The 576,716-nt window shown below is 38.8% G+C and overlaps 8 protein-coding genes and 2 long non-coding RNA genes across 20 annotated transcripts in view; 7 read left to right on the top strand and 3 right to left on the bottom strand.

Annotated features, from left to right (window-relative positions):
* Window positions 1–14,614: 14,614 nt before the first annotated feature.
* Window positions 14,615–16,798, bottom strand: LOC131733022 (uncharacterized). The gene is made up of 2 exons (XR_009326015.1): window positions 16,613–16,798; window positions 14,615–15,260 (listed from the first exon to the last, which is right to left on the bottom strand). It is a non-coding gene; the product is annotated as an uncharacterized LOC131733022 (long non-coding RNA).
* Window positions 16,799–164,531: 147,733 nt separating this feature from the next.
* Window positions 164,532–336,576, top strand: LOC117435222 (RNA-binding Raly-like protein). Of its 4 annotated transcripts, XM_059020299.1 has the most exons (10): window positions 164,532–164,714; window positions 234,318–234,591; window positions 250,096–250,161; window positions 312,132–312,207; window positions 314,743–314,790; window positions 319,874–320,034; window positions 323,914–324,027; window positions 326,201–326,370; window positions 326,981–327,033; window positions 333,479–336,576. In XM_059020299.1, the coding sequence occupies exons 2-9, from the start codon at window positions 234,336–234,338 to the stop codon at window positions 327,020–327,022; spliced, it is 933 nt and encodes a 310-aa protein (XP_058876282.1). In that variant the 5' UTR covers window positions 164,532–164,714; window positions 234,318–234,335; the 3' UTR covers window positions 327,023–327,033; window positions 333,479–336,576. The 4 variants fall into 4 exon arrangements, with proteins under 4 accessions (XP_058876282.1, XP_058876298.1, XP_058876292.1 ...); XM_059020315.1 differs by lacking the exon at window positions 250,096–250,161; XM_059020309.1 differs by lacking the exon at window positions 314,743–314,790.
* A 10,261-nt stretch (window positions 336,577–346,837) lies between these two features.
* On the top strand, window positions 346,838–376,122 carry lrrcc1 (leucine rich repeat and coiled-coil centrosomal protein 1). Of its 3 annotated transcripts, none has more exons than XM_033993720.3 (20): window positions 346,838–347,077; window positions 347,901–347,985; window positions 348,108–348,313; window positions 350,879–350,944; window positions 351,334–351,501; window positions 351,688–351,857; window positions 352,314–352,529; window positions 353,324–353,526; window positions 355,386–355,578; window positions 356,148–356,296; window positions 357,167–357,371; window positions 357,995–358,134; window positions 359,281–359,482; window positions 359,772–359,957; window positions 363,363–363,537; window positions 371,002–371,165; window positions 371,846–372,054; window positions 372,138–372,275; window positions 372,843–372,978; window positions 375,203–376,122. In XM_033993720.3, the coding sequence occupies exons 2-20, from the start codon at window positions 347,927–347,929 to the stop codon at window positions 375,314–375,316; spliced, it is 3,099 nt and encodes a 1,032-aa protein (XP_033849611.3). In that variant the 5' UTR covers window positions 346,838–347,077; window positions 347,901–347,926; the 3' UTR covers window positions 375,317–376,122. The 3 variants fall into 3 exon arrangements, with proteins under 3 accessions (XP_033849611.3, XP_034776936.2, XP_058876243.1); XM_034921045.2 differs by having other exon boundaries at window positions 346,838–347,090; XM_059020260.1 differs by lacking the exon at window positions 346,838–347,077 and adding an exon at window positions 347,561–347,761.
* Window positions 376,123–382,108: 5,986 nt separating this feature from the next.
* On the top strand, window positions 382,109–392,351 carry LOC117394950 (transcription factor E2F5-like). Of its 2 annotated transcripts, none has more exons than XM_059020270.1 (9): window positions 382,109–382,498; window positions 384,401–384,510; window positions 384,674–384,837; window positions 385,165–385,206; window positions 385,701–385,765; window positions 386,145–386,406; window positions 387,752–387,967; window positions 388,143–388,187; window positions 391,425–392,351. In XM_059020270.1, exons 1-9 carry the CDS (start codon window positions 382,361–382,363, stop codon window positions 391,532–391,534), a joined length of 1,152 nt encoding a protein of 383 aa, XP_058876253.1. In that variant the 5' UTR covers window positions 382,109–382,360; the 3' UTR covers window positions 391,535–392,351. The 2 variants fall into 2 exon arrangements, with proteins under 2 accessions (XP_058876253.1, XP_058876262.1); XM_059020279.1 differs by having other exon boundaries at window positions 382,111–382,498; window positions 387,767–387,967.
* On the bottom strand, window positions 391,927–397,717 carry LOC117394952 (ribosomal biogenesis factor). Its single transcript, XM_059020291.1, has 4 exons — window positions 397,279–397,717; window positions 395,838–395,954; window positions 393,434–393,550; window positions 391,927–392,441 (listed from the first exon to the last, which is right to left on the bottom strand). Exons 1-4 carry the CDS (start codon window positions 397,357–397,359, stop codon window positions 392,373–392,375), a joined length of 384 nt encoding a protein of 127 aa, XP_058876274.1. The 5' UTR covers window positions 397,360–397,717; the 3' UTR covers window positions 391,927–392,372.
* Window positions 397,718–403,398: 5,681 nt separating this feature from the next.
* LOC117394951 (carbonic anhydrase-like) lies at window positions 403,399–411,955 on the top strand. The gene is made up of 7 exons (XM_033993722.3): window positions 403,399–403,579; window positions 404,015–404,212; window positions 407,438–407,556; window positions 407,861–407,956; window positions 408,204–408,266; window positions 408,516–408,671; window positions 411,149–411,955. Exons 1-7 carry the CDS (start codon window positions 403,546–403,548, stop codon window positions 411,266–411,268), a joined length of 786 nt encoding a protein of 261 aa, XP_033849613.3. The 5' UTR covers window positions 403,399–403,545; the 3' UTR covers window positions 411,269–411,955.
* An 11,486-nt stretch (window positions 411,956–423,441) lies between these two features.
* On the top strand, window positions 423,442–426,657 carry LOC131729994 (uncharacterized). Its single transcript, XR_009323862.1, has 3 exons — window positions 423,442–423,707; window positions 425,050–425,184; window positions 425,803–426,657. It is a non-coding gene; the product is annotated as an uncharacterized LOC131729994 (long non-coding RNA).
* Window positions 426,658–499,385: 72,728 nt separating this feature from the next.
* LOC117394973 (serine/threonine-protein kinase H1-like) lies at window positions 499,386–521,406 on the bottom strand. The gene is made up of 3 exons (XM_059020228.1): window positions 521,007–521,406; window positions 519,139–519,805; window positions 499,386–501,412 (listed from the first exon to the last, which is right to left on the bottom strand). Exons 1-3 carry the CDS (start codon window positions 521,288–521,290, stop codon window positions 501,110–501,112), a joined length of 1,254 nt encoding a protein of 417 aa, XP_058876211.1. The 5' UTR covers window positions 521,291–521,406; the 3' UTR covers window positions 499,386–501,109.
* Window positions 521,407–544,495: 23,089 nt separating this feature from the next.
* LOC117435531 (V-type proton ATPase subunit d 2-like) lies at window positions 544,496–555,414 on the top strand. Its single transcript, XM_034058797.3, has 8 exons — window positions 544,496–544,739; window positions 546,852–547,023; window positions 548,599–548,777; window positions 550,086–550,165; window positions 550,630–550,707; window positions 551,348–551,524; window positions 551,927–552,004; window positions 554,757–555,414. Exons 1-8 carry the CDS (start codon window positions 544,610–544,612, stop codon window positions 554,916–554,918), a joined length of 1,056 nt encoding a protein of 351 aa, XP_033914688.3. The 5' UTR covers window positions 544,496–544,609; the 3' UTR covers window positions 554,919–555,414.
* Window positions 555,415–557,097: 1,683 nt separating this feature from the next.
* LOC117394648 (NEDD4-like E3 ubiquitin-protein ligase WWP1) overlaps window positions 557,098–576,716 on the top strand; it is a 51,883-nt gene continuing 32,264 nt past the window's right edge. For 2 of the 5 annotated variants that reach the window (XM_033993023.3, XM_059020196.1), the window contains exons 1-3: window positions 557,098–557,278; window positions 567,426–567,483; window positions 571,009–571,099. In XM_033993023.3, the coding sequence (XP_033848914.3) occupies window positions 571,030–571,099 (70 nt within the window). In that variant the 5' untranslated portion in view covers window positions 557,098–557,278; window positions 567,426–567,483; window positions 571,009–571,029. The remainder of the gene's footprint in view (window positions 557,279–567,425; window positions 567,484–571,008; window positions 571,100–576,716) is intronic. The other 3 variants (XM_033993022.3, XM_059020204.1, XM_033993025.3) reach the window with 3 other exon arrangements.

Below are 576,716 nucleotides of genomic sequence, written 5' to 3'. Positions count from 1 at the left end.
CATGCACATATCCAGACAGCATTCTGGTCACATGTACATATCCAGACAGCATTCTGGTCACATGCACATATCCAGACAGCATTTTGGTCACATGCACATATCCAGACAGCATTCTGGTCACATGCACATATCCAGACAGCATTTTGGTCACATGCACATATCCAGACAGCATTCTGGTCACATGTACATATCCAGACAGCATTTTGATCACATGCACATATCCAGACAGCATTTTGATCACATGCACATATCCAGACAGCATTTTGGTCACATGCATATATCCAGACAGCATTTTGATCACATGCACATATCCAGACAGCATTTTGGTCACATGCATATATCCAGACAGCATTTTGATCACATGCACATATCCAGACAGCATTTTGGTCACATGCACATCCAGACAGCATTCTGGTCACATGCACATATCCAGACAGCATTTTGGTCACATGCACATATCCAGACAGCATTTTGGTCACATGCACATATCCAGACAGCATTTTGGTCACATGCACATATCCAGACAGCATTTTGATCACATGCACATATCCAGACAGCATTTTGATCACATGCACATATCCAGACAGCATTTTGGTCACATGCATATATCCAGACAGCATTTTGGTCACATGCACATATCCAGACAGCATTTTGGTCACATGCACATATCCAGACAGCATTTTGGTCACATGCACATATCCAGACAGCATTTTGGTCACATGCACATATCCAGACAGCATTTTGATCACATGCACATATCCAGACAGCATTTTGGTCACATGCATATATCCAGACAGCATTTTGGTCACATGCATATATCCAGACAGCATTTTGATCACATGCACATATCCAGACTGAAAATGGCAGTGTGAAAGCAAACAAGCTCTGGTGCGATTACAGTGGGGAAGGAGACACTAAAGCAAACTTGAATTAACTTGGAGGTGAACTGCAGTGTGTTTGAAACGTTCTGCCGTGAAATCAATCGAAGCACAATGGCAACATTTTAGCTAGTTTTCAAGTGAATCAAAAATCTAATCTTTATAAACGAACTAAGTATGAAAGGGCCTGTAGCAGGGCGATAGAAAGTCCTGCTGTTTTAAATTGCATTTATTTGTTTATTTTTAGAACAGGGTCTCCCCCTCCACCCCTGTGCAGTTTATTATTTTGTACTTGTTTTGTTGTTTTATGATTTATGTATTTATATGACGGCGAAGCACCGTCGGTATTGTTTTTGTATTTATTTAAAAATGTATTGACGGCGTAGCCGTGTATTTTGTTTGTTATTGTTTTTGTTTATTTAAAACGTGTTCTGGCAGAGGCGAGATTGGTGCTCGTCCTCTGCCAGGAATGATTAAAAACCTTGTGCAGATTGTGGCCGAGGGGTAATGAGATAATTGATAGTTAACCCCTCGGCCACAGTAAATAAAAGCCTGCAGCTCTCTGCACTCAAGGTGGATGTTCAGAGGAGGAACGAGAGCGAGCGAGCGAGCGAGCAATTTAAAATAGAACGAGGAATAGGAATAGGAACAGGAACAGGAACAGTGACAGCAATCTGCCTGACCTATTCGCTTTTGTGTTCGAGACTTGTTTTTGTTTACTGTTTTATTTTCGCTCTGTGAGCAAGTCTTTTTGTTTAAACCTTTTATTTATTTTTGTATTTAAATAAACGGCGTACACCATGTTTGTTTTGAACTGGTGTCAGTTTGTCCTTCCTGCTTCTGGCCTGACGTCACCGCACGTCCAACCTGTCACAAGGCCCCTAATCTAATGGACCCTAAACCAGCTCGGGCTGGAGTTTCAAGTATAAATGTACTAATGTGATGTGTGAAAACAAACAGGAAAGCAGGGATAGTGTTCAGGTCTCTTAGTACGAACTCTTATTATTCAGTTTTTAAAGGGTCCATCTGACACGCAGTCATTAATTCTCACCATAAAACAATGCTACCTCGTCCCCTGGGAATATGGGGATTTAAAAAAAATAAAACAATAATTGGCTTTGTAAAAAACCTTGAAGTATGTACCAAGAAATACCATAATAGAGAGTCAGTATTTTTAAAATCTCTTTTATCAACAAAAACTAGTAAGTACTGCACCTGAAACTGTCATTTGGCATTTTGCAGGCTGCTGATGTTTTTGTGCAAGCATAGAAATTGACATTGCAATTTTAGGTAGCTTGTATTTGAGAAATACTTCTGTTTTATTTTTTGTTATGCCACGAAGAGTATACAGTGCTGTAGAGAATCTTATATTAAAGAACCAGTCCTGTAAGGGCTGCAAAATATTTTATTCATAAGCAACCTTTTAATGAGAAGATTTCAGCAGCACAGCATGTGCCTGGAGAAAGCTTTGATGCACCAATGTGAACAATTTATAAACAGCCAGTGGCAGATAAAATTGTGCTATAAACCTTCCTTTGGTATAAAATACTTATTTAGCCACTGTTCTTGAAGCATACCAGAATAATCATATATTCTGAGTTGGGTGATGATGAGATAAAGAAAACACCTAAATTATACCATTGTTTATTCAGCTGGAACAACTGATGTGCAGATAAAAATGTACAATCATGAATAGAGTTGATTAGAGCATACAACTTTTATATGAAAGATCTACTTCTACACAGGTTACTTAAATCATTAACAATCACTGTCATGTAAATGTAAATTCAGGATACCAACCTTAACAAAGTATCATCATTAATAATATGAAACAGCAAGCCTGAGTGTAGGGCTCCTCTACTTCCAAGATGGCAGTATTTGCATTACAGGTTGCTTCATTTGAGGTGAGCAGGTAAAGCACAATCCCTCAAAACAAGTTGGCCCTTCTTACTAGCAAAGTATGATAAATTCAATCAGAGGAGACAACAAATCTGCAAGACATACTGCAACATCGTGACTCCAATCCATCACTGCTGATGTTCCAGTTCACAGTTGCTGTTTAACACTGTTCAAAATGGCCTAGGGGCAGGAAGTGACACTGCAATAGGAATATAGACGCAACAGTTTAACACAATACACAGTTTTTGTTCAGCAAGCAAGTCCGCTACTTACTATTTAGTCTGTGCATCGATCTACTACACATGCTATGAATTATGTGTGTGTTATTTGGGGATTTTAGGTGTTTATTATGATGGAACAGTGCAGTGTACTGTGGCAAAGCGCCCCGCCCCTGTGTGCATTTGTGTTCTGTGTTGTATGTTGCGTGTGTAAATGTTGGTGTATAGTCATTGGTACACGGGATATAAACGGGTCTGTGTTTCACGTGTATTTAAAAAGTGTATATTTGTATTTAGGCACGGGATTGCACATCACGCACGTGCATTTAAAATATAATATGTGAACACGGGGTTTCACGTAATTAATTCACGTGCTGGGATTCAAGTGAATAATTAATTAGTAATTGAATCCCAGCACAACAGTATATATAGATGCACATTTTCACTCAGTGGTTGTTGGGTGTTCGGAAGAGGAGAACGGGTGAGAGAGAGAGGAGAAACTAAATAGTGTTAAATCATAATTATAAGTGTTTTGTACTCACCGTGTTTGTTTGTCTCCGTGCACCGTTTGTTAAGTGTTTAGTCGTTTTGTCTGTCTGTTTATTTTGGCGTCAAGTGCCGTGTCCTGTTTTGTATTCCATTGTTTAAACCTTTTATTTGTTAATAAACGCTGAGTGCAGCCATTGCACTCAGCTCATCATCACCACCGTCTGTCTGTGTTTGAATTCCTTTCTGGTCTGACGCCACCCACTCTGGCCATCTTTGTGACACGTGGTGTCATCGTGGGATAACCGCGCCTCCAAGCGTCAGACCAGGAGGGGTTTTGTTTAGAAAAAAAAAAAATAAAAAAAAGAGGCAATGGCAGAAGACGCCATCAAACTGCGGGGCTGGTTCCTGGAGAATGCTGGGCTGGAGGCCCAGTCTCTGCCCATGGTCGTCCGGGCTCTGTGGATGATGGACTGTGAGAGATGGGAGGCATATCAGGAGGAACACACCCCAAACACCTTGGAGGAAGGTGTGGAGTTTGTCCTCAGCTACCTGGAGGCAACCATAAATGGAACAGCAGCCCAGGTAGCAGGACCACCAGCAGAGGAGTACCTGCTGTCCCCATCTCCACCAGCAGAGGGTGAGTACCTGCTGTCCCCAACTCCACCAGCAGAGGGTGAATGCCTGCTGGTTTTGCCTCCACAGCCCAAGCGGGAGGAGCCTGAGCGTCCACAGCCCAAATGGGAGGAGCCTGAGCGTCCACAGCCCAAATGGGAGGAGCCTGAGCGTCCACAGCCCAAATGGGAGGAGCCTGAGCGTCCACAGCCCAAGCGGAAGGAGCCCGGACGTCCTACGCCTGAGTGGGAGGAGCCCGGACGTCCTACGCCTGAGTGGGAGGAGCCCGAACGTCCTACGCCTGAGTGGGAGGAGCCCGAACGTCCTGCGCCTGAGTGGGAGGAGCCCGAACGTCCTGCGCCTGAGTGGGAGGAGCCCGAACGTCCTGCGCCTGAGTGGGAGGAGCCCGAACGTCCTACGCCTGAGTGGGAGGAGCCCGAACGTCCTACGCCTGAGTGGGGGGAGCCCGAACGTCCACAGCCCAAAAGGGAGGAGTCGGTGCGTCCACAGCCCAACAGGGAGGAGTCGGTGCGTCCACAGCCCAACAGGGAGGAGTCGGGGCGTCCACAGCCCAACAGGGAGGAGTCGGGGCGTCCACAGCCCAACAGGGAGGAGTCGGGGCGTCCACAGCCCAAAAGGGAGGAGTCGGTGCGTCCACAGCCCGAAGAGAGGGAAGTCGGTGCGTCCACAGCCCTAGGACCCAAGCTGCCAGCAGAGGGAGAATGCCTGCTGGTCCCACCTCCACCAGCAGAGGGTGAATACCTGCTGGTGCCGTCCCAAGAGCCAGAAGGGGAGGGGTTACAGGCTCAACCCCCTGAAAATTTTTGGGGGGGAGAAGGGCAGGATGCTGGTGTCCCCCAGCAGCCTCTAGCTATGCTGCTGAAGGCAGCACGGCGCGCACATGCCCAGCTGCCACAGCAGAGGGAGCCAGCACCGCCACAGCCTCCCTCTGAGTGGCCAGCATCAGCCCCATCGCCTCTACCTCCGCCACCTCCACCAGCAGAGGGTGAATACCTGCTGGTTCCACCTCCACCGCAGTGGGAGGACTGCTGGCCCCTCCCACCTCCACCAGCAGAGGGTGAATACCTGCTGGTTCCACCACCGCCAGGAGCAGAGGAGCTGGAGCTGCCTCTGCCTCCACCACCGCCAGGAGCAGAGGAGCTGGAGCTGCCTCTGCCTCCACCACCGCCAGGAGCAGAGGAGCTGGAGCTGCCTCTGCCTCCACCACCGCCAGGAGCAGAGGAGCTGGAGCTGCCTCTGCCTCCACCACCGCCAGGAGCAGAGGAGCTGGAGCTGCCTCTGCTTCCACCACCGCCCGGAGCAGAGGAGCAGGAGCTGCCTCTGCTGCCCGTACCTCCACAGGGAGTACGGTGGCCGGAGCCCCAGAAAGGGGAGCTGCCGGCCACGAAGAAGGGGGACGAGGTCTGGAGACCACTTTCCCCAGCAGCAGTTTCGCTGCAGGAGTTCTTGTGGCCGGAGCCCCACAGGAGGGAGCTGCCGGCTACGAAGAAGGGGGAGGTCGGGGGACCACCTGCCCCCGCAGCTTTTTCGTTGCAGGACGGGACCAGCATGCTGTCAGCCGTGCCACTACCGGCAGGGGAGCTGACAGCATTTCCAGCCATGGGCCCACTGAAGCCTCCCTTCCCAGCCCGAGACTTTGGCCTGGACTGCTGGGTATTTAAGGGGGGAGGTGGCCGTTGAGGCCATGTGTGCTGCGCACAAGGGGGGGTATATGTGGCAAAGCGCCCCGCCCCTGTGTGCATTTGTGTTCTGTGTTGTATGTTGCGTGTGTAAATGTTGGTGTATAGTCATTGGTACACGGGATATAAACGGGTCTGTGTTTCACGTGTATTTAAAAAGTGTATATTTGTATTTAGGCACGGGATTGCACATCACGCACGTGCATTTAAAATATAATATGTGAACACGGGGTTTCACGTAATTAATTCACGTGCTGGGATTCAAGTGAATAATTAATTAGTAATTGAATCCCAGCACAACAGTATATATAGATGCACATTTTCACTCAGTGGTTGTTGGGTGTTCGGAAGAGGAGAACGGGTGAGAGAGAGAGGAGAAACTAAATAGTGTTAAATCATAATTATAAGTGTTTTGTACTCACCGTGTTTGTTTGTCTCCGTGCACCGTTTGTTAAGTGTTTAGTCGTTTTGTCTGTCTGTTTATTTTGGCGTCAAGTGCCGTGTCCTGTTTTGTATTCCATTGTTTAAACCTTTTATTTGTTAATAAACGCTGAGTGCAGCCATTGCACTCAGCTCATCATCACCACCGTCTGTCTGTGTTTGAATTCCTTTCTGGTCTGACGCCACCCACTCTGGCCGTCTTTGTGACATGTACATACAATTTTTTTTTCTGTATTAGACTTATGGCTGCGTATTGAATCTGTAACCTCAGAAATGCACAAACACACATTTTCCATACATTTTGGAAAGTGATATTTATGTCTGTGTAAACCTGTACAGTAAATCATACACTTGAAGATATACTATTGCTTTTGTTTTCATCAGAATGTATAAGGAAACACTGGTTTCTTTGCGTGTTGTAAATTTACATCATAGTGACATTTCATGGTACCTCTAATGGGTAACTTTGTATCTAGTTTTGAGTTATTTTAGAGACCCAATAAAGAACTATTTTTCAGTTTCTACTCAACTATTATGAGAAGCAGCTTTATTTGGTAGCCCAGTACATACGTTATTCCTCCAAGGATTAGTTTCCCTATGGCAACTTAACACATGGTACATGAAAAATGTGTTCCTAGTGAGTGAGAAGGGTAATTTTATACTTGTGTAACTGGTGAGGAAAACATGGGTATAGTTCCCAGGAGTTACTGCTTGAAGCCTTAATATTCCTTTTCTGTATAAATATGCTCTATAGAGAGACAAATGCATGCTTGGACAACACAGATCTGTGGGGGAGAAAAGGAAAAATGCTACAATGATAATTTAAAGTGACTTGACTGCTCTGTACCGGGCACAAACCTGGAATGAAGAATACATCTCAAACAAGTAAAGATACTGTATCTATATTACCTTGTGTCTCAATACAAGCTGGGGGGGGGGGGGGGTGAACTGTGTATATTAATTAACAGACTTTAAAGAGTAAGTAGCGGTGTTCTGAAAAATATAGCGTTACCCGTCCCCACATGTTGCTACAACTGTTTAAACAACATACCTATAATTTTTCTTTTCCTTGTTAACATCCTGACAACTTTTTACACTTATAACTTTAAAGTCTCTTTCAAAACTCTTTTCAAAATGTCCGCTCTAGTGCACTGATAGTGTAAGGATTATTGCCCACATTGTCAAACAGGTAACACAGCAATAACAAGCCTTGATGTGGTACACAACAGAAAAGCCAGGGCACTTGTTGTGTTTTTGTTTTTTTAATCACTCTTCCTGTAGTTACTTAGAGGACAGATCTCAAACCCCAGTGTACTAGAGCGGCTATTTTGAAAAGAGCTTTGAAAGAGATAGGTGTAACAAAAAAAAAGGATGTTAACAATGAAAAGAAAAATGACAGGTATGTTATTTAAACAGTTGCAGCAACACATGGGAATGTATAACGCTATATTTTTCAGAACCCCACTGCTTACTCTTTAAGAATCACCAGTATTGCATACCAGCTTGTCAAGCATGAGCTTAGTGACAGCCCTGTACTGGGTCAAGGAATGTAAAACCTCATGTAAAAGATGGAAATAGAAAAGGAACCTGGAAAAGAATAACAAATGCTGAAATATTGATGCCTGCAATAAAACTGCCTCTTGCTTTCAGAATATGTCAGCAATCGGAAACCAGTCACATCACTTTACTATTGATTCTAGCCATGCGTGACATACAAGAACCTGCCCAGGATAGAAATTTCACCTGCCAGCATACATTTTAAAGGTAAGCTGTGCATGACTTCTTTAATGCTTTTTTGTGGAAATTGTTGTCATCAACATTCCCATCTTCCTCTGTTAGTTGAAGAATTGATAGTTTAAACAGGGTGCTGATCCAAAATAAATTAAGAGTAAGAAACTGTGTGGATTAAAGCACCAAAATAATTACCTGTCACAAACAATATTCTGTTGTCTCTCAAATAAAAACTGTTTTGTTGATGAAAATAAACACAGTTTATACGTGGAATAAGTACAGAGAACACGTTGTATAGGGGGAAACAGGCTATTAATAATTCTATTTATTGTAGTTTGTGCTAGATTTACAACAATAGAAGAGTTGTTGCACTGACGTCAGACTGTAACATTTCCATTTACCCTGCTTTTTCAAAAAGAAGCATTGGCTTTACTATCATATTTTGCATGTGGGTATCATTGTATATTAAGTATATATTTTTCAATTGTATAGATACCTCCATGTATTGTTTTTTTTTTTTTTTTTAAATATATAGATAAAAGTAATACAGATTATATTTATTTATTGCATTTATATAGTGCTTTTCATACAAAAGTATAGCAAAGCGCTGTGCAATACATTGCAAAAAGCATTTACAGTTACACAATACAATACAATACATTTGTATAAAGGTCCCCAGGCATGTCACACACTCAACTGCTACATAGCATATTTAAATAACAGTATATAAAAAATGATGTTAAAAACCAGCAATTTAGAAGTTACATTAAAACCCACTAAGATAAGAAAGACATTTTATAAAAGTATGTTTTCAGTCTTGACTTAAAAACTGTTCCAGTCCCAGCTTCCCTGTGAGAGAAGGGAGAGCATTCCATAATTTAGGGGCTCTGCATGAAAAAGCCCTTCCTCCCCTGTTCATTTTGTTGACCCTAGGAATAACCAGCAGCCCCGCATCCTGTGATCTAAGAGTGTGATTTGGAAGATACAGGGCCGTTAACTCCTGCAAATAACTAGGTGCTAATCCATTTAGGGCTTTATAGGTTAACAGCAAAATCTTAAAATCTATTCTATACTGCACAGGGAGCCAGTGTAAGGAGGCTAAAACAGGGGTAATATGTTCACTTTTCCTGGCAAGCATTTTAAAATATTTATAATATTCCAGTTCTTTGAATATATTTTGTGGGAAAACAGTTTCCAATTTTCTCCTTGGAGTAAAAATAGGAAGCATTTAAAGAGTTTGAAAGAAACTGTCAAAATGTATGTTTTACATGACTTTCGTTACTATTTTTGTTACAGACAAAATATGGAAAAGCTCACCGGCTAACATGATGTGTGTAATCAGCATGCAATGGTTGTAAAGGAATAGCATTGAAGTAACAGTTTTGTTCTGCATTATCTTATCTTAGCATATTCTTGTTTTACTTTGCCTACCACATATTACAATAGCTTCCTTACTTATGCAATGCAGTATATAGAACATTCACGTTAATTTTATACCCAATTAAAAACCTGTGCTGGTTCCTGAGTGAGACCTTTGTTGCCCACAGTACCCCAACTGAGGTCACTTATTAATAAATATCGTGGTATCCCTGTGCATGCTCTACAAAGATTTGTTGCTATTTTTGATGCAAATCACCTCACAATTGCTGCCCTACCCCAAATGTTATCCATTTACAACCAATACAGAACGACTGGGTAAGGTGTTGGCTCCAAATTTTACCAAATGCAATCTGAGGTGACGATTGGGCTCAAAAGCTGTACGTTTCGGCTATTTTTATGCCCTGCTGGTGATGTAAGTGGAGGCAGTTACGCGGCTGTCCATGCATACTTAACAATCTTCACATTTTTTTTCATATATCTTGAGAACTGCTTATCCATTTGTCATGAAACTTGGTATTAACATGATTTAGCATTCGTTATTGAGAACATCGTATTCTGGGGAGATAGGGAGTGTCTCTTTGTCGGTATATCCGTAATGATTTAGCATTCATTATTGAGAACATAATCTTTGCTGCGATGTATGTTACTGACATTCTTGTTTACATGAGAAAATATTTTAGATCATTAAAGTACAGTTCAGCTTCAGTTGTATAAACAGTAGGTCAGTCTGAGGTCAATAAACACTTTTAAACAAATGTGGTAAAGAATCGGTAGACCAGACCGTTCCTTCAAAACCACTTCAAACTAAATTCAAGTTTTGTCTTCATACTGAGCTCTAAACGTGGTTTGATAGAATACATTTCTCAGATCATATGTAAAGTAACCTGAGCTAGGCCCTAGCTTTAATCTCTTACACTGAATTTCACCTCAAATGAATACAACTGCCAGAGTTGATGGAGGGTCTTCATTTATCTTAGAGAGCCATACACTGAAGACCTGATATGAAAAATATAGCTTCTAACAATCGCATGGCTTTTATGAGAAGCTAAATCTGTCTTATGTTATTTTAAAGTAAAGAAAAACTAGATTACCTTTCAGCTTCTGTCCTTTCTATCTTCCATCTTAAGAAGTTATTTAAAAGATAAAGCTTAAGCAAATAGTTTTTATACATCAAGGACTGTGTGAGTCAGCATAGTTATAGCTGTGTTGATATCCCTTCACAGGCTCAAGAATATGACAATTTACTGCCTGATAGAATCTCAGAGAAGAAAGTTGCGAAAATGATATATGCAGCAAAAAAAAATATAATATCTATTCTGGGCTGACATTACTTTTAATTAAAATAAAAGTAATAAGTAAAAATAAATCCATTCAAGAATGTGGTCAAGATTGAATGGAGTCACCTATGATGTTAAAATATTTGTATCAAGTAATAGCTATATACTGACAGGTTTAGTGTTGGTCAAAGTTCTAAAACAAGACGTCATAAAATGATCAACTACAAGAATGTTTTATTTTATTGATGCATATACAGGCCCCATCATAACAACATTTCATAGAGTTCACTCTTAAATTGTATTCTTCTTTTCATAACTGCACTGCTTGTCAATTATTAACATCAGCTTTCTCCTTGAAATCCCAGTCTATCCCGCAAAGGTTGACAGCTTGACAGCATTAGTAGTTGTTAGAGGGAGATATTAATATGAATTCACAAACTGAATGCATTTGACATCCAAGCAGTTGGGAAAAGAGCTCAGGTTTACTGTGGTATACTACAGTTAAAGAATACCGTTTTGTATTAAGTCACAGTCAAAGTATGGGGGTTATAATGGCTAAAACCTAACTAAATTTATGTAGATTAAGAGTATGGAACTTAATGGGGAGTCAATGTAGTGATATCATCCGAGGATTTGGACAGAGTAAGAAGTCTTGCGTGTAAGGTTTTATGTGCCCCTTTAAAAGGTAAACAACTGAGAGATTATTGAAACTGTGTTTAATGTTTGGGATTCCAGTTATATTGGCAATACACTCTGTGTGCTGGCCTCTGAACATTCTGTGGCTCAGCTTATCTTATCTTGCCTGGGGTGTATTCATTCATGTAAGGAGGGATGCAATAGTTTTCCTTGGTATCTGGAACCTGTGATAGATCTGTGCTTAAGTGTAACTTTTTGTTACCAGTATCTAAGTTTCTGCGGCCCTTGAGAGAAAGCAGGTATTAGCTGTCAGTGTGCTTGAAATTTGTATTACACCATTATCACACTAGGGAAATATAGACCAAATATGGTCAAGGAAGTATATGAGCTGAACTGTATTAGCTGTGTTGTCTTGCTCCTTACTGTTTATGAATAAAGACCTTTCTTACATTGGAGATATCTGTGTCCAGACTACTTGATTAACACAAAAGAGAACCTTACGGCAGCTGCAATTTGAACAAAATAAAATACATAGATGATCAGAACAGAGGGTGCTAAAAACAATAGCCTTGGAAACTGCTGTAAAGTGGCCAGGAAGCCTAGGAAGGTTTTTAATAAATATCAAAATGTATTTAATCCCACACAAAAAAAAAAAAAAAACTTCAAAGAAACATTATTTTAATAGCTCATGAGTTAAAGCTTTGTGATCAGGCCAAGTGTCTCATATGCCTGATCTTCCTTTATAGATTCTAATAATCTGACACATCTATATATTATTAAAACAAAACAAAACCAAAAAAATACTGCACACACAGTATAGGGTAATAATAAAATCACTTAAAATGGAAGTGTTGAGTCTGTAGATGATGAATAATCACATCAAATGCAACCGGCTTTGGTATATGTCATCAAGTATGCATCATGTTCATTACTGTCTCAGGCTCGCTTGCTGCACAAATTATTTTATATTAATCTAAATCTAATGTGCATCTACTTTTACTTAGGATTAAAGAGCTACACACACAATTTTCATTACAGCATGTAATAACTTGTTTCAAAGTTAGAGGACAACGCCTTGCATATTGGGAGTCACAGTAGTCACTCCAGCTAAGTTAGAAGGATGGAGAATGACTACCTATACAGAACCAAACTTTTTGGAGAATCTTTTGTATTACAACAGCTATCTCAGTTGTTTCAGCGCCATTCAAATTATTTTTCTTGACAGCTCTAAACACTGTAACTTCTTGTTTTCCTTGTTGAAGAGGTCAAACAAATTATATAAACAAAAGAAATTATATAAACTAGGGAATGCAAAAGTGAACTAGGGAATGCAAAAATCTGTTTGAACTCAGTAGAAGGTATTCATTTTTTAAGTAATTCAATTGGCATATGTAATAACCTCATAATAACCTCATATAGAGAGACTGCATCCAAATTTGTGACAAGTGAAGTTTGGATAAATACAATAAAACACCACTCCTTGAAGACAGCAGTCTACAGCACTGTGCCAAGTCTATGGAACATCTCGACACATGGGTTCAAATCTTAGTGATACCTGCCTAAAAACATTTCATAAGTACGAAAACAGTCAAGTTAGCATAAAAGGTCCAGCCATATAAAGATGTCATATCTAGGAAGGTGCCAAGTTTTATACAAAAAAGGGTCAGCCCCAAAAGATGTAATAATGGAAGAGTGACTAAGTTAAACAAGAAACACTTAGTGCAAACTTGACCACTTGACCACTAGTTCCAACTGCAAATTTGGCCCACATGTGTCTTGATTAACTTTTACATTTGTACATCTTTACAGGGTTGACCTAGAATGTCTGCTTGACTTTGTTTCTTCTAGTTTTACCTCAGAAGGCTGACACAAACAATATATCTCCCCTTTGTCAGGGTAAACTTAATGTTAGCATAGATCAATTGCATTTTTATTGACAAGGATGACAGTTCCAAGACATTAGATACTTTAATAGATAGTTGGAGGGACTGATTAATATGCCAAAAGAACACTGTCTGCCACATTGTTCTTTGAAACGGAAAGTTCCCACCCAACAGTCTTGATATCAATTATGGTATTAAGTAATACAGCTATTGTTTAAAAGCTAAAATCGCTGTTATGTTGAGTATATTTTGAAAATTGTCAGATCAGCAGTTAATACAATACAATTACAAACAGTATGTGGAAACATATTCAGCAGCAAGAGGTTTAAGTTGTGTACTTTAGAAGAAGCTCTTTGTTAAGACTTATTCTCTGTCTGACAACAAAGAATATGATTAATTCAACGGTGGTCACCATTGTCACAGAACCTATGAATATTGCCATTTATTTCAGTTTGTGAGCATGTCTTGTGTAAACAGGAAGTGATTGTGACTTTTATAGTGCCGCTCATAATTGCTCACCTGACCAGTGCATGCTGTGTATTTGAGGCAAATCAAGCTAAACAACTTAGCATTATACAAAAATATCCCACTGTTTGAACATCACATCCCAGCACAGAGAATATTGCTCTTACTGTGAAGCAGCTCAAGAATTGAGGAATGAGGATGTTTTACAGTTCTGGGGAAGCATTAAATCGTGGTTTCCAGCTCTACGGTAGTTGTCCTGTGATGCTTAGCCGTATCACTGCAGCAAGGACACAGAATGATCCTTCTCATCTTTTAATAATGTGCTTGGGGGTAACAGAAGTCGCATCAGAAGAAATCCCTCAATATATAACTTGTACTATAATCACCAGTGTGTAAAAATCGTTATGGTTGTTGGAAAAAGCATTGTACAAAAATAAATAAATAATTCCAAAATAGTTTGCTTTTGCAAGGAAAGAAAACTACTGCATTAAACTTTGTTTGTTTAGTGGAAATATTACATTTATAATATATTGAGCCATATGCATAAAACTTAACGTCTCCTTTATCTTGCCAGTATAGTGTTTAACATGGCAGTATTTCATCGGGTGATGCATAATCGCCATTTACCGTCTAAAAACATCACTCATCGCGACGTTAGGATAACGTACCCTCAGAGACCAATTTTCTCATTAACATATTATTTGTCTGATTCATAAATCTGTATTGTGCCGTTAATTGACCTTGACAGGTGTCACATGAAAAATGGTTGGATTATCCTATGAAAAACAGCCCCCCCCGGACCAAATTTCATTATGAAATCTAATCCCCCCCCATGAAAAAAGTTCCACACCTTACGCGGTTTGATGGAATGTATGCATACGCCAGAAATCAGATTTATTGAAAAGGGAAATGTTTAGAAAATGCAGCAAAAATAAATAAAAACTGAAAATATAAAGATAGAGTATTTAGATTGGCCAAAAATAAGCAATTGCATGTGCCTGAGAGTTATGTGCCAACTGTTTTTATTCAAATGCTTATGTTTTCTATAATAATAATAATAATAATAATAATAATAATAATAATAATAGCTTTTTTCCATGATGATGATGATGATGATGTTATCAATTTTATTATAAGAAAAAATAAACGTTTGCCAACGAGACAGAGATTTGACTGTTTTTTCTGTTGTATAATCGCAGCCATTACCAACTTAGACTTAATTTTCACATTTTTTATTTACACTCAATTCACTGTTTACAAATCATGCACAAAAGCAAGTAGGACAGTATCAAACTACGCTTTTTATCAGACATTACAGATATGTAGATACAAATTAAGAGAAAAAAGCTCTTTTCCAATGAGCACGCAGAAGGGTTGACGGTTCGTGACGTGACGTTTGACGTGAGTCTGTGTCCATGCTCAGGCAGCATGAGTTTGCTGTCAAAATGTCCGGAACAAAGCGACGGCGATATTCTTTGACACTTTTTCACATATGTGTGGTCAAATTTGAACATAGTTTGCTGGAAAAGATTTATATTTACTGTCAAAAAGGTTCCAAAAAGGTCTGGTACCCTGATCCGATGCATTCCGGCAGGACTCAAGCTCTGTAAATATCAAAGATCCTGGCATAGCCCCCACTTCTTACATCCATCTATGAAACAGGACACAAAAAGTTTCAATTAGAAGAGAGGTGTCAAGAAGGTAGACATGAGTCCTTTTTATAACTGCATCTTAATCTGATAGCTAAAAAAACTGCATTATACTGTCACTATGGGTGATCCAACTGTGTTTATAGCAAAGATATTAACGAGACATTTATGCAAGCACATTGGCTTCATTAAAATATGAATTATGCAAAGCATTTCCCATTACTATGAGTCAGTCCTCTGTAACATTATGACATCTGAAGACACGGGGAAATAGGGCTAACACTTCCCACATTCATATACTGGGCTCATTATAATTTTTAGAATCCATTATGAAGGGGGTGCAGGAAATAAGGGCTACAAGATCAATCACAGAATACATCTGCAAGACTTAGAATTTTATTATTTGTGTTATTTTAGGTATTTATTGTGGTGTCAGAATCAGCATATTAAGGTAAACCTATGGTTCAAACCATAATAAACTTAACCAAGAGGCGGAACAGAAATACAGGTTTATAACGTTATATAAGACTGAGACACCATTTTTATAAAGTTATATATAGTTGGCACAAATACAGTATATTATATAAAAAAAAAACATAATAAAGTTGTCTGACATTTAAATAGTCTAAAATAATAAGTTATGCTGCTACGCCTTATCCTTACGTGACTCTTCTTTGCCCTTTTGCAGTGTTTTTTTTTTTTTGTCTTGATGTGTCTGGCAAGTTGAAATATTTTTATGTTGTAGCTGTGCACAAAATACGTATGTTTTACCGGCTTTGTGGGAACCATGAGGAATATTCTCATTACATAAAATGAACGATAGAGACTTTGGTAAACTAGCTGAAGATTTTCAACTGACTTTTAACTTTCTCTTGCTGTGACATCTGTTGCATTACACACACACATTATTGTACTGTTGCACATCGGTATGCTGAAACAAAGTCTACTTACTATATATTAACGAGCACACCAAAATAACCTGAACTGGACGCAATTAGTATGAAAAACCACACACTGGATTTGTCTTCTAAAATGATATGTACTGTCTGAAATGGTTGTTAAATATTTTTAAAAACAGTTTGGAAATTACAAGCAGCATTTCAACCGGTGTATTTTGTTACCTATAACGCAATGAAAACTCAAAAAGCATATTAATCAATATCGTATGTACATCATTACATACATAACATACTTCAATACAAGTCTATTTGGTATTTTTTCCCTGTTCTATTACCGTAATTTTGGAGAGAATCACAAAATAATCCCTAAATTGTAGTAAACTGTATATATATATGCGTGCCGTTATATCTGCTAGTAATCGGACCACATTACGCAGCATGCCACAGGAATTTACCTCTTGACAAAATTCAGCCAAGCTGTGTGTACCCATGGTCCTTCTCCTTATTGCTACTTGTGCACGGTCTTCTACAGTAAGGGTGGAACTGCTGGTAAATGTATTACTTTTTTGTCGAGTAGCCATGTTTTTACGCCAGGGAAATCTTCTTTCGGCGCAAAGTGAAGTACGTACAGTTGCGCACAACAAAAGGCCAACCAATTGTATGTTAGCAGAAGGTAGGAAGAGTCGGTCGCCCTGGCAACCAGCACTGAGTCAGAGTGAGTTAAAATATTTGGTGATTTGAAAAAATCTGGCGCCAATCGGATATTTAAAATGACTGCAGTTCCAATATTTTATGATTTACCAAATACGACTTACGCAGTTTCAGGGTCTATTGCAAAGTTTCTATGCAGTTTAGAAACTCCAAAATCTCTCTCCATTGTCATGAGAATGAGACATAGCACGCACATATCACACACACATCACGCAATTGGAAGTGTGCGGTCAATAACATGGTATATATATATATATATATATATATATATATATATATATATATATATATATATATATATATATATATATATATATGCTCTGAGCACACTCTTAAACTCGGGAGATGTTCAAGGAGGACAGAGATATTTTAAACTCCTGTAGTGGTTTTGTTCGTGCACTGGGCGGACTATATGTCCAGACAACTTTTTAATATTCAAGAAAATCACATAGACTCATTTAATTTAACGTTTTAACGAATCAGAGCAGTAGTAGTGCTCTTTTCGGTTTATTAAATGCTTTAAAAATTGGATTGGTTGGTTGCGCAGACCACCATAAATTCCAAGTAAAAAGCAGTCTGGGCGATCCAGTGCTTTACAGGTTTAACAGCATTAGTACTTCAATACAGTAATACAGATAATATTTAGCTCTTCGGCTATAAAATGCAAAAAGCTTAAAATGCCCACCGCTAAATTCTAGAACATTCAATATATATCACTCTCTTAAGACTTAAACATAATGTCTATATCTTATAGCAATGCATCAATATAAAAGAGATATTAAATTCAAATATATGCTTACCTTGCAGTATATGGAAGTGTAGTGTAAGATATATTGAAAAATAAGAACTGTCTTCAAAAGGCAGAGACTTGTGAATAACCCTGTAAATAAATACCTTTGTTTCTTACTGCAGTAAAACCTTTATATAAACTAAGCAGGTGCATTCTTTGGTTTAATTGATATTGTAATGTCTAAAAGACCTTTTGTTTAGTTGGAGAAACTGAACTAATTCTTAAATTGATTAAATGAAATGAACATTATTGCAAATGTGTCAACAATATGGTTGCAATATTGTCAACGCCATGCTTCTGTTATAATAAACTTTTACTATGTTCTTTCAACAGTTTATCTTTAAATGGCATTATAAGATGTATTTCTAATTAAATTACTTCAATATAACAGTTGATCCTAGAAATTGTAATGTCATTTTACTCAACTGATAAATCTTTCAAGATTTTAATGGAAGGTCCAGTTATTTATATCTAAATACAGGCTAGCATTAATATACCAGAATGCCATAGTGCTACAGTGACTGAACTAAGTCTGACCTTCTTCACTGTTCATACAAAATCCAGTCAAAGGAGGTTTTAAGACAACCTTTGCTTTTTGCCAATTTTAAAAGTTGATTAATATGAAACACTACCGTAAGCATTTTTCAATACTCATTATTTCAAACCAATATCTATCTTAACGTATTAACACGTCCTACTCTTTCCTTTCCCATCTCTTCCTGCCAGGTTCTAATTCATTTCTGTTATATATAGAAAATTATTATTGTAAGATAAACTCCTATCTTCTGTTATCCGAAAGGTATTTCCGTTCGTTAATATTAATGAGATCGCTCATTATAGAGATGATCTTGGCTTTTAAATCGCTGACCTTCAAAAATCCCCACTTCATCGGCCAAAACCAATGAGTCATCTTCAACACTGCCTGTACCACAAGCAGATGAGAACGAGGTTACAACAAGTTTACTGTTAGAGTTACAGTTTATACTTTAAATGACTTTATAACATGTAGTTCTAATTCAGATGTCAATATAGCAATCTCTTATAAACTGTAATTATATTTTACTTCATAGATATACACAGAAGGCAAGAGGCTAATTTTTTTATTACTAATATTAATTAAATATTTAAACTTAGGACTGCTCATACATTTACTTAATGTTATTATATTAGGTTTCTTATTCATTTAAATACTTTTGTTTTTTCTTACTATAATCAAACCTAGTTTGATTGCTTCTAGCATATTAATTGTGCTCCATAGATTCTACCATTCTGTTCTCTCTGGATCAGAATGTTTTGAGACTGAGTCTAATTAAAAAATATGCTTTTGCCTGATAACGGAGGTTTGGAACTTTCAGCAGGTCAGTCTGACCTTCAATGCAGTGAACCCCTTCTCACAGGCCTTACACAGATCTGCTAATAATATTTTCTAATGGTTGTATATTCTTTAAAACACATTACAGTCATTACAATATTTGTTACAGTTTCACAAATGTTCAATTTATATCCCAGAGATCAGCCTGCTTCCAGTAGCTGTGACAGTCTTGAGTCAGTTTCTGCTCACAGGTGTGGGTGTGTGACACGATGAATGGTGCAGTGCAAGAGATGAATGATGTCCAGACTGTTGTCTCCCAAAAATAATCAACTTTTAATCAAAAAACAGAAATAGTACAAAAATAATCCTGGGAAATAATAACACTGGAAAATAATAAATAGCCCCACTACCAGCGATGGAATTGGGGCAAAACACGCCAGGGTCCAAACTCAAACAAACGAAAATAAACAGACACTCCGATAACCACAGTCATCAAAAATCTGCATTTTGATGCTCCTTACCCACACGATGTTTCACTGTATAGTGGAAGGGTTGCAGCGCCAGATACCACCGAGTTATCCGAGCGTTATTGTCCTTCATCGTATGCAACCACCTTAAAAGAGCATGATCAGTGATAAGAGAGAAAGAACGCCCCAACAAGTAATAGCGAAAAGCGTGAGTAGCCCATTTGATGGCTATAAAAAAACTCCTTCTCAATGATGGAGTAGTTAATCTCCCTAGGAGCCATTTTTTTGCTCACATAAATAATAGGGTGTTCTACCCTGTCAACTTGTTGGGACAGGACCGCCCCCAGACCAATGTGGGAGGCATCGGTCTGCAGGATGAACTCTTTGCTGAAATCTGGTGAAATCAGAGCGGGAGCTTGACAGAGTCGCTTCTTGATCAAATCAAATGCCTCCTGACACTGCCCTGTCCATTTAACTATTTTTGGAGCAGCCTTTCGGGTGAGATCTACCAGGGGGTTAACTATGGTGGCATACTCTGGGATAAATCGGTGGTAATAGCCGGCTAACCCCAGTAGCGATCTCACCTGTGACTTGGTTCTCGGGATCGCCGTCTCCACCAGCGCCTGGACTTTGGAGGCGATCGGCCTCACCCGGCCATTACCCATAATGTAGCCAAGATATTGGGTCTCCTGTTTGCCAAATGCACACTTGCCCAGCTTGGCTGTTAGCCCCGCCTCCCTCAGAGACTGGAGGACGGCTGAAACTCTATCAATGTGCTCCTTCCAGGTGGAACTAAAAATCACCACATCATCAATGTACGCGGCGGCATACTGATGATGGGGAGCTAAGACCTGGTCCATCAGTCTCTGAAAGGTGGCAGGAGCTCCATGCAACCTGAAGGGCATGGTCCGGAACAAGCCATCTGGGGTAGAGAAAGCAGTTTTCTCTTTCGAGCTCTGAGTCAGTGGAATCTGCCAGTATCCCTTCGTCAGGTACAAGGTCGAAATCAACCGTGCCTTACCCAGTCGGTCGAGGAGCTGATCCACCCGGGGCATTGGATATGCATCGAACTTGGAGATGGCATTAACCTTTCGAAAGTCCACGCAGAACCGAGTGGAGCCGTCCTTCTTGCCCACCATCACGATAGGACTGCACCACGCAGTAGAGAAGGTTCAATGACTCCGAGCTCAAGCATATCCTCCACCTCCTTGCGAATAGGAACCCTGCAACTCTCTGGGATCCGGTACGGTCTCTCCCGGACCCTGACCCCTGGTGGAGTAATAATAACGTGAGAAATAACATTAGTCCTGCCGGGCAAGTCAGAGAAAACATCATTAAACCTTTCCACTAACTGGTAGAGCTCTCGTTTCTGATCCGGAAGTAACTGTTCCCCCATTGGAATATGAGTTGTAGCTGGTGGATTGACAGTGGGACCAAAATCCTCTTCCAAACTGTCACCAGCTACAAATAGGGCCTCCCTTTCATTCCAGGGTTTTAGCAAATTGATATGATAAATGTCGGTTTTATTTCGGCGATCGGGTTGTCTAATTTCATAATTTACTTTACCAATTTCCCGAACCACCTCATACGGCCCCTGCCACTTAGCATACAACTCATATTCCGATGTGGGAAGTAGCAACAGTACTTTATCACCTGGCCGAAAAGTCCGAATATGTGCTTGTTTATTGTACTGTTGCTCCTGGCGATGCTAAGCTAGTTTTAGGTTCTCCTGCGCCAAACGACCAACCAATGCTAGGCGGTCTCTTAACATAATTACATATTTGACTATGTTTTTAGAGGTTTTTGTTTGCTCCTCCCACCCTTCTTTCACAAGATCAAGGATACCTCGTGGTTGCCTCCCATACAGCAGCTCAAAGGGAGAGAACCCGGTCGAACTCTGAGGCACCTCTCTCACTGCAAACATTAGGTAAGGGAGGAGTTTAGCCCAATGTTTTTGCTCTTGGTTGACAAACTGCTTCAGCATCTGTTTCAAGGTCTGATTAAAACGTTCCACCAAACCGTCCGTCTGCGGGTGATAAACGGAGGTTCGGATTGACTTAATTTGCATCAATTTGTATAATTCTTTCAAACATTGTGACATGAAGTTCGTTCCGTGATCAGTGAGGATTTCTTTTGGAATCCCTACTCTCGATATAATATTCACTAACTCTTTAGCAATGGCTGCGGCACTAGTGGATCTCAATGGTACTGCCTCTGGATATCTGGTCGCGTAGTCCACCACTACTAAAATGTGCGTATATCCAGAGTCAGACTGGCTCAATGGACCCACTATGTCCATAGCAATGCGCTCAAAGGAAACTGAGATCAGAGGCAGTGGGACCAGCGGGGCCGGGCGAACCCACCCCGGCGCTACTTGCTGGCATTCCGGGCATTCCGCTACATATCGCGCTACCTCACTAAACACTCCCATCCAATAAAATCGAGCCAATATTCGTTCCCAAGTCTTATCGATACCTAAATGGCCCGAACAGGGGACATCGTGAGCCAACCGCATGATCTCACGTTGAAAAGACTGGGGAACGAGTAGTTGTGTTACAATCTGACTTGTGCTCGTGGCTTGGGATACTCTATACAGTAAATGCCCGACAATAATGTGGTGGGGATATGTAAGTGGCCGGCTATCCTCTACATTCTTCCCCTCGATAGACCGAACCTGCCCCCAGATGTGGGCCAGCGAAGGATCGTTCTTTTGCTCCAATGCTAGGTCCACATCTCGGTTCCAGAATTTCGGGATATCAAGCGGAGCTAAAGTAGCTTCAGCACTGGGGGCCTCAGTAACCTGCCCCCGCAAGTCACACTGGGTCCCAACCCCCTTTCCCTTACATTTGACTGATCCTGAGGCTTCCCTCACCAAACCCCAACCTTGTTTCATTAATGTTCCCTCCCATTTTTCAACCCTTCACTCTTTTTTTGTTTTTTTGGGGCGAAATCGAGAGTGGAACAAATCGGTGTGCAGCGGGAAGATATTACCAATAGTTTCCCCTGCTGCTCCCATGGTCTTACCGGAGACTGGCTTTACCGTTTTATTAATCATGCTGTCAAAATGCGGCCAGTCTCGACCTAAAATAACTGGATATGGCAGCTTCTCTGCCACAGCCACGATTACACGGCGGGCATGACATCCAACTGTCAAATCTAATTTGGTGAGGGTTTAGTCCTTGTTATGCCCACATCCTGAGTCCACTAATGCATGGGTGCTCACCTCACCAACCCGTACATTAACAACACAAGGCCCCTCCCAATCATTACCCCTTGTCTTACCTGATGCTGTCAGGACTAATGGGAGGTCACCCCACACTCCATGGCCGCTGGACAATTCCGCGCCAGGTGACCGACCTCCTGGCACCGGTAACATGTGGGGCGAAAGGGTGCCCACGGAGCCTGCATGTCCCGTTGCCAGTTTGGCAGCGGGGAGGGGTACTCTGCTGTTACCCCGCTGGGGGTCGCCCTTGCTCTCCACTGTGTTGGAGGGAGGCCGCCCATGGGGTGACGTTGCAGTGCTGGTCCGTGGGTAGTGGGGGTGATGCGTGGTGGTGGTGTTGGTGGTGTTGCCGCTCGCGGTCTCTTGGAGGCAGGAGCAGGTGGGGCAACCACTGGAGCAGCAGGTAGAGCGTCCTCGAACCCTTCAGCCAATCTGACCGCTGCCTCCAGCATGGTGGGACGGTGGCAACTGATCCAGTTCCTCGTGTCTGGCCCCAGCACCGTCACGAATTGCTCAATGGCAATAAGCTCGGTGACTTGCTCTGCGCTATTGGTGCTGGGGCAGAGCCACCGGGTCACGTGGTCCACCAGCTGTTGTGCCACCACGCGAGGTCGCAGTCCTGGGGGTCGCTGGTATTCCCGGAACCGGCAACGGTGGGTTTCCTCCGTGATGTCAAGTCGCTGGAGAATGGCCTGCCTCACTCTATCATAATTGAGGGCATCTTCATTGGTTAAGGCTTGGTAGGCTGCCTGGGCCTCCCCAATCAAATTGGGCCCCAACTGGGTAGCCCACCAATCCCGAGGCCATTGCGCTGCTGTTGCCTGCCTCTCAAAGGCTACCAGATAGGCCTCAGGATCATCCTCCAGCGACATCTTTACCACCCTTATCTTCGGTAAGGGTGGCGTTGGTTCTGTCGCCGGTCCCCCCCGATTGGCTTCCAGGAACATGGTATGCATCCGCTCCATCATGGTTGCCATTCCCTCCTGGTGTCTTCGCTCCTGCGCCTCCAATATTGCTCCTAATGCGGCGGCATCCATCCCGAGTCCCTCTTCTGATCACCAACTGTGACACGATGAATGGTGCAGTGTAAGAGATGAATGATGTCCAGACTGTTGTCTCCCAAAAATAATCAACTTTTAATCAAAAAACAGAAATAGTACAAAAATAATCCACACTAAAAAATAATAAATAGCCCCACTACCAGCGATGGAATTGGGGCAAAACACGCCAGGGTCCAAACTCAAACAAACGAAAATAAACAGACACTCCGATAACCACAGTCCTCCGTGCACGAAAATGTGCTCTTCTCCGGGGCTTGTGGTGCGTGCGCTGTGCAGTGTAGTGCTGTGTGATGAGAGGCGTGCTCTGGGGTAAGTGCTGGCTCGCTGGCTACAGCCTCCCGTCCTCCGGCTCCTCTATTAACAGACAAAACAAAAACACGTAATACACACAAAACAAACATCGTCTCCGGCCGGTCGCTTTCATTACCTCAGCGCAAGGGGAGGTTTTGACGTAGCTGCTTCCCCTTTGTACCCAGCAAACTCCTCCCTGCAGTCAACGCGTCGCCTGGTTTCTCCAATAGAGGGCTGCCCCGCAGCTGACTGCAATGGAATCGTCCTGAGTACTTGCAGCTACGCGCCCCTCCTAATATGGTTACCTTCCGGTTTCCAGCTACCACCGAGGTAGTAGATCTAGGAGGCAGCTTACCTTCCCCCTTACACAGCGCCCTTTCTAATCGGGAGGGAGATTTACAGCATCGATCCTTTCTCTCGCTATCACAGGGTGACAGTCTTTAAAAGCCTGATACCTGCACAAACTTCAATCTTGTTAGCTGGGCCCCCATCTCTACATTCCCATTCCCATCGTCAGTGGGCAAACACATTTTAACTGAATCTGGGTCCATCAAAGAACCGCACACCCTTGCAAACGAGGCCTTCCATGCAAAAGGATCTAATGACTTATAGCACAAAAGGGACGTGCCAGAACCATCTCTGACAACAGCACCACAGGTCAGGGTTTTTAAAGTCTTGCTTCACAGCCCGGCTGTCGTCTGCCCAGTGGTTCCCCCCACTAACTTCCTCCAGTTTACACAGTCCCTTATATACTGCAGGCTCCACCCCATCAATCCAATCTCAGCCATTCTGTAACAAATTGGTGTTGATGGAGTGGAACCGGGAGCACCTGTGTAGCTGCCCTTATTAAGATGGCCGCTGCAGCCCGTCTCTAGACCTAATGTCAGTTCCATCTTGATAAGCCTCATTAGCACCTCCGTCTGTCGGGAGGTCAAACTTCACTCCTTTTATACACTCTCACCCTGTCACAGTGGTATTATCATATCTTTTCATTATAATGGAAAACTGTTACAGCCTTACAATTTAAAGTCAAATGAATACATTAAAAAATGTTAAATAAAAAAGTAAATACATATTTAATAATAAGAAAACAGCTACAATAGTACAAATATAACCAAATATAATAGAATACATGATGCATGCTTTTAATTTCATACTACATTTTGCAAGCACTAGGATAGCAAAACATTTAGAGATGTTCACTTTGAATGCACTGTAGTTAACAAGAATGCATTTTGGAAATTGGAAATATGTTTCCCTGTACTGCATTCTAAATATGTTTTCATAGTAATTCTTTAGAATAACTTTTAAAAATCATTAGTTGATTCCAGTGAATAATGCTGTGTGCATTTAATCATAATTACAGAGAAGTGACAATTATTTAAAAAGTAATGACTTGCTGGCATGTTTCATTTACTCATTGAAATGCAAGTGAATTTGAATTTAGAGGTCAGTCTGATGATGAGCTTCAGTGAAACTGAGCATTAGAATACTTATCTCATCTCAATTCAGATAAGTATAAATAATCCGGCAGTAATGTGGGATGAAATGAGTGTTACATAGCCCTGTTGTGTTGAGCCAGACCATTTAGAAACCCCAAGGCTGCAGCCTGCAACTGCTGGCAAGGGAGGAATCTGAGTTTACAAAGCAATTTAGTAAGTGTGTGCATTTTAATCACAGTTGGTTGAAGGGTCAAGAGATGAATACCTGGGATATAACCAAATCTTTCTTCATCATCATCAATGGCAGATCTTTATTTGCGACCACTATTTATCAGTTGATGTGAGCAGGCCTATTTATATTGTTATTTCTTTATTGTAATTACTATACAGAAACAGTTATGTTAATACTCTGTAAACTGTCAGGTTTCATCCTGTATGTGCATTTACATATTTGTATTGTAGTATTTCCCCCGCCTGAAGAAGTGTGTGTCCAAGGTATGTGGTAAAGCCATCTCAGCTGCATAACCAGGGATCTTTGTTAAGCAAGCCATCTGTCACAAAGACGGCCAGAGTGGGTGGCGTCAGACCAGACAGGAATACACAGACAGAGACGGTGGTGATGATGAGCTGAGTGCAATGGCTGCACTCAGCGTTTATTAACAAAATAAAAAGGTTTAACAGTACAAAAACACGGGACACGGCACTACACGCCAAAATAAAAAGACAAACAAAACGTACTACTAAACACTTAACAAACGGTGCACGGAGGGACAAACAAACACGGTGAGTACAAACACTTCTAGATATTATTTTTACTTTACTATTTTACGTTCTCCTTCTCTCTCACCCGTTCTCCACTCTCGAACACCCAACCCCGACTGCAAGAAATGTGCGTCTATATATACTATTGTGCTGGGATTCAATTAATACTAATTAATTATTCACTTGAATCCCAGCACGTGAATTAATTCTGTGCAACCCCGTGCTCACATATTACATTTAACCAGCACGTGAAGTGATTTGTGCCCTCCTCGTGCCTACATACAAATCTACACTTTTTAAATATACGTGAAACACAGACCCGTTTATATCCCGTGTACCAATCTATACACCAACATTAACACACGCACGCAACATACATACACAGAACACACAAATGCACACAGGGGCGGGGCACTTTGCCACATATACCCCCCCTTGTGCGCAGCACACATGGCCTCAACGGCCACCTCCCCCCTTAAATATCCAGCAGTCCAGGACAAAGTCTCGGGCTGGGAAGGGAGGCTTCAGTGGGCCCATGGCTGGCCATGCTGTCAGCACCCCTGCCAGTAGTGGCACGGCTGACAGCCTGTTGGTTTGCTCCTGCAGCGAAACTGCTGCTGGGGAAAGTGGTCTCCTGACCTCTCCCCCTGTCTTTGTAGCCGGTAGCTCCCTTTGGTGGGGCTCCGACCACAGTACTGCCGGCAGCGAAGAAGCTGCAGTGGGAGCAGGTCTCCGGACCTCCCCCACGATCTCCGGCAGCGAAACTGCTGCAGTGGGAGCAGGTCTCCAGACCTCCCCCACTATCTCTGGCAGCGAAACTGCTGCAGTGGGAGCAGGTCTCCAGACCTCCCCCACGATCTCCGGCAGCGAAACTGCTGCAGTGGGAGCAGGTCTCCTGACCTCCCCCACGATCTCCGGCAGCGAAACTGTTGCTGGGGTTGGTGGTCTCCAGACCTCCTCCCCCTTCTTCGTGGCCGACAGCTCCCCTTTCTGGGGCTCCGGCCACCGTACTCCCCGTGGTGGAGGTATGGGAAGCAGAGACAGCTCCTGCTGTTCTGCTTCTGGCAGTGGCAGAGGCAGAGGCAGCTCCTCTGCTCCTGGAAGTGGCAGAGGCAGCTCCTGCTCCTCTGCTCCTGGAAGTGGCAGAGGCAGCTCCTGCTCCTTTGCTCCTGCCGGTGTAGGTGGCGGAGGCAGAGGCAGCTCCGGCTGCTCTGCTCCTGCCGATGTAGGTGGCGGAGGCAGAGGCAGCTCCTGCTCCTCTGCTCCTGGAAGTGGCAGAGGCAGCTCCTGCTGCTCTGCTCCTTCCGGTGGAGGTGGCGGAGGCAGAGGCAGCTCCGGCTGCTCTGCTCCTGCCGGTGAAGGTGGGAGCAGCGTGTAGTCTCCTGCCGATGGAGGTGGGAGCAGCGTGTAGTCTCCCCCTTTTTCAGGGGACTGGTGCTGCTCTGCCTCTCTTGCAGCGGACTGGTGCGGCTCTGCTTCTGAAGGGGAAACCAGCAGGCATTCTTCCTCTGCTGGTTGTGCTGGGGAAACCAGCAGGCATTCTTCCTCTGCTGGTTGTGCTGGGGAAACCAGCAGGCATTCTTCCTCTGCTGGTTGTGCTGGGGAAACCAGCAGGCATTCTTCCTCTGCTGGTTGGGCTGGGGAAACCAGCAGGCATTCTTCCTCTGCTGGTTGTGCTGGGGAAACCAGCAGGCATTCTACCTCTGCTGGTTGTGCTGGGGAAACCAGCAGGCATTCTACCTCTGCTGGTTGTGATGGGGAAACCAGCAGGCATTCTTGCTCTGCTGGTGAAGGTGAGAACAGCTGCCTCTCAGGCTTCGGATTCCCGCGGTCCCCCCGTCTGGGCGCTGGACACTCGCGGTCCCCCCGTCTGGGCGCTGGTTCCTCCTCTTCATACTGGGTGGGGCATATGGCTAACGTGTGCCCATAAGCCCCACAGCCAGGGCATAACTCTGCTGCAAGGTTCTTTAAAAAAACCTCCCAGCCATCATCCCCGACCTCCTCCCTTTTGGGCTGTGGACGCCCCGACTCCTCCCTTTTGGGCTGTGGACACTCGGGTTCCCCCCACTCAGGCGTAGGACGTTCGGGTTCCTCCCACTCGGGCTGTGGACGCTCAGGCTCCTCCCACTCGGGCTGTGGACGCTCAGGCTCCTCCCACTCGGGCTGTGGACGCTCAGGCTCCTCCCACTCGGGCTGTGGACGTTCAGGCTCCTCCCACTCGGGCTGTGGACGCTCAGGCTCCTCCCACTCGGGCTGTGGACGCTCAGGCTCCTCCCACTCGGGCTGTGGACGCTCAGGCTCCTCCCACTCGGGCTGTGGACGCTCAGGCTCCTCCCACTCAGGTACTGGAGAGGGCAGCGACTGCTCCTCTCCCTCTTGCTCACTGGACGGCATCCCTCCCATGTCTGCAGCTAGGTAACCCAGCACCACCATGGTGAGGTCACGAACGGATGCCGGGTTGTGCTGTTGCTCCCAGTCCTCCCATCGTTTCCCATCTCGCATCTGCAGTGCGTGAATAACCATGGGGAGGTCACTGGCGAAGTTCCCCTCAGGGTGCACCAGCCAGTCCCATATTTCCCGGGACGGTGGGGAACCCGGTGGCAGTGGGGGTAGAGGGGTGGCTACTGCCCCGTTGTGGCTGTCCTCCTCCCAGCCCGGCATGCAGGATGAGGGCTGCAGCTGTTGTTGCTGCTGCTGCTTCTGCTGCTTCCTGCAGCTCTTTCTTCCCATCCTCGCTTTACTATTTTTTTTTTTTTTTTTTTTTTTTTCACAGAACCCCCTCTCCTGGTCTGACGCTTGGAGGCGCTATTATCCCACGATGACACCACGTGTCACAAAGACGGCCAGCGTGGGTGGCGTCAGACCAGACAGGAATACACAGACAGAAACGGTGGTGATGATGAGCTGAGTGCAATGGCTGCACTCAGCGTTTATTAACAAAATAAAAAGGTTTAACAGTACAAAAACACGGGACACGGCACTACACGCCAAAATAAAAAGACAAACAAAACGTACTACTAAACACTTAACAAACGGTGCACGGAGGGACAAACAAACACGGTGAGTACAAACACTTCTAGATATTATTTTTACTTTACTATTTTACGTTCTCCTTCTCTCTCACCCGTTCTCCACTCTCGAACACCCAACCCCGACTGCAAGAAATGTGCGTCTATATATACTATTGTGCTGGGATTCAATTACTAATTAATTATTCACTTGAATCCCAGCACGTGAATTAATTCTGTGCAACCCCGTGCTCACATATTACATTTAACCAGCACGTGAAGTGATTTGTGCCCTCCTCGTGCCTACATACAAATCTACACTTTTTAAATATACGTGAAACACAGACCCGTTTATATCCCGTGTACCAATCTATACACCAACATTAACACACGCACGCAACATACATACACAGAACACACAAATGCACACAGGGGCGGGGCACTTTGCCACACCATCACAAAGCTAGAATATGAAAATGAAACAAAAAGAGGATTTATTCAAATCACAGCTGTCTGTAAAATGCCTGCTAAAGCTGAGAGCTGATTTTCTAATGTTTATTGGAACACGTATATTATCTATAGAGAAAGTAGCTGTGTCATTTTTTTTTATGTTTAGATGATATAAGTGGTTTATTGTGCTCACTTGCTAAAACATGCAGTATAGCATAACTAGTGTTCCCTGTTTCCGTGTCTGTTCATATTAAGGTTAGTATCCTGCATTTAGCATTTATGTATCTTTTTTTTTTCAGAAAGGTCATATTTTCATATGTATATGGCTCTGATTGCATAATTAGTTTATGATGTTAGTAGCTGAGGTATTCTGAGTATTTAAAATTTATTTTGGTGATCACAATCATACAGGGTGGCAGAAATTATCTGTCAACGACAATAAAATCAAAACAATAAAACATAACAGTCTCAAGACACATTTTCTTCATATAAACTGAAATACAAATGTGGCCACTGCAATATTTTAAACTTTTTACAAAAGATATATACATTACACAAGGCTGTAGTAACCTGGTACGTTTCCTGAACTCTGACATTTCGATACTGTCTGTAGACAACATTATTTTAGTCTCCCCATAGGTCTTGTTAATATTCCTTGCCTGTGCAATAGATAAACACTTCTACAGTACATAAAGGTAGCATAGAATTGCCTACAAAAGGATCCTGCTGATTGAACTTAATTTAAATGACATACAATCTTTAGATTTACTTCTGTTTAAGAAAATCCTGATTTGAGAAATCCAGAAGACTATTATTCATGCCCTGCACAGAATGTAAAAGATTTTCATTGAATCAATCCACTTCCAGCAGAAATAGACAAACAAACACAGAAATACAAATAAATGGTACAGTCCATAAATACAGCAATGTTCTTACAGTCACAGAAATTAAGCAAACAATCTGAGGAGATGATCAATGTGACAACAGGTAACATATTCTATATCGCACACATAAACCTTTTTTTCTGATAATTTTTTCACAGATATTCATCATTGCAGCCACAACTGTACACAGTTTAGCTTGACCATGTTTATCATTCCAGGTCTGACCTTTTATGTACCTGTTTGTAGATAACTCTTTTTTGCTGAGGTGTTCGTGCTATAATGAAAACTTAACACAATTTTGCTGGTGATTAGAATTAGTCAATTTTATAATACTGTTTACGGCACCAATAAGATAGGATAAGATGTTCCTGATTAATAGATTTTTTGTTATGGATAAAATTAATTGTTTATGAACTGCGGGAAATACCAAAGAAAGATATGGTACAAATAAAACATAAAAGAATACATTAAAATCATTATGAAGTTCACATTCTGCTTTCTGCAGTAGCCTTTGATTGGTTTCAAAATTAGGTTTTGTTAGAATTGAAATGTGCCTACTAATGTAAGTATGTCTGTAATTAAAAATCACATTCTGCTAATGAGAGAATACAGCAGGTCATTAACTTTTAACTAATTGGACAGACAGATTAATGACAGTGGGATACTCAGAAGTGACGCTGTGGAATGGAAATGATCTTATCCTTATATGGCAAGGAAAGTCGTCTAACATACTAGAAAGTAAATTTAATTTTAAGATGCATACAAACAATATGTTTGTTTACTATTATTAAAGTACATGCAGTAACAACTACATGCTAATGCTTTAATTAAAAAAACAAAACAATATTTTAGCATACAAAGTCAATACATCATATACACCAGCATCTATTAATTCTGTTGTACTGCAACTTCTATTTCATATTTTGTTTATATTTATTTTCTTTTGATGTGGCATGCTTGCTTACAAATGAAACTTTCATACTGCTGCAGTAGTTTGTTGTCCAAAGCCCTTATTGACCTGAGAAATTAGCCAAGGAGAAGACAATCCCTCACTTACGAAAATCTTTTCCTGTAGCAGAACAGAAAGTGACCTTGGTGTTGTAATAGACAAAACACTGTCAGCAACCAGACAAACTGCGTAAGCAATTAAAAGGCAAACAGAATGCTTGGAGATATAGTGAAAAGTGTAGAGGAGTAATCAAAGGAGGTTATGATGAGGTTGTACAATGCACTTGTGAGACCACACTTACAAAACTGTGTTCAATTCAGGGCACCACAGAACCAGAAGGACATTGTGGCCCTTGAGAGAATCCATCAAAGAGCAGACAGAACAATCCCAGGGTGTAAAGGGATGAGGTGTGAAGATAGCCTGCAGGAACTGAATCTATAGCCAACGAAGAACTAGGGGGGATATGACAGAAATATTAGACAGAGTTTAATTTAGGTACAACAAATGTTTATGAATCTCCTGGGACCAGCTTTTCTAAATTTGTAATTGTGATCAAGTCAAGGCCTAAGGTTGGGAAGTGAGCTTCACTTGCCCCCAGAGGGAGACCGTTGCAGAGGTGGAGCAGCATAGCAGAGGAGGAAGGCATAGTGGAGTTGAAGGGGAGGATGTTGAAGCTGACAGTTGTTGAAGCTGACACCCTGGGATCCCTCAAGAAGCTGCTTGATGAGATTCTGGGATCAATAAGCTACTACAACCAAATGAGCAAGATAGGCCGAATGGCCTCCTCTCGTTTGTAAACTTTCTTATGTTCTTATGTTCTTATGATAGTGGAAAATGCAAGACACAGAACAAAGGCATGATTTGGGGTTTACATAGGGAGATTGGCAGATATTATTTGCAGGACAGAGCTAGCTGCTGCCCCCCAAATCACACACAAGGTTAGAATTAAACTAACATGTAGGTTACATATAAGTCATATAAGTCTTGTTTTCACTGGTATGTACCATTTTAGTGCCATATTATACAAACACATGCTATGATCAGAAATAATTGTAATGAACTCATATTGTCCACCTTTTATATTTCTCTAACTGTTTTAGGTTTTTCTGGACACTCTGAAAAGCTCAATTATCTCACGTACACCCATGCAGGAGGAATTTGCATTCTACCCTGCTTGAAAAGTGTTCATCCCTCATGTGTCCTGTCAGAGTTGACAAAGACAAATGATTTGTCTTTATGTGGCACATCCTCTGGGACAAGGGAGAGTGAGCGTTATCTGTTCTTGACTTAATCGATGCTCATTCCGGCAAGATTAGACAGTGCTAAATATGGTTCACATTCAGTCAGAGGTGGCTGGCCACTACAGCAATCATGCAAAGCATGGATGTATTCCATTCCATTCTCTCAGCAGGCAGATGGACAGGGTCTAGAAGCTTCCATACCCCAGCTAGTAAATACATTGGGCAGAAGTGTTCTTTCCTTCATAAATGCTATTGTGATTGGGGTTTCATTTTACAGATACCCCTGTTTCAAAACCTTCAACCAGTACACACAACTTAAAGGGGAGTGATATAATTCGATATTCTTATATTTATGCTATTATAAAGTTATTGCTAAAAAAAAAGAACCAGTGGCCACTGTAAACACAACTAACTTTTGTTGAAGCACACATTAGCTTAAATTAGCACCTGATTCATGACTGCTGTCTAAAAGTGGTGTTCATCGATGGGCACTTTTGCTTAAATAGACTGTGGCTATTTGGCATATACTACTTATAATAAGAATTCCTGATATATATATATATATATATATATATATATATATATATATATATATATAATTTTTTTTTATTTATTAATTTTTTTCTGGTTGACTGTAATTGAATGTTAAAACCATACACAACTAATCAGTACACAGTAATCATGCATAATGATGTTTGTAAGTTGAAATCACATCAGCTGAATCCAGTGCACGAAATAAGTTTTTAAGCATACATTTGAACAGACATTAGAACCTATTGCTGCATCTGTTAGGTTTTTTTTTGGCGATAACTCAATCTTCAACATCAGAAAAAACATCCCCCCCACACGTTATATTTCATTATAGACCCACCACCATTTTCAATGATTTGCTTAGGCATGCTTTCTTAAAATCCTCTTTGCACAAAAAGCTTGTGATCAGTCCCTAGAACATTGTATTATTCATTCAATTCAATTTTATATTTTGGCAACAACTTTTGCTTCACACAGTTCTAGTGCTGAATAACTATTTCCAGGGATGGATGTGTTCAGTCAATTGTTGGAATTCTTTGAATTCCTCCAGTGTGGATGTTTTTCTTCATCTCCCCTTCCATGTATTAGATTATTGGACTTTAAACCCCCAGCTGCAGCAAACACTGAAGAATTAGCTTTAATTGTGCCCAGTAGATAATGTACAATTACGCTGTTATGATATTCATAAAGTCAATTATTGTTTTTGCTTTAATAATTACAATATACATAATATAGATTGACGTTTGACAATATTAGTTGTCATTGTTTTTATAGAAAAAATAGGGACCCCTTATTTTGCTCCAGTCTTCACCAAACTTTTATCGTAGACCTTTGATAAAAACATTTATACAAATACATAAAACATTTTTACAAATACTGTATTTTTATCTTTCAGGTACGCAGTTATTACATGATTATAAAGACCCTCTGTATGTGTTTGCACTGGTTTCTTGCTAGACTTATTATCAGTACTGTAGCTATAGTAAAGTAAAGAAAATAATAAGGTGTAATACTATTATAGACCCCCCCCCCCTTGATTTTATAGATGGCATTTTACTGTGTTTATTTTTATTTATGGCCATAACAGGGTACACTACACCATTCATTTTTGGTAATTTTACAAAGGCAAACTACGAATAGTACGAGTATGGACAGAGCCCATTGCAGTTGAAAATCACACAATATTCATCATACGTGTCATAATGCAATCATGCAGTACATCTAGTCTAAATTAGTTTTAAAAATGCACTTTATTCAGGTGCTTGGAAACTCAGATATGACATCCAAGTTTTCAGTTTTTCCTGGCTTGTTCATCCGATCAGCAGTGGAACAGTTTCCTCTCTCTGTGTATTATCATACTGGGATGCTACCTGGCATGACAGTCTGTGCTAAACTTATAGCACTGATATGAAGCTGGATGTGACTTTGCAGGCTTCAAACGCCCCTTTCTGCCAATTCATATGTGTTAAAAAAAAAAGAAAAACACTTTCACTTTCTGATATGTGGAGTTGGACATTATTTGTCATCAATAATATATGAACAGACACATATAAATAATTTACAGTAAATCATCAAGCAACCCATGTTAATAGGTAACAATTACTATGTTCACTCAACAGATTCACCAAATATAACAACACATTAAAATTAGCAATTTTATCCGATGACTGATCAGTAGCACTTCATTTACCAAATGTCTGCAGGCCATAAACTCAGTGTTCTAGAGAACGACAGCACCTGCATCGCATCCAGGGAAGCTGCGGGAGACAGATGCTGAGGGTGATAGATGAGCTGAGGCTCCTGGGCATTGTGCATCTCAAAATAAATGCTCTTGCTCTTGTGTAAGGAAAGGCCACTCTACATGAATTCAGTTTTGTGAGACGATTTGGTAGGAATTGCAAGGCAGATTGTACAATATTATATAGAAGGTTAAATAGGTATAACAAATGTCGCACAGAAGGCACTACAAAAAAATACAAATTGCACAATGACAGTTGTTAATGATCTGGAACCTGTTTTTTTTTACCTTTATCTAAAGATAGTTAACACATTTAAGATATGTTCTAAATACACTTTTTTGAAAACCACTAGGTTCAGTATCCAGTTCCATTAATTTACTGATATGGTTTCACGGATGCTGGTTTACTGTTGTATACACACAAGACATTTTACCAAACCATTACCTCTTATGAATGCCTGAGCGCATTCAATAGGTGCAAGTTTGTAAAGGAAGATTGTTTAGCCGCAGGCTTCTCATTTCTCTTACTTTGTCATCCACCTAACATCTGTTAGGTAATCTGGTAAGGTCAGAATAGGTCTGCAGTGAAATGGAGGAGATGACTACAGCCTCAGGAGAGGAACAACTTTTTCAGGATAGTATGGCTGGTGAAAGGGTTTTGCAAATGATTGGGCATTCCAGAATTTGAATTTTTGTGGATTTTTGTGAACAAACCCATGAACAATTATACCTTGCTTAGTATTTTATTACTTACATATGCTGTAAAAATACATAGGGTGGAACTGCCATATAGTTTATGTTTTTTGCTACACAACATTTAGTTTTGCTTAGCCATACCCAAGTTCCCCATGCATAATATCAAGTACAGTACTATTTTGACACAATTAGTCACTTGCCTAAATATTCATACGTACAACAAAAATTATTCACACATGCTGTAATACAGTGGTTCCCTTTTTCAATGTAGGGACGACATTGGTGTTTGGATATTTCGTCTGATGATTGTGTCAAGATACTTCCCAAAGAAACTGTACATGCAGATGGAGGTAATTGTTTTGCACATCTTGTAATGTATCTTTGGAGAAAATACGATCGATCGCTATTTAGCTTCAGAATCACACATTAAACGAAAGGCTTCTACAGAGGCTACTGAACAGAACGTAAAATAAACAGCTTTTAGAAAACAAACTGGAAAGTCAGCGCAGACAAGTATTCCTGTCGGTTGTAGTCAAGTTAAATCAGCACTACAGGTCCGATCTAGCACAGCCACCTCGCTTCAAACAACCTGCTGCTTACTTTTTAAACACAGTTAGAATTTTAGACCAGAATAGTCACGTTTTCTTTGTTTTGACTCAGTACTAATAAAATAAATTATTCGATGGGACAAATGACATGACAACGAACGTGCTGCATAATGCCTTTATTAAAGTATGCCAGATGCCCTTGGGTAAGTTTTGTGACTGTTTCTAATCAATTTCCACATCTGTATAATTTGGCAAAGCTTTGCCTTACACTTCCAACCAATTCAGTGGATGCAGACGTGCAGTCTCAATGTATGGGCAAGTTCACACCAGACAGAGACTGTCGGCAATAACTGCTGGGGGATGTTGCATGCTTGCCTTTAACAAATGACAGCACTCTGTTTTAGTAAGGAAGCAAGTACCACTATTTTTAAGCTTTTATAGTGCTCTGAAATATTGTCTACTTATGTTTATTTAATGTTTAAACAGGTCAGCGAAATCCTAATTTTATTCCATAACCTACACACGAAAAATATGTAAATTTACTGCGATTTAAGTAGACCCCTGTCACAAGGCTGGCTGAGTGGTGACACGTCAGACCCGGAAGAAACAGACAGACACAGTGAGGTTGGTGAAGCTGAGCACTTGGGTGTGCTCAGCATTTAATAAACAAAATAAGCCAACACAAAACCAGGACACGGCACTGGAGCCAAAATAAACAGGTAAACAAAACGAACTAACACACAAAACAAGCGGACGAACGTTTAAACAAGTACCGTGCTGGCACTTCCAGCACGCTGTAGCAATTGTTATTCTTTACTTTCTTTTTAGTTCTCCTCCTCTCTCTCCCGTTCTCCACTCACGAACACCCAACCCCGAGTGAATGAAACGTGCATCTATTTATACTGTTGTGCTGGGATTCAATTACTAATTAATTATTCACGTGAATCCCAGCACGTGAATTAATTACGTGCAACCTCGTGCGCGCATATTACTTACTTTAAATGCACGTGCAGTGATGTGCAATCCCGTGCCTAAATACAATTATACATTTTTAAATACACGTGAAACACAGACCCGTTTATATCCCGTGTACCAATGACTATACACCAACATTAACACACGCACCATACAACACATAACACACAAATGCACACGGGCGGGGCGCATTGCCACAAACCCTAATTATAACTAAAAAAGGCTATGATCAGGACAAAAACCAGTAACCAGCCCCACATTGGTTAACAGGTATAACCACTCCTTTGAGGACATAGTCCAACCAACACTGACTGAGCTACTCTCCAATTTGGGTTTTTATATACCATTCTTTATTCCCAGAATCCTCTATCCTTAAAGGGTGATTAACCATATAAAGCAAACATTGCATATTTTAATTAACAGGCTAAATTACACCAATTTATCGAAAGGATCAATTTAGCATTCTTCCTTTACCCCGCTTCCACCCCAAAGCACATTTCTAAACTAAAAACTAGAACAAAACAAAAACATTTTTATTCAGGTACTACTCTGGTTTACTGTAAATACATTGGGGGCCTTGGGTGGCCATTTTGATCACCACATGGTCCAGGACATGTTTGGAGGCCCAAACTTAGTAATTACACAAGAACAACAGTCATCACCCCACGACTACAGTGACAGTAGAATTAAACACTGAATGCAAACTACAGCAGTGGACGTGTCTCCAATGCACCCTTGAAAAGAAAATTAATGTAATACATAACACATTTAAATAAAAAAGTAATTGACCTTACTTGCACAGTAGGCTACACACAAGTTGAAGAGAAATGCACTTGTTGGATGTAGTGTACCATGAAACATGTACCATGCACAGTGGAGAGCTTTGTTTCCGCATTAGCATGATGTTTTCTTTATTACCGTGTAATTATGCACAGCATTTGCAAATGTCAATACTGGGCTGTCATTGAATATGCAATGTTACCTGAAACACAACAGCAAGAGAACAAGAACACCATATGTAGAAATACCACACCGAAATAAGAGAGGCAAACAGGTGATGAAAATCTGTACATTTACCACAAAACCTGTGGAAAATCATACCCACAACCCTCCTTATACTGTAGATTTAGCAATTGTAAAAAATAAGTTCCCTCACTGCAATCCACTGCAGATGTTCTGTGATGTTACAATTATGTTCCAAGTACATGTACAAGACGGTCCTATTTTGGCTGAAACAAAAAGTTGTTAAAAGGTTACAATTGTTGTTTTTTAATGGAACAGATTCCTTGTGTTCAGTTGTCTACATCTCTCAAAATCATGATTCATAACGATTAAGTATGAATAGAGGTGTTCGTTTGAACTTGTTTCTACAAATTTATAGCAAAGACTGATCAAATGACAACTTAATTCATATTCATGGCACTTGCGGCCAAAATAAACAGACAAACAAAACTAACAAACACTATCAAACAGGGACGAACACTAAACAAACACGTACCATGCTGTTCCTCCAGCACCACGTAGCAATTGCTTCTTATAATGTATCTCCTCACTCTCTCCCATTCCTTCGCCCTGAACACACAACCCCGAGTGAGTGCTACGTGTCTCTATATATACAATTGTGCTGGGATTCAATTACCAATTAATTATTCACTTGAATCCCAGCACATGAACTAATCTGTGCTCACATATTAAATACTTTAAATGCACGTGAAGTGCAATCCCCGTGCCTAAATACAATTATACATTTTAAATAACTCGTGCTACACCCACCCATTTATATCCTGTGCAGCAATATCTATACACCAACATTAACACACCACACGCAACATATAACATAGAAATGCACACAGGGGCGGGGCACATTGCCACAAACTGCTACACAGGTCATATCTGTTTCTCATCAGCAGACTAAATTAATATTTATAAAATGGCCTAGGCATGGGTTATCTCAGTTCAACCGCATATCTTTCATGTGTTATTGCTTATTCATAATACAGTTGTGTGACAGGTTTCAATAAAACACAGCCATGTTGTTCTATAGGGGTTCCTCCACAGGACTGCTGCAATATTCAAACTGCATGATTGACAACCACCACCTTTTGCAAAGAAAACACCTTAGGCATCACAATGGCTGTGTACTATTGTTTTGTATTTGGACACTCGTGAAGAAATTATTTGAAATTAAATCAAGTTTCTTTCTAATGACCCAACATAAACCTTATGTTTATAATGCTATTCCTAGTTTGTCAGTGTGTGAGGTATTATTAGATATAGCTGATGCATTTCAAGATATTCATAGCAACACAACTGTATTGCCTTGTACATCTGTTTGGAACTTTACAAAGCCAGATAAGGAGCAGTATTATGCAAATAAAAAAAACAAAAACGTCTGAGCTGAAACCAACATAACACACTGATTTCAAAGAGGCACACATAACATCTGTGCAAGGATGATTGAATGGAACAAATTGGCTAAGCCAAATGAGAAAACAAATTCAATTAAAGTATCTTATCTTGCTCAACTAGACCAATTTAAGAATAACGCTGATACCTGGCTTTAACTATAGACTCCCCTAATAACAGGTGGCTAAAGCTTGGCAAGAGTGAGATATGACATAATTTATAAATGTAGCCGACTATATCACTCGGTTTTTTAACAGAGAAGCCAGAGCTCTCTCAAACTGTAAAAGATTATTTTGCAAACGTAATGAACATTATTATTGCTGTGGAAAATATGGATATGTATGAAACCCAAATATATTTTAGAAATACTCTTCATAATTACTAGAAGTAATGTATTGTTAAAGGTTTTAATTGTGTTAATGCAGTTATTATAGAAAACATCATTTTTTTCGTATTAATTTATAATAAAATGAATCGGTTTGGAATGAATCGTTTCACACAGTATTAGCTTTATATCATTAAAACAGTTTTTGTTTTAGTAAAAGCTATTATTTGAAGAGCAGCACTGAGTTTATCAAGCCGGGTCGTCACGGAGAGCCTTTTCTGTACATAAAAGGCTACTAGCCTCCAGATGCGGGACAGGGACCTATCAAAAGTTGTACATGTAAGAAAAACAGCAGGATATTTTGGCAGTTTTTTGTGTAGTTAATGCAGTTATATTTTAATGTGTGACATTTAACTGCACGAGGCGTGCCTAACCAAATGTGACATCATTTGATACAGGCACCAAATGTGTGAAAAACAATACTTAATCTCTTATTCTAATATAATTGAATCATGTTAGGAGAAGGCATTCCTTCCTTTATAAAAATGTAGATGATCAATAACTGGACCAACTGTGAACACACACACGCACGCACGCAGGCACGCACACTCACACACACACCTACTGAAACAGTTGATCACAGAAGACTTTTGTAAACAGAAGCTGTTTTTTAATTTATTTTTTACTGCTGGTTGTTGCAAAGATTTGGTGCACCATAAAGAGCCCCCTTGGATTGGTGAGTGCAATTAGTGCAGCAGTGCAGCAGTGTGGAGTAGTGGTTAGGGCTCTGGACTCTTGACCAGAGGGTCGTGGGTTCAGTCCCTGGTAGGGGACACTGCTGCTGTACCTTTGAGCAAGGTACTTTACCTAGATTGTTCCAGTAAAAACCCAGCTGTATAAATGGGGAATTGTATGTAAAAAATAATGTGATATCTTGTAACAATTGTAAGTCGCCCTGGATAAGGGCGTCTGCTAAGAAATAAATAAATATTAAGCAGTACAATTGAATCACTAAGAGCAAGAAACTGCAATGCACAGTTCTCTGCATACATAACTGTATTCAGTGTGCTATAGGGAATCAATATCACTTGTAGCAAGACCAGTTCCAGGTGCTTAATGTCCTGTTGTCGTTTGTATTGGACTGAGAACAGAACTGGAGGTTGTTTCTCATTTGCGGCTTCAATCTATAAATCCTGAGCTTTTATTTTGCCGAGACACTCAACATATGTTTTGGTTACCTATTCGACACCCTTTTTAGTATTTCATAAATGAAAATGGTTGTTTTTTGTATGTTTTTATTTGTGTCTTTTTTGTTTTCTTTTACTTTCTATTTGGGTATTTTATTTTAAAGAAACAAGCAACTTCAAAATTAAATTGTACTATTTGCTGATGAACTTTATGCAGCCTGTTAGCCCACTGTATATTATATAACAATACTCCATTTTTGATATTGTTTTATCCTGTTTGTTGGCCAAATATGATGTCTTTTTTTATTGTCTTTTTTATTTCAAATCTCTCTCCTCTTATTTGGGATTGTATTGATTGTTTTTTGTTTTGCTCTGCCGACTGTATAGATTTATATTTTTGCTACAGATTCGTATTTTCTTTAAATCTTTTGAAAATCAATTCACTAGATACATTCATGAAAAAACTATACTCCTGTGTAAATGTTTTTCACAAATGTGACACAAACACAAAATAATGCTTTGGTATTTTTACAGATTGTAGTAGTCTATATTAATTAATCAATGTATTTGCTAAATCTAATAAAATGTATCTCCAGCCTACGATTCATAACCCCTTGCCTCATACTTTATAACCAATCAATAATGAAGACAAAATGAAGAATGGTGTTAGGGTTAGTGTTGTACGGTCTTCTCTTGCCCAAATAAGAATCGTCCTAAAATGTTTGAAGGATCTGATGACTGGCCCAAACTTTGGTTCTCCCAGTCCCAATTTAGATATTTTGGGCAGAGAAATCTGCTTTCATTTCCTGCAAATAAACCTGCTTATTAACTTTTTAAAACCTCGGAAGAAAAGAATGATTTAAATTGTGAGTGAACAAGTGTGAAATGTGAAAAGGTTAGCCTTTTGTGTTAAACATTAGATCTTTTCTACCATATTCTTCCAACAGAGACAAGCCAAAGTTAATCCATAAAGTTTATTTCAACCTGTCAGATCAGTGGGAATAGATTTGAGCATTTAGAATACATAATAATGAAAACTACAAGTTTCAGTGGACCTTTTTAATAATAATTAACAGTAGCTGTGGTGTAATTTAGGATTTTTTTGGTGTCATCTAAGTGCCTCCCTGACAAAACTGACTCAACAGTGTAGTGTAGTGTCAGCATGAACTAATTCTTGTTAAGAAATCTCTGTTTGTGATAACTTTGTGCATACTAGAGTAAGTAAGTGATCAGAAAGGGATTTGAAATGGAACCAAATCTTGTACCATACCTATGGTTAATGTACAGATTTCCCGAAGTAGGAGCTGTGTGATTACAGTAGGACTTCAGTGATTCAGTAAGCAAAAATAAATTGCTTAGGTGTTTGATAAACAATTTCAGCAGTAAAGGAGTAATCTGTCTTAGTCTGTACTCACACTCAGAAAACAGCCAACGAACCAGATCTAATAAAAAAAAAATTATGCTGTGATTAAAAACATGCACATTTAGCAGGAAAGCAGGTGTTAAACAGGGAAGTGTTTTACAGTTAAAAACAGTTAAACACCAGGAGTGGTGGAACATCCAGGAGCAGCTGCACATACACCTAAACCCTAAATCACAATTTTACCTCTGACCTTTAACTAAGTCCTAACATTGACGTCGCTAACAGATTGCAAAGTTGCTAATCAGTCCCCCAGCAGGACAATTGTAATATTGTTCTCTGCTTCTCAGATACTATTTAAAGCAAACCATCAACCTGCCATCTCTGATTGTTATTCTTATTGTTATTGCTGTATTTTTAAGAAATATAATCATCTTTAAATACACTTTAAATCACAAATGTGCCCCTTAAGCTCCACACTTTGGGATTTGGGGATTTTAGGACTTTTAAGGTCAACAATTACAATAACATAGTTACTAATTTTTGCATTTATTTATGGGTGTAGAAAATATTTTTTTAGTTGTATGTAAGTGCTGTGCAATGTGATACATTTGATTTATTAACATACTCTGTATAATATTAGAAAAGAGGCTCACCTCTTTTGGAAGGCATTGTCCATTCTGGATATAGGCGTCTGCCAAATAAATAAATTAATAAAAATTTAATAAAACAAGCAATAAAATAAATGTGCTTGACTGACAGGAACTGACAAACACAGGTACATCTGAAGAAGACAGCCTCTACACTAAGTTAACTGTAATCTCTGTTATTTCTGTCTTTGTTAATTATGAACAAGATTCACTGAACTTAAAGAGAAGCTATGCTATGGTTTTGAAAAGTTTGGCTCAAGCACATCTACTTGCATTAAGCTTCCCATTTCAGCACATATTGTATGATGACACAATGGGTTATACTTCGTAATGTTGTTTTTCTGAATGAATTCATGTTTCTGAACTATTAGTTGAATATCAGAAATCAATATACCGAAAATGGTACTAAAGCGGGAAAATAGCTTTTCAAATGTGATAAAGTATGCCTTTAATGTAACAAGAGACCAGAACTGATTTAAAAAACAGATGACTTCATTTATTTTATCATTTAATTATGTTTTTTATTGATCGGCAATAGTAAAATGCATGCATTTTTTTTAAAGAGATTGATTCCTTTTTCTAGTTTCAAAATCTCAAGGGGATACTTTTGCAATCCAATGCCACTGAATATGTTCAGCATGTTATCAACAGCGTTTGCACTGTTATTTCTATGATGAGTGATTGTTACTACAATGACTCAAATGCTGTATTTGTTTCACTTTTGAGGATCTGTTATTCAGTTTTAGTTGCCTGACAAAAGGTTTTTTTTTTTTTTTTCTTTATGAGTAGGCTCAAATTACACTTTGATAGATTTCATTATGCTTGCAATCATTCTAAGGTTCTTTTTACAATATCTCAAATATTATGTTTTTTTTCCCCGTTTTCTGTGTCAAGGTGCTTCGACTTGAGTTCATGAGCTTCTCTCTATTCTAGTTGCATGTCATAGACATGACAAAAGTAAAAACTCAGTATGATTACAAACCATGAGGGTCTTTATACCATGCCACAGTAGCAGCCCTTTGTGCAAGGCTAGAAACCAGAACCTAACTAATTACCAGGAGCTCACTTTAATACTTTAAAGGAATCACGTAAAACCCTCATTTTATGATTCTGTGAAAGTACCACATCAGAAGATAATACACTTTCATTACATAGTAATAAAAACATAGTTTTCACTGTTACCTATATGTTTACAGAGAATGGAAGAGAAGGATACATTTCCCTAAGAAAAGTAGTCAAAGCCAGCAAATATAAAAAGTAAGAAAGGTTTTGCTTTCTTTCTTAGTATTGCTGAGCTCTTTTCCCCTAAGATGTGACCTTACACCTCCTGACAGGCTCAGCTGTAAACATGTAGTGGTATCCATCAGTCAAAATCACTGTACACTGCTTACATTTAAATTCGGGTGTGGGCCTTGGGGTATTACACGCTTAGATGCAATGAACAAAGATAGAAGATAGCAGCATCAGAATCTGACATGTTGTTTACCAATACTGTTGAAGGTTTTGTTGTTCTTTGTTGGGCTTATGTTTTCGAGATTGTTATAAATACCTGTAATGCCTGAATATGTCTGTGTTTATTAGATTTTTGAGAAGTATTAGTAATTATACACCACGTAATAACAAAAACAATTAATTTATGGGAAGTCTATCTTACAAAACATTTACAGATTTGGTACAATGCTTATTTCTGATGAATTTAGCAAATTTGAAAAACTAAAATAAGTAAAACTGTATACAGTGAAAGCTGGCCAAGTAACCAGCAAAATGTGGCCTTCATAGGAAGGTATTACTATGGAAAGAATGTGAAAGTTCTTGTAACAAATCAATGCAATATTATTTTGATTATTTCAGAAGTTCTTAGTTTAGTCGATTTATTTAACTGTTAACACTTTATTGAAAACAGTCATTTACTATTTCAACTTATTTTATCTAAATCAAAGGGGCAAATGACTTCCATCATGTTGCATCCAAGTTTTAAGAGTTTTAGGAAGGTTATGGCATTTTGGTCTTGTTAGAGAGGTAATATACAGGGGTGGCGATAGGGGGTAGGACGGCCTTGGAAGGTCTGAAGTCACCCCAAAGTTTACCTTAGCCTGCCCTGTAGCCCTGCCACCAAAAAATTAAAAAGGTATAGGGCCTATCTCAAATGTATGATTTATCGACATGACTTAAAGTTGTGTAAGACTTTTCAGAGACTTTATGTGGGTTTCAACAATAGAAAACCATTCCAGGTATCGTCTTCAACAAGGCAACTTTAATCAGGGACCAACAATACAGTGCAGACGTTCAACATGAACTCAGGACTGGGCACTTTCTGTGCGAGTACCGACAACAAGCAACTCGCTTTCGTGCTGAAGGGGGGACTGCATTGATACTAAGCATTCCCTCCAGGAAATGCTATCTCACAAACTCTTGTGTTGATTCCATTTCAGTACGTTCAAAACTTTTAAACATATTTACTTTCACTTTCAGTTGTAAACAATCAATGTTATTTAACGTTTCCATCTTGCTCGTTTGGTTGTTAGTAGCTTATTGATCCCAGAATCTCATCAAGCAGCTTCTTGAAGGATCCCAGGGTGTCAGCTTCAACAACATTACTGGGGAGTTGGTTCCAGACCCTCACAATTCTGTGTGTAAAAAAGTGCCTCCTATTTTCTGTTCTAAATGCCCCTTTATCTAATCTCCATTTGTGACCCCTGGTCCTTGTTTCTTTTTTCAGGTCGAAAAAGTCCCCTGGGTCGACATTGTCAATACCTTTAGAATATTGAATGCTTGAATCAGATCACCGTGTAGTCTTCTTTGTTCAAGACTGAATAGATACAATTATCTTAGCCTGTCTGCATACGACATGCCTTTTAAACCTGGGATAATTCTGGTTGCTCTTCTTTGCACTCTTTCTAGAGCAGCAATATCCTTTTTGTAATGAGGTGACCAGAACTGAACACAATATTCTAGATGAGGTCTTACTAATGCATTGTAAAGTTTTAACATTACTTCCCTTGATTTAAATTCAACACTTCTCACAATATATCCGAGCATCTTGTTGGCCTTTTTTATAGCTTCCCCACATTGTCTAGATGAAGACATTTCTGAGTCAACATAAACTCCTAGGTCTTTTTCATAGATTCCTTCTTCAATTTCAGTATCTCCCATATGATATTTATAATGCACATTTTTATTGCCTGCGTACAGTACCTTATACTTTTCTCTATTAAATGTCATTTGCCATGTGTCTGCCCAGTTCTGAATGCTGTCTAGATCAATTTATTTTCCACCTCCTATTTTTGTGTTGTCTGAAAATTTAACAAGTTTGCTTACTATACCAGAATCTAAATCATTAATGTAGATTAGGAATAATAGCAGAGGACCTAATACTGATCCCTGTGGTACATCACTGGTTACCTCGCTCCATTTTGAGGTTTCTCCTTTAATCAGTACTTTCTGTTTTCCACATGTTAACCACTCTCTAATCCATGTGCATGCATTTCCTTGAATCCCTACTGCGTTCAGTTTGAGAATTAATCTTTTATGCAGGACTTTGTCAAAAGCTTTCTGGAAATCTAAATAAACCATGTTGTATGCTTTGCAATTATCCATTGTCGATGTTGCATCCTCAAAAAAATCAAGCAGGTTAGTTAAACACGATCTCCCTTTCCTAAAACCATGCTGACTTTTTCCCAGGATACTGTTACCATATAGGAAATTTTCGATTTTGGATCTTATTATAGTTTCCATAAATTTACATATAATAGAAGTCAGGCTTATTGGTCTGTAGTTACCTGAAGCATTAGTATTATGTGCAGTCTTGGATACAAAGGCACCTGCCAGCTGAATGCTTACCATCAGCCCTCTAAATCAGTCAGAAATTCTAGTTGCAAAACCTATGAATTTGTGATGTGAAGCACACAGCCTATCTGAGTGCAACTATAAAATAAATACATGAAACATGCAATGTTATTTTTGTAGCGCTGATTATAGGCTTGCTGATATTGTGTAAGAAAGATAACACTATCACGTACTGTAGCTTTGTGGATAGCATGTATTACTGATTTAATGTCTCAACGGGGATCCGAGTGTAATCCGTAGGTTAAACCTGGATTAATGTGCACTGATTCCCTTTGTGTTTTTTATTAAAGCTTTACATTAAGGGATAAACTTTGTCAACAAAGTCTTTGACACAGCAGTAAAGGGATTTTTGGTTTTATGGATCTGACCATATTTTGCAATTATATCTTTTTGACAGAAAATCCCAGGCCTGTCCTTCTTTGACAGACTTATTTTTCGGTTCCTGTTTAAAATAATGTAACGGTTACCACTAATTTAGGCGTAAACAGGTTTGAAACATGATTTCATTCTAACCATGGATTGTATGTAATTATAATTGAGTCATACAACCAACACATATTAACCTGACATTACAGTGCAAGCTTGTGGGGTGAAGCGTTATTTGCTCATGTGTGGTTTTTTTTTGTTCTGTTGTTTTTTGGGTGTCATTGAGCCGTCCTCCTAGACTGACACCAATTTATTTATTTTTGGATATGCATTTGTGTAGCTTGTTCAAGTAGGTTTTCTAAGGATCTGCTATCAGAACAAAATCCCTTATGCTTTTTGTGTGTATTGAACTTAAATAAATGCTGTAAAAAATGTTTTAAAAAAGTTTCTATTTTCTCCTCTCTGTTCGTTATGTATGTACACAGTTGAGCTGGTGACCACCTGGACTTGTCCATATAAAAATAACTTGGTAGTTTAGGGAGAGTTCATTGTACATTTTGTGGATGTGGAGTTTGACGTCAGTCTCTCAAGAGCTCCAAACCTTAAAGGTGCAGAGCTAATACATAAGGGATCATTACAATGTGAGCTAGTGATCTAATATAAATGCCGGTCTCCAATACGCGCCAGGTCTGCTGGCAAATATTGTAAATAAACGGCAGAGGTGTTTAATTGAAGTTTTACGGTATTAACATTATTATTAAAGGAATAATATGTAGTGAAACACGGGCGAGTAGAGTAGCCTGATTTACTTACACATATTTTAAAAATATACTGTCTAAAAATTTTGAATGGATGTTTTTTTATATATATATATATTTTTAACCTAAAGTGCTAGTATTTTAGATGTGTTCGCAGACTATAAGGATCAGATTTGCTGAAGCAACGGTTCTGTAGGAAATATTATATATGTACGTGAGTCCTTCGGGTGAGACGTGACTGCAGCAGCAGTTGCAAGATAGATCACCCCTAGTCTGTCGCTTTGGATAAACGTGTCTACTAAATGACTAAATAATAATAATAATAATAATAATAATAATAATAATAATAATAGGTTTATAACAAATATATATGCAATCAAAAAAATTTAGCAAACAATACAAGGATAGTACACAGCGGTTTCTTATGGGTTATTTTTTAAAATTATTATTTGTGTAAGGCTATGTCTGGTCCCTCTGTGAACTGTCTACCATTCCTGTGGATTAATGTCCAGGTTAGGAAGTGGGAGTGGATTGTAGCAGGCTATTTCAAACTAATGTCATCACACAGAGGTTTCTAAATTAATGCAGGTGTTGTATTCATATGTAAATGAAACTGCATCACCAATGTAAAATAAAACTTGACATCTGAACAACACTTGAGCTGATTTTCAGCACGGGTGCTGGTGCAGTGCTTATTCACACAGGAACCCATTCAGCTGCATCCTCCACAGCAGTGCTGCATTTATTGTAATTGACTCACATTTCCCTTACATTCAGAAGGGAACCAAATGCTTCTAAACAGCAGCTGTGCCACACTTTTTTAACTATTTTGATTTTCCTAGCATGAAGAATGAGTTTCAATATTAGTTTGTTAATATGTTTAACAATCTACTTGAGAGATTCTGTATACCTTTCTATTTGTGCAAGCTGGGTAGAAGTAGGAGCTCTCTGACATATTCTGGTAAAGCAGATATTGTGAAAGAAAGTAGAACTAATAATTGACCTTTATCCTGCAGTGATCTGAAACTTTACCTCTGACATTTATTTATGAACACCTGAGCACATTTCATTTAAACTACTGAATACTAATATACACGCATCTGAAGAATTTTGCAGAATTATGGTCTGTCTCTTTTAACACTCTGCTTATTCCTGATATTGAGGATGTGAGAAAAGACTATTAGATATTCCCTAATAGGGACAGACAACAAAAGACAATATTTCCATTTCAATCTCTACTGCACGACTGAGCAAGGCACAATAATGAGTACCAGTAACTGGCATGAATATAAAACACTATTAACTTGAGAGCATTCTTACAAATATAAGACACAACACAGATGCAACCTCTAGGTATAAAACTGTAATTAAAATCAGGCACATAGCAAACATTATTCAAGGCAAGAGACAATAATTATAGTGTCAGATTAGTTCGCAAGGGTTTCTAAGATACTGGTATCATTATACAACCATGCACATTAATACTCATGAAATTAAAAAGGCTAATTCACTACTGTAAGCCAAACTACAGAGGTGTTTATAACTGAAAGTAGATGAACTGTTGAAGGAGCTTTCTCTTGTATGTACCTATTTACTGTTTAGTATTTTGTCGTGACTTTTACATAAGCCTTTCTACAAGTTGTTTTGATTGAATAGTAGCGCACAGTTTATTTATGCAGGTATATATTTTGTACATGTACAATATTTATTGGTGATATGTATTGGTATTGCTTGATACAGAGGGCGGGGGGAATTTGATGGCCTAAATATTCCACAAAACATTGTGTATTTTCCTCTGTAGATCTAAACACATGGTACTGCATAAAGGGTGGGTTAGATCTCTTCTTAAAAAATCTCATGACAGCTTAAGATAATTATGCATTGTAATGGAAGGGTCTAGCTGTCTAGACCGGAGATAAAGTAAAGCAAAGGGCAGACAACATGTCTAGCTTGTGACATGGCTCAATAAATAAATACTCTGGCTGTGAAATATTACGCTAGTCTAGATCAGGGGTAGTCAATTATTTTATGTGAAGGTCCGAAATTCTTAGTTACAGCAAGGTGAAGGTACGGAGCACATTTTAACTGGACCCCTATCTCCATACCCACAAACACAAATATCATTATCATACATGTTGTTCGTTTTAGAGTTTTTTGCTTTTTCACTAGTCTGCCTTTTTACTGACTTGTTTCTCCATGAGTTCTGTCCCTGCCAAAACTATAGAATGATATAACTACTGTATGTTTCTATGTTAGCAGACCCAAACATTGTGTTTCATCATTGCAAAAACAAAGCTTATTGTAGCAAACAAAAGTGAAGCACAAGGGAAAAAAAGAAAAGTGACTATGCTTTCTCTATCAAGTGAATTCAAATAAAAATATAAAAGCCTAGAAACAGCGATCCAGATAAGATTTTGAGTCTGGGAGTAACTAAATGCAACATTATCTTGAAGTCTTGAGTAACCTCGATAAATACTGTACAATTGTGGCAAAATGGGTTGCAGTGCATAGGTGTAGTAGTGATGCAGGTGCTCCAGACAACGACAAACACAAAGTTCATGGTTCAAACAGTTATTTTGATTTTCTTTTTGGTCAGCTTGACCGCTGCAATAATAATGCTGGCTCTACCCAACTATGGGTATTGCCAGCGTATAAACCAAGGGGTTTCAATCCTGAAATAATATTGCAAAACACAGACACACAACACAGATACAGACATGTCTCCAGACAGTAAGTGCTCAGGTGCAGGTGTGGTGATTTAACAGCAGTGGTATCAAGTATAGGTGCAGTACAGTTCGGGTTTAGCGCTGGCTTGAAGCGGTAGCTCCTGGGTTCGTATTAGCCGTCTGGCAAAGACAAATACAGGCAGTTACAAACAAACAAAACATTTCACTCACAGTTACTAATAGGTTGATTCCTTTCTCAGTCCTAGCGGTAACCACATCAAAGGAACAGATTGCTGGGGCCCCTTCCCCTAAATACCCTCCATCACGCCCTCTTTCGGGTGGCCAATCACGTCTCCTCCAATCCGTGACTGACACATCACGCATTAAGGTGTTGACTTCTGGTATCGTGGCCCCGCCCCCTTCCTGGATGGCTGGCTTCCGACTGACCCTGGAATGAACTGTCAAACCATCCATTACAAGGTACTCCGCTCCGGTTGTACAGCGCCCTCACAGATCGGGAGGGAGATTGTTGAATAGGATTCATTCACTCTCTGCCACATATCCCACTGCTCAGAGTGGAGCTGAAGGAACACTTAGCTGGATCTATTTTCCCCATTATACCCACCTCCCGGGAAAAGTAATCTGCATTTTGATGATCTTTCCCTGCACAGTGTGTCATAAAATACATAAAGGGTTGCAGCGCCAGATACCACCGAGTTATCCGGGCATTGCTATCCTTCATCGTGCTTAACCATCTGAGTGGGGCGTGGTCAGTGATGAGATTGAATGAATGTCCCAATAGGTAGTAGTGTAAGGTCTGAGTGGCCCTTTTAATGGCCAGACATCCTTTTCAATGACGGAGTAGTTACACTCCAGAGGGAGCATTTTTTTACTTATGTACAGGTTGGGGTGTTCTACTCCGTCGACCTGCTGGGACAAGACAGCCCCCAGACCAACATCCAAAGCGTCAGTTTGGAGGATGAATTCCTTATCAAAATCTGGTGTGATAAGGGTAGGGGCTTGGCAGAGTCTTTGCTTAATAGTATCAAATGCCCCCTGACATTCCCCTGTTCACTAGAGGGTTGACCACTGTGGCGTACTCGGGGATAAATTGGCGGTAATAACCGGCTAACCCCAAGAGAGACCTCACGTGGGGCTTGGTTTTCAGGATTGCCGCACCCATCAAAGCCTGGACTTCGGTGGCGACGGGTTTCACCTGCCCATGCCCCATGACAAATCCCAAATATTGCGTCTCTACTTTGGCAACTGCACACTTACCAAAGTTGACTGTCAGCTGGGCTACCCTTAGAGACTGCAGGAGGGCCGTGAGCCTAGCCAAATGCTCTTGCCAGGTGGAGCTGTAAATAACCACATCATCAATATATGCTGCCGCATACTCACGATGTGAGCGTAAGACCTGATCCATTAGTCTCTGAAAGGTAGCGGGCGCACAATGTAGCCCAAACGGCATGGTTGTGAAATGAAACAGACCATCAGGAGTAGAAAATGCAGTTTTCTCATGTGATCTGCTGGTTAAGGGGATCTGCCAGTATCCCTTCGTGAAGTCCAAAGTCGAGATGAGCTTTGCCGTTTACAGTCTATCGAGAAGCTCATCGACCCGAAGCATGGGGTACGCATCGAACTTGGTAATAGTGTTTACCTTGCGGAAATCAACGCAGAAGCGGTTGGTGCCGTCCTTTTTGGCAGCTATCACAATCAGACTGCAACACTTGCTCCTGGAAGGCTCAATCACCCCAAGTTCGAGCATCGCCCGCACCTCTTTGCTAACGCTACTTCGTCGACTCTCCCGGATCCGGTAAGGTCTCTCTCAAACCGTGGTGCCTGGGGGAGTGATAATGTCATATTCAACAAGATTAGTTTTGCCGGGCATGTCAGAAAAAAACATCCTTGAACTCCCCAATTAACCTACACAGATCTCTCTGCTGATTCGGGAGTAACTGTTCCCCCTTCGGAGTGCTCTGAATGCTATAACACTTATTTATGGGGCTATAAATAAGGCCTCCCTTGCCTGCCAGGGCTTCAATAAATTGATATGGTAAATTTCCCTCTCATTGCAGCGATCGGGCTGCCGAATTTCATGATTCACTTTCCCTATAGCCTGAATCACCTCATATGGTCCCTGCCATTTAACATACAGTTTAGATTCCGAAGTGGGAAGAAGCAGCATTACCTTGTCTCCTGGTCGAAAGGTCAGAGTATATGCATTTTTGTTGTAATGCTGCTGTTACCGGTGCTGAGCCGATCTGAGATTGTCCTGGGCCAAACGACCGACAAAATCCAGGTGATCTCTCAGTTGGAGCACATGCTGCACTACATTTTTGGACGAGCCTTTGTGCTCTTCCCCTCTTTCAATAGATCAAGGATGCCGCAAGGCTGTCGGCTGTGCAAGAGCTCAAAGGTGGAGAACCCTGTCAAACTCTGTGGGACCTCTCTCACTGCAAAAAGGTAGGGAAGAAGCGATGCCCAATGTTTCTCCTCTTGGTTCACAAACTGTCTCAGCATCTGCGTTAATGTCTGATTAAAACGTTCCACCAAAGCGTCCGACTGTGGATGATAAACAGATGTCCGGATGGTACATATTTTTTATATTTTATATACCTGCTGTAACGTTTGACAGAGAAAGTTAGTTCCATGATCAGTCAGTATCTCTCTGGGAATCCCTACTCTCGACATAATCTGCACTAGTTCTTTGGCTATTGCAGCTGCACTAGTGGACCTCAATGGAACTGCCTCCGGGTATCGCGTTGCATAATCTACCACTACTAACATATGCGTATACCCAGAATCAGAAGGTAGCAAAGGGCCCACCATGTCCATTTCAATACGCTCAAAGGGAGTGGAAATGATTGGCAGTGGGACCAAAAGAGCTGGGTACACTCGACCCGGCACTACTCGCTGGCATCTGGGCATGTGGCTACATATTCTGACACTTCATTATGAATCCCTACCCAATAAAATCGAGCCAATATGCGTTCCCTTGTTTTATCAGCTCCGAGGTGCCCCGCAAAAGGGATATCATGCGCCAGCCTCATGACCTCGGGCCGACAAGTTAGCGGAACCAATTGTGTTACAGGCTGTCCTGTACAGTAATTACCCCTTGATAATGACGTGTGAATATACTAGCGCCCCAGCGTGCACCAGTGTGGGGTCGTTTTTTCTGGTCCCACATTAGGTCCGCGCTTGAATCCCACATGTCCGGTATATTGAGAGGGGCCGGAGTAACATCTGCCCTGGATGGCCCAGTAACCACGCCCTCTCGGTACTGACTGACCCTGGAATGAACTGCCAAACCATCCATTACGGGGCGGTTATACAGTGCCCTCACAGATCAGGAGGGAGATTGTTGACTAGGATTCATTCGCTCTCTGTCACAACAATCTTTAATGGTAATGGCGTAGGCATTAAAAAAGAGCCTTCTGTTTTAACTACAATATTACTTTGAACTATTGTACCACCATGCATGTGTTCTACAAGGTTCTTTATCAGCTCAGCGCACTTTTTCGAGGTATCACACTGACTCTGCAAATTATTACGTTACTTATATTTTAACATTAAATTCTTAAACTCAGTGAACATGTTAAAACTTCAATATAAAGCCAGACAGATAAATGAAATAAGGATATACATTTATAAGTTATAAAACTGTTTAATATTATAGTCACTTTTTTTTTTTAGCGGTTGCCTCTGACAATGGTTCTAGTTGGATTTGTAGCTGGACTCGGATGTTTACGCTCAACCGGTGTAGTTTCGAATTTTTCTTATTCATACTGTGATTGGCTGCAAAGACAACAGGCCTAACCAGAGATTGGATAGTGTGTTTTGGGTTGGTTGTTCTTGTGTACAGTTTCCTAGTAACTGACGTGAGGTGTAGTTGTTAGTGGAAGTTTTAGGGGAGGCAGACAAGTTGTGCAGCAAAATTGCTATGCATATTTTTATACATTAATTTTAAATTGAGTGCGTATTTCAGATTTTTGAATGCAGGTACGAAGGTTATCAGGACCGCTGCTTAGAAATAATAAAACAAATATAGAAATGTTATATTCAGTACATTTCTAATTGGCTACTCACAGTAACTTAAGTAGTAGGTCCTCAAGGGGCTTGAGCTACAGATATGCATCAGTCAAAACAGAACACTAATAGTAATAATATGAATAATGTTCATCTTGGAGTACAAATACCAACACACGCACATCGCTTAAATACAGTGTGCTTTTCAGTCAGGAGTACGAATACCAACACACACACATCGCTTAAATACTGTGTGCTTTTCAGTCAGGAGTACGAATACCAACACACACACATCGCTTAAATACTGTGTGCTTTCCAGAGTCAGTACAAATACCAACACACACACACATCACTTAAATACTGTGTGCTTTCTAGTCAGGAGTACGAATACCAACACACACACATCGCTTAAATACTGTGTGCTTTCTAGTCAGGAGTACGAATACAAACACACACACACATCGCTTAAATACTGTGTGCTTTCTAGTCAGGAGTACGAATACAAACACACACACACACACATTGCTTAAATACTGTGTGCTTTCTAGTCAGGAGTACGAATACAAACACACACACACATCGCTTAAATACTGTGTGCTTTCTAGTCAGGAGTACGAATACAAACACACACACACATTGCTTAAATACTGTGTGCTTTCTAGTCAGGAGTACGAATACAAACACACACACACACATTGCTTAAATACTGTGTGCTTTCTAGTCAGGAGTACGAATACAAACACACACACACATCGCTTAAATACTGTGTGCTTTCTAGTCAGGAGTACGAATACAAACACACACACACACACATTGCTTAAATACTGTGTGCTTTCTAGTCAGGAGTACGAATACAAACACACACACACATCGCTTAAATACTGTGTGCTTTCTAGTCAGGAGTACGAATACAAACACACACACACATCGCTTAAATACTGTGTGCTTTCCAGTCAGGAGTACGCTACAGAATAACACGAATACACATTGACTTGTATGTGTTTTTGAAAAACCTTATATTATGTTTTACCGGTAATATTGGAAAACCTACTTAACAAAAATGGGCTTTGTAGAACTGGTATTCATTGATCTTTTTTTTTTGTCTGTGAAGTGCGATTTTTCTAAACTCAAACCATAAGGTATGACAATTGTATCTAAATTGTGTATTTACTACATGACGGTTATTGGCCATGGAGATGGGAAAGATTGACCCTTCCAGCCAACTCACGTAGTTTCACTTAACTTTAGCTTCTAATACTGTTTTGTTTCATTCATGCCGTTGACTGTATCTGCTACTTACTATCAGCCACACTCTCATAAGAACTGTGTTGTCTCAAAAATGCATAGCATTTCCAATGTGTATGCAAGTAAAAACACAGATTGGCATATGACTTGGCTGGCCAGTCAGAATGTTCTGGCGGTCCAGATTTGGACAGCAGTCCACCTATTGACCACCCCTGGTCTAGATAAACCTATTCAAATGATCTGGAAATGAACTGTCAAAGTGTTTTTAGAAGAGGTCAGGTGTTGATGAATCACAAAGAGTCGGAAAACTGCCTTAAAACAATCCTTAATAAAAAAAAAATATATGGATTGACACACCGAAGATCAGAGCCTGTGCTAATGTGTTAGGGAAGAAGTCATAATATCCAGCAGCTATATGTCCTATTATAATATTACAGGCATTCTATTAGTTCCAGATGTTATCCTAGGGTGAGTGTTAATGGATACATCAATGAATAAATATATTTAAACTTTAAACATTGCAGCACGCCCTCCCCAGCACTTCTAATGTGTACATAGCATATTCCAAAACATGATTTCTTTTTACAAACTTTTTTAAAAATATGTACGTCTTGCTGCCCTGTGACAGATAGTACTTGATTGAGTTAGCTCTATTGGCCCTTATTTTTATTACCTCTAGTAACATCTATGACAATCAGTTAACTTCTGTGCTGACCGTATTACATAATAAATATAAAGCAATCATTTGCAGTTGATTTTAACAAAGATAGAGGTACAGTAATGAATACATTTTATTGGTGCTGAAAAGATTCTTATAAAATCTACTTATTTCAGCTTTTCTTTTTTATTTAGATGCCAATTTGTACCTTCATCTTCTTGTGAAAAACTACAATAAATCTTTATTTGAGCATCTACTGCTGTCATTCAAAACTTGATAGCCTTGATAGGTATATGATGGTTTGATTGCAGTCATTTCTGTTGTAATGGGCCTTTTTTCTGAAAGGGTTTTGAATAGCTTTTAATTCTTAGTTAAATAAATGGAGAGAATCAAATACATAAAGTGACCAATTTAATGAATTATTTGGTTTAAATATTGGACCAGTGAAGCCAGTAGTTATCATTTGTCTTCACTATTCAATCCAATACAGTACGTATATGGAGTTTCTTTGGGATTGTCACAATGAGGCAGATAATTGGTTTCTTATATAAAAAGGGCACATCAAAAATAAGGCAACCTTGACATATAAATCAATACTGTTGAACAGCCACAAGCTCAATAAGTTTGCTAAGTAGCATCATGTGGCTATGATTACTAAAGTCCTGATGGAGCCCAATGAATCGGATGATGGACAATCCTAAGAGGATTTAAGGCATTTCATATAGTAAGAATCTCATTTCCAAATTCGTAACCATCTGAAGAAGAGTCTGAATAGAACATTTAGAAGCCATATTTGTGAATTTTAAAGAGGTTCTGCAGGGTTTCTTGATAAACAGGAGATATTACATCTTGACCAGATACAAAGTCAAGAAATTTACTTTCCAAAATAATAATGACGCATTCCTGAGAGGGGAGCTTGTATGAATATACAGACACCTCTATGCTCTATGGACGCTGATGCAAATAAAAACTAAAAAACATTTAAACTTTGCATGCACATTATACAAGTAGGGCACATTCTGCAACAAGTTTCAGTTGTTCATTTGTAACTAAATGAGTGGCCAGTAAACAATGCTCCAATAAAGACCTAGGGGACTCAAGTGAAAGACTCACATGAGAAGATCACTACAGGTTTTTCTAATTTGCCATAAGCAAGTAAGACACAAGCCTCCGAATGTAGGTTATATTTGGAGAACTGTTGTGATAAGGCACACGCATTGTTTTACCCCAGGCCACTCACTCGGTCACAGGCTGCTTTATACTTTGCATATTATCTAAAATTACCTGGCTACAGTCCCTTTCCTTTAGCTAGCTATAGATAAACACATTTGAAATATGTACATAACTGATTTGAACTTCTGGAAAAGTTTGTCCTAGTCATTGTAAATTAATCTTGGGATATAAAATAGTGTATTGCACCAAATAGCAAAGAACTCAGAATGCCAGAGACAGCCATGAAATCAAGAGTTTAGATGACTAAATGTGAGACAGTAATCAGTTACTTTGACAAAGTGTAATCTACCAGTCTGATACCTGCATTTAAAATGCAGTTACTATAGTAATTCCCTTGTGCAGTTCTTTTCTGCTAGTCACATTTTAATCACTACAGCATTTATACAAATTGTTTAATTATTTTATGACCTTTCAGGGGACTTTACATTGACTTTTTTTTCATCATATAATTGTATTAATTTTGAATATTATTAATAACAGTAGTGCAAACATATTTACATTTACTTTTAATGTATTTGTTTAACAGTTTTGTTATTCTTTGCAAAATATTTTGTTTATTCCACACTTGGAAATAACAGATGATCTAAGTGTTGGAGTCTGTGCATTTCCCCTATTTCTTTGTGAGGTTTGCATTGATTCTGTATTACTTCAGTACTGAGTTATTTACCTGTCTTTGAACATGCTTAGAGAATACCAACCCTCATTCCATTCTTTCACATTTTCAAATCTGCAAACCCATCTGGGAAATGTAACATAGTCTATGAATGGCAACTTGAATGACCTACAAACACATTTAATAAAGTTGTAATCCCTTGCAGAATAGTTTTTTTTATTCAAAAACTATAAATAGTGTCTGCTGCCTGTTATTTTACTAAACAACCTTTAAATACAATAAAGTAGTTTTAACATATGCAAACATACCCCCAAAAATAAGCATTTTATTTCATGTTTATACACCAGTCTACAATGCCTGCATGTTCCTGCTCATTTTTAGGTGTCCTGTATCTTAACTATTACAGCTATATTATCACATCCAGACTGAGCAAGGTGTTGGCTGTTTTTTGTTGGGCAGATTGCTGTGCGTGTGCTGTACAAAGGATTGCTTTTCTGACGAACATGACATTTGGTATTACTCTACTTTGTCTAAAATACATTTAATTTTGGTTAGGAAAAGTGCAATCAAAATTGTGTTTTCTTTACATGACTAAAATGTCTCACTCACATACAATATGTAAGGCTTATCACTCACGCAATTGACTTGGGTGACCTAATTTACAAAACAATTGTAGCTAAAATGGAACCTATCTCATATAGAGTGTTATATTTATGTTTGATTGTAATTTACTTACTGAGCGCTTTGTTACAATAATGCATTCTAGCTGAAATGGACGGTCCTTTGATTTGTATTGTTCTTTAAATATAAAGTAGCTGTCTTTATATAAACTGCAGTTAAGTCTTTTTTACAGCCCCAAGAAATATGCCTGGTTTACATCGTTTATATTTGTGGGTAATCAGTATAGATTGAAGCAATTTATATATCCCCAAACATTCAAGTAGTTTGTTTGTTGAGACAAAAAGTCATTCAAAATGCAAGTTAATAAAACAATTTAACTGTTGCTATAGTATAGCCACAGGTCTGCATGATATTATTTTAAAGTGAACAGTAAGAAACAAGTGCGACATTTATCAAAGATTCATTTATATTCATTGCATCCTGCTAATCTATATTCATCATATGTTTCAAAGGATAACATTTCCTGCAATAGTACGGTAATACTATCTACACAGGGTAAATAAATGAACAGTTCAGTTATTGCCGATAACGGAATCCAATCCAGACAATTTCATTACTTTCATTACTAAAATAATATTGTATTGAATATATAACTAGTTGTTATCAGAAGGTTGAACCAAAAGGTAGGCATTATTATTATTATTTATTTCTTAGCAGACGCCCTTATCCAGGGCGACTTACAATTGTTACAAGATATCACATTATTTTTACATACAATTACATTATTTTTTAACACATTATTTTTTACATACAATTGCCCATTTATACAGTTGGGTTTTTACTGGAGCAATCTAGGTAAAGTACCTTGCTCAAGGGTACAGCAACAGTGTCCCCAACAAGGGATTGAACCCACGACCCTACGGTCAAGAGTCCAGAGCCCTAACCACTACTCCACACTGCTGCATGAGGCATGAGGGTCTGGGAAAAGACAACTGCGGCGCCATGATTTTTCTATTGGTCTAATATTATGTTTGCAGAGATTTCAGTGCACTAGATATAGTGTGATGCATTGTAATTAGTATATTGTGAAATAAACATAATACTTCCATTCAATACATCTTAAAGCAGATATACACAAGTGATCAAGGCATTATGTGCAAGGTTGTTCAAACAGAATATTGTTTGTTATCTCTCTTTCACAACTGATGCCTAAGAAACATTTTATTTAATCTTCATAGGATCCCTTGTCAGAGTTTAGCATTCTAAATTTGCATAGTCATTTTTGTATTTTAATACACTATACTTTTACTGTGGTAAACCTTGATAAGGGACATCACATGCTACAGTAACTTGGAACGACCCAAGTAACAGTCTTGTTGGCATGGTCCTGGCTTGATAGCATTACTATACTAAGATGTCTGATTTGTTGTGGGATTATGTATATTTTTTATTTGCATCACTTCCTTGTTCTGGGTCATTGGAATAATGAGCAACTATTATTACTATTTTACATAGTCCCAAAACATTTAAGGCTTCTCCAGCGCTGTATGTGTGTACTAGAAGATTACAGTTGTATGTTACACACAGTTACAGTTATTTCCTGAATAAAAAGCTAGCAACAAAAGTATTTATATATTTCTTTAAATAACTAACATCCTGTGGGGACACAACACTTAATTTATAAGTGAATTACGGTCTCAAGATACCAGAAAGGTGCCTGTAGGTTTGTTAATCGTTTTTAATAAGTTGAACATCTTCCATGGAAGCAGAAACAGTATTGCCTGAGGGAAATTCCTGTGAAAACACCTAAAAATAAACAATGAATAATATGCCACAATAAGCTCCAGAACATTATAAGATGAACCTACATGATATTTACGCCATCCTTCCAGATGAATTGACATGTTTGTCCCAACACGTCAATTCATCTGGAAATACCGCCTGGTGTGTTGTGGGTCATTGTCATATGCCATGGGTGTAACTAGTGCACTGCAACTTACATAGCTTTTCAGATCAGCAATATGTAGTGTATGTATTGTGACAAAGTGCATGGCACTGTCATTGAAGGAAGATATATAGGGCCGCGTATAAGGCACAGCCTGTATCCTATGTAAGAAATTGTGGAAGGAAAATGTAGTCCTGATGGTCTAAGCCGACCAGCCGAACTACATTTCCCAGAATACCTGGACTAGAATGGGCCAGTCTGCAATTACCCAGGGTTGAGTAATTGGTTTCACCTGTATTAAAAGGTTGATATTTAAGTAGGCCTAAAAACCCTGTTCAGGTCTCTCTCGTTGGGTGCTAGACAGAAGCTGAGGTGTTGAAAGGTCCTCCTGGAAATGTCTATAAAGGTAACCATTATATATATTGAATCCATATAAGAGTTTGTTTTTGTTTTTGAAGAAGCAGGTAAGCAGCTTAGCTGCCTGGTTGTCAGATAGTGAACCATCACAGTTTAGTTAGTAACTCCAAGACGGAGCTAGGCTTTTGTTTTGTTTGTTTGTTGTTTTGTTAAAGTTTTGTGAATAAGGATACAGGCACCGACCTGTTTAAACGTCAATACTACGACTGACATCTTTTACACTAGAGGACGGGGCTAAAAGTTCTCAATAAGACTGACACTCTGTCCAACAGCGCCAGAGTTGTCACAGTATACAACTACTGCAAATATGAATATCTTGGGAATATTTTTCAGAATTCATTTATAATCTTACAGTTGAATAGTTCTGTAGAATTCCAGTTGGTATGTTTTATTATCAGTGGTTAGACTCAAACATATCTCAGCCAGAGCTGAAAGATGGGCTAGGACACTATTCGACTGCAAACCACCTGGCAAGTCAGAAAAATAACGTAAAAAATTGTTTTATAGGTCGCACTTTTAGGAAAACACATTTTTTGTGTTTAAAATACTTTTTTAAAATTTGTGCAACACCGATAAATTAAGAAGAATACACAGGTTTAGTTTCGAAATAACCCTAGTTTGCAACATTTTATGAGCAGTTTTAGATTGACATACGTGCAGCTGCGGTTAACACATTAAAATACAGTAAAAAATTTTGAACATTAAAAAAAACATTTTTAAAAATTCCAAGGAGTTTCAAAATATAGAGCACAGACAGCAAAGTATTACAAACAGTACATTCATCAAATACATTATTTATGGCGACTATTTTTACCTCAAGTATTGAACTCATTCTATCCCTACATAACACTATCCAAACACGGCTTTCACTCACTGTGTTCAGCAAATACGGTATATTAGCACCTACGTTTTCTGACTGCACCAATAATGCACCTATCCATGTTCTTTAAAAAAAAAAAAAATGTATGTATGGTAGTAGAATGATGTGCAACTTTGGTGGCAACCACATTGTAACATTGAAAAGGAGTAATTTACATAAGTTGATATCCATAAACTGTTAAAAGAAAAAAAAATATCAATATAAAGCTTGCAAACCTTTTTGTCACTTACTCTGGGGCACAGCTGGCTGGCCAATACAAATCCAGATGCCCAGGAATTAAACTCATTTTGGTTTGAATATGACAGTTGGGACACTTAACTCTGGGAACACCCATCAAATTGTGCACTTTGGTGCGTAGGAAGGGATGGAACAAAAGTCCTATTATGTGGTAAATTGGGTTTGGTTGAATATAGCAATTGGAAAACTGCGCTTAATTCAGGCACTTAGAAAATTCAATACAGTTTGAATGAGACATTATGCAATTATGACTACGAAACTGGTGACACATATCATTGCTCCTCGTATCAGTGAATCCAGTTTCCCAGTGAATCCAGCCTTAGTTTCCCTCTACTTCCCTGGTCCTATTTAATTCACCCTCTCTATAAACCCTCCCATATTGTTACAAATTGCGGCAAAACACCACTTTGTGACTTATTCCTTTCTATGTCACATCTATGGCATTTATTGGTGGAGTGAGGGCCTTGCTGTTTTAAAAAACTAAATACGTAGTTACACATGCAGTTACAGTATAGTATTTTATTCACCCAATTACCTCCACACGCTAACAGAAGTAAAGTGCCATACAAGTTCCATATATTCTATGAATATATTCTATGAATCATGAAATACATTGATTGATTTAAACAGCGTTTTTAAATTATTTATGTTTGTGTCATTCATGTATTTATTGGCATTTAATCTCACTGTTCTCAATTGGAACTGATACTTCCATAACTAGCTGTAAAAAGCATGTCATTTTGTCAAAGATTTTGAAATGTAATCTGAAATGTACAAAGATAAGGCCTCCCAACATTAACATCAAGGCGTAGATATATTCCACTTCAGGTTCCTGTATGATAGGGGAAAGTACTAGGAAGAAGGAAGCAGCCGCCATCCAAATGCAAATGATAAAAATACCTGCAATAAAAATCTGTATATATATTTTTTAAAAACAGAATGGAATTGTTATGTATTATAGCTGAATCAGAATATCAGAAATGTGACCTTAAATTAGCTTTTTCGATGAAAGTGGTGAATACAGAAGAGATGGGAGAGAGGGGGTATTAATATTAATAAGATTTATGGATAATGTATACTCTTGTTAAAGCTGTACTCCCTTATACAACAGGGCGACATTATATCATTGCATCATTTTCTCCCCAATTTAGACTGTATTATTATTATTATTTATTTATTTATTTATTTATTAGCAGACGCCCTTATCCAGGGCGACTTACAATTGTTACAAGATATCACATAATGATGCTCCCTAACCCCTGCAACTCCTCACGAAAGCTCTGGAGAATTGAGGGTCAGTCCTCCGATCTCAGCACCAAGCCAATCACCTCATACACCAAGAAGAACCTTAACAGCTGATATGGTGGTCTACCATTGCCTGGAGGAAAAAGGCCAGCCCTGCAAGGGTCAGCTCATGGTTACCAGGCACCCCTGTATTTGCATTTCATAGTTTATATTCTGTATTGGGAATGCATTATACAGTAGCTGCTACTTTGAACTATTGTATGTATTTATTTTATTTTAGACTAATGCAGGTAAGTTATTATTATTATTATTTGTTTATTTAGCTGACGCCTTTATCCAAGGCAACTTACAGAGACTAGGGTGTGTGAACTACGCATCAGCTGCAGAGTCACTTACAATTATGTCTCACCCGAAAGACGGAGCACAAGGAGGTTAAGTGACTTGCTCAGGGTCACACAATGAGTCAGTGGCTGAGGTAGGATTTGAACTGGGGACCTCCTGGTTACAAGCCTGTGTCTGTTAGAATAGGGCAAGTGGACAAAAAATGATCTGTGTTAACCACTGAGCATATCTTCACATTTCAGCTCAGTTATGCCCTTTTTCCATAGAACCATTCTTAAAGTCAAGTTGCTGAATTTCAAATACAATGCTGCAGAAAGGAGCTTTTTTTAATGCACTATCCAAAAGGATGTCTACTTGATTTAAACATTTCTTTGAAGTTTTACCTTAACTGTAACACACTCTGACTGAAACTGCAGCATTTACTGTTTCTACATTTATTAAAGTCCTTTACTCCAAAGTGTAATTTACACTTTTTAAAGGAATAAAACTGGTAATGCTGTAACTAGTAAAACACAACTTGGAAGTCTATCTTAGCAACTCAAAATTGAGCCGAAGTTAATTTTTTACTAGTTGAGCAACAATACTTATTTTTCTGAAAATCTTGGTAAATTGGGATGTTAACTGCTAAATCTGTGGAACAAAACCATAGCTTTACAATTACTAATTGATGTACCTCTTTTTGAACAGGACAGTGAAGTGGTTTGAAAAAGGTGCCAGTATGCACACAAAAAAAAAAATCCCGGTGGATGGTGGTCAGCCAGAGGTACGGATTATGAATCATTTTTTAATGCCATCTACAATATGTTATTATTATTAAGCTTTTTTTAGTGTTTTACTGTTATACAATGAAAACATACAATTGTTTTACTGCCAATTGCTTTTAGATTACGCATCACAAGTTTAAGTGCCAGTGCACACTTTTAATAGTAAATAATAAAACAACAAACAAAACACAGGAACAAAATAAACAGACACGGTGGCCAAAACAAACCGTTAAACAAAACAATACAAACACTTTCAATACCCCGTGGTTTCATTCTGAGCTGCCACTTCCAATAAAACACAGCATTATAAACTCCCCTAAACACCCACGATACATCAACACACAATTCTCATTTACCTTCTTTCTCCAACATTAACTCTCTAACCAACACCATTAACACCCTTTATATATCCTGTGACTTCCCACGTGTTTATGCAGGGAGGAATTTGACCCCCTCCCTGCCAACCCAATATTCTCCACACACACCCACACCTGTGCATCATCAGGGCTTTCACCCTGCTACACTCCTTCTTTACTGAAACTGTGAGACAAGAAATCCAGTTGATCTTTTTGGATTTTAGTTGGGTGGTCTTTCATTTGATGTGTAGTTAACCAAGCTGAATGGCTTTTAACAAAACCCCCACCAAAACAAATGTGAATGCACCTTTAGCCAACTGTAATGTTAAGGAATTGCAGATAACTACTGAAATAAGTAGTTCATTATAAGTGGAATCATCATCTAAAGGGGCTTTCAGAACAGAAAATAGGAGGCACTTTTTTACACAGAGAATTGTTGAAGTCTGGAACCAACTCCCCAGTAATGTTGTTGAAGCTGACACCCTGGGATCCTTCAAGAAGCTGCTTGATGAGATTCTGGGATCAATAAGCTTCTAACAACCAAACGAGCAAGATGGGCCGAATGGCCTCCTCTCGTTTGTAAACTTTCTTATGTTGTTATCTTAGTGCTATAGTTTATGATTTCTTTAGGGCTATTTTTAAGTTCACCACTATACCAATTATTTGTCACATTTTATTTTAGGCACACAGCCAAACTTGAGAAATTACATTTAAAAATATTAATAATAATAATAATAATAATAATAATAATAATAATAATAATAATAATAAACTGCAGAGGTGTCCTTGCAGCCCATACTTATGGTCAATAAACTACACGTGTTAACACCACAGAGTGATATAGTTCCCTGTGAAATAACGCTGCAAATTTGCAGAATCCACCTTGGGTTAGAGAAATATTCATGAAAAAATGTATTTATGTATTTATTTATACCTTGCCAAGAAACTTGGGATTCTGTACCACCTTAAGAAAAATATTTGCATTATTATTTCTAGGCTATGGAGTTGCTCAATTTCAAACTTGACATGTTTTCCCTCCCTATCAGTAAGGGTTTAAACTAATGTATCTGCATTAAGGTCAGAATCTTATTCATCTTACTCCTGAAAGTGGCCTCACAAATTTGTGCTTGTAAGTTAGTCAAATTTTATTAAATGTTTGGTATATTTAATCTGCTGTATTCTTCAACGTTGTGTTTCAAGTTCAGCAGGATAGTGCAGGCACTGCAATAAACTTTGAAAACAGCCCTAATAAAAATAAACATTTACAAACAGGTGGTATTTACCTTTTAAAGGGTTATTGCAGAACTCAAGAATTTCTCTTTCAGGCACAGAATTAGTAAAAATTTGCTGTGCTTTTCATGTTGTACTAGATAAGAGGGAAGAGGGAAACTAGAGGAGTATCTATACAGCAACAGCATCACAGGAGACAACCAACATAGATTCAGAAAAGGGTGCTGCAACGATAGACACAAAAACAGCCTCTCACGTTATATACTTTGTCAAAAAGCCTTTGACAAAGTACCACATGAAAGAAAGGCTAATGGTCAAACTGTAATCTGTGAGAATACAAAGTAGTACATGCAAGTTAAAACATAGGAAGCACAGAGTATTGTGCACAGAGTCCAGTAAGAGGGGAAATCTTTAACTGAGGCAATGTACTCAATGGGGTGCTGCAGGGCTCAGTCCTTGGACCACTAATGTTTCTTACAGACATCAACAACTTAGATCAGGGGATAAATAGAAAACGTGTCAAATTTGCAGGTGACACAAAGCTTACACACCAGTCACAAAAATGTAAGATCCAAATACCAAATGGGGGGGATATAACTAGAACAGACACACTAAGAGAAATAATTGGGTGTTGTAATAGCTTCATCACTGTCAGCTACCACACAATGCGGGGAAGCAATCGAAAAGTCAAACAGAATACTTGGATATGTAGCCAAATGTGTAGAGTACAAATGCAAGGGGGTTATGATGAGGTTGTGTAATGCATTGGTGAGGCCACACTTGGAATACTGTGTCAAATGCTGGTCTGCACAGCACCAAAGGGACCCTGGAGAGAGTTCAGAGAAGAGCAACCAGACTAATCCCAGGGCTTAAAGGACTGAGCCTCAAATAAAGAGACAGAATGATTCTTGGTGATAAATCTTCCTCCCGACCTGTAAGGGCAAGGTATAAATGTAACAGAGTGCCCTGGACTGGATGGCCTGACAATTAATTCCCAGGGTTAGGTGGAAGTCGGCCATCTAGAAAGGGGGCGGAGATGCGGTACATTAAGTCATCGCTCCAGAGGGTAAGCGATGGGGCAACCGCGGATTGGAGGAGAAATGGTTGCACTCGCTAACCAAGGGGGCATGACTGAAGGTACAAAAGGGGACATGGCTAGGTGATCTGATTCTTTTGTTATGGTTAAGAGCGAACAGAGAAAGGAGAACTGTAAAATAACCATGAGTGTTTTGTTTGTTTGTCGTGTCTAATTACACTGTTTGTTATTTATTAGACGGCTAACACAATCCGGAGCTGTCGCTTAAGGCCAGCACAAACCCGGGCAACACTTCACCATTGTTCACAGATTTATTGTATATTCACCACTTGCATGTTAGCACTCACTGTGGACTTGTGATCGTGTGTGTGTCTTGTGTGTGTTTAACCACTTCAACACCATGACGTGCGCACATACGTCAATTGAAAACCCACTTACAGTACCATGCTGTACCTGCGTATGTCAAGTTTCCCATTCTATTCTATGATCGGTTTCTCAGTCTAGCGTTTCAGATTTCATTCCCTAAGGCAGTGTTAGAACTGTGGAATGTGCATTGAAAGTCAGGGGAGGGTCAGGTGCCATTCAACTTTTACAAGTGTATATATATAGTGTTTTAAATTATTATTTTTGTTTTATTATTATTTATTTGTTTAGTTGTAGTTTATATAGTTTTTAAAGAGAAGCATGCATTGCATACCCATAGAAAACTAGTTTACTTAGAATGACAGGCAGGTTATAATTTCTCCATTCCAGTTTTATCTTGTTTTAGTAAATGTTATTTGGTTTTGCAGATAGTTGAAGATGAATAATTATGTACTTATGTAATACAATTTTTCCATCTTCAGATGTCAACTTTCCCAGTTATTTTTTGAGAATAAAGTCAAGGAACTCAAAATGAATTAATTATTGGTTGTACTTTAAATATTAATACCATAGTTAAAGTCAATACACCTGTTAAAGACTGTTGTTAAACTGCTGAAAATTCATCTTAACCTTATCATATATACACTTTTGAAACAGGAACAAACAGCTGTTGTAAGTGAAACTGTGGTAAACATCTATCTTAAAAGACAAACTGCAAGGACAGTAACAAAGTCACTGAGATGATACCAGATACTATAAAGAAACCCATTTTTCATCGTTCAGCCGATTACACTACCAACATTATTTTACCATGTTGCATTCTACTGGGAGGGGGGGAATCCGTTTTCAAATGCCTTTTCTACTGTAGATAATCACAACAAAGAAAATTGCAGTGTTACAATTAAGGGTGTGACTGAGTCTGAGTACAAATGAGTATTCATAACAAGTATGGCCATTTTTTTTCTATGAGTAATACACAAGTAATTTTGCTATTGCAAGTTATTTGGGGAAAATATATATATATATATATATATATATATATATATATATATATATATATATATATATATATATATATATATACAGCTCTGGAAAAAATTAAGAGACCACTGCAAAATTATCAGTTTCTCTGGTTTTACTACTTATAGGTATGTGTTTGGGTAAAATGAACATTTGTTTTATTCTATAAACTACTGACAACATTTCTCCCAAATTCCAAATAAAAATATTGTCATTTAGAGCATTTATTTGCAGAAAATGACAACTGGTCAAAATAACAAAAAAGATGCAGTGTTGTCAGACCACGAATAATGCAAAGAAAATAAGTTCATATTCATTTTTAAACAACACAATACTAATGTTTTAACTTAGGAAGAGTTCAGAAATGAATATTTGGTGGAATAACCCTGATTTTCAAGCACAGCTTTCATGTGTCTTGGCATGCTCTCCACCAGTCTTTCACATTATTGTTTTATACCAATTTAAGGGGTAAAAATAGCTATTACAGCAATTTCAAAATCTGGTACCTGGAGTGCACATTCATTTTTGAGTTGAAGAGGTTAAAACAGAAGAGGTTAAAACATCATTTTAATTTTTTGTTTTGTTTTTATGGTTGATATTGGGTAAAGTGGGGATTTTAAATGTGTTTTTTGTGGTGGATTTCAGACTTGTTTTAGTTTTTAGTGTGTGACCTTTGTGTGTCATTTTTGGCTGTATTTGACTGTTCCTATAAAAATTCACTAAAATTCTATTTTTTTTCTCTTGGAAATGGTGATTTGGGTAATGTTATAAAGTACTTCAGAAACTTTCCGCTTTATTTTTCAACACTATATATATATATATATATATATATATATATATATATATATATATATATATATTATTTTTTAAAGTTAAGTATTTTTTATCATGTATTAAGCTCAGAGATGTATAACAACATGTTATTCTATGACCTGAGGGATCTTACAGTACTTCCTGAAAGTTTTGTTGAAAAATATTGATGTTTGGACAAATTACAAGACATTGTTTCACCTGAGTGATTGCAATGACATAATACACGTTTATTCTCAGGATCTTTATAAGCAATAATGGAAGCTACTCTTGATTTATTTTCTCAAAATAAATATTTATAAGTGAAATAACAGTTCTTCATTCCATTATCATCAGTAATAAGGGAAAAAATAACAGAGAAATAATAAATTGGGATGCTATGCCATGGCCCAACAGTGAGTGAGCAGCAAATGTCCCTTGATGTAAATCATGTGGAATATTCTATCTGGTCCACTAGAAACAATGTCAGATTTGAAGACTGTATAACAGGAGATAAGGAATCTCTTGACAACAAGGTCAGTTAAGCAACAACAAAGGCAGGTTTATTGAACCTTGGCCTTAATACAACAGAGCAACAAGGCTGTCATCTATGATAACCTCACTTCAGATGCAGTCGCTAAAGATATCAAATGGTGATGCATTATTCTGTGGCCCTTTATTAGAAAATAGAACAGTTTGTTTATATTCCAACAAGCTTATGTTATTATTATTATTATTATTATTATTATTATTATTATTGAGTTAAATGTATGTTGAATACCACAGTATATTATTATTATTTATTTCTTAGCAGACGCCCTTATCCAGGGTGACTTACAATTGTTACAAGATATCACATTATACATTATTTCACATTATACAGATATCACATTATTTTTACATACAATTACCCATTTATACAGTTGGGTTTTTACTGGAGCAATCTAGGTAAAGTATCTTGCTCAAGGGTACAACAGCAGTGTCCCCCCACTGGGGATTGAACCCACAACCCTCCGGTCAAGAGTCAAGAGCCCTAACCACTACTCCACACTGCTGCCCTATATCTTTAAGTATTTATATCTGTAAATGTTTTTCACTATATATTTTAACCTTATCAATTCATTAACTATTTACCATCTATAAAGTGTGGTTCCTAATCATCATGCCTGTCTGACTGAAAAAACTTGCACTATCCTTGCAGACAAAAGTAAAGGTGTTGAAAGTGGTGGATAATGCACAGTACAAGAAAAAGAAAGATGCTGCTGCAGATTGTAAAACATTCCTGCGAAGACCATACAGAAAAACAAGACTTTTCATCTGTAATTGTAAAATGACTTCAGTGTTACTTCAATAGAAAAGTGACAGCTTGTATTTGGCTTTACACCCCTGATAATAAGAATTACTGATAAGAAGATTTCTCTTTTGCGGGGGCCTTGAAATTTGTATCAAACAGAATTGACTGTATTTGAAAGTACTTATAATACGTTAAACTCATCAGAACAAGTACATTTACAATAACTTTGTAAGGCTAACCTGTTAATTATATGATTCAATTAAAGTGAAATGTAGTCTGGAGACCCTCAAAAATGAAGGTCTGTTGTAGACTGAAAAGGTTTTTGTTATTTTCCTTCAACTAAATAGTTAAAATAAATAGTCTTATACTAATATCCAAATATAAAAAGAGATAAAGGTCGTTCTATCATTTTTGTCTTTCTTTAATTTAACACAGCTACAGGGCACAAATGCATTATTTATCATAGCAGTAATTAATCAAAGAGAGTCTGTCTAGAAACAGCCACTTCCTCCTACATTATAAATGAGTGTGGCCATAGTGTGATTAATGACCCCTTAATGTCCAAACAAAGTTTGAGAATGTAGTTTAAATGTATGTTTTCTTCTGACATACCTGCATATATTCATATCAATCATGTAGTGAATATCTGAAACTATTGAGATCTGGTGGCCATTTTTGGACAACTTTAGTCACCAAATTTCTTTAGGGCTTATAATTAACTAACTTGTTTCTATTTTTAAAAAATCTCATGCTGCTTAACAAGCTGCACTCATTCTCTGGGTTAAAGTATCCTGAATCAGATTGGCAGACACAGTGGGTTCCGTGGAAAACCCCCTACACCATGACCAGAGAGCTTTTAGGAATTAATGGGCTGTATCCTGTCTTTCCTTAACAAGATTATTTCTGCTTAGGATTTGTTTAATACTCCCCTCCCTCTCTTAGGTACTGTATTAACAAATGTAGGCTACTGTATAAATGGTCCTGTTTTTTTTTTTTTACTGAAGCTCATTAGCGTCGCAAATGGTTCTGTTTTTTCGCAGTAGATTGTTTTGGTAATTCACACCACTCATGTCACTATTCCCATTCAGTCTCTTCATTTTGCTTTAAAATGGATTGTATGGTTGTATTTAATGACAAACTAGTACAGAGTATATATTTATAGGTAAGACATTCCATCTCCAGCCACCCTCTCACACTTTGCCTGCCGTAGCAAGGAGGGGGTCCCTGCTTCTACTTTTTTGTCTCTAGGGGCCCAGACACATCAAAGTGTAACCCCCCCTGGCCTAACCTATGTGATCATGAAATGGGCGGAATTCAAATGACTGCAGTAACAACAGTATGTATTAGTGAAGTTATTTTCAACACAATCATCTGACTTGACACCTTTGCAAACACTGAGGGACCTGTAATATAGAGATATTTCACAGCTGTGTAGAAAGTATACAACCCATCACCACACAAGAAGTTTATTTCCTGACATGGCTTCAGAGAAGGTAGGAAGGTCCCTGTTTAAAAAAAACATAGTTGATTTTTGGAGGGTGGTGGATTACAGTCTTAGAACTGGGTCTGGATCACCCTTGGCACAGCACTGTCTCCAATTCATCAATGTAACTCTGGATCATTTTGTTTTATTCTGCTTTACATTCCCCTTATGACCTGTGATTGGTGTAGCCTATTTGAAGCAGTCTGTAATTTGTGTAGCTAGTGTTAATTAATATGCTTCTGTCTTTAAGAAGCCCTGGGAAATTATTCATTTAAATCTGTAAAGAAATAATCTCTGGTTGTAAGTACAAAAGGCATATTTTATTTTATGAATAAAAACACTGAACTACAGTTTTGCATGTCCTCCCCTTTCTTGCAGTTCCCACATTTCTCTTTCCCAATAAAAGAACCTGTGCTGGTAAATTCTGGCAATTTTACATTTTAGTTGCTCTTTATAGCTGTCTTAGTCGGACTGCTATGGCGTAGCAATGGTGGTTTAGTTTGGGTGTAGTCGCCCCTGCTGTCGCTGTATCCCCCTGACCCGTGTCACATTTTATGAAAGAAAAATAAAATTGGAAGTTTTTTACAAAACCAGTAACAAAAGGAATCAATCGCTTTTTTTGTTTGTGACCAATTTTGTAACATTAACAGTTTATGATTCATAACTAAGGCTACGATTGCCACTGAGGTCACGGAAATTGTGAGTCTGTGAAATCTTAGAAATAGATGTAAAAAAAAACATTTGATTAGGCGCTTCTTTTAAAATGCAGTATGTCTGCGAGTATGTTTGTACAGCATGTAATGTTCCTGTTGATTTACAAATGAAAAGCAAGCTGCGACAAACATATTGAAAGCACTTTACATAAACAGAAGCTGCACACCGTTGAATTTGCAGTTGGAAAGACAGCTAAAATAAATAGAAAAAAACAGTGAGTGAGTTGTTTTCTGTAAGACAGAAGAACAAATGCATTGGAGAATACAAGTTTACTGACTTAAAGAGGCTTTTTTTTACAATATGCTGTGTCAGTAATTAAACAATAGTCTTTATATTATTGGTTTCAGTGTTCTATTTAAAAGCTCTTGTGTATGTTGATGTAACTAAAACTACTTTATTTGGTAACATTTCCATGACTTAAAAAAAAAAAAAACTATAGCGCCATAATCGTAGCCTTACTTATTCATAACACACCTACATTTAGATACAACGGAATACAAATGTAATAATATTAAATGCATATTTTTTTTAAAAAAGAAATTGATCTGGAAACTAATGATGAAAGGGAGTAATACTAATTTGCATATTATTGTTATTATTATTATTATTATTTATTTCTTAGCAGACGCCCTTACCCAGGGTGACTTACAGTCGTAAACAAAAAATACATTTCAAGTCATTGTTAATACAGTGTTATTATTGGTCGTCTTTTCGAATATACTAAGTTTGATATATTTTTTAAATGTAGGACTATATTTCAAATGAGAAGTTCTAAAAAACATAGCATACCTATACTGGATGCATAGTTAGGGTGATCGTAGTGTAGAAATACAAAGATGGAAGAAACTAGGGCATGACATTTGAACTTGGAAAACTGTTTAGGTTACTTGACAAGACGACTACAGATCCCTAGTAATGGTTTTGCACATTTGCAGTGGTGTACCCAGGAGCAGAAAGTCTGCCAGTATAGAAGTGAAAAATAGTGCCCAAAAAAGACACATGCAAATGTTATTAAACAATAAGGATACAGATACATTATTAACACACCATTAATAAATACCTAGTATGTGTGTGCAAAAAACTGTAGCTTTATAATTTCTTTTGACCTTCCACTATACTATTCAATTCCATTATCTGACAACTCAACCGGCATTTCACTAGATAAACATTCATCATGCTTTGAATGCCTATGCCACCTCAGAGCTGAGGCTGTTGAATTACGTGCCAATTCGTACAAAGTGTAGAGTTTGCGATTTTGTCATTTGGATTCCTGCCCACCAGATACTTTGTTAGGCCAATAGGACTCATTTATGCAAGTCCAACAAGTTGTGCTGTAAGGCCCTTGGGGAGCTGAACCATTGGTATTTCATCCTCTCATTAAAACTGCAGCTGCCGATTTATTCAGATTGGAAATTTTAATGTTACTTTACAGACACAGTTCACAATGAATGTTTAAAGGGGCCCAGCTGGAAGCTGGGAAAGAAATTTAATAGGTTAATATCAATATACCATTTTTTTTAATTAATAAAAAGAAAAAAAGAAAAATAGGGGTGCACAGAATACTTGTTACTCATGCCATTTTTAAATGCCGTTTTTTAAAATCTGATTGGAAGATTATTTTCGTCTCACCCAGGGTCCTGACATTTTTACAGTCACACTGGCATACCCTTTCAGTAAAGTGTAACAGATACCCTGCACACCTCTAATGTAAAGATATTCATCAATCAAATGTAATTGTTCATTTTAGTTTTTTGTGTTTATTTTTGGCAGTTTGGGGACATCGTCTTTTATTTGTATTAGCTAGCAAAAAAATATCTGTGCCAGATAAGCTTATTATGAATACTATTGTTCATATTCCAGAATTATAGTAACAGGGGATCATAATACCCTGTGGTGTACAAGCACCATTTCTACAGTCATTTTAAGATGAATTGTGTCTCTTAAAAGGATACAAGGATTCTGAAGATGTTGCATCTTTTATTCCCACTTTACAGAAGGTCTGAGATTTTTTTTAAATTAAAAATAAATAAATAAAAAAAGAAAAGAAATGCATTTGAAATGATCTTAGACAACAGACAAGTAATCCCAGAGAAACTGAGTTGTACTAGGAGATCATTAGTCAAGCACTATGCCTCGAGCAAGAGAAATTCTGTAATTTGTGGTACAATGCAGTACCTGAAGACACTGTTTGATTAACTTTAGATTACTTTCCAGGTTATAAAAAGAAAACAGATTTGACAAGAGTCACAAGAGAGATCCTTTTTATACTTTGTGCATTATGTACTTTGTGTATTTCAGAGGTGTGCTAATACTATAATGAAGAGAGACCCTGTTTATACTTTGTGCATTATGTTCTTTGTGTATTGCAGAGGTGTGCTAATACTATAATGAAATAACTCTGATAAGGCAGGTAACTTGTAAACATTCAGTTTCTGTAGCCCTAATGTGATGCACAAAAATAAACTGTGCACCACAATGCAATCTTGAGCAAACTCCATTGGCCTGAGTGCTTGCCCTAAGCTACTCTACCGATGTTTGGATCAATATGTACACCTCTATTGGCATCTTGTGCTGCACCTGATAGCAATGTGTCAGTAAAGCATGTTACATTATATATTGCTATGACAGACTGTGACAGATACAGAATGATTCTTGGTGATAAATCTCCCTCCAGACCTGTAAAGGCGCTGTGTAAAGGGAACAGAGTGCCCTGGACGGGATGGCCTGACATTTCATTCCCAGGGTTAGAAGGAAGTTGGTCATCTAGAAAGGGGGCGGAGCTACGATACACTAAATCATTTACATGGCAGCCGCGGATTGGAGGAGCGGTTGCACTAGTTAACCAAGGGGTCATCATTGACGGTACAAAAGAGGGCATGGCGAAGTGATCTGTTCCTTGTTATGGTTAAACGCTAAACCGGAAGGAGACCTGTATTGTAATCGTGAGTGTTTTGTTTGTTTGTCGTGTCTAAAAACAGTTTTTTGTTATTAAATGGCTAACACGATCCGAAGCTGTCGCTAAGGCCAGCACTAAACCCGGACAATACTGCACCTTGTTCACGAATAACAGTATTTACACCACGAGCACTACAATACTCATTGTGGACTTTTGTTTGTGTTTGTGTTACTTGTGGGTGTATAAGATCGGGACTATTGTTATTTTGGGACCAACCCGTGGATTAAAACAGAGCAATACACGCCGTTGTATTGCCTGTTCTCATTGTTATTATTTACTGCCGTTTGACATCAGACTTTTGGACTGTAAAAATAAAACACCATTGCACCTGGATTATCATTGTCTGTCTGTTTATTGATCACCACAGCATTCCTGCACCTGCACACTGTTAACCACTTTGCCACACAGACCTGTCAACTCTTTCTTATTTGGTGGGACTCTCGTTTTTTGGACACCTCTCCCAGGGAACTCCTGGGACAGATTTTGTCCCGTATTTTGCTAATAACTGTTAAACCCCTTTAGGTCAGCAAACCTAGCGACTTTAAGGGCTGTCTTGGCCCATTTGAATATACAAGGAAAGTCAATGTGTCATTTGCTTAGCAACGGGCTTAACAACCACAAACCTGGTTCTAAACAAACCAGCAAAATGGCATCACCAGTTCGATATTCATTTGATATTCACAACCATATCACCTAGACATTTCAAGCCAACCTTAAATGTAAAGCTGAGCAGTTAACCTTTCCTTTAACTGTAAATCCTATAAATAATTTGTGAAAATCAATACAATATCGCTTATGCGCTTTTTATACGGGGATGAATGAGGAAGCTCTGTTCATAGCCATATCACTTAGATGTTTCAAATCAACTTTATTGGGAAGCTGACCAGTTGTGAATATATTCACATTTTTTGTTTTAACTGTGAATCCTATAACTAATTTGTGAAAATCAACACAGTACCCCATATGCAAGTATAGTCTAGTTGATATGGTTCCTAATAAAAAGCTTCCTCATTCTTCCCCGTATACTAAGCGCATATGGGATATTGTATTGATTTTCACAAATTATTTATAGGATTCACAGTTAAAGGAAAGGATGTGAATATAATAAGAAATTAAATAGCAAACTTCAAATGAATATAATACACTTTAAAATTAACTGCCTAGAAATTTAAAATTTGATTCGGGGGATGGATTTTTCATAGTCTGATCAATAAAATTTGGTCCGAGGGGACCACTTTCCAGGGAGGACCAAGTTTCGCATGACACTATGGCTCTTTATTAGCCCCCCTAGCATTCCGTTGCTTCTAGATTTAGGACTACACCACTGCATACTATGTGTAGTTGTTGGTGTGTCTATGTACTATGATTGTTTGGTGACTTTTGCTTTAAAATAGCGACTTTCTGAGGCCAATCTGGCAACTTTCAGATCTGAAAAGTTGGCAACACTGGTGCGAGGCAGCTTGCATAACTGACTATCTACGATGGCTGCGCGTGCGATAAGCCCTCCTCATCCAGTAAAAAAATAATAATAATATTGATGCAAATTTCAACATATTCTCACATAATCCTAAGCAACGTTGGAAAAAGGCCTACTTTAAACAATGCAGGACATGGGAGCAAGAATGATTTTTGTGGTAAACACGAGAGAAAACCAGCCCTTCAATAACATCTTTCGTTGCATATGAAAGTTACATATGCAGAGACCTATGCATGTTGTAACTAGTTCAGCAAATCTGTAGTAGACATGTTCCCAGTCACACAAATAGTGAAAGAGAAGCGTTTCTATTACAATTTCAGCATCAACATTGCTTTATAAATTCCAATTGATTGATAATATGTGTTTATACACAGCAATAGCGTATTCATTTAAAATAGAAGATAGTTAACAATGAAATGTTATTGACATTGGTATTCCCAAGGTTAGAAGGAAGTCGGTCATCTAGAAAGGGGTGGAGTTACTCATTACACTGCCACATATGTGCAGTGTAATGCATAACGTTGCAATACCATGTTGTTGTGTATTTTGGCTTATTTGTTTATTTAATTATTTGTTTTTGTACTTGTTGCTCGGCACGGGCCTAGGTGTAGCTTTAATAATAGTAATAACAATGCATTTAAAAAGGAGAAAAGTAAAAAGCTGCTCTGTTTTATTTCTCACTGCCACAATATACAGAAACATTCCTACAGGTTGATATTTTAACAATTCAAACGTGTTTGTAAGTCTTTTTTCTATTATTACAGTAACCTTAACTTAACATAAAGAACTAATTAATTAAATAGCCTATACGCAAAAAACACAAAAATGCCAGCATGACTGTTCTCATTAATATCCAAATATGATATTATTTTGCGCTTGCTCGTCTTGCTTCCATTGTAAAGGGGGCATGTCGTATTCTGTTTTGTACTAGCAAATTAATACAGTCTGAAAAATAACCATAAGGGAAACCAAATCAAGACCACCAAATTATGATGCATATCCAGCTGTTTATAAGTAAATGTGACATGGATATTTATAACACAGCATTTTAAGAAAAAGAGGAAAAATCAATGTCAACAGATGTTAATCTGTGAACTGCACCTTTTCATTGTAGGTTCTTTGAATTGCAAAAAAAAACAAAAAACTATTTTATAAAAAAACTAGAACAAGAATATGTAGGAGGAACGTTTTATCATTTGAATTTGTACATGCTTGATTAGGGCACACATCAAGGCAAAAATTAGGATTAGGGCACACATCAAGGCAAAAAAAAAATCTATTAAATATTATGGGAGAACTCCAGTTGAGAAAATGTGGAGGATCCAGTTTCTCTGTAGGCCATTAAAAAGTTGAAGATTCAATGCATAACATTTCACACAGTGTTGTTCACTTGAGACTTACATTGAATAAAAGCTGTTGAATGTCAGTTTGTTTGTTATTAGTATTATTGTACAAGAGCCTTTCCCTGGAGACAGGAAGGCCTGGAGAAAAAAATAGGAATGGCTTTTCTGAGCCTAATAACCAAATAAGCAAGACAACATTTCTTTGGGAGGAAGTAGATGAAGTAAAGGAAACTAAATTGGAGATATAACCAATTAATCCAGATTGCATCATTCCAGCGCAGCATATTTGCATGTACTTGGTACAGAAATTGATGATTGTCATGAATTAATTAGTTTACCATTATCTTCCACAGTACAAGTGGCTTTCCATCTTTATTACTTAGCTGACACTGTTAATAGGAACTCATTTTGAATTATAACCGCAGTGTAGAGTAATGGTTAAGCAGTGTAGAGTAGTGGTTAAGGCTCTGGACTCTTGACCGGAGGGTTGTGGGTTCAATCCCAGGAGGGGGGCACTGCTGTTGTGCCCTTGAGCAAGGTACTTTACCTAGATTGCTCCAGTAAAAACCCAACTGTATAAATGGGTAATTGTATGTAAAAAAAATAAATAAATAAATCATAATGTGATATCTTGTAACAATTGTAAGTCGCCCTGGATAAGGGCGTCTGCTAAGAAATAAATAAATAATAATATAACCTCCTCTTAAAGACAAAAAGGAAAGTAAAACCCTTTTAGAAGGAGGAACCCTTTGTGGATCCATCACAACAAGCATAGATACATCTTTGATAAAGCAGACTTGCTTTTCAGATACATTCAATCAGGGTTCAATATATCCCCTTTCAGCATAAACCAACAAGGAACTGGGCTAAAATGAAACAGCAGCAATATGAGCAATATGATTATGTAAGTAAAAGTACAAATCATTTGCAGGGGACCCAGCCTGTGTGGTCAGGGTGACCGGAGCGCAGGCTGGTTCTTCTGACTGTGCATCCTGGCAGCCAGCTGCTTAGTGCCTATCCTGCCTTGACTCAGTAGGACCCGTGACATCCCACTCTGACACCAAGTGTAACACGGCGATGTTACCTGAGTGCACACAGATTTAATTAACAACACAGGTGCTGCCACTAGGGTACCAACAATGGTAGCCCTAGTGTCAGATTTAATAAAGAAAAGAAAAGAAAACAAAGCTAAAAATTAAAGTTTGCCGCACAAGGCAAGCGCTAGTCTCACTATATGATACATCACGCTCCAGGAACCTACTACACTACGAAACCCTCTTTATACTTAGTTATACTTAGTTCACAGGCACCATCTTGCAGTTGAAGGGTTCCATATTAGTTATCTTGCGGAGCGAACACACACTCTCCACTCTCAGCACCAACATGTATGGCTATGGCCATGCAGTAACCACAACCTTAAACCTTAAACAGGTGTAGGCTCCCCGGGCACGGCCCCCAGTCAATCAGGACCTCCCGATCAGCTCAGCTCCTGGCAAGCCTTCCTGTTTACTAAGCAGCAGCACAGCTGAACCAGCGACAGGGACCTCCCAGTCACACACCCTCTGTCAAGTTTTACTGTGTTTCTATTGGCTAACACAATTTAAGTATAACCCATTTTCAGATTAGCCTCCACCACTCATAATTAGACTTATATCTTGAAGTGTCTTTTACTAGGCTATGTATGGGTCATGTGTGGCTCCTCTCTTTCAAAAGCAATATGCACTGCAGTATGCTAGTTAATTTTTCAGTGAGCAATGGGTGACTTCAAAATGTACATTTTCTACTTCTATGCCATTTTCGTCACTTGCACTTATTGCGATGATAAAGGGCATTGTTAAAGCTCTAGAAAAAAATCAATTCTGGTATGATGCTGTTCTCAACTATTTTGTTGGGGGGAAAGACAGACAGGCGAGTATTTCTACAAATAACATCACTCAGGATTCATCAATATCAGAGTCCTTTTGAACATTTTTTTTTTATTATATTCAGCTGCTTGCCTTATGTGCTGGGCCTAGCAGAGTACAATATTATATTTCTTACTAAATTACGAAGTACCTTTTGAAACATACAACGATAGATTTATTACGTATAATATAAAGTACTTAACAAAAACAATATTAAAATGTATCAAGGAATAACGTTCATTGCCAGAAAATCATTAGAAAAAAGGTATGTTTTATGTGGTTTGCATGCAAATACTCTTTATAGCAAAAATTATGGAATTTATGATTATTATTTATTTCTTAGCAGACGCTGTTACCCAGGGCGACTTACAGTTGTATACAAAAAATAGATATCAAGAATTACAGTACAATTAACCCTTTGCGGTCCATTGTCAGACCTGGTCCAACATTGCAATTATTCCTATCCGGTCCATTGTCGGACCCTGTCCGACATCATCAAAAAAATACAAAAAACGGGTTTCTAGTCATTTTTTCTCTGGAAAAAGCCAAGAAAACCATTCAATGGCCGAGTGGGAGCGACAGGAGCCAAGACAAGCCAATAAAAAAATAAAAAAATAAATAAAGGCGTATCTCATGAATAGTCATACCTACCCCTGGGATCAGATAGGGGCGGCCATAAGGAAACAAGCTGTCTGTTACTGAATCAGCGCACAGAGAATATCACAGACATTTGCAGAGCTTTTTTGAGATGTTATAGTAATAAAATAATGACTTGGATTGCATTATTGAGGAGTTTGGTGATAAAACGAGTGATCAGGAGATGATTGATCGGTATGTACGACTATTATTATTATTATTATTATTATTTATTTCTTAGCATATGTGAAAGCGATAGCGAACGAAAGGGTGGGGCGGGGCTGGAGATGCCTAGTGAGTGCTTTGTTGATATGCAGTGCCTTTTAAACCCGTTTGACTGTGAAAAGAAATACTTTTAAACAGCGCGTCTAAAATTAACTGCGCGTGTGAAAATAAATTGGACCTGACACGCCTGACGCACACTTAATAAATGGACTGCAGAGGGTTAAGAGCAAAATACAAAAAACAGTACGATTTGATATCAGGGCAGTTCAAGAGCAGATAACAGTGTTAATAGTCACATCAGGGTTAGATACGAGTGCAGGTGAAATACAAAATACTACAGATTGGGTTAATTGCAAGATTAAATACAGTAAAATAGGGAGCGGATTAGTGCAAATTAAAGTGCATTAAAGGCAGAGAGTTTTACAGGTGTTGTCTGAAGAGGTGTGTCTTGAGGAGGCGCCGGAAGGTGGTCAGGGACTGGGCAGTCCTGACATCCGTACGAAGGTTATTCCACCACCGTCGGGTGAGGGTGGAGAAGGAGCGGGTTCTGGAGGTAGGAGAGATACAGTCTTCTAGTGCAGGAGGAGCGGAGAGGTCGAGTGGGGGTGTAGGGAGAAATGAGGGTCTGGAGGTAGCTGGGTGCAGTCTGGTCAAGGCATCTGTAGGCGAGTACAAGACTCTTGAACTGGATTCGAGCAGTGATCGGGAGCCAGTGGAGTGAGCAGAGCAGTGGAGTAGCGAGGGAGAAGCGAGGCAGAGAGAACACCGGACGAGCAGCAGAGTTCTGGATGAGCTGGAGCGGACGGGTGGCAGGTGCAGCGAGGCCAGCCAGGAGAGAGTTGCAGTTTTACTGTACAGTAGTTTACCACAGTATAATTTTGTCATTAGAAAAGCAAAACCATTTTAATACAGTACGGTATCATTTTTGATGTTAGAAAATAACATAAACAAACGCAAACAGGATATAGGAGCTCCAGTACTACGACACTGAAGGAACCAATGATACACAGGGTCATCCACACTACGAGACTTACACTCCATAACTATCTTGACTTTGGATAGTCCACTGCTGTCTGTGTCCCTGTAAAATGTGCAGCTTATTGTTTGATTTCTTGATGTCGTAGATCGTGCAGATGCCCATATTGTATTCACATGCCAGTTTTGCTGCTTGTTCTCCCTTTTTAAGATGTTGTATTATATTTAGCTTTGTCTCAACAGAAAGAATCATTTGTTTTCATCTCTCTTGCACTCGTTAGACTCCATTGCTTTATTCACACTTTTAGTGTTGCTGCTAGAATGGTAAAACTGCACAATGAGTGGTTGCCTTAGAGATTACTTAGCATGACACTTCTCCTCAAAGGACCAACTGTGAAGCCTACTGTGCTACCTGGGGTATCTGCTATCAAAAAGCAAAGATGTTGTTTCTAAAACATTTTTTTATTAAATGACTATGACTAGTTTTCCAAACAACAATGGTAAATCTTTCTTAAATTAAACTACCTATCATTTTCTTAGAATTGAGAGGATGCATGCTGGTTTAAGCCTAATGCAGCTAAACCTGAAGCAGTAAAAATAATGTGTTGCAAGCCCTGATACTTTCAAAATCACAGGAGCCTCACACAACTGAATGACATACTGCTCCTTATTCAAAAGTTACAGCATGTTTGTTGTCAAGAAACGTATTTAAAGTAGGGGTTCTGATTTTATTTTGTACTTATTTCAGTTTTTTAAAAATCGGATTAAATAGAATTAATCTGGCTTCATTTCACACTAAATAGGAAACATGAGATTAAACCTGGTCCTTTTGTTACAAACTTTGACACATAAAATAGCAGAAGATGAATAGTTTATTTTAACAAAAAAAGAGCATGATCTGTGTTTAAGAAACTCATTTGCAGTGATTTCATGATTGACACAAAACAGGTGTTTCCTTCCTAGTTAAATGGCTGTTCTTTGCTTACCCTTGGTGTTCGACTTGGCAGGTCACATGACTTATTTATGTCTTCCCTGTAAGCAAGTATTATTTATTAATACAGTGTGTTACTGGAATTGATCTCCTTGATGTTGCATTCACAAACAACTTGTTCATTATGGCTTTAGGAGTTTCATCGGCTCTCCATTTCCTATTTTCCAGGTCAGTGGTTTTTCAGTGGTTTTATATCATTTATTGTATAATGGTTGAGATAAGCCATTGTAATAATGTCTAACAATCCACATACATATGCTTTAACTGGACTCTTGGCTTTATACAGGATTGCAAATTTCAATTAAGGTGATGTCATATCATTTTAACATTAGCTATGTTTACAACAAAAATAGCGGTAGCACACTATGATATTACTGCTATTATCTGCAACTTGAAGAAGCAAGCAAAAAAAGAAGACCTTTCCAAAAGAGTCTGGAGTACACACACTTCCAACATACTATAGATTTTCAATTGCTTCAGTATAACAGTTATGTCACATTTTAGTTTTCTAAAATTACTTTTAACAGGATAGCATGTATGATTTTGTTGGCAAGTTACACCGAGCGCAATTTGCAGTCAAAACCATATATCAACCCACCCCTGTATGCTATACATAAGCAATAAAAACAACATCACTTTTCAAAAGGGATTTAAAATGTTAATAAATGATTTTCTATTATCTAACAGAGAATATTGTCCATATTGTCCAATGTCCAAAGAGTGAAGTGAATGTAAAGGATAAGACATGAAGCCACATAAAGTAAGCCATAAGAACATAAGAACATAAGAAAGTTTACAAACGAGAGGAGGCCATTCAGCCCATCTTGCTTGTTTGGTTGTTAGTAGCTTATTGATCCCAGAATCTCATCAAGCAGCTTCTTGAAGAATCCCAGGGTGCCAGCTTCAACAACATTACTGGGGAGTTGGTTCCATACCCTCACAATTCTCTGTGTAAAAAAGTGCCTCCTATTTTCTGTTCTGAATGCCCCTTTATCTAATCTCCATTTATGACCATGACAGAGCGTGCATTTTTTTTCTAAAGCTATGCAAATGTATGTTTCTGTAAAGGACACGGGTGTGCAGAGAACCCATATTCATACCTGGAAACCAATACTTGTACAGATATACAGTATATAGATATTTAATATTTCAAAATGCAGTTTTCATAAATCTTTTCTCTTGTTCTTCTAAAGACATGGTAATGACTCAAACGTCTACAGTCCCTTTGAAACTGTAACTGTAACTAAAATACGTTAAAATAAATCCTACATCATATTATGTTTCATAAAGAAAGATATTAACCCTGGAAAATGAGATTTTCTTAAATGAAAAATCTACCTAAAGTGTGATAGATTTCAACTTATCAAATATACACATTTTAGAGTTCCTCGCCAGTGAGGCGAAGAATGAATAGACATTTGAATGTCCTTTTGCTAGCCATGTGTTAAAAATTAATATATTTTACATACATATATATATATTATTAGCATTTACCATATAATCTACATAGAAATGTCACAGTTCTTTTGTTTGTGGAAATGGTAAAATGGCATATAGTTCAAAGGAAATGTAAAGCTGTTCACCTTTTCCAATACCTAGAATGGAATCAGTTATTATCTTCAAAAATGCCTGTCACAATTTAGATTAACTTTCCCATTTAATATTTTATTGGAGCTGAGCTAATACTGCTCAGGGTTTATGTCAACTTCTGAGTTAAAAATATACTCCGAAACAAGCAAGCCCAATTTATATAATGATATCACATTATCTAGTCTGTATATATTCAAGTCATACAAAAATAATTCCATTCACACGGTTTCAAATAACCTTGAATTTTTCAATTAAAAATGCCAAAGCTGGAGTCCCTGCATTACATAGGCATGTATCAAAGCAAAGTGGGTCATTAATAATGTCTCTGTGGGTCTTTCCTAAGTCAAATATGTAGTTTGTGCAAAGACCTCCAGAGATATGATTGATGTAAGGCTGTTCTCCTCAAATTGTAAGAGACCGGGATGAGTAAGTATAAAGCTGCACTTCATTCATGCATGTTCTTCAGTTTATACTGCACTGCCCCTTTAATATCAATGGAATTATCTGAAGACTGAACATATTCTCAGACAGTCTCAAAAAGAGAGGCTTCAGATTGGAAGGACATGGAAACAGAACTGATCTGAACTAAAAGGCTTCAGGGAAGCTCGTGGGGAAATATAAGGAAGCTAACATGTCTGGTTATCCTACACTATATCTGGTATGTTTAATGGGGAAATCCAGCACTGTCTTTAAGCACCAAAAAAGTAATATAAAGATATCTTGGCTGTGCCACAGATAAGCAAATCAATAGTCCTCTTTTTATATTTGGTTCATTGCGATTCATTTTCGCTACAGGTTATCAGGGTTGGCAGTTGGGACCTGTTTAATGTTAGGAGAAGTGTGACAGGGTGGCTGGGCGGTGATGTCATGTTAGAAGCAGGAACTAAACAAAACTCTGACACCAGGTAGTACTGCAGTTCAAAAGAGACGCGGGGCGCCGTTTATTTAAATAACAAAAATAAATCAGATATTTAAACACAAAACACTGCTCACAGAGCAAAATAAAAGTTTAAACAAAAATAATCACAAACACAAAAAATAAACAAAAAACCCAGGTCAGGCTGGGCAAATGCCTTCACTGCCCCTATAAGTTTCATTTTTAAGTTTAATTTTTTTCTCTCGCTCTCTCGCTCCTCCTCTCAAACACCCACACCCTGAACTGAGAGCGCTGCAGGCTTTTATGCAGGAGACCATCTCCCGATTAGCAACAAATTAATCACTTAATTAATTCGGGAGATGGTCACCTTCTGCACAAGGCTTTTATAATTCCTGTGGATGGAGCTACCCACCCACACTACTAAATACAATACAAAACAAAACACGGCTATGCCGTCATATTTACAAAACAATAAATAAATACAAAAACAATATCCACGGCGTTTCGCCGTCATCTATACATATCATGGGGCGGAGGGGGAGACCCTGTTCTAACAATAAACAAACAAATAATACGTACAGGGCTCCTCACCCTTTTACAAGAAGGCATATGTCACAGCAAGGCACCCCTCTGTATTTCTTGTGAGGTATTTGCAGTCAGTTAACTGTTTTTTCACACAATACTTTTGGACAATGTTAGCTAATTTAGGCTGTATAGACTGAAGATTGTATCCAGGCTTGATTTACATACAGGATAGAAACTCCAAATTTTCTCTCCATTCTTGTGAGAATGTGACGTAGCACACATATATCACACATCTTCACGATATAGACAGCTGTAACAATTACAATTGTTTACAATTACTATATTCACACAATTATTGTTTTGAGATTCAAAACCCCTAAATCCCTTTATATATATATATACAGTACATATATATATATATATATATATATATATATATATATATATATATATATATATATATATATATATATATATATTTGCAGTCAAAAAATGTTTAGAAAATAATACATTGTCACAAAGACGGCCGGAGTGGGTGGCGTCAGACCAGAAGCAGGAAATAAACAGACAGAGATGTGTGGTTTGGTGAAGCTGAGCGAATGCTTTCGCTCAGCATTTAATAAACAGAACAGAAAATAAAAGGTTTGAACAGACAAAACACAGGGCACGGCACTTGAGGCCAAAATAAATAGACGAACAAAACGGACTAGACAGACAAACAAACACGGTGAGTGAAAAAACACTTTAACTATTCGCTTTTACAATTCACAATTACCTCCGTCTCCAATCCCGTTCTCCACTCAACCCCGACTGAATGAAATGTGCATCTATATATACTGTTGTGCTGGGATTCAATTACTAATTAATTATTCACTTGAATCCCAGCACGTGAATTAATTCTGTGCAACCCCGTGCTCACATATTACATTTAACCAGCACGTGAAGTGATTTGTGCCCTCCTCGTGCCTAAATACAAATCTACACTTTTTAAATACATGTGAAACACAGACCCGTTTATATCCCGTGTACCAATGACTATACACCAACATTTACACACGCACGCAACATACAACACATAATATGCACACAGGGGCGGGGCACATTGCCACATACATACATAGTATAAAGTGCTCTCCTATGGAATGTTGGTATTTTTGGGTATTTGTGAAATGCTATGTTTGATTTTTTGTTTTGTTTTTCTCAGCTTTATTAGTTTTAAGCAGACCAGTTGCGGTTCTTCAACACAACCTAAAAACTTCTTGTAAACCCAGTTTAAGAAAGCTGCACGATATCAGTAGTCAAGGCCACATTGGAACATTGACAGAAATATTTAAATATAGCCTCCCATATTTTTTATATTAATTAGGTCATTTGAATCTTGAAGGAGAATATCTCGCCCTAAGAGAAAACTACCACTAAACCCAAATTGGCCGAAGGGTACTTGCAAAATAATGTAACAAAAAGGTGAGACTTTTTTTTTCTTAAACTAGACTACCAGTTGCACGATCCGGAGCTGTAGCGGAAGCCAGCACAAACCCGGACATCACTTTCACCCCTGCATTTCACAGAGAACTGTATTACACCACTTGCACGTATTCACTATCACTAGGAACTGTGTTTGTGTTTTGTGTTTAGTGTTGTGTGTGAAACTGGACTTTTGGTTGCAGGTCAAACCTGGGGATTTACAAATACAGAGTGATACACGCAGCGGTATCAGTCCATCATTATTATTTACAGGTGTTTGCCATAAGGCTCTGGACATTGTTAATTAAATCAATAAACACCTTTGCACCTGGAAATCATTGTCTGTCTGTTTTGTATCCGCTCTGCACTGCACACACCTGTAACCACTCATCACTTTGCCACAATTCTGAATTAAAATAAATTCATATTGACGAACGCTTGATGTGATGGAAACAAAGACATGATAGATGTAGGGGTACTTGTGAAGCTTTTGGTAGAGATATAGATATGTAGCATTTTGCATTAAAAATAAATGTCTTAATTATATTATACTATATATTTTTTAAACTTTTTGAGGTAGATTTAAAATGTTTTATTGTTCTTACTCACATAACATTAATAGTGAAAAAAGTAACCATGCTTGTTGCTAAGTATCTGAAATAAATAGTATATATATATATATATATATATATATATATATATATATATATATATATATATATATATGTATATCAATTTACTAAAAACAATGACAATGGATATATATATAGCGTTTTGGTATGAAGCTCTTCATTTTTTCCATGTGAAAGGGATGCAGCTTGTACAACCCACAAATGATAAAACCTGATATGGTCCAATTCTCAAACTGTCAGAAAAAGTTTGTTAGCAGATCAATACATTAGTATAACTGCTAGCACACTACCCATTAACATCAAATCAGGTTCATTCAGATTTTAAGACTGTATAATTCTGTATTAGGATCGCACTGAAATGCAAACACTAACAGCCACCCCGGAAATGGATCCTGTCCTTTCATATTGAGAATAGCCCTTAAATGAATGAAAAACAACAAAGAGTATAGTAGTTTAGTATAGGAGTACAGTCAGTTTCTACAGCAAGTGAGAAAAACAAAACACAAAGCAAATGCCAACTTAGTTATTCTACCCTATTAAAATGACCTGTAATGCAAAAGAATAAATACTGTGTGAAAAAGAAGAGGATGCCTTCAATACAAAATACATTTGAAAAAGTCACAGTTCATTTATTATACCTGGTATATGAGAAGGTGTAAAAAGCTGCTACATCCAGTCTGAGCAGTGCAGGAACTCAGAATCTACTTGTTAGCTACCCTATACCTAAGAGGATTGCATACTATTATTAATCTTGTGGGCATCATTTCACAACTGCAAAGTTGTTCATAGGCATCCCCGCTTTTGCTGACCAGCACACTAGTCTAACGCATGCCCAGTTTTTTTGTTTTTTTGTCATACAGCTTTAGGGCATGATGAATGGTTTCCTTGGAACATGCTTTGTTTGTAAAGGTTTGTGACGGATTGGGGGCACTGGAAAAAAAAGCAGTAAAAATGTAAAATAATTGATCTTGTCATGAAAAGGAGACGGTGAAACCATTGTCTATATAATATTGACAACAATAGCTTTATTTAATGATGTTTTGAACATTTGTTTTTACATTTAAGATAGTACAAATGTGGATATTTTACTTAACATCATGTAATCAAAGAAGCCAAATAGTAATACAGTATTTCATGATTGATTTCAAAATGACACATTTTTCAATTTGTAAATTTTTCATTAAGTATATGGAAAACTAAAAAGCGGAATGTAATTCAATATGTTAACGTAACATTATTCAGCAGGTTTCATTCAACTTTATGAAGCAAAATGAGTTCATTCTGCATGGTGATTCTCTATTATAATGCACATACGATACTAAGGTTACATTCCTGTTTGAGATGTATTTCAGTTTTCTGTTTTGTGTCATGATGGAACCACGCTCTCAAGGGCTGGGCCTATATTTATCATTTGTGTGTGAATAAATGACTTGATTCGTTCGTACGCATCAAGTTTTGAATTGTTGCACGCATAATTAAGTCCTTTAACACTTGTTTGCACATTTGTAAGTAGTAGGTCTTAATAAATCTCAATGTCACTAAAGTTGTTCACACGTGGAAATTTGCATTTAAAACTCATTTTCTAGGTGAGTGCCCACACTGCTGTTTTGAAGAATAAATGAATCGTGGGTTTCCCGCCTGGCCATTTAGCCACAACATTTAGTAGACGGAGACAAGCATCAGATATAACCTGTACATGAATTGAATAGTACTGTTTTATGCACATGAAATTAAATTCCTTCTCTCTTTTTGCTTCAATTGCTACATGTGTACAGTCTATAGCACTGATCATATTGGGGAACCCAGCAATTGAATGAAATTCCCTTTTTACTCCAATCTGCTGTTCTTCCCTGTAGGGAAATTGAATGTACCGAGGACAGACTGAAATGATCGAATCCAAAACCCCAGGCATCAATGTGCTAAAAGAAGCTCATGAAATTCCAGTTATGTCTCGGATCTGCCTTTGAAAGCTACCAGTGGCCAAAAAGCCAACAGGACTAGACAGAACTTGAATGCATGCAGCAATAGGGTGTGTGCGCTTGGTTGGTCTGTACAACCTAGGACCCAACATCTCGCACAATTCCACTTGGACTGCCTTTGGAAGAGTCGTATCAATCCTGAAACACTCTCTCTTGCTTTAGCAAGGTCTTCCAGAAGTGCGATTTCAGCCGTTTTCAAATTATGTTTCGATGTATTGGCGTAGGCCATGTGAATTTATAGAAAAAAAATTAATTGTTAATGGCCTACACACCTGCTACAACTTAGTGTCATATTGATGACTTCTGTAATTACCAGTGCAGTAACAAGGGAGTCACAAAAACATTACCTTCTGCTTATTAAGTAAGAATCATGGTGGTGGTAACCAACATTTATATCATACTGCAGCCTAAATATTAATAACATCATTAATAACAGCATATTTGATAAACAATGGCAATCGTTTATGAAATAATTATATGTGACAGACATCGCAATTTTAACAGACATTGCAATAACATAACCCTAATGAGAACGTTATTATTTGACATACTTCACTGATTGTGGATCTTTAGTCGATTTAAGAGGCATTTGATCTTATCTTGCAGTACCATCATCCTAATACAAGGAAACGATTGTACACATGGTCCAGAGTGTGCGTGATTCTACGAACATTCTCACACAAACGTCTGTGTTGATAAATCACATACGTTCTGTACGAATGTGCTTATGCAGTTTAGAAGGGAATACTTGCACACACACGATTGATAAAGATAGGCACTGGTGAGCAATGCCTTAGCATATTTAAAGCAATACCACTTTTAATGCAAATGTTCTTTTACCAAAGAGTGGAAATCAGTATGTTCTTTATTAATTATGTATGTCAGATACATGAAAGGGGAATACAAAGGATTGTAAAACATGAAAGGGGAATGCAAAAGACTGTATAAAACTCATGAGCTTCAATCACTTACACTTCCAATGGACTTAAAAAAACAAATTAAAAGAACATGCCACAACCTACTGCAAGTTCATTTTCAATAGTTGTAACTTGTAATTACACAGTATTTGATGGTAATTCTTGAAAGAACTGAATTTGGAATGTGTTGACTATTCCAATGTCAAACACAAAATACAAAATGAACCTGATAGCGACTGCAGTTTAATTATGACAGGCTGTTTCTGCTGTCTAATACTTGCATGAGGTTGACTTTGAAGCGCTTTGATCTTCAGAGATGAGTCATCCTCTATATCTTTACTAGCATATTGTTCTCTATTAGACACATGGCTGTGATGTAAAATCTCCATTTATAAACCCAAATACATGAACTTTTAAATATTGTTCTTATGCCCTCAAGAGGCTGTCAGTATATCAATTTTACTTTAACATCTCATTGCTCTGTCAACTGCTAAATGAAAAGTATTAAAACTAGGGCTGTCAAGCGATTAAATGAATCTCAGTTAATCTTGGTTTTAATCGCTTATTTAATTGATACAATTACTGCATCCATCTCATTCAAATGTGTTTTATTACTGATATTATTAGTAGTATTAGTCGTAGTAGTATTAACATCATCAAAAAACAGTGCATCATAACAACCCTGCGTGACAGAGAGCGAAGGAATTCAAGCTGTAAATCTCCCTCCCGACCAGAAAGGGGCACTGTGTAAAGTTGGTGGTATGCTTCCTCCTAGATGGAAGCCTTGAAAGGCAAAAACCAGAAGGCCATATTAGGGCTAGCGCGTAGCTGCACGTACATGGAAGGACTCCAATCAGCTACGGGGCAGACATCGATTGGAGAAACCATGGCGACGGGTTGAATGCAGGGAGGAGTTTTATGATAAAAAGGGGAAGCATCTACGTCAGTAATTGTCTGTTTGTCGCAGAGGAGGATTAAGGATACAGGAGCTGCAGCCACAGAGCCAACACAAGACCCTGAGCACTATCTTCCACACACAGCACCAATCGAGCACAAGCAGCACTTTCCCTGGGATTCTAAGGAGCACAATTTCGTGCACGAAGGATTGTGGTAGTGGAGTGTTTATTCTTTTGGGACTGAAACCTGCCATATTTTGATTGAGTAATTTATTTTCTTTTTGTTTAAATAAATACGGACGTTTTTGTATCGTGAGTACTGTCTGGACATTGTTTTTATGCACTGCACCATTTATATCCTGTCACCCCCCTGTTTTTTTTTATTTCTGGATCAATTTTGTTAGCCCCTCTTTATATTTATTTACACTGAATTATACAGAAAAAGTCCAGCATTTACTGTAAAATCACACTGACATGATATAGTTTGATTCATAGGCTTGCAGAGATCCTGAATTAAAAAAAAAAAATCACTCTGTTGAAACTGACAGGTTTCATTTGTTGTTCTGTTGTTGCTGCCTATAGCAGAAAAACTGCTAGAAAGTGTATTTTGACAAGTAAAGGAGTGTTTTTACAGCATGGAGGAGGTACAGAAGACTAGATACTTACTGGAACTAACGATACAAGTAACAGTCTTTCTATCTAATTAACTGTAAAAAAAAAAGTTTTTTAAAAATAAAACTTCCCATTCATAAGTCCTTTACTTTTCGTGCTTTGCTCCATAATGCAGTTCCGTGTCTAACTTTCTATTCAAACGATTACTGCACTTATTGCGTTGCCTCGAGCATATTAAAACAGTGCCGCAGGGAATTAATTATGGTACGCTGATCAGAGGGCGATTAACGAGTGTTAAAAAAATTAAACAGAGACATTAACTGCGATTAATTGACAGCCCTAATTAAAAGTGAATTATCACCCAATGTTTCATGAAATGGAAGAAATGGAAACAGCATACCAGGCCATCGACTTCAGGGCTGGGCTCAGTCAACAGTTTTACAAAAAAAAAGACTGCATGTCTTTTTTTAAACATGAAATTGTCAAGAATATAAAAGTTTAATTCCTACTTCTGTCAGGAGATATAGAGCAATGCTTTGGCATTATAATAATCTTATCAAACACAGTCTTCTGAAATTATATACTGTGTTCACTAAATGCTTGCACTAATTGTGTGAAAAGCCTTGGAATTTGCCAATCTCTTCATTTAAAAAAGTACACACTAGCATTTTATACAAACTTGTCTCATCACATTATTCAATTTCTGAGTTGTTTGGCTTTCTGTGCAAGCATGTCCACCAGTCACGCTGTAGAGTGATCCTGCTCCACCTGGTGAAATACTGAGCTGCTGCACTCTCAATTACTGACAGTATCAAAGCATTTACAAACGTGATTGTCAAGTCTGCAGCTGCACTTATCAGGTATTACCAGTAAGTGCTACAACACTTTGTATTGTGAAACAATGGTTTATGTATCTGTCAGCTGCTCCGGGCTGGGACATTTTAAAATATTCAAACACTAAAATATTCTTACTGATGAGTCACTCCACAGGACCATGCAGTATACCTTTTGCATTTCATTCTGTTCTGTTGCATTCATATGCACCATGAATACAAACCAAGCCACCACAAAGATATTTGTTACCTAAAAGAGGGAACAAATAATAGCACAACCAATGACTGCCTGTTTTGGGTCCTTTTTTAAAATGGCAGTTTTACAAAAATAAGTCTTCCAAGCTGAGCTATGCCTTCACTGGAATGCAAAAATTCAAAAAAACAGCACACAAAGGGAAAAAAAAAAAAACCCCAGCAAGTAACACAAACTACCCACTTGCTTCCTCAGCTACCTCTCCATAATGAGGAGCTGAGGCCTCCTTTTATGTCAGGTGGCTGGGTGCTGATTGATTGTTAATTGCTCCAATCAACCCCCAGTCACCTGACACAATAAACCTGGGCAGGGAGGGGAATTTAACCCCATCCCTGCCAATATTTATAAGGGCAGAGCCCTGCTCTGCCACAACACTCTTTGTTTATTCTGCCACCTGTGCTGTGCAACTCGGTATGTATTTATTAATTCTGCAACTTTATTATACGTTTGATGAATTCTAACATTATGGCTTTCAAAATAGTCATACCCATCAGCATTCAGCTCACCAGGTGGATATTGCTGCATGCAATCTCTCAAAGAAATGCGTTTTGAGTTTGTTGGTGCATCAGTTTGTTCTAAAACAGAAAGTCTCTAGGCAAGTTTTTTCTTTAAACGCATCAGTTTCTAGAATGGCAATAATTGTACCTCGTAATTAGGAGGTGTTTTGTAATTAGCCAGAATGTTATGGGTTGATTATTAATTATTCTTTTGATCAGGTTCGCTGGAGTGGCTACACAGACATCTGAAGGTTTAGGACTGAATTGCAGGTTAAAAAAACAAGTCGTGAAAAACGCAGGACCCTAGTAATACAAACACAGAAGAATAGGAGAGCTGTTTGCAGTAGCAGGTTTATCCTTGATAAGGTCACTTGTCTTTTGCAGTAGACTTGGATTGGCTCTCTGTGCAAGCATGAGTGCACAAATGTCAATACTATTTGGTAGTCATGAGTGAAACAAGAGCGTTGGCCTGAGACCAGGTTCTAACCAATATAAGCTAAACACCAAACCCCTGGCACAAGTGCTTTCCAATTTGAAGGCATCAGCTCAGAAAGAAACAGAATCTCTAAAGAGTTGGGGTTGGGGGTGATTTATAGTAACAGTTTATAAAATGGCTTGGATAAATTAAGGAAGCAATAAGACATGACAGGGTGTTGGTTGTGCTAGAATAACCGCACACCCAGGGGCGTAGTAGGCATGAGGCCATAGGCCGAGTGCCTTTAGTCCCTGGAAGTGAGGTTATTCAAGCACAACCAACACCCTGGAGTGACTTATTGCGCTTAAAAAATGGGTTACTAGTTTTTAGAAATAAAGATATAGACACATTTTTATTTGGCTTGGAATGCCTATCAGCCAATCAGAATACAGATATCTCCCAACCCATTTTATAAGTGCTGTGATTGGCTTGACAAGATCACATGACCATGCGGTAAGAATTGTCTTACTGCACAGCTATGACATCATAGACCAACTTACTTACCTGATCTATTAATATTACTACACCTTAATAGTAACAATTATCTAAACTGTGATTCTGTAGGTAAAATGTCAACATACAACTGAAACAGCTTTTAAATCACCCAACAATCTGTTTTTTTCATCTCTGTCACTAAGAATTACAGAAAAATATACTGTGGTATTTAGTCAGAGAACAGAACAAAGAAAATTCTGAGGTAAGCAGTAGCAGTAACACTTTATTCAAAAGCCATCTGAGAAATCACCACGCAAGTCTCACTCAGTATGTAATATATATATATATATATATATATACACATAGGAAATTGCTTTCCGTTCCCAAATGCCGTTTTATGTTGAAAATGTTACTAAAAATGGGAATGTTCAATGTAATGTTTATGGCAAATAAAAAAGTACAAAATATAAGTATTCAGGAACTATTTCTTTTTTCAGTGGAAGCATACATAATACATTTCTAATTTTTTCCTTAAAAAGCTAGTTTGTGTAATTATTTTCCCAAAAAATGTAGCCATTTTATAAGTGAAATATCCCAACTCCAGGGTGTGCGGTGAGACAATTCTTATTGCACTTCCTGGGTGGCTGAAGGCACTTGGCCTGCAGCCTCGTGTCTCACAACGCACCCTGTCGTGCCTCACAACGCACCCTGTCATGTCTCACAACGCACCCTGTCATGTCTCACAACGCACCCTGTCGTGTCTCACAACGCACCCTGTCGTGCCTCACAACGCACCCTGTCGTGCCTCACAACGCACCCTGTCATGTCTCACAACGCACCCTGTCATGCCTCACAACGCACCCTGTCATGCCTCACAACGCACCCTGTCATGTCTCACAACGCACCCTGTCGTGCCTCACAACGCACCCTGTCGTGCCTCACAACGCACCCTGTCATGTCTCACAACGCACCCTGTCATGCCTCACAACGCACCCTGTCGTGCCTCACAACACACCCTGCCATGCCTCACAACGCACCCTGTCATGCCTCACAACGCACCCTGTCATGCCTCACAACGAAAAAAAAAAAACTGCTGCACTGTGGACGTAACATGAACCTGCAACTATTGTGACACTCTGTTTACAAAGATGCATATATTTCCCATATGACAAAGCATTGTTTGCCCTTGGGTAGAGTTCTGCTGATAGCAGCGACAGTGGAAACAGCAATTTAGAAAGTATCAAGAGGTTTACTTAGATTTACTCAATTTGTTTTCTAAAAGTATAAAAGAGTATAAAATATTGTAGTGTTTAAGCTAAGAAGGAAGGACATGAAAACAGATATGCAGCTCAAAACAGCAGGCTATTTATTCAGCAGCAGGTAATCACACAGGCACTGGGATCCCCACTACTGGCTAGCGTGCAGGCTGCCTCTTTTCTAACCCACAATCCATATTGCAACAATGTGAATTATCTTTAGCCAATCGGAGTCCGTGATCAGTCCTGCTCCCCCTGACTTCTGCACTGATTAATCTCAGCCCCTGTACATCAAAACAGCTTTCCTTTGTGATAGCCATGGAGTGCATATTAAAGTTAAGTTTACCCTTATGAAAAAGTAGTACATTTTTTAGTATACTTTAAAGTATAGACTTAAGTTTATAAAAAGTATATAACAGTATATTTTCATATACTTAAAGTATACTTTCCTTGCACTTCCTAAATACTTGGTTAAACTATTTTGGTCCTAAATTGGCCCACTTTAGTATACTATACGTATACTCATAAGATTTACAAGTATATTTTAAGTATACAAAAATAGTAGCTTAAAGTACACTATTAGTATACTTAAAGCATACGTTGAATATAGTTAAGTATAAAATAATTAGGGCTTCTGATTTTCGGTTTTAACCAATAAAACCTGATAAAACACCCCTGATACAAAAACAATTAAATCGATGGATAGCCAATAAACACCGGGAAACACCGGAAAACACCGGAAAAACTGTGGAAATGGTTAATCTATTCACGTTGACTTTACCCTTTTCACATTAAAAAATAAAAACTACTACAAAAATAATAATAAATACATTTCCCAGTGCTGCTGGACGATGTCCCGCCTTCCTGACTTGTATCTATCATTGATTTGTTCTGACTACTTTAAAACCACCCCAACTACTGAGTGACAGTGCATTCCTACATTTCTATTGGAGACTCCACTTGCGAGACTTAAAACGAGATTACAATCAGGATGGAGGCTTGTTAGCGGGATTTAAAGCTGTATTACAGTTAAGAGGCGGAGGATTTAAAACAGAATTGTGATGAAATGTACAAAAATTCCGACACACAAAAACTCCAGAAGAATGTTTCCGTGAATATAGGGATTTTGTTGTGGAAGACAGCAAAGGAAAAAAGGTACAACTTAAGTGTGCAGGTACTGTCGAGTTACTACTATACATATTTTGACACACAAAAAAATGCTCAAGCATTTTGGAAGGTAACCAAAAACACTAATTTCATACAGTATATCAAAAACATAAGCCCCCCCCCCCCCCAAAAAAAAAGAACGATTTACATAAAACTTGAAAATAGATAAAAATAAGCACCAAAAAATGCAATTAATAAAACAGAAGCCCTACAAATAATATTACTTCAAGTAAACTAAAAGTAAACTTCACATATACTACCAGTATACCTAAAGTGTTCTTGAAACATAATGTGTTGATTTTTCATCCTGTGTTTCTGAGCAGTACTATGCTATATATTTGGCATGTAGACTTCCATTTGTTCCTGCACACTAAATTGACTGCAGAAGGTAAATGAATCCTCATGATGTTTTATGCAATTTATAAAAATGACTCTCTTGCCAATCGCTCCCCCTTGGCAGCTCTGAGACAAGGAAATACAAAAGTCTAAATGCCTGTATTATATTTAAATAAAGAAACTGTTGAACTGCAGCAAGCTATGAGTCGTTTGAATTTCAAGGGTATTTCACAGAGGAAGCAAACCTACACGCAGAGGAGCAGGGATGCATAGGCAGGCCACAACACATGCTATAATAGTAGTGTTATTATTCCTTTTTATTTGACATGGGTTTGTAACAAACCTCTAAGTGCTGCACCAGTGGCTGTGTTTTTGTTTTATTTAAGGAGGGTTTCTGCTAATATTTCAGATGTCACGCTTCATGAGAACCAAACTATCAAGTACACTTGCATTGTATTAAAAAGGATGTTAATAAGGAGTTTATAAGATTTTACAGAAACTTTCCAATTTTACTTACCTAATCATGGGCATAAGGGTTTGTTACAAGTAACTGGAGTGTTCTACTTGTGATCCTTGCTTTTTATCTCCAAGGATGCTTAAATGTATTTGTTAAATGCTTCCCTTAAAATAAGTGAAGTGCCTGAGGAAGTACTTTTAAAATCCATGAGAATGCACTCATACAGCTCTGCTCTGGTTGGGATCTTATTTGTTTTGATGTTGTGCGATTAGCATTTCTTAAGAATCAGTCTTTGTACAATAGTTCATAGCCAGAAGAATTCACAAAGAAATCCCAAGCTGGTCCTTTCAGAGGATGTTCATATGGCTGTTGTTTTACAGTACTTTGGGGCTTTCACATGGATTCACGTAGTTAGACTATCTGCTCTATAATGATCAAAATGTTACATACATTATTAATTTCCAGACTTTTACTGTTGGGTTCAAGTAAGATCCTGTTGAACTGTAATGTTGCGTAAGTAGGCAAATAAACACTTTCTTATATGGCTTGTTGAATAATGAATGAGACTGAATTCCATTATCCACAACCCCAGATGACTTTCTCTTCAAAGGGTAACCAGAATATCCAAATGACTTGAATTGCCATTTAGTCAAAGACACAGTCCTCCAATGTATTCATGAACATAGAACTACAAGCATTATAAGTGTGTGCAGCCCACTCAGATATACATACATACATGAGTTAGACAAAGAAACGTTATAAACAAATATAAGAAAATCTATAGTTTTTTTGTTTTTGTTTTTTATTATTATATTTTCTTTAAGAGACAGCAACCACCAACAATTTAGGGACCAGTACACGGCACAATTATCTCAGATTCTCAGAACAACATGCCTCCTTAATGTCAGATTTAATCTACCCAACAATGAAGTAAACAAACGTTTTGGCTGAAGTGTTTTTATATTGAAAAATGATATCTAACCTAACGTGCTTCATGTCTTTGCTCACTTACACTTGTCCTGGAGCACCCACTTGGCTTCCCAGTTCTATTATGGATACAATTTCAAGATACATTTGTGTGTGTTGAAGTGCCTGTAGTTTCTGGCTCCAGCATGTCTTCTGAGTTATATAACCCATCAAGGTCCCTTTGCTCTTTATTTTCTCTGAAAGTCCAAGGATCTCAGTGCACTTTGTCTTTATTTCTGGTGGACTCTGATGTCCAAGCAAAGAAGTCTCTTACTAACCTCAAAGATGCGTCACAAAACATCTGGTAACAGTAGAGATTTTGTGTACTTAAGATCTGTATCCCAGGTTCCCTTTTATATTTTAACTGGAATTGTTTAATGCTGAAATTCTGAATATGATAGAGATTCATTAAAAAAGCATTAAGGATTCATCAGATCACCTTCATAGAATTTTACAGTGATATAAAACTCTCCCTGCCATCTATCATTCTGTCTCTTGCAATAAGTACAGTATGCAGACTGATAACGCACATTGAGTAGACCTTCAATCAAGGAAATTAGTGTATGCGTTTGTACTGTTCTACAAATTTATAGTGCATTGAGTGTTTTTCATCTGTAATTATGTTTTTAAAGTGTGTACTATTGGGAAACTATAATGATAATGTATTATAATACCATCTCAAAGAGCCAGCTGCCCTATATACACCATGGATGTCAATCAAGGTAAACCAATCAGCAGTGTTCTCACTAAACAAATGGCAATTTAGAGTCAATATGGATTTTGAGATTTTAATTCATCAACAGTATCTTGGACAGTGTTGGTTTTGCACTTTATTCAATACATTTTTACATTCTAATTGGGCAATTTACTGGGCTACAGCACATTTTCTTGTGGTTGCCTTTGTACTCAATAACAATGATTTATCTCTGAAACAATTAAAAACCTCAGTAGTTTTGTGATCTAACGACAATGGGCCAGTTTACATGTTTTTTTTTTTCTTTTTCTCATGCATGTTGGAAAGAAAAACTTGTGAAAGTGCCCGTCCTGTGCCAGACTTTTTGGGACTTTAAGGGGGGAGGTGGCTGTTAAGGCCATGTGTGCTACGAACGGGGGGGGGGCAATGTATGTGATGGTGTATGCCCTGCCCCTATGTTTATTTGTATTTTTGTATTATTATTGTTATTATTTAAATGTATTTTGTATTATTATTAGTGTGGTTTTGGGTTGGCAGGGAAGCAGACAATTATCTTCCCTGCCAAAAACAACACGTGGGAATGTGACTGGAGCTGACAATTGAATAAGTGATTAAATGATTAATTAGGCTCCAGTAACGGGTGTATAAAATAGGCGTTCACGGGTGGTAATTGGGAATGAGGGCTGAGAGTTAATGTCAGTGTTTGTGGTGAAGGTGAGGGTTTTTTGTGCTGTGGTGTACCTATGTATATTATTGGGTTTCAGGGGAGTTGTGAAGTCGTGTGTGTGTATATGGAAAGCGGAGGCTCGGTCTGAAACCGTGGAATTTAAAAAAAAAAAATATATATATATATATTGTAAACTATTTGTTTGGTGTGGAAGCCAACTTGACAGTCGGAGAGAGCACACAGGACGAAAGCAATATAATAAACTGGTATTTTTATTTATATTTGACTATGAATAAGGAAAACGAAAACAAACAAAAGAAAACCTGCCCTCTGGGCACTAACTGAACTGTTTTCCTTTTCCCTATCTAGCCCTGCAGAAGCTAACCTTCTAACAGGTAAACACAGTCACTTAGTGTTCAGACCACTGAGTGTAGTAGACGGGTAAATTTCTTCACTATACTTCAGTGAAACTCACATGGGCCAGCAGGTGGCACTGTTCCCCCGAACAGTGCAGGGACACCGGTAGTTATTCCCAGTTGCCCTCTGGTGGACACCGGTCACAGTTACAGCCTCACAGGCAAGTATAGACAGTATCCACGTTTTGGCAACCCTCAATGAATTATCAGTTTTGTAATCCTTTGTCTGCTCCTCCAGGTTCTTTAATTTTCCCCTTACTGAAGGAGGGACCGCCTGTGCTCCACTCTGTCCCTGAAGCGGTGATTTTTAACCGCCAGCCTGGTGTGTTCACCAATTATACCACAAACTACAACGTGTTGGTTGCTATGGGTTTCTTCAAAACCAAACAATAATACTTCCGTTTCTAAGTGTTTGTTTCCAAACCAAAATAAAACAGTCCTTAAACACTTTGGCTTCTGGGTGTTTTGTTCCAGAAATAAGAACACAGGTTTTTAACACTTTAGCTCCTGTGTGTTTGTTCAAGAAAAATAATAACACAGTCCTTCACACGGTAATTTCCAGGTTTCCGTTTCACGCAGCACTCGCTCTCTATGTACAAACCCTGGCTAGGCATACGCACAGGGTTATGTAAATATACAGAGTCCCGGGTACTATCTTCCTCTGTAAGTACACAGCGCGTCTTCACCTGCTTGGTATTATCACCAGTAATTCCTAACCCTGTCCCATATTTCCGTTTTTAAGACCACAGGTTATTTTACATTATACTTTCCCCAGGCTGAGCGTTTATGTCACGGCGGACAGTGCAGCTTATAATTTCACTCGGCTGTACCGATATACTCACAACAGTCAATCGAGTAAGCAGGTTACACTCAGCGGTGCAAACTTTCTTTTCACTTCAGCGAAAACATAGTAGTTTAAATGTTATTTTACCTCTCGGGTGTGGTTATCCAGGCTGTAGTACTCACGGCGTTTTTTCTCTATCACTCCTCGTAAACCTTTTCTTCACCGCTGTTTATATTGCTCCTCGTAATCCTTTTCACGTCACCCACGATTCTTTAACACGTTATTTCTTTTAACCAAACGTAGGTCTCACAAAACAATAAACCGGTATTACTTGCCTGAAATACCTTATTCACTTCTACTTTTCAGAAGTTTTACAGCAACCCAGTTGCGTCCTTCCTACACGCTCCTCTCCCTTGTACACTCCGGGGTCCTTTTTATCGTCCATTTCCCCTGCTACCAGGTCACCTGATCTCCTACTGCGCTCGGCTTTTTGGGAACTGAAGTCTTGTTGTTTTCTTCTATATGAGAGCGAAATACCAGTTTCCCCACGTCCCTGGTACTCCCTCCTCTTACTATAGACTGACCATCCTTCACACATCCTCTCCCTCAGCTCAAACCTATCAGGTCGAGCGACCTTTTTACCCCAGCAATGTACCCTCGATAACCCATCTGCGTTTGCATTTTTTGACCCACTTCTATGTTCTATCGTGAATTTATATTGTTGTAGGGCCAAGAACCACCTGGTCACTTTGGCGTTTTTTTCCTTATTCTCCTTCATCCATTTTAATGGCGAATGATCAGTGACCAAGGTGAACTCTCTGCCCAACAGATAGTATTTTAATGTTTCGATTGCCCATTTTACAGCTAAACATTCCTTTTCTACAACCGCATATCTGGATTCTCTAGGTAGTAATTTACGGCTAAGGTACATTACTGGATGTTCTTCGCCGCCAAATATTTGGGAGAGGACCGCTCCCACGCCCACCTCTGACGCATCTGTCTGCACAATAAAACGCTTTGAAAAATCAGGTACTTTTAATATGGGACCGCTACACAATATCTCAATTATCTTTGAAAATGCCTGGTTGGCTGCCTCTGACCATTTCACTTTATTTGACGCTGACTTCCTTGTCAAGTCTGTCAAAGGGGCTGCTATTGCCGAAAACTCTGGCACAAATCGGCGATAGTAGCCTGCCAACCCAAGAAACGCCCTGACCTGTTTCTTATAGAGAGGAATCGGCCATGCTTTCAACGCCTCAATTTTACTTAATTGAGGTCTTATGGTTCCTCCTCCTACTATGTAGCCCAGATATTTAGCCTCTGTGAGACCTATGTAGCATTTTTCTGGGTTCGCAGTGAGTCCCGCTGCTCGGAGAGCCTGCAACACCTTGCTGACCCTAGGCAAATGTTCCTCCCAGTCTTCAGAGAAAACCACAATATCATCGATATACGCTGATGCATAATTACTGTGGGGTCTTAACACTTTATCCATGAGCCTTTGGAATGACGCGGGGGCCCCGTGCAATCCAAAGGGCATTACTTTATATTGAAATAGGCCTAGGGGAGTCGAAAATGCAGTTTTCTCTTTAGAGCTTGGCGTTAGAGGAATCTGCCAATATCCTTTGGTGAGGTCTAGTGTGGTCAGGTACTTCGCTTTCCCTAGTTGCTCGATTAACTCGTCTACTCGTGGCATGGGATATGAATCAAATTTCGAAACCAGATTTAGCTGACGGAAGTCATTGCAGAACCTCCAGCTCCCGTCAGGTTTGGCTACCATAACAATGGGACTGTTCCAGGGGCTGGAGGATTCCTCAATGACGTCAAGTTTTAACATATGTTCTACTTCATGAATAACGTCTACCTTCTTCGCCTCGGGTAGACGATATGGTCGTACTCTCACCCGGACACCTGGGGGAGTCGAAATGTCATGCTGGATATCCGACGTGCGACCTGGAAGATTAGAGAAAACGTCTTGATTATTGGCCACTAGTTGTTCGACTTCGTCTCTCTGTTGACTATTTAGATCCGGGCCTATATTTATAGTTTTCATCTTCCTGGTGTCGGCCTTCTCTGCCAGCGTACATGAGGGGGAGGTTACACTAATTTCTGGGGGAGGGTCACGATCTACCCAGGGTTTCAGTAGGTTAACATGGTATATTTGCATTTCCTTCCGTCGACCTGGTTGATGGACCTTATAATTCACTGTCCCGACAGCCTCAATTATCTCATAGGGGCCCTGCCATTGAGTAAATAATTTACTGGTCGGGCTCGGCACTAGAACCATAACTCGGTCCCCTGGATTAAACACACGCACTCTCGCCGTCTTATTATAATGGAAGGCTTGTCTATTTTGTGCCTTCTCTAAATGTTCTCTCACGATGGGAGTAACTCTCTCAATTCGGTCCTGCATTTGTACAATATGATCTACCACATTCCTGCCTCGGGAAGGCTGGCACTCCCAAGTTTCCTTGGCGATGTCCAGAATTCCTCGGGGCTGACGTCCATACAGAAGTTCGAATGGGGAGAACCCTGTGGACGCCTGTGGTACCTCACGCACTGCAAACATTAAATAAGGTAACAGGAGATCCCAATCTTTCCCATCCTTTCCTATTACCTTCCTGAGCATGGCCTTAAGTGTTTTGTTAAATCGTTCCACGAGACCATCGGTCTGTGGGTGGTAAACTGATGTTCTAATCGGTTTAATACGAAGGGTGGTGCATAAATCTTGCATCAATCGATTAATAAAAGGAGTTCCCTGGTCGGTAAGTATCTCTCTCGGAATCCCCACCCTCGAAAAGACTTGCACTAGCTCTTTAGCCACGGTTCTGGAGGCCATGTTCCTTAGTGGGATTGCCTCTGGATATCGTGTGGCATAATCTAATATCACCAACACATACTCATGTCCACGGGCTGACCTGGACAAGGGGCCTACAAAGTCCATGGCAATACGTTCAAATGGAACATCAATAATGGGCATGGGTTTTAGTGGGGCTCTTAAGTGGGGACGAGGGCTAGTCCGCTGGCACGTGGGGCAGGACTTACAAAAGTGCTCTACGGTTTTTCGGATCCCTATCCAGTAAAACCGTTGTACTATGCGGTCAAATGTTTTGTCGGCTGCCAGATGGGCCCCAAACAAGTGATTATGCGCCAATTTCAGTACTTGGTTCCTAAATGGGGGAGGCACTAGCAATTGTTCTATGGGGTTCCCATTAATCAGGGTCCCTCGGTATAACAGATCATTTTTTACCAGAAAATGTTCCTGGGGATTAACCACTACACCTTCTACAGGTCTACCATCAATTGAAACCACTCTCGACCGCACATGCATTAATGAGGTATCCTGCTGTTGTTCCCTGGCAAAATTCTCACTCCCAGGAAGGAAGCTGTTATGCCATGTATCACTCATACCTTCAGGCTCTAAAGTAGTGGAACTTTCCCCTGTCTCATTTCCTATTTCCCAGTCATTACACTGGACACCTATCCCTTTTTGTGCCCGCTTCCCCGAATCCCCTACAAGACCTATTTCCACTGGGCCTCCTCTTTCCTTGTCCAGGCGTCTTTGCCGACGTGTCTTCTGGGGTTTCTGTCTCCGTTCTACATCCGGTAAGTCGTGATCAGCGAAAGGGAATACCATGACCAAGCTCTCAGGTGACCCCATTTGAGTCGTTTCTTTAAAAACCGGATTATCCAATTCCCCGCTAATTTGGACCAAGGTTGAAAAACCTGGAAAATCTCGGCCAAGAATTACCCGGTGGGGCAACCTGGGGACCACACCTACCCTTAACTCATGAGCTACACCCTGGTAGGTCAATGTTGCAAGCGTGGTAGGATAGTATTTGGTGTCCCCATGGATGCAGGCAATCCCGGTCCGTTGATTGTAGTCCAATTTATCGACATCACTATATTCGGGCATTATCAATGTAATGGTGCTTCCAGAATCAATGAGAGCTTCGGTCTGTATCCCATTCACCTGTACCCCAGCCAAATATGGAGGTCTGCCCTCTGCAACCCCAGCGACTACTATGCTACCACAGAAGGAACTCATCCCGATGTCACATTGCATGGGTTCCGAACGTTCAGGGCATTTTTTTGCAATGTGTCCCATCTTTAAACAGTTGTAACATTTGTACTGAGAGTGGTCTATCGGGCCCATCCGGTATCTAAAGCTACTCGGTTCCCGGTTTATAAATTGTCCCTTCACGGGTCCAGCCCGCTCTTCGACCCCTCTTTCTGGAATTGGTCCTTTATTCAATTCTGGGGAGGTCTTGGGTCTCCAACGACCAGGGTTGCTCGGAGGAGCTCGAGCCAAGTCCTCTGCGGCAAGTTGACGCTCCACTAACGACACGAAGTCGTCTATATTGGAGGGGTCATTCTGGCCGATCCACTTCCTCAAAGGCCCCGGCATGGCCCTCATGTAGCGATCCATCACAATTAGTTCGACGACACGATATTCATTATTCACGTCTGGCCCCAGCCAGCGTTGGGCAAGATGGATGAGGTCGAACATCTGGGAGCGAGGGGCTAGCGATGGGTTGAAGGTCCATGCGTGATATTTTTGAGCTCGCACGGCTGTAGTCACCCCGGCTCTGGCCAGGATCTCGGCCTTCAACTTGTCATAATCCTTTGCTTCACACAGTGGTAGGTCATGGTAGGCCTTTTGCGCGTCTCCTGTCAAGAAGGGAGCGAGTATCCCTGCCCACTCGTCCCTAGTCCATTCTTCCCGGCTGGCAGTCCTTTCAAACGTGAGCAGAAAAGCTTCGATGTCATCCGCCCCCGTCATTTTATTCAGGACCTGGGTGGACCGGATATTGCTGTGGGTAGGGGTTTTGACGTTTCCGCGCTCCAGGCTCCTCATAATAGCCAGTCGCTCCTCTCTGGCTTCTTGGAGCAAAGTTTCGTACTGACGGTTGGTCTCCTGTTGCACTAGGATAGCTGCCTGTTGCATCTCTTGCATCTTCCGAGTGCTATCTTGTTGTGCTGCCGTCGCATTCACGAGTGCACGGACAAGTGCGTCGGTATCCGCCATATTTTCCTGTTTGGGTTATGTCTCTCCGAACTGGTATTTTTGGGTACTGTAGCGTTGTGTTGCTTCAGTTTAAGGATCCCACCGCTGCCACCATATGTAAACTATTTGTTTGGTGTGGAAGCCAACTTGACAGTCGGAGAGAGCACACAGGACGAAAGCAATATAATAAACTGGTATTTTTATTTATATTTGACTATGAATAAGGAAAACGAAAACAAACAAAAGAAAACCTGCCCTCTGGGCACTAACTGAACTGTTTTCCTTTTCCCTATCTAGCCCTGCAGAAGCTAACCTTCTAACAGGTAAACACAGTCACTTAGTGTTCAGACCACTGAGTGTAGTAGACGGGTAAATTTCTTCACTATACTTCAGTGAAACTCACATGGGCCAGCAGGTGGCACTGTTCCCCCGAACAGTGCAGGGACACCGGTAGTTATTCCCAGTTGCCCTCTGGTGGACACCGGTCACAGTTACAGCCTCACAGGCAAGTATAGACAGTATCCACGTTTTGGCAACCCTCAATGAATTATCAGTTTTGTAATCCTTTGTCTGCTCCTCCAGGTTCTTTAATTTTCCCCTTACTGAAGGAGGGACCGCCTGTGCTCCACTCTGTCCCTGAAGCGGTGATTTTTAACCGCCAGCCTGGTGTGTTCACCAATTATACCACAAACTACAACGTGTTGGTTGCTATGGGTTTCTTCAAAACCAAACAATAATACTTCCGTTTCTAAGTGTTTGTTTCCAAACCAAAATAAAACAGTCCTTAAACACTTTGGCTTCTGGGTGTTTTGTTCCAGAAATAAGAACACAGGTTTTTAACACTTTAGCTCCTGTGTGTTTGTTCAAGAAAAATAATAACACAGTCCTTCACACGGTAATTTCCAGGTTTCCGTTTCACGCAGCACTCGCTCTCTATGTACAAACCCTGGCTAGGCATACGCACAGGGTTATGTAAATATACAGAGTCCCGGGTACTATCTTCCTCTGTAAGTACACAGCGCGTCTTCACCTGCTTGGTATTATCACCAGTAATTCCTAACCCTGTCCCATATTTCCGTTTTTAAGACCACAGGTTATTTTACATTATACTTTCCCCAGGCTGAGCGTTTATGTCACGGCGGACAGTGCAGCTTATAATTTCACTCGGCTGTACCGATATACTCACAACAGTCAATCGAGTAAGCAGGTTACACTCAGCGGTGCAAACTTTCTTTTCACTTCAGCGAAAACATAGTAGTTTAAATGTTATTTTACCTCTCGGGTGTGGTTATCCAGGCTGTAGTACTCACGGCGTTTTTTCTCTATCACTCCTCGTAAACCTTTTCTTCACCGCTGTTTATATTGCTCCTCGTAATCCTTTTCACGTCACCCACGATTCTTTAACACGTTATTTCTTTTAACCAAACGTAGGTCTCACAAAACAATAAACCGGTATTACTTGCCTGAAATACCTTATTCACTTCTACTTTTCAGAAGTTTTACAGCAACCCAGTTGCGTCCTTCCTACACGCTCCTCTCCCTTGTACACTCCGGGGTCCTTTTTATCGTCCATTTCCCCTGCTACCAGGTCACCTGATCTCCTACTGCGCTCGGCTTTTTGGGAACTGAAGTCTTGTTGTTTTCTTCTATATGAGAGCGAAATACCAGTTTCCCCACGTCCCTGGTACTCCCTCCTCTTACTATAGACTGACCATCCTTCACACATCCTCTCCCTCAGCTCAAACCTATCAGGTCGAGCGACCTTTTTACCCCAGCAATGTACCCTCGATAACCCATCTGCGTTTGCATTTTTTGACCCACTTCTATGTTCTATCGTGAATTTATATTGTTGTAGGGCCAAGAACCACCTGGTCACTTTGGCGTTTTTTTCCTTATTCTCCTTCATCCATTTTAATGGCGAATGATCAGTGACCAAGGTGAACTCTCTGCCCAACAGATAGTATTTTAATGTTTCGATTGCCCATTTTACAGCTAAACATTCCTTTTCTACAACCGCATATCTGGATTCTCTAGGTAGTAATTTACGGCTAAGGTACATTACCGGATGTTCTTCGCCGCCAAATATTTGGGAGAGGACCGCTCCCACGCCCACCTCTGACGCATCTGTCTGCACAATAAAACGCTTTGAAAAATCAGGTACTTTTAATATGGGACCGCTACACAATATCTCAATTATCTTTGAAAATGCCTGGTTGGCTGCCTCTGACCATTTCACTTTATTTGACGCTGACTTCCTTGTCAAGTCTGTCAAAGGGGCTGCTATTGCCGAAAACTCTGGCACAAATCGGCGATAGTAGCCTGCCAACCCAAGAAACGCCCTGACCTGTTTCTTATAGAGAGGAATCGGCCATGCTTTCAACGCCTCAATTTTACTTAATTGAGGTCTTATGGTTCCTCCTCCTACTATGTAGCCCAGATATTTAGCCTCTGTGAGACCTATGTAGCATTTTTCTGGGTTCGCAGTGAGTCCCGCTGCTCGGAGAGCCTGCAACACCTTGCTGACCCTAGGCAAATGTTCCTCCCAGTCTTCAGAGAAAACCACAATATCATCGATATACGCTGATGCATAATTACTGTGGGGTCTTAACACTTTATCCATGAGCCTTTGGAATGACGCGGGGGCCCCGTGCAATCCAAAGGGCATTACTTTATATTGAAATAGGCCTAGGGGAGTTGAAAATGCAGTTTTCTCTTTCGAGCTTGGCGTTAGAGGAATCTGCCAATATCCTTCGGTGAGGTCTAGTGTGGTCAGGTACTTCGCTTTCCCTAGTTGCTCGATTAACTCGTCTACTCGTGGCATGGGATATGAATCAAATTTCGAAACCAGATTTAGCTGACGGAAGTCATTGCAGAACTTCCAGCTCCCGTCAGGTTTGGCTACCATAACAATGGGACTGTTCCAGGGGCTGGAGGATTCCTCAATGACGTCAAGTTTTAACATATGTTCTACTTCATGAATAACGTCTACCTTCTTCGCCTCGGGTAGACGATATGGTCGTACTCTCACCCGGACACCTGGGGGAGTCGAAATGTCATGCTGGATATCCGACGTGCGACCTGGAAGATTAGAGAAAACGTCTTGATTATTGGCCACTAGTTGTTCGACTTCGTCTCTCTGTTGACTATTTAGATCCGGGCCTATATTTATAGTTTTCATCTTCCTGGTGTCGGCCTTCTCTGCCAGCGTACATGAGGGGGAGGTTACACTAATTTCTGGGGGAGGGTCACGATCTACCCAGGGTTTCAGTAGGTTAACATGGTATATTTGCATTTCCTTCCGTCGACCTGGTTGATGGACCTTATAATTCACTGTCCCGACAGCCTCAATTATCTCATAGGGGCCCTGCCATTGAGTAAATAATTTACTGGTCGGGCTCGGCACTAGAACCATAACTCGGTCCCCTGGATTAAACACACGCACTCTCGCCGTCTTATTATAATGGAAGGCTTGTCTATTTTGTGCCTTCTCTAAATGTTCTCTCACGATGGGAGTAACTCTCTCAATTCGGTCCTGCATTTGTACAATATGATCTACCACATTCCTGCCTCGGGAAGGCTGGCACTCCCAAGTTTCCTTGGCGATGTCCAGAATTCCTCGGGGCTGACGTCCATACAGAAGTTCGAATGGGGAGAACCCTGTGGACGCCTGTGGTACCTCACGCACTGCAAACATTAAATAAGGTAACAGGAGATCCCAATCTTTCCCATCCTTTCCTATTACCTTCCTGAGCATGGCCTTAAGTGTTTTGTTAAATCGTTCCACGAGACCATCGGTCTGTGGGTGGTAAACTGATGTTCTAATCGGTTTAATACGAAGGGTGGTGCATAAATCTTGCATCAATCGATTAATAAAAGGAGTTCCCTGGTCGGTAAGTATCTCTCTCGGAATCCCCACCCTCGAAAAGACTTGCACTAGCTCTTTAGCCACGGTTCTGGAGGCCATGTTCCTTAGTGGGATTGCCTCTGGATATCGTGTGGCATAATCTAATATCACCAACACATACTCATGTCCACGGGCTGACCTGGACAAGGGGCCTACAAAGTCCATGGCAATACGTTCAAATGGAACATCAATAATGGGCATGGGTTTTAGTGGGGCTCTTAAGTGGGGACGAGGGCTAGTCCGCTGGCACGTGGGGCAGGACTTACAAAAGTGCTCTACGGTTTTTCGGATCCCTATCCAGTAAAACCGTTGTACTATGCGGTCAAATGTTTTGTCGGCTGCCAGATGGGCCCCAAACAAGTGATTATGCGCCAATTTCAGTACTTGGTTCCTAAATGGGGGAGGCACTAGCAATTGTTCTATGGGGTTCCCATTAATCAGGGTCCCTCGGTATAACAGATCATTTTTTACCAGAAAATGTTCCTGGGGATTAACCACTACACCTTCTACAGGTCTACCATCAATTGAAACCACTCTCGACCGCACATGCATTAATGAGGTATCCTGCTGTTGTTCCCTGGCAAAATTCTCACTCCCAGGAAGGAAGCTGTTATGCCATGTATCACTCATACCTTCAGGCTCTAAAGTAGTGGAACTTTCCCCTGTCTCATTTCCTATTTCCCAGTCATTACACTGGACACCTATCCCTTTTTGTGCCCGCTTCCCCGAATCCCCTACAAGACCTATTTCCACTGGGCCTCCTCTTTCCTTGTCCAGGCGTCTTTGCCGACGTGTCTTCTGGGGTTTCTGTCTCCGTTCTACATCCGGTAAGTCGTGATCAGCGAAAGGGAATACCATGACCAAGCTCTCAGGTGACCCCATTTGAGTCGTTTCTTTAAAAACCGGATTATCCAATTCCCCGCTAATTTGGACCAAGGTTGAAAAACCTGGAAAATCTCGGCCAAGAATTACCCGGTGGGGCAACCTGGGGACCACACCTACCCTTAACTCATGAGCTACACCCTGGTAGGTCAATGTTGCAAGCGTGGTAGGATAGTATTTGGTGTCCCCATGGATGCAGGCAATCCCGGTCCGTTGATTGTAGTCCAATTTATCGACATCACTATATTCGGGCATTATCAATGTAATGGTGCTTCCAGAATCAATGAGAGCTTCGGTCTGTATCCCATTCACCTGTACCCCAGCCAAATATGGAGGTCTGCCCTCTGCAACCCCAGCGACTACTATGCTACCACAGAAGGAACTCATCCCGATGTCACATTGCATGGGTTCCGAACGTTCAGGGCATTTTTTTGCAATGTGTCCCATCTTTAAACAGTTGTAACATTTGTACTGAGAGTGGTCTATCGGGCCCATCCGGTATCTAAAGCTACTCGGTTCCCGGTTTATAAATTGTCCCTTCACGGGTCCAGCCCGCTCTTCGACCCCTCTTTCTGGAATTGGTCCTTTATTCAATTCTGGGGAGGTCTTGGGTCTCCAACGACCAGGGTTGCTCGGAGGAGCTCGAGCCAAGTCCTCTGCGGCAAGTTGACGCTCCACTAACGACACGAAGTCGTCTATATTGGAGGGGTCATTCTGGCCGATCCACTTCCTCAAAGGCCCCGGCATGGCCCTCATGTAGCGATCCATCACAATTAGTTCGACGACACGATATTCATTATTCACGTCTGGCCCCAGCCAGCGTTGGGCAAGATGGATGAGGTCGAACATCTGGGAGCGAGGGGCTAGCGATGGGTTGAAGGTCCATGCGTGATATTTTTGAGCTCGCACGGCTGTAGTCACCCCGGCTCTGGCCAGGATCTCGGCCTTCAACTTGTCATAATCCTTTGCTTCACACAGTGGTAGGTCATGGTAGGCCTTTTGCGCGTCTCCTGTCAAGAAGGGAGCGAGTATCCCTGCCCACTCGTCCCTAGTCCATTCTTCCCGGCTGGCAGTCCTTTCAAACGTGAGCAGAAAAGCTTCGATGTCATCCGCCCCCGTCATTTTATTCAGGACCTGGGTGGACCGGATATTGCTGTGGGTAGGGGTTTTGACGTTTCCGCGCTCCAGGCTCCTCATAATAGCCAGTCGCTCCTCTCTGGCTTCTTGGAGCAAAGTTTCGTACTGACGGTTGGTCTCCTGTTGCACTAGGATAGCTGCCTGTTGCATCTCTTGCATCTTCCGAGTGCTATCTTGTTGTGCTGCCGTCGCATTCACGAGTGCACGGACAAGTGCGTCGGTATCCGCCATATTTTCCTGTTTGGGTTATGTCTCTCCGAACTGGTATTTTTGGGTACTGTAGCGTTGTGTTGCTTCAGTTTAAGGATCCCACCGCTGCCACCATATGTAAACTATTTGTTTGGTGTGGAAGCCAACTTGACAGTCGGAGAGAGCACACAGGACGAAAGCAATATAATAAACTGGTATTTTTATTTATATTTGACTATGAATAAGGAAAACGAAAACAAACAAAAGAAAACCTGCCCTCTGGGCACTAACTGAACTGTTTTCCTTTTCCCTATCTAGCCCTGCAGAAGCTAACCTTCTAACAGGTAAACACAGTCACTTAGTGTTCAGACCACTGAGTGTAGTAGACGGGTAAATTTCTTCACTATACTTCAGTGAAACTCACATGGGCCAGCAGGTGGCACTGTTCCCCCGAACAGTGCAGGGACACCGGTAGTTATTCCCAGTTGCCCTCTGGTGGACACCGGTCACAGTTACAGCCTCACAGGCAAGTATAGACAGTATCCACGTTTTGGCAACCCTCAATGAATTATCAGTTTTGTAATCCTTTGTCTGCTCCTCCAGGTTCTTTAATTTTCCCCTTACTGAAGGAGGGACCGCCTGTGCTCCACTCTGTCCCTGAAGCGGTGATTTTTAACCGCCAGCCTGGTGTGTTCACCAATTATACCACAAACTACAACGTGTTGGTTGCTATGGGTTTCTTCAAAACCAAACAATAATACTTCCGTTTCTAAGTGTTTGTTTCCAAACCAAAATAAAACAGTCCTTAAACACTTTGGCTTCTGGGTGTTTTGTTCCAGAAATAAGAACACAGGTTTTTAACACTTTAGCTCCTGTGTGTTTGTTCAAGAAAAATAATAACACAGTCCTTCACACGGTAATTTCCAGGTTTCCGTTTCACGCAGCACTCGCTCTCTATGTACAAACCCTGGCTAGGCATACGCACAGGGTTATGTAAATATACAGAGTCCCGGGTACTATCTTCCTCTGTAAGTACACAGCGCGTCTTCACCTGTTTGGTATTATCACCAGTAATTCCTAACCCTGTCCCATATTTCCGTTTTTAAGACCACAGGTTATTTTACATTATACTTTCCCCAGGCTGAGCGTTTATGTCACGGCGGACAGTGCAGCTTATAATTTCACTCGGCTGTACCGATATACTCACAACAGTCAATCGAGTAAGCAGGTTACACTCAGCGGTGCAAACTTTCTTTTCACTTCAGCGAAAACATAGTAGTTTAAATGTTATTTTACCTCTCGGGTGTGGTTATCCAGGCTGTAGTACTCACGGCGTTTTTTCTCTATCACTCCTCGTAAACCTTTTCTTCACCGCTGTTTATATTGCTCCTCGTAATCCTTTTCACGTCACCCACGATTCTTTAACACGTTATTTCTTTTAACCAAACGTAGGTCTCACAAAACAATAAACCGGTATTACTTGCCGTTGCGTCCTTCCTACACGCTCCTCTCCCTTGTACACTCCGGGGTCCTTTTTATCGTCCATTTCCCCTGCTACCAGGTCACCTGATCTCCTACTGCGCTCGGCTTTTTGGGAACTGAAGTCTTGTTGTTTTCTTCTATATGAGAGCGAAATACCAGTTTCCCCACGTCCCTGGTACTCCCTCCTCTTACTATAGACTGACCATCCTTCACAATATATATATATATATATATATATATATATATATAGCTATTGTTTTGGGTTTGTTTTGGCCATTGTTTTGTTTTGTGATTAAAAAAACAAAAGGTGAAAGCAATAGCCACAAGATGTTACTTCAATCCTATTGTTTGTGCTTCATTCATTTAAAATTCAGAGTATTTAAAAAAATTACATGATAACAATGTAACAGCAAAAAATCACAAAATATTCTTTTAATTGCTGTTCTCATTCCCAAGATGAGCAGGCACTTCTGGTTTAAATGAGACTGAAAGAATGATTGTGACTGAATGAGGGCAAGGTTAGCTTTACCATGAGCGTGCATGGCTGTACAGATACTGCTTTGACAAGAAGAGAGTTGACACGGGTGGCATTCGACAAGGTGTTCATGACATATCGACGTTCGGTGCAGTAACAGGTGAATAATCTATGTTAGGTTTTCTTGTGGTTGATTGTATTTTGTCTGTGAATTTTCTTCTCTATTATATTACAGTGTTAACTTTTTTACCACTCTTTTGTACTTTCTGTATCATGAAAACTCTTGGCGATATCAAACTATTGCGTGATACATTATAAAATGAAAATGTACTGTGAATTATCATTGCAACAACCAGGATGCAATGCTGATTTTAGTTATTGAATCCCTGCGTTGATTTTCAGTTATGTACACTTACTGTACTTCTACAGGCAAGTTCCTAGAATCTAGAAGAGGACAGAGAGAGATACAATGCCTTACATAACTACCAGAGAAGTGTTGGGCTAAGATATAAAAGGTGAATTGTAGATTAATAAGAAAAAAGATATCGGCTGTTCCAGTGCTGATGGAAAGTGGACCGAATCTTTATGTTGTTGTAAGCTTCTGCAGAGAGGCTAAAGCGGGAGCACATTGTGTGTTGAGTAATGTCCAGGAACTACAGGGAATGAGCAAAACAGATCATTAGACATGTCTCTCTGTAATATTGATAGGTATGCATATGGGCCTGGTGTATTGAGGGAATTCAAATTTCAATTAATTTGTTTATGAATGTCAACCCCTAAAGTGGAATGCAAAGATTTTACTTTGAAATTAAGAGTTGGGCAGGTGATTGAACCCAGCACTGAAACTGTGGGTGATACCTGAAGAAAAATAATTCTCAACACCTTATCTGGGTGATATCTTGGGGCAGTCAGGTAGAAGAGCAAGAGACATGGTTGAAATTGAGTAACCCATCGATCGTCAAACACAAATAGGCAGGAATCCAATTCTGAGAAGCAGTGAGTTTTGCATGTGATATTCCTGTATATCAATAAAGCAAGAAAGAATGAAAGGCTGCTTTCCAGTCTGTTATCAGAAGCATCAGTAGAATCTAATCCGGAGGCAATTTCAGGACCTTGGACAGCGTCACTAGCGTGCTGAGTGGAAAATAACAGGACATACTCTGACTAACCTTAGTAAAGTTGATACACAGATTCTCTACTGATGTGAACCGGAATCGATTCCCTTTGGGAGAGCAGTCAGGGTTCCAATGGGAGACAGTGTAGTCCTGTGGCCAGTGTGAGGGGCCAGCTGCAGTAATAAAGGGAGAAAGCCTTCATTTGTTTTGTTTGTTAGTAGTGAGCAACGTGAAGTAACAAAAGTAACGCAGCCAAGGGGTGAGGCATATCTCTGAGTTTAAATAGGAAGAATGATGCTTTGTCCACTGAATCTCACCAATGCTTAAACAAACACAAATAAATATTTTTAGAAAATAGAGGATCTTTGCACAAATCCATTCCATTATCAGATAATTTAGTTTTTCCCAAGATTTTCTGTTCATCGATTTTTCCCTTTGCCTCTCTAAAACTTTTTAAATGGTTCTAAACCTCTTCTTCTTGCCATTTGTTCTCTTTAACCTGCTTGCTCCCTGTAGAATTTCACTTTGCTTTTGTGTCTTTCTTTTTTAAATTACATTCAATACTACACAATTTTAGGTCCAGCTTCATTTTTAGCTGTTTTAATCCCCATCTGATTGAGAACTTCTCTGTAAACTGTTACAGCCTTCAATCTGAAATAAATTGCTAGCCCCCACGATTCTTCACTTTCTGTACAGCTTGCACAATTACATGAACCTATTTGTACCTGGATGATCAACAACCAGCTTGTCTACTTCCATCTTAGATGTATCTGTCCCTGAAACACTCAAGGCTGTTTCAACTGGTTTCAACACCTCTGCTAAACAAAGAACCCCAACTATATATAATGCTACAAATGCTGTGAGAGAACCCATTACTCATACTTGTAATTATACTCAAAAAGTAATAAGTCGTGTTGGCCTACTGCATCTACTACCAAGTGTTGCCAAAATAATACAAAAAAATCTGCCTTCCTAAAGGCTACTGCTTTTCAACAAACATTAATTTTTTGTACACGCATTTAACTTCGGTAATGTCTGTGTACAGTAAGTAGCATGTTTTTTTGCTGAAATATGTCACATTTTTCTCATGATTTTTCATCCTGTTTTTACGTAAAAAAATCCCACAGATGGTGGTTACATTTGTATCTGTCATTTCATCTAACAATCTCACAGAATAACTTTATCTTTAGGAAGCATTTGAAAACTGTACAGCATTCAGGTCTAAGGAATTGTTTTTCATTCCAATTCATAGTACTGTTTTCAAAAATAGCCAGCCCTTATTTGTTTAAGAAACACCACTTTCTCCATATAATCTAGGTTATATTTGACAGCCTCACAAGAGCTCACGGTGATCCATCCATCTGCATCCCTTCATCAACCTGTCATATCAAAAAAGGGCTTAATGTTCCATGGGTGCTTTATTTCCAAGATTTCTATGAAACCACCTATATTATGCAGGTCACTTTTATAACAGATTTAGGTGGCAGCACAAAAAAAATGTAGAAGCTATTATTTCCAACTATGTACACAAATTTGCAACACAGTGTGTTCAGCTTACAAGCATTTTGCATTTAGTCATTCAGTGAACCTAAATGCAGTCAAATAAATGTATTTCCTGCTTTCTTCAATGTTTAACTGGATTTGCTGTAGCATAGATTTATAACAAGTAATGACAGTGCCCCTAGAGCCGAGTTAGAGCAAACTATTCCTAGGAACTACTCAAGGGCAATATTTGTAGGAAATCTAAGGTACTGCAATGCCACAACAATTTCAGTTGTTTTCTTTTTATGTTTTTTTTATCAGACAAGTGGGAAGTTCTTATTCAAATACTGTACACTGTATAATAGTGTATTTTGGGGGACGCTGGGCTGTTAAGAAATAGGAATTTCACTCCGGTTTCTAAGCAAGAAGAGCTGAAATGTCGGTTTACAATAACTATCATGCCAGGCTACTATTTGACTAGTTTAAGTAAAAAAAATACTAAGTTTACATCTTAATATATATATATTTTTAATATCAATCAATTTTTGATTGATCGGACCTTCAACAACAAGGTCGGTGATGATGCCAAAGTCCAGCTATAGTTTTATTTCAGTAGCTTCACTTTAATCTCAACTGGAGATTCATGTCACTATAAGCACATTTTGAGTGATGAGCCTTGCATGCTCAAAGGAACACATTCAGCAATATTTGCTTCATCAGTTTTGTCAATGGATGCTTTATCCAACCTCATGTCCTTTGCTTACCTTTTCTGGATATTTGCTTTAAAACTCTTGAAGAAAGCTGTCACTTTAAATCCTATGTAGATTTCCTTTTTCTTTCTCATTTTTTTTTTTTTTAGATTTGTTTTTCGAAACTAACCAAGTTATGTAAGCTGCACTTGTTTTATCCTGGGAACCACCTTGTGTGGTCTAGCAGTGAGAGGATCTCAACAAAGCAACGTCCGACATACATGGGATTACTCTGTTTGGTGCTGTGGCAGGGCTGAAGCCCTACACATGGGAAATATGTAGTTTTATTGTATATTGTTGTGTTATTTGTTGTAAATTGATTTAATTGTTTAACTGCTGTGGCGCTCCGCTGGGTAATATTACCTGTCATGCATCTTCAATTTGCCTACCATTTTAAAATATAATTAATCCATAATTTGACTATGTACTTAGTTTTTATTTTTTTGCCCAATTATTTTACCCTGATTTTCTCCCCAATTTAGAATGTCCAATTACTTTCACTCACCACAACTCAAGGTAAATGGGCATCCTCTAATCCCACGACCAAGTCAATTGCCTCTTTTCACCCAGGAACTCAAGAGCAGGAATGTCAGCGAGCTACCTGCCTCTGGACAACAAAGGCAAGCCCTTTAGATGTCTGTTTGAGCTCACCAGTTGCCTAGCCAGTAGGGGCAGCATAGCATGATGATGAGGAGAAACAGTCTCTGCCAATTTTGCCTCCCTAACCTGCAGGAGCACCAGAGCCAATGCAATGCTCCTTCTAGAATCCCTGTGAACAACGACTACAGCCAGGACATTAACCTGTGTACCACTGACTATGTGACTCATCCTGCACACTACTCACAGAGTGTGAGGAATCTGTGTGCTGTGACACATTCTCTTGAGAATAGTGAGGGAATCATGAGTTGCTTGCTCCATATTATCCAAGCTCGCTCAGATTTCTTTCTGTTGAAAATATAATGAGAATCCAATTATATGTATGAGATTAAAGTATAAAGTAGATGCAATAATTACCTATAATTATTTCTAATAGTAATTCTAGTAATTGATACATTGCATAATATGTGGCTTGTTTATTCTGTATGATACCTTTTTGAAATGGCTAGCTTTTAATATTATGGGTTTTATAAATGCCAGCAGTTTTAATTACAGTAGGTAGTGTGAAATTTTAATATGGTACTGTAGGTGAGTGCTGTGGAACTGCACCCAGCTACCTCCAGACCCTCATCTCTCCCTACACCCCCACTCGACCTCTCCGCTCCGCCTGCACTAGAAGACTGGCTCTACCTCCATTACGCTCCCCTGCCTCCAGAGCCCGCTCCTTCTCCACCCTCGTCCCGCAGTGGTGGAATGACCTTCCTACAGATGTCAGGACTGCCCAGTCCCTGACCACCTTCCGGCGCCTCCTCAAGACTCACCTCTTCAGACAGCACATGTAGAACTCCTCTGTTTTTTCCCCTGGGACACTTATCACCCTTCCTTAAATGCGCTTTACTTGCTCTTATCTGCCCCCTATTTTACTGCATTTAATCCTGTACTTTAGAGTACTGTAATCTGCCAAGTGTGATTTAATCTGTAGTATTTTGTATTTAATTATATCCTGATGTAACTATCACTGACACTTATCTGCTGTATTATTGAATTGTATTTTGTCACACTTGTATTTGTTTGAACCAAAGTCATTGTATTTATCTTGCTCTTAATTGTATTATTACTTGTACTGTGATACTTGAAATGTATTTGTTTACGACTGTAAGTCGCCCTGGATAAGGGCGTCTGCTAAGAAATAAATAAATAATAATAATAATAATAATAATAATAATAATAATAATAATTCTTGGTTGAATTGGTGGAATAGTAACAAATGTTCATACATTATACATTTTAAACACATATGTAAATAATATCAGTGTGGCAGGGCGAAAGTGCTTAATGTATATAGTGTATGTGTGTGGGAATGTATGGTTGGCAGGGATGGGGTTAAATTTATCCCTGCCAGCAGTTACAGATGTGGCTATTCCCCAATTAGGTAATGAGTGGCAATTGGGGAGTGGCCACATGTATATAAGGAGGGAGAAATCCTTTGTCTGGTGGAGGGAGTTAGGTGTGCATGCGTGCGTGCATGCGTGCGTGCGTGCGTGCGTGCGTGCGTGCGTGCGTGCGTGCGTGCGTGCGTGCTTGCGTGCTTTGATTTTTGATCCTGTAGTGAAGGCTACTGCCCAGCCTAAGGGTAAATGTTTGTTTGGTGTTTGTTCCGATGTTTTACTTAAACCCTTTTATTTCAGCCCTTGTGTCTTTTTTCATTGTATGCAACAGTGCTTCACTGCAGCTTCTGTCTCTGAGTCTCTATACAGCGCTTCACTGCAGCTTCTGTCAATAATTTCTGCCAGTAGCCAGCCTGGGCCGTGACACCACCATGTCATTATCAGGTTGTTAACATGGGGAAACATGTTAACTTTTTACAGCATATTCCCACCTGCAAGAAAAAAACTATTGTATATAATAAAAGGCTGGCACACGAACCTCAGAAATTGTTAGATTTAATTAGCTCCCATAATATGTAATGGCCTTTAACCCACAGTCTTAAAATATTCAGCTTTTTACAAGTCAGTGCTCTCTTTGAGACCAATCAAAAATGTATTTTGTAGTTGACTTTTGTTTTGTGGAACAGATATTTTTCATGAAGAATCCCCTTATGCATTCCAGTAGCATTTGTATGCGGCACATTATACAGATAACAATGTTACAGCAATTTCCAAGATAAGGAAAATATATACAAAATCAGGTCCATATACTAAGATGGTCAGCAGTCATATAGCTGGCTGAAAGTATTAACACTGTAACCATGTTAATAATGTAACACTGTAATTTAAAGTTCTCATATAAAAACGTCTATCGGCCATCAGATGTTCCTTCTTTTTTCTTAATTTTGTATTTAAGATGCTCTTCTCCTCTGCCAGCGATATGGATTAAAGTTATTGGAAAAGACTTGTAGTCTTAAATGTTTGTCTTTGAATTTATTGAGTTTCGTTTAGTTTTTCAAAATGTAGCACTATTGAGTGTTTAATAGTTATGGATAACCCAACATACATATATCTCAACAATATAGATACAGTATGTAACAGGGTGGAGGCTGGAACATGATCTGGCGACCCCGCAAACCGCAAGTGAGAATCTTAACCACAATGCAAAAGAGATGGGCTCACTCGCATTGGTGGTTTTAGAGCTTTTAACCTCATCTCACCTCGCTGCTGGAGACAGAATTCACGATACAGATACAATACATTTAAGTCTAAAAATGGATTTGAATGTAGGTATTTTCAGTAAATGTGCAGCTGATTGGCCATCTAATAAGGAATTTCTGTAAGTGGGGGGAAAAAAAGGATATTGAGAAATCAATGTCCTCGCAGTGTTCAGTGACCCATGCATTTCCAGCCTGTCCCTGCTTATCCATACTTCTTGGTGCCCACAGCCTCCTGCTGTCAGATCAGACTTTTGGTTCATGCTTCCATGGGCATTTGCTCTTCATGGTTCTGTGAGCCTCAGCCACATCATCAAGACACCTAAAGCCTTTGCCAAAGCTTAAAAGAATGCCAGCAACACAATTTCACAATTTCTGTCTGTTTCTTCTCTCCTTGTGTCATAGAAAAATAATTTGTGTCATGAATTAATGTATTGGAGGTGATGTTCAAAAAGGTTCTGCCTGAAAAGGTTATTTTTAAACTGTTTTTAACTGTCCAAAATAGATGCACAACTGTGGCAGGGTGCCCCACCCCTGTGGGTATTTTGTGTTTTGTGTTTTATGTTGTCTGTTTTATGTATGTATGTATTGGTGCATGGAGTGTGGGTTATCACAAGTGATTTAAAATATATAGTTGTATTTAGGCACAATGATTGCACAATCACTCCATGTGCAGATTAAAGTGGGAATTAGTATGGAAGCACGGGGAGCACAATTAGTTCACATGCAGATGTACCGAGATTCCAATTGAATAATCGAGTCTTGGTACAGCTGCATAAAAGATGCAGTGTTTCACTCACTCGGGGTTGGGTGTTCAGAGTTTAGAAGGGGAGTAGAGAGAGGAAGTCAAATAAATCAAAAGAAAAAAATTGCTATGCATGCTGGTTAAACACCAGCATGACACTTGTTTGTTCGGTGTCCGTCTGTTAGTTTTTATTTTGGCCATAGCGCCTTTTTGTTTCTGTCAAGTGTTTTTATTTTGTTCAACCTTTTTATTTTTCATTTATTCATTCACTCACCACTCTGTTGTCTACTTGATTCCTGGGCTGACGTCACCACCAGCCAACCTGGTGACAACAACATATAGATATCAGCATACAGTGATAACAATCCCCTGAGGCGTGTTCGGTTTCTCACTGTGATGTCAACGAAATAACCTAGAGAGCCCCAAGCGAATTAGTAGGTTTTATTGCGAGGCTGACTTCATGCTCAGTTTAAATATCTTGCTGTTTTCATTCCATGTGTTACTGATTGTTCTCCCATCTTCCTGTGTTTTCTGGAAACTGATATGGTGTGGTGCATGTATGTATGTTGGTGATTGCTGGTGGCTCAGCAGCTGATCCACAGGCTTTCCCAGCACATTTACCCATAGGCATGACATGCACAGTGCTTAAGCAGATGTGCTGCATCTGTCTACACCACAGCTATTGCTAATTTCTAACCTTCTTAAAGCATGTTAAATAGAGCTGGAGTCACTAATAATATTTCATGTTCCAGGTTGTTTTAAAAGAGGAGTGGTTTTGAATATTAGACCTTCTGATATCTGAACCTATTTCCTGTCAGACAAACTCAATCACATCCACAGAGGTTGTAACAATATATATTTTATAGGACGATAAATCCGATAAGCAAAGACAAGAACTCCTGCTCTGTATATAATGTTAACTGGCAGGCAACATATCCAAATGTTTGTCTCACTACAATCTCCGATTTTAATCTAAATTAAGTCTCACTTGTTTTCTAGCAAACTGTATGGTCAGTTGAGATAGATGCTGAATGTGCAGTACTATGTCAAACAAGTTCTCAATGTTCAGTAGTTGACATGGCTATTTGGAATAGACTTTTGAATATCTGTATAAGGCTGATGTTTTTTTTTTCTTTTTTGTGGCTTGAAATTTGTCTTAATGATTATTGATAGTTGTATCCTCCTGGTAATCAAAATCTTTACAAAATTACCTGATATGTCCATTTACAAGAACATTTTTATTTCTATCAAAAACCTACCCCAATGTTGGATGCTAATGTCCCCTTGCCATTACAACTCTACAAAAATGTTTTACTTCATGCAACGATGGTTTAGCTACATGTGACCAACAACACTGTCATTGCTGTTCAGCCAAAGAAGACCCACAGTGTTTTCCCCAGTGATATATTTTAAGAAAACAGTGGGAGCATTGGCAATGGTTAATTATATTTATAGTATGATTGGCTACTTTTACAATCAACATTGAGATAGCTCGCTATGTTTGTCTCACTGTTATTCCTGAAAAGAAAACGCTTGACCCTGACCTTTTTTATATTGACATGGGTTGACAATAAACCTCAAACCGACACGCCAGTGGGTGTCATCTTATGGTAATCAAGGAGGGGCTATGCTAACACTTCATGCAGCACTCATCATAAGAACGTACCAATAATTAAATGTGCATTGTATTAAAAATTGATATTAGATTGATATTACAAAAATGTTCCACTCTTACCTAATCCTGGCCATCCGGGTTTACAGCAGATGTAACTGGAGCGTTCTACTGCTCATCTCATCTCTGTTTTTTTTTTTTTTTTTATCTCCAAGGGTGGTTAAATGTAATGATTTGTTAAATGTTTCTATTAAGATTCCCTCATAGCTACACCTACATCAGGAAGACTGCAGACAGAAGTGAAAGAAAATGTGTCATAAAAAAAAGGTTTGATTTTCAAAGAAGCTTTTATATTAATTTAATCTCATATAACGTTATCGATTTCCAATATCAAATTACTTTATTTGATCTCCAATTTCAGCTTATTCACATATTAATGGGTGTATTGCATCTAGTTGTAAGTTGGTTGTAGTAAGTGGAGATTAAAATGAAAAGCATGCTAGAACACTCAGTGTATAAGAGCTACAATCTTGGGGTGTTTCAGCTAACTCAGATATAACTGTCTCCCTTGTCTTTGGAGTTTAATCCACTTGGGAGGTTATTTTTCCCTCCAACACATGATGCATACACAACATATCTGTTGTTGTTTCATTATCAAACCAATTCTCAGCAAAAAGGTCACTGTATGTTCACACAAAATGGAATTTGTAATCTCTCCAAAATAAGCACATTCATTTATGTATAAGGTCACAAAAGGTTATCTACCACCTTATTTTAATAAAGATCTAAGACAATTCCTACACATTGAGATCTGAATTTAACTGTTCCAATGCACAAGTATTTAATGTTTCACCACTTATACCAAGTTTACAGGATCACAGTCATGAGAGTGCAGGAGAGTTCCCAGTCTGTGCTGGGAAATCCACATGGAGGATTGCATTGGCTCTGGCATTAAATGTTAGGAAAGCAAAATCAGAAGCACTAAGTCACCTCACCGCACAACAGTGCCCCCTACTGGTTATCAGTCAACATCTTCTGTTGAGGTCTTGCATGCAAAAAGGCGAGTAACTTGCCGGTGGGAACTGACATTCGGTTCCCCTGTACGGTGTCCATATTAGGACATCGTCATTTCTCACGTCTCAGCGTCAGTTATCAGGAATTTCTTTGTCATGGATCATGTGTGTGTGTGGGTGTGGGTGTGTGTGGGTGTGTGGGGGTGTGTGGGTGTGGGTGTTAGTGTAGAATTTATGATGGTGAATGCACTGCGTGGTGCTGTATTGTGTGTTTCTTGTTTTGTGTATTTGTAGTGTGAATAAAATGTGCATGAGCGCTTTAACTGCAGCTTTGTGGTCTCTGGGTCTCATTGCAAATGCTACCCGGTCACAAAGTGCCACCAGTGTTTTCTGGAGTGACACACAGGGTCCCTGTCTCAGTCTATAATAATCTGTAGGTTTATTTTATTACCACACAAGTAATTACTGTATTTATAGAGTTGTTAAAAAGAGATAGGAACCCCTGCATTGTGCAATAATCCCTTCGACTTGCACACCATGAAACTGAATTAACTGAGAAACTATACAAGCATTTTAACTTTAAATAACTGAGTAATAACAGTTCATCTTTATTTGAATGAAAACACAGTTTGTGGAATTCTAAGAGATGACACCGTACTGTCACTTTGGAGGAAATCACGCGTCTTCCAGAAATATAATATTCCAGGGGAACTCCAGAAAAACTCGAGTGAGAGCTCTTTCACACAGACTCAATCACAGCAACTGAAGAGGTTAGTATACTTACCTTACCTACCTAATTGTGAGAAGCAAAAGAGGAAGTGAGCTCCATGGAGTGACTGTTTCTTCCTTCGGGAGGCGGGACCGAGGACGTCACTCTCCGGAGGGGCCTATCGGCAGCTCTGACATAAAACGTTTAGTAAATACCTAACCTGTGGCAGGCATATCCAAAAAGTATTGTTGGTGGTCGTCTTTAAATTGAAAGGGAACTATACATTTATTAATTTAATACTAGAGCTATTGTCTGTAAATGCTATACATCACAACACAGAAGGAGTGCTGATCATTAACAGATATTTCCACACATATTAAGAAAAGAGATCATAGGAGCTTGTGCTTTATTTTCAAAGCCATGCATCTTGAAGAGATGAAAAGCTGGTCTAGCATCTCTCTTTGGGGCATATTAATGATGCCTGATGATGTTCAGTATGCAGTTTATCAAAGAAAATGAAAGTCCTTGTCAACGTCTAGTAAAAAAAGAGTAGAAAGCTTTATTAGTGACACAAAGGACAACTCTGAAGCCTTCAAACCTTGACTGAACAACAGATACTGGAAGAGTATTCAAGTGCTCAGAACCCCACACAACGCTGTTTTCTTTGTTGTGTAGTATTCCATTGCCAAACTGTTGGAAGCAGAACCGCATGTGGAAGCGACAGCGTGGGAGAAGTACAGTCGTGGAAAAGTACAGAGCAGTTAGAAGCAGTTTGAAAGCAGGTTGACAGCTGCAGAAGCTAAACTAAACTTCCAAAAAAAAAACATGGTCTTCAAGCCAGTAATCTGTGACACCTGCAGCATCACCTGGGTTTTCTCGGGAAATCCAAGAAAACCCAGCAGAGCTCAACCAAGTGTGTGTAAAGTGCCGCACGATCCAGGACTTGCTTAAACTAGTAAGTATGCTAGAAATGGAGCTGCAGGAAATTAGACAGCAACAGGAACCTGAGGAGCTGGCACACCCACAATTCATGCAATTCATGGAAGTCAGCACCCCTAGCAGACTGACAGCCACCAGGGAAATAGAAGAGCCACTTCAAAATTTAGATGATCAAAACCAACATCAAGAGAACAAAAGGAAAAACATCCAGGACCCTATAAACAGTGCTGGCCAGGCAGTAAAAACAAGGGAGGTCATGATTGTTGGGGCTGAGAAACACGGCAAGTTCAGTTCGCAGTCTGGACCCCCTTACTACAACAGTGTGCTGCCTTCCAGGAGCCTCTGTCAAGCACATCACTGAGAACGAACAGGAGACGACCCAGTAGTAGTCGTCCACATCGGTACAAACAACATTGGAAGAGACAGGCCAAGATCCCTACAAAACAAATTCAGAGAGCTAGGAAGGAAATTAAAAGACAAGACCAAAACTGTGGTATTTTCTGGGATACTACCATGCAAAGGAGCAAACGGACAGCTGGAAATACAAAATCAAAATGCATAGCTGAAATTGTGGTGCACACAGGAAGGCTTCATCTTTCTTGAACATTGGAGCACATTCTACAACAAGGACTATCTATACAGGTGGGACAGATTGCACTTAAACAAAAAGGGAACCAATCTACTCGGAGAAAGGATCATTGAGGAGGTTCAGAAGCATTTAAACTAGAAAGGAAGGGGGGAGAAAAGAAAAAAAAACAGAAAGGAGACCACATCAACAAGGGCAACAAGGGCAAGACAGCCATTAAATGTATTTATCTAAATACTAGAAGTCTCAAAAACAAAATGTTAGAACTTGAAGCTACTGCACTAACAAGTAACTACGATGTGATAGGTGTTACAGAAACTTGGTTGTCTGAGAGTGATGATGATGAATATAATATTAGTGGGCATACACTGTATAGGAAAGACAGGCAGGACAGAAGAGGCGGAGGGTAGCGCTATACATAAGAAATAGTCTTGAAGCCCAGGTGTTAAATCTGGATGAAGAAAACAATGCAGAATCACTATGGGTAAGAATAATGGACAACAATTCAAAGGGCATAACAATAGGAGCATGGTATAGACCGCCAAATTGAGACGCCGAGCAATATAAAATGGGAAAACCCAGTGGGGAGCACAACGGATGAAATTGAAATGGTGGTAATGACAAATGACTGCTTCCTAACACAATTTGTCAAGGCACTGACTAGAGGGGAGGCATGCTTTGATTTAGTCTTTTCAAATAACAAAGACAGAATAACTAAAACAGAGGTCAGAGAACCACTGGCAAACTCAGACCACAACATGGTCTCATTTGAAGTGATTTTTAAAACCCAAAAAGTAATGACTAACGCTAAGGTTTAGAATTTTAGAAAAGCAAACTATGAAGGTATGAAACAGAGACTAACAGAAGTAGATTGGAGTAAAATGGAGAAAACATCCACAGAAAAAGGATGGCTATTTTTTAAAAATGTAGTACTAGAGGTGCAAAACAATTACATCCCAAAAGTAGACAAATCTAAATCTAAAACAAAATGGCCAAGATGGTTTAATAGATCAATTTAAAAAAATATTCAGCAAAAAAGGCACTTTCACAGAGGTTTAAAAGGGACCAAAAACAAAGTACACGGAAAGAGTACTTGGAACTGCAAACACAGGTCAAAAAGGAAGTTAGAAAGGCCAAGAGAGAGATAGAAATGAAATTGCTAAGGGGGCTAAAACCAATTCCAAAATGTTTTTCCAATATTAAAACAGCAAGAGAACATTCAAAGAGGATGTTAAATGTCTAAGAGATACAAATGGTAAAATCATAGACCAAGAAAAAAAATAGCAAATATATTACATGATTACTTTTCACAAGTTTTTACAAAGGAAGATACGGACAACATGCCCCACATGTCGACCTGTTCCTATCCAGTTTTAAATAACTTTAGCATAACAGAGGGAGAAGTGTTAAAGGGACTAGGAGCTCTTAAAATAAACAAATCCCCTGGGCTGGATGAGATCCTCTCAATAGTACTCAAAGAAATGAAAGAAGTTAAGTTAAAACTTTACAATGCATTAGTAAGACCTCACCTAGATTGTGATCAGTTCTGGTCACCTTGTTACAAAAAGGATATTGCTGCTCTAGAAAGAGTGCAAAGAAGAGCAACCAGAATTATCCCGGGTTTAAAAGGCATGTTGTATGCAGACAGGCTCAAAGAATCGAATCTGTTCATTCTTGAACAAAGAAGACTATGCGGTGATCTGATTCAAGCATTCAGAATTCTAAAAGGTATTGACAATGTCGACCCAGGGGACTTTTTTGACCTGAAAAAAGAAACAAGGACCAGGGGTCACAAATGGAGATTAGATAAAGGGGCATTCAGAACAGAAAATAGGAGGCACTTTTTTACACAGAGAATTGTGAGGGTCTGGAACCAACTCCCCAGTAATGTTGTTGAAGCTGAAACCCTGGGATCTTTCAAGAAGCTGCTTGATGAGATTCTGGGATCAATAAGCTACTAACAACCAAATGAGCAAGATGGGCCGAATGGCATCCTCTCGTTTGTAAACTTTCTTATGTTCTTATGTACTGTATGGATAATTTTATTGCAATTCTGTGGGTATAATGTAAAGTGATGTATCAGAGTTTGATACTGAAAGCCTTTGGGTCCTTAAACTACTATCGATGGCTGTGAAAAATGTACCAATGTTCTTTACTGTTTAAAGAACACCACGCACCGCACTGATATTTCAATGTTATTTGTTTTAATATTCATTGTACCTTTTGTCACCTTAATGTAGTGTGTTCACATTTTTTCACTGTTCTTTAGTTTCGCATGATTTTACATGTTTTAGTGAATCCAATCCATGCTTTTTTTATCCAAGGTCATGCTCATTATGGCCAAAACTACAGTAAAAAAAAAAAGAATAGTTAATTTTTCACAGACTTGTCCAAATACAAATGTATCAGCTTCTTTTGAGAATGATATACAGGACTTATACAAATCAATAAATCTTTACTCATGCAGTATTTTAAAACAAACTACCCCAATGAACCTTGATTGGGAATATTTGATATGATTTCATAGGGATAGCTCCAGCATTGCATGTAGAGCAGGATACACTTTCTCCCCAGTAGTCGACATATTGATTGATACAGGCAAAGCTTTTAGAAGAAAAGAGTGGTTTTACTTCCTTCAGCAGCCTTCTTAAATTAATCTTTAACAAAATAATCAGATTTTAAATTAACTTTTCTATTATAAAAAGGTAATGGGAAAGCAGTCATGTAGGCAAGTGTGTTAATGAACTATAATAATAAAGAAACAGACAAACTAATGTTACGAGAGAAACATCGGCGCAGAGCCATTTTGTAGCGATGAGGTGCACTCATGGAAATCAGTATACAAAACAATTCAATGCTATGACACCAGTTCTAGAATGATTTGATAAACCAGTCAGTGTCCCTCAAGACACTCTCGTGATGACAAGGTGCTTTTTTACAAAACAGTACTGTCTCCATTGTGAACGAATCACTATCGGTACCAAGAAGGTGTTCTTTTAAGTGAAGTTCCTGTTCCTTTAGCTGGAGCATTTACAATGGGAAAAATCTGTTTCACCACAATGGTGTTCCCTTTGGCGAAGTGTTCTCTTAAGAGGTGTTCCTTTACACGGAGACTGCTGTATGACACAACGACAGTCTCCATATAGCCACATTACCACACCTGCAATCATTTTATTTGGACAATTGCACAGCAGACTGACTTCCCATCTAATCCCTGCATTGCTCTTTCCTAAACTTTTGCATAACAGTTTATTTTTATTAGCTTCAACTGCTGTCCATAAAACAGTAAATTAAAACAGAACATCAATTGTCTTATGGTCATTGTTTGTAGGATGTGTTTTTTTCCCCCACTTTTTAAAACTAAACACCCACAAACAAATTCCGTGTATCACTTTTACCTATATGGATTACTTTTAGGAAAAACTGCCTGCACATTTGGAAGTGTTGCTGCTCTATATAACACAGGATGTTTTCCAGTGAACCCCTCCTCACCTTTACAATTTCCATCCCCCTTCCCAAGCCTGCTGCTTGCAGCACCTTGTACTCAGATCAATCCTCAGAGAGGCTTGTCTGTGCCTTAGAGGTTCACTTAGAGTGGCATCTCCAGCACTACAGGGGAATTCATATATTCATATGTAAGCTGCTTGCATATACAGTATCAATTTGATAAATATGTACACATGGGTAGGCATTTATTCAGTGCTATAGATGTAGCTATTGTAATGAATTCCCCCATGTCTGTGATGAGATGGGATGCTGGTCCATCAGATCCAGTGCTCTAAAAGAGCCAGGCTCCATTAGTTGAGCAGTAAGACTATAAAGTTTGCAAGGTTTTCAGGCAGGAAATCTATAGTACCATTAATAAAAGCTCCTAGAACATCACATTCATTAATTGGTCACATCTACAAGCCAATTACCGGCAAGTTTCCATCAACCTATAAGGTATATAAACCTATGTCGTAAACACGTTGCATAGATTTATTATTTTATTCTTTGGGTTTTTTTAAGCTGGCGGCACCATAATGCTCCGAAGGATGAGGTTGTGCTCCAACTATTTTATTCTACATCTTATTTTTAATTCAACCATTGTAAAGATGGTTATTTAACGCAAGGTTGTCCTGACTGAAATGCCTTTATATAATGTCACTCAAACAGTGTAACTCAATAAATGCCTTGTACACTAACAATTTTCCCTTTTTTTAGAAAATTAATAGAACAGATGACAGCCACAGTGAATTGTCAACAGCCATAACACAAACTCAATTACCACACCCCTGAGGTGTCAACTGATATGGAATTCAAATTTTAAACCGTCAGTTTCTAAGTGCTAATGTCAAGTAATTTACAAAAATGACATTTCTACAAATCACCAAAATCAAATGATTTAATTCCCTTCACCTTAACTTTAACCTAGTTTCCATGGAAACCTGCAAAGAAATAAAGAGATGAAAGAAAGAGTTTTTTTTTTTTTTTTTTTTTTTACATTGTACTGTATTTAATTTGATCTAAATAGAAGATACAAATACAGGATGACAGGTATTGTATTAACATGAGGTTGTTGGTATAAATAATTTAATATATAATGTGTAAGACCAGAATGCTGATTTAAATCCCCTCTGACACAGTATGTTCTTGAAAACTATGCTGACATACACTACCGGTCAAAAGTTTTAGAACACCCCCATTTTTCCAGTTTTTATTGAAATTTAAGCAGTTCAAGTCCAGTGAATAACCTGAAATGGTACAAAGGTAAGCGGTAAACTGCCAGAGGTTTAAAAAAAAAGTTTAGGTTACCAAAAACTGAAAAATAATGTACATTTCAGAGTTATACAAAAAGGCCTTTTTCAGGGAACAAGTAATGGGTTAACAACTTAGCTGTTCTGCAGCAATGGAAGTAAATTAAGCCTTGAAAGTTGATGCTAACAATTCCTACAGATGTCCCAACTTTTGTTGATTACTTACAAACCCTCTGTCTGTATAAAAGCAGTGTTGGAACAGACTGTGTTACTACACCCTCTTAAGCATTATTTGTACAGTATTGTACTGCAGGAAGTAGTATATTTCTCTCATAATGGCGAGAAAAAGGCATTTAACAAAGGAAGACAGACAGACCATTATAACCCTTAAAAGTGTAGGACTTTCCTTCAGAGAAATTGCAAAGAAAGCCAAGGTGTCAGTGAGTACAGTTTCCTACACCATCAAAAGGCACTTGGAAACTGGAGGAAACTCTGACAGGAAGAGGTCTGGCAGACCCAAAGCCACAACAGAATCAGAAGACAAGTTTCTGAGAGTCAACAGCTTGCGTGATAGGCGGCTCACAGGACAACAGATTCAAGCACAGCTTAACACTGGTCGAAGTAAGCAAGTCTCAGTTTCAACTGTGAAGAGAAGACTTTGAGCTGCAGGTTTGACAGGTCGAGTGGCAGTAAGAAAGCCATTGCTAAGATGGAAAAATAAGAAAAAGAGGCTTGCCTGGGCCATGAAGCACCGCCAGTGGACTACTGAAGACTGGAAGAAGGTCTTATGGACCGATGAATCAAAATTTGAAATCTTCGGTTCGTCACGCAGGGTTTTTGTACGCCGTCGAGTAGGCGAAAGGATGGTTCCTCGGTGTGTGACACCAACTGTCAAACATGGAGGAGGAAGCGTGATGGTCTGGGGCTCTTTTGCTGGATCCAGAGTCGGCGACTTGCACAGAGTGAGTGGCACCCTGAACCAAAACTGCTACCACAGCATTTTGCAGCGCCATGCAATACCCTCTGGTATACGCCTAGTTGGTCAGGGGTTCATCCTACAGCAAGATAATGACCCAAAACATACCTCCAAGCTATGTCAGAACTAGCTTAGAAGAAAAGAACAAGACGGTAAGCTTCGAATCATGGAATGGCCAGCACAGTCTCCAGACTTAAACCCCATCAAGCTGGTTTGGGATGAATTGGACAGAAGGGTGAAAGCAAAGCAACCTACAAGTGCAACACATTTGTGGGAACTTCTGCAACAGTGTTGGGAAGAACTTTCCAAACAATATTTGATTTCCATTGTAGAAAGAATGCCACGAGAGTGTTCGGCTGTTATATCTGCAAAAGGTGGCTACTTTGATGAGTCAAAAATTTAGATTAAATTTTGTTAAACAAAACGATTCCATGATTTCTTTTTTATCTCCAATTGTTTATTTGTTCTATGCTTTAATTTCAGAATACATTGAGACATTAAACTGCGTAAATTTCAATAAAAACTGGAAAAATGGAGGTGTTCTAAAACTTTTGACCGGTAGGTATATTAATGTGGGGTCCCGAGTGGCTCACCTAGTAGAAACGCAGCTGTGTAGTGCACAGTGTGAGTCATACAGCACAGGTCTGCACCCTGGCTTTGTGAAGTAGACCAGTCTTTGCTAGGGACTCCGAAGGGTTAGGGAAGAAAAATCTGCAGGGAATTTCTCTTCATCAAGCTACAGCAAACCTTTAGGCCAGGTGCCCAGTGAGCTCAAAAGCAGAGACCTGCAAGCTGGCGTTTGTCTTCCAGAGGTCAGTAGCTCGCTGACATCCGCTCTCGAGTTCCTGGGTGAAAAAGGAAGCTGGCTTGGTTGTGGGATTCCAGGACGCTCACTGAACCTTCAGGTGGGGAATTGCTGTGGTGAGGAGAAAAGCGATTGGGCACTCCAAATTGGGAGAAAATAATAATTTGACACTACATTTTTATTACAAAAATAAATTAATTAAAATGTGATAAAAAAAGAAAAAGGTATGCACTGTATAATAACACCAATATGCTCATTAAGCTATGATAGTATATGGGATAAAGCAATACAGACTATTGTTTGTCTTCAAAAGATTTTTTTTTTTACCTTAAGAATCTGCGAATTTCTTAGAGCCCTGGTAGTAGCAGACTTTTGTACATGTCACAAATCCCAACACATGATACAGCATAATTGAATGCAATGGCAGTAATGATCAGAAGAAACCCTGAGTGAATAACAACGCAGACTGAATTTCTCTCTTGTCAAGAAGAGTGTGGTCCGAATCAATTCTGCATTTAGGTGAGTGACAGGGCAGTGTGTGATAACCTGGAGCTGTATCTATGTCCCAATCAGTTCGGCATTTAGGTGAGTGACAGGGCTGTGTGTGATAACCTGGACCTGTATCTATTGTCCCTGCTCTGTAGAAATACAAGGGTCAATGTGTACAGGTTGTATTTACTCAGTTACTGACAATATTGATATTAATATTAAGACTGCAGATTGGGAGATACCTGTACATAGAGGTAAAGTGACTAGATTTTGTTTTCATTCCCAATCTGCATTGAGTTGACCCCATTGTAACTACAGCAGGTGAGCCCATTCTTTTCATAGGACTTGGTTTTCTTTGTTAGAATCTCTTATTCACAGCTGCCCAGGGATTACTGCCGGGTTGTTATCTTGACTTACAGTACAATCACACAGTACATTCAAACAACACAAAGGAGATAAAAGCAATTGGAACTGGAATACAGTGACAAGTTCAGTATTTTGGTATTTTATTTTTCAATCTGAATTGACTTACTATTGCTGTCACCATACTACATATCTCCCCCAGTATACAGAAGCATTGATGGTGTTCATTAATGAATGAATTAAACATTACTGAGTAACTAAAGCAACTCATTTTCTATTTTTGAATCAGACTAAAAAGATCAGGCACCACAATTTTTTTCTTTCAAATTACCTGTGTAGTTACCTTAAAAGCAATGGGCCTGATTTACAAAGTCATTCATGTTTTTGGGGTTTTTTTTTTTGATATGGCAGCATTTCATAGAACAAGGCCTAAAACACTAGTAAAATATATTAGTAAATTGGACCACGGTTTTACATTATATTAAATACTCACGAGCTAATGGTGCTGAATTGGAATACCGTATAATGCAAAACAATAAAAACAGATGGAATCACTATAACTGCCCGTCATTCAAATATATCCCCTAGATAGAACAATGATATATATGTAGAGCTGACATTCAAACACCTCTGCATGTCAAATAGAAATCAGTAGCTGGCATTAAAAATAATGTGTTCTTCTGAATCCAATTTAAAACTGTGCAGCCAGTGGCGCTGGACATTTTTTATAGTGAGGATCCTGGAAGCCATTGATCCCTTGTGGCAATGTGCCCCGCCCCTGTGTGCAATTGTGTGTTATGTGTTGTATGTTGCGTGTGTAAATGTTGGTGTATAGTCATTGGTACACGGGATATAAACGGGTCTGTGTTTCACGTGTATTTAAAAAGTGTATATTTGTATTTAGGCACGGGATTGCACATCACGCACGTGCATTTAAAATATAATATGTGAACACGGGGTTTCACGTAATGAATTCACGTGCTGGGATTCAAGTGAATAATTAATTAGTAATTGAATCCCAGCACAAACAGTATAAATAGATGCACGTTTAGTCACTCGTGGTTAGGTGTTCGGTGAGTGGAGAACGAGTGTGGAGAAGGAGGTAAAAAGAATAATAATAATAATAATAATAATAATAATAATAATAATAATAATAATAATAATAATAATAAGGAAAGAACTGTCTCACTCACCGTGTTTCGTTTGTCTGTCTGTCTGTGTACTGTCTAGTCCGTTTTGTCTACCTGTTTATTTTGGCGTGTAGTGCCGTGTCCCGTGTTTTTGTGTTTAAAACCTTTTATTTTCTGTTTATTAAATGCTGAGCGCGATCACGCGCCCAGCTTATACCAAACCACATCTCTCTGTCGTTTGTGTTCATGTTTCTGGTCTGACGCCACCCACTCCGGCCGTCTTTGTGACACGTGGTGTCCTGCGTGGGATCGACAGCGCCTCCAGGACTCAGGCCAGAGCAGGAACCGCAGTTTGGATTTAAAAAAGAAAAAAAAACAAAAAAAATGGCAGAAGACGCCATCAAAATGCGGGACTGGATGCTGGAAAATGCTGGGCTGGAGGCCCAGTCTATCCCAGTAGTCGTCCAGTTCCTGGAGTTTATGGATAGGGAACGATGGGAGGCTTATGCGAGGGAACAGACCGTAAGCACCTGGGAGGAAGGTGTGGGGTTGGTCCTCAGCTACCTGGAAGCAGTTATAAGTGGAACAGCAGCCCAGGTAGCAGGTCCACCAGCAGAGGAAGAATGCCTGCTGTCCCCGTCTCCACCAGCAGAGGAAGAATGCTTGCTGGTTTTGCCTCCACAGCCCAAGCGGGAGGAGCCTGAGCGTCCACAGCCCAAGCGGGAGGAGCCCGAACGTCCTGCGCCTGAGTGGGAGGAGCCCGAACGTCCTACGCCTGAGTGGGAGGAGCCCGAACGTCCTACGCCTGAGTGGGAGGAGCCCGAACGTCCTACGCCTGAGTGGGAGGAGCCCGAACGTCCTACGCCTGAGTGGGGGGAGCCCGAACGTCCACAGCCCAACAGGGAGGAGTCGGTGCGTCCACAGCCCAACAGGGAGGAGTCGGTGCGTCCACAGCCCAACAGGGAGGAGTCGGGGCGTCCACAGCCCAAAAGGGAGGAGTCGGTGCGTCCACAGCCCGAAGAGAGGGAAGTCGGGGCTTCCACAGCCCTAGGACCCAAGCTGCCAGCAGAGGGTGAATACCTGCTGGTCCCACCTCCACCAGCAGAGGGTGAATGCCTGCTGGTTCCACCTCCACCGCAGTGGGAGGACTGCTTGCCCCTCCCACCTCCACCAGCAGAGGGTGAATACCTGCTGGTTCCACCTTCACCGCAGTGGGAGGACTGCTGGCCCCTCCCACCTCCACCAGCAGAGGGTGAATACCTGCTGGTTCCACCACCGCCAGGAGCAGAGGAGCTGGAGCTGCCTCTGCCTCCACCACCGCCAGGAGCAGAGGAGCTGGAGCTGCCTCTGCCTCCACCACCACCAGGAGCAGAGGGGCTGGAGCTACCTCTGCCTCCACCACCACCAGGAGCAGAGGAGCTGGAGCTGCCTCTGCCTCCGCCACCGCCCGGAGCAGAGGAGCAGGAGCTGCCTCTGCTGCCCGTACCTCCGCAGGGAGTACGGTGGCTGGAGCCCCAGAAAGGGGAGCTGCCGGCCACGAAGAAGGGGGAGGAGGTCTGGAGACCACCAACCCCAGCAGCAGTTTCGCTGCCGGAGATCGTGGGGGAGGTCAGGAGACCTGCTCCCACTGCAGCAGTTTCGCTGCCGGAGATCGTGGGGGAGGTCTGGAGACCTGCTCCCACTGCAGCAGTTTCGCTGCCGGAGATCGTGGGGGAGGTCCGGAGACCTGCTCCCACTGCAGCTTCTTCGCTGCCGGCAGTACTGTGGTCGGAGCCCCACCAAAGGGAGCTACCGGCTACAAAGACAGGGGGAGAGGTCAGGAGACCACTTTCCCCAGCAGCAGTTTCGCTGCAGGAGCAAACCAACAGGCTGTCAGCCGTGCCACTACCGGCAGGGGTGCTGACAGCATGGCCAGCCATGGGCCCACTGAAGCCTCCCTTCCCAGCCCGAGACTTTGTCCTGGACTGCTGGATTTTTAAGGGGGGAGGTGGCCGTTGAGGCCATGTGTGCTGCGCACAAGGGGGGGTATATGTGGCAATGTGCCCCGCCCCTGTGTGCAATTGTGTGTTATGTGTTGTATGTTGCGTGTGTAAATGTTGGTGTATAGTCATTGGTACACGGGATATAAACGGGTCTGTGTTTCACGTGTATTTAAAAAGTGTATATTTGTATTTAGGCACGGGATTGCACATCACGCACGTGCATTTAAAATATAATATGTGAACACGGGGTTTCACGTAATGAATTCACGTGCTGGGATTCAAGTGAATAATTGTGGCAATGTGCCCCGTCCCTGTGTGCATTTGTATGTTGCGTGCGTGTGTTAATGTTGGTGTATAGTCATTGGTACACGGGATATAAACGGGTCTGTGTTTCACGTATATTTAAAAAGTGTAGATTTGTATTTAGGCACGAGGAGAGCACAAATCACTTCACGTGCTGGTTAAATGTAATATGTGAGCACGGGGTTGCACAGAATTAATTCACGTGCTGGGATTCAAGTGAATAATTAATTAGTAATTGAATCCCAGCACAACAGTATAAATAGGCACATTTTTAGGCAGTCAGGGTTAGGTGTTCGGTGAGTGGAGAACGGGAGAGAGAGAGGAGTTAAAATAAATAAGAACGTAAATATTAGTGTTATCTGCTCACCGTGTTTTGTTCGTCTGTCTGTGCACTGTGTAGTCCGTTTTGTTTGTCGTTTTATTTTGGCTACAAGTGCCGTGTCCTGTGTGTTTGTGTTTCAAACCTTTTATTTTCTGTTTATTAAATGCTGAGCGCGATCACGCGCCCAGCTTATACCAAACCACATCTCTCTGTTTATTGTGTTCCTGTTTCTGGTCTGACGCCACCCACTCCGGCCGTCTTTGTGACAATAATAAATTAGTAATTGAATCCCAGCACAAACACTATAAATAGATGCACGTTTAGTCACTCGTGGTTAGGTGTTCGGTGAGTGGAGAACGAGTGTGGAGAAGGAGGTAAAAAGAATAATAATAATAATAATAATAATAATAATAAGGAAAGAACTGTCTCACTCACCGTGTTTCGTTTGTCTGTCTGTCTGTGTACTGTCTAGTCCGTTTTGTCTACCTGTTTATTTTGGCGTGTAGTGCCGTGTCCCGTGTTTTTGTGTTTAAAACCTTTTATTTTCTGTTTATTAAATGCTGAGCGCGATCACGCGCCCAGCTTATACCAAACCACATCTCTCTGTCGTTTGTGTTCCTGTTTCTGGTCTGACGCCACCCACTCCGGCCGTCTTTGTGACATCCCTGTATATAATCAAATAAAAAACAAATTAATAAGCCCCAGTCTCCTCTGTAGGCAATCTCAAATACTAAAAAAAGTACTTCCTTTTTTTAAAATGAATGATTGAATATGTTGATAAAGTTTCATTAAACTTTGGCCAAGAGTTCTTGACACCATTTACAGTCTGCATTAGCCATGACTAATCGCACTAGCACTTTTGAAGTAAAATTGCCTTATTCTTATCTCATCCACTAACCTGGCAGTGACATAATAAATGTAGCATTATCAAAGTTAAAATAGGAAGACCGGACATGCTTGAAACATCAGTCTAATAGTGTTAGTACTCTACTTCACAATTGTCAAATAGTATTTCTCTTAATTTTCCTTCTAAACATTGATTTATAGCCTGTTACACAGAAGTGATGATGGGTGGAAATCTTTTCAAAGCTAATGGGCTGCTGACATTTCTTGACCTGGTTTCTGACACCTGAGACTAACTGCTGGCCTTTCAAAATGTAACCCATCAGTTTTAATAGAACTCCAACTGACCATTTAATAAAACATGGACCTGTGGACCTTTGATTTCATTTATTCAGCGCTAAAGGACGTAGAAAAATTTGCTGGAGCTCCAGATTACCAATGTGCTTAATTAAATAATTGCTTTATAGTTTTAGTTTTTAAAATGTACAAGCAATGTAGTTTATTAGGTTATGTGAGTAACCTCCTTGTGCTCTGTCCTTAGGGTGAGACGTTGTTGTAAGTGACTCCGCAGCTGATGCATAGTTCACACACCCTAGTCTCTGTAAGTCGCCTTGGATAAAGGCGCCAGCTAAATAAACAAATAATAATAATATCATTTGCTAGTTCAACGTGACAACTAATTTGACCATTTATCTAGTCAAATTAAATGGTATTCCTCTTTGTTACTTGTTAACATTAGCCAGCTTTTTGGCTACCCACCAAGTCACACTCACGCTTTAGGATGTAAAACTGTGCAGGTGAAGATGGGCAGTTTCTATTTAAAACCAGTAATTTAAGGGGATTATTCCCTGGGAAGCAAAGCCTTTTGGAGATAATGTGATTACCTTTCATTTCCTGATCTTCCTGATTTCACCACTTGCCGGTGTAATGGACCTCCTTCTAGCTGCTTATGAGATAGTACTGATATCCGCAAACGTCATACTTATCTCTTGAATACAGAGCTTGCTCTTTAGTTGAATGGTAAGATGTGCATCTTTGAACCATTAAGTTAGGGTTTGTGTGCAGTCCTTGCCTTTGCATTCAGCTCTCTGGGCTGAAATGCCAATCCGTTACACCAGAACATGTCTACACAAACTAAGCAGGTTGGGTGGTCTTTTGTTTACAAAAAAACAAAATAGGACATTTAATGCAACTATTGCAGTAGTGTGGAGTAGTGGTTAGGGCTCTAGACTCTTGACCAGAGGGTCGTGGGTTCAAGAAAGTACTGATTAGAGGAGAAATCACAAAATGGAGTGAGGTAACCAGTGGTGTACCACAGGGATCAGCATTAGGTCCTCTGCTATTCCTAATCTACATTAATGATTTAGATTCTGGTATAGTAAGCAAACTCGTTAAATTTGCAGACGACACAAAAATAGGAGGAATGGCAAACACTGTTGCAGCAGCAAAGGTCATTCAAAATTATCTAGACAGCATTCAGAATTGGACAGACACTTGGCAAATGAAATTTAATAGAGAAAAGTGTAAAGTATTGCATGCAGGCAATAAAAATGTGCATTATAAATATCATATGGGAGATACTGAAATTGAAGAAGGGAACTATGAAAAAGACCTAGGAGTTTATGTTGTGGAGAAGCTATAAAAAAGGCCAACAAGATGCTCGGATATATTGTGAGAAGTGTTGAATTTAAATCAAGGGAAGTAATATTAAAACTCTACAATGCATTAGTAAGACCTCACCTAGAATATTGTGTTCAGTTCTGGTCACCTCATTACAAAAAGGATATTGCTACTCTAGAAAGAGTGCAAAGAAGAGCAACCAGAATTATCCAGGGTTTAAAAGGCATGTCGTATGCAGACAGGCTAAAATAATTAAAATAATAAAATAATTTTATTAGGGTTATTCCACCAAATATTGATTTATGAACTCTTCTTAATTTAAAACATTAGTATTGTGTTGTTTAAAAATGAATATGAACTTATTTTCTTTGCATTATTCAAGGTCTGACAACACTGCATCTTTTTTGTTATTTTGACCAGTTGTCATTTTCTGCAAATAAATGCTCTAAATGACAATATTTTTATTTGGAATTTGGGAGAAATGTTGTCAGTAGTTTATAGAATAAAACAAAAATGTTCATTTTACCCAAACACATACCTATAAATAGCAAAACCAGAGAAATTGATAGTTTTGCAGTGGTCTCTTAATTTTTTCCAGAGCTATATATATATATATATATATATATATATATATATATATATATATATATATATATGTCAAATTAAAAAAATGTAAATCACAGTCAAAAACAGAGAACTGATTAATTATGACTATTTGATGTAATATCACTTAATTATATTTTGTATGGCCTGACTCAATTATAACACTTATCTAATTATTATAGTCATTTAGACAGGCATTCCATAAATTTAGTTGCTACCACACATACCTTACTGATTTCACCTGCAGACACATTGCTGTTTTTTTTGCTTGCTTTTATGGAAGAATATATTTAGGGCAACCTGCTGTTTGCATTAATCAACCGATGCCACATACTGTATTATTGTCAGGCACATTGCTAATACTCTTCATTAAGGCTACCACATTTAAAATTTTGTAAACATGTAAACTACCTGCAGTAAACTGAATGGCAATGTTTAAACGATGGGTTGGGTATATATATATATATATATATATATATATATATATATATATATATATATATATATATATATATACACATACTGATGCACAATGAAAATGCAACGGTCTAAGTTTTACATCAGTAGCTCATTGGGTACATGCATAATGTTATTTACATTTTAAATAGTAAGCATATAGGTTTGTTTGTTTGAGTAGTATTGTTCTTTGGGATAATAAAATACTGAGCTCAAGGTATGTGATTTCATAAAAACGCCAGGTGCTCAGTGTTTAGTATTTGAGTTGAGTTAAAATTGCCAAAATGAGTTGATAAAGAATCTGCATAAATAGCCATTCGAAAACACATGATTTTAATTAACGCAAGAACAGTGAAAGATACGAGCATGCCCCGCTTGAGTAATAAAGATCACCTGGTTGCTATCGGCATGATTGAAGGCGGCCTGTCTGTGAGAAGTTGCTCGGAGAATGAGATGTTCTGCTTCAACAATTAGCAGACTAGTCCACAGAAACCAGGAAACCGCCTCTGTGAGGGACAGGTCACGTCCTGTAAGGCAGAGGGTCACTACACCGGCCTACCACGTCGTGGGGAGCGTTATGCTGACTGTTGCATTGTTCAAGCCAACCGGTGGGGCGATGGAAGTGTGATGATGTGGGGAGGAATCTCCTTTAACACAAGAACGACTTTGGTGCAGATTGAGGGAAACCTTACTGCTCAGCGATACATTGACAAAGTCCTTGAGGAATTTTTCCATTCATGCAAGCCAATCCGGAAGTGCTAGGATTACAATTGCACGACTTCAAGAAAACAATGCTGAGGCCTTTCTCCTGACCTGAGTCCAATAGAACATCTGTGGGACAAAATCGCCAGTGCCATCCAGAGGAGACAACCGTGACCAGCCAACCTTCACCTGCTGGCTGCAGCTGCACAGGAAGAGTGGCAGAACATCCCACAGCAGTCTATCCAGAGCAGGTCTATGCAACAACGCTGCCAGGATTGTGTTAATGCTCAGGGAGGTCATACCCGATATGAACTTTGTAATATTTTCATTTTGACAGTGTGTCATTGTTATGTATTAGGTGTGTTCTATGTGGATTGCCGTACTTGGCAAGCTCAGGTTATTATGGGATTGCAGAGGCATCTGGTTTGTTGCTGTTATGTTCCTGTTAATCAAAATAAAGAGATGCTGTCTGATCGTACCTCTGCCTCTGCCTGCTTATTAAAATACTGTAGTTGAATACAACAGTCATGTTTCATTCTGAAAACTTATGATTCTTTGATCTGTATTTTTGTTCACATTTTCTGTGATTTTGTTTGATATCTTAAATCCATTAGACCTCAGTGTTGCGTTTCTTTTGTGCATTAATGTTATACTATTTCACCCAGTGTGGCAAATTCTGAACAGTGCACCCAACAGTTTTTTTTTTGTTGTTGTTACCGTTATGATTGTGTCTTTTGGTTTTCTTATATCCATGTTGCAATTCTCAGACAAATACAGTGTACATTTTAGTTTGTTTTCTCCAATAAATGTGATACAACTTACTTCACATATCTATAAATCCTATGGTAAGTAAGAGGTAACACAACAGGTTACCACTCTATATTCATTGTTCATGTGAATCAGAATGTAGGTCCCCTAGGTGAAGATAAATATTGTAATATCGGGTGAGATTATGCTTGATATTTTAGTCATTTGTGTTTTTACTTACTGGTTCCCAACAGATACAGAACATACATATAGAAGTGAAATGTTAGAAATTATATTTAATATTCAGTCACATTTTCTATAACAGCAGAATGAAGCTGTGTCAGTTTTAAATACTAATAAAAGTAGGCTCCCTAGTGCATTTTAATTAGAATTATTGCAGTTACTCTCCAGGATGAAAAAGAACAGAATAGCTTCCGTTGGGAAATGATTTCATTTCTAAGTAGCAGGGGATAAGCTGGAGACCTAAATTACTCAAGTTTATACAATTGAATTCCCCTTCTAGAAATATGGTAACTTGCAAACCTAGCCTTAAAAGTGTTGTGGTGCAGGACTCAAAAAGGGGCTCTTCATTTGTAACCTCATGCTTGGGAATACAAATATTAAGGAAGGGGTACTGTATAACTGCTGCACCCTGACATGACTGGTAAGCTCTCAGCTTGATCATTCAATAATTAGATGCAAATTAAAGAGTAAGCAGCTTTCAATTACATTGTAACAGATAGGGCGTGTCAATTTTCTGATTTTCTGTGTAATTACCTTTAAGAAATCTGAAGTTGCCAGGTATTCATTAAATGGAATAAAACACATTAATCTCTATTCTCTGCCTATGCTGCCTCCCTCTCCTCTGTCCTAATTCTCCTCGACCTCTCTGCAGCCTTTGACACAGTCGACCACGCTATTCTCCTGTCCCTCACTAACCTGGGACTCTCCGGCACTGCTCTTGCCTGGTTCTCCTCCTACCTCACTGATCACACGTACCAGGTGTCCTGGCATGTCTTACCCTCTGCCTCTTGTTCTCTTTTGACAGGTCCCCCAAGGCTCAGTACTGGGAGCCCTCCTGTTTTCTCTCTACACCCCCTCCAGGGTCCCCTCATCTCCTCCCATGGCTTCTCGTATCATTTCTATGCTGATGATGCCCATATTTTCCTCTCCTTTCCCCCTTCTGACCAACATTTCCTCCCATATCACTACCTGCCTTTTGACCATTTCCTCCTGGATGCACTTGCATCATCTCAAACTCAACCTCTCCAAATCAGACCTCCTTTTCTTCCCCCCTTTCTCTCCCACTGCTGATCTCTATCTCGATCTCTATTCTGCTTGAATCCACCACCCTCTCTCCCTGCTCATCCACCAAGAACCTTGGTGTCACCCTTGACCCCCCTCTCCTACTTTCAGCACATCTCTACTCTGGCACGCTGCTGTCGCTTCTTCCTCAGCAACATACAAAGAATTCGCCCCTTTCTCACCAATTACTCCACGCAGCTCCTAGTTCAGGCCCTGGTACTGTCCCGCCTTGACTACTGCAACTCCCTCCTGACCAGCCTTCCTGCCTCTGCTATCCGTCTGCTCCAGCTCATCCAAAACTCTGCTGCTTGCCTAGTCTTTTCCCTTCCTTGTTTCTACCATGCTACACCGCTGCTTATTTGAATTTGATCTTATTTGCTACTGATTTTATTGTAGTTTATAAAATAGTTGATATTCGTTAATGTGATATTTTGTAATGTGATACTTTGTACTCTGATATTTTGTAACAATTGTAAGTCACCCTGGATAACGGCATCTACTAAGAAATAAATAATAATAATAATAATAATAATAATAATAATAATAATAATAAGCGTAACATGACCAATAAGTTGCAACCTGTTCCATCAAAACATTACACACAAAAGACAACATTCCTCTGCCCAGGAGAGCAACCACCAAGAAAAGGTGTTAAAACCAATCCTCGCCCAGGACAACTGGAAGCTGCTAGAGACTGGAAAATGCTGGCAGATGTTGGTCAATGGCTTATTTTTCCACCTGAGATTGCCACCACTAACCTTCGACCAGATATTGTCATGTGGTCTGGATCAGCACACCTTGTTCATCTGGTAGAGTTAACAGTGCCATGGGGAGGATGCTGTAGATGAGGCGTATGATTGGAAGAAACTGTGGTATGCTCAACTAGTCACTGAAGCGGAACAGCGAGGATGGAGAGTCCGGGTTTACCCAGTGGAAGTGGGTTGTCGAGGATTTGTGGCACACTCTACAACCCGGTTTCTCAGAGACGTCGGATTCAGTGGCCAAGAGTTGCATCGCAAAGTGAAGAACTTATCTGAAGCAGCAGAGAGGAGCAGCAACTGGCTGTGGTTGAGACGGAAAGATTCTGGCTGGGGATCTCAAGCACAATAGAAAGAAAGAAACGCTGATGTACAGGTAAGTAAGCTGGGCTGAGTTGAGTGGGGGACGGAGGGGGGTGATGCTGGGACGCCAGAATCACCGTCGAGCCCTCTTGAGGTGTCACAGGCTAGTCGACGAAACACTGAGGATGGAAGGTGCCCACTTGAAGACCCCAGAGATGTACCCTACTTAGCTCAACCCAGACGGTTGTCATGCTGTTGCGCTGGGGAGGCCGCACTGTGGTTGATCCCCGGAGCCAGCATCACAGCCATTGTGTGTGCTGATGCGCCAGGGAGGCAAAATAAGCTGATCCCTGGAGCCAGCATTACACTTCAGCCATTAACACTAGACAGAAGGATATCTACATCATCATATGGAAGGAAACGTAAATGGATGGCGACACATATGGATCACATTAGTTTACTGTAAAGCTACGTCTTAGTTGGTATTTATCTTGGCGAGAGCCGAGTTCAAATCAGCATGAAGTTTTATCATCTACTCTCGTGTAATGGAAATCATAATAATAATAATAATAATAATAATAATAATAATAATAATAATAATAATAATAATAATAATTACCCTACTTCTGACTGTTTATGTTTCTCTACCTTTTCATTTCCAAATGCTGCTCCAAAAACTGCATTTGAAGCATGTATTTCCATGGTTTTATATTTTTTACTGCCTGCCCACTCTTTGTTTTTTGTTCCTTTTTTTCGAGAAAACTGGTCCTGCAAGCTCTTCCATCAGTTTTTAACTACATCTGAGTCAGAAGACGTGCAAAATAAGTAAAACAAGCAACAGTATAGTACTTTACTTGTGGTTCGCTAAAGCACTTTAACCAGAACAGAACCATTAATGTGTTGCATATTTTTAATATGTAGGCTACGGTTGAAGTTCTTAATCTTAAAAAACTAAACTTTATACAACTATTCAGTTTAAAGATACTGTTTGTGTTTGAAACACAGAGCTCTATACTCATGCCTTTCTCCACAAATAAAATAGTTTTCTTGTTTTCTTTACTATAGCTCTATTTGTTTCCATTACGGAGCACTTTTCATAACTCTGTCTCTATAATTCTTTCTTCATATCCTCTTTTTTTAATATTTGTTTTTAATACATTTCTTTGTTTTACATAGTCACTTTCTTTTGAGCATATTCTTTGTATTCTTATTCCTAGACCCTTTGGGATTTCCATTTTAGTGTGTATTGGATGTGCAGAGGACATGTGTAAATACTTGTGCATGTCAGTAGGTTTACAGAAGTCGTCAGTCTCAATTGAACCTTCTTCAAATTTTACTATGGCATCTAAAATTCTAAAGTTTCTTTACAAGGGACACTTGGGTTCCTAAGTATTTTACATCCATGCAAAATAAAATGGTATTCTCTGGAAGGTGGTGCTTTAGTGATTCAAGTCTTTTTAAAAATTGTGTTGTATCCTTAACATAGCTTGGTAATTTCTCAACGTGTGACCTAAGTTGTTTTTCTGCTATTTCAGCTATTATGTGTGTTGCATTATCAATCATGTTGAATATCATTCACATAGGGTGATTTTCTTTGTGCATTTTAGGATTTCTCCTTGCTAGGTCAGTAGTAAAGGTATGACACCTTCTGTCAAAATGCTTTTATGACCCCTTGATTGATTGATTTATGGCCCCTAAGTCCCTCCCACATCCGGTGACGCGTTTTATCCCTCCCACATCATGTGACGCGTTTTATCCCTCCCACATCATGTGACGCGTTTTATCCCTCCCACATCATGTGATGCGTTTTATCCCTCCCACATCATGTGACGTGTTTTATCCCTCCCACATCAGGTGACGCGTTTTATCCCTCCCACATCATGTGACGCGTTTTATCCCTCCCACATCCGGTGACGCGTTTTATCCCTCCCACATCATGTGACGCGTTTTATCCCTCCCACATCATGTGACGCGTTTTATCCCTCCCACATCATGTGACGCGTTTTATCCCTCCCACATCATGTGACGCGTTTTATCCCTCCCACATCATGTGACGCGTTTTATCCCTCCCACATCATGTGACGCGTTTTATCCCTCCCACATCCGGTGACGCGTTTTATCCCTCCCACATCCGGTGACGCGTTTTATCCCTCCCACATCCGGTGACGCGTTTTATCCCTCCCACATCCGGTGACGCGTTTTATCCCTCCCACATCATGTGACGCGTTTTATCCCTCCCACATCCGGTGACGCGTTTTATCCCTCCCACATCCGGTGACGCGTTTTATCCCTCCCACATCCGGTGACGCGTTTTATCCCTCCCACATCATGTGACGCGTTTTATCCCTCCCACATCATGTGACGCGTTTTATCCCTCCCACATCATGTGACGCGTTTTATCCCTCCCACATCCGGTGACGCGTTTTATCCCTCCCACATCCGGTGACGCGTTTTATCCCTCCCACATCCGGTGACGCGTTTTATCCCTCCCACATCCGGTGACGCGTTTTATCCCTCCCACATCCGGTGACGCGTTTTATCCCTCCCACATCATGTGACGCGTTTTATCCCTCCCACATCCGGTGACGCGTTTTATCCCTCCCACATCATGTGACGCGTTTTATCCCTCCCACATCCGGTGACGCGTTTTATCCCTCCCACATCCGGTGACGCGTTTTATCCCTCCCACATCCGGTGACGCGTTTTATCCCTCCCACATCCGGTGACGCGTTTTATCCCTCCCACATCATGTGACGCGTTTTATCCCTCCCACATCATGTGACGCGTTTTATCCCTCCCACATCATGTGACGCGTTTTATCCCTCCCACATCCGGTGACGCGTTTTATCCCTCCCACATCATGTGACGCGTTTTATCCCTCCCACATCATGTGACGCGTTTTATCCCTCCCACATCCGGTGACGCGTTTTATCCCTCCCACATCATGTGACGCGTTTTATCCCTCCCACATCATGTGACGCGTTTTATCCCTCCCACATCATGTGACGCGTTTTATCCCTCCCACATCCGGTGACGCGTTTTATCCCTCCCACATCCGGTGACGCGTTTTATCCCTCCCACATCCGGTGACGCGTTTTATCCCTCCCACATCATGTGACGCGTTTTATTCCTCCCACATCCGGTGACGCGTTTTATCCCTCCCACATCCGGTGACGCGTTTTATCCCTCCCACATCCGGTGACGCGTTTTATCCCTCCCACATCCGGTGACGCGTTTTATCCCTCCCACATCCGGTGACGCGTTTTATCCCTCCCACATCATGTGACGCGTTTTATCCCTCCCACATCATGTGACGCGTTTTATCCCTCCCACATCATGTGACGCGTTTTATCCCTCCCACATCATGTGACGCGTTTTATCCCTCCCACATCATGTGACGCGTTTTATCCCTCCCACATCATGTGACGCGTTTTATCCCTCCCACATCATGTGACGCGTTTTATCCCTCCCACATCATGTGACGTGTTTTATCCCTCCCACATCATGTGACGCGTTTTATCCCTCCCACATCATGTGACGCGTTTTATCCCTCCCACATCATGTGACGCGTTTTATCCCTCCCACATCATGTGATGCGTTTTATCCCTCCCACATCATGTGACGTGTTTTATCCCTCCCACATCCGGTGACGCGTTTTATCCCTCCCACATGTGAAAATATCCCTGAATCTTGAATCAATAGCCCTTGAATCTACCTGGAAAATGGGAGATGGGTTTAGCTGAGATTCAATACCCTCATACTTGGGATAACATAGGAACCTCTGACAACACATTTTATATCCACAACTTGGCTACTCAAGTTATGCACCATTTGGCTATACCCCCTGGATACTCCCTGCTCTTTGATTACTGCCAGAACTTCTGCCTCTGTAGCCCAAGAATCTATACTCCTGTCACTTAATTTCTTTTTTTCAATATGGGTCACTGAGTCGATGTACATTTCATATGGTTTTATATTGCTTTCCTTTAGTTCTATTATGTCTAATTGTTCAATGGTCATTTTGTGAACGATATAAAACAACACCTAAACATCTAAAGAAACAGTTCCCATCCTTCTCTATTTGAACTATGTTATTATTATTATTATTATTATTATTATTTATTTCTTAGCAGACGCCCTTATCCAGGGCGACTTACAATCGTAAGCAAATACATTTCAAGTGTTACAATACAAGTAATACAATTGTAGCCGTCATAACTATTATACTCACATTGCTCAAGCAATCTAATCGAAAGTGTTTCAGCAGTGTTTTCCTTATTCTCGGATTTGTTTTGATTTGAAATTTTAATTTTTTGTAGACCTATTCTATTTTGTAATCCCGGTTGACCTGTGTAATCTCATTAACTTTTTGTTGTGCAAATGTTCTCGTTTTTTGTTCTCAAGATTTTCTACTTTATGAAGTAACTATCTAATTTCTGATGGCAGGAAAATGCAATTTATGTCATTTATAACTCTCTCTATTTCATTATTTATTTCTCTAATTTGTCTTGCCAATGTCAATTTAGCTTCCTGCATTACCTTAAGCGGAGTCACTTTCAATATCTGATTTACATTTAATCTTTCCACTTCATTAGTCTTCATTTTTATGCTTAGTTTTATCTTAAAACCAGTTGGAACTACTGCATTATCTATACAAGTATCTATAAAGGTTTGATGAGAACTATACAGAGCTCTCTGTGCCGTCAGTCTTCTAAGTTTATTACCCACCTGTCTTGCCCTCCTGGATTGGTGTAGTACTCCAGTCCACCTCTCACTTCCTCCATTCATTTCCTTTGTAGGATGATATTATGTATAAAGCTCAATTATATATTTTAGCTCAAAGAGCCAACTGCCCAGTGTTTCAATATGGTGTACATATCTTTCTCAAGGGAGCCTGTGTTTGAATCAAAACATTGGAGGTATTTATAGGTTTTTGACGGCATGACAACTACTTCTTGTTATTTATATTCAAATCCATGATTTATTCATACATGATGTAATGGTGTTCTATATATCTTTAAATTTGTATTAATTTTAATTAATATTATTTTATATAAACATATTTATATTATCATGCAATGCTGGTTAACCAAGATCGCTACAATATATATATATATATATATATATATATATATATATATATATATATATATATATATATATATAAAACAGCATTTTGGGGGTTTAATTTTGTTCAGAAAATTGTGTGATGTAGGGAAAGTTACTTAGGTAGCTATATACTCTGTTGGATGTCTGACCTTTATAACTAAAATCTCCCTCCAGTAGTAATTATTTTTTAACAATTATGCAAAATTCCTTTAGGCTTATTCTACCACCAGTTCTAATTTAGACATCCTGGTCTTGTGCTTACAGATTTCAAGTTATTAAATTAACTAAACAAATGGAACATTTTAAGAAAGTACCCAGGCATCTTTGAAACTTTAATTTAACACAAGCTTTGTGAGAATTGTTGTCTGTTTTTTTGTTTTTTTTAAGGGGACATAGGTATTATTAGTGCGCCATGCTGCAATTACACAAGCAGTATTCAGTTCTCATTGACAGGACCCTTTGCTAAATTAACCCATTATTGGGTTTAGTTTTTGTGGTCTGTAGGTCACACTTGGGTTGGGTAGACTGATGAATCAGTGGAACAGTGAAGCCTGTTCCACTCTGCATACATACGCCGTCATGGTTTATTATTATTAGTATTAATATTATTATTATTATTAGCAATAAATAAAACCTAGGCAGCTGTATTTCCTTCAATCAGTCATGGTTATATTTTAACTAGTCAGACTAGTATGTGAAATAATGAAATTCAGCTCTTGATAATATAGCTTGTATAGTACTATACTTCCATTCTATATCATAGTTAGGGCTGTATTTTTTAAACTGTAAAAAGTGGTTTATTTTACAGTCTAAATATATGCATTTCAGTATATTTTATAGTTAATCATAATATGAGCAAAAGCAAAAATAAATGGTGTTGCCACTTTCAAAATGTATCATTTTCTCAAGTTATTATACAGTAAATGTTTCTAAATATTTAAATTGTAGAAGATTTCATTTGTTATGCCCGCCTTTTAAAGACATTCTATTTTCACCATCAGTGAATTATCAAACAAAAGAATAAAATGTAAATGTAAAAAAATAACAACAGACACGTGGACTGTCCCCTTCTTGTACTGGACAAAGCGATCTTTAGCAGAAATATTTCCGATCGACAGATGCAGCTGCAGCAATAGTTATAGTGTCTCAGTGTAAAGAGGAGAATAGGAAAAGCCATGCTGGTTCATATACAAGAAGTACGTTTTTTGTTGGTTGTACCTTTTAATAGTATCGGCTAACTGTGTATCAGTCGTTTCAAGTCTCTTTTCCACCTCAAGAAGAGATCTTTGTGAAAGCTCAAACTGTATGCTTTTGTAGCGATGTCTTTGTGTGTGATTACATCCCCTACCAGCCCTCTGCTGCCTTCCCCCATGCACACTACACTTTCATGACATATGCAGCTGAATGTGGATTACTCAAATCGTTAGCCTTAATAATCACAACTCACCCAATCTACAGCAACAATATCATGTAATTGCTATCATTTAATACACTAGGGTATGTGTGTCTAAAAATCTATAATGGTGTATTAGATCAGTTAATCAGTTTAAAGTCCTATTCCCAGTAATGTATCAGACATTTCCAATGTACACAGAATTATTTTGCAATTTTGCAGTACTTATTTGAGCGAATATGATCCCGTATGATCAATTCTACATAACATCATGGAAGACAATGTAGCCTACACTCCTTTGTTATGTAAAGAATGAGTTGGCACTGTTATTTCACCTTCATGTGTTATCTTTGTGAAACTAATTAACCTTTTTGGTTTTGCTGTAAGTGCCAGGGCTTTATTTTAAACCCATAACTTCCAACAGACTATCATATAGTTCCAAAAAATTATAAGCTTTATTATGTATTATTACTTTTATACCAACATATGTTCAGACTTTAGAGGCCATCTAGAAAGGGGGCGGAGCTACGGTACACTAAATCATTGACCCGGGAGGTTAACGGTGTGGCATCCGCGGATTGGAGGAGCTGCTGCACTCGTTGACCAAGGGGTCATGGTTGATGGTATATAAAGGGGACATAGTGATATGATCTGTTCCTTGTGATGGTTACGCTATGACCGAAAGGACCAGTATTCAGATACTAACCGTGAGTGTTTTGTTTGTTTTGTCTGTTTGTCTTGTTTGTTAGACTAGACAGCTAATACGATCCAGAGCTGTTGCCCACGGCCAGCACAAAACCCGGACAACACTGCACTAACTGTTCACAAATAGAAATTCACCACCAGCACTGCAGCACTCACTGGGAGAGGTGACCATGTTTGTGTTTGGTGTTCGTTTGGACTATTGTTATTGTTTACTGGACTGCAACACATCACTGTGTATTGCCAGTCCTCATATTTGTTTTCTGTATGGTCATCAAACCCCTGGAATTAAATAAACACGACTCATTTCAGCCGTACTTTGTTGTCTGTCTTTTCATTGTTGGATTACTGCATTCACCTGCTCTACACCTACGCACCACTTACCACTTTGCCACACTTCTACTTTCAAAATCTGTAAAACAGTCATGAAAGCACAACAGATAGTTCTGAAAACTGTATATTACACTACATTATTATTATTTGTTTATTTAGCAGACGCCTTTATCCAAGGCGACTTACAGAGACTAGGGTGTGTGAACTATGCATCAGCTGCAGAGTCACTTACAATTACGTCTCACCCGAAAGACGGAGCACAAGGAGGTTAAGTGACTTGCTCAGGGTCACACAATGAGTCAGTGGCTGAGGTGGGATTTGAACCGGGGACCTCCTGGTTACAAGCTCTTTTCTTTAACCACTGGACCACACAGCCTCCATGTCTTCAATGAATCTGTTACTCACATAACCTAATAAACTACATTGCTTGTACATTTTAAAAACTAAAACTATATTATTATAGAGGCTTCTTAGAGGAGCCAAGGGAGGCAGTGCCTCCTCAAAATTAAAAAATTAAAAACACACACAAAAAACTCATATTATATATATATATATATATATATATATATATATATATATATATATATATATATATATATATATACACACACAGACATGCTCAAATTTGTTGGTACCCTTACAGCTCACTGAAATAATGCTTCATTCCTCCTGAAAAAGTGATGAAATTAAAAGCTATTTTATCATGTATACTTGCATGCCTTTGGTATGTCATAGAATAAAGCAAAGAAGCTGTGAAAAGAGATGAATTATTGCTTATTCTACAAAGATATTCTAAAATGGCCTGGACACATTTGTTGGTACCCCTTGGAAAACATAATAAATAATTGGATTATAGTGATATTTCAAACTAATTAGTTTCTTTAATTAGTATCACACATGTCTCCAATCTTGTAATCAGTCATTCAGCCTATTTAAATGGAGAAAAGTAGTCACTGTGCTGTTTGGTATCATTGTGTGCACCACACTGAACATGGACCAGAGAAAGCAAAGGAGAGAGTTGTCTGAGGAGATCAGAAAGAAAATAATAGACAAGCATGGTAAAGGTAAAGGCGACAAGACCATCTCCAAGCAGCTTGATGTTCCTGTGACAACAGTTGCAAATATTATTAAGAAGTTTAAGGTCCATGGAACTGTAGCGAACCTCCCTGGGTGCGGCCGCAAGAGGAAAATCGACCCCAGATTGAACAGAAGGATAGTGCGAATGGTAGAAAAAGAACCAAGGATAACTGCCAAAGAGATACAAGCTGAACTCCAAGGTGAAGGTACGTCAGTTTCTGATCGCACCATCCGTCGCTTTTTCAGCGAAAGTGGGCTCCATGGAAGAAGACCCAGGAGGACTCCACTTTTGAAAGAAAAACATAAAAAAGCCAGACTGGAATTTGCTAAAATGCATATTGACTAGCCACAATCCTTCTGGGAGAATGTCCTTTGGACAGATGAGTCAAAACTGGAGCTTTTTGGCAAGTCACATCAGCTCTATGTTCACAGATGAAAAAATGAAGTTTTCAAAGAAAAGAACACCATACCTACAGTGAAACATGGAGGAGGCTCGGTTATGTTTTGGGGCTGCTTTGCTGCGCCTGGCACAGGGTGCCTTGAATCTGTGCAGGGCACAATGAAATCTCAAGACTATCAAGGCATTCTGGAGCGAAACATACTGCCCAGTGTCAGAAAGCTCTGTCTCAGTCGCAGGTCATGGGTCCTCCAACAGGATAATGACCCAAAACACACAGCTAAAAGCACCCAAGAATGGATAAGAACAAAACATTGGACTATTCTGAAGTGGCCTTCTATGAGTCCTGATCTGAATCCTATCGAACATCTATGGAAAGAGCTGAAACTTGCAGTCTGGAGAAGGCACCCATCAAACCTGAGACAGCTGGAGCAGTTTGCTCAGGAAGAGTGGGCCAAACTACCTGTTAACAGGTGCAGAAGTCTCATTGAGAGCTACAGAAAACGTTTGATTGCAGTGATTGCCTCTAAAGGTTGTGCAACAAAATATTAGGTTAGCGGTCCCATCATTTTTGTCCATGCCATTTTCATTTGTTTTCTTATTTACAATATTATGTTGAATAAAAAATCAAAGTCTGATTTCTATTAAATATGGAATAAACAATGGTGGATGCCAGTTACTTTTGTCAGTTTCAAGTTATTTCAGAGAAAATTGTGCATTCTTCGTTTTTTGTGGAGGGGTACCAATAAATTTGAGCACGTCTGTATATATATATATATATATATATATATATATATATATATATATATTGGTAGGGGCTCCCGAGTGGCGCATCCAGTAAAAGCACTCGCTAGAGTGCAGGATGCGCTCTATAGCCTGGACGTCACCGGTTCAAGTCCAGGCTATTCCACAGCCGACCGTGGATGGGAGCTCCCAGGGGGCGGCGCTCAATTGGCAGAGCGTCGCCCGGGGAGAGGGAGGGTTAGGTCGGCCAGGGTGTCCTCGGCTCTCCGCGCAGCAGCGACCCCTGTAGTCTGACTGGGCGCCTGCGGGCTTGCCTGTAAGCTGCCCAGAGCTGCGTTGTCCTCCGACGCTGTAGCTCTGAGGCAGCTGCACGGTGAGTTCGCAGCGTGTAAAGAAGCGGGCGGCTGACGGCACACGCTTCGGAGGACAGCGTGTGTTCATCTTCGCCCCTCCTGAGTCAGCGCAGGGGTGGTAGCGGTGAGCTGTGCCTAAAAAAAATTTGGGCATTTCAAATTGGGGAGAAAATAATAAACTAATTGGCAACGACTAAATTATAAAAAAAAAGAAAATTATATATATATATATATATATATATATATATATATATATATATATATATATTGGAACGTTCGGGAAGGTTCTGTGACCCAGGGTCAACAGTTCAATGGCAGCAGGTGTTCAAGGACGTTAGAGACGGGAGAATCACCACCAATCAGGGGCTCAGCTTGCTGCGTCAGTAGTACCCAGTTGCAAAATTGTTGGCACAAACCAAGGGACGAAATGTTGCAACCATCAGGGGATCGAGAGCAGGAAGCCGTGTCTGCTTGGGATTGGTGGCTGGTGCACCGGAGGTGTTGCCTGGATGCAGGGATAAGTAACGGGCTGCTGCTGCTGTGACAGAGAGACAAGCTGGAGTGAGAGAAAGAGCGCAGAAGAAACAACCAAGCAGATCCTCTGTGAGCTTCCTGCAATTTTCCTGCAAACGCTACAATATACTGTGTGTATATATATATATATATATATATATATATATATATATATATATATATATATATATACACATACATACTTACACAGTGCTTGGACGTTTTAACAGTTTGTTGTGTTACAACCTGAATTATTGATGCATTAAATGGGATTTTCTTTCCTTTGATTTACACAACACTTTCAATTTGTGAAAAAATGGGGGGGGGGGAGGGACACAAATCAATTAAAAATAAAAACCTGAAAAGTCTTCACTAGATAGGTATTCACCCCCTTTGCTATGACACTCCTAAATAAGCTCAGGTGCAATAGAAGCTGAAACTCCTGCTGGAAGCTGGCATTAAGCTCATCGACGCATCCCTCTGGATTTCCACCTTGGTTATAGCAAAGAAAAGGTCTGGGGACTCCGAATTTGTGTGGACTTGTGCGTTGTGAACAAGGTCATCATTCCTGACAAATATCCGCTCCCAACACCTAAAGAGCTCACTACCCACTTCTATGGCTCTGCTGTCTTCAGTAAGCTGGCCTTATGCCAAAGCTACCTCTATCTATCTTCACCGGCATCCCGGGAGTGTCCTTGTGCTTAGATTACATCATGGTGCATGGTCCCAACACCTCAGTCCATGACAGACGCCTGCTACAAGTGTTCCAAACACTCGCCCAGCACAATTTAACCCTTTAGGGACTGTGATCGTGTAAACACGATAAAAAAGCATTTTCATTTTCTAGACTTACAGGGCCACCGTACTTTGCAGTACAGGCTTGAAACACACATCAATGGATAGGGGAGGGACTGGCGTTCACTTCCTGATAGTTTCTTTTTATTTCATGTGACTTCACTCAGAGGGGCATTAAAGCAAATAAAAAAGGGGAAACACTGTAAATCTGATGTATTTGACTTATAATTATATTAGAACATTTATTCTGTCTCATGTGTTTTAATATATATGTTTTTACAACATTTATAAATATCAAGAAACAAGTTGATATAAGCATATACTATTTCATGAACTAAATGTTCTGTCCCAGATGCAGGATGGTGTGGAGAAGCCAATAACTTTTACTTCCCATGCTTTGAGCCCCACGGAGCAGAATTACTATGTGGGAGAGAGAGAGGTGTTCACCCTCAGACCCCCCTTCTCTGCAACCTGCGCTCCTATATCACAGAGGGCTGGCCATCTGGGTAGCGGACAAACTGACACCGTTTTCAGGGTCAAAGAAGACCTGCTGCAATGATTTCTGTGTTGCACAGGGTCACCGCACAGTGGTGCTGAGCACGCTGCGAGCACGGGTGCCGAATATGGCACACAAAGGTCAACTAGGCATCGTTAAGCTGAAGCAACGTTGCCAGGACCTAGCGTGGTGGCCAGGCATTGACCAAGATATCAAATTACTGGTCAAGGTCTGTACTATACTTGTTTGGTCAGTAGCAAATCTGGACAGCCTGACTGTCTCACCCTTGGGAACACCTGCAACTGGACATTTGTGGACAAATTCATGGTGTTCCCCATCATCTACACTATCTGGTCGTCACGTATGATCTGCACTCTAAATGGCCTGAAGTCTCTCCCGTGGGGTAAGTAAACTCTCAGACCATAATCCACATATTGGACACACTGATCATCTGCTGGTGGTTGCCAGCAGTCATTACCACAGATAATGGCCCACAGTTCATTTCGTGTGTTCTCCACTTTCCTTAGTGACAATGGGATTAAACACATCCATACTGCAGTCTACCACCCCAAGCTAATGGGGGGGGGGGGGGAGAAAGGTTTAACCAAACCTTCAAGAATGGCATTCGAGCACATCTAACTCAAGACTGTGCATTCCAAACAGCCCTTCTACAGACCATTATGCACTACAGGACAACCCAGCACTATTAATGACAGGATGTGAGCTACAACTGCCATTGGACAGGCTGCGACTCCCAGAGACTTGCTGTTCCCCACCTGCTCCCACATTGCCGTCCAACGGAGCCAACAAAGAGTCCGTCAGCGCCCTGGCCACCTTCAGGATTTTGTGACTTCATTCCACACCTGAACTTGGTCTGAAGAGGGGGAAAATCAATGTAAATAGTTTTAATTGCCAGTAAAATATAATTTGGTGTTATTGCTATTATGATATTCTAATGACATATTGTACTGTTTTTATTTGGGCAGCTATGTCTGCTTGTGGCAGGATGGCTTGCAGTGGTGAGGTGTGGTGACGTCACAGACCAGAAAGTAACTGAACCAAAACAGTGGATGGGCGGGTGAAACTGAACGCAACGCAGCGTTGGCCAAACAAATAAACAGAAACAAGTATATTTACATATAGCAATTGTTCTTAACTGTTTTCTCTCTCCTCGCTCTCTCTGCTCCCAGTACTCTCCTCTGTACACTCCTCCTCGCAGCACGGACAGCACAGGCCGGCTCCTCCGGCCAAGGAAATTTTGGGGGTGGTCTCCAGACCTGCCCCCCCTTCTTCACGGCCGGCAGCTCCCCTCCGTGGGGCTCCGGCCACCCTTTCTCCTGCAGCGAAATTGCTGCGGGGGAAGCTGGTCCCCTGACCTCCCCCCCCCCTTCTTCATGGCTGGCAGTTGCCCTTCATGGGGCTCCAACCACAGTATTTCCTGCCGCGAAAGTGCGGCTGGTGGAGCTGGTCTTCTGACCTCCCCCCCTTCTTCGTGGCCGGCAGCTGCCCTTCATGGGGCTCCAGCCACAGTATTTCCTGCCGCATGGCAGGACTGGTAGCGACCCCAGGCAAAACAGGAACCTCGGGAGGCGACGGCAGCAGCAGCGGACCCTCGGGAGGCGACGGCAGCAGCAGCAGCGGACCCTCGGGAGGCGACGGCAGCAGCAGTGGACCCTCTGGAGGAGAACTCAGGAGGGGAGCCCCTGGCCATGGAGGCGGCAGCAGGAGCTCCACTTCTCCCTCGTACCCTGTAACTGGTGGCTCTCCAGGCGATGCGTAGCAACAGGCAGTCCCAGGCGATGCGGAGCAACAGGCAGCCCCAGGCGATGCGGAGCAGGCATCCTTGGGCTCCCGCTGCTCTGCTCCTGCTGGAGGAAGCGGCAGAGACAGAGGCATCTCCTGCTGCTGGAAGCGGTGGAGATGGGGACAGCGTGTAGTCTCCTTCTCCTCCTCTTCCTGGAGAATGGGGCAGTTGACCACAAAGTGGCCCCACTCCACACAGGCAGTGCACCAGTTCATGGCCTCAAGTGCGCTGAGGTATGCTTCCCAGTTGCCCTTCGGTCGTCCCTCCTCCTCCTCTCCAGGGCAGGGGCAGTTGACGACGGAGTGACCCCCCTTCCCGCAGGAACGGCACCAACTTGAGGCCTCGACCAGGCGAAGGTAGCCATCCCAGCGTCCACTCTTGAGCTTCCCTCTCTTGGGCTCTTGACGCTCAGGCTCTACCTTCATGGGCGCGGAATGCATGGCCTCCCCTCCTTTGGGCTCTGGATGCACGGGCTCCCCCCCTCGGGGCGCTGGATGCACGCGCTCCCCCCCTCGGGGCGCTGGATGCACGCGCTCCCCCCCTCGGGGCGCTGGATGCATACGCTCCCCCCCTCGGGGCGCTGGATGCACAGGCTCCCCCCCTCGGGGCGCTGGATGCACGCGCTCCCCCCCTCGGGGCGCTGGATGCATACGCTCCCCCCCTCGGGGCGCTGGATGCACAGGCTCCCCCCCTCGGGGCGCTGGATGCACGCGCTCCCCCCCTCGGGGCGCTGGATGCACGCGCTCCCCCCCTCGGGGCGCTGGATGCACGCGCTCCCCCCTTCTGGGCGCTGGATGCTCGCGCTCTCCCCTTCCGGGCACTGTAGCTTGTTTCTTCGCCTTCTTGGAACCGCCCCTCCTTCCCTTCTTCGGGACCTGCAGTTCCACCTCCTGCCATGGAGGTGGTTGGTCGGGTGCTTTGTGCCCAATGTTGCCGATGGCAAAGCACCACTCCTCCCCTTTGAGGCAGGTGAGGCAGGTTTCCTGATCCACCTGTGGTGATGGTATGGCCTTCAGGTGGATCCACTCCTCCGCGTTCTCCACCTCACCTCGATCAAAGGCCTGCACAAAGAGGGGGTCTTCATATGGGCACACATCAGGGAGGTGCCCATACTCCAGGCAGGTGAGGCACCATGAAGCCCCTCCTTCCTTCAACTCCCTCTGATGCTCATGCCACCTCTTCATGTAGGCATCCACTTTATCCTTTTCTCTTTTTTTTTCCAAACACAAAACACTTTTCAAAAAAACAAAAACATCCTTTTCTTTCCTGGTCCGGCTCTTGGAGGCGTTGTTTGTCCCACGCAGGACACCATATGTGGCAGGATGGCTTGCAGTGATGAGGTGTGGTGACGTCACTGACCAGGAAGTAACTGAACCAAAACAGTGGATGGGCGGGTGAAACTGAACGCAACGGCGTTCAGCTGAATTTATTAAATCAATGAACCAAAAGATTTAAGCAAACAAAACACAAAACAAAAAGGCACGTTGGCCAAACAAATAAACAGAAACAAGTATATTTACATATAGCAATTGTTCTTAACTGTTTTCTCTCTCCTCGCTCTCTCTGCTCCCAGTACTCTCCTCTGTACACTCCTCCTCGCAGCACGGACAGCGGCAGGTTCTTATACTCTGGCCGAGGGGTTAACTAGCTGTTAATGATCTTATTACCCCTCGGCCACAGTCTGCACGAGTTTAGTAAGGATGCGTGACTGTCAGCTAGTTAAATAATCAGTAGTTGATCAGCCACGCATCCTCACGATGTTTTAAATTATAAAAACAATAACAAAAGACGCAGCGCTTTTATCCGCGCTGCAAACAAAAATACAAATAATAATAAATATATATATAGGGGCGGGACACTCCGCCACACTGCTACAGTAAAGTCAGTGGCTGAAGTTGTAGTGTTAAGAAAATATATCCAGTGTAAAGTGTAAACAACACCTTTTATCCTTCTGGGAGGTGATTTCTGTTAAAAAGTTGTAATATTGTGTGGGTTTGCTCATTGGCCCATGTGTTGGCTTGGCTCATGCTGGCACTCCTCTGCCATTTTGTCCATTTATCCTTTTTTCTGCAGTCCTGCTCTGTCTCCAGGGAGTGCTATCCAACTTTTAACACTAAATGTAGCAGGACAGGGCTGTGACCCAAGATGTTTACTGTCAGGAAGGAAGATTCAGAGAGGGAATCTGCAGTGCAAGTGCTAGAGCGCACATTTATTAACAAAACAGAACAAACAAACAAACAGGGTATGAGTGGCAAAATAAAGTGTTTAAGCCATTCTCCAATTAGCACTGAATTACCTAATTAGGGAATGGCCACATTCCACCTGGGATTGTGACAGGGATAGATTTAACCCCATTCCTGCCAAACTTACATTCACACAATTCTATTTACACCGGATGGGTTTGCGCCCTGCCACACTAATGAATCCGAAAATGCACTGAACTACTGTTTGTGTTCAGGGGTGTTTTTTCCTCAAGTGTAAAGCAACTGAGAATGTTAGACCAGAACAACTATTCTTTTAAATGATGTTTAAAAAACTGTTCATTTAAACATGTATCTAAAATAAAATGAATGGAATAGTATGAGTTATATAGGTACAATAACACATTGCCTCCGGTGTGTAGCGTCCTACAGTCAGATGCTTTACATAGGAGTGCGGTGACGTCATTGCTAAGATTTTAAGTTAATTTGTAGGAATATAGATGCTATTGTGATTGTTAAGCAAATGCATGTCGTGATGTGTTGTTGTTAACCCCTATTCTTAAACATCTCACTTTTTTTTTTCTAAAACAGAAATAGATTTTAGGGCTGGGCATGCCAAGCTTGGGTTGATTAATATCATTCTGATGGGTCAAAATGCAAGTACAAAAGTACTTATCTAATAATAATGATAGTACTTATAGCATTTCTTTGAAATTCAAATTTGTTTGGAGTTAAGAACTGTGTATCTTTTACCAGACACATACAGCTACAGTGAAGCTATTGATACTGACTGTTGCATTACAGAGTGAGGAGGATTAACCATAATAATACAGTGCAGCGGTATATTCATATTAATAGTTATACACACAATGTAGTTAGTCGTAGCAGTAGCGATTTGGCACAACTTTAGCACAGCACATTAACAAATCTATGTTATGCCAGGATGGAAACTTAAGGCAGACATTTAACAAATAATGACATTTCACCATCCTCAGGGAGAAGAAAAAAACAAAAAAAACAAGGATGACACGTAGAATGAACATAAGAACATAATAAAATTTACAAACGAGAGGAGGCCATTCAGCCCATCTTGCTCGTTTGGTTGTTAGTAGCTTATTGATCCCAGAATCTCATCAAGCAGCTTCTTGAAGGATCCCAGGGTGTCAGCTTCAACAACATTTACTAGGGAGTTGGTTCCAGACCCTCACAATTCTCTGTGTAAAAAAGTGCCTCCTATTTTCTGTTCTGAATGCCCCTTTATCTAATCTCCATTTGTGACCCCTGGTCCTTGTTTCTTTTTTCAGGTCAAAAAAGTCTCCAGTTGCGTCTGCTGTAAACCTGGATAGCCACAATTGGAGCTTATCACCATTCTGAAATTGTTTTAAACACCCCTTTTAATGCAATGCAAGTTTAATTCATTGCACAGTTCTTATAATACTGTAATGACCAGTGCCCTTGAAGATGAAGCAGAAGACGGAGACATTGCCAGGTACAATTGTAAACTGATTCATTGGTAGAAATGAACACGGTCCCTATTTGGGCCAAGACCACTGCACAAAAACAATAAAATAAATGATCTCTTTCTATCACTACCCTACACTTTCCCTTTCTCTGGTTCTCAATGTCTCTCACTCAGGCTCTAAACCACTCCCAGGCTTCGGTCGCACACACTCTCTTGCAGGCTCGCTTTCTCTCTGTAATTAACCCAGCTCCGTGCATTCGTCCGTTCACCACTCAAACCCCGACTCTCTCCCTAACATTCCCGCGCATGCGGTACCTTCACTGCTCCCGCCCCCTTCACCCAGACTGACCAACCGGGTCTATCCCTGCTCTTCTCCCATTCTAGGTGGCGTAGTTGCACCCTTACAGTACACCGGACAAGACAGACTAGGCAAACAAACGGGACCACATACAAGTCCAGCAGACACGCAACGATGCCCGGGTCGCTACAATACGTTAACATAGCCCCATCCTTAGGAATAGCGCTACAACTAATCATAGCATACTACCTCTTTTTGTTGTAAACATAGACACGTTTGTGCCACCCTGCATCGCCTCAGTTATACAGTGTTGTCGCCTATACAGTATTGGCTATGTGTACTGCGTTTGTATACAATACTGTACGGACACGGTATTAAAATAAAAGGGGTCGATTGTTTAGTATGCCTGCATGCTGTAACATTTAACCATTGCAACACAAACTAAATAAATATGATACTTTTGATGATACAGATGCTGATAAATAAAAAGGGGCGCTGCATCTTTAAAATTCTCAAGAAAAACACACAACCCGCTCAGGCAAAATTGTGAAAAGACAAGGACTACCAGTCTTACTTTTGGAGAGCCGCTTAGTCAGATGTAGTACTTAGTTCCTGTGGGGTTGCCCTGTCTGCTCACTGCCTGCGAGTCAGGCTGAATCCGAGTCACGTGACACTTGCCCGAGGCAGAGATTGAGAGAAAAGCGCTTCATTCCTTCTTCCACCGCCATACTGTATTTTATACTAAATCTCATTTTTATTCCAACATTTTACTCCCGCTCGGTGAGTACATTTTCAATGACATTTTTACATTTTTGTCTTTTTATTTTTTCTTCTTTTGCTGGTGTTAAAAATGAGAATTGAAGTATGGTTTTGAGCATTTTTCTTACAGGATCCAAGTTTTTAGCATGCAGTGATTCTGGATCATGGTTTTCACAGTGTCTGTGTGACTCAGTGGCGACAGTCACTGAAAAATACTTGCAGTCCTTAAACGTATTCAACTGGTTTTTAAACAAGCGGGTGGCAGTTTTATTTTTTAAAGCATGTCTACTTGTGGTTTTTAAAGATTTTTCTTTTTCATTTTCTGACTTTTGCTGTAGCTGTGATTTGCTATATTTGCTGTGTTTGTTTCACAGAGTTTTGGGATTTTGCGAGCTCAGTGCGAGTCACTGGAGCAAGCACCTGGTTTGATGTCATTCCTGCTTTCTTTTGAGAATTATTTTTAACCTGCTGATATTTTAACGTGAAACTTTTCTTGCAGCTTATTGATCACAGGTTTTTTTTTTTTTCATTTTTGAATTCCTAGTACTTTTGCATATTTGAGAATCAAAACATGTTTTTGAAGATGAACATTTTTGCATTAGTTATACGGTGGCTGTGGAAGGTTTCTTGAGGGGGTCGGGTGGGATGAAGTGCGTTTTTGGTTTCTTTGTCAACGAAGACGAAATGAACAGCTGAACCCCGTCGGAGGTATTTCATCTGAATTGTGTGCATTTGAAATATATACTTAATTTAATTTTTGCAATAAAATCGAGAAAACCTAAGATGATATTTTGTGGTTTATTGCTTCATAATCAGTCACATTTTCAGGAACGAGTCTAGTAAATGTATTTTAGCAGAAGGTTTGTGCGTTCAGTCTATTTTGTTAATTGGCTCAGACAATGCATAGCGTATGCAGGGGGACAGCTGTACTGGGAACTTCGGAATTGCATGTAGCATCTGCCTCTCGTCTTACTGTAATAGTTTTGTATGTTGTCTACCAGCAAGCATTATAATGTGCCGATACTTTGAAAATTGTGCAAGATGACCGATGTATTTTTTACCTTATTGAAAATCACGGATACTTACGTTTTGTCAGTCGAATATATAGCTCATTTTTTAATGTGTACCAAGCATACACGAGCTCTTAAACCTAAACATTTTCAAATCCAACGTACCAAACCATGGTATGATTTGTCAAATATTCTGCAGTGTGAAAGCCTGATAGTACAGCAGGAATGTGGCAGACTGTAGGATTCGGTGGTGTGTTGTCTCGCGCAGCTGGTACAGTACATGGCTGCGCGGCACGAGAGAGTCAGGAGAAAATGTTATTTTGTTTGCTACAGGCAGCACATCTATCACATTTATGGAAAATACGGCCGCTCCACTTTTAACGATAATTTAGTCTGCGGCAAAAGTGTAGGCTGTGTTGCTGATCACATACTGTGCTTTGCAATATTTATGTTACAGTTGTAGGGAATGTACATAAAACTAAACATTGACCTTAGAATGGTTATTTGTTTTCTATGAGAGTTACTCGTCGTTTGTCTAGTAATAAAGACTGTCTTGAACATCAGATGCATTGTATCATTGCTGTGGTTTAGCATTGTTACAGTTAAGGGTGTCTAGTTTGGAAGTGCTGCTGTAGGACGAGTTTTATTTTTATACCACAAATAAATAACTGACTGCTTCCTGTATGCATACGCATTTATTTAAAATGTTTTTATCATTTTTTTATTTTTTTATTCAGCATATTCATGTGCTTGTACTGAACTAAATTCTATCTGGCTTTACAACTGAATCATGATTTATTGCAATGTTTGCATGTCACGCTGTAGCATCAAAGATTAAATTACAGTTACGATATTAGTATGTCTCTCATATCCTACTCCAGTCGTGTGATTTGTGTTTTTAAAAAAGCGGTTCGTTTTTATAATTGCCAACAGGTACTGCCTGCAGCTACCCCATCTGATATAGTGCAATAAAAATAATAAATTAATTTGACGGAACATGTTTGTTTTTGACATGTAAAGTGTATTCCTAGGTAAATGCATGCACAGCTGTACAAAATCAAAATGTTGTGTTGATGACGATACATAATTTACATTTGCTTTCTTGTTTGCGGCTTTTCCTTTACATTCTAAGGTATAATTTAAGATCATCATAAACACACACTGGGCACTATTCTTCTGTTGTGTTGCATTGCATGCAAGGATAGTAAATGTCTTCACAAAAAGCAGTATTAACTGCCACTGCAGAAATTAGAAATGAAAAATGAAGCAACAAATATATGTTTTTTAAAACAAACAACCTAGCCTTTTTTTCTTCAACAGGGCAAATTATACTGCACAGCATACTGTACAGCTTTGTAAATGACAATACTCAGGTATCATTTTGTGGGAGATGCTGGCTGGTTGAACAAGTTGCTTAGTAATTTATTTCAAAATATGACTTTCTGTGATTCAGTGTTTTGTGACTGTGGTGCTTTGCTACTTCAGCTCAGAGTGATCGTGGGGGTATTGATAGTGAAGGCAGTTACAGATATAGTACAGTGTATGGGCATGACAGCTGACATTATAGTCTTACAGCCTCACTTGTGTGCACATGTCTGCAAACTATATCAAGCATCTGTATGGAGATATCTGTTACAGTACTTATTTTTCAGGTTAATTTAGTACAAAGAGTATACTTTGAACCAGTTTGCACATATCTATGTTAAGCATCAAAACGGGAGATACGGCTGACATTGAAAAAAATAAATATATTATGTCTGTCCTATTAGCCCATATAAAATGTATTTTTTTTTAACATTAACATTAACATCAACATTAATTCTCTGAGAAGTACAAAGAACTAAACTGACAGCAGTGCTGTCCTACAGACCACAGAGATCCTATACACTCTTCAGAGGAACTTTGTTTGTAAAGGATGTATATCAAATTATTTTATTATACTTAATATGAAACTCAGATTTTAGCTAGAAATGCCATCTCGGAGTATTGTAAACTAAATATATGTACACTTGGTGGATTGCTTAGATCCAATCTTCCGCAACCCTATAACTCATGAGTGAGTATACTTCAAATAATACAAAGTGTGATTGCACCCTAATAAACAACAGTGTTCGGGCATCATAGGTCATTACTGTAGAAATGACATGACATTTTATGAATATAAAAAGAACATTTGCTTTCGGTTACATGGAATCCATCATAGTTAGCGTACCTTCAATTTACGATTATAACTTTTCAGCGTTATTATTATTTATTTCTTAGCAGACGCCCTTATCCAGGGCGACTTACAATTGTTACAAGATATCACATTATACATTATTTCACATTATACAGATATCACATTATTTTACATACAATTACCCGTTTATACAGTTGGGTTTTTACTGGAGCAATCAAGGTAAAGTACCTTGCTCATGGGTACAGCAGCAGTGTCCCCCACTGGGGATTGAACCCACAACCCTCCGGTCAAGAGTCCAGAGCCCTAACCACTACTCCACACTGCTGCCCCTCCTGTTGTGCTGGACATTCTAATCTGCAATACTGAATTATTTTTCAACTGTTCAATATTATGAGTACAGTTATCACAGTTGTTTTATATTACATTGCAGTACTATTTAGCAGTAACAAATACTTATAGTATCACATTTTAATACATTGAATGTGATGCAGATAGGAATGTTAAAAATCCAACGATTCCCTAACAGTGGCAGTGCTGTCTGAATCAGTTCAGTAATTATTTATATTATTATTGTAGCCTTGATGTGGTCCAGTAGACAATGTCCCGTGTATTAAATGAACGGGAGCCCCTCTTTATACCCAGTTTTGACCGTGTTTGTCTCTGCCACCTCTGCAATGGTGTTGCCAACTGGGAGCCGGCAAAGCTTACCACCTGCCTTTGAGGTCTGGCTGTTCTGGTCTCCCCTCCTCATGGGAGCTGTCCTTGTGACAGTGGGTCCCATGACCAAACCCTACTCCGTACACCCCCCACAGCCATTGCTCCAGCCTAGTGAATTATTATTATAATTATTATTATTATTATTAATCCAACATTTGTCCAAAATATACCGCGAGTACATGTGTAGTAAAAGGGTATTGACTTTAGCTTTATGTCCGCACCCTACACTCAGCCCTGGGTTCTACTGGTAAGCATGGTTAAACACTGTTTTTATCCAGCACTATGCTGAGTAAAACGTTTTTGGTTAGATTACAGTTTTACAGTTTAAATGTAGTTCATAGTTCCTCAATATAAATAAGTGATAGATTTTTTTTTTTTTAAAGGCAAAACATGTTTCTGTAAAATACCATTGGACCTTATTGTGAATTCTAAAATCATTGAAGAGTTGCTTGCCATTTACAAGGAAGAAATCTAGAAAATGTTTAATGAATTCAGAAGTTCAATTGCAGGAGCAATATCATTCTCATAAAATCTAATTTTGAAGATCAGACTATGTATATTTTTGCTGTTTTGCTGGCTGTCGCTATTCGTAGCAGAATTTCAGATACAGTTTTCATAATTAGACCACGTACTTGGTGGTGTAAATGGTTCAATCTTGTAATTTTTGACTGCGGAGAATACAGTCTAAGTTTGTTGTTTGATTCAGCAGGATGTCTGGTTTCAGAAAGGTACAGCACTGCTATGCAGTGTAGCCCGGGGTATGCGCATCACTTTTCACCAAACTGGATTATCATGGCAGTATCATGACTGCTTGCTTGCTCCCAACAATCAGTTGAGAGCATGAGGTGCGGACCATAGAGATTATTGGAGCACAGATAAACCATGTGGTTAAGGACAAATCAGCCAGAGATGCTCGAATGAGTGTAATGTACAGTGCCGATGACTAAGATTGAAAATAGATCAGTTAGTTTCAGATATATTGCTTTTTTTCTAGGCTGTCCATCCAATATGTAACGTGGTCTCAATGAAATGAACTAATGTTCATATTTTCCAGTAATATGATCTGTAGAATTTTCATTAAGTATAGAATAAGTACTGTATAATTTATAATTTGTCAGATGCTTAAATGAAAATCCAGGTTTACATTTACTGTGCGCTCCAAATGCTTTCACAAGACATTTTTTTCTAAATCTTCCTGGCAAATTTCAAAACCATTCACTGTCACATAGTGACATGTGACAAGTAGATCTGAAACTACCCAATCAGTGTTCTAAGTCAGTATACGTTTCGCAGTCAAGCACAGTCACAGAAATAAGAATCAATGTTGTATTGCATCATTTCTTCTTTTCTAAATGACTGTATTAGAAATGTGAAGACACTGACTGTATTTTCCACCTTTCATGTCTTTCAAATTGCAGGATTTTAACTGAAAATTGAAGTAGGCCTCAAAATCCACTATTGTTCTTTTGAGCGTATAAACCTCTTACCTTTGGCATTGATCATTCAGTTTTAATAGGCACAAAGTGCTTATGATTCCCTTGCTGAGTTGTTAATTTGATAAATGCAGGATCTATAGTTAAATAATGATCATCTGGACAATTAAACCTACATTTGAGGACTAGGAGGTTAAAGTATCTCAGATGTCAGTTATACTATATCAGAGCATTTTAATTATGCATCACTTAAATGATCAAGTTTAATGGCTTACTCATTTGAACATAAAAATATATTTTCCCTAATAAACCTTTTGTACACTTATATAGTTTCAAGTTTCAAGCGTTTCAAGCACTGAGGGTTAGATTTACAAGGATTATACAGTGCAGATGGCCTCTTGTAATGTCATATGTACTTGTCAACCTTTTATTTTTGTTTCATTCAAAAAACATTTAATGTAGCATATATATATATATATATATATATATATATATATATATATATATATATATATATATATATATATAAATTCAATGTGGGCATGCATTTCAAGATTATTTCACTGTGTCAGCCTTGGTAATCTGGGCAAAAAATCCTGTTTTCCTTAATGGTTCTGAGATCAGAGCACATTCACACCACTAAACAAACCACCAAATTGTACCAAGCATGAATCTTGAAACAAATTTTGCCATGCTGGAATGTGGTGAACTTTCAGAGTACAGTACCTACATGTAACATGTCAGGACCCCTTCCCAAGCCTGATCTGGCCTCTGTTTGTTTGGCTTGATGTCTGGTGCTGGCATAAAAATTACACTTGGGCTATGTTATATGTCACTTGGTTAACACGCTTGGCAAATGCCTTGGCATGCTTGAGGGAGAAGGGACAATGGCCTTGCATTGATCAGTACTTCTTACAAAATCAGTCAAGTCAGTCAAATGAAACCACCGTTTGCAGGATATCAGCACCCCTGTCATAGATGTGAGGAGGACTTGTATAAACACAACTAGTGATGAACCAAATGATCCTTGTGAACCCAGTCAGATGAACCAGTGTGAGAGAGAAAAGAACCTCAACGGCACAAGCCTGGAGTTTAATGGCCAAGAGCTTCTGAGAAAACAGCATGGAATACAGTAAATATGGATCTCTGTTTTGCGTTAGAAAAGTTAGGTGGAACAGTCGAAAAGAAGCTGGATAAATATGGAAGCGAGAGGTTTGGAGTTGAAAAAAAAAGGAGAAAGTACAAACTATTCCTGTAAAGTCTAGATGGCAGCAGGAGATTGAGTGTTTAGTTAGAGAAAGGAGGCAGCTGAGGAAGCAATGGAGGAGAGTAAAACAAAGTCAGAAGGAGGCACTCAAAAGAGGTCATAAAAGATAAGTTTGCAACATTGAGCAGAGCTGAGCGCCTACGGAAATGCTGCAAAAAGAAGGAGCGTGCGAGAACTAACTTTTATAAAGACCCATTCAAATTTGTAAAGAAGTTATTCAGCAGTGAGTAAAATGGCACACTAAAAGCATCTAAGTTTGAACTGGAGAGATATTTGTAGGAAACACATACAGATTCAGGACCCTATGTCAATTCCTTCAGACATCCCACCTATCAATCCACCAGAATACCAAATGGAGGACTGCGCACCTAAGTGGAAAGATGTAGAGCAAGCTGTGAAAAAGGCAAGGACGATATCATCTCCTGGACCTAATGGAGTTCTGTACAGAGTGTACAAGAATGCCCTGGTGTTCTACGAATCCTGTGGAAACTGATGAAAGTAGCATGGGAAAAACAGGTTGTACCAAGAGCATGGCACCAAGCAGGTGGGGTAGTTATACTCAAAGAAAAATATTCTACGAGGATCGGTTAGTTTCATTGTTAAACGTGGAAGCAAATTCAAACAGCTAAGAAGGAGAGGAAGGAGCTTCACGTGACATTCCTGGATTTAGCTAATGCATACAGTTCAGTACCACTTGAGCTTCTTTGGGCAGCATTTTATTTTTTCAGTGTACTGAGGACAATAACAAACTTAGTGAAAGCCTACTTTGGAGATATGTAATCTTGTTTTTCAACTTCAGAATTCACCTCTACATGGCAATGTCTAGAAATTGGAATAATGGCAGGATGCACCATTTCTCCACTGGCTTTTACCATGGCAATGGAAGTAATTATTAGGGCGTCAACAGTAGCCTGCACTAATCGGTTATTGGGCAAACTAATCAATAACATTGAATGGGTATGAATGCAATTCAAGCCCACTAAGTCAAGGAGCATCTCTATAATTAAAGCTAAAGTAATGGATAAGAGGTTCTACGTTAACGATGAGGCAATACCAACAGTGTCTGAGAAGCCTGTGAAAAGTATGGGAGATGGTATGATGTGGACCTAAAGGACATAGTTTGTGTGGAAGAAGTGAGTCAACAAGCAGTAGTAGAGAAGCTGGAAGCAGTAATCAGTTCATATGTCAGGAAATGGTTAGGAGTTCCACGCTGCCTCAGCAGAGTGGGACTGTATGGTAAAGGGGTCCTGCAGCTGCCTGTCTCAGCTCTAACCGAGGAGTTTAAGTGTGCCAAGATTCGATTGGAAATGACATTGGTAGAGTCACATGATGAATGTGCGAGGGAGGCAGCACCTGTGTTGAAAACTGGAAGAAAGTGGGTGGCAAAGGAAGCTGTGGAAGATGCAAAGGCTGCCCTTCATATCAGTGATATCATGGGGCAAGTACAGCATGGAAGAGGAGGCCTTGGTCTCAGTTCAGCTCCTCCTACATGGCACAAGGCAGCCCCAGCTCAACGGAGGAAGCTGGTAGTCAACGAGGTGCAAAAGCAGGAGGAGAGGATGAGGTGCGTAAAGGCCGTTTCCCAGGCCAAGCAGGGAGGATGGATGAGATGGGAGTGTGGAACAACGCAAGATCGGCTGGCGAGATCTATGGACAATGGAACAGAGCAGGATCGGTTTCCTTATCAGGTCAACATATGATATTCTCCCATCACAACAGAACATTAATCTATGGGTTGGAGAAGATCCGTGGTGTTCTTTGTGTTCATCGGCAGCTACATTGACACATTGTGACAGGATGTAAGGAGGGTCTTAGCCACAGACGGTTTACTTGGCGTCATGATGGTTTACTTGGCTTAGCATTGAAAGACAAGCGCAGCATGACCAACAGGTTGCCACCAATGAGCGCAATATATGACACACGAAAAACAACATTCCTCCGTCCAGGGGAGCAACCCCCAAGAAAAGGTCAAACCAAAACTTGTCTAGGACAACTGGAAGCTGCTAGAGACTGGAAAATGCTGGCAGATGTTTGACAACAGCTTATTTTCCCACCTGAGATTGCCACCACTAACCTTCAACCTGATATTGTCTTGTAGTGTGGAGCAGCACGCCTTATTCACCTAATAGAGTTAACAGTGCCATGGAAGAATGTTGTGGATGAGGCGTACAAAAGGAAGAAACTTCGGTAAGCTCAACTAGCTGCTGAAGTGGAACAGCGAGGATGGAGAGTCCAGGTTTACCCAGTGGAGGTGGGTTGTCGAGGATTTGTGGCACTCCACAACCAGGTTTCTCAGAGACATCGGATTCAGAGGTCAAGAGTTGCAATGCATAGTGAAGAACTTATCTGAAGCAGCAGAGAGAGAAGCAGCAACTGGTTCTGGTTGAGACGAAAAGATTCTGATTGCAAAGTAGAAATAAAAAAACATTGATGTAAAAGAAAGTAAGTAAGCTGGGCTTAGCTGAGTGGGGGACAGAGAGGGGTGGGGGACAGAGGGGGGTGATGCTGAGATGCCAGAATCACAGTCAATGCATGTTATATATATATATAACAAAAGTTATCACACACATATCACTCATGCAAAACAATGTCCCGAACAAATCAAGTCCAAAAAATAATCCAAGTAATCCAACTGAGCAAAAAAGAAACAAATCCAAAACAAAAATGCAAAAAATGGAAAAAAAACCCAGAATGATCTCACCCGACTGTTTGTTTGTTTGTTTGTTTGTTTGTTTGTTGATGCTTATTCTGTAGTTCCAGTGGCAGTCCAACAGCAACAAGTTGTCCAAGAGATGCTCCACAGTAGTATAGTTATTATTTAATATAATTTTCTTGTAAATAAAATCCTGAAAGCAAACTGGAACCCATTCAGTACCTGCACACAAACCACACCGCCATACACAAAATGGAGGAACCCAGAACACAAAACCTGCCTCCCGTCCCCCTCTACCTGTTTAAAAAAGAACAAAGGCTCATGGGAGTTCAGCCTTCTTAAAGGGAAATCCTTAATTAAATAGATACAATAATTAAGAAGTTACCTGGCCAGGCATTTTAACTAAAGGGAGTGTTTATTTAAACACTTGTGTGGCTAGTGCCACATAGTCCCCCCCCTCCCCCCCCAGTTGAGGTGATGGGGTTACCATACCATAGTACGGTTTGAGGTTAACCGTATCAGTTTTCTGATTGTCCAGCTGCATACGATAATTAATTGGACCAAGTTTCTTAAGGATCGTAGCCGGACCTACCCATTTAGGGGCTAGTTTAGCAGAGTATTGAGTGGAGGCATCAGAAAGAGGATGGGCTCTGACCCAGACTATGTCACCCACCTGTAACTGAAGGGTTTTTTTATGGGCATTGTAATATCTAGCCTTCTTGGCCTGAGCTTTATCTACATTACTCCTAACTTCATGTGCTATTTGCTGTTGCTTCTCTAAGAGCGCATATTGAGGAGTGGATGGAGCTGGAGCTACTAGTCGTTCAAGAGGTCCTTTAAGGTGGCGTCCTAATGCCAGTTCAGCAGGGGTATAGCCGGTGGACTCTTGTTTAGCGGAGTTAATGGCATACCTGAACTCGGCGATCCATTGATCCCATGTAGTATGCTGTGAACCAACAAAGGATGCAACCATTATCTTCACAGTACAGTTAATGCGTTCTGTGAAGTTAGTCTGGGGATGGTAACTGGTTGTTAACTTGCGTACTACTCCCCAGTTTTTACAAACATCCATTAGCAAGCGGCTTGTGAACTGAGGTCCATGGTCCGAAACAAGATAGCGAGGAGTGCCCCACCTGGTAAATATCTCCTGAATAAGGAGACTGACGATCTTGGGAGTCTTGCTGTTTTTTAGGGGAAACATCTCAACCCATTTGGTGTAGTAATCCACTACCACCAGGACGTAGACGTTGCCTTTTTTGCTCTTGGGGAAACGGCCCCAGGAGGTCAAGTCCCAACATCTCGCCCGATTCTGTAACAGAAGTAGATTGTAGGAGACCCGATGGTTTAGTATTAGAGGGCTTATATTGTTGACAGATGGTACATTCCTTTGTGTGTTGCCAGGTGTCTTTCCTGACTGATGGCCACCAAGCTACTTCCAGAATTCTTACGAGGGTCTTAAGACGCCCCATATGACCTCCTAGAGGATTATCATGGTAGTACAGAAGGAATGTTGGAATCAGCTCAGAGGGTACCACTAGTTGGAACTTGTTGTCGATCCCAGAGACAGGAACTTTTCTATATAGCAGTCCTTGCTGTTGTAAGGAGGTGATCCTATCAGAACCTTGTGTGGACGTGTGCAAATTGGAGATTACTTCTTGAATGTATGGGTCTTTGAGCTGAGCAGTGGCAATCTGGTCTAAGGTTGTAGGAAGTTCTAGACTGCAGTTCTGTTTCTTACCAGCATAGACAGCTACTGTGGGTGATATTGAACAAGGTGCTATGGATAACGCATCAGGGACAACGTTGAGACATCCTTTCCGATAGTGAACTGTAAAAGGAAAATTGCTGGAGTCTCAAGGTCCATCTGGTTAGCCTGGATGACATCTTGCGGGTATTAAAGGCCCAAGTTAAAGCAGCGTGATCAGTGACGACCTCAAACTGCTGGCCTTCCAGATAGTGCCTTCATTTCTCCACTGCCCACACAATGGCCAAACACTCTTTCTCTGAGGCAGAGTAATTACTCTCAGCTGCATTGAGGATCCGGGAAGCATAGGCAATTACTCTTTCTTCCTCTCCATTTTGCTGAGAAAGCATTGCTCCAAGCCCTACCTCACTGGCATCTGTGCTCACCCTGAAGAGTAGAGCCATGTTGGGCTGAGCTAACACTGGTGGTGTTAACAGTGCTTTCCTAAGGGCATTGAAACTGTCCTGACAGGCTTCAGTCCACTCCCATGATACACCCTTCTTTAAGTTGTTCAAAGGAACAGAAAGGTCAGCAACATGTGGGATGAACTTATGGTACCATCCCACAAGTCCTAGAAACCTCTGAACTTCCTTCAGATTGGATGGCGCAGGATAGTCCCGAATTGCCTTGATTTTTCCAGGATCAGGAGAGACCCCCTCCCCTGAAACGACATGTCCAAGGAAGTTGAGAGAGTCTTTGAGGAAGTGGCACTTCTTCAGATTGAGGGTGAGATTGGCACAGTGAAGACGATCAAGGACAAGAGAAAGATTTTTGTAGTGTTGAGCTTTGCTGGAGGAGTAGATGATGATGTCATCTATATATACGAAGCAACACTGTCCATTCAAATCACCAAGCACCTGCTGCATCAAGCGCTGGAAAGTCGCAGCGGCATTCTTCAGCCCAAAGGGCATCACTTTAAAGTGATAGAGACCAAAAGGAGTAATAAATGCTGTCTTCTGAATGCTTTCCGGATCCATCGCCACCTGCCAATATCCTGATTTTAAGTCAAGAGTGCTGAACACGGAGGCATCCTGAAGAGTCTCCAAGATCTCATGAACCCGAGGCATTGGGAAGGCATCAAAATGGGTCTTGTTATTAAATTGACAATAATCAACACAAAACCTATATGATCCTCCACGTTTCTCCACCAAGACCACCGGAGAAGACCAGGCTGAAGAGGATGGTTCAATAATCCCATTCTTAAATCATCTCTTCAAGATGTTGCTGGATGATGGAGCGTTTCAAGGGTGATACTCTGTAAGCACGACTTCTCACTGGTACTTCATTGATTGTGTAAATGGAGTGTCGGGTGACAGTCGTCATTCCTAGGTGTGGGGAACAAACAGTTGGCCACTGGTCCAGAAGATGTTGCACCTCAGCAGGCTGTGAAATCAGCTGTGAAGATCAAGATTTAGAATCTCTTCTCTGGACTTCACCAATTTCTTTCCCTTTGAATTGAGCAGGTTTTGTACTTGGCTTGCTTTGAATTGCAAAATACACATTCACCCTAGGGTCTCCCAGGTCTCCACCACGCCAAGCCGATTCCCACTCAGATTTTTCTAAAAAGGGATAAAAATGATATTTATCTTGGCATTTCACTCCATACTGCCTGTGGGCAAACCCCAGCTGTGGCTGGACTTTCTCCATGAAATCTAGCCCTAAGACCAAAGGAAATGCCAGATATTGATTAGCCATGACAAAGATGTTTAATGACCAAAACCCCCCATGAAACTCGAAAGTAACTGTCACTCTTCCCAGAGATCTGTAAGACTGTCCGTCAGCCAGTGTAAAAGCTAGCTCATCACATGGGATCAAATGTTCATTTAGTCGTTTAATCTTTTCCCACATCTGGCTTTGCTGGTACTACCAGTGTCGAATAGAGCTGGGCTCCGCTCTCCTCACACTGTAATTTTCACCACTAAAAGGGAAAGGTGAGAATGATGTTCCTTTACCGGGTTAGGTCTTTTAACCTGAACCACACTGACCTCAGCGTTTCTTTTTGTGGGGGCTTTCATGGTCTTCTTTTCTCCAGTTTGTACATTGACCTTAGCCCAGTACTCTTTTGTACTAGACAGGTCCCTCTCCACCATGGTTCCAACTCTGACCAGCTCAGCCACAGTTCTCACTGTCCCACGAAGACTCCCAGCGAGCTTAGGGTTGGCATTGTTTAAAATCCTCCTAACCAGATCGGGTTCCTCTATGTCTGGTCTCCAGCGCACGGTAGTCATAAGCAAAATCACGTATACATTCAGCTGGCAACTGGACACGCTGTCTTAGGCGGTCTTCAACCTCAGTTAAGTAGTCAGTTGGCAGGAAAGCTTTAAGAAAAGCAGGTTTAAAGTGGACCCAGGTATGGATATGTTGTTGCTCAGCAATCCACCAACTTTTAGCAGGTCCTTTTAAAACTGAAGACAAGGTAGCCACTATTTCCAGCTCTTCCATGGGTCTCAGTGCTAAAAACTCATCACATTGATCAAGGTAATTTACAGCATCTAATTTACCTTCACCTTCCCCAAATTCAGGAAAATTAATTTTAATGGGAAGTTTACTTGAAACTACAGCCCTGTCCACTTTCTGTGTCACCATGGGGGCCATAGACAAGCCTGCAAATGAGCCTTCAAAATCAGGACTGAGATCCAGACCAGGGACTGAAGATTGAAATCTTATTTTAGGCGTACTAGTCTTTCTTGAAACTTTACTTAGCTGATTCTGCCATCGAATGTCCTGACGCTGGAAACAATCAAACACAGCCCTTTCTAAGGCGGTTGTGGAAACTAACGTTTCAAGCTCCTTATACATTTGATCAATATGTTTCCTCAAACCTTCCTCTCTGTTAATGCTACTTTGTTGAAAGGAAGTAAAATCAGTCTCTAACTCTATAATGCGTTTATTTAGAACATTCACCCCCATATAAACCACTCAACAACTGGGTTACTTCATTTACTGTGGCTCTGTGTGTAACAAATGGATCAGCTGTGAAGTCTAGATCCACTAACATACCCCTACTGTCCTGAGGACTTGTAGTGATGCCATCTGGACCCTCCATTTTATAAAAATATGATGGGATTCAAGTATACCGAACACAGGTGTGGTGGTAATTCCAATATGTCCCCGTACGGGCCACCAATTCTGTAACGGTTTGAAACTAAAAGCTTCAGCCGACAGCGAATAAAACAAAAAAAACGAGGGTCCTCAATTAACAAATTTAATGCCACGCACACCAGTAAACTATACACAAGTCAATCGCAAATGATTTAAGACAAGCACACAAATAGTAGAGGGTAAGGCAACAAACAATTTTAAAGTCAGGCAAGGAAATAAAGATCTGAAATAGCCAATTACTAATATAGTAAAAAAAAAAAAAAAAAAATGGGTGATGCAGTGGGCTTCATTTATTGCACTCAGTCAAAAGATAAAGGATATTTAGCACATTTCATCACCTTCAATAGTAGTAGTTTAAATAGTAAAAGGTGACTGAAAAAAATGTCATAGTATCTATTAATCACGGCACACTAATGATCCAAGCAGAAACTGCAATAGGAAAACAAATTACAGAACAAATACCATGCCATATTAAATGGTATTGTGATATGTAATGTTTTCATAAAGGAAGGGCCTGGTTGGCAGATTGGAAACTGGAGGATAGCATAGAGAGAGAAAGATGGAAAGTGGAAATCAGAGAGAGGATGCAGTTTCTTAGGCAGAAAAGGGACTAGATTTGCAGCAGTAATCAGTAATACAATTGTTTTTTTTTAAATTGAGAATCTTGGAATGTGATGTTATTGAATTGTTACCATATAATGTAATGTAATAAATATACTTGTTGTGTAGAAATGAAATTACAAAGAGAATAAGATCATTTAAAAGTTGTTGAAAGAAAGATCCACTATGAATATCACCACAAGTGATATGCTGACAGAATGCAGCATTTCAATACATGTACAGTAAATTAAGCTACCTTAATAAAAATAAACTCAACTGCTCACAGAAACATTTAAAGCAGCTTCCAGATATGTGTCTGAGTCCCCTTTGCTAGTTTTGTAGCTTTGTCCAGTTTACTGCTTCTTATTCTAGTTCCACAATGTTTTAGGACCTCAACTAACTTTTTAGCATCATTTTTGAATTTATTATTAGGTTTACACAAGTAATTTAACAGTAAACCTTTTTAAATCTTAGGGTGCTTTTTTTTTTTTTTTTTTTTACCAAAGGTTTTGGTTGGGCTACACAGCGAGTTTGTGTTTGTGTATGCCTGCTAGGACTAGCACCTTTCATCAAACAAACCTAAAATGAAAACAGCCCTAGATCTCTGAAAAACACAAGTATAAAACCGAGGCATTCCTACTGAGGACAATCAGGTAAGTCCTGTCATAACTTTTGATTTATGTTACCATATTAAAATATTAAGGGATGTTAATATGAACTGTCTACATGCAGTAACATGTGTGATGAGCTCCCAAAAATGCCGCCGGCTCAGTGCTGAGACTGCTAATGCTTTTTCATAAGTAAGTGACCATTCAAAAGGCAAAACAGGGTTTAACACAACTGCAAAAAATATGCTGTGTGCAAATTATTATTATTATTATTATTATTATTATTATTATTATTATTATTATTATTATTATTATTATTATTAATAATAATAATAATACTACTAATAATAATAATAATACTAATACGACTACTACGACTAATAATAATAATAATAATAATAATAATATAATAATAATAATATTTTGCGGGCTACAAACTCTGAAAAATGTATTAAAATGATTTCTAGTAAACTATAATGCAACTCCGTTAAATATAAAGTAAATTCTGATTTGGTATTTACGATGCATTTTGGTGAATTTACTATTTACTGGAATCACTTTTATCTTGAACTGTACTTAACTTGCGAGTATTTTAACCTCACTGAAAGTGTAACCGGTGAAGTTTTAATTTTAATACAGTGACTGCTGTTTTAAACACATTGTATATTATGAAGTGCCCCAGGTCCAACACGTTATTATTATTATTATTATTATTATTATTATTATTATTATTATTATTATTATTATTATTATTATTATTATTTTCTATTGTTATTGTTATTTTGCATGCTACAAACTCTGAAAAAGGGATTCAAATGATTGCTAGTAAACTATAATGCAACCACGTTTAATACAGTAAACTCTTATTTGGTATTTACCATGATTAAGGATACGATTTTGAGGTCATGGAAATCGTGAAAATCGTGAATTTGAACAAAAGTCAGTGAAATCTTGGAAATGGATGTAAAAACATTTGGTTAGGCACTGCCTTTATTTCCTTTAAAATGTAGTATGCAATGTACTGAAAATACAAATCTGCGAGCATCTGTAAATTGTTTGGTTGTGTATGCACACAACATTTATGTGTAGCTGTGTAGGTCAGCAAATGGGATTTATATTTTGTAGCTGAGCGAACATGTAAATGAACAGATCGTATGCTACTGTAAACTCTCGGTTGTGATCTTCACAATACATACAGCGCTTCTTAATTTATTTTTTTAAACAAAAAATGTGAGCTGAGGAAGAAGTGACAGGAGCATGCCAGAGTAGAGATGTGCTGAGAGTAGGAGAGGGGGGGTCAAGGGTGACACCAAGGTTCTTGGTGGATGAGCAGGGAGAGAGGGTGGTGGATTCAAGTGGAATAGAGATAGAGAGAGCAGCAGTGGGGGAGAAAGAGGGGGGAAGAAAAGGGGGTCTGATTTAGAGAGGTTGAGTTTGAGATGATGAGCGTGCATCCAGGAGGAGATGGCCGAGAGACAGGTAGAGATAAGGGAGGAAATGTCGGAGTCAGAGGGGGGAAAGGAGAGGAAGATCTGGGCATCATCAGCATAGAAGTGGTGTACTGCTCGCTCAAAGGTTTTAGAGAGGAACGGGAGGAGGGGGGCAGGATGGTAGTTCTGGAGGGATGAAGGATCCAGGGAGGGGTTTTTTAAGGTGGGGGGGATGCAGGCTTGTTTGAAGGCAGAGGGGAAAGCCAGAGAGCAGAGAGGTGTTGAAGAGAGAGGCAATAACAGGGAGTAGAGCAGGAGCTGCAGCCTGGAAGGGGTGAGTGGGGAGGGGGTCCAGAGAAGGAGGCGAGGAAAAGTTTGTGGATGTCTGTGATTTTGCAGGAGGAGGAAAAGTCATCAGCCGAGATAGAAGAAGGTGGAAGGGGGGGGGGCTATGGAGGGAGGAGAAGGTAAAGTTTACGGGGATTGTTAGTGGAAGACTGAATAATAGTGGTAGTATGAGTGTTTGGCAGAGGTGAGTGAAAGAAGAGAGGAGTGAGCGATAGAGATCCAAGGCAGCAGGGAGATTGGTTCTTCCATTTCTTTTCAGCAGTGTGCAGTTTGGCACGAGCCGAGCAGAGCACGGAGGAGAGCCAGGGCTGGGGCAGGGAGGGGAGGGCAGGTCGAGGTGTGAGAGGGCAAAGAGAGTTGAAGCAGGAGGTGAGAGACGAGAAAAGGGTTTAGGTAGCCAAGTCTACATAGAGTTGGGAGAAGGAGTCAATAATGGGGAGGTGCAAGATCAGCAGAGGAGAAGACAGAGGGGGAGAGGGAACAGAGGTTTCGACGGAAGGTGACAGAATGGGTTGGTGGAGCAAGAAGGGATGGGAGCAACAGAGAGAAGGAGATAAAGTAGTGGTCAGAGATGTCAAGAGGAGTGACTGAGAGGGCGGGGGTCAAACAGTCCCTGGTGAAGACGAGGTCCAGTTGATGGCCTGTTGAGTGAGTGGGCGGGGGGGGGGGGGGTGGCGAGAAGAGGCAGAAGGCGAAGGAGTGAAGAAGGGGAACAAATCCAGCAGTGTGGTTAGGGTTGTAGAGGTGGATGTTGAAGTCACCTAGTAGAACAACGGGTGGAGGGAGAGGGGAGGGAGGGAGAAGAGGAAGTAGTTGAGCTCATTAAGAAAGTGATTAAGGGGTCCAGGGGGGTGGTAGGGAACAATGAGGAGGAGGCAGAGAACAATAAGGAAGAGGCGACAGGGGGAGGTGATTTCAACAGCGTAAAACTCAAAGGTGCTAAAAGAGAGAGAGGAGAGAACAGGGGGGACAGAAAAGAGCAGGGAGGGAGAGAGCAGAAGTCCTGTTCCCCACCCCGTCCAGAGGGTCGAGGAGAGTGGGACAGGACATAGAGAGAGGAAAGGGCGGCCGGAGTGGTAGTGTTATCAGGGGAGATCCAGGTTTCAGTGAGAGCTAGGAAGTCAAGAGAGAGGTGAGATGCGAAGAGATTGCTGAAGGGGGGTATGAGGTTAGAGGAGTTAGATTTGCAGTAGCAGGGAGACAGAGGACAGGAACGAGAGGAGAGGATTACAGGGTTATTAACACTTTGCGGTCCATTGTCGGACTGGGTCCGACATCATTATAGCAAAACAATAAACGGGTGTCTAGTCGTTTTTTCTCTGGAATAAGCCGAGAAAACCATTCAATTGCCGAGTGGGAGCGACAGGAGCCGAGACAAGTCGAAAAAAAAAAAAAAGGCGTATCTCATGATTAGTCATACATGGTATCAGGTATCGGATAACGGGGGCTGTCGTAAGTGAACAAGTTGGCTGACTGAATCAGCGCACAGAAAACACCGACATTTGCAGAGCTTTTTTGAGATGTTATAGTAATAAAATAATGACTTGGATCGCATTATTGAGGAGTTTGGTGATAAAACGAGTGATCCGGAGATGATCGATCGGTATGTACGACTATTATTATTATTATTATTATTTATTTCTTACATAGGTGAACGCTGTAGCAAACGAAAGGGCGGGGCGGGGCTGGAGATGCCTAGTGAGTGCTTTGTTGATATGCAGGGCCATTTAAACCCGTTGTGAAAAAAAAATACCTTTAAACAGCGCGTATAAAATTAACTGCGCGTGTGAAAATTAATTAGACCTGGCGTGCCTGACGCGCGATTAATAAATGGACCGCAAAGGGTTAAAGTTAGTCATGGTAGGGAGCAGTAGAGTAAAGGAAGTAGAAATGGGTACGGAGAGGGTGGTGCCAAGAGGGAGACGAAAACAGACAGGTACAGGAGGAGCGAGAGCATTAACCCTTTGCGGTCCATTTATTAATCGCGCGTCAGGCACGCCAGGTCTAATTAATTTTCACACGCGCAGTTAATTTTATACGCGCTGTTTAAAAGTATTTTTTTTCACAGTCAAACGGGTTTAAATGGCCCTGCATATCAACAAAGCACACACTAGGCATCTCCAGCCCCTCCCCAGCCTTTTGTTTGCTATAGCGTTCAGCTGTGTAAGAAATAAATAATAATAATAATAATAGTCGTACATACCGATCGATCATCTCCAGATCACTCGTTTTATCACCAAACTCCTCAATAATGCGATCCAAGTCATTATTTTATTACTATAACATCTGAAAAAAGCTCTGCAAATGTCCATGATAGTCTCAGTGCGCTGACGCACTTAGCCAGCTTGTTTATTATGGACGCCCATTATCTGATACCTGATACCATGTATGACTATTCATGAAATACGCCTTTTTTTTTTTTTTTTTTTTTTTTTTTCGACTTGTCTCGGCTCCTGTCGCTACCACTCGGCAATTGAATGGTTTTCTCGGCTTTTTCCGGAGAAAAAACGACTAAACACCCGTTTATTGCGTTGCTATAATGATGTCGGACCCAGTCCGACAAAGGACCTGTGAGGAATAATTGCAATGTCGGACCCAGTCCGACAATGGACCGCAAAGGGTTAAATAATAGAGAAAAGAAAAAGAAAGAAATTAATGCAAAACTGGTCTGGAGTTGGAGCCTGCCCATGTTGGCCTGTCCTCATGTGGACTACCACAGTGTAGACAACCGGCCCTTTGGTGTTGAGGCCATTCTGTCATCAAGCCTGAACTTGTTCATCAGGCAGACTTAGACAGGCTTCAGAAATGGTTTGACATATGAATTCCCTTATAATAGATTCTAAGAAAGGTTCTGTTTTCTATGGGGCTTAATAAAGTTCTAAGCCTGATATCTTTCTTTTGTAGATAAGATGCTGAAATGCTGTCATAGTCCATGCAGAATATATGCTACATTTAGAGGGAATCGGTCTGACAATTGCAGACTGCATTTGGTGAGAATGAAATAAATACAACTGCTGTACTTATCTTGCCTGAAATACAAGATATAAAAATGGAACTGCATATACAAAAAAAATGAATAAAAGGAAAATAGACATGAATATCTGCCAAGAAATAAAAAAAAATACCAGGGAGACAGATCCGTTGACAAAATACTGTTATTATCTAAAATCCAATAGTACCCTAGCGACTGAATGCACTGTAAAGTTTCATCTAGTTGGGAAATGCAGTTCCACCTGTATCAGTTCAAAACTGCAGAAATTCAGGTATTTCAATTCTGTTTTATTGTAATTTCAAAAACAGAAGTAATCATTCTGCAATGTCTACAGTAGCAACACTGCAGGAAGGCTAGCAGTCGACGGACTGATCGCTCTGTAAGTAAATAATATTTAATTTATAAATAATAAATAATTTAAGTGAATGATTGCCAGCTGAGACTGTAACATGAGTGAGTTGTGTTGGTGTAAGAATCTAGCAACTCACATAGGGCACAGCTGACTGGATTTAGAATAATTTGCAACCAATTGTTTACAGCACCCAGCTCTCAACCTGTAGGGCATTATATAAGCACTGATGCTAACCTAGTGCGCCAGCTCACCGAAGTTCCTCATCACCAAAGGGCCGGTAGTCTAAACTGTGGTAGTCACAGAATGGCCTCATCACCAAAGGGCCAGTAATCTACACTGTGGTAGTCCACATGAGGACAGGCCAACATGGACCAGCTGCAAAAACATCTATCCAATCATCGAACTGAAGGCTCCAACTCCAGACCAGTTTTGCATTAATTTCTTTCTTTTTCTTTTCTCTGTTATTTAATGCTCTCGCTCCTCCTGTACCTGTCTGTTTTCGTCTCCCTCTCGGCACCACCCTCTCCGTACCCATTTCTACTTCCTTTCCTCTACTGCTCCCTACCATGACTAACTTTAATAACCCTGTAATCCTCTCCTCTCGTTCCTGTCCTCTGCCTCCCTGCTACCGCAAATCTAACTCCTCTAACCTCATACCCCCCTTCAGCACTCTCTTCGCATCTCACCTCTCTCTAGATTTCCTAGCTCTCACTGAAACCTGGATCTCCCCTGATAACACTACCACTCCGGCCGCCCTTTCCTCTCTCTATGTCCTGTCCCACTCTCCTCGACCCTCTGGACGGGGTGGGGAACAGGACTTCTGCTCTCTCCCTCCCTGCTCTTTTCTGTCCCCCCCTGTTCTCTCCTCTCTCTCTTTTAGCACCTTTGAGTTTTACGCTGTTGAAATCACCTCCCCCTGTCGCCTCTTCCTCATTGTTCTCTGCCTCCTCCTCATTGTTCCCTACCACCACCCTGGACCCCTTAATCACTTTCTTAATGAGCTCAACTACTTCCTCTTCTCCCTCCCTCCCCTCTCCCTCCACCCGTTGTTCTACTAGGTGACTTCAACATCCACCTCTACAACCCTAACCACACTGCTGGATTTGTTCCCCTTCTTCACTCCTTCGCCTTCTGCCTCTTCTCGCCACCCCCCCCCCCCCCCCACTCACTCAACAGGCCATCAACTGGACCTCGTCTTCACCAGGGACTGTTTGACCCCCGCCCTCTCAGTCACTCCTCTCGACATCTCTGACCACTACTTTATCTACTTCTCTCTGTTGCTCCCATCCCTTTCTGTATTTTCTCAATTTATTTTATTTACATGTTGGTTAAAACAGATAAGTATGCAGTATCAGGAAGTAACACAAATTATAAAATAACAATAAATAATTATACTAGTTGGTTATTTTTTCCATTTCTTTCAGTCCACCCACCCTGTCACAAAGTCACATTAGGTCACACATTTCAGTAGGCACAACAAACCAGTTCGAAATCCCTTTCAACAATAGTTCACAACCTCATTGAACATATTGCCCCTGATGGCTTAACAACTGGTTCTCTTTTTATGCTGTTCTCCCGCACAGTGTGGAGTAGTGGTTAGGGCTCTGGACTCTTGACTGGACAGTTGTGGGTTCAGTCTCAGGTGGGGGACACTGCTGCTGTACCCTTGAGCAAGGTACTTTACCTAGATTGCTCCAGTAAAAACCCAACTGTATAAATGGGTAATTGTATGTAAAAATAATGTGATATCTTGTAACAATTGTAAGTCGCCCTGGATAAGGGCGTCTGCTAAGAAATAAATAATAATAATAATAATAATTATCTGTGTGCTGTCTTTCATTTAGTTGTTTTTCTCCTTTCCCCAACATTGTCTTTTTTCAAATATCCCATGAGCCTCTATGTATAACCCTCAGTCTTTGAGGTCATATGACCCCCACCTCCAGCATACAGACATAAAACAATTATATCAATTACATGTTTAATTGTTATAATTTTAAAGTTATTGCCAGATTTTTTTACTGATTAACCTGGTTTTGGCCACACTAAATAACACTTAATTTACATACAAACTCACACATCTTTTTTTTTTTGTTTTGTTTTTTACACATTTTTTAGACCATTAAAATAAACTCTTATCAGATTTTGAGGGAGTGACTAAATATTTGCATGGTGTTACAAATACCTGTGACCCAATGTGATTTTGTAGGTTTCTACATTATGGAGACAGCATACTTTGATATACAGCAGGGGGCTATGCATAAAAACATCACCCTGGTAATAACCATGATAGCTTTACTGCCTGATTCGTGGTGACTTTAATTCCATTCAGTCAAGCCATACCAAATATTTTAATCTAGCCAACCAGGCAGGAATTAGCAGATGTGGCACCTTAATGCTTTTTTTTAGATGTTTATTTTTAATTAGAGCACATTTTGTTTTGCTAAACAGTCTGTTTGAATCAGTATTTTTTCAGTACTTATTTACTTAACTGAACTTAGTAATTTAGATATTGGGATAATTAAAATGGTTTCTCTTGTGATGAAGGAGGTTTAATATTTTTTAATGGAAATCAGTCTTGTTCTGTTGGTCCATATTCTGCTATGGCCTTGATTTCCCTCTGACTCCCTGCCTCAGGAATTAATATTGGCCAGTTAATTTAAATTCCTTTGTAATTAAAAAAAAACAAAAAAAAAAAAACAAAAAAACACATGTTGCTAATGAAAGATGGAAGCAGACCATTACGTTTTAATTAATTGCATAGCCTGATTAGTAATGGTTGAATAGAAACATAGCCAGATCTTGGAAACTATTACCACTAATTGGTTTTTAATTGTTTTATGAATAAATAAGTAAAAAAAAGCTTTCATGTTAATGTATTACACTACATAATCTTGCTGAAACCTTGGTTGAATTGAGAGTTAAGGATTTTAGAATAACAAAATATGTATGTACTGTGCTTGCGTATGTATGGGTAATTGCACATTTAAATCAAATGCAATCTAAATTCACCATGATGGAAAAAAACAACAAAATCATTTTTAAATGATATGTATAATAGACTTGACAACAGTAAATCTAAGGTGTCGGGAAAGGTGTTTTGAATCAATGTCCCTCTTGCTTCCAGAAATGTAATGACATGCATAATGGGGCAGCAGTGTGGAGTAGTTGTTAGGGCTTTGGGCTCTTGACCGGAGGGTTGTGGGTTCAATCCCAGGTGGGGGACACTGCTGCTGTACCCTTGAGCAAGGTACTTTACCTAGATTGCTCCAGTAAAAGCCCAACTGTATAAATGGGGTAATTGTATGTAAAAAATAATGTGATATCTTGTAACAATTGTAAGTCGCCCTGGATAAGGGCGTCTGCTAAGAAATAAATAAATAATAATAATAATAATAATAATAATGGTAAAGGCACCCTCTGTTACTGTGAGCACCTATATATTACATGATGTAAGTAAATACTTATCCTATGGAATTCTGCTAATACTGTATATTCTAGATGTATTTAAATAGGCAATATAATCAAAATAAACTAAACACTAAATAAAATAAACACACTCTAACGTTGCCTTCTTTCTGTCAGGCTGTGATCAAAGCTTGATATAAATCTGACCCCAATTTGTGCTGTAAAATCTATACTGAACATGTTTCTTTGAAATTGAAATTATTCCCCCTTGCGATCCAAAAAGTCCGGCAGTGATTCCAACTTTTAACTAGAGGTCTATTCAATTGATCTAAACAGAGCCTGATCTAAATTATTATTATTATTATTATTATTATTATTATTATTATTATTATTATTATTATTATTATTATTATTTCTTTCTTTCTTTTTTCTTTCTTTCTTAGCAGACTCCCTTGTCCAGGGTGACTTACAATTGTTACAAAATATCACATTGTAAAGTATCACATTTCAGAATATCACATTACAGAATTTAAGATGATGCGGGTGCATCCAGGAGGAGATGGCCGAGAGGCAGGTAGAGATATGGGATGAAATGTCGGAATCAGAGGAGGGAAAGGAGAGAAAGATCTGGGCATCATCAGCATTTAAATTATATGAGAAGCCATGGGAGATGATGGGACCCAGGGAGCAGGTGTAGAGAGAAAACAGATGGGGTCCCAGAGGGCAGGAACGAGAGGAGAGGATTATGGGGATATTAAAGTTAGTCATGGTAGGGAGCAGTAGAGGAAATTAAGTAGAAATGGCTGTGGGAGAGGGTGGTGCCAAGAGGGAATGGGGATGAGGCCCTTGAAGACTACCACAGTTTAGACTACCGGCCCTTTGGGGATGAGGCCCTTGAAGACTATCATGGTTTAGACTACCAGCCCTTTGGGGATGAGGCCCTTGAAGACTATCTTAGTTTAGACTACCGGCCCTTTGGTGATGAGGCCTTTGAGGACTATCACAGTTTAGACTACCGTCCCTTTGGTGATGAGGCCTTTGAGGACTATCACAGTTTAGACTACCGGCCCTTTGGTGATGGGGCCTTTGAGGACTATCACAGTTTAGACTACCGTCCCTTTGGTGATGAGGCCTTTGAGGACTATCACAGTTTAGACTACCGTCCCTTTGGTGATGAGGCCCTTCGGTGAGCTGGCACACTAGGTTAGCATCAGTGCTTATATAATGCCCTACAGGTTGAGAGCTGTGTGATGCAGACAATTGGTTGCAAATCATCTTAAATCCAGTCAGCTGCACCATCAACTGGCAATCATTCACTTTGCAATTAAATATTTATTTACTTATAGAGCAATCTGATCCGTTGACTACTCGTCTGCTTGCAGCGTTGCTTAGTGCCACCACTGTTTAGATAATAAGAATAATAAAAAAATGATATATTGGCATGTGAGCATCTTTTTTTTGTTTGCATAAAAGAAAGAATCTCAAATTGGAAATATGAGAAATATAGTAGCACTCCCATGCCCCATGTGCAGTGGTATGTGGTACAAGTTTTCCCTTTTCATTTGTATCATTGTTCAGACATCCTTATAGGCAAGTCAGTGATCTCTTTATGACAACTGGTAAGTGGTGTGTGCAAAACATGTCTTTCACTTGCTGTCTACTTGGGTAACTCAGCTTGTATGCTTGGTGCTTGATGTGGTGCGATATACTGTACTGTGTTCATATTTCTAAAATAAATTGTTAACATGTAAATAGTTCAACTATGAATTGCCAGCAGTAGTATTTTATTTGAAGTTTTTCCTTCATAGACTACTAAGATAAAAAAATATTTTTACAAAAATGATAAGTCCTGGTAAAATTGTATTTAATGTGTTGCATTAAAATAGAAAACCAGCAGAGTAGGTCAGGACCTCTATGTACAGTAGATCAGTTAATTAGTTCCCTGTGAAGATTTCAATTTCTGAAATTATTTTCTGCATTGGCAGTTAAACTAGTGGGTCTTATGTTGTGATATCTCTGGGGAAAGGTCTTTGATCACTATTGCTAACATCATGACTTGCTAGAAAATTATTTTTTATATTCTTTATTTTTGTTTTCATAACTATTATTATTATTTATTTCTTAGCAGACATCCTTATCCAGGGCGACTTACAATTGTTACAAGGTATCACATTTTTTACATACAATTTACCCATTTTTACATACAATTACATTATTTTTTTTTACATACAATTACCCATTTATACAGTTGGGTTTTTACTGGAGTAATCTAGGTAAAGTACCTTGCTCAAGGGTACAGCAGCAGTGTCCCCCACCTGGGATTGAACCCACGACCCTCCGGTCAAGAGTCCAGAGCCTTAACCACTACTCCCCACTGTTGCTTCTCTTTGGCTGTAAATGACATGCAGTAGAAATACAATAAATGCCTCAATGGTTGGCCTATATTATCCATATTATATAATATGTATATAAAACAAATCATATATGAAGTTAAAAAAAAAAGTTGTAGTACAAAGTAACTTTACAACAATAGAACCCAAATTAAGGAGGCAGTGTGGTCCAGTGGTTAAAGTCCAGGGCTTGTAACCAGAAGGTCACCTGTTTAAATCTCACTTCTGCCACTGACTGACTCACGGTGTGACCCTGAGCAAGTCACTTAACCTCCTTGTGCTCCATCCTGCGGATGAGATGTTAAATCAATGTCCTATTGTAAGTGACTCTGCATATAATGCACAGTTCACAGCCTACCTCTGTAAAGAGCTTTGTGATGGTGGTCCACTATGAAAGGCGCTATATAAAAATAAATATATTTATATTTATTATTTCTAAACTAAGAGCAGTTTCAGAGTCTTGTATGGAATTTGCTGTAAATGTCATATCCAAGACTGGTAAATGGGTTTGTTGGGTTGCCTGGAGTTTTGTCTTCCTAGACTGCACAAGAAGTGTGCTGTTTTTAGTTACTGAGTTATTTTTCCTGATAGAATCAGGCATTTTGAAAACAGATTGATCCATATTAATCATACTGTAGTTGATCATTTTCAAATTGTCTGTCTTACTTGGATGCTTGCTTGTTTTTATAAGTATAATGCATGTGTTAACAAAACAAATTAGTTTATTTAGTCATGCAGTACAATAAGACTTTTAATATAAAATGATTAGCACTGACCTTATTGTGATGCTGTACACAAGTATGTATTCACTCTAATACAGGTGAATTTAGCAGATAAGTACCTGAGATAGTTCAGTACAAAGAACAACTGCAACTTGCTGCTCTGGTTGTGTCCTCTTCACTACTACGACTTGCAGAGCTCCCTTCAGCACTGGGACCAGAAGAAGTGGAACTTTCCATTTCTTCCTGAATATAGTGCTTCCTGCATTTGATTATTACAGTCTGTCCACAATGCAGATACAATAGTAGCGTAACCCCTTACTTCCTCATCAGTATACAAGCGTTTTACCGCAGTAATTACAATGACGTTCTACAACAACACAGAAGTACAATCAAATAAATATGAGTAAATAAACACACATATACAGACATAAAGTCACCCCCCTTACTTCCTACATTTGATTATTACTTTATATATCTGTTCATAATATATATTTAGAATAATGAATGATAAATATAAAACAGCATCTCATCCTATTTTCTACTAAACTTTGTTCAATTTCATTACACTAACATCATAAAAGAGAAACACAGTATAAAAAACAAATACAGTTACTTTTATTTTCAATGATTATATAGAATAGAAAATATCTATTCAAATGTAATAACACTTTAGAATAACAAATGATGCATAACACAATATCGCAAGTTCTTATTATCTATTTGCAGTATAGCCTACATTGTATGTCGGTATAAACTGTCAATTTCATCATTACTCTGAAGTAATGAAAGAAAAACATGGGTATAAAACAAATACCGTTACTATTATTCTCAATGTTTATAGAAAATATAACAGTATACATGCATTTAATTTCAAATAAATACATTTCTAAAATTCATAATATCATAAAAGTAATTATTTACATTTAATACAGTAGATGTTTTTGATTTCTCGTTGAAATCTGATGTTGTTTGCTTGGCGGTAAAAATCCCTCTGCGATAACTAGACACTCCTCGCTCACTCTCTTATGTCGTCTTCTGACTGATCAAATCATCATTTTCAAAGGTGATTGCCTGTCAATCAAGTCATGTAGGTAGACGGAGACAAGTGTGGCTGCTCCTCAAAGGGCTTGACTGTCTCCATGGTAAACCTGGTGTTTTTTGATGACAGGTTGCCATGGTTACACAGCGTAAAAGGGATCACAGCCAATGGCCACTAGGGGAATCAAACATGGCCGATGGAGGCGGCAAAGGGGTTCCTTTAGAAATTCATTTCTGTCCCTGATATGTCTTGGAATTGAGTTCCATAGGGAGAAAAAGAAAGCATTTTACCATAAACTGGTATATCTGATCTGAACATTTGTCATTTTAGAATGACGTTACTGATAAAATGCTGTGTTTTCTTGGATAACAAGCAATTGTTGAAAAGTAGAGGTTCTTAAATGGTGAAAATTATACAGACTTTTAAAAGTTGTATGATTACAACTGCAGATCCAGTTTCTCAACTTCAAGTTTACTGTTTACGTAGGCTGTTATTCATTTGACAGAGGACAGCTCTGTTTATTGATCCTATAATTAGGTTTCAGAGATAACTAATCTGGTTGAGATGTTGCTATTTAGCAGTATTTTGTTGCAAGTAGCTGTGTGATGTTTAACAATTTAAATCAGTTATTACTTCTGGACTTTTAATTAGATAAATAGCCATTATACATCTTTGCTGCAGTAGGTTTTTAATGGTTTAAATACTCTGCATTGTTAAGCCTCTGTTATATATTGCACCTATTGATTTTGGAACAACATCAAGATGCATATGAAACCATGTCCTTTGGGTTTCTGGTAATAATTTGGCTTTTCAACTACTTGGAATGAAAGCTATACTGCAAGCATTCTTAATATATTTTACCAGATGTCTCAGCTGGTCAATGCATCTGCTATTTGCATTTTAAAAGTAGTGCCCGTCATATTATCACAGAAATAATTGCTGATTCTTTACTCTCTACCGTAATCCATGAATCAGATGAAAGGTGGCGTTTTTTTAGATCATTAAAATTCATGATTTACTGTATATTTTAGTCTAATTCCTAGGGCTCTTTTTTAATGTTTTTTTAACAAGACTAAACAGCTGTCGCTACAGATGGGACACATAGCAGCGGAAACTGTTTTAATAACATTATCCATTTCCAGATAAACAGACAAACAAATGTCAGTAGCATGGCTAACCATGTGAAAAGAAACCCTTTTTTAATATGAAGTGGAAGCTAGTTACATTGGAACTTGCAGACAGAAGTAAAATGGGAAGGCAATGAGAAACCCTCAGAAGGTATTAGATGTTACAGACCAAGTGATTACTGCAAGGTGTTTTCATTTCAAGTTCTTCAGGCCGATTAATACGACAGCATGAAGAGTTACTGTAACACAAACCAACTACAGTATGTGCATGTTATTATTTTTACAATCTCACTTGGTGAAAAAAAAACAAGCCTAATCTACTACAGTAGTCAGAAATGTGTATTATGAATAAAATGTTATTTAATAAATGACCATGAATAAAATGGCATTGAATAAATTATAATAAAACTCCTGGGTCTAGGTTTATATTTAAAGCAGTGGCAGGGAAGTGTTATAGAGATACCTGTTTAAACCATATGGTGCCCTACTGTGCTCTATCAAAATGGAAGTTTAGCAGTTCCCTTGAGTTAAACGCAAAAAGCTGTTTGCACCTAGGAATTGGAAAGACATGATTTAGTTGTTAATTTTTGACAGCTACGTTTTTTACGCTCATTAGCGCCACAGAGGTAATTTTTTTTATTTTTTTGTTCTGGCCTGTTTCACTTCAGCAGTAGCTGAATAAGCATTTTTCTAAACCAGCCATAATGATCACTGCTGAAATAAATAGTACGCATAAGGTGATATTTAACATGTAAGAAATTAAAGATGCTTTATTTCCAGTGTACATTAAGTGACATATTTTTCTCTCAGAAAACCAGCCTTTATACATTTGCCACTGACATATCTGAACTGCACGGGCTCGGAGCCCTCAGGGTCCAGTAAATCACCACAGGCTCTTATTGCCAAGGCATAGCTGAACCAAGCCATAAATCCTGTGTTACAGCACATCTCACGTCTGGCCAAGGGCAAAGGGGTTGCGGTGTAATTCATCCTTCTCATTCCATCTCTCTGTCATTTAAAACAAGTGTAAGACTTGGAAAAGGCTTGAAATATCAGATTTATCTACACAAATGTATCCTCCTGGTTTTAGATTCACTTTGTATAGCCTTATCTGTTTCAGTCATCATATTCTGCATGGTGACTTTAAAAACCCAAACCAGTTTTGCCAATATACTTTACAGTAACTTTGATTGAAGTCATAACCTTGAAAGTAGTTTTGTGAATGGAATGTATTGAATAGCTGTTGAAGATGATTTACAGTACATCGACATCACCTTGTCTGCAAATGGGGTCGTCTTAATGTTCTTTGGTCCAGGTAGGCAGTACTGCATGAAGATGGACCAGTTACTAAATAAGAGAGAAAGCTCTCTCCCTCAGCACTGTACTGACACACCTCAGCTCAGTACACCTCCTGTTCTAGTATCTCTTGGTCAAGTTCAGTTAATGCCAAGGACTTCAAACTATGTGAATTCATCTAGTAAAATAAAAGTTACCTGTCCTTACATGTTTTAACAAAGCAACCACGTTAAATTCCTATCAACTAACCTGCTTTGAAAGACTAAATTCTCAAACATGTGTAGTTTACTTTCTGGTTTTGTACCAGTATTTTAATAATAATAATAATAATATATATATATATATATATATATATATATATATATATATATATATATATATAAATGTTTCCACACATTTAAAAGCCTGGGCATTTTACTACAGCAGAAACCCAGTTTAATTACTGTGAAGACAAGATGGTTATTTGAATATACAGTTGTCATTATTGTCCCTGTAAGAATATTTCAACTCCTTTATCTACTTTGATATTCTTTGTTCAAGTTTATAGCTTTTCAGTGCACTGAACAAATAAACTGTGTCTTAGCATTTAATAAATTAAGTGTGACATGCTTTGGTTTCAAGTATGTACTATGAATTTAAACAGCTGGTGATTGTGAATATTTTAGCTGCCGGCCTCAATGCAGAACATTGCTGTCGGCCTCAATGCAGAACATTGCTGTCGGCCTCAATGCAGAACATTGCCTCTCTTTGCAGTACTAATGAGTTCTGACTGATTTGCACTTTGTTAAAGTGACACCTGTTTTACTTTTCTTGTGACACTGTGTTATTATTGTAAGATTGCATAAGTGCAATAGTTACAGGTTGTCAATTCATCCAGTACTAAGTGCTCCAGGAGTAACATGTCTATCATCCCACTGGAGGACTGAATAGCAATGAGGCATTCTGATAGTGACTTTAAGGTTAGGGTTTAGTGTAAAGCTGTTAATTAAGGTTCATAATAGGTTTATGTTTAAGTGATTCTGGAAGCGTGAATGTTCGTGAGAAACTTCCCCAGAAAACTGTTGACGTGCTGGCATTAGTGTTTCTGACACACTGCCTTTTCTTATTTTTGATGAAACAACAGAAGATAATTAAAAGAACATCTTTAATCAAGTAAGGACACCTGGTCTAAAACTGCAGATTTCATACGTTTATATATGGTCACATGGTCATATTATAGCAAACCACAGTAAAGCAAAAACTAATTATACATGTTCACTATGCACCTAAGATATATTAAAATACACACTACTACTGTGTGTAAAACAATTCTCTCTTTGTCATCAGGTTAATGTCCCATTGCCTTCAGATGTATTTGCCACAGCTGTGGCCAGGTTAGAGAAATGGCAACATGTGTAATATGGTATGTGGTTAAGGTCCAGGGCTTGTAACCAGAAGGTCACAGGTTCAAATCCCACCTCTGCCACTGACTGACTCACTGTATGACCCTGAGCAAGTCACTTAACCTGATGTTAAATCAACATCTTATGTAAGTGACTCTGCATATAATGCACAGTTCACAGCCTACCTCTGTAAAGTGCTTTGTGATGGTAGTCCACTATGAAAGGCGCTAAACAAAGATATTATTATTATTATTATTATTATTATTATTATTATTATTATTATTATTATTATTATTATTATTATTATTATTTAAACTGAATCTGGGTCCATCAAAGAACTGCACACCCTTGCAACCGAGGCCTTCCATGCAAAAAGATCATAAACAGGATTTTCACTGCTCACAAGTCTCATAAGCATAAGGTACTGCTTCAGGACATTTTTCCATGCAGGTTTTAGCGTGAGAAAGTGATTTAGCCACCCTTTAAAGTCGTACACGGCGCGCACTTACTATAGCATGTTTTTGAAAGTGCGTGCTATGTCACATAAATCCTGACGGTGAATAGACAGTATCGACTTTCTAAGCTGCGTGGAAACCCGGCAATTGTTATACAAAAGCAGGATTACTGTAATACTTTATTGGCAGAAACCCCAAAGAACATCTTATCAAAGCTCCAGCTGATCCAGAAGTCAGTGGCCCATACTGTCCAGAATATACTGGACCCGTGGATTATATATAACATCCTTCAGCTTTTCATCACCAGGCATCTCTGCATTTCCGAGCTGGTGCAGTACAGGTTCCAGACACCTGTGTCCATCTATACCTTTTAATTTTAACATATACAAGGTAAAAGATATGCCAGATATAAGCACAATTGTAGCAGTTTGTATGTATATACAGTTCAGTATATGCTGTTTTATGAATGCTGTTTTATTTCAAATTATTTGGATCATAGAAAATGAAGAATTATTGATCATTTAGAGCCCTTCTACAGTATATACCAAAAGCAAAATAATTGATTGCCATTATCACTGACTTTCATTTGTATTGTGAAATTTAAAATCTCTGATGTGGCTTTCTCTGCCTTTTGTTCATGTGACGTGGTATTACAAGCAGACCTAAGGGGTAAATGTGCAGGACAAGAAGCATTGCATTTTCATGCATTTTCCCTTTGCATTGCTTTTAGCATATGCTGCCTGATAGATAAAAAATAAAAAAGTAATATATCAGATGTCCTAAGTTTACTAAACAATACATGTATGATGTGTTCTATTGACTTTTTCTTGAGACTATATGGAACTTCAGAATTCTTCAAAATCTAAAAGAAAAACTGAAATACAGTATTACAATTACACAGGCTCTGAATGGTATTTTGCAGTCATGTGTTCACTAAATTGAAGAAAAAGCAGAGGAGAAACAAGAAAGGGCAAGCTGTGAGTGAATGGCTCTGATCCTAGCCATTTGATTGATGAACAGCATTAGTCTGTGTGATGGTCTTCAAAAAATGGATCCCCTTATAACTAATGGGGTTCTGCTAAAGGGATTGGTTGGTTTGTATGATTTCTTTGAAAGAGATTTGTAGTCATCATGTTAATCAATGTAATAGTAATATATTTGAAGATTTTATACTGTCCCTTATGGAAAAAACATATATTTTTAATATATGGTAGAAAAGTATGATCATATATAGAAATTGGCTCCATTTTCTATATATTTAAAATATATGGGATATATTTTAAATATATTTTAGTCTGTAATCCATATATTTATTTTATATGGATTACATACTAAAATATATTTTAAATATATCCCATATATTTTAAATATATAGAAAATGGAGCCAATTTCTATATATGAAAAATATAAGGATCATACCACCACCGGTCCAAGCCCCCTGTATACTATATCTGCCCCAAATCTGGGGCTGCAGGTGGTTAGAATTTGCAGGTGGTTAGATTAGATGAGCTGAACAGACTGCCCCCTCCCCCCTCCCCCCATCTCATGGTGGGTTGTAGTAGCTAAGGAATTTATCTTTCTTACTTCATTGTGAGGGAAATAATTTTGCAATCATTTTGAGTTCTAGAGACATGAAGCAAAATTTCTGTCTTGGGATGTACTTGTTTCTTGAATGCATGGTTTAGCTGTCTTTATCCATGCAGCAGGACCACAGGATGTTCCCATAACAACCAACCATACCATTGGATTGCCACAGATTGCAATGTGGTAGTTAGCATTCATCTTCTCAAACATGAAAATGAGGTACAAAAGGTTTATATAATGCAATGCAGCATTGAGAAAAATATCCCAATATGCTTGCTAAATGGCAGTTATCAAGTTAACCATATAAAATAGTTTTAAAATACCTATGCAGCACATATTATATAGATATTTTAAATATATCCCTATAACCAAGACCATATATGTCTATTTTCATTTCTTAGGAATGGGTAACCACAAGAATGGGAAAATTTTCAGTGTTGATGGAGTGAGCTTATACCTTGAGAAATGTCAGCTCTTTAACCCGAGTGCTTCAGCTGGATAGAAAGCCATCTCTCTGGGTGAGGGGGTTCAGTCTCTGTTCCATCCAACCCCTGACCTCTCTGAAGAGAATATCCATTAGTGGTGATGGTTGTACTTAGACAGTGGATAACTGGCACCAAAAGCTTGATTTGACTCAGTGAACCAAAATGTACACATCCTGGTAGATGAAACACAATGTAGTTCTTGAGGTTGCAACACACTGTGTTAGCACAGGTAGGCTCTGCATTTACAATTACAGTATTTTAAAAACATGAAGCAACAACCTCTAAAACACATAGGCAATAAAGGCAAAGAGCAGTCAGCCAAAGAATACATCACTTATCTCATGGCATTTTGTTTTTAAAAGATAACGATGCACCTAGGTACCCTTCACTAATAAAGGGTCCCTCTAAATAAATGATGAAATCAGTGTGCATGTGTGTTTTAATTCATAGTGCAAGTGGAACCCCCCCCCCCCCCCCCCCCCCCAAAAAAAAAGAGTTCAGCCATTCTCTGAGTGGCTATGGCTGCATACTGTAATGATATCTGTATCTTTAAAAGTAAAGGACCAAACTCTTCCTACTGCAGCTTGCCCCATGGTATGGCAGTGTGATGTGGCAGAATAAGCTAGAATAAACACATGCTGGACTTAGTAAGGTTTTTTTTTTAAGTATACATTTATCAAATAGTTAAGCTGTTCTACTCAATTACACTTCTTTTCAATTTATCAACGCATATCTTTTTGCGTCTCAGGAGTCATTGTCAAATAATGCTTTTAAACTTGACACCTTTTTACACCTTCAATCATGGTATTAAAAACAAGACAAATAGCTCCAGCCTCATTCCTTATAAATATTGACTGTATCATTATGCAGTCTTGGATACAACAACACTTGCCAACAGAGTGCTGGTCAGACCTCTCCAAAAAAGTTTTACCAGCTGAGACTAACAGAGAAATTGAGTATTAATACATTGAAGAATACATATTAGGGAGATCATTTGCATAACAAATTAATTGTCACAAGTTACTAGTGTATGCTGCACATGGTAGACGCCTCCAACCCCTGTTGATAGATATACATTCAAAGCTGCATTATCAAATTAATTATTTTTTCTTTATTAAAGAAATGTTTATACTGCACTGCATATACTCAATGTTTAGTAGCATCAGTACGAATCTGTAGAGCTCATTCCAATCCTACTCAGTTTTTCCACTTCCACCTTTCTTGCTTCTATTGAATTATTCAAGAGAGATTTCACTTGAGGTAAATAGTTTGATTTGACAGGTTTTGTATCTGGATTTAGATGCAACTATAAGTATTAAACGCTTTGAATTTTAAGCGAAGAGAAATGCAGCGGCTTGACTACTCAGATAGGAGACCTTTCCTGTTATTGCTCCAGGGCTGCCATTAAGATTACTGCTCCTGGGATCTTAGCATTCTGAAACAGGCAGCCACTATAGCATGTAGGGAACAGTATCCACTGGAGCAACTGCTATTTATTAATACAAAGTACGTTCCTGTGCCTGCCTTGTGTTTTATGGATTTGTAATCTTTCTTATTTTGATGACCTTATTTCTTCAGCACATTTTCTGTGTAACAGTCCAACCAGTTTAGTACTTTTAACTGTAGTTAATGCATTTTTTTTAGAAGTTTTTTTTTTTTTTTTTTTTTAACTTCTGTACATTTACTTAAAGCAGTTTGTGAAAGGGTAAAAGTCTTCAGCATACAGGGCTGAAGTGTAAGGTAGTGCATACTCAAAATAGGCAAGGTTAAACAACATTTTACAAACAAATGCTTTTGAAATTGTGTCTATAGGATATTACTTTGGAACAGAAGGATTCTAATATATAGTTGTTATGTGTGGGAGCCTCCACTGCAGTCCACACATGACAACTATATATTTATTTTACTTTAAAATTTTGAGGAGGCACTGCCTCCCTTGCCTCCTCTGTAAATATAACTATTTACAGTTCTGCCCTGTAACACCTGTAAGTCACCTTAGATAAAGGCATTTGCCAAATAAAAAAAATAATAAATAATAATAATAATAATAATAATAATAATAATAATAATAATATCTAGCATTGGTTATTTTTATTGTGCATGTTTTTTTTCTATTACTTTTGATTTTATGATGTCATCACCAGTGCAGAACTTCAATCACCACGATACCCTGTATAGTATATCACGTCCTCCCCCTGACTTTTTTCTGGAGCGCTGTATCCATTAAAATTATTTATTTGTTATTTGTTTATTTAGCAGACGCCTTTATCCAAGGCGACTTACAGAGACTAGGGTGTGTGAACTATGCATGCAGAGTCACTTACAACTACGTCTCACCTGAAAGACGGAGCACAAGGAGGTTAAGTGACTTGCTCAGGGTCACACAATGAGTCAGTAGCTGAGGTGGGATTTGAACCGGGGACCTCCTGGTTACAAGCCCTTTTCTTTAACCACTGGACCACACAGTTATTTTTTATTTGTCACCAATTTAAGAACTGTATCAGTACAATTAGAATTGTTTTTAAATTTATTTTTAAAGACGTTACAATTTAATTTTACACTACATTCTGAATAACACATTTTCAGGACCAACCACGATTGATCACATCAGCTAAACAAAAATAAAAAAAAATAAACTGTGGTTCTGGTACTGTAAATTGTGAGAAAAAACAAGCAAAGCAGATATATAAATAGTTTCTAACATTATTCTGTGTTTTTTTAAATTGTAATGTGTAGCAATTATTTATGATGTAATATATATTCAATCTTAAATGTATGTGCGGTTTTTGGCTGGTTTAAAAATCATAATGGCTACTTTTTGGTGGAGCGTTGCAAAAAAATTATCTGCCACTGCTGCCTTTGATTAACCTCCCCTTAAAATTCTTCAGTTAATTCTTAAGTCAAGGTTCTGCCTATAGAAAAAAGTACTGGAACAGCGACTACACCAGTGCCCCTCTGTTACTCTAAGCTACTAATACAGTATACAGCTGGGTTCTGACCAATTTATAACTTGTTTCCACTACACAGCTGAGTCATGCCGAGGTACAGCTGGGCTGGCCTGGTACAGCATCAGAAGAGCCTGGTATAGTTTCCACTGTAGGAACATGACCTGGGTAGGGACAGGGCAGCAGAGCCCTTAAAAAACTAACATCGGGGGGTGTGCAGAGAACCCCTTTAAACAATGCACAAAACTCATGAAAAAAAAACAAAGCACTCAACTTGTGAAACATATCTTTGCCTTAAAAAAATGTCCTAAAAGCTATGGTAATGCTTTTCTACAGAATAGACAATAGCGAGTGGATGCAAAGTAAGTTAAAAGCAGACTTTATTTTACAGGCTCACAGCTTATGAAGGATTGTCTGTATGTAAATCAGTACGACTGGAACAACATTAAATCATACACCTGATCTCAAGCAAAATAACAAGGAAAAAAGAAAAATGCCTCCACTAAACACACCTCCTTGAAAAGGAAAACAAGCAGCGGCACAAGAAAAAAAATACAAAAAAAAAAATGTATAACATCACAAGCAACTCGAAATATATCTGACACCACATCTCACAAGAACAAAAACAACTAAAGACACCACAAGAATCCGTTACTCATAAACCAATTCTCGGATGACATCGCTGGGACTGACACCATGATATTCACTTAAAAAATGACAATACAGTATTTCTGAGATTATAGTGATTGGGGGGGTGCTTGTGTCCATTACATAGTAAAGTAGGATGAGATCAGTTAATTTTGGTGAGAGTAATAAGAGAAGACAACAAATCTGCAAGATAGACTATGTATTGTTTGAGTATTATTTGAGGATTTTTTGTTTTGGAAATGTTTGTTGTACAAAAAAATAGATTATTTTTCAATATTAGACTAATGGTTGTTATTGAATCTGCAACTTCAGAAATGCACGACGACTTGGCTATGCGGCGCACACAACTCGCTGCTTAGCCAAGGCTAATGCCTTTCGAGAAAACAAACAAAAGCTTATGTGTACAAAGTAAATTAAAAGCTGAGTTATTATTTTACAGTCATGTAGTTTATTGTTGAGTGTGTATATACCAGTGTGACTGGTACATCATACTCCTGATCTCGAAATAAAGGACAGTGAAAGAAATCCCTCCATGAAAAACACATCTTATTTTTGCTAAACATTATTGTGATGTAACTGACTCCAGGATGGGAAGACTGCATTTAAAGATACGACAGCACAGGATTTTCTTTAACATCACAAGCAACTCGAAATGTATGCATCACCTTGAAAGAAAGGCACCAAATAAACCTAATATGAACTAAAAAAATAAATGTTTCTCTTTAAATAGTATACATTTGTTTTTAGAAAGTATATCCTTGGGAAACCCTTTTTTCAAAGTGGACGTGTGCAACAATGTGATGACTGCTCTGACTGATGTCCTCTGAAGCAACAATGGAAGAATGATGCTTTGATAGACAGATCAAAGACTGCTACGCCTATATATTGTTTACATAGATTACTTTTTTAATTGCAGGATTACTTGTACTCAGAAAAATTGCTATAATCATTTTACCCATTGCTCAGCAGAGGCCTACAATAAACCGCACTAATAAAACCCTGTTCATCTGAAAACCAAGTATGCTATTTTCCCTTGAAAAGCAACAGTTCTTCGGCTTGTGTGTTTTTATTTATTTATTTCTTAGCAGATGCCCTTATCCAGGGTGACTTACAATTGTTACAAGATATCACATTATTTTTTTACATACAATTACCCAGCTGGGTTCTTACTGGAGCAATCTAGGTAAAGTCTAGGTATCCTTTTCTGCCAAGTACGCCTCCTAGAAGGACGGCTATGTCATGTTGGCCTACTGCATCTACTGTGAGGCTGTGTGGTCCAGTGGTTAAAGAAAAGGGCGTGTGACCAGGAGATCCCCGGTTCAAATCCCACCTCAGCCACTGACTCATTGTGTGACCCTGAGCAAGTCACTTAACCTCCTTGTGCTCCGTCTTTCGGGTGAGACGTAGTTGTAAGTGACGCTGCAGCTGATGCATAGTTCACACACCCTAGTCTCTATAAGTTGCCTTGGATAAAGGCGTCTGCTAAATAAACAAATAATAAAAAGTACCTTGCTCAAGGGTACAGCAGCAGTGTCCCCCACCTGGGATTGAACCCACAACCCTCTGGTCAAGAGTCCAGAGCCCTAACTACTACTCCACACTGCTGCCCTTTTAAGACCTCGCTGCCATTTACTAGGCTAAAAACTCATTTAGAGGATTTAAATTTAATTTAATGATTCATGAATGAGATAGTAGCTTTGGTAAAATAAATAGTCATTTCATATAAAACAGGTTACATATTAAGGTTGGCAACTCATATATTTAATGGTAATATATTAACAACAATGTGCACTGCAGAAGCATTTCAAGCAGAATGGCCATAGCAGTTATAATCTTAGTGTTTTTATACTAAAGGGCCACTTCAGACACACGTGAGAATTAAAAATCTATACAATTGCACATTTTTTGGAAACATGTTTTAGGGAAAAAAAAGCATTTTATATCAGTTTGGCAAAATAGAGTTCTCTAAATGGAGATTCATTTTAAACCAAATACTGTAGGTTTAAAATGAAGGTCTGCATGACCTCTTGTTTTACTGCCAGTATAATTCAAGAATAGATTCACTAATATAAGGTCTGGTAAAAAGTGTGCACCTAAACTCAAGTTAGTTTTCCAAAATATTGTAGGGATGCTAATTAACTAGGGGCTGGTTATATTTTTAGAGTACACAGATGCTTAAGATAGTTTTGAACAATGTAATGTTTCCAGTGAAGGTTACATACCAAGTAGTAGACGTTGTCATACCTGCATTGGCTCAGACCTGATGTTGCCATCTTCAGCTGTGATGCCGATGATAAAGATGATACTACACTACTGCACTGCTGGTCTCATGGTACATGGTGTCATTTAAAATGAGATGTGTTGTATTCTCTGAGTACCGTTGTTTAGAATGAGATGTGTTGTATTCTCTGAGTACCGTTGTTTAGAATGAGATGTGTTGTATTCTCTGAGTACTGGTGTTTAGAATGAGATGTGTTGTATTCTCTGAGTACCGGTGTTTAGAATGAGATGTGTTGTATTCTCTGAGTACCGGTGTTTAGAATGAGATGTGTTGATTTCTCTGAGAACCGGTGCTTAGAATGAGATGTGTTGCATTCCCTGAGTACAGGTGTTTAGAATGAGATGTGTTGTATTCTCTGAGTACCGGTGTTTAGAATGAGATGTGTTGTATTCTCTGAGTACCGGTGTTTAGAATGAGATGTGTTGTATTCTCTGAGTACCGGTGTTTAGAATGAGATGTGTTGTATTCTCTGAGTACCGTTGTTTAGAATGAGATGTGTTGTATTCTCTGAGTACCGGTGTTTAGAATGAGATGTGTTGTATTCTCTGAGTACCGGTGTTTAGAATGAGATGTGTTGTATTCTCCGAGTACCGGTGTTTAGAATGAGATGTGTTGTATTCTCTGAGTACCGGTGTTTAGAATGAGATATGTTGCATTCCCTGATTCTGGGTCTTGATTCTTGCCTCATAGTTTAGACTCTTAGCAAAGTGACTCTGAGCAAGAACTTAGCAAGTCCTTGATTCCTTCCATCATTAAATTAACTGCAATGATCAACATTATAAATAGGGCTTCTGATTTTCGGATTTAACCGATAAAAAAAACTTAACACCCAACCCCCCGATACCAAAAAAAAACACTTTTAATTAATTAGAAATTTTAATTATAGCCAATAAACACCAGAAAAACACTGGAAAATGTTACTCAATTCACGTTGACTTTATCCCTTTCCATTTAAAAAAAAAAAAAAAAAAACTACTTTTCCCAGTGCAGTGGGGCAATGTCCCTCCTTCCTGGCTTTTATGTATCAGTGATTTGTTCTGAATACTTTAAACCCACCCCAACTACTGAGTGGCAGCAAATTCCTACATTTCTATTGCTCGCAGGATTTAAAGCTATGTTGTGGCAAAAGCAAAGGAAAGAAGGTAGAACTTAAGTGTGCAAGTACTGTCGAGTTACTATACATATTGTGAGAATAAAATGCCCAATTTGGAAAGTAACCGAAAACAATAATTTCATACAGTATATAAAAAATGAAAGCCCTGAAAAAAAGAAAAAAAAAACATTTACAAAAATAACAAAAAAAATAAGCACCGAAAAATTAAATTAATAAAAACCGAAAACCAGAAGCCCTAATTAGAAAATGGGTATTTTAAATGCTCTATCCTTATTGGTCAAAACAGGTCACATGGGGGTGTTGATATTACAGTTTTATCAATCAGTGATTTGCCCCTTATTTTCAAAAAGGGGAAAATCACTGGTTGATATCCATCTGCCACTAAAATAAACTAATAATAATAATTAAAAAACACACAATAAAAATAACTAATCAGATTTATGTAAATGTTGACCTGTTGGGAAACCGAAGTGTACGTGGGATTGAATTGGCTGAATCAGACACCACTGACTCTAATTGAAGTAGTGAAAAAAAGCAAAAGTATTCAAATCAATTCAAAACTCGCCATGCCTTTTCTTCCTAAACTCTGCCAGAACTACCGCGTTTCCCTATCCCATTCTGAAAATCCATAGTTTAAAAAAAATATCTTAAACGTTCAGCTTTTAAAAAAAAAAAGATTTGGGTGGCTCTTAAAAGAGCCTTTGTGGTTAAATGGATGTGTTGTTGCCGCTGCTCCCTGTCTATGTCCATACTCGTCCTCTGGTCGGTTCATCTCCTGCCCTGCCTGCTGTCGCCGGTCCCACCCCCTGCACAGCTGTGTGATCTGATGCAGAGTATTTATGAAAGCATCTTGACAATTCCTGACGTGCCTTTCTCTCCTCATAAATTTGTCCGGATAAGATGGTGTAATCTCTTCTGCTGTGCCCTGCATTGTTTTAAATTGTTTCTTAACAGAGGCTCAGTAGTTCTCCACGTTGTCCAGCCATAAACCACAAAGTCAGTTTGATAAGTGACCGGGTATTCCATAGTGAAACGTCTTTCTCGCCACTGTGAAGCGGTAACGCTAATCTATAACTTCTGTTACTACCCCGGATAACAAAGGACGAAAAAAACAGCACTGTCGCAGATCTTAAATGCACTCATTTGTGCTGTGTCATGATGAAAAAAAGCCAGTAATATTTTACTTTAAAACTGAATGAATGAACAAACCAAGAATTACAAGTGTAATGAATTTTTGGTTATATTTATAAAACAAAAAAAAAAGTTCAAAGAACAATTTAGTTAGTTAACACATTTTATAAGTGCAATAAGCCACTTCAGAGTATATCACACACCCTGTCATGCCTTATTGCTTACATAACCCACCTCTGCTTAGCTCTCCGGTTTGCTTTCGGCGAGCTCAAAAAAAACATCCTTTACATACAAGTGATTGAAAACATTTTTAGATGAATAATTCTATTGCAAGGATTTAACATAAATGACAGCTGTGCACCTCTGTTGTTCATCTATCAAACTACCTCACTTCAGAACTTCAGCTTTTAGAAGCAGACCCAGTGGTGAAAAAGGGACATTTTTGCTGGAATAGTTAGTAAACTGGAAAATCATCTACGAAGAAACAAAATAGAATATATCTAGAACACAAATAACATGAATACAAAATGGAAAGACTAATACAAACTGTGTTTATCTTTTTCTAAACTGTATATTTCTAAAAAAAACCCCAAAAAACAAAAGAGGAGAACTTAAACGCCCTCAAGCTTCATGTATTGGCTCGCCTTTGAGTACCAGTGGCTGCTTTTCCTGTGATAGATGCGTTCCTTCATGCAACCTCTTGACGTTGACCAGAAGTGTAACATTGAAGCTTCTGCATGGAGCGATACATTTTCTTCACTAATATTTTAAAATAAAGTAATTAAAAAAATCTAATTCCCCTCTACCATAATGTGTGCATTTTTTTCATATAGGAAAATGTGAGACCAACAAAATGATGGCAATACATATTATGTAAGGTAATGGAGATACCAATAATGTATTAGCTCCATGTCCTATCTATCTCAAATGATTTTGTGTCTTAGAATATCTAAAGGCCTGGTCACACAAGCGGCTGTTGTTAACGGCAACAAGAGGAACACATTTGTTGCCTGCGTGTTGCCTTGCAGTCACAAGAGACAAGCCTGCAGTCGACAAGCTGGGAACACACAGGCAACAACGTCATGCAGCCCAATCATAATGCATGTTTGTCACGAGAAGTAAAAATGCTGCAAAGGAAGACTACAATATAAAAATGTACTAATTACATTAACAAACCTGTAGTTCCTTCTTAATTAAATAAAAAAGCGCACATTAGTAGAAGTATTTAGTTTGTAGGTCTACATATTCAATATGCCAGACATAATAAATATATTGGTATTCATTATCCTAGACAATGTTTTCAATACTGTACTTTTAATTCTAGGCTTTCGAGAGCAAGAAGGCACACCTGACATTAAAAAAAATAAATTGCTTTGTTTACTGTTAAAATGAAAGATGTTATGATTGGGGGTTAATGTAGGAATGATTAAAATAAAACATATTTTAAAAAATTCACATACACACTGTATTTCATATCTATAGACTATTGTGACGGAGTACACCCCGCCCCTGTATTATTTGTATATATATGTTTCTATTATTATTATTATTATTATTATTATATTTGTAGGCGGGCAGACGAAGCCGTCCATCCTAATCATTATTGTGTTTATGTGCGGGCGGTCGAGCACCGTCCGTCTTTTATTATTTACTGTTTGATATCGGTGAGAGAGCCTGTCTTGTAATGTGTAGTCGTGGGGATGGGGTTAAAACCCCATACCTAGAACTCTCGTGGGAATGTGTCTGGAGCCTTAATAAGGTAATTTATTAATAGGTAATTAAGGTTCCAGCCACGAATATAAAAGACCCACTCTCGGCTCAGAGCGGGGTTGGATGTTCAGAGGCGGCACTAGAGCGAGAGTGGATCAGTGAAGGCATTTGCCCAGCCTGACCTGTGTTGGCTGTTCGATTTTTGGTTTGTGAGTTGTTTTGTTTAAGTATTTATTTTGCTCTGTGAGCACAGTGTTTTGTTGTTTAAATCTTTTACGTTATTTTTATATTTAAAATAAAGACGGCGCAAAAGCCATTGCACCCTACCTGCAGTATCTGTTTCAGTTCCTGCTTCTGGCCTGACGTCACCACGCACGCTATCCTGTCACAACTACATATAATTAATTGGATGAAATTCAGGAATCAGAATGTATTATATATGATGTCTGTCGGACTTTATGGTATTCTATATCCTTATTATCATGTGATACTACTAATATGATTGGCTGGTATTGAAAATGTTGCCCTCTTGTCGCCTGAAAAATAGAACATTGTCCTTAGTGGGAGATATGTCAACGGTGTGTCGCCAGGTTTTTGCCCAGTGTGGTCACATGAGGCTACAAGCCGTCAACATCTGCTGTCCCCTTGTTGTCGTCATCAAAAGTCACCCGTGTGACCAGGCCTTAGGTCTGCAACACAAAAAAGTAACCCTGTGACACAACAGCTTTGCATTCACTCACTGCGACACCTCATGGGATACACTGACCAACAGCAAAGTAAGATGTAAATGTAATGGGAAAATAGAGAAAGGCCATGTATTGTTTACCCAAGGCTGTTGAATACAATCTTAATAAAATTATAGGTATATATGTACAGATGTCGTTAAGAGGAATAAAACTGTCCTCTCGCACAGGATATACAGCTCTCTGGTTGACACGTGACAAATGCATGATTTGTAATACTTGGTTACAGTTCATAACTTTCACATAATCAATTTGTATTTTACCATTACATTATTGTCATTAATAACGAAAACCATGATATTGGACAATAAAAAAGTATTTATGTGTAGTGTCTATGTGACGGAAAAAAGAAATTCAGCTTGATATCTTCTGCATTGTATCCGCTTGTGTCGTTATCTGCGATTTCTCACACAGTCTCTTACAGTCTGTGCTCATTAAGAGCACCCTAATGCATCTTTAATTACTACAGTTTAACATCTGACCCCTCTGATGCTCCGTCTGACATGTCTTGCTTTTGTCTAGACCCTTGATCACTCGGCTGCAGATCGGCCCCTGCCAGGGATCGTTGCTTGTTTGAAGACACGGGCCAATTTGAAACTTACTTAGTCCACAATTTCCATTTTAACTGCCTTGTATCATATTTTGATGTTACTATGGAATAAATAATGTGACCAAATGAATTCACTGTATGAGAATTAATTTGTTACATAACCCTCCCCATCTCCTGCCACATCTTTAGCTCAAATTTAGCAAATCCACATTTTTCTCAACAAGGTACAAGGTAACCCTTTCTCTGCCGTCATTTTGAAAATAATGTTTATTATAAAAATAGATACCAAAAACTGGTACCAACTTATATAAAAAGAACAAAAAATAAAATGTATTTACAGTAAATTAAAAAAAAAAAAAAAAAAAAAAGTGTTAAAACTCTCTCTCTCTGTATCTAATGACCTTGTTTATGCAGTATTGTCAGTAGAACAGGAAGAAATTGACTTGGGCCATCCCAGAATTGCTATCTCATCTGGAGTAACAGCTGTATACTACCCAGGGGGTCTGATCTCAGTAGGTCAGATGTTATTTATAAAAACATGCTTATATTAGGAAATATCACAGGCCTACTAATTGCTTTTTAAAATGATATGATACCCTAAACATTGTTCAGCCCACATGATAAAGCAAGATGACTCAAAGCACCTGGGCTGAACATAACTTAAGATTACTTTTAAGATGCAATTAGTAAGCTTGCATGTTGAGGGGGCATATTGAAATGCTAGAATGTAGCTGAAAGCTAGATAGAGAGACACCTGTAGTCAAAATGATGAAGAGCCAATATAACCCAACACCAATTATGCAATCACCACGAAATGTTAAAGGGAGTTGAAAAAAAAAAAAAAAAAAAACATTAAAATATTAAATACTGATATTTCTCTTTAGTGCCTGAACGATTTTGATACAGTATAAACAATACATATACAGCACAGTACAGAATTCAAAATTCTAACATATGATTTAAGTTAGTTGTAATTGTCAAATTAAATGTGGTTATGTTTTACATGAACTATAAATGAGGTTTTCTGTCACAACATTGTCTTTGTAGCATATTAAATCTCAGTGTTCATTGCATATTAACCAGGCAATAATTACGAACAATTCCAATTGTCAAATAGATTTGTCTTTTTCTTTATTATTTTATATAGCTACAACCCAGTCATTATAATAGTAACACATACTAGTAATCAGACAATTACAGTACAAAGTAAATTGCAATTCTGTGTAATTATTGACCATGTAATACAGTATATTATAGTACTATATATTGGGAGCTATTAATATCTCACCTGCTTCCACATTCCACCAGCATTCTGTGTCAGTGCTAGAACCTCCTGGGTAATAATCACGTGATTTACAACAGGGTTTCCTGGTTATCTCTGGGGTTTATACTTCACTATTCCTATACGAATCCCCATTTGACCAAAAAGATAACCCCACCAAAAAAAAAAGCAAATGATCTATTTAGTTGTTGTTTTCACAGTCTTTATTTACCAGGTTTGCTCCATAGAAAAACACAGTTTCAGAGGGGACAGTTTTACAGCTGCACACCTCTAGTGGTCACTTAGAAAGGGCAGCAGTGTCGAGTAGTGGTTAGGGCTCTGGGCTCTTGACCGGAGGGTTGTGGGTTCAATCCCCAGTGGGGGACACTGCTGTTGTACCCTTGAGCAAGGTACTTTACCTAGATTGCTCCAGTAAAAATCCAACTGTATAAATGGGTAATTGTATGTAAAAATAATGTGATATCTGTATAATGTGAAATAATGTATAATGTGATATCTTGTAACAATTGTAAGTCACCCTGGATAAGGGCGTCTGCTAAGAAATAAATAATAATAATAATAATAATAATAATAATAATAATAATAATAATAATAATAATAATTAGAAATGGAGCTTTTTCAGTGGTCAAAAAAGGAACTTTAGTTAGCAAGCCTGGTGAAGAAGGATGTAATCAAAAACAACAACAGAGAACGATAGAAACAAAAGTATAATAATGTAGTTCTCTCGGAGGTACATTACATAATCCTCTGCGTGATTCAGCCAGTGCAGTGAGATATTATGATGATAATAATCCTCTGCGTGATTCAGCCAGTGCAGTGAGATATTATGATGATAATAATCCTCTGCGTGATTCAGCCAGTGCAGTGAGATATTATGATGATAATAATCCTCTGCGTGATTCAGCCAGTGCAGTGAGATATTATGATGATAATAATCCTCTGCGTGATTCAGCCAGTGCAGTGAGATATTATGATGATAATAATCCTCTGCGTGATTCAGCCAGTGCAGTGAGATATTATGATGATAATAATCCTCTGCGTGATTCAGCCAGTGCAGTGAGATATTATGATGATAATGATTGTGTAAGGTACTTATTCGAGCCTTTAAGCACTTTGTGATTGTATTGGGAATGTCGGTTTACAAAAATCCCTGTTAATAACAACTGAAATAACTGGACACAGGATTTTAGCACCGGTATCAATTCAGAATGTATTTGTAATATGTAGATGTGGCAGTGTGACCCCGCCTTGTGCGTATAGTGTGTTTATATGTTGCATGTAGTGTGTTAAATGTTGGTGTATAGTCATTGGTACACAGGATATAAATGGGTCTGTGTAGAACGTGTGATAAAATGTATATTTGTATTTAGCCACAAGGATTGCACATCACTTCACGTGATGTAATACTATGTGAGCATGGGGAAGGACACGTAATTAATCCATGTGCAGTTGTACCGAGATTCTAATTGAATGATTGATTAGCAATCGAGTCTCAGTACAACTGCATAAAAGACGCACATTGTCACTCAGCCGGGGTTGGGTGTACAGGGAGGAGGTATGGGGAGATAGAGAGGAGACAGAATCTAAAAATAACAATTGCTAAAACGTGCTGGATTAGCCAGCACGACACTAACTTGTTTGTCTGTCTGGTTTGTTTGGCCCTTGTGCCTGTTTGTTTTGTGGTTTGTATAAAAACCCTTCATTTCATTATTATTTAATAAAGAAACCGAGCGCTTTCGCGTCTCGGTTTTAACCCGCAGCTGCTGTGTGTTTGTGTTCTTCCAGGACGGTGACGTCACCACTGCAGCCATCCTGCCACAGTAGGTTATTAGTTGGTCCATAAATGTGCATATAAGTTCCTTTACCTTAAAGCTCAATATTGACCTGTATTAGTGAAACACAGTCGAATGCATCATGTGTCTCAATCTAATTGATATTGACCAGGTTTCAGACCATTACTGGCAAGGAGAAATTGTCATAATATCTTATGGATAGCACAAGGAAAAAACTTTTTTTTTTTTTCTTAAGAATCTATAATAGTGATGGAGTGTAATTGCAGTGGCTTTCTCCAGGCTAGAATCTTGTTACTCTGGGTTGCTTACGCATATGAAGGAAATTGCAGAAACCAGTAATGAATTAGATATTTTTTACCATTGCAATCTTCATGTGTTGAATATTTAGTAAGAACAGCCGTAAAAATGTATTAACCCATGCAATTTTTTTTAGTGGTTTCCAATTTCCTTTTTTTTTTGTATTTCCTTGTTAACAAAAAAAATAGCTTAGTTTTTAATTCAACAGCGTTCTACTAAATTTAGCTGTAGGGGTATCCAGCAAAAAACGGATTAATAGTTCAAAGGCAAGTGAGTTTGATTACTGGTAATTATAACCAGTGGGAAATATCCATATTCGAATGAACTATTTATAGATTGTATGTGTTATGTTTATATACATCTCACTATTGCACATAAGCTTTGGTTACATTGGGCAGGACTGCAGATCTGACAAACTGAAGCACATGCTTTCATATGCAGTACAGCACAAATGTTTCACAAAGAAAGTGCAAAATAATGTGTAGATGTCAGATTCCTAAGGATTTATAAGCAATATTCAGGAAGGCTCAGGACAAGCTGGTTGAGTCAAGGCTGAACAAAGGAAAGGACTTGCATGAGACACGTCATATTAAATCCATGCCCCTTTATGGCCGGTGTTTTAATTACAGTATTTATTTTTTAAAACCACTTTGCTTTGGATTGTATCCAGCCCCTCTTACTTTTCAGATAAAGTAATACACTTTGCCTTTGTAAGTGCAGTATATGACTTGATAAAACTGATGAAATGTCTGGAGCTTCTGTGACTGCAATACTGCAATATTCAGCAAAGCTTGAAGAAAAGGATTAACACATTACAAATATGCGTTCTATTTTAATGAATGTATCTTAACAATTACACTTAATCTCTGAGAAGGCACTACTGTATGTAACGGGCAGCGTTGTGTTATATATTGTCGTTACGGATTCTGTCCCGCCCCCTGTTGGTGAAATGAGATGAGGTTAAGAGTTCTAACAACACAGATGCAAACAATCCTGTCTCTTTTGCATTGTGGTTTAGATACTCGTTTGCGGTGCACAGGGTCACCAGTTCAGGCCCAGCCTACGCCCTGTTACACGTACATAGATCATACAGGTAGAAACAGCAACAAAATAAAAATAAATCCAACTACTAATCATCTAAATATAAAGCACCATGCGGTCTAGTAGATGCTGTTAGTCTAAATTGGCGCAGGGGACTGGATATTTTGCAGGTAGAGCAGCAGTCCAGTGAAAAATTAAACTACTGGAAGTAATAAAATGGCCTGATGCACTCAATATAGCAGCAATGCCCTAAGAGGAGGACAGAAAATGATTGAGTTCCTCTAGGCTGCTCAGAGCTAAATACAGAACGACAAGTAATGGTAGCAGTCTCATTATGTCTGATTGCAAATTACCTTCTCTGAATGATTCAGCTATGTCTGCTGCTAGATAATTAGTTTAGTAATGTACGGCTGCAGCACAAACCACTGTTTTCCTTACAAAAAAAAAACATAATTGCAAATAATAATTTTCATTACTGCTATTTTTGTTAACACTATAGTTACCAATTTCTGTGTTTATTATACTATATATAGTAAACACTTTAATATACCTATGTTATATCTAAATTTTTTATATACTACAGTGCTCCCTCACTATAACGCGGGTCTTGGGGGACACACAATGTAAGCATAACCGAAGAGCGTTATAAACAGGGGAGGGGGTGGGGGGCGCCGCGGGACACATAACACACATCTGACTAAAATACAAAATAAAATAACTCCCTCTCTCTAATGCACATATAGTGAAGCAAAAATGTAACTTTCTGTGAATTAACCATGCATAAAGTACCATGTAATCAACACTATATTTTTTACCAAAAAAAAAAGGGTAACATTCCCACTCGTGGATCATTTTAATTTGCAGTTTTTAAACTATAAATAGCCTGGCTAAATGGCGGTAGGGAGTTCAGTTCGAAGCGACAGACAGGCAAACTAAGTGCGAGAAGGAGAGCGGCTTGGGCAAGGGGAAGAGAGAATGGGCTTGTCCCAGGTTCGGCTGTCGGAGCGGGGCTGAAGCGAAGCTGAAGCGTCTCGTCTCCTGCGTCTTTGAATTAGTCAACCATGGTGATTGTTTTCACTGAGAGAATAACACACTTGACACTGGAGAAAGTTCAGTGTCAGTCAGCATATTAGCTTTGTAATAGATGCCGCCGTCGAATAAACGCCGCTCTCAATAAAGAAACGTAAAGGTTTGTTTTATCTACCCGTGCTAAAAAAATAAAGAAACGCGCAACTCTGCCTATGTACATGACACCCCCAAAGAGACTGCAACCTCAGTCCAGCATGTAATACAAACTAATGTACACCCACCTTAGTAAGCAAATGTTATTTTATAGTACAGTCCCGACAGACAACCCAAGATGAACTACTTACAGCAGAGCAGTCCTTTTAGTCCCTTTTTTCCAGCAGAGTTCAGTGCCAACACAGCAGGGGATAAAACAAGGGCTGTCTGTTTACCTCGTTGTCAGCTTGGATGGTGAAAACTTCAACTCAACAGTAACTTAGAGCTTTGCTGGTCACTCGATAAGCGCTATCTGAAAGCTGGCTGAAGAGATATTCTTGTAGGGGGTTTAGTTGTTTTGTTTTTTATTCAATTGGAATTTTACTCAGTCCTGTACAATTATATATATATAAAAAAAACTTGCCTACTATCTATGAGAAGATTTTGTTTCGGTTTCTCTTACAGAGAAATTACAAACAAGCCGTGCGAGCCCCCCTGCACTCCACTACACTCCTCAAGCCGTGCGAGCCCCCTGCACTCCTCAGGCAGAATGACTGTGCCACCCTGAGTGTGTACAGGTGTAAAACATTTTTAAAAATGTGCTTATTCTAAGCTCTCTGCACAAATCAGTGACCATCGGGACTGATGCTAAACAAAAGCCAGAGACTGTTGCATTTTACAACACAACGAAGTACGGTGTGGATATACTGGATCAAATGGCACGGCTGTATTCTGTCAAAGCTGGTACTCGCAGGTGGTCTGTGCTGTTTTTTATAATGTTTTGGACCTGGCAGCCATCAACGCTTTGGTTTTGTACAAGGAGTGCACCGGCAACACAATCACTCGGAGGGGCTTCATTTTGCAGCTAGCCCTGGAGCTACAGCAGAAACATTTTGATAAGAGACACGAAAGGCGGCTTGCAAATGCCCCTCAACCTTCAGCCAGCGCTGCACCCACTGGCACATGGAATAAAAGACAATGCCAGGTTGCTAAATGCAGTAAAAACAGAACTTTTGATGTCTGCACCCGTTGTAAAAAGGCAGTCTGTGGCAAATGCACTGGTACAGTTTAAAAGCGTGTTTTCTGCGTAGATTGTACTTAGAAAGCTGTAATAGAACTCTGAACAGACAAACAGCGCCTTTGAACTCGGTTTCACTCAAAGCGCTTTCACGTTGCATAAGTTATGTTATATTTTTGTTTTATGCTATTTTTATAACTAGTTATTTATGTTTTATAATGTATATGTGCATACAGCTTTCTACCCCTGTTTTCAACAGAAGTTTATTGCGTAAAGTTTATTTTATTACAGTTTTTCATCTTTATGTATATGTGCTCTTTTTGAAAAAAATAAGAACAAAGTTTAGTTTTCAATGTAAATACGGTGTTCCTGCTCTGAAATTGTTATGTTTGGTGTTCATAAATAAAAATATTAAGTTGTATCCGATTGTTTGTTTTTCATTTTCATATCGAAGCTGTTTTAAAATGGAGCCGCACATTTTGCGGCTGAGGCAGTGACATGTAGTTCAAAATCTCTGCGGTTCTAGTGTTAAAAGCACTTCCGGGTTCTATTCCCGCCCACTCCCAGTGACATCATCAGAGTAAATCTGGGTATGAGTATTGGTTTCTGAGTATGATTGCGAGTGTGAGTAATGTGTTCTCTGCACACCCCTATTTGCATGTCATGTATACCATTTTTGAGGAGCATTTAATAAACTCAATGCAGTTAATTACATTTGCTGTCTGTTTGGATTCAATGCTGATAAAGTAACCAACAGAAGCCGACACATTATGCAAACCAGCCAGAAAAAAAAGACTTGAGCTTTCTTCTTAGGCAGGAAGATTAATGTAAAGGAATGGAGGCTTGCCGAATGAAAGACAATTGGATCTTGTCACAATAAATGTGTGTTTCTGTCTTTACAGACGTCTAACCTTTTTCAGGCAATTAAAGGTTCTGATACAACAAGGATGGTATCAGTGAGCTGTGCTTTATTGTGAGTGACTTAAGCAGAATGAAGGATGGCTCTATTCGCTTCCTGGCTAATTGGATTATTGCCCAATGCACTACAATAACCACAGGATTTAGTAATAGAAGCACAAGCTGCATGAAAGGCCCATTTTCTAGTGAAATGAGCTGTAGTTAGTTGATAAGAACCTCAAGAGAGAAAGGTTAGCGCATCGGGGAATTGTATGTTAGAAGCGGGGGCATCGTGGTTATTTCTGTGGTTTCATGCTTGTCACTCCAAAAAAAAGGACATGTTATGATTTTCAGAAGCGGCATCAAGAATCCGTGAAAGTACAAAAGACAAAAGTACAGTTTTATATAAGTTGCTATATGTATGCACATTGATATATCGTAAAATGCAGTTGTTATTACATTACACCGTGTAACAATTTATTTTTTATTTTTTGGTTCCTGGGTAGTAAGTGTTATTTCCTAATTGCTTATGGCTCAAAAGTATAGAAAATGGCTATTATTCCCCACAAACTTTGCTTTTGTGACCAGGACAGTGATATTTTGAAATTTACCTATTTTCCAGAACATTCCAGATAGATTCAGTGCTGAGTAAACTTGGAGTAACTTCTAGAACTTTCTAGAACTTTCCATTAATATAAATAGTAGTATAACTACAGGGGCCTTAAGCCCACCAGTTCAGTTTAGTTCCAGCTGCCGAAGTGGATACATATCTGCATTTTTCTGAGATGGCATCAAGAGGCTGCAAAGGTGGCATTCCTGATGGGTCTCCAAGGCGGTTTTACCAAGTTTGCCTGCTATCTTTGCCTTTGGGACAGCAGGGACACCAAGGCGCACTACTACAGGCGGGACTGGCCACAGCGGACCGAGTTCTCTGTGGGGAGGAACAACGTCAAGTGGGAGCCACTGGTGGACCCCCGGAAGGTGCTGATGCCACAACTGCACATCAAATTGGGCCTTATGAAACAATTTGTCAGAGCTCTAGATAAGGAGTCGGCAGCTTTCAAGTACCATCAAGACTTCTTCCCTAAGCTGTCGGAGGCAAAGGTCAAAGCCGGTGTCTTCGTCGGACCACAGATAAAGAAGATCCTGGAGTGCAATGAATTCCCCAAGAAGCTCACTAGTAAAGAGAAAGCGGCTTGGAACAGCTTTGTCGCAGTGGTTCGGGGCTTCCTGGGCAATCACAAGGCCGAAAACTATGTGGAGCTGGTTGAGACTCTGGTGAAGAACTACGGCACAATGGGCTGTAGGATGTCCCTCAAAGTCCATATCCTTGATGCTCATCTTGATAAATTCAAGGAGAACATGGGAGCGTACTCGGAGGAGCAAGGCGAGCACTTCCACCAGGATATACTGGACTTTGAACGCCGCTACCAAGGACAGTATAACGAGAACATGATGGGAGACTACATTTGGGGGCTGATTCGTGAAAGTGATTTACAGTATAATCGTAAATCTCGAAAAACTACTCACTTCTAAATCTTTTGTAGTCATTTTTGTATTACTTTAGTATAAATACATGTTAATTTGGATTCATATGTTGTTTTTTTCTGACTTTATGTGAATGAAAAGACACAAATTCGCCCGTTTTCTCATTGGAAATAGGTCAATTTCAAAATATCACTGTCTGGTCACAAAAGCAAAGTTTGTGGGGAATAATAGCCATTTTCTATACTTTTGAGGCATAAGCAATTAGGAAATAACACTTACTACCCAGGAACAAAAATTGTGTTACATAGTGTTATCTTTTCTTAATAATGTCAATGTAATATCTGACAGTTGACAAATAGGGGCTGTGGTTTGGGTTTAATATCAGCTATTCACAGACTGCTTCTTTATGCATTTACATATGGAGAACATTCAACTCACTCTAGGAATTCAGCCTATTATTAAATTATTGAGAGGGAAATGAAACTGGTGCGTGATGAAACAAACAAGGAGAGTTATAATCCAGTTGGAAAGGGATTTTTATTATATCCAGGTCTGGTGACCAAATAATAAGACCCGACAATACACAACAATGTGTACTGCACTGAGTAAATAACAACGGGTTGTATTCCCAAACAATTAACACAAATATCTGCCGCACAATAAAACTAACAGTGCGTGCAGCAGTGCTCGTGGTGGGTGATACAGTTTATTAGTGACAATCGTGCAGTGCTGTTCCGGGTTAGTGCTGGCCCTCTGCGACAGCTCCGGAATCATGTTTAGCCATCTAGTAATATACAGTACAAGACAATTACAGACAAACAAAACACAACACGACAATTACAGACAAACAAAACAAAACATGACAATTACAGACAAACAAAACAAAACACGACAATTACAGACAAACAAAACAAAACATGACAATTACAGACAAAATACAACACGACAATTACAGACAAACAAAACAAAACGCGACAATTACAGACAAACAAAACACAACATGACAATTACAGACAAAATACAACACGACAATTACAGACAAACAAAACACAACACGACAATTACAGACAAACAAAACAAAACACGACAATTACAGACAAACAAAACACAACATGACAATTACAGACAAAATACAACACGACAATTACAGACAAACAAAACAAAACGCGACAATTACAGACAAACAAAACACAACACGACAATTACAGACAAACAAAACAAAACATGACAATTACAGACAAAATACAACACGACAATTACAGACAAACAAAACACAACACGACAATTACAGACAAACAAAACAAAACACGACAATTACAGACAAACAAAACACAACATGACAATTACAGACAAACAAAATACAACACGACAATTACAGACAAACAAAACAAAACGCGACAATTACAGACAAACAAAACACAACATGACAATTACAGACAAAATACAACACGACAATTACAGACAAACAAAACACAACATGACAATTACAGACAAAATACAACACGACAATTACAGACAAAATACAACACGACAATTACAGACAAACAAAACACAACACGACAATTACAGACAAACAAAACAAAACACGACAATTACAGACAAACAAAACACAACATGACAATTACAGACAAAATACAACACGACAATTACAGACAAACAAAACACAACATGACAATTACAGACAAAATACAACACGACAATTACAGACAAAATACAACACGACAATTACAGACAAACAAAACACAACACGACAATTACAGACAAACAAAACACAACATGACAATTACAGACAAAATACAACACGACAATTACAGACAAACAAAACAAAACACGACAATTACAGACAAACAAAACACAACATGACAATTACAGACAAAATACAACACGACAATTACAGACAAACAAAACAAAACGCGACAATTACAGACAAACAAAACACAACATGACAATTACAGACAAACAAAACAAAACACGACAATTACAGACAAAATACAACGCGACAATTACAGACAAACAAAACACAACACGACAATTACAGACAAACAAAACAAAACACGACAATTACAGACAAAATACAACACGACAATTACAGACAAACAAAACAAAACACGACAATTACAGACAAAATACAACACGACAATTACAGACAAACAAAACAAAACACGACAATTACAGACAAAATACAACACGACAATTACAGACAAACAAAACTACAACACAACAATTACAGACAAACAAAACACAACATGACAATTACAGACAAAATACAACACGACAATTACAGACAAACAAAACTACAACACAACAATTACAGACAAACAAAACACAACATGACAATTACAGACAAAATACAACACGACAATTACAGACAAACAAAACAAAACACGACAATTACAGACAAACTACAACACGACAATTACAGACAAACAAAACACAACATGACAATTACAGACAAACAAAACAAAACATGACAATTACAGACAAAATACAACACGACAATTACAGACAAACAAAACTACAACACGACAATTACAGACAAACAAAACAAAACACGACAATTACAGACAAACAAAACAAAACACGACAATTACAGACAAACAAAACAAAACACGACAATTACAGACAAACAAAACAAAACACGACAATTACAGACAAACAAAACACAACATGACAATTACAGACAAAATACAACACGACAATTACAGACAAACAAAACTACAACACGACAATTACAGACAAACAAAACAAAACACGACAATTACAGACAAACAAAACAAAACATGACAATTACAGACAAAATACAACACGACAATTACAGACAAACAAAACACAACACGACAATTACAGACAAACAAAACAAAACACGACAATTACAGACAAACAAAACACAACATGACAATTACAGACAAAATACAACACGACAATTACAGACAAACAAAACAAAACGCGACAATTACAGACAAACAAAACACAACATGACAATTACAGACAAAATACAACACGACAATTACAGACAAACAAAACACAACATGACAATTACAGACAAAATACAACACGACAATTACAGACAAACAAAACACAACACGACAATTACAGACAAACAAAACAAAACACGACAATTACAGACAAACTACAACACGACAATTACAGACAAACAAAACACAACATGACAATTACAGACAAACAAAACAAAACACGACAATTACAGACAAACAAAACAAAACACGACAATTACAGACAAACAAAACAAAACATGACAATTACAGACAAAATACAACACGACAATTACAGACAAACAAAACTACAACACGACAATTACAGACAAACAAAACAAAACACGACAATTACAGACAAACAAAACAAAACACGACAATTACAGACAAACAAAACAAAACACGACAATTACAGACAAACAAAACACAACACGACAATTACAGACAAACAAAACACAACACGACAATTACAGACAAACAAAACAAAACACGACAATTACAGACAAAATACAACGCGACAATTACAGACAAACAAAACAAAACACGACAATTACAGACAAACAAAACAAAACACGACAATTACAGACAAAATACAACGCGACAATTACAGACAAACAAAACAAAACGCGACAATTACAGACAAACAAAACACAACATGACAATTACAGACAAAATACAACACGACAATTACAGACAAACAAAACACAACATGACAATTACAGACAAAATACAACACGACAATTACAGACAAAATACAACACGACAATTACAGACAAACAAAACACAACACGACAATTACAGACAAACAAAACAAAACACGACAATTACAGACAAACAAAACACAACATGACAATTACAGACAAAATACAACACGACAATTACAGACAAACAAAACACAACATGACAATTACAGACAAAATACAACACGACAATTACAGACAAAATACAACACGACAATTACAGACAAACAAAACACAACACGACAATTACAGACAAACAAAACACAACATGACAATTACAGACAAAATACAACACGACAATTACAGACAAACAAAACAAAACACGACAATTACAGACAAACAAAACACAACATGACAATTACAGACAAAATACAACACGACAATTACAGACAAACAAAACAAAACGCGACAATTACAGACAAACAAAACACAACATGACAATTACAGACAAACAAAACAAAACGCGACAATTACAGACAAACAAAACACAACATGACAATTACAGACAAAATACAACACGACAATTACAGACAAAATACAACACGACAATTACAGACAAACAAAACACAACACGACAATTACAGACAAACAAAACACAACATGACAATTACAGACAAAATACAACACGACAATTACAGACAAACAAAACAAAACACGACAATTACAGACAAACAAAACACAACATGACAATTACAGACAAAATACAACACGACAATTACAGACAAACAAAACAAAACGCGACAATTACAGACAAACAAAACACAACATGACAATTACAGACAAACAAAACAAAACACGACAATTACAGACAAAATACAACGCGACAATTACAGACAAACAAAACACAACACGACAATTACAGACAAACAAAACAAAACACGACAATTACAGACAAAATACAACACGACAATTACAGACAAACAAAACAAAACACGACAATTACAGACAAACAAAACACAACACGACAATTACAGACAAACAAAACACAACATGACAATTACAGACAAACAAAACAAAACACGACAATTACAGACAAACAAAACACAACACGACAATTACAGACAAACAAAACACAACACGACAATTACAGACAAACAAAACACAACATGACAATTACAGACAAACAAAACAAAACACGACAATTACAGACAAAATACAACGCGACAATTACAGACAAACAAAACACAACATGACAATTACAGACAAACAAAACAAAACACGACAATTACAGACAAACAAAACACAACATGACAATTACAGACAAACAAAACAAAACACGACAATTACAGACAAACAAAACACAACACGACAATTACAGACAAACAAAACACAACACGACAATTACAGACAAACAAAACACAACACGACAATTACAGACAAACAAAACACAACATGACAATTACAGACAAACAAAACATGACAATTACAGACAAACAAAACAAAACATGACAATTACAGACAAACAAAACAAAACACGACAATTACAGACAAACAAAACACAACACGACAATTACAGACAAACAAAACAAAACACGACAATTACAGACAAAATACAACGCGACAATTACAGACAAACAAAACAAAACACGACAATTACAGACAAACAAAACAAAACACGACAATTACAGACAAACAAAACACAACATGACAATTACAGACAAACAAAACAAAACACGACAATTACAGACAAACAAAACAAAACACAAACGTTTTTATCTCTCACGGAGTCTCTCACAGTCCTTACAGTTCAAAAGTTTAAACCAAACGAAGGAACAGATTGCGATTCTCCGTCCCCTTTTATGCCATCACACATGAGCCCTTGATAAACGAGTGCAACCGCCTCTCCAATCTGCAGCTGCCACGTCGTTTCCCTTCCGGGTTAATGCATTCTTGCAACGGAGTCTTGCCTTCACCCAGACTGGGTGACTTCCTTACCCTGGGAAAGAACTGTCAGACCAGCCTGTCCAAAGAACTCAGTTTGTGCTGCTTAGTGCCCTCACAGGTCAGGAGGAAGATTTACAACCAAGAATCTGTCACAGCATCACATACAGTACTATCAATGTTTAATGGACTTCCATAGCATAATCTTCTTGACACATTTGGACCTGTTTTTTTCTGTACTCAGTTCTTTGCTTATGAAGATGTATGTGGCCTGCAAGGGAAGCAATGTCCCTAAAATCATTCACATCTCCTGCATCCCAACACATGTTCAACTGATCTGTCTATTTTTTTAACTTAAGATGGTGTGAATTACATCCTTTTCGAGATTACTTTTAACAATTAGAGATACTGACATTTTTCATATTAACACTTTCACAGCATCTTTGTCTAAGACACCACGCTATCATTGATAATAAACAACATAAATAAACTGGAGTGTCAAGAGTACTGCCATATATAAGTAGTAGCAGGAGGGACCTCTAGTGGGGAATGTTAGTACTGCACAGTTTATCTGGGAGCTGGTCTCTCCTTATGTATATTGGCCATATTCAATATTGTGTATTGGATAGATGTATACATTCTGGGGGTTATTGTATCGATGTTCTCCTTTGGATGTATGTGTAGCTGATTTATGGGTCAGAATGAATGTGCTTTATTTGCTCTTATCTGCCCCCTGTTTTACTGCATTTAATCCTGTACTTCAGAGTACTGTAATCTGCCAAGTGTTTAATCTGTAGTATTTTGTAGTTAATCATATCCTGATGTAACTATCACTGTCACTGTTATCTGCTGTATCATTGAATTGTATTTATCTTGTATTTATCTTGCTCTTATTGTATTATTACTTGTACTGTAACACTTGAAATGTATTTGCTTACGATTATAAGTCGCCCTAGATAAGGGCGTCTGCTAAGAAATAAATAATAATAATAATAATAATAATAATAATAATAATAATAATAATAATAATAAAGGGGGGGTGGGGGTTATAGAACTTTCTGTTGGGACAGTACCCCTTTAAATGACGTATCTGTGGGTGGGGTTGGTGCTTATAAAAGGAAGGCAATATGGCATCCTAAGAAAGAGAGTTAGTTTTGGTGCCCCGAGCTGTTGGTTTCTGCATGCTGATCTAAAGTACTGAATAAGGGACTGTCTGTTGTGCTGCTGTTTTAAGTGTGCTGGATATTCATATGCACAGTGGAGCTTCCTGCAAATAAAGTTTCCCTTTCACCTTTTTTCTACAAACTGGTGTGTACTCGTTTTTTCCTCAAGTCTTTGTTATGTGGAGGTCAGCATCGCCCCCCCGCGACAAAGATGTCTAAGTGTATGATTTATTTCGGTCATTTGCAGCATTATTTTAATTAGTAACACACACGGTCAACCTTACATGTAGTTTAACAGTATTTCTATTTGACATCTGCACATTGTGTGCAAAACCAGCTGCATTCTAGAACTGTATTTCTGTCTTCATTACTTCATTACTGTCAAGTCTCTGGATTGGGTTTCAATTTCATTGCATCTGATTTATCTAGCGCCTTTCATACCATCTCAAAGCACTTTATGTGTCGGTTAAAACAGAAAGAAGTATGCAATATCAAGACGTAGTAAAAATTACAACATAACAATAAATAATAATAATAATAATAATAATAATAATAATAATAATAATAATAATAAAACAATTGAAGAAAACAGGAAATTAATAATAAAACACAAAATTACAAAAATAAGCAAATCATTATTTGTATGTCTGATTAAAAAGGCTGAAATATAAAAGTGTTTAATATTGACTTAAAAATATTGCATCTCTAATAGAAAAGGGCAGTGATTTCCACAATCCGGGAGCATTATAACAAAATGCACTGTCTCCTCTCCTTTTCAATTTTAACTTTGGGAGGCACAAAAAGCCAGCGTTAGAGGTTTACATGGGGACAGAGACTCTCTCAGGTAATCAGATACCAAGTCATTTAGTGCTTTATATGTCAATAGTAAGATTTTAATCAATTCTAAAATGCACTGGAAGCCAGGGCAGTGAGGCCAACACCAGTTATATGAAACGTGTGTAATTCTTCGAATGTGAGCCTCAATATTCAAATCTGAATCAAATATAACCTAACAGCAAAACGTCTGTCTTATCTGAGTTCAATTGCAAGACATTTTCAGGCATCCAACTTTTGATATCAGCAAGACACTATTAAGGCCAAAATAGCAGTGGTGTCACCAGGTTTCACTGAAAGTTTGTGTCGTCAGCATAACAGTGAAAATGAACACTGTGTTTACGAATGATAGCACCCAGTGGTACCATATGTATAAAAACAATAATAAGGGACCAAGAAAAGAGCCCTGGGGGACACCACAAGTACAAGCAGATAGTCCTGATAGACTCCCCTAAAGAAACAAAGTACTGTCTGTTAGTTCGATATTACTTAAACCAGTTTAAAATAGTTCCAGTCAGGCCAACCCAGCTTTTAAGACAATCAATTAAAATGGTACGATCCGCAGTATCAAATTCAGTACTAAGGTCTAAAAGAAGAGTAAGAGTTGGCACTCATCAGTTAGTCATTTACCACTCTGACAACGGCAGTCTCTGTACTATAAGCAAATCAAAACCCTGACTGAAACTTTTCAAGGACATTGCTGACATCCACAAATATGTGGAGTTGTTGGACTGCTTCCTTTTCAAGAACCTTAGCTAAGAATGACAAGTTAGAAATGGGTTTAAAATTACTCAAAACAGTACAATCTGTTATATTTAGAGTTGAGGCTTAACCAAAGCTGTTTTTAAGGCAACTGGACCTTTTCCAGTTGACTGAGATCTATTTTGTATAGTAAGATCATCAATACACAAATAACTAAATATACTTAAATAACTAAATATACTTGATATTGGATCTAAGGAACAGGTGGAAGATTTAATCTGCATAACTAACGGATTCAAACCCTTAATTATTATTATTATTATTTATTTCTTAGCAGACGCCCTTATCCAGGGCGACTTACAATCGTAAGCAAATACATTTCAAGTATCACAGTACAAGTAATAATACAATTAAGAGCAAGATAAATACAATGACTTTGGTTCAAGCAAGTACAAGTATATGACAAAATACGATTCAATAACGGAGCAGATAACAGTGTCAGTGATAGTTACATCAGGATATGATTAAATACAAAATACTACAGATTAAACACTTGGCAGATTACAGTATTCTGAAGTACAGGATTAAATGCAGTAAAATAGGGGGCAGATAAGAGCAAGTAAAGCGCATTTAAGGAAGGGTGATAAGTGTCCCAGGGGAAAAACAGAGTTCTACAGGTGCTGTCTGAAGAGGTGAGTCTTAAGGAGGCGCTGGAATGTTGTCAGGGACTGGGCAGTCCTGACATCTGTAGGAAGGTCATTCCACCACTGCGGAGCGAGGGTGGAGAAGGAGCGGGCTCTGGAGGCAGGGGAGCGTAGAGGAGGTAGAGCCAGTCTTCTAGTGCAGGCGGAGCAGAGAGGTTGAGTGGGGGTGTAGGGAGAGATGATGGTCTGGAGGTAGCTGGGTGCAGTCTGGTCAAGGCATCTGTAGGCTAGTACAAGAGTCTTGAACTGGATGTGAGCGGTGATCGGGAGCCAGTGGAGTGAGCGGAGTAGTGGAGTTGCATGGGAGAAGCGAGGCAGAGAGAACACCAGGCGGGCAGCGGAGTTCTGGATGAGCTGGAGCGGACGGGTGGTGGACGCAGGGAGGCCGGCAAGGAGGGAGTTGCAGTAGTCTAGGCGGGAGAGTACCAAGGCCTGGACCAGGAGCTGGGTGGCGTAGTTGGTGAGGAAGGGTCGGATTCTTCGGATGTTGCTCAGGAAGAATCGGCAAGTGCGTGCCAGAGTGGAGATGTGCTGGGAATAAGAGAGGCAGGGGTCCAGGGTGACTCCAAGGTTCTTAGCGGAGGAAGAGGGAGAGAGTGTGGTAGATTCCAGAGGAACAGAGATAGAGAGATCAGAGGAGGGGGAGGAGGAGGGAAAGAAAAGGAGGTCAGATTTAGAGAGGTTGAGTTTGAGGTGATGCGAGTGCATCCAGGAGGAAATAGCAGACAGACAGGTAGAGATACGGGAGGGGATGGTGGAGTCAGAGGTGGGGAAGGAGAGGAAAATCTGAGCATCATCATTCCATGACAGAACCAATCTGTCTAGTGGGCACATTCATAAAGGAACCATCCTGAGGATGTAATAATAGTAATAATTTTAAGAAATTCTTCACTTAGTGGTAGAGGCTTCAGTATAAGGAGGTGCAGCAGGTGATGGGTTTACTAATCTGTGAATAGTTGAGAAAAACGTTAAAAAGTTATTTTTAGTAACATCAATAAGTTTTGCAAAAGAGCAACATCTGGCTGTCCTCAGAGCTTTATTCACTTTAATAGATGTTGTTTTCAAATATCATAGTGAATGTGCAATTTAGTAGCCCTCCATCTATGTTGTAATGTGCAACATTCCCTTTTCATTTTGTATAGGGTACTGTTAGCCCATGGTGCAGTTTGCTCAGAAAAGACTGCTCAAGTTTTAACTGTGACCACAATATCAAAAGTATGTTAAACGGCGGCTATATCTGTCAACTAACTCATCAGTATACGGAGAGTGGGTAGCGGTGAGTGGTGAGAGTCTCACTATTTCAGAAAACCTTGTTGCAGTTGCAGAATTTATTATGTGAGTTTTAATATAGCCTCAAAAAAAAGCAAAAATGATCAAAAACAGTAAGATCTACTGCTGATGAATTATGAACAGCTAAACCTTGAGCAATGACTAATCAAAGGTATGAATACAACTGTGAAGAGGAACTAAAGCGAAATCTACTACCACTATACACAAAAGAAGATACCACTGCACAAGCACACGGGATACAAGTACAACAGCAATACAAACCTAAACCGCACAAACACATTATAGAAAAAATGGCAGAACTTAATATCATATGTGTGTTCTGCCATGATCAATTTAATGAAGCTTAATTAAAAGCAGTATTAAATAAAACGCATTCTAAAACACACCATAAGCAAAAGGGATTGGCAAATTACATTATACGTCTGACTACTTGATTCAGTTCAGTTATTGATTCCTCTTACAGTGCTTCTAATAATAGTATACAGAATAAACCTGTATTTACTGGCAGACTGCCCACTGCAGTGCAATGTTGTTCTGCACCATTATTATAAATGGCACACAGGTTTAGGCTTAGGTCAAGGTAAGGTTGATTTAAACTACCGCTCTGGAAGTCATAGATGAATCACGCCTCTATTATTCACCAACAAGCACAACTGAATCAAATCTGTTGTATGCGATGGGCACAATATACAGTAGCACTGAGACTTTACTTACATAGAGGGGTTATACATGCCTGTCAAGACTGCTTTTAAAAAGTACATTCATTTTACACACATGGAAGAACATGTGGCTCACTAAGAGTGTCTACAACATTTATAGTTTGAGAATGAGCATTAGTATTAATTATGGGATTTGGTAGTTACAGTACTGTAGTATATGCTTGTGCTCAACCAGCATGGCTGGGACCAGCTCATGTTAGTTGCCTTTCCCTTTAATAGTCGATTTCCCATAGATAAAGAACAATTAGCATGTTTATAGTTAGGTCATATTTATAGGTTGTTTGGGTGAAGTTTAAATGTCTGAACTTTTGCAGCTTTTTAAGTTTCAAACAAACCTACTTTTGTTCACTGTAAGATAAGACAAAAATGGATCAGATGGTTAAGACAATGGTTAAGACAAACACTAACCAGCTTATAGCAGTGAGGTACCCTGACTATAATCTTCAAGTCACTGTTATATTCTGCTAGCACTGAAATAGGCCCAAGTGCCCTCTTCTTTTAGATTATGGGGGACAACAAGCTACATTTTATTTTACTATGGATTTTTATATTTATTTTTTTAATCAACCTGGTGCTGAATTCATAAGTAATAATAGATATTTAATTGTATGTTTTTCCGGTGCCAGCATGACAGATAGGCTTTCTAATCGAACACTGTGCAAGAAAATGAGCTATTTATGACTCGGTTCAAGCCTGTCAAAAAGAGGGAGCTTGTTTTGTACAGTGAATGTGACTCCTGTTTAAATTACAGGTACTACAGTATTAATTCTGTAATAAACAAGTAAATTTCCCCTCAGTGTTCAAGTAGAAGGCCTGCTAGTCTGTCACGTGGTGGAACCGGGAAGGTAAGACTGTATGTTTTGTTTTGTTTTAGTGTCGGAATCAGTGTTTTGTTTTAGTGTCGGAATCAGTGTTTTGTTTTAGTGTCGGAATCAGTGTTTTGTTTTAGTGTCGGAATCAGTGTTTTGTTTTAGTGTCGGAATCAGTGTTTTGTTTTAGTGTCGGAATCAGTGTTTTTCAACAACTTTTATAGCTGCACTAATTAGATCATTCACAAGTGCGGTCCTAATTACAGGAAGGTTTACCCATGAGAATAATAAGATTTATATTTGTTATAGTTACATTTGCTTATTATTTACATATCGTTTCCTAATCTTTGCCGATGAATTATTGATCAACACACCTATTTTCTTGCTCATTTGGCCACGTTTCAGATTCAGGCAAAGCTCTGATATTTCTGAGATTTACAGATTGGTTTCATGCTGCAGGTGGAACCGTAGCAATATTAACTATACCTGATTAGTTTATGACACACACTAGTTTATTCAGTGACCTTGTTCAAGAGACTTTTGAGCAACTGAAATATTCACCAACAATCTTTCTATCTTGCCTTCTTTCTTGATTTTGGGCCGATCTAGTTAACACTTCTAAAATATATACCAATGTATTTTTTTGTCAGCAGATATCCTCAACTTCAGCTTGGTGAGGTTTTAAAAAAAAAAAAAAAAAAAGTATTTATGGTGTTCAGGATCCTCAGAACTGAGATGTGCAATATTTCAAAAGGAAATGATCCCTTTGTGGGGATTAGTATTTCAAAGTATGTCAAAATCTGTGATAGGCAATCTCAGCATGGGGAAAAAAAAACTTTGATTCCACTGTAGCCATGGTCTGACAGTTTGTTAACAAGTAAATTAAATATATATTTGTGCACATCAATAAATCCAATAACCTAACCTTAAAAAAACAAATACAATATTAGATTGTATTATATTAAATTGTAGTTCAAACAAACTCTGATAGTCTAGCTTGACCTCAGCAGTGGCAGATCTAAATACTGCTGCCTAGGAGAAAAACCCCAGAGATTCTCCACTGTTTAGATTATCAAAATATAGACAACTTTATCTATAGCCTTGATTTTAAGCATGTTCATATGCTGAATTAAGGTCCAAAAAAAAATTGTGAAGATATAAAACATTCCCAGCAAGGCCAATAGGAAAATACATTTTAAAGCATTCATTTAACCCAAACTTTATGGCTCAAACCACCTAGAACCCCCACCTAATTTATCTGTAGAAGTATAAAATGTTCTCTTTTCAATCACCCTCTTTTCATGTGTAATGGTACATACTGTTCTGTTTGTGAGGACATTGAATGAGAATATTATACATGGATAACACTATGTAACACAATTTTGGTTCCTGGGTAGTAAGTGTTATTTCCTAATTGCTTATGCCTCAAAAGTATAGAAAATGGCTGTTATTCCCCACAAACTTTGCTTTTGTGACCAGGACAGTGATATTTTGAAATTTACCTATTTCTAATGAGAAAACGGGCGAATTTGTGTCTTTTCGTTCACATAAAGTCAGAAAAAAACAACATATGAATCCAAATTAACATGTATTTATACTAAAGTAATACAAAAATGACTACAAAAGATTTAGAAGTGAGTAGTTTTTCGAGATTTACGATTATACTGTAAATCACTTTCACGAATCAGCCCCCAAATGTAGTCTCCCATCATGTTCTCATTATACTGTCCTTGGTAGCGGCGTTCAAAGTCCAGTATAGGCTGTGTGGTCTAGTGGTTAAAGAAAAGGGCTTGTAACCACGAGGCCCCCGGTTCAAATCCCATCTCAGCCACTGACTCATTGTGTGACCCTGAGCAAGTCACTTAACCTCCTTGTGCTCCGTCTTTCGGGTGAGACGTAGTTGTAAGTGACTCTGCAGCTGATGCATAGTTCACACACCCTAGTCTCTGTAAGTCGCCTTGGATAAGGCGTCTGCTAAATAAACAAATAATAATATCCTGGTGGAAGCGCTCGCCTTGCTCCTCCGAGTACGCTCCCATGTTCTCCTTGAATTTATCAAGATGAGCATCAAGGATATGGACTTTGAGGGACATCCTACAGCCCATTGTGCCGCAGTTCTTCACCAGAGTCTCAACCAGCTGCACATAGTTTTCGGCCTTGTGATTGCCCAGGAAGCCCCGAACCACTGCGACAAAGCTGTTCCAAGCCGCTTTCTCCTTACTAGTGAGCTTCTTGGGGAATTCATTGCACTCCAGGATCTTCTTTATCTGTGGTCCGACGAAGACACCGGCTTTGACCTTTGCCTCAGACAGCTTAGGGAAGAAGTCTTGAAGGTACTTGAAGGCTGCCAACTCCTTATCTAGAGCTCTGCCAAATTGTTTCATAAGGCCCAATTTGATGTGCAGTGGTGGCATCAGCACCTTCCGGGGGTCCACCAGTGGCTCCCACTTGACGTTGTTCCTCCCCACAGAGAACTCGGTCTGCTGTGGCCAGTCCCGCCTGTGGTAGTGCGCCTTGGTGTCCCTGCTGTCCCAAAGGCAAAGATAGCAGGGAAACTTGGTAAAACAGCCTTGGAGACCCATCAGGAATGCCACCATTTTGAAGACTCCTATGACCTTGATGCCATCTCAGAAAAATGCAGATATGTATCCACTTAGGCAGCTGGAACTAAACTGAACTGGTGGGCTTAAGGCCCCTGTATTTATACTACTATTTATATTACTGGAAAGTTCTAGAAAGTTCTAGAAGTTACTCCAAGTTTACTCAGCACTGAATCTATCTGGAATGTTCTGGAAAATAGGTAAATTTCAAAATATCACTGTCCTGGTCACAAAAGCAAAGTTTGTGGGGAATAATAGCCATTTTCTATACTTTTGAGGCATAAGCAATTAGGAAATAACACTTACTACCCAGGAACCAAAAAAAAAAAAAATTGTTAATCAAGATGATTTCAAGGTAGTGTATTACATTCAAAATAATCCCAGGGACCTAACAGCAATGTTCATGTAATCAGATTGAAGCGATTTGTTCTGTATGTGCTGCGCTCCGTATCTTGTTGCTCTTAAGGGATCTCCAGTTCTCAATTAGAACCACTTTTTTGTCATTTAATCGATTTATCTTGCTAAATTAACCTGTAGCTTGCATCAGTTCTGGTATTCCTAGCCACATTAATACACACATATTCTGAAACAGATCCTTAAAAAAAAATCCTTTGAAGAGGCTAACATCCATTACATGCATTAGTATCCAGCTATGAGATAAAACTTCAGGGGGAAAAAATATCTGTTTTTTTTTTTCTTTTGTTCTGTAGGAAAACAAGTGAAGGACAATGACTGGCAAGACCCAGACCAGCAATGTCACCAACAAGAATGATCCCAGATCCATCAACTCCAGGGTTTTCATTGGCAATCTCAACACAGTAATAGTAAAAAAAGCTGACATTGAAGCTATCTTTGCCAAGTATGGGAAAATAGTTGGCTGCTCAGTACACAAAGGATATGCATTTGTTCAGTACATGAGTGAAAGAAATGCACGGGCTGCGGTTGCAGGAGAGAATGCAAGAATCATTGCAGGACAGCCACTCGGTAAGCTGCTGTTTTTAATGTGCATCTTTGGGTTGTTATATATATATATATAATGATGTAAGTCATTGTCATGCACTTGTCAAGCTCAAAACCTGGACACATTGTTAAATAAATGCAGAGTCTAATTAAACCTGTTAAATATACGGTAGGCTATTTAATGGTTATTTAACTAGCCGTTCTCTCACTCTTAGTATTATCTTTTTTTTAAGCAGCTAGCTAATTTCAGTACACTCCCGGGTGTACTAATTAGTTTAACTTGACACATTGTATTATACAGTATATGTATTGCTATGTATTGTTCTTAACATTGTAACAATGTTTGACAAATGTTTTTGAACACTAGTTTTGTTGCCTAAATGTATTTTTGTCAGTGGCTGTTTTTTTAGAACTGTCATGGCAGTTCAGTGTCTCTTTTGTGAGAGCTGTGTTGATGAATACAATAAAGTGACAAATACAAAATGTAATAATAAATTAGGGATGCAGAATAGTGAAATGAACTTCACAAAAGGCTATACAGAAGAGGAAAGCAAATGTGTGTAATGTTAAATACACTTTAGAACACTCGTGTGCCCATGCACCCTGAAGTTAATCCCAATTTGATATCATGTCCTGCATGAATACCAGCTAACATAGTCAGACACTGCCAGTCGGCATTAGCAAAGGTGTTATTGAAGGTCTGAGGTATTTTAAATACTCTATTGTGATTGGTCAAAACAGGTCACATGCGGGTGTTGATTTTACAGCATATCACCATGGGTTGGCACTTCTTTTCAAAAAGGGGCGAATCACTATTAGAGATCCATACGCCACTAGCCTTTAAAAAATACTGACATACTGGAATTTATCGCAATAAACATGACTGACGAGATTTATCTAAATGTTGAACTACTGGGAAACCGAAGTGAAAAGTAGATATTGAATGAGTCTCAGACACCAATGATTAATTAGTGAAAAAAGCAAATCAGTTCAAAACTTGCAATTTTGATCACTCTGCTGCTTCTCCCTGAACTACAGCGTTTCACTGTCCCATTCTGAAAATAAATAGTTAAAAAATATATCTTAAACTTTCAGCTTTTAAAGATTTGGGTCGCTCTTAAAGAGGCTGTGGTGGTTAAATGGATGCTTTGTTACCGCTGCCCCCGTCTATGTCAGTTCTTCTGTGGTCGGTTGCAACTCAATCAATCAATCAATCCATTTTATTTTTATATAGCGCTTTTCCTGTAGAACATTTCAAAGCGCTGTACATAGCATAAAGTACATCAGCAATTGATAATAACATCAGATACATAAAACAAACTACATTAGAAACAGCATTTAAAAAAACAAAGCATTTTAAAAAAAGAGTTAATACAAAAGCCATTACAATTTATAAATACATGTGAAACATCCATTATAAGTTTTACTAAAAAAAACAAAAAAACAAAGGGAAACAAGTGTGTTTTAAGTGACGATTTAAATCTATTGCATAGCTGTGTAGCTGTGTGTGATCTGATGCAGAATATTTATAAATGCATCTCGACAATTCCTGTCGTACCTTTCTCTCCACATAAACTTGTCCAGGTATGATGGTATCATCTCTTCTGCTGTGCCCTGCATTGTTTTAACACTAGAACAATCAAGGTGGTCATTTTGACCGTTTTTGAAAATTAAATTTAAATTGTGGTGTGTGTGTTTAAGATGTGCTTTCCTGACTTTTCTTAAATATATGTACGAATTGCCCTGACAACGAGAGAATCACATAGCTGCAAAAATTAGGGAGATAAAATACTGTCATACCTATTCCGAGCAGGAGCAGTCAAATTGACCGATACGTATAAAACATTATAACAATTAAATGTTGTGGTATTATTTTTTATTTATCAGTCGGAACTTGTCGCCATGTATTGAAGTTTGATTATATCAGTCTGCATTCCTCAAGTGAGCGGTCTTCTGACATTTTTATTGTTTCAATGAGCCTCCTGATAGCCCATCAATCAGCCTTGACAGCTCATGGTGCCAGGCTGTCTGTCTGTGCTCTGGTTACTATACAAGTCACTCGTTTTTCAAATAAATTCATTGTTATCCCAATACACATTGAAAATGGATCGCAGAAGACACAGGACAGCAAAGCAGTGTTTGGAATTACTGCAAATTTTACAAAACAGCGATTCTGATGCAGCACAGACAGAATCTGGCTCTGAAGAAACTGGGGTGCGAAGATGAATCTTCCAGCAACAGTGACACCAAGGGCACAGGAGATCCCGTGGAACAAGAAGCAATCCTGTGGCAGCCCCTGCAAGGATGCCAGCCACTTCACCTGCATCAGCCCCTGCACCTGATCCAGCCGCTATTTCACCTGAGGCAGCGGCTTCTCCAGCGGTAGCGCCAGCACCACCTGGCACTCGAGGCTGGCAATGATGGCACTGTTTGGAACACTATAAATCCTGGTGTTGAAGCTGTAGGTAGACGCGGTGAACATAATATTTTGACGGAAGTTCAAGGGCCCACTGCATATACAAAACACAACATTGATGAGAACACATTGAGTGCTTTTCGCCTGTTGATTGACATTCATTCGCTTCACCACATACAAAGTTGCACTGAAGCAGAAGCCCACTAACAACTACAAGATTAACCCTAGTTAGTGCCCTTGGAGGAATTAGATGCTTTCAATGCACTGGTATATGCCTGTGGAGCATTTGGTGCCTGGCACCAAACGAGTTGATAGATACACTTTATTCCAAATATGTCTGTAGGCCTCCTGTGGTTTATGTATATTTACAGCAAACAGTCCCGTCACAAGATAGCTTGTTTTTAGTTCAGTAATTGAAATTTGCTGAACGTCTTATGTAATTCTCTGTCAGAACGCAAATTCCGCATTTTATTCTTACTAAGTATCGTCACAGCCTCAATGTGGGCCAGTGCACTTTAAAATGCCAGGGCCGATTTGTAGTCCCAGTCCGTCACAGCCCACAACCAGCGCAAGAGGACACCTTGTCCCTTGCTGCATCTGTGGACATAGACACCCAAGAATTAATCTGGACGTGGAATCAGATATCTTGGCTCCCACGGTAGCCCCACCCTGTCAGAGGAGCTCACCTCCCTTATCAGACATGCTACCATGGAAGATGAGCCCAATTGCTCTGTATGTGATAGGGTGCCTGCTGCTGTGCTCCAACGACCCTTTGAGGGTCAGCCTCCTGATTTTAAACCACTTCAGCTTGATTTCCCATTTGATTTAAATATACCTTTGGATGTTGATCAATACATGCAATTACGCCTTTATGACTGGAGTAACTAACAGTGCAATACAATACAATACAATACAATACAATGCTATTATTTTCTGGGGAAATGTTAAGACCGAATGTTAAAATATCCTAAACGGTTCATGCACCTTAGTCTATATTCATGGTGCAAATTTCTGTTGTATTTTCACAAATAAATAAGTTCCTGCAGAATGTAGAGTAACATTACAGTCTTCTGACACTTACTTAATGTAGGCCTTTTCTTATAGCCATAGCTATTGGGTAAAATATATTGTATATGATAGTGAAATGTGCATTCTGTATACTATGCTAATGGTATTGCATTACTGTATAATTTACTGTATCCCCTGAGCAGTTTTACATTCATTTGCTGTGCGCAAGCCAATGTAAATAATAAAAGATGCAGTGTCAGATGATGCCTTCTCTGTGCTTGAAACAACACAATTCAGTGCAGTAGGTAGTAGGTTTCTGAAGGAATTGTGCGTCACTGATGTGAAAGGCAGATACAACTCTTTATTCTGGTTGTGTTTAAAATGTCTTTTTAAGACTACCTGAACATCCAATCTTTATTCTCATTTGGTGGTCTTCCAGCAATGATTACTAATTTCGGTGATTTATTTGAGTATTTTTTACCAGTGTAAATTAAACTTCCAACAGAAAAAATACAGTACATAGAGGAACGATTTAAAACTTGTTGTGTGGAATGATATGGGGGTGGGGGGGGCAACTCTAGTGACAGAGAGATAGTGGAGGTACATATATATAGAAAACCACTGATCCAATTGTGATGAAACTTGTCAAGAACATTCTTTAACTTTGGAACAAGTCACATGAGCCTGGCGATATTTGAACAAATCCATCTTTGTACCTGATCTGTGCAGAGGTTGTCATCTACTTTTTCAGGATGCTCAATGCTCTGATTTCGTATTTAACAGTTGTGATGATGGTGTATGTTTCTTGACCAGCAAATGGTAAAGGGTACATCAGCACTACATGAAAAAATAAAACATAAACTATCCCACCTTGCTGTTCCGAATGTATTTGGTCATTGTATAATAATCTGTATGTGTCCAAACATTTGCATAATGCCACACTGCCAATGTCCAAAATCATTCTTCTAGAGCATCTCTTCTGAGCCAAAAAAATTCCACGTGTACTGTCAGATGTACCGGCGCATGCCCAGTGAAGCGTTGTGTAAGCTATACTACCTCCGCGTGGAAACACACTAGTCTGTGTGACAAGCATGGTCCGTCTAATTTTCCATAAGGAAGGAACTTGTACCTGCTTTTGTTTTGTGTAGTAATCTTTCACACTGTACATGTTTCCTTCACATGTTGTATTTTTATGTATTATTATGATTAATGTTGCATTCAATAAAAAAAATGTCTGCTGTGTAAGTGGTTGTGGGGAAAAGAAAACCAAGACGGAGTTCTCATTTCCAACTAATGAAGGGACCCTCCCACAGTTATAGCAGCACTGTGTTATTGAGAGGAATGGTAGTTCCTCATACAAGTTAGAAAAACTTGTTTGAAACTACCGAGCTCTATACAGCTCCAAGTGTTTTGCTGTTTTCACCATGTTGCAGTGGCAAAAGTAAATCACTTAGACCTACCATCTGTACCAGTACCAGAAGTCAGAAACTTTCTTACATCAAATGTGAAAAAAAACGTACATACCTCTTATACAATGAGATATAAGTCGTCAAACTAAGGTAAAATTCTTCTTCTTCTTCTTCTTCTTCTTCTTCTTCTTCTTCTTCTTCTTCTTCTTCTTTTTCCGTTTACTTTTTAAGAGCGTGTAGCAACTTTTCAAACAGAAAAGCTAAATAACTGGACATCTACCAATCATGTGATTCCACGTTGGTCGTCAAAATAAACCAGGGAACACAAGCAGTTTGATATTCACACCATTTACATTAAATAATGGAGGCCGTGTGGTCCAGTGGTTAAAGAAACAGGCTTGTAACCTTGTATGCATTATATTCGGGCCGGGACATTTCAATTTGATGATAATAAGCAGAGTGTGACATAAACAGAAGTGACATTAAATTTGACTGTATTATGGCTACATCTGTCTTCTTTTCATACATTTACACTGTAAAACCACAGACGTGTGAAACGTTTGTATGTAAATGGCACGTGTGTATAGTAAAAAAAAAAAAAAAAAAATAGAAGTGCTCTATTCCTAAACAGCAGTGTTTATACATCATTAGGTGTAGCACTGGTGTTTAGTCATTTAGAACTCAAAATAATTGTTAAACGTTATGTGTTTAATCTGTACCATTTTTTGCTAAATTTATTATTATTTATGCGTATGAATGTTTTTATCATCAAAAAAAGAAGCCAAGTTAGAAGCAACAATTGTGTGAATGTTGGGCCCCAGCACCTTTCCAATTGTGCCTATTTGCTTGATGCTTGACAAGAAGAAACAAGAAAGTTTACAAACGAGAGGAGGTCACTCAGCCCATCTTGCTCGTTTGGTTGTTAGTAGCTTATTGATCCCAGAATCTCATCAAGCAGCTTCTTGAAGGATCCCAGGGTGTCAGCTTCAACAACATTACTGGGGAGTTGGTTCTAGACCCTCACAATTCTCTGTGTAAAAAAGTGCCTCCTATTTTCTGTTCTGAATGCCCCTTTATCTAATCTCCATTTGTGACCCCTGGTCCTTGTTTCTTTTTTCAGGTCAAAAAAGTCCCCTGGGTCGACATTGTCTATACCTTTTAGAATTTTGAATGCTTGAATCAGATCACTGCGTAGTCTTCTTTGTTCAAAACTGAATAGATTCAGTTCTTTTAGCCTGTCTGCATACGACATGCCTTTTAAACCCGGGATAATTCTGGTTGCTCTTCTTTGCACTCTTTCTAGAGCAGCAATATCCTTTTTGTAACGAGGTGATCAGAGCTGAACACAATATTCTAGGTGAGGTCTTACTAATGCATTGTAGTGTTTTAACATTACTTCCCTTGATTTAAATTCAACACTTCTCACAATATATCCGAGCATCTTGTTGGCCTTTTTTATAGCTTCTCCACATTGTCTAGATGAAGACATTTCTGAGTCAACATAAACTCCTAGGTCTTTTTTTATAGTTCCCTTGTTCAATTTCAGTATCTCCCATATGATATTTATAATGCACATTTTTATTGCCTGCATGCAATACTTTACACTTTTCTCTATTAAATTTCATTTGCCATGTGTCTGCCCAATTCTGAATGCTGTCTAGATCATTTTGAATGACCTTTGCTGGTTTTCATTTGCATTTCCAAGGTTGCCCCAACTGGTTCTCCTAACTTGGGCTTTTGTGTTTGATATCACCACTTTAAATGGCTGTTACGTTTTTCTCACTTGTTTTTTTTACATTATTTTTGTTATAGATTTCAATATACGTCCCCAAAGTCTTAGATAGCGCTCTAGCTGATTCGGAATGTTTGCAGAATGGACACGTATCAAATAAACTAGCAAATGAGATTCGGAAACCATGTATTTCCTTTGGGAATAAGGTCTTTGAGGATGATCCTACCTAAAAAAATAAATATTGCATTTTTTTCATCCTTCGTATTTGGTTTTCATTTGCATTTCCTGACACAACAAATGCACAATCATCTACACACCGTTGAGTGGGAAAGTCAAATTCGGCCACAAATTCCATCTCCCTGTTTCTGAACAATCTGATGTTGAAATATTGTCTGGCATTATTTCAGACGTTCCTTGCATACAGTCACACTGTGTTGCTGAGGAAAATTAGAATTGAAACTGTTAATGACACAACTTCGATATCTAACAATGAAAGCGCACATGATGCATAATTTACTCAACGGTGTGAGGTTCCATTATAATAACGTTTGTGGTTCCAGTTCACCCTGTAAATCCACGCAGCTTGTGGCAGTGGAACGGTGTGTTTTTTCTTTCTGTTTGTAGATTTTTGCTTGTCACTGTAACTGTGTCTGTTTGGATGTTTTTGTTATTTCTCTATACCCCAAGGTGTCTGATAACAAAAACACCCAAACACACAATTACAATGACAAGCAAAAATCTACAAACGGAAAGAAAAACACACCGTTCCACTGCCATATCGAATTCAACTTTCCCACTCAACAGTGTGTAGATGATTGTGCATGTGTTGTGTCAGGAAATGCAAATGAAAACCAAATACAAAGGATGAAAAAATGCAATATTCCAGGAAATACATTGTTTCCGAATCTCATTTGCTAGTTTATTTAATATGTGTCAATTCTGCAAACATGCTGAATACGCTGGAGCTATATCTCAGACTTTGGGGACGTTTATTGAAATAACACAGTGTTGCTATAATTGTGGGCAGATGTGACGGAAATATAATGAGTTCTGGTTGTAAATCTCCCGATCTGTGAGGGCGCTAAGTAGCGAAAGGGAAAGGCTTTGGACGGGTTGGCCTGACAGTTCATTTCCTGGGTCGGAAAGTCAGTCAGCATGGAAGAAGGCAAGACTCAGTTGCAGGAACGTATTGACCCGGAAGGTAAATGAGGTAACAGCTGCAGGCAATAGAGTCAGCTGGGAGTCAGCTAGGGGCATACATGATCGCATAAAGGGTCCGGAGAATTGTAAATCTTTTCCTTCGCTTGAGTTTGAGAGATACAAGGAACTGGAAGGACCGGGAGATTTCCCACAGTAAAAAGAAAAGGAGTTTGTGAGTGTTTTGTTTGTTTTGTCTGTTTAGTAACAGTCTGTGTTTTTGTTATATAGCACTAGACGGCTAAACACCAATCTGGAGCTGTCGCCAAGGGCCAGCACAAAACCGGATCAACACTGCACTACCGTCACAATTAACATTGTTATCAGCACTTGTTTCACCACTATAGCACATATTTTATTGTACTTCACCGCAAGCACTGAGAGCACTCACTTTGGACCTGTGATCGTGTGTGTGTCTAATTGTGTGTGTTTAGTACTGTGCTTATTTTCTGTGGGACTGCAACCCTTTTCATTTCTGTGCAATACACATTGTTGTGTATTGCCAGTTCATTATTATTTGCTGGCTGGTCATCAGACCATTGGATTTACAATCATTAAAACAACCATACTTTGTTATTTGAGATTAATGCATCTGCACCACACCTGCTATACACTTGCTATTAATTACCACTTTGCCACAGTAGGTCATTAGTTGAAAATGAGAACAACTCTGTCTTGGTTTTCTTTTGCCCGCAACCTCTTACACAGCACAGAGGTTTTTTTTTTGTTTTTTTTTTTTTTTTATTGAATGCAACATTAATCATAATAATACATCCAAATACAACATGCAAAGGAAACATGTACAATGTGAAAGATTACTACTACACAAAATGAAAGCAGGTACAGGTTGCTTCCTTATGGAAAATTAGACGGCCCATGTTTGTCACACAGACTAGTGTGTTTCCACACAGAGGTAATATAGCTTATACAGTGCTTCACTGGGCATGCGCCAGTACATCTGACAGTACACAAGGAAAGTCAAGTTTTTTGGCTCAAAGAGATTCTCCAGAAGAATGATTTTGACAGTGTGGCATTATGCAAATGTTTGGGCGCATACAGATTATTATACAATGACCAAATACATTCAGAACAGCAAGGTGGGATAGTTTATGTTTTATTTTTTTATGTAGTGCTGATGTACCCTTTAAGAGTATCAGAATCTGGGGACGTATCGAGGCATCTGTCTATATACCACGTTTATATCTTTATTTTAACACATATGTATTATCCTTTTAGTGTCATTTGTAAGATGCACAGAATAGCTCTTAATGTTTATGTGTGTAATAATAAGTGGCAGCATTGGCTCCTTTTACTGAAGACAGCGCTCCCTAATGTAATAAAAACAAAACATTGTCTTTGTTTGTTACCAGATGCACCAGCATGTAACATAATCTGACACAATTTAAATACTTTACCCCAGCTCACACATACACTGCTATTCTGTGCCCATAGCAGGAAAAAACTCAAACAGAAGTGAATGTCCAAAACATTACACCTTCTACCAGTCAATATTGCAGGTTACAGCAAGATGCCTTTTTTAAATTAATGTTTTAGTCAAGTAATTTTTTAGTTTTAGGGCTCTCAATATTATCTACAGCAGTGAAGTCTCATTACGTTTACAAGGCTGCTAATTTAAACTTTTGACTTCTGTCAGAGGAAATGCCTGCATGATACATACCAGCTGTACTGATGAATAGTAGTACTTAACTAGAAAGAAAACCAAATAGTTAAAAGCTGTACAGTATCTTGAGAATTCCCTCATCACAACTTTTGCTGAATGAAGTCAATAGTGCAGAACATGATTTATTACTTTACTCTCAGGATGGAACCTGTCTAAAGTGTGTTCTTTAGTGTGTTCAGCACTGTTACTCTACAGCATGTGTGTCACACTTTACATTTAGGACATACTTTTTTACATATATCTGGAAAAAAAAACGTATCCCATTGTTATGAAACTTTAACAATTTATAGCAGAAGTTATTGAGGGTATTAGATTCTGGGGATGTGTGAGAGTCTGTGTTCCGTACACATTCCCATTAGTAAGTCACTGTGACAGGACGCCGTGGTGGTGACGTCCCCACGCCAGGAAGCTGGCACTGACAACTACTGCAGGTTGATGTGCTGCTGCTCGTATTTATTGTACACAAATAAATCAAAAGGATACACAGAAACACAGCTCACAAACCAAAATAGTTTAAACAAAAACAAATCTTGCACACGCAATACCTACACCCAAAACAACTACTGTGCTGGTCTCTCTTTTGCTCTCTCCGATCCTCCTCTCTGATCACCCTCCCCGTTCAGCCAAAGCTGCGGGTTTTTATACATGTGGCCATCTCCAGGTTAGTAATAAATGAATCAATCAAGAGATGGACACATTCTAGACAAGAGTTTTTAACCTGCGTGGTCGACAGCCAGTTTGTCAATAATCATTCGCTGCCGACCCCGCATTGTCACGAGATGTCTGGCAGAGACGAGCTGCTAACATCGCCCCTGCCAGACCGCATTTAAACTAAACAATAATACATTGACCCGTGATTGTAACCCCAAACAATACATGTATCAGCTGGGCTCTTCTGCCCTGCCACCTATCTACATGCAGGGCTCTTCTGCCCTGCTACAGTCACACTTACATTTTTACATGTTTTTGGAAAATCACTTCATAAATTATTAGTCTGGGGACATATGAAGATGTACGTACATCTGTTTATGTATTTGTCATTCTATACTATTCTGTACTGTTGATATACAATGTTTGCAATATATTGCAACCTTTGATGATTATTTCTTGAATAATAATGGGTGAATATGTTTAGAATATGAAAATCAAATAGATTGTAAAACATCTATTTGTGTTAAACCTACACCTGTTATGGTGTTCAGCAGTGGTGAACTTTATTTTGTGTGATACCACAAAGCATGTAAAGACTAGCTTGGCACATCAGACAAATAAATGCCACAGTTGGAGTGCAGGATGCGCCCTATAGCCTGGAGATCGCAAGTTCGAATCCAGGCTATGTTACTGCCGACCGTGACCGGTGGTTCCTAGGGGGCAGCGCACAATTGGCCGAGCACCGCCCGGGTAGGGAGGGCTTAGGTCAGCAGGGCTAATAGGGCGCTTGCGGGTCTGGAGTGGAGCCATTCAGATCTGTGTTGTCCTCCGGCACTATAGGTCTGGTGGCCTCGCTGTGGATCCGCAGTACAAAAAATGACAGTTTGGCAGGAGCACGTTTCGGAGGACGCGTGTTCCAGCCACCGTTTCCCAAGTCGTAAGGGGGGTTGCAGCGGTGAACCGGGATCAAATAATAATAATTGGGCATTTCAAATTGGGGAGAAAACCGGGGTAAAAAATTGGCAACGACTAAATTTATAAAAAAAAAAAAAAAAAGGTCAACTCCACCCATTCCCTAGTTGGACTCTTTACACCTGTAAAGTAGTAAAATAATAGTAGACATATTATTATTATTATTATTATTATTATTATTATTTATTTATTTATTTATTTATTTATTTATTTATTTATTTTTTAGCAGACGCCCTTAACCAGGGCGACTTACAATTGTTACAAAATATCACAGTACAGAGTATCACATTACAAAATATCACACTGTGAAGTATCACATTGCAGAATATCACATTACAAAATATCACACTGTGAAGTATCACATTGCAGAATATCACATTACAGATAAGAGCAGTTATAAAGTACAATAAAATCAACAGGAAAAGATCAAATTCAAATAAGAGCAAAAAATAGAGAATACAATAAATAATTACATGTAAGAGCGGGTTCGACTGAGAGCAGTTAACTTACATGAAAACTATGATAGTCTGGAGATAGGAGGGAGCGGAAAGGTCAAGACAGCGATAGGTGAGTACAAGAGTTTTCAATTGCATGCGAGCAGCGATAGGGAGCCAGTGCAGAGAGCGGAGCAGCGGTGTAGCGTGGGAGAAACAAGGAAGGGAAAAGACAAGGCGAGTAGCAGAGTTTTGGATGAGCTGGAGCAGACAGATGGCAGAGGCAGGGAGGCCGGCCAGGAGGGGGTTGCAGGAGTCAAGGTGGGACAGTACCAGGGCCTGAACTGGAAGCTGCGTGGAGTAGTCAGTGAGGAAGGGGCGAATTCTGCTTATGTTGCCGAGGAAGAAACGACAGGAGCGTGCCAGAGTAGAGATGTGCTGAGAGTAAGAGAGGAAGGGGTCGAAGGCGGCATCGAGATGCTTGGTGGATGCAGAGGGAGAGAGGGCTGTGGATTCAAGAGGAACAGAGATAGAGAGATAGGGGGAGGAAAGGGGGGAGAAAAGGATGTCTGACTTTGAGATAAAGCAAGTGCATACAGGAGGAGATGGCCGAGAGGCAGTTTGAGAAGGAGGACATGTCGGAGTCAGAGGGGGGAAAGGAGAGGAAAATCTGGGCATCATCAGCATAGAAATGATATGAGAAGCCATGGGAGGAGATGAGAGGACCCAGGGGGCAGGTGTAGAGAAAAAACAGGAGGGGTCCCAGGACTGAGCCTTGGGGGACACCTGTCGAAACAGAGCAAGAGGCAGAGGGTGAGCCACGCCAGGACACCCGGTAACTGCGATCAGCGAGGTACATATGTGCCTTTCCAATACCAAATTAATTCCTCCAATCATAAAATATAAGTGTGGGAAGGCATCAAACTTGTTTTTGATATAACCTGCAATAATCAAATGCTATTATGAGCTATACTAAAGCTGCCGGCGATTTCTGTTCTTAACAGAATGCCTGTGTCAGCGATTTAGTTGAGATGGTTAAAAATAATGGGCTGCCACTTTCAGTATTAGTAGTATTAAGGGTAGCTGATAAACAGTGACAATGAAACTGCCTTTCCTATACAGTGTGTATGTATATATATATATATATATATATATATATATATATATATATATATATATATATATATAAGCATAAAAATAGGTAAAATGAAGATGGAACAGAATGCATTGTTCAGATGATGTTTACATTTAACAAAACAACACTATTTTGATTCTTGCACCCTTGCATGTATAGACGTTATCCTTCGGGCACCCTCTGCTGCAGCAAACCACAACTCAACTCCCGCAAATTATTTGAACAATGTCGCACAACTCTCGAAATATATAATGCTAGAGATCTCGCTAAGAAGACACAACAAATATTTAAATTAGTATATTGCGGTTCTTTACATTAACATATTTTTTCTTAGTACATACGACAAAATGTATACTTTCGAATTGTCGCAACGAAAATGCAAATTGCGGTACGTTTGCGCTGCAACTGGCCCATCTTAGTACATTTACCTTGAGGAAGTATCTTGAGGATACAACATTAGTTTAGCAATGTTCATAAATTTATAAGAGTTTATAATGCTGTATTGTATGTGTGTGTGTATATATACAGTACTGTGCAAAAGTTTTAGGCAGGTGTGAAAAAATGCTGTAAAGTAAGAATGCTTTCAAAAATAGACATGTTAATAGATTATATTTATCAATTAACTAAATGCAAAGCGATTGAACAGAAGAAAAATCTAAATCAAATCCATATTTGGTGTGACCACCCTTTGCCTTCAAAACAGCATCAATTCTTCTAGGTACACTTGCACAAAGTCAGGGATTTTGTAGGCATATAGTCAGGTGTATGATTAAACAATTATACCAAACAGGTGCTAATGATCATCAATTCAATATGTAGGTTGAAACACAATCATTAACTGAAACAGAAACAGCTGTGTAGGAGGAATAAAACTGGGTGAGGAACAGCCAAACTCAGCTAACAAGGTGAGGTTGCTGAAGACAGTTTACTGTCAAAAGTCATACACCATGGCAAGACTGAGCACAGCAACAAGACACAAGGTAGTTATACTGCATCAGCAAGGTCTCTCCCAGGCAGAAATTTCAAGGCAGACAGGGGTTTCCAGATGTGCTGTCCAAGCTCTTTTGAAGAAGCACAAAGAAACGGGCAACGTTGAGGACCGTAGACGCAGTGGTCAGCCAAGGAAACTTACTGCAGCAGATGAAAGACACATCATGCTTACTTCCCTTCGCAATCGGAAGATGTCCAGCAGTGCCATCAGCTCAGAATTGGCAGAAAACAGTGGGACCCTGGTACACCCATCTACTGTCCGGAGAAGTCTGGTCAGAAGTGGCCTTCATGGAAGACTTGCGGTCAAAAAGCCATACCTCCGACATGGAAACAAGGCCAAGCGACTCAACTATGCACGAAAACACAGGAACTGGGGTGCAGAAAAATGGCAGCAGGCGCTCTGGACTGATGAGTCAAAATTTGAAATATTTGGCTGTAGCAGAAGGCAGTTTGTTCGCCGAAGGGCTGGAGAGCGGTACACGAATGAGTGTCTGCAGGCAACAGTGAAGCATGGTGGAGGTTCCTTGCAAGTTTGGGGCTGCATTTCTGCAAATGGAGTTGGGGATTTGGTCAGAATTAATGGTCTCCTCAATGCTGAGAAGTACAGGCAGATACTTATCCATCATGCAATACCATCAGGGAGGCATCTGATTGGCCCCAAATTTATTCTGCAGCATGACAACGACCCCAAACATACAGCGAAAGTCATTAAGAACTATCTTCAGCGTAAAGAAGTACAAGGAGTCCTGGAAGTGATGGTATGGCCCCCACAGAGCCCTGATCTCAACATCATCGAGTCTGTCTGGGATTACATGAAGAGAGAGAAGCAACTGAGGCTGCCTAAATCCACAGAAGAACTGTGGTTAGTTCTCCAAGATGTTTGGGCCAACCTACCTGCCGAGTTCCTTCAAAAACTGTGTGCAAGTGTACCTAGAAGAATTGATGCTGTTTTGAAGGCAAAGGATGGTCACGCCAAATATTGATTTGATGTAGATTTTTCTTCTGTTCACTCACTTTGCATTTTGTTAATTGATAAATATAAACTATTAACATGTCTATTTTTGAAAGCATTCTTACTTTACAGCATTTTTTCACACATGCCTAAAACTTTTGCACAGTACTGTATGTGTGTGTGTGTATTGTTTGTTTTCCATTTTGAAAAAAATTTGGTTAGGTTACAGAAATGTGACACCTAAATAATACAAGTTATTAAATAGCGATTTGTTGATTTCATTGTTCTTTGCTGTATTCATCACTTTCCAAATACAGTGTTACTAAAAGTAAAAAATAATTTAACACACCAGTGGGCCCAATTTTAAGGCAATGCAATGATACATTTTCTGAGAGGAATAGAACAGCTGTTATATAAAACTAGCAAAGGCAAAGCCGAGTTATTATTTGCTGTAATTCCTTGTTTTTTCTTGTACCACTATAATTATTTCATTCTTCAATGACAATTTGCCTTAGGCTTTGCAATTGCTTCAAAATAGGCTCCCGAATCTACATTTTCCTTAGACTATATAAAATGTAGCATTGCTTTTTTTACAGCAAATGAATGGGAACATTCTACAAAAGGTTTTATTTGTGTTCATTACGCATGTATTGCTAAATAAATGCTTCTTTACAAGTTAGCAACAAACAATATTGATGTTATTGTGCATTTTTATTTCCCCATTAAGGATTAATACAGATTTATTTAATCAGTCTGTAGTATTTAGTTGTATTTTTTTTTACTTTAACCTGCTATACCTGTGTGTATTTGTTGCATCTTTTACAGTCTATTAAAACTGCAAGTTTTGTAAGAAGATATCAGCACTAATTTGTTTCCCCTGCTGTAGTGCTTTCAGAAGTGCAAAGGTAGCACATTATTAGTAATTTGCTTATTAATGTGCGCTTGTTTCAGACACATCCTTACCTGTCCCTGCTTTGAGAGTCTCTGATACCCCTAGGAATGCATGCTTTTTTAAAGGTAAGTCTAACCTAATAACAATAATAGACTGTAAGTAACACATATTTTTGTCATATGATTTCACTAGAAGAGTAGCCATCAAACCAAATACATACTTGTTACAGTGTTAAGATATCCTTTACAGGCAAAAAAACAATACAGAGCCATGCTAAATATATTTATATATGTATATTTTAGTTCTGATAAATATTAAATCCTGACATACATTTTAAAAGTTACAGTGATAAACTGTTCAGCTTGATACATGTATTCAATAGTAAACCACAAATATAGATCAATAATAATAATAATAATAATAATAATAATAATAATAATAATAATAATAATAATAATAATATCTGTATTTTTATATAGTGCCTTCCATAGTGGACCACCATCACAAAGTGTTTTACAGAGGTAGGTTGTGAACTGTGCGTTATATGCCAAGTCACTTACAACAGGACATATGCTATTAGGTTTGGTGCAAATTAAAAACTAGAAACCATTTTATCATTTTAGTCAGCACCTGGTATTTGAAATGTCACTAATTCCATTAGAATATACATTTTATGCACACTACATATGCAACTTTCAACTGAACTGGCCTACTATTGAATCACAGTTATTTGACAACACTGAAGCATGAAATGCAGGGTTTATTAGCACTTCAGAGGGATTAAAAAAAAATGTCATTCAAAATAAGAAATCTAATATACATGATTAGTAATACTGTGATTTAATATATATATATATTTTTTTACCATTCTGTTCTTCTGTGTTATTTACCATGCTTGCTGATGCCTTACAATGATTTGCTATGCTTTTATGTTTTTATCAATATAAACTGGAGTAAACTAAGGGAATTGTTGCTATATAAAATATGTTCTTCTAACCTTACTATTAAATGATCCTTAGAAAATGTATTGATGCAGTTTTCCCTTCACTTCTTTGAACTAACCCCAGAAATGAGTCTCCAAAGTGACTACACTGTTCCCTGTGCTTTCCCTAATTCATAAGCATTCACACTTTGTACAAACCACAAGTGTAATAACTTCCCACAAATGTAATAACCACTTGTCCACAAATGTAATAACTGCACACAAATGTAATACTCTTTCCCAAAAATGTTATACCCATCTACCAACTTTCAGTTATTATTTATTACAAAAAAAACATGTGCCATTATTAACTACAAGTGTATATACTTTAATCATTGGGCAGTCATTATTGGGGGATGGCATCTTTATATCCAAAACCGGCAGTAATGAATACTATTAATTATAAGTTAAACTGTTATTTAAATACATAAATAAATATGTACTAAGTAATTCACTGGCATTATCATGGATGCAACATTTGTGGGAGACATTATATATGTGAATAGGTGGTTATTATATTTGTGGGTGAGATTATTACATTTGTGGTCAGGTGGTTATTACATTTGTGGGCAGGTGGTTATTACATTTGTGGGTGAAATTATTACATTTGTGGGCAGGTGGTTATTACATTTGTGGATGATATTACATTTGTGGGTAGGTGGTTATTACATTTGTGGGTGAGATTATTACATTTGTGGTCAGGTGGTTATTACATTTGTGGGTAAGATTATTACATTTGTGGGCAGGTGATTATTGCATTTGTGGGCAGGTGGTTATTACATTTGTGGGTAAGATTATTACATTTGTGGGCCGGTGGTTATTACATTTGTGGTTGAGATTATTACATTTGTGGGAAGGTGGTTATTACATGTGTGGAAGATATTACATTTGTGGGCAGGTGGTTATTACATGTGTGGGTGAGATTGTTACATTTGTGGGCAGGTGGTTATTACATTTGTGGGAGATTTTACATTTGTGGGCAGGTGGTTATTACATTTGTGGTCAGTTATTACATTTGTGGTTTGTACAACTTCACTGCATGCAGGTCTAAATTAGATGCAGTCTCTGAGCACCAAAGGAGATCAGGCTAACAAGGCATCAGGTAAGATGGTGGTTATAGAGAATTCATTTAGACATCAAGCTCTGCTGCACAGATTCTTGAGGCGGCCTCAAGACCAGTCTGAAACCTGACAACTCTCCAGACACATCCTGCTCACAGTAAATCTGTAGCAGTTTCAGGATCTGAGAGTTGAACACGATGGATTTACTCTGAATTAAAATTTGTAGTTTTCCAAACAAGTAAACCAGTTATCCATAAGGCAGGACTTGTGTCTATGTTTAGTTTGTCCTTGCTAAAAGGCAAGGCTTTTGGTTTAAAAATAGAGCCATCGATCAAACTCCTGTTGTATGCCAGTAAGACTGCTATAAAAACAGGTCTTGAGCAAGTAGACTTTGAGATTGGATCACTGTTAAAGCTCACACACGGTAAACACACATGCAGAATTGCTCTATTATTACACTCTAATTCAAAGCTAATAGATGAGGTGTTTGTAGTTGAATGAGCTGCTGTGCATGATAATTCAATGACAGTGTTTTTACAGAGCCCAAGCAGGCTGTGGTTATCCCATTTATTTTTCAAATGATTATTTATCTTAACACATAATAATGGAAGATGATCATTTACTTTACTTACTTGTTCCTGTGAGGCTGCCTTGTTTCTTCTGCTTGCAGTTAAGACCAGGGATTTCTGCATGGAAGATTTCATACAATATACTTCCATAAGTGCACTTCACTTTAGTTCTGATTTCATCAGTAATAGTAAAATGCATTGAATGATTTTCATTCTTCACTTGGTTTAGCCTTTTGTTATCCAAAATTAACTGGTAAATTAAGTATGACTGATCATTAACCATAATCCTAACATTTATTATTGAATTAATGAAATGGAAGCAGACAATTTCTTCATAGTATTTAATCATATTCATTTCTGCATGAGAGATTCAAGGCAAAGTGATTAGAAAACTGATCAAAACCATTTACAATGAGGAACTTATCTGCACAGACACACATGGTGATTATAAAGTCAGTTGCCAAAATAATGCAAATTATAATAAATATAATGACTGCAGGAGCAAAGAAACTTGGCAGGAGCAGTCACCAAATGATGGACAGAAAGATTCTAGGACTACCATCACACATCAACAGCAAAGTGACATTGCATTAACAGCAAAGCAAAATCACAACCAAGTCCTTGTCTTTTCCTGCTCATTGTCTCAATCAGGTAGGTTTGTTTTATTAAAAAATAAAAAAAATAAATGATCACCCCCAAAATACACTTGATTTTTTAGTAGAAAGGGAACAGATTTTCATAATCACTTTTTTCACATCTTCCAAGATGATTAGGCTGATTATCTTTATTTATTCACATGTATTGTGCTCAAAGAAGAGTGTTCTGTTTCTGATCATTTTTTGGTTTGTTGATTTTATACACTTGGCTTTTGTTGGTGTTGTGAAAATGAATTGTACAGTATGAACAGTATAAGCAGTGGCTTTCCAGTATTGATGCTATCTTTTGGTTGCTGTTTGTTACTACACAGAGACAATGCTCTTAATAGTAGGATTGTGTAGGTCCCGGACTCCCGGCACATTGTTTGAGTGAAAACAGTTGTGATGAGGGTTGAGTCGGCTCCATGGGACCCACTATCATGCCCCTGATTCTTCTACTTTGCCATGATTTTTGTTGAATTGTTTCACATAACTCTCACTCAGCTTATTTAAGTCATGGATCATGTGACAACATAGTTTTGGAAATGAAGGATTTTCTCATGTTATTTATATTCTTTCATTTTTTTCTATTATCTGTTCTGCATGGATATACTCAAAGTGCAACAGAAAACAGAAAAGTGAAACTTATCTAGAGTAACAATGTGAAATGCATAGACCCGGTTGAAAGATTGTATTCATAGAATAAGATGGAAAAAGGCATACCATAGTTATTATCGTTGCCAAATGTAGACAGATTTCCTGCTGAGTATAAAAAGGGCACAGAGGGATAATCATTTCTTCATCAGAGACTGCAGATGCATCTTCACGTTTATTTCAAATGAGAATTGCTTCATAACCTGATTAGCTTCAGGCATTTTCACAGTGATGATGAGTATAATGTAACAATATCTCAAGAAAAGGTTTTCAGTGCTACAGAATATGCTTCCTTACTGGAGAGGACCACTCATGTCCTTTGTATTCATCACCTGCAACATTAAGGCACATTTTGACAGGATGTAAGGTGTCTCTTAGCCAAGGACGGTTTACTTGGCACCATGACCAGGTGCTGCGATGTTTGGCCTTAGCATTGGAAGACAAGCATAACATGACCATCAAAACAATACACACAAAAGACAACATTCCTCCGCCGAGGAGAGCAACCATCAAGAAAAGGTGTTCAAACCAAGTCTCGCCCAGGACAACTGGAAGCTGCTAGAGACTGGAAAATGCTGGCAGATGTTGGTCAACGGCTTATTTTTCCACCTGAGATTGCCACCACTAACCTTTGACCAGATATTGTCTTGTGGTCTGGATCAGCATGCCTTGTTCACCTGGTAGTTATCAGTGCCATGGGAGGATGCTATAGGTGAGGCGTATGAGAGTAAGAAACTACAGTATGCTCAACTAGCTGCTGAAGCGGAACAGCGAGGGTGGAGAGTCCGGGTTTACCCAGTGGAGGTGGGTTGTCGAGGATTTGTGGCATGCTCCACAACCCGGTTTCTCAGAGATGTCGGATTCAGTGGCCAAGAGTTGCATCGCACAGTGAAGAACTTATCTGAAGCAGCAGAGAGGAGCACCAGCTGGCTGTGGTTGAGACGGAAAGATTCTGGTTGGGGATCTCAAACACAATAGAAAGAAAGAAACGCTGATGTACGGGTAAGTAAGCTGGGCTGAGCTGAGTGGGGGACGGAGGGGGGTGATTCTGGGACGCCAGAATCACCGTCGAGCCCTCTTGAGGTGTCGTGAGCTAGTCGACGAAACACAGAGGATGGAAGGTGCCCACTTGAAGACCCCAGAGATGTACCCTACTTAGCTCAATCCAGACGGTTGTCATGCTGATGCGCTGGGAAGACCGCACTGCGGTTGATCCCCGGAGCCAGCATCGCAGCCGTTGTGAGTGCTGATGCGCTGGGGAGGCAAAATAAGCTGATCCCTGGAGACAGCATTACACTTCAGCCATCAAAACCAGGCAGAAGGATATCTACATCATCATATGGAAGGAAACGCAAATGGATGGAGACACAGATGGATCACATATGCTGATTTGAACTCGGCTCTCTTGGCGAGAGCCGAGTTCAAATCAGCATGAAGTTTTAACATCTACTCTCATGTAATGGAAATCATGTCTTTTTTAGAACGTAGAATGTAAAGAAGTCAGAAGTGTAAAGGTTTTAGGAATACCTTATTTTGCTTGTAAAATTTTTGACGCACTGTTACAGTATGCACATTTTAACATTCTAATATTATTCAATAGCTTGCTTTTGCAAATTGTGCTTTAAAAAAAAACAGTAAGTGAGAGTTTTCAACTTGCTACTGACTTGTCAATTTTCTATAAAATTATTTATGCAGTTGAAATTATTTTTAGTTTACAAATGAATTTAAACAAATAATACCATGAAGCAGATGGATTCAAAATAGTTAAAAGGTCACAATAACACATGAATTCCCATAACCAGGATAGCATCCCATATAAACCTTCAAAAAGATGAGCAATATAAAAAATAAAACAACATGTAACAGGGGGGATCTGGACTGACTATCTGACATGCTTGGGACTGCAGGTAGAGGGCAGCAGTCTTGTAGGATCTGCCTGTCGGTCATGGCGATGACACGGAGAGGTGGGGAAGAGGGTGTGGTTGTGCACTCGGGAGGCCGTGTTTGGGAACACAGTGACACTGACGGAAGACGTCAGTTTTAAAAAAAGAACGAGGCAAGCCTGACTGGGGAAAACAGCCTGCCTTAAAATAATTTAAAGAGAAAAAAATAAAATAAAATAATTACGTACCCGAGGGGACGTGTTTAGTTGTACGGGGAACTCTGGCCACCCCAGTGTATAGGGTAACTGACCATAAGTAGGAGGCCCGTTCTGACCGGCTTAGCGGCAGTGGGGGCACTGCGTAAGCAGCACTTTTGTTTGTAGTTTTATTACTGTGTTTTATTTTCCCTTTTTCTTTCGCCTTTGGTTTTCATTATTACTTACGAGCACTTGTTGTGCCTTTGCCTAGGTACCAGTATTGGTAACACCGTGGTTCTGGTTACTGTTGTCAGTATCCAGGCCAGACAACAGAGCCCTTTACTGGTGGAAATAAATCAGTGCACCTGAGCGGCGTTACAAATAAAGTACTGTCTCCTTGTGTCAGTGAATTGCCCACCACCCTTCCACACAACACCTTAATATTAGAGCAAAATAATTTAGAAACATTCAGAATGAAAAAACAAAGACGAGGGGTTATGAGCAAACGTATGCAAACAGTGCCGTTGGATAACTCATGTTGTGTTTGAGTTGTGAAAGTCAGTTGTAACTGATGAGCCCCCCATATTTTTTTAAAATTGATCTCGCTGGGCCAGTGTGAACTTGGTGAACGTTTTTGATGGGCAGGTTTGCCAGACTCGCACAGTTTTAGTTAAAAGCTGTGTAAATGGCATTTGAAGCTCGGCACTGTACTTTAATGTAGGCATTCCTCTACTGTATCTTTGTTAGTCATGTTGGCACAACTCATTCAACTGTCTCTGAAGTAATCACTTTGACATTTGCCAATTATTTTACATAATTGCTGTTTTAACGAGTGGCCTTTGATCCAACTAATTCCCTCAATTACATAAAGAAAATAAAAGGGTATTGTTTTTGATGAGAAACAGATCAAGATGATATGGGTCATGGAAGCAATGTAAAATTTTAGAATCTAGTCATGAATAAAATAATAAAGTGCAGCAGCAGAGAAGATGGTGTGAATAGTCCTAAAGCACTCTCTTATGTAAATGGTGCTGTATTATTTACGAGAGCTAGCTAACACATAGTGTACTCTCAGCAGAGAGACATTTTGCAGTAAAATGGGCTTCATATTAAATTGATTCCGGTAATAGAAAGTTTCTCTATTAATATTTAACATTAGAAATAAGCAGAAACCTTTATGTAATGTTGCTATTGGGGCGAGGGGTCACACAATGTTCAAATCAAATGCTGGTGGAAATGTCTAACCTGTGACATGTGTAATCAATAGAGAACATCAGTAACTAACCCTGACCCAGTCATTATTAGGATTGATATGCCTGCTAACTACTAAATTACAAACTACAAGCATTCCAGTGTAGCATTTTAAGGATGTATGGTTTCAATAAAATGCAAAACAGATTGATGTTACATGAACTGCTGTTTACCATCTGTATCAATATATACATGGAAATAATTATAATATAATAATAATATCATTATATAGCACCTTTCATAGTGGACCGCCATCACAAAGCACTTTACAGAGGTAGGCTGTGAACTGTGCATTATATGCAGAGACACTTACAATAGGACATTGATTTAACATCTCATCCGCAGGAAGGAGCACAAGGAGGTTAAGTGACTTGCTCAGGGTCACACAGTGAGTCAGTCAGTAGCAGAGGTGGGATTTGAACCAGTAACCTTCTGGTTACAAGCCCTGGACTTTAACCACTGGACCACACTGCCTCCTTCAGCTACTCAGCTACTAATTAAAAAAATGCATATATCATTTTTATTGATATAAAATGTCTCCATATAATGCAAACTGTATCATATTCTCAAAAGACACTGCAGTTTGTGGCTTAAAAATTCAGTGAGGTATTAGGAAATAATAATTACAGCATCTACCAGCAAGTGGCCTCGATAAGAACTATACAAGCTGATAATAATATTGGATTTATAACGAGCATTGTGTGTGGATAGGCTAGAGACACAGATCAAGGACGATCTAATAAAGCTGCCCTAACATTTCTAAACCCCTATGTCTGTTTATTTAGTCTTTAAAATAATTTAGAAACACACAGACTTACTGCAAATATCATAAAATGGATTTATAATTCTCTTAACATGTTGATAGTGCTATGGGTTACAGTAAAAATAAATAAAAAATTGACACACATTAAGATGAATTTCAATGCATGCACTGCTATAGTGTACCTGTGGTTTTCACCTTGAATTCATTATTCATTTATGAACATTTTTATAAAGAAAATTCTTCACAAATAAAAACAAAATAACAGACAAAAAACTATATTGAAATCTACATTATATGAATTTGCAGCCATTATTTTAAAGTGTTACAAATGTATGTAGTTATTTAGACCTAAAATTAAAAACTTAAGCCATCCAAATTGTATTAATAAGTGAAGGTGGAGTGTAATAATTAACCAACATCCCCTCGTATTACATACCAGTTGTGTATGTAGAAGTGCACAGATCATCTTGAAATATAGAGCATATTCTGACACTGAGCTGTATAAAAGCATGTTTAAGAAAAGATATCTTTATATATTTGTTTCAAGAAATAACTAAAATACTGGCAGCTGCTTTATGAGTGTACAATGAGTTTTTTTATTTGTTTATTGTATTTTTGCCCCCCCCCACCCCCCACCCCCCACCCCGTAATAAAAATAGTTTGAAAATTCTGTACAATTAAACTTATTCCTAGTCATTTCATTAATTCCATTGCCAGAAAGGTTTACTACAATAATGACAACATGATATTTTGACTACCCAATTTTGTACCTCTGACAGCTAGATTACTTGGTACAAATGCTTTCAGATATTGCTTTCATATTCGGTACACATCTGTTTTCTATAATCTTATAGGTCAATTGTGATTGTGGACAAGCAAAAATAACACTTTTGTGGCAGAAATGCAAAAAGCTACTGTTGGCATTGGAGGAATTGACTTCATTATTGCAGGGTTATGTAACCAGCATTCTAAATGGTACAATGACCTTGCTATTGATTTCCCATCATATTTACCTGCCATGTTCTCAAAAATACTCTATTTGAAAATATCAGTGTCGATTGTGAAAGCAGCACGTATTCAGTTGTACCATGTTACAAGTGGAACTTATTATACCCACAAGATTATTGGTAATCTTTTCAATTTTAACTGTGAAAGTCCCTGGGATGCATTTTCAAGAAGAGCGCTCAATTATTTTACCTCTGATTTTCTCCCCAATTTAGGGTGTCAAATTATGTTCCCTCACCGCAGGAATTCCCCACAACATCTCAGGAGAAGTGAAGGTCTGTGGGCACTCCCACTACCAAGCGTCCGGCCTCTGGAGGACAAAGGCCAGCCCTGCAGGTGGACACTTGAGCTCTTGAGCTCACTAGGCGCCTGGGCAGTAAGATCCGCTGTAGTGTGATGAAGAGAAAAGATCCCTGTCGGTTCTGTCTGTGTAACAGCATGAGCGCCAGATACAATTCAATGCTCCCTCAGGAATCACCAGCAAAGACCGGTGACATCCTGTGAGGAAACCGGACCCTGCAGAGGGGGTTGCTAATGGGGGGTATTACTGTTACTCATTTGTAAAAAATATATAACCTTTGACATTTTCCAGAAAGAACTCATATTATAGTTTAATATTACTTTTATTATGATTTGTCAGAGATTTTTTCATCTCAATGTGTGATCTGAACTTCCCCCCCCCCCCCTCCCACTCCCCCACTAGCACCGGCCATGATAAGACCTTGATTTGGTGAGAAGAAGACTGAGAAGAAGAACGAAAATCTCTAAAATAGCAAATATTTGTTTTTTATTTGTGATATTGGATAGATTAGGCCTGTACGGAAACATACAGAAATGCAATTCCATCAATTGAAAATGTCATGCAATACCTTTGTTTTCTTCACACATTAAATCTAGTGCCTCCAGATAGTGTAAAAGCAAGATGTTCCAATCTTGTCTGTGTCATCCTATTTTTCATTATAATGATACATATTATTGTGACTTAGAGTGGCATTGTACAGCAACTCTTTGTAGTATTTCAATGTCTGGAACCAACTCCCCAGTAATGTTGTTGAAGCCGACACCCTGGGATCCTTCAAGAAGCTGCTTGATGAGATTCTGGGATCAAAAAGCTACTAACAACCAAACAAGCAAGATGGGCCGAATGGCATCCTCTCGTTTGTAAACTTTCTTATGTTCTTCTTATGTTCTTACAATAGCATATTATACATTGCAAAATTAAACCTGCTTTTTTTGAAAATATTAGGAACGTTTGTAAAGCAGTGTCAGAAAACAGCAGTGGCTACGTGTTAGAGAGTACTGCTATAAATAAAGCTGTAACGGATTCTGCTGTGACAGCGATAGAACACAGTCAGAAGACTCACTGACTGAGTAAAGCCAACTGTGTCCAGAAGAAAGATTTGATATTACTGCATGCTACACTTGCAGTAATGCAATTTCTATTGTGGCTGTTAATACTCACTACCACCCCTAAATAAGATAATCAGTGTCATCCTTACCTGTCCTTTCCAGAATAATGCTGCTCCCTTTTGTGACATCCAAGTAGTGCTCACTTGACTAATAATCTCTGGAGCCAGGTGAAGCATTTGTTTCTAGCCAGGTGAAGCATTTGTTTCTAGCCAGGTGAAGCATTTGTTTCTAGCCAGGTGAAGCATTTGTTTCTAGCCAGGTGAAGCATTTGTTTCTAGCCAGGTGAAGCATTTGTTTCTAAGATTAATGCCATTCCCTTAAATCTCGAGGAACATTTTGCATATTTTTCTCAATACCAAATATAAGGATTAAATGTGCTGTTAAATATCTCTGTACCAAATCTAACCCTTTTCTTTGCTTTTCGCTGACCTTCAGTTGCATATTATCTGATGGGCATGTCCGTATATTGAGAAACTACAATCCTCTCCAAACGTTAGCAGAAAAGTATATGAAGGTGTCTATATGCTTTGCAACACAAGGTTTATTCATGAGAAATATACTTAAGTGTTTGTTTGTACTGAATTTAGCCTGTTATCTTGTATATAAACCTTACTGTTATAGTATACTGTAATAAGATACTGAATTTATTCAATTGCTACTTTTCTACTTGAAAATGAAATGCCCGTTTGAAATATACAGGCAGCATTTCTTTATGTGCCAGCCTTTCTGAATGAAGCAACTTTATTTTTGCAACCTGCTCATAGACAGTGCTCTGTAGGTGTGCAGGTTTGCAAGGGGGTCACTGCTCAACAACAGGATCATGACTGATGCATTTGGAGGGAAAGATCACCAGTAAGGAATGTGTTTATGACCAAATTATTAAATAGTTCAAAATCTTTTTTCAGCAATATAATGAGCATTAATCTAGAAACTGGGTCATGGTATTGTGCTTTGTATTTATGTGTTGTCGTGGCATTATTAATAGGCTACTACATGGAGTTTGCAAAGGAAATGACAACATACACATATTTATTGACCATTAATTGTTTGGTTTCTTTTCCTTTTGAAAGAAAAAAAAAATCTTCCCAGACAAATTAACATTATTCTGTCAATTTGTGAGCAATGTTTAATTACTGTATCCCATGGTACAGTATATAGAGTCTATATAGAGTACACTCTATATAGAAAAGACTAATCATATTTTTGTGATTGTATTTGCCTATGATTTTTAACTAGACACGCATTTAAATGTACACACAGTAACACCAAGAACACCCTTAAGCAAACAGGGGCAGCAAAAGTGGTGAACTAGAAAGGAGAACTCATTTCTTAGTATGTACTTCAATTTTGCTTTTTTTTCTCTCTCTTGCAGTTGTCTTTGCTGTTGCCATTATATGCCCTTGGCTTTATCTAACAGCACATTGATTGGGCGCATTTCAAAACTGGGTGGGACTATCATTGAGGCTATACAGTATAGGGCTTCTGATTTTCGGTTTTAACTGATAAAACCCGATAAACCCCCCCCGATACAAAAAAAATGAACACCGGAAAACACCGGAAAAACTGTGGAAATAGTTAATCTATTCACGTTGACTTTACCCTTTTCCCATTAAAAAATAAAAACTACTACAAAAATAAAAATACATTTCTCAGTGCTGCTGGGCAATGTCCCGCCTTCCTGACTTGCATCTATCAGTGATCAGTTCTCAATACTTTAAACCCGCCCCAACTACTGAATGACAGCACATTCCTACATTTCTATTGGAGACTCTGCTTGTGAGATTTAAAACGAGATTACAATCAGGATGGAGGCTTGTTAGTGGGATTTCAACCTGTATTACAGTTAAGATACAGAGGATGTACAAAAATGCGTACACACAAAAACCCCAGAAGAATGTGCCCGTGACCATAGGGATTTCGTTGTGGAAGACAGCAAAGGAAAGAAGGTACAACTTAAGTGTGCAAGGACTGTCGAGTTACTATACATTATTATTATTTATTATTATTTATTTCTTAGCAGACGCCCTTATCCAGGGCGACTTACAATCACAAGCAAATACAAATACATTCAAGTGTTACAATACAAGTCATACAATAAGAGCAAGAAATACAATAATTTTTTTCAAGTGTGCTTGTGAGAAAACTGCATGGGACACAGTAAACACAGATCTCTGCGTTGCATTGGAAAGATTAAGTGGAACAGTTGAGAAAAAACCGCTCAAGCATTTTGGAAAGTAACTGAAAACACTAATTTCATACAGTATATCAAAAACGAAAGCCCCGAAAAAAACGAATTACATAAAACTCGAAAATATCTAAAAATAAGCAACGAAAAATACAAATAATAAAACCTGAAAAACAGAAGCCCTATGTATATCCCAACTGCAATAACATTTTAGATGTATTCCCCCAGAGTATTAATTCAATCCACCTTGATATCGCATTGTTTTCAATGAAGTCCCACTGACAAGGCCCCTTCAAATTGAGGATGGAAGGTGCCCACTTGAAAACCCCAGAGATGTACCCTACTTAGCTCAATCCAGATGGTTGTCATGCTGATGCGCTGGGGAGGCCGCACTTTGGTTGATCCCCGGAGCCAGCATCGCAGCCGTTGTGTGTGCTGATGCGCCAGGGAGGCAAAATAAGCTGATCCCTGGAGCCAGCATTACACCCCAGCCATTAACACCAGACAGAAGGATATCTACATCATCATATGGAAGGAAATGTAAATGGATGGAGACACATATGGATCACATTAGTTTACTGTAAAGCTACGTCTTAGTTGGTGCTTATCTTGGCAAGAGCCGAGTTCAAATCAGCATGAAGTTTTAACATCTACTCTCGTGTAATGGCAATCATGAAGATCTGGATACGTCCAGTGACTGCTGTGAATAGTGCAGCTGGCAACAAGGGAAAGACCTTGTGACAGCCTGGAGAGACAGCTGACAGGAGGAAAGAGACCCCATTGGGGCTGGTAAGGGTTAGCTACCCTTGTCGGCAGCATCAAGCTCTGTGTTTACAGGATGCTGGAGACACCCGCCCAAGGCTTCTATGAATAAAGAGAAAAATACCCCTAGAGTCTGCGAGAGCGGGGGCGGAAGATGACTCAACGTTGGACAACACGGTTAACGACTTAGGAACGGAAACGGATATGAGTATGGAGAGTACTTCACAAAAGACTAGTTCAAGATCTGCAGTTAACAAAGACATGGAACTCCAGGTTTCTGTCTGCGGCTGGAGCAAGGCGACAACAGTCAGTGGTTTGAAGATTCATCAAGGGAGAATGAAATGCTTGAGGGAGAAGGGACAAGGGCCTTGCATTGATCAGTACTTCTTACGAAGTCAGTCAAGTCAGTCGAATGAAATCCAGCGACAGGAAGAAAACCACAGTTCGCAGGATATCAGCACCCCTGTCATAGATGTGAGGAGGACTTGCATGGACACAGTTAGTGATGAACCTAATGATCCTTGTGAACCCGGTCAGACAAACCAGCATAAGAGAGAAAAGAACCTCAACGGGCACAAGCCTGGAGTTAAATGGCCAAGAGCTTGTGAGAAAACTGCATGGGACACAGTAAACACAGATCTCTGCGTTGCATTGGAAAGATTAAGTGGAACAGTTGAAAAGAAGCTGGATAAATTTGGGGAAATCATCTACGCATATGGAAGTGAGAGGTTTGGAGTTGGAAAAAGGAAGGAAAAAGTACAAACTATTCCTGGAAAGTCTAGACGGCAGCAGGAGATTGAACGCTTAGTTAGAGAAAGGAGACAGCTGAGGAACCAATGGAGAAGAGCAGAACAAAGTCAGAAGGAGGGACTCAATCTCTTACAAAGGGTCATAAAAGATAAGCTTGCAACATTGCGCAGAGCTGAGCGCCTACGGAAACGCTACAAAAAGAAGGAGCGTGCGAGAGCTAACTTTTATAAAGACCCATTCAAATTTGTAAAGAAGTTATTCACCAGTGAGAAGAATGGCACACTAAAAGCATCTAAGGTTGAGCTGGAGAGATATTTGGAGGAAACACATACAGATTCAAAAAGGCAGGAGCCTATGTCAATTCCGTCAGACATCCCACCTATCAATCCACCAGAATACCAAATGGAGGACTGTGCACCTAAGTGGAAAGAAATAGAGCAAGCTGTGAAAAAAGCAAGGGCTTCATCATCTCCAGGGCCTAATGGAGTTCCGTACAGAGTGTACAAGAGTGCTTCAGGAGTTCTACGAATTCTGTGGAAATTGATGAAAGTGGCATGGGAAAAACAGGTTGTACCAAGAGCATGGCGCCGAGCAGGTAGAGTCTTTATACCTAAAGAAAAAGATTCTACAAGCATCAGTCAGTTTCGTCCCATTTCCCTATTAAACGTAGAAGGCAAGATTTTCTTCAGCATTATTGCTCAGAGATTGTCAGCTTACCTATTAAAGAACTGCTTCATTGACACTTCAATACAAAAAGCAGGCATTCCAGGTTTCCCAGGTTGCTTAGAACACATCAATGTGATCTGGCAACAAATTCAATCAGCTAAAAAGGAGAGGAAGGAGCTCCATGTGACATTCCTGGATTTGGCTAATGCATATGGTTCAGTGCCACATGAACTACTTTGGGCAGCATTTGATTTTTTCAGTGTACCGATGACAATAACAAATTTAGTGAAAGCCTACTTTGGAGATTTGCAATTCAGTTTTTCAACTTCAGAATTCAGCACTACATGGCAATGCCTAGAGGTTGGAATAATGGCAGGATGCACCATTTCTCCACTGGCTTTTAACATGGCAATGGAAGTAATCATTAGGGCATCAAAATGGGTAGTAGGAGGAGAGCGCTTGGCTTCTGGAATGCGACTACCACCAATTCGAGCATACATGGATGACATGACAACCATGACTACAACAGTAGCCTGCACTAATCGATTATTGGGCAAATTAACCAATAACATTGAATGGGCACGAATGCAATTCAAGCCCACTAAATCAAGGAGCATCTCTATAATTAAAGGCAAAGTAGTAGATAAAACATTCTTCATTAATGGTGAGGCAATACCAACAGTGTCTGAGAAGCCAGTGAAGAGTCTTGGGAGATGGTACGACGGGGATCTAAAGGACACAGTTCATGTGGGAGAAGTTAGACAACAAGCAGTGGAAGGGTTGAAGAGCATAGACAGCTGCGCTCTACCAGGTAAACTAAAACTCAGTTCATACATCAGGAAATGGTTGGGAGTTCCACGCTGCCTCAGCAGAGTGGGACTTTATGGTAAAGGAATACTGCAGATACCAGTCTCTGCTCTAACCGAGGAGTTTAAGTGCGCCAAGGTCAGACTGGAAATGACATTAGTAGAGTCACGCGATAAATGCGTAAGGGAGGCAGCACCTGTGTTGAAAACTGGAAGAAAGTGGGCGGCAAAGAAAGCTGTGGAAGATGCAAAGGCTGCCCTTCGAATTGGTGATATCATGGGGCAAGTTCAGCATGGAAGAGGGGGTCTTGGTTTCAGTTCAGCTCCTCCTACATGGCACAAGGCAGCCCCAGCTCAAAGGAGGAAGCTGGTAGTCAACGAGGTGCAAAAGCAGGAGGAGAGGATGAGGTGTATAAAGGCCATTTCCCAGGCCGAGCAGGGAGAATGGATGAGATGGGAGAGTGTGGAACAACGCAAGATTGGCTGGCAAGACCTATGGTCAATGGAACAGAGCAGGATCAGTTTCCTCATCAGGTCAACATATGATGTTCTCCCATCACCACAGAACCTAAACCTCTGGGTAGGAGAGGATCCCTCATGTCCTTTGTGTTCATCACCTGCAACATTAAGGCACATTTTGACAGGATGTAAGGTGGCTCTTAGCCAAGGACGGTTTACTTGGCGCCATGACCGGGTGCTGCGATGTTTAGCCTTAGCATTGGAAGACAAGCGTAACATGACCAATAAGTTGTCACCTGTTCCATTAAAACATTACACACAAAAGACAACATTCCTCCGCCCAGGAGAGCAACCACCAAGAAAAGGTGTTAAAACCAATCCTCGCCCAGGACAACTGGAAGCTGCTAGAGACTGGAAAATGCTGGCAGATGTTGGTCAACGGCTTATTTTTCCACCTGAGATTGCCACCACTAACCTTCGACCAGATATTGTCTTGTGGTCTGGATCAGCACGCCTTGTTCACCTGGTAGAGTTAACAGTGCCATGGGAGGATGCTGTAGATGAGGCGTATGAGAGGAAGAGACTGCAGTATGCTCAACTAGCCACTGAAACGGAACAGCGAGGATGGAGAGTTCGGGTTTACCCAGTGGAAGTGGGTTGTCGAGGATTTGTGGCACACTCTACAACCCGGTTTCTCAGAGACGTCGGATTCAGTGGCCAAGAGTTGCGTCGCACAGTGAAGAACTTATCTGAAGCAGCAGAGAGGAGCAGCAACTGGCTGTGGTTGAGACGGAAAGATTCTGGCTGGGGATCTCAAGCACAATAGAAAGAAAGAAACGCTGATGTACAGGTAAGTAAGCTGGGCTGAGTTGAGTGGGGGACGGAGGGGGGTGATGCTGGGACGCCAGAATCACCGTCGAGCCCTCTTGAGGTGTCGTGGGCTAGTCGACGAAACACTGAGGATGGAAGGTGCCCACTTGAAAACCCCAGAGATGTACCCTACTTAGCTCAATCCAGACGGTTGTCATGCTGATGCGCTGGGGAGGCCGCACTTTGGTTGATCCCCGGAGCCAGCATCGCAGCCGTTGTGTGTGCTGATGCGCCAGGGAGGCAAAATAAGCTGATCCCTGGAGCCAGCATTACACCCCAGCCATTAACACCAGACAGAAGGATATCTACATCATCATATGGAAGGAAATGTAAATGGATGGAGACACATATGGATCACATTAGTTTACTGTAAAGCTACGTCTTAGTTGGTGCTTATCTTGGCGAGAGCCGAGTTCAAATCAGCATGAAGTTTTAACATCTACTCTCGTGTAATGGAAATCTTGGGGTTATTATATTCTCTCAGCAAAACATAAATCATAAAACAGCATATGGGTCTGTAACAGCTAGACCCAAGAGACAGCAATAAACAATATTTAGAAAACAAGCTATGCATTTAAAAGACAATTTTAGCCAATTACACCAGCAATGACACCATGATCAGCCGTCATTGTGCCTCCAGTGCACATATGCAACTTTCTGTTGGACAGCTGGTTGTTATTACTGTACACAGTCCTTTCATTTGTCAACAATGATTAAAATGTGCCTTATTGCAAATGTTCCCATTGATCTCTCGTTATAGGAACAAATAGCACGTGATCCATCTTGTCAAATCTGACTGTAGTAGGATTTCAAATAACAGCACTACACTGGCATCAAAATACTATAGCAAACCCTTTCTCATTCATAAACTCCTTGACTGTCAGCTTTTTATAGGATTGTAGAGACATGTTTAGTGCCTATACAAGACTGAGTGCGTTGCACAAACAGGATAAACAAGGTTATGAAGGTTTCTGACCTTGTCCTTGTGGGACTGACCTCCCTGAACCTCCTCTTAGCAAAATATAAGGGAGGCATTATAACAATTTTAATGATGCCACATTTCTTAGTTTAAAATCAGACCGTTCTTTCTATATAGTGAAATGACACTGATTACTGCAAAGTATGTGTATGTATATATTATTTCTGGGTGTCTATGTATTCACTCAAGTCGGTGAAGCAGTGGTGTTTACACTGTATCTTAGTTAACTCTTAATGTCACAGATTGAATAATAACACTTTCGATGAGCATATATTGTGCACTAAACCAAGGTTGTCAAGGGTGTCAATGAATCCACAGTACCTCATAGTTCATTTTCTGTACTGTATATTTTGTCTTACAGATACACTAGTTTTTAATAGCAAAACAGAGCAGTTTTCAAAGGATTTACACTCACAGATCATGCTTTCTTTGTTCATGCTCTGACATGACAATGATATACGTATGCACACCAGTTATCTACTTCAGTACCATATGAGTGTCCATTTGATACTGTATTAGAACGACTTTATTTCATGGCAATACATTGATACAGTAGCATGGGAATTACAGTATTATTTAATTGTTATGTAAACAAATTATTAAACAGTAAATAGTTGCTGCCGTTAAATATTTACATTTTTGAAGTACTCAAATGATATGTTTTCTGTTATATTGTTTGTTTGTTTTTTAAATAAACTGGCTGCCCCAGTTTGGCACATTCATAAAAATATTTGAAATTGAAATTTTTGGCATTTATGTTAAAAAAATAGCAATTGATATATCATTTTTAACAGTGTCTCTTTGTACTAGTCAGTGTTTTTTCTTTGTTCATGCCTCAGCTTTCATACAATGTTTACACCTCTAGCAAGACTTGTAGTTTATGTTACCAGTTTGATGTTTATTTTAAGTCTTTTAAAGCATCTTGCTTTGGATCACATCTAGTTTTTACCTGGTTTAAAATGAATCCCGCTGGTGTGCCTCTCTCCTCATGTTGACTACCCCTTATTAAAGAGTAAGTAGCGGGTTCTGAAAAATATAGCACTACACGTCCCCACATTTCTGCAACTGCTTAAATAACGTACCTGTCATTTCTCTTTTCATTGTTAACATCCTGACATCTTTTTACACTTATAACTTTCAAGTCTGTTTCAAAGCTCTTTTCAAAATGGCCGCTCTCGTGCAGTGATGTGTCAGGATTATTGCCCACATTGTCAAACAGGTAACACAGCAATAACGATCCATGATGTGGTACGGAAAAGAAAAGCCAGAGCACTTGTTATGGGTTTTTTTTTTCAATTGCTCTTCCTGCAGTGATTTGAAAATGAAAAGAAAAATTACAGGTACGTTATTTAAAAAGTTGTAGCAACACGTGGGGATGTATAACGCTATATTTTTCAGGAACCACACTACTTGCTTTAACCAAATATAATATATATAAAAAAAGTGCTAGTCATAGTTTTCACTGCATACTCAGACACACTGTGGTCTTTATATACGCTACCAGTGGATTTTCAGGTTTTGACACGTGCTACAAAATACATCACAAAGTACCCAAATAAAGTAAGAGCTTACAGACTTCTACTAGGTTCTGGAAGATCTACAGTTTTAATAACAATTCTGTAACTTAATAACCCAGAATAACATTATTACAGTGTAAACAACACTATTTATTGAAGGAATGTTCTCATACAGATATATGAAAATAACCTAATTCACCACACAATTTAACTTCCCAGCTCCTATGATAAAGAATTTCAATTAATCCGATTTCAGTTGAGAGGCAGGTAATTGTTACAAGCGAACCTCTGCTGCCTTGATGGTCGAGGTGAAATTGGTTAATTCTTGAATGTTAGATCTAACCTTAAAATGAATGACATCGTCGTACTCGGTGTACCGCAGGCCTTGTGTAAGGAAAGGGACAATGAGGAGTGCAGTTACAGTGAATATTTTGCTTTTCGTTTAACAATCAGACTTCTGTTTCACAGATAAGAGGAACACATTTGCTTCCTTTTATTTTCAGGTCTAAATACATGGTAAAAGTAATTTATCAAAGTTCCAGTGTATTCTACCTCTCATTTTCTTACATACAAATATGCCTCTAAGGAAATAATCAAAAAGCATGCAGTCATGTTATTGTGTGCTGCATATTGAGGGACAGCATAAGAATGAAACTGCAACAAAAGTGTGTTTCTATATGTGGGTGTACACAGTACTAGCAGGAAAACCATAAAACTGACAAATATGAATCATCAGAGAAAGACGGAGGTGATGCATATAGAAAATAGTAAGGTCTGTATTAATATTTCATTCATTTAGAAAATGTATTAATAAAAAGGTATTTCTTTGCGTCAACAAGAAACTCAATCAATGTAACAGGTTCTCTGTTGGGTTCCTGCTGTTTCTGTGCACATACTCGTTGCTGTGCTCCCTATAACTGTGTTCAGTTCTTCCAGTGAGATTGCTTAGTGCACAGCTTAATGTCATTACAGTTTTGGTTTCCAGGATTTAGCTCATAATAATATATTCCTCTACACTGGAATATGGCAAAAGTATAGTGCACTGATAATAAGCAATCATATAGTTGATTTCACACAATTGGAAAAGGGACACTAAACAGGCTACTAAGGTCTACAGATTTAATTACAAGAAATCTTATAACTTGCAAAGATTTCTGCATCTCATAGTAATCAGTGTAGTAATCAGACATCAAAGCAGTTTCATGTGCCAAGTAAACATACTGATTATAATACTGTTTAACTAATCAACTTGTGAACAACATAACCTAAAGGCATATGAACCTTAACCTTTATTAACGGACTGCAGAAATACATGTGACTACAAATTGCACAGAAGGAGCCTCACAAGAAAAATGAGCAAGTGCAAAAGTCATTCAAATCAAAGTTTACATTCATCGCTATTTTTGAGCTAGTCAGGGTTTTACGACATGGTTCTCAATCTCTTGTATTAGAAATTATTTTTAGCTAATGCCAGTGGAATAATTTAAAATACTGTATTTTAAACAGAGCAGCCATTCCATATACTCAAGCAGGTACCATATTGGTGCCCTGTTTGCAGACTGCACCCTGAATCCCTAATGTATTGTAGATACAGTGACACACATGGCGATGCTTGAAGGCTACAGCTTTGTGCAGACAGAACAACAGCGGTCTCTTTCCCGGAGTCCTGCAATACAATGAATGGAAATATTGTGTAGTAAACTCATTGTTAAACAATCAAACTAAGATTACTTCCAGAACGGTCTTGACATTTTTTATATTAATTATTCTTTTTAAATATCAGTGTTTTTCTTTAGTTTCAGACAACGTGTATGAAGCAAAACAAAATTGGAGAATGCACTGACTAAGTCTATAGTTGCATGAATGCTTTTTTTTATTGTAACTAAAGCGTGGTTCAAGGGGCAGGAGCACAGAACCTCCCGTCCCTACAGTTTCTTCAATCAGCCTGCTATTAAAACCCTAGTTCAAACACTTCTCCCTATCTGTTCCCTTTTCTCCCCTGCATCCTCCCCTCTGTCGTTGCAAATAAAACACTTTTTGTTTGTGTGACTGGATGACCATTGATTTGAAATATTTTATTTGAAGTCTGTTTATTTCTGGGCAAAAATGTTAATGAATTACTGGTAAAGCCTAGGCTAATGACAACATAACCTAATGTCTAAGACAAAGTGCTGGAATTACGTTACTAAAATGCAGAAGAATATTCAGAAGTAACAGATTATATAATCTGGATAGCTAATTATCTTGATTACAATAATATATATTATTGCAATACTTTATGTATGTCAGTAGGTTTGCCCTTTAAAACTAAATTAAGTCCCTTCTTACCGATGCATCACTCAAATTAAACTAGACTGACTTCTGTATTAAGCTTCATTTAACTGCTGGCTTGGTATATATCAATTCTATATGCGCCTGTATGTCTAGTGGCCAAAGACGCTGAGTGGTAATTTACTGAGCAAATTAACTCCAGAAAGCTAGCCAACAATTTAAGCGATATTCCTGAATTTAGATAATAACTCCTGTTAAGACTTACTGTACTTCTGAGATTTCTTTATATATAGGCTCAATGAAAAATAACACTGACCTGTCTTAAAATAAAAGTAAAATAGAAAACGATATATATATATATATATATATATATATATATATATATATATATATATATATATATGGGTTATATTTAGGGCTAATAGTTTTTAGGTTTTTATTTTCCATCTCTCTCCCTCCCTCTAAACCTTAATTAATAGTTGTTAAGCCTTAACTGAATACCAGATTGTTTAAATTAGCGATGCGATACTGGAAACTAACGCAGTGGAAATGAATAAGCTGAATTCGGCGATCAGAGCCAGAACGAAATTCAGTTCAAATAGAATCAGGTGAGATCAATGCACGTCGATTGTGAACTCAATCAAGATATGAGGGTAAAAAGAAACAACCTCCTTTGGTAATTAGTGTTTGATTAAGAAAACGAATCGGCTCAAAATATGTTTTAAAGGGACATCATGTGATAAAAAATAAAGCCAGAAAACTAGAAGCTCTAGTTATATTTCAAACGGCCAACCCCAAACCTGAAGTGAACAGTAGCTATACAGTAGGTATGAATCACATTTTTTTTTTTTTAATCCTGCACACCCCTACCATCTAGTGGATGGATCCTTCCCAAGTTTTACTTTGGGTAACTGACGCCTGCTCAGTAGTTTTATTTTGTAAAGTGAATGATTAGAGGTCTTAGGAATAAAAACGATCGAAAGCCTACTTTGTTTATCGGTATTTCTGCCTGCCTGCCTGCCTGCATGTCACACGTATTTCTCTATGTGAAAAAAGGGAGACAAAACTGAACCAGGTAACTACAGACCAATAAGCCTGACTTCTATTATATGTAAACTTATGGAAACTATAATAAGATCCAAAATGGAAAATTACCTACATGGTAACAATATCCTGAGAGACAGTCAGCATGGTTTTAGGAAAGGGAGATCGTGTCTAACTAACCTGCTTGATTTTTTTTTGAGGATGCAACATGGTTTATTTAGATTTCCAGAAAGCTTTTGACAAAGTCCTGCATAAAAGATTAATTCTCAAACTGAATGCAGTAGGGATTCAAGGAAATGCATGCACATGGATTAGGGAGTGGTTAACATGTAGAAAACAGAAAGTACTGATTAGAGGAGAAACCTCAAAATGGAGCGAGGTAACCAGTGGTGTACCACAGGGATCAGTATTAGGTCCTCTGCTATCCCTAATCTACATTAATGATTTAGATTCTGGTATAGTAAGCAAACACATTAAATTTGCAGACTACACAAAAATAGGAGGAGTGGCAAACACTGTTGCAGCAGCAAAGGTTATTCAAAATGATCTAGACAGCATTCAGAACTGGGCAGACACATGGCAAATGAAATTTAATAGAGAAAAGTGTAAAGTATTGCATGCAGGCAATAAAAATGTGCATTATAAATATCATATGGGAGATAGTGAAATTGAAGAAGGGAACTATGAAAAAGACCTAGGAGTTTATGTTGACTCAGAAATGTCTTCATCTAGACAATGTGGGGAAGCTATAAAAAAGGCCAACAAGATGTTCGGATATATTGTGAGAAGTGTTGAATTTAAATCAAGGGAAGTAATGTTAAAACTTTACAATGCATTAGTAAGAGCTCACCTAGAATATTGTGTTCAGTTCTGGTAACCTTGTTACTAAAAGGATATTGCTGCTCTAGAAAGAGTGCAAAGAAGAGCAACCAGATTTATCCCGGGTTTAAAAGATTTGTCATATGCAGACAGGCTAAAAGAATTGAATCTATTCAGTCTTGAACAAAGAAGACTACCCAGTGATCTGATTCAAGCATTCAAAATTCTAAAAGGTATTGGCAATGTCGACCCAGGGGACTTTTTCGACCTGAAAAAAAGAAACAAGGACCAGGGGTCACAAATGGAGATTAGATAAAGGGGTATTCAGAACAGAAAATAGGAGGCACTTTTTTACACAGAGAATTGTGAGAGTCTGGAACCAACTCCCCAGTAATGTTGTTGAAGCTGACACCCTGGGATCCTTCAAGAATCTGCTTGATGAGATTCTGGGATCAATAAGCTACTAACAACCAAACGAGCAAGATGGGCCGAATGGCCTCCTCTCGTTTGTAAACTTTCTTATGTTCTTATGTGCTTAAGAGAGGATGTAGGTCATGTTATATTTCCAGTCATGGTGGTGGATGAATGTCACTGGCATGCCTGTTTAATGCCAGTGACAACTAAAGCAGTAAAGTTACATGGGCTCCAGCTCTGCTATTAGATTTGTTGTTAACTACACATTGTGGATGGTTATAAAGACTTCTCTTCCAATCCTAATTATAGCATCATGGCAACCCTGCTTTGATACTGTTCAGTATCATATGACATTGCAATCACTTTTTTCCGTGATATATTTATATAAATCCTTAATTTCCGAGGGCATGCACAAAATCTACTTTTAATCTTAAAGAGGATTATATTCGAAATAAATAGAAGATTGATCACAGAAAGCAGGCTAAATATTGTAACACTTGAAATGTATTTGCTTACGATTGTAAGTCGCCCTGGATAAGGGCGTCTGCTAAGAAATAAATAATAATAATAATAATAATAATAATAATAATAATAATAATAATAATAATAATAATAATAATAATAATAATAATAAACACAATCTCAATGTGCACCAAATGGCTTTCAATTTTTCATCACTCAGACTGAATCAAATAAATTCACATTTATTCCTGGATCATAGTGATGCTAGCTTTTACTTAGGGGTTTAGAAAATGGTCTAGTAAAATGAAAAGTAGTCTTATCATCTTTACCATAATTAGATCATTCATGTGCAATATAAAAAACAGAAAGAGAAGAAAGGTATGCTACAATTGTAAACTTGTAAAGTATTGTAGTATGAAGAAAATAAAGGCTTATTATTTCATAAGACTATGTATACTTGTATGTGAAACTAATATTTGCTGACAAGTTAACTATACATCTGTAAATGTTAGTGAATGTATTGACAAAGAATATTTTAATCATAATGGTAATGTAATATAATGACATACTTTATCTGAGATACTGGTAAGTGCAGCCAGGACAGAACCTCTGAACCATCTGATATGCAAGAAGGAAAGTAACAAGTTCCTGGAGACTGAATGAGGATGGAAAGGTTTTAAATCTGCCAATGATAGAGATAAGCAGCAATGCCTTGCAATAGTTTAGAATATTCATGCTTCTAATTCTGGCAGAGGTTCACTCGAGTGAGGACAAAAGTGAGTGAAGAATGTATACAAGAATTCAAAGTGATGTGACTGAAAGAAAGTAAATGCCAGAAACATCATCTGAGGGCTTCAGTGTGTCACAATAAGCTTATTTTTGTGAAAGGTGCTGTAAAAAACAATATTGAAAAAATCTGCAGTTTAAGTGATTTTTATGGGCGATATATTTACAGAAAAAAACATTTCACAGAACAAAACCAATGACACTGAGATTTCCTATAGTAAACCCTGCTTAGCTTCAATTCTTTGGTAATTGTTCACTTGATATGTGCAGTCAGAAGTACATACTTAATCAGATGTACAAGGCAGACATGCATACAATATAAAGGTATATAGAATTTCACTTTCATGTTTGCCATGGTAAAATGACAGTGTCTTGCTTTTGAAGAACAGTGCATTTTAAAGATTGCAACTAAGCAACAATACCCCACATTGAGAGGCATCCAGCCCTCAAAATGTCATGAGGCTGAACTGCAGAAGCATTAGGAGTGATGAACTCCAATGCTATGTTCTTAAGATCTTGTTGTGTATACAGTAAGTATAACAACACAGAACACTGAACCTGCACATTTAGCTGATTTGAAACAAACCATTTTGGTTTGGGGTGTGATGCTTCATTAAAATGTGACATTCAGTCGAACATTGACAATCACTTTCTTATATATCCTTCTTTATTATTTATTTATTTATTTATTTATTTATTAGCAGACACCCTTATCCAGGGCAACTTAACAGTTGTTACAAAATATCACAGTACAAAGTATCACATTACAAAGTATCATGTAAGAGCAGTTATAAAATAAAATAGTCAGTAGCAGATAAATCAAATAAGAGCAAAATAAAGAATGCAGTAAGTAATTACATTTAAGAGCGAGTTCGACTAAAAGCAATTAATTTATAGTCAAAATATTTGCTTATGAGAGTAAAGACCAGTAAGAGCACGTAATAAGTACGATAAATGGATGAGAATGATTTCAAATAACAGCAATTGCAAAAAATGTACATACAGATACCTATAAGAGTAAAATCAAGTATAAGATCCAGGAAGTAGTTATAATTAAGAGCAGTAGTAGAATACGTGGTCATAGGTGGTCAAGGACTGAGCAGTCCTGATATCCGTGGGTAGGTCGTTCTACTACTGAAGGGCAAGGGTGGAGAAGGAGCGGGCTCTGGAGGCGGGGGAGCGGAGGGGGGGTACAGCTTATCTGACAGTGGTGGAGAAGCGGAGGGGGTGAGGGGGGTGTAGGGAGCCAGTGCAGGGAGCGGTGCAGCGGTGTAGCGTGGGATAAACGAGGAAGGGAAAAGACAGGGTGAGCAGCAGAGTTTTGGATGAGCTGGAGTGGAGGCCAGACACGAGGGAGTTGCAGTAGTCAAGGCGGGACAGTTCCAGGGCCTGAACTAGGAGCTGTATGGAGTAGTCCGTGACGAAGGGAGATGCCAGAATAGAGATGTGCTGAGAGTAGGAGAGGGAGGGGTCGAGGGTGACACAGAGGTTCTTGGTGGATGAGGAGGGAGAGAGGGAGATGGATTCAAGAGGAATAGAGATAGAGAGATCAGCGGTGGGGGAGGAAGGAGGAGGAAAGAGGTCTGGTTTGGAGAGGTTGAGTTTAAGATGATGCGAGTGCATCCAGGAGGAGATGGGGTTGAGTTTGAGATGATGAGAGTGCATCCAGGAGGAGATGGGGTTGAGTTTGAGATGATGTGAGTGCATCCAGGAGGAGATGGCCGAGAGGCAGGTCAAGATACGGGAGGAAATGAGTCAGAGGGGGAAAGGGGAGGAAGATCTCGGCATCATCAGCATAGAAATGATACGTGGGCAGCAGTGTGGAGCAGTGGTTAGGGCTCTGGCCTCTTGACCGGAGGGTTGTGGGTTCAATCCCCAGTGGGGGACACTGCTGTTGTACCCTTGAGCAGGGTACTTTACCTAGATTGCTCCAGTAAAAACCCAAATGTATAAATGGGTAATTGTATGTAAAATAATGTGATATCTGTATAATGTGAAATAATGTATAATGTGATATCTTGTAACAATTGTAAGTCGCCCTGGATAAGGGCGTCTGCTAAGAAATAAATAATAATAATAATACGAGAAGCCATGGGAGGAGATGAGGGGACCCAGGGAGGAGGTGTAGAGAGAAAACAGGAGGGGTCCCAGGACTGAGCCTTGGGGGACACCTGTCGAAAGAGAGCAAGATGCAGAGGGTGAGCCATGCTAGGACACCCGGTACGTGTGATTAGTGAGGTAGGAGGAGAACCAGGCAAGAGCAGTGCCGGAGAGTCCCAGGACAGTGAGGGAGGACAGGAGAATAGAGTGGTCGACTGTGTCAAAGGCTGCAGAGAGGTCGAGGAGAATTAGGACAGAGCAGAGGGAGGCGGCACGAGTTGAGAGAAGAGAGTTAATGACGGAGAGAAGTGCAGTTTCAGTGGAGTGTGCTGGGCAAAAACCAGATTGGAGGGGGTCGAGCAGAGAATGTGTTGACAGGAAAGCAGAGAGCTGGAGATGTACCGCTTGTTCGAGGGTTTTAGAGAGGAACAGAATGGAGACAGGACGGTAGTTTTGGAGGGATGAGGAATCAAGGGATGGGTTTTTTTTAAGATGGGGGTGATGCAGGCCTGTTTGAAGGCAGAGAGGAAACAGCCAGAGAGCAGAGAGGTGTTGAGAAGAGAGGAAATGAAAGGGAGTAGAGCAGGGTGAGAAGGAGTCCGACAGGGGTGAGAAGGAGGATAAGGAGGGTAGAATAGTAGGGGTTGCAGAGGGTGATGGGGAGTGAGTGAGCAGAGGACAGGGTGGGTGGGGAAGGAGGCGAGGTGTTGAAGAGTTTGCAGATGTATTTTGAAGGAGAAGGAGGCAAAGTCATCAGCCAAGAAAGGTGGAAAAAAGTTTACAGGGATTGTTAATGGAAGACTGAATGATAGAGTGGAAGTAGGAGTGTTTGGCAGAGATGAGTGAAAGAAGAGAAGGATGAGAGGAGCGAGTGATAGAGATCAAAGGCAGCAGGGAGATTGGTTTTCTTCCATTTCTTTTCAGCAGAGCGCAGCTCGGTACGAGCCGAGTGGAGCACGGAGGAGAGGCAGGGCTGGGGCAGGGAGAGGCGGGCAGATCGAGAGGTGAGAGGGCAAAGGGAGTCGAGGCAGGAGGTGAGGGAGGAGAAAAAGGTTGAGGTAGCTGAGTCTACAAAGAGTTGGGAGAAGGAGTCAATAGAGGGGAGGTGTGAGAGAGCAGCAGAGGAGAAGAGAGGGGGAGAGGGAATGGAGATTTCAATGGAAGGTGACAGAGGGGGTCGGCAGAGTAGGAAGAGATGGGAGCGACAGAGAGAGGGAGATGAAGAAGTGATGACTCAGAGCACAATTGTTATCTGAAACAACAATAAATCTAAATGATCAGTGCCATGCTCTGAATCTGCGGCCTGCAAAACATTTAGCTTTGGCACCCAGGCTATGTTTTTTTTTTCTTTTCACATTGGAAACATTGCATCATCAAGTTTTGACAAATTTCCTGTCATCATCAACCATCATCATCTTTGAGAATATTTATTGTACATAGTAACTTTAAAATTGTAGATACATGTTGTCCAGTTACCATACAGTACACCTAAGGGGATTTCACAACATTTTCGTATATAATTTATAACATATTTGAATTTTTTGCCTTTTTATGTCACCTGTAATGTTAAAAGATTCCATCACTTCACAATCATTTGAATTCAACGCTAGGATTTTAAAAAAATCTCCAGTTTTTCTACAAGACAGAATAACCATTCTGATTTTTTTTAAAAGCAGTTTTTGTATTTATATAAATAATAACAAATGGCTTACATTATCCACTGTTAAGATACACCATAGTCCTACATACTTAACTCAATGTTTTTTTTAATGTGCACAGAAAGGTATAGATCGACAGGCATATACACAGGCACTGTGATGAATAAACAACTTTCATTTCACACTGCTGTACTGTAGCTGCTGAAGAGGGTAGATGAACTGCAATTTAATAGTATTGTAACAATTGTTTTTTTATGATATTTATTTTCAGAACGGAGAGCAGTACAGTTATAATTACAATCTGGTGTGGCAATATATGTAGGTTTTGCTCCTAAGAGAATGTGATATTTTGATGTTACTAACATTGGATCATATTTTAATAGCTGAATTGTGATGTCCGAACTAAAAATAATATAAAAATACGTGTACATTAACTAGAGCAATACATGAATTTGTAATCTTCTAGCACCACACTGTGGAATACATTGGAATTACAGTTAAATTGCATTTAGTATGCAATAATAATAATAATAATAATAATAATAATAATAATAATAATAATAATAATTGCAGTAAAGCTGCTTACTCAAAAACAAAAATCGGTCTAATTTAATTATGTATCTGCTATCACAAATTCATATCAAATAGTATTAGAAGCAATAGTAATAAATAAAAAACAAGGCTTAGTCAAATGTGTTAGAAGTGGTTTTCTAAAACGTTTTTCAGCACTTGGAATTACATACAGTATAATCAATACGATTTTCTTTAGAAACATATTATCATGCTTATGACCTAACTAGCCATAAATCTAATTCCAATACCCTATCCAAGTATAATTACATTTGAAAGGAAATGGCCTTGCCAGATGGAACTGTAAAAAAAACAAAAAGAAAAATCGAATTTAATCAAATCTCACTGTCCTCTGTATTTTTTAAGTTCCTGTAATCTGTGTTTTCAAATGAAGTGTTGCATGGTTAGTAGACATGAAAACTTTAGGTCTTAATATGTTCTTTATGGCACAAAGACACATGAACAATACCGGTATATGAAAGTTTTGAAACAACAAGAAAAACTGCTGGCATCCTGATTAATGAGGCTGTGGTTGTCTCTTGAGAATAGATTAAGGGCTAGTATGATTGATGAAAGAGTCAGATCAACTCATTAATGTTTCCCTTTCTAAACACTGAAGAAAGACAACAATACCATTAGTGTAGAGCTGCAGTAGAATTGAGTGAGCACATCTTTCTGGCCTGGTATGTTGTCTGAATCCTCACTTTCAGAATCCCAACAGTATAAACTGTCAAGAAGGAAGGAACAGTTAAATTAAACTCAGCAGAGATGAAATGCTTGATGAAATGCTGGTTAAACTAGTCCAAGAACAAAAACAGTCCATTTAAAGTCCCTTTACTGTAAACCTCAATCACAGTCAATCAGTAGCTGTGAATGAATATTAAATGAATCTCTTAAACGTATTCACCTTGACACAGTGGGTCCCCAGGACTGGGTATATACCTGCTCCCTTCTTAGTCAGGTAAAGTTGGCTGTGTATTATGGGTTCTTTAATAGACACAGACGTATCAGCTGAACACCAGGGACACGTTCTACGCTGAGCAGAGAATCACTACTATTGTTAGAGTCCCCCTACTGTCCATTAAATATATTGCACACTAGGTGCTTACAGTCTAGACCAGTGGTTCCCAAATCCAGTCCTGGAGACACACTGTGTCTGCTGGTTTTCATTCCAACTGAGCTCTCAGTTACTTAACTAGACCCTTAATTGAAATGATAATTTGCTCAATTAGACCTTTTTAATTGTTATCAGATGTTAAACAGTTGCAGAGTTCAAGTTACTTATAAAATGGTATAGCTAACTTGAAATATGCAACTGTTAAGAGCTGAAAACAATTAAAAAGGTCTAATTGAGCTAATTATAATTTAAATAATAATAATAACACTCATCCAAATACAATCTTTCTTTACTATTCTTGTGGAGGGTCTACTAAACTTTACTAACCCATTTCCTTTTAATATCCCCATGTTAATTACATCACCAGTTCTGTTATGCAGATCAGAATCCTTTAAAAACTGGAGCTATAGTTACAAAAAGTATCACTATCCGCTGAATAGGTACTAAAATAGTACATGCATGCCCAATCATCTATTCGTAACACATTAGCAATTCCTTTTCTCCTTACAGTTACACAAAACCATTATATCCATTATTACAAATAACATTACCATTAATGTCCCTATATTCATTTTAGACATATTCAGTGCTACAGTAAATCATTCAAATGTCACGTTTACAACAAATATCCACAGGAGGTGACAATATTATCGCATTTCAGGCATTGGTTCTTGAGTAGAACAGCAGTTTTCAGTGATGCCGTTGTGTGAGAGTGAACAGTTCTGTATGGTCAGCTGCATGTTCCTGCTCCCGGTTGCCAGCTTGATTCCCCCCTTGGCCCCTTTTTTGAATCACCATCAGAATCAGCCTGCAAGAAATCAAGTGCAGTATTAATTCTTTTGATTTCACTCGGAGTGCAATAGGGCCTTCTCTCCTTGACTTCCTTTTCTTACCTGGGACTGCATGCACTCACTGCTTCACTCAATGATCTGTGTAACCCATATAAGATATATTTTCACAACCACTAGGTGGTACCCATAAATGTATTCAAAATGTTTTGCAGCTTGTTTAGCTAATAAATCTAACTCACTGAAGACAAGACAGGCTCTCGTCCTTGAAGATTCAGTACAATTATAAAAAAAAAAAAAACTTCTTATCTTTAAAAAAAAAAAAAAAAACCTAAACGCATAAAGGATTTGAGAATTACACCATTGTCAATCAAAAGTGTGTTGTTGATTTTCTACAGCAGCACTAAAAATCAATCTCTTTTTGCATTGTTTTGATAACAGTTCTGTTGCATTGATTTTTTTTCTTTTAAAAGCAAACAATAAAGAAAGTTTCAAATTTACTTTAATGATAGCCAAAGTTAACCATTAAAATAACCACATTTGCAATATAAAAGTCTTTGCTTTCATTACTGTTCCAATTAGTATGATCACTTTGTAATTTAAAGCTTACTACCAATTCATGCAGACGGGGTAAAGATTATTAGCGAAAACATTGTGGCGCTCAGATGCATGCAACTTCCCTTTTGCTGCTTTCCACAATGTTCTTTAAACTAAAGTAATATACCCTCAATTTTTCATGCAATCTATACTCTGAATATGTCTTCATGTTTCATAGGTATTCAAATCCACCCGTGTCTTAAAAACATAAAGTGCACACACAAAAAAATACACACACCAGTCTGTAACATCACTGCCAGCACACTTAATTCACACACAAACATTCAATCACAAAGGTATTTTTAATAAAATATTCCCGGGTACATATATCTTATTCTTCCAAGAAACATTTTTCTCTCTCTAAAAGTTTTCCATTAGCACAGCCAGTTTCACAGAGTGAGACAAATAGTTAACAACTGTGTTTCTTCTTCACTTTATCAATGTCAGCAGAAACCCAGATAACAAGAAGTTACATTTAAGAACAATGATATGAGTTGCGCTCAATTCTGACAGGCAGCACAGCACTATACCCATGCATCACAAGGTCGAACGAAAAGGCTGGTGATTGCAAACTGCTGATGTACACCAGCTATGTACAGCTTGATTTTAAGAGTTCATTATCCCTGCGTTGATTCAGAGCTTACTCTAACTGTTATGGTGCACGGTGTTCACATGAACAACTCATGCTGAATACGTTACTGCGCAGGATGAACAAAATGTATGTTTGTCTTTTCCCATAAGCGCCCCCTGCTGACCCCAACCCCCCCACCCCCACCCCCACCCCCACCCCATTCTCTTTTTCGCTGGGTTTTAATAGAACGTTGTCTGTTTTTTTGTGGTCCAATAATATTAATAGGTTTGGAATATATTTTACATAGACCAATCAGAACCCAGAGTGTCCAGGCATAGCAACTGATTGCCTGGGGTTATTAAAAACTTGTGACCCCACAAAAACACAGAGCAAACTAACGGGGCAAACTAGCAAGTAAGTCTGTCTTTTTTTCTCTTATCCTTAGCCAGTTAACTTAGGAGACTCTTAACGGAGCCCTTTATTATTTTTCTTAGCAGCGGAAAATTAAAGTCTAGCCCCTGATCATCCTTTAGTTGTGACCAGGAAAAGACATCGACCATTTTGCCCTCTGGCAATTTTATTTGTATTCAACTTAGTACAGTATTCTTTAAACACAGGAAAATCACACAAAGTTTACAGACAGTTTCAATGATTTCTTTACCATTTAAAAGGGGCAACATAAGCAACAGGTTGCATAATGGACAGGAACAAAGGCTGGTGAAACAATAAGAGCTTGTGCCATTTAACTGGAACAGTGTGTACACTGCCCCACACAAGGTGCGTGTTTATCAGAAAAAGCCTGCGTGTTCCAGTTGTATAGTGTGTTATTAAGCATTGATTGAATAAAAGTAAATGGTTTTAGAACCAGTTTTAATTGGTTTAATTATGGTTTGTACATAGGCTCAAAACATCTTATTAAGCAGAAACAAAGGTTTTATCATCCCTTCGATTCACAGCAACACGCTGATTTATGAAAAGTCAGTTACTTCCTACAAGGATGTACTTCGGGCTTCGTGACAAGCAACAGAGCTGTCTTTCTATGCATCAGTTTAATTGGGCATACTCATTTATTTAGCAGAGTGGATGCAGTAGCAGAGTGAGGGAGCGCTCCGCTGTTCAGGCTTGTTCCATGAAACGAATCCTAGTTGCTGGAGAGCTGGCTTTTCCTGTAGAACTATCCTTTCCAGTCAGATAGCCCAGTCTATTATTTAATTCTTGTTCATTTCCGTTTCTTCAATTGCAATCCAGAGAGCTCTTTTTAAGTCCTTTAAAGCAGTGAAATAATCATTTGCTTAATTAGACCTTTTTAATTGTTTTCAACTAAGAGCTGAAAACAATTTAAAAGGTCTAAATAAGCAAATTATCATTTCAATTAAGGGTCTAGTTAAGTAATTGATAGCTCAGTTGGAAGGAAAACCACCAGACACAGGGGGTCACCAGGACTGGGGTTAAAAACCACTGCTTTAAACAATTGTATTTGTACTATAGACAATTAGATTTTTTAATAATAAATAAATTGAATGTATTTTTATTTGAAAATGAGGCAGTATAACTTCTAATATATTTTGTCACAGCACTATGTTTAATTAACCTCAGGTCTATGCCATTAGCATTATAATTAAAGTGTTTCATAAAATGCAGTTGTACAATAAAAGTGTCATTAAAATAAATCAGTTAAAATTCAAAGAATTAAAATAGAAAACTAGTTACAAATATATAAACTATGGAATACATTTGTTTAGACCAGAGTGTATATAAATCATTGTAAACAAAAAGAAAATGTTAAATTAACATGCTAAATAATTTAAAATACACAGAAAGCATTGTCGTTACTTAGTGTGCTTGGTGCACCCTTATGTTCTGGCCACTAGATGGAGTGCATGAGCTGATTTCAGCAATGCTTGCTCCCCCTCTGCTCCTGCGTTCCAGTCAAAACAACATAAGCATCAATTCTTTTATTTAGAAATTGCAAGTTCAGTTGTTTTAATTTTCTTCCAAATAGATTGCAGTATACTAACGCTTAGTTATATGCAGAGTTATGATTAAAATGTGTAAATCATGCTTCCATTGTATCTATACTAACAACTGTAATTGCCCAGGAGTTAAAGCACCTGTTTGCTTGAATAGTAATTGTGTTCTGCATAATGTTGACAAACACAGTCCCCAGACACCTGGCCCGCTCTATTTGCAAAGTCTGTTTGCTTCCTCACTAATGAAGCAGAGTAGATTTCAGGAATGCATTGGGGTATAGATCTGCCCATAATGAGAGTAAAATCATGAATTCATTGACTAGTTGAAATGTCAATTACAGTTTAATTTGATTTTAATGCATCAATCGCTGTAAAATGTTGAGTGTTGAATGTTTCTGCGTCAAGCATGAAATTGTAATTGTCTTTTTTCTAAAATGTAGTTACTGTATAGTTTGAAACAGAAACTTCTTATGAAGAAAAATGTGAAGTGATAAAAAATAAATTGCGAGAAATCTCTTCACAAAGGTCTAAGAATGCATATTAATGGGGAATCTTAAGGATTTCTAATATAGTCCAGGTAATGCTTTACATAGGGGTCCTTATCATATTTTTCCACCATTAAGAAAATAGTATGTAAATGTTTATCATATGCAATACATTTGGTCTTGTACATTTTGTTACTTGTGCAACTTGCGGGTGACTTTTCATTTTGTTTTGTTCGACGTGAATTTATTATTATTATAATGTACACCGATATTCATGCTTGAATTTCGTCCAGCACAGAATTTAACTTGCGATCAAAATGCAGTAAATACGTCTCAAAAGAGCGGTGTTTGGATTATTATTTATTTTGTTTATATCTGAAGACAACAATAGGATACCGACTTGTGTGCAGAATGACTTGATGCTACATTAAATCCAACGATGAACTGTGAGTAGAATATTATTCTGGTGCTTTAAAAACAACAAAAAAGGTAGAATCCTAAATAACATTGATAGTTTTAACTTTAACGCATTACACAGAGCGAAGCAAACAACACACGGGCGGAACCTCTCACACTAAAGCATAGCGCCAATACCGCTGTACAAAAAAGCCGGCTTCTTTACAAGGGGCGTTTACTGGGCTTATGTCATCGTGTGTGATTACGTCACACACCAGCCCTGCTGCTGTAGTAGCTTAAGCATTTTATAAGCTTGCTTATAAAACAACTAAAACATTTTTATGAGTCAAATAGCAATAATTCGAAACGTTTAATATGGTGTCACCAAAAAAAACACTGAATGAAGAGGTCTTTAAACGCCTCGTAGTGTATGTTTTTTTTCCCCCCCTATTTGGTCAAAGACGCTTGCTAATAAAGGACTGCTTGGCACGGCCTTCAGTTATAGTAGAAAGTTACGCAAGGTTATGTCACAAACGCGATTTGCGCTCATGAAGTCTCTTAAGCATAATGTATTGGAGCATTTCGCAGGCAGGCAGAAAGGAAGGAGACAACAAGCTTGATTCAAGTTCAATTGCTTTAATTACTCAGAGACCACTGCTCTGTCTGCTTCACTACAATCGACCAGCAACTGCAGGGAATTATTATTATTATTATTTGTTTATTTAGCAGACGCCTTTATCCAAGGCGACTTACAGAGACTAGGGTGTGTGAACTATGCATCAGCTGCAGAGTCACTTACAATTACATCTCACCCGAAAGACGGAGCACAAGGAGGTTAAGTGACTTGCTTAGGGTCACACAATGAGTCAATGGCTGAGGTGGGGTTTGAACCAGGGACCTCCTGGTTACAAGCCCTTTTCTTTAACCACTGGACCACACAGAATACAGAGGGGGAAAGGAACACAATACAACAGGAATTACAGTACAGTACAAAAGACACAATTACATAGATGCATGGATCGCTACAGTACGATTTCCAGACATGTTTCATGTTTTTGGTCAATTGTACAGCTTTTTAGCGTGAGAAGGTGATCTACCCACCCCTTAAAGTTGGACACTGTTGTAGACTCACACTTCCTATTGTGTAACATTATATAAATAATGACAGTGGACAGAGAGTGATGACTTTCTAAGGAAAACCATCATGTTTGAGTGTAGGCCGTTTTCCTCATCACTAAAACTGTCACCAGCATCTAAGACATTTTTTTAAACATCACAGTGTAATTAGTAAGTCTAACTTATCTATCGGGGGTTGTGGCAAAGTAGTTAACAGTGTGCAGGTGCAGGAAGGCAGCAGTGATCAATGAACAGACAGACAATGATAATCCAGGTGCAATTATATTTTATTTGTAAATCCAATGGTCTGATGACACAAATACAGCAAACAGTAAAAATGCTAAACAGGCAATACAGCGGTGTGTATTGCTCTGTTTTACTCCACGGGTTGGTACCAAAATAGTAATAGTCCCGTTCCTAAACACCCACACGTAACACAAAACACAAACACATAGTGCTTGTGGTGTAAATACAGTTTATTCATGAACAAGGTGCAGTGTTGTCCGGGTTTAGTGCTGGCCTTTAGCAACAGCTCCTGATCATGTTAGCCATCTAATAACAACAAACAAACAGTTTTTAGACATGACAAACAAATAAAACACTCTCCTTCCGGTTTAGCGTTTAACCATAACAAGGAACAGATCACGTCGCTACGCCCCCTTTTGTACTGTCAATCATGACCCCTTGGTTAACTAGTGCAACCGCTCCTCCAATCTGCGGCTGCCACATCGTTTCCGTTCCGGGTCGATGATTTAGTGTATCGTAGCTCCGCCCCCTTTCTAGATGACCGACTTCCTTCTAACCCTGGGAATGAATTGTCTGGCCATCCAGTCCAGGGCACTCTGTTCCCTTTACACAGCACCCTCACAGGTCGGGAGAGAGATTTATCACCAAGAATCATTCTGTCTGTCACAGGGTCCTAAGGTTTAAGAACTGCATTTGAATTTAAGCATGATGTGTCCTGCAGTCTAATCTCAGTATTCTCTCTGACAAAGAGGTTACTGAGGAAACATTTATTTGTATGTTCTATTTTTTTTTAGGTCACATTAAACAGCGCATTTTGCAACTTGAAATGTAAGAGTTAAAATAAAACTATGTAATAAACTACAGTAACATATAGTGTATGAAAATGAGTCAACCAACAAAAGTACAGCAATATGTTTATGAATAAAATAAATGCAAATAAAACCCTTTTTAAGCTATGTGAGAGGAGTTGTGTGCAAGTATTCAGGGACACAAGCTAAGGATCTCCATAACGTCAACTGAAAAAAAAAAAAAAAAAATTACAAATCACAATCAAATTTTCAATTGATTTCAATTGATCAATATATATATATTGTAAGGAAGCAGGTTGGGTGAGACAGCAGGGAGGGGGTTAAAACCTCCCTGCGAGAGAAACCTGTGTGGAATGCACTTTTGTTTTGGATTGATTGGTTTATTGTTTGAATTGTTTTGTTTAATTGTTTTATTGTTAATTATCATCCGCACCTGGGCGTTATTAAAGATTGGATCCAGGTGGGGGTTTAAAAGGAGAGCAGGTAGTCTGCTCGGGGCTGCTTGAGGAGAAGGAGGCAGAAAGGGGTACTCTGCTTCCTGGCAGTCGTGGGATAAAGTGCTGTTTAAAAATCAGTGTGTTTTGAAAAGACGGGGAAACAGCTTAGCTGTCCCGTGTTAGTCAGGGAGTTCCTGTTTGTGTAGTTAGTGCTCATAAAGAGCTAGGTGTTTGTTTTTGTACTTTTGTTTTGGTGTTTATTAAAATAGCGCAACCGCGCAAGAAAAATCCATTTGTGTGTGTTGGGTCACTGGTTTTAAAGGGGCAACGAACCCGAGAGAGGTGAAATCGTTACAATATATATATATATATATAATCAGGTGGCAGGTTTTGTTTGTTTGCAGATGTCTGAGTATAATCTGCTTTACTGTGTTACTATCAAGTGTTATTTCTCTTTTTCATGAATATGGTTTTATAAAAATAAAGATAAAACTTGTACTGTGGTGACCTTGTTTTTTTAAGGCTAAATGTCTTTGTCTTCAAAGTTTAAGAGAACTGATGGTGTCAGAATAGCTCAGCCACCGAGAGCCTTTAAGAGGCCTGTGTTTAGGCAATTTTATTTGTAGCGTTTGAATATTATTTTGCTTAAAAATAATGAAAGTGTTCAACGCTGTGTTTAACTGCAGTTTCAGTATACTGAATGAGTAACAGTAGAGGCATGTGTGTGTCTGAAAGAAATGTTTTATCCACAAAAGCAGATGAGATTAAAACTGCCCTTCACAGATGTTATTCAGCAAGCAGGCACAAATAAAATACAAATAAGTCATCCTGAACTCAAGACAGGAGGTAAGGTGATCATTTTTTTTTACATCTGGTAAGGATCCTAGCAGCGGTATTTTGAACCAGCTGCAGTCTGTTTATGGTGCGTGATGGAAGACCACCGTAGAGAGAGTTGTTGTAGTCGATTTGAGAGGAGATGAATGCATATCTCTGCATCCAGAGAGCATCTAAGCAGTCGAAGTTCGAGGGTATACCATGGACAGTTGCGATGTTTCTTCACTATTTTGGTTGTAAACAGGGCAACTGCGTCGATGATCTGAGTAAGGGTGGCGTTGTAGCGGGTCACCACATCGTTGACCGAAGATGGGAGAGTACCAGTCGGAGGGAAAGAAGAGACACATTCCGAGAGTATTGTAGGATTTATCAGATTTTTGGGATGGAAGGAAATAACAGTATCAGCAGTAGCTGAAGGTGCGGGAAGATTAATATTGGCAGTGATTAATACGTGGTCAGAGAGAGAGATATCCATGACAGAGAGATTGGAGCTATCAAGACCCCTGCTGATGAGCAGATCCAGGGTCTACGGGTGTGAGTGGGAACGTTGACAGATTGAGAGAGTCCAAGACAGTCCAGCAGAGTGAACAAGTCAGTCACTATAGGGGAAGAAGGCAAATCGACATGGATGTTGAAATCACCTAGTAGAATTTTGTTAGTTGAAGTGCAGATTAGGCAGAGGAATTGTGAGAACTGAGCAGAGTTATTCTTTGGTGGATGATAGATAATAGCAAGGGTGAGGGACATGGGAGAGGGGAGCTTGATAGCGAGATGCTCAAACGAAGGCTGGCATAGAGAGAGTTGAGGCAGCAAGCACAGAGTTAGCAATAACAGCAGTGCCCCCACCTCTACCAGTGAGGTGTGGCTTGTCAAAGAGCGAGTAACCATTTGGGGTGGATAGATGTAGCGAGTGCTTATCATTTACAGAGTGCCAGGTTTCTGCTAGACAGAGGAGATCAAGATTAGTAACAGTTATAAGTTCGTTGAGAAGCAGAGATTTGTTAGTCAGAGAACGGCAATTCAGGAAGGAGAATTTACAGTTTGTAGCAGGCAGTGCAGGGGGAGAGGGAGTTAGTAGTGGTAACTGAAGCAAGTACTTACCAGTGTTCGTTCTAGGAGAGGAGAAAGAGTGAGCCCGCTGTGTCCATCCAGACATTAGGTGTCAGAGTGGGAATGAGACCTCTGGTAGCCATTAGGAGAGATTTGGAAAAGGTCCTCGCTCTGACTGCCACAGCTCAGACTGCCCTTGGTCGTGTGGCCCTTAGACTGCCACAGCTCAGACTGCCCTTGGACGTTTGGCCCTTAGACTGCCACAGCTCAAACTGCCCTTGGACGTGTGGCCCTTGGACAGCTGGCGCTAAGAACGGCTGGTGTTCTAAGACACTGTTTGCCAATTAATACTATCTTTTAGGCCTGGAGCTGTATACTTAACACACGTTTCTAATCACCCTCCCAATTCAACACAGCCCAGCACATGAAGGAAATCTAAATTACAATTTTTAAGTGCAGTCTGGTTACCTTAGCAATCAACAATTTAAACTATCAATTTAACTGTAATTCACTATTTCAATGTCATTTCAGCCAGCGACAGGAAGCACATGTGTCTCGTCAGTTACATTCACATTCATTAATACCATAGGTCATGTTTTTTTCGTGACATATCTTGCTCATAAATACTGTACCTACCCTAATGAAAGGGTTCTTTTCCATAATAATATTATATTATTGTCTGGTCAGTAGTTACTCTGCTGCCAGTCGTATCCCAAAGAGCTAGAGCAGTAGGTACAGTATGCCACACAACACACACAGCGTCGCGTTTCAAGTTTTTATTGGGTGCACAAATCTCTTTTTCAACAGTGAAACAATGTAAAACCCTCTCACCAGCCAACACCGTTGGTGATAAAACCCAAAATAAATAAAGAAAAACCCTCACTAAAAAACGACACCCTAAAAGAGTTCCTCAATAAATACCATATAAATCACCACTAAAATGGTACAAAATGTGTTTCTACCCAGTGCACTGGTTTCACTAAAACCCTATAAAACTATGAACACACAATACCATAGAAATAGCACACAATGCTTCCCCAAACACAGTTGCCCCAGTACCCCAAAATAGCCTTAGCAGCACTACTCAGTCCCGGTCGCCTTTGGGCTTGAATCCTGGTCCTTCAGGGGGCCCTCCACTGCAGCTGAAGGCTCCATACACCCCGAGTCCTTTTCACAGCCTTGTCTCCTTGCTGGCTTGCTTTTACTCCACGGGTCCACTTATCCACTTCCAAATGGCTCTACTTCCTGTCTACTTCACTAACTCATTTGAAGGTACTGTATGGTATCTTTTCACAGGGCTGTACAGAGTCAGTACGAAGCTTGTCCCTTCGGACAAGTGAGCTGGGTGTAGAGAAGAGCATTCTTCAGAGCTAGTGTAAAGTCTTTTTTAAATTCCTCTTTTAAAATATCCTCATGGAAGTAAAAAATGTAGATCAAAGTTTTCTTCCATCTTAAAATATTTGGTATTTTGTGGAAATCATCATTTTGTAAATACAGTGTTTTAAATGCTACACAGTATGCTCAGTAATAGAATGTATTTGCATTGCGGTATGTCACAATGAAAAGAAAAAAAAAAGATCCAGTCACTATCTTTTCATGTCATAACATACCAGTAACTCATGGAAATTTATCCAAATGAGTGTAATCTCAAATGATACTACCCCAGGCACATTCTTAGCAATTGGGCTTTATCAGTTTTCAAAGATACTCCCACAATGTTCTCCTTACTTCTAAATATATATCCCACACACATGATTTAACACACAAACAACTAATTAGCCAGTATATGAGCTGTCTCCAAAGCAACTTCATTTCCTTTCCATGCAACCTGTATTTATATTGTAGATGTTTGAAGCAGCCATAAAATAAAATAAATACCTACACATACAAAACTCCAGCTACATTTTTAATAAAATGATTTTCAGTTTCATACACTCTACTAACTCCCTAAATATTTAAATGCTTACCTGACAAACAGTACATTGTAGAAGATTTCCTTTTTTATCTCCATCGTTAAAAGACCATCAGTGAATTGTCAAACAAAATAATAAAAACATAAATAAATGTAACAATAACAACAGACACATGAAATGTCCCCTCTTGTACTGACAGAGCGATCTTTAGCAGAAATATTAGTTGAAGAAGAATTCGTGCAGCTCTATGCAATGTGTTCAGTCATTTACTGGAAGCAAATTAAACTGGCAGGTTTCTAAATGCAATAAAGCAAATGTTTGCTGTATTTATTTTTAAGTACTACAAATATGTACATTTACACTATTCTTTCAGAATTGGGAATTTCCAAGGAACTACATATTAGACGGCAACTGGTACATTTCACAGAAATCTATGACAACCATGAAAAATATAGTCTTAGTTATATAAGTCACTTACAATTTAGTTCTTGATAACCGCTTCTTTGTTAAATAATGTGGCAGCGGCGTGTAGTGGGTTCCAGTGGGAAGAATGGAAACACTTCTAAAGATTTATTTGGCATGTAAAGAAGCCCTCTATCAAAGCGTTAGCAACAGTGGTGGCTTCTTGGTTAGGGAGCGCGTATGCTTCGGGCCATTTGCTGAAGTAGTCCATCACCACCAGCACGTACTTGTTTCCAGACTCAGTGAGGGGCAGGGGACCCAGCACATCAATGGCGACTCATTCCATGGGAGCTCCGGACTGGCGTTGTTGTAGGGGGGCATGGGACTGTCCCAGTTGGCACTTCCTAGCGGTGCACCGGTCGCAGCGACGGCAGTAGTCCTCCACATCGCAGCGCCAGTAATAGCTCTGCCGTAGCCGTCGCAGCGTCTTGTTCACCACAAAGTGTCCTGTGCCAGGGGTGCTGTGCATGGCGGACAAGACCTGGTTCTGGAGAGGGCAGGAAATCATCAACTGCCACCGCTCCTCTCGGGTGACAGGTTCTAGCCAGTGGTGTTGCAAGACTTCCTCTCTGATGGCTAACCCGGGCCACTAGGACCACAGCGCTTTGGTGGTTGGTGAGCAGCCAGATATATCTTCCCAGCGGGGTCGGGTGCCCTGCGCAAGGTCTGGGCCCAGATCCTTTTGTGCTCGCCAATCTGAGGGAGAGACTGTGGAGAGCTCTTTGCATGCCGGCAGGGGGATGAGGCACTCGCCGCAGTTCTCCTCCTTGTGGTCCCACTGCTCTCTGGTCAGGCAGTAGTCGCAAACTTCAGGTGCACAGGGACGGCATGATAGGGCATCTGCATTGGCGTACTGCATACCCACTCTGTGCAGGATGGCGTAGTCCAACTTCCGGAGCTGCTCCAGCCAGCGCGCCAGCTGTCCTTCAGGCTCCTTGAAGTTCACCAGCCACCGAAACGACGCATGGTCGGTGCACAAGGTGAAGTGACGGCCGGTGACGTAGGCTCGGAACTGGAGCAGGGCGGCGACAACAGCCAGTAGGGAATACCTGTGCTCTGGTTTGCTAAAAGCACGGCTGTAGTATGCGATGACCCGCTCACCTCCTGGCAGTAGCTGGGAGAGGACCTGGTCGCTGGCGTCTGTGTCGAGGATGAAAGGGGCGTCCAAGGCAGGGGGAACTAGGACTGGAGAGCTGACAAGGGCTTCCTTGAGCGTTGCAAAGGTGGTTTCACATTCAGGGCTCCATGTGAAAGCTTGGTGTTTCTGTAGATTAGCCTCCCAACTTGTGGAGGGGAGTGGCGACGGTGACGAACTGGGGAACGAAGCGGCGGTAGTAGGAGGCTAATCCTAGGAACCCCCGTAGCTGTCTTATGTTTGCTGCCAGCACTGCACAGCCTCCATCTTCTTAGGATCTGTTCGAATCCTGTCCTTCCCCACACAATGACCCAGGAAAGCGACCTCGCGCTGCATCAGGAGGCACTTGCCTGGATGAAGCTTGAGACCCGCGTCTTGCAGGCGCTGGAAGACGGTGTGCAGATTAGATAGCGCCTCTTCAAAAGTGGCGGCGTGTACCAACAGGTCATCCAGCTACACTAAACATCGCTGGGGGGAATGCCAGTCAATACCTGTCCCATCAAACGTTCAAAGGTTGCAGGGCCGTTGCAGAGGCCGAAGGGAAGCACTTTAAACTGCCAGAGCCCACGTCCGGTGGAGAAGGCGGTCTTGGGGCAGGCGTCGGGGTCGAGTTCCACCTGCCAGTATCCGCTTCTCAGATCCAGGGAGCTGAACCAGGTAGAGCCGCCACCAGGTCCTGGGACTCATCAGTATGGGGCAGTGGATAAGAGTCTTTGTTGGTGACGTCGTTGAGGTGACAGTAGTCATTTTTTTTAACCAGCACAACCAGGGACACCAAAGGTCTGCTGGAGGGCTCCTGTTTTCTCACTCCTAAAATAATGAAAATGACATTGTATTTTAATGCAGTATTCACATATCTCACTCCTGTTAATTTGAATGACTAATTTACATTATTTTACTTGATATACCTCAATTTTTTACAGGAGTGTGAAAATAATATATATTCTACAGTATGTCCCACAATCCTGCCCAGTTTATCAATAACTCTCTGTTACTTCTTTTATTGGAACCCTTGATTTGCTTATTTTTCTGTTTTTTCTTTTTATATTTGCCATGCAACAGCTATTCATTCAAACACTACAGTTCTCATATTTGCTGTTATAATTTTTATATAATTATACTGTATCTTGTTTGTTCAAATTAAGCATTTTTGTGTTTGACCTTGTGGTAACTGAATCACGTTTCCTAAAGACTTACAACCATTACTGCTAACTGGGCAGTTTAGCAACCTGGAATTGACAGATTTACAAAGCAACCTTAGCAACATCCTGTTTTATATGTAAAACTATGCATTTAGGTGTCGTGGGTTAATCCCACAATTATACAGTGCTCAATGGGAGCACAGAAATCCAACCCAAACCATGTAAGGTGCTCAGATAGAAGGAACTGTAAACTTTTAATATTGAACATTTTGCATAAAATAAATAATCAAACAGCATCACCTGGGAATGTCGGGAATTATTTCACTTAGACACCCCTTGTGTTTACTAATGCTGGCCACATATAAATAGTCCCTCTGTTGCCAGGCGCAGCTGCTTGAATAGTCCATATTTACACACTGCAAGGGGGAAATACAGTACACAACAGAAAACTATATATCACGCCTCTATAGGTTTGTCCAGATTCAACCTAGTTTCAAAAGGCACGTCTTAGAGTACCTGGAAGTGGTCCCAAGAATATTGCTTTAGGATAGTTTACTGACTGAATGCAAGTCATTTAAAAGAAGAAGAAGAAGAAGAAGAAGAAGAAGAAGAAGAAGAAGACTAGTACATGTATTAGTTGGTTTAAATGTTTTGACATTTGTATAACTTTAATAGATAACTTCACTGTAAAGTGCTAAATAGGTGTCAGTATTATAACATACAAAAAACAATTAGCGATACCTTGTAGAGCAGTTTGGAATGGGTATGGAATATCAGTTAACTAAGTTTAAAGCACCCCTGTGCCCTCAATTGAACTCTCAGAAGCGTGTCTGAAGTCTCTAAGTAAGATACACCAGAGTGTAACCATTTACCATATTTGCTCTAAAAGTCACCCAGAGTGTTTCCGAAGTCCAGGGTAATGGTTACTGGTAGACCTTGTTTCTGCCACAATAGCTTTGCAGTTAATTTTAAAGCTGTTAGTCTTTCTTCTGAAATAATTTAACAAAGTCTGTCTGCAGAAAAATAATAGGTGTCTTAATACAATTTATATTATATATTATATAATAGAGATTTGATATTTCCCATGGGTGTTTGAAGCTAAATTACACTTAGAAGATTGTGTCAGCACTTTGTATCAGCTCATTAATGGGATAATTGCATTCGTATGTGAGCAGCAAACAAAATTAGGCATCTTGCTTGGTTCTTATTTAAAAAAGGATTTGGTCCCTTGTGTTTTAAGATTTAGGCTCATTTATAAATGATCACAATGAAATAATTATGTACAAGGCCTAACCAAGAGTGAAGATGCAGGGTCTTTTATTAGCAATAATACTTAGCATAACAATTCACTTCCTTTTACAAAGAAAAAAAATAATAAATAAAAATTAAAGTCAGTACCTTATCTGATTATACCTATATGCAATTCAAAAGGAGGTACGTGTAATGACAGCACAAGGTCAAATTCTGTTTACAGCATTAAAAAAATAATTAAAAAAAGAAGAGCAAAATGTAATTATTCCCACCAACCTAGTGCATTATTTGAGAGTAATAGTGAATGTAATATATAGGAATATGTTGCCAACCCCCTGCTGTTTCTTAAAGCACATCCCTAGACATCTTTAAAGTACACAATTCATTAATGAAATTACGATTGTATATGCAGTTCCCAGTTTTGCCCCATAAATTGACAAATGCCATAATTATCATACTTGTTGCCATTTAGCTACAGTATGTATATTTATTAAGATTATAAGAATCAGAAGTGTGCTGTCCCTCCTTTATTCCTTGCACTACACTGAGATTCCTTTTTGTGACCGCCACGCATCAGGTGGTGCAAACCTATCTTCAAACTCTACAAACGGTTTGAGCAAACCTTGCAGCGTTTCTCACAATATTTTCTCCACCTCTAGTCACATTATTAGTGAACGAGTGTTCCATCAAGTTTATTTAAAGAGAAAAGTCATCCTTTTTAGGTGTGCAGCAGGCGTGAAAGCTGTGGAACATTTTCAAAAATGAAAGATTATTTCGGTTTTCTGCTCGGTCCCATTGATAATAGTGGGGAGAAGAATGCTGCTGACAGCAAAAGCCCACTGAACCTTACAAAGCAAAGTGCTGCTGGGCACCCCACCTTCTAAACTGTTCTGCACAGAAATAAACCAAAGTTAATTAGCTAACAGCCCAGCTGGAAATTTTGTATCGCTGGTCTTGAGCCAATGCATACAAATGCAATTACTTTGCTTTTGCGTAATGTATGACTTGGTCACAGAACAACATGTATATTGTCAGTATGATTTTCTTGACGCCAAGTGGAACTAATTAAAGGCTCTCACTGAAAGAATAAAGAATAAAAATGATTCAAGACCCAGAGTCGTTATACATTTGAGTTGTTAATAGCATGCCACCCTTTTGGAATATTGCTCTATATTATTTGCTAAATGCTCAGGAGACAGAGCAATGATGCTGGTGACCGTGAGGATGAGAATAGGGTGACCAGCTGTCCAAAGCTCAGAATCGGGACACACAAATTAAAAATAGTTTTCAAACGATACATCTTTAAAGAATGTTTCTTATCTCAATATAGTTTAATTACAGAACATGTCCTAACCATATGTAGTATTATTTTAACCCTTAATTTCTATCATTTTGCATACATTTAATTTAGTATAGTAAATTAAAGGACACAAATATTATTCTGGAACTATTAAAATGATTGCTGATTGTTTACATAATTAACGCAATGGGTGTTATCTGCCTCCGTTGCAAACAGGAATCTTATTGAAGGTTTGGGGAAAAATGTCAGGACGCCAAAACATTTGATGGGAAAAGGGGATGTCTGGTCACTCTATCCTAGAGCATTTGGACCCTGATCATTGTCTTTAAATAGAATAGATTACTGTCTTTGAAAATATCAATTCTGTATGCAGGCTCTAACTGTGCATTTGATTATGGTGCAACATACAGAAGTTGGCATATAATCTTCCATATTCCGTACTGTAATAATACAATTGGGAACCAAGGGATGATGCTTACAATCTGTTTCTGTTTACATTTTTCAGAAACGCTTCATATTAAAGGAGTATTACTAGATTTAAAAATCAGTTAGCTCCCCCTTATCATTGCGCAGCTGAACTTTACATGTCATACTTCCGATATAGTACATTACCACAATTAAAAGATAATAAAAACACTAGTGGTGCAACAAATATATATATTAAAGAAAAAAGAAATAAAATGGCAGTTTGTCATGGAATTTAGAATGTCGTGGTGCATAGTGATTTATTCAGTGTGAACCGGCTCATTAGTATACGCTATACGCACGGTCATGTGATGCTGTTTAACCAATCAGAGGTAACAGTAATGAACCACCATAGTTCAGATAGAAATTACTTCTGTTAAAATTAAGTATTTTTATTATTATTACAATGTTAAAGGGACATCTGATCCGGAAAATTGAATGTAAGTTGTGCCTTTTTGTTTAACTATTATGCACAACGTTTTTAGTTATTGGATCTTCTGTTAAAAAAAAAACTAATGTTTGCTCTTTATTTTGAAAAATAAAACGTCAGTGGATCGATTATCGTTGATAAATGCCTATACGATAATCGAATCAGAAATTAGGTTGCCGATTGCACCACTAAAAAACACCCATTCTTCCATCGCATCTACAAGCATCTGTTGCTGGACAGACAGATTTCCCTTTCAGTTTGAACTCCACATTACATTTGTTATGACATCCTGCTTCACTGAAAATGGGAGACAAGATTGAAATGGGAGGCACAGATTGAAATACTGTACTAGCTCACGAAATGACATCATTGCTGGATCCTACCTAGATGTGTACGTGGAGGTCTTCAAGGTTAATACTGTAAAACTTAAATAAAATAATAACTGAACAATAAATGAGGCAATCAATGGGAAAGTACCAGGTCAGAGACTCCGTTTCCTGTAGCAACACAGCTGCAGGTTTAAGTCCTGGTTAAATGAGTGAGACAGATATCTGAATGCATGTACTGTTCTGTGCTCTTTGCTGGTATCTGACCCTTGCCATTAAAACATACACTGCAGGTGACTGTATTTGCAATTTCTGGGGGGGGGGGGGGCAGGAGGCAATCAGACCATTAGGTTCAGAAACCGACATACTGAGCACAGTAACATACTGTAATAGCATGCACCCTGAAACCCATGTTTGACAATATGCTGTAGGGTTATGCTTCATTTGTATTCTGTAGACTGCTGCCATTTTCCAGTGCCTGCTGGGCATTTTTCTTCTCACTTGCCCTGTACTGCAGTAGCTGTGGTGCAAGAAAGTAAAACCTAATTGAAAACAGTGTGGGGCACAAAAACTAGAGCTAGGACTGTAGTGTGCATACTGTTAGGTGAGCATGCAGTATACTGTATCTGTGTGCAGGTTTCTAAATCATTTGCTGTATAAACTAAACATTTTAATAGATTACATTAATATGTAATTGGTTAATTGTACAAGAAGCTCTTGTATTAATAATGTTTTTTTTTTTTTTTTTGTATTACCGTGTATTATGTTTTGTTAAATACTTTCATACTTTCAGTTAATAAACTGTTTTTAAAACGCCACATCAATATACTGTAAAGTATTACTATTGTGCTGATTTGCTGACAGGTGAAAATGTTAACACTTTTACATCTAAGCCTTCTCCTCATCCCATAAAAACCTTTACTTCGTGCACTTACAAAGCTGTTAGAGCATCTTCTTAACCCTAGCCTAACCTTAACTCTAACCGAAATCACAGTACTATTAGTTTCTTGTTTGAGTTGAGTCTACTGAATAACAGACCTCTTTGTTACGATTCAAGCACAGGCAGTTGGTTTAGCGAAGTCTACACTAGATACTGTAGAATTGCTGTGCATAATACTGTGCTACTATCATGGCAAATAGTAACTCCCCTGCTGTTGTGAATGGTATAACCCCAGCTACCACAGGGAGTCTGCTGCTTACCTTTTGTCACTGAGAATCTGCCTCTCTGCAAAACATCATTTGCTTTTTTGTTGCTGTGTGAAGACATTTATTTTCGCTGGGAAAATCCACAATGACCATGTACAAGGGAAAACGCCGAAACCAAAGGTGTAAGTAGATTTATAAGGTGCAAAAAGCCAATAGAAATCTAGTTTATCCTATTACTCAGACATGGTAAGCAGTGTTGTTGATAAAAGTACTCTTGATAAACTTATTTTTAGTTTTTATTAGACCATAGAAATTTAGGTAAACAAATAAAGAAGGCTTTTTTTATTTTAAGCATTGTAGCATTCTTTGGAAAAATGAAAGCAAATGAATGAATACTAATGTAAAATATGTTCATCTATGTGCTGGCAAATACACTGCTATGGCTACACTCTTTAATGGCAATAATATAATCCTAGAATTTGTAGTATTTACCTACTGTAAAGGGACATGCTATTAGGAGCACTCAATTATTATAGTGCTTGTCAGAAAAAAAAAAACTACTGTGATGAAATGCATGGGCTTTTTATTTAATATACATCATTTATCTTTTTTTTTTTTTTAATAAATATGTACTGTAGATTTTATAAACAGCTGTCAGTGAAAAACATTTTGCTGGTAAGAGCTAGTCTGGCTGGCATATACTGTTGCTTTTAGTATGTAAAGGTTACATATTGAAATAGTTTAGATGACACAAACAAAACAGTGAATTGTAAATGATGTATACATATTGTCTCTGTGGTTCTAACTTTATTAGAACCAATCTTCAGTATTCAGCCCAGACCAGCCAAGTAGGCTCTCAGTATAGTAGTCATTATCTTACAGTTGATGACTTCAGAGATTCAGAATTAGAATACTCTGCAAGGCTATTCCCTTAAGATAACTGACCTTGTCTTTGGTTGTAGGGACACCAATGTCAATTACAGTTTCTTTTTCCAATGAGAACAAGATATTATAAGTTTTTGACTTATTTAATACACATAAGCTTTGTTAGGGATGAATGCTACATTGTTACATAGGTTTTTTATTGAATTTTTTTACACTGGTTATTATTTTCAAACGGATACTTGAGTTGTGCTGTTAACTCTTGGGCTTTTCATATTGAGGGGGAAATGTGCGTTACTTTGCACACACAGACACAATGTGTGTGTTTTACTGGGAAAGCTGTTTAATTATAAAAAATAAAATGCATGCACTTGGGGAACAATTTTTCTGCTCCCCCTTTTGTAACATCCCAGGAATACCACCTAGCCCTCTTGTTGAAAACACTATGTAACACAATTTTTGTTCCTGGGTAGTAAGTGTTATTTCCTAATTGCTTATGCCTCAAAAGTATAGAAAATGGCTATTATTCCCCACAAACTTTGCTTTTGTGACCAGGACAGTGATATTTTGAAATTGACCTATTTCCAATGAGAAAACGGGCAAATTTGTGTCTTTTCGTTCACATAAAGTCAGAAAAAAACAACATATGAATCCAAATTAACATGTATTTATACTAAAGTAATACAAAAATGACTACAAAAGATTTAGAAGTGAGTAGTTTTTCGAGATTTACGATTATACTGTAAATCACTTTCATGAATCAGCCCCCAAATGTAGTCTCCCATCATGTTCTCGTTATACTGTCCTTGGTAGCGACGTTCAAAGTCCAGTATATCCTGGTGGAAGCGCTCGCCTTGCTCCTCCGAGTACGCTCCCATGTTCTCCTTGAATTTATCAAGATGAGCATCAAGGATATGGACTTTGAGGGACATCCTACAGCCCATTGTGCCGTAGTTCTTCACCAGAGTCTCAACCAGCTCCACACAGTTTTCGGCCTTGTGATTGCCCAGGAAGCCCCGAACCACTGCAACAAAGCTGTTCCAAGCCGCTTTCTCCTTACTAGTGAGCTTCTTGAGGAATTCATTGCACTCCAGGATCTTCTTTATCTGTGGTCCGACGAAGACACAGGCTTTGACCTTTGCCTCAGACAGCTTAGGGAAGAAGTCTTGAAGGTACCTGAAGGCTGCCGACTCCTTATCTAGAGCTCTGACAAATTGTTTCATAAGGCCTAATTTGATGTGCAGTGGTGGCATCAGCACCTTCCGGGGGTCCACCAGTGGCTCCCACTTGACGTTGTTCCTCCCCACAGAGAACTCGGTCCGCTGTCGCCAGTCCCGCCTGTGGTAGTGCGCCTTGGTGTCCCAGCTGTCCCAAAGGCAAAGATAGCAGGGAAACTTGGTAAAACCGCCTTGGAGACCCATCAGGAATGCCACCATTTTGAAGTCTCCTATGACCTTGATGCCATCTCAGAAAAATGCAGATATGTATCCACTTAGGCAGCTGGAACTAAACTGAACTGGTGGGCTTAAGGCCCCTGTATTTATACTACTATTTATATTACTGGAAAGTTCTAGAAAGTTCTAGAAGTTACTCCAAGTTTACTCAGCACTGAATCTATCTGGAACGTTCTGGAAAATAGGTCAATTTCAAAATATCACTGTCCTGGTCACAAAAGCAAAGTTTGTGGGGAATAATAGCCATTTTCTATACTTTTGAGGCATAAGCAATTAGGAAATAACACTTACTACCCAGGAACCAAAAAAAATAAAAAAATTGTTACACGGTGAAATCAAGGGACCCTACAGCATAAGCCCTGGGGAGGAAACGGGACAGACATGACAAACTGTATACAAGCTTCTATACTCTGCCTAAAAATACTTTTAGTGTTTTGGTTTATTTGCTTTATTTTCATTTAATAACTACAAATATTGTACATGGTTCTGCCAAATAAATAAATAAACCATGAAAAACAGAGAGGCTGTTCAAGGTGAATGCTACAGCTTTCCATCAGCTGAAGAATAATGAAATATACACTTTGCTTTTAGGATTTATTTATTTTTTTCCCATCAAATAATGGAAAAAAATGCCAAGGACTGCTTGAAATAGAAATATTCCCAAGGAGTCCAAAATAATAATAATAAACTTTATTTTATATAGCGCCCTTAAAAGCATTCGTCTCAGAGCGCTTCACAAAAAGAAAATACAAGAAGTCATAAAAACACAGAGGCCAAACAGAAATACAGAATCATAAGAAAGCCTTTCTAAAAAAAGTTTTAAGACTTGATTTAAAAACACAGTAGCAGAGTCTCTAATCTCTATAGGAAGGGAGTTCCACAATTTTGGGGCATAGCAACTTAATGCCCTGTCGCCCATAGTGCGTAGGCGAGCACGAGGGATACTCAACAATCTAAGATCATGTGAGCGGAGGTTGCGGATAGGAGTATAAAAAGATAAAAGATCAGATACATAAAGTGGGGCCAGCCCATGAAGAGCCTTATAGGTAAGCAGTAGAATTTTAAAATCGACTCGGAAGCTAACAGGCAGCCAATGCAAGGCCTCTAAAACAGGAGTAATATGATTGGTGGCAGACCTGGACAGAATTCTGGCTGGAGAGTTCTGGACATATTGAAGTCTGGCAAGGATGCAATTTGAGACACCAGCAAACAGGACATTACAGTAATCAATACTGGAAAACACAAACGCATGGACTAGTTTTTCAGCCGCAGATTGCGAAAGCATAGGTAGCAGCCTAGCTATGTTTCTGAGGTGGAAAAAAGAAATCCTGACAGTGTTTAGCACATGCGGTTCAAAAGTTATCCCTGGATCAAACATCACACCCAGATTTTTCAATTTAGAAGTAAACTCAAGCATGGTGCCATTGATAGACAGATTTAAGGCATTAGTTTTACCTAGCTGACAAGAAGTGCCTAGCAGCATTACCTCAGTTTTGTCACAGTTTAGATGTAAGAAATTACTTGACATCCAGTTTTTTGTATCTGTGATACATGCAGTAAAAGCAGAGGCAGCAGCAGCAATGTTGGGTTTAGAATTAATATAGATTTGGGTATCATCAGCATAAAAATGATAGTTCAAACCATGAGATCTTAAGATGTGGCCTAGAGGTAACATATACTTGCTAAATAAAAGGGGGGCCAAAATAGAGCCTTGAGGGACACCAGATGTAACTGACCCGACTTCAGAACTAAACCCGCCCAGGGATATGAATTGTCCTGTTAGATATGAGCTAAACCATTTAAGAGCAGTGCCAGAGAGACCAAATAAACACTCTAATCTGTCTAGAAGGATCACATGATTTACAGTATCAAATGCGGCACTAAGATCCAGTAGAATTAAAATCGATACAGCACCTGAGTCTGCAGCCATTAAAAGATCATTGGTGACCTTAACAGGAGCAGTCTCAGTACTGTGAAGATGTCGAAAACCGGATTGAAGAGGTTCATAAAGCTTGTTAGCAGTAAGATAACAATTTAATTGCCCACTGGCAGCACGTTCAAGTAGTTTAGCTAAAAAGGGTAGATTAGAAATGGGCCTAAAATTATTAAAATTATCCAAGGCCAAATTTGTTTTTTTTAGGCACAGGAGTGCTGTAGTTTTAACCACTATTGGTACCAAAATCTAACATGTTAGCACACAATATCTATATAGTAAATACCTTTACATCAAAAATGGACTTTGTCGGGGTTATGTTTTATTTGAGGAGTGAGGAGAAGTTAAGAGTGTGCTTCAGGGCAACTGAAACTGCTTGGCAGCTGTGGTAAGGGTGGTCTGGGAGTAGCAGCAGATGTGACATTACTATACAGACTGAGGTAATTGTGAGTTAAGAATGGAGCTTCTATTATTCTATTTGTTTGAATAAAATAGGACAACTTTCATTAAGAGGATTTAGAGGCTGTAGGCTACAACTGTGCCAAATGACTCATCTATTTATTTCAGAGAATTCAATAGATGAACAGCACTAATGCACAAAGCGGCTGATTCCTATTATTCCCCATGAGGAATGCATATCCCCTGTAATGGCTTTGGCATGTGTACTTATGTATGTCACACATTTTTACATGCGAGTGCTGCTTATCTTACCGCGATGGCTACAAACATTCTTTAGCTTTTCTTAATAGAATCTAGGTCATGGTGATGTACACGTGGTGTTTAGCCTCTGATTAGCTTGCATAATGAAGACAATATCTTCAAAGCCACTTGACTGAATTTGATAAAACTCATATTTACTGTATTAAGTAAGCAGTAGCAAATGTGTTTGTATGAAACTACATTGATGTATATTACAGGTTTATAATACATATTGACGTTTTAAATTATTATTTTTTTCCTTGAATAAGTTAATCTTGCCCTAATAACCAAACGTTTTCTGTTTGCTTGTCCAACACAAGCTTCTTCACCAGGCTTCACTGACGGCCTTTTCAGTGGCCAGACAGATTCAGGGATCTAGGGATACTGAATAACATTCATTTTAAACATGTTACTGTAAGTGTTGAAATGTTATCAGAAAGCATTCAGGTCTTCAGGGGCCCATCAAGTAAATGCACTACTGCATGAGTGCAGGATGAGTCACATGATCAGGAAATTGCTGGTTCGAATCCTGGTTGTGATGAGGAGCCCGCAAGTTGGGGAGGAACAAAATGGTTGGGCTTTAGTTCCATTGTCCAGGCAGATATTTCCTAGGGTTAGACTTTGGCTTTGAAAAGACTGCTTTATATTATATTATATTATATTATATTATATTATATTATATTATATTATAAACACACTAAATAGCCCAGGTATTGCCTTTCCAAAATGATGAAACTCATAGCCTACAATTATTAACATCCATAGGTCTAATTATTTTAATTAGATCAGTTGCCCTCAAGTATCCCTCACAATCCAAATTTTGTTTCTACCAATTTATCATCATCATCATCATCGCAGCTGCACACTGTTTAAAGTCTCAGAGGTCGGCTTTAAGGGCTGTTTTATGTGAATAGGAAAACAATGCATAGTTAAAATTAACATTTAGGGAGTAGTTGTCAGAACTATTTTACTCAGTTTTAACATTTTCAAGGCATAAATCTACTAGGCTTCTGTATTTCAACTTAAATATAATGAGGGCTTCTGTTTTTTAGCTATTTTTGAGTTTTATGTAAATCTTTTTTTTTCAGGGCTTTCGCTTTTGATATACTGTATTAAATTATTATTTTCGGTTACTTTGAAAAATTCTTGGACGGTTTTCTCTATCACAATATGTATAGTAACTCAGCAGTACTTCAATTGTACCTTCTTTCCTTTGCTGTCTTCCACAACAACATCCTTATGGTCACAGGAATATTGTTCTGGGGTTTTGAGGGGTTTTTGCATTTTTGTACATTTCACCACAATTTGCAATTGTGTTTTAAATTCCACGAGCATGTAAATAGTCTCAAACTGCAATATAGCTTTAAATCTCGCAAGCAAGAACAATTCTCAGTTTCCAATCTCGCAAGCACGTTACAATCCAAAAGAAATGTTGGAATTTGCTGCCAGTCAGTAGTTGGGGTGGTTAAAGTATTCAGAATGAATCAATGTGAGAGACAAGTCAGGAAGGACTGGGAAAGTTTTTTTGTTCATTCATTTGTTTGTTTTTTTGTAGGATATTTTGTTAATTTTTTTCAAGGGGTCAAGCAATGTGAATACAATAACCATTTCCATTGTTTTTGCGGTGCTTATTGTATATACACTGAGTTCATGTTTGCTTTTGTATCAAGGTATTTTATAGCAGTGCTGGTTTTCTGATCCCACAATACTCCAGTCATTTCAATCTGAGCACAGCATTGTTCCAGGAGGGAGCATGAACTGGATGCACTGCGATGTGTAGAAGAAAAAATGTCTTTCTCCCGGCAAACATTCCGGAGTAAAAGAGGAAAAAAATAGTTTATTTACCTATCGTGTTTGAATAAAAATATATATCAAAACTATCAGAATATATCATTACTACACCTTTAAGTCCATACTGCACCCCTGAATCAATTAGGAAAAACATGACAGTCGTAATAAAGATCCATGTGTATGCACATTTAATTATTCAAACTAATACAGAAAGACGTGCATTCAAACACTGGAACAATGCTCACACGTTCTGGTCTGTAAAAGAAAATATGCAGTTGTGTATGCTGATAATGTTAGGAACTGACCTTCTTTTAAAATGTTTAAATTACGGGTTGCTTGATGAAACTGGCTCTGTAGTCAGCTCATCTGAATGATGCTTTGGAGCTTACTGTTCACACAGCTAATTCATTCATGTAATATGTTTTTTTTTATCAAGCTAGCACATACAAGATGAGATTTATTTCTTCTCATTTTTAAAAGTGCATGTAGTGAACAGGAATTAACTGCCTTGTGCAGTGAAGCTGGAGTTAGAGCCTGGGCAGAGCAAAAATGTCAAATCGAGATTTACTGTTGGATGAAATCATGTAATTATAAAACCTCTTTTTTCTATTCTGATGTGATGCTCCACCTCCTTCCAGAGCATTAGCGGTTATACTCAATGTCATGCCATGCATAGGAATAGAAAACTGTAACAAGCTCCAAGTAATACCTAGGGGAGCTCAAGACAAATGCCACCCAATCCTGCAGGGATCCACAGAAATGTGTTTCTTAACGTGAAAGTCATGGGACTTGAATGGCTCTTAGCCCATTGTGTTCAGCTGCTTCTGACATTTGGAGGACTGATGGATTTGCCAGTGTAGATTATTTTATTATGAAGAGAACTCATGTCAATGTTCGCCCTTTATAAGAAGATGCTCGAGAGCCTGCTGGGTGAATACTGATAGGAGTTTGTCGATTCACAGGAGAAATTCATGAAATGAGAATTCTGTGGAAAAGGGACATCCCACACCACCCTGCCATATTCATATTTTAAATTGCAAGTTTATGCATATGCAAAGTATTACTATCTCTCACAATAGAAATAGTTGCTTTTTTGCACCATTAACACTTTATGTATGTTCTGTTATTACCTGGCACCAATTTAACAAGAGTGGAGACATTACCATTACATTATTAAGCAATGATGTAAGTGTTGAGTGTAATGTTACTGGATGCTCAGTTCATTTGAAATAAATAAGGTATGAATTTAGAATTAGTAGTTGTTTGCACGTATTGATTGTGCATTGTTACTTATTTAAATAAAATAAAACATTATCCATTTGATCCATGCAGCCAATCGATTTTCTGGATGTCCTTCAAAATAAAATCTGTATGTATTAGCAACATGTATTTAGCAAAGTTATTTTCAAAATAATTACATTTTGTTTTTAAGTACATGTCTCAAGTGTATCCTCCAAGTACATCTGATACACCAGAGTGTAACTATTAACCTGCCCCCCTGCAGCACTCTGCCTCTAGTCCATCAATAATATGTACGACATGGACTAGGGCAGAGTGTTGCATGGAAACAAACTCATGATTTTACAGTACTTATACTTTCATTTAAAAAAAAAATGTTTTTAACACCAAAACTAGCCTCTTAGTGAATTAATTGGTGGCTGAAAAGAACTTAAATAATGAGCTAGGGACAAATTATACAGGACAGGAAGGTTACCTGAACCTCACCTGAAAATACATCACTGGATCTGCCCTGAATGGTAAAGAAAATGTAACTTTTTATCAGTTATCAATGTCTCCTGTTTCAGTTTAAAATCTGGATTTTCTGTCAAGATTTTGAATGTATCTGTATTTATCAGAATGACTGAACACACACTCAGGCAATGCCTTTTTCTAATGGGACCATCCTATCTAATGTCATTGCTGCCCACAGGCAGTTTCCAGACCACTGCAAAAAGTATTTATCAGTATTACCACTTGCATGCAATATTGATGCATCAATCCCATGTTTATCACTCCACCCACATATAATGGTCTATTTAAATGATCTTACTATTACCACTGTATTTTTAATGTCCTCAGTGATGTTAAATACTGTTAGGGAAAAAAACAAATGGGATTGAAGTGTGGCAGCATTTAGCTCTACTGCTGTTTGTATTCAGATCATTAAAACAACACAGAAAATAGTGTAAGTGTTTCAGTAACTATGTTTGTTATACAAATAGAGGTACTATGCTTTATTTGCACATGGATTTACAACAAACCTCCAGTGGCTCACCAGTGTGTGTCATTTTATAGTATGGTAATTAAGGAGGGGGCTATGCTAATATGTCAAACATTATAAGAACCATACTATCAATTAAACATGCACTGCATTAAAAAGGGTTTTCACAACAACATAGTAAGATTTACCTCTGAGGATGTAAATATCTCTGAGGATGTGAATGTAATTATTTGTTAAATGCTTTCCTTTCGGTTCCCTCTAGTATAAAAGAGATTTGATGATGTGCCAATATGCTGTCGTCGCTATTGTTAATTCCAATTAAGTTGATATGTTTGTGTTAAAATACTTTCCAACAGTGAAATTTGATACAGACATCTTAACGACCATAAGCTAAGGCTTTTTTGATTGATCTGCACGAACAGTTTGGCTGCTGCTGTGATGTTAGTGCTTTTTTTCAGTGACAGTATGAAGATGTGTAGTCTTTATACTGCACTTGTGACAATTTAAAATCTGGACCAACTTTCAAAATGTTAAACTTCTAGTAACTAGTTAGTTTATGTAATTGTGTTTATTTTAATTGTAACAGTTTATAGAGAGAATTACTCACCCCTGAACAGCTCTCTCCCCACAGTCAAAATAAAAAAACAAAACAGCAGGCCACTCTTTTTCCTTCCCTCACAGGTGAGTCCTTACCTATAGTTCTTATCAATAATCCTGGATCAATGCCTCCTTTCCCCATAAATCTCCTTGTGGCTGACAAGGGCACGAAACACTATGGTGCATCATGCAATCAGTATGCATGCTCATGATTTTCGTATTTACTATTGCAATTTTATTCATTAACATGTGCAATAGTGGGCATATTATGGTGCACACTGATTTTATTGTGCCACACTATGGTAATCAGAATGAATATGTGATTTGTATTTACTAAAGGGCGGTCGTAGTGTGCTCCTTAAAGTGAGCGATAATTAGTTCGTTTGGAAATCAGGCTTTAACCACTGATAGGAGCACTATTTAAACCTATTTTTCTGGGCTGAAATCTATCTGGCATCATGGAGGCATTACATTAACATTTTCATATAGATCAGTGAAAATTACCTGTAAATAACAGGTTATATTAAGCGTGAATAAATGTGAATGAATGTTATAATTTCTTAGATTTAATTCTATAGTTTATTACATTGGTACAAATAATAGAGTGGTTAAATAAAACACTGGCCCAAACAGGGTACTATAATGTAAACAACCTCCTCCACTAGAAATTCTAACTCTTTTAGTTTGCGTTGCCTCTGCCTGTCCCCTGCGGAGGGCTGCTTCTGTTGATCGCTCATTTTCGGTCAATGTAAGCCACCTCCACCTTTTACAATAAGCCACTGAACAAAAGATATCACGGTGATGGTATGTAAATTAGCCAAACAGTGTGCACGAAATTAATGCGTTCTCTGTTAGTAAATGGGACAGTAAATTTAGATTTATGGTGCACGTTAGGCTTGCTACTTATTGTGCACATAAATGCAGTCCTGCGACCACATAGATATGGAACAGATAATCGAATTATAGAACTCTATGTACAGTAAATATTTGCCTGTAAGCTGGCTATAGTCACAGAGGACAGAGATTGACCTTGAAAACTGTTCAAAGATTAGCAGAGAGGATGTAAAAAGCAAAGCAGGAGCAGATGCAATCAATCTTCTTTGATTTCAAGTTACAAGTGAAGAAGCAGCTATCAATCAGTTTAAGAAAGTGGCGTCCTCTCTGTAACCTCTACTCATTTTTTACACAACTCGAGAGTGCAGTAAATCAGTCTTAACAACGGCAGCTGCTGCTTTACTTCTTGAGTTTATAATCCCTGAACAAGCCTCTACAAGATTGCATATTACCAAACTACTTCCATGGAAAAAGAAAAAGTCTCACCTTTTTCTCAGTCTATTTTGGTAGTAGGGGAGACCGGGACTGGTTGTCACACAAGTTGGTTGTCACAGTGCTCATAACTATGACACTAGATGGTGCAGGCAGGTGATACTAACACTGAAATGTGTGTTCTATTGTCTGGAACTCAACCATCTCGTAATTTGAGGTCAATTCCATCTAACATAAAGGTTAGCACATATTTCATTTTTTTTCACACCCAAAGTAAAAAATGTATATGTTGTTATTTATTTTATAACTCTTAGTAGTATTGGAGTTTGTTTGAACTGATGGCCATGTTAATAGAACCAGATACTGGCTATCTTTTGGTGTAAAAACAAAACCAGTAGGTTCTCCTAGTAGTACTGAGAGAATTAAATTATCATGTAAAGTCGGGTTGGGGCAGGTTGTCACATAGTTTTTGGGGTTGGTTGTCACATGTAAATCCTATAGGAAGAAGTGTTATATTTTTTCTAGTTTTTTCACACCAACATGTTAGATATGTCACCATATGATGCTTATTTAAGTTATTTACTGTTTGTCCTCCGGTTTTGTGGAGGTTGTGGTATTATTTTGTAGCATGGGTCAACATTTCAAATATATATAGGTCTATATTTTTTATGTTCACATAAAAAGTAAAAATACAACTTTCTGTCATTGTACACAGTAGAAACTTTATGTTATTTAAAAAAACAAAAAATGTTGCATTATTGTTTACTGTAAGACCAAGAACATACTTTGTGACACCCAACCCCAGCATGGGGCAGCTTGTCACAGATGACCGGCGCATTTTCAACCGTCTAAATATCATATTTGGAATACAGTTACGCTGAAATAAAAAACGTCAATTTGTACATGAAGAGTTATTTTTCAATATAACGAGGAACAGAACCTTGGAGAATGCCACCAGATTGAGGAAAATAATAAAGAGTAAAAAGTGTGACAACCAGACCTGGTCTCCCCTACTTTTGGGTAGCGTAGGTTTCCATGTAGTTTTCTTTTAGAGAAAGAAAGAGAAATTCCCCTTCCAAATGCAAATAACCTAATTAATATCAAAATACAGGAGGGTATATTTAAATTTTTCTGTCTGACTTAAATGTGGCCTTGTGCAACGACTGATATCATACAGCTTTCTTAAACTGGGTTTCCACAAACTTTTTAGGATGTGTTAAAGCACTGCAAGCAGCCTGCCTCAATTGGACATATTTTTTTAAATAAAAAAGCACAAAAAAAAACAGACATAGCATTACACAAATAATAATAAAAAAACAACATTCCATAAGAAAGCTCTGTGTACTATCCTTGTTTTATTTGCTAAACATTTTGTACTGTAAGTTTTCCTACAGAAACGTAGCTTCAGCAAATCTGATCCTTACAGCCTACGAACGGAGCTAAAATATCAGCACTTAAAGTCTTTAGGTTAATTATATAAAATATATCAAAATGTTAAGTACAGTTTTTAAAATCTTGGTAGTAAATCAGGCTACCCTACTCGCTGGGTTTCCCACTACACAGTATTCTTAGTGTTAATAATAATAATAATAATAATAATAATAATAATAATAATAATAATAATAATAATAATAATAATAATAATAATGTTTCAACTTAATAATTATCTCTTGAAAACAGGAATATTATTACGTTATAATGTAAATCATTACACTGTATTTGTATGTTTCTCCCACAGATATCAATATGGCTGGTGAACCAAAACCCTACAGACCAAAAGCTGGATCCAAGAGACCTCTCTCTTCCCTTTATAGGTGAGATGTAGTTACACATAACCAAACTTTAAAATGTTTCAGATGTGACCAAGCATCTGGCTGAACTTGGCCAAATGTGGCCAAAAATGTTGCACTTGCGATTGCTGAAAATACTTTAATCTGTCATTGTCCACTGATGATAAGATAATTTCATGCAGCACAAATCAAATGAGATGGTTTCTGTTAAATTATTTTTTTCTGCCAGTCAAATTGAGGAATGTTTAAGATCTTATCACAGCTAATCTAAAGGATAGCTTCAAATATGTTCAAGTGCACAGGGGTCTCCAGTGGCTCACCTCGTAAAGGAACGGCTGCTAGGTCTTGGCAGGGCACAGGGTCCAGTGCATTGGCTAATCCGCTTGCACAGGCTTGGAGGGAGCTAGTTCACTACTGGTCAAGTGCCCAATCATTTCAAATGGAAACCTCCCAGGCTGGGTCCTTGTAGTTTGGTAACATTGGATGTTTTGTTCAGTGGATGAAATGAAGTAATTGGCTGAACACATTGATCGCACATTGATCTCCAGTCTTCTGCATCTGTAAGTGGGGTGCAGCAACGAGGCGACATTCAAATTGGGAACTTCAAATCAAATTGAAATTGAATGTTGGTGTGCATTCAGTAGTTCTCTTCTTTGTTCACTGTTCACAGTATGCAAGGGTGTGTTTAAGACTGCACAATATAAATACACCCACTTGTTTATTTTTATACACATCATTACTCCTGTACTGATTATCTGTCTAGTAATTAATGATTTTGCTATGTTATAAATGGATTCAGAGAAACATACTTTATTAAACTGTTATGCAATACAGTATATAACACAATAAATAAGACACTGAAATATGTAAAGACAATCATACATAATGTACAAAAGGTGTGACCTTTTTAGAAAGCTTTAAATGTTAATTATTTGGAGCTTTTCCTGAGAGGAATGTATTACTTGGACACAGTGTGTCACTGTGGGACGCTCATACTTTAGGCCCATTCTAACCGACCATGAAACTACTGAACTTACCTTCCAGTTCCAGATCTATGACTCATCTGCATGTACAGTAACTGAACAGCATTAAGAAAAGGGTGAAACAGCACAGAAGAGTACACTTACTGTGTGTGCATGAGTGATTGGTTACAGACATCAATTCAAATAGATTTTCTTATAATAAAATGCAAACTAAAACTACGATTTGAAATCTGAGGTACTGGTATGGGAAACAACAGGCATGTGTTAATGATGCGATTCTGCATTGGAGACCTTCTGATGTTTCACTTTGAATTCTATGGGAAAATGTAATACTGTAATGTACATTTTATCATGACAGTCTATGATAAATGAGGCTATACCAACCTACCTAGAATTTTCATCAGCAACAATCTATACAAAGGCCTTTAGGCAATTGCTCTAGAGAGGGAGGTATTTTTCCAAATATGTTGTACTATAATTTGTTTGAAAAATGTCTGAATTCCAGTTAGAAATGTTTAATGCAATTGTATATGATCAACTTGTCTCAAAATGAACGTCAGTAGCTGCATGAATAAGTTTATAACAAGCTTTTTACTGCAAGGTGCGTTGCAGCACAATGATCGGAATTTATGACAAATCCATTTAATCTGCAGATTATTTCCACCAGTTGTATTACCTGTTAAAAGGATCATCCATCACCAGTGAATGTTAAAGGCTCTGCTTGCTAAGATTGGGCTTTCCACTTAACATTTTTTAAAGGCTTATTGCAACTATGTTTTTTATGATTATTTCAGTCCACCAAAATGAAAGTATGTTTTCCAAAAACGTGATAACAATGTTATGAGGGAAAAGCATTATCTCCATTAGGAACTGTCATTTTAAAATCAGATTATTTTACATAACAGAAATAAACATCTCAAGATGCCAGCAGCGTTATATACTGCTCAGGGACAGAAGAGGAAAATAAAAGTCTTTCAAAATGAAAGACAAAATCTAAAATTACTAAATAGCGGTATTTTAAAAATAAGAGAATAATTAGGATGTACTGTATCTGATATATATAATTGTTGAAATTGTTGCCATCTTTTTTAGACTACTGTTTCTGCACAATATTATAATGTCCTCTGGAATTGGGGCTTTGACTTTCTAAACAGCTCTGAAATTGTGTTCAGTGTGTATTATGGGTCAGGCACCGGTTAGCCTGGAGGGTAACATAGGCATAGGTCACTTTGGAAGAAAATTACCCACCTGTGTCATTTTCATGTAGTTCTTAAAATGTTGACTGTGTTATGTGAATACATGACTTGCATGTAATGACACGCTATCCCTTCTGTGGTGTCTAGAATAGCTGCCCGTTTCTATGACAGCAGTGCGGTGCCTATTTTCTCACCTATTAATCACCAAAAGACACATAAAGTGATATGGGCTCCGGCAGGTATTCCAGGAACCTCCTCTCTAAAGGGTTAAAAAGAAAAAGTAAAGCAAAGGTGATTTGATATAGAATACAGTCATAGTTATAAAAATAACAAATGAAATAACAAAAAAATAACAATTTTTTTTTTTCTTGTTTCTACAGTGGTTATGAATTTGATTATGACTACTACAGAGATGATTTCTACAATCGGTATGTATTTTCTTTTATCTAAATTGGATGATACATGACATACTGCTTTTGTGTGCGTGTGTGTGTGTGTATATACACACATTTTTTTTTTTTTTAAACAGTTGAAAGAATGATCACTCAAACTGAATTACTGTATGTTACAATTGCTATATTTACTGAACTGATTGTACCACAATGTTTATGGCATGGTTTATTTTTGTTGTTTTCACTGGTTTTTATGTCGATTTGCATGTAGAAATAAATGGTTTAAAGGCTTCAGTTTATTGGTAACACTGTTCTAAAATTGATAAACTATAAACTAACATTGAGCAGCGGTCAATTGTGAAACATTTACTCTGCTTCATTTTTGTATTGCATTACAAGTCACATACTGATTCGATAGTAGTCAGACACCTCCCATGATAAACTTTTAGAAGGCTACAGCCAATACTAATAGAGCTTACATTACTGTAAACAACACAAGCAGACAGGATACAAAAAAGATGGCAATGGAAACCGCCTTATATCCGTTTCACCTGCTTTAAAAAAAATACTTTTCATCATTTCACCTCAAGTGCTGGAAAGCTAATTTGAGTGACGAGATGTTCTAGTATCGCAGAAACAGCCTCATGTACAATGGTTTGTGGGGGGGGGGGTGTTTGTGTGTGTGTGTGTGTGTGTGTGTGTGTGTGTGTGTGTGTTTGTGAGGCGCTTTTTCGGTGTTCAATCCTTATGGTGCAGGCTGTAAACTAGTTTCTTATTAAATACTTCACTTGCTTTGTTTAGTTTCACATCGTGTCTCGGTTGCCAGAAGGGAAAGTGATGAAAAATCTATATTTATAAATCCTGCCCTTCATAACCTAGCTTTCCACTGTGGCTGGGGAAGCATCACGTCTGAGATATTAAGCTTATAACAAGCACATATCAAATGAAATGACAAAAAGTATTAGCTGTTTTAAAAAAAATAACAAATCATATTATTTGTGAAGGGCCTCTGTTACATATTTAGATAGTAGTAAAAAAAAAAAAAAAAAAGGATTTTGTATTGTAAGCCTTTACCATCTTTCTGAGACTACTTTCTGTATATTATAATGAGTCCTTGGCAACAGCAGGGAGAAGGTTGCCTGTTAAAAGAACCAATAGAACTTGAATAGTGCTATTATCAGTAATACTATGGTTATTGGAGATCAAATATACACTTGTATTATTATTTTTATTATTATTATTATTTATTTCTTAGCAGACGCCCTTATCCAGGGCGACTTACAATCGTAAGCAAATACATTTCAAGTGTTACAATACAAGTAATACTTGTAATAAAAAACAATGAAATAGGTGCTCTGTGTAAAAGATTAATCTAAAACACCTAAATGTTATGTATGTAGAAATAATTGCTTATAATAATTGCTAGTAATTGCTAATAATTAAACAAGTAATTGCTAATAATTAAAAGTTGCTTATGTTGTAGATAAAATTGAAGATTCATGCATAAGGTTTTTTTTTTTTTTTTTTCAAGCAACACATAATCGTTCCAACCATTCCTGTGGTACTTACCTGTCCAGCACTTACTTCAGTCCAGGACAATGTTATGTTTAAACGTATATTAAAAAGTTGCATACTTTCCTTAGATGGAGGTGTGATTTGGAACTATTCGATTTTCAAGGACAGTCTGTCATTGAATTAGAATGAGTGCAAGAAAAATTCTAAAATGAGATCCGGCAAAAAATGTATTCCACTCTGCAGTATCAAAAATGAAAATCTTTTTAAATTTCTGCATCCCTCAACATTGGTTGTATAATTCAAGGTGGTCAACCCTGAGTAATATCAGTGAAAATTGGTGTCTCTAGTCTATAGCACTGAATCCTGACACTTTTGAAAGAGTTATAAATTCAGCTCCCAGAACACACTGTGACTAAAAACACGACCCAGGTATCCCTGGACTCCCGTCTACAGATTCAGTGGCATCCTTTTCAAGGGTCAGATCCACCTGAAGTTGTTTGTGTCTGTGATCCTGGCAGGCTGGATGGTTATAATGATGACTGTAGAGGTCACTCATCCACAATTGCCTGGACTATTTTTTTGAATAAATTGCCAAACGTTTCATTCCATTCAGCTCCTGTCAACAGCTCTGACTGATTGTCTGGAAGCAAATTGAGAACATATTATACCTGTCAACATTTCTGTATAATAGCTGTCTAACTTCTAGAATGATTTGCAAACATGATAAGCTGTAGCTGTCAGGTAGAATGCATCTGCCTTTTGCTTTCTGCTTCTGAAATTACATTTATCAAAATGTATGATGTTGCCTGCTTTGCTTTTCGTTTGTATGATTCTGAGTAAATGAAAAAGGGATGATTTTGTAATATACGACACTAAAATTCACGGCCTACATCTATCTCATATGACATTCGGAAAATACTGATGACAACATTTGTTGAGTTCAGCCAGTTGTATATATCTGAATACTGAATAACAGTGAGGAATACTACACAATACCCATGTCTTCTCTTGCAAGTCAATCATTTGTCGCAGTATTCATCTTTCTGTATAAATGAACGAGATACATAAGATGTATAAACCTGTGACATGAAACTCAATTAATGAAATACAGTGCCTTGCGAAAGTATTCGGCCCCCTTGAACTTTGCGACCTTTTGCCACATTTCAGGCTTCAAACATAAAGATATGAAACTGTAATTTTTTGTGAAGAATCAACAACAAGTGGGACACAATCATGAAGTGGAACGAAATTTATTGGATATTTCAAACTTTTTTAACAAATAAAAAACTGAAAAATTGGGCGTGCAAAATTATTCAGCCCCTTTACTTTCAGTGCAGCAAACTCTCTCCAGAAGTTCAGTGAGGATCTCTGAATGATCCAATGTTGTCCTAAATGACTAATGATGATAAATAGAATCCACCTGTGTGTAATCAAGTCTCCGTATAAATGCACCTGCACTGTGATAGTCTCAGAGGTCTGTTTAAAGCGCAGAGAGCATCATGAAGAACAAGGAACACACCAGGCAGGTCCGAGATACTGTTGTGGAGAAGTTTAAAGCCTGATTTGGATACAAAAAGATTTCCCAAGCTTTAAACATCCCAAGGAGCACTGTGCAAGTGATAATATTGAAATGGAAGGAGTATCAGACCACTGCAAATCTACCAAGACCTCGCCGTCCCTCTAAACTTTCAGCTCATACAAGGAGAAGACTGATCAGAGATGCAGCCAAGAGGCCCATGATCACTCTGGATGAACTGCAGAGATCTACAGCTGAGGTGGGAGACTCTCTCCATAGGACAACAATCAGTCGTATACTGCACAAATCTGGCCTTTATGGAAGAGTGGCAAGAAGAAAGCCATTTCTTAAAGATATCCATAAAAAGTGTCGTTTACAGTTTGCCACAAGCCACCTGGGAGACACACCAAACATGTGGAAGAAGGTGCTCTGGTCAGATGAAACCAAAATCGAACTTTTTGGCAACAATGCAAAACGTTATGTTTGGCGTAAAAGCAACACAGCTCATCACCCTGAACACACCATCCCCACTGTCAAACATGGTGGTGGCAGCATCATGGTTTGGGCCTGCTTTTCTTCAGCAGGGACAGGGAAGATGGTTAAAATTGATGGGAAGATGGATGGAGCCAAATACATGACCATTCTGGAAGAAAACCTGATGGAGTCTGCAAAAGACCTGAGACTGGGACGGAGATTTGTCTTCCAACAAGACAATGATCCAAAACATAAAGCAAAATCTACAATGGAATGGTTCACAAATAAACATATCCAGGTGTTAGAATGGCCAAGTCAAAGTCCAGACCTGAATCCAATCGAGAATCTGTGGAAAGAACTGAAAACTGCTGTTCACAAATGCTCTCCATCCAACCTCACTGAGCTCGAGCTGTTTTGCAAGGAGGAATGGGCAAAAATTTCAGTCTCTCGATGTGCAAAACTGATAGAAACATACCCCAAGCGACTTACAGCTGTAATCGCAGCAAAAGGTGGCACTACAAAGTATTAACTTAAGGGGGCTGAATAATTTTGCACGCCCAATTTCTGAGTTTTTTATTTGTTAAAAAAGTTTGAAATATCCAATAAATTTCGTTCCACTTCATGATTGTGTCCCACTTGTTGTTGATTCTTCACAAAAAATTTTCTTCATCTTTATGTTTGAAGCCTGAAATGTGGCAAAAGGTCGCAAAGTTCAAGGGGGCCGAATACTTTCGCAAGGCACTGTAAATAAGATAAACATACATAAAATTGATCACATTTAATATTGTGTGGATTTAAAGTAGCTAGACTTCTTTTTTTTTTACTACTGTTCTACCAATTTTGAGCTATGTATTTCTGTCCCAAAAGCTTCCATACAGGTACTTTAATGTTTTACGTATCCATTGTCAACCATAGATCCGCCTCATGCAAATGAGGCAAAGTATGGGTAATTATTTATGGGTTAAAGTGGTTGAAGCTAACAAAATAATTACATAAACTTTAACTCTTGTGCCTTTCGTTTTGCTACATTGGTCTCAAATGTTCAGTGGCAGAAATACTGTATTTTCATTTTCAAACGTGATATATGATATTACATTTGGTTAAAGACCGTTTTCAGTTTCCCTGCCTCACTAAGAAGAAGACTGGTATTGTTTAATTTCCTATACGTTATTTCACCTCGGCAGTGGCACCTGGGTGAAAGCTTGTTATTGGCTGCAAAGCATGTCAGTCAATAGGGCCAGCAGCTGTCTGGTAAATGACAGGAAAGGCATTGAAAGGTTGGGGAGAAATTTCTCCCGTGAAATGACCAAGGACACATATTTTTATTGCAGACACATATTTCCTAACATAGTTTAGTACTAGTAGAGGTCATGTTTTAAAATGAAAACACATGTTTGTTAAATCATTATTAAATCATTTTGTTAGCTAAAATCTCTTGCTTGGACAGTGCATGGTTGCTGGTTCATACCTGGCCACGACCTGCTAAATGTGGTTATAGTATTTTTTTTCTAATTATAATTAATGCCACTAATTTTTTTGTAACACAACAAGGGTTTAAAAGAATAAAAAAAACAACAACAAAAAAAATCTTTACATTTTTTTTTTTTCCTTCAGGCTATTTGATTACCATGGCCGTGTGCCCGCACCTCCTCGTGCAGTGATCCCCTTGAAGCGGGCCCGGGTGACAGTGCCCTCCACACGCAGAGGCAAAAGCAGCTTTCCTATAAAAGGGGCATCAAGATCAATGACAGGCTCCTCGTCTTCAGGACCCAAATGTAGGTTTTACAAACGGGAATGCCAATGTGATATCTTCATTCACATCATTCCTTTAAAAAAGTTTCCAGGGATTTCACGAGAACATTATATCTCTGGCATCTAATTGACTTACTTTAGTGTAGATTTGATTAATTTGAGTTGCATTGCAAAGGGGCTTTTATATACCAGTATTCATCATTACTCAAACATGAAGTGAGTTGTTCTTGTCATGGAAAACCAAGGCGTTCTCCATGCTTCTTGTGTGTTTTAACTGATTAACAGTTTAAGAATGGGTCCCGTATACTGGAATATTGGCATTAAGGGCTGACTGACATTGGAATCAATAAGACTTAAATTAATGGTATTGTCAGCTTTATGGTTATTGTTAATCACTGTTAAGATGAGAATCCAATGCCAAAACAGTTTTTCATCTAATCAATACAGAGCAGACCTGTTTTATTCTTTGTGTTTCAAATGTGATAGATTATTGATTTAAAATAATAACAGACCTGTTTAAATGAGACATTTACAATGCTTGCATCACTGTTCTCTAATGTATTTAGAAAGTTCAATTGAAAAAGATTAAAACAGTCTCTACAAAATGACTCCTATCTCAAAACCACACTGCGTATAATTTTCTTGTCAGCTTACAAAGATTTGCATCTCAAGTAGTGGAAAATTAGACAGCGAAAGTGCAAAACAAGCCAATGGATTCATTTGTGTTTTATATTCCATGTTTGTTAAAGTTCATCACAAACAGCAATACAGTACATTAAGGTTGACAAATTGCATGGCAGTATCTGGTTTTGCATTTATGTTACAGCTTGATTTGCAGAACTATAGGGCTGTCTATTCAAACATACTGACTAACATGTGTGGGTCTTGACTGATCAGTCTCCTAGTAAAACTGAACAATGTATAGAAAGATCTTGGTATACCTGAATAGATGATCATCCCCTCTTCTAAAGTAGGTAAAACATTTTAATAAACAAGACATTTCTTAAATGCAGTGGCACAGCAATACTTTTCATTTACTACCAATGCAGAAGAATGACTGCGTTTTTCATTTGACTCAAATATTCAGGTTGCATTTTGGGTTCTGAGACACATCATGTGTGAAGTATTGTAACATAGATGCTGGCTTCTGCACTCATAAAATCAAAACTTCACCCTGGGGCAGGTGTATCTATAAAAGCAATACTTAGAACTGCAGCATGATTAAAAATGAGCACTATCTAGAAATTGAAATTATTATTATTATTATTATTATTATTATTATTATTATTATTATTATTATTATTATTATTATTATTATTTTTACATAAACAGTCTAGTATAAAAAAGGACATTACTGAACAGGCATATCAAACTTTTTGTTTTTTTTATTAATATTATAAAAGCATATGCATTTTGCCTCGAGCCAGAAGACAGTTGTAATAGTAAATCCTGTATTTATATACTGAATATAAGGAGAAAATAAAGGTGTGAAAGTGCTGAGGTGAAGCATTTTCATGCTTGACATCCTTTTCTTGTTTTGGCCTCGAATTTGTAAAGTTTTTGCTCCTATACAAAACTGAAGAGTTTCTAAAAAAAAAATGTTTGTGAAATGATCTTATAAATCTTACCCGTCATTCACTTCCATTCCAAGCTGTAGCAAACAAGCATTATGTTCATTTAAAAAAATGATTTATTTCTTACTTTTCAACGTGACATAGGAAGTGCCAGTTGTTTCTAGTCTTTCTAGTTTATTTCTTCAACTTTAATTCTGAATCTGTGCACAAAAGATTCTGAATCAAGGTGACAAACTATAGTGATTCCATACAGGACCAAACGTTTGGGAAAGTAGTGCCAGAACTATCCAATTGGAATGTCATTATCCAGATGTATCTGAGCAGACATAGACATCAAATGCAAACCAGCATTTAAATATCTCCTATAGAGTAGCAGCATGTTAATTAGCAAAAGAACATATAACAAATAAATAATAATGAGTATTTTGATAATCCATTGCATATTGAGATGAACTGAAAAGCTTCCTTATGAATCTTTGTATTAGTTGTGCTGTTCAATTATAATGGATTGTTACCCGTCAAAAATAACTATGGTACCATTTTGAGTTGCATTGTATTCAATGAATTGATGTTTAGCACAACATAAAAAGCATAATTGACCTTTATTGTAATGTATCGTGCTTTAAAGAACCTAATACATTACACTTCTAATACAGTTTTTCGGTCTCTGTATTTTGCTGTAGCTTGTTTTTCCTAGTCTGTTTTTCAGGCCAAAAAGCTATTAATGGCACTGGAGTTGCTATGCTTGTATGTGCCTTAGCAACGTATATATTCTCAGGACAGGATGATGTTGCTTCGATACAAGTGGAAAAATCCTATTTTCAGTTTATTTAGTAGGCTGTGATCCTCCTACATAAATTATATTTTCATATCATATCTATAGAAAAGGATGAAAGCGTGAGTGTCTGAATATATAGTCCTCATTACGGTAGGAGAGACTCGGAGACAGAAGCTGCAGTTTAAGGCGCACGTTTATTAAACACACACAGCAAATAAACAGGGCATGAGAGTCAAAATAAAGATTCAAACAAAAGATTGAACCTTTGAGGCTGGGCATTCCCCTTCACTAGAGGTTTGTCAAAACACAGGTCACACCCCTACCCCCACCCCCACTCCCACTCCCACCCAAAATGTATTTCTAAATATCTTCTTTTAAAAATGCAACCGTTTACAGCATACATTGCTGTAATTTTCATGTCAGTCGCATCAAGCATTCCTTTGTTTTAGTCCCTGGCAATTTCATGTCTTATCTTTTTTTTTTTTTTTTTTTCTAACACCCAGAACAAAATAGGAATGGAGGTACTTGGATCAGAACAGTGGGGTGTCTCCCAGTAACCATAGAAACATAATTTCAGAAGCCATCCTAAAAACAAAACCACTGATTAAATGTAATGTGAAACTGAACGAGAGATGGAAAGTACAAGATATTGAAAATAAAAACACACAGAAAAGGCATCGCATAACTGAATGAAAATTAAATTTCACATCAGTGTAATTTTTGTCTTGTTAACTGGTTCAAAACATTCTCAAAAATATAACCTGTCCTTTACCAAATGGGATGCTGAGCACATGTGAGGTGGGTTTAGCACCAGGTGCCATTAGTGGCTGGACCGTGACTCCTGTAGGACGTGATTGGTATAAGCTCTGGTCTAGCACTCTGCCTTGCTGCCTGTACCTCCTTGTATTTATTTTGCATTGTATTTCGGTACAGCACCCAGTCCCGTTTTTTTTCAATATAGTTTCAGTTCTACTTCATAATGCTGAGAGGGCCCAATTGGAAACCAGAAAGCTGCGTATGCAAACTAGAGTTGTTCAGAAACTAAAGAATATTGACATTCCAACATTTGGAATAGCAGTGGCAATACCATCATTGCTGTAAGTGTGTAAGCCCCTGTGTAAGCATGGCCCCTAATCCTACAGTGTCCCCACAGGCTTGGGAGGCAGAGCCATGACTGGACTTTAAGATACTGCTGCAGACAGACTCCCAGGACCTGTGACATGTCTTATAATTAAGGCTGCATTTTATTTTCACACTAAAAAATAAATACAGCAAACGTTTGCCTTATTGACGTACTACCTGTTACACTGCATTTAGGAACCTGGCAGCCAGTTTAGTTTGCTTCCTGTAAATGATTGAACACACTGCATACAGCTGCATGATTTCTTTAAAAATCTGAAACGCTGCTGGGTGCTTTTGTTAAGAAGAACCCTGCTGCTTCACACAATTGTATGAATTTCAAATAGTAGAAATTGGGTTCTCAAAGGAGAAAAACCGAAAGGGATGTGTTGTTGTTTTTGCAATTGTTTTCTTTTTCTTTGTCTCAACAGTAAAATCAGATGAGCTGCAGACAATCAAAAAGGAACTGATGCAAATTAAAACAAAAATTGATTCCCTGCTGGGCAGACTGGATAAGATTGAGAAGCAGCAGAGAGCAGAAACTGGTGGGTAAAATGATATTTAATCGGAGACAACCCATCAGGAAGTAAATTAAAACGATGCAGTTATCTGTCATTTTGACAGATACAAGATAGGCAACAGGAATGCTTGATCATATAACATCCTCATGTGAGTATGTTAATCCAGACTAATGTGGAGGGTATATAGAGACTTCAAGACATTACTCATAAAAAAGTAATTGTATTTCACTACATAGTGTTTAGCAGAAAAACTGTATGTTCAGATGTCTCTCTTTTACCATATTGACTATAGGCATTCTAATCACTTCTGTGACCTCGGATGTTACTTATATCTATGCAGTGCAGGTTTTGTGCTCCGTTATGACACAGTATTAAACATACTGTTTTGTCATAAAATGCCTTGTATCAGATAGAAATGAAGTTACATTAAAATTACAGTTTAATTATTTTTATTTTTACTATTATAAAAAATATAGTACAGTGCTATGTATGATTCAGCTGAGCGGATATCAGGCGTGTGTCATACATAACCCTATATGAAATTCTCTCTCTCTCTCTCTCTCTCTCTCTGTATATATATACAGCAATGTTGAAAGGTTTGGAAAGAGATGATTTACAGCAAGACGATGGGTGGGGATTGTGCCAATTTTCACTCAGACCCGTTACTTATTAAATACACTGGTATCCCTCAATAGATAATTGTCTCCTCTTTAAAAAATATGCTACATATTTCAATGAGCAAGACCTCTAAAAAGTAGAATGGTACCCCAAAATGTTTTTCTAGGAAAGCAGTACAACTGGGGCTGGGGAGTTTGTTTCTGGATAACTTCACTCAGACTATTTTCTCACTAAATATCTTGGTATCTCTGAATAGAAAAGAGATGTTAGAACAGTCTCTCCCACAAGTGCTGTTGTACCTCAAATATGATCAATTTCTACCAATGTGGAATTAATGGGTATGACATTTTCTCTTCATTTTACCTTCGAAAATAGGTTTCTGGCTCAGGACTGCCAAGGACACTACATTGAATATTGTACCAGGCTTGGCTGTCGCCACTCAAGAAAATTACTTTTGGGTAAAATAGAGACAAATGCTCCACCCAGTCATTCAGCATTGTTATTAAATTAGTTTTTAGGGTACAGCTGAACTTCTGAGACAGATTGCTCATTAAAATCCTTAGCATATTTTTAAAGAGGAGACATTGATCTATTTAGGGCTACCAAGATATTTAGTCTGAGTGAAGTTATCTGGCAACAAACTTCCCATCACCAGTTGTACTGCTTTTCTAGATAAATAACATTTTGGGATACCATTCTCCTTGTGAGATGTCTTGCTCATTAAAATATTCAGCATATTTTTAAAAAGGAGATGATTATCTATTCAGAGATACCAGGGTATCTCGTAAGTAAGGAAAAATGAGCAATACAATCCCCACACCTAGTGTTGCTGTAAATCAAAGTTCCAAAATGGTTAACACCACTACTTATAGTAAAAGAGAGAGAATGTCATATAGGGGTGCTGTACAATACAAACCTGATATCCACTCCATGACTGACTGACTGCTCAATTAAAAGAGAGAATAGACTTTTATTTTTTCAAGACTGGTCAAAAGTGTTTTGCTCAAGTGGTGCATCCAGTAAAAGCATTCGTTAGAGTGCAGGATGCGCGCTCTATAGCCTGGAGGTCGCCGGTTCGAGTCCAGGCTATTCCACAGCCGACCGTGGACGGGAGCTCCGAGGGGACGGCGCAAAATTGGCCGAGCGTCGTCCGGGGGGAGGGAGGGTTAGGTTGGCCAGAGTGTCCTCGACTCACCGCGCACCAGCGACCCCTGTAGTCTGGCCGGGCGCCTGCGGGCTTGCCTGTAAGCTGCCCAGAGCTGCGTTGTCCTCCGACACTGTAGCTCTGAGGCGGCTGCACGGTGAGTCTGCAGAGTGTAAAGAAGCGGGCGGCTGACGGCACACGCTTCGGAGGACAGCGTGTGTTCATCTTCGCCCCTCCCGAGTCAGCGCAGGGGTGGAGCGGTGAGCTGAGCCTAAAAATAATTGGGCATTTCAAATTGGGGAGAAAATAATTTTAAAAAAAACTGGATTGGCAATGACTAAATTTTTTTTTTAAAAAGTGTTTTGCTCTTTTATAATGCTAATAGTTGGGACTGCTTCATCCACTTATGTTTAGTGTTTCATCTTATTCTCAAAGATGTTCAAAGAAAATATGAAGGTACCACAGAGTCTCTTCATGAAGAATCCATATCTGAGAATGCAGACAACTCTACAGAGGAGCCAGGTGAAGGAGGTCCTGATGCTGACAGGGATGAAATGACTGATGGGATAGAGGAGGATTATGATGAAGAAGGCAGCAATGATCTGGTAGGTTGTGATGTGAATTATTAACATTCCTAAATGCACCTACGTGAAGCTAGTGTACAGTGTACTATGGACACACAAATTACAAAGGAAATGATAGCATGCTTTTTTTATCATGAAATTCCATATATATATAAAACATCTCCCATTCTGTACTGGTTCAAAAACAATAATAGAATGGGCTGTGTATCTCCGAAACATTCTAGAAGGGACCAGTTTATGTGGATCATATGCAGTTTGTTTAATTATATTTTGTAATATATATATATATATTTTTAATAAATACAGTATATTTTGAAAATGCTAATAAAAAAAATTAAATCTGTACATTTTATTTAATTGTGGTATGATCTTTAACCGGAAACACATTCATTTAATATCTCTATATAAAACAAACAAACAAACATGTACACTGTGAACATTATCTCTCTGTATAACACTTGCAGTAAAATCACACACAGCAACATCGTGGGATATAACATGAATAGTCTGTAGGAAACTTGCCGCACTAGATTGAAGAATTTAAAATCTCACCAATATGTATTTTTAAACAGTATTTTAATAAACAGTAGAAGAGTAAGAGTAGTCTACTAAATATGTTTTGTTTATTTAGATAGAGAACCATTTATCAGACATAGAAGACACCAGCAATTGATACAAAGTATGGTAAGTTGTCTTTCCTCTATTAACTGTCTACTGTACAATTACTAAAACGTTTCCAGTGAAAACAATGTATCCATCTGCAATATCTGTCATCTGTTGTTGCCATCTGCAATATCTGTAATATATATTGTGACGGAGTGCATGTTTTCTATATGGAGGCACCAGGACCTGGGGAAGAGTGAACAGGCGCTCCACCTTTAGTAAGGGCAAGTGAAGCCATATGGTGCTATTCCAAGTGAGGGTAAGGCAACAGGTGATTTAAGTTGAATTAATTAGCCTTCCTCACCTTGATTTTGAATATTAATCAGCTGTACCTGCAAGGCATAAAATGGCTTCAGTCTTCTAATGGAAGAAGGTTTGTGTGTGTGTTTGAAACATGAAGGTAAAAAACAAAACAAAACAAAAACAAACAAACACCACTAATGAAAGCAAGGACTTTTTCTTGTCAGGGTAAACAGGAGTAGCCTATACCTGTTAAGTAGGGAATTCAGTTTATTAACTGTGTTTATTAAGTGAGTCTAGGACCCTTATACATGTGTGTTTATTTGTGGGTTTTTTGGGAAACTGTTAGTGACAAAACATCTGCTAACTGTTTGTAAATATTGTAAATAAAAATATGCTACGCCGTTGAAATGTTTTTCGAGAGCCTCCTCAGCCAGAGGGTGATACATTACAATATATTTTTTATCTGAGGGCTTGTATCAGATATCTACACAATTATATATACTGTTTATTTAAAAAAAAAAAAAATGTTGTGCTTATTTTCACCCACTCAGGCCGCTCTGACTTTGACGAGTGAACAGCTTGTATCGTACAGCTCCCTATAAGATGTTCAATCTACACAAGCACAAACAGACTTTTGCTGTTGCTTGGCATCTTAGATGATTACAAGTATGTTTTTAGCATGTATTTCATGACAAATTGACCAAGTATGTTTTTATTTTGGCCTATGAAAGGCCATTTCAAAAGAGTTATTTTCTCTCTGGCAAAAGCCATCATCTTTGTATTATTGATTGGCTACACAACTTGATAGAGCTAAAAACATATACAAATATACACCAATGTAAAGTCACTTAATTTGTAGTTGCTCGTCTGTTTTGCCTTGCACTTCAATTGAATGCACGGATATCACGATCCTGGAGTATGCGCTTTCGCCCACTGTTGCCCTTTGCTGATGATGTCTTTCCCTCGGAGTTCCATGCCGACATCACATTAGAAACCGTTGCTCGTGAAACATCAGCAAGTTGAGCTGTCTTGGTCACTGAATCTCCTGCCAAACGCGCCCCAACAATCGTCCCTCTATCAAAGTCACTGAGGTCTCCTCTTGCAGCCATGCTAGCCCTAATTATAGGCAACCAGGCCTGTCCAGCATTTTTATACATGACCCTAAGCATGCTGGGATGTTATTTGCTTAATTAACGCATGAGCCACACCTGTGTGGAAGCCCTTGCTTTCAATATACTTGGTGTTTCCATTTTTTTTTTGTCCACTACCTGTATGTTTTAGCTCTCCCTGTTCTTCTATTCCAAGCTGCCCCTGTGTTGTGTTCATGGAGATGCTTCATTCTTGTAAAGCAAATGATTTATAACCTGTCTACCAGAGTGCAAAAAATGCAACAGGTACAAATTCTGAAAGCGGTGTACATAGTAGCATGAAAGCTTTAATAGCCTCCTAGTTCAAAAGCAATCAAATGCAGCCATGTAAAGATGTAATTAGTTTCAGGGTATAAAATGATTTTGTTTCTGTTTGTACTGCCATCACCTTGGCCATCCATTTTAAAATGAGTTGCTTGTCTTTTCTTAAGCAGAGTACAGCCACCACTCCTAGGGAATCTTTAAAGGTCCCATCAAGTCAGATTAAAACAACTACGCACCTACCATTCTGAAACCTGTTCTAACTGGAGCCTACTTAGTAAGAACATCTGTGTATTTACTGAGATGCAATGTATTGTTTTCAAAGCAGGCACCAGGTTTTAAAACCTTCACATTTTTTAAAACCTTGATGTATAACGCTTGCTCTGTATAAAGCTTGCTCTGTATAAAGCTTGCTCCTTGTATAACACACACCCCTTGTCTAACGCTCACTCCTTGTATAACGCTCGCTCCTTGTAGAACGCTCGCTCCTTGTAGAACGCTCGCTCCTTGTAGAACGCTCGCTCCTTGTAGAACGCTCGATCCTTGTATAACGCTCGATCCTTGTATAACGCTCGCTCCTTGTAGAACGCTAGCTCCTTGTAGAACGCTAGCTCCTTGTAGAACGCTAGCTCCTTGTAGAACGCTAGCTCCTTGTAGAACGCTCGCTCCTTGTAGAACGCTCGCTTCTTGTAGAACGCTAGCTCCTTGTAGAACGCTCACTCCTTGTATAACGCTCGCTCCATGTAGAACGCTCGCTCCTTGTAGAACACTCGCTCCTTGTAGAACGCTCGCTCCTTGTAGAACGCTCGCTCCTTGTAGAACACTCGCTCCTTGTAGAACGCTCGATCCTTGTATAACGCTCGCTCCTTGTAGAACGCTAGCTCCTTGTAGAACGCTAGCTCCTTGTAGAACGCTCGCTCCTTGTAGAACGCTCGCTTCTTGTAGAACGCTAGCTCCTTGTAGAACGCTCACTCCTTGTATAACGCTCGCTCCATGTAGAACGCTCGCTCCTTGTAGAACACTCGCTCCTTGTAGAACGCTCGCTCCTTGTAGAACGCTAGCTCCTTGTAGAACGCTAGCTCCTTGTAGAACGCTAGCTCCTTGTAGAACGCTAGCTCCTTGTAGAACGCTCGCTCCTTGTAGAACGCTCGCTTCTTGTAGAACGCTAGCTCCTTGTAGAACGCTCACTCCTTGTATAACGCTCGCTCCATGTAGAACGCTCGCTCCTTGTAGAACGCTCGCTCCTTGTAGAACGCTCGCTCCTTGTAGAACGCTAGCTCCTTGTAGAACGCTCGCTCCTTGTAGAACGCTCGCTCCTTGTAGAACGCTCGCTCCTTGTAGAACGCTCGCTTCTTGTAGAACGCTAGCTCCTTGTAGAACGCTCACTCCTTGTATAACGCTCGCTCCTTGTAGAACGCTCGCTCCTTGTAGAACGCTAGCTCCTTGTAGAACACTCGCTCCTTGTAGAACGCTCGATCCTTGTATAACGCTCGCTCCTTGTAGAACGCTAGCTCCTTGTAGAACGCTAGCTCCTTGTAGAACGCTCACTCCTTGTATAACGCTCGCTCCATGTAGAACGCTCGCTCCTTGTAGAACACTCGCTCCTTGTAGAACGCTCGCTCCTTGTAGAACGCTCGCTCCTTGTAGAACACTCGCTCCTTGTAGAACGCTCGATCCTTGTATAACGCTCGCTCCTTGTAGAACGCTAGCTCCTTGTAGAACGCTAGCTCCTTGTAGAACGCTAGCTCCTTGTAGAACGCTCGCTTCTTGTAGAACGCTAGCTCCTTGTAGAACGCTCACTCCTTGTATAACGCTCGCTCCATGTAGAACGCTCGCTCCTTGTAGAACACTCGCTCCTTGTAGAACGCTCGCTCCTTGTAGAACGCTCGCTCCTTGTAGAACGCTCGCTTCTTGTAGAACGCTAGCTCCTTGTAGAACGCTCACTCCTTGTATAACGCTCGCTCCATGTAGAACGCTCGCTCCTTGTAGAACACTCGCTCCTTGTAGAACGCTCGCTCCTTGTAGAACGCTCGCTCCTTGTAGAACACTCGCTCCTTGTAGAACGCTCGATCCTTGTATAACGCTCGCTCCTTGTAGAACGCTAGCTCCTTGTAGAACGCTAGCTCCTTGTAGAACGCTCGCTCCTTGTAGAACGCTCGCTTCTTGTAGAACGCTAGCTCCTTGTAGAACGCTCACTCCTTGTATAACGCTCGCTCCATGTAGAACGCTCGCTCCTTGTAGAACACTCGCTCCTTGTAGAACGCTCGCTCCTTGTAGAACGCTAGCTCCTTGTAGAACGCTAGCTCCTTGTAGAACGCTAGCTCCTTGTAGAACGCTAGCTCCTTGTAGAACGCTCGCTCCTTGTAGAACGCTCGCTTCTTGTAGAACGCTAGCTCCTTGTAGAACGCTCACTCCTTGTATAACGCTCGCTCCATGTAGAACGCTCGCTCCTTGTAGAACGCTCGCTCCTTGTAGAACGCTCGCTCCTTGTAGAACGCTAGCTCCTTGTAGAACGCTCGCTCCTTGTAGAACGCTCGCTCCTTGTAGAACGCTCGCTCCTTGTAGAACGCTCGCTTCTTGTAGAACGCTAGCTCCTTGTAGAACGCTCACTCCTTGTATAACGCTCGCTCCTTGTAGAACGCTCGCTCCTTGTAGAACGCTAGCTCCTTGTAGAACACTCGCTCCTTGTAGAACGCTCGATCCTTGTATAACGCTCGCTCCTTGTAGAACGCTAGCTCCTTGTAGAACGCTAGCTCCTTGTAGAACGCTCACTCCTTGTATAACGCTCGCTCCATGTAGAACGCTCGCTCCTTGTAGAACACTCGCTCCTTGTAGAACGCTCGCTCCTTGTAGAACGCTCGCTCCTTGTAGAACACTCGCTCCTTGTAGAACGCTCGATCCTTGTATAACGCTCGCTCCTTGTAGAACGCTAGCTCCTTGTAGAACGCTAGCTCCTTGTAGAACGCTAGCTCCTTGTAGAACGCTAGCTCCTTGTAGAACGCTCGCTCCTTGTAGAACGCTCGCTTCTTGTAGAACGCTAGCTCCTTGTAGAACGCTCGCTCCTTGTATAACGCTCGCTCCATGTAGAACGCTCGCTCCTTGTAGAACGCTCGCTCCTTGTAGAACGCTCGCTCCTTGTAGAACGCTAGCTCCTTGTAGAACGCTCACTCCTTGTATAACGCTCGCTCCATGTAGAACGCTCGCTCCTTGTAGAACGCTCGCTCCTTGTAGAACGCTCGCTCCTTGTAGAACGCTCGCTCCTTGTAGAACACTCGCTCCATGTAGAACGCTCACTCCTTGTATAACGCTCGCTCCTTGTAGAACACTCGCTCCATGTAGAACGCTCACTCCTTGTATAACGCTCGCTCCATGTAGAACGCTCGCTCCTTGTAGAACACTTGCTCCTTGTAGAACGCTCGCTCCTTGTAGAACGCTCGCTCCTTGTAGAACACTTGCTCCTTGTAGAACGCTCGCTCCTTGTAGAACGCTCGCTCCTTGTAGAATGCTCGATCCTTGTATAACGCTCACTCCTTGTATAACGTGCGGCCCTTATATAATGCTTACCTCTTGTAAAACGTGATCTAGTAAAATAGAGAGGTAAGCAGAATAATAATACATAGGCATGTATTTTCGAAACTTGGTAAGTGGGTTTACATTACAGTAGCTTGGTTTTAGCTGCACTTAAAACCTGTGCTTATTTTTAGTCGCATATTCATAAAGTATGTTTAAAATCTAACAACATCCTTAACTTTGACCTGTGACCTAAGATGGCCACCATAATGTATTAGGGTCATGTGACTTGATACTCAGTACACTTGATGTGTGTATTTTTTGATTCCCTGGGTCGATCATGGATGTCGCACAAGATTTCGTTTTTGTAAAGCTGCGCCCACCACAACTTTAGTTGTGCAAATGAGTGAAAATGTTTTAAAAGCTTGCTTATTGTACCTTACCTTTCAGGTGTGTGAGCTAAAAGAAATCTCAAAAAGTAGCAGTGTGTTTTTTTAATATTTAGTATGCGATACCTTCCTTATGGCGACAGTGAATTTAATGGCAGGTGAACTACTGTACCAAATACTGATTTCTTTTCAAGGTGCTAAATAGAGAGGCACTGTAAATACAACTTGAGATTTGTGCTATTTACATATAGAGAATGTAGTAGCCCTTATAAAGGTTTATCGTAGTAAAAGTATAGTAAAGTGTAATACAGCATAGTGAAAGCATGGTAGGCTGTCAGTGAGAAACTAAACGTGTTTCATATTTTGTTATGTGCAGTCAATGTGACCTTTGCAATGATCGGTCACGTCAATTCTTCTTTTTCAATTTATTTGTTAAGAATCAAATGTACAGCAACGGTGTGTAAAGAATAAAAACACTTTCATTTTTGGACCCTATTTATATCCAAAATGTCGAAGTAATGTAGTTTCAAAACTCTATTAGCCGAAGAGATTTAATTTCCCCCTACTGTATGGAGTAAAACACAAATTGATTGTATTACAACAGATTATAAACTATAGCGTCTCTTACAATCTTTTCTAACATGTGAAAAATGTAATTTTTGTATGTAATAGGCAATGCATTATTTAATTACAATTGAACAGATAAGGATCCAGGAGGCATCACCACCAAAGATTAAACAGCTATGTCAACTCCCATTTGCAGTTCAGGAAATACAGTGTGACATTTATCCACCCTGTAAAAAGGTGTCCCTCCAATAAAACTGAACCAAAGATGATAACATGTTCAAATCCTATTAAAAAAAAGGAGATGGACTGTAGATTGTGTGGAGTTAACTTTTCTTTGTTCCTGTTCAGGTAAAACAAGCAGAAGATGCCAAACAGCCCAGAATCGGCTGCAGAAACAATGACAATGTGCACGACGAAAGGGACCCAACTTCCTACGCAAGAAATGAGGACGGACGCTGTAAATCCAATACCAGTATTCTGAAAGATGTGGTCATTCTTTCGCACAAATAACATCCACCTAAAAAGAAATTCTTGAAATAGCAGATTAAATGTGAATAATGAAATTCAGAATTTGTGATTATCATTAATACAGTCACTTGGATATGATCTGCATCTGGTATAGCCACTACTGTTTCTTTGTCCTGGATTACTGGACACCAAAATGTTTGTCTGCATTTTCCGTATAGTAGTCAGTAGAAAACTATAATTGGTTTTCTTAGTTGTTTCTGGATAATACTGTACACAAGAAATATAACAATACATTAGCAGAGATAATTAAAAATGCAGTTGGAAGATAATACCACATCTATCAATCCTTGGTTTTTATTCTTCTATTGCCCATCCTGTGATGTTTTAAGAGGTTGTTATGTAATAGTACATTTGTAAAACACTTGGGCTGGTAAAAGTCCAATGAAAGGACATGATGATTTATGTAGAAATCCTAACAGTATTTTATAGAAATGTATAATAATTGTAAAGCTATTTTTATGACCGGCATGTTTTGTTGTTGATCTTTATTTCAGGTTGATGATTGTGTGGCTTCTGCTTTTGTTGAGTAACACACAACAGATTCACAAAGCAGTTTAATGCTGCATTCAGTAGAATTTGTGTTGCTAGTGTATTGGGTGCAATGTGTTACATGTTATCAAGAGTACTATCCAATATAAACCATGGAACACTGTCAACAAAAAGCACCAGCCGATTCCCTGGCATAGACATGAATATATACAATATTTTAATAGAAAGTGCTGTAATGTATATTGAATCAAAAAGTGAAACTTGCACAAATAGGTCTTGTTGTCAAAATGTTAATTCAGGTCTCTGTGGATCTCAAACAGGGGTTCTCAAAGGTTGATCAGGGGGGCCCCAGAAAGTTCAGGACATTTTTCTTTTGTAAAACACCATATACTTGTGCAAAAAGTGGTCTTTCACTGTTATGTTGAGAGACAGATTTGGTGTAATACTCACAGACATTATACATTAAATATTAAATTGCACTCTAGTTTGATTTTTCCTTCTTGTTTGTGATGTGCTTTATTGATTTGCTACCCCTAAAAAAGTTTAGAGAACCTGAATTAGTTTTCTAACAAAAAGAATGATTCAGACAATTTTTCCTTTGGAGACCTGGGCAATGTGGGTTGTTTCATATGTCAACCCAATAAGAATTTGTAGTTTTACTCAGATTGTATTATTGAGGGTTTGAAATTAGTGTATGGAGCAAGTAGCTGAAGCTTAACAAGATAGTTGTCATTATGTTTCATAATTTGTGTATTAATTTTAGCAACGGTTATTAGCCAGACATATCCTTGTAGTATAGTAACAATCCAATAGCATAAGTTCACATACTGAAATATAACTGGTAACATGTTTAAGGATCTGTGGTAAACAAATAATAATGCAAGGGTTGTTTTATAAAATGAGACACTTATTACTAACAGGCTATAACAATACAGTGCTACAATAACATGTATATAAGGAATTAAAAGAAACCTTTCAATTACTTTGTGCCACTAAAAAGCTATTCTAATAAACTTAATCCTTATGTCAAAACCTTTAATAACACATTTAGTTTCAGGTCAAGTGCAGTCAGATAACTGCTTGTTTGCTGCTTGTTTGCTGTGTGTCAGCAGCAGGAAGGCTGGGCACCCCACTTCTATCTCACCAGTACTAGTGAATAATTCAACACAAAAGGATTCTAAGAAAAAAAGAGAGATACCCCAAATTTCTTGTTTGTTTATTCACACATTTTAAGGCTCAGTTAGAAGTAATGATTGATTAACTTTTTAAGCGTGTGTACAGGGTTGGGAAATTACAATGTTTTTTTTAGTGTAGAGCAGTAAAAGAGCCTGTTAGAAAAATACAAACAGCAGGTAGGAAATACACAATTTTCAGATCTACCTCAGTAACAGAGCATATTTAAATCAACACAGTGTCACTGGATATAACCTGAGCTTTCAATATCTGTTGCCTTTCATTGCATGAACTATCACGCTTTAAAATCGTGGGGTATTAGGAGGCGACCGCTTACTTTGGTTTCTAAATATTTTATTTGTTAGCCTCTTGTTCTGTGTATATGTAAAATAAACTAAACAAAAAAAAGGAAAAAAAAAATTGTGTTTTGTCAAAGTCTGAAACACACATAACTCCTCCTAATGTACCGGCTGATTTATTAAAGTGGTTGGAGCTACAAAAAAACTTAATAAACCTGCACTTCTATTCACTGTATGGGTCTCAGGTGTTCTTATGTTAAAACGTGACATTAAAAGGTGTTTGCCGATTTCTTTCATAACTGTATCTGAGTATATAATGAATGGATAAGCATGGGACTATTTTGTTAGCTACAATCATTTCAGATAAGCAGGATACTTTCACATGTCATTGCTAATATTGAATCATGTGATCGTAGGACTTTCAGGAAGTGAAACCCCATAGCTGGTGCCACCAACACAGCAGCACGTGCCATGACCAGGATGGGAAGAATGTCTAATGTGGAAGTTTCAGTCCACCAGTGGAAGAGGTAGCAGAAATTCATAGCATGCTGCAGCAGAGACAACAGGAATCATCAATGGGAGAGTGTAGTTCAAGGGATGTTGCCAAAATGATGTGGCATTCTTTACATTCCAGTCTTCCGTTGTCAAAACGGGGGACTGTTCCATCCTGACATGAACACTTTGGCGCCCCCTATGGCCACCTATGGGATTTCACTTCTTATTTTGTCTTTATTGTATCTTGCAAGTTGAGCCTTCACATGATCAATACATTAGCTACTTTAACACGCAAAAGTGGCTTACTTTATGATTAACCTGTGACAGTCAGACAGCATACAGTAGTGAACAGCTAATTCCCATCCTTATCTGTTTTGATGTTCTGCAAGTCTGTCGTATAATTTATTTTTAATGATGTAACATAATTTTTACATGTATGTAAATAAATGTTTTATCTGATGACCTAATGTCTCTATATTGTTTTGTATTTAGTATCTGTCTGTTTAAATTAAATCTGAAGTACATTCCTGATGTAAGGATAATGTTTGGAAAATGTTAATGGATAGTTTCGGTAGCAGTAATCTTGGACTACCTAATGTTGCTTATGTAAGGTAATAAAATGATTGCTAATCAGGGTCTGTGAAACCTGCCACACAGCCCACACCTGGATTCCTAGTGGCATTTCAAACCTTTCTAATACTGCATATGATATGCAGAAAAGTCTATCCAATGAATTCAAATAACACATACTGTAATGCATGGGTGGCCAACCGTGGCCCACTCCAGGTTTAACAAATGAAATAATAATTAGTCCAATTAAACAATTTAGAATAGGGTTGGAACAATGACCAGGAGTGGAAGGGCCTACTTTGGCCACCTCTGGTGTAGTGCTTAGTGCCAACTAAAGCGTTGTTTTTGTAAATATTAAAGAACCCCATTTGTTTCACTGTTCAGAGGTTTCAATCAATGTGTTGTTCAGTGTCATTTCCATTCATCAGTTCTGGGCAGGATTTTTTAAACAAAAAATTGTAAAATTCCTTATTTATGCCAATATATTTTCTTAAAACTGCAGAAATATCTAATCAGTATCTCTGTAATACTGTTTTTTTTGTTTCCGTTTTTGTATCAGTCTATTTAACGAGAGCCAAGACCAGATTTCTTAAGTACTCTGGCCCCTGATGGTACTACAAGGCTGGAATAAAGTTGTTTGTCTTGGGGCATGTATATCCATACATGCTGAGGGCTAGATGTTGGTGCTGGTAAAAAAAATAAAAAAAGAGCCATGGGGAACACAATGATGCAAAATATAAAACCCACAGGGGGCGCTGTGCATATCACAAGGTTAATGAACACAGTTACGTTCTGTGTGTTTGAGGCTTTATGCTATTTAAGCAGCATTGTATCACTTGTGTTAACACTCATAGTTAATTAACTGTTGATATGGGCTGCAAGACTCTTAGGCTGTGACTTATAGTTGTATTGTATTTCTATTTTATTTATAATACAGATTATGCCATGCAAAGCGTATAAAAATGTAATGTTCTCAAGCTTTGCTGTGTTCCTAAACTATAAGGTGAGAAATCATTAGTATGGTGGAGAACAACTTGAAGATTGCACTCATGAGATCATGAACTACAGTCCTAACACGATGATTTGCAACTTAAATTACAAGTTTCCAATAAGAACAAAGACATGGCTACTGTAAGAATCTACATATTGCACTTATAATGTATATGTATAAAACATGTATCGATAGTTTAACCTGCTTTGGGATTATTCATAGAAATTCATAACAATTGTGGCAATTGTGGAGAATTACAGTGATGCAGCTCTGTGCTCTTTCGCTGGAGTTTCATTAGCCCTTGCATTCTTTGTTTTGAAGTTGTGCGATAAGCATTTATTAACACAAGACTTCCAACGGGGTTACGGGAGATAAGGAAGTATATCTCTCTTGTCGGTAGTGGAGGGATAATTCACTGCTTTGCCTCACATTCAAACAGCAGCTCAGGTGCCCCGTGATCATGAACAGACAGCTACATGGCAGCCCCACAATATTCATTCGTCATGTTCTTTGTATAAAGAGCTGATTGGATCAGAGGAGCAGCGTTTTGTTCTCCTGAGCTGCTGTACTTACTGCAATTCTAAACAGAGGAGAAAAACAGGAGGGGTAAATAAAATAAATATATAAATAAATAAAAGGCAAACAATCCTATTGAGATCAGGAAACTAAAAGTTAACAATGCAACGATGTAATTCCAGCCTTGCGTATAATGAAGTAGAGCTTTAACAAGATAATTAATTTACCTAAAATCTTCCTAATACCCCCTCTCCCCACCATTCTCTTTCCAGTCTCCAGTTTTCTGCCTCTCCTGTAAGTACCACTTTCATTGAAAAAAACACAGATGAATTGTTTGTTTACTTGAACTTCAGTTCTTACAGTAAAACAAAATAATTTATGATTACTATTATTATTATTATTATTGAAATAAAAATGAACACATAAAAGGCTAAAAACGTAACACTTTCAAATAATGTTCGCAAATTCAAAATGGATTTTCCAGCTGAATACCACAGGAATAACACCTGAATATCGTAAGTATTTTTTTTAATTCAGCCCTGTTAATTCATGTGGATTTAATAATTATTATTATTATTATTATTATTATTATTATTATTATTATTATTATTATTATTATTTACTTTATCACATTACAAAATATCACAATACAAAATACAATACAATCAATAGTAAGCAAATTCAAATGAGAGAAAATAAATACAGTAAATAATTACATTTGAGAGCGATTACGACTAACAGCAGTTAAACTTAAAAATATGTGGTTATTTTAAACTTTTAAATTGTATATACAGTATATAAAAAACGTATATTTTGTGAAGCAATCTTCACATTTTGAAGTAGGGTGTAACACAAAGAGAAAGACAATGATCTTTCATTATAAAAGGGTAGTTCGGTGAAAAGGGACCAAAACAAAAAAAAAAATACAATTAAGCCTCCTACATATCAAGCATTGAAAATGTTCACCCTATTGTTTGTGGAGCAGAGCTGTGGCAACAATCAGAATTTAATACGTTCCTAGTTGCATACGTTGGGCAATATCTGTCAGACAGAATTTAGATTGGTGTAAACTATTTAACTAAATAAACTTTGCGCATGACTATTGGCTAGTAGTAATAGAAATTGAGACTTAGCAACATAAATCCATGCATTTTTGTATACCAAATCACCTATGAAAAGTCCTGTATTTACAATTACAATGTACACAATGAAAGATTGCCAACTTGTGACTAGCTGACTAACAGATAACATCTCTGGGACACCTCACATAGTCTTGGATGAGCTCTCTCAAACTCACACTCCAGTGTCAAGATTTTTAATAAATGTCAGAGTTGGACCTGTATCAATTTTCTATATATTTTATTTTTATTATGTGTACGCTGATTAAAATACAATATCATTACAATGCATTTTTGTCACATGTTTATATGTTGATAATGTGAATTTCTTCCAATGGGGACTTATTAATTTATTGCTGCTTTAAAAAGACTCCTACATGCTGAATTTTTGGTATGACAAATAATGATTGTAATTTCTGCCCTCTGTAGCCGTGTTTTTGTATTGAGCGCTGCCATTTCTGTTACAAGGGGAATTAATTACAGTTGCATAGCCCTAGTGCCCCCAGTGGTCAATTCTGAAAAGACTTCAAAAAGCGAGGTTGTTTTAGAAGTAGCCTTCATAGCTGAAAAAGGGCATTAAATACAGTAGTAATCCTGGTAAAACAGCAACATACTCAAAATAGTATATTCATCGGGTACAAAATTCAATATTCAGAAAATGTTGATGGTATGAACGATCCCTTCAAATAGAGTAGGTTTAAAAAATGTTCTTAATCCTCTACGTGCCCTTCTGATATTGTGATGTGCACAGGTACTGAATGACGTTACTCTCCAGGCCAGGTGCGTCGGCAGAATAACAATGGCATATAAAGCCTTTGCTATTAGATCACTTTTACCTTTCAAACCCACGTCAATAGAGATATACAGTAGGCTCCTGGAGGACTGAGTGAAAATGTGTTCTGTATAAAACCAGTTAAAAATAGACATGTTAATGAAACAACTAGTCTAGTAGATACCTGCTGCTTCCACGTCAACCTTATAGTCTGAGACAGATGGATTTTACAGAATACCCAAGGGTAATCACAATGGCTCTTTCTCGACAGCACGGGTAGAAATGGTAAACTGACTCTGAAACAAGGATGTAGGCAGAGGCTCAAAGTATTCTGATCTATGTCTTGAAATTAACTTATTTCGACAGGTATCCATCAATCCAAATAAATGTGAACATAAAACAACCGAGTCGGTGCTTTAGGAATCTTATTTAAGTGGTGTCCACAGATATAAACATCTAGTTCAAAACCTGGAAAATACAAGTGCTGTAGTGCTGAGTTGGATTTTGTAGTTATATACTGAAAGCACTCCATGTTTTCCTGTGGAATCTTGTTTTAAAAAAGAAAAACAAAAACTTTAGGTTATATTTCCAAAGCTCTTTACAAAGCACAAATAAACACCTCTGCCATTTCATTTAGGAACTTGGAAGTAATGTTAATAACGATTCAGAGTGAATAGCTTTGGGAATCTATCCCTTTATTCCGAGTGGAAAATGCAATCAAACAACTTCTTGCTACAAGTAAAAGAACACCATATATGTAAAGCACCAGCAGTCAATACCGTAATGTGACGGGGTACAATTAATTATAACACTACTGTACAGTGTCAAATACAACTTTTTAAAAAGGTTTTCTGTCTTCTGAGTTGAAGTAAGGGGTAGCACAGTTCTCGGGTAGCAAAGCCCAGCCCGTTTTTTTTATTAAGTAACGACAGCATTCTATGATTTAATTTTGCACACATTTTAATCTCTGTATTAACTCAGTATGTTCACTGTACACGCATTCTAATCACTGTATTAACCGAGTAATCTCACTTGTATTTTATTGAATACTGTCCAACCTGCTTTTAACACCTAAATGTAAGTTATAAAAAATGTTCCCCATTGGGATACAAATGTGTCTTCCCGTGGTTGTGACGTTGCTATCAGTTTAGATGTTGTCTGTGTAAGATTTATGTTGGGAGGTTGGTCTTAGTTGGTGTTATTTGCCACTTGCAAAACATTTTGATCTGAAAACAGCAAAAACAAATGAGAATACATCGATAAAACACAATAGGAGACTTAGGGTGGGCACACAAGACACCAGGATTTGAAATGATGCAACAGGAAAACTAATCCCCAGGTGTTTTTAAAGAAAACATTCTGATTAATGACATCCCACTAATAAGATGTGTTCACATTAAGAACATAACAAAGTTTACAAACTAGAGAAGGCCATTCAGCCCATCTTGCTCGTTTGGTTGTTAGTAGCTTATTGATCCCAGAATCTCATCAAGCAGCTTCTTGAAGGATCCCAGGGTGTCAGCTTCAACAACATTACTGGGGAGTTGGTTCCAGACCCTCACAATTCTCTGTGTAAAAAAGTGCCTCCTATTTTCTGTTCTGAATGCCCCTTTATCTAATCTCCATTTGTGACCCCTGGTCCTTGTTTCTTTTTTTCAGGTCAAAGAAGTCCCCTGGGTTGACATTGTCTATACCTTTTAGGATTTTGAATGTTTGAATCAGATCGCCGCGTAGTCTTCTTTGTTCAAGACTGAATAGATTCAATTTTTTTAGCCTGTCTGCATATGACATGCCTTTTAAACCCGGGATAATTCTGGTTGCCCTTCTTTGCACTCTTTCTAGAGCAGCAATATCCTTTTTGTAACGAGGTCACCAGAACTGAACACAATATTCTAGGTGAGGTCTTACTAATGCATTGTAAAGTTTTAATATTACTTCCGAGCATCTTGTTGGTCTTTTTTATAGCTTCCCCACATTGTCTAGATGAAGACATTTCTGAGTCAACATAAACTCCTAGGTCTTTTTCATAGTTCCCTTCTTCAATTTCAGTATCTCCCATATGATATTTATAATGCACATTTTTATTGCCTGCATGCAATACTTTACACTTTTCTCTATTAAATTTCATTTGCCATGTGTCTGCCCAGTTCTGAATGCTGTCTAGATCATTTTGAATGACCTTTGCTGCTGCAACAGTGTTTGCCACTCCTCCTATTTTTGTGTCGTCTGCAAATTTTGCTTACTATACCAAAATCTAAATCATTAATGCAGATTAGGACCTAATACTAATCCCTGTGGTACACCACTGGTTACCTCACTCCATTTTGAGGTTTCTCCTCTAATCAGTACTTTTTGTTTTCTACATGTTAACCACTCCTTAATCCATGTGCATGCATTTCCTTGAATCCCTACTGCATCCAGTTTGAGAATTAATCTTTTATGCGGGACTTTGTCAAAAGCTTTCTGGAAATCTAAATAAACCATGTCGTATGCTTTGCAATTATCCGTTGTTGATGTTGCATCCTCAAATAAATCAAGCAAGTTAGTTAGACACGATCTCCCTTTCCTAAAACCATGCTGACTGTCTCCCAGGATATTGTTACCATATAGGTAATTTTCCATTTTGGATCTTATTAGTTTCCATATAATAGAAGTCAGGCTCATTGGTCTGTAGTTACCTGGTTCTGTTTTGTCTCCCTTTTTGTGGATCGGTATTACGTTTGCTATTTTCCAGTCTGTCGGTACAACCCCTGTGTCAAGAGACTGTTGCATGATGTGTGCCCGAGCTGCCTCTCTCTCCTCTGTCCTAATTCTCCTCGACCTCTCTGCTGCCTTTGACACTGTTGATCACTCTATTCTACTATCATCTTGCTGACCTGGAGATCTCTGGCACTGCTCTGGCCTGGTTCTCCTCCTACCTCTCCAACCGCACTTACCAGGTAACCTGGCGTGGAGCAACCTCCACACCTCACCCTCTCTTAACTCAGATTTTCCTCTCCTTCCCCACCTCTGACTCCACCACCTCCTCCCGTATCTCTACCTGTCTGTCTGCTATTTCCTCCTGGATGCACTCGCATCACCTCAAACTCAACCTCTCTAAATCTGACCTCCTTTTCTTTCCCTCCTCCTCCCCCTTCTCTGATCTCTCTATCTCTGTTCCTCTGGAATCTACCACACTCTCTCCCTCTTCCTCCGCTAAGAACCTTGGAGTCACCCTGGACCCCTGCCTCTCTTATTCCCAGCACATCTCCACTCTGGCACGCACTTGCCGATTCTTCCTGAGCAACATCCGAAGAATCCGACCCTTACTCACCAACTATGCTACCCAGCTCCTGGTCCAGGCCCTGGTACTCTCCCACCTAGACTACTGCAACTCCCTCCTGGCTGGCCTCCCTGCGTCCGCCACCCGTCCGCTCCAGCTCATCCAGAACTCTGCTGCCCGCCTGGTGTTCTCTCTGCCTCGCTTCGCCCACGCTACTCCACTACTCCGCTCGCTCCACTGGCTCCCGATCACCGCTCGCATCCAGTTCAAGACTCTTGTACTAGCCTACAGATGCCTTGACCAGACTGCACCCAGCTACCTCCAGACCTTCATCTCTCCCTACACCCCGACTCGACCTCTCCGCTCCGCCTGCATTAGAAGACTGGCTCTATCTCCGCTACGCTCCCCTGCCTCCAGAGCCCGCTCCTTCTCCACCCTTGCTCCGCAGTGGTGGAATGACCTTCCTACAGATGTCAGGACTGCCCAGTCCCTGACCACATTCCGGTGCCTCCTTAAGACTCACCTCTTCAAACAGCACCTGTTGAACTCCTCTGTTTGTATCCTGGGACACTATCACCCTTCATTTAAATGTGCTTTATTTTGCTCTTATCTGCCCCTATTTTACTGCATTTAATCCTGTACTTCAGAATACTGTAATCTGCCAAGTGTTTAACCTGTAGTATTTTGTATTTAATCATATCCTGATGTAACTGTCACTATTATCTGCTGTATTATTGAATTGTGGTTTGTCACACTTGAACAAAAGTTATTGTACTTCTTGCTCTTATTGTATTACTTGTATTGTAACACTTGAAATGTATTCGCTTACGACTGTAAGTCGCCCTGGATAAGGGTGTCTGCTAAGAAATAAATAATAATAATAATAATAATAATGATCTTGGTTAGCGGTTTGTAAATAACTTCTTTCATTTCTTTGAGTACTATTGGGAGGATCTCATCTGGCCCAGGGGATTTGTTTATTTTAAGAGCTCCTAGTCCCTTTAACACTTCTGCCTCTGTTATGCTAAAGTTATTTAAAATCGGATAGGAACAGGTCGACATGTCGGGCATGTTTTCCGTGTCCTCCTTTGTAAAAACCTGTGAAAAGTAATCATTTTTTTTTCTTCATCTATGATTTTGCCATTTGTGTCTCTTAGACATTTAACATCCTCTTTGAATGTTCTCTTGCTGTTATAATATTGGAAAAATATTTTGGAATTGGTTTTAGCCCCCTTAGCAATATTGATTTCTATCTCTCTCTTGGCCTTCCTAACTTCCTTTTTGACTTGCGTTTGCAGTTCCAAGTACTCTTTCTGTGTACTTTGTTTTTGGTCCCTTTTAAACGCTCTGTAAAGTGCCTTTTTTCGCTGAATATTTTTTTTTAATTGATCTATTAAACCATTTTGGCCATTTTGTTTTAGATTTAGATTTGTCTACTTTTGGGATGTAATTGTTTTGCGCCTCTAGTACTACATTTTTAAAAAACAGCCATCCTTTTTCTGTGGATGTTTTCTCTATTTTACTCAAATCTACTTATGTTAGTCTCTGTTTCATACCTTCATAGTTTGCTTTTCTAAAATTGTAAACCTTAGCTTTAGTCATTACTTTTGGGGTTTTAAAAAATATTTCAAATGAGACCATGTTGTGGTCTGAGTTTGCCAATGGTTCTCTGACCTCTGTTTTAGTTATTCTGTCTTCATTATTTGAAAAGACTAAATCAAGGCATGCCTCCCCTCTAGTCGATGCCTTGACAAATTGCGTTAGGAAGCAGTCATTTGTCATTTCCACCATTTCAATTTCGTCCGTCGTGCCCCCATCGGGTTTTCCCATTTTATATGGGGGAAGTTGAAATCCCCCATTAGTATGGCTTCTCCTTTTCTACACGCATTTCGAATGTCATTGTATAACAGATTATTTTGCTCAGCGTCTGAATTTGGCGGTCTATAGCATGCTCCTATTATTATGCCCTTTGAATATGTGTCCATTATTCTGACCCCATATTGATTCTGCATTGTTTTCTTTGTCCTGATTTAACACCTGGGCTTCAAGACTGTTTCTTATGTATAGCGCTACCCCTCCGCCTCTTCTGTCCTGCCTGTCTTTCCTATATAGTGTGTACCCACTAATATTATATTCGTCTCCATCACTCTCAGACAACCAAGTTTCTGTAACACCTATCACATCGTAGTTACTTGTTAGTGCAGTAGCTTCAAGTTCTAACATTTTGTTTCTGAGACTTCTAGCATTAAGATAAATACATTTAATAGTTGTCTTACCTGAGTTGTTGCCCTTGTTTTGATGTGGTCTTCTTCTGTTTTTTTGTTTTCTCCCCCCTTCCTTTCTTGTTTAAATGCTTCTGGACCTCCTGAAGGATCCTTTCTCCAAGTAGATTGATTCCCTTTCTGTTTAAGTGCAGTCCGTCCCATCTGTATAGATAGTCCTTGTTGTAGAATGTGCTCCAATGTTCAAGAAAGGTGAAGCCTTCCTGTGTGCACCACGATTTCAGCCATGCATTTTGATTTTGTATTTCCAGCTGTCCATATGGTCCTTTGCAAGGCGCCGGCAGTATCCCAGAAAATACCACAGTTTTGGTCTTGTCTTTTAATTTCCTTCCTAGCTCTCTGAATCTGTTTTGCAGGGATCTTGGTCTGTCTCTTCCAATGTTGTTTGTACCGATGTGGATGACTACTACCGGGTCGTCTCCTGTTCGTTCTCGGAGCCTGTCCACATTCTCAGTGATGTGCTTGACTGAGGCTCCTGGAAGGCAGCACACTGTTGTAGTAAGGGGGTCCAAACTGCGAACTGAACTTGTTGTGTTTCTCAATATGGAGTCCCCAACAATCATGACCTCCCTTCTTTTTCTGTGCTTACTCCTGCATTAAGATATAACAATAAGCTGTCATTTTACCATATACTGGATAGCTGGTATACGCCAGTCCAAATTTATAACATTGTACTAAATAAATAAAAATGTAAAATCTTAATTTTCAAGCACTTAATGGCAACGATGTGCACTGATCTTTTTATGTGAACATTGTGGCAGTATCTCCAGAGTAGCCAACATACACATGGCAGCTTACTGTACATCTACTTGAGTACTCAAGAAGACAGATACAACAGATACAAAATAGCACCTAAAACATCATCCATCAGCAGCAGCAGTATAAAAGAAGTGTGTATTTCTAAAAGACGTGAGGTTTAATACCACAATTGTACCAATGCAATTTTGAGACAATTGAGAGTCTCACAAACGTTCAGGAAGGTGACAACTTTACTTAATAAAAATATTCTAAAGAACAACGCTGTATCGTGAATATATATAAATTACAAATACAGTATATGTATTGGGCCAGGAAAAGAACATATAAACTGACCATACTTTGATATTTAACTGGGCTACTCTTTGCCTTTTTCCTATCATGTTTTTTTTCTTCTTTTCTGAATCCATCTCCCTTTTTTCCTCCCCTACGCTGGTGTGTAAATGCCTGCACACTATTTACATAACTAACTTACTTTTAACTTTAAAAAGGAGTAAGGAGTAATTAATTCTCCACTATCATGTGTCATTTCACACTCGGAAAGCCGCAGCACGACGCAAACCCCTCCCCAACTTGGTCAAAGGAAGCAGTCAGATCAAATATGACGCAAACAGGAAGTATACCTTCAGAGCGGCGAGTTTCAACGGTAATCACAGACACAAAAGCAAGCAGGGAAAAAAGAAAAGCAAAAAGCAGGTAGAAAGCGCTGGTAAAATGTTTTTTTAAAGTTTCACCATTGACTATTTTACAGCAATTAGAATGATGGTCTTACTTTTTTCCCCATTCATGAATCAGACTTTAGTAAGACAAGCTGTTTCTTAGCAACAACATAGCTAACCTTGTAATTGTGATCAACTGTATTTTTTGCTAATGTACAATGTACGTTAATATCTTAGCCATTGAACGTTGCATTTGTATTTCTTGTGTTCGCAAATACGAATTCTAATTATACAGGCTTTATTTATGTTTGCACCAAATAAAATGTAGTTCACTTGAGCGGTGTAAGATGGAGTGACTAATGGTGTATCTGTATGCAATCTACGTTTATATAATACAGGATCATGGTTATTCTTATTGTTAATGTGGTACCTGTGGTAATAACAAAACATCTCTTACCTCTCATTTGCAAAACAACCTTATTTCAAGTGACAGAAGATCATGCTTTCAGAAGAAATCGGTATTACTTCCTTTTCCCTAAGATTCTTAATTCCCAGGGGGTTGGTTTGGTATCACTGGTAAGAGATGTCAGTAGCCTGCTGTTTCCTCCCAATAATTAATTACATTGTGGAAGAGAGGATATAACGATCGTACTGGAATCTCCAGGCAATTTGCATTAAAAAGGCCTGGCCCGTTACCACTAATTATGTAGGGCTGTAGCAGGTATGCACTTCTTACAAATGCCCACGTATATTTATTGGTGTGATTTGTGTGAACAGAAGTTATGTCTAAACAGAAAATAAAATGTGACATACCTGTTTTTTTTAAGTATTGCATTTTAATTCTTTTTTTTTCCGTGAAGATCCTACCTATCATGCCGTTTAAAGAATGGCAGAAAATAAACAGTTAGATGGGGAGCTCTGTCTGATTGATAAACACATTACAAGGTAAGTAACATCAGTGTATTGGCCTATCTTAAAATGATTTATACTTGCATCACTTTACAGACCCGTTTTATTGGGTGGTTGTAAACAAAAGGGTTCATTCATAATTTTCTGCCTTTTTCCAGTTTTTCAGAAATACCTTTAAATGAAAAGCTTAAGTCCCTGAATCTCCACTGCAACAGAATCTCCAAGATTGAAGGCCTTGGCCGGGCATGGCATTTGCGACACTTGGACCTCTCATCTAATCGCATAACTTGCATTGAGGGACTGGGATCGCTGGCTTCTCTACGGACACTTAACTTATCTTGTAACTTGGTAACTAAAGTAGAAGGTTGGTATTTTGTTTACATATTTCTAGGTTTTGGTAACAATTCTAGCAGTGTGGAGTAGTGGTTAGGGCTCTGGACTCTTGATCGGAGGGTTGTGGGTTCAATCCCCAGTGGGGGACACTGCTGCTGTACCCTTGAGCAAGGTACTTTACCTCGATTGCTCCAGTAAAAACCCAACTGTATAAATGGGTAATTGTATGTAAAAATAAGGTGATATCTTGTAACAATTGTAAGTCGCCCTGGATAAGGGCGTCGGCTAAGAAATAAATAATAATAATAATAATAATAATAGAAGACACTAATGGAATAGAGTTCCTGGTTTTGAATCTGGTTTAATTCATAAGTTTGGTGATCAGAAGTTCTCTTGATGGACTAGACAGTTGCCTGTGTTACAAAACTACCACACATTAAATACACATGTAATACACATTTCAATATGTGTTTGAGAAAGGTCTTGGATTGTGGCAAGGACTGTAGGTTAGGAGTTAGATACATTGCAAATCCTTGTGGGGATGCAGACATCACAAGGATGGAAATAAGGTTCTTATTGCATAGCAGTTTCACCCATTTCAGGTTTTACTACAAGCTTGATTAGATGCTGTGTATAGGTAATAATAATAATAATAATAATAATAACCCTTTATTTATATAGCGCAATTCATGTACAATACAATTCAAAGCGCTTTACATACAGAAGAAAAAAAATACAAAAATACAATAATAAACAGTAAGAAAAGAGTACAGTTATTAAAAACAGAAGTAACAATAAAACTCAGAATACAACATAAAAATGTTATGGAAAAGCTATATTAAAAAGGTATGTTTTTAATCGAGATTTGAAGATTGCAATTGAAGGTGAATCTCTGATAAAAGGGGGTAAGGAGTTCCAGAGTGTGGGGGCATTAAAACAGAAAGCAGCCTCTCCCATCCTTTTACCATTCACCCTCGGAATACATAAAAGGCCAGCATTTGCAGATCTCAGAGTGCGTTCAGGCTGATAAGGAATTAGCATATCATTTAGATATTGTGGAGATAGTCCATTCAGTGCTTTAAAAACTAGTAATAGAATTCTGAAAATCAATTCTGTAATGCACAGGAAGCCAATGCAATGATGCCAACACAGGTGTAATGTGAGCCCTTTTTTTTGTTCTAGTTAGCATTCTAGCAGCAGCATTTTGCACTAGCTGTAGACGTGATATAGCATGACTTGTAAGTCCAGAGAATAAAGCATTACAGAAATCTAACCTAGAAAAAATAAAAGCATGTACTAATTTCTTTGCATCATCCAAAGACAAGAATGATCTAACTTTTCTTAAATGATAAAAGGACACGAGAGGCAGCATGTATAAAGAAAATAACATGGGACCAAGAATGGAGCCCTGCGGAACACCACATGTAATATTAGCTAGTCCAGATGTAGATTCTCCTAAGGCAACAAAATACTGTCTATTCAGTAAATAGGATATGAACCAGTTTAGGACACTACCAGAAAGGCCCACCCATTCTCTAAGACGATTAATTAAAATCTTATGATCCACAGTATCAAAAGCAGCACTCAGATCTAAAAGGATCAGTACAGATAAACACTTAGAATCTGTACTTATACGTAGATCATTTACCACTTTGACAAGTGCAGTCTCAGTTCTATGGTTAGCGCGAAATCCTGATTGAAATTTCTCGAAGATGTTATTATTTCCAAGGAAACTATTAATTTGTTTAAAAACGACTTTTTCAAGTACCTTTGCTAAAAAAGGAAGGTTTGAAATAGGTCTAAAATTACTTAGAACTGAACTATCCAGATTAGATTTCTTAAGTAAAGGTTTCACTAAGGCTGTTTTTAAAGAAGAAGGAAACCTTCCTGATGACAAAGAGCTATTAACTATATCAAGGACATCATTGGACAGCTTACTAAACACCTCCTTCAAGAGACTGGTTGGTATAGGATCCAAAAGACACGTAAAAGATTTAATGTGCACAACTATTTTATTTAACATACTGCTGTGCAATGGGAGTCTTCTTTATATCCCTGCATCCCCCAAGGGACATTTTTTTGTCCCTTAACTTTCATCAACAATAATATTTACCCTTGTCATATAAACCAGCTAATTAAAAAAGATCAGTATAGTAAAACATGATGTCAGTCTGTAGGTTAATCACCTTATGTGTTTAAAAAAAAAAAATGCTTAGACTAAGCATTTTAATAGCTGGAGATATAAATATCTGAGACAAAAAAAAGTGTTACTAGTGCTAGAACAAGAATTTCAATCACTACCAAAAATCTTGAAGCATACCATTTAGACTTGGGTACTAGCTGTTTTTGCTAAGATAGTCACACTTTGTTATCACTGTTTCAACATATAGGCTAATGTTGCTGCCACTGGCATTCCTATTGTTAATGGCCAGGTAATATTAGTGTCAGGTTTATTAGTGTGGCCTTGCTATATGGAAGAACCATCATAATTTGTAATAAGTTATTTTATAACCTAACGAATGCACTACATGTTTTTACTGTACAGAACCTTCTTTACGTAATATATTTACATAAACATGTTTTATTTTGTTCTTAGGACTTCATGGACTTGGGAACCTTATAAGACTGAATTTGTCTTATAACCAAATAAGTGATCTATCCGGTAAGTGTGTTTTTTAGGGAATTAATACAAAATAACTCAAACCTCTTGAAATACACACTATACTGACTTTTTGAATGCTATTCTTCAGTACACCCTTTGTATTTGTTGATAGAATGAGATTGAAGATCTATGGTATATGTTAAGTGGTATTACAGTGAAATTAATCAAATTCATTTTATAGTCAGAGCTCCCAACAATGTAGAAATACTTTTACCATCAAACATTATTCACCTCTAGGTATTTCTTTAGTTATATATAGTATTTATTTATTTCTTTATATATATATATAGTAACAACACTGATGGTATTTTAAAGTCATGATTGACACAAATTTTTTTGTAAAATATGCTGCTTCTTTTTTAACCAGTACTCTGTTTTGAAATCTTTAGGATTTTTGCAACTTCATGGAACCAGCCACAAACTGAGCTGCATTTATCTCCATAGTAACTGTGTTGGCAGTGTAAACCATGTATTGCAGTGCCTAATGGGATTGCAGTGCCTGACTGATCTAACTTTGGATAAGGATGGCAAAGGCAACCCAGTCTGTATGGTGCCAGGTATTTAAAATGTAATGATTTTAAGCCACAGATTTACTATAAATAGTATATATTGTGGTTTATACCACAATTGAGAAATTCCACTGTTTAAAAAAAAACAAAAAAAACATTGGCATGATTCTCAGTATTGCGTAAATCATGGTATAACCAATATATTGATATTCTTTCATTCTGATTCTTTTAAAGGGTATAGAGAAATAACCCTGCAGTCGATACCTCAGTTGATTGCACTGGATGGTAGGAATCGTTATGGTGAACGTGTCAACTCAGTTGAAGAGAGTCCAGTAGATGTACCTGGTTTGGAAGATTTTATGGAATACTTGGTTTCTTCGGATGCTAGCATGAATGTAGAAAAGGTTGGTGTGTTTGTAAATCATTTCTCTTTTGCAGTTTGTAAATTATATTTCAACTTGGCATTGGAGGAAATGTATTGAACATTTTAATGTATGACTTGCAAGGTACAATAAGGGCAACTTGGGAAATGAAATCTCTTGTAGATTGGCCCAAAACACCATATGAGGATATTACATGATTATGATGGTATAAAATGGAAAGTGAATCTGTCTGCTGAACCTGGATCAGTGTGTTTCCTGAGTGGAACACTTCTAGGCTGTTCTGGGGTCAGCTCCATCCTGGTTATCTTTTGAAAAATGTTTTTGAGATTTTCTTTGATCAATATTATATATAATCCTGTTTAAGACCATATTGGTGATAACCTTTTTACAAAATATAAGTATGATGTTCAAGCAGGTTTAAATGATTTATTTTTATCCATATGGTAGATTTGGCTGACATTTTACTTTGCTTTCTAGGGTAATGCTGGGCTGCCATTAGTTACCCCTAAAATTGAAGAAGTGCTCACTAAGTTTCGTCAGCGTACAGATACAGAAATCTATGGAGCCACGGAATCTGGTAAAAAGGATAGCTCTTCTTCCGAAGTGGAGAAAAATAACTTGACCAGTAAAAATTTGAATAACGAACTTAGAATAAAAAAACTTGAGCATCAAATTACTCAGCTGTTTGAACAGGTAAGTTTTGTTTGTTACAACTTAATTCTGAAGAATTTCAGTGAATCCTTTTTTTTCCCAAATGGATGACTTTTATATTGTGTGAAGTTTGCTGTTATAACCCGATAATTGGAGGCTGCTGAATAGTAATCCATTGTTAGTAACTGCAACTATACACTAAAGGTTAGAGTCTTATCAAATATGAAATGGGCTTGCTTAGGAAAGGTTTGTAGTTAAACATGCTTTATAGGGATACTTTAATTTGTTTTCAGTACAAAAAATACTTTGACATTTAAACAAAGATTTAGATATTACATATAGTTTTGTAGTGTTGAGGAATAATCATCACATAGAAAGCTGTTGGTAATTAAGTAAATGGTTCATCAACATTCTGTGAAAAACAGTTAACATGCTATAACTGCTTTGCAGTAAATATCATGCCTCACCTGTTTAGTATCCTATGTGTGTGCTCACTATTTTAATCCTATTAATCCTTGATCCAAGGATTAGCATCTGATCCATTCTTTTCTCCATGCTTCAAACTTTGGGATAAAATCCATGGTGACCGGGATATACTAAATGCGGATATACATATGACACACTTTACATGTTTACAAGATATGGAAAACTGTGTATCCGGTTTTAATTAAACTTGACATTAACATTATTTAGCCTATGTTATTGTGAGTATTAGCTTCTGGTGTCTGTCTGTCTGCATTTGGTCATCTGTATGTCACATACATATTTTTGCATAAGAATTGACAGTCGTGGCAGGGGATGTCTGTTCCTGATATGCTTATTTATTATTAATTTAGACTCCTGCGTGTTCAAGTTCAACTCCATCAACCATGCAGAAAGCAAAAAGAGACATAGATCATACATCTGAAAGTGACTGTGAAAGTGGCAAAGAGAATCGCAGAAAGGGTTCAAGAAGATCCAGAATTCCCAGTTACAGGAGAACCACTGCAGTCACCAGACAGCGTACCATCAAGGAAGCTAAAGGAAAAAAGTCTGACGGGTATGAGTTTGGTGAAAGCCCCCCTACAAAACAAAACTTGAATCGTAAAGGAGCTCATCTTTTATGTCTTTCACAAACAGTGAACAGTACAAACTTTTTTTTTTTACTTCTCTTATTTTAACTAAACATCACCCTCAGGCATACCCATCTGACAGTGATACAGAGGACGCACTTGTACAGTGTCACATTTTTAGATAAACAATCGGTTACCTAATTGTGATGAACCAACGTGGACGGTCATTTGCAGAAGTTATAGAAAGTACAAGACTGTAGGTCTTGGTGATTTACTGTGTTCTGGCTTGTGATTAGTTGGACTAATTATTATTATTATTATTATTTATTTCTTAGCAGACGCCCTTATCCAGAGCGACTTACAATTGTTACAAGATATCACATTAGTTTTACATACAATTACCCATTTATACAGTCAGGTTTTTACTGGAGCAATCTAGGTAAAGTACCTTGCTCAAGGGTACAGCAGCAGTGTCCTCCACCGGGGATTGAACCCACGACCCTCTGGTCAAGAGTCCAGAGCCCTAACCACTACTCCACACTGCTGCCCCCTAATGAAGGCTATCCTTGAAATCATTCCACTGTGTCACTCATTTTAAAATGTCTTATGTGTCTTGTGGGGGAATTTTACTCATAATGACCTGCTCTGTATAATTAGCTTAATGTATGGAAATTCAGTTTCCAACACTGCTTTTAGCATGCATTTCATTATGATCACAGCATGGTTCAAATTCTTGGTCATTTCAGACTACAGGGGCCCAGATAAGTAAGAGTCTACTACTGTTGTTTACCCTTGTGTGCTGAAAAACTTCCTGTTTATCTGTACAGTAAGAGGGCTTATAAATGTAAAAACTGTTGCATACATCTTAAAATTCATGGTAGTTTTAATTAGTCCATTTGTTTGTTATGAGAAATATTTGGATAATAAATAGTTATTTTAGTATTTATTCAAAAGATATAATTTGTCTTTTAAAATGACCGTACTTAGGTGGGCATACTGATGGATGAAATACAGTAGTGGCCTGCAGTGAATTCATGTTTTGATAATGGAATGTATGATTTACCTCAAATAAGTCATGGTTTATTGCAGTCCATATTGTTTCATGTGTCTTCCTTCTTTCTACCCTTCCACAAACCCTGAGCCAAATTTTCTTTTTGACAATAAAACAAAAATTGTGGGTTCTTTTAGAATTTTCAAACAATTGGTTATTAATTCCCATGAACTTGTCTAGAAGGTAAAGTCTGCATTTGGTGGATAATAATCCCTCTTGTCATCAGCCCATATTTCATTTCTGATCTCAGGATTAGCCACAGGCACTTTGAAATAGCTTCTTGATTTCCAGCTGCAAGAGGCATTTAGGACCTGATCAATGATCCCAGTCAGGTAGTTGAACTCTGAAGAACCTGTCTAGATGTACTTTCAAAACCACTGGATTTCAAGGACAGGATTGTTGTTTTTTTTTTTTTTTTTTCCACAGCAGCCTATGCTAAAGATGCAGGCCTCTCAGTTGAATTCTCCTTTGAGGGAAGGCCTCACTGCTAAGAATAAATATTTTTATAGTTCTGCATATGTCTTGCCATCCAGATTTGTTCAGTTTTCTCTTTTAATAAAGTGATGGCAACATGGAATAAGTTTTGTCATGGTAGAAAACGAAAAGAAAACGAATTCAAGTAACCTAAAAAAATGACCTAGTGCTTGTTTCATTTATAAAAAAATGTATATTTCCAGTTTTCAGTAATTCATTTTTTTTAAGTTTTATATTCCTAAATGTGCTCTTTTTAAAGTGTTTTTCATTTTCTTATTTCATCTGTGTCAGTTTACTTAAAATACATTTCTATTTGTCTAGTGACCAAGCTATGCCTTCTGCAAAAAAGCATTTGATTTCTCCATGTCAAGGAGAGGAGTCCACCAGTAATACATGGTCTACTGAGTTGGATGTTCCGAGAAGTCTGTCCAAAAAAGCATCTGCAGGACCAAAAACGAAGAAGGATCCCCCTGGAACCAAGCAAACAAACACAAATGAAGAATCTACATACAGAGTAATGCAGGTTACTTTAATAACATCTGACCAAACATACAGCCAAAATAGCATAAACAGATCTGCCATGCAATATGTGATATATATAACAGAAACTAGTTATCGACATGAAAAAAAAGTGGGGATGGGTAAGTTAGTCTAATTAACTTGATACTGGGATTTCAACCCATGCTGAATTATTCGTAGCTTTTTGTAGTGACTGTTAAGCTAAATAAGTCATGAAAATATTGTCAGGGAGAGGAAGCACTTGGATAAAAAGTCTCAACCTCACACCTTTTTTTAAGAAAAATCTTAAACATGTCGGTATTTACCTTTTTATGAACTTCTTGCACCAGATCAGGGTTATGAATGAGATTTTTTTTTACAAAAACACTTGCCTGGTAAAACAACTTTTATATATTAGAACAAGACAAGTAAATATATTTTTTCTGCAGTCACCAATGGAAATGTACTGTAATGCTGTAACAGAAAAACAGAGCATTCTAAAAATAAAACCATTTATTTACAGAATATTATAACTTAACAAATATAACCTGTATCTTTTGTAAAAAAAAAAAAAAATGTACGCAGGCAATAATTGAGGAACTCGACCAGGAAAGGGAGAGAAGATGGAAAGCTGAACAGGCTGTGAAAATATTAACGGAACAAATGAAAGGCTTGCAAACCCGAGCCATTGAGGAGAAGGATATCCAAACCATGGCCATTCATACAACAGACAGGTAATAATACTTCATTTAGAAAAGTAAATACCACAACCTGTCGAAACTTATACACATATACAGGAATCTTCATGTTGCTCCATCAAAAAAATGTATTCTAATTTTATATCGGACAGATAATGGAAATGCAGTATTGGTTTTGGCACTAATTATTGACCACTACCGTGATTTTGTTTTACAAAGTGACTGGACAATTTAGTATTTTTTAAACTATTAAGTGCACTGTTACTTGCACTGTGGTAAAATAGCCCTTCTTGAATTTTTTTTTTTTTTTTTTTTCAGTGAATCATAGCTCTCTCTATAAAATGTATATATAAATTAGGCAAAGAACAAAATGTACTTTATGAATTTTTTTTTTTTTTTTTTTTGTCAAAGCTTTAATTATAAATATGTAATGTTGAAATGTGAAATATTTCTCAGCTAAATAATGAGTTTCTATTTGAGAAAAAAACTTGTCAATAAACTTGTCAGTTTGTAGAAGGAAACTTTAATAAATGGTTGTACAGATATAAGAAAAGATGTAAGTGTGACATACAGATGGAGAAATGCATATACAGACCAATACATCTAATATTATCAATAGCCTCTCCATAAAGCCTCTGCTAATGTCAATACCAAGTTTAATCAATTAGATGTAAAGTGTGACATACGTATGTACATACTTGTGTTCTCATCTTCCACTATATCCCTACAGTCAGTGTAGTGGGTGACAATAAATTGATTAGTTGTAGTTTTTACAATTTCTGCTAGCATTACTGATGACGGCTATACAGTTAGACATTTATTGATAAGCCTTGCTATTATATTGATTTCATGACTTCACACGGCCACAAACGTTACCCCTTAAATCAATGTTATTTATTTCTTCAGGTTAAAGGAATTGCTTTTAAAACAGAAAGCTGAGAAAAGTAAGCTCCAGGCCAGTGTTCATGAGTTAAAAGAAAACACAGAGTCTCTTTCTAATGAGTTGAGACATGCAAGGAGTGCTGAGGAACATCAGCGGAGGGCATTAAAGTGCTTGGAAGAAAACATGTCAAAGATAGAAACCCAAAGATTACATCAGCAGGCCGCAGAGGTACAGTGTTGGATTTGTAGGACTTCATAATGAAGTGTTTAGTAAACTGATGATTAAGGCATTAAAGAACACACAACAGGTGTCAGTGCTGTGTAAATAGTAGGTCATTGTGATACAGACACAGAATGTAAATTTGCATCTTATAACAAAGGTCCATGCATAGTTTAGCCAAAATCCCTGAGAGGCTACCAGCAATCTAACCATCAATAACTCAGTCAATCGGCTGTCAGCAGCACACACTTTCAAAGTAAGTGATGTAACTTCTTGTAACAAAAGTCTACCTTCATTTTTTCAGTCGAAATCCAGAACCTATGCAAAAGTATGTTGCCATGAATTTAATTATGAAACATTGATAATTTGTGCTAAGGAATACACATGGCAGTAATAAGTGTGACTTGAATAAACAATTATCTTCTGTAATAAACTGTTATCTCTATCCCTAAAACTTGAGCCTTTTTAAACATAGGTCATATGGACATGTGCCATCGTTTCAGTATGGGTGACAGTGTCAATATGTAGGGTCCACTACCTAGCTTTTGTTGTTATAAAGAATTGGTAAATATCTGTTGATTTACTTTCCAATTCCCGAATAAAACCATGTGAATTGTTGTTGTTGTTTACAGATGAAAAGAATACAAGAAATGGAGCTAAAGGTTGCAGCATCCCAAAGGGAAGTGGAAATAGTGAGAGTGTCTCTCCGACAGCAGAAGGACAAAGTGCGACAGCTGCATGAACTTCTTGCTTCTAGAGAGCAAGTACATAGGTAACAGCAGCAACGTGTTTCTGTTTTCCTGTTTTGTAAAATGAATAGTGCAGTAAGTCTTGTAAAGATTGTGCTCCGTGTTTAAAAACAGTATCTGACCTACTTCTTTTGAAAAGGTCATTTATCAAAACAAATTTCAACATTGGATTACTGGATAGAACAAGTGGTGTTAAATATTCAGTGTATTACCCTTGGTAACTACTGACATTTCCAGTGTTTTAGGAAAGACAGCTGATCCAGTTGATAGTTTATAGGTCTCCAGGAACTTAATCTGCCAGGTGGAGAATTAATTCTGATAGCATGGTGTCTGTAAAGGAATGTGAAATTGCAAATGACAAACTAAATAAGTAAAACCTAAAAAAAAAACAGCAGCATGAACTAAAATAAAAAGCATGGTGGTACTAATGGTGTTTAAAAGGCTTTATGGAGGACAGTGGGTTTACAGTATTCCTTAATAGGATTGGTGTTCAGGATACTTGTATTGGATAATGCAATTTATTCTTTGAGTAATGCAAATACATGTTATCCATAAAATGTAGCAACAAGTAGGTAATTGGCTACTGTGTTACAACCATTACTGTTCAAATTAATCATCAGTATGAGCAAGATGCATATATATATATATATATATATATATATATATATATATATATATATATATATATAATATATATATATATATATATATATATAATTTATTTTCATAAAGCATCTGTGTTTCTAAAATGTATGTGGCAATAACTGAAATGTTAACAAAAATCTGAGATATTACAAAAGTGGAGAAATTCAAATAAACAATGACACACTACATTGAAGAACAGGGTCTTGGCTTCATTACCACTATTACACAATGACATACACATGCAATTATTTTTCTCAGCATTTTATTTATGCACATGTGTTACAATACTTTTGTTGAAATACTATAATCTAAAGAAACTTTTAACTAGGCTAGATGTTTTGATCTTTCTATTAAAGAGACCTTGACTTACAATTATTTCAAAGTGTATAGTATTTATAGTTGCAGAGCAAGGCGGCTGATAGTAAACTTTCACTTTAATATAATTATTTAAAAATTAATATATGTTCTATTTGTGATTTAAATCTGACCACATGTGAAATTAGTGTGGGGTGTTTTGATTTAAGGACAGAATTGGAATCCAGAGTAACACTGACAGGACCAGAATTTCAAAATGCTTTATCTAAAGAGATGGCTGCAACAGAGCAGAGACATTTACAACAAATGAAGGAATCTCAGGAGAAAATGAATATTATGAAGCAGCAATATATGGAGTTGGAGGATGAATTCCGTATGGCTCTGACCATTGAAGCAACACGATTTAAAGAGGTAATTTAAATAGTAGAAATCAGAACTATTTTGTGCGACTGGTATGTAATAGTGTTGATTTTAAAAAGAAAAACAATACTACATGCAATATAATTTTTGTAATGTTCATTGAAACCTTTTGTGTGTGGGTGGGTGTTTATTTTATTAATACTTTTATTAATACTTTTTATAAGTCATAATGACCAATAACCAAAATGCTTTAGTCTAGACTACTTTTTTGTTTGAAATCTTTTGAATAAAATAATTTTAGCTGTATTTGAATATAAAAGCTTTTTCTTTTTTTTGCAAGGTGAAAGATGGGTTTGAACAGATTACGTCAGAGTTAATGGAACATAAGAAAGCCCTGGCTAAATCTCAGCAAAAGGAGAAACAGTCTGCAAGCTTGATTCAGGAGCTTACAGCTATGGTGAAAGAGCAGAAGGCAAGAATAGCTGAATTAATAAAGTCAAAACAAGGGTCAACCTCGGAACTGAAGGTATGGGTTTACTGTTACAGAAATTATATACACAAAATCATGTCCTGATCCCAGTAAAATACAAAATCTCTTACTGTAAAAAAAGTCGACAGGAAAATGTGGAATTTCTAATGAGATCTCACCTAAAATACATCTGGCCTGTTGGTAATATTTTGTTTGTTTTTTCCAGTTAGATATCCTACAGCACTATCACTGGTTTGTAAAAAGTCTTGAATATAATTTGGCTTTAGAAATTAAGACAATCTTATTGGTTATCCCATGCCCTAAAAACTCTGCAGTAGAAGAGGATGTAGTTGCCTTCATTTGCAAGTCCCTAATGTCTTCATAGCTTTCAGACATCTCTGCAAAAGTAGATTAAAATATACTGAGGCTATAAGGAAAACTAATTTCCATCTCCCTCAGGAAATCCCGTTCTTTCATCATGCATGGCAAACTGAATCACACCATGTCATTTTTGGATTAAATATCTTAGCGTGAAACAAGTGCTGCATGAATCGATCATCAAATGTATTCAATGTTATTTCCGTCATTACTCAAATATTTGTGGAATTTAGACATTGGAGTACATATGAAATGTTAATTAGTCTAATTTACTCTAGAGCAGGGGTCTCCAATCCTGGTCCAGGAGGGCTGGTGTCCCTCCTGGTTTTTGTTCCAACTGTACCCTAAATTTACTTAATTGGACCAATTAAGTGCTTATTAGAAGAGGGTACACTGGCTCTCCAGGACCGAAGTTGGAAACCCCTGCTCTAGAGCAGTGGTTTTCAACCTTTTTTAAAAACTGTACCCCTTCTGTCTGGAGGTTTCACCTCAAGTACCGCTTTACAATTTCCACTCTACTGAATGGTACCACTGTTGCAATAAAAGGCAACATAATCTGAATTGACAAATTCCTTTTTTCCCCCCCGTGTGAAGGGGCGTTCACACCGGACGTGGCGCGGCACTAGCAATGGTCTTCAATGAAGGCGGTTACATGCAGCGGCAGAGGGACGCGGCACCGCAGAGGGACGCGGCACCGCAGAGTGGCGCACAAGAGATACAATATTTTCAACTTTTGCCGCGCCGCGTCGTGACGTAACCTACCAACAGCCAATCAGGGAAAAGTAGGAGATTCCTTTGTGAGAAAGAAATAAAAAAAATAAAATGGAGGAAAAGCTGTTCGCTTTAATTTCAGATTTCCCAGCGTTGTATAATACAACAATTAATAGTTACCAAGATATTAATAAAAAAGATGTAGAATGGTGGTCTGTGGGTGTACAAATGGGATTACCGAGTGAATATTAAATATACATAATTACGTAAATGAGGTAATATATATTTTTTGTGCTAAACTCCACATTGAAAATAATTATGCACCTGCTACTATAACGTAAGCATTTTTTTTGATAAATTAACTGCAGACAAACTTAAAAGATAAAGCAAAACGTTTAATCCAAATCTGAGACCTATGGGTGACAATGATGTATTGACACGGAATGATCCATAAGTAAAAATGTAAAAGATGGGATAGTAAACTTAAAAAGACCCACTGTATTTATTATTTAAACAATGCTGTGCTGCCATGCCACTTCACCTGGAGCAGCCGATGGTATTCGCCGTACTGTTTTCTTTTCTTCAGGATGTCATGTACCGACAACGATCTTACATACAGTTTTTTTCTTTCTCCGGTAGAGCAGAGCGATCGCAATTTTTGTTTGTTTGTTTGTTTGCTGTGCATTCTTCGAAGTATTGTGTGTGTGTGTGTGTGTCTCTCTCTCTCTCTCTCTATAATATATATATATATATAGATATATAAGCAACTGGGGGGGGTCGGGTCTTTCGGGGTGACTGTGGTGCTACATAAAGTAAGCTTTTTTTTGACAAATTAACTGCAGACAGACTTTTAAAAGATAAAGCACAACGTTTAATTTGGTGTACATTTATTATATTCTAACAGTTTTTAACAAAATTAATACAAAAAGAGGGGGGGGGGGATTGTGGTGGTGTGGGGGTTACAATTAGGATTTATAAAAAAAAACATTTAGAATGTTTCGCTCCTCAGTTTTGTCTTTTGTCAGTGTCTTCAGTTTTGTCAAAGGAGTTTTATTTTCCCGCTGGCATTTACTGTTTGTTGCTCGGTAACCAAAAGCCACTGTACCTGAAGCCGTGACGTAACAACGGACTGCCCACTGACTTTACCCTGCCGAGTTTGGTGTGAACAGTACTGCAGCGCGGCCTAACAAGAAGTAACACCATCAGTATAGAATCCCCCTGTTACTCGGCCTATAATGGTACCTTCCTATAAGCATGACTGATCCGAAGGTACCATGAATCCCCCTTAGATTCCAGTGGCTTCCCAGGAACAAACAACCCAGCCCCTCTGGCTCAGGTAAGTATTACTTTATCTGAAGCTTGAGCATGTCTGATAAAGTTTGCATTTCGCTCCGTCACAGTTTATTTCATATAAAATTGAAGGCACTGCTTGAGACTGACAAACTGCTGGTTTAGGACAAAATACCAAACAGTAATTAAAACTTGTATATTGTGCTTTACTGATTTAGTTTATACCAATTCAGTTATACCACTGCAAAGTTCATGAGCAGCGCAGAACGCTCCGAGTGCTTCAACCACCCTAATATCAGAGTGCAAATCCGCTCAATCGAAATCGCACAAGCGTGCAGGTGAATGACAATTTTGAAACTATACTACAAACCTTTGACTTGCTAAACACAAATGTAATATTTATGCACAGTGGTTTAGAGCTAATATATAATACAGTTAAAAATAAATAAATACATCTTTAATAATGATTTTGATTTCTTAGTTGTCCTACATACCTCCTACCCTTTGAAGTACACCCAGGGGTATGTGTACCCCTGGTTGAAAACCCCTGCTCTAGGCTTAAAGAGATTTAAAAATAAATACATAAATAAAATAATAAAAATAAATTGTCCTTTACGGCAGAAAGATGTAGTAGTCTTCGTCCACTTAAAAATGTATACCAGGGGATCCGCTTTTTCAGATTTAAATGATCAAATATAAAAATACCCACATAGTGATTCAGATTTTAACATTTACAGCCTGTGTTTCAAAAGAAATCCACAAAATGAAACTTTCTTTTAAAATGTTTTTGTAAATTACAAATTCATACAACATATTAAACACCCAACAGTGTTACCCAGAAAGCAATATTTAAGTTGTGTTCTCTACTTTTCATGTCTATTAGATTGTCCTGCCAGAACCCTATTTACTTTTTGTTCTTAAGAACATAAGAAAAGTTGCCAACGAGATAAGGACATTAGGCCCATCAGTGCTCATCTTATTCCTAATAGCTAATTGATTTTGCACCACACAATGCAAAGTTACTGTTAGCAAATTAAATACAGGGTTTATCCTTATTAATTGTAAGTGTTTGTTTGTTTTCAGAGTCGAATCAGATCACTGGAAGCAGTGGTGGAAGAGGACACAAGAAGAAATGTTCAGATTGAGTTGCTGAAGCAGGATAAATCAAAGCTTATTTCACAGCTAACTGCCCAGGAGTCTGTAATTGATGGTCTCAGAGCAGAAAGGAGGATATGGGGACAAGAGCTAGCACACCAAGGTAGAAAATGCTCTTTAATTGGATTACATTGATATGAAAGCTGTATAATTGATGGAGACAGAGGGTGCAGTGGAAATGTCCTTGTTTTAGACACTGGCCTGAACAAACACATAACAAATTTGTTATATTAACAAATGGGGGCTTCTCAGTGCTATTTAGACACAAATAAAAAAGCAGTGGCTGCATTACTGCGAAATAGTAACTAAAGAATGCTATTTGGATAGCATTACCAGAACGAGAAAACGCAAGAGAAGTTAGAAGTCCTGGTAATATTAAAAATGAGTTGGGCTTCTCAAAATAGTCCAAAGAACCCTTCCAGGTCACCAATAAAACTCAATATTTGAACACTGGCATGAAACTACTATGTTGACTATGTTTAGAGTTTACGGTATCATAATGCACTTGAACTGTTTCAAATACAGTTTTGTCTTAATTTCTTTCTCTTGCTCCGCTCGCTCTCTCCTCTCTAACCCCCACCACGAGCTGGAGAGCTGCAGGCTTTTTATATCGTGGCCGAGGGGTTTAACTAGTTAGTAATTATCCTATTACCCCTCGGCCACAATCTGCACGAGTTTATTAATTATGTGTGACTGCCAGCTAGATTAACAACGCAGTAGCTGACAGCCACACATTACCAAAGGTTTCAGAAAACAAAACAAAAACACACGGCACTTCGTCGTCACTAAATACACTAAATCATAATACAAAACAAATACAAAATAACACACTACACAGGGGCAGAGGGGGACACCCCGTTCTAAAAATAAATACATTTTACAGGGCACCTCGCCCTGTTACACATTCCCCCCCCCCTTTGTGCAACGCACACATGGCCCCAACGGCCACCTCCCCCCTCAGTCTCAAAGTCCCGGAAGAGGGGGAAGCAAGTTGTTTCTGGGGGTGGCTATGGTGGAATGTCCTCCACCTCCCCCTTCTTCATGGCCGGCAGCTCCCCTCCGTGGGGCTCTGACCACAGGATCTCCGGCCGCGAAAGTGCGGCTGGGGGAGCCGGTCTCCTCACCTCTCCCCCCTTCTTCGTGGCCGGCAGTTCCCCTCCGTGGGGCTCCAGCTACCCAATTTCCCCAGGCGACGGCAGCAGCGGCGGACCCTCGGAAGGCGACGGCAGCAGCGGCGGACCCTCGGGAGGCGACGGCAGCAGCGGCGGACCCTCGGGAGGCGAACTCGGGCCATGGAGGCAGCAGCGGGAGCTCCACTTCTCCCTCGTACCCTGTAACCAGTGCGGAGCAGCAGGCAGCCCCGGGTGATGGCGAACTGGCATCCCCAGGCGATGCACTACAGGGCGGCAGCGGTCCCTCAGGAGGCGACGGCGGCAGCGAACCCCCGGGAGGCGATTGCAGGAGGGGAGCCAGGACCAGCGGTGGTGCTAGGGTTGGCCCTCTTCTCAGCCGCTGCGACCCGGCAGTTTTCCCCCTTGCTCTGTTCAGCAGCCTATGCAAGGGCGGCTGCGGACCGCCAGCCTCCTGTTCCGGTCCATCCTGTCGTGAAGGGAGAGGCAGCTCCTGCTCCTCTCCCTCGGGTGGTGGTGGTGGTGGAGGCAGAGGCAGCTCCTGCTGCTCTGTTCCTGGCGAAGGCTGCAGGGCCGCCTCCCCTTCTGGCTGCGAAGGCGGCAGGGGCGCCTCCCCTTCTGGCTGCAGCGGTGGAACCAGCAGGCATGCTCCCTCTGCTGGTGGCAGCGATGGAGGCGGAACCAGCAGGTACTCTACCTCTGCTGGTGGAGGTGGGAGCGACCCGCAGTCCTCCCACGGCGATGGAGGTGGAACCAGCAGGTACTCTTCCTCTGCTGGCGGAGACGTGGGCTGTAGACGTTCGGCCTCCCCCCTTTTGGGCTGTGGACGCCCCGGCTCCTCCCTTTTGAGCTGTGGATGCACCGACTCCTCCCTCTTGGGCTGTGGATGCACCGACTCCTTCCCCTTGTCTCCTTTGGCCTGTGGAGGTGATGGGGTCTGCTGCTCCAGCAGCCAAAACCACCCAGACACACAGGACACCCTCCCCATTGAGTAGGCCTTCCAGAAGCAGGGGTCTTCATAAGGGCAGTCCTCCTGGCCATGCCCAAACTCCCTGCAGATGACACACAGGGGGGCCCCTTCAGCTCTCCACTGCTCCTGTTCTGTGTCCCAGTATGGGGGTCCCAGCTGGGTGGGGTCCCGTGACCGCCATCTCCTCTCACCTCTCTCCTGTTGCTGCTTCTGGCAGCTCTTCCTTTTTCCTATCCTCCTCTTTCCTCCCATTCTCCTTCCTCCCCTTCTTCCTCCTCACTCCACAAGTAATAATAATAAAAAAAACGAAAAAACTAAAAAACAACTGCAGTACCCTACTTCTGCCTGAGTCCAGGAGGCGCTGGTGGTCCCACGCTGGACACCATATGTGGCAGGCTGGCTGAGTCGTCTGACGTCAGACAGAAGGAGGGACGGGAAAATTACTGACACCAGGAACTGCAGTTTCAAAAGGAAGACGCGGCTGGCCATCGTTTTTATTAAGCAACACAAAAATAAATAAAATATTTAAACAAAAACACTGTGTGCTCGCAGAGCAAAAATAAATATTTTAAACAAAACAAATCACGAACACCAAATAATAAATACAGGTCAGGCTGGGCAGTCGCTATCACTGTTCCTGTATATTTTTCTAAATACAGTTTTGTCTTTCATTCTATCGCTCTCTCCTCTCTAACCCCCACCACGAGCTGGAGAGCTGCAGTCTTTTTATATTGTGGCCGAGGGGTTTAACTAGTTAGTAATTATCCTATTACCCCTGTGACTGCCGGCTAGATTAACAACGCAGTATTATTATTATTATTGTTATTATTTATTTCTTAGCAGACGCCCTTATCCAGGGCGACTTACAATTGTTACAAGATATCACATACAGATATCACATTATTTTTACATACAATTACCCATTTATACAGTTGGGTTTTTATTGGAGCAATCTAGGTAAAGTACCTTGCTCAAGGGTACAACAGCAGTGTCCCCCACTGGGGATTGAACCCATAACCCTCCGGTCAAGAGCCCAGAGCCCTAACCACTACTCCACACTGCAGTAGCCGACAGCCACACATTACCATAAGGTTTCAGAAAACAAAACAAAAACACACGGCACTTCGCCGTCACTAAATACACTAACTAAATCATAATACAAAACAAATACAAAATAACACACTACACAGGGGCAGAGGGGGACACCCCGTTCTAAAAATCAATACATTTTACAGGGCACCTCGCCCTGTTACACCCATTAATAATGCATTGATAGAAATTGATCATATTTGGTGTACCACAGCACTTGTGGGAGAGTGTTCATTAAAATATATTGCATATTTTTAAAGAGGAGACAATTTTCTATGCAGGAATAACAAGTTAGTGAGAGTAGTCTGAGTGAAGTTATCTGGCAACAAACTCCCCATCCCCCGTTGTACTGCTTTTCAGAAAAAGGAAGAACATTTTGGGATACCATTCTACTTGTGAGATGTCTTACTCATTAAAATATTTAGAATGTTTTTATAGACGAGACAATGATCTATTCAGGGATACAAGGATATTTAGTAATGGGCAATATAATCCCCACCCGAGTTGCCATAATTTGCCGGTACTGTAACTAGACTCCATTCCTTGTACCAAACACGTAGGCTTAATGTTGACTGAGGCTGGATTGTAAGCCAAATTTGCTACAGTGGATGGCAAAGTATTGTCATATTTGAGACACTAATGAGTTATTACAGGATTAAGTCAATGAATCACTAAAAGCAGAAAATTATAGGTTTGAATCTTTGCTCAGTCCACCGGGTTGGAAAATTGTCTATCATCAGAATCCCACTGGAAATTGGATGTTTTATTATAATTAGGCCTGTAACGAGGTGATGGTCCGAGCTTACCCCCACCCTCAATCATATTATTCTCTCAGGAACACTGATGTTTTTAGAACGCAGGAAACAGTCACTTGGTAGTGATGTTCACAGGTATAAATATTTATTTTGGCACTGTACATAAAATGACTGACATTCACACAGACAAGCTCACAAATAATCCTAATACTGCCTCCTAAGGAGACACAGAATTAAATAATCCCCAGCCATGCCTACTCCTAACAGGGTTAGTTATTCAATAAATGGTTACACCTGGGATCATTATACAAAAGCAAATTTATTTAGCATTCATTCCATTTACAATAAACATTCATATACTTTACATTACTCATGTTTCTTCTCATTTATACGTATTTGTTTAACCTGATTGAATACTGTCTGATTACAAACACGATTGTTCAACTATTCTATTGTTTACTTGTTGTTATCATTCATGTGGTTTCCATGCAAGTTTTTTTTTTAACTCGAGACATTTACATGAGAAAAATGTCTCGTGTAAAATGCTTTTTTGGGTTTCCATTTGCTCAGTTTATTTTACTCGAGTAAACCAGGCTTTTCACCCAACATCATGCAAATGAATAGGAAAGGTGGGGGTTGATATGTAAATTAGCTATGTGTAAAGTACTCATGCTGTTTTTGAAGATTACTTTGATTATTTTGAAGACATTTTGTGAAAATATGGTTTCCATGCGCAGAGAACTGGTACACAAATTAATCTAAGCTGCTGTAATAAAGCAAAATACCGTGTGCCTGCTTGGTTAATGTGTTTTACTGCTCTTGACCAAATTGTTTTTCAAATGTCAGGTGGGTTGGCTTGTCATTAGTATTGAATCCAGTTTCAACTAATTTATCTGACTACTTATTAATTAAAAATTAACTCGGAGGTATAAAATGAATGTGACCAACACAGGTATTGCAGATATACCATGGCCGAAAACCGGCACAGACGTTGTATGTATATATGTGTGTGTGTGTGGCAGCGATGGAGGCGGAACCAGCAGGTACTCTACCTCTGCTGGTGGAGTGTGTGTGTGTGTGTGTGTATATATATATATATATATAATATATATTTTAGCTCATATATATATGCTGTATTGCCTTTCATTCAGGCAATACAGCATATAGAGGATCAGGTGAAGCTGCGTATACTACCCTGACTTAGAAACCCTACCCTACCGCTGACAGCTGCTGAAGAAGCATTCAACATCACACTTGGGCAAATACGGGTAGTGGGCACTTGAAAGGGAGGTGGCAGACTGAAATGCATTAATTCGTTCCCAAAATTGCCACTGCCTGCTGCCTGCACAAACACAAACAACAAAATTAAGTGTTCAGGAATCAGTGGCTACCAATATTTATTAACGTGGGGGGCAGACGCATCTTTGAACATAGCTGGGATCAAAAAAAGGACGGGAATTAATTCAGTTAAGCAGCTCACTTGCTCTTTGTGTTTAACTTTAGCGTAGTTTTTACAGCAAGGGTATTCTCAAACAGCTGCTTTAATACTATAACAAATGCATAACGCAGTTTGTGGTAAGTAGCTTTATACAAAACTGTAAACCCACAAGATATATACAACATGACAGACCAGACACAGCAAAAAACAATAATAAAAAAGTCTGCCCGCATTAGCATTAAGGTGAACTACTCCACTGCTAACCATAAAATCGCCCATCAGCCACTACTTTCTGCCGTCTTGGAATCCACAGTAACAACTGACCTGATCTCTTGCAATATTTATAGTTAAGGATAAACACGCTCATTAACATTTACACGTGAAATGCGGGTTTCCATGCGAAACTGGGCGTGGTTTTCCTGTGTGTTTCGTCATTTACATGAGTAAATAAGATTGACCCTATCCCTCTCTTTGGCCGTTTTTTCCAGCCACAAACCTGATTTACCCGCGTAATTCTCCCAGACGTGCACGTGCATCACCATTTCACATGTAAATTGACCCGCATGGAAACCCCATGATTGTTATTCTCTAGTCCCTAACTATTACCAGTGAAGACTGAAAATCAGCATTACCCCTTCTCGGAAGATTACCGAACATATGGCAATAACAAAACCCTTGCCCCACATGTATAGCTACGGCAACTTCATTAAGGGAAGCTCCATACTCTAAATACAGCAATACACCGTCATACATCAAACAGACTTGCCCAACAGCATGCACAATACATAATAAACCACGGCTCTATCACTAGTAGAATAACAATCACAATCATAAACACAGTAACATGCATTTCAATATTACATTGAGGGGCTCACCCGAACAAGGCCATGATGTATGCATATTTTAAAGGTAGAGTTTTGATGAAGATATGTAACTGTCTGCAAGGGATTTATCATTTAAACATTCAACGTATTTTTAAAAGCAATTTAAAAGCTTTGTGTTGATTTTTTCAGTCTTCTTTTTGTGTTGAAATATACATTGGCAACTGGGTTCGTACATTTCTTGCACTGTATTTACATGAAGCTAGACATCAAGTGGGCATATAGCAGTTTGAATAATAATATGAAAGTAAATAATATACAGAGACTTTAATTTAAAGTTAATGAGTGTACTGAAATTTAGTTTATTGGTATGAAACGCCGCCTTGGCAGTTTTTTTTTTTTTTTTCTCTTTTCTGCTGCTACTGGAGATCTATATTGCAGGTATAATCAGAATCATCCACTCTCAGGTGATACAAATGTGTGCAGTTAATTATATTTCTTTGCAAGTGGGTCTTCCCAGACCCTGTGAGAGATGCTTGCCATCCAGCAAACAGCAACTCAATCATCAATCAAGATGACCAATACATTTGCAAGAAAAGCCCTCGATTTTGTAACGGGTGCTTGCTGAAAATCCTCACTCTGAGCAGTTACTAATACACCCACTATAATTTGACTGCATTGGTGAAACTGTGTGGGCATTTATGAAATGCAATTTGCTTGATGTAGGTCATGATAACCCATTTTTGCAATTAAACATGGGCCGAAGTGTGGAGTAGTGGTTAGGGCTCTGGACTCTTGACCGGAGGGTTGTGGGTTCAGTCCCAGGTGGGGGACACTGCTGCTGCTTTTGAATCCCCAGCACTACAACTCATCTGTAATAAAATGTGACTTAATTTTTACCTTTGACAAATCTGGCTGTATTCTTCCGAGCATGGAAGCCGAGCGTCTGATGAGTGGTTCAGTTCTGAAGTAGACTGTATACTCTCTGGCTGCACATGCACTGTGGTTACCATGCCGACGTGACGCTCGCACCCGCAGACCCCGCCAAATGCAGTCTAAATAAGAGGCTTGAGCTGAGGCTTGACGCAAGTATGATCAGCATAGTCACTGGCAGCCTACTCAGATTTCAAATTTCAAAATTCTCTACACATGTATGTGGCTAATCGAAGTGCAAAACAGCAAAAATGTATGGAATTATTGTTTAGATGGAGAACAAAATGTGGGACCCATCTTCAGTAAAGAGCTCTTGTTGTATTTATTGTCTAAGGATATATGTAATTGATTAATTATAGACTATCGGGTACTATATACAGTATAAAAAGGATGATCTATATATGGTAATAGTGGCAACTTACTTTATATAGGAGCTTCCTTGGCACAGGATAGAGGAAGATTGGAGGCCAGGATTGATGTACTGACAACTGAAATGGAAACGACAAAGAAACAGAATGAACGGGACATCGATGCTCTGAAGATTAAAGCTAAGATTGTAGACGACCAAACAGAAACGATAAGGAAGCTTAAGGAGGTAAGCTAACGCATCCTGAATAGTGGGTTATGGAGAAAACTGTACCCTCTGCTAAAAGAGATAATAAACAGCCAAAGTGTATGTTAATTCATATTAACTCCATTATTATAGAACACGGTTACTAGGGATAAATTCACCCTGAGCGCTTAGCATTCAGCTGAGTAAACACAAAAGGGTTATGCTTACCAAATAAATGGTACAGTACTATAGTTTTGAACCTGCTTTTATATTTAATAGCTAAATAGATTTAAATATTTTACAAATCCTTAGTGGGTCATTGTCTTCTGTTGTTATGCATGTCCGAGAGGCCTTTTATTTGTGGAGAAGCATGTTCTGTTAAAGGTCAGAAGGAAGGGTGGGGCTCAGGTTGTTGAAATTGGCTGCTTTTCATCTTGCCACACCTTTAGCCCCTATTGGGATATTGTTGCTGAAATACAAAAAAATATATATCACTGCAATTTGCAATTATCCCATCTAAGTATCATGGAAGCAGTGTTTGAGAAAAATCTTCACCGATTTGTTCCCCTCTTTGTTAACCAATGAACCATGTCTCTTTATTTATAATTGTTTCACTTTAAAAATAACTATTTACTAGTTTTTGTTATTCATACATAACTTGAATACTCACTACCATATTTGCAGTGGCCCCACCCCCATCCTTTAATTTTTTTTTTTTAAAGGGCCTACAAGAAAGGGATGAACAGATAAGAAAACTGCGAGAGGAAAACCTTCAGATTCAAAAATCCTTTCAAGAGCAGCTTGAATATGAAACTGCACCATTGCATGAGCTAAGAGAGAAGGTCGAAAGACTCACTGAGAGAAAAGAGGAATTAAAACAGCAGCTTGAGGAGAAAGAGAAAGAGCTGGAGGGTGTAAAGAAAGCTTATAGGTGCATAACATTTTAACTTGCACATTGAATGAATGAATCAATCAATTTGTTTACTTTATTTATTATTTTTTAATCAAATGCAGTGCTATGAATAACAAATGGCAAGACAAAGCAGAACTCCTGACACAGCTGGAAGCCCAGGTCAAACATATGAAAGATGTTTTTGATGCTAAGGAAAAGAAACTTGTGGATGAGAAAGAGAAGTCACTTCAAAGCCAAAAGTAAGAATGACCGAATGTCAGCTGATCCATCAATCTGTAATGTATTGTCTAATTCTGGTCCTGGGTTAAGTACTAGATTGAAATTATTTTAAAGTTTACAGTTGTAATTTAAATAAAATCTGGGTAAATACCTTATTTAGTTAGTATTTCCTTTTATGTATTCGTTTTAGAAAAATTTGAAATATAAGCTGGCTTTTTGGAATGCAGCAAATGTCTGTTTTTATTCCATGTTGCATTTCCTTGTGTACTATATAGGAGACTACTCTCTGGGTAATTTTGCAATCTAAACAGGACACTAATACTTTTGACATTTGTGTTATACTGTGCTCCCTCGATATTTCACAATTAGAATTTGTTTACTTTACTGTTAGTCCATGTTAACAGTACATTGTATGTGTACTAAATTGTACTGTGTAAGTACCCTTCACTAATTCACAGTTTTAGTAATATCTTTTGATGTGCAAGTCAAATAGCAGAACTGAAGGAGCGCTGTAGTTGATGTTATGATGTATAGTATAAGTAAATGCATACAGATACAAGTCCTTTTTGTTTTTTAAACAATTTTAGAGCTGCAGTGGAGAAGCTTCACTCGCTTGATGATGCATTTAGGAGGCAGCTTGATTCAGTACAAGCAGCCCATCAAGCTGATCTACTTCAACTTGCAACAGAAAAGCAAAAGCAAATAGAAGCAGCGAATGAAAGGGTAATCATGGAGTTAAACATTTCTTTCATACCTCTTAGCCAGATGTCCTTGACTCATTTTCATATATATATATATATACAGTGCCTTGCAAAAGTATTCAGACCCCTGACCAATTCTCTCATATGACTGAATTACAAATGGTACATTGAAATTTCGTTCTGTTTGATATTTTATTTTAAAACACTGAAACTCAAAATCAATTATTGTAAGGTGACATTGGTTTTATGTTGGGAAATATTTTTAAGAAAAATAAAAAACTGAAATATCTTGCTTGAATAAGTATTCAACCCCCACACATTAATATTTGGTAGAGCAAACCTTTCGCTGCAATAACAGCTTTAAGTCTTTTGGGGTAAGTATGTACCAGCTTTGCAAACAGTGTCGGAGTGATTTTGGCCCATTCTTCTTGGCAGATTTGCTCCAGGTTGTTCAGACGACGCTTGTGGACCGCAATTTTCAAATAGTGCCCCAGATTCTCAATGGGATGGAGATCAGGAGTTTGACTGGGCCACTGTAGGACATTCACCTTTTTGTTCGTGAGCCACTCCAATGTTGCTTTGGCCTTGTGCTTGGGATCATTGTCCTGCTGAAAGGTGAATTTCCTCCCAAGCTTCAGTTTTTTAGCGGACTGAAGCAGGTTCTCTTGCAATATTTCCCTGTATTTTGCTCCATCCCTTCTTCCTTCAATTTTAACAAGATGCCCAGTCCCTGCTGATGAGAAGCATCCCCACAGCATGATGCTGCCACCACCATACTTCACTAGAGGGATGGTGTGTCTTGAGGCATGGGCAATGTTAGGTTTGCGCCACACATAGCACTTTGAGTTTTGGCCAAAAAGCTCTATCTTGGTCTCATCTGACCACAAAACCTTTTCCCACATCGCAGCTGGGTCACTCTCAGGCTTTCTGGCAAACTCCAGACGTGCTTTCAGATGGTACTTTTTGAGTAATGGCTTCTTTCTTGCCACCCTCCCATACAGGCCAGTGTTATGCAGAGCTCTTGATATGGTTGACTGGTGCACCATTACTCCACTCCCAGCCACTGAACTCTGTAGCTCCTTCAAAGTGATTGTTGGCCTCTCTGTGGCTTCTCTCACAAGTCTCCTTCTTGTCTGAGCGCTGAGTTTTGAGGGACGGCCTTTTCTTGGCAGTGCCTGGGTGGTGTGATGCAGCTTCCACTTCCCGATTTATTGATCCAACTGTGCTCACTGGGATATACAAACACTTGGATATTATTTTGTACCCTTTCACTAATCTATGCATTTGTATTACTTTATCTCTAACTTCTGTAGAATGCTCTTTGGTCTTAATTTTCCTTCAGATTCACAGCCTGACCAATGATCCTTCAACAGTGGGGTTTTTATCCAGAAAATGTGACAGCAACTTTAATGGTTCACAGGTGGAGGCCAATGGTAAGGTAATTGTGTCTTCGTTAGGGCAATTTCTTTCATCGGTGTAAACTGGGAGCTTCCACAGCACAGGGGTTGAATACTTATGCAAGCAAGATATTTCAGTTTTTTATTTTTCTTAAAAATATTTCCCAACGTAAAACCAATGTCACCTTACAATAATTGATTTTGAGTTTCAGTGTTTTAAAATAAAATATCAAACAGAACGAAATTTCAATGTACCATTTGTAATTCAGTAATATGAGAGAATTGGTGAGGGGTCTGAATACTTTTGCAAGGCACTGTGTGTGTGTGTGTGTGTGTGTGTATATATATATATATATACACACACACTGTAGTAAAGTTCCTATAATATTGTTTTGAAAATCATGATGTTGTCTATCACTAGTCCAGAGTCCTAAGATGAAAATGTTAGCCCTGGGAACAGCTGACCTAGCATCGATAGGATTGTTTTCTGATCAGATGTTAGACAGTGGGACAGATCATTTATTTTACTGTAGGACACTGAGTGATATGTGAAACACTACTGGTTAGTTTACATTACTATTTTCACAATAGTTGTTTTTTTTTGTCTTCATTATAACCAGTTACAGTTTTTATCTTTTTATTGTTTTAAAGTAGATAAACAGTTTTCTCCAATGGTGTCTATTATGCTAATTTGTAACTGATTTTGTATGGGTGGGTCACATATATCAGCTGCTTGCTTGTGTATTTAAAAATAAATTTGAAAAAAAAATTATCAGATCAGGATTAGAAAGCATTTATCTCAATTTGCATAAATTAAATCAAAGATTGTGTTCTGAAACCTTGTTTCAGGTGTATCAGGTTGAAGAAGAAATGAGGCAACTTCTGCAAGAAACAGCAAGCAGTAAAAAGATGATGGAAGAAAAAATTAGAAGACTCACTAGTGTCCTGAAAGAATTTCAGTAGCTGAAAAAATGAGAAGCCTACATGTAACTTTTCAAGTATCTGCTCTTAAAATAGATTAAATAAAGGCATGGGATCAACCTTGTAACTTCGCCACATTGCAGCAGAACCATATTACTGCAGTGTTTACACACTGTATGTACACACAACCAGGTCATATTAATCATCCCTTTGTAAATTGTGTTTTAAGAGTGTACTTTAATCATTGTAATCTCTGTAAGATATTTTGTATGTATACTATGCTATGTGCCTGTGTATTTATGTGCCTGTACTGTGAGAAGATGTACTGAGGATACATAATGGGTCTTAAGTGGTCCAAAAGTAGAACCTGATAAATAACCGTCATCAAACCATTCAGTATTCTGTTTATACACTAATGGATGATTGATTATGTTTAGGACAAATTGCAATTATGTTAAATATATTCAGCTAGACAGTGATATTCCTAGCAGTAAGTGAAGTCATGTCTAAGTTTATTTTTTAAAGGAGAAAAAAAAATACTGTATAGCCACAAACATGCATATATCTGTGCCTCACACCCTTTAATAACCCAATGATATGTGTTCTTAATTTGTTTCTATGGATATGCAAATTCAGAAGGTGTTTTTTAAGGTATTGGACATTCTCTCACTTGGTGGAAAATCTGATGCATTGCTGAGCTCCATTATGTATCCTTATGTACTATACTTATAACAGGAGAACAGTGTTGCCTTTGTTACATTTAATAATGTAGATTTTGTAGATTGCAGATTTGAATACATTTTTCAAATATAAACATAATATACATTTATTTTAAAAAAATGTACAGCGCTTGTAAATGTGTTTTGATTTTTTTTTTTTTTTTTTTAATAAACTTTTTTTAAAGGAGCAAGCTGGGTTCATCTAGTGAACATATTTGTATTCGGTATGTATATTCATAAAATTCCTGTGCACTGACTGGAGGTTCAAGCAAGCTCAACAGTAAGCAGTAGATCCTGCTTTGGTATCTGAAATTTTAATCGCCACAGCTGTTTAAAACCTGAAATGTTAATAAGCTGGTGACACACGATTAATACGGATGTAAAATGGTCACTTTCACAATTAAGACAATAGAAAAAGTCAATACTCCACTTGCTTAAATGCTTTATTACAACAACCACCATATAATTCTCAATGAATAGGGATCAGACGGCTAGTTTACCTTAGGAGTACATTCATAACAACAAAAACAATCCATGGTAGATTGAAGCAAATTCCATGTTGAAAATAAGTTTTGCAGGAAAGGTTGAAGTACTGTACACCACAGTATGTAATGTATAGCTTTGTATAGTACTGGGACGAACAAGGGATTTTCATGTTAGGATAACCGCTCGTAATTTAAATATTAGTTCGTTTTCAAAAAGTAATAAAAGCCATTATATTGCTCAGAAATCAGGGCGTGCCCTCGGTGTGTGTGCGCGCCTTTATTTTACAGCAAGACATTACAATATGCAACACGTTAAAGTAGAAAAATATCCCAGGAGATTGTAGGACTTACTTTACCCCAGTAATATTTACCTTGAACTATGCCAAATAGTTCAAGGTAAATATTATTTTGTTTATTCCCTAAATAAATAGTACATGAAGTTGACACTGCATTTTATTTTCCTTTTTTTTCATTCCTTGCCATTTCTTCGCAGTAAACAGTGGCTTAGGCACGTTTTCATAAAATCAAAACATGAGGTTTACTTAAGCCTTTTTTTTTGGCTGAACAAGCGAAAAAAAAACCTGAAATTTAACTTTAAACACTTCAAACAAAAACATTTACTCGCAAATGTGCTCCAAACTGCACTGAAAGAAACGTTTCCTTTACGTGTTGAGGTGCAGAGGGATCACAAGAATTTAGTGAACCAGTCACCACAAGGCTAGATTCGCCCTTCAGGGGGTAGGGCTGGGACAGACCAAGTTAAATGCATCTGTACATTGTCCACAACCTACGAGGTATGACACAGGCCCGGTTTTTGGGATGGAACCGCATAACAGTCTCGCGTTTTGATTGGTCCATGTCTGTCACACGAATATGTCGTCACACGAGTGGAAACGCGTGCAGGTATTTTTAACGTGATCAGATAGAGAGAGTGATCTGCTTTCCACAACCTTACCATTAAAATATAATGTGGTATTACACTGTACTGATATTACAAACTATGAGGAATTACTTTATATAAATTATCATGTTATGCACGAATGTAAGAATTGGCTTTCTGTGGTGGTGTACTTTTTTCTTTCAAGTAGCATATATCTATAATCGTTTTTGCGATATATTTTAATATAAAACATATACGCCATTGCAGTTTTGTTACAGGATACATTAGTTTATCTCTAATGTAATCACAGTTTTACATATAGACTGCCCCTGTTTTCATTTACGTCCCAAATTCTGGGCCGCTTTGCTTTTCAGATAATGTCCCAAATTCTGGGCCGCTTTGGTTTTTAGATAACGTCCCAAATTCTGGGCCGCTTTGGTTTTTAGATAACGTCCCAAATTCTGGGCCGCTTTGGTTTTTAGATAACGTCCCAAATTCTGGGCCGCTTTGGTTTTTAGATAACGTCCCAAATTCTGGGCCGCTTTGGTTTTTAGATAACGTCCCAAATTCTGGGCCGCTTTGGTTTTTAGATAACGTCCCAAATTCTGGGCCGCTTTGCATTTCCGAATTCAGCCCAGTTTTGGGGAATCAGCTGACAGCCGAGTTTCTAAGTCATGCATGCACAGTTTACCATAAACTGGATCGTGAATTCATTTGAGAGTAACCCTTAGTGCATTAATCAAAGTTCATGTATTTTTTACTCTCCCCAGAAATCTTTTTATTTTTTAATGAAAAAAACAAAAATGTAAATGTTAAAAAACGCATTTCTTATTATATGAAGAAACTACAATGCACTGAAATAGATACATGAAAATTAATTTAAGCAGTCGTTTTCCTTTATTAAAGGCTAATATTAAAACACATTTTTGGGAAGGAACGTGGTATTCCGAAAAAAGGACATCTCGTTTTCTTATGTAACGTCCATCAATATATTGTAGTGTTTCAGGTTCTTTTTGGACAGAAATGAGACTGCAACTGTGAGTAGATGAAGGCCGTTTATTTTGACAATAATTAAATAATCACAAAATAAAATCATAAAGTGAGGGAAAGGAGACTGGGAGTCGAAAGTGAAAATAAATGACTGTAGTAATTTTTCTTTTACCCTACCCTTCCCAGTCTTTTCCCCGCCCCTCTTGTGCGCAAAACCTGAACTCCAATTCCCCTCCACACACGTGTACCACCATGCAACCCTGGCACGCACACACCACCATGCAACCCCTGCACGCATACACCCACCATGCAACCCCTGCACGCATACACCCACCATGCAACCCCTGCACGCACACACCACCATGCAACCCCTGCACGCACACACCACCATGCAACCCCTGCACGCATACACCCACCGTAGCAATTCTTTGCAAAATATATTTTCGGGTATTCAGCCCCATTCATGTCTATGGCAGTGTTATAAAACACATTTTCAGGCATATCTCTCGAACCCGAGCACGTAGAACCACCATTCAAAGTGATATAGACTCGGGGGAGCACCCCAAACCACCCCCTAAAAAGGTGTGGTGGTTCACCCAAAAACTCATGTCATGACGAAAAAATTCACTTTGCCAAGCCGTCCTGGCATTTGAACCATGAAAATGGTGACTCCTTGTGCGGGGACCCATGGGGCCCCAACGCAAAAAAAAAATCAAGTTCCTAACCCCCACAGAACCCGAGATACGCTCTGTCAAAAATGTCCAAAAACTACCCTTTTCGGGGTCATATCTCCATGACCCCGGGGCCTAGAAACCGGGTTGAACTTCCTAGGGTCATGTCTGGGGGCCCTCTTTCACAGGGAGCAACCCGTTTTCAAATGCTACATTTTCAACAAATTTTCACATTTTCAGCATGATGGCATGTCAAGGTTGTATTTCCAATAGCTTTTGAGCTCCAGGTTGGCAAAAAAAGTCTAAACTGGTGTCCTTTCTAGCTGGGGACACGTCACTTGGAGGGATCGACAGGGGCCCCCGAGGTGGACCTCCATACAGATTTTCAAGTCTTGGGGACCCCCGGAACCCGAGATACAGCACCCTGAAAAATGTCTATGGGAAATCCCATTATAAAACCCTTTTGGGGCAACGCCCACCATCTGGCGGTGGGGTGGCATTTGAACCCGTGGCTGATGTCTTTCTTTAGCTAAGACTCTTGTGCACGCAAAGAATGTCCTTCTGAGTTTGTTGGCCCAGGGGTCGTGGAGATACGAGTACGATAAGAGACCACCCCCTTCCCTATGGCAAATCCCATTATAAAAACACCATCGGGGTAAGGCTCAGCTAATGGCGGTCGTTGGTCTTACGAACTCGAAGGAACCCATTTTCCTTAGCTAAGATTGTTGTGCATCTAAAAAGAGTACAGAAGCACCAATTTAAGTCCATTCCAAGTGTTTTGTGATCACAGTATCAGGATGAGTGTATCGGAGCACAGTTTTGCACCAAAAGCGAGGGGAGGCGAAAAAATGCACTATATACCCTATTCTTTAAGATATCACTTTGCACTGCAAATTTGAGGAACGCAACCACTTAGCAACTTGCAAATTGGTACTGCAATTTAAAGGCCTGTAGTGTCAGACTAGTAGTGCCTAACTGATTCAAGTGTTTTTGGAATGATTTGTTGTTTTGTCCTAAACCAGCAGTTTGTCACCCAGATTTATTAAATAAACGGGGGGGGGGGGGGGGGGGGGTCATCAGATTATTCTCCATTTTATTGTAACTGAGGTACCATTCAGTTGAGCGAAAATTGTAAAGGGGTACTCGAGCTGAAACCTCCAGATAGAAGGGCTACAGTTTCAAAAAAAGGTTGAAAACCCCTGACCTACAGTATAAATGATCAGGAATAGATAAGGGAAATGCTGACTAATACAATACAATAGGATTTATTTGAAGTTGTTGAAGGGCACTGGTCTCTTAAACCCAGAAGTTCTGATAAACCCCTATGCCTCACTATATATTGATGGACATTACATAAGCAAATGAGATGACCTTCTTTTTTTTTGGTATACCATGTTCCTAAATGTTTTCTGAGGAGAGTAAAAAATACATTAACTTTGATTCATGTACTCTTAAATGAATTAACGGTCCAGTTTATGGTAAACTGTGCATGCATGACTTAGAAACTCGTCTGTCAGCTAAGCAGAATATCTCAAAAACTGGCCTGAATTCGAAAATGCAGAATTCGGAACGTTATCTGAAAACCAGAGCAGCCCAGAAATTGGGATGTTATCAAAGCGGCCCAGAATTTGGGACGTTATCTAAAAACCAAAGCGGCCCAGAATTTGGGACGTTATCTAAAAATCAAAGCGGCCCAGAATTTGGGACGTTATCTAAAAACCAAAGCGGCCCAGAATTTGGGATGTTATCAAAGCGGCCCAGAATTTGGGACGTTATCTAAAAACCAAAGCGGCCCAGAATTTGGGACGTTATCTAAAAATCAAAGCGGCCCAGAATTTGGGACGTTATCTAAAAACCAAAGCGGCCCAGAATTTGGGATGTTATCTGCAAACCAAATCGGCCCAGGATTTGGGACATTATCTGAAAAGTAAAGCGGCCCAGAATTTGCGACGTAAATGAAAACAGGGGCAGTCTATATGTAAAACTGTGATTACATTAGAGATAAACTAATGTATCCTGTAACAAAACTGCAATAGCGTATATGTTTTATATTAAAATATATCGCAAAAACGATTATAGATATATGCTACTTGAAAGAAAAAAGTACACCACCACAGAAAGCCAATTCTTACATTTGCGCATAACATGATAATTTATATAAAGTAATTCCTCATAGTTTGTAATATCAGTACAGTGTAATACCACATTATATTTTAATGGTAAGGTTGTGGAAAGCAGATCACTCTCTCTATCTGATCACAATGTTAAAAATGCCTGCACGCTTTTCCACTCGTGTGACGACATATTCATGTGACAGACATGGACCAATCAAAACGCGAGACTGTTATGCGGTTCCATCCCAAAAACCGGGCCTGTGTCATACCTCCAACCTACACCTATTGTAACTGGTTCCCAGAATGCACCAGATCACTCCACTTCTGGCAAAATTTACAAAAAGTTCTTCAATAAGCCCTCCCTGGCAAGGTCACAAAAAAGACCAGCAAGTCCAGGACGCCCTGAGCCGTCACTGTCTTAGCAGATATTAAGTCATTGCAGGTTGTATTAAAACTACTTAAAAAAAAGGACAGAGGAAATGTTGTTCGTAAAAAATATATATTGTTCATACTGTCGCAAGTACATGTTTTTCATCCAAGTACTACCCGTTAATCAATCCAACAAAAAAAAATCCGTGACAAGCCAATAGCAAAAAGTTAACATCATACATCATGAGAAAACACCCAGTTGCTCAATCTTTTGTTAACGTTTTAAATAAATAAAATACAAAACCAACTTCCCTGTTCACCCCCACCACGTGCAGTCATTGCAAAATCCTTGTCGTTGGATAGTTAATTACAACAGTGGGCGAAGGGTGGCGGTGCTAATATAACAGCAAAGCCACAGTATGTTATCACGGCGAGGATTCCACAGCTCCTCAAAAGAAATACAAAATACACCAGTAACTTATAAAAACATTGTCCTACTAAAACGTAATTAAAGTTGGAAACTGGAAGTGTGACAGAAACAATTTTCTTGAAAAATCAGACTCCTGCTGTAAAACTAATGTCTGTCTTTAATTTTGTCCACTTACCTACTGGAAAGCAGGGTGGGGGACGGGTAATTTTTGCTCCAGTTGCCGAGGCAACAGTGAGCTGACGTCAGTTCCTCCAGTTTAAAACTGACCCTGTTTCTTAACGGTGAAGCGTGCGAGATGTTATTTGAATATTATAAACAACTGAAAAAATAATTTGGAACGGCTTGGACTACAGACTCACTGTGATACAGGTTTTTATTGGGCGTTTATGCGAGCAGCGTGATCTTGGACACAACACTGCCTGGAGATCATGGCTGAGTCGGTGAGCTCGAGCCAGCAGTGTACCCCGAGTACCCCGAGTCGCCACGAGAAAAGTTTAGGACTCCTCACGACCAAGTTTGTAACATTGTTACAGGAGGCAAAGGATGGAGTGCTCGATCTTAAACTGGTCAGTTTTGATTTATTTTACAGTAGTTAACGGACTGTGTTAACGTCAGCATGGTCTTGCATTGCAAAGCCAAACAAAAGAAAACGTGATTCTCATCGAACGCATTTCACTTCAGAAGTTCAGTTAACTAGTTATCATAAGTATTTTTTGTCTGTACACTTTGTAGTTTAACATGGTTGTAGATACAGTTTTAAACTTTTTTTTTTTTTACCATCATAATAATTCCTGTTTATGGACGTGTTCAGTAAACTATTGTTCGTATTGTTTTGGTACACCTGAGTCCACACACTACCACCAGTGTACAGCAGGCCAAAGCATCTCTCGGCAGGTGTGTGATTATGACAACATGTCTCTTAATAGTTTTATTTTTGTTTAAAATGTCAGTGATTATATGACAAGTCAAGTTATAATTAAACATCTTACTCCTACATACATTGTACTAATAATATATTTTTCTCTCTTTGTTTAATTTGATTTTAACAATTGCAGCAATGTTGGACACGCCCCCTTGACAAGCCAACTACAGCGTAGATATTGTCATTTTAAATTCGACGTTTGCACAGATTTTTCTTTTTTTTTTTTTTTTTTTTTTTGTATGTTGACTGCCATTTCTGCTGGCCAGGGTCAAAATGATCCAGGGAAGAGCAAACACGCAATTAACTAACTACGTAGTAAGGTGTAAAAACATTTCTCTGCAATTCATATAGGACTAGTCTTTATCTATTATCAAGTATTATTGTTGCATTATTAAAATTTTATAAATTAAATTGAATTTGATGCATCACAAATGCGCATGCGTGTTTACATTCATTCCTCAGGTGCCTGCTGCTAACAGTTGTTGAGATATATAGTTTTTGTACTGCATACATAGTAAACTTTTAACATACAGTACAGTATGGCCAGACTTCAATTTGTGATTTTGGCAGAAAGCCATCATCACTGGTAAAAATGTACTACTCAGTTAATGTGTTATTGTTTTACCCTTTAACTGTTCCCAAAGAAACATCCATCCAATACAAACAAGAACAATGGTAAGTGTTTCTTTTTACAAAAACTAAGACTGAACACCTTTTATCAACAATATTTTTCACAAGATATTTATTCATAGACCCATCTCCCTCCTTTCTTTCGCGCCAACGCTTCTGGGCACAGTAGTGTTTAGGTAGCTACAGTATTTGTTCTATTCAAAGTACTGGCAAAATTGTGGCATTGCTGTTTATCTTTTTTCATGGCTTCACCTTACACCCACAAAGTAAAGGCTACTGGTTACCAATTTATTTATTTATTTATTTTTGGGGGGGGGGGGGTCAGTTAGTAGATTTTACCACACTTATTCAAAATCTTCAAAAAAAAATGGCTGTGGCTGACTATTGGTGATGAATTCCTTTAGACACTGGCAGCACTGTATATTGGTTATATAAAAAGCTTGTTTCATCAGAAGCGGTTTAGTAGAAAGCAAGATGCTAAATACTCGTCCAAGGAAAAACTAGTAAACTGTAAATGGTCTTAATATACTATGTTCTTAACAGAGTATATTTTGTTAGTAATTACAGTACAGTAGGTTATGTTTTACAGCCCAGTTAACCGTATGTGTGCATTAATATTTGAACAGGTGCTTCTTTTTATCTTGGGAGTTCTGAATACAAAGTACACCTCATTATCACTATACAGTACACATTCGACTGTGTAATTCACTATTGAACTGTAAAAATGACTTCAGCTTTCTATTTGTCTTGAATTTTATGTCGGCTCTAATTTTTTTGTGCAAGACCGCACATACTGTCAACAATGTGCAAACAGCAAACTGAGACAGAGTTTCAAGGAGCATTCAGATTAACTCTTTTCGGGTGGTTCTCTCTGCTAAATTCAGACTGGTGATGAGAGTTATTATCCTTTTAACAGGCAGCTGACAGTCTTGCTGTCAGACAAAAAAGAAGAATATATGACATTACCAATGTGCTTGAGGGAATCGGCTTAATTGAGAAGAAAACGAAGAACAGCATTCAGTGGAAGTAAGTGGTGGCATTGAATGGATTGTTCACCGGTACTTCTATGTCATTGCCTCCCTTTATTTATTTATTTTAAAGCATGCAGGCTTCTTGTTATATTGTGTTGGCTTCAAGAAGGCAACAGGTGTGAGTTTCTAAATATAATGTGTTTCTTTTTCTAATTCAGTGGTGTGAGTGTAGGCTGCAATACCAAAGAAGTTTTAGACCAACTCCAACATCTAAAGGTACAGATTGAAGAGTTGGAGATGAAGGAGAAAGATCTGGATCAGCAGAAAATCTGGCTTCAGCAAAGTATAAAGAACGTGTCTGATGATCCAACAAACAGCAGATATCCTTTATACATAAAATAATAGGTGTCTTGTAATATACAGTATGGGAGGATTAAACTACAAAGAAAGTGTTGTCCCTCGGACCAAATGTCAGAATCCACATAATTTAGCTGTTCCCTGATAACGCTTTACTGCACGATGAATTAGCTAAAACTATTCAACCCCGTGTGTATTTGATTTGTTTTGTTGATGCAACTCCAACCATAGTTACAGTAGATATTTTGATATTACTACTTTAAAATAAACAATTTCTTGTAGGTTGACCCTAATATTGAGTTTCACTGTCATGCTTTTTATTTTACAATATTTCCTCAACTTTTTATTACATTTGCATATGTTACACATGATGATATTTGCAATTGCTTCAGTGGTATGTGTATTTTTTTCTTCCTTTTTAAGAACTTTAATTGTTAAGTTTCTAAATATTTTGTAAGATAAAATACACAAATTACAGTAAAATTCTATTAACTTTTTAAATTATTTTTATTTTTAATCGCCTGCATTTATTGGCAACAATTAGGATAATGGGTTGGATAATTAAGTGGTCATATGAGAACAGTGAAAAGGCTAAGTTTTAAATTTAAAACATGAATTTATAGGTTTAATAGCTTGGATGTTCTATTTTGTTTTAATGCATTTTTCTAGTAGTAACTTTTTCAACACTGCTGATGTGTAACGCGGTGTATGGGGGAGGGAGCCCATCCAAGTACTACATTAAACTGACCAGCTAACCAGGCATGGTCTTGGGTTGCCCCTGTATAATTATGGCCACTAAGACACTGATGCTGTTTAAGTAGTTATAGAAGGGTTGTCTTGAATGTTTATGCATTTTGTTTGAACTTTTCTGAATTGGTGTTCCCGTAGGTGATACTCTCCTGGCAATTCTGGCTCCATCAGGTACACAGTTAGAGGTTCCAGTACCCGAATTGGTATGTAAAGGCTGTATTTCTGTGTTTTTTTTTTTTTTGAATGAATGCATTTGTACCAAAACCTGACAAATAATTCTCAGAAGTAACACTATAGGATCCATGAGGACATTTGCATGGATTTACCTGTACATAGCCTAACGCTATATTTTAGGATTTATACCTGCAGTTACTTTCCATTCTGCATGACCTAACTATTGACAAAAATGGCTTTGTGTTGTATAAGTTTCTTTTGGCTTAAAAGTTAAGCGAAAGGATAAAGTTGTGTATACAGGTAGTTTACTGTAATAACATGGGCCAAATGGCCTCCTTTCGTTTGTAAACTTTCTTATGTTCTTATTTGTTATCATACCTCTCACTGGATTTATTTTCCTGTTGAAAGGGGCAAAATGGACAGAAGAAGTATCAGGTGAATTTAAGAAGCCACTCTGGGCCTATCCAAGTGCTTTTAATGAACAGAGAGTCCAGTTCATCGAAGCCGGTGGTATTCACCGTTCCGCCACCTGATGACCTGTCGGTAATGCCTACTCCACCAGCAACCCCTGCAACTCCCCAGAAGTCCCCTCCAGCTCAGCATTTGCCAGAGCAGGCCTCCTTGATGGAACCACACATACCACAGACATCAACAGCAGACATGCAGTCTGGTATGTACTACTAAAGGCAAATCCATTTCACACATTTAGACCTTTACATTAGTTAATAATTAAACTTGTGTACACCCACATTGATTTCTTACAATTTTTTAAAATAAAGAATATTATAAGCTGTTAAATTGAGGCCCAATATTGCAGTTTAATTAACAAATGTTAAAGAAGTGACCTGCAGTTGTGTGCAAATGTATTACAAACACCTCAAGATTTGTCATTTATATCCTTTATATACCATTAAAACCACTTCAATTTCAATTTTCAGTTTGTAATCAGGGATGTTGAAGCAATAGGCACACGTGTGAAAATGTTAGACCACTTTGTGCTTTTAATTAGGCATCTTTAAACAACGTCTAAAAAGTATCCTGCATTTCACAATTTGTGACTGCTCCTTTTCTTACTATTTTAAATGAATTGCATGTGTGGCCCATTAAAGTCCTCAATTAAATTGGTGAATCACTAATTAGTCTATTTTGACAATTTTCTAAGATTCAGTTACAGTGGTTTGATTTCATATGCACAACAAATCAAAACAGACGCAAGGGGCATCCCAATAAATGTGCACACCACTGTACTCAAGGCTAAGGCAACGGCTTATGTTTGTCACGTTTTTAAAGGGATATCCGTGGTTGTCTCTGTTAAGAATAACAGAACAGCTGTGAAGATTTGCTACAACAGTCCTAGGCATGTTTTATCTTTCTCTTGGGACACTAGCGTTGTGTAACTGATCTGATTTGTAGAAAGTTTCAGAAGGAAGGAAATGCTATAGACTTGGGGGTTAAGTCAAGTGCAACTGATGAGCATGAAGAGGATTAAACACATGTCCATTGTAACTGTTCTTAGCCTACATGACACCTACAGTGCTTCTAGTTAACAGATGTATTTATTTATTTATTTATTTAGAATGTTGTTCTTTGTTCTAATTTACTAAATACAATATTTAGCAATTTGGTCAAAATACCAATGTTAAATGAGGCAGCAGCTCCCTCTAATGTAATTCACTGAGGGTCACTTCTGGTTTACTCTGCATCTCTTCAATCACCCTACACTCAGCAGCTACGGTTATATGCAAAATGACTGAACTAATACATATCCTTAGGCTATATGAAGCAGTCTGTATGTATCTGTCTGTGTGTGTCACACTTGCATTATTATATGTGCATTCTGTGGATAAAGGCAATGGTGATTTATTTTTCAATGTCACTGACATGCTGGTTTATAATGTTAAGGGGTTCATTTTAAATAAGCAGGTATAATACATTTCTAAAGTTCACGAGTGTGGGAAATTAGCTATTGATTATTATTGTTTTTTTTTATTAAACATTTATCTAATTATTATTAGATTTTTTTTTTTTAGACTGCGGCTTATTACAGTCCAGTACTCTTCAAACTACCCAATATTCAGCAGACCCGGACCCCTTGACTGGCACAGGCATTGAAACGGAAAATAATAATCAATCAATCAACGATGCCCATGGTTTTCAATCTCTGCTTCCCCTGGATGTTAACAGCATTCTTAAACTGAACACTGCTGATCAGATAAAGGAAGAATCTGAAGGTAAGGATAAAATGTGGTGAATTTGTCTCTGTTGGCCTGTTGTTTAATAGAGTGGGTGTGAACACAGAACATTCTCAAACTCCTCATTTAAAATGTATTGTGTATTCATCTTGTAAAAGTTGCATAGCATGACCAGTAAATTACTGACATATAATTTTTTGTCTTTTTATTTTAGGACCTATTGTTGCAGATTTGATGGATGAATTGATGTCTTCTGATGGTAAGTTTGGGGGGGGGGGGGGATCCAACATTTATAGACATTAGGAACATCCAAAATATACATTGTATTGTTTTATCCTACTGTATCTTCATATAGAGTATTTTTTATCCTACAATTACTGTAACACTTGTATCTACTTGCAGTAACGCCTTAACTAAAACATTTTATGGGTTAGATACTTTAATCTTGCTGTTACTGTAAATATTGCAATTTGAATCGTTATCACTTAAACTGCAACGCTGAGCAAAAATAAAGTTAAAGCTTTTATATGTTAGCATGGATATTGGTAACACCAATTAGTCACATCATGCCAGAATCTTAAGAATTCTTCAGGACCACAAAATGTAATTCTAGTGTTTTGAAAACCGTGTGTGTGTGTGTTTTTTATATATATATATATATATATATATATATATATATATATAATATATACAGTGCCTATAGTAAGTATTCACCCCCCTTGAACGTTTTCACAGTTTGTTGTGTTACAACCTGAAATCTTGATGCATTTAAATGGGATTTTTTTCCCTTTGATTTACACAACCTACTCAACACTTTGAAGAGGCAAGATAATTTTTATTGTGAAACAACAGTTAATGAAAAATAAAAAACTGAAATGTCTTTGTTAGGTAAGTATTCAATACTTGGTAGAACCACCTTTGGCAGTAATTACAGCTGTAAGTCTTTTGGGGTAAGTCTCTACCAGGTTTGCACATCTGGATCGTGCAATATTCGCCCATTCTTCTTGGCAAAATTGTTCAAGCTCTGTCAAGTTGGATGGGGATCGTTGGTGGACAGCAATCTTCAAGTCTTGTCACAGATTCTCAATCGGATTCAAGTCCGGACTTTGACTGGTCCACTCTAGGACATTCACTTTCTTGTTTTTAAGCCACTCCAGTGTCGCTTTGGCTGTGTGCTTGGGGTCATTGTCCTGCTGAAAGGTGAATCTCCGTCCCAGTCTTAGGTCTTTTGCAGACTGAAGCAGGTTTTCCTCAAGGATTTGCTTGTATTTAGCGCCATCCATTTTGCCCTCTACCCTGACAAGCTTCCCAGTTCCTGCCGATGAAAAGCAACCGCATAGCATGATGCTGCCACCACCATGCTTCACAGTAGGGATGGTGTTACCTGGGTGATGTGCTGTGTTGGGTTTGCGCCAGACATAATGCTTTGCATTTAGGTCAAATAGTTCAATTTTTGTTTCATCGGACTACAGAATCTTTTTGCCACATGCCTTTTTGCAAATTCCAAGCGGGATTTTACATGGGCTTTTTTTCAGAAATGGCTTCCTTCTTGCCCCTCTTCCATACTTGTAACGCTGTAGGTCTTTCAGCGTTGTGATTGGCCTCTTGCTGGCTTGTCTGACCAATGTCCTTCTTACCCGGCTGCTCAGTTTGGGAGGACGACCTGCGCTAAGCAGATTCTGGGTGGTGCCGTATACCTTCCACTTCTTAATGATCGACTTGACTGTGCTCCAAGGGATATTCAATGCCTTTGAAATCTATACCCCCTCCCCTGATCTGTGCCTTTCCACAACTTTATCCCGGAGTTGTTCTGAAAGCTCCTTGGTCTTCATGGTAGTATCTTTGCTTTGAATGCATTACCCAACTGTGGGACCTTACCTGTATTTAATCTGAAATCAGTGAACCATTTTTATTGCACACAGATGGACTCCATTTAACTTATTGTGTGAATTCTGAAGGCAATTGGTTGCACCTGAGCTTATTTAGGAGTGTCCATAGCAAAGGGGGTGAATACTTATCTAATGAAGACTTTATATATAATATATATAGCGAGCATCAAAATAAACTTATCACTATTATAACACATTTATTTTCGAAAAAAATAAGGTATATAAATGATGGACATTGACTAAATGTGTTTGGTTTCTTTTTAATCACTCGATCATTCATCCTTGACCATGACACCTTTGAGTGATTATGACTGGAATATATGCACTTAATCACCTAATTAGTAAGACAGTTGTTTGGACACTGGCTATGGAGTGATTTAATCTGTTGAATTGCAAGCTTGAATAAAAGCACTAAAGAAAATCACAAAAAAGCAATATGCCACATCTGTCAAGAGAGCAGTGCCTTTGTGCAATCGGCATGTTGGACTAGGGCGGTATACTGTGACTCGCTGTCTTGGCTGCTCGCAGCCAGCAATTTCAAACCTGGCGAGACGGTATAACCAGACACACTCTGTCAATGACAGGCCATGAACTGGGAGACCAAGAGTCACAACACCTGCCCAAGATCAACAGATCATTTTGCAGCATCTTTTTGTGATGTTAATTATTATTATTATTATTTGTTTATTTAGCAGACGCCTTTATCCAAGGCGACTTACAGAGACTAGGGTGCGTGAACTATGCATCAGCTGCAGAGTCACTTACAATTACGTCCCACCTGAAAGACGGAGCACAAGGAGGTTAAGTGATTTGCTCAGGGTCACACAATGAGTCAGTGGCTGAGGTGGGATTTGAACCGGGGACCTCCTGGTTACAAGCCCTTTTCTTTAACCACTGGACCACACAACCTCCTTTTTATTTGAATTGTTAATCAGCACAATAAAAAGTCACTGCACCTGCTCTAAAACAGTGTCATTTTTCGATCACATCTAGTGAATTTTATTCAAATATAAGTGATACCGTTTCTTTTGATGCTCAAATATAAGTGATACAGTTTCTTTTGATGCTCAAATATAAGTGATATGTTTCTTTTGATGCTCAGTTTGTGTACATATATAGCTTTTTGTCTTTTTTTTTTTTTTTTTGGGGGGGGGGGGGGGAAGAGAACGTAAGACTTTAAAACAATGGCCACAAATTCATATGAATTTCAATAACATTTCATAGGGTTGCCGAAGAGTAATATTGGAATAACAAATATTTTGTTTTGTAATGAATTGGTATACCAAAGGAACGGCAGCTTATGCATTGGAATTCATAGGAATCTGCAGCCATTATTTTAAAGTGTACCCGTTTTTTGTAGTAGTGTGTAAATGTTATGTGCACACTGACCTAGTAGTTCTTGGGTCGGCATACCAGAAAGTTCACCATACATTTGTATGTGCTGATGCTTCATTATTTTTTTATTTTTTTAAACCACCCTAAAGATTGATTTATTTAATTTTTTACAAGGGAGCAAGAATTTACTTTTTCCCCTTTTTAAAAAAAAATATATATATATATAAATGCATTTATCTATGAAATGTAAACCTCATGTACCTTCTTTACAGTTTTCCCCTTGCTTCGACTGTCCCCAACACCGGGTGTTGATTACAACTTTAATCTGGATGACAATGAAGGAGTCTGTGATCTCTTCGATGTACAAATTCTAAATTATTAGTTGATGTTGCAACATGTTTGAATGATCTTGACTACCTCCTGCAATCATACCTTGAGTCTTAACTAGAGTAATCTGCAATGTAAGGATAATATTTTATGTTTTTCAGTTGTAATTGCTACATATATGGGTTTATGGTGTATAAATCAAAAGGTTAACTATTCATATGGATTTAGGTAACCAAACTAGTATTTTATTTTTGCCAGACATGACATTTAAAAGTAATATCATTTAGTTGACAGATTTATATTGAAATTATTTCAGTTGAAAATACTTTTCAGTGATGCATTATGTTCATATTTGGTGGTGCTCACTCCAAAGTACAGAAGTGTTTTTTTTTGTTTTTTTTTAAAATAGGCATTATACCAGAATAACGTGAATAGATCTTTTGTTAAAATTCTTTTGTATATGAAGTTACATGCATGTTCTTATTGGAACAAAAAAATGTTACTGCCAAGGAACAACATTTTTAGTGTTTCAGGTTCTTGTTGAATGTAGTTTTTGTTACTGCCATTCCCTACAGACTGTGTGTGTGTTTTTTGGGGGGGTTTTGTGTGTGTGTGTGTGTATATAATAAAATTTTAGTGAAGTGACTTGTCACAGCATTTTTTTTTTTTTTTTTTTAACTTTCCTAGTTGGCGGAAAGGCTTACACAGACTTTATTTGTAGTTGCAGGTTGCTTTTTTGTTTGTTTGTTTGTTTATTGTACATATTGAAAACAACCTTGACTTTTTTTTTGCACATTTGTTTTATTTTTTTTAACTGGACCAAAGTTTGACACAAAGGTGCATTAAATAAATCCTATGTCTCTGAGAATCAACACTTGTCTAAATTATTATTGCTATAACTGAGAAAACAGCTGGGCAGTTGCATCCATGTTGAGGATTTCGACAGGTGCTGGTTTTGTGACCTTGAAGGGAGAGAAATCATGAAATGTCACAAATCAAAGAAACTGACCTAGAAGTGGCATAACCTGTTGGGGTTACTGCTAGTTTATGTATAAGCTGTAAGATACTGTACGTGTTGGTATAATGTTGTGTTTTGTGGTGTGTCTGGAAGTATTTGTGGCTTCTGAGCAAGATTACCATCTTAAAGAATGTACTTAATGTGGTACCTAGTGGCATTCTATGATTCACTGGGTATAGTCCAGTAATTTGACTGTCTGTCACAACAAGACTTGATGTTGGCCAAAAAATATTTTTCAAAACTTCTGGACATATTCTCCAATTAGTACAATAACATTTCAACAGTTCAATCTTTGGGAATCATAGTGATCCAGTTCTCATTTTCATCTACCTGTGTTTTTACCAAACTATTCAATAAACTGGAGTTCAGTGATTGATAATTTATTTATTTAGCACTTTAAGCAAATCATAACCTGATAAAAAAAAAACAGGATCCTGAGGGAATAGTCTCATTATAATGTGGAACCAAACAAATAGTTTTTATGTTTTAATACTTGCATATGTGGGTTATGTTCATAGCGATACAAATATTTTTTCTCAATTTTTGAGTGTCAAAGTAAAGGCCTCCTTAAACAATGAGATAGGATCAACAGTGATTGAACCAACAAATCCATGTAATTTGGTATCAGTCCATCCAGTCTGTCCTACTGCCCATTAGAGAGAACAACCTCCTAGGTCAGAGCTGTCAAAACGTATGGCTCATTGAGCTCTAAAATATGTGTCTCTTGATTTAGTTAAATGTTCAATTTCAGGCTATGGGTTAAAAAAGACTGCAGGACAAATCAAAAGACGTCATAAATGATGAATAAACACACAAATACTGAAGCAGTAAAACTTTTTCGTTTTGCTTCCATTTAGTCTGCTTTTAAATTATATTCAATTGAGCCCACATGTCATGTCTGTTGCAGATTATTTTCTGAAAGGAGTAGGGGTTTACCTGAAGCTGCCGTCTTGGTTCCTGGGCTGTGCATTTCGATATGCTCTTGACTTCCCTTTGTACTTCTGTAAATACTGTATTCATGTTGTCGACCTTGTCACTATTGCCAACTTTTATCTGAATGAAGAACAAACACTCATTGTTACCAGACTACATTTGGTGTACATTAATTTAAAAAGCAACAAAATACACTACAGAAAGTTTGCAATACAAAATTAAAGAAAACAAAACAGCCTTTTAATAAGAAAATAGCACTGCTGCAATCATTCAGTGTAAACTGTAATCCTAATTTGATATTTCTGTTTATTTTCCTTGTGGTGCTTTTCATGTTTAAACAGTAAAAAAAAAAATTGTATGGCAAGCTATTGTTTGCGAGGTCTAACATGTGACCTTGTACACATTTGATACATTTACTTAAATCCCTAATACCGTAGGTCTATTTAGAGTATTCAGACCAGCAGCATACTAATTATTAGCCTACAGTACAAGGTAAATGTGTAAGAATTAAATGATAAAAGTACACAGGAACAAATGTTACCTATTTGTGTGTGCTAATTCAATCAATCCAATTGATTGATTCATACGTCCTCTGTTTTTCATTAATATGTTTTCCTTCAATCTAAAAAGCTTTATGTAATAGGGTCCGAAGTTCCTATTATTAAGGTGCATATTGCCTGGCTTAGTATTTGCCAAAAATCTCATATGCTCATTTCATGAAAATTGACTAATTAAACCAAGCTTCATAGGATTACAATGAGCTCAGCGATCTAGCTCGGACGCTAAGATTTTTGGCACACACCAATAGAATCATTCAGACAACCATCCATTCAGTCCTTAAGAGTTCCCACATCCGCACAGAACCTTGAAACAGTTATTAGAAAATGATTAATGAGTGACACATTAAGGATGTAGCGTTAGTCAGAAGTGGAGCATACAAACAATACAATCCACTACAACAGACACAATAATATACTTCATGGTGTACAGTAGCACAGCACAATTTAAGTTCCTTGCATACATTTTAGAAGACTTTTGAATAAAATTGAATAAAAGTTTGAATTAGAATTAAATAAATCTATTCTGCACTATTTTCAGTCTTGGAAAGTGTATTTAGTATGTGTCTGGCTCAAAGTACAATGTTTCAGTTCTTCCTAAATTGCAGCTTTGGAAAATAGACCAAGCCGAACTCAGTGTGAATTCATAATGGTCCACTAGCCCAAAACAGTTGTTTCTTGTTCAAATTTGGCAAATACATTAGAGCTGCAATTGTGATCCAGTGATGAGTAAAACTAAACTAAAAGTGAGTTTTGTTAATGGCATTAGGAGTTCCTAAGATTTGCTGGCAAAAAACAAACTGCAACAAATGAATTCACTCAAAAATAAAAGCGATCATTTGGTAAAAGACAAAACAAAATCATGCTTTGAATTTCCAGACGTCTTAAACCACATTTTGAAAAGACAGTATAAATTAATTTAGGTAGTTGCAAGATTTCGGGAAATAACCAAAATGGATTTGTTTAAAACAAGTGAGCTCTTTCCTATTGCAAAACGAAAAAAAGAAACAAACAAGTGCAGCCTGTTGCATTCTTGCAAAACTAGAGAAACACTGTCAACAGTGATTGTATGTAAGATCTTTAAACATTAACATACACCAGTAATCTTCTACTTTCATATATTATTAAATACCTTTTTTTTTTTTTTTTTTTTTTACAGAAGTGACATTTCTAAATGCATTTCTTCCAAGTTTGCAATAACCTTTTTAATTGTTGAAAAGCTTAATTAGATTTTTTTTAATCATAAATTACTATGACTTAAAATATTTCCATATTACTCATTTGCATAACAACATTTTCCTTTATTGTTTTGCAGTATATTTTCCAGACTTAAAGTGGCTCTCAAAAGTATTCACCCCCCTTGGACTTTTCCACATTTTATTGTGTTACAACATGGAATCAAAATGGATTTAATTAGGAGTTTTTGCCACTGATCAACACAAAAAAAGTCAAAAATAAAATCTACATATTGTTCTAAATTAATTACAAATACAAAACAGAAAATCCATTTTGATTCCATGTTGTAACACAATAAAATGTGGAAAAGTCCAAGGGGGGTGAATACTTTTGAGAGCCACTGTATATTAATGTACTTTTCCTGCCACAGTTGACTTAATTTGTTGAAGGTAATCGGACCGTACCTGAGCCATACACTCACATTTGATGCTGCACAATGGAAACTATGTGGTGCCACGTTACTTTTAACACAGGAAATGAGTGGATAGATGAAACCAAGTACAGTATTTGATTCATCTTTTAGTGAAAACTTATTGTGAGAAAGTTGGTATGGTAAAGACAGGTAAGAAAAGGATTCTCTACATTAAAATCAATATAATCACATCAGTACTCACCTTTTTAAGGCTTGTTGCAACAGGCTTTGTTTTATTTTTTGGTTTAGCGTTTTTATTGGCTACTTGAAAGACATTTTTCTGCTTCTGCCCTTTTGATCTGTTTTTAGCCATGTTTCCCTGATTGAGGAAAGATATTGAAAAGTAAAAATGGTCACTTCCAAACAGTAAGCTATTTATTGCACTGTGCCATTACTGAAGTTATATCATCTTATTAAGTACAGTCATAAATCTACAAACAATTGCAAATATTACATTTCATAACAATTCATATTATTCTATATTGTTATGTTAAAGTGTAAACCATGGTACACAAAGTCTTGATAAATTTATACACACACTCGTATAAGGGCAATAACAATTTAAATGTGGTCCAGAATCTAAAGACCATGGCTGTTTAGCATTTGGCGGCTTCTTGTGTAAAACAACACCCCTAGGCATGCAGACATTGGACCATATTTCAACACCCTTCTGTGTGTTCTTGCTTTCTTAATATGAGGATTTTTTTTTTTTTTCTTTTTTTTTTTTTTGTTAATTGTACAATGTGGATATGACCCAAGCAAAAATAGCTTGTAATCTCTGGTTGGGATTATGGTTGTTCACTTGTGAAATTATGGAACTCCAAAAAGAAAATTGCTGAAAAGTTTTTACTTGTTTTTCTTTTCTCAAGGCGTGTTTTAAAATGATGTCTATATGATGGCACGTTCCTTTTTCTTTTTTACCATGAAAAGCACAAATTGAATTGTATTGTTTGATTTTTTATTTGGTCCTGTAACTTCGAGCATTTGTATCTCAGCTTCTAATTAGGATATCTAGAAGATTTTGTACCAAACACTGTCTTTAAACATTCATATAAAATATGTCTACTTATTGACACTTTTAATTTTAACATTTTGGTACAGTACCTAAAATTAGTAAATAGGACATATTAACCTCCTGGTGCAATCAATAAAAGTAACCAGCAGCAATCCACATGGAACTTACTGAAGTAGCTGTATTAATATATATATATATATATATATATATATATATATATATATATAGATATAGATATAGACACATACACATATATACAGTATATAAACAAATAATTTATTTCAAGTGATCAGACTTTTAGTCTACATAACTACCGGGGGTATTAAAAATGTTTAAAAAAATAAGTTAATGATTGGTCTTGTTCTGGTCAAATATACAGTATTATAACGACCCGGGCAATGGCATCATTGCAGGACTCTGTCTCGTTTATTTGTCTTGTCCTATCTGTGGCAGTGTTGCCAAGTCTCATAAGAAAAACATGCAGCACTGCCTTTCAAAACAAGTGTAATCCATGTTAGAGTATGGATGTTTATGCAAATTTCAACCGCGACTCTCAAAACAAGCCTAATCTTGGCAACAGTGGGGTCTCGTCTGCTGCTGAGGGATGCATTAGCCAGTCATTCTTCACCTCTCTCCAGAATTGGCGGGAGCTGGAGGGTCGATCCGGGTGGTAGGTGGGACCACAACCCTGGCTATATAGGTGGGGCATGCCCCTGCAAGGAGAGACCGTGCAAAGACTTGAACCTGAGGGGATGATGAGACTGAGAGACAGAGTGATAGGCAGAAAGAAAGGAGCCTGAGCTGTGAAGCGAGTTGGGAGGATCCTGAGGCGAGTCTGGAGAGCGTGACAGTTGGGTGATAGGGTAAAGAAAGGATTTAAGAGAGTGACATAGCTAGATTAAATTCCTTTTATTTTTATTTTGCCGTGAATCCTGGCCCGAACAGGGATTTGTTGTTTTTATCGGTTTCAACCAGAATAAACCGGTAGTATTCGTAATCCCACTTTGTCTCCCGAGTATCCACTCAACCTGACGAATGTTACAGTATATTAGACTGATGTATGCAACATAGCAAAAAGGGGCGCAGTATTAATAATAATAATAATAATAATAATAATAATAATAATAATAATAATAATAATAATATTATTATCTATGTGTATTTATTGCATATGCAAAAGAAAATTCATTAAATTACAAACATCTGCGATAGCATACACAGGACTGTGGTGCAGCAAGCAGCTCCATGCTATACGGCAGAGGTGGGCAAACCCACATGCGGCTCCCGGTGAAAAGCTGGATTTTGCACATTGCGGCTCAAATGAACTGAAAAAATAATAATAAACAAAAATGAAAAGAGAGAAATGGCAATGAGCAAACCCTCCACGAGTAATAGATGAAAGTATGAGGCTTTAAACCAGACTGGGAGAAAGAGTTTGCTTTCACTGAAAAGTGATAAACCTGTGTCTCATCTGCAACAAATCACTTACACACTAGCCTGTACAAGGCGAGCAACCTCAAACATCATTATGAAACAAACCACATGGTTATGGTACGCTTAACTCACACAGTCAGAAAATTCTGCCAAATGTTTGCTCGTTAAGCTTTATTAGGTCATTTTAAGACATATAAAGTGAGGAAAATACAGAAATTATGAATTTATTTATGAAATACAGGTTAAAACGTTATTGCGTATTACCTTTTAGTTCAGGCGATGAGAGTCGGATGTAGTAGCCACTAGAGCGTGCAAAAGAAACTGTTGAAATAAGAGTAACAGAGTTAGTTTGATAGTGACAGGTTTAGGGGTTAGATGTAGGGGTTAGGTGTAAGTTTCATATGATGTGGCGTGGACTGAAGTTGCAGCTGTATTTTGTTTTACTATATATTTGTAGATAACTTTAGAATTTTTTTTCAGATTTTTTTTAAATTAATATAATAAAGGTCAAGGATGAGAAACTTGGTAGAATTTTGTGTTCGAGTGTGTGAGTTAAGTGTTACATTATTTTGCACGCTCTAGCGGCCTCTAGTGGCTACTACATACAACGCTCACCGCCCTGAACTGAAAGGTAATACGCAGTAATGTATTCACCTATATTTCATAAATAAATTCACAATTTCTGTATTGTCCTCACTTTATTGTTGTTTAAATGACCTGTTAATGCTTACCGAGCAAAAATGTGGCAGAATTGTGTATTTTCGAGTGTGTGAGTCAAGTGAACTGTACCCCACAACACATTTTCAACTTAATATCCAACTGGATCAGGTTTACAGATGCTACTTTCGGCGTTCAGTAAAGAAGCTGATTTAACGATTTAAGTTTTGTATGGAAAGCATGGAATATCGCTCGTGGCAAACGTCCTTATTCAGATGAATCTTTTTATACAATTGGAGTGTTGGCGCTAGACGAGAGAACGCATGTTTAAATGTTATATTGCAGGTCTAAAATTAATATTATATTTACATATCTTACGTCTCGTCATGAGCTGGTACTTTTAAACCCAGCATTCAGATCTCCAAGCGAAGAGCTTGTCAAAAATAATCCTTACAAATATTGTGTGTTTTTGGCGAAATCAGGTCAGTTATTGTATTTTGCTTCATAATAACTGAATATATTTTATTTAAAGTGCGTAATACATACAGTGTAAACGGAAATAATGGGAAAACACCACAGTGTTACATTTAAAGATGAATACACTGCAGATCTACAGTACAATACAAATTACACAAACTCTATCTAGGCAACGTTCTATCCCTTGTTCTTGTGTGTTTTGCTTCCATTCAGAGACAGCCCAACAGCTACTGTACTGCACAACAATGCTAGTATTTCATGTTTTACAGTATGTGTCTTGCTGGTATTTAAAATGTCTTACAGCATGCGTCTTGCGTATGAACATTTTGGTATGCGGCTCGTAGGGTCAGGAAGTTTGACCACCCCAGGGCGAAGTGCTACTTACTAACAGTACAAGAAACACTGCAGTCTAGTCCAGTCCAAGCCAGGTTAGTTGGTGTCTACATCTAGACACATGCCACCCCTTTTACAGCAGTGTGTAACTTTGTTACAACAGATTAATACTTGCCCTCTTACGCTATTTTGTAAACACAATTGTCGTAATATGTATAATAATAATACTTTATAGTATCGTACCATTCTGCGTATTTAAAAAAAATCGAAAGCTAGCACAGGTCCAAACTAACAGTCAATCCCCATGTTTTAACCGTAATTAAAAAAATCGTCGTATTTTTTTTTTAAATAACTTTAAACAGAAAAATGAAGTGTACTCACTTTCTGCTGGACCAACCGGAGAAGGCACTACACCACGTGTGGTGACGTCATCAACGTGCGCCTGGCATATTCTTCGGAATTTATCGTCGATACGAAAACGTTCGTTGTAGTGTCATTCCAACCACGAGTGGAGCAACAGTTCACCAGTACCCTACATTTATTAGAGAAGATGATGCATCACAGGCTCAGACAAGATTTCTATTTTAAAAATCGTTAAATATACTGAACTAGAATTAAAAGAGAATTGCACTAGAGTTGTAAATGCATTGCACTAGATTTGACAGATATCAAATGCTACATGGGCCTAACACGTTTCTAAGATGATTTTTTTAGTGCTTCTTTGTCAAGGTTAAACTTTGGTGACATCATCAGGTACACCAACTAACCCTGGAAGTATATTCTGAATGAAAAGTTTTTTAATGTTCAATGTTAGCTGTCCTAAAGTAGGCTGTAGTTGTAATGTATTCATTGTATTAAGCACTGCACAGAAGAAATACAAGCATGGTTTAAATGTACAATTCTGTTGCACCAATAAAGCACTGCATAAAAGGAATCAGCAACATTTCAATTTTTTTTTTAGACCACCGAAATATATTGAAAACTGAATTCCTCCCCTCCTTTTTAGCTTTCCTTCAATGACCTGGTCTTGGTTGATCTGCACTCCCACATCATAAGGAGGATGGCTCCTTTCAGGATGAAAAGATCTTGGGACACATCTATTCTATCAATTGTATTGTAAATAAATAATTCTACTGCTATTACTTATATAATCTGCATTTATGGGACCACAGAATGCTTAATATTCCAAAATAACCAGTAGAAAGTAGTTTTTTCCAATACTGAATAAGCCAGGAGGGCACTAATTCTGTTTATTTCATAGCTAGTTTTCAGCAGATGTTGTCATATCATACACACACTCATTGCTTTGCTTTTCCAGTACTGTCTGTAGTACTAAAAAGAAACAATTGCATACATTACTCAATTAGTTTCAAAGAGTGTATCTGGGTACATTTAATTCCTTGGCAGGAGTGACTTGCACACATTTCATCACAGTTGCAGGCACATTAAAATGAAATTGGTGTAATTATTTTGCTGCACACACACTTTTTTTTTCATTTTTATCTAAAATACATTACATTATATGTTGCTATATCTCTGTGTCTTTTGTAATTATTATTTGTTTATTTAGCAGACGCCTTTATCCAAGGTGACTTACAGAGACTAGGGTGTGTGAACTATGCATCAGCTGTAGAGTCACAATTACGTCTCACAATTGCGTAATACATACAGTGTAAACGGAAATAATGGGAAAACACCACAGTGTTACATTTAAAGATGAATACACTGCAGATCTACAGTACAATACAAATTACACAAACTCTATCTAGGCAACGTTCTATCCCTTGTTGTGTGTTTTGCTTCCATTCAGAGACAGCCACAATTACGTCTCACCTGAGAAAAGCACAAGGAGGTTAAGTGACTTACTCAGAGTCACACAATGAGTCAGTGGCTGAGGTGGGATTTGAACCGGAGATCTCTTTGTTCCAAGCCCTTTTCTTTAACCACTGGACCACATAGCCTGCCTATATCCTAATATATCCTCAATGAGTATCGGCATCAAATGTATTGATTCCATTGTATAATACATTGTTTAAAATAACCCCTGTTAACCTTAGTTATTAAAATAAACATGCTTTATTGTGGGAAAGGGTAGCCTGCATCAACAAAAAACAGGTACCTGATGGTATCTTAATGCCTGAGGGTAGTGAACAATGCAACCAAAACAACATGTTTACAGTCCTTGGTGAAAGATATTGTCACAATCTAAACAATGTTATATCTAATAAAAATATTAAAAATAATTATAATAAATTAATAACACATTAAATGCCATACATTAATGTGATCAGAAATGCCACTAATATGTTGGCCTACTGACATTTCCCACAGGAAATATGTTTTATTGCTTTTTGAGGCTGTCAGATAGTTTAAACAAAACTTTACAGTTACTTTTCACATAGCAGTTTTGTATAAGGAACAGAAACCATAGTCGGTTCATACTTGTGTCAAGTTGACTACTGCTCAGCAACTATTTAACCAGATTAGCTTGCCTTCAAAATAGTCACTATGAAAACACAAGAGAAACTGGGAACTAGCTTTATTCATTGCATAATGATACACGCAGTGCACACCCTATGATCTAACCTATGATCTATGATCTAACCTACTTTTCAACATAGTAGATTTAAAATAATTAAACTTTTGATTTATGTGTTTGAAGAAAATAATCAAATTATATGTGTGTGTGTGTGTATTTTATTTTATAAATATTTCCATTACCTTATAGCAGGGTTCAAAAAGGCGCTCAAACTTAGGCTACTTTGTATTTTTCATATGAAAATAAATATAGTATATTACTACAGAAAAGGATACTATTCCCAACATGTATGAGTACCAGATGGCTGTGTTTGTGCGGGACTAGCTTTTGCGTTTTTTCTTTATTTTTATTTTTTTAAATGTGGCTACATTCTATGAAACAATGTATACAACTATATCTGAAGTATTGAGATACATTTGCCATAGCCCATGCTTAGAATAAACATAACTTCTTGATAAATAATACTAAAACAAAGTTAGTGAAATCGTTTTCTTAAAATATGTATTTATTTATTTATGTCTTACCTTGACACAACATAATAGTCTATAAAATACCAAAAACAGATATCTTAACAATGAGGCAAGTTCAAATGAAACATTTATGCTACTTACATGTTTACCAACATACATACTTTAAAAAAAGAAAAACGATATTTTCAGATTCGCCTACTAAGTAAAACCGCTGCAGTCCCTTTAACTCGTTGAATGAGCCAAAAACACAGTAGGTCTACCCTTTCTGAGATCTTCGGTCTATTTTCAATGTACTTTTTATTCACAAACGCACAGTGTTTCGTTTTTCCTGTCCGGTGAGTAAGTCACTGGAGGTAGGCTACATGTAACTTGCATACATTCCACATTTTTCGGACTGAGTAGATCTCTGAAAGCCCGTGGAACTCTTGACCGTACACGATGTGAAAGTATTGCCCGAGACTGTTTGAAAACAGATTAAAATTTGGCTGTTTTCAGATTGGAATTGGGGCGCAATCAATCCCGTGCGGTCACAAATCATACGGAGTCGTACAAATGTATGCTACAGGGAAAGTCATTGCTTGGAACAGAATGCCGTTTATGTGTGTTAAATCCAGATTATCGCTGGATCCTGATCTTTGAAATCTAGCATAAATCGCGCAATTCTGTCTGCCCTTTAGTATATTTAACCAAATAACAGAGTGGACAAAAAATAAAAAGCCTGGTGTGTTTTGGACCGCTTTGCCTATTGAAAGCACACCAGGCACTACAATTATAAAATGTATTTAGCTGCTAAACTCCTCCTATAAACGTGCTGAGATCATATAGACAAACCCACTTGCTTCAGAGGCATACCGCGTACTAGTATCACACATCTATAAAAGCGTTGTTGCATCTCATCTGGGGTATCAGAAACTGGCTGCTCCATCCTCGACTGAGCAATTAAAGGAATTACACTCCACCGACACACACAACAACTTTGACAGAAATGGCACATTCGTGGGGATATGATGTCGAGAACGGTGAGAACCTATTTTTTTAAGAATGTCTGTTCATTTGTAAAGCCAACAAGTGAAAATGGGATGAATGAATGATGAATGTGTTGCAAGTGAAGATAATTAACATATTAATATCCCACTGTCTATAGTACTGCTTTGTAGGCTACACATTGTTGTGTTAATAAAACAGTCTTATGATTAAAATTGGAATGTTGTTTATTTTCCTGAACTATTTAATAAGAAATTGCAAATTGCTATTTAATAAGAAATGGCAAATTGCCTGAGCTGTTTAATAAGAAATGGCAAATTGTCGTTTACTTTTAGCCAATTACTAAAGTATCCCAGTGATATGATAGTTTCGATATATGTATATATTTTGTCTTCTTCCTTATTTATTTAATTAGTAAAATGATATCTAACTATGCTGTGATTTTTATTATTATTATTTTGTTTTTTCAGGGCCAGATAAATGGGGTGATCATTTCCCAATTGCAAATGGACCCAGGCAGTCCCCCATCGATGTAGTCCCGTCACAAGCACAGTATGATGCATCTCTTACACCCCTCAGCATTCAATACGATCCTGCCACTGCTAAAGGCATTCTGAACAATGGGCATTCCTTCCAGGTTGACTTCGTGGATAGTGAAGATCGCTCAGGTTAGTATATTTTATAATGTGTATAAATGCACCAATACAAATTATGGGTTGCTAGACTTAAAAAAACAACAACAAACAAAAAAAATGTAACATTATTAAGTTAATGAAGAATACCCATATCGTCCTCAACAACTTGCAGGTATCAGGTGTGCGTGTTTTACAGTTCATTATTCCTACGATAAACATTAATTGAAACAACAGCCCCCACTAAAACATTTGCTTGAACATACTGATGTATCTCAGCTTCACGTGGCTGTTGAATTTAGCAGCGATCCTTTTAGGGAATTTTAAGAAGTATATTACATATGTTTGTATTTTCATGGTGTCAGTAATACATTTAGTGTTTTAAATATGTTATATATAATTCTTCTTCTATTATTCGATAACACAATAATAACTATGCATTTTATAGAAAACTACAATATTTTCCACATGGTGCCTATTTAAAGATTAGTGGTTCATGAACTTGCACGGGGAAGCAAGGAAGAGATGACCAAAATCTGTGAAATATATTGCAATACTTTTTGATAATGCATACATTACTTAATGTTAACTAACATAACAGTTCGCCAAGAGATGGGTTTTTGGCAAACAAACATTCTTCTGACGTTGTAAAAATTGGTTTGTAAAGTTAATTTATTCCATGAAGAATCGAGGTCCCGAAGTTAATAATAAACTCATGTTAATGTGTCACTTCCTATATACACAGCACTATTTATAGAATAAATATATATTCAGATGCATTATTTTCACACCATAAAGTACAGTAGGCGTTCTTCTGTTACCCTCGATGGCACTATATGCATTGGCGCCCGCAGCTGTACGCACATTACGCACTGTGCGTACCTTTGGTTTGCAAAATGTTGTCTTCATAAGTGTGGACTCACATGTAATCTTGTGTGATCAATTGAGGCGAAACAGACATTTTAAGCTTGTAGAAGTGTACTGTTTGTTTAGTGGTAGTAATTAGCAAACAGAAGCAGTTTTCAAAAAGAGCAAAAATCTGTCTTCTGATGATCCAGAATGTCAGAGGGAAAAATAAATCAGTAAAAGCACCGAATTGTCTGTTTCTGGCAAATACGTCGGCAGCATCGAATGTTAGTACAGTACTATTGCATGACCTAAATTCTGATGCTCTTCCAGGCTTGAGCACGGTAAGTGCACAATTAACAGTTTCATTTGTATTTTAATTCAGTGTTTTATATTACATTTAATAATACATTTTCCTAATCATAATTGCCAAGTTGTATTATTATTATTATTATTATTATTATTATTATTATTATTATTATAGTAGTAGTATCATTAGCAGTAAAAGCCGTTTACAGCCCTACAGATTATGTTAGAACTCGCAATAAGTTTACATTCTTATGTAGAACTGTAAGATTATAAGATGTATTATGTACAGGTCGTGTGTGCATCTTAACTTACTTAACTGCAGCGCACAAACTGGCATTCCTTATATTATTATTATAATTATTATTGTCATTGTTGTTTTTATTTTAGCTGCCTGTTTTTGTCATAACATGTAACATAAAAAAAAGATAATGTTTATACTCCATGCTTGGTGGATGAGTAATGATTTGTTGTGATTGTGAGTAAAGATTAGAAATGGAACCAGCATAACAGATTTGTGAGATAGTTTTTCCCCTAGTTTAAGTCTGTATTTCAAATAGGTTTATTTATAGCTTTTATTGATGCCTTCAACTATTTAAATGTCACTGTAGTTGCTCTTCTGTCTCGATGGTAGTGCGCTGTGTTTATTCATTTTTAGAAAGGGAAACAGTGATGCAATTTGATTGCAGTTTTCTAAGGTGACAGTGTAGGTGCTGTGAAACAAAAATGCAGGCCTTGGATTGGCTGAAACACTTTACAGCATAAGAACATAAGAAAGTTTACAAACGAGAGGAGGCCATTCAGCCCATCTTGCTCGTTTGGTTGTTAGTAGCTTATTTATCCCAGAATTTCATCAAGCAGCTTCTTGAAGGATCCCAGGGTGTCCGCTTCAACAACATTACTGGGGAGTTGGTTCCAGATTCCTATGATTCTCTGTGCCTCCTATTTTCTGTTCTGAATGCCCCTTTATCTAATCTCCATTTGTGACCCCTGGTCCTTGTTTCTTTTTTCAGTTGAAAAAGTCCCTTGGGTCGACATTGTCTATACCTTTTAGAATTTTGAATGCTTGAATCAGATCGCTGCATAGTCTTCTTTGTTCAAGGCTGAATAGATTCAATTCTTTTAGCCTGTCTGCATACGACATGCCTTTTAAACCCGGAATAATTCTGGTCGCTCTTCTTTGCACTCCTTCTAGAGCAGCAATATACTTTTTAACAAGGTGACCAGAAGTGAACATAATATTCTAGATGAGGTGGTACTAATGCATTGTAAAGTTTCAACATTACTCCCCTTGATTTAAATTCAACACTTTTCACTATATATCCGAGCATCTTGTTGGCCTTTTTTATAGCTTCCCCACATTGTCTAGATGAAGACATTTCTGAGTCAACATGAACTCCTAGGTCTTTTTCATATTCATTCTATTATGGATGTTCTTGTTGTATTATGGATGTTCTTGTTGTTACTGTATCTTGTAAAGTGCTTTGTGATGGTGGTCCACTATGAAAGGCGCTATATAAAATAAAGATTGACTGATTGATTCAATTTCAGTATCTCCCATATGATATTTATAATGCACATTTTTATTGCCTGCGTGCAGTACCTTACAATTTTCTCTATTAAATGTAATTTGCCATGTGTCTGCGCAGTTCTGAATGCATGATGATGCAAGATGTTGGTTTGGTTCAATAAAATAAACATCAGCTATATAAAATAAACCTATGCAGGGCAGAACTTAGGTGCAAGAGCTTCTCATCTTCTTCATTTTCTCAAACACATAAAGATTTCAGCTGTGGATAAGCATTAAGTAAACACCACCAGCTGACAGACACACAAATCTACGATGACTCAAAGGTAGGCTACTGCACATCCTGACCTAAAGGCATATGCACTTAGAATAGGTCTTGTAACTGAAGATGTTTGCTACCTAATATGCAGCATCTAAGGACTAGAAATAAAACCCAAAGTAGGCTACAAGTCCCAGTGTAGGCTACTTTTACTTGACCTTTTATGGATTTTCCAGATGTCAAATAAAAAATGCTCTAATGCATGAAAAAAAATCTAGGTGATTCTTTTAACTGAATTCCTTTTTTTTTTCTTCACCTTTAGTGCTTAAAGGAGGACCAGTCTCTGGAACCTACCGACTGCGTCAGTTTCACTTTCACTGGGGATCCTCAGATGAACATGGCTCAGAGCACACTGTGCAAGGGGTGAAGTACCCTGCAGAGGTGAGCTTTCATGGGCGAAAGTGTGTGTGTGTGTGTGTGTGTGTGTGTGTGTGTGTGTGTGTGTGTGTGTGTATATATATATATATATATAGTTAAAATCATTTAACATTTAGATCTTCATAAAAAGTCCTTAATGATTTTTATAAACAGATTGCATATACTTTTAAATGCACTGTTAACAATGATATTATGGGTGTCACATTACCATATTATCATGTTTGCTTTGTTCTGTAATTTTAAAATTTGATTTGTATCCTTTGTTTAACAATGGATCATAAAATACCCTTTTTTATATTTCTTTCAGCTTCACTTGGTTCACTGGAATTCTGGAAAGTATCCAAGTTTTGGCGAATCTGCAGCACAGCCTGATGGTTTGGCTGTTGTTGGTGTATTTCTGAAGGTCAGTTATAATGTCAAGTTACTTAAAAAAAAAAGTAAAGAAACTACTATAAATTACCCAGCCCTTGGTCATTGCCTAGATACAAACACATTCTTGGTTTTTACCAAGAACTACATACTGATGTGTCACTTCATAGGGTTGTGATTGTACCGCACTGGGTCAGTTTTTATGTGACTGATCACCTAGTTATATAAATAATGGAGTGTTTACCTCTAGGTTAACTAGTTATTCACTTTTTCTTTTGCAGATTGGTAATGCCAATCCATATTTGCAGAAAATCATTGATGCTTTTGATGCAATTAAAGAAAAGGTAAGAAACAACTACTCATCATAAAATAATGTACATAATTCTTTGCAAGTTATGACTCTACAGGTGGAGGGTCACTACTTGAATATGGCATTACTTTACAGTGGCGCAACAGTAACAAAGCCTAACAGAAAGTGTGTTTCAAGAACTGTATTACAAACATATTATTATTATTATTATTATTATTATTATTATTATTATGTAAACACGTATTCTTGTGATGGTAACTGTGGCACTGATGTGTTCTTTTAGGGGAAGCAAACCTCTTTCTCTGACTTCAATCCAGCAACTCTGCTCCCGGGCTCCCTGGATTTCTGGACCTATGATGGCTCACTGACCACACCCCCTCTGCTTGAGAGTGTGACCTGGATCGTCCTCAAGGAGACTATTTCTGTCAGCGCTGAGCAGGTTAGTGGATGGAATCTGATCTATTGCAGTGCTACTGGAATGTCATCTGTGGCACTTTGTTTTCTTGCTTGAGTTTTATAATTTGCAATCCTCCCCCATTTGTACCAAACACTGGGACAGAAAAAGAGGCTTACAGGTAGCTGTCATTAGAACACAATTGGTATGGCAGAGAATGTTTCCATAGTAACCACTACAGCATAGGAGTTATGCTTGTTTTATTGGTTCCTTCACCAGAGTCCGCAGAGACATTTTTGGTCGCCTTATGATACAGTTACACTATAATGCTGGCATCATGTTTCATTCAATAACATGTACCCTCCCATATTGCAGCACATAGATATGTGGTGTGCAGTTCTACTGCAATTGCTCATACAGTTCTCAGGACTGACTCACGTTTTAGAACTGTATACATTACGTTCCTTTCTTCACAAGGTGGAGTTTTAGTTGTAAGCACATAATAATACATAGCTGTTTAAATTAATCATTTCAAAACTCAGCGTGTTATAGCAGGTATCTGTGAGGCAAGGTCAACCAGCAGCAGCACAAAGGACTGCACAATGTATCAGTTTGAGGGGCCACTTCGTCAAACAATGCCGACTTTAGAATGTAAATGAATCAGCTGATCATTTACAATACACTTGCTTTTATTAGTAGAGTATTTGCTATGCTAATCCAGGTATGTAGGTTGCTACAGAAACGTCACAGTAAAGGGAATAATAGTTTTAGGCCTACTTGCCTGCTGCAGCTCAAAGTAGAATTTCTAGGACAAGTACACTTGTCGACAGTATTCAAAGGATATGTGACAATGAGACAAGAGAGGTCACTTCTGATAAGTGTGTGCAATGAAGTGGCCATTAAATGTGGTTTCATGCTACCAGATAAATAGGCAATTCTGGAATGCACTTAAGTCAAACAAAGAAACAAAATAAGACATTAAAAAGAAATGGTACATTTCAGAGTTTTATTTTTTATATATAATGCTAAACTGTAGGAGAAAATTCAACAATGCATGCATAACTAATCAATATTAAAAGTTTTATGTCTTCATAAAATGTATAGTTTAATTTTAGCTGCTTTAAATCATTGCATTTACCTTGTTCGGTTGCTTTAAAATCTATTTTTAATGTGTGTCCAGTATCTGACATATGGAATTGTAACCTTACAACTAATGCTTGAGAAGCAAACTATTCAAACAACTTAATGCCATCACATCATATACATTGAAGTGATGGATGAGGATACCGAGGAGGCTGTGTGGTCCAGTGGTTAAAGAAAAGGGCTTGTAACCAGGAGGTCCCTGGTTCTAATCCCAGCTCACTGACTCCCTGTGTGACCCTGAGCAAGTCACTTAACCTCCTTGTGCTCCGTCTTTCGGGTGAGATGTTGTTGTAAGTGACTCTGCAGCTGATGCATAGTTCACACACCCTAGTCTCTGTAAGATGTAAGGCATCTGCTAAACAATAATAATACCAAGGAGCCATATCCATTGTTGAATAGTAGTGGACATTGTTATAGTATATAGTATTGTAAAACAGAGATGAGAAAAGAACAATATGATGTATCATATTGCAGTACAACACAGTAGAGGATACTCATGTAAATGAAACATTTAAGGAAGTGAAATCTAGCTTTTAGCGCATGAGTTTAACAGAGGAATAGAAAACAGGGTTAGAGGACGGTGAACGTCTGTGTGTGTGTGTGTGTGTGTGTGTGTGTGTGTGTGTGTGGGTAATATCGACATGAGTAGAAGTGAACACACTGAGGCTGGAGCTGAGCTCTGTTTATTGGCTCTGTGTGCTAATATAACCCATACACAGGCACTTGCAGTCCTATAAATCTATTATATACTGCTTTATTATTAATACAAGTTCAAAACCCAGCTTTTTTTATTTTCTAATTATTGCCAACCATTATTTAGTCCATTGTCAATTGAAAAGAGAGAGAAATGGTTAATGAAGAGAATACTTTGCAGTTGAATGGAATTCCAAGAGGTGCCTCAGGTATTATTATTATTATTATTTGTTTATTTAGCAGACACCTTTATCCAAGGTGACTTACAGAGACTAGGGTGTGTGAACTATGCATCAGCTGCAGAGTCACTTACAACGTCTTCCCTGAAAGACAGAGCACAAGGAAGTTAACTGACTTGCTCAGGGTCACACAGTGAGTCGGTGAATGAGCCAGGATTTGAGCCACGGACCTCCATGTTACAAGCCCTTTTCTTTAACCATTGAACCAGACAGCCTCCTATATGATTTGTTTAAAGCAGAGGATGTCAACTGTGCTGATATGGAGAACACAGCACAGTAAAAACTGAAAGTGGCACGGTTGTTGTCATGAATAGGGTTTCTCCGGGATGTGTCGTGGAATGCAGAAGATGAAACGTGCACTCTGATTGGCTGACAGATCCTGAGCAGTCTATAATGTATGGTGCCCAGGAAGCTGATCACTGTTTTTTAATGTCTTTGTCTTTGCAGATGGCCAGGTTCCGTAGCCTCCTGTTTACAGGGGATGGTGAAGCACCCTGCCACATGGTGGACAACTACCGCCCACCACAGCCTCTGAAGCAGAGGAGTGTCAGAGCCTCTTTCAAATGAAGAGCTCGCCGCTGGTATTCCAGGCTGGCTATTTAAAGAAAGTATTGTAGCCAGCACAAATGAAACTGGATCTTTGTAGAAGACAAGAGTTTAGCTAATCAATCCAGAATCCCTTTCTCCCAGCATTAGGATCACAGCACCTTAATGAAACGTGACTTCTGATTGCACTTGAACGTGCTTCAGGCACAGTCTAAGCCTCATACAAAGCCACAGCTGAGTCATTTATGCACTGGATTTCATCATCACTTTGGATATCTATATATTTGCACATATGCAATTTATATTTATAGGCATTCTGTCTTTTTAATATAATATTGAGTTTTTTTATTACTGGCTATAAGAAAATGGGTACAACATTCTTCTGTAACATGTTCATGGCAAGCTCCCTTACTTCATTCCAGAGTATAAATAATGTCATACTATTGGGGAAACCAGCTAATACAGACCAGCACAACATCCTTGTCATGTTTTCTTTTTCAATGTTGAGCACATAAATTAAAGAAGAATATTTTAATATTGCAAAGTGTTATTGAAGTTCAGCCATTAAGTGGATTATGAATTAGTTTATATGATTGTGTCTTAGTTTTTAAAATGAAATCATGTTGAGCAATAATGCTATAAAGAATACTAAATAATGTTTGATTATTGTTACAAGGAAGGCCATATCAATAAAAAGAATATAGTATATTTCTGCTTTTGCGTTTTATTTTGTACACACATAGAATGCATGAACTATAGAATGAGACATTTAGTTACTAATGTAGTTTTTGTGACACTTGTTGATTCCAGTAGAAGGTGGATAAAGGAGATCTTTCAGTGTCTTTATTGTTTCCATGCTAGACCAGGCCTACTAAATTAGATATTTAAAGCAAGCTATTGTTTGGTTTTTTTCTAGTTTTTTTTTTTTTTTTTTTTTTTTTCTAGCCAAATTATTATTCCTATAACTAATATCACAGAATACAGAAAAGTAATCTCTATCAATACTGGGTCTAATATCTAATATGAGTATACCTAAATACAAGGAAAGGCTAATACTTTCAGTGAGAATTTTGCCAAAGAAAATGTGTCACTGGAAAGAATGACATCCATCTCATACAAACAGTAAATGTCATGTGAAGCAAGGAGCAGGGTTATGCTAGCGATGCCTGTGCACATTAGATCAGTATTGTACCTAGTAATAGCACTTAATCAGCAGTCCTAGTTTATATATGTAAACTCATTTAATTTGGTTTATTTTTTATAAAGCTGGCATGAATAACTATACTGTAGCAACTGCCATTCCTCATTGATGGGGGCCTCAAAAGAAGCACGTACTGAGGCATTGCAGTCATACATCCATTGGTATTTTTTTTTTTTGTGTAAATTGAAAAAAATATATAATATTAAATAAATTATAGTGAGCAAAGTGTTTTATGACATGGTTCTTGTTCTTTTCCATTGGATACGATTTTTAGCTAAAAAGCTATAAAGCAATGAGTGGCATAAAAAAAATATTAATATCTGGTAACAATATATCATGTGGTGTTAGTTGCAATTTAATTAAACTGCAATTGTCCGTGTGGTTAAATAATGCAGCCTGCTTACCTGCGGATAAAATGTAATTAAACTAGCTGAATTGCTTACAGTCAGAGCACAGCAGTTTACATTGAGCTAAAAGATTTCTGATGATATTGCGGTCATCACTAAATATTTCACTAAAACTAAAAACATTGAGTAATTTCCTTTTTTTTCTTCTTTTTTAATCTATTTTTAATAGGGGCCTAAGCCTATTACAGGTCCTCTTCTTTATAATTAAAAAAAAAAAAAAAATAGAAAATGTCAATACATCTCAGTTACTTTATACACAGTATACCTTCAAAAAATAGAGTGACAGCGAATAGTTGATTTTAACAGATCTAAAATTCCTGTGAGAGTTTTTTTCTGATTGGTTATAAAAGCAGCACTTTCTCTGTTGCATCTGTAACCCAAAGATTAGGTTTTGCTACGTCACTCCTGATAATAAAGAAAGCGCCATGCTTTAGCCACAGTCTTTCGGTTCTTCTGTAAGTTATGCAATGTCATTATCCAGTGGGTATAGTGTCGGGAAATTAAGTTGCATTACAAACTGAAAACAAAACCACTTTGTTACTCATCATCGTTATCCCAGCAGCATGTACCAGCTGGTCAGTGCAAAGTAGTTTTTGAAACAGTACACATTTTATGTCTCTTCAACATACAGGGAAGGGGGTTGTTTGTAATTTTGTAATTTTAAACAATTTCATCCATTTTTTCATCATTTTATCTTTACTATGTCTTTGCACATAATAAAAAAAGCAGTCAAAGTGGTGATACCGACTGTAAAAATGACCTGTATGCAAATGTACCTTTATTGGGGTATCTCTATAAGGTCATAACAACTTGCCCCACACAAAATTGTATCAGAATCAGGTGCATGACAATAAGTACTAGGACATAGGAACTTCAACCTACAGACTTGTGTCAAATATGTATGGCAAGCCAAATTATCATTTAGAGATATCTCAAATTCATTTATAGATATCTCTAATATTTAAAGATATCTCTAAATCATTTTAAGATATCTAAAATACATTTAGAGATATCTCAAAATGATTTACAGATATCTTTAAATTGAGCTTTAAATGAGATATCTAAAATGCATTTTTAGATATATTTAAATCATTTTAAGATATCTCTAAATCATTTTAAGATATCTTCATATAACTTCCTGTTCATTTAGAGATATCTCTAAATCATTTAGAGATATCACGAAATAACTTCCTGAAAGGAATTTTAAAATGGAACTTGAGTGAATGATAAAAATAGAAATGAATATTATCTTTCATACTTCATATACTGATACAATTATAATGCATATCTATCTATCTATCTATCTATCTATCTATCTATATAGAAGCCAGACAGTAGGACCCAGGGGAATCAAGGATCACCGACTGCCCAAGAAAACTTGCCAACCTGGTTTGTGGCTGATTTAACCAGTATCCAAAATGGATTATAAATGTGTGAGATTGTTGAATGGAGACGAACATTCTTACCTGTAAAACAAAAAGGGCTGGTCTGTTTGAGGTGTTGCTGTTCATCATCAAACCACATTTTACTTGATATATTCTATTAATATTAATTCATCACTAGCTATCTGCAATCAGGACTGTAGGTATCTGATAAAAGTGATGACTTTAAACCTAAATAACCCAAAATTGCTGCAAAGGCAAAAATCTAGCTCTGAATGAGCTGATTATATTGCTAAGTATAGGTAAGTAGAAATAACTAAAGAAACTAGTAGGACTGAACGACAATTGCTCATTATATTGATAAAATAACTAACCAGGAAACCTCCTCCCCCTTGTTCCCATAGCAAAGCATTTCTATTTCAGACAGAGGCAGGCTTATTAATCACACACAGGGAGTTATATAATGCTCAGCCATCTATCAGTAACAACCGAGGCATGTTCCTTTGAGGTACTACTTCTGAAAAAACAACTAGTAACAAACAGGGTTATTGTGAGCAAACTGTAATCAGAAAAATAGAGAAAAAGACAACTTATCAGACATTTAGCATCCAATTAAATACGCATTTGTTCACATTGATAAGGAGGGTAAGCTGTAGTATCAGCAACTGCATTCCAAGGTCAGCAGCTTATCAATAAAGCCTTCTCTGCCATGCGCGTACTGCACCCACAAGGTGACATCTGTGATTATTTGTGTGCAGCCTCTCTCTCGTGTAATCAGCAATCACAGAGAGAGAGAGAGAGAGAGAGAGAGAGAGAGAGAGAGAGAGAGAGAGAGAGAGAGAGAGAGAGAGAGAGAGAGAGAGAGAGAGAGAGAGAGAGAGAGAGAGAGAGAGAGAATGGATCGCTGCACTGCAGAGCTACACTAATCTAACTGCAGTAAGGTTGTTTCAAGGTTGGACAATGTATACTGTATTTGCCTTGTAGCTTTCTAAAAACCCTATTAACCATTTATTGGAATCTGGTCCATGATATAGAATAGAAAATGAAACATTGCGAAAATACATATCACATTTCATTCAAATTAAAGGTGTTGAAGACATAATTTAATCAGTGCACACACATACGGAAAATGGCATCATTTAAATGCTTGTGAAATGTGTATAAAATCAACAGTTTATATTCAAATGCAACACATAGGTCTACAGTAGGCTAAGAGTCTAAAAAACAGCAATTGACAATTACAGTGGTGGACAATATTTCCCTGCTAAAAATAATCTTGTTATAATAGGTAAATAAAAAAGATCATCAGCCATCTTTTTGAGGCATCACTTTGAGGCATATACATGTAGGCTAAAACATCAATGCTATATGTTCAGTTACTCTTATAATCAAAGCAAGCTGCTCTATAACAGACAGTGCTAAAGGATGTAGAAAATATCTTTTACAGTAAAACTTGTCTAAGCCAGCCCCTCTACGTACTGACATTCTGTATAAATCGGCATGATTTATGAGACCTGACCAAATCCTTACTGAAATGAATGGTATGAGTCCTGTCTAGTCTATTCACGAGTCTCTTGCCTAAAATCAATGTAAATATGAATCCGACACCAAGTCATGTGATTTTTATTTTGTAAGTTTAAATCTAGTATAAAAAACAAAACAAAAACAAAGCAAGGTGTTGCTGTGACAGGGTTGCGTCCTGGCCCAGACTGGTTACTGGCAGGAAATAGAGCTAGAGACAGAAAGCTCCAGTTTTAAAGCAGTGTTGCGCAAAAAACATGGCACGAGGACCAAAATAAAAGGTTCAAACAAAAGAACAAAACACTTGTAGGCTGGGCATTGCAATAGCAAGTTACGAAACAATACAAGAATCACAGCCCCAAACTCCTCCAACAAACAAAGGATTTTACTTCCTCTTTATGCAGACGGCCATTCTCCAATGAGCACTCAGCTAACTAATTGGAGAATGGCCACACCTGTGATTGCTGGCAGGGACAGAATTAACCCCATCCCTGTGCAGGGCACTCCAGCAGTGGCGATGCTGGCAGTGGCAATGCTGCCTGTGGCGTTGGACAGTGCAGCAGTTGGGATGCTGGCAGCGATGCTGGGCACTCCAGCGGTAGTGGATGCGTGTGGCACTCCGGCAATGGCAACGCTGGCAGGGTGATGCTGGCAGCCATACTCCCCAGCAACAGGTGTAACAGCTGCTGATGTTGGCCCAGCTCCTCCACTTCTGGCTCTGGAGACTACAACGGCTCCTCACCCTTTTGCTCTAGAGACAGCAGAGACCCCTCCCCTTCTGGCTCTGGTGATGAAAGTGGCTCCTCCCCCTTTTGTACTGGAGATGACAGCGGCTCCTACCCCTTACTGGCTCTAGAGATGGCAGCGACTCCTCCCTCTTTTGCACCAGACGGCAGAGGCTCCTTCCTCTTTGGCTCTAGGGCAGGCAACTCCTCCTTCTCTGGTGTTGGTGATGGCACTCGCCCCTTTGCTTGCCTCCGAGACTGGCCGCTCCTCCCCTTTTTCCGTTTCGGGGCAGGCAGTTCTGTCTTGTCCAGCATTCGGTCAGGCAGCTCCTCCTCTTCCTCTTGGAAGGGGTAGCAGAGGAGGGTGTCAAAACTACTGTACCAGACAGTTTGGGAGGCAGATGGGGCCCATTTCTGGCTTTCAGTTAGGCAGCTCGTCTTGCACTTTAAGGCGGAGCCATTCATCCAGGGACTCCACCTCCTCCCTCTCGTATGCCATCATAAAGCAGGGGTCTTCATCTGGGCACTCCTCTTTGTGGTGCCCAAACTCCAGACAATCCCCGTAAATGAAGCCCCTTCAGCTTCCCGACGCCTCTGCTCCGGGGCCCACACCTCTGCTAGTTTGTCCATAGTTATTATTATTTTTCTAAATCTTTTAACTGCAGCCCTGCTCTGGGTCACTATCTCACTTCCGACACCACATGTGATAGAGTAGCGTCACAGCCCAAGCTGGTTACCGGCAGGAATTAGACCCAGAGATTCTGTCGAGGCATTGTTGTGTTTAAAGTTTGCTAAGGCATTATTGTGTTTATTATATGTGTACGTACAGTAATAAAGTCGTTTTCTTTTAAAGCGTTCCAATAGTTTGGTCATTTTACTTTGTTTTAGGTACATTATTCCATTTTTTAAAGCAACTCTGTAATTCAGCACACTATCTAATTTAACTGTCCCAAGCGACTGTATTACCTCCAAACTGAATCAATATCTGAAATGGTTTTGATGTGTTGTGGTTGTTCACTACTTCAGTATGAAGTCTGTTTAACTTATTATTTGACTATAATGAATCATTAAATTCCTTTTAATAAACAGGTGAGAACAAGTTAACTTTAAGAATGGTGACCAGAAAGACAGGTATAGATAACAGTCTTTGTTGATGTTTTTAGAAGTTTAATCAAGAGGGTTGTAACAGGGCGAGGTGCCCTGTACATTGTTTTGTTTATTTATTTTTAGATCGGGGTCTCCCCCTCCGCCTCTGTGCAGATTGTTTTGTGTTTGTTTATTTTTATGTCGGCGAAGCGTCGTATGTTTTGTTATTGTTTTGTTGAAATGACGGTGTAGCCGATTATTTTGTTTAGCGTGGATGGGTAGCCCCATCCACAACATAATTAATAAACCCGTGCAGATTGTGGCCGAGGGGTAATAGGATGATTTACTAATTAGTTAAACCCCTCTGCCATGATATAAAAAGCCTGCAGCTCTCGGCACTCGAGGTGGGTGTGAGAGAGGAGAGAGCAAACAGAGAGAGAAACTGTATTTAAAAAAGTCAAAGGATCAGTGAAGGCTATTGCCCAGCCTGACTGTGTTATTTTGTGACCCTTTTATTTTGCTCTGTGAGCACAGTGTGTTTTTGTTTGAATATTTTATTTATTTTTGTTTGTTAATAAAAACGGCAGCCAGCCGATTCTTTCTTTAAAAACTGCAGTCCCTGGTGTCAGTGTTTCCCATCCCTGCTTCTGCCGTGACGTCAGACCACTCAGCCAACCTGTCACACGTGGTGTCAGCGGTGGGATCACCAGCGCCTCCTGGACGCAGGCAGAAGAGGGTACCGCAGTTTTATTTGTTTTTTTTCGTTTTTCTAATAGTGTTTGGAGGAAGAAAAGGAGTGTGAGGATGGGAAGGAAGAGCTGCAAAAAGCAGCAAAAGCGGCGGCAACAGCAACAGCTGCCACCAGGGGATGTCGGCCCTAGCTACGTGGTAGACGAGTGGTGCCCTGGTTGTGGGGAGTTTGGGCACACCGTGGCCATCTGCCCCACCCAATACCAGGGAGAGGAGGGGGCTGCCCAAGCGAGCCAGGACCAGGTACCCTGGGGGAGACCCCAGAAGCGGGAGCTAACAGTCACGGCCACAAAGTGGGAGAGCAGCTGGGATGCCATCATCCGGGCGGTCATGCAGGACTGCTAGTGCCCCATCTGAGGTGAGCAGGGGCATTCCCCACTCAACTGCCCTCTCCTGTCAGAGGGGTGTCTGCGGCGTCCATTCCCACCAGCAGAGGGAGAGCGTCTGCTGGTCCCACCACCACCCACAGCAGAGAAGGTAGACCTGCTAGTCCCACCTCCATCACCTCCAATGGTAGGATCAAAGCAGCAGGAGCTGCCTTTGTCTCCACCACCGCCACCAGCGGAGGGAGCATGCCTGCTGGTTCCGCCTCCATCGCCGACACCAGCGGAGGGAGCATGCCTGCTGGTTCTGCCTCCATCGCCGACACCAGCGGAGGGAGCATGCCTGCTGGTTCCGCCTCCATTGCCGCCACCAGCAGAGGGAGCATGCCTGCTGGTTTCACGGCTGCAGCCAGAAGGGAAGGAGCCCCTGCCGCCTTCGCAGCCAGAAGGGGAGCAGCCCCTGCCGCCTTCGCAGCCAGAAGGGGAGGAGCCCCTGCCGCCTTCGCAGCCAGAAGGGGAGGAGCCCATGCCGCCTTCGCAGCCAGAAGGGGAGGAGCCCCTGCCGCCTTCGCAGCCAGAAGAGGAGGAGCCCATGCCGCCTTCGCCAGGAGCAGAGCAGCAGGGGCTGCCTCTGCCTCCACCACCTGAGGGAGAGAAGCAGGAGCTGCCTCTTTCTCCACCACCCGAGGGAGAGGAGCAGGAGCTGCCTCTCCCTTCACGACAGGACGGACCGGGACAGAAGGCTGGCGGTCCGCAGCTGCCCTTGCTGCTGAAAAGGGCAAGGGGGAAAATGGCCAGGTTACCTCAGCTGAGAAGAGGGCCAGACCTAGCCCCACCGCTGGTCCTGGCTCCCCTCCTGCAATCGCCTCCCAAGGGTCTGCTGCCGCCGTCACCTCCCGAGGGTCCACTGCCGCCATCGCCTCCTGAGGGACCGCTGCCGCCCTGTTGTGCATCGCCCAAGGATGCCAGCCTCGCACCGCCCAAAGATGCCAGCCTCGCACCGCCCAGGGATGCCACGCCTGGATCGCCTGGGGCTGCCTTTTGCTCCATACAGGGTACAGGGTACGAGGGAGAAGTGGAGCTCCCGCTGCCGCCTCCATGGCCAGGGGCTCCCCTCCCGAGTTCGCCTCCCGAGGGTCCGCTGCTGCTGCTGTCGCCTGGGGTCGCCAGGGATCCTGCTTCGCCTGGGCTCATCAAGAGTCCTGCTTCACCTGGGGTCGTTGAGAGTCCTGCTTCGCCTGGGGTCATCGAGGGTCCTGCTTCGGAGCCCCACAGAGGGGAAATGCCGGCCATGAAGAAGGGGGGGGGGGGGGGTGTCAGGAGACCAGCTCCCCCAGCCACACTTTCACGGCAGGATAGTGTGTGGCAGGAGCCCCGGAAGAGGGAGCTGCTGGCCACGAAGAACTGGGGGGTGCCGGACCTCCCACCATGGCCACCCCCATGGACACTGTGCTTCCCCCTCTTCCGGGACTTTGAGACTGAGGGGGGAGGTGGCCGTTGGGGCCAAGTGTGCGTTGCACAGGGGGGGGGGGATATGTAACAGGGCGAGGTGTCCTGTACATTGTTTTGTTTATTTATTTTTAGATCGGGGTCTCCCTCTCCGCCCCTGTGCAGATTGTTTTGTGTTTGTTTATTTTTATGTCGGCAAAGCGCCATATGTTTTGTTATTGTTTTGTTGAAATGACGGCGTAGCCGAATGTTTTGTTTAGCGTGGATGGGTAGCCCCATCCACAACATAATTAATAAACCCGTGCAGATTGTGGCCGAGGGGTAATAGGATGATTTACTAATTAGTTAAACCCCTCGGCCATGATATAAAAAGCCTGCAGCTCTCGGCACTCGAGGTGGGTGTGAGAGAGGAGAGAGTGAGCAGAGAGAGAGAAACTGTATTTAAAAAAGACAAAGGATCAGTGAAGGCTATTGCCCAGCCTGACTGTGTTATTTTGTGTTTGAGAGTTATTTTTGTTTACCCTTTTATTTTGCTCTGTGAGCACAGTGTGTTTTTGTTTGAAAATTTTATTTATTTTGTTTGTTAATAAAAACGGCAGCCAGCCGATTCTTTCTTTAAAAACTGCAGTCCCTGGTGTCAGTGTTTCCCGTCCCTGCTTCTGCCGTGACGTCAGACCACTCAGCCAACCTGTCACAAGGGTACACACAGGTCATTAGGAAGGCAGCTTTTGAAACTGAGATGGCAGATTGCTTGTCGAATGTGCGGGCATTCTTATTTCAGCACATTATTATTCCCACCTGCTGTAGTTAGTCAAGGCCTTCTGCTGGAAACCAGTCTTTCCAGATTAAGCTGTGGATTGTAACCCCTTGTGAGAGGGAGGACACTGTCGCTGGTTCTTGCATGGATGAGCACAGCTGGGACGCATAACAGGAGATGTGTTGCTAGGCAACCAATTGAGCAGGTAGGCCGGGACTTCAGGAGCAACAGCAGTAGGTTAGTTTAGGGGATGTTGATCCCAAGCAGTATAGAGAGGGTTTCATAGACTAGTAGGTTCCTGGAGCGGGACATGTCTTTTAATGCAGCTAGCACTCGCCTTGTGTGGCAAACTTTTATTTTTAGTTTTGTTTTGTTTACTTTAATAATTCTAACACTAAGGCTACCATTGCTGATACCCTAGAGGCAGCACTTGTGTATTAAACCTGCACTCCTGTGTGGAGTGTCAACACCCAATGCTCTGTGTCTGACTCATTATTATTCAGTGACAACCCACGCAGGTAACATCACCCTGTTACACCCCTCTAAACAGTAGTCATGTGGCTGGGTTACACACATTCAAGAGGATGAATATCAATCTATAAAACATTTATTAGTCTTTTTTTTTTTAGCTATTGTCTAAATTGACTGTTCTTAATAAATATACATAGAAATACATAGAAATCCCGATGTGTCCTTATGAGGGTTAAATAACCACCTTTATTAAAATACAAAGTCTTATATGTATCAGAAAACACTGACCCAACAAGGGTGAAGAAAAATAAGTAGAGTAAAATCATCCCAGTGCCGCCTGCTAAAAAAACAAACAATAAAATAAGAAATCTATGTGACGTGTTCATCCCGGTGAACAAAAATATTAGGCAGAGGAGCATCGTGTACAGAGGAGCATCGTGTACTCCAATATAACAAAGGATATGGTAGGGTTGGATCCTGGAATAAAGTCCTTCTTTAGGATGCTGGATCCAGATGTTGTTTTTGTTATTTTATACATGACCTGAGATTGAAGTTTAAGGTCTCCAATGCAGGGGTCAGGTAATGGATCAAGGAACTGGTTTCCGTGGTGATTTTGCCATGCTGGAGGAATCCACAGCAGCAGAGACTATGTCGTTTCTAGAAGGACATCCTTTAATGGGGAGAAGCATCTGGAGTGCAGAATGTTGATAGAACTCCAGGACTCCTTTGTGATGTGTGGTTTGGAAGATGGAGGTTAGAATAGATGTTTAGATGTCCTGCAGAGACATTTGTATCCTGAATGTTGGAGCAGATCCTTGAATGTCCCGCAGTGACATTTGCAAATTAAAATAGATTGCTATTGGATCTGTTGAGGTGGTTTGTTGATCTGGAGAATTAGTGTGCGAGTGAGGGATAGAACATCCAGTTTATCAGGGGTTAGAAGCAATAAATTAGAGAAGCAAGTATAATATATTCTAAGGTGACGAGCAGCTTTGTAACTACGTCTAGAAATGATTTTTTGTGACTGGTCAGAACATTTTGAACCCAGTCTCGTGATTTATTTTATATATATATATATATATATATATATATATATATATATATCTTTGTAATTCCCTTCTGGTAAGTTCATCTAGCCTGTGGCTAGAGAAATAATGTGAATGACAAAATTGAATGTCCCGTGCAAGTTAGTGTTTGAATTGTTCTTGATCTTGAATTGGCTGTGTGACAGAAATCTGGCACATGGAACAGAATGAACAGTATGATGAAACAGCACTTGTTTATGTGTGTATAGCTGACCATTATATGTTGGTTAAATACTGTGTTATAAATCAATCATGGTCGAAATTTTTTGATGGACTACAAATCAGAATTTCAGTCTTCCTATTTTAACCTGGCCTCATGATCCAGTTCATATCACACAAAATGTCCCCAAATAAACTCAACACCGTTATGCCCTCTGTGGACCAGATTGGCAGCAACTCTGGCACGCAGAACACTAAAAAAACAATTTAAATATTCCGAGGCTGTATTTCAAGCCACAAACACCTACCAAATCGACCAAAGTGCACCACTGGCCCACCTGCAGAACCAGGAATTGATCCCAACGAATATACAGACAATCAGAAACTCAAACCAGGCTCCCTAGTGGCGCATCCAGTAAAGGTGCTCCGTGTGGAGTGCAGGATGTGCCCTATGCTCCAGTTTGCTTGAATTCTCCCAGGACTCAAGTTGATGGACAACTCGATTTGATGAAAAACGAGACGTTTCTGAGTTATCACGTGAGTTTGCAGAACAAACTAGCTGTAGACGGTATTAGTCAATTTGTTGACGATTTAAAAGATAAATCCATCCAGATATTCAGTGACAGACTGGTGTGCAAAACGTTTGACCACCGTACTAGAATAGCTAAACTTTGAGTACAAGCAGTGTTTGGAAAGACTCATTTTGTAAAGTATGAATGTTATGTTGTGATCCTATGATACATTACCAACTGTGAACTATTTATTTTCTTTTTCTGAAATCCTGATGAGCGTGACTGTTCTCGCATTTGGCTACGCCCCACGGCATTGATGCTTCCTGACAGCGCACTGAATATGCGTCACAGGTTTTTGCACAAGCGACATGTCGCAGTCCTGAATATGATGTTTATTCAATTCAAGGAGAAGTAACAATCTGACTACATTTTACATTCCTACCTTGTGGATTTTGAGTATGAGGATTACTGGAATGTTCAGCGACAGTCACTGAGATGAAGTGTTTGCTGCAAAATGAAACATCGCAGTGTTTTTAAGATGGATGTGGTTTTTTAGACGATTCCTGTCAGGACGTTTTCCTCCCAAATCCTGAACTGGTCTATGCTTGGAGAGTCAAATCCAAAATGCGAAGGTAAGGGACAATGTCGACACGACCTGTGGGGGTATGTAACCAAACAAATGACAAGCGGTAAATTTGAAAGCACAACTAAGTTTATTAACCAGTGAATATACTAGGCACTTGTACTATACATTTCCTGCCTTAAAACCTCACAAGCTTTATATTCATTAATGAAGCGCAAACATGCATTTCAAATATGATAAATAGTATAAAAAGTGCAATCTTCAGCATAACGTATAAAAGAATAAATACACAAAAACAACAAAATACATGAATAGTGCAGTCATATTGGTTAAAAATCACCTTTAGTCTAAATCAGCATGCAAAAACAATATTTATAGCAAACTATAAAAAGAACAACTGTTTATTTAAACATTAAAATAAATATGTAAAAAAGGACTCACCAGCTGCTACCAGCGTGTCCGGCATGCACTAAAACAGGAAGAATATCCTGCTTGTTTCTACACTTATATGGAGTGCCGGGAATTTACAGGAGCCACAGAGGATCAGCTGGATTAGCGAATCAATTAATTAAAATCATCCTTTAATTTAAAACTGCCATTGTTAATCCCCGGGCAAGCTTGTGCTATCATCCATGCTCATGCCTGCCACAAACCCTGCAGTTGGTCTTTGCAAAATGGTAATATATTGACATGCAGCTTCCCTGTTGCTTTTCACAATCACGTTGTATTCACCAGTAAAAAGAATAGGCCTCAGGTGCCTCAAGTAAAAGTTCAGGTGGTCCCAGGCAGTCCAGCTGTTCTTCTGTTAAAAAGCAGTGGACAGCGGAGACTAAAAGCTCATTGTTCATGCCGACACATGATAACCAACTACATTTTTTTTAACTGATTATTGAGAAAAATAGCGGAGCTAGGAGAAGTGTTTCAATAAAGCCTGCAAAATAGTCTTATCTTGTTATGGTTCAGTGTGGATGCCCTGATTTTGGCCTTTCTGTTCCACAGCATAGAACTCCCATTGTGAAAAACATACTGCAGACCTAAAGCATACAAATGTGTTACACCTTAATGTTGGCTTAGCTGTTGGTTATACAGGGCTCCCTTTTTACTTCATGATTCAATTCACAAACTTGGCTTATTCTTTTATCCAGTATATAAATGAAAGATTCTTCAAGGAGAAATGTGTAATGCTCAAGATTTAAATTGAAATTGTAATTACAATAAGGTTTAAACCTGACATTTCATGCTAAGTAGCTCAGAGTAGCTTTAAGCTTTGACCGCAGCAGACTGTAGTGGATGCAAATGGTTGTATGGGAGGAAGCTTGCAATGTTCATTGATACGCATTGTCCACCTGAGGGCTGGAAAGTATGCTCACAGTATTGCTGCTGTTTTTCAGGATGTGAGCAATTCAGAGTTAACTGGCCACTCAGTGCTCCCACACTCTGATGCAAGAGTAAAATCATGCATTAGCAAGAGATGCTGAGACGTCTAACACATTTGAAGGTCTGTGGAAACGTCATTTGTATAAATGGTATGTCACACTGAATCATCTTCTGCCACCTCTTGTTTTGTGAAGGAAACCTGTGATTAGCTAAATATACTGTAGGGTTTCAGAATGGACAAAATATTATGACAAATATATTCAAAGTATAATAGCTGTCAAAAACAATCAAACTCACAAATTGCACTTGGTGCCACCTATTACCCTTCTTAAAGTTTACCAGGGTATTTTTGCATCCTTTTCCTAAGCTATACTGTGCATGTTTTGTCATGGTTTATTACCATTCTTTTCCAGACTTATTTGTTCTTAATCTTGCTTCACTACACTAGGCTCTGCAAAACTTTGATATGTTTTTACAAAGGTCAAGTCAAGTAAACAAACATGACATGTGTCTTCATCTGTGTCTCTTTACCTTGAATATTTTTTATTGAGTTTTGAATGAAGTTCCAGATGTTTTATCACGGCAAACTGTTACATGTGTAGCTTTAGCCATACTAAGGGAAATAATACCAGCATGTGACATCCTGGGGGGGGACACAGAATGCTGCAGAGGTTGAGGAGGATGAACAAGGCCTCCAACCAAGTAATCTGTGAGGCAGCCAAGCAAGAATCTCTTAATGCATAACATTGCTTCTGTCATCTCTCCAGCCTTTATCAATATATTGAGCAAGAACGTGGTTGTGATGAACAACTGAGCTGTCTGGAGGAAGCTTATGGTCGACTGCAGGAGATTCATTTTTTCATTGGTCAGATGATGGAGGGTGAAGAGGAGTGTGTGGAGAAAGAGTGTACTATGTACAAACAAATAGATACACATTTAAATTGGAAGGTGTATGTGTTGAAAGCAGGAAATGTATCTAACATATAACACCTAGAAAATATATATTTCTGCATACACTGGAGTTCCACAGTACAATGTAAAATGATTCCTCTAGACTGCAATATAAAAAAAAAAAACATTACTGGTTGAAACAAAAACCTGGGGCTCTAGTTGAATGATCTAAACAGTGGAGGTGTACTGAAGAGCTGTCCTCGGATCATTGAAAAGTAAGCATGGTTAGAAATGTAAGTGTTGTTAAAACACATTTCTAGCCCTCAGAAAGAACACAAAGTGCTTTAACATTATTTGTCAGTGATTTTTGTTTCTGAGGTCCACTGTAAGTGGCCGGGCCTTAAACCAGAAATGCCCTAAAAAAACAAGAATGAGTACTAAGCTTTGCACTTGTATATAGATAGTACTCTGAAAAAAAAACAACTGAGGAAGCAATGGAGAAGAGCAGAACGAAGGGAAAGTCAGAAGGAGGGACTCAATCTGTTACAAAGTGTCATAAAAGACAAGCTTGCAACATTGCGCAGAGCTGAGCTCCTACGGAAACGCTACAAAAAGAAGGAGCATGTGAGAACTAACTTTTATAAAGACCCATTCAAATTTCACCAATGAAAAGAATGGCACACTAAAAGCATCTAAGTTTGAGCTGGAGAGATATTTGAAGGAAACACATACAGATTACCAGAATACCAAATAGAGGACTGTGCACCTAAGTGGACAGAAGTAGAGCAAGCTGTGAAAAAGCAAGGGCTTCATCATCTCCAGGGCCTAATGGAGTTCTGTACAGAGTGTACAAGAGTGCTTCAGGAGTTCTACGAATCCTGTGGATAAACATTAAATGATCAATTATGGAATTGTTCCTTCACTGGCTAGTCTGGTTGTGGCTTGCACACAGCTGTGGCTGTCGCAAGCAAGGGTTCCCGACGTGGATAAGGCTGTGCTGCTAGACGTGTCCATATCCCCGGGACATACTTTTAGGCCAGCAGTGGAGGACCCCCTGCATCGATCCCACTGAGAACGTGAGGCGTTTCGGCAAATGGCTGCGTTACTCCATCCCCGCGCTCCTGCGTGGGGTAGGTTGAACCGCTGGCAAACCCCACCAACTCGGACTGTCACCAGGACAGTTCCGGTTCCCCTGGATGGATGACCTGAGGCACTGCCTACAGGGCACAGCAGCGGAGAGCAACCGGGCACTCCCAAAAGGCAGTCCACACTCCAGTGTCCCAGGAGGCGGTTCCAGGGCCACCGCCCAGATCGTCCTATACGCGTTGCCGCCGATACCGTTACTCCCGGCCTTTCTCAAAAAGGTCCGATTAGAGAATGTGTCAGTTCTCCTAGTGGCCCCCAGGTGGCCCAGGAGGATCTAGTTCTCGACCCTGTGCCAACTCTTACAAGGCCAGCCCTGGGATCTCCTCAGTCAGACGAGAGGCACTCTTTGGCACCAAGAATCGGGCAGGTTCCAGCTATGGACAAGTGGAAGTATTTCCAGAATTGGTGTCTGACTAAGAGTCATGACCCAGTCTCTTGCCCCATACCAGTTATCTACAATAACTGCTTGATGCTGGTAGGTCACCTTCCACACTGAACAATACAGATAGCCCCAGCACCACAGAGATAACACGGACATAAACAAACAACATAGCTGCTTCTACATCCAGTGCTCAAAGAATATCATGGACATTTGCAGAGCTTTTTGAGATGTTATAGTTATAAAATAATGACTTGTATCGCATTATTGAGGAGTTTGGTGATAAAACGAGTGATCAGGAGATGATTTATCGGTATGCACGACTATGAAGAGGTATGTGGAAAATACAGCGAACAAGGGGTGGGGCGGGGCTGGAGATGCAGTACTGAGTGTCCTGTTCATATGCAGTGCCTTTTAAACCTGTTTTACTGTGAAAAAAAACTTTTAAACAGCATGTCTAAAATAAAAAGCGTGTGTGAAAATAAATTAGAGTTGAAGTACCTGTCTATGAAGACAGCCTTCCTCTTGGCTATCACCTCCGCTAAGCGGGTCGTTAGACACGAGGGTCATTGAGGTTGCACGCTCACACCGCCAACCCTTGAGTTATGCGGTTCTGATGTGTCCCTCATATGCTGCTGTTTCTTCTCCCTCGCGACTGCTCTGGTATACTTTCCCATAAGTAATGTTGGTGGTCATCGAATTGAAAGGGAACATTAGGTTAGCTACCTCCCTGAAAGAGAAGGCTACAACCAACCATGAGGTGCATCGGTCGCCCTCACGTGTTCGATGCAAAAAGAAAAATGGCTTCCTCAGTATGACGGTTTTAATCCCTTGGTGGGCGGGACCGAATGCATCATCCCAAGGAAGGGGCCTATCTGCAGCTTTGATATAAGAGCTCAGTAATACCTACCCAATAAACAGGCATATCCCATAAGTAATGTTGGTGGTTGTCTTCTAATTGAAAGGGAACCAGGGTTATGGTAGGTAACCTAACATTATCTGGAGTGCTTCCTGGTATAAATGAAAAATATGTTTTCTTGTGAATAAGCACTTTTCCATCTACAGTAGGTTAGCCTACTGAAGGATTTATATACATAGAAAGCTTATCTCTAAGGTGTGGTTTAAGATCAATAAAACCATTAAATATGACTAAGATTAAGTCATTACAGCAGGTTCATTGCAGTCTTAATTACATTAGACTGATACAGGTGTAAAGGCCTACAGTGCCTACAGATTTGAAAAAAGCAAATCTGCCTGATAATGGTGTCTGATAGACCATCCAGGGACTCTCACTTTAACTTGTCAAGCAGGAATATTCTAATCAGAAATGGATCGAAGACATTGCCTTGGATTGATTCCACTTTTAAGGTGCATGTCAGGTATTAACAGTGTCTCTTCCATTAACTGACGAAATGTGAGTTAAATACCACATACTAACATGCCTGTCTAATGAGCCTCTGGTGCCAGCCAGATTGTAATCAGAGTTTAGCAGTATTTTTAGCTAAGCAGTGCATAACAGATCCAATGGCACGCACACCTTTGTATGTTGTTGACCTATTTTATCAGGATAATCATGTGGATGCATGCTTGAGTCACACATAACAAGCTCTGATCCGATTATGATCTTGGTCTGAAGCAAGATCGAAATAGGATCAGATTTTGAGCCGAAACTGAGCTCAAGATCAACTCTGATAATTTTAGTGCAACCCAATACATGATAGGATCAAGATCGGAGCCGTTTAGTACAACTGGCCCCTGGGATCTGATAAGACATTTGACCCATACATGAACTGATCTAGTTAGAGATTTTAAATATATATTTTAAAAAACAAAAATAACTTATCTAGTATGGGCTGAGTTGAGTGGGGGACGGAGAGGGGTGATGCTGGGACGCCAGAATCACCGTCGAACCCTCTTGAGGTGTCGTGGGCTAGTCAACGAAACACTGAGGATGGAAGGTGCCCACTTGAAGACCCCACAGATGTACCCTACTTAGCTCAGTCCAGACGGTTGTCATGCTGATGCGCTGGAGAGGCCGCACTGTGGTTGATCGCCGGAGCCAGCATCGCAGCCGTTGTGTTTGCTGATGCGCCAGGGAGGCAAAATAAGCTGATCCCTGGAGCCAGCATTACACTTCAGCCATTAACACCAGACAGAAGGATATCTACATCATCATATGGAAGGAAACGTAAGTGGATGGAGACACATATGGATCACATTAGTTTACTGTAAAGCTACGTCTCAGTTGGAGCTTATCTTGGCGAGAGCCGAGTTCAAATCAGCATGAAGTTTTAACATCTACTCTTGTGTAATGGAAATCTAGAAAGTCTACACCCCCTTGAACTTTTTTCACATTTAGTTGTGTCAGTGCCTCAGAGTTTCATGCATTTAAATGAGGATTTTTTTCCACTTATCTACACACCATACTCCACAATGTTAAGGGTAAGAAAGTTTTTATTGAGAAAAAAATTATATATTAAAAATATAAAACTGAAAGATCATAATTGGATAAGTCTCCACCCCCCTGAGTTAATACTTGGTGGAAGCACCTCTGGCAGCAATTACAGCTGTGAGTCTGTTAGGATAGGTCTCTACCAACTTTGCACACCTAGATTTGGTAATATTTATTTATTTATTTATTTTTATAAATTTAGTCGTTGCCAATTGTTTTTATTATTTTCTCCCAATTTGGAATGGCCAATTATTATTTGAAGCTCAGCTCACCGCTACCACCCCTGCGCTGACTTGGGAGGGCGAAAACGAACACATGCTGTCCTCCAAAGTGTGTGCCGTCAGCCGACCGCTTTTTTTTCACACTGCGGACTCACCATGCAGCCACCCAAGAGCTACAGCGTCGGAGGACAACGCAGCTCTTGGGCAGCTTACAGGCAAGCCCATACTACAGGGGTTGCTGGTGCGCGGTGAGCCGAGGACACCCTGGTCGATCTAACCCTCCCTCCCCCCGGGCGGCGCTCAGCCAATTGAGCGCCGGCTCCTGGGAGCTCTCTTCCTCGGTTGGCAAAGGAACAGCCTGGACTTGAACCGGCGACGTCCAGGCTATAGAGCGCATCCTGCACTCCAGGTGGAGCGCCTTCACCGGATGTGCCACTCGGGAGCCCCAACTGATTTGGTAATATTTGACCATTCTTCTTTACAAAATGTTCAAGCTCGTCAAGTTCCTTGGGGAGCGTTGATGGACAGCAATCTTCAAGTCAAGTCACAAATTTTCAATTGGATTTAGGTCGGGGCTCTGACTGGGCCAGTCAAGGACATTTACCTTTTTGTTCCTTAGCCACTCCAGTGTAGCTTTGGCTGTGTGCTTTGGGTCGTTGTCATGCTGAAAGGTGAACTTCCATCCCAGTTTCAGCTTTCTCGCAGAGGGCAGCAGGTTTTCCTCAAGGACTTCTCTGTACTTTGCTCCATTCATTTTCCCTTCTATCCTGACAAGTGCCCCAGTCCCTGCCGATGAGAAACATCCCCATAACATGATGCTGCCACCACCATGCTTCACAGTAGGGATGGTGTTCTTTGGGTGATGCGCTGTGTTGGGTTTGCGCCAAACATAATGCTTTGCATTTAGGCCAAAAAGTTCCATTTTAGTTTTGTCAGACCACAAAATGTTTTGCCACATGGCTACAGAATTTCCTGAGTGTTTTTTGCATACTTCAAACGGGATTCAAGGTGGGCTTTCCTGAGTAATGGCTTCCTTCTTGCCACCCTACCATACAGGCCAGATTTGTGGATATTGTTGTCACATGCATACTTTGACCAGTCTCTCTAATCAGTCTCCTTCCTGCTCGGTCAGGAACGGTCTTGGTGGTGCCATACACCTTCCACTTCTTAATAATCGTCTTGACCGTGCTCCAAGGGATATTCAAGGCCTTTGATGTTTTTTTTATACCCATCCCCTGATCTGTGCCTTTCAACAACTTTGTCCCGGAGTTCTTTTGAAAGCTCTTTGGTGTTCATGGTTGAGTCTTTGCTTTGAAATGCGCTACCCAGCAGAGGGAACCTACAGGAACTACTGAATTTATCCTGAAATCATGTGAATCACTACAATTTAACACAGGTTGAGGCCACTTAACTTGGTGTATGATTTTGAAGGGGATTGGTTAAACCTGCTAATTTAGGATTGCTATTACAAGGAGGGTGGACACTTATCCAACCAAGCTATTTCAGTTTTTAGTTTTAATTAATTTTCTACAAATTTCTATAATATTTTTTTCACTTGGAAGTTGTGGGGTAGGATGTGTAGATAAATGAAAAAAAAAACTATTTTAATGCATTTTAATTCCAAGCTATAAGGCAACAAAAGGTGAAAAATTTGAAAGGGGGTGTAGACTTTCTATAGTATTTCACCGAAAACCCTTGACGACATAGAATGCATTCTGCTGTAACCGTGTTGATTTTGCACCATTCATCGTTAAAACAGCAAACATACTTGTTCTTTTTCACTGTGTTACTGTTCGAATGCCCCTCACCACCATTCGTGATTTTTTTTAACTGTTAACTAAATAGCTGCTGTAATGTTTTTAGCGCTCGGCAGCGGCAACGTTCATGAGCGTACGTGCACGTGATGATAGTACTACCGGTTTACACTACGTATTGTAGCGTTTCAGGGGAACAAACAAGAGCCAGACTACCGCAGCAAGATCTCATTCAAGCACTGCCTAGACACAAAACGCTCTTTACTCACAGATTCATGCAGGGTGACACACAAACGGCGGGAAAGACAGGACATCACGCGCGCGCGCACACACACACACACACACACACACACACACACACACACACACACACACACACACAATTAGCACAGATCCCTACAGTATTATGTCATTACGCTGCCAAGGGAAAGAAAAGCACAATCAGATGACTTCTGTATGAATTATGTGCATTCATTATATTAATTTATTTTCTTAAAATATCCTATTAAAATATCCCGGATTGCTTTCAATAGTCACCGGGAGATCGACTCCCAGCCAATCCTGGAGGGTTGGCAAGCCTACCACTGCCTACTGTTAATAACACATTAAAAACTACAAATCCCATACAGCGCCAAATTCAGTGATTTGAATTTTCCAGACAGTTTGAAAACTTGTCAAACCAAGATGAGGAAAATAAGAAATTATTTTCATGTGATTGGAGAAGTTTCAAAAGAAAAAAGCGATGAACAAAATTCAGATATGTCGGCGTCTTTACAAGAAATGAGCAATGAAGGTACGTCATGCCGGGTACCTGGTATATATATATGTGTGTGTGTGTGTGTGTGTGTGACTAATTTGAATATGTGAATATGCTTTGGAAAACCTTTTGGAAACTTTGATACAGGAAGGTTTTCAATTTAATTACAATGAAAATCTCATTGTGTACAGACAAAGCATATTATTTTACCATAATTAGCATTATGATACATGAATATTTAAAACAAAGAAAATTTGGTCAGTAAGGCATTTATATATATATATATATATATATATATATATATATATATATATAAAATAAGACACCCTGCTAAATCCAGGACACTAACTGAAAGGAATTCAATAAATACAGCCTTATATACACAAGCTAACCGTAGCACAGCCAAGGGTAATAAAGCATAGTGAAAGAATGCTAAAGCATAGGTAGGTATTTTGAAGGTACGGTAAAGCATATTAATAAACATGGCAAACCAAGGTACACTAAATGCATAGTAACAATGGGAAAAACATAGAAAAATTGCAAAAAACACTGCTAAACTTCAGTAGCTCCAACTAAAGCTTGCTAGGTGTGGCCAGCTTTAGTTTTGCATTGTAGATATCAGCAAATGGCAGATGTTTGAAATACAGAATTCAAATATATATATTTGGAGGATGGACTTGTATGCCACACAATAAAACACTGTTAAATGTTGCTGAATTTGGATAGATATACATCATTAAAATGAAGTATTCAAATTAACTGCAGATTTCAAGAGGGCACTATATTTCAGTGGGCACTATTCACAAAACTTTAAGGATTATTTTAAAGATATGTTTTGTCAATGAATGATTTTTAAAGCCCATTTTTATTAATTATGACTACCCTTTTGAATACCTAAATCATATTTTAAGAATTATGGGTCATATTTTCAAAACTGTACCCGTCTTTAATTTGATGCTGTAGTTTTTCAGCACTAAACCATTGGAATACAGCCCTAGTCACAACAATAAAATGTTATTGTATTCATGAATAAACAGGTCCTATTTTCTTACTGTGGGAAACTGCATCACAGATACTGACATAGTCAGTTTTCTCAAAGTTGTGGTATTTCTGTCTGACTGTACATAATTTATTCGTACAGAAACTGGCTTTTGTGGTTGCGGGGGTGAGAAGGTAAGATACCCATCCTCTACTGCATGAGTTCAAACTCAAGTCAGTTGCCTAAGTTAAAACGTGTTACTTTGTTTGGGTGATTGAATGAAGAAGACCAGTGAGCACTGCTTTGCACAAAGTACCAAACTGACTGTCTCAGGTATGTTTGCTGTGGCTGACACTCCAATAAAAAGAGCCATTTGGAAACTCAGCATTAGATACAGTCATAAAATCTTCATATTTTTCTTAACTTCAGAACTTCTCATGAAAATAGTTGTACGAGTGGCCAGTATATTAAAGAAAATTAATTAACTAAAAACAGTGACTGTAAAATGTTTATTACATGCCATTGAGTGTGACAGTTTGAATGAGGCAAAAATAGCTGTCCATTAGATAATGGAAGCTGATGGAAAATTACAAACGCCTCCTTACTCTCTGTTGTCCAGTGTCCTGTGTTGTATCAGCCTTCTACTGATTTGTTTAAGTAAAATTTTCTACTAGAAAATAAAATAATGAATGTTGAGGTTTTACTTATGCATACCCCTATGATGAACAAAGGACTCTCACAGTCCCACAGACAGTAATCAACCTTGCGCTGCCTGACACACACACAGTGTCATCCAGAGTATCAACATCGACACCCTGCTGTGATCCATCCATAGGGCAGCAGTGTGGAGTAGTGGTGAGGGCTCTGGACTCTTGACCGGAGGGTCGTGGGTTCAATCCCAGGTGGGGGACACTGCTGCTGTACCCTTGAGCAAGGTACTTTACCTAGATTGCTCCAGTAAAAACCCAACTGTATAAATGGATAATTGTATGTAAAAAATAATGTGATATCTGTATAATGTGAAATAATGTATAATGTGATATCTTGTAACAATTGTAAGACGCCCTGGATAAGGGTGTCTGCTAAGAAATAAATAATAATAATAAATTATTATTATATAAACACATGTGGATGAGTATGGAGAGCAAAAGGATGCCCACTGCAGGTAGAGTGGGGTGCTAGAACCTGTGTCAGATACAGGATCGCAACACCTGCACGACCTACATGAATACCATTGGAGGGCACACCTTGTGCTGACCACACCAGCTTTTCTTTATCATTTTCTGTTACACAGCTGCCGTTTTTGGATGAAAACATATTTCTATTCAACGTTGCTTAAAAAAAAAAAAAAAAAATCAGTATATTTTACAGCAGCAGGTGTATCATATTAAGGGTGCATTCACACTTGGTTAGTTTGGGTTGATTTTTTCGAACAGTTAGGTTAGTTTTGGAAGCATATGTGAATGCTCAAATTAACTCAATCCCTTTCAGTTTGTTTTAATCGAACCAAACTGAGTCCTTCTCAAGAATTGGTCTGTGACAGGGAGCTCCGCCCCTATATATATTGTGCTATTTTTTAAATGTATTATTATTATTATTATTATTATTATTATTATTATTATTATTATTATTATATACTGTATATCACATCAGATAGTTTTGGTGGAAACAAAATAAAAAGAAAGGAACAAAGGTGTCTTCTTGTCATGAGTATGAGGGAATGATGTGGTTCAGTCCTACTGACTCAGACCCTCAAAAGCCAATCGACCTTCGGATTGAAAAAAAACTACAGGCCAGGGATTGCACTTCATTTTATTCTGAACTCTATTACAGTAAATCACAGAAAGAGAGATACACCTTTGCCAGTCACTGACTTAGGCTGTATTTGATCCTGCTGTATCAAAACTAAAATTCCTTATCAAAGAGACATTTTTACGCCTCCAGTTTATCTCCAGTATGAATGTTTTTCACAAAACTATGAAGTGTTTAGATATTACATGATGTGTCGAAAAGATACTTTTTTCTGGCCAAAGTTATGTCTATTTATAATATGCATGTGAAAACTATTTAAACAAACAAATGGCTCCTGTATCAATGTAGTTCCTCAGGGAACAGCCTGCTACCCAATTACATTTTAGATGTATGGCTGCAATTTCACTTTCACTCAGAGGAAACAGATAAAATCTGTATATATTGAAATAGCATTTAGGTATGTAAATAATCATTTGCAGTAGCTACCATGTTATCTTATCTCATAAGGTTTAGGTTGCTGCTGTGGAATGTTTAATATAGATGAAGATTGAACTGATCTGCTGAACTTTTAACCTTTTTTTGCTAAAATGGACAGCAAATCACAAACATGAACTCTAAGTGAATACAATGTTAATGGCTAAATTATATCAAACACATTAAAAAAACTAAACAGTCTGATCAGAGTAATAAAATTTGTGTGTTTATTGCATATTACAATAGAACCTCAGAGCTATGAACACCTTGGGAATGGATGTTGTTCGTAAGTCTGAAAGGTCAATAACTCTGAAAATGAGTTTTTAGTGGTTTTAATAAATGTGTACACCTGCTATCTACACCCTCAATCTGGAGAATAATACAAGGATTCAGCACAGTAATGCAATACTCATATTGTTATGGTTTGACAGGCTTTAAAGACGGTACTGTACACTGTACGGTTCTATACAAATGTAATTTCTCATTGAAATCGTAACTGTAGAAGAAACATAGATTTAAACATCCTGGAAAACAGGTTAATGTAGTGCTTGTTTTGATTTTAAACAAAATGCATTAATGCAGCTTGCATTCAGCCTCCTTTGGCTTGCAAAAAAACTGGAAACTTGACAGTATTACACGTGTCGCAGGGCTTGTTGTTTTAAGGGTGCTGTCTCGTGCATTCTGTGTATGTAAAGTCTGTGACTGAAGGAGGTGGTTCTAGGAAGAGATACTAAGAGGGTGCTGGGAATAGATGCTATCACTGCAACACATATAAATATGTTATAATAAGTCAAATTGCTACAAAAGTGCACTGTGTGTAAAGAAACAACTTATAAAGTCAATAGAAAATAACTTATTTCTAAGTCAGAAAAATCTTTTGTTTTCATCTATTTTGGATACTGACTACTGTAGCTGTACTTGACCGAAATATCACAACTTTGTTCAAAGTAAACTGAACCTATTTCCTGCTGTGGATCTATGTTACCAGTACTCTAGAGACGGTATGTTTAGAATGTTATTCTGTGAGATCATTTACTTTCCCTAATTATAAACTGTTTACTCATTCAAGCATAATAAATGTATACTTTTAGAATTAGAATGTTATTATTTAGGTGATTTACAGTAGTTCCTGATTTCATGACAACTGTTTGATAGTTAAAAATGAATTTAGACTGCCTACTAACTTAAAGGATTAGGAAAAGGTGATAAAATAGAGATGGATTTCAGGCAAGAATTTACATCACTATTCATTGTGATTTTTTTTTAATTGACGTGATAATATAATTCTATTGCAGGTAATAATTTACCATAGGGAAGGAAAAAAATATTGCATTTTTTTATGATAATACAATAATTCATTCATTCAAGTATATCAACTTAGTTTTTGAAGCAATCATTTACTTATATAGAATCTAGCATGAATTTATAATGAAAAGTTTTTTTGAAGTGTCATCCATAAAATTCTTTGCAATTGTAGAATGTCTCATGGACTAATATTTACAGTCACAGACAAAAGTATTGGCAGCCTACACTTAATATAAGATCATTCAAGAAAACATGTTTAATACAAGCATTTAGTGAACATTAGCCACTAATTCATATAACAAAGACCAAAATACACAATTTCTGGTAGTTTAAAGAACAATCTTTATAAAAAAAAGCAATTTCAAATATGTGTTCAAGAGGTATAACTGCACTTTGTAGAATGTCTTGATACATGGCTGTATTCATTAAATTCAATCACATCCACATCTACAGTCCCTTGGCCTCTTTTGTTTCATTAAAAACCCTTTTTCTGTCAAGACCGCTTAGGGCAAGCCATCGACCTGGGTGACCTGAGTTAGCGGTGTGGGTGCTGGTTTATCTTGGGATTTTATGCTGGTCGATGGCATACTGAAGCGCTGATGGCGAGCTGTTCCAATGTCACCCCCTCGATCAGTAAATGCATTACATTTTTCCAAGTGACTGCAGCACTAGGTCAGTCTTGTTTGTTAATAAATATTTGATTGCTCCCTTTCTTCTTTTTGCTTATACTTTTTTTACCCCATGGTACTCATATCATTTCATACTAATAAAATATGTATTTAGTTATTTGTATGCTACTTTTGAACTTTGAAACTGGTGAAAGCTCACCAGCAAAAACAAAAACAAGTTATTTCTCAACAGCACACGTTTAGTTCTCAATGACACAAAGTGTAAAGTCCTGAAGGGAACAAGCTCTTCCACTTAACTGAACATGGGCGGAGATGCGACACGAACACGCAACTGGTGCAGGAGCTGGTATCGGGCTTATGTCTTCATATTTGATTGCATCACCTACCAGCCTGACCTCTACCCCCGTGCACGCTACAATATTAACATATTCATGGAGCGCATTGTATTTTATCTTACTGAGATTTTATTTTGGTTATTTATGTAAGAAAGGAGACAAGCAGAAGGGTAAGTCGCATTTTCATATGCACCCTTCTTTCAGGAACAGCATACAATATACATTATAAAGTTCAAATTAGCAGCTATCATATTAGGATATTGTATCTCCAAGCCACATGAAATCCTTTTAACATTACTGATTTTAGAAGACAGCATTTCACATCACAACAGGAAACCCATGCACATTGCAATAATGAGATCAGACTATTAATATCACTCTGTTTTATTCCTCCTAGGTCCTATTACCAACATTGTATAATCAAGTTATCAAATCATATTTACTGCTTTATTAGTATGACATTATTTAACTGCTTGGCTGCTTTGTGTAATTGTTGCAGCCATCTAATAAAGAATCACACTTTATTTTATTGCGTATTATATGGGGGAGACAGTGCTTACTCCAGAACCTTCCTCCCCAGTATACTGTATTGGCAATTACCGGATAGAAATAAATTATAAGTATGGGTACACCAAGAAAAAAGTTGTTTTACAATACTTAGGATCATATTTCATTTAATGTCACCTTATTATTAAGAACTCCATGGATTTGAAAGCTGAGATAAATCGGTATGCAGCTACAAACCATCTAGTTTTATGTTCAGTTAGTTGAAAAGCTGGAGTGCTGCCTAATCTATAATGGCTGGCTTTGTAAGCACATATGGCTGCTTCTTTGATTTATTTAGCCGCTCAAATTGATCTGAAGGATTCTTTGCTCTTTTAATACTGCTGAAGTCAGTGCTAGTTCCACACCTATTGTGTTTCTTGGAAGTCTCCAGTGCAAATAAAAAAAAGCTTTGTTAAAATAAAACTATCAAAAAAAAAAGTGTACATAAAAAAGAAAAACAACATTAGAAATATAATTAATGTCTAATGTTGTGTTCATTACCATAATTCTAAAATAACATTAGCTTTAGAGGGCTTGCTTTAAAAAAAGAATGCTTGTAAAACAAAAAAATGTTCAAGTTTATTGCCAGTTATAGAGTTATACGATAAACTAAAAAGCCTACAATTTCAAAAAGGTACTATCAAGTGGTACAGTACCTGTGTGAGTTGGGTATACAGTATAAATTAAATGGGCTGTCCCACATGACTGGTTTATTTGTTGTATAAATGGCATTCTATAATTATTATTATTATTGTTTATTTAGCAGACGCCTTTATCCAAGGCGACTTACAGAGGCTAGGGTGTGTGAACTATGCATCAGCAGCAGAGTCACTTACAACTACGTCTCACCCGAAAGACGGAGCACAAGGAGGTTAAGTGACTTGCTCAGGGTCGCACAATGAGTCAGTGGCTGAGGTGGGATTTGCCTGGTTACAAGCCCTTTTCTTTAACCACTGGACCACAAAGCCTCCTATAAAAGATGCATCTCTCAGCAAGTCAGTTTCCAGGCAACCAACGGAACATATCAATATCCAGGACAGCAGTTGCTAATGTTCTGAAGAGTGATGCTCTGTGACTGTGATGATCAAGCATAGTAGTTGTCACAAATAAACAGGAAGAATCCAGATACCAAAGTTTCCACAGAGTTTAACATGGCTTAATTGACTAAACAAGTCCAGTTCTGTGCTGGGATCCCAACTGGAGGCACTCTAGTTAATAGTCCAATGCAAAACAATCTTGGATCTTTTCAATACATTAGCAATGTGGAGTGCTTGGGAGAGGAATTTTATTTTGTAGTTTTAACCTGAACCTGTATTCGTTTTTGTATGCTGTTGTTATTGTTTATACATTTTCATTTTTTGCTTTTGTCAAGCAAGACGTTTTCAATAAATAAACAGCTCTGTCTTTCTTTTGAAAAGTTTGGATGCATTTGTTCTTTAGCATTTTCCAGCTCTTTGAGAATCAAAACACCTTATAATTTTTTTTTTATAGTTTCCATTGCAAGAGCATTCCTTATCTAACCTCATACAATAAGATCATGAAAGAGCTTTAAAGCAAGGTGATTGTACAGAAGCTAATCCAACTTGCAATATGTCATACTGCAGAAATAGATGAGAGGCTGCATTTTTACAAACCAACTTAAATAAATTACGTGATTTTTTTTTTATTTTATTTTTTTTATAACCTATGTGGCTAGTACCAGTCCCACAATCCTGTTAGTAATTTGGTGAATTCTCAGACACGACTAGAACACCAGCAGGCAGCAGTGTGGAGTAGTGGTTAGGGCTCTCGACTCTTGACCGGAGGGTCGTGGGTTCATATCCTGGTGGGGACACTGCTGCTGTACCCTTGAGCAAGGTACTTTACCTAGATTGCTCCAGTAAAAACCCAACTGTATAAATGGGTAATTGTATGTAAAAATAATGTGATATCTTGTTACAATTGTAAGTCGCCCTGGATAAGGGCATCAGCTAAGAAATAAATAATAATAATTCTGTGAATTACAGTACATTCAGTTAATACAAACCATGTTTTAGGGTTATAAGGACTAGGGAGAGCTGATATATCTTATAAAGCTGTTTTTCAGAAATGCAAATAATTTCTGTAAGTTGTAACAATTTTGCCAGGTTTTGTTTATTGTGTTTGGGGTTGTGGACATAGAACAGCTGTTGTAAGATATGCCAGGATACATACAATAAAAACAGGCTCTTATTGTTGCTATTTTATTATGTTAATTACTCTGCTCAACTTATTGTGCTGGGCGCCTGAGACAGTGGGGCAATTTCCATGAGAAAATAAGTCTCACCTTTTTCTCACTCTATTTTAGTAGTGCTTTTGGGTAGCGTAGGTTTCCATGTACTTTTCTTTTAGCCAGAGAAATTCTCCTTCCAAATGCAATAACCTAATTAATATTAAAATACGGGAGGGTATATTAAAAATATTTGTGTCTGAGTTCCTATTTGGCCTTTTGTGACTTTTGCTATCCTTCAGCTTTCTTAAACTGGGTTTCCGCAAACGTTTTATGGTTGTGCTGAAGCACTGCAAGTGCAGCCTGCCTCATTTAGCCACAAAAATGGAATAAAAACAACTACAGGAAAGAAAAACTAAAACTGAGATAGCGTTACACTGTTTTTTTGTTTTTTTTTACTGCGTTTATATTTATTATAAATCTATTATACACTATGGTCTATGAATTGAGCTAAAATACCAGCACTTTAGGTTAATGATATAAAAAATGATCTAGTACAGTACATTTTTTAAAAATGCTAGTAGTAAATCTACAATATGCTACAACATAATTATCATTTATTTTAGCCACTTCTGTAGTGGGTGGTGGGCTAGCAATCTGTTAAATTGATGTGCTTGCTCAGGTATTTAGATGGCATGCCGATTTACGAAATGGTACTGCTGATTGAGAAAGCTGTTGAGGTAAAGCAAGTATAACTTAAAATATATTGTGTCAGTTATCCCAGAACTGTCATTTTTTTCTTCTGCAATGATGGCCAGAACAATGTAGGATTAAAATACAAAATAGGGGTACAGAACTTGGTGGTGTGGGCTCTTTACAAGAAAGACCTTGATGTTGAAGTGGACGATTGCTGGCAGCAACAGACAGTGTGAGTAAAGTAGAGTAAAATTAAGGGAGACTATGATAGTTGCATAATGCACTGATGAGACTGCATGTACCCAGCAAAGACCAACTGGACTAATCCCAAGTCTAAAAAGTATTAATTATATAAAACTAGCATTTACTATTTCTTCTTTACCGTTTCTCTGTTGAGGAACCAGCTGGCTCTTTCAGGTGCATAAATAAATAAATAGTGTGGAGGCTTCCTCATTGCACGAATAACTTCCCGCATGCATTGCCCTGTATATGGAACTAGCAAGTAAGACAGAATCAGAATAGCCCATATTCCTGATGCATACCTGCAATAAGTTAGATTCAAGTGTCTGTGATTTATGATTCTCAAAGTGCCGAATACTGACCAGCCCAAATTAGAAACCAGTTAAAGGTTGACTAAAGACTACTTCCAGACTGGCTTCCAGATGTACTGTACATGCAACAGAACATAGGTCTGTAATATCACTTTGGCTGTTACTGAGACCTGATACTGAATTATTTGGTATGTCAAGTAGCCCTTCTGGGCTCATAGACGTGGACTTCATTTTGAGTCAAGAGGCAATACCTGCATGCTATGCTGCAGTGTTGATTAATATGCACCTCTAGGTAAAGTGATCTACTTTCACCGCCACTACAGTCATAAACCTTCATAAAACAACGAACAAAAAGGAAGGCGTCATATGATTTCCATATTAAAAAATGTTGTTATCTTAGCCATGTTTAATGATCAATAGATAGTTCATGTAATGTGTTTTCAGGTTTTTTTTTTGTTTGTTAATGTTTAATTTCTATTTTCCCTCCAGGGTTATACAAACTTGGATATGTAATTTGTTAACTTTCAACTGTTAACTTTTAACTTTCTATTCCACCAAGCTGACTCAAAGAGAGACAAAATAGTATGCAGACTTCAAAGGGGGAGGAAGCCTGTGTTCCTACTGTCTGAACAAACCTGAATACAAACAAGGCCTGCTTTACATATTGATGGAGATGAAAGTGTCCATCATCCCTTTATAATACAGTCGTACCAGAATATCATATTTGCAGTCAAAGAACCCAGTTTTATGTATATTCACATGACTTTTATGATCTTACATGTCTGTGTGCTGTTGTTTTTTTTTGTATTTATTTATGGAGTAATGTTAAGTATACATAGTATTTAATAAGTGCATACCTTTTTATAATCAATAGGTTTAGCTATAAAACATAGATGCTGAATGCTTAAAAAACACTTTTCTCCACTCGCAGGCTGTTGCAAGCAAAACTGGGCTTGGGTCACTGGGGCGTGACTTCTATGTAATCGCTTTATCAGCCTCTGCTATGGATGCAGTGAGTAACTCAGATACCTGTGTTTGCAAAATAACTGGGGCTGATCCAGCAATAGTCAGTGATCTTAGGGAGACTGTCAGTGTCACAGAGATCTGTGCTTGGAATGTTTTAATGACTCATAGTGAGAACGCCAAGAAACGTACTGAGTTGTTTTAGTTAAAGATATAGTAATTCCTACAGACAGTCAGTCTTGCTTTTTTAACCTTTAATAAAACAGCAATGGGATTAAAGGACTAAGCAAAACTCAAAAGTGTGCATACAACAGACCATACCTGCTTTTTAAGCCTAAAATGCAAACAGAAAAAATAATGGGGCTGATATTATTGGAGAAATCCTGTTGTTAATTATTAAGGACATAAAGTCATTTATATAAACCAGAAAAGGGATATAAGGTACATTTTCAGTCAGCTTTGAGTTTCACATTTCAGAGCAAGTATTTGCCAAAAACAAAGCCTGTTATCAACTTCATTTTTTTTTTGTGTTCCTTTGTCACAGGTTAGTTACATTTTAAACCAAATCTTTAAAGGTAATTGAAAAACAAATACTGTGCAACACTCTGTGAGAAGGTGTGTGGGTGATTCACTGATAACACGGGAGTCAGAAAGTTGTTGAGACTCTGCACTGGCGCACAGGACTTTTTAACACAAGTTCTGACACTAGGGTACCAGCAACGGTAATCCTGGAGGCCCTCAGGGTTTCTACCAGCAATGGTATCCCCCTGAGGTACTGTACATGCAGAAATAATAATCCAGAATCAAAAGAGGGAAAAAAAATACTGTAAATAAAACTACAAAGGAAAGTGCTGCTATAAGCAGGGTCTGACCACCTCCTCTAACCTGCGAGCCACAAGATCACATGATGTTCTCCTATTCCCTCATGATTTCCATTACACGAGAGTAGATGTTAAAACTTCATGCTGATCTGAACTCGGCTCTCACCAAGATAAGCACCAACTAAGACGTAGCTTTACAGTAAACTAATGTTATCCACCTGCACCTCCATCCATTTGCATTTCTTTCCATCTGATGATATAGATATCCTTCTGCCTGGTGTTGATGGCTGAAGTGTAATGCTGGCTCCAGGGATCAGCTTATTTTGCCTCCCCAGTGCATCAGCACACACAACGGCTGTGATGCTGGCTCCGGGGATCAACCACAGTGTGGTCTCCCCAGCGCATCAGCATGACAGCCGTGTGGATTTAGCCAAGTAGGGTACATCTCTGGGGTCATCAAGTGGGCACCTTGCATCCTCTGTGTTTCGTTGACTAGCCTACAACACCTCAAGAGGGCTCGACAGTGATTCTGGCGTCCCAGCATCACCCCCCTCCCCCACTCAACTCAGACCAGCTTACTTACCCGTACCCAAAAGCGCTGCTTTCTTTCCATTGTGCTTGAGATCCCCAGCCAGAATATTTCCATCTCAACCACAGCCATTTTCTGCTCCTTTCTGCTGCTTCAGATAAGTTCTTCACTGTGCGATGCAACTCTTGGCCACTGAATCTGACGTCTCTGAGAAACCGGGTTGTAGAGTGTGCCACAAATCCTCGCTGTTCCGCTTCAGCAGCTAGCTGAGCATACCGAAGTTTCTTCCTCTCATACGACTCATCCACAGCATCCTCCCATAGCACTGTTAACTCTACCAGATGAACAAGGCATGCTGATCAAGACCACAAGACAATGTCTGGTCGAAGGTTAGTGGTGGAAAAATAAGCCATTGACCAACATCTGCCAGCATTTTACAGTCTCTAGCAGCTTCTAGTTGTCCTGGGCGAGGCTTGATTTTAACACCTTTTCTTGGCGGTTGCTCTCTGTCTTTTGTGTGTAATGTTTTAATGGAACTGGTGGAAACTTATTGGTCATGTTACGCTTGTCTTCCAATGCTAAGGCCAAACATCGCAGCACCTGGTCATGGCACCAAGTAAACCTTACATCCTGTCAAAATGTGCCTTAATGTTGCAGATGATGAACACAAAGGACACAAGGGATCCTCTCCTATCCAAAGGTTTAGGTTCTGTGGTGATGGGAGAACATCATATGTTGATCTGATAAGGAAACTGATCCTGCTCTGTCCCATTGTCCATAGGTTTTGCCAGCTGATCTTACATTGTTCCACACTCTCCCATCTCATCCATTCTCCCTGCTTGGCCTGGGAAACAGTCTTTACACACCTCATCCTCTCCTCCTGCTTTTGCATCTTGTTGACTACCAGCTTCCTCCGTTGAGCTGGGGTTGCCTTGTGCCATGTAGGAGGAGCTGAACTAAGACCAAGACCCCCTCTTCCATGCTGAACTTGCCCCATAATATCATCGATTCGAAAGGCAGTCTTTGCATCTTCCACGGCTTTCTTTGCCACCCACTTTCTTCCAGTTGCCACCCACTTTCTTCCACTTTCTTGCTCTCCTCCCACTACCCATTTTGATGCCCTAATGATTACTTCTATTGCCATGGTAAAGACCAGTGGAGAAATGGTGCATCCTGCCATTATTCCAGCTTCTAGGCATTGCCAGGTAGTGCTGAATTCTGAAGTTGAAAAACTAAATTGCAAATCTCCAAAATAGGCTTTCACTAAATTTGTTATTGTCATCGGTACACTGAAAAAATCAAATGCTGCCCAAAGAAGCTCATGGCACTGAACCATATGCATTAGCCAAATCCAGGAATGTCACATGGAGCTCCTTCCTCTCCTTTTTAGCTGATTGAATTTGTTGCCCGATTATGCTGATGTATGATCTAAGCAACCTGGAATGCCTGCTTTTTGTACTGAAGTGTCAAATAAACAGTTCTTTAATAGGTAGGTTGACAATCTCTGAGCACTAATGCTGAAGAAAATCTTGCCTTCTACGTTTAATAGGGAAATAGGGCGAAACTGACTGATGCTTGTAGAATCTTTTTCATGTTAGCTTGCGAGGTTCGGGGGGCGTGGAGCTGGGGGGGGGCCGCTAATCTTCTAATCTTTCAATTTTCTAATCTCCCGTTAATTAGTATCTATTTACTATTTAAGACCTGATCACTTGCACCTTTTCTGTCTAGTGTTTCGTTTTCCTCCTCCTCCCCTCCTCCACCTTCTACATGCCTTCGCATCGGTCATCTCTGGGGGGCAAGTGAGGCTCACTTCCCCGACCTCAGGGCTAGGCAGCCGCCTCCCTTACCTTCAGGGGTTCTCACCGCGTGAGTCAGAGCGGACCCCCGGCCAAACTCTGTTCTGTCGCAGCTCCTGCGCTCATCTCACTCGAGGCTCTCTTCTATTCTGCCTCTTCAGGACTTGGTCACTCGTGCCGAGTCCTATACTAACCTCAATGCTTTGTCCTTATTTTCAGGTCCCAGGCAGCGTGATGTCTCGGCCAATCAGGGGTTTTACGAGCGCCCCTTACAGAAGCCTCAGATGCTGGGTACCTCTCTCATCTCCTCACGAGGGGCGGCTTTCCAAGTCATAACCCTCATATGTGTTTTCAGGTTGCTGGGTCCTCCGCCCCTGGGATGTCGACAGCGTCGGCCCCAGTCGGTGACCTCTTTTCTATCCTTTTTCCGGTTGCCGGGTCCTCCGCCCCTGGGATGTCGACAGCGTCGGCCCCAGTCGGTGACCTCTTTTCTATCCTGTTTCGGTTGCCGGGTCCTCCGCCCCTGGGATGTCGACAGCGTCGGCCCCAGTCGGTGACCACATTCTGTCCTACTAACTGCTCCTTGCTGCTGCTTCTGCCTTATCCCCCCCCCCAGCTCACGCCCAGTGAATTTTGGTATAAAGACTCCACCTGCTCGGCGCCATGCTCTTGGTACAACCTGTTTTTCCCATGCCACTTTCATCAATTTCCATAGGATGATGATGCCCTTGCTTTTTCACAGCTTGCTCTACTTCTTTCCACTTAGGTGCACAGTCCTCCATTTGGTATTCTGGTGGATTGATAGGTGGGATCTCTGAAAGAATTGACATAGGCTCCTGCCTTTTTTAATCTGTATGTGTTTCTTCCAAATATCTCTCCAGCTCAAACTTAGATACTTTTAGTGTGTTATTTTTCTCACCGATGAATAACTTCTTTACAAATTTGAATGGGTCTTTATAAAAGTAAGTTCTCGCACAGTCCTTCTTTTTGCAGCATTTCCGTAGGTACTCAGCTCTGCGCAATGTTGCAAGCTTATCTTTTATGACCCTTTGTAACAGGGTCATATTTAATGGGGTTGCCCAGATCCCTCTGAGCTAAAACAAATAACGTCCCAGGGACTGTACTTCACCAGTATGGGTACGTAGGAACTAATAATGCGGCTGTCGTCTTCAGACATCTCCACTGCCACATGCTGCTGTATCAGGAACAGGCAGCCCTTTATGTTACTCAGTCCATATACTTTTGTTCTCTTTGTTATTCCAATGCTACAGACAGAGCGTTCGCTGTATTGTATCCTGCAAGGGCTAACTAAAGGAATAGAAGAGCGTGATTCTTATGCGATCGACCGTCCCCGCAAGACCCACCCCTAACCAATCAAAGAGGTCCAAGTGACATACCCTTGCTCAACCTCTTTGTGTCATCACCATGATTGGCAGACGGGTCAAACAGGGCTTCCGACCTCCCCCCCCCCCCCCCCCCCACAGGAGTACGCATGGGGCCAATATCCAGCACAGATCTTCCCTGTCACAAACTCCCATTGAAACACTTGCTGCTGCTATCTTCAGACTACAAGGTCTATAGGAAAATGCTCCATTGTTACATTTTAAACAGTTTGAAGCTAAAAATGGTACAATGCCTTATAAAAGTTTCCCATAGTAGAATCATATCAAAGTGTAATAATGCATAGTGAAAGCATGGTAAAGTATCCAGTAGGTAGGCACTATGAAGCCCAGAGAGGTATGGTAAAACATATTTAAAAAACATGGCAAATCATGGTAAACCATGGTAATTACATTGTATAACCAAAAACTGTAAAAGCAGTGGAAATGTACTGTGGTAAACTTGTATAAGGGATATACCAACAATCAAAACAATCTATATTGCCTTTCTTCTTTTTCGTTTTGCAGTATTTTTTTTCACATGTGTTTGGTTTATTATTCTGCCAGAAGTTTCTGTAGGAGTGGTGTGTGGTCAGGTGTGTCAGGTGTGTCAGTGGTAGCATTTCACAGTTGATGGATCCGTTGATGTTTTCTTTTAGAAACATTATTAAATCAGCTGTCTGAGATCGTTACATGAGATAGCAAAGGACTGACATATTTAAGTATCATTTGTAGCTTAGAGCAAATACTTAAAAAGAAAGAGATTTTCAATCTATGTATATGGAGTAAAATAACAAAACTTCTGAGAGCGATTATCTGATTATCTGTGACGCATATAATGTGTGTACAGTGTGGGTGTGCTAAAAAACCACAAAAAAAGTATTGCAATAAGACCTGACAGGGTGTCCATATACGTCGAATATACGGACGCCGCAGGATGTTGTGCGGCACGAAGTTGAGTGCCTCCAACCCCCGAGAAGTCTGTATATTCAACACATACGGACACCCTGAAGGGTCTTACTGCATTTATAATCTAGGTCAAACAGTGGATTTGAAAAAAAAGCAGACGTCATTTTTAATAAATATTCTTACGCCAATAAAGGGACCACAAAACTACTTTGGGGATTTTTTTGCTGGTAAATAAAAAAGCAAAACGATCACTAGATTTTTCTTTTTATATCGAATCCATTTAACAATCCCCCGCTCCCCTTATGCAATGGACTCAACCACAAATATGATGTCATATTATTAGGAAGCCTATCAGAAACATCATCAAAAAATCGTGCTACGTTGACTGTGTGCCATTTGGTTAGCATTCAGTGGGGTGGTAAAGTAGATAAAAACATGTTAGTGCATTTTTGCTCATTTTGAGGGTTGGATTGTTTTGTTGTTGTTTTTTAAAATAATGAAAGCAGGTTTACCCTGTTGCTGTATTGTGTGTGTACAGCACTGAGAGGAAAGGGTTGGGTGTTCAGGTTTCAACCTTGTACATACTTTGTAAAGAAAATAATAATTATTTTATGACTCAAGATTACAAGCTTTGCAAGATTCCATACAGAGTTTAAACACTGGCCCAACTTGCAAGATTACATGTTAAGCATAGTGATCAGCGTTTTGATTTGTTGTGATCCTAGTATTTTCTGTTATGAGGACTGTAATAAACAAAATCAAAAACGGTGAGGCATGTGTCTTTGTACAATGCCGCCTTTTCTAAAACATTTTGAAGAGTTTATTTAAGTTAAATGTGAGTTTTTGCTTGAGTGCACATCAAAAAAAGGCAGAAGTAAACCACAGTAATGATATTACTTTATGAAAAGTGTCTTTTGCTACTTTGTTTTTTGTGCAGAAACCACAATACCAGGGATAAAATAAAATAAAAAGTCTACTTTTATGCTGTTTCTGCCTGAAAAATCTTCTTTTGGAATAAAATGGTAATTAATCTACACAGAAACACAACAGAGAAGCACACAGAACATGTTATTGTAAGATCAGTAATAAGTACAAAAGAAATAAAAGAAACAGGGATATATGTTCTAATCCAAGGCTATTATTGTAGCATGGCCAGGTCCTGTTGTAGGTGTGTACCCAGGGTCTGGAAAGTATGGGGATGATTTCAGAGAATACTATGGAGATTAAAATGGCCAAGTACATCATTAGTCGTAGTAGTGCCTGATACATAATACCAATATGTATACATTTTTAAAGTATTTTTTCACTGGCACTCAAATTGTCTCAATTTTTCAAATGTTTACACCTGACTGTGCATATGAGTACCTGCACTTTTTTGTTGAGAATTTCACAACTGTATATATATATATATATTGAAACCCGGCCGGCACTCACGGTCGTTCGTTTGCCCCTTTCAAAGCAGACCCAGGACACAAGAAATTGAGTTTTAAGCGCTTACGCGCTGTTTTTAATACACAATCAAAACAAAACAAACACCTAGTTCTAATACACACTACTAAACACTTATGCAGGTCCCTGCCTAGCTCGCAGGACGGCTAAGCCGTTTACCTGGCATAAAACAAAACACAGTTTCCTTTTTGACTGCTCGGAAACAGAGCACGTCTTCTGTCTCCTTCTATTCAGCAGTCCAGAGCAGTTTAGCTGCCTCTGTTAAATACCCTGCACCTGGTTTTAATTTACAATCGTAACCAGGTGCGGGTGATAATTAAATAATAAAACAATTAACAAATAATTAAACAATTAACCAAAATGTGCATACGCACACGTTTTCTGCAGGGAGGATACTAACCCCCTCCCTGCTGTGTTACAATATATATATATACACACACACACACACACATCCGCCAGGAAACCTCTGGTGGAGAGATGCCCCCCACTCCAGACATGTTAGCAATACTTTGTTTAGTGGAATAATATCGAGGAGAGAAGAGTGAATGTAAGATTCCACCTCTGGGGAAGGACTGGTTGATTTTAATGTTGGCTGCTGATGTTGCTGCACCTATATGGACCCAAAGATAGACTGCAACAACGACAGGGAATACTTTGAGTAAGACTGTGGATTAAGCTGAGGAGGAAGATTGTTGATTTGTGGAGGCCAGGCATCTGTGTAGCGTGCAAGGTATATTTGTATTTGGACTAGCTTAAATTGTAATCATATAATACCTTATTTGAATTCAAAATCATGTTGGACCCACCTCTACTGAAATAATCGGAGTGGACAATGCTTCTAGTGAATATAAAGGTTTATATAAACAGTTTTATTACAAATAAAACTAAATAAAGTAAAAATTAAAGGTGCAACAACTAAACTAAAGTAATACAGAAAGGAAGAATTAACTTTAAAATTCACATTTTCTTCTGGGTGATTCTGCCCTGCAAAATACATACGTCTGAGTTTGTCATAGTAATCACGGGGTGTTTGTTTTTGACATGCTTAATCTGGTGCACTGCAGTTAAAATTCCACCAAAACCGATAGAAGAAGCATCCGTATGGAGTGAGAGATCATGGGGGGCAGAAATGAAGTCATCGTAAAGCAGAGAAAGGCTGTTCCACTGCTGTAAGAGAGAGGACCACATCCTAATGTCTTTCCTGGCTTCAGCTGTAATATTAATGTGAGAGTTGAGATTTTTGGCTGTTTTAGAAAAAGCGAGAAGACGAGAAATAAATGTCCTACGTTGAGGAATGATGCAAATTGCAAAACTGAAATGTAGTGGTTGATCTCAAAAGATTGAATGAGAAAGCGAATGCATTCCAGTTTATCAGGAGGCAGTCAGGCTTCAAATCAAATAGTATCCAATGTTATTCCTAGAAACTCAAGAGAGTGAACTGGACCGGTGTTTTTCTACTATGAGAGGGGGATGCCAACTGCTGAGAAGAGAGACCTGAGTTCTAAGAGTGTAACAAAAAGGGGATGCAATTAATATTGAGTATAATCCAGCAGAGGGCTTCAGAGAGTGAATCAAAGAGTGAATCAAAGTGAATCAAAGGCTGCTGCAGCGTCCGAAAGTTAGTTTAGTAGCAAAGTAAAATTGCCCCTTCCAACAGATACTAAAAAGATGATGGAGAGAAGGGAGTATAGGCATGACTTTGAAGGAGTCAGAAATGTCTGCTTTAGCTAAACAGGAATCGCATAAGAAATGGTGATGTAATGAAGAGAAAACTGATCTGAAGGAATGAGATAATTAATGCTGCTGATAGAAGAGCCGCAAGGGGCAGAGAAGTCGATGATGAGGCTCTTCTTGTCTGACATTTTCCTTGTAGCTACTTCATGCGGACCTGAGGGAAGGGAGGGGCTGAAAATGGGCCCTCGATGAATCCCTTTGAGATCTCGGAATTGATGAGAGAATTGATGACTTCTGTTTTTTTTTTATATCAGAGTGGAAGTTTTTACATGTAATAGAGCAGTTGCTGAGTTCATGTTACTGGTAAAATGTTATAGCTAACTTGAAATCTGCAACTGTTTAAAAGCTGAAAACAAGTAAAAGGTCTAATTAAGCAAATTATCAGTTCAATTATTAAGTGTTTAATTAAGTAATTGAGAACTCAGCTGGAATGAAAACCGACACGGTGGGTCCCCAGGACCAAGATTGGGAAACCCTGCCTTACAGTACTTAGGCAACGAAAGAACATGTTTTGTGTAGGTTCAATAGGATAGCAATGGTAACCGTAGCAACATGGCAACCAACACCATGAATTGTGTGTGATAGAATTACCATCCGAGATCCACACACAGCAGAGCCATTGTTATTGCAGTACACAGGTTATATTTCTAAAGGATACAGAGGACAACTGTTCCCAAATGCAAATCATCAGCTGGTATATTAAGGCAGATGCCAATTTGCTGACATAGAGGTCAACAAACATTCTTTCTATTGGTCAGTATTTCATATTCCCTGAAAGTTTTCTCTGCAAAGAAAGTGCTAAATGCGTAGTGGATCACATGTGCCCTTTAACAAAAATGCGAGAACATGCTATTTGCCTACATATTTGAACTACTGTATGTAATCTCAGATCAAGTTTAAATGGCTTGCACAGCAGCTTTAGAGATAAAATACCAAAGTACTAGGTTAAGAATTCAGTGGCTTATCTGGTAAAAGCGAGATGTGCAGGGGAGTTATAGGTTCACTGGGGATTCTAGAGGGAGTATCTCATTTGCTCTGGCAGTCCCTGGGTGAAAGAAGCAATTGGTCATGGGATTGGAGGATGCCCACTGACCTTCAGTTCTGCTGAGCTGATGTGAGGAATTGTTGTAGTGAGGGAATGTAACTGGACATTCTAAAAAAAAAATTGGGCGAAATTTCATTTTGTAAAAAGAATATAGGTTCAAAGTTATAATGTGTCTAGTGATTATTACTATTCCAGGGTTATTTAATACATTATCTTCCGAAGATAATAGCTTTGTATAATTGTGTAGGATAAGAAAATAAACATGCAAAACCAGTAATGAATTGTTAAGATCATAGTTTTCATAAAGACAAAAGATAAAAACATTCTACAAACTGTGTCGAAAATCCTTTGCCCAGAATACCCTTTTCTTGTTTTATCACAGCAAAACACAGAGGCTGTCACCTTATGTTACTGTATCTGCAGGTGTACATGACTAGTATTTTTAGCCAGACGATTATGTGCATTAAACAGAGAACACATTCCAGACAGTCCTGAATAAAATGTTAACAATTTACAGTCTGTTGAATATCCTCTTCAGAATAGTGCTAAGCTGTTGTATCACACGTAGGATAGACTAAAACAACAGCCTGCTAGGTATTCATTTGCTTTTTACTCTTGTACTGTTTAAGCCTATTGTACATATCTATATTTTTATATAATGTGTTGTGTACAGAGAACACATTGATGTTATATGCCCTAAATACATAAATAAATAAATCCTCCTACGATAAAGAAACATCTCCCCAAAACCTGAATTTTTTTTTTTTTTGGAAAAATGTAAATATATTCTTAACCTCAAACAAAAAAACAAAAACAAAACAAAACAAAACAGGTCAGACCTACAACTGAACTCTGATCTGGAGTTGTAGTCCTGAGAGCTACGCATTGTACATGTGCGCAGTGTGGAGTAGTGGTTAGGGCTCTGGATTGTTAACTGGAGGGTGGTGGGTTTTATACCGGGACACTGCTGCTGTACAAACCCAGCAGAATAAATAAGTACCAGAATTTGTATGTAAAATAAATAATTGTAACTCGTGTTGGAAAAAAGCGTCAGCCAAATAAATACATTATTATTATTATAAATAGGTGAGAGCCCCATAGTGCTGACGAAAAACCCGCCTGAACCAACCTTTATTTCACATACCTTACGATAAATACCCCCTTTATTCATAAAACCGCCTGGAACACTCAGTTCTAAATTTACATTTGGGATGAAAATGATGCATATAATACAACTAAGTGAGTATTACATAATACTACTGAAATAACCTACCCATCCAACCTTCAAATACCATTATTGATCAAACAGTGTTAGATGCAAATTTCAACTGTTTGGCACAATGTTACAAGATTAATCACAGTTGTAATTAAACTTAGTTATTAAAATTGTAACTAAACATAGTTACAATGTGCATTTTTCTGTAGGTTCTTTCTGGCTTTAACAAAGTTGTGAGGTTATGTTCTCTCAACCGGTATTTTTGCTTCTAATTAGTTAGTAAATAGTGCGTGACACTGGGAAATACCATGCGCAGTCATCTCAATTTACCTCCAGTAATTCTGGCCAAATTACCACCACTTAGTAAATGAGGCCCTTAAAGTTCTTCAATGAATTAAGATTATTACTGCATGAAAGAAGAAGACAGGAAAGGCAATACAGATTGAAACCATGGTTTTAAGAACATAGCATCTTATTAGAGTAAGCAGTATTATCATGGGTCTTAAGAAGAAGAACATAAGAAAGTTTACAAAAGAGAGGAGGCCACTCAGCCCATCTTGCACGTTTGGTTATTAGTAGCTTATTGATCCCAGAATCTCATCAAGCAGCTTCTTGAAGGATCCCAGGGTGTCAGCTTCAACAACATTACTGGGGAGTTGGTTCCAGACCCTCACAATTCTCTGTGTAAAAAAGTGCCTCCTATTTTCTGTTCTGAATACCCCTTTATCTAATTCTTCTTTTGAGGGTCTATGGTTCTTTGCTGAATTTGTATAATTCCTTTCAGAATATTCATGTATTTAAAAGAAAGCTCTAGATTGTTGAAGCTGCTTCCGGGTATGCTGTAGATTCATTTTACTGCAACTGTCTAGCTGCATTTAGAACTTGTGACCTATCACAAAACAAATGGTGCTAATAAAAATAGATCTGTTTATCCTCAATTAATCAGTAAGTATGTATATCCCAAATGTATGTGTAAATCTCTATATTTAACAGAAGATAAAGGGGACAAGTAATAATACAGTTGATGCTACAAAAGAGGAAAATGTCTTTTAAAACCTTGGTTGAGTCACACTTAGAAATATGCGTTTTTGTGTCTGGCAGCCATCTTGTCTCAGGTGTGGAGGAACAGCCTGGGGCCAAGATGGCCACCTTTGCATAGCCACATAGTTTAATTGGTTTGTGGCATATTTCATTAGTTAATGGATCAAATGTTTTAATTGATTAATAAGAAGTGTGGAATGTGGCCACATACTATACAAAGACAAAGGAAAGGTTGTTTTCTGCAGTGGAAAAGAGTGTGAGAGATGGTTCAGTGAAGGGGCTTGCGTAGCCTGACCAGTGGGAAAGGAAACGAGAGTATGAGTGCACCAGGATAGCCTAAGCTTGGGGGCTGTTTTGTTTAAGGATTTAATATGTGCATGTGGCAAAGTGGTTTGCAGTGCGCAGGTGTAGAGGTGATGCAGTGCACAGCAATGAGAGACACAATTCACGGTTCAACAGCTCTTTATTTCGCTGGGTTACTTGGTTGCAACACTAAATAATAATAATAACTGGCACTACACAACAATGTGTATTGCACAGTTAAAACCCATGGGGTCAGTCCCGAAATAATAAACATGAATATAACACACACAACACAAACACGATCACAAGTCCAGAGTGAGTGCTCTTAGTGCAAGTGGTGAAATACGGTTTATAGTGCACAGTGGTGAAGTGTAGTCCGGGTTTGGTGCTAGCTTCTAGTAACAGCTCCCGGATAGTTTAGCCATCTAACAGTGACAAACAATACAATTAATAGACTGACAGAACAATACAAAACATTCACGGCACATTTATACTCCTTCAGCGGTCTTTCCATAGCCATAACAAAGGAACAGATTGCTTCGCCACATCCCCTGAATACCCTCAGCCACGTCCCCTTTAGTAATGAGTGCAATCGCTTTTCTTCCAATCCGACAAACCACATTAAGGCGAAGACTTCCGGTATTCCTGGAATGAATTGCCAACCCATCCAGTCCAGGGCACTCACAGCGCCCTCACAGGTCGGGAGGGAGATTTATGACTTGAATTCACTCGCTCTCTGTCACAGTGCAATAAAAACACTGTGACTACTACATACTTTCTGTAATTACAAAGTATGATATGTATGTATATAAAAAAAAATCCTTTCATATAAATCTATATTTTTCAGAACAGCACTAAAGTGAATGAAGGCACATTCCACATCACAGTTTGCATTGCTACATTCGTTATTGTTTATTTTAATTAAAAATGAAACCTGCTAAATAATGTTATGTTAATATATCAAATTACATACCACTTTGTAGTATTCCATATACTTAACAAACAACTGACAAAAAATGAAACATGACATTTTTTAAATCTAACATGAAATACTGTACAACTGTTATGGCACCATTTTGTAGTTTGTTTGATTACATGATGTTAAATAAAATATTTAAATTATGTTCATATATTATTTATTTATTTATTATTGTAAGTGATGCAAAACCTTTGGCCATAGCTGAGTGTGGAGTAGTGGTTAGGGCTCTGGGCTCTTGACCGGAGGGTCGTGGGTTCAATCCCAGGTGGGGGACACTGCTGCTGTACCCTTGAGCAAGGTACTTTACCTAGATTGCTCCAGTAAAAACCCAACTGTATAAATGGGTAATTGTATGTAAACAAAAATAATGTGATATCTGTATAATGTGAAATTATGTATAATGTGATATCTTGTAACAATTGTAAGTCGCCCTGGATAAGGGCGTCTGCTAATAAATAAATAATAATAATAATTATTATTATATTCGAATACATAGCTGTATATGTCTCTCTCTCTCTCTCTCTCTCGCTTGCTCCTTCACTACTTGTTACTGATGCTCCCTTTTCGTAATGGAATCGGCTGCGCCTGCATTTCAGAGTAACCTTGTGGAAGGGTGGTGTGCAATTCACTGACTGTGGCAGGAATGGCTGAGGGTCTGACGTCACGGCAGAAGAAGGGACAACCAAAAACCAAAGGTATTGTGCAGTGGCGCGGGCGCCGTTTTATTTAAAGCAACCAAAAATAAAATAAATATTTCAAACAGAAAACACTCGCTCACAGAGCAAAATAAAAGGTTAAACAAAAACAAATCACGAACACAAAATCCAAAATAAATAAACCATACAGGTCAGGCTGGGCAGTCGCTGTCACTGTTCCTGTATGCTATGATTTAGTTTCGTTTTTAAATAAACCTTCTCTCGCTCTCCGTCTCTCTGCTCGCTCTCTCCTCTCTATCACCCCCACCTCGAGTGCCGAGAGCTGCAGGCTTTTTATATCATGGCCGAGGGGTTTAACTAATTAGTAAATCATCCTATTACCCCTCGGCCACAATCTGCACGGGTTTATTAATTATTACTCCTGGCAGAGACGAGCACCGATCTCGCCTCTGCCAGGACACGTTTTAAAAAATAAACAAAACAATAACATACGGCGCTCGCCGTCATGTATACAATAATACAATAAAAGTAATACAAAATAAACACACTGCACAGGGGCGGAGGGGGAGACCCCGATCTAAAAATAAATAAACAATAAATAAACAATGTACAGGGCTGCTCGCCCTGTTACACTGACACAGAGACAAAACTTTAGTTGAAACACCGCTCCAGCGCACTGATTTATTTTGGCCTGCAGGGGGCGCTGTTGTCCAATACCGGCAACTGTAGCCAGGACCACAGAGTTACCAACACTGGTATATTATCCAGTTGATGCCGGCGCACTCGCAGGTGCTCAAAATGATAAAGAAAACAAAAGGTGAAATGAAAAGGGAAAATAAAACACAGTAATAAAACTACAAAATAAAGGTGCTGCTTACGCAGTGCCCCCACTGCGGCTAAGCCGGTCAGCTCGGGATCTCCGTCCTACGCTGTTATGCACTAAACACAGGGGTGGCCAAGGTTCCCCTATCACTACACACGTCCCCTCGGGTACCTAACAATATATTTTAATAAATGGGTTGTCTTCCTCAGCCGTGCTTGCCTGTTTTGGTCGCTCGCTCCAACCACTGGCGTTCTTGCCTGGTCTATGTTTACAATGGCCTTCTCAGCCAGCATCTCTGTGTATTCCCAATCACGGCCATCCGAATGCACAACCAAGCGCAGTTCTTATGGGCCGAGCAATCCCCCAAGACCCGCCTCTCAGCCACTCAGAGAGAGGGAAAGCCAACACACCGTCTTCCCCACCTCTCCGTGTCATCGCCATGACTGACAGGCGGATCTACGAGGCTGCTGGCCCCTTCCTGCAGTACCATGCATGCGCCAGATAGTCAACACAGATCAGCACCCCCCCCCCCCCCCCCCCGTTACAAATATACACATACCTGGTTAGTTTAAAACACTTATGGCCCTTGTCATAGAAATCGTTAACATGTAAATGAGACCACACCCTGAAAGTTTTATTGACCCAAGGCACCTGTTTGCTGAGTTTTTTCATGAAACTCAGGAACAAACCTCATCTGAACTAGCACTGCGGGTGCACCCTAAACATATCCTGGATAAAGACACCAGTCAGTATTAAAGATCCTTTCACCCAGGAACTATGTTATGCCAAAATTGTAGATGCCTATAGAAAACATTTGATCATTTGATCCTGGTAATGGTAAAGTCACCCCATCCACTTTGAGCACTGCAGAATCTGAATTTGAGATCCACTTTAAGAATAACAAATAAAATCCTTGTTTTAACCTCTGATACTGATTTTGAAATCCAATCTACATTAAAAAGAAAAGAGAATTTTCACATAGTCAGTAAACACTTTGAACCAATACACAGTACAACCTGATAAGATGCACACAAAAGCAAAGGCCTTATCTTAAATATAATATTCCAGTGTTTAGTCTACTGGCAAGTACAACACCAGCTCTGTTAATTTTTTATTTTTTTTTTAAGACAACATTAGCTTTCATCAATGTCGTTGTGCCTGACTGTTCAAAGGCTTTGTGGGAGCTGCAGCAGGTGTCTGGTGACTTGCCTGCTTGAATGCAGTAATCCTGCAGCGCTTCGTTGCTTGGCAATGAGACCCTTTGAAGAAGATTTTTTCTTTTGTGTAGGAGACTAATACAGAGAATACTGTACTTTATGAATTAGGAAAAGGGAATAAAAACAAAAGTTTTCTTCTTCTTATATAAGAAATAATATTTCTTGGCAAACATCCTTGTATTCAATGCAAGATTCTTCCATTGGTAATGTGTTCATTTTTAGACCATATTAATCCTGGCATTACACTTTCTTTTCTTTAGGTTGATATGCTTATTTAATATAAACATGAAGAATATGAAGAAATAGACCAATGACATTGTTAAAATGTGCAGATATGTTACAGAATATGGCAGAAACTAATAATGTGATATGTTGTAACAATTGTAAGTCGCCCTGGATAAGGGCGTCTGCTAAGAAATAAATAATAATAATAATAACTATATTTCAAATTAACCTAAGCTAACCATCACTGTTAAGAACATAAGAACATAAGAAAGGTTACAAATGAGAGTAGGCCATTCAGCCCATCTTGCTCGTTTGGTTGTTAGTAGCTTATTGATCCCAGAATCTCATCAAGCAGCTTCTTGAAGGATCCCAGGATGTCAGCTTCAACAACATTACTGGGGAGTTGGTTCCAGACTCCCACAATTATCTGTGTACAAAAGTGCCTCCTATTTTCTGTTCTGAATGCCCCTTTATCTAATCTCCATTTTTGACCCCTGGTCCTTGTTTCTTTTTTCAGGTTGAAAAAGTCCCCTGGGTCGACATTGTCTATACCTTTTAGGATTTTGAATGCTTGAATCAGATCGCTGCATAGTCTTCTTTGTTCAAGGCTGAATAATTTCAATTTTTTTAGTCTGCATATGACATGCCTTTTAAACCCGGGATAATTCTGGTTGCTCTTCTTTGCACTCTTTCTAGAGCAGCAATATCCTTTTTGTAGTGAGGTGACCAGAACTGAGCACAGTATTCTATATGAGGTCTTACTAATGCATTGTAAAGTTTTAACATTACTTCCTTTGATTTAAATTCAACACTTTTTACTATATACCCGAGCATTCTGTTGGCCATTTGTATCGCTTCCCCAAATTGTCTAGATGAAGATATTTCTGAGTCAACATAAACTCCTAGGTCTTTTTCATAGATTCCTTCTTCAATTTCAGTATCTCCCATATGATATTTATAACGGACATTTGTATTGCCTGCATGCAGTACCTTACACTTTTCTGTATTAAATGTAATTTGCCATGTGTCTGCCCAGTTCTGAATGGTGTCTTGATCATTTTGAATGACCTTTGCTGCTGCAACAGTGTTCGCCACTCCTCCTATTTTTGTGTCGTCTGCAAATTTAAAAAGTTTGCTTACTATACAAGAATCTAAATCATTAATGTAGATTAGGAATAGCAGAGGACCTAATACTGATCTCTGTGGTACTCCACTGGTTACCTCACTCCATTTTGAGGTTTCTCCTCTAATCAGCACTTTCTGTTTTCTACATGTTAACCACTCCCTAATCCATGTGCATGCATTTCCTTGAATCCCTACTGCGTTCAGTTTGAGGATTAATCTTTTATGAGGGACTTTGTCAAAAGCTTACGCTTGATCCGTCTTGCAAGCTAATGTGGCCAATATTTAAAATATGCTACTTTCATTAAGTAGCTCTTTGAATTGAAAACATTTGGCTGACTTGGAATGACTTGGATTACCTTTATTAAAGATCTCCCTTCTGGCTGGGTTCGTCCTGGCCTGTTTAGAATCAGAACATGTATGGTTTGAATAAATCTGCATCTTTATGCAGGTAAAACAAATGATAAATAAACACATTGGTTTCCCATTGTTTCCTAAACAAACAGTGCCAAGAAGGTATTAACATTGGTGCTTGAAGTGACGTTTTCAAAGCTGTGAACCCAAACCTTATTTTCTATTTAGATGCTTATGTGATTCTAAACAGACGTTGTGAGAATACATATAGAGGTTTTTTTTTGGGGGGGGGGGGGGGGGGGGGGTTCTGCCTTAGAAACAATGGAAAGTTTAGAGGACACTGTCATGTATATGGGATTTTTTGCATAGCTCTGCCAGTGCACACTATACATCACTGCCTGTCCTTATGCTGCTTGAGAAACAAAGGATGATGGATAAACAGGTAGGACGTAGACATCGACGTTGTTGAAAAGGAGTCCACAAATATTTAAAACAAATATATTTAAGGTTTTTGAGGTGTAGATGTGTGGCAGCATGTGAAGAAAAGAATGTCACCATAAAGTTTTATTTTTATATGATTCACAATCTCCAGGGCAACACTACTGCTTTAGAATGTTCTGGCTGTTTCCATCACTGTGACACCTAAAATACCAGCAAGGGTGTAACTCACAAGTTCTCCTTAAATCTGCCATGTGCTTGAAAGGCAGTTAGAACTTGAGTCAGAAACAGAATTAGTAATTGCACAGAATGTAATGCTGAGTGTTGAACAGCTCCCCAAATGCATTATAATAAGAATAAAAGTGTCAATCACAAACACTAGATAAAAGAGGTTACAGAATAGAGTGAGAATTATTCACAATCTGTGTTGTGTTCAACTTTAGCTGCCCAGATGCAGAACAATGAAAGGAATAGCATTGAATTGCTTAAAGCAGAAAGAGCCCATATTGACATGCAGGTGGTGTGCTATGCCTTCTGAGGTCTCTGCAAAAATAAATTAAAGTCTATTATTATTTGTTTATTTAGCAGAAAATTCTGGTGTAACAAAATGCTTTTTAAACACTTGAGAATAAATCTGCTTTATAGGAACTACCAAATAAGAACATAGCATGCTTATGTAATATAATATTGCTGTGCCAGCCCCATATTATTAGATAACTTGATAGAAGCTCAGGGGAAAATAGTGATAGTCTGGGCTGTGAGCCAATGCTTACACTTTGCTCTGCCCCCCCAGGGCAAAGGAGATACACATGATGCTGCATTCTCTGATTCTTTGCTTTGCTTTACCAGGAACATTGTAGATATTCTCCACGGATTGGTCAAAATAAATAAAGGACCTAAGAAGGAAAACAAACTATTTCAGTGTCTTTGCATGTACTGTATGACAGCAAGCAAACATGTGTGATACAGTAGCATAGCAAATCACAAAAAAAACTACATTTCTAATTTCTATCTCTATCAAGTGATGATATTGAGGTTAAAAATGTGATTTAGAATATAACCAGGGAAGAGAAATGTGCAGCCTAAGGAAATGTCATCAATAGGTGTTCAGTTGTGGAAGGAGAAAAAAATAATTCCTAACAGTTAAACTCTTAGAAATTATTTTAGAAATGAGTTTCTGCCAAAACTACCCTGTGCTGACTGCAAATACCATAATACAGATTATATGATCTAATATGGTATGTGAAAGTCAGATTAGCAAATTCCTGTTTTAGGGCATTGTGACAAAGTGGTTTGCAGTGTACAGGTGCAGGAGGGATGCTGTGCGTAATTAACAGACAGAGACTTGTAATCCAGTTAGAAAGTGCTTCCTTTTATTTTATAATTCCAGGTCTGGTGACCAAATAATAATCCCCAGCAATACATAACAATGTGTAGCGCACAGGCTAAATAATAACGGGGTTGCAGAAGGAACAGATTGCGTCTCTCTGTCCCCTTTTATGCCGTCACACATGACCCTTTGGTAAACGAGTGCAGCCGCCCCTCCAATCCTCGACTGCCACATCGTTTCCCTTCCGGGTTGATGAGTTAATGCACTGGAGTTACACCCCCTTTCTATCTGGCCGACTTCCCTTGAACCCTGGGAAAGAGCTGTCGGGCCAACCCGTCCAAGGTACTCTGTTTTCGCTACTTAGCGCCCTCACAGGTCAGGTGGGAGATTTACCACCAAGAATCACTATTTCTGTCACAGGCATGTTAAGAAAATAAAATATCATGTGAAGACATATTAAGAAATGCAACCGTTAATGGAAATAGCACTCTTGTGACAGACAGCAAAGTAAGGTTATTCAACTGTTTTAAAAACAGTTTTGAAAAATAGCTGAACAATCTCATAGTACTATAAAACAACTAGTTTTTAGGTGAAAACACGCCATAATACATCAAACTTGATCTATATACTCAACCCATTCAGTACCAAACAACAAGGTGTATTTAAGTAATTTGATACACAAGCTGTATTTATGTAATTTGATACATTACATTTAGACTTTTGTTGTTCACACAATTAGAGTAAGTTATCATAATAATATAGTTAAAGAGAACATTTAAATAACACATAGATGCCAGCTGAAAATGATCCAAAAAATTACAAAGTAACCAGTCCTCAAATGACAACTTAATGGGCACTTAATTAGCACTTAATGCGTTAATAATGTTAACCAAGGCTTAAAAATGAAATTCCTTGCTTCTAATTAGCTGTACAAACCAGTAACATGCGGTGAGGTCAGTGGTTGGGTAGGCACTGGCCAGTCTCACACCCCAATTTACATAGATTCGATTGGCAGGCTAACAGAGAACAGAATTATAATTATGCACGGTTGAGAACGAGACTGTTATTGATGCAGCTCAACGAAAACTCTGATGTAATTACACGATTCAACCGACGGATGGCACTGAATTTCAATACCTACTTTATTATTATCTGACCTCAATGTCAAATTGATGGTGGTTATTGTCCACAAAAGATTTAATTTGTACTATTAGTGTTTTTATATAAATGCCCAAATCTACAGTTGACCTGTTACCGTTCTTTAAACATTTGCTCACCAATAACCAACAATTAAATTGAAAATAAATACTTGCACTTACATATCTACTTGTATATGAAGTCCATCCTTCTGTCCTTCTGGACGAAGGTGTCCGTGACATCATTGTAGAATTGCTCTCTCTTGGCCTGAAGTTTTAAAAGTCTCTCCTTTTCAATTGAAATAAGCGGCAGGGATGAGAGCCGCCCTTGATCGGTCCGATTCCGAGTGTGGGTTTTGATCCGTTTCAAAGCGGAGAATGTCCATTCAGCTGATGATGTTGTGGCTGGTATGGTGAGGACCAGCTGTAGTAGCTTTGTCACCTCGGGGACCGTCTGAATCAGATTGTGCTGGGACAAAAAACTAAGGAGCTGTCCGGGTGATTTGTCCCTCAACATGTGAGAACTATACAATCCGACAAGATCAGCCTTGAGTCTAACAAAGTCAAAGTATTTAGAATATTTAAACAGGCTTTCCAGTTTGATCTCGTCAAACTGTTTTGACATTTCCTCAAATTTTTTGCAATCAACCAAGGCCAGGAAATTCAACTCGCCAAAGTGGTCGAACCGACGTCTCATTTGTGTGTTTGTCCAAAATGTTGAAAAAAATTCTCCTCCTCTCTGCTCTGATCGGCTGTGTGGTAGGCCTAGTGGATGTTGATAGGGTCTCTGTCAGGTCCATGTCAACGCATTTCTGTTCAAATTGCTCGTATAAATGGTAAAAACCGTGTCTCTTGAGTACCAATGCACGCATTGTGTCTCTGATCCACTCACAGCAGAACCCAACATCCATTACTTTGTCCTGCAGAACACAAAAAGTACATCTGTTTCACTGAAAATGCCCTCTAAACCATTAAGAGAAAGCAAGTGGATGCTTTTGACAGCCAAGTGTCAAACCCATAGGCCATCGCCAGGGTCTCGCCATCCCACTCATCGGGGTTGTCACTCATAATCCGAAACACGGCATGTAAATCAGATTGGTAATGGTAAATAGTCTGCACCAGTCTGGAATTTGAGCTCAATCTCTTTGATGTTGCCCTCGGCATGCGTCTCTTTATTACCTCATCAAGAAGTCTGCTGCACTTAGTGGATTTGTTAAAAAATGAAGACAGTCCCTCCACTGTTTTGAAAAATATTTTGCACTCCGGAATAAATGTCCCTGACTGAGAGAGCGCTAGGTTCAACTTGTGGGCATAACAATGGGTAAATGTGGCTTCAGGGACTTTTTCCTTAATTTTGGCCTGCACTCCATTTAGCTCTGATGCCACTACAGACGCCTCGTCTTAAGTTTGAGCTACCAGCTTTTCAACACAGTTATATTTCCCCAACGCCCCCAAAACATACTCCGACAAGGCCGCTGCTCGTCTGTCATTGCTCACATCATCAAATACCAAAAAGGCCTCCTTCGCTGTTCAACACATATCGCAAAACCAGAGACCTGAGCTTTGTTGGTGACATCAGTCGACTCATCCACTTCAACTGCAACAAATGGTGCCGCATTAATCTCCTCTTTTATGTCTTTTCTGATTACCTCACTGACAGCTTCAACTAGATCGTTTTGAATTCTGTTAGAGAGACCCGAAAACATGGTGGAGGACTGCAAATGATCGGCTAACATCTTTGTTGGCAAACATATGTATCAGCTCCACATATCCTGTATCAGCTCCACATATCCTGTATCAGCTCCACATATCCTGTATCAGCTCCACATATCCTGTATCAGCTCCACATATCCTGTATCAGCTCCACATATCCTGTATCAGCTCCACATATCCTGTATCAGCTCCACATATCCTGTATCAGCTCCACATGGTTGCCACGATTAGAGGAGCTACTACTCTCGTCATTGCCACAAAAGGCTAACTCCTGTTTCCCTAAGCAGCTGGGTCATGCAGCAAGACAATGATCCGAAACACACAAGCAAGTCTACATCAGAATGGTTGAAGAGCAAGACATTTTAAGTTTTGGAATGGCCTAGTCAAAGTCCAGACCTAAACCCCATTGAGATGTTGTGGCAGGACCTGAAACGAGCAGTTCATGCTCGAAAACCCACAAATGTCACTGAGTTGAAGCAGTTCTGCATGGAGGAGCGGGCCAAAATTCCTCGGCGCTGTGAGAGACTAATCAATAACTACAGGAAGCGTTTGGTTGCAGTTATAGCTGCTAAAGGTGGCGTAACCAGTTATTGAGTCTAAGGGGGCGATTACTTTTTCACACGGGGGCACTGGGTGTTTCATAACTTTCTTTAATAAATAAATGAAATATGTATCACATTTTTGTGTTATTTGTTCACTCAGGGTTCCTTTTATCTAATATTAGGTTGTGGTTGAAGATCTGATAACATTCAGTGTCAAAAATATGCAAAAATGCAGAGGGCAAATAATTTTTCATGGCACTGTATATATATATATATATATATATATATATATATATATATATATATATATATATATATATATATTCCGGATTCTCACTAGGCAGGCAGTACCTACCGTGCCTACCCTGACTGCACGTCACTGGTACAAACAACATCCCCGCCTCCCCTCTTTATTGTGTTAAGAATCATGTGGTTCTTCACTTCTTTTTAGACTTTGAATGAGGATATGTAGATATTTCAACAACAACCCACTAGATAAACTGTTGCATCCTGGTACCTTGTGGAGTGTAAAAGCTAATGTTGTTTGCTCTTCTCTATAAACAGTAGCACCCAGTTTGTGTAGGCAGCACAAAATTCTGCCTTCCTGTTAGGCAAAATGTAAATAGGGTGTTGTGACAGGATGGCTGAGTGGTGACGTCAGGCCAGAATGAAGGAAGAAAACAAACTCAAAATACTGCGGTGCAAAAAGACGCTGTGGCGCTGTTTATTTAAAACAAAAATTAATAAAATATTTGAACAAAAACAGTGCTCACAGAGGAAAGTAAATATTCAAACAAACAGAAATCACGAACAAAAAAAACAGACCCTAGGTCAGGCTGGGCAGCAGTCTTCACTGATCCTACTTATTTTTAGTTTTAGTTTTAGTTTTAGTTTTACTTACTCTCCTCTCTCTCTTGCTCGCTCCCGTTCACTCCTCCAAACACCCACCCTGAGTGCAGAGAGCTGCAGGCTTTTATTTACTGTGGCCGAGGGGTTAACTATCAATTATCTCATTACCCCTCGGACACAATCTGCACAAGGTTTTGAAATACTACTGGCAGAGGACGAGCTGACGACCTCGCCTCAACCAGAACACATTTAAATGAAAATAAACAAAACATACGGCTTCACCGTCACATTTATAAAACGATAACAAAACAAGGCTTCGCCGTCATATTTATAAATAAATAATAACAACAATAATAACAATAATAATAATAATAATAATAATAATACAAAACAAATACAAAATAATAAATTGCACAGGGGTGGAGGGGTACCCCGTTCTATAAATAAATACATGTACAAGGCTCCTCGCACTGTTATTATTATTTATTTCTTAGCAGACACCCTTATCCAGGGCAACTTACAATTGTTACAAGATATCACATTATTTTTACATACAATTACTTTTTTTTTTTTTACACATTATTTTTACATACTGTTACTCATTTATACAGTTGGGTTTTTACTAGAGCAATCTAGGTAAAGTACCTTGCTCCAAGGTACAGCAGCAGTATCCCCCCCCCTAGGATTGAACCCATGACCCTCCGGTCAAGAGTCCAGAGCCCTAACCATTACTCCACACTGCTGTTACAGGTGTGCTTTGGAAAGCTACTGATTACTAGGCAAAGAACATGCTACCATACTCATGACTTGCAGGACTATTTCCTTTTTTGTGAATAAACAGATGATGAGAATTTTTTTTTTTTTCACTTGGACCACTGTATTAGATGCCTTCAAGGACATGCAAATGTCTCAGAACAACTACTCCATGGTATAAGTGCCCTAAAAAGCAACCAGGGTTTCTTGAAGAAGACATTATTTATTTAATTGTGAAATTGCTGAAAACCCAACAAGATAACTTTTTGAATAATCTGTGTTCATTAAGAAATGACTGGATGCTTGTCTATCCACTGCCTTAGTTACATTTTCAATGGGGGAGTGAAAATGAATGAAAAATGACCCTATACATTTCAGATTTCCATTGGCTCATTTATTTTACTTGAGAAGACCCTCTTTTCACCTGACCTCATGCAATTGAAGGAGAAAGTAGGTTGTTATGCAAATTAGCCATGTGCTGTTAAGCTCATGTAATAAAGCTGTGATTTGTAAATGCTTTGTGCCTGGTTGTTTAATAATGTGTTTTACTGCTCTTGCCCAAATTGTTTATCAAATGTCCATTGGTGGGGTGGCATATTGTTGGTAGTGAACAATATTTAAACTGATTTATCACACGACTTATTAAAGAAAAAAGAAAACAATTAACCCAGAGGTATATAATGAAACTGTCCAACCCAGGTATTGCAGATCACTATGTCTGAAAACCGGCGGAGATGTAGGATTATAGAGATCTGTGCCAGACACCTTCCATGTATGCTCCCAAGGCTGTCTGGATTGGGAGCAGTGGATGTTTTCACGTGAAATGTGGGTTTCCATGTGAAAATGGGCAACGCACATCGCCACTTCACGTGACTGCGATAAAGTGAGCACGCTATTCTAATTTGGGGTTGATGTGAGCACTCTTGACTTTTCACGTATTTGGACTGTGGCATGATCGCAACCAAGATAAATTACAGTAAAATTTTACAAGATTATGAACAAGTTTTCTGCACTGATTGCTTATGTTTTTATTATTATTATTTTTATTTTCTGCACTGCACTGATATCTCAAAAGTGTATTAAGATACTTTTTTGTGTACTATGCATATAGTAAAAATACGACTATTCAACATGTTTTTAAACAAACTTGAGATAAAAAAACTTTAAAAATGTTTCATGTGCCGATGTGACAAATGATGCGATTTGGTGGTTTTAAAGATGTTTAATTCCAAAACTACACAGTAAAACTATACTTACAGTAAAAACACCTTTCTTTATCATACAACTTGAATGTTCAATGCACTTTTTAAACAGACTTTCAAAACGCTTCATATTCCCTTATGAAAATAACCGGTAGGTTACCTATAGAATACTATAGAATAGCTCCCCCTGCCTTTTGCTGTGCTCCCCCTGGTGGCTCAGACATCTCTCCGCCGTGGCCAAGCCTCGAACCTCTGTCTGCTGCTGCTCCTGCCAGATCACCGGCCTGCACACCTGTCACCCCTGTCACTCCCGTTGGGGTCCCTCATCGCCGGTTTGCGGTCCCTACCCAGAAGCGCCGGAGGGACCAACCCATCATCAAGCACACCTGCAGGAAGGGGTGAAAATTGACTTTTTTGGACTTGAGGGTGGGTGGTTATGTTTCGAGGGGGGGGGGGGGTGGCCATCGAATGGTCGGTGTGCTACGGGAGGAAGTGTAACAGAGCAAAGGCTCTGCATGTAAATAGTTTGGGTGATGTTTGTGATTTGGTGGTGGTTTAACTTGCACTTATCTGCTCCCCATTTTACTGTATTTAATCCTGCACTTAATCCAATCGGTAGTATTTTGCATTTCACCTGCACTTGTATCTAACCCTGATGTAACTATCAACACTTGAACTGCCCCGATATCAAATCGTACTGTGTTTTTTTATTTGCTCTTATTAGGACTGAAGTCATTGTATTTTGAATAATAATAATAATTGTCATTATTAATATAATCCTGAGCAGGCATGTTTATATAAAATGTGTTTTTATTTTTGCATGAGTCTTATTAGGATTAATAATATAATTTCTATGTATTACATACTGTAGGTTTCCTCTTTACATTCACATTTAAGATGTAGTGTAGGCAGCCGAATATAGTAACTTCTGGAAAATCAAACTGAAACTCTGTTAATTGATAGTCCAGTGGGATCAAAGAGTCTCAGTTTAGTTGTACCTACTTGTTAGAGGTGTCCTATGAAGCATAAAATATAGCCTGAGCTGCTATTGTCTTCACAGTGTAATTTGTGCAAGTCACATCTGAGTGTCAAATGGATTATAATTCATGACAATATTGTTGACCTGACTGATTGGAGGTGAAATATTGCAGATATAAATGACGCAGGTGTTCCAGACTACTTTACTTGAAGTGGTTGTAGCTGAAAGAATCATTCCACAAATCTGACCTGTGGTGCTCTTAATTTCGTTCGACAGGTCTCAGCTGTGCAGGTCTGAAAGAACCATGTGCAATAGTAAACAGGCATTTGTTTTAAACACGAGTCCATGCTTTCTGATAGCATTGCACTTCAGCAGTCATTTCACCTGGAGGTTCTAACCCCTTCAATGGCTTATTTCCTGTCACTATCCAGTCAGCTGTTTCCTCTATGGACTGATATGCTTTCAGCTAGTAACATGGATTGACCCAGAAAACACTGCTGAAGTTAAATGACGCGGGGAGAGCAAATGTAACACATTAAGGCATGGGAACGTTCTTTAACCTAATGTGGTATGAGATAGCATGTTTGAAAATAAAAAATACATTTTTACTATAACGCGTGTTTCTTTCAAAACAGCACATTTCAGACCTATATACTATGAATGGAAGCACACAACAGTTGAGATTTTGAACTGTATTAATCACCTACATCCTTTATAATGATTAATGTCTGAACTCCATAGGGAAAACGCAACAACGTTTTCTCTGTTCTCCAGTAAATACTTCTGTTTAAGTCTATGATTTTGTATTGCACATTGCTGGACCAAGCAGACCATTTCTATTTTGCATTAAAAGGAATTAAATGTTCCCTACAGTATGTTTACTGGCTAATGCTGAACTGAACAGAGTTCTTAATAGACTGATACCTCCCCTGTACAGCCGCAGGAAGGTTACGCTGTCAGTGTTGCTAGCAGCTCATTTGTTTTTTTTTCCTTTTCTTTGATCTCCCGCAGGACGTAGCCTACACACTTTGATGCTTATCAAGAACCTTCTGTTGGAGCCTGTGTATTTCATGTATCAAAATAATTAAACTGATCCCTTACTGTGTCGTTTTGTGCCCATGAGTAGTAGCAAAACTGAATACATCCCTGTTTTATATCATTATTTAGAATCAAGAATAGAAGGAGAAGCCTGTTGTATTTCTCAGATACTTTTATACCCTATTTGTACACTTACATATAAATACTATTGGTCAGGAACCTTATATATGATAATTATATATTATAATTATGTATTCCTATAGTTAGTTAAGATTGGTCTACCTGCAGGTTGTCTAATGTTATAGTCACACACATAATTACAGCACTTACAAACAATAATGTAAAATATGTGCAGGGTGTTCAAAGGAGTGGCAGTTTCCTTGTTAACTAGACAGAAACCAGTGCCAACCAAACCACCTAACTGTAGGTGTGTACCTGACAAGTCTCAGCAGCATCAGGTGTCTCGGGTTCATTGAGAGGAACCTGTGAAAGGCTGTGCATATCATCTACTATCTCTTCACAATTACATAAACATACGTAAGTGTTTCAATCTAGCAACATGAAAGAGAAAACTCTTTTAAGCTCAACAGACAAGAGTCTGTGAGGTCTCTGGTTTGACAAATATACCACCCAATTTAAATCTACTTTGATCTGTAATTATAGCTAAGGACATCATTTCAATCTAATCAGGACACAAATAGATGTGATTTGATTATCTGATAAAATAAAGGTACTCCAGCTAATGAAGCAGCTTTTTGAGAAAAGTAAAAAAAAAAAAAATGTATTTAAACTACAGCTTTTCCGCACAATTTTCATCTCTGTGGTTTAAATGCTATTATACAATCTAAATACAGATATTTGTTTCATTTTGAATACAGATGTTTTAGCGGTTATTTGGTATAGCTTTTCCTGTATCATGGTATGCCTGGGTAAGAGAGTGTGAAAGCCAGTGTCTTGGTGGAGATACTTGGTTATGAACCTTGGCTATTGTTTAGAACAGGTTATCCTGTTAGCATATTTTAAGGTTATTACTGTATCTACTAATTACATCCTTCAGTAAAGTGATGGATGCCGATTGTAAGCGTCACGCGTGACTATATTTAGCTGGGGTTGAGCACATTATGTTTTCCTTTTGTATTTACTATATTAATTTGGTTTCATTTGCACTTGTTATGTTTCACACTTTATTTTTGTTCATGACTGTGACAGGTTGGCTGAGTCGTCTGACGTCAGGCAGAAGCAGGAAGGGAAAAAATACTGACACCATCAGGGAAGTACTGCAGGCAAAGGGTGCGTTTGCCGTTTTTATTAACAAAAGTAAAATAAATATTTAAACACAAAAACACTGTGTGCTCGCAGAGCAAAATAAAAGGGTAAACAAAAACAAATCTCGAACACAAAATAAATCAAACACAGGTCAGGCTGAGCTGTAGCCTTCACTGATCCTTTAATTTTTTTAAACTCCTTTTTCTCTCTCGGTTCTCTCCACTCTCGCTCTCTCCGCTCCTACAACACCCACCACGAGCTGGAGAGCTGCAGGCTTTTTATATTCAGGTGACCATCTCCCGATTAGCAACAAAATTAATCACTTAATTAATTCGGGAGATGGCCACCTTCTGCACGAGTTTTTCCATTTTTCCTGGCAGAGGACGAGCACCAATCTCGCCTCTGCCAGGACACGTTTTAAAAATAAACAAAACAATAACACAGCGGTACGCCGTCACAAATTACAATAAATAAATCATAATACAAAACAAATACAAAATACAGGGGGACCCCGATCTAAAAATAAATAAACAAAACAATGTACAGGGCACCTCACCCTGTTACAATGACCCAAATGGAGGTACCTCTGTTGCTTAGTTTGTATTTTTGTGTTATGTATTTGATTGTTAAGTGTGTGCTATTATTTATATAACAGTATGGGTGGATAGAAGGAGAAATTAGTCCCATTCCCAAATTCCAAATGCAGTCAGGTGTTTTTCATTTGCCCCAATTAACTATCATTGACAGTCCATTATAAAAAGGGAACCAAAAGTACAGGAAGGGGAGTGTGTGGTTCCAGGGGTAACTGAATGGCAGACACAGGAAGGAGTCGCCTTGAATTTTACCTTTCCGTGTGGGCACTTCTACTGGGGCAGTGTTTGGCGACTTGTATAAAGTCAAGACCTAGAAACTGAGTTTTTGAGCCCCAGGTGAATATACTGGAACTATTGCTTCATCAAACTGCTGCTTATATTGTTCGGGACTGTGTTGGGGATAACTTATGTGGAGTAAATGTAACCCTAACAGCCCCTTGAAGTCAAGTAGCCTGTTAAAATATTATGGAAGGTTTTCCTTGGTGCACAGTTTTAGGTGTTTTTAGGATAGGTTTTGTATGGAGATAATGTGCAAGGTGGTTGAAAGGGGAGAGTTCGTAAATTGTTTGATAAAATAAGTTGTATTTGATTGTCTGAATTTCCTGTAATAAAGAAATCATTATTTTACTTGCCTGTTTATGTGGTTCCTGTACACATTAGAAAGGCAAAGGGTTCTAAAGAATTATAAAAACACATACCTGGAATGAACAGTATGCAATATAGAGGGAACCCTTGCAAAGACATTTTTACCCTGACTTTTGGACATCACATTAGCAATTACATTCCTAATTTCAGTTACATTTGTAAACTGTGCAGTTTTTACACTATACACTAACCTGGCCTTTCTGACTTGATACTGTATGTGTTATATGTTTTTGCAGAGTATAGAGACAAGTTGCTTGTACTTTTACCTGCCTAGGCTCAAGTAGATAATGCAGTAACTATAGGCAGTCTAGAATTCGCACAGAATGTATGAATAGGCAACATTTTCCCAGTGTTTTTAAAAAGGTTTCAACCGATGAACACAGATTTTAAAAACATTCCCAAAACAAATGATGAAACACCAAAGATACACCAGCAACCTACTTTTGTGTTCACTTCCCCATGTTCACAATATGTTACATTTTAACGTGACAGAGGTATGACACTATGATTCCAATCTGTGCTGTTACTTCATTTTAAAAAGTTCACATGGTGCTTCAATAAGTAAGAACTGTTGAAAACTTGTCAGCAATATCAGAAAGAACTGTTAAATTCACTTCTCAGATGGTATTCAAGAATAAGCCCTGATAAATAATAAATTTTTTTCCTCTCCTATATAATGTACAAAAATACAGTATATTTCTAAAAAGAAATACTAAAATATATATATTTTTTTTAGATGAACTGTCATAAAATTCTAAGAAAAGATTATATGGGTGATTTTGTTTATTTTAAGTTGTTTTTTTTTTATATATATTTTAGTCATCGCCAATTATTTTACCACGGTTTTCACCCCAATTTGGCATGCCCCAATTAGTATCTGTATCCCCGGCTCACCACTCGCAACCCCCCTGCCGACTCGGGAAACGGAGGCTGGAACACGCGTCCTCCGAAACGTGCTCCTTCCAAGCTGTCATTTTTCGCACTGCAGATCCACAGCAATGCCACCAGACCTATAGTGCCGGAGGACAACACAGATCTGGCGGCTCCGCTGCAGAGCCACAGGTGCCCTATCGGCCACAGGGGTCGCTGATGCGCGGTGAGCCGTGGATTCCCCTGCCGACCTAAGCCCTCCCTACCCGGGCAGCGCTCAGCCAATTGTGCGCCGCCCCCTAGGAACTCTCGGTCACGGTCAGCTGTGACATAGCCTGGACTCGAACCTGCGATCTCCAGGCTATAGGGCACATCCTGCGAGGAGCGCCTTTACTGGATGCGCCACTCGGGTGCCTGTGTTTATTTTAAGTTGTTAATAAGGTGACAGTGGGTCCATAACAATGACAATGGGCTATCGTTTTGACTCCAGATCGCAAGGGCATTCCTTATTCATTTAGGTGGGTATTTATTCCATGAACTTTCCATTAAGTTTTCTAAAGCATGATTATAAATAAAACCTAAAAAACTAAATAAAGCTGAATGATACTCAAGGAAAGCACAAGCACACAAATATAATTTTCCATTAGGTGTCCCTTTATGGCATCTTGGTCATAATTTAATTTGTTTAATCTTAGATTGGTAACCAGAAAATGTGTTTGAGGCAACCATTTTAGACCAATTATTGGTGAAAAAAGCATGTGCCTACATACTTTCATACCTAACTGTGTTACTGCTCGCCAATGAAATCTTTCCTTTTTTTGTCTTTGCATGCCCTGCCTTTTTTTGCATTGAATCACAGCACAGTGAAGTGAATACCGTTCACACCCCAGCTTTTAAAACATGCTCATACTGCACTCCCATTAGTGCTGCTTTGGTGCTTAATTTAGCCATGGTTCTATGGCTAGGTCTTGCTATCTTACACTATCAAGCTTCAAGTCTCCGTGACTCAAGCACATGGTAAAATGCCATCATTATGTGTTTTCCAAATATCTGAGACAACCGGTTTTGTTTAAAGAAGCTAATTAAACAATCATACCTAAAGGTAATTACCAGGGATTACACATAATTTTGTGTCAGCAATAAGCTCAAGATGAAGACATAAAGGTTTTTGATTCCCCTGAATTACCTGCTCCACCTCATAAGCTGAACAACAGCAGTTTATTAATCTACCAGGAAATAATAAATAGTGCTGATGAAACATTTTAGTTTGTAATCATGAATTTTTTTTTTTTTCTTGTAAATCAGGTTGATATTCTGAAACATTAAAAAAAAGTCAGGGCAGTTAAATAATATACATTTATTCTGTCCTATTTTTTAAATCCTCATTAACTCTTTATGTGCTGGGAAACAGGTAGACATCCGTTTTTTATTTCCAGAAACAAGGCCCCATATATATTTAAAGTTACGGACACGTTGTACACTGCCACAGTACTGTAAATTAGGATTGCCATCTGTCCAGACAGTCCCAGGCAGTCCTGGAATTGGCATCTGTGTCCGGTTGGCAGGAATTAACAAGCCCAGACGACCTAATGTCCAGTTTTAAGTGAAACGCATAAGAAACACCAACCTTCCTTTAATATTTTATTTGACACACCATATAACGCGACATTTTGGAGTGTAATTTATTTTGGCTTTATTGGCGGTTTGGATAGCTCGCCAATAATACTTCCACCAATCAGAGTGTGGCATACAGTGTGCGATCCTGCCCTCTGACAGACTGATGGTATGCTTATGCAGAACGGGTTAAAGAAGCGCTGGACAAGGTAAAGAATGTGTTGGATGTCAAAGTGAATATGAGAATGGCAGTGAATGATGAAGCCAATTTGCTTGAAAAAATGAAAAGCAGACCAGACATTTCCATCAATGGATTTAGAAAATCTGGAATTTATGATGCGATCAGAAACTCTACCTCGTTTCCATGAACCTGCAGCACCGTGCTGGCATTGTTCTGTCACTGTTATGAAAGCGTGCCGCATTGTCACCATGAGTCTCTGCATTCACTTTCAATATGATATTAGATCAAACATTGCCAAAGTGAAAATAAAAACCCAAGATCTTCCCTGTAGCTTGGAAGTTGGAAGTTATGGAGTCCCAGTTTAAAGACTTAAAAATCTGGTCACCTAAAATTAAAAGCCTCACAAAAAAAAACCAACAACTTCCTAACAAGAAAAAAAAAACAGTGTGGTATGTGTGCCACCCTAGTTACGCAAGCATGAGGAATCTAAACCAACTTTAATGTCAGCTTATTTTTTTATGAACCTAAAGACACAGTTCAGCTATGGAACAATGTGGTAACCTTTAGGGGAAATTACAAAAAGGTCTTGAAGGGGTTTGCTAAGATAGGTCATAAAAGTTGATTGTTATTAAAGTCTTCAGAGCATTCAGAACCATTTAGATTTTGGTTCATTTAAAATTCAAAAACATTTTTACACTTAATTGTTAAGTGTTACTGAACAGGCTCAAGACTTTACAACAAAACACATTGCTTCCCAGTCCTTCCTACTGTATTATTGTTATTTTCATACTGTGTTTATACACACACATTTTGTTTATTTATCTTCCCTGTGCCTTGTGTGGTGTTTGCAATCATTCTGAGAGGTTCAGATATGAGTTCCATTGCTCCAGTTACATGTGAATATGTGTTCTCTGTATCAAAATTCACAGGGTATTATTCTAAGCCTGTGGGATCCTAGTAACAGGCTCCTTTTGTGAACTTCCTGATTCCAAACCAATTATAATATAGTGACCTTTCAACTCCATGTGCCCATAGTAACAGTATGAAGAAGATGGGGCCAAAGGTCACTGTGTCATTTGATTCCTTAAAATGACAGTTGAAACTACCCTTTAATTAGTATCACATAGTTTTGATTTATTTTCATAAAAAGTGCAAGTTACCGGTATGTGGTGAAGATATTCTAAAGCAGCTTTGTGGCAAAGTCTAGAAGAAATGTGTACTTTGATTAAAAAAAAAAAGTTTGTAATATTTTAAGAAGAATGCCTAAATGAGACAGCTTGTCTTAATGCAATGAAACAGACTGGAAAATAGCAAATGTAATACCGATCCACAAAAAGGGAGACAAAACCGAACCAGGTAACTACAGACCAATAAGCCTGACTTCTATTATATGTAAACTTATGGAAACTATAATAAGATCCAAAATGGAAAATTACCTATATATATGGTAACGATATCCTGGGAGACAGCCAGCACGGTTTTAGGAAAGGGAGATCGTGCCTAAATAACCTACTTGACTTTTTTGAGGATGCAACATTGAAAATGGATAACTGCAAAGCATACGACATGGTTTATTTAGATTTCCAGAAAGCTTTTGACAAAGTCCTGCATAAAAGATTAATTCTCAAACTGGACGCAGTAGGGATTCAAGGAAATGCATGCACATGGATTAAGGAGTGGTTAACATGTAGAAAACAGAAAGTACTGATTAGAGGAGAAACCTCAAAATGGGGTGAGGTAACCAGTGGTGTAGGTCCTAATCTACATTAATGATTTAGATTCTGGTATAGTAAGCAAAATTTGCAGACAACACAAAAATAGGAGGAGTGGCAAACACTGTTGAAGCAGCTAAGGTCATTCAAAATTATCTAGACAGCATTCAGAATTGGGCAGACACATGGCAAATGAAATTTAATAGAGAAAAGTGTAAAGTATTGCATGCGGGCAATAAAAATGTGCATTATAAATATCATATGGGAGATACTGAAATTGAAGAAGGGAACTATGAAAAAGACCTAGGAGTTTATGTTGACTCAGAAATGTCTTCATCTAGACAATGTGGGGAAGCTATAAAAAAGGCTAACAAGATGCTCGGATATATTGTGAGAAGTGTTGAATTTAAATCAAGGGAAGTAATGTTAAAACTCTACAATGCATTAGTAAGACCTCACCTAGAATATTGTGTTCAGTTCTGGTCACCTCGTTACAAAAAATATATTGCTGCTCTAGAAAGAGTGCAAAGAAGAGCAACCAGAATTATCCCGGGTTTGAAAGGCATGTCGTATGCAGACAGGCTAAAAGAATTGAATCTATTCAGTCTTGAACAAAGAAGACTACACGGCGATCTGATTCAAACATTCAAAATCCTAAAAGGTATAGACAATGTCAACCCAGGGGACTTCTTTGACCTGAAAAAAGAAACAATGACCAGGGGTCACAAATGGAGATTAGACAAAGGGGCATTCAGAACGGAAAATAGGAGGCACTTTTTTACACAGAGAATTGTGAGGGTCTGGAACCAACTCCCCAGTAATGCTGTTGAAGCTGACACCCTGGGATCCTTTAAGAAGCTGCTTGAAGATATTCTGGGAACAATAAGCTACTAACAACCAAACGAGCAAGATGGGCTGAATGGCCTCCTCTCGTTTGTAAACTTTCTTATGTTCTTATGTTCTTATGTTCTTATAAAGAGGCAGTGTGTGCTATGTGCTGTCTCTCATTGTGCCTAATGAACATACACACACACTCACTGGGTTTAATGAACATACACACACACTCACTGGGTTTAATGAACATAAACACACACTCACTGGGTTTAATAAACATAAACACACACTCACTGGGTTTAATGAACATACACACACACTCACTGGGTTTAATGAACATAAACACACACTCACTGGGTTTAATAAACATAAACACACACTCACTGGGTTTAATGAACATAAACACACACTCACTGGGTTTAATGAACATAAACACACATTCACTGGGTTTAATGAACATAAACACACATTCACTGGGTTTAATGAACATAAACACACACTCACTGAGTTTAATGAACATAAACACACACTCACTGGGTTTAATGAACATAAACACACATTCACTGGGTTTAATGAACATAAACACACATTCACTGGGTTTAATGAACATAAACACACACTCACTGGGTTTAATGAACATAAACACACACTGGGTTTAATAAACATAAACACACATTCACTGGGTTTAATGAACATAAACACACACTCACTGGGTTTAATGAACATAAACACACACTGGGTTTAATGAACATAAACACACACTCACTGGGTTTAATGAACATAAACACACACTCACTGGGTTTAATGAACATAAACACACACTCACTGGGTTTAATGAACATAAACACACACTCACTGAGTTTAATGAACATAAAGACACACTCACTGGGTTTAATGAACATAAACACACACTCACTGGGTTTAATGAACATAAACACACACTCACTGAGTTTAATGAACATAAACACACACTCACTGGGTTTAATGAACATAAACACACACTCACTGGGTTAGAACCCAAAGAGCCAGTGTACTCTTCCATCTAGCAGGATCAATTTCACTCACTATTGCTGCTCCAGCTAAACCGAAATGACAGTAGATGTCGGGCTATTACGTAACAAGCAATCTGTTAGCTTTTGTGCCGTAGACTACAACTTCTGTTTTCATATTTATATTTTGAAAAACCAGCATGTACAGTAATAATCATGCAATAAAGAATGCATGGTAAATACAGTTTGATTTAAGACATTTTATTAAGAAAAAAGGCCAAAAAAGTTAATCTTTTTACACAGGCATTTCAGTTTTGATTCCAAACAAGTTTAAATTGAAGTATATTCGGGAAGGAATAATGGGCTAAAGTTTAGGTTAGAGGTTAGGTTCATAGTTAGCTTTAGGGTTCGCTTTTTTGTAAGGGAAAAGAGGTAAGGTTTTTGTTGCTACCTTACAGTGAGCATTATAGGTAGAATTATGGCTGGGGTAGGTTAGGGGTAGGATTATTGTTACAATGAAGGTCAAGGCTATCTAAATGCAAATGGCAAAGCAATTCTTAGAATGCATAGATGTATAAAGATTAAGGTTGTGGAGAGAGTTTGGATACATATTGAAGAATGGGTTAAAGTTTTTTTGTGGTTCAGTTTCTTGTGTCTTGTCCTTTGTATCAGTATATTGGGATACATGTTTCCAAAATGTTGTGGAGGTGCAGGGGTATACAGTTATTATTTCATACTTTTTTTACAGCTCTGCACACAATATAACAGCTATGTTGAATCAATTGAAAGCAGTGTGAGTATTTTCTTTGTGAATGTTTGTTTAGTCACCGCAGTTTTGGCTGCCCTTACTGGATACATCCTGTGACAGGCTAGCTGCAGGGGTGACGTCAGGCCAGAAAGAGTCACACAGACAGGCAGTACTGATGAGTGAAACTGAGATGCTGCGGCGCTCAGTGTTTTATTACACACACAGAAAATAAAGGTTTGAAAAAAACAGAACACGGCACTTGACGCCAAAATAAATAGACAAACAAAACAGACAGTGGACAACACTAAACAAGTATCGTGTGAGTCCTCTCGCACGAGTAGCATTTGTTTTGCTTATGCTTGCAACCCTGTGCTCACATATTATTAAATACTTTAAATGCACGTGAAGTGAAGTGCAATCCCCGTGCCTAAATACAATTATACATTTTAAATAACTCGTGCTACACACACCCATTTAAAACCCCTGCAGCAATATCTATACACCAACATTATTATTATTATTATTTATTTCTTAGCAGACACCCTTATCCAGGGCGACTTACAATTGTTACAAGATATCACATTATTTTTACATACAATTACATTATTTTTTACATCAATTACCCATTTATACAGTTGGGTTTTTACTGGAGCAATCTAGGTAAAGTACCTTGTTCAAGGGTACAGCAGCAGTGTCCCCCATCTGAGACTGAACCCACGACCCTCCGGTCAAGAGTCCAAAGCCCTAGCTGCATTAACATACCACACACAACATATAACACAGAAATGCACACAGGGGCGGGGCACGTTGCCACACCCCCCCATGCGTCTGACTGGGTAGCTTTAATTATGTACAGTGTGTCTTTGTTCAGTATATTCTGTTGAACCGTCAGCTCAATCAGTATTCTTGATTCTTTGTTTCAGAACTCACTAAATTACTTCAGCTAGTGGCTCTCCCTTGTTTAAATAAACCACTGGCCAAACATTACACAGTCCATATTCATATTTTGGATGTGGGAACCTGTGGCAAAGTGGTAATTAATAGCAGGTGTATAGTAGGTGCAGTGCGGATTCAGTAATCCCAAGAACAAACAGACAACAAAGTATGGGTGAAATGGTTGATTTAATGATTATTAATCCAATGGTCTGATGACCAGCCAGCAAATAATAATGAACTGGCAATACACAACAATGTATTGCACAGTAGTCAAAAGTGTTGCAGTACCGTAAATAATAAGCACAGTACTAACACACACAATTAGACACACACACAACCACAAGTCCAAAGTGAGTGCTCTCAGTGCTTGTGGTGAAGTACAATATAATACGTGCTATACTTGTGAACAAGTGCTGATAACAATGTTAATGGTGACTGTACTGCAGTGTTGATCCAGTTTTGTGCTGGCCCTTGGCGACAGCTCCGGATTCATGTTTAGCCGTCTAGTGCTATATAACAACACAGACAGTTACTAAACAGACACGAACAAACAAACAAAACACTCACGAATATTTTCCTCAGAATATGTTCCTCAGAAGTAATTTTTTAGTTATTTTTACCCCCACTGAACAGTTGAAATTGACAGTCTAACCATGTCAAACAAAGAAAATGAAACAGAGACGGAGCAAGAAGTTCAGAAAAAGCCCACGGAAAGTACTAGATCCACATCTTCGGCAGAGCATGAGTATGCTGTGGCTATGGATTTCACGGCGAGTGGCAGTGATAAACGGAGCCTTGACGAGGCGAGCGATTCCCCACTTATGACACTGTCCAAAGAGCCCACGTTCGAAAATTGACTAAACCTAATGAACCCGAGTCATCCTCTGCTGCTGTGCTGGCTGCTATCGCCGCACTCTTGGCCAGATTCAGTAAACAAGAAAAGAAGATGGATCTTAATCTTCTTTAAATTTAAGGAAGATTAAGAATGATATGAATATAACTAGCTATAGTAGTAGATGGGAATTCTTTGAATTTAAAGTTAGGGAGTTTTTGATACAGTTTAGTAAAACCAAGAGTAGGCAAAAGAGAGAATTTGAGGTTAAGTTGGTGCAGGACATTAGTGAATGCTGTAATAGGACAGTAATATCTGACGCTGATAAAAACAAACTTATCAGTTTACAGTCCAAGTTAGATGATCTTTAGTACTGTGCAAAAGTTTTAGGCAGGTGTGAAAAAATGCTGTAAAGTAAGAATGCTTTCAAAAATAGACATGTTAATGGATTATATTTATCAATTAACTAAATGCAAAGTGAGTGAACAGAAGAAAAATCTAAATCAAATCCATATTTGGTGTGACCACCCTTTGCCTTCAAAACAGCATCAATTCTTCTAGGTACACTTGCACAAAGTCAGGGATTTTGTAGGCATATAGTCAGGTGTATGATTAAACAATTATACCAAACAGGTGCTAATGATCATCAATTCAATATGTAGGTTGAAACACAATCATTAACTGAAACAGAAACAGCTGTGTAGGAGGAATAAAACTGGGTGAGGAACAGCCAAACTCAGCTAACAAGGTGAGGTTGCTGAAGACAGTTTACTGTTAAAAGTCATACACCATGGCAAGACTGAGCACAGCAACAAGACACAAGGTAGTTATACTGCATCAGCAAGGTCTCTCCCAGGCAGAAATTTCAAGGCAGACAAGGGTTTCCAGATGTGCTGTCCAAACTCTTTTGAAGAAGCACAAAGAAACAGGCAACGTTGAGGACCGTAGACGCAGTGGTCGGCCAAGGAAACTTACTGCAGCAGATGAAAGACACATCATGCTTACTTCCCTTCGCAATCGGAAGATGTCCAGCAGTGCCATCAGCTCAGAATTGGCAGAAAACAGTAGGACCCTGGTACACCCATCTACTGTGCGGAGAAGTCTGGTCAGAAGTGGCCTTCATGGAAGACTTGCGGCCAAAAAGCCATACCTCCGACGTGGAAACAAGGCCAAGCGACTCAACTATGCACGAAAACACAGGAACTGGGGTGCAGAAAAATGGCAGCAGGTGCTCTGGACTGATGAGTCAAAATTTGAAATATTTGGCTGTAGCAGAAGGCAGTTTTTTCGCCGAAGGGCTGGAGAGCGGTACACGAATTATTATTATTATTATTATTTGTTTATTTAGCAGACGCCTTTATCCAAGGCGACGTACAGAGACTAGGGTGTGTGAACTATGCATCAGCTGCAGAGTCACTTACAACTACGTCTCACCCGAAAGACAGAGCACAAGGAGGTTAAGTGACTTGCTCAGGGTCACACAATGAGTCAGTGGCTGAGGTGGGATTTGAACCGGGGACCTCCTGGTTACAAGCCCTTTTCTTTAACCACTGAACCACACAGCCTCCTATGAGTGTCTGCAGGCAACAGTGAAGCATGGTGGAGGTTCCTTGCATGTTTGGGGCTGCATTTCTGCAAATGGAGTTGGGGATTTGGTCAGAATTAATGGTCTCCTCAATGCTGAGAAGTACAGGCAGATACTTATCCATCATGCAATACCATCAGGGAGGCATCTGATTGGCCCCAAATTTATTCTGCAGCATGACAACGACCCCAAACATACAGCGAAAGTCATCAAGAACTATCTTCAGCGTAAAGAAGTACAAGGAGTCCTGGAAGTGATGGTATGGCCCCCACAGAGCCCTGATCTCAACATCATCGAGTCTGTCTGGGATTACATGAAGAGAGAGAAGCAACTGAGGCTGCCTAAATCCACAGAAGAACTGTGGTTAGTTCTCCAAAATGTTTGGGCCAACCTACCTGCCGAGTTCCTTCAAAAACTGTGTGCAAGTGTACCTAGAAGAATTGATGCTGTTTTGAAAGCAAAGGGTGGTCACACCAAATATTGATTTGATGTAGATTTTTCTTCTGTTCACTTACTTTGCATTTTGTTAATTGATAAATATAAACTATTAACATGTCTATTTTTGAAAGCATTCTTACTTTACAGCATTTTTTCACACCTGCCTAAAACTTTTGCACAGTACTGTATATCTTAAAAGAGCACAAGGTGCCTATGTAAGGTCATGAGCTAGATGGATAGAGGAAGGGGAAAAAACTCTTACTTTAGTGGTTTAGAAAAAAGGAGACAGGAGAGAAATGCAATTAACGTATTACTGATTAATGATGTTGAATGTACAGATCCTAGATTGATTTCTGAAGAAGTATATAGCTTTTACACCAAACTGTATTCCTCCTCCTTCTCTTTTGATGAATCGTTTGCCTTTCTTGAAAGTATAAAACCACATATCCCCAAGATAGACTTAGCATTTAAAGAGACCTGTGACTCTGAAATCAGCATGAAAGAACTTGACACTGCTGTTAAGAGAGTATCATTAGGGAAAGCACCAGGACAAGATGGACTGACCTCAAATTTCTACAAATTCTTCTGGGAAGATATAAAATAACTGTTATTTGATGCCTTAAAATAATGTATAGAGAATAATGCCAACTATGAAACAAGGGTTGATAACTCTTATACCTAAACCTGGTAAAGACAAGAGATATATAGACAATCTACGCCCAGTGACATTACTTAATGTAGATTACAAGTTGTTTGCTCATGTGATTGCTAACAGAATGAAAGAGGGCATGACACAAATAATAAGTGACACTCAATCTGGATTCCTTAAAGACAGGTCTATACATAACAACATTAGGCTTGTCCTGGACCTTTTAGATTACAGACATATGATTGATGATGATGATGGGTTTATTTTGTTTTTGGATTTTTATAAAGCTTTTGATATGGTTGAACACTCATTTATGTTACAAACACTGGAATATTTTGGTTCTGGTGAAAAATGTGTAAAGGTGATTGGAATGGTATAGGATGGTATTAATAGTTCAGTATCTGTTCCGCATGGAACATCTAAAAGATTTGATGTGAAGAGAGGAATTCGTCAAGGATGTCCCAGCTCACCATTACTGTTCATTCTCGATCTTTATAATGATCTCTATAATTTGATTCCTGAATAGACCACCCTGTGATTTTTTTTGTACAAGTTTGCTCAGTCTGTTTATTGAAAGACATGTTCTTTCTATATGTGAATTATGCCTGTTTATTTTTTGAAAATGTCTGAATAAAAAAAAAAAAAAAAAAAAACCCTGCAACTGAGTCTTGCCTTTTTCCAGGCTGACTGACTTTCTGACCCAGGAAATGAACTGTCAGGCCAACCCGTCCAAAGCATTTCCCTTTCGCTACTTCTCGCCCTCACAGGTCGGGAGGGAGATTTACAACCAGAACTCATTATATTTCCGTCACAGAACTCCAAACACTCAAAACGTTTGTCCTGTTTATGAATCCTGTTAGCAGCGCTAGGTCTGCTGTGACTCAGGCTGTTATTCCAAGATGCGATCCTGTAGAACACAGATTACTGCTTCAAACAACACATGTTCTATTTGACTGTTACCCTGTGTCTCTTATTCCCTTCTACAGTATTTAATGGACAAAATAATGCAATTAGAGGCAAAAATGGAACCAGATGCCACTCCTTGACCCATGACCCATTAACCGCCAAGTTACTGGTGAGACGCCTTGAAGTTGTGGAAATATTGAAAGAGACACCCAGGCTTCTAATCATAACCATCTTTTCGATGTGAAATACCTTATGGTAGATTCCCACTTCACTCTTAAGCATTACTTCACATTCATGTTACTCAAAGGCATTTGAAATGTTATTTGTGCAAGTCTGGCATTGTAGCACTAATAGTGGTAACTATAGGGTTAAAACGGAATTACGCAGCTTCATGGTTTGAATATGCCACTTGGTCTTTCATAGTATATTTACCTTTACTGGATTCATCCTCTATATCTGTGCTTGTGATTTTCTTATATGTCAGAATCTAGTACAGTATTTGTTATTCTGCTACTAGAACTATATCAATGGTGAAAAGCAGTCATCTGGCTGTTTGCGCATACCCTATACCTAGTAAACCAATAATCTTTCACATAGCACCATCTTGTGAGAGAAAACTGTTACCACAGATAACACAAGCACATCATTTGTATTTCCGTCCACGTTAGATCAAGTTTGATCCAAAACCTAGTTTGACTTTTCCCACATTAGTGGAGTAGATGGATTCTAGTTTCCTCACACTTCACTTTCATGCAGTTTCCTGACTGTTTAACTGGAAATGAATAGGTCCATGGATTATCACAAAGTCAGTACATAGGAACAAAGGACGTTATGAAAACCCTTTGAGGCTCTGCTAGCAATCTTACTGTTGCTGACACCTCCACATACTTTAGTAATACTTGCCATGATGTTGTGCTACAGGAATAGGATTGTGATGCTTTTGTTATGTGAACTCCTCTGTTGGTTTTGATTCTTCACATCACTGTGATTTTATCTTTACTTCTCATCACAACTCATCACAGGAATGGGAAGCTCCCCAAAGTACAGAGTTTCATATGGTGGGTTTTGGCCCTTGCAGGTGAAACCCACCCACGGCAGGTCTGTAGCTGTGAGTGTTTTATTAGTGACAAAGTGGGGTGTTCTTTAGTCACAGTTGTCGGTTCTTTACCATGGTCTTCTAGTGTAAATTATTATTATTTACTTCTTAGCAGACGCTCTTATCCAGGGCGACTTACAATTGTTACAAGATATCACATTATTTTTACATACAATTACCCATTTATACAGTTGGGTTTTTATTGGAGCAATCTAGGTAAAGTACCTTGCTCAAGGGTACAGCAGCAGTGTCCCCCATCTGAGATTGAACCCACGACCCTCCGGTCAAGAGTCCAGAGCCCTAACCACTACTCCACACTGCTGCCCATAGGAGACTCAAAACAGCAGGAATCTGGTACAAAATGAGACAGTGCTCGTATTTTTATTTTCTTCGAAAGTAAACTATAATATCGGACAGCTAAGCCGTTTACCGATCAGAACACTTTGTATATCTCTTTAATAAAGAGCAGAGATGATTTCTTGGAGTTTGCTGCAACACGCTGGGTCTGTGGGCAGGACTGAGCCTTGTCAAAGACACCACACTATTGCTTCAACCCTGCTTAAATACCTGCCTTAACTGATCCCAGGTCTTTCTAATTAACACCAGGTAAGTACCTGCTTGGACATGTATGGTATCCTGAAAATCCTGGGTAGTTCAGGGTTTTATGACAACTGAACAACACTTTCCTTTAAAACCGATAGCTATTGTGTACAAACTGCGGTCAAATATATACTCCAATACTTTTCCCCGCACTTTCTAACAGTGTTTCATGAGTTGTTCACAATAGCTTCAAAGACTACATTGAAGGGGTAAAACAAAACACTAACACATGTTAAACAGAAAATACTTTCTACCCCCAAACAATTTGTTCATTCAAATGGAATCACCCAGACATGTTTGTTTTTTTGGCAGGGTGGGGTGGAAATGGTATCTATAAACACTATTGTTCATCTGCCTGCTCTCTGCAATTACTGGCGACGGTCCCTGGTGAATCCAAATTTTTATGACTGATGCTCTGGCCTAAAATTGTCCAAGATAAGAGAAATGAGGATGTGAATTAGACAATTATGCACAGTGTGCATAGTTGTTTCTAACATTCTCATGGAAGCAATTTTCTGAATTTCTTCTGAAAGAGCTGACCTAAGGGTCTTGTTTGAGGGTGTTGGCTTTAGAATGTACAGTATGAGTAATATTAGGTAAAGTTTATAAAGTAAATTTGTGAAATGGGTGTTGTGTCTGTTTGCCTGAGATAAGCATATTTAAATATTTATATCAACACAAAAGTTTTTTTTTTACAAAAGTAGCCTCATTTAAAAACCTACCCTTAGCAGATTTCTTTGCTACAGTAGGTTACTGAAGTAGAGGTTAAAAACAAACCAAATGACCTCAATTCTGTATTTTGGGTGTTGTTAACTGCCTCACATAAGCGAGTGTTATTCACCCAAAGAACTTGCACAAATATAACACAGTTTAAGTTTAATAAACCTTATTGACAAGCATGCAAGTGTAGCAGTTTTAACTTGGTTCCATCAGTCTTCAGCAATTCTCTCCTCACTATCAGTGCTCTGCGTACATCACTCCCCAATGATTCTTTCTTCATTATCACTGCTCTGGGTACATCATTCCTAATAATTAGTTCTTCATTATAACTGTTCCCCAGATACAGCTTGACCTGGCCCCTTCCTGTTCTCTATCTCCCCTGGTTCTAATTTTCTACTTTTTGTTTATATCTAATGGTTCAGTGAGCTCATTCAACTTCCCCATGGATATAGATCTGTTCATTAAAAACACACAAGGTTATGTGAGTTCAAATCTTACACAAAGTTATTTCATTAGAATGATTACACATTACTGTGGCTTACAGCTGCTGGCTAACAGTTTCAACGGCCGTTCAGTAAATCAGAAGACTGTGGCCCATGGTGGAGACTGGTCAGAGTACAGTTTGTTTCCAGACACCTGTATCAGGCAGAATCCATCATGTGTTTCCACCTGTAACCAATTATATAGGAGCTACTATGTTACTTTTAAACAACATAGGAAGACAGAGTGCAAAAAATACCAGCTAACTAACATGGAGACAATAGTTTTCTGAGTGGATATATATTGCCTGCAAACATGTACAGATGTGCGTTTTCTCAGAACATCAATAGAGAACAACAGTAAAGCAAATGCTCTGTAGGATAAAGCCAAAAAACAGTTTGGTGCCAAAATGTATCTGTGCATTACCACAGAGCAATGAGTAATATTTATAAGTAAGATATACAATGCAAATCTGTGTAATGGGTGTTGTGTATGTTTACCTGAGATAACCATGTTTAAACATTGAGATTTTTTCAAACAGGTGTTAAATACATTTATTCCAGTCTTTAATTACCTCTTATTTTTTTTTGAAGGAGAAAAAAGCTGCTGATTATATGTTATATATCCAAATATAGCTGTTCATTGTTAACAGAAATGTGTCTGTTGGCCCACATCAACTTAAGTTATTACAGTTATAAAGTTGTCTCTTGTTCAGAATCTCTTGCTATATAATTTTGACCACCTTGAATGTTTAATATTATACCGTTGCAAGAAGTTTGGTGAGAGACGATCGTGTACACTGTAAAACATGTGGCCTCCGAAGCAGGGCTGAATGTTCACAGCTGAAATTACAGGCTGCCTTGCTTTTATGGGTTACAATTTTCAAAACAGTTGCATGCTTATATTTTGTGATTATTCCTCGATGTGCTTTCAATACCATCTGAAATGTTAAAATGTGAAATGAATCCAAAAATGGAGAGGGGGGCCTTGGGTCCATTTTACAAGGAATGACCCCTTTGTAAAAATTTAGGGCAACTATCCAATCACTCACATGCTTCTCCTTTGCAGTGACAAAATGGTTTAATTCTGCCATTTAATGGTTAAAAAAAGGAATTTGAAACTGGAGGCAGAAAATAACATCTGAATATCTGACTAAAACTATTTATTGCACAAGAATAATTCTGTTTAAAAAGTACAAGTCCTATAGAGATGTGATATCTATTAAGTAGTTGTTCTAGTGAGGGCCATTGGTGAATGGATTAATTTACCATTGCAAGTGAAAGAAGTGAAGAAGCAGCTGCTTGGATTTGGGTGGACTGCTGTTCTCCACAGAACAGGAGAAGAGCATCACAAATCCAAGCAACTGTTCTTTCCCTTGTTTCACTTTGAATGGTGAATTAGCTGAATCCTCACCAGTGACCCTCCCCTTATGGAAATGTAATATATACAAAATATGGCTGCTCCTATCACTGATGTGACTCATTGCTACCACCTACTGGTCATAAAACATAACACAAATATTTTAATTCTAAATGGAGTTGCATCTCCCTGTATCCTTTGTGTACTTAATTATTGTGTTTTGTGATGTATGTTCTGTAGTAAAAAGTCTAAATATACAGTACTTGTCAAACCGTCCTGTCTCAATTCCCCTCTTTCTTCTCTGTGGAATATATTGTGTACAATTACAAAAATAATGTTCCATGGATTCTGTTGTCCTGCACTGGTCACAATCTCCACTGTCATGCTTGCCAATGATATTAAGATATTAACGGCGCAGTGTCCTATTCTAATTCTACTCCAGATTATTTCCTCTTCTATTTTCACACCTGCTGTGTACCTTCTTATCAAAACTGGACAAATGCTAAAACAATGTCTCCATCACGATTCCACAGTTCATGCAATTTTATCAAAACCTTCCTTTTCATACACCTTCCTTCAAACACACAGAGCCTCTTTTATACAGCTGTCTAATTTAGTTTACAAGCAATTAATTAATCAGTAATTTCAGCAGTTAACAACAGCTGTTTCAATTACAGTTCCATTAGTAGTACCAGGGATGTACAGAGACGTTGAGAAACAGTGACCTCTACAGAAGAACGTCGGTATTGCAGTTTACCTACTTGTATGTTCTTACCCAGTTTCAGTGAATACAGCTCTTTTCATCCTGAGTCTGATGTATTCATCTTGTAACAATTCAGTTCACCATATATATATATATAATTATTAGCAGCCTTGATAAAGATGAGCAAAAAAGACTGTATAAAATAAATAATACCAGTACTGAGCTATATTGTAATTTTCCAACATGTGGAATATATTTGACTTTATTAATGATTCAATGGAATCAACAAAAATTACACATTTCTCAAATTATACATTTATTTCCAAAAAAAAATGAAGTGTCACAATTATTGGCACCCTTGTTTTCAGTACTTTGTGCACCCATCCCTTGCGAGGATAACGGCACTGAGTCTTTTTCTATAATGTTTAATGAGATTGGAGAACACATTGGGAGGGATCTCAGACCATTCCTCCATACAGAATCTTTCCAGATCCTTTATATCCTTCGGTCTGCGCTTATGGACTGCCCTCTTCAATTGAAACCACAGGTTTTCAATGGGGTTCAAGTCCGAAGACTGAGATGGCCATTGCAAAATGTTGATTTTGTGGTCAATTAACCATTTCTTTGTGGATTTTGATGTGTGCTTGGGGTCATTGTCTTGCTGGAAGATCCACTTGCGGCCAAATTTCAGCCTCATGGCAGAGGTAACCAGGTTTTTGGTTAAAATGTCCTGGTACTGGGTAGAGTTCATGATGCCGTTGACCTTAACAAGGGCCCCAGGACCAGTGGAAGCAAAACAGCCCCATAACATCAAAGATTCACCACCATATTTTACGGTAGGTATGAGGTTCTTTTCTGTACACGCATCCTTAGCAGACTCCAGGCGCTTACGTTTGTTGGTTGCTCTCAATAAAGGCTTTTTTTCTGGCAACCCTTCTAAATAGCCTATTTGCATGGAGGTGGCGACTAATTGTAGATTTGGAGACTTGGTGACCCCAAGATGCAACCAAGTTCTGTAATTCTCCAACTGTGGCCCATGGATTTCCCTTTGCCTCCCGAACCATCTGCCTCACTGTGCGTGGGGGCAAGATACACTTGTGTCCTCTATCAGGCAAGTTTACCACTGTTCCAGTGGTTTTGAACTTCTTAATTATTGCCCTAATAGTGGTAAATGGTATTTTTTTTTTAGCTATTGTTTTGTACCCATTTGTCTCTTATATATATATTATTTTAAAGGTAAAGAAATTACATTCTGAAATATACTTATATACTTACATTTCTTATATGATTTTACACAACTGAAAATGTATTTGGAAAAATATACAAACTGTAAATATATTCTCAAGTATATTTTTAATATAACATAGGAAAATATATTTTGTACTGCATATACTTTCCAGTATACTGAAACATATGCCAACATATTTTCCCAATATATTGCAATATATTTCATTTCCATAAGGGTCATCTGACTGTCAATACCTGATTTCTGTGGAGAGGTCGGTTTGTGCAGCACGAATATAAATCATGAAACCATGTATATACCTGCCAGGCTCAAAGAAAGAAACACAGCAAAAATGTGTTGCAATTTTCATAAATAACACAAAACAAAGACAAAAATGTATTACAATTGGAAGAAACAGAGGCAAACTATAGTATTATCTCGCTAACTGTTGCAGAGTAGAGGAGGCTGTGAAACCTATTTTCTGGTTTCAAAGTAGTCAGCATTGTGTGGTAAACTTTAATTTCTCAATATAGGGTGTAGTTTCTTATCCATCTCTACAGCACAAACTTTGGCAGCTGTTGCAGTAACCAAATTCTCCAGTAGATGGAAGCCTTGACAACAGCTGCAGACATTGGCGGGGGCTTGAATGTAACAATACTGTACGGTATGGCAATGATCCAACCCAGCAGAAAAGGAAGTTGACTCAAACTTTGGCAGCTGTTGCAGGTGTTGCAGTAACCAAATTCTCCAGTAGATGGAAGCCTTGACAACAGCTGCAGACATTGGCGGGGGCTTGAATGTAACAATACTGTACGGTATGGCAATGATCCAACCCAGCAGAAAAGGAAGTTGACTCAAACTTTGGCAGCTGTTGCAGGTGTTGCAGTAACCAAATTCTCCAGTAGATGGAAGCCTTGACAACAGCTGCAGACATTGGCGGGGGCTTGAATGTAACAATACTGTACGGTACGGCAATGATCCAACCCAGCAGAAAAGGAAGTTGACTCAAACTTTGGCAGCTGTTACATTTTTGCTGGTGTTCTCTCTGCCTCGCTTCGCCCACGCTACTCCACTACTCCGCTCGCTCCACTGGCTCCCAATCACCGCTCGCATCCAGTTCAAGACTCTTGTACTAGCCTACAGATGCCTTGACCAGACTGCACCCAGCTACATCCAGACCCTCATCTCTCCCTACACCCCCACTCGACCTCTCCGCTCCGCCTGCACTAGAAGACTAGCTCTACCTCCGCTACGCTCCCCTGCCTCCAGAGCCCACTCCTTCTCCACCCTTGCTCCGCAGTGGTGGAATGACCTTCCTACAGATGTCAGGACTGCCCAGTCCCTGACCACATTCCGGCGCCTCCTTAAGACTCACCTCTTCAAACAGCACCTGTAGAACTCCTCTGTTTGTATCCTGGGACACTATCACCCTTCATGTAAATGTGCTTTATTTTGCTCTTATCTGCCCCCTGTTTTACTGCATTTAATCCTGTACTTCAGAATACTGTAATCTGACAAGTGTTTAATCTGTAGTACTTTGTATTTAATCATATCCTGATGTAACTATCACTATTTAATCATATCCTGATGTAACTATCACTATTTAATCATATCCTGATGTAACTATCACTATTATCTGCTGTATTATTGAATTGTGGTTTGTCACACTTATACTTTGCTTGAACAAAAGTTATTGTATTTCTTGCTCTTATTGTATTACTTGTATTGTAACACTTGAAATGTATTTGCTTACGATTGTAAGTCGCCCTGGATAAGGGCGTCTGCTAAGAAATAAATAATAATAATAATAATAATAATAATAATAATAATAAGTAAAGGAAATGGATTTTAACAAGGTGTGCTATTAAACTAATGAATGCAAAAACAGAAGAGAGACTGTGCTCCTTTCCTCTGCACTGCTGTTTCATACCTGTAAGAGCACTTTATGAATTGTGTATAAAGGAATCAAAGGAGGGTGACTGAAATATCAAACAGGTGCCAGTTGTTTATTAAATGATATGTTGTTCTTTTTGCTGCCATAACGTCTGTCTCCAACGAGAGCAGAAAACACAGCAGTGATGTTGGTAAGTTTACAGAGAGAGGTTTATGTTACACCATAAGCTGCCAATCAGACAGTGAAAACATTGTGTGCATTCCTTGAATAAAACTGTATTTGTTTACACCACTGTCATTTTATGAGTTTTACCCCCGGCAAGAATGTAAAAAAAGTACTGATGTCTGCAGGATTGTGTTACATAACAGAGAGAGATTACATTCATATTTAATTACTTATCTTTTTGTATGTGCTCTGTCTCATTCTAGCAAACAAAAGGTTAAAAAAAAGTCATAAAAATGCACAAATATTGTGTGAAAGACTCCAAATGAGGTAGCTCTGGGGTGTGTATACACTTACCAATCCCTTAGATATTAATCTCACACTCAGAACATTGTAGCTGGGCAGATCTGTTTACAAATAAAAAACCATGCTGTCTTATGTGTGCCACTTTGGATTTATAGACACTTCAGTTTGTTTGGTTAAATGACATATATAAAAGGTATTACCATATTACAAATCACAGTGTTTTGAGTATCTGTTTGTAAAACTTTAGAACTCTGATGGAGTATAATTCTATTCATGAAATGACATCATCAGTAGCATCACACACGGAATGTCATTCACAACAAATTCTAAAAGTATAACACATTGGATACTATCAAAATTACAGAAAGAAAAAGGTAAAAAAATAAAAATAAAGGGATCCAAATAATGAACTGTTATTCTTGTTTTGGTGCCTACAGGAAGTGTTGCATATGGTAGAATTTGACACAATTCATATTAAGAGCTTAATAAACTAACAAATACATAAAAGGCTAACAAGTAAATATACTTTACATTTACATTATTATAAGTGATAAAGGTAAAAACACAATTTCACAAAATACATACCAATTAAAACATGTTTAAGTGACATAGAAATTGGCAAAATGCTTCTGTACATACAAAACTATACGGTAGTTGTGTGATCATGAAATTCAGTAAAGACTCAAGCATTTTTTAAATGTTTATATATATATATGTATGTATATATTTTGTCACCACACTCCCGGCTGCAGGTATGGTTAATGGAGAGTCAAGCTATCAGGAAAAGGGACACTAGAACAGGCCGTGCTTGAGGAGGGTGAACGTGATCGGACTTCTGGGAAGGCCTGCCGGTGATCAAGAGAGGGAGACCGGGATGGAGAAGAGGGGATCAACCGTTACCGGCCCGCAGTGCGCCAGGCCTGCACTGGTGAAGGGGACACTGCAGACAGCCAAGCCATTCCTGCCTGGTTCCCAGAAATGGCTGCACTCATCTGGGCCACATACGCACAGGTTCCCAGCGCGTGCTGGAGCTGTGAACAGCCAGGCCACCTACAGCGCCATTTCCCCACCGTCACCACCCCACCACCCACACGCACACCACCTCAACCATCAGGAAATGACGTGGGGCCCACATAAGAGGACAGTGTGGGCCCCCTGCCGAGTCCCCAATCTCTGTCCCAACATGCCTGCAACATCCCAACAGTACCACCGGGGGAGTGGGGCTCTGCTCCCCTAGAAGCAGCTGACAGCATTCCCGCCCCACCAGAACGGACTGTGGTTGTCGGGAGCAGGGGCAACAGGGGCAGCTGTCTCCTCCAAGCTCGCCAGGGGGCCCCCAAATAGCAGTTTCTGTGAGAAGTTAAAAGACTTAAAGGAAAGTGTTCATGCTTCGGGACATGGAAAGTGCAGAGACTAGCCTGACAATGTACCGTTGTTGAATGAAATATTCTCTTTTTTCTTGCCAAAAGCTGCAGTGCTACTACGTTTTAAAATTGTTCTGCCTTAAAAAAACACCATAGCAACAGCTTCTGCCGAGTTATCGTGATAATTTGCATTTGTTGAAGTTAAAAATTAATGATAGTAGCTGTTGTGTTACAAAAAGAAAAAGAAAAAGTTCAGTTTTACTAATAATTATGTTCAAGTGTTTATGATGTGTTTTGAAAACTTGTCAGTAAAAGTGCCTAGCTTATAAGATCTATCATATCACAGCAACTATACTGATTTCAAATAGCAAATTTATAGCCAGTGCCATTTCAACTAATTAAGAAGTTACTGAGTCAAAGAGGGGAACGAAAAGTTAAACTTGCACCACCGGTAGTTTTTATTCTCTTTTTGAGCTGGTACAACTCTAAAAGGATACTTACTTTTACTGATGTAAAGAGTAAGCATGTCATTTTCTGTGTAAAAGAAATGACTGTAAACTTGTATTTGATTGTTGATACAATCACTCCTGCAGCAAGCACACAACGCAGGGTTTTGATTATTTCAATCATTCCCTTTATGTAAATGAAGCATAGCACTTATTATTTAAATGAACACGGTTTTATTTTGACACAGTACCTCTTTTAAAGCTAAAGACTGTATTTCGTGACATTTCTAGTTATGCTTTGCTTGAATGTTCATTTACGTTTTTTCTTTTTCATTCATAAAACGGATGTACATTTGGGACATTTTATTTAATACGTGTTGATTATTAATACTCGGTTTGCAAAAATGTAGCCAAAGCTGTTATTTTAATTAGATGCGACAAAAAGGACTTAGGGAAAACAAATTGTAGTCAGTGTTTCATGACCAATCCTCATCTGAGTTGTCTGCTTCTAATGGCAACTGAAAAATCATTGGTAAAAACAACTTGATTTTGATGTCCTGGTTGATATCTTTGCAAAAATGAAGCCTAGACAATATCCGCTGCTTCACTAGGTTTATTCATGCAATGCCAGAGGTTTTTTTAAGTTTGTTTACAGAGTTTATTATTATGGAGAGGGGTTCCCTAAATGCCCAAGCTGCGGCCCAGATGCTTACCAGTGGCCTGCCAGGAGGCAGCCAAAAAGATTTTGAGGGAGATGTGGGAAGCCGGCTTGATAGAGCCCTCGGATAGCCCTGGACATTACCAGTAGTCATTGTCCTTAAGAAAAATGGGGTGTGGCGATTTTGCGTGGACTACAGAAGGCTGAATGAAAGAATGAGGAAGGATTCGTACATCTTCCCCCCGTGTCCATGAGTCCTTGGACCTGGTCGCAGGGTCCACTTGGTTTTTGTCATTTGATCTGAAGAGCGGGTACTGGCGAGTGGCCCTTGCACCAACAGCCAGGCCGAAGACTGCCTTCTCTACCGGCAGGGGACTCTGGCAGTTTAAAGTCATGCTGTTCAGGCTTTGCAATGCCCCCGCAATGTTCGAACGGCTCATGGAGAAGGTGCTGGTTGGTGTTCCCTCCCAAGAGTGCTTGGTGTATCTAGATGACCTGCTGGTGCACGGGCTATCAATCCAGGCTGCCCTGGGCTCCCTTAAAATACTACAACGAGTGGTTGCGGCAGGGTTAAAGCGACAGCCAGAGAAGTGCACCTTCATGAAGAAGGAGATCACCTTCCTGGGAAACAGGATTGGCAGTGAGGGGGTAGGTACAGAGCCGGATAAAGTGGCCGCAGTGCGGGACTGGCCAACACCGACCAACCAACGTCAGCTCCGTGGCTTCCTGGGACTAGGAACATCAACGCAGACGCTCTGTCCCGCCGCCCATGTACGGAGACTGGCTGTGCACACTGCCCGAGAACAGAAGCCAGGGAGCAGGAGCTGACGTCAGGAGGAGACGGGAGGACCCAGAGTCAGAAGTTTGGAACGGAGGAGGGGAGGTGGAAACAGGAGGAGGACAACGACTTGCGGCCCGTGCTGAGTTGGGTGGTGGGAAGACTGGTTGTTCTGGTATCGGTGGCCATGAAAGCACTGTGGCCAAAATGGAGCGAACTTCCCATCAGAGACAGTGTACTACAGAGGGGCTGGAAGGAGCCAGCCACTGGAGAGGCAAGGTGGCAGCTGCAATTTAACTGAACTCTTTTTTTGTGTTCGGTTTGAGTTTTTTGTGTTCGGTTTGAATCTAAAATAAGGACCTGCCTTTTTTTTTTTTTTTACATTCTCAATGAAAGAATCATAGTCATTCAAGTTACGGGAGAAAAAACAAAAGTGATCTCATTTTACAATCTATGCTTTTCCAAGAGTTTAAAGGGACATCACGTGGGGCTCCCGAGTGGCGCATCCAGTAAAGGCGCGGAGTGCAGGATGTGCCCTATAGCCAAGAGATCGCAGGTTCGAATCCAGGCTATGTCAGAGTTCCTAGGGGGCGGCACACAATTGGCTGAGCGCTGCCCGGGTAGGGAGTGGGCAGGGGAATCCACGGCTCACCACGCATCAGCGATCCCTGTGGCCGATAGGGCGCCTGTGGTTCTGCAGTGGAGCCGCCAGATCTGTGTTGTCCTCCGGCACTATAGGTGGCATTGCTGTGGATCTGCAGTGCGAAAAATGACGGCTTGGCAGGAGCACGTTTCAGAGGACGTGTGTTCCAGCCTCCGTTTCCCGAGTCGGCGGGGGGGTTGCGAGCGGTGAGCCGAGGATACAGATAATAATTGGGCATGCTAAATTGGGGAGAAAAACCGGGGTAAAAAAATTGGTGACGACTAAATTTATTTTAAAAAAAAAAGGGACATCACGTGACAAAAACTAAAAACCAAAAACAAAGAGCCCTATCCATGCCATACAAAATTGTCTTGAGTCGTTCCCTCAGCTCCTTTACTGAACTCCAAAAGAGCATCTGCTGACTGAGGAGGTGTGCTTTTAAACAGGTTACCTTGTTTCTCCTGAAATCTGATCCAGGAGGATATTCAGATGAAAATGTGTTGTGGTTTGTTTCATAATGACATTTGAGGTTGCTCGCCTTGTACAGACCAGTGTGTAAGCGATTTGTTGCAGATGAGACACAGGTTTACCACTGTGTTCAGTGAAAACAAACTCTTCTTCCTATTCTGGCTTAAAGCCTCATACTTTCTTTTATTACTCGTGGAGGGTTTGCTCAGTGCCATTGTCTCCACGAAATGAAAGAGCACATTCAAAATGATGAAATTCACTTTCAACTGCACATCCGGCTTTCATTCCAGGTGATCGGAATACGCATGTGCCAGCGCGCGGTGTTGAAGGTCATCAAGTGACACAATGTGAACATGCAGGCTCAAAGGATCCGAAGAGAGAAGAAAGAATAATAAACAGGAATAAATACAGAGAACACAAATGATAAACCTGGGTTTATTTTTACTTTTTTTCTCTTCTTTTCGTTTTTGTTTATTATTCTTTCTTTAGTTCATTCGAGCCACAAATTGTGTCACCCAGCCCAGCGGGAGCCACACTTGAACTACCCAGACTGGCCTTGGATGTTAATTTATAATTTCTTGTTGGCAATTTCTTACTTGCAGAGATTATGTAATGCCCTTATTTTAGTGGACTGAACATTTCACATGTTTATGTTTTTGAAATGTAGCAGGTTTTATTTTAGCGTTTTTCACCTACAAATGTGGTTTTTCATGATGTGGGTTTGCACTGGACACTGTAACTGTAAAGCTGGATTTTTTGTTTGTTTTATGAAAAGACTTCAAATGACACAACAGTGGACATGCTGCTGCAGCTTTGAATTGTATTTCACCAGTCAGTAAATATGTTAACTACACTTCTTGATTCTTTAGCGTGACTGGGTGCTGTGCTCTACCTTTGAATTTTAAGCATGCCCAATTGTAAACGTCATCTATGTACCTAATGTTAAAAATACTCCTTCTTGATTTGAGTGGACTGACATGAAGGTGTGCTCCAAGCCGTCTCTGAGCAACCACACAAAGTTAAAAGAATAAATGTGTTGGACTGTGTTGTAAATTGCTACAGAACAGTACCATAGAAATATCCACTATTACAAAACAAATCTACAGTAACAGTTTAAACTCTGCAAATAGTGTTGAGGATAGCTTGAATAGATGAGAAAGTCCTTAAGTCTTTTTTGGGAAAGCAAAATTAGATCAGCTATCCATGTTGGTGTGTCACTGGTTCAAGAGCTTCTGGTCCAAAAAAAAAACAAAAGCAATGTTAATTTACTTTCTGTATACAATTCTACAGTGAATTCACTTTTTACAGTGCAGACATATATATTTGATGGGTTTATATAAGGCAAAGAGAGGAATGGGGGTCCAGATAAGTACTAGTTGTGGCTGGGAACATCAATTATCAAAACTTGTATTTGGCACAGGCATTAAACTGAGCAACTGAACTCAATACAGACCGGTCTCATTTCTACCCTGTTTACACGAGCCACTGTTAAGCCGACTCTGAGACTGCTTAGGTCTTTTTTTTGTGTGTGTAAACACAGCCGTCCTTGGTCCAGCCGCCCTAAAAGTGGCCTGCTTTGGTCTGTTTTTTGCTGTACCGTGAACACAGCGGTCCCTGAGACTGCTCATGTTTGCCACGTATACTCGTGGGCAATGCCCCCATTGTCAGCATCAAACAGACACAGAACAACAGCAACAGGAAGTTGAGATTGTTACTAGGACAGCAGAACCAAAAAAATATCTTTGACAGAACGCTGAGAATGACAGAGGCAGAGGATTCCAAAATACAAACAGACTTTCATATTTGTGCTATAATGTGAAAAGATATTTAATAATTCATGTGGGATAAAAGTAAAACCAGCCTAGTTGTCATGAAACTTTATTGTCAGAAATATTATTTTTCACACATATCTACAAATGTAACCTGTGATCGTACTTTGATACGTATCAATATTAGGAAATGTTCGGTTTTGTGGGTACCTCTATCTAGAATTAAACAAATCATTACAGTAAAATCGCTATGAAAATGAAAGGTTTCCTTCATGGGGCGAATACAGTCATTTATTTAAAAGTAATGTGCTTTTAGACCTACGCAGGGCGCTTGTTTTATTTCATGCATCACTGTACTACCATATATACCACATACTACCATATATACCACATACTACCATATAGTATATGGTAAATAAACTTGAGCTCTGGAGGGAGAAGAGTACACAATTAAAAGTTGCAGATGTTTCTTTTTAGCTATTAAATTAATGAGTTTCAATTTTGTTGAATAGCACAAATGAGTATTTTTCATGGGTAAAAGAATAAACGGGAGTTTACATTTCCATATAAGAAGAGTTGTCAGACTGATGTGTAAATGTATAAAATAACACCGTTTTTTTTTTTTTAAATGTCCGATATGCACGTTTTCAATGCATCGCTCCATTTCTAATGGCAAAATTTTATCTGGAATGACCACCTTGAAGTAGAAACACACAAGAGACACACATGACAGGCTTGTTGATTTAAACACTTCCTCTGTGCTTTGGGGATGGGAATTGGCTTCACGCAAGGGGTGGGCAATATGATGCCACCAGGTACGCACTACAGTTCACGGACTGTGCGTTCGCATACTATGCTCAAGTGCAGGGTGGCTCAAATTATAAGAATCTTCTAATCTGAGTAGAACTCGGACCTGAACCAACTCTGAGCCAGTTCAGTTCCGAGTTGTAAGTGTAAACACACTATTTGACTTTGAAAGTCATGTCTGTAAACAGCCCCCCTCATGGAATCATTGTTGCTCGTAGTGGGGCTGGTATTTCAGGTTGCGCTCCAGGATCTCCTTCTCCCAAATGCGACGGGACCGGCTAGAGCGACTGGACTGCCCCGACTTGGAGCTCTGGCAGCGGGAGGATGCCCGACGCATCAGGTTCTGGGAGATGGAGCGGTGGAGGTTCTTCATGGAGGATGAGGCTGCCATGGTAACGATCCACGGGTGCTTCAGTGCCTGTGTCGCAGTCATGCGTTCGCTTGGGTCGACTGTCAGCAGCCTGTTGATGTAGTCCTTAGCCAGGTTGGAGATGCTGGGCCATGGCTATAAAAGCAAAAACAAAAAAAAAAGTGAAAAGGTGCAAAAATATAGCAATACTCCTACGTATGTGAAAACAAATGATATTAATGCGTAAAAGTATAAAACCTGTTCGTCTCTAACAGTTAATTCCTCAAGCCTAAGCCAAAAGGGTTTTTCTTTTCACTCTAGATGGCTAAACAAACAGTATGATAAATGAAACTGCCAGATATCCTTCTGGCTTAATCTGCGGTTATTTCATTTTTAGGATTTTGATATGAGCCTTGGATGCTGTCTCTGTCTTTGGAAAAACTCCCAGGTTTAGTTCAATTCTTCTCATTCATATTCTCTCTGTGGCCTTGAATAACCTGTTGACAATTCATTTGAATTAAGGGATTGAATTCTGCTGGGTCATGTTTAAATAATAAACAAATTATCTAAACAAAGGCCTACAGAAACTCTTTCGGAATTCAGCCTTTGTGGCCTTCCTGTTCCTTATTCCTCACTTGTATAAACTAATCCCACCTCTATAGGCTGGAGCCTTCTATTTACTTCAAGATCATGTTTCTCACCTAATAATTAAAACCCATCAGGCATGAAATTGACAAGTGCAAGAATATTTCCTGCAATGAGAAGTAAGTGCAGGTGTCACTCTCTCTGCATGCAAACAGAACAAAGGATATGAAGCAGAGAGAGAGAGAGAAAGCAAGAGAGAGAGAGAGAGAGAGAGAGATGATACTGATAAGAGGGTGGGAAAGACAATACATGTCTTATCATACCTCAACATCTCTCCATGGCAAATAAGGATACAGTCTCGCTGGGGTTTTATAAACTGAACCAAGTGTAATGGGTGCAGCAAATAATTCAGTATCAGTGTGAATATGTTTTAGAATTTAAAAGAAATATGTTTTAACCCAAGCCCCTAATGACAAAAAGTTAATACTCAGAGAATTAAATTGCTCAAATATGACTCACTTTGAAATAATGGTAACATTAATACCCTGTATAAAGTATTTAATTGTAAAGAGAGAAACCCTATATTCGGATTGGGTGTAGAGTGAACTGTGTACAGTTGGAAGAAGTGACTACAGCTGTGGTTATGTAACTCTGGTAAGATGTAGCTGCTCCTAAACGTTTACTGTACTTTTCTGGTGCACAGTTTCAAGTGATTGAAATGTAAAAATGAATGCTCGGGTCTGTACATTGAGGATTTAATTCAAATTATCCAAGGAGGTTAATGACTGCTTGAGTATCTGCTGGATCAAAGCCATCAAACAATGAATGACGGTGGTAACTTAAAGAAATGGAGAACATACAAACCCAGTTAAATTGCTGACTCTTAGTGACTTTTAGCACACAACTTCACAAACAGGTGTGCTGTAGTTAGGTTTTCTGATTGTTTAATGTGAAACACTTTAATGTTTCACGCAACACTAATTCCAAGAGCAATTGCAAAGATGCATTCAATTGCAAATGACTCATGGTCTTTTATGTTGGAGTAGAGCCAACATTCTGTCCTTGATGAAATGTGTTTTAGAAAGGCAAATGATAAACATGACTATATAAATCAAATGCCAGTGTCATCCTGGTACCAGTTTAAAGGAAGCTTGAAAAACTGGAATCCCATAAAAATAGCAACAGATAAGAAAAAAAGTATGACTATATTAACTATAACTAAATAGTTGCACCTGATGTATATAGAATAATACCACAGACCATCCATTACAATGCAAACAGATTCAAAATAAGGCTCTGAACCCTTAGCAGTGGCATGGCCATCTTATACCAAGTTAATGGGGAATTGTTATACTTTGGTGGAATAGATCATGCAATCAATATATGTATCTGTCTATGAAACAAGTAAAAAGGTGCTACAAGTAATGATTACTAATGAGTCCAAATAAAACCTGGAAGACGTCACATACCATATAGGCGGTGATGGCAATGGTGGGCAGCGCTTTGTATAAAATCTCTTTGAATTGTTCAGTATAGTTTGGAATAAAAACCTGGGCTGGAGCTTTGGTGCCAGATTTGGTCACCCCTGGCAGTTGTATTGCCAAAATAGAGCCATATTAGCCATATTACAGTTAAAAGTCGAGTCACGAAATAATATGCATATTGCCATACAAATGTGAATTCTGTGAGATATGCATTGTTTCAAATGTGGCCGATTTCCAGAATGGATGCTTAACGAAATGTAGTCCATAGGAAGTTTTGGAATTCAACTTTTTTGGATGTGGAAAGCCACAAAACTAGAAAAGTATAGATCATGATTAAGGCTGTATTTTTTTCACAGTTATCGTGGATTTCACGATTTCCATGAAATGTACCCATTTCTGACAGAATAGTATCAACATACATATTTTTATCACAAAAATAAATATAGCAAACATTTGCCTTATTGGCACACTACCTGTTACACTGTATTAGAAGCCTACCAACCAGTTTAGTTTGCTTCTGGTAAATAATTAAACACACAGCATAGAGCTGCACAATTTCTTTAAAATGCCTGGAACGAAAAAGACACCAGCTGCATCAAAGATCAGAAATATTTCTGCTAAAGATCACTCCAAGCGCAAGAAATTTCACCTGTCTCCGTAGTTATTTTTACATTTATGTTTTTATTTAGTTTGATATATACCGTGATGATGAAAATAGAAGGTCTTTAAAAGGTGGACATATAAAATGAAATATTCTACAATTTAGCATTTACTGTTTTTCAGGCAAGCATTTAATATTTAGGAACACTTATAACTCTAGAGAAAATGATCATTTTTTTCTGCTTTAGTAAATATTATGTTTAATTGTGTAATATCTTGAAATATCTATTTTTAGAACTAAAAATGCTGGGAAATAAGCCATTTTTTACCGTGAAAAAAATACAGCCCTAATCATGATTAGATCATATGGCACAAGATTTATACAGCTTTTACACCTAATGGTCATTAGCACAAGTTAAAAACCAGAGATAAACAACTCTGGTGTAATTTAAAGGTTTGTACTTAATGTTAAATTATTTTGTGTTCGTTTTAGAATTATAATTGCCAGTTTTTTTTTTCCTTTCATAAAAATAATCATGCCAACAATGAATTCCAGTAAAAAGCTTTGAGAATCTAATAGTAGTTTCTCAATTGCAATTAATGGCTCATGTAACACAATTAATCAATCCACTTTGCAAGGCTTTTAATTACAAAACCATGTACACTTATTTATAAGCAGGTTTTTGTTTTAACCCCTTAAGGTACACAAGGAATTGAGCGGTTATTCAAGCATTTGAGAGTGACTCAGGTATTGACCAGTGGATTTTATTTACCATTCCTGAAAGGAATATTCCAAAGGTTAATACACAGCAAAACCACACAGCACACAAGCTGTACACAAGTTTACAAAACTGAGTCAAGCACATTGATATAATTAAAAGGAATTTCAAAAAAAGGATACTCATTATGAGCTGTGAAATAAAGCCTGCATTTAGAATGAATACTCACTGTTTGTTTTCTTTTGTGCAAGGTCATTCTTCACCAGTGACTATTCTAATCTGACAAGCAGTAATTATGATGAGTAAAAGGAAACGCTGGAGGCCACAATTATAGTAGCTTGGGAGTGCATGAAATATACACTGTACAATCTGACACTGCACGCAATGACCTGACATTCATGACTTCAAGGCAGAATTGAACCTATCCAAAAAATATGTTGTTCATCCCCTAAACCACCACTCATCTGACACTGTGTCTTTCCAAAATCGGGCAACAGAAACAACACATGGCAAATTTAACCAGAACCGACGGCTCCCAGTCACAAGAGTTTTCCTCACCACATCTCAATACCAAAGCTGCCAACTTTAAATGTGTAAACTCCTTTGTTTAGTTGAATACTAATACAACTGGTGTTACTGCCAGTACCAATATACATATGTATCTATGTGTAGCAGTGTCTGTTAAGAAATGACAGGTCCCACAATGCACCTAACCGGGCTCCAGGGACTTCCTGAATTCACTATGGCTCTTGTGTGGAATGTACTGTGAAGGTGGAGATTGCCTTGCTGGTTTATACTTTTCAAAGGGTCTGTCTATATCATTTCAAAATAACTGTACTGATTTGATATTCATCTCACCTTACTTTCTCTCTTTCATTTAAAATATTAGCCATCAAAAAAGGCTATACTCCTGTACTGCAATGCAATTTATTTTCTTATCGGACGTCAAAATCCACAGCACTTTACTTTGAGCTCAGTGACAGATTCCACTGGTGCCGAAACCGATGTGAATCACATCCAGTGTTAAAAAAAATCACTTTTTAACGGTATTTTGAAAACACTTGTCACATGTGATTTTAGTGGATAGCTACAGTCTTTATTGATACATCATGTAGCCAACAAACTCTGAACATTTTATGAATTACAGTTCTTCACTTGACGTAACCTGACTGAAGCATTTCAAACTACCACAGTCATGGTAATGTATTCCACGGTGACAGTGCATCTTTTGTATCAGATAAGTAGTTCAGTGCTGAGGGATTGCACCATCTAAATAACTACAAATCAGTCTGCCACAAATAAATCTCAGAAAACAAATAAATAATGACTGTTTATACTGCAGTTAGGCTGCAGCATTTAGAGATCACTATGCATACGCCATCATTAGGTAATCAATAACACAGAGGGCATTACCAGGCATTACGGACCGTTTGAGTAAGGGGGCCTGAGAGCGCTATTAAAAGCTAGCTATCCAGTCATATACAAAATGCAAGTTCATAACCCCTCAGCTCCAAGCTAGTGCCAGTGGAAGCACACCCTGTCACTTTTTCCTCTAGATCAATCCTCAGAGAATGCACAATTGAAGAAATAGCCAGTTTGTTTAGAACTATGTGGTACTTTAACCTCACCAAAGTGGCCATAAGCAATGCTCGAATGCATGACAAATGCATTCGAAAATCTTCCAAAAATCCAAAATCTGCGGATACCAAAATGTTTTGCTTGATTCTTGTAGATCTCATCATCTATCCAAAAATATCTTTGGGTGAGCGCCCCCCCCCCCCCCCCCCCCCCATATTATTTCAGCCTAAACTTGGTAGAAATACCAAAAATTAATGACCAGTGGGGGGACTAGAAACCTAAGGTTCTCAAAGCAATTCTAACATTTTAGGACCTGCATCCCCTACAGGGTAAAGGGTTGGGCTGAAGTTCAAATAAAACTCGTCACTTACCCCTCGTCTGGCAACTTGCCAAAAGTGAGTCAGGTGCTCCTGGTACTTTTTTCTTGAAAGCCCTATTCATTACGAATTGAATGAGGTGCTGCACATGCTACGCGGTGGAGTACTACTCAGGAATCACATCTGTGATTGTTTTATTTGTTATAACTACTGAGGCCACTGTAAAATACTGTGTTTGATCCATTAAGGTTGTATTTTCTAGTTTCTATTCATTTTAAAAGCAAGAAACAATGAACATGCTCTACCACTCCCCCCAGTTGAAACGCATAAATAAAACTGCAGCAGCCAATCAATCAATCAGCACATATGTTGTAAGATGAAGCATCTAGGATCCAGGGCTGGCACACAAAGACAGCACTTGCATACAGTGCTGGTGTTTGAACCTCCAGGCTGTGGAGCTCTCAGACGCACAGAGGAATTGCACGCAAAGGGACACCCTTTTTACCAGGAAAGGGTAGAAAGAATGCACAACAAAACAATGCTCTATTTTTGGCAGACAATGAGCACCTAGGGTAGTTCAGCTGTAGTGCAGTGACTGTAGAAGCAGAATGAGTCTCATCAATGTGGTGATAAAATGCACATTTGAGGGGTGAGAAATTACTTAAGCCAAATAGCGTTAATATTCAGGGAGAGCAGGCATGAACCAGGTTCAATTTTTTTCATCTGTATAGTGACTAATTAGAGTTCCAGTACCGTACATTCCGATGCAACTTTTTACACTCAAATGCCCGGATTCTTCCGTGACTTCACAGCCTGATGACAGCCCTGCTACCTGGGGCTCTGACCTGACAACAACATGTCACTCGTGGCAGCAGAGCAGTACGCAAACCAAGCACTCTTTCTGGGGAGGGAGGGACCCAGCCTGCTCACAGACACAGTCCATCTAGCAGAGTGTGAGGAACTGTCTGCTATCCCATTACAATACCTGTTTGAGGACTCAAGAGAGGCTTTAACAATGTCTACTGGTCTGACACCAAGTAGCGTCAAACATGAGTAACACGTCCACTCAAAGGAGTTATTTTACATAATTGTAAAAAAAGAAAGCTATCAGGCTTTTTTGGTAATTAAATGCGGGTGACAAAGTAATAAATAGGTACAGTATTTGTTTGGTATCACTGAACAGCAGATTAGATCCCTTTCATATATAGTTTGTTTCCAGTTCAGTTAGTTTGAAAGTGAACTCTGAGGAAAATAAAGAAAAAAATGAATACATTCTTATATGCAAATAAACATGGTCTTTTACAGTGGACTGCAGTTTTCCAAACTCAGTTCTTTTCATTCTGTGATGCGATGATGTCGGATACTACAAGGGCTTACAAGATAAATGACATCAGGACCTAGACATTTCAAAACATCAGGTCTAGATCACAAGATCACCTGTATCAGGATCTCCACATTACATCTTGTATTCTCAGCAGAACAAATGATCATTTTCTCTAGAGTTATAAGTGTTCCTAAATATTAAATGCTTGCCTGAAAAACAGTAAATGCTAAATTGTAGAATATTTCATTTTATATGTCCACCTTTTAAAGACCTTCTATTTTCATCATCACGGTATATATCAAACTAAATAAAAACATAAATGTAAAAATAACTACGGAGACAGGTGAAATTTCTTGCGCTTGGAGTGATCTTTAGCAGAAATATTTCTGATCTTTGATGCAGCTGGTGTCTTTAAAGAAATTTTGGAGAATAATTTACTTTGCAGACTTACTGCCATGAATCAGTAATACATTAATCATGGAAAAAACACCTAATAATAATAATAATAATAATAATAATAATAATAATAATAATAATAACCCTTTATTTATATAGCGCAATTCATGTACAATACAATTCAAAGTGCTTTACATACAGAAGAAAAAAATACAAAAATACAATAATAAACAGTAATAAAAGAGTACAGTTATTAAAAACAGAAGTAACAATAAAACTCAGAATACAACATAAAAATGTTATGGAAAAGCTATATTAAAAAGGTATGTTTTTAATTGAGATTTGAAGATTGCAATTGAAGGTGAGTCTCTGATAAAGGGGGTAAGGAGTTCCAGAGTGTGGGGGCATTAAAACAGAAAGCAGCCTCTCCCATCCTTTTACCATTCACCCTCGGAATACATAAAAGGCCAGCATTTGCAGATCTCAGAGTGCGTTCAGGCTGATAAGGAATTAGCATATCATTTAGATATTGTGGAGATAGTCCATTCAGTGCTTTAAAAACTAGTAATAGAATTCTGAAAATCAATTCTGTAATGCACAGGAAGCCAATGCAATGATGCCAACACAGGTGTAATGTGAGCCCTTTTTTTGTCCTAGTTAGCATTCTAGCAGCAGCATTTTGCACTAGCTGTAGACGTGATATAGCATGACTTGTAAGTCCAGAGAATAAAGCATTACAGAAATCTGACCTAGAAAAAATAAAAGCATCTACTAATTTCTTTGCATCATCCAAAGACAAGAATGATCTAACTTTCACAATGTTTCTTAAATGATAAAAGGACACTAGTAATGTATTTTATATGTGGTTTGAAGGAAAGTGCAGAATCAAAAATAACCCCCAGGTTTTTCACTTCAGATTTTAAATTTAATTTTAGCATACCTAGATCAATATTTGTCGAGTTCATCTGTTGATTAGAGCCTAAAAGTAAGACTTCTGTCTTATCAGAATTTAACTGTAAGAAATTCTGAGACATCCAGCTTCTAATATCGGCTAGACATTTGAAAAGAACATTAATAGCTGTTGTGTCACCTGGTTTAACAGATATATAAATCTGTGTGTCATCTGCATAGCTGTGGAAATTCACCCCATGTTTACGAATAACCTCCCCGAGAGGCAGCATGTATAAAGAAAATAACATGAACATGAATTCTGAAGTTTTTTTTTTTTTTTTTGTTTTTTTTTTTGCTATGCCAATATTTAAGTAACCAATGGGTACATAAAATAAATGATGTTAATGAGATAACACAATGTAAATGGCTTGAAAAGTTCACATACTACCCACTCTGGAAAATGAATGAAATGCCAGAGACAAGTGCTGCCCCTTTCGTGCAGCAAACTGTTTTAGTGAAAAGAGCTCCTGCCTGTTTGTCAGCTTACACATGACAAGGTATGAGGCTTTGGGATCCCCTGGCATGACTCTCCTTCCAGGGACAGGGACATTAACTCTGTGGGCTTCACAAGGAGGTGTTAATGTTTGCTTATACAGCTGAAGCAAGATACGACAGTAGTTGTAAAGCATTTCAACACCCGCTGAAAAAAATGTAGTCTAGTGGAATGAATGAAGAGTTGTGATATTTGGACTTGCATATAAAAACAATCTTAGGTATGCTAAAAATATTGTTTACTACAGGTAAAGTAAGCATCAAACTACGTCAACACATGGTCATTCACCATGAGGCACATGGCTTGTGGAAATAGGAAATGTTGAACAAGGTAAAACTAAGTAGACAAACCTTTATTAGAAATGTAGAACAAAACTGTTAAGGTGCCTGTATTATACACATTATATCATCCGCCCACATTATCTCCTCTGCACACTACTAGAGCTTACCATTTGAATTGGATTTTATACACAATCTAATCGGATTCAAGCTCCCTGTTTGAGGAACTGATTTCCAAATCCCCTAGATGTTCTGCATGTATTATTATTATTATTATTATTATTATTATTATTATTATTATTATTATTATTATTATTATGTAATGTGTACTACTTTTTGATACTGCATACATCTTTCAGTTTTAACTGACATGTAAAGCATTTGAGACACTAGGGTATGAAAGGTGCTAAATAAATCAAATAAATTCAAATTCAAATGAAAACTGACAACCAGAAGAATTATTCAAGATATCAATCCATTTTAATTTGAAAGAAAAAAATCCCAAATGTCAGCGGTTTCAGGGAACTGTCAATTATGTTCATTTGTTGAAAGATCAGTCAATAATAACAATATTTAAATATATGTACTTGTAGCAGGGCTGAAGCCCTGCACATAAGGAGGGGGCTTATGTGATAGAATATTGCAATATGTGTAGTGATTGTATAAATGAGGATGGTATTAGTTTTAATGGGGAACCTGACGCTGTGTGTGTGGCAGTCTGCCTGCTGTGTTTAGTTGTGGGAACAAGCAGCATGGGTGTGTTTACCAGCTGTGAGCTGGCGTGGTGCAGGGAGCGCCAGGAATAAAAGGGTCCCGATTACACAGATCAAGGCTGCTGTAAAGGCATAGGGGTCAGAGCACTGCTGCTGCCAAAGCATCGGGTCATCTGTGCGGCTGATCGACTGGGGTCAGGAAACTAAGTGACCACCTCTAACGGCCACTGTGTGTATACTCCGAGGTCAGGAGGGGGTCAGGGTTTGTTCCGGGAGAAGGACACGGCAACCTACCAACGATCATGTGCATATTCTGAGGTTGCAGTTGGGTGAACTGCCCGTGGGACAGGGAGTTAGTTTCAGGATAGTAGATCCCACTGAGTATAGCAGACAGGTGTGTAAGCAGGACCTCCATGTGTTAGTGGAGTAGCACATGCTGTCTTCACGGCACCTTTTATTTGTAGTTATTGTACAGTATTGGCCTTTTGTACACCAGGCCGTATGTCCCACGTGAGCTACCATTGCAGATAGCGTCACGTGGGACACCTGTATGTACAGTGCCTTGCGAAAGTATTCGGCCCCCTTGAACTTTGCGACCTTTTGCCACATTTCAGGCTTCAGACATAAAGATATGAAACTGTAATTTTTTGTGAAGAATCAACAACAAGTGGGACACAATCATGAAGTGGAACGAAATTTATTGGATATTTCAAACTTTTTTAACAAATACAAAACTGAAAAATTGGGCGTGCAAAATTATTCAGCCCCTTTACTTTCAGTGCAGCAAACTCTCTCCAGAAGTTCAGTGAGGATCTCTGAATGATCCAATGTTGACCTAAATGACTAATGATGATAAATAGAATCCACCTGTGTGTAATCAAGTCTCCGTATAAATGCACCTGCACTGTGCTAGTCTCAGAGGTCCGTTTAAAGCGCAGAGAGCATCATGAAGAACAAGGAACACACCAGGCAGGTCCGAGATACTGTTGTGGAGAAGTTTAAAGCCGGATTTGGATACAAAAAGATTTCCCAAGCTTTAAACATCCCAAGGAGCACTGTGCAAGCGATAATATTGAAATGGAAGGAGTATCAGACCACTGCAAATCTACCAAGACCTGGCCGTCCCTCTAAACTTTCAGCTCATACAAGGAGAAGACTGATCAGAGATGCAGCCAAGAGGTCCATGATCACTCTGGATGAACTGCAGAGATCTACAGCTGAGGTGGGAGACTCTGTCCATAGGACAACAATCAGTCGTATACTGCACAAATCTGGCCTTTATGGAAGAGTGGCAAGAAGAAAGCCATTTCTTAAAGATATCCATAAAAAGTGTTGTTTACAGTTTGCCACAAGCCACCTGGGAGACACACCAAACATGTGGAAGAAGGTGCTCTGGTCAGATGAAACCAAAATCGAACTTTTTGGCAACAATGCAAAACGTTATGTTTGGCGTAAAAGCAACACAGCTCATCACCCTGAACACACCATCCCCACTGTCAAACATGGTGGTGGCAGCATCATGGTTTGGGCCTGCTTTTCTTCAGCAGGGACAGGGAAGATGGTTAAAATTGATGGGAAGATGGATGGAGCCAAATACAGGACCATTCTGGAAGAAAACCTGATGGAGTCTGCAAAAGACCTGAGACTGGGACGGAGATTTGTCTTCCAACAAGACAATGATCCAAAACATAAAGCAAAATCTACAATGGAATGGTTCACAAATAAACATATCCAGGTGTTAGAATGGCCAAGTCAAAGTCCAGACCTGAATCCAATCGAGAATCTGTGGAAAGAACTGAAAACTGCTGTTCACAAATGCTCTCCATCCAACCTCACTGAGCTCGAGCTGTTTTGCAAGGAGGAATGGGCAAAAATTTCAGTCTCTCGATGTGCAAAACTGATAGAGACATACCCCAAGCGACTTACAGCTGTAATCGCAGCAAAAGGTGGCGCTACAAAGTATTAACTTAAGGGGACTGAATAATTTTGCACGCCCAATTTTTCAGTTTTTTATTTGTTAAAAAAGTTTGAAATATCCAATAAATTTCGTTCCACTTCATGATTGTGTCCCACTTGTTGTTGATTCTTCACAAAAAATTACAGTTTCATATCTTTATGTTTGAAGCCTGAAATGTGGCAAAAGGTCGCAAAGTTCAAGGGGGCCGAATACTTTCGCAAGGCACTGTACATCTACGTAAATAAACCTGCGTGCCTGTGGGTATGTCAATCCCAACCTTCCAGTCTCGGTCTCCTGTCAATCACGCAGTGATCACGCATCCACGCTTCGGTCACTCATTCATGACTTGTGCAGGAGTCCCCTGTTACAGTACTATATATAAACAGGGCATTGATATATCAGAATGTCTTGAATTGATTCCAGTTGAACACTTTGCCTTAACATAAGCCTGTGCAACCTTTTGAAGAGCTATAAATAAAAGAGTGCTCTTGCTCACCTTGCATCCAGCCCCAGTGTACTGTGAAACATAATCAGAAAAACTTGTATAATTCTTTTATACATTTCAGGTGAATTTCTGTGGTTAATGTCACAGGACCACTGTGCAGTACTGGATTACGATGGGTTAATACACAAGTAACAATATCGCAATGAGATCTATCAGTCTTTTCTGTAAGGGTTGCTTTGTACATGGGCTAAAGAAGTGACAGACAAACAGACAAATAGCCTCTATATATAACCCACATAATGATACTATCAAAAAAAACTAAATGGATAAATGGTTATCTAGATACTGTATATGTTAAGCTCTTAATACACATATTACAAATCATCACTGTAACTTGTCGCCAGTATTCTGTAATTTATAGAATTAAAGGTTTTGTTAAACAGTATCACAATAAACTATGCCTAAAGCTTACAGTATTGTTACAAGTTCTTCTTTGGAGATTAAAGCCAATTGTAAATAAAGTTTTGCTTGATGAAAGGTATGAATTTGGGTCAGTCAACTCAATATACATATTTGTAATAAATTACAAGTCCAGCTGAAGATATCTTGAAAGAACAGTAATTGTGGTCATCTGTGAGTCATTAAGGAGGCTGTGTGGTCCAGTGGTTAAAGAAAAGGGCTTGTAACCAGGAGGTCCCCGGTTCAAATCCCATCTCAGCCACTGACTCATTGTGTGACCCTGAGCAAGTCACTTCACCTCCTTGTGCTCCGTCTTTCAGGTGAGACGTAATTGTAAGTGACTCTGCAGCTGATTCATAGTTCACACACTCTAGTCTCTTTAAGTCACCTTGGATAAAGGTGTCTGCTAAATAAACTAATAATAATAATAATTTCTTGTATCAACTGAAAGTTTCACTTTGGGATTATAATAATAGGGTTAAATGCAGGGCAGTGTGGAGTAGTGGTTAGGGCTCTGGACTCTTGACTGGAGGGTTGCGGGTTCAGGTGAGGGACACTGCTGCTGTACCCTTGAGCAAGGTACTTTACCTAGATTGCTCCAGTAAAAACCCAACTGTATAAATGGGTAATTGTATGTAAAAATAATGTGATATCTTGTAACAACTGTAAGTCGCCCTGGATAAGGGCGTCTGCTAAAAAATAATAATAAATACATATGTTCTACTGGTAAATAGTGGGTTCTCTTTTCAGAAAAATGCTCAATGGCTTTGTTAATTTTATTGTGTTCAGCCCTAATGCAACGGTAACTATTTTTAACAGTGTACAGTATATCATTTAAAGCACAATTTTACGTAATCTGGTGATTCAAAAGTCAAATGGTTCAGCACAGGTCTATACATGTTTTAATGTCATTAATAACATATTTTAACAACAGGAGGAGGTTTTTTTTTTTTTTTGCTTTCATAACAAGCTACAAGTTAATCATTGAAGTTTTAAGCTTACGCGCACTCTACACAACTCTCTTGAAAACACAGCCTGGCATTGCTGCCTTTAATGCTGTATGACACAATATCAATAACACTGCAACTCACTTCATTTAAACTCCTATAGACCTGGATTCCATTTCTCTTTTGGATGCACAACTCTGCCAAACACCACAATTATAGTCAGTGATAAATGGCCCTTTCCCAAATGTAACCATTAAAACATCATGAAAACTATTTATCACTGGGTTGCAGAGACGGTGTGTCTTGATTCCACTGTAGGATTTATCCATTATTGAATCGATTAATTGATAAACTTGATTTTTATAGACCACATGAAAAGATGTTTTTCTCACATTGTGAATATGAAGGCACTATAGTAAATGCGCTTTTTTTCCCACTCCAAAATCGCACACCCCAACATACTTGTTTTTTTATATACAATGCAGTTTTATGACAACACTGGAGACTTTTACACCATCTAAATGTTCTAAAAAAAAATATGAAACAATTCTGTACAGTAGGTCATATTTTAGCACTATAGGTGCAGCAGTTTTGCCTTAAATATTCAGCAAGAGACTAAGACTTTTGATTGGATTATAGAAGTTTGGCCACAGAAGAACATATCGTTTCAGATGCACACGTCATATGCTCCCACCTACAGCCAATGATATTGGTTCTAGTATTGTACATCTTGCTCTTATTGTATTACTTGTATTGTAACGCTTGAAATGTTTTTGCCTACGATTGTAAGTCGCCCTGGATAAGGGCGTCTGCTAAGAAATAAATAATAATAATAATAATAATAATAATAATAATAATAACATCACTCTCTCTCTCATCACTCACACAACAATCATTGTCCACTTAATGCTGATTTATTCAACAAATATCTCACAGGGAAGTTTAAAAATAAATCCACCTGTGGCTTTCGCAGAATCTTGATTGAGTATTTTTGAGTAATTGATGAACTGCATACAATTTGACCTGCTTTTAAAATAAACATTTAAAAATGCCCATGCTACATAAACTGCTGAAAAGTTTAATCAAGGGAATCAATTAGACAATGTATTGCAAACAGCCTGCAGGATGAGCAAACTATTCCCCTGGTTTGACAGATATCTGTCAATCAAGACTGTCTCTGAAACTCTCATTTTTTATTTACACAGTAGATTGTCAGGGTTTTGTGATAGGAGGATAGTAAGACATCAAACAGTGTGCACATTTCAAAATTGAAATTTCAATCGGGGCAGATAACCTACAATCCTTTTTCACTCTTGCCACCTTGCGAGCACATTAAACCTGGATTCCACATTAGTCTCGACAACCTCTGAATAATAAAAACAGGATGAGGACTTGTCAGGTGCCTACTTTACTCTTGGCCTATGGGCCCTTGAATGCTGTAGTTATAGATGACAAATTTTGCATTCGATTTTTTTCAGCACTTTCCCCTGGCCGTTCGATTTCCTTCAGCACTTTCCCCTGGCACATGTTTCCCAAATGAAAGCATGCAAGAAAGTTAATTTAAGTTTTACAAACCAAGTTAAACAGTAAACTACAAATAATCACCACCTGTCAGTAATTTATTCTTCATGACACACATTTGTTCAAAGGTCAGACTTGTCCAATAAGGACTGACTTAATCACTGAAGCAGACTTCATGCATGTCATCAAGATTCTCCTGAGCAAGTGGAGTGGAAGAGAACAGTTAATACATTTCAACTGGAGCTCAAGCTTTGCACGTTGATACATGCTTTCACCAAGCAATTACTAGACCTCAATTGTCCTTTCCAGTAAACAAATTATGTTATCCTCTTAAGCCTGATTCACACAGGACTAAAAATCACCATATAAACAGGTGGCCTCTGAATTTATACAGGACGTCGGGACCTCCTGTAAAATTTAAAACTCAAGCATCCTGTGTCTTTTTAGCCCTGTGTGAATCGACCATGTCAGTGTTATGTTCGAATTGATATAGGAACTTCCGGGGTATTCACCTCAAAGCAATAGTGTAACCTTGGGATGTTGTTCGGAGGGCATGAGGCTCCTCCCCCCTATTTCCTTCCTACCAATAACATCTGCTAAACCCCTATTTAGACCCCAACCACGCACTTGCTCTCTGTCTTGCGTTTTTTGTTTTCAGCGAGACAAGGGGGACCCCTGGCCAAATCTATCTAACTGTCGTCTTCCCATTTTCTCCCCTCTAGTTTCCCCTTGGGGGAAGTATCGGTTGCTTCTCAGGTTTGGAGACCGATCGGTTTGGTCTCACCTCTGCGAGGGCGGCTCTCTGCAAGCCAAGGGGAATTACCTTACTCATCTCTAAGTCACAAAGCACATTTCTCTTATTATCAATTCCTGAGCCCTCGCTCGCGTCCAATGAACCAACCTTTACAATAAACCATAATAGAATATTAAAATTGGTACAATCTGTCCTGTTACAGTTCAGTAAAATGGTACGATTGGGGATAACCAAATTGGGGACAGGCGAAAATACAAAACATAATTAGCAACTCTTTAAAAAATGGATGCTTTGAACAAAGCATTTGGAGATATGTATGGAATTGACATTTTACCATGTTTTTCCAATACCAATCTCCACATATTACACTGCCACCCTGTCACAATGTGTAATTTAAGTAATGTATTAATACTATTAACTTTTCTATTAAATACTGAATTGCAGTGCAAATTCAGAAGCCTTTTGATCCCACTAAACTACACTAAAAAAACACCCCTGGTTGTCTTTAAGGCAAGTAGTAATTATTTTTTTAATTTTTAAACTGAATTTAGTGCTCATATAAATGTGAGGGACAAATGAACTGGCTATAGTCAGATGAACCTCATAGCTCTGCAAGCACAGCTTAATCCTGACCTTCAGTGTCCTACAGTGAAAACAAACCAGGCCTGCAGCGGTGAACCATGAGAAGCTACAATGTCACAGTATCGTTTCCCAGTGAATGCCTGTGTGTTAATGATTTTCACTCTGTTGCAACAGTAAAGAAGTATTTCCCTTCTCAGACTGCATGTCTTACTTTCAGGTAGTTTGTTACACCTGCCCTTTACCTAAAAGTTAAGCATGCAAACTAAGTTATTTTTTTTTTACCAACTTTGGTACCAGTATCATTTTTACAAGATTTGCTTCTTTCAAAACTGCTTCAGTGAGACCTAGTGAATGGAAGTGGACGACAGATGGGATTTATTTTTTATTTTTTAGCTATAACCCCTCTAATTTTTTTTTTTTTTCTTTACTAACCTTTATGACCCCTCTTCTGGAGAATCTTATTTAAATCAAGTCAGTACTGTAAGTATATTGTTATGTATTACAGTAACGTCAAGAGTTTATCCAATCTTTGCTAGAAATGTAATTTACAGAAAATCATAAAAACTACTGGAAGAGTTGGAGCAAAATCCTGTGCTGATTCATTTTGTGTACAGACTGTTTTAGTTCATATTTTGTAAATACTAACGTATATGACAGATACAGGAATGTTGCTTGAGAGTTAAGCAAATAAAGACTTTCTGTAAATTCTTTTGCTCAAGTTCCTTCTTTCAAAAGCATTGGACAGAGTGGTGTATATAGCAAAGCTTGATATAGCAATGCTTAGCAACCAACGGGATGAGTTTGTTGTATTATCGTAAATCAGGGCTGGTCACACAGAATCTCAGCATACAAGCCTAAATAATCCACATTTTTCCCATCTCTGCTGAACAAAAACACAAAAAGAAAATACTTCCTACAGGGAATTTCACTGATTTCTGAGGATAACGTTAGAAAATGCAGAGCTCTGAAAGAAATAAACAGGCATGTTTTATTTCAGTAAAATACTGAACAAGCTTTAAAACAAAAGATTCTATCTGAATTTTCCAGCAGCAGAAAATACACTGAGTTAGTGCCCACTAATGCTGCTTCCCCTGGTCTTTACCTCATTGCTTAACTTAGTTTCTGCCTTGTTGCCATGATTGCTTGTACCTCAAGGCACCAAGCCAGAAGTTTCCTGACAGGAAATAGAGAATATAAATTACTGTTTTATGGACATGATAGATCAATTATAGCCTTGAGGCATGTCTACTCCATTATGTCTTAACTAAGTAAACTATTGTAGGCCAAAACTGAGAAACCGACAAACACACTTGTACATTCTTGTACGCATCCAATGTAACTGTGTTATATTAATAATATGAAAGACTAAACAATTAAAGATAGTTAGTCAGCTTTCTGCAAAACACAGTGCCTTTACATTTTTTCACATATATGCTATTTTTCTGTTCAAAAGAGCCAAATATGTTTTTTTTTTTTACATAGCCGTTTGTAATCATGACAGCAAATGTGTTCCCCATTAAAAATAAATGGGACCCAGGTGACCATGTCCCCACAAAAAAGGTAGAAGGGATCCGGACAATATGCTGATCTAAACACCAACCTTTAAACAGGTCAGAAAGAGTGATGATTCTGCAGCTTTAAGAGCTTATCGCCGGGAATCCGTCATTCTTGCTGCAAGGATAAGGTGTTTACCATCCGTGCTATGTATTAAAAACAAAACATTCTGCAACACAAGATCACATATTTTAAAGGAAGTAGTTTGTGTGTTTCTATACTTACATCACCAACAAAGCTGTACTTTCCCTTCAGGATCATTCTGTAAAGCCTTGTGCGGTTCTCATCTTCAAATGGCATAGACCCACTCAGTAAAATGTACGTGATCACACCAAGAGCCCACATGTCCACTGCACTGGTGTAGGGCTTCCTCAACAGGATCTCTGGTGCAATATACTCTGGTGTCCCACAGGTCGTCCTCATTGACCAGTCTCCGCCTTTATTGCCTGAGTTAGCCAATCCGAAATCAGTTACCAAGATCTTTGAGTCTATACCTGGATGATAGTACAACAGGTTCTCTGGTTTCAAATCCCTATGGGAAATCCCCAAGCTGTGCAAGTACTTCACTCCATCTAAAACCATCTGCAGGACCTGGGTTGCATCCCGTTCAGTGAATGAGCCTTTAGCGATGATTCTGTCAAAAAGCTCCCCTCCGGTGGCCAGCTCCATCACCATGTAGACACACTCCTGGGACTCCAGGACCTCGATGAGCTGGATGATATTGCAGTGGCTGACTCTCCTGAGCACGCGCAGTTCTGATTCGCACACCTCCCGCCTCTCCTTGGCTTTGGTTTCTATCATCTTGATGGCAAACGGTTGCTTGGTGGCCCTGTGCTCTACTCTAACCACCCTGCTGAAGCTTCCCCTTCCTATGAGAGCCTTGATGTCATACCTGAATTAGAGAAAATGTACAGATGCGTTGCATGTAAATGTCATTTTACAACATTGGGGTTTGATTCTGATACGGGAAATTTGGGGGATTAAAAAAAATATTCATTTAAAATGATTCAATTTAGTTGTACAGCGATGGCCAACATTTTGCATCACCTAGAATTTTAGGATTGAGACGTAATTAAAAAAAATATATGAACATAATTTAGATCACGTAATCAAAGAAACTACAAAATTATATTGCAAAAGGCTACCTCACATTTTTCAATTCAAAGCGGTATGCAATTCAATATGTTAGCATTATTTGGCATTTCATTTGACTTTATAAAGTAAAATGCGTTAATTCTATAGGGTGATGCAACACTTGACCATATATATTACTTTTAAAGAGACTGTTTACTCTTGAAATTGTCAAATTTTCATGCGTATCAAATGTTATTAATATAACAAAAACACTGTTTGGAAAAAATGCCAAACCATAGAATAGATGTGTTACTTGAACATCCTCATGTACATTAGTCAGTCACAGGGTGACTGCACAGTGCAAATATCCACTGTTAAAACAGAGGTGATCTGAGCCATTGCATCAAATTATCCTTGCTTATTACAAAATAAGATATTATAGTGTGCATAGAGATCACTACAACAGACAACTATTATATATCATTATTCTAAAGAAAATTATGTTTTGCATTTATTTCTACACATCTGCTAAAAGAAACTTATTTCCGCAATGTCTGTATTTTATGCTCTAAACAACAGAGTCTGTTATTACACATGTCTTAATACGCATGCAACAGGAGATATATTAATTGAGTATATGATCATAGAATATGTGCAATTATTCATGTTATGTGTAATAGATAGATAGATAGATAGATAGATAGATAGATAGATAGATAGATAGATAGATTACGTAAAAATGAAGTTTGATTAACCACATTTTCTTAAGGTGACCCTTGTAACGTCTGGTGTATGTCAGGAAGAGCTACTTGTCATAAAATATAACAAGTTAAGGTTACCAACAAGATAGGCTATAGAACTAAACAAATGTATTGCTATCAATGTTATGTAAAAAAAAAAAAAAAACTTGCATCATTATAATGCTATATTATGTTAACATGTTTGTATTGAATCCACCCTTAATGTCTGTTATTTATAACGTTTTACAATGTACGTTTTCCTAATTTTTTTTTTTTTACCTGGCTGTCACTCTTGAATCAAACTTCGCTCTATATTTTGCGACTTTGTTCCGTTTCACTCCTTCCTGCCATAGCAAGTGCTGGTTCTGCTGTTGCTGTTGCTGCTGCTGTTGATACTCCCCGGGGTTATGAATACCCCAGAAATCGGTTTTCTTCCCAGATGGTTTAAGGGGCTCCTCATCGCATAGTTTCTGTTTGTTGTTACATTTCACCACCGATTTCACAAAATCCACGTAGCAGTTCTTGGGGGGCTCCGGCAGCACTTTACTTGTCCCGCAGCCCATGTCACAAGCGCATCGAAATGCGAATTTCCAAAGCCATCAGAATGCAAGATCCGCTGCGTTTACGTGTAACCAGTTACACTCAGACCTAAGCGACCTTCCGTTCTGCTGGCTCATGAACTTATCAGCCGCGCACTGAACCTGCAGCTCGGGTTTATATAAACTAAAACAAAAGATTGGTATTACCACGCCTTTAAACGCATGCTTAGGCGTGTGTGACATGTTGGTTGTAATGATAGCCGAGACAGAGAGGTTTGAAATGTTCATGTTTTTTTTTTTTTTTGTTTTGTTTTGTTTTTTTTACACAAGATCAGGTTACACGTGTGTGTGAGGATGTTAAATCTCGTCCCGATTCTTCTCACTCACAGGCCGAACTGAGGACTCTCAGCAGGTGTTTATGTACTTGCTGTATAAGTGTCACAAGGCTTTGTCTGTGCTAATAAGGTGCTTTATATGCTAATTGATATATCTAAGCGTTTTTTAATCATCAACTAAGTGTTTATTGAAAATGTTATCTCAAGCACAAAACTTATTATAAACATAGGATTTATTTTCTGTTTTCTTAGTAAGGGGCCCATTATTGCTATAAGTTAAGAGTATGCTTCTAATTCAAGTCCACAATACTAAATCACTACTCCAGGTTTCTCTATTGTTGTGCCTTTTTCAAAGACTTCAGTTACATGCCGGCGTGCATCTTCTCACCATAGGTTTATTCAATTACACTGGATCTGTGGATTTATATTTAAAATAATATTACTTTAATAAAATATCCACAAAAGTCATTGTAAATTGGATGAAGATGTATTTCCTTAATAAGAGCCCACAGGTTTAAATTACTCAGCAACCTTAGCCCTGTCAGACCTCTGCGGGATAATTTAGAGAGCTGATCTGAGGGACTTCTATTAAAGCAGCTGTGTGCAACTTTACTGGAGGAATGAGCATGGTAGGAAGGTCACAGATTTAGGGTTAATCTAGTGGACCAACTATTGGATTTTTATTTTGTTTGTTTTTAAAAGTTTGTTATACAATTACTGTGTTTTACTGTGGTTACTTTCATTGTGTTTTTAACTCTGCTTTACTGCACTGATCAAAGCAATGTTAAAGAAAGGGGCTTGTTACCAGGAGATTGCCTGTTCAATCCCAGCCACGATTCACTGTGTGTGACCCTGAGCGAATCACTTAACCTCCTTGTGCTTCGTCCTTCAGATGAGATGTAAAACCAAGGTCCTATTGTAAGTCACTGCAGCAGCAGTTGTGATGCATAGTTTGCCCCCTAGTCTCTGTAAGTCGCTTTGAATAAAAGTGTCTGCTAAATGACTAATTAATAATTAATAATAATACTATGATGTACTGTACTAGACTTTTAAAAGTGCACAAATCAAAATGACACCACTTATTCAGGTAACAACAAGCCAAATACAAAGTACAATAAAATACAAGGCTAACTTTAAAAGGGACTAACAGAACTTATTGTGGGTGGTGCATAATGGTTTCTGCTTTTGACTGTTGTCATCACTGCACCATGTTATGTAATGCTATGGCTTACAGAACTTCGTGATGCTTCAGTATATGATGAATCTATATGCAATCGAGATGAATATTACCTATATTATTATCAGAAGTACGCCATTTAAACAATGCGCCACAATTTCAATAGAGTACCAGGATTTAAAAAAAAAAAGTTTCTGCTCTGTAATGTAACACATACCAACTGAGATAAAGAATAAAAAATGCTTATGGTATAAAGGGCAAAATGTTAAACGTATTATTTGATGTCATAAAGTTCAATTTCATGCTGGAAAATAAGGTGCACATACACTGCAGTCTTCCACATTTTTGCCTTCTGTGAGCTCTACTTCATTCTGAGATGTTATTGGCTTTCCTGTTTGCATTCTGCAAAGGAAGTTGCACTTGCAGAATCACTAGCTCCCCCCTTGAAACCAAACAGGTACACTTGTGCTTCTAGGGATTATGGGCCGTTTCTTTTTTCACACCTTTTCACTTCATTTAAAATGTTGTCATTACCACGGTTTGACCACTGAGCACCTGGTTACTGTTTGCTTTGAGTCATACACGAAGCTGACCCTGCCTCATAGTAAATTGGTGTGAAGTGAGAGTATCGCTTTCACAATACAGTGGATGGTGGTGGGAACTACCTACCTTCTGACAAATATAAACAGCACTCTGTGAATAAGCTTTCTACACAAAGAGGAAATAACATCTGAAATCACACTTCTTTGACAAAATAAAAAGGTGTTGTGTGTGCTAAAAACCACTGACATTAATGTGGAGAATTGAAGAAAATAGTTATACTGCCATGGATTACTATCATTGCACAAACCAGTAAAACCATTATTACCTGCACATTAAACCAACCTTCTCGTTTTGGTTCTGCAACACTGCAGTGTATAATGAGTAACGTGACCAGGTGCTATCCACATAATATAAAAACTGTGGAAAGTGGAAAGAAAATAGTGTCGGTGGGTTAGCAATTACCTGCCCCGTTGTCCCATCCTGACTGACAAACATCAATGTATAACAGAAATGTCACCCAAGTTTATGAACTGCTGTCACTTTCCTTGTGATCAGGCCTATTTTGTGTTTATTGTGATTGTTCTTTTGGGGCAATTGAAGCTAGTGCAAAGGAGCCTTTCCAATAGAATTAAAATCAGTCTTAAATCATTCAAACTAAACAAAAAAAAAACCTTTGCAGAACAATACTGTATACGTTCATCTGGTAATTCATTTATTAACTGTGTCAAACAGGTTTTTAAAATGTTTGTAGTATGAATACATTTCGTTGTTGGCATATAAATATAATGTACTGTATATTTCCTGACTTTTAATAATTTTGCAGTATAAAGAGAAAATCATACAAATGTTAGAATTCAATAAAACCACAAATAGCAAGGCACCAATATTGTCTCATCAGGGTTAAAAAAGAAAAGACAAGACTAATGTCAGTGTACCACAGAGAAAAGGTAACGAGACTAACTTGCTTCTTTTTTATGGAAAGTAACTGTAATATTATTACTTCCATTAAAAACTGAACTTGTTATATTACCTCATTATTGACAAAAGTATTACAGTAACGTGTTACGTAAGCAGCGAGTTACCCCAACTCTGGTTATTAATTATACGTTTAGATACATCTTTCATTGAATAATTGAGCAGTTTTAGACTACATCCCCATCCAAGATGTGCACAGCTCCCCAGTGTGCCATTCAAGTCACTCAGCAAAACATCATCTGAAGTTTGCTTTGGACTGGCAGCCTAAAAAAGGTCTGTGATCAATCCCCAGACAAAATTAACTTTATAAATACTACCATTATATTAATTGTAATAAAAGTTCTGGTTTAAACGTTGAGATTTCAAACATGACAGTGACAAAATGCATCATATCCTTCCCAGGACACACTGAATATGGGACACAGGACGGGCCAGTCAACCACCGACACAAGCCAGTCAGTAAAACACTCCTCTAGGAATTCAGAAATGTAAGTCTGTTTTTCACAAAAGTAGATTTGTCATATCTGGCTTATCTTGCAGATTATTATCATGATATATATATATATATATATATATATATATATATATATATATATATATATATATATATATATATATATATATATATACTGTGTATATTAAGATTTTTTAAATCCGACAGCTGTTTATTTTATAAATGTCATTGGATTGTACTTTATTCTAGCAAAAAGTGGAGAAAGGAAATCATTACACTACCAGCAAAAACAACAAAAAAAATTCAGAATACAAAAAACAGGTAGTAAGTTTTGTTTTGTACAAAACGGCGTTTCACTTCTGAATTGAGTCACTAGCGACATCTGGAGGTGATAATGTTTTACATTAAAATGTCTGTCAATTTGCCAATACACCACTGTCATTAAAACGATAGAAGAGATAAGACTTGTTGTGTTTTAAAGCTTTGGCTATTACTAATTTAAGGAAATTCAACTTTGAAGGTTAAACTAGAAATACAAGTACATTTAAAACAACGTACACCATAAAAAACAAATTGACAAAAGATTGATACATATATCACCACGTGACCCAATACTATGCAAATAAAGTGGTTTTAACTAGGGAATACAATTCATAATCTGTGGTCATTGGTTTTAACTGGTAACATTGTTGCTGTTTTCAATTTTTATTCAAACAAATAACCGTACTATAGTTCTTTTGTAGGACAGCAATATCCTAATGAAATGTATTATATATATATATATATAAAAAAAAAAAAAACTTTTGTACAGCATTCTGTTATGAGGTTAAAGAAAGAATCCACAAGATGGCACCCCTGACAAACCTGAAGACTGCTGAAGTTACTAACTACCTAGATTAGCTTTTTTTCTGACACTTGGATTTAAATTAATTGTATTTTTTGTCATATAGGAAGCGGAAAAAAAAGATGGTGCAGAACGCCAGGTGAAAACCATTCTTTACGCACGGTTTGCGCTTGAAAAATGCCGATTTTGGCCGCAATATGGGTGTTTTGCAGCCGCAAATCACTTTGCACGTATCATTACATCAACTTAATGTCTTAAAAAATTACTTATTCTAAGTGATTGCTTTTTTAGATGAGATCTATAAATGAAAGATGATAAAAAAAACATATACTGTTACAATTAAAACATACAATTTACAACACCAAACAGAAATAAAACTGAATGCTAATACTGTATTAAGTAATGTTTATCGGCTAATAATAAGTATAACATATTGTAAGAAGATGTCATTTAAAAATACAGTTACGTTGAATTTAGTTTCAGGTTGAATGTTTTACTTAAAGGTAAAAAAAGAGATGTCTTTAAACATATTTCAACGACCAAATTTATAAAAAATAATAATAATAATACAATTATAAAGTTAAGGAACTTTGGGATCTGTCCATCACAACAAATAGCTTCATGGTAATATTGTAGCGATCCGTGTATTGTGTGTGCGTACTGTATTCCCTCTTGTTTCTACTGTCTGTGCTGTTAATGCCGCTGTATTGTGTCCCTCTCCCCCCGTCTGTATTACCTGTAGGTGCGGGTGGCTGTGCGAGCTATGCTGCGTGAATGGTGTGCTCAGGCCCCTGTCATTGGCTGTTGGTTGTGTGTGCCCATTGGTCCTAGTGTACCAATGGGATAGCTGTTCGCTCTGGCACCCGATTAGCACAAAGGGGAGGGCTAAGTTATAAAAGGAGGGCGTTACACGCTCATTGTGGTCGGTCTCTAGAGCGAGTGGCTAGAGCAGTGGACTCTGAAAGAGATTCCTAAATAAAGCTTTGAACCTGGAAACAGCGTGTTGTCTTCTTCTGTTCTGCCTACTGCGTGAAACGCTACAATATATTTATTTGCAGCAGTAGGTTCACAGCAAGTAACACAGCTCACAGCACACGATTCTCCACTCTCTGAATCCACACACACACACCTGATGCACCCTCAGCCACAGAAACACAAAGTTACAAGAATGTGAGGTTTGAACAACCAGCGCCCACTGACAACTTTATATATATATATATATATATATATATATATATATATATATAGGACTACGGTTCTCCCTTTATACCAGTAAGTACAGGACAGGTACCAAACTGGCACTACAGTGACGGTATCATCTAACAAGGGTAATTAAAAATCCACTAGACCACAAAACTGCACATTAGCCTATTTATCCTGTCACAATACTATGTGGTGGAATACTTCATTTTATGCTATTTTTCACTCACTGGTTTAACTTACAGGTTACCTGGCCCAACACTGGTTCCCATGTGTAGAATAAACAAAATATAGTGTTTGAAAGGAAAATTGGGTCGGGTGTTCTGAGTACAATGAACAGCGAGGAAAAAAAATGCTAACATGCACCCCTCCTTAATGTTCTTAGAACTAGCACACTCGTGTGACACGTTCCTGGTGGAAGTCAGTAATACACGCCGCTGAATATGACAGCAGGCAGTGCTGGACTCAAGCCAGTGGGTAGGGTTGCTCGTTTGCATTCTCCCTCTGTCAAAATGAATAATGAAGTCCATCACCTACAATGAAGGTGGACAGCTTTCTAGTCAGATGTTCATACATTTTACCCCAGGGTTCATATTTGTCCCACCCTTCTCTCCTAAAGTTCTAAATAAACTGAAAACTAGCATTAGAAATGTCCCCAAAGTGCTTACAGTATCCTGGAAAATTAGTGTCGATGGGCTCTTACCTGTCATCTGAAACAGGCTTTGGGTAAATTGTTGGGAAAACTTCCCTGTTGCAGTCAAATTCGTCAAAAAGTTTCATCATCTTGATTTAACGAAGAGTGGGTATATGACACATGAACGAGAGCAGGATTCGGACCCGGACTTTCTCAAGAGCACTCACCCCAACCCGAACATGGAAAAATACTGAACTTGATCGATTCCCCCTTTCCCATTCCAAAACCTTTTTAGCCTTTATGTTAATAAAATATGTTTGGTGTATGTTCACCCTGTTGAATTGTTTAGTGTTGAACGTTATAGCTTTTATTAGTAGTACAATCTGAGAAAAGTGTGACACATTTAAAGGGCTAAATCTCGTGAAACCTTGACATGTATAGCTATCAGTCAGTTCTAAAAAATAAAAAATAAAAAATAAAACAAGCAACAACTTACTTCAAAGGTGATAATTAGTTACTTTGATTGTTTTAGAAATGCATTTAAATAAAAACAGCATCAGGGTAAACAGCGTGCGACGTCGACGTCTTTCAACGTGTATGTAACATATGATCATTGACAGCTTTTTCCACCTACATTTGCCCAGTTTTGCAGAAATGCGTCATTATGCCAGCCAACAGCACGGGGAAGCTATGACTACAATCTAATCACGATTTGTAGCATAAAAGCAATTGGTGCAATATATAACCTTCACTGGTCGTTTTATTTTTGCAGTTATAAGCTCAAAGTGTTTGTTTCTCTGTAGACTGCAGTATGTTTTATACATTGTGTTTGGTTTTTCTCATATCAGAAACCTCAGCAGGAATCCTGGCAGCCCATACGAAGATGCTCCCGGGTCCTGGTTTCCTGGAGAGGTGCATTCCTCACTCCCTGTGTTGTGATCTTTGCGCGACCTGTCACTGCCGATTCTTCAGTGCTTTCTGCTACTGCAGACGACTGAGCCGCAACTGTCAGAAGAAAACATAGGGACCAGAACAATCATCCACTGAAAAAACACAGGGACCAGAACAATCACCCACTGAAAAAACATAGGGACCAGAACAATCATCCACTGAAAAAACAGAGGGACCAGAACAATCATCCACTGAAAAAACATAGGGACCAGAACAATCACCCACTGAAAAAACATAGGGACCAGAACAATCATCCACTGAAAAAACAGAGGGACCAGAACAATCATCCACTGAAAAAACAGAGGGACCAGAACAATCATCCACTGAAAAAACATAGGGACCAGAACAATCATCCACTGACAAAACAGAGGGACCAGAACAATCATCCACTGAAAAAACACAGGGACCAGAACAATCATCCACTGAAAAAACATAGGGACCAGAACAATCATCCACTGAAAAAACAGAGGGACCAGAACAATCACCCACTGAAAAAACATAGGGACCAGAACAACCATCCACTGAAAAAACATAGGGACCAGAACAATCATCCACTGAAAAAACACAGGGACCAGAACAATCATCCACTGAAAAAACACAGGGACCAGAACAATCATCCACTGAAAAAACAGAGGGACCAGAACAATCACCCACTGAAAAAACAGAGGGACCAGAACAATCATCCACTGAAAAAACAGAGGGACCAGAACAATCATCCACTGAAAAAACACAGGGACCAGAACAATCATCCACTGAAAAAACATAGGGACCAGAACAATCATCCACTGACAAAACAGAGGGACCAGAACAATCATCCACTGAAAAAACATAAGGACCAGAACAATCATCCACTGAAAAAACATAGGGACCAGAACAACCATCCACTGAAAAAACAGAGGGACCAGAACAATCATCCACTGAAAAAACATAGGGACCAGAACAACCATCCACTGAAAAAACATAGGGACCAGAACAACCATCCACTGAAAAAACATAGGGACCAGAACAATCATCCACTGAAAAAACACAGGGACCAGAACAATCATCCACTGAAAAAACACAGGGACCAGAACAATCATCCACTGAAAAAACAGAGGGACCAGAACAATCACCCACTGAAAAAACAGAGGGACCAGAACAATCATCCACTGAAAAAACAGAGGGACCAGAACAATCATCCACTGAAAAAACAGAGGGACCAGAACAATCATCCACTGAAAAAACAGAGGGACCAGAACAATCACCCACTGAAAAAACATAGGGACCAGAACAATCACCCACTGAAAAAACAGAGGGACCAGAACAATCATCTACTGAAAAAACATAGGGACCAGAACAATCACCCACTGAAAAAACAGAGGGACCAGAACAATCACCCACTGAAAAAACAGAGGGACCAGAACAATCATCCACTGAAAAAACAGAGGGACCAGAACAATCATCCACTGAAAAAACACAGGGACCAGAACAATCATCCACTGAAAAAACAGAGGGACCAGAACAATCACCCACTGAAAAAACATAGGGACCAGAACAATCATCCACTGAAAAAACACAGGGACCAGAACAATCACCCACTGAAAAAACAGAGGGACCAGAACAATCACCCACTGAAAAAACAGAGGGACCAGAACAATCATCCACTGAAAAAACAGAGGGACCAGAACAACCATCCACTGAAAAAACAGAGGGACCAGAACAATCACCCACTGAAAAAACATAGGGACCAGAACAATCACCCACTGAAAAAACATAGGGACCAGAACAACCATCCACTGAAAAAACAGAGGGACCAGAACAATCATCCACTGAAAAAACAGAGGGACCAGAACAATCACCCACTGAAAAAACAGAGGGACCAGAACAATCACCCACTGAAAAAACACAGGGACCAGAACAATCACCCACTGAAAAAACACAGGGACCAGAACAATCATCCACTGAAAAAACAGAGGGACCAGAACAATCACCCACTGAAAAAACATAGGGACCAGAACAATCATCCACTGAAAAAACATAGGGACCAGAACAATCACCCACTGAAAAAACAGAGGGACCAGAACAATCATCCACTGAAAAAACACAGGGACCAGAACAATCATCCACTGAAAAAACACAGGGACCAGAACAATCATCCACTGAAAAAACAGAGGGACCAGAACAATCACCCACTGAAAAAACATAAGGACCAGAACAATCATTCACTGAAAAAACAGAGGGACCAGAACAATCACCCACTGAAAAAACAGAGGGATCAGAACAATCACCCACTGAAAAAACATAGGGACCAGAACAATCATCCACTGAAAAAACATAGGGACCAGAACAACCATCCACTGAAAAAACAGAGGGACCAGAACAATCATCCACTGAAAAAACACAGGGACCAGAACAATCACCCACTGAAAAAACATAGGGACCAGAACAATCATCCACTGAAAAAACATAGGGACCAGAACAACCATCCACTGAAAAAACATAGGGACCAGAACAACCATCCACTGAAAAAACAGAGGGACCAGAACAATCATCCACTGAAAAAACAGAGGGACCAGAACAATCATCCACTGAAAAAACATAGGGACCAGAACAACCATCCACTGAAAAAACAGAGGGACCAGAACAATCATCCACTGAAAAAACAGAGGGACCAGAACAATCATCCACTGAAAAAACATAAGGACCAGAACAATCATCCACTGAAAAAACATAGGGACCAGAACAACCATCCACTGAAAAAACAGAGGGACCAGAACAATCATCCACTGAAAAAACACAGGGACCAGAACAATCATCCACTGAAAAAACAGAGGGACCAGAACAATCATCCACTGAAAAAACAGAGGGACCAGAACAATCACCCACTGAAAAAACAGAGGGACCAGAACAATCATCCACTGAAAAAACAGAGGGACCAGAACAATCACCCACTGAAAAAACAGAGGGACCAGAACAATCACCCACTGAAAAAACAGAGGGACCAGAACAATCATCCACTGAAAAAACAGAGGGACCAGAACAATCATCCACTGAAAAAACAGAGGGACCAGAACAATCATCCACTGAAAAAACAGAGGGACCAGAACAATCATCCACTGAAAAAACAGAGGGACCAGAACAATCATCCACTGAAAAAACAGAGGGACCAGAACAATCATCCACTGAAAAAACAGAGGGACCAGAACAATCATCCACTGAAAAAACAGAGGGACCAGAACAATCATCCACTGAAAAAACAGAGGGACCAGAACAATCATCCACTGAAAAAACAGAGGGACCAGAACAATCATCCACTGAAAAAACACAGGGACCAGAACAATCATCCACTGAAAAAACATAGGGACCAGAACAATCATCCACTGAAAAAACAGAGGGACCAGAACAATCATCCACTGAAAAAACAGAGGGACCAGAACAATCATCCACTGAAAAAACAGAGGGACCAGAACAATCATCCACTGAAAAAACAGAGGGACCAGAACAATCATCCACTGAAAAAACAGAGGGACCAGAACAATCATCCACTGAAAAAACACAGGGACCAGAACAATCATCCACTGAAAAAACAGAGGGACCAGAACAATCATCCACTGAAAAAACAGAGGGACCAGAACAATCATCCACTGAAAAAACAGAGGGACCAGAACAATCATCCACTGAAAAAACAGAGGGACCAGAACAATCATCCACTGAAAAAACATAGGGACCAGAACAATCATCCACTGAAAAAACAGAGGGACCAGAACAATCACCCACTGAAAAAACATAGGGACCAGAACAATCATCCACTGAAAAAACATAGGGACCAGAACAATCACCCACTGAAAAAACAGAGGGACCAGAACAATCATCCACTGAAAAAACACAGGGACCAGAACAATCATCCACTGAAAAAACACAGGGACCAGAACAATCATCCACTGAAAAAACAGAGGGACCAGAACAATCACCCACTGAAAAAACATAAGGACCAGAACAATCATTCACTGAAAAAACAGAGGGACCAGAACAATCACCCACTGAAAAAACAGAGGGATCAGAACAATCACCCACTGAAAAAACATAGGGACCAGAACAATCATCCACTGAAAAAACATAGGGACCAGAACAACCATCCACTGAAAAAACAGAGGGACCAGAACAATCATCCACTGAAAAAACACAGGGACCAGAACAATCACCCACTGAAAAAACATAGGGACCAGAACAATCATCCACTGAAAAAACATAGGGACCAGAACAACCATCCACTGAAAAAACATAGGGACCAGAACAACCATCCACTGAAAAAACAGAGGGACCAGAACAATCATCCACTGAAAAAACAGAGGGACCAGAACAATCATCCACTGAAAAAACATAGGGACCAGAACAATCATCCACTGAAAAAACAGAGGGACCAGAACAATCATCCACTGAAAAACATAAGGACCAGAACAATCATCCACTGAAAAAACATAGGGACCAGAACAACCATCCACTGAAAAAACAGAGGGACCAGAACAATCATCCACTGAAAAAACACAGGGACCAGAACAATCATCCACTGAAAAAACAGAGGGACCAGAACAATCATCCACTGAAAAAACAGAGGGACCAGAACAATCACCCACTGAAAAAACAGAGGGACCAGAACAATCATCCACTGAAAAAACATAGGGACCAGAACAATCACCCACTGAAAAAACAGAGGGACCAGAACAATCACCCACTGAAAAAACAGAGGGACCAGAACAATCACCCACTGAAAAAACAGAGGGACCAGAACAATCATCCACTGAAAAAACAGAGGGACCAGAACAATCATCCACTGAAAAAACAGAGGGACCAGAACAATCATCCACTGAAAAAACAGAGGGACCAGAACAATCATCCACTGAAAAAACAGAGGGACCAGAACAATCATCCACTGAAAAAACAGAGGGACCAGAACAATCATCCACTGAAAAAACAGAGGGACCAGAACAATCATCCACTGAAAAAACAGAGGGACCAGAACAATCATCCACTGAAAAAACATAGGGACCAGAACAATCATCCACTGAAAAAACAGAGGGACCAGAACAATCATCCACTGAAAAAACACAGGGACCAGAACAATCATCCACTGAAAAAACATAGGGACCAGAACAATCATCCACTGAAAAAACAGAGGGACCAGAACAATCATCCACTGAAAAAACAGAGGGACCAGAACAATCATCCACTGAAAAAACAGAGGGACCAGAACAATCATCCACTGAAAAAACAGAGGGACCAGAACAATCATCCACTGAAAAAACAGAGGGACCAGAACAATCATCCACTGAAAAAACACAGGGACCAGAACAATCATCCACTGAAAAAACAGAGGGACCAGAACAATCATCCACTGAAAAAACATAGGGACCAGAACAATCATCCACTGAAAAAACATAAGGACCAGAACAATCATCCACTGAAAAAACATAGGGACCAGAACAATCATCCACTGAAAAAACATAGGGACCAGAACAACCATCCACTGAAAAAACATAGGGACCAGAACAATCACCCACTGAAAAAACATAGGGACCAGAACAACCATCCACTGAAAAAACAGAGGGACCAGAACAATCATCCACTGAAAAAACAGAGGGACCAGAACAATCATCCACTGAAAAAACATAGGGACCAGAACAATCACCCACTGAAAAAACATAGGGACCAGAACAATCATCCACTGAAAAAACATAGGGACCAGAACAATCACCCACTGAAAAAACATAGGGACCAGAACAATCATCCACTGAAAAAACATAGGGACCAGAACAATCATCCACTGAAAAAACAGAGGGACCAGAACAATCATCCACTGAAAAAACATAGGGACCAGAACAATCATCCACTGAAAAAACATAGGGACCAGAACAATCATCCACTGACAAAACAGAGGGACCAGAACAATCATCCACTGAAAAAACAGAGGGACCAGAACAATCACCCACTGAAAAAACACAGGGACCAGAACAATTATAATGTTAATCCGTCCTAATGGAGTCAGCTCTTTTTTTGCATTTCACCCAGTTGGTGACATTTCCATCTAGTGAAGTAAATGTGATAATTAAGGTGTTTGACAACATTGTTACATGGTTGTGATTTGGTTCCTCCGAGCAACCAGTGTAGCCCTCGCAGTGGTTTATTTCTTCCACACATGAAACTCAACATGTTGGAAGAATGAAGTCAGATTTCTATTGCTTTCAACTATCCATTATAAACAATATAATACATGCATACAAATCTAAACTATATTTTTCAACTACACTATAAAATAATTTACCGTTAAAGTAAACAATGAACTATATACATTATATTTGTATCTAAGATAATCCTATCCTATAGAAATATGAATAAAACATGTGTAATAGTAATTATTTTAGCCAAGCCAATTAATAGTAATAGGACCATGCCTTTTTGAATCCTAGTGTAACAGTGGCAATGGGTGGCATTTGCCCTTTTGTAGAAGGCTAAACTGTTTTAAGCAGAGATTAAGGAATACCAGTTATACCAAACTGAACAGCAGACATGATTGTGACAGACCATCTTAAAACCTGGCTGCAGGTATTCCTTGCTGGTGAGCTAATAATGTTTATCCACACCCTGTGGTTATTTTTTTATACCTTATATGATAAATGGCAGGCTCCAATATTTAAATGTAAAAGGTCTTGGGAAGCTGCTGTAGCATTAAATGTATAATATATCTATGGTGTAAGCAAGTATATGTGAAACACAATGGTGCATGTTGATGTGCAGGCTTTACAGAACGTTGTAGCCTGAAGATAGATGTGATGTGCAGACTGTCTTGGATTAACTGTATTAAGATTCACATCAAAATGATCTCAAGTTGTTTTCTGTTGTAAATATAACTGCAAACAGAACTCTGTGTTTGTGTCTCAGTATATATATATAACATCCATTACTTTAAACACACAATCACAAGACATACAGAAGTAATAAAAAGCAAGCTGATTTTGATGTTCATTAGAAGTTACAATGGGACAAAACATTAATTTAGCTGTATTATAGGACCGTTAAAATCGATTGATTCCTTCCAGAGGTTGCTAAATTAAGAATTTGAACTGATTTTCATCCATTTTATTTTATTATTATTTTTAATTTTTAATAAACACATATCCCATTATATTTGCTATGAAACTCAAAATGGCTGTTTTTGAGAACAAAAACAAAGTATTCCTGGGCACTGGAATTGTTTGAAAATATTAATTAGAAATGGATTTGTCAAAAAACGGTCTATATCATTGACACTGTATGACCTGGTTATTTCATCACCACATGTAATAGATTTTTTTGGAGAGAATCATAGAACATATCAGTGCTCCAACTGTAAAGACACTGTCAGAAAGTGAGTGGTCGGTATCATTAATATGGCCATACAAATGTTCAGTGGACACCAGCTGTAATGGAACTTCACCCACTTTGTCAAAGGGTGGGGTCTGTATCATTGATAGGATTAAAGGTTAAAACAATATAGCAGTAAAAGGGTATATTTTTCAATGTACAAGACGGGTAATGGAACCTAACAAAGAAATTAAAAAAAAAAAACAGCTGTGTTCCAGACATTAAGACAACTCAAAATGTACAGTACTGTCTCTGTAGCAGAAACTTTTAAGTCAAATGTCCTCAATATGTCAGCAATATCAGAGCTTGCAGGGTTTAAATAACCCAACAAATATAAAGTCACAAATTCAAATTCTTTCTGAGATATGAGGCCTTTACACTGACGGTGGCAGCCACATAACAGATGCCATTCTTCTTGTGGTGTGGGAAGAAGTGAATGTCCAAACAGAGAGTACAGTTGCCTCCTGAACTCTAAAATCTGGTGTAATTAAGGCAAGGGCTTAGCACAGTCTCCTCTTGATCATGCTTGGAATACTTGGGGATAAAGCGGCGGTAATAGCCTGTTAACTCCAGTCATGATCTCATCTGAGACTTGGTTTTCAGGATCGCCGTCTCCAAAGCCTGGATTTAGAGGCTATCGGCTTTACCTGCCCATTACCCATAATATAGCCCAGATATTGAGTGTCTTGTCAAATGCGCACTTAGCTGCGACCCGAAAGAGGAAGTTGTTTGAAGATGGCCCTCATTGGATGCAAAGTAGTGGGCCTACATAGGATTCAGCACTATGGTAGTTTCATTAAAGGTGAGAACCTCTATTGTAAAAATTTCATTTTTTCAGTTTCACTTGGACAAAATTACCCTTTTTCTTTGTTCTGGAGCAACCAGAGCATCATATTTGTTATACATCCATAACTTTAAACATTAAATCATAAGGCCAATAAACAGCAATTTTCTATAAACATGTATAGCAACTTTTTGTAGGTGACATTTTAAATCAATTTTCCATAATATCTAAACAATTTCAGATACCGCACTTTGTGGAAATTTCATGAAAGCGTTCCCTACAAAGAGTTTCTTCAAAAGAAGCCTTGTGTAACATACTATTCTACTAAAAATAAAAAATAAGTCTTTTCTTTTAGTAATACTGAAGAGTAGTGGTGCTACACATACACCTTGAATACTATACTTACAGTCATGAGTGGATCATTTTTTTTGATAACCCCTTGGTTATCCCAAAGTTAGTGTGAGGGTGCCCTGCCAAGTCTCCAGAGCAATGCTTGAGAGCTGTGGACAACATGTAATGATTAGTTTCAACGAAGGGCACACTGTCAACTCTTAATCGACATAAAAATGTAGTTTTCCAGAAAATTCATTATTCATGCCAGCTGAGAGTTTAAAAAGTGGCTTTTATCAAATATACAGGGATGAACTGCTCTAGATTATTTTCACCCTCCATCTAACAACTGTTCTTTTCAAAGGAACTTTGTATGTAAAGCTTTGTGTGAGAAAAATATATTGACTTTGTAAAAAAAAAACTGCTGAGGTAGTTCAGAAAAAAGAAAAAGTCAGTACTGACTCTCCAAAGTGTAGAAATCAAATTAGTCTTTCCATTGAATAGGCACTAGGAACAAAAAAGTGGGTTAGTGCACATAATGGAGGTCTGTAAGAAGAAGATCAGCATTGCACCGTGTGACATGGGAGCCAGGAAAACAACGGAACTTGTGATTGAACATAGCCCAAGGTACAATAAAGACATGGCAGCAGATTAGAAGCTTGACTTGGCGGAGACCAGTTCATCGCTGCCCCCTCTCCACCTGTGATCTTCCTCTTTCCACAATGAGGCATAAATTAAATCAAAGTTTATGGCACAGCCGTATTTATACTTTTAATGTCTATGGTGCAAACACCATTCTTTTGAATCCTGAGTGTTGCAGTGGATTTTGTATCAGTATCATGCTGGAAGTGGAATCCTAGAGTACTTCCACTGAGTAGGGAATGTTTGGTCAGTTTACTGTGGTCTTGCTTCTTTTTTATGATGCCTTTAATCTTGACCAGATCTCCAGTTAAAAAAAAAAAACAGCAGCCACCTACAGTACTCTGTTTTAAATTTTATCTTTTGGGTCAAGGGCGAATTACTAAAACATAATTTTTTGATGTTTGCCACTGATACAAAAGACTATATTGTTCTATTCTTGTGGTGAATGGCATAAGTTGACTTTCTTCTTGTCCATCAAATTTGCACAAACTGTTTAGTGTTTGACCCGGCTCCAGTCTTAACCTCAAAAGCTTAATACCACTTGATTGCTTAACTATAATCTAGATTTGAAACAGTGCTATCGTAGATAGGCTTTGCCTAGGACGGCAAGTTGCCTAGCACCAGCCCTGATCCAATACAATTGCAAATCCCACAATCGCTGAGTTATTTTTTATTCGTCACCATATAAGCATTTTCATAACAAATTGGTAAAGATTCTTAAGTTAATTCAAGTTAAGTCAAGGTTCTGCCTATAGAAAAAAGTACAAGAATGCTGCTCCAGCTCGACCACACCAGTGCTGCCCACACACTACCCCCTAGCTCGCCAACAACATTACAACATTGTGTCACATTTTCCAACGCACAACGCCCCAACCCTTGTTTCAGTCCAGGTGCACCCCTACTTACCCTGAATCCCTTCGATCCCCTGACAAGGGGTCACCACTGGTGCAAAGTTGCACCAATGACTGTGAGGTCGACTGTTTATTGCAGTAACTTATTGAATTTGAGCTTTAATTTCATAACAAGATGACTAAATGTAAAATTACATGTAATATACAATGTTTCTTATCTAGACAACATAATTATTTTAATTACTTTTTTAAATTACTTTTAGTGCTCTGTTTGTTCTTGTGCTTCACTACACTTTGCTATGCTTTAATTATTATTTTTATGAATCAGTCATTTAGCAGACACTTTTATCCAAAGCTACTTTCAGAGACTAGGGGTTGAACTATGCAGCAACAACTGCTGCAGAGTCACTTACAATCGGATCTCGGTTTTACTTTTAATCCGAAGAACAGAGCACAAGGAGGTTAAGTGACTTGCTCAGGTCACACACAGTTAGTGGCTGAGTGGGGAATAGAACCGGGGACCTCCTGGTATCAAGCCCTTAGCTTTCATCATTAACCTATGAATCCTTAAATAAAGTTGACCCTTACATGGCACCAGGGTGCGCCAAAGGGGTGAGGCCAAACACCAAACACGTTTTTTATTTCTGTGCTAGAGATAATATACTCTTGACATAGCAAGACATTAACATGAATTTACTGTAGGCTTGAATGTAGGTTTGATTTTTTCCTGCTTTGTTCCAAAATTTAAATTAATGCAACAGTATATGCCCTTCCCTGATATTTATTCATTCCAGCCTTGAAAAGAGACAGATAGGGTCATTTGTATCTACACAAGAGAAAATACTCTGAATTTGTGGAAAGACTGTAAGAGGCTGTTTGATATCACATTTTAAAAGGCGTTGTGAACAGAGTGCTCGCTGTTTGTGTTGTTTATCAGAACTGTTGTGATATAATGTCTGCCTTGAAGGCAGCTTCACAAGTTTTTCTGTGGTTAGTCAAAATAGTACAAGAATGGTCTGTATCGGTGTGACAGAGTCAGAATGATTCTTGGTGATAAATCTCCCTCCCGACCTGTGAGTGCCCTGGACTGGATGGTCACACAATTAATTCCCAGGGTTAGGCGGAAGTAGACCATCTAGAAAAGGGGCGGAGCTACGGTACATTAAATCATCGACCCAGAAGGGAAACGATGTGGCAGTCGTGGATTGGAGGAGCGGTTGCAATTGTTAACCAAGTGAGCGTGATTGATGGTATATAAGGGGACGTAGCGAGGTGATCTGTTCCTTTGTTATGGTTAATGCTGAATCGGAAGGAGAACTCGTATTGTTATCGCAAGTGTTTTGTTTGTTTTGTCGTGTTTAATTATACATGTTTGTTGTTATTAGACGGCTAACACGATCCGGAGCTGTAGCTACAGCCAGGACAACCTGGACAACACTGCACCTTGAGTCACGATTAACTATTTGCACCACGAGCACTACAGCACTCACTACGGACTTTTGATCATGTTTGTGTTTATTGTGGGTGATTAAATATCGGGACTATTATTTTGGGACTGAACCCGTGGATTAAACGGAGCAATACTGTTGTCATCAGACTGTGGATTACAAATAAATAACCCATCACTTCACCAGTACTGTGTTGTTTGTCCTTGTCTTGAGCACTGCAAACCACTTTCTCACAATCGGTGACAATGTCTGCTTGCAATAATTTCCCTTGATTCAATATCTGCAGTAGAAAAAGTGTCCTAGGGTGATTCATGGATTGCAAAAATAGCTGTTTAAAAAATTCAAAATTAGAGCGGTCAGTATGATGATGATGATGGTTCTCCGGATACATGCACAAATGTCTGTGTGACGTACAGACAGACACTTCCATTATACTGTAGTCCAAATCTCAAACTATTAGTGGGGTATGCTAATTAATGTTAATACTAAGTTTCATGACAATTGGATAAGTGGTTGGCCAGATCTATGCAAGCATGTGAAGTGTGACATACAGACAGATGGACGTCCTCAGAATCTGCTCAGCTAGGCTAAATAATGTTAATACAAAATTCCATGTCAGCTGGATAAGTGCTTATCCAGATATGCAAAATTGTGAAGCATGACATACAGATGGATTGATGTAGAGACAGACAGGTATACCCCCAAAGTCTGATATTTTCATAATTTACACTAAATAACAGACAACTGTAGAGAACCAGAACAAAGGGACCCTTTCAACATCAGCATTGGAGTGAATGGTTCAATCTACCCCTTAATGTATAGATTGTGGGCCCATAAAGTACAGAAAGACTATGGACAGCAGTGTGGAGTAGTGGTTAGGGCTCTGGACTCTTGACCGGAGGGTTGTGGGTTCAATCCCCAGTGGGGGACACTGCTGCTGTACCCTTGAGCAAGGTACTTTACCTAGATTGCTCTAGTAAAAACCCAACTATATAAATGGGTAATTTTATGTAAAAAAATAATGTAATTGTATGTAAAAATAATGTGATATCTTGTAACAATTGTAAGTCGCCCTGGATAAGGGCGTCTGCTAAGAAATAAATAATAATAATAATAATTTAAGCAAGATAAACTAGCTGATGTGTTACAGTTACATGTGAGCTAATATGTTTAGATATAAAATTGAAACCCAGAACATGAAAAGAGCTAGGGCTATCAGAAGTATTTCTATGGTTAGAATATGACAAAGTAGTCATTGCAGTTACTCTAGCTAAGGTAGAATAAAGTAGGAAAATACTATGACTATTTATGAACCCAAACAAACTTTTTCTTGTAAATCCAGGGTATTGTCACAGCTATCCCCGTTGTTTAAGTGCCATTCAGATTATATTTCTTGACAGCTACAAACACTGGAACAGGGGTGGCCAACCCTGGTCCTGGAAAGCCACAATCCTGCAGGGTTTCTGGGTACTGTATTGAATGACCCCTACTGGCTGAATAGGCCCATTGTATGTGTGCATAAAAGACATGACTACGAACCCCACTAGGGGGGATTCCCCTTTCGTGAAACTGCAGTGTATCTGCCTTTAGAGCGGACTGTCAGCAGCTCAAATCCAGACTGCAGAGGAGGTAAACATAATAAATAATAATATAAAAAGCATTACAGTACCCTTAAATCACCAATGGCTAAATACCTGGAAGAAATGTTAGTGTTGACCAATTAAGAAAATATGTGGTCCAATTAAGTAATTGAAAACTCAGGTGGAGCAAAAACCAGAAGACCCAAAGTTTGACCACCAGTGCACCAGCCATCACTTTTTTTGTTATATCTCTGGATTATTAGGAAGGAGAGGCAGTCAAAGAGTTGAAAAAACTCCTGGCTCGGATTGGTTCTCCCGGGCTTCCTGTGTATTCAGGGTTAAAGAGTGCTGTGTTTATCCCCGAGTATATGGAATTCCCTGCCAAGATGGACACACACCACTACAGAGATAGACCCATTATTCTTACTATCATCAGTCAAATATATGAAAGAAACGCTGTGCTGCTCTGTCTCGTGTTTACTGCTCTTTGTTTATTCAAACACTCAATCCCTTGTTATAACTTCTCTTCTATTATTTAGAACACATAGCTGATCACTGACTCCCTCTGCTGGTTTTGCAAAGCAGGAATGAGCAATTTAAAGCCCTGCACTCAATAGAAAAGGTCTAACTTCTCATACCAGTAATAAAATGTTGATGGCAGATGAGATACAGTTGGACAGAGCAACACAGAGAAGACTGGTTTCCAGTGATACCTACTGTACATTTGACAGATTTCTATATACTGTAGGTTCTTCAGTGTACTGAAACTGACAAAGGCTCTGAAAAAACAAATACATGTATTTATTATACAGTAGTCAGATTACTGAAAAAGAGCTGTAAACAGTTTGCACTGCCTGGTCATTTCTGTGAGTGGTAATCATGGAAACAGATGATAGGTCCAATCCTCTGTGAAACTGAAAAAGGCTTGAGGAGGGCGGTCCTACAGCCAGGTAAAGTACTTGGATCATATTTGGAAGTGGCGGGGGCTAAACCAGAAGTTGACTAAAATGCATTTCAGCTTCAATGTTTTGTGACAGTGATTTTGATCATTTTTAAAGTGCCCTAAAAATCGACCACAGACCCTCTGTTCAAGTGAATGAACCTCAATAGAACCTAATTTTAGGGTGAAACTTTATCTTGTGTACTGTAACTCTGTGCTCTGTTCTGGACAGCACAACATGCTTAGATTATTGTCTACTGCATCTCCTCATGTGAGTACTGGGTTTTCTATCCAGAAGATACAACTATTGATAGTTTTAAGTAAGTGTTGAAGTTATTATTATTATTATTATTATTATTATTATTATTATTATTATTACCCCTACAAGAAGCCATGGGTTGTGACCACCTCAACTACAACCACTTTTTTGTATTGATTTTGTGAATTGAAAGGTCCTGAAACAGGGGTGTTCTGTTACTGTGTGGGTGTCCGCTGAGAAACGAGAGACACAGAGGGTTTTGAGGTTGAAAACGCTGCTCAGGCGTTCAGGTTTTATTTAACAGGCTGTTGCAGTGGCCCTAGTGCGGTAGGACATACACACAGGTGTACATAATACAAAAATGCAAAACAAAACATAGTGGGAAAGCAACTAAGAAACAAAAGATGGCCGTGTGCTGTTCCCACTAAAAGGGAGGTCCCGCACCAGGAACCTTCTCCTACACAAACTAAATAAACTTAAAATCCCCTAAATGCATCCCTCTGCTATGGTCCTAAGGATCCTGGTTAAACACACGGTGGTCCTCGGTCTTGGTTCATTTTCCCTGGATATCCACACAGCCATGAGTCTTCTTCTTCTTCTTCTTTTTACGGGTTGTTGGCACATAAAGGTACAATAACATCTGCACCCAATTTGGTACCTGCTATTGCTCTCAGCAAATGTAATCTTTATTTACACTCATCTGTTATAATTTTGATATGTTTATGCCACATCATTTTTTTTATTTTAATCTAAATAAACCTCCAAATATCTGGCCTCATCCACTTCTTTAATTATATGTTGTCCATATTTTATGAACAAAGAAACTGACTCTTCAGCCTTTTTTTTGTTAATTATTTAATTAACACCTGGCCACCTGCTGTACATTAGATTTCAATCAGGTACACACTTTGTTTTACAAAATCTAAAGAAATGTGATTTTTAAACAAAACAAACCCATATTTTCTTTATCAACCCCATCAACTGTACATTATTTACACGGGTAGGCCTCAACCCTGCCACAGGTCCTAAAACATATATATTTTTTTTAAATAAAATTTAACCTGTTTCACGTACAATTCTTACCTTTAAGAGAAGCAGGACTACGCTTACCAGAATGCATTGGGTTGCGAGTTGAAAAGCCTGAACTATCCCTAACTATCCCGCTGAACACGGAGCCATATAGTCTCCTTATGTAAAGATATTATGTAAAAGTGAAACAAGACAGAATTGGGGCAAACTTGGCTCACACTTTTTTATTCATGTTGCTACTAGATCCTACAGCAATAAACATAGGGGGCAAAGCTTGCCCCAATTCTGTCTGGTTTAATTTAACTGTATTATATCTTTACAGGACTGGTCTTTTTTGGCCCTTTTATAGATATCATATGGCTGGACCCTTTATGCTAACTTGGTTGGTTTTGTATATGTGAAATATTGTTGGACAGATTTTATATTTAAAAAAACAGAACACGTTTTTTATTCACTTTTTGTCTCCCTATCTCTCCCAATATATCCACAGATATAAAAATATTGTTTTGCATGTGATGTCAGAGTGTTAAAATAACTGGGCTAGCTGTGGCAGTACTCTAGATTTCCTATAAAGTTCGGTCCTGTATAGGTAATCCCAGTTGTTTTTCTCCATCCTTTATTCTAACTTGGATGAAGTTGTGACCCCCTATGTAGTATTCTGCACTCATATAAGCTATATTTTGTCAATTTATAGTGAAAAAAAAATACTTATCTATTAACATGGTTCACATAACAGCCACAGTTTGAAGTTTAAGTACCATAACATGCAAATCCCTCAGTTTACTCAACAGCAGCTCTGAGTTACATCAATGGGTGGAGACTGTGAGAGCAAGTAAGAAGGGGAGGAGCTGCAATTGGCAGGATCAGTGATCAGCTGATCTGTCTGTACTGTCTGTGTAATCCTGTGTGCTAGGAAAGGGTTCTAAAATCCAGGCAGAACAGAAAGGTCAAGAGACCAGCAGGTGCTGTAGATAAAGAGGTCACTGTAAGATGGCAGGGTACTCAGAATTGTACTTCAATGTGGACAGCGGCTACTTGGAGGGTCTTGTTAGGGGTTTTAAGGCTGGCATCCTCAAACAGATTGACTATCAGAACCTGGTACAGTGTGAAACAGTAGAAGGTAAGGAGCTGCTCTTTAAGCTTTCTGTTGTATTGAGCGGGAATAATAAGCACCAAGTGTGTTTTTCTGTTTATTGCTATCACAGGGTTATTTATAACAAAATACAGTGAACGTAATGAACAAGAGTTTTGGAAAAACTGTGGGCGAGTTTTTATGGGATGTTATTTGGATGTTCAAATGCTTTGTGTCAATTGTCTGATAGCTTCAACACAGAAAAGACTCATATAGTGTTGCTTAAAATTTGTGAAGACGACTAAACAATTGCAACTGAAGGTCACCCTGTTAGAATTAACGAAGTGAAACTGTGGGGGGGAGGAAACCGCTTTTTCCAACTTGAAACTGGTAAAGGCTGGGGAGATGTAGACTCACACCAGAAAACAGGAAGATTAATGTGCAAAGACTTGTGGCAAACAGCACAGTCATACATACACTTTGTACAGTTGAAAAGATAAAGAATGATTATTCTCAGTAGAGTTGTTATTTCATGTGATAGATAAATCAGAAAATAAATGAAATTAACAAATATCTGTTCTGTGTTGCCACATCTGTGTAAAAGAATAAAAAAAAACAATAGCAGCCAGGAACCAAGGGAATGTATTTTCCAAAATAATCTCATCAGAGAAACCTTTCATGACTAAAGTGAATGATGTCAGTCACTGGTTCATTGGAACAAATGTTGAACACTGGAAATGTCCAGGCAAAGCACTGTGCCACCTCTGCTGCTTTACCACGGCAAACCATCTTTAATTACCATATTTTACCATGGCTTCTTTGCCATATTTGCATGTGCTTAGATCTGCAGATGATAACTAAGCAAAAAAGAAAGTTTTATTTTTCTGTAATGTCTGTGTCTTGAGGACTGTAGACTATCAACCAAAATGGAATACGGCATATATGGCATTCTAAATACCTCAGTTACCACTGTAGCTTTGGCACATCTAATGTCTACTATATACTAAACAAGACGTATTGCTACAACTGAAACTGACCATTCTTTGTTCTAGTAAGAGAAATGCAGACTAGCATTAGCCAGTTCAGGTTTTACCCAGTTTCACTCCTGCACCAGAGTAAGTCCTTATCTTTGTATCTACACATTGTTATGGATCAGGTAAAATCAGTGTTTTTAGTATACAGACTGTTACATTCTATACATAATTCTAGGGCAGCAGTGTGGAGTAGTGGTTAGGGCTCTGGACTCTTGACTAGAGGGTCGTGGGTTCAATCCCAGGTGCGGGACACTGCTGCTGTACCCTTGAGCAAGGTACTTTACCTAGATTGCTCCAGTAAAAACCCAACTGTATACATGGGTAATTGTATGTAAAAATAATGTACTATCTTGTAACAATTGTAAGTCGCCCTGGATAAAGGCGTCTGCTAAGAAATAAATAATAATAAATATCTGCTCCAAGAATTGAAACATCGCATACCATAGTTGTCTTATGCTATTCAAATGTACAGTAGGACATTTATTGTAATATAAATATGTTGTAGTTTAAATACTATGGGCAACAAAACATTTGCTGCTAAGCAATCATTCTTCATGCCCTGATGGACACTACAAAATGCATTTTAATCATGTCTTGGGGCACACGCATATAGTATATTATGTAATTTTCCAATTCCAACTACATATAACACATGGAATGATTTACTGAAACTACAGAGCAGGTCAGTGACAGAATTAAATGTGACTTCTGAACGGGACTTTGCATGTTTGGGAGTTCATCTAGACTTCAATACCCATGGACCAATGGAGGAGAGGGCTGCTGCCCACTATTGTAGCTGGAAACCGGACTAAACGCACTGAATACTACACTTTGTGTACATTTCTGATGTTCACTTTGAACATCTCAGTTATATCCTCTTGTGACCACATCTGGAATACATTTGGTAGTGTTCTGTATACTGTACAGGTGTAAAAGGATGTAGTTGGCTTTGAACATCATAACACTAAATCCCGATACATATTGCAGAAGATAGTTTCAGTGCCCTTACTTTCTCAAGTTGCTTGGGTAGTGGAGAATCGGAAGTGCATCCTAATTATGGCCTGTGCCAAGTGAAGTTAACTTTAAAATATATCATTACAAGAAAATCTACTATTTCTTTTTTCAGATCTGAAGCTACACCTCCAGAGTACAGATTATGGCAACTTTTTAGCAAATGAAACTGGTCCACTTACAGTGACGACGATTGATGACAAGCTGAAGGAGAAACTGTTAACTGAGTTTCGATACTTCAGGAACCATTCCTTGGAACCACTGGCAACTTTCCTCAACTTTATCACGTAAGTTGAATGAACTCTCTGATTTACATCAAACTTGTATTCGCTAAATAAAACTAATTAAAACTAATTGCCTACTTTAACAGTTCCCTTAAGCACTAAATATTTGGAAAAAGGAAGCAGGCTTATTCATGGTCTGATTTTAGTTAAGGGTATTATTGTCGAAGGAAAATATTCCTTACAGGGCTAAACAAGTGCAGATAGACGATCACCGGACATGAGTCATGTGATTAGGAACAGTGTGACATATGATTATTCATGTCTCTATGACCCTGTATAATTACTGGGCAGTACTTCTGTCCTGTAGTCACTGCTTTTCTGATATTTAACTTCAACATTTTAGAGGAGTTATTTACCATTGAAAAGGTTGATATTCTTCTGTCAGAGACTGATTTCCAATGCCTGCACTACATTAATAAGAACATAAGAACATAAGAACTTCCTGCTGTCATGCTTCCTGTTTTGTGGAGTAGAAATGGCTATTTGTTTGTTAACTACTGTTAACTATTCAAAGTGATTTCTCCTGTTTGTTGTGCAATGCATGCAATTACAAAAATGAATGCTGGGGAACCACAAAATTGCCACATTATGTACATTTTTTCAAATCAGTTTCGAGCCAAATGAGCAATGGGAAATGTTTCGATTTTAAAAATACAATTTGCTAAAGTAGTAACCTTTAGCAGCTCTAAATCCTCTACGTATAGAAGTCTTAAGGCCTCTACACACCTGACGCGATACGACAAGCGAATGTGTCGTACGACACACCATACCATGACAAAAAAAATCAAACATGTATGCAGTTCACACTGCCTGCGATGCGATGCGCGACGCTGAAGTGACACTGAAGAGATGCAAAAAAATAGGATTGGTGTCTATTTTTGCCATTTTATCGCAAGGCAGCTAGAGAACTGACAAATGAGGAACAGCTTCCCTTGTGCGCCTTCAGTAAACAATGGCGGAAGCATCTGGCAGCCCGTTTCCAGGGAACTGGATATAGCTGGTGTGTATGATTCGTTGACCTTTACTGAAATAAGTATTCTGAAAAGCTGTTATGTATTCTGCATTTTTATTAGCTGTACAACCGGAGTATCATACGTGTGACTTTTTCAAACTGATGATACAATCAAAGGAGAGTCGCCTGTCATAACGCAGGAGCCTGTCGCCGCTGGTGTAAAAGGTAGTGTTGCAGCGGAAGTACCATGTTATCGCAGGACAAATCGCATCGCGTCCCGTGTGTGGAGAGCTTTATAGATGCCACACAAATTGTTTTGTCCTTCAACGTGATGTCAAAGGTTTGTTTGTTAGTTATTTTAACTGGTTTGTTATTAGTATTAACACCAGGCACTCCAATTCACTTAAACCTTGTTAAGAGAAATCATTTTTATGAAATGACCTACTCTAAATATATAAATGATAATAACACAATATGCGAGAAACCTAGAACCAATCAAAATGATTGCACACCATACAGTAGTAAGGAGAATGTTTTTGTTTTGTTTTTTTAAAGAAAAAAAACAATAAAAATGAGCAGCTACTGCCCTACTTTAAAACATTGTTGTTTGTTGTGGTTTGTTTTAGCTTCAGTTACATGATTGACAATGTGATTCTGCTGATCACTGGCACTCTGCGTCAGCGGCCCATAGCTGAGCTGGTTCCAAAATGTCACCCTTTGGGAAGCTTTGACCAGATGGAAGCTGTCAGTATTGCTCAGACTCCTGCTGAGCTCTATAATGCCATACTTGTCGACACACCTCTAGGTAAATATATATAGTGAATATTTTGTTTTTCTATAACCACAGTGGACCATAGGAAGTGACAGTGTTGACTGCTTTGTGGCTACAAGCACAGCAACACAACAGCTGTATCATGGTGTTTAGACTACTATCATATCTTGTGGAGGTAACAAAGAAACACAAACCAATAGAAATAATATGCAATGTGGTTTCCCACCAAATGCAATATAAGTAAGATGTAGTTGACTCATGCTTCTTGTACCTTTATGGAAAATGTATGGCAAAGATCACGTGAGTGAATTTGACTTCCGTCTTGAAGATGAAGTTCTGGGAATCAGTTAGTATTTGAAACCAGGTGAGCACTGATGGGCCACATGTTCTTATGTTCTTATGATGAACCTGTGTGGCCACTAGGTGCCACTGTTTCTCCAAAGTTGAACCCAAACAGGTTTAGCGCATCATTGGATTTAAATGGTTCACGCATTCTTTTCAAGTCAGGATCATATTAAAAACATTTATATATATATATATATATATATATATATATATATATATATATATGAATGCAACAACAGTGGCAAGGCCTGATAGAAGTTTTAAATTATGGCTTGCCTTAACAATATTGAAAATCTATATTTGAATGCTTTAAAACATTTACCGTGTTATCAGAAAAAAAAGCCATACATACATGCATGCTACCTGGTACAGCAATATTATAGGCTTCATCTCTGTTTGCAAGCCATGCTTTCAGATTATCTTGCATTTACCATGGCAATTAACCTGGAGATCGAATGAATCCCCACCCCTTCGGGGCCTTCTTTCCTGTGAGTAACCAACCAGCAGCTTCCCCTAATGACTGACATGCTTTGCAGCCAGTAAGATCATTTAACCACAAAGACGCCTGACAACTTAATTAGAGTAACACCAGATGTGATGTTTTAAAATGAAAATAAATGTCTCCACATTTGACACCTGTACAGTGAAGACTTATGAAATGATGTTACTGTTACACTGTTTTAATGCTAACACTACAAAACATGCCAAAGAAAGCACCAGTTATCATTATCACAACTGTTGTTTGTTTTGTTATTTGGTACTTTTAAAAGTCACTTTAATGGTATTGATGCCATAATACAAAACATTGTCACCCCTTAATCATACATTTCGAAGTATGAATCTATTTACTGAAACAAATGTCTTTGTTCTGGTATGTAAATGTGTTTAATGTATTGAATATGTTGGGGTTGACAATTGCTACACTTCCACACCCATAATGTCACTAATAGATGAGTAATAGATGAAACCCCTAGAATTCACTGGTTTTCATTTTAGCTCAGTTTTTCCAAGACTGTTTATCTGAGACCGACCTGGATGAAATGAATGTTGAGATCATGAGAAATAAGCTGTATAAGGTATGTTGGTGTCTGTTTACTACATCCTTCCATAGCTGAGCTTTCACTCTTCTTTATCAGATAGGAGATCCAGTCATGCCATCCCCAAAGGTGGTTAAAGAGGCTGTATCACCGTTTAACCTGTACATGGATTATTTTTCCATTACAAACAATTTTACCTTACACAACAGCTCAAGTAAACATGTTTGTTTTTTTCAGAATGGTGTTTCTGTTAGGCTGACAGCATTTTTTCAGTAAAAAAGGTGGTATTTTCTAGCTATGTATCCATCGATGAAATGTACTTGTCTTTCAGTACACCTTTCTTGGGCTGTATGAGGGCTGTATGGACATCATTAAACTTAAGCAGTAATAAGACCATTATTGTTTCATATGATACAATACATGAAGTATTCTACTGTATGGTAAACACAACAGTAACATTGACATTTGTAGCATGCAAAATTCAAGTTTTTTTTTTTTTTTAGTCTTATATAGAATCCTTCCATAAATTCTGTAAAGAACAGGGAGGCGCGACCGAGGAAACAATGTGCCCCATTCTTGAGGTAAGTATAAAGTTTAGTAATGAAGACAACAGGGCAGGGTTTCAAAGTGTTTATTCCAGCCTGGGATTTACTGCTGGTTCTCATTTTGGTACATGAAGATGGATTCATGTCCTTTCAAAAAACAGAAGTCATTTACCGACTGGAGTGGAAGCTCAAACACTTAACTAAAGAGACTTACAATTAAGGGTTAGTATTACTGGACTGCAGGATATTAGTTAATGACTGATTAAAAAATAAATAAAGAATAAAGTCATGCCTGGAGATCACAAATAAAATTGAAAAAAACTGACAAAAAAGTAGATGGATTGTAATGTCCTTTTGCAAAACCTTTCACTGCTATTGAGTTTTTAGTTATTTACACCTATGCAATGTATTATTCTAGTTAAGCTGCAAAGTTACTTTCAGTCATTAGGTAGCACTGTGGTAGTCCATGTTGTCAGATTTATAAGGTATAGAGATGGCTTTTTCGTTCACCGTGGCCAGGGGGATATCAAAGGTTCACAGAAAACAGGGAGCTCAGTTAACACCGCAGACGGGTACATTAAAGAAGTCTAGGAAAGATAACATACTTCTTTTAATAGCATATTTTCTGTAATCCATTGTTGTTTCTGCTTGGATCATTATTTTTGTTTTAACACAGTTTGAAGCAGACCGACGTGCCTTCATAATCACAGTAAACTCTTTCGGGACGGAGCTGAAAAAGGAAGACAGGCAGATGCTGTTCCCAACTTGTGGAAAGCTTTACCCCGAAGGCTTACGTAGGCTGGCCAATGCAGAAGACTATGAGCATGTGAAGGCCACTGCTGATTACTATGCTGTAAGTCACGTGACTGGCTGCTGTTTACAGAGATAACTGTAAGAATCAGTAAACTGCAAGGTCTGTGAATTGAGAAAAAATAAAAAAAGATTTATACACAGTCAATTTTAAAGAGCTAATCAACCAGAGGTACAAATCCTGACACTCAATAGTAGTCCTTCTAATGTTTACCCCCGGAGTGGTTTAGTAAATTCATCAATAGAATAAAAACACAGTAAAAAGATTGAGTAGCTTACCCACTGTTGAGATATTTAATTGACAAAAATCAGATTCCGTTACCAAACAAATATAAACCACACATTTCACACATTAATGATCCATCACGGATATTATTAAAAGAGTGATGAGGGCCATTTCATGCTAGTTTTTTATGACTTGTTTAAGTGCTGTATTTCCCCACAGGAATACAAATTTCTCTTTGAAGGATCAGGACGAGGTCCGGATGAAAAGACACTAGAAGATAAATTCTTTGAACATGAGGTGAGCAATGTGTGTGTGTGTAATATATATAAAATGTAATATAGCGGGTTGTGAGAGACGGCAGGGAGGGGGTTAAAACCTCCCTGCAAAGAAAAAAAGAGAAAAAACTTGTGAAAATGCACCTTTTTCCTCAGCGGTGTCAACCCCCACTCACTCATCTGTCTCTCCATTCTTGCAGTCTGCTCTATTTGAGCAGCAGTATTGCGATTGATTCGCGCAATTAACTCCTCGATGCTCTCCATTTCTAGGGTCGTAGGGGTGCCCACACACTCTGCCACCATATGTAACAGGTTCGCACTCACTCGGGTTCGTGCCCCTTTAAAAATACGACCCAGCACACACAGAAATGGATTTTTCAGCGCGGTTGCGCTATATTTTTAATAAAGACAAAATAAAACAAAATACAAAACAAACACCTAGCTCTTTACGAGCACTAACTACACACGCAGGAACCTAACTACCACAGGACGGCTAAGCCGTTTCCCTGCCCCAAAACTTAACCACACAGGTTTGCACTATACCTTTTTACCTCAGGACTGCCAGGAAGCAGAGCACTCCTTTCTGCCTCCTTCTCCTTAGCAGCCCCGAGCAGACTGCTTGCTCTCCTTTTAAACTCCCGCACCTGGATCTAATTTTTAATAACGCCCAGGTGCGGATAATAATAATAAAACAATTAAACTAAACAATAAGCAAATTAAGAAATCAATTAGAAAATCAAATGAAACAATAAAGCAATCAATCAAACAAAAAGGTGCATTTTCACAAGTTTTTTCTCTTTTTTTCTTTGCAGGGAGGTTTTAACCCCCTCCCTGCCGTCTCTCACAACCCGCTATATTACAATATATATATATATATATATATATATATATATATATATATATATATATATATATATATATATATATATATATACACACATACATACACAGTACATACATACAGGTAGTGGACAGAAAAAATGGAAACACCAATGTAAAGTCACTTAATAGGGCATTGGGCCACTATGGTATCCCGCTCTGTGGAATTCTCAGTGGACCGTTTTTGATGAAACTGGCTGCTCGCGCCCCAGTTTGAAATTTGCAGTTAATTGATCTGCAGTTGCTCGCCTGTTTTGCCTTGCACTTCGAATTAATGCACGGATATCACGATCCTGGAGTATGTGCTTCCGCCCACTGTTGCCCTTTGCTGATGATGTCTTTCCCTCGGAGTTCCATGCCGACATCAACTTAGACACCGTTGCTCGTGAAACATCAGCAAGTTGAGCTGTCTTGGTCACTGAAGCTCCTGCCAAACGCGCCCCAACAATCACCCCTCTTTCAAAGTCACTGAGGTCTCCTCTTGCAGCCATGCTAGCCATAATTATAGGTAACCAAGCCTGTCCAGCATTTTTATACATGACCCTAAGCATGCTGGGATGTTATTTGCTTAATTGACGCATGAGCCACACCTGTGTGGAAGCCCTTGCTTTCAATATACTTGGTGTCCCTCAAAACAAGAGTCTGTATCTCATGGGGCTAAACTGGTGAACAAAATGAAATAACAAATAATAAATGACTAAGATACAATGACGAATGCTTTTGTCCGATAGTTCCCTCTCAGAGTCCATTTATAACAGACAAGACTAAATAATCGCATACTAGACTTTATTTCAGTTCAGTGCACTTTTGTTTCCTACTTAAAATGCTTAGACATCATAGACATATTTCCTCAATGCACTGACCCGAAGCCAAGGCTTGGGTATTATGGTACATTGGAATTGTAAACTCTACAAAACATATGAGAAATACAAGTGTCTTTGTTATACAGTATATTGGTATTTGTCACGGGGCTACCTCTTATCGTTTTAGGAGGACTGTCGCATACGTTCTTTGAAGGTAAAGCCTACAACAACAAAGACGGCAATCTTAAATGATTATTATTATTTATTTCTTAGCAGACACCCTTATCCAGGACAACTTACAATTGTTACAAGATATCACATTATTTTTACATACAATGACATTATTTTTTACATACAATTATCCATTTATACAGTTGGGTTTTTACAGGAGCAATCTAAGTAAAGTACCTTGCTCAAGGGTACAGCAGCAGTGTCCCCCACCTGGGATTGAACCTACAACCCTCCGGTCAAGAGTCTAGAGCCCTAACCACTACTCCACACTGCTGCCCTGTAAGAGGTTGCCCAGCAACACATATAAACAAATTAAGTTGCGTTGCTGCAAATAGAATTGCTATTATTTTTTTTTTATTTTACTGTAATATGTTCAATGAAATCTATGTCTGAAATAAGAATATATTGAATCACAGTGCTAGTTGAGAACATACAATGATAAAACCATACTGTAAAGAACAGTAAAGGTACTAACACTTGTGTAAACAATTACCTTAATGAGTGCCACTATAATTGTAGGCTCCACGGCTTTTCCTCAAAACATTCTTACCATAGTAAAAGCACAGCAAAGTTTATTAAAGCATACAAGCATAGTATAACCATGTAGAAACTGCAAAATCACTGTGTAAATGTGTCATGGTAAACTTTTATAAGGGAAGCTCTTGAGTTTGGGCTGAACTGAATGCATACGGGTGGCAATGTTGGGAATGTAGCCATGTTCTGTTGTATGTGAGTTATGTTATCAGAACACAGGCTAGGGAAGTGATTGTTGCACATCTGTAAGGAAAATGGGTTTTAAAAACGTTAGCATGCATTTAGAAAGGCATTTTGTAAATGACGTGTTTCCTCTGTCTCTGTCAGGTCAAGCTGAACACTCTAGCCTTCATGAACCAGTTCCACTTCGGAGTGTTCTATGCCTACATCAAGCTGAAGGAACAGGAATGCAGGAACATCGTCTGGATTGCTGAATGCATAGCTCAGAGGCACAGAGCCAAGATTGATCATTACATTCCTATTTTCTAAATCAGAAAATCAACGAGCAGAATATCTGACATGTTCATTTTCACGTGAAATATTTCTAATGTAATAAATATGAATTTAAATACTAATATGGTAACACAAGGAACCTATGTGTTGTGATCTAGCAGTATAATATTTTGTATTAGCCCTGTGCTTTAATTGGCAATCAGTCATCCAATTTAACCTGACCACATTCCGTACATGGTTTTCATTCCCCTCCAATTAGGCCTTCCATTGAACCATATGTCGATATTTCAAAGACGGAAATCAGACCATCTGACCAACCTCAATGTTACCAGAGATCATGACTTTATCTATAGCATTGTACAATACATGAAATATTTATCTATCCTTAATTAATGTCAAAAAGGAGTAAATCAACATATTCTCAAACAAAACAAAAAAGATTCAAACATGTATTGTTATTATTATTATTACAGTTTGAGTACTGACACTTTTCCTAATAAAAGCAATCTATAGCATCTTTCCACTGCTCAAACCCCGTTTTGGAAACAATTGCTAAAAAAAAATGGATTATCAATCTACAAGTTACTGTATAAATAAACTGGTTGCACATCCTATAGTGCAGATTCTTTATCTTGTATTGTGACTCAGAAGGTCTGGCTGTCCTGGCGGAAGACAGAATAACTGTACTGGCCAGCTGAATGACACATCTCATCACATGAGGACCAGCAGATACAATACTGTAGTGTTTCTGCTGTAACAAGTGACCTGGATTGATGTGGAAAGAAATGCAGCAGATAGCTGACTCAATGGACTTTACCCAAGGCAGTCTAATAAACACAGAACATAAAACTATAGGGTCTTTCATGCGATTGCCACTTTGAAACAGGACTTTAGTTCTAATACAACAGACGCTGCCTCACACTCTAATGAAAACATTTAAAAAAAACTATTTTCAGCCAGATTAGGTGGCTTCAGACTCAGCCACTCTACAGTGAAAGCATAAAAAAGGAATAAGCGCTGTATATAAATGTGATGCAAGTGCATTCTCACAAAATGTGCATTATATGCATGACGGCATGTGAATAACCTGAATGAAAGTGAACAGATTTACCTGAATGCAAACCGCTTTGTTAACTTGCCCATCTTTTTAAAGATACTTGATATGTGAAATTAAATATGTTAAATTCTGGTACAATAAATGTAAAACCTAAAAAACTTACAAGAAACTATAAGTTTACAGATTAAAAAAAAAAAAAAAAAAGCTTACAAAAAAACAACACAAACTGCTGTTAAATACCTTCCGAAAACCACATACAACTGGTATTGCAGTGCCTGGTTTTGAAAGTGCAGTCTTTACATCACTGAACAGAATCTTGAGAGGAACTGCCAGGAGCCAACACTGAAATATGATGAACTTTGGCAGTAGCCAGAAGTGTTGAGATTGTGCTTGTATTTAGCTGACTCTGATGTCTTCATATGTTAACATTTTATTATTCTAAAGTAATTTAGAAACACAAAATGCCACAGAAGCTAAAAGCCACACATGTTTTGCATTTAAAAATGAAGGGTAATCTGACTCATACTTTGGCTACACTAAAACTCTTTGTGAAAACAAGTGATGTTACACAATGAACAAACAGCTAAATCTTGAATTATCATTACCGTATATGAAATAATATTAGAAAATGCAAAAAACTCAAGTTAGCGACACAATTAGTTGACCCATGATACAAATGTAAGTTGGTTGCTTAGTTATATTGTTGTCAAGCTCTAAATAAACCCTGGAAATGTATGCTATAATTATATTTTCTAAACACCTCTCATGGTAGGACACGTTTTGGATATTTAGAAAATTCATAAAATAGAAACGTCAAGATTTCAAATGATGTGCAATACTTATAGGTAAAATTAAAACTGTATTCCCAGTTTGGGCAGATTTATTTAATGTGGATCTAATGATGTTGCCATTTGATTACAGTTTTTGTTACTGCACATATATCTCCAACACAACTCACATAAATAATCTCCAACACAACTAATAATTATTTGTATCTATGACAGCAACATGTTATAGTAGATGTAACACTTTTCAAACTGGAAATGATTTATGTTTGTGTTTGAACCAACATATAATTTTGATAATCAAATAAACAAATATAAACCTAAGAATGTGACTTGGGTACCAACTGTGCGTGATGACGTCTTCCGATCGGCGTTCTCTGTCTGCTGCGTACGGTTGGCTCCGGCGTGGGTCTGCTGCTTGTGTGAGATGGCATTCGGAGCTCGGTGCCGAGTTAGTGACTGAGAGAAGCGGGCAGTGAGAGTGCTGCTGTAGTGTAACCGAGTCACAGACAGCTAGGGAAAGATCCGGTGGGGAGCTACGGCTGCACACCACGGTAAGGGCCAGGAGACTCCATACATCACGGGAATGGTCACAGTTTAAACGGGTGTAACTCTTGATTTAAGGTGTATCATTTTGATGACCTGACTTCCTTCCTGTGTTGAATTCTGGCGACTGCGAATCTGCGATCGTAGAGAGTTGTTTGTGTGTTTTACGCTGTCGAATTGGATAAGATGGCGGGTGTACTGTACTGCCGGTCACTGTTCTGTACACGGCACACTGTGGGCCGTCTCCCGTGTTGATAAGGTTGTTTTTCACCCCTGGTTTTATACAGTTTTTGTCCCGAAGCGAATCGTAACAGAATTGTTAGTTGAGAGTTTGGTTTGTTTAGGCTTGTCTTGTTAAATTACACAGCCTGACAGCTGCCACATTGCCTGTGTTTGAGTACAAATATTTTGTTTTACAAAGTGAACTTTATTAAGACCTGGCTTGCCTTCTCAGCACAGTTGTGGTGCTTGCGTTATTCGTAATGTATAGCTGTAGGGAACACCGCATGCTTGGCCACTTTCATTAACGTGATTTCTCAATCTGCATTTTGCAGGCGTATTGGTATTTGATTCAGAAGTGTCTTAAATACGTGTATTGCTGACATTAAGGAGACGTACCTCGCTTTTTAGTACCATACGCAGTGTGCGTAATGGTTGCCCTAAGGAAAACAAACTTGTCCTTTTCGACAAAGCAAGTTAGTAGAGCTATATAATTTGCTCCTCCGTTGCGTTGTATTTTTTCTACATTAGGTAACTTTACTGCATTGTGATGCATGATGGGAGAACGAGAGTTCCAAATCTTAATCATTTGTTTTTGTTGATTTAAACATGCATACCGTGTAAGTGGTGGCAGAGCGATGCAACGAACAAGGGGGATTAGGTATGTATCAGTGCGGCTTTATGGAATTAAGTACAATCTTTGCAGCACTCAGTAGTCGATTAGTGAACGTGTGAAGCTCACATTGGAGATGGGTGTCTTGACCATGGCATGATGCTGTAAATACAGTACTTCACTCGTCACAGCTCCATCACAAAGAATTCTGGATTAACTGTTACAATTTACCAAATTTGCAAATTGTGTGATGACAGCCTGGCGTATTGCATTGCACGAAGTATAATGTACAGTAACGCTTTTTTAAATGTGTGTTTTTCAAATCATTACTTTAGTAGTACACTACAATAGAAGCCATTTATTGCATGAAATCAAATACATATACCTGGCCTGTTTCACAAAAGTCCTTCGATTGCGATGTGCTAGCTATGAGGTTTGCGAGGACTCAGAGTCGGCGCCGCAAGTTCATTCGGGTGCGCTCTTGCTGCGATCAGCGATGTGTGAAATCACTCGGTAATCAGTTTTAAGGCACAGTGACCGATTAGGTAAATACACAATGGCAGGGTTGCAAAGGAAAGCTTTTTTTTTTTTTAAAGGAAAAAAAAAATGATACAATTATTGAAATGGCCGGTCGACAAAAATGTATTTTATATGGCAAGTTTTCTGGAAGTTTTAGTCACAAAGAAAAAAAGTTGTAAACACTGTTGGGGAGGAGCAAAGAACAGTAGCCAAAATAAATAAATGGATAGATCTAGCGAAAAGAACGAAATTAAAAGAAGGGAGTGAAAAAGCTGTAAAGCTGATTGAGGAAAACCAAAATACTTAACTGTCGGCAAGAGATTTTGAGCTTTGTAGAAGCGACAGGCTGTACTTTGAAGTTCTATACATACAGGAAAGCACTTCAGCAGTGTAGAGAGAAAATCAACGTTGTGCTGAAAACGTATTTAAAGAAACATGTATTGATCTGTCTTTACTTTTCTTTCTACACAGCTGATAATACGTTTCGTTCAAAACCATATAGCGAGCTAAGCACACTCGCTACCTTGACACTTACATTAGTCTTTCAGGGCATGCCTGATAATCAAGCTGCGTTTCGCCTCATTATTTAAACATGGGGCAGGTAATAACATGGCGGTGGCTGCAACAAAGCTTAGGTATTGCTGTGGTGAACTATAGCTGAGACGGATTGAGGACATTTTGTTTGTTGTTATTATTATTATTATTATTATTATTATTATTATTATTATTATTATTATTATTATTGCTGATGGCATTGTCACCAGTTTAAAGCAAGGCATCCTGCCCAATACTGCTGTTATCATACTGAATAAATCGGGACTTTTGGTATATGATTGCATTTAATAAATAAACCGTGTTTATTTTTACAACTTGGCCTTGCCTCAGTTACTGTTTTTTTCATCCACATAACTTTGGGTTACACTTTTGTTTTGTAATTATTTAAACCTTTTGTATCTATCCAAATAAATAAATAAATAGTATATTGCAGTTATACCTCCATTTCAGCCCTATATATATATATATATATATATATATATATATATATATATATATATATAAAATGTGTGTGTGTGTAAAATCTGTGATGTCGCAGCCCTGCAAAAGCTGTCTAAAACCCAATGTTTTATTTGCGAGGTGCTTGCTTACTCAATGAAATTGATTTACCTGATGTTTAAAAGGATGTTGGACATGTGTATGTTCTGTGCATACATTCTACACCACTTACATTCTTTTGGTAGTCTCAGACTTGTGTGATATGGAAAAGTAATGCATACACTAGTTAGCTCTTTTGCTGTACAGTAGTGGATAACTTTATTAATGTTGTTAAAAGATTTAAATGTGTACATATTGCAAGCATTTGTTTTTACATACTGTAACCTAACCTCATGTTTTGGCTGCCAGTGTAATCTCCTGACAATTGATTTATTTTGTTAGTTAAACTAGGGCAATAAGATCAACTCCATGTACATGGGATCTTGGTATCAACACTATTTAGCAGACGTTATTGTGAATATCAGAGTCTGTATATACATGGATGGGAGTGACTGTGTGTCTGTTCATCTGTCTGTCACACTTCTATTTTTGCATTCATTTGTAGAATGGCTTATAATTGTGATCAGACTTTCCATTGCTGATTGCTATTCTGGGTCATTTCTCAGGCTGCAACCAAGGGTACATTTTGACCTTCGAAGCTTTTGAACAAAGTTCGAACCTTCGATGGTACTCATTTGCATAATGTACTGGTGACGCCACCATAGCTACTTGTTTTTTTGATTTAAAATCCTATTTTACGGGTAATCCATATACATGGAATAAAACATTCACATGTAGTTTAAAAATACGTTATATAGAAAAGTAATCATGTTTTTATAGTTTAAATAAAAATAAAAATACATGTTTATTTATACTGTAGCAGAGGCGTATCTGGTCCGCAGCGGAATAAAAGAAGACAACAAAGGATGCAACTCAAAGCAGTTAAAGCTGCTATTTGTATTGAAAGTGGAACAGCAGGCAAAAGGATAAGGCAGCACCAGCGACACACAACACAACCCCGAGCTACCCGCAGGTAGCTCATAAATAGAGATCCCCCGAGCCCTATTGGCTCACACACAAGGGCACATTTACATACACACTGACCTATCACTCAGACCTTCGGTCCTGCGCAATCACAGTGCAGCCAACACAGACCCCTCTCTCGTATAGCTGCACTGTGCACATGAAGCCCTAGGCAGTACGCTAGCACTGCCTAGACATGAAACACACTTTGACTCACAGGTGCAGGGTGATGCACACACACAAACGACGAGGAAGACAGGACCACACACACACACACACAGCAATAACACTAACACTCCTGCTCCCCTCCCAGCGTCCAGTCCCAAGCAGTGCAAACTGTCCTGCCATTACAATACAGTAAGCTTGCATTGCACACCTGCAGCGGACTTAGGCAAAACAAAACTTTATTTAACATTTTACTACTACTAAAAATATTAATACTAATAATAATAATTTGAACTTATGCTTGTCAAGTGACCCCAGAGATTGGTTATGCCTCCATGATACGAGTCGCTTGCACAGTTTGCATTCAACTTTTTTTTTCCCCCAATACAGCTTACGCTATACGACGCTTTGCTGTCGAGAAACTACTTCAAATTGAAAAGAGTAATGTTGAAAAGGAAAACCACTTTGGTCTGTAAATTACATTTCTATACACAAATGGTTTTGGATATTTCTTATTCATTTTTATCAATACAGATTAACACAAACCGACATACCACTTCCTTAGGAGATTAGCATGAGCTGCTATAGGAAATCTGGAGAAGCTTCCCTTTTTGGCTGGTGCTTGCAGTCTGCCACAGAACACTGCAACACACGGCTTACTGGCTTTAATTTGTATTAAATTCAAGTTTGACTACTTACTGTAGAAATCACATCGATGTTTATGTAGGACCCTGGAAAAGGATCAAAGACTTTCAATGTAATACTGTTGCAGCTCAATTTTCCCAGAACGTGTCGCCACGAGAGGCACTCAGATCGATGAGCCAACTATACAGCTGGTGAGTGCGTAGGAGTAAGAAGTTTCAAAGTGAAAGCAAACGCAGAGTTAACCCATTCATTAATGCCTACATTTATTATCCTCTCCCACTGTCTAATATACAAAGGAAATATGGCTGTGTTTTGGGATGTGTGGCAAAGTGGTTAGTAGTGCACAGGTGTAGAGGTGATGCAGTGCTTAATAACAACAAGCCAATGACAGTTCAATGCTGAAAACTAAGCTTTATCAATTGCTTTTAAGTAATAAGACTGACTATACACAACGATGTGTACAGCCAGTCAAACCCACGGATTCAGTCTCTAAATAATACAGTAGTACACAGTACAACACTAAACACTCACGGTTCCCGTATATTCCTCCAGGTCATTCCGTAACCATAACAGAGGAACAGATTGCTTGGCCACATCCCCTGATATACCTTCAGTCCCGCCTCCTTCGGTAGCGAGTGCAGTCACGTATCCTCCAATCCATGACTGACACCTCGCCTACCGCATTAGGACAAGGACTTCTGGTATTGTGGCTCCGCCCCCATCCTGGATGGCCGACTTCCACCTGACCCTGGAATGAACTGTCAAACCATCCAGTCCTGGGCACAGTGTTCCTGTTACACAGCGCCCTCACAGGTCAGGGGGGAGATTGACTCAGATTCATTCGCTCTCTGTCACAGAAGACATGGAAAGTGTGACATCATCAGAAGAGGAAGAAGAGGAGGAGGAGGAGGAAGAAATATGTACTGTACATAAGTTTGAACATACATTTCCATTTGACTTGAACTACTTAGAAATTGAATTTAGATAGTCTTCTAAAAATAACAAACTTTTGTCTTTAGTCATCTTAAGTACTGTGGCTATTTAAACATAGATAATCGCAGTATGTCTATGTGTATTTGTATGTGTGTGTGTGCTTTTTATCCGCATTTTCAATAATATTACTTGACCACATTTTTACAGCAGTGTGGAGTAGTGGTTAGGGCTCTGGACTCTTGACCGGAGGGTTGTGGGTTCAATCCCTGGTGGGGACACTGCTGCTGTACCCTTGAGCAAGGTACTTTACCTAGATTGCTCCAGTAAAAACCCAACTGTATAAATGGGTAATTGTATGTAAAAAATAATGTGATATCTTGTAACAATTGTAAGTCGCCCTGGATAAGGACGTCTGCTAAGAAATAAATAATAATAATAATAATAATAATAATAATAATTATGCAGCAAAATATCTTACCGGTACATCTTGTAGCTCATATAGTGATAGGTTTCAGATCGATCTTCTAAGTCAGTGCGTAAGAGATTTTACAATGCTATAACATATACTCACAGTATTTCGTACACTTCTAGTAAAAAAGACAATCTTGCATAGAAAATGTAGGTTGTTTGTTTTTAAAAAGTTTTACAATTTCATAACTCTGCTGTACAGTTACTGACTCGGGTACTGTGTATGATTGTACCGTTCGGCCAACATCGCTTGTAAGCTCGAAATTGATTGGTCCATCGCGATTCACAGGGTCCATGGAAACATAATCCCAGAAACGAAATGTCCTCAGAGAAGGAATGTTTTACTCGACTTACATACGGAATGAATTGTGGGAATTGCCGCTATTTTACTGGATGAAAATAAACATTTTCATTATGGATTGATTGTTATGGCATGTTAACAAAAGCCTAACAGCCTTTGATGTTGGGGGTAAATTATATATATATACACACACACACAGTGGTTTGCAGAAGTATTCACCCTCCTGCAAAGTTTTCACATTTTGTTGGCACCTGAGCGTACTCCACGACGCTTTCAAATTAGACTTTACATGTAGAATCTACACAAACTACTCCACATTGATAAAGTTTAAAAAATGAATACAGAATATAAATAAGTAAGATTTACAGGGAAAAACAGATTAATCTCAGTTGCATAAGTATTCAACCCCTTTGCTACTGCAGCCCTAAATCAGCTCAGGTGCAAATGATTTGTTTGAAATGTCACAAAATTAGTGAAATGGTTTCAGCCTGTGTACTCAAAGTGGTTTAACTTGTAGATAATTTCCCTCAGGTATATAAAGACTTTCAAGCTGCAACTCACATAGTGATCCAACAAAGCAACCATGAAGACCAAGGAGCTTTCGAAACAAGTCAGGGATAACGTGGTAGAGAGGCACAGGGGTGGAGAAGGGTACAAGAACATTTCAAAGATGCTGATTATCCCTCTCAGCACAATGAAGTTCATAATTAAGAAGTGGAAGATGCATCATACCACCCAGACACTACCCAGATCAGGTCGCCCTCCCAAACTGAGCAGTTTGTATAATATGCCTTATAGTTATCATTACCGTAATTCTACCTCTCAGTACTGTAACAGGTCTCATAACTGACATGATAATGAGAAATGGGCGTAACGGTAATGAGAAGGCCTACCTTAATTCTGTAAATAAAATGTGTCAGCCATAGTGACTGAGAAACTTTTACTTTGAAACCTCAAATCTACCTTAAATCTAATTAATTTCTTATATTTTACAAATTACGGTAATGAGATTCAAAACACTGACACATCAGGAGATACTAAGGTAAACTGAATTTAAAAAGAAAGACAGAGCACATGTACACTCACCTTGTGTCCATCTTGAAACTTCCCTCCTTGATGATGCATCATGGGTAAATACAACTTTATTTAAATACTTCCTGGAATCTCTGGAGAAACTTGAACAATTGTTACGGTAATGAGACAAATCGCTTCGGACGCGTAGTCTAAAAAAAAAAAATCAGCAATTAAGGTGTACTTTTTTAACCCAAAGATTGTTGTAAATTATGAACAATTCTGAACAAGATACGTATGTATTTCTTCATTTTTTCATGAAGAAATGCTTAAGAAAAAAAAAAAAAACTTTGGACGCATTACGCATTTACTGATAGCATGATGTCCTACTCCTTTGCAATGATTATAATTTTTTGTTACAGTTATGCATTCTTAAACAAATATCCACCACAGACATGGTTTTACAGTCAGTTGGTGAGAATCACCCCATTGGTCATATTGATGAATTTAGGCATATCTTAATCCAGACGTCCATGTTCTACATGCAGCGTGAATGGGGTGTGGGAGTGGGCGTGAGAAAAGTGGCTGCTGTCTGAAATGTGTACAGCAGTGGTGTTATAAAACCTCCAAGTGGGTGCTTTGATGAATGAGAAGCACAGCACATTTTTAATTGGCTTTTCTGATCGCTTGCAAGGGGTGAGATACAGTACTGTACCTGCACTTGCATAGTAATTTGGTATCAAACCCGGCACTTGGCTAATTGGTTTTTAAAACACCTTGTTTGGTTTTACACACTATCAGCATTTTTCATACCGTACATTGGCAAAAACGGTAAGTTATGCTGTTCTCATTTGTAACTTGAACTGTATTTGAGGACATTTGTGCAAGAATGGAGCAATCGGTATAAACCACAGTTAACAGTCATCCCCACTGCTTCCTGCAGGCCTGATGTGCAGTAAACATTAGTCTTGTTTCATTTTGACAACACCGGATATAACAGTGAATTGGCGTACTTCATACTAATAAAAATGAATACTGATCGTTAGAAAAACAGACATTACTAACAAATTTGTAGTAATTCTAGTTTATTTTCCTGGCAAACTAACTATTTGTGTGTTAACTTTTGTTTAGAATAAGCAGTTTTCCTTGTGATTTCTAGTTCTGATTTTTAAATATATGTATTTTTTTTGTTGCAAAATTCAAGTGCTCATTTAAAAAAAGGTACTGATCTAAAGGTGTTTTTTTTTTTATTTTTTATTTAGTAATTGCCAGTTATTTTTTTCTCCCAAATTGGCATATCCAATTTATTTTTAGGCTCACCGCTACCACCCCCGCGCTGACTCGGGAGCGGCAAAGACGAGCACACACTGTCGTCCGAAGCGTGTCCCATCAGCCGACCGTTTTTTTTTTTCACACTGCAGGCTCACCGTGCAGCCACCTCAGAGCTACAGCGTCAGAGGACAACGCAGCTCTCGGGAAGCTTACAGGAAAGCCCGCAGGCGCCCGGCCTGACCACAGGGGTTGCTGCTGTGCGGTGCGCCGAGAACACCCTGGCTGACCCAAGTTTTTGGAAAGATGTGATGTTTTCAGGACATATTCATAACAAGCACACAATTCAAAACCCAGAGCATATTCTGTTCTCTCATTTTCAGTGGGAGCACAACAGAGATCCCACTCCATTGCGTGGGTCTACAAGTGTTGCTTCAAACCTGTGGATTCTTGTTTCACTTCAGCGACTGCCAATTGATCAACAGAGAAAAAATGAAAATACTCACATGGCCTATTGCATAGCAAAGAAGAGCAGGCCCCTGAGTGATGTGGAATCACTGTATGAAGTAAAATGGTGTTGCAGTTGGAGAAAACTACAGCAACCATAAACGATGCTGGGTTTTTATTCTTTATATTTAAGACCTTAAACTAGAGATCAGGAGTGAAATTCACAGGGCCCGATGCGTCAGTGTTGGCTCACTGCAGCAGTGGTTCAGCGGTAATAGAACAGGAGTGTGTGGTGGTGAGGTATGTATGGAGAGACAAGCCCAAGACAGAATTGTTGGGTTTCGAAGCTTTGCAGCAGGAGTATGAAAGGCAATTGGAGATAGTCTCAATTCTGTTAATTTGACCTTAGAAAGCATGGGCTCATTTGAACAACCAAGCCCAGAACTAGTCTGAAAGCAGAAGAGACATTGTCAGAGAGAAAATGCTGCACTTTACCATATGTTATTTTGTGTTCTCTATGACAGTGTTTCCCAAAATTTTTGATTGGTGACCCAAATGAACACAGAAAATGAACCCACAACACAAAATTATTCACTATTCAGTACTTTAACTGAAATACTTCCTAACCAAAAGCGACGTTTAATTTATTTATAACTACACTGCACTGTATACACATTCAGGTTTTGATAGTTTTACAGGTTGCTAAAATGTTTGATTTTATCAAATTAATTATTAGTAAAAAAAAAATGGTATTAAACTAAATTGTAACGACGAGGCAGACAAAATGGGGGGGGGGGGGGGGGCATTTCTAGGAACATTCTCTCACATGACAGCCAGCCCAGGTTTTTCAGTTAAGGGTCCCCTTTGCGTTAATGGGTGATGGGACGGGAATGCGTGCCTGTGACTGGGGGAGCACGCACGACGGAGTGAAATGTAAGCCTAGCAGAGGGAGGGGCTGAGTGAAGACTGTGAGTTCTGGAGCTATGGGAGAGAACCTGTGAAACAAAATCTTAACAGTGTGCACTAAACGTCCTATTGTTTGGCGAACCATCAGAAACGTTGCACTATGGGTTTCGTAAGGCCAAGCAAAATGAATGTGGTTCCGGTAACAGTGTGGAAGATAATAGGGTAGACAGGGCCAAAACCTTTTCGGAAAATGGAATACAAAAACTAGGTGAAGCAAGTAACGTTAAAATATAAAAAAAAATGTGTGTGTGTTTTTTTAACTGAATGGAAAAAAAAATTATTTCATTGTGAAACCGTATCATAAAGTGATTTACCCTTTTCTGGGTGGTTTTTTTTTTTCTTAAAATATTTATAAAGTTTATTGCACTGTAAATAATGGAAAAATGTTTAGAATTATTAGCACTATACTGTCATTGTCTTGCAGCTAGTGCTAAGATGAAAGTATAGGAACCCATAAATGGATAATGAACTTAACAACTTTTTCCCCCCAAAGCTAAGGCCTGTTGAAGTGAAACCTCTGATCTTTTGTTTAATCTGTTTACAGTAAAATCATGGGCCACAGTGTTGGACTGGGATCATAAAGGCTTTGTAAACACACAATTGTAAGTAACCTTCATGTACATTAATGTACAGTAGTATCACTGACTTTGTAGAGCCATTATCATTGTCATAGATGATCGTCTTTAATCACAACAATATTATCAAATATGTTCCGGATGTTCCTCTTGTGATGTTTCTCCATGAATGTAACCCTTTCCACCTTAGTAACTGAACACTATCATCTTGAGGGTCTTCAGCAGACCAAAACGTTTTTAACATCTTAACGTTTGTTCCTTCCACTGTAAGTAGAGCTCATTGCCCCAGGTTGGCTGTGGTAAAAATACATCATTTCTCATGTGTTTATAATAGTTAGGTAAAACAGTAAGCACTTTGTGAGTGTGATAGCATACAGTATCTTGTTTGCGTTGCATACTGTATACAGCACGTTTCAGAAACGCATACAGTGTATAATAGCCTACTGTATCTTTACACATTTAAAAAGGAATGACTGGCAGTATGGTCCACTCACTCATTCTCTCTCACACACACACTCTGTGCTGAAGAGCTTGAATATGACAGATAAACGGTTATGTGACCAGTGGATACACAACGGATTGCTCTACTTAAAATATCTCCTGATTCTCAAAGTAGAAGCCACATCTAAAACCAGTTTCCTTGTTAACCAGAAAAAAAACTAAACACCAGATCTTACAAAAGGTAAAATGGAGTAACGCATGCTGGTGTAAGCTGTTTGTGAAAAATAAATGAACCTGTTATTTCCCACTGGCCATCTCAATGTTAATTATAGTTTGGAAAACATGTTTTCTTAAATCACAAACAAGGCAATTGATTTGTTTGCAATGTCAAACTGCAGTATTCTCTGTCATTGCTTTCATTTGTTGAGGGAGGGGATAAAGGGAATGGATAGTATTAGAAAACAGAAGTGATTCCTGTGGAGTTTCGTGTTGTGTGGGCTGCGATTTATTGGAACTGTATTATTCATATTTTAGCATGATGCTTTTGCTCACTCGGTAATAAAATACTGTACTCTACTTTGTTCATCAGCACGGATCCTAGGAAATCTATGATAACACGGAAAAATGTGGATTTTCTATGTTGTCAGAGATTTGTTTTATGCATGGGGAGAGGCAAAAAAACATGCAAGGCTTTTTTTTGTTTAATAACCAAATCAATACACATCATATTTACATAGTAGCACAGTCAACTTTGCTTTAAATTTACTTAAATATATTATTATTATATTTCTTAGCAAACGCCCTTATCCAGGGCGACTTACAATTGTTACAAGATATCACATTATTTCTACATACAATTACCCATTTATACAGTTTGGTTTTTACTGGAGCAATCTAGGTAAAGTACCTTGCTCAAGGGTACAACAGCAGTGGCCCCCACCGGGGATTGAACCCACGACCCTCCGGTCAAGAGTCCAGAGCCCTAGCCACTACTCCACACTGCTGACCTGTCTAATAAAACTGCTTCCGTTATTCAAGTTCAGTTTACTTCAGCCATATCCAGAGCTGTTCAAAGATGCCGAAAACAATAAAAATCACCCCTAAAGATCGGATCAACGAGTTTGGCAAGGATGAATTTCACGCCGATTGTAATGTGCTGTTTTGTACTTCATGCAGCAAGGCTGTAGATTCCACTCGTAGACACACCATTGTAAAACACATGGGAAAAGCTAAACATACATTGAATGTAAGGAAACGTAAACATGACAAGGCCGAAATAGCAGGATCATCAAACACTGAAACAGACCGTTGTGTTTGGATCATTTCAGCGTCTTACAACTGCCAAAGAACAGCGTGAAACTCTGAGTTGAACTAACATGAACATATATGTATACCGTATTGCTTTGAATTAATGCTGCTGCATTTCTTTTAAATTGCTAAAAACATCTGCTGCGCTTATTCAAGGGCAGCGGTAATTAGAAGCACTATGGTTTTCGAAAGGCGCAATTTTTTATTGCAGTATTTGAGAGAGGCGTATATTGAAGTTTATTTCTGTGGATTCAACTTGATCAGGATGATGAAGTCCTGACTACAACTTTAAACTGAAAGCTGTTGAGCTTGCAGATCAGATCAGTGTTTGACTAGGTGAGGTCGCATACCAGGGTAGCGTGGAGAGGGAAATAATAACGAGAGAGAAATGTCAATTCAACATTGAGGAGGTCGGTTTATTTAAGAAACCTAAATAAAAATCATACAGCTCCTGCTTTACAACTAGTGTATTACTTTTCTTGCTAATTAAATACATAGTGCTGCTGTATTCACTCCTGCATCAGTATCAGTACATAGTGCTGTGTACCTACGGTATTCTGTTTTTGTTTGGGTTCCATAAACTTTTCAGTAAAATACTGGTATGCTCCAGTGTGTAACTGTATTCAAGTTTATTCATTTAATTTTGTTTCTATTTGTAATGTTTTGCCATACTGTGTTTTGTATGTGTTTTAAGTGCTGTGTTTATTTGAGCTGGTGTAGGGAAAACATAATGTACATGTTTCATTATTGAGAGCTGCATTTATTTGAGGCGGCATCTGTTACAAATCTGATATCTGAGTACGGTGCTTATTCAAGGGCAGCGGTAATTCAAAGTAATACGGTATATATAAGCAGCTCTGTAAGTAGAATACAAAGTTTTTTCAGTACGAAGTTCTAGCCATTCCGATTTTAATGGGCTCAGGGGTATCAACACCCTTCACCCATCTTCAGGTTCAGAACACAATGAGTACTTTATGTTGGTGTCGGTATAGCAGTGTCGGTATATTAGCTCTTATAGCAGTTTTAAGGATGTAATGCATGTAGGTCATGCGGGAGGGCTCGTAAGTTGTTTGCATCCGCACTGCTTTCATCATTTCATGAATCATTGCTATATTTCCTATGTACAGTAGCTATCTGTGTTGATATCACACTGATAGTTCTCCACTGTACCTTAAATACCTGATGTACAATGTGCAATAATACGTTTATATTTACAGTACTTTTCATGTGTTAAGCAGTATTTATAAACTCTAAAGCAGGTACAGTGTCAAAGGTACCATAGCAAACTGTATCATTAAGGAAGACTGGTAGCCACTGTGGTAGCACTATAACATAGACCGGCAATGCTATCATTGGCCATCACTTTATTGTAGATACAAAGTTTGTACTGTAACTATTTTACTTTTTTGACTTGAATAATGAGGGTAAAGCTTAAATAGTTGTCCTTTGCAGTTGTATGCGGTTTATAGAAATGTGACACTTTATGCTGGTTAGATTTCAAATACATATATAACAGCCTTGAAGGACAAAGTCCAGAGTTAATTATAGCTTCATTTATCTGGATCTACTGTAATCATGAATGCTTGTTTTGTAGTCCGTCGGCTGTATTTTTAAAATGGATACTGTATGTGGTGGATTTAGATTAATACATGTGAATATTGTTAACCTAGCAATCATAATGTAATTATTTAGCCAGAATGTTTAATATGTCATTAAAGCTGAAGAGTGATTTGAGAAAACAAAAAACCTGTTTCTACAGCGGCAAAGTAAAGCTAACTGTCTTTTTTTTTTTTTTTCACTCAGGCTAACACTGCAGCCAGTGACATGGCCACAGCCTCCCCAAGATGTGACAGCAGTAATAACCACAATGGGAGATCACAGCTGTATGCAACTGGTATGTGACTAATGCATGTTCCTGGATTAATTTGCTAAACAAGGGATTTCTAATTAAGGTGCAGTATGAGTCACATACCTATCTCACTTGTGGATATTTGTTTTGCACTTAACACTGCATACCTGCATTCAGATCGAGGAAAGATAACTCCACTCAGAAATGCAGACCAGTTAATTAGCTGAAAATAAATGTCTGTGGTTACTTTTATTTATTTTTGTGTTAGACACTGAAACTACTAAATCCAGCTCTCTGATTGGCTAATGAGCATTCCAAGCTGTCTGGGAATCTCAGTTCGTTATCGATCTCCTTCACTTCATCACAAGCATGATATCCATACACACACAGAACACAACTGACCAACTGCCAAACCAGACACAGGGAGAAACAAACTAAAACACAAACAATGAGTGACATCCCTGAAAGTCAGTTTAACATATAGCAGGCCAAAATGGATAAAGAAGGCCAAGATGACCTAAAACACTGTAAGAATGAAAAATACAGAAACACAGTGTATGTCTCTCCATATTTACTGACCTGGTCGTACAATTGATCTCAAAACAGTGTCAGCAACTTAATTCAATACTATTTTAAAAGACTTATATGACACTGTTCGCCAGCGTAACAAGTGGGTATGGCATTTCTAGCTTCATCGGCATCAGTGCTGGATTAAACCATCACTTGAACAGTATGGGGAGAGCGAGAATATATAATGTCACCGATAAGGACTTATTAGCTGCCGTGCTGAAGCAGTTCAGAAAAAAAGGTAAAGACAAGTCGCAGCTCTGTCCACGAATAACAGACGCTAATATAAAAATGAAGGCAGTGCCATGTGTCATTCCTCAGTACAGCTGTCAGCCTTGTGAGGAAGGTGTGGTTCGATTTTCATTTCTTCCTGGTTAGACGAGGTCGGGAGGGGCAGCAAAAAATGAAGAGAGACTGGTTTGTGTTGAAACAAGACAAAAATGGGCTTCACATTCAAACAGGAGACTAAGATAAGAACACCATGGGAATGAATAAAGATAGTCTCCGCGGTTTCATGGTTGAGAAACTGGGAGATCCTCAGTACCCTGTGAATAAATTTAGTCTTGAACAAAGAAGACTATGCAGTGATCTGATTCAAGCATTTAAAATCCTAAAAGGTATAGACAATGTCAACCCAGGGGACTTTTTTGACCTTAAAAAAGAAACAAGGACCAGGGGTCACAAATGGAGATTAGATAGAGGGACATTCAGAACAGAAAATAGGAGGCACTTTTTTACACAGAGAATTGTGAGGGTATGGAACCAACTCCCCAATAATGTTGTTGAAGCTGACACCCTGGGATCCTTCAAGAAGCTGCTTGATGAGATTCTGGGATCAATAAGCTACTAACAACCAAACGAGCAAGATGGGCTGAATGGCCTCTGCTTGTTTGTAAACTTTCTTATGTTCTGAAAAGCTTCAAGTAGAGTAAAACGTCGCAAATCTGAACGCCTGTGGGGACATATTTTCAGTTTGGAATCATTGTCGTTTGGATTTGTGATTTTTAGTTCTTGTCCAGTATCTAGTTTCTTTCTTGAATAAGTACGGTGTGCTGCATAGAAAATACCAATATACAGTGCTTAATGGGAGAAAAAAATACTAAAGTACAGTACTGCACATTTAAACACTATTATAAGTTTAAAACAACAATACGATTGAGTACATAGTACAGTACTGAAACAGTTTCAGAGTTTATAGTAGCAGGCTACATCACTCTCAAAAGAAAAAAAAAGCCTAATATACAGTACAGTATGCTAGAAAAACAACACTACAGCGCATACCTTGTTTTTGTTAATGTCCTTGGGTGAAAAAGTCATTTTTATAGTTTTTTGTGTCCCTGACGACATTCTCTTTGATGCAGCAGATTTTGCAGTAGCAAGAAAGTGCTGGCTGGGATTCTGCCCACAATAAACACTTTCCCAGCATTTCCTCTGCCTCTCTGAGTTGGGATTGGAGTATGATGTTGAACGGTCTCCATCACTAGAGTCATCGTTGTTCTCTACGGCTGGCTGCGAAACATAATTCACAGTGTCTTCTTCAGTTAAATAAGTGCCATCTAAATTGTCATTAGAGCTTATCATCAACTTCATCAACTTAAGCCGCATCAACATCATTTCCCAATACAACTCTTGCTAAATCCACAACGTTTTCACTCTCCTGAGGTGGATCTTCATCGTCATCATCATCCTCATCCTCCGTAGCGGGTGCACTTAGCACGTTCTTCCACGCATTTGCCAGGCCTGTGGCTTGCACAAGTGTAGATGACATCATGTAAGGGAACACTTAAGTACTGTACACTTTGCAGTGATACTCTTTGAACTGCGGTCTGGAGTGGGCTCTGATCCATTCAAAACGTGGCGCAGGAGTTTGCATCTGTAGAGGGTTTTCAAAGTCTGTCGTATCTCCTGGTCAATCCACTGAATTTTACTGGTTGTGTTCGGGGGAAGAAATCTTCCCATCCTGTGACTGAAGCTCCTCAGGATGTCCTGTGCAGTTATCTAACAGCAGCACATCATTCATTTCCAGTTTAAGTGAGTTAGGGCTGGGACAATCGAATTGTTGGAATAACCATCGAATTATAAAATAACCATCAGTGGTTGAAAAAAACAAACAAAAAAAACGCATCTATCAGTTCATTAATTAAGGCAAAATTTAAATCTACACTCTTATTCATTGCATTTCCTTTAAAATTAATATAATAATAATAATAATAATAATAATAATAATAATAATAATAATAATAATAATAATAATAAAAAAACTCCCAGCCCACTATGCAGCACATACGTTTTCTAGTCTAGAGAAGAGACTAGAGGTAGGCTGCATTTCAGGATCAAATTTTGCTAGTTAAATTGTGAATTTAATTTCATTTTAAATAATGCCATTAGACGTTTGGAAAAAAAGAACAAAATGGAAAGGTAACAAAATGGAAATGTAAAATGTGCTGTTTGTGGAGTTTTAGTGAGCTTCTGTGCCAATACCACCAACCTGCGGGATCATTCAGTAAGACAGCACCCGACAAAATAAGACAGTGGGAACACAAGTGAAAAACAAAAGGAAGCAACACCTTCAGTGGCAGCTTATTTTGGAAAGAAAGTTGATCCAAAAAGCGTCAGAGCAAAATAAATAACAGGCCTGATAGTGGATGATGTCACACAAGATATCAGACCTGTTAGTATAGTAGAGGGAGCTGCGTTTAAAAATGTGATTGCGAATCTTGCTCCGGGCTATGAAATGCCCTGTCGAAAGACAATCTCTAAATTCATTACTCTGGATGACGAACTTGCAAAGGAAAAGCTTAGACAGGATTTAAGTCAGGAGTGTAATTCAATGTCCATCACTACCGATGTATGGACAAGCATGGCACAAGAAGCGTTTAACAGTCACCTGCCATTACATTAAACAAAACTGAGAACTCGAGTCAAAAGTATTAGCGACACGAAAATTACACAAGAGACACACAGCTGTGAATTTAGCAGAAGCGATCAATCAAATAAACACAGTTTGAAGTGGCTACAAAAGAAGTAGCTTGTGTTTTATTATTATTATTATTATTATTATTATTATTATTTATTTCTTAGCAGACGCCCTTATCCAGGGCGACTTACAATCGTAAGGAAATACATTTCAAGTGTTACAATACAAGTAATACAATAAGAGCAAGAAATACAATAACTTTTCTTCAAGCAAAGTACAAGTGTGACAAACAACAATTCAATAATACAGCAGATAATCGTGAGAGTTACATCAGGATATGATTAAATAGTGATAGTTACATCAGGATATGATTAAATACAAAGTACTACAGGTTAAACACTTGTCAGATTACAGTATTCTGAAGTACAGGATTAAATGCAGTAAAATAGGGGGCAGATAAGAGCAAAATAAAGCACATTTACATGAAGGGTGATAGTGTCCCAGGATACAAACAGAGGAGTTCTATAGGTGCTGTTTGAAGAGGTGAGTCTTAAGGAGGCGCCGGAATGTGGTCAGTGACTGGGCAGTCCTGACATCTGTAGGAAGGTCATTCCACCACTACGGAGCAAGGGTGGAGAAGGAGCGGGCTCTGGAAGCAGGGGAGCGTAGCGGAGGTAGAGCTAGTCTTCTAGTGCAGGCGGAGTGGAGAGGTCGAGTGGGGGTGTAGGGAGAGATGAGGGTCTGGAGGTAGCTGGGTGCAGTCTGGTCAAGGCATCTGTAGGCTAGTACAAGAGTCTTGAACTGGATGCGAGCGGTGATCGGGAGCCAGTGGAGTGAGCGGAGTAGTGGAGTAGCATGGGCGAAGCAAGGCAGAGAGAACACCAGGCGGGCAGCAGAGTTCTGGATGAGCTGGAGCGGACGGGTGGCGGACGCAGGGAGGCCATCCAGGAGGGAGTTGCAGTAGTCTAGGCGGGAGAGTACCAGGGCCTGGACCAGGAGCTGGGTAGCATAGTTGGTGAGGAAGGGTCGGATTCTTCGGATGTTGCTCAGGAAGAATCGGCAAGTGCGTGCCAGAGTGGAGATGTGCTGGGAATAAGAGAGGCAGGGGTCCAGGGTGACTCCAAGGTTCTTAGCGGAGGAAGAGGGAGAGAGTGTGGTAGATTCCAGAGGAACAGAGATAGAGAGATCAGAGGAGGGGGAGGAGGAGGGAAAGAAAAAGAGGTCAGATTTAGAGAGGTTGAGTTTGAGGTGATGCGAGTGCATCCAGGAGGAAATAGCAGACAGACAGGTAGAGATACGGGAGGAGATGGTGGAGTCAGAGGTGGGGAAGGAGAGGAAAATCTGAGCATCATCAGCATCATCGGCTTTGACCTTTGCCTCAGACAGCTTAGGGAAGAAGTCTTGAAGGTACTTGAAGGCTGCCGACTCCTTATCTAGAGCTCTGCCAAATTGTTTCATAAGGCCCAATTTGATGTGCAGTGGTGGCATCAGCACCTTCCGGGGGTCCACCAGTGGCTCCCACTTGACGTTGTTCCTCCCCACAGAGAACTCTGTCTGCTGTGGCCAGTCCCGCCTGTGGTAGTGCGCCTTGGTGTCCCTGCTGTCCCAAAGGCAAAGATAGCAGGGAAACTTGGTAAAACCGCCTTGGAGACCCATCAGGAATGCCACCATTGCAGCCTGTTGATGCCATATCAGAAAAATGCGGATATGTATCCGCTTAGGCAGCTGGAACTAAACTGAACTGGTGGGCTTAAGGCCCCTGTATTTATACTACTATTTATATTACTGGAAAGTTCTAGAAAGTTCTAGAAGTTACTCCAAGTTTACTCCGCACTGACTCTATCTGGAATGTTCTGGAAAATAGGTAAATTTCAAAATATCACTGTCCTGGTCACAAAAGCAAAGTTTGTGGGGAATAATAGCCATTTTCTATACTTTTGAGGCATAAGCAATTAGGAAATAACACTTACTACCCAGGAACCAAAAAAAAAAAAAAAAATTGTTACACGGTGTAATTAGAAATGTGTAGTGTTAAGTTCAACTGGAGAAACGTTTACTTTTCGTGATTAGATTTTGTAAAGCAGCTTATCAGGAATGTAACAGTCTGGCCTAATACTTAATGAATGACATTACTACTGGGGCCATTGTTATTTTTCAAAAATCTTGTATTGCTGTGTG

This window comes from Acipenser ruthenus, chromosome 3, assembly GCF_902713425.1.
Source record: "Acipenser ruthenus chromosome 3, fAciRut3.2 maternal haplotype, whole genome shotgun sequence".
NCBI classification, from domain to species: Eukaryota; Metazoa; Chordata; class Actinopteri; order Acipenseriformes; family Acipenseridae; genus Acipenser; species Acipenser ruthenus.
This window is presented reverse-complemented; position numbering and strand designations above follow the sequence as displayed.

Bases quoted from the DNA above. Each gene is read 5' to 3' on its own strand.
- LOC117435222 (XM_059020299.1), top strand. From the start codon at position 234,336: ATGACTGGCAAGACCCAGACCAGCAATGTCACCAACAAGAATGATCCC. The intron at 234,592-250,095 runs GTAAGCTGCTGT...CGCTTGTTTCAG, and splicing joins CATTGCAGGACAGCCACTCG to ACACATCCTTACCTGTCCCT. The intron at 326,371-326,980 runs GTAGGTTGTGAT...TTGTTTATTTAG, and splicing joins AAGAAGGCAGCAATGATCTG to ATAGAGAACCATTTATCAGA.
- lrrcc1 (XM_033993720.3), top strand. From the start codon at position 347,927: ATGGCAGAAAATAAACAGTTAGATGGGGAGCTCTGTCTGATTGATAAA. The intron at 348,314-350,878 runs GTTGGTATTTTG...TTTTGTTCTTAG, and splicing joins CTTGGTAACTAAAGTAGAAG to GACTTCATGGACTTGGGAAC. The intron at 353,527-355,385 runs GTATGAGTTTGG...CTATTTGTCTAG, and splicing joins AAAGGAAAAAAGTCTGACGG to TGACCAAGCTATGCCTTCTG.
- LOC117394950 (XM_059020270.1), top strand. From the start codon at position 382,361: ATGGCTGAGTCGGTGAGCTCGAGCCAGCAGTGTACCCCGAGTACCCCG. The intron at 384,511-384,673 runs GTAAGTGGTGGC...TTTCTAATTCAG, and splicing joins AAGAACAGCATTCAGTGGAA to TGGTGTGAGTGTAGGCTGCA. The intron at 385,207-385,700 runs GTATGTGTATTT...GTGTTCCCGTAG, and splicing joins TATTTGCAATTGCTTCAGTG to GTGATACTCTCCTGGCAATT.
- LOC117394952 (XM_059020291.1), bottom strand. From the start codon at position 397,359: ATGCCCCACCTATATAGCCAGGGTTGTGGTCCCACCTACCACCCGGAT. The intron at 393,551-395,837 runs GTGAGTACTGAT...TTCTTCATTCAG, and splicing joins TTGCAACAAGCCTTAAAAAG to ATAAAAGTTGGCAATAGTGA. The intron at 392,442-393,433 runs GTAAACCCCTAC...TCTCCCTTCAAG, and splicing joins AACCAAGACGGCAGCTTCAG to GTCACAAAACCAGCACCTGT.
- LOC117394951 (XM_033993722.3), top strand. From the start codon at position 403,546: ATGGCACATTCGTGGGGATATGATGTCGAGAACG. The intron at 403,580-404,014 runs GTGAGAACCTAT...TTGTTTTTTCAG, and splicing joins GGGATATGATGTCGAGAACG to GGCCAGATAAATGGGGTGAT. The intron at 408,267-408,515 runs GTAAGAAACAAC...GTGTTCTTTTAG, and splicing joins TTGATGCAATTAAAGAAAAG to GGGAAGCAAACCTCTTTCTC.
- LOC117394973 (XM_059020228.1), bottom strand. From the start codon at position 521,290: ATGGGCTGCGGGACAAGTAAAGTGCTGCCGGAGCCCCCCAAGAACTGC. The intron at 519,806-521,006 runs GTAAAAAAAAAA...TCTCTAATTCAG, and splicing joins GATTCAAGAGTGACAGCCAG to GTATGACATCAAGGCTCTCA. The intron at 501,413-519,138 runs GTAAGTATAGAA...TTGCTTTTATAG, and splicing joins AGTACAGCTTTGTTGGTGAT to CCATGGCCCAGCATCTCCAA.
- LOC117435531 (XM_034058797.3), top strand. From the start codon at position 544,610: ATGGCAGGGTACTCAGAATTGTACTTCAATGTGGACAGCGGCTACTTG. The intron at 544,740-546,851 runs GTAAGGAGCTGC...TTCTTTTTTCAG, and splicing joins ACAGTGTGAAACAGTAGAAG to ATCTGAAGCTACACCTCCAG. The intron at 551,525-551,926 runs GTAAGTCACGTG...ATTTCCCCACAG, and splicing joins CCACTGCTGATTACTATGCT to GAATACAAATTTCTCTTTGA.